Genomic DNA, 451,066 nt, shown 5'->3' on the forward strand with positions numbered 1-451,066 from the left:
AACTAAGCAGTTCATCTTCGAAACACACATTTAATCACATTTAATCAACAATAAGGTTTTCCTGAGCTTTGTATTGTTTTACCAGCATTTTTCAAATATTATTAAATGTAGATTATTGCCAATCTATACCTATATTTTAATTTAATTTAATCCATGCAACTGGGCATACATCATATAAATCATTAGTAATTTTGCTACGTTTATGAAACACTAAATCTCTCTCTCTCTCTCTCTCTCTCTCTCTCTCTCTCTCTCTCTCTCTCTCTCTCTCTCTCTCTCTCTCTCTCTCTCTTAAATATATAAATTAAAATAACTATTCTACAAGTGAAAAGGCTCATGATTTGCATGTAATATGACCATACCAGGGACTACAACTTTACCTTTTCTCAGTTAGGATGTGTGCGATTCAGAACATTCAGTTATACATTGAATTATTAAATGTGACTTACTCAGAAATTTTCAGATAAAAAATTGCTGAGAGATAAGCAAGAAAAAGCTGTAAAAGTTTTGGTTAGATCTCAAATACACATCACTCGCATTTCCTAGAATATAAACTTTCAATGAGGAAGCTTCTGACAACCTGCAATGATGGAAACTATGTTTTTCAAGACAATTTTTTTTACTATACTTGAAGTAGTATTTTAAATTTGTTTGTTGTTTGTCTGTCACACAGTTTTACTTTTTTGGCATCAGCTACAAAAATTACAGTGAAAAACTGCAAAGAAGCCTACACCTTAGGCCTATATGTATATGCAATTACTTTTTCCAGGTTCAGAGAGACTGGTTTTTCAATCGCTAGAATGTGCTAAAGTAGGTTAGGAAACAAAAGCCTTCAGTGGATAACCAATTATGAACCTATTGGTAAAATAAATCCATATACTCCTCAAAATATCTTCTGTAAAATAGCAAGCTTGGAACCTGCTTATGATTTTTGCAGGCCTGCAATAACTGTTAATGTTTATTTTAGGTTTTTGTCTTTCTAACATTATTTGAAAAGGCTTGTCCAGAGATTTTCTTTGACAATGTTCTTGACACTTGTCCTATCTACTGCATCTGTCTCTCCATCTTCCTATTTGCTGAATTTATATCTTATCTTTCCACTGGAGATTCATGGCATTATTAGGAGAGATTAAGTTACTTTTATTGCCACCCTGGAGTGGAGGGGGACTCAGAATTACAAACCTTGTGAGGTTGATGATTGACACGGACATGAATGTGGGTCTCGACAATACAAGTTCAAAGTTTTAACCCATTAACCAGTATGCCACACTGGTTCTTTATGGGTATTTTTTCCACGGTTCAATTGGTCTCTCCACCTATCCTGGAAAATTACATGGCATGAAACTGGTTGAGTTATTGCTGTTCCCAGTCACTGCCAATTCTAACTTCCCAACAAGGAAAAGCTGACACAATTTGAGAGTGAGGGTAATGTTGAACTTGGATGGTGCCATTATTTAGGAGAAAATACTACTTTAAGTACAGAATGGGCAAAAGGGCTCACATATTGTTTTAAGTCCAAACCATGAGATTATATTTGGCAAATGTCTCTGTATTCATTAAATTATAAGAAGGAGGAGGAAATACAGTACAGCATATCCAGAATTCGTATTATTGATTACGAGATTTTTTTTCCAAACTGCACAAAGTTTTTTATTCCTGAATTTAGAGTATGTTGTCCTGTGGAATCTTTATAGCAACTGATCAGGAAAAGCTGATGATGAAATTCAGTAGAATCTCCTGCCATGGTGGGCAGGAGGTTGGAATAGAATACCTCCAAGGTTCCTTCCGACCTTTTTATTCTATATTTTTTGTTCTAAAATCTGATGGATTGAACACAGCCTCTAAGAGAAACCCAGGATAAACCTACTGAAAATATAGGTAGAAGCAGCCAATTCTGATGGATTATGTGTGATATTTGTTACTATTTCTACATCATTTGTTTAGACACCAATAAGATTGCCATTAGCCAGTCATAATTTAATACACAGAATCTGATTATTTTAGTTTAGTTTAGTCACTCCTCAGCGGAGACACTCAAAGCTAATTTAGGCCCATTATGAAGTTTAAACAATTGCTTGATTCATGTGCACATTCGCTTCCTACTGGAATGGGGGAAAGGCAGTCTCTGCATGTAAAAAGCTATTGGCAAAAGATTCAGGCCTCAAAGGGCTGAAGATTGCTCTTAAAAAACAAACACAGTTCAATTTGGCACATAGAGTGAACTATTTACAGCTCTCTTGACTTACATAATGATGCTTCTGTGATTCAGAAAAATATCTAAGCAATTACAAAAGATTCAATTCGCTCCTTTTAAAATATTCAGCAGTTAGAAACTGCAATCTTTTTTCTTCTTGCATAGATTCCATGTACTACTAAATACAATCTATAATTTGGAACAATCTAGGTACCATATCGTATTATTAATGATATGTCATTAATGATACGATATGTCAATTATTTAAAATCCAGAAAAATATAAAAAACATACCGTATATGCCAGCGTATTAGGCGACCCGGCATATAAGACGACCCCCGTCTTTATAGCTGGGCCGCATTCCTAGAACGTATACGCCGGAAACTACCAGTATTTCCGGCGTATAAGACGACTCGGCGTATAAGACGACCCCCGTCTTTGGCGCCGATTTCAGCGCTTGCAGAAGTCGTCTTATACGCCGGCATTTACGGTAAATAAAAGATGGAGGTCAGTACATTCTTCATGAGGCTGACCCATCAATTCAATCACAACCACTAATAGAGTAAGCTGAGATTTTTACAAGGTAAACAAATGTCATGTGATTTTAAAGTCCCTATCCTTACATCATCATCAAATTTTCAGGAAACCTTTGGTTTGAACCCTGAACATTTGCAAAAACAGGAACGTTTGAGCATTTTACACATTCATTCAATAATACTTATTAATTTAATTTGTAATTACTGTTTCATTTAGGATTGTCAAAATATTTTGGTACTTCTAGAGAATATATTGTAATCCCTGGCATAGGGCACTGGATTTGGGTTTTTTTTAGTATATCACAGTTAAAAAGATAAAAACTAATATAAATTTTAAAATAAAAAAGTGGAGAAAAGAAAGAAAATAAAAAATAAAATAAAATAAAAGAAATACATAAAAATAGCTTTCCCCTTCATCACAAGTAAAGATAATTATAATAAAATACATCCTCTCTTAAAATAAATCTCTTCTTCCCATATTCCATCTCTTATTTATAAACAAATCCTCAAAGCCTTTTTTTCAGTCCTGATCAGCAAAAGTCAATTAAGGATTACCAGAGATAACAACATAACTATTTTAATATGATCAAATAAATCAACTTTATATTCCTTCCTTTTTCACTTTTAATGTGCTTTTTTTGTTAAAAAAAAAAAAAGGTGCCAGAACTCACACGTCATACAACCCGCCTTGCCTACCCAACAAGGTTCTATCCAAAAAAGGTGCCGGAACTCCGTTCTGGGCATTCTATGACAAAAAAAGCCTTGCTTTTAATAATCTTGAGTCCTTTCAAATAAGTTCTAGAACTAACAGTATTTTTTTTTCATTTTTTCCTTGTCCAGTCTCACAAAATTCTTCAAAGCTTTAACAGGCCTCATTTGTAAATTCAATATATAAAAATTCTCCAAGACATTGTCTTAGTTTGTTATTTGTATGCCCTTTTCATAGTTAAAACATCAGTCAGCTTCTTTTGTTATGTCTAATATAGCATCTTTTTTCCATATAATTCTTGTAGCCTGATAGTTTAAAAATACGCTTTCATATCAATTTGTTTTGTCAGATAGAAATTGTTCCTCTCTCATAACATCTTTGAAACAGTCTATTTATAGATTGCAGCCATTTTTAAAAAATAGCCTTCAATATGTCCAATGTTGAAATGTATTGCTTCATTCTGTGTTAGCGAGTCAAATTTAAGTGTTCTTCTCCTTTATTTATAATCTTTAGTTCCTTCTAGACCTCTCTAGTTTATAATCTTCCAAGTCTCAACTTATTTTTTTTAACAGAATCCAAAATAAAAACATTTTCTTGCTGGAATGATTCTTACGATTTCTTCCAAAATCTTATTTTAAATTCATCTGGATCATTAGTCTATTTGTAATTTTCCAAAATCAAAGTTCAAATCACCCTTTTGCTATTTATTCTAAATGAATTTTTTAAAGTCCTTAAACTTGTATTTAAAACTTTTTTTTCACTGAGAATTGAAGGAAACTCATTAGGTGCTGTAAATCCAAAGATTCCTAAAATAGTAGCTGAAAAACAGTTAAGAAGCAATATCCAAAAGTGATTAGAAAAGCAAGTATGCAATCCCAGTGATTTTTTTGAAAGTGCCAACCAACTGTGGATTCAGCAAGATGGTCATTCCCTGGTTTCCCAGAGCTTTAAACCCACCAAAGATTGCTCTCGTACAGTCTCCTAGAAAAGAGAAATTGTATAATCTCAAGTCCTCTCTTTGTTCTCTTCTTATCTGACATTGAATAGGTTTTAATAGGTTTTACAATACATATCTGTTACAAGCCAGTTGTACTAAAAATATAAAAGTGCAAACTTGACTGAAAGCAGACAAGCAAAAAAAAGTAGAATTTCAGTCAAAAGAGAGATAATTATAGAACTGTGTACAAAAGAACTCTATTCAATATATAAATTATGTAGAATATTGAACAAAATAACTTCTTACATTATTACATTTTAAACTCTTACATATTATTTATTTATATGTAGCAACTATAATGATTCTCAGTTCAGCGGACTTTGGATGCAACTGACAAATTTTTATTCAGACTTTTTTCCCATTTATAACAATTATTGAATGATGCAAATGACATAAGTTAACAAAAGTGACATAAATTTAGTTTTGATATAGTGGACTTAGCAGAATCTCTCCGCATATTAAATAAGAGTTTTCATTGTGCTTGAAAACATGCACAATCTTGTGAAAGGGTAAAATAAGATCCAGTGTATATTTTTATAACTTATCTTAATATGCATCACATAATACTCACATCAATGCAGAAGTTACAACTGGGTACAAATGACATTTTAAAATTCTCCACTAAACATGTCAGCAGAGAAGGCAGGTAGATGATTTTTCTGAACATCTCCAAGGGAAGGAGGCATTCTTCAACAATTTCTTGAATCTTAAGGTGACCAACCGTCCTCCTTTAGGGAGGACAGTCCTCCTTTTGTAAGTTCTGTCCTTCCTCAAAAAGTGTCCCCCTTCATGTCCTCCTTTTCGATATTTGAAGACTAATCTGCAAGGCTTTTTTTCCCCTCATAGAATGCCCAGAATGGCGTTCCAGCACCTTTTTTTGATGGTTTCTTTTTTCAACTTTTGCATGAACTGTGCTACTCCCACTATTGGCTTTCAAAAGCCAATAGGAATTGCTGCTGAGTGCGCCAAAACACCCGGCTGGCAAACTTTGCACATGCAAGTTATCTGTATTGTTTTTGCAATGAATAAAATGTTTCTTTTATTTACAATATTTTTTCTTCAATTTATTTGTGGCCTCCTTTTCATTGTAAAAAAGTTGGTCACCTTATTCTTGATGGACAGACTCGTTCTTATCAGTGACAATATCAATTAGCGGAACAGTCTAATGGCAGATGTTCTTTCATAATGTGTTGCTTTTAGGCTTAATTTAATTTTGGATAGACAGGGAGGCTATGGAGGGAGGATTGTGCAATGAAAGATAGGATATTTCTGACAAAATTTAAGGCAAATACACCACCTTCCAACCATAAGAATTTCTCTAAATTTCTCCTTGGAATTAATGTCTAAAACAAATTTTCTTTTGTCACATTGAATCAGAACTGGCAGAAAAAAAAAGAGCACAATAGGATAGGAACATCTGTAAATTGCATTTGGGCCTTGATAAACCACGGCTAGTTAATGTATAGCAGTCTTCCCAAGCTGATGCCTTCCAGCTTGGAGAAATGTAGCCAAACAAACAACTGCCTGATGCCAGCTGGCTGGGAAATTAGAGAATTGCAGTCCTAGTACATTGTATATAAGAAGATAATCAGGATGGAATCACCAGTTCCTTCTCTGCCAAGAGCTGAATCCTGACCAGCACGCACAGTAAGATAAAAGAAGAACCCCGCCTACTTCTATCATCTCTTTTTATTTTATGGATAGGTTTTTCCAATAGCTTCTGTAGGCCAGAATGGTTACTAGGACCACAACATTACAAAAATGTGGGCATGTTTACAGCTAGAGCTTTCACTCTTGAACTTCTGACTCCCATTGAGAATACATGCTTCTTGGCACAAAGAAATTTCTGTTTGTCCCCCTTCTTTAAGCTTGTGTGTTTTGTATTCAAATGGTTTCAGAATTCAACACCATTGCTGGAAGTGTTTCCCACCCCAGTAGAGCCTGGAATGCCAGCCCACTCAGTGAACCAGAAAAGCCGAAGACCTCATAAATATAACTGGATGCAAAATCAGCTCTATTCTAACAGCTACCTTTTATTATAGAAAATTGTAACGTCCTCTGTTATTTTGCTTTGCTTGCAGAGGCAAAAAATAGACAACAAAACTCCAGATAAATACATACAGCTCTGGGAAGTTGGAAAATAAATATTTAGAATAGAAAAATAATCTGCAAAAGTACACAGGGGGCTACAATTAAAGTAACTTTTTTATTATGTACAATAAGGCAATATATGAAATTGAATTAAACTAAGTTAGAGTGACACAGAAGTGGGCTAGTTTAAATCTCCCCCTTTCCCAAAGGCTGGAATTTGAAAATCACTTATTTTGACAAGGGAGATCTTTGGAATGAGCTCAGCCAAAAAGGAATTCAAGAACCTAGCACACCAAAGCCATACAGAAGGCACAATTTCCTCCCACTCCTCCCTACTTAGGTATATTTTAGTAGCTTAAAATGAGGTAAGTTTGTAAACATTTATAAAAAATAGGACTCTTTTAAATAGGAAAAAGCAGAGAAATAACAACACCCGTCCTTTTTAGAGCTTCTAAAATGTGTTAACATACATAGCAGCATGTGACATAAATTTGCAAATTTTCATTAGCAGCATATCATAGAGCCTGCATGAATAACAACAGAATACAATCATGCAGCATGTGATGGGTGTTGGTTTTATGCCATGGAATTCAGGGACTTGTTTGGTTGTTAAGTGTCATATTTATTCTACTGAGGCAACAGGAAAGCATCCTGTTTTTGGCTGGCAAAAGAATGACCCAACTTGGGCATCAACAGCAAATTCCCTGCTCACTGCCATGGGCCTCCCAATACTCCCATGCTTCCTTGAGACGGTTTAATGCTTCCACTGAGCACTTCATTGGGTAATGAAATGTCCGCAAGAAAACAACCTAATTCAGAGAACACCAAGGGCCTCTCATTTCAACTCTGAACTACAAATATTCTCCTCTTAAATATAAATGGCAGCTATTCAACCTTTTGTCATCAGTCATTTCTAATGCCATCCATCTTTTGCATCTGGTGGGAATAAAGGAGAGCAGGCAGGAGGTGCCCCTTTCTCAAATGGTGAGGAGGAGGGACAGGTGTAGAAAAGAGACACCAGAAATTTGAGGGTGATACAATTCTGCGGCACTTGAAAGTGCAGGGCTCTTGTTTATTTCTTCTGCATGGTGTCAGGTGTCAAGTTTCAATAAATGAGAAGTAAAATGGTGGGTTGCGTATGTAGTGTAGCCTTCATCCGAGGGCGCTTAATCGTCCTTAACCAGAAATTTTTAATACTTTGTCATTTTTGCTAAGGCATGTCAGAAATAAATGCAATAGGTTGTAGTTTGAAATCAAATGACACCTACTTTTCCTAAAGTCAGATTTCACTAAAACAACTCCCTTAATCACAGTCATCAATATGAATTTTTCTGTCTGTTCTTAATGACTGAATACAAAACATAAAAAGATGTGAGCTACAGATGAGCAATTTTGTGCCAAGAATGTTTTTTTTTCCCTTACATCACCTGGGAATTTCAATTTGTTTATTGAAAGGCTGGCATAAAGTTATTTGGATCCAGGTAATCTAAACCACCAGTCTGTATTTTGCACGTGTTGGGAACTGGGAGGCGATAGATAGTGTTTATCTCTGCCTGGCTTTCCGGATTGGACTCCTTTGGGGGTTCCTGAAAAGAAGGCAAGTCCTCCATTTTGGTCTCGGGTAATAATACCAGAATATGATTAGCTACAACAGTTGAAACCTTGGAGTATTCTTGTGCATCTGAAGGCAGAGGACCCTTTTCAGTTTTGTCAAGGCTTTCTTTCTGCTTGAGTAGCACAGCCAACACTCCATCACTGCTGACTTTGTGAATTTCTACATAATCCATTGGCTTTGTAGATGTAAAAGGCAACTGCTCTGGAGGCACTAACCAGAATGCCTCTTGATTATGCTGAGCATTTAGAGACAAATTGGCTCCATCTTCCAGTTGGCCTGTCTCAATGGGTTCCGGAGGTTGAGAACAGTGCTTTTCTTCACTTCTCCCCAAAATGGGTGACCTTTTTACATTTGTCGCTTTGAGTACCCTTTTGCAGATCTCTATGGCATCATGAGAGAAAAACTTCGGACTGTGAGAGTGCCCAGGCTGGTCTCCAGGCCACGTAGATGACTTTAGGCTCTTAGTAGTCAACTGTGGGAGACACTTTTCAGGGTCTAGTTTTAATGTTTCTGAGAGTTTTTTTCTATCACCGTTCCTTTGAACCTCATCAGAATCCGGTACCTCTGCTGCAGGGGGAAGTTTTCTGACTTCCTTATATTTCTCTTGCATTAGAGATGGACTCTCACTGCTTCCTTTTCCTGAATGGCAGTCTATTTCCTGGTGTGCTGGCTTTACATGTTTATTGGGGTGAGTTTTTCCATGATTTGGCACTAGCTGCTGATCTTTGCTGTCATCTATCTCTAAAAATTCTATGAGCAGATCATCAGAGTCTAAAGTTGGAGGAAAACCCTGACAATCAAGAGCACTCAGCAATTCTTCAGTTTTTCCTGCCTGGAGAAAGATGAAATGCACCCTGGATTACTATAAAAATGATATATTGCATAAAAATGAGCTGAACACATTTGGACCTACAGCAGAGGAGATACAGATCTTAAAGCGGGTTACATTTTATGAAGCAGAAAAGGGAACATGATTGTTGAGTTATGATAAGGACTGCAATTCACAAAGTTTCTGGAGATAGGTTAATGCTGTATTTAATTTTATGTAAAAAATTTTACATATAACAACTGCTATATGGGAAGTGCTCCAGCAGCTGCATCTGAAATTTTGGAGGGCCCTGAAGCTATACCTTTGCATCCCTTGTATATAAATAGGCAGTAAACTGGCATAGAATATCAAATAAACACCAACAAATCTGTTTTATGAGTGTTATGAGTTATGAGGATCAGAATGAGGAAATAATTTATTTGAAAGAGATGTTCAGGACATGTGAGCACATGTGAAGTATTAAGCTGTTAAAGCAGCTGCATCTTTTTCTAAATTTGTGGGATGCTTCAGAAATTGCTTCTAAGTGTTTCCACAAGCATTTCCCTGCATAGCTGCTTCGTTTCCCTGGGGAAAGTAACTAACTTTTCATTTTAAAAGATGCTTGGTACATATTTCTGCACGTTCCAAGGCACCTCTTTTCAAATATCTGTATAGTCCTATAAGACACATTATATGTTCGTCTCTTGAAAATGTACAGTGACTCAATATTGTAGTTACCAGGGAGACAAACTATTGCTTTGTGGCATACTCTTTATCAAATATTGTATCAAAAAATGAGATATGGTAGGCAGAATTTAGACTGCAAGCACAAGATAAAGCTCCCTATTCTCATTCCATGTTCCCAATCCAGAATAGAATTTCTGTACTGGTTCTTCTTCAAAGAAAATCCCACTCAAAGGAAACGTGTGTGTATATGAAAATATAGATCTTGTTTCTTTTTAGTTCTGGCAAATTAGCAATTTACTTATTTATTAAATTTATATATCACCCATCTTACTGTCAGGTGACTCTGGGTGGCTTACCGTATCATAAAAGCCGAACTACAAAGGTTTAAATATTAAATATTAGCAAAAATTAGATAAGAACCAGAATACAAATGGGATAGAAATGGGGTCTTTTCTTAATCCAATAACAGTCTCCAGAATGGAAAGCCCCTTTTGGGACCCCAGGCCAATTGGCAAAGCCAGGTTTTGAAAGCCTTTGTAAATGGGGGCTGATCTCACTTTAAGGGGCATGATGTTCCAGAGGGAGGGAGCCACAGCAGACAAGGGTCTTCTCCTGGACCCTGCTAGCTGGAATTCCTTGGCTGACGGGGCCCACAGCATGCCCCTTATGCCAGAGCGAGTGGGGCAGGCCAATCCCACTGGGGTGAGATGGTTCCTCAGTAACTTGGTCCCAGAGCATTAAAGTAATAAACCACACTTTGAATTGGACCCAGGAGCAGACAGGCAACCATTACAGCTTGCACAATACATGGGCTACTCTAGGGTCCCCAAGAACAGTCTGCACAGATGCATTCTGTGCCAGCTGAAACTTCCAAATATTTTTCAAGGGTAGACCTATGTAGCATGCATTGCAGTAGTCCAAATGCGATATGATCAAGATATGAGCGATGAGCATAAGAACTCACAACCCAGGAAATGATACAGCTGGGCAACATCATGAAGTTGTGCAAAGGTTCTCCTAGTGGAGAAGTTATCAAGAGCCATGTGGTGCAGTGGTTAGAATGCAGTACTGCAGGCTAACTCACTGCTCACTGCCAGGAGTTCGATCCTGACCAGCTCAAGGCTGACTCAGCCTTCCATCCTTCCGAGGTCGGTAAAATGAGGACCCAGATTGTTGGGAGCTAAATGCTGGCTCTAAATCACTTAGAGAGAGCTGTAAAGCACTGTTGAAGTAGTATATAAGTCTAAATGCTATTGCTATCATCATAATAGCAGAATAATAACAGCAGAAAAGTTACCCATTTGGAAGGCAAAATGTTTCTTGCTTGATGTTCTTTTTGGTCAAAGAACATGTGACCAAACTATAGCAAACATAGACAAGGCATGACCAAAGAAAGGATTTTCACATTCTGCTGGTGAAGATCCAAACTCTCCTTTAACAGCTCACCTGTAACAGTTTAGCATCCAAGCCTTTTATTTTTGGACCTGGAATTGGTGGTAGAAGGCGAGCTATCATCCTGAAATGCAAAAGGAAGACATAAAAAAAACAACACTATCTTTCACACATCTTAAAGTTACTGAAGTTGAGAAATCCTCTTCTAGACTTTCTGAAATAAGAAGTTTCAGAAGGGATAAATATCTTCGCTCAAGATATTGGGCTATTGGGCTCAAATAATAGTTTGATGAAAATACTAAATGATTAAAAACTCCAGATTATCATTCAATGGCAATATAGGTATAAGCTGCCCACAGAAGATCATCTTTATATAAAATGATCTCTGGCACCAAAATGATTAAAATTTCCTCTGCCTCCTGCTCTTCAAGTAACTGATTATTTCCTGTTAAATATGAACTATGGCAAAGAAGTCAGAACTGGAATTGGAGTGGACAGAGAGAAATTTCAAAGCTTTCTCTCCAGTTTACTGGTCTGTTAGTAATCACATCAATTTTGTGCCAAGTGGGAAGTCTATAGTAGGAAGTCCATTCCTACTGTTTAAATGTAAAAAAATGAGGTAGCATGAATGTATTTAAGGCATTCTTAAAGTCACATATCAGAGTTAATGTGCAAGATTTTGATGCAGAAATCTGACAGTGAGTTTGTGTTTTGAGACAAAGGAATTCTCTACAAAACATTAAGTCATATTTTGTTTAGCCATGAATTACTGAATAAACACAATTAATTGGATTTACACAACATGCTAAGTCAAAAACTCATGTTTACAAGTCATAATATGCCAGCTTCATATCAAATCAATCATATCTTTATCCACCCCATTCTCAAATGCTTATAGTTTGGAAAGTATTCTTTAAGTCAGTGGTTCTCAACCTTTTCTTCACTATGGGCCCCCTTTAAATATCTTTTGTGGCCATAGACCTCCAAGTCTTAGCTCAACATTTAAATCATAATATTTCTTCAAGACTTTCCAGACCCCCTGTGATGACATTGCCCCCCCCCCATGGGTCCATGGATACAGGTTGAGAATCACTGTTTTAAGTGAATGCAATGCTTTCAGATAGACAATAGTCTATAAGAGAGGAACAATAGCCTTTTTCCTTCACTGCTATTTAGATTTTATGGCAGGTTTGTTTTTGTGCATCTTACAACATCTACAATTGTAGCTTACTTGGTTTTTTTCAAAGCCAGTATCCAGATCAAGATCAAACAAGCGGCAATTGATGAAAAAACCACCACGATCCAAACAACTATATCCTTTAGGCTGATATCTGAGAGAGAAAACAAGCTGGTTTAAATTACATGCAATTGCATATATCTTCATATTTTTTTTTAGAGAAAGAATTTTATTTGCATAGTTTTATTAAATCTCCACAATAAGTTTGTGAAGCTAAATTATGGTGCTTGAATGAGTCAAGAATATCAAGTTGACTAAACCAAGCAAGCCAACAAATCTAGAGAACATCACAGTGGCCAACTACAGTGGCCTGTAAAGATCAATCTATCTTGAAATATAAATGAATGAATGAACAAATGAAGAGACTTAACAGTGTGTGCAAATTGACTTTCAGTCTTACGCAGTAGCATAGCAGCCAAGGGATTTTGGGGCTCTGTGCCCTTTGGCTGAATTTCTTCCTGTTAGGGGACCCTAAATGGGCCAGAAGCCACCCCGAAGAGGCGGCAAAGAAGGAAGGAAGTCCTGTGGACCACGGAGAGATGGCAGCTGACCCAATCGGTCCAGGAGAAGCGTTCCAGAAACCAACAGGAGAAAGGCTAGCCTAACTTCACAGTCTAGCCCAAGCTACAAGCAACTGAAGTCAAAAAGCACTACTTTAAGCTGATTATAAACAGTGCATTTGAATCTGGATAAGATCATCTATTTTCTCTATCCTACTTATTAACTTTCCTGGAAAAAAAAATTCCCAAGAAGCAAAAAACCTTCAAACGTGAAGGAAGGGGATTTTTGCCCCACCCTTTTACTAATGGAAGTGGCGAATTAAACCTTTTTTGGAGGACCAAAACATACAGAAATGAAATGAATATAAAACCTAAATTTGGATAAGTTTGGAATTGTTGAATGGTTAAGATTCTCATTTTAAAGGCAATTTTCTATTTTAATAATTTGAAAAATAAACTGGTATTGACATCTAGTGGTAGATAAAGACTATGACAGCTATGGCTTTTATACAGGACATGGCAAAATCTGGAAAAAAACTAATCTGTGGTTGTGACCTTCAAAGCTATAACAATAGAGAACAGCTGTGACAAAAAAAGAAAACAATTTGGGTTGCAGACAAAGAGAGGATTATAAACTTCAGGAAACCTTTTTGAATCTTTTTGTATTATAAATAATCTACTAAACTGTGACTCTAAAGCTATTTGCAGAGAAAAGAAAACCTCGATTCTTGACCACTATGGAAAATCAGAGACTTGAAGAAAGAACTTATCAAGAAAAAATAAATACTTTTCAAGAGGAGACATATGAGATGCTACAATTAATTCAAACAATAATGATTTCAAACCGCAAAGAAATCCAAAATAATTTTGAAAACATAAACCAATTCATCTCCAATTTAACTTTACAACAAAAAAATCCCAGGAAATAACAATAGAGAAGGAGCAGATGAAACAGATAACTGAACACAAATTCGAGGATAGTGACTCGAAGATGGAACTTAACACAACGAAGAAATAATATTTAACCCAAGTGGAAAAAATTTACAAGAAATATTGGTTTTGGAAAAGGCAACTTATACTTTACGACCACAAAACAAATTTGAGGATAAGAAAAAAGACTGGTCAAATGGATTGCAGAGACGTCAGGAACACCACTAGAACTGGAGAGAAAAAAAATGATAAGAGATACAGAGAGAAAAAGAAAGGAAAAGATTTTCAAGAGCAAATGCCTCTTACAAAGATATTGTACTTGACTTATTTTTTATATCTACAGTGACACCTACAAGAATATAGAAAGACTCTTTGACTCAGCAGAATATATTGATTAAAGATATTGGGCAAAAGAAGAAGGCCAAAGTGAAAATTAAGAAAATAGATGATGGGACTTATCAGAGAGAACATTTAAAAAAGAAACACCTGTTTGAATATGGTTAAAGTAATAGAAAGATTTTGGATATGAATTTTGCTTTAAGAGGGAGGAGTCCCTCAAATAACATAGTACTCTCTCTTTCTTCTCTTTTCTTCTCTTATTTCTTGATATGAGTCATATAAAAGAGTGGCTTATATATAAGGAGATATTTTAAATATTTAAATGTGATTAATTTTAAGAAAATTACAATGAATTGAAAAAAATGTTTTGAATAAGATTTAAAAGACCAGATGACTAAATTTATTAAATGGAATATTTAAAGATTAAATATATTCTTAATTATGGTAAAAAAGAATGGAAAAATTTTGAAATAAATATATATTAGCTTAGGGGAAACATGGACTTTCAGTAGTATACTATCTTTTTATCCCTCTTTACCCTTGTTCTTTTTATCTCTTTTTTTAGACTTATTTATTCCTTAAGTAAGGTAAAAATTATGGGATGGTTTACATGAGAAAAATAGAATCAAATATCTAAATGTAATTAACTTTGAGAAAATCTTAACCAGTAAGAATATCTTGAATATTGTGGGAAAAACAAATGTAAACAAGAACTGTAAACGGGATCTATGAATGATGCAACCAGAATGACTAGATAGAAAAGAAATATTATATTGATGTGATTATTATTTGCAGAAATATTAGAAAAAAAATTCATATTCAATTGTTATCTATCAAAAAAATAAGAATTGTATTAACTTAAGGTTGGTAAAAGAGAACATTATGGGAAGAAGAGGAAATCAAATAAAGCTATTATGTGGATTATAGATCATTGAAACCAATTGTTAGCGAATGTTTTTTAAATGTAAACCTAGACAACACACTGTTTACCGAATATTAAGGTGACCATGTTAAAAAATTAATAACACATATTATAAAAAACAGTGTGTGCAAATTGCTTTACAATAATCTTTACTTCACTTGCTAGCAAAAGATATGCAAATGTTCAAGATGACTTTAGAAAGGTTGAAGAATAGAAAATATAACTGCCAATATATGATAAAGCCAAATATCAAAAAGGAAGTCAGAATGTGCTTCATTAATTATACAAAGACCTTTGATTGTGTTGATCCTTCTGAAGCTATGGAAAGTTCTTGGAAAATGAGAATTTCAGAATATCTCATTGCCTCACTGACAAACTTATATACAGGTCAGGAAGTCACAATACAGATTGAACATGGTTAGACAGACTGGCTCCAGGTGGGCAAAAGCATGAGAAAAGGTTAATAATAATAGTAATAATAATAATAATAATAATAATAATAATAATAATAATAATAATAATAATAATAATAATAACCCCCCAGTGAGGCACTACCTTGACGTGGTTGTGGGGCTTGTGTACTCTGAGGAAGATGAGAGCTATGCCAGAGGTTCAACCATACTGGACAGGTCTCATCAGAGGAGTCAGACAAAGAGTGTCTCTCCCATAAAAAATATGGTGAGACGTAAATTTCAGAATGCCATACCGGCTCGGACGTCGCCCGGGTTAACAAGGTCCGCACTAGATATTGGAGTTCCTGGATATCTGGTGAAAAATGGGTTACAGGACTCAGGACTGTTGGCTGAGCAACCAGGGCCAGCAGCTGCAGAACTACTGGAAGAAAAGGTGTTTACCCGTCGCAGATACACAGTGATGGAAAACAAAGAAATAATGATCTGTTACTACAGATCAAGTCCAACAAGACGAGGATATCTAAAACGAATGCACGAATTCTGGAAAGAACAACATCCAGAATCAGAAATAACAGAACAGAGACTAGCAGATCAACGCCGATTTATAACACGAAATAAAGTATTTACAGAAACAGAATTGGACGAACTGCAAAGGTTTACCCAGGGCAAAGAAATCAAAGCCTTACAAGAAGTAATTCAGAATGTAGAGGCAAACCAGGGGGAGTTGGCAGTGAAAGAATCCAGTAGAGATATACAACTGTTCTCATTTGGAAACCAGGCACCTCTTCCTCAGAAAGAACAAAACCCTCTAACTAAAGAAATAAAAGAATTGAAACAAAGAATAACTGAGCATCTAGAACAGCACAAAAACAACAGAATAAGGCTGCCTGCATTGAAGCTTGTTCCAAAGAAACAGCTAGCACAAGCATTAAAAGATGCAAATACTGCAATAGCAAGTATAAGCACCAATTCACTGCAAGAAACAAACCAACTAATGTACAGCACAGCTGCAGTTATAACAGAATACCTGGGATGCAAAATCAACAAAAAGAAAAACAAACAAACAGTGCACCACAAAAATGGAAGGTTAGACTAGAAAATAAGATCAGCAAGTTAAGATCACATGCAAGCAAGCTAGAACAGATGAAAGAAAAGAAGCTGAAGAACAAGAAGACCAAAGAATACCTAATCAAGAAATACCACTTAGAAACAAGGAAGATCAAGGAAGCACTGGAAATAATAAAGCAACAAATAACAGCTATAGCCAGGAAAATCAGTAGATATGAAGCTCGAATTGCAAACTATAGGCAGAACCTCCAATTTCAATCCAATCAGAAACGTTTCTACCAATCCATCAATGGAGAAACTGCAAGGAATCAGTCAGTACCTGACAAGGAAGAAACAGTGCAGTTCTGGAAGCAGATATGGGATAACCCAAAGAAATACAACAAGGATGCGGCTTGGTTAAAAGAGGTGGATGCAAATAAAACAGAAGTTGAAATGAAAGAACTAGTAATAACAACAAAAATGGTAGAAAAAAGAGCAAAGAAAATCAAAAATTGGTCAGCACCAGGTGAAGATGAACTGCATGGGTTTTGGTTGAAACATCTAACTGTTATACACCCACTCATTGCCAAGCAGTTCAACAATATACTACAAGGAGGAGAAATTGAAAAGTGGCTAACAACTGGGAAAACCTACCTAATAATGAAAAATCCAGCAAAAGGGGCAACACCAGGTAACTACAGGCCAATTACCTGCTTGCCAACAACATTCAAATTACTAACTGGTGTGGTAGCTGATGCAGTACAACAGCATCTAGTTGAAAACAATCTCTTTCCACCTGAGCAGAAAGGAAACCGCCCCAATAGCAGAGGAACAAAAGATCAACTCCTAATAGACAAAATGATCTTGGAAAACTGCAAGAGAAGGAAGACCAACCTGAATGTGGCATGGATTGACTACAAAAAGGCATTTGACTCTCTGCCACATGATTGGATAATCAAGTGCCTAGAAATAACAGGAGTAAGTAGAAACATCAGAAAATTTGTGCAAAGATCGATGGCACAATGGAAGACACAGTTGCAGATCAATGGTGAAAAGCTGGGAGAGGTTAATATCAAGAGAGGAATATTTCAAGGAGATTCATTATCACCATTACTATTTGTTATTGCACTGTTTCCTCTGTCAACAATACTGAATAACTCAGGACATGGCTATCAAACATCAAAAACATCTGCTAGACTATCCCACCTCCTTTACATGGATGATCTGAAGCTGTATGGAAAAACATCATCTGAAATAGAATCGCTGCTCAACACTGTCCGTATATATAGCCAAGATATTGTAATGGAGTTTGGCTTGGACAAATGTGCCACACTTACTATCAAACAAGGAAAAATAGTGAAAACTGAAGGAATCAAGATGCCCCACGAAAATAACATTAAGAGTCTGGATGAGGAAGAATACTACAAATACTTGGGTATCCTTCAAGCTGACAACATCAAGCACACTGAAGTCAAGAAAAAGATTAGAGGTGAATACATCAAGAGAGTGAAGAAGATCTTAAAATCCAAACTCAATGGAGGAAATACCATAAAGGCAATCAACACCTGGGCAATCCCAGTCATTAGGTACACAGCTGGAATAGTGGACTGGACTCAAGCAGAACTAAAAGCAATGGATAGGCAGACCAGAAAAATAATGACAATGAATCATGCCCTTCATCCACGCAGTGACATTGATAGACTTTATCTACCAAGGCAAATAGGTGGGCGTGGAATGCTACAAGTACATCAGATGGTTGAAGAAGAAAAAATGGCTTTGGAAGAATATCTGAAGAACAATGATGAAGATGCACTGAAATTAGTATATCAGGAAGGCTTACTAACTACTGGAGAGACCAAACTGGCCTACAAGAAAGACCAAATGAAGAACAGAATAGAGGCATGGGAAGACAAAGCACTACATGGCCAATACATTAAAAAAATAGCTGGGAAAGCAGATAATAATAAAACCTGGCAATGGCTAAGAGCAGGAAAATTGAAGAAAGAGACCGAGGGACTAATTCTGGCTGCACAAGACCAAGCCTTAAGGACAAATGCATACAAAGTCAAAATTGAGAAGACAGCAACAGACAGTAAGTGCCGCCTATGCAAAGAAGCTGAAGAAACAGTGGACCACTTGGTAAGCTGTTGCAAGAAGATTGCACAGACTGATTACAAGCAGCGGCATGACAAAGTAGCAACAATGGTGCATTGGAAGATCTGCAAAAAATATCATTTGCCTGTAAGCAAAAACTGGTGGGATCATAAAATAGAGAAAGTCATAGAAAATGATAAAATTAAACTGCTCTGGGACTTCAGAATTCAAACAGACAAGCACCTGCAACATAACACCCCAGACTTAACAATTGTCGATAAGAAAGACAAAAAAGTCTGGATAGTGGACGTGGCAGTGCCTGGAGATAGCAGAATAGAAGAGAAAGAACTGGAGAAGATAACAAAATACAAAGACCTACAAATAGAAATAGAAAGACTGTGGCAAAAGCAAGCAAGGGTAGTACCAATAGTCATAGGCTCCTTGGGTGCAATCCCAAAACAACTGGAGCACCACTTGAACACCATTGGCATTGACAAATTCGCTATTAGTCAATTGCAAAAGGCGGCCTTATTAGGAACTGCTTCCATCCTGCGACGATATCTGTAATACCATCAAACATCCACATCTGCCTATCCCAGGTCCTGGGTAAGGACTCGATAGGTAGACAAAATGCCAAATCCAGTCTGAACATCTGGCTGACTGTGCGATGATCAATAATAATAATAATAATAATAATAATAATAATAATAATAATAATAATAATAATAAAGTTGGAAGGGACCTTGGAGGTCATCTAGTCCAACCCCCTGCTCGGCAGGAAACCCTACACCATTTCGGACAAATGGCTGTCCAGTCTCTTCTTAAAAACTTCCAGTGTTGGAGCATTTACTGCTTCTGGAGGCAAGCTGTTCCACTGATTAATTGTTCTCACTGTCAGGAAGTTTCTCCTTAGTTCTAGGTTGCTTCTCTCCTTGATTAGTTTCCACCCGTTGCTTCTTGTCCTGCCTTCAGGTGCTTTGGAAAATAGCTTAATTCCCTCTTCTTTATGGCAGCCCCTGAGATATTGGAATACTGCTATCATGTCCCCCCTTGTCCTTCTCTTCGTTAAACTAGACATACCCAATTCTAGCAACCGTTCCTTATATGTTTTAGCCTCCAGTCCCCTAATCATCTTTGTTGCTCTTCTCTGTACTCTTTCTAGAGTCTCAACATCTTTTTTACATCGTGGTGACCAAAACTGGATGCAGTATTCCAAGTGTGGCCTTACCAAGGCATTGAAGAGTGGTATTAATACTTCGCGTGATCTTGATTCTATCCCTCTGTTAATGCAGCCTAGTACTGTGTTGGCCTTTTTGGCAGCTGCCGCACACTGCTGGCTCATATTTAACTGATTGTCTACTAGGACTCCGAGGTCCCTCTCACAGTTACTACTATTGAGCATGGTGCCACCTATGCTGTACTTGTGCATTTGGTTTTTCTTGCCTAAATGTAGAACCTTGCTTTTTTCACCATTGAATTTCATTTTGTTAGTTAGTGCCCAGTGTTCAAGTCTGTCCAGATCCTTCTGTATCTGAAGCCTGTCTTCTGGAGTGTTGGCTATTCCTGCCAGCTTGGTGTCATCTGCAAATTTGATGAGTTCCCCATCTATCCCTTCATCCAAATCGTTGATGAAGATGTTGAAGAGTACTGGGCCCAGAACAGAGCCCTGGGGCACCCCACTACACACTTCCCTCCATATAGATGCAGTTCCATTGAGGACCACTCGCTGAGTACGGCCGGTCAGCCAGCTACGGATCCATCTGGTGGTGGTTCTGTCTACCCCACATTTTTCTATCTTGTCAAGTAGTAGGTTGTGATCTACTTTATCAAATGCCTTACTGAAGTCCAAGTAAATTATGTCCACAGCATTCCTCTGATCCACTAATTTTGTCACTTGGTCAAAGAATGCAATAAGATTTGTCTGGCATGATCTATTTTTGACAAACCCATGTTGGCTTTTAGTAATGACTTTGTTTGCCTCTAGGTGTTCGTTGATTCGTTGTTTGATTATCTTTTCCAGGATCTTCCCAGGTATTGAGGTCAGGCTGATAGGTCTGTAATTTCCTGGATCCATTTTTTTTCCTTTTTTGAGGATGGGAACTACATCAGCTCTTTTCCAGTCCTCTGGTAGTTCCCCTGTGTTCCAGGATCTTTGAAAAATATAGTTCAGTGGCTCCGATATCACATCTGCCAGTTCCTTGAGAACTCTGGGGTGTAATCCATCTGGTCCTGGCGATTTGAACTCATCTAGGCTGGACAGGTGCTCCCTAACCATTTTCTTGCCTATCTTAACTTGTGTTTCTGTTTTGTTTTTTATGGCACTATTTTTGATAGGTTGGTCTGTTTTTTCCCTTTGTGTAAAGACAGATGCAAAAAATGAGTTAAATAGTTCTGCTTTCTCCCTGTTGCTTGTCACCTTCTTGCCACTTCCACCCACTAATGGACCAATCATTTCCTTCACTTTTTTCTTGTTTTTTACATGTTGAAAGAAGCTTTTTTTGTTATTTTTGACTTTGGTCGCAAGCCTTAGTTCATTTTGAGCCTTGGCTTTCTTCACTTCATCTTTGCAGGCTCGGGCTATTTGCTGATATTCTGACTTAGTTATGTTCCCCTCTTTCCACTTTCTGTACTTGTCCTTTTTATCTTTCAATTTGTCAGAGAGTTCTTTATGCAGCCATGCTGGTTTCTTTTGAGAGCTGTTATTTTTCCTCTTTGTTGTATACTCTGCCCTTGTTTATTCAACCTATTTGCTGAAGGGAGGAAGAAAAGACACCCAAGGAACTCCACCCATTCCTGTCCTCAGTATGCCCTCTGAACAAGAAACAAGGATGCCACCATACCCATGGCATTATAGAGAACGACACTTTTTTATGGCAATATAGTTTTCTGCTAGGTCAAGAAGTGGACGATGGTATTTAATTTTGCTGTGGGGAAAAGCCTTACGCTAACTAAACTGAACTTGTTCTTGGCTTCATAAGCCTAATGCCAATACAAGGCCAGGCAAAGGTTTACCTCACCTTTTTGGAGTTTAATATAACTTTTAGGGCTCCAGTTGCTCCAGATACCATAATCTGACCTGCATCGAACCTGGGCAACATATCTTTCTCCTGGATTCACACTGAACATCTTATAAGACGTCCTTTGCCCAACAAATATTTTCTGGAAATATAAGAATATACACAAAAGAGCTTCTATATAAAACATAGAAAAAGTTTCTTTTGTTAAAAAAAATGCAACAACAAAGTACAAGTAGCCCTTGTTTAATGAGCACAATTGGGACTGGCAACTAGGCTGTTAAATGAAGTGATCACAAAGTGAAACCCCAACTGTGCTAAAGCTATTTACTTCAGCTTTCCTTCCCTTTACAGACCTGCAAATGCGAAGTCAAAAAGTTACTTTTTCATCAGCCGTGTAACTGGAAATGGTAGCTAAACAAGGCAGTTGCTAAGTATGGTCTGCTTGCATGTTAGTTATTTTGACAAGCAAAATTAATGGAGAAGCTAGCAGGAGGTCGCAAACAGTGACCCTGTGAACGTGCACGTAACAATGGCATGGAGTCTGCTTAATGATGGCAACTGGAAGTGTCAAAATGTCTGTCAGTAACCTGTGTGGTCATGTGATGTTGTGCTTTATCTCTTAGCTATAGAAATTCTGGCCCCAATTACTATTGTTTGTTTGCTGCCCATCTCACCACAATGATTAAGGACTATCTTTATTGTATGAATGGACTAGAGAAGTGCATAGTAAAAATACTCATACACATGTATCAAAGCGTACTATTTTAGGATATACTATGAACTGCAGCAATTATTTGCATTACATATACAAGCATATTGATAAATAAGGAAATATTTTAAATGCTTGCTCAATCCCAAAGTTCTGAAGACCCACAGTTTTTATGGTTTATTATTTATAGCGTGAAGTATGGCAATTATTAGTTGTTATATTGACCGTGGTTTTTTGTGACCTAAAAGCATGCAGAATGTTTGGCCACCAAAAATGAAAACACTTACTTCCCACTCTTGTCCTTCTTCAGGCTTTATGTGTAATTCATACTCCAGAGTTAACCAGCCAGATTTGACATCACCCAGAGAAGGCGGATTCCAAGTCACCAACGCATATTGTCCATATACTTTTTTCTCAAATTCTAGGGAAAGATTTTCTGGAGGATCTGGCTGAACTGAAAAAATGAAGGATCAGGGATTTACAATTCATGGATGAAAATGGAGGCATGCCTTGTACATTAAGACTTGAGCTTCCCTCTCTTCTATCCTATTGTGATAGAACATACAGGGAGCTTTTCTGGCTACTTGTATATTAACTTCTTAAAAAGAAAGAAAGAAATGCTTCTTGTTGTCTTATTGTCTCCTTTCACTCTTCCTGCTAGAGAAAGAAGCCTCCCACGGCTAATTACCTGCTTTCATTTAAAGAATCAGCAGATGCAAGATGACAGTGTCCATCAAGAGGCAGCAAAAGGAACTGCTTTCTGATCACTTCCTCTTTCCCCAAGCAAGGGACTTCACTTCTCTGTCACTTTTAGTTGCTGATGCAACTCAGCTCCAGTTTGTGACTAATGGGTTCCCCAAAAGGAAGAAGTGAGAAGATAAAGAAATGCCAGCAATGCATTGGTGAGCCAGGATGATGTGGTTGGTTGCAAGTCCAGGCTTTCTTTTACACAGAGAATCTACTGCCTGCACAATGTGACTCGCCAGTCTGAATGTTGTCTTAACATCACTTAAAGTCTATGCAGATTCTCACTCATCCGGGTCATGGTTGTCCCAAAGGTGCTTTTTCTTTTTTTTCCCTTTTTTTTAACCAATTTTATTTATAATACAATTAAAAGAAACATTGGATATAACGTGACATTCCAGTATATACATTCTTATCAAATTTTTTCACATTGTACAATCGGTTCTTCATCTCTGAATAGACATCTAAATTTTATATACAATACTTAATCTATTTCTCTATTTGCTAACCTAAAATTACATATATTTCTATCTTAACGCTAGCCTATAATCCCAAACTTCCTCCTCGAATCCCTCCAGCAGTAAAATTTATCCCAGGTTTCGAAATAAACTGATCTATGTTTGTCTTTCAATACCATTGTGAGCCTGTCCATTTCCGCACATGATAATATTTTATATAGTGTCTCTTCCTCTGTGAGAATTTCTTTGCTCTTCCATTTTTGCGTGAACACCAGCCTAGGTGCAGTCAAGATATGTAACAACAAGTAGATTGTTCCCTTATTGTATTTCTCTGTAGTTATTCTCACCAGGAAAAGTTCAGGTTTTAATTCTAAGTCCAACATTAATATATCATTCAGCCATCTTTGTATCCTGTTCCAATACTCACAAAGCCTTTGAGCATTCCCACCACATATGATAATATGATCCTATTCTCATCCAAGAAGCAAAATTTCTTTAAGGAAAAACAAAGAAAGTCCAGTTGCCTTTTAAAAAAGCACCGTTGGGACTTAACATCACTTATTTTAATCAGTTAGATGCTTAACAAAGCTACCATTGACTGACTGCCATTTATAGATGATGGTCGATATGGCAATGTGGGGGGATTCTCAGGCTCTTTTGAACATTCTGCCATCTTTCCCATTCAGAAGAATTTGTACTTCATACCTATATTTGCTACATCCACGTAATAAGGGTCTGCCACACTACTCCCCATCTCATTCATCGCCTTTAAAGTAAAATTATAGGTAGTCCACAGCGATGTGTGCTTTTTATTAAAGTAACAGGAGTTGGGCCCCGCTGTTGTGTAGTCCGGGCATTCGTAGTATTTTTTATCTCTGAAAAACACAAATAGAAAAAAAAGGGAATCACATCAATCAGACTGCTGAGCTTATTGGCATTGTTTACCAAATTAGTAAGTTGTCCTATGGGGAAAGCTAAGAGCCAACTTTTCTAGAGATGCAAAATTATGTAACAATCCATTTAGAGCAAGGGTGGAGAAGATGGCCCTTTTATGACTTGTGGATGTCAACTGCCAGAATTCCTGAGTCAGCCATAAAGTCAGTCATAAAGGGGCCACAGTTCCCTACCTCCAATTTAGAAGATGATTTATAATTTTTACCTTTCTCTCTTATAGAGCAGTGTATAATTTCTTGGGAGACTTCCTTCAGAGCTTGGCTTCCACCAACAAGTAAAGGTTTCTTTTTCGGGAGAGCGACATCCTGTAAAGATTGGCTTCCCTGGAGGCTGGCCTGTAAAAAAAGGGCCCATGTGCATCATATCGTTAGCCCTTGACTTACAACCATTCAATTAGCGGTCATTCAAAGGTACAACAGCACTGAAAAAAGTGACTTATGACCAATCCTCCCACTTATAACCATTGTAGCATTCCTACAGTAATGTGATCAAAATTTGGGCCCTTGGCAAGTGGTATGTACTTATGATAATTGCAGAACCCAGGATCATGTGATCACCATTTGTGAGCTTCCCAATCAGCTCCCGACAAACAAAGTCAATGGAAGAAGCCAGATTTGCTCAAATGCCATGTGATTCATTTAACAAGAGCAGTGATTCTCTTAACAACTGTGGCAAAAGGGTTGTAAAATTGAGTACAACTCACTTAACAACCATCTTGCTTGGCAATGGAAATTCTGATACCAATTGTAGTCATAAATTGAAGACTATCCTGCATTAACACCAGAGTAATGATGCCTTAGGAATATGCAAGTCTTCTAATCTATTCTACCTTCTTGTGAAGATCAATGAAGTTTAAGGATAAGGACACACCCTTGTATATGAAAAATTTAAGCTACTGGGCAGTTTAAAAAATTACAAGTAGTCCTCAACTTACAAGTTTGTTTAGTGACTGTTTGAAGTTACAATTGCACTAAAAAAAGTGACACAATCATTTTTCACACTTATGGCCGTTGTAGCATCCTCATGGTCACCTTTGGATATTTGACAACTGACTCACGTTTATGATGGTTGCAGTGTCCCAGAGCCATGTGATCTCCTTTTGAGACCTTCTGACAAGCAAAGTCAATGGGAAAACCAGATTCACTTAACAACCGTGTGACTAATTTAACAATTGCAGCGATTCTCTTAACAAATGTGGCAAGAAAAGTCATAAAATGGGACAAAACTCACTTAATAAAATTTTCATTTAACAACATAAATTTTGTTTTGTTCATTTAACAACATAAATTCAATTGAAGTGGTAAGTTGAGGATTACCTGTAGTTATTAGTGACTCTTTGATAATTTACCCAGAAAAGATTAATGTAAAGTATAAATTTTGCTCCTTTGCAGTTTTCAAAAACTACTTTAGTTACAATTTCTATCTTATTGCCAGGCACTCCAACTATCTTCCCCATTAGATTCTTGCTATTTGATGGGCTCTCAGTTTTATTTCTAACAATACATTTTTCATTTTTGTCTATTCCTGCTTTGTTATCAAGTTAGATTCATTTATCAGTTTGCTTTCTTCTATGTTTTCTTTCTTCATTTGAGCAAGATCTCATTATTTTTTAAAAAAGGATGTTAACTATGACAATTTAATGTTGAATTTGTTGGTTCTTTTTAAAAACTGTGGAATAATTTTTATTGGAATCTCTGTTGCAATCATTTTAAAATAAGCCTCACACCTCTTTTGATTCTCCTTTTTAATACAGTAAACACATGTCTTGAATCCCTAGAGATTTGGATATAACATAGCTGTGATGTTTGGAAAATATGTTACAGAAAAGCTGCCAGCAAATTCATTCCTCCTGCTTATATGAGAATTATTTGGTTTATACAAAGCTGCAGTGTAGCTTTTGTCTATGGAGATTCTCAGTCATCCAAATCATGGTTGTTCCAAAGGTGCTTTTTCAAAAGGCAACTGGACTTTCCTTTTTTTTTTTCCTTGAAGACATTTCACTTCTCATCCAAGAAGCTTCTTCAATTCTGAAGAAGAACTGAACTGAACAGAACTGAAGAAGCTTCAAGGAAAACCAAAGAAAGTCCAGTTGTCTTTTGAAAAAGTATCTTTGAGACAGCAGTGTAGCTTTTATTAAATAAACTTGCATGCAATATAGAAATCTATCCTTAAATATTCTGTAATTTTTCAGCTCTATGTTTCTGTTAAATGTTTGATTTTCCAAGACAAAAAATTTCAAGAGACTGACTCACCATTATGGAAGTGGATGTATCTTTCTGAGCTCCACAAGCTCCTTTCACCATGATCTGTTACACAGCGAACCTGAGCAGTATATTTCATTCCTGGATGCAAGTGAGATATTTTATATTGCAACTGCTGTCCCACAAAGTAATTCTGCAAAGGGGCAAAGGTAATGGAAACTGAAAAATGTGGCATTTCCAAGTTGCAACCCAAATCATATCAGTACATCAAATATATAGGTAATTTGAATCTGTGTTATCTAGTCTAGGTTGACTTTCAAATGGATTGGATTATAAATCTGATCATCTCCTTCTAGCATGGCCAATAACCTTATTATCTGGCAGTGTGTACAGTTTCATGGAAAAAACAACATTGGGAAGAGATCGTCTATAGCTTTAAATATTCTAATCTTTTAGATCAGAGTAAACAAATAAAAGTATAAAGTATTTCCAGATATTTCCAGATATAAAATATTTCCAGATACTGTCAGCCAAATAATACTATGGTTTATGCAGTTTGCTTCTAAGCCTCTTTGTTTTGGCCATTCCAGGCGTTTTCCTAAGAAAAAAGTCTCATAACAAGAATCATATAATCAGTTGCCGGTTTTGTTTGGTTTGATGCCACCAGTGACACAGACGCACTTTGAATCACTCCCGCCCTCTCATATCATAAATAAATACTCAAGATAAAATATTTCCAATACAGTCATAGTTAAAATATATATTTTTATGATTGTAACAGTCATGGGTGTGTGTGTGTGTGTGTGTGTGTGTGTGTGTGAGTAACACTCATAGTTAAATATATATTTTAATAACAACAAAACCAATTAAAATCAAGACGCTTATAATATTACTCAACAATGCAAGCTAGTACAATAATTTAACCCTGAAATGGAAACAATGGAAACAGACTTTAAAACTGGGTTCAAGAATAAAGAGGCAAGCAATGTAACTAGCAGAAGGCATGAGTGTGATATTTTAAAACTTGGTTACAGTGGGCCAACTTCTCTCTTGTAAAGATGATGTTGGGGAGGAAAATCTTGAGGTTGGTGTGACAAGAGTTGGTATATCCCAACAACTTTCTGCCTAACTGACTTGCTCTAACTCAGTGGTTCTCAACCTTTTTAATGTCGCAACCCCCAACCGGTTGTAAGTCGAGAACTACTCAACCGGTCGTAAGTCAAGGACTACTCAACTGATGCAGCACCGTTTGCAGAATGAGACTTTTGGCAGGCTCAGCAGGGCAGAGACAGCCTGGACAATTCCTATTGACTTTTGAAAGCCAATAGAATTAGACTCTATTCAAGAGAGTCTATTCTATTGGCTTTCAAAAGCCAATAGAATAAAAGGGAGTAGCACAGCTAAGGAAAAGGGGAAAAAAATGGTGGACTGTGTTGTTTGGCGACCCCCGTGAAATGGTCGTTCGACCCCAAATGGGGTCCCGACCCACAGGTTGAGAACCACTGCTCTAACTGATGAAGCTGGTTGGATGAGCAGCAAAAGGTCTCAAACTAACAAAAAAATTAGTCCAGGTGCCATGATCCATCCTTCAGATACTCTTGCAAAGACATTCCTGCGCTGTGTTAGGCAGGAGAAAATCCAATGCCGCCTCTTTTCTGAGGACCATCCAATATTATTTCTGGGATAAATCTTTGTATCCATCTCACAGCTCACACTGAATAATTGCTTTTTTTGGTGCTTGTTCAAGAAAAAAATTTAATGTGCCTTCTGGTATTTTAATTGGAGAAACGTCTATTTCAGTGGTGGCGAACCTATGGCATGCATGCCAGAGGTGGCACTCGGAGCCCTCTCTGTGGGCACGCGCACCGTTGCCCCGGCCCCGCCTTTCCCCGCAACCCCCTCCTCACAAGCAGCCTGCCTGGAGGAGAGGCTCCCCCAGGCGCGGCCCATGCAGAGCAGCGCAGCCAAACACATGGTAGACAGGCAGCAAGAGCAAGACTCCGCCCTCGCACCCCATCACGGGCAGATGAGGCTGCAGGGGTGCAGCAGCCATGGCGCTGCAAGGCTGCCTGGGCAATCTGTGGTGAGTGGCCCTGTGGGTGGACGGAGCAGGGGGCACAGTGGGGAGAGGCCGGGGGGGGGCAGGATGGTTTTTGGGCATTCGGTCTCTAAAAGGTTTGCCATCACTGGTCTATTTACTTGGAATTCTCAGAAACATTTTTCATTTGTTTATTCTTCATCTAAGGGACTTGCTTCTTTATTGCCAGCATGATAATACCACAAGAGTTGTTCACTCACTTAAAATGGCTGCTCTATGAAAACCTTTACGTAAAAGATAATGAAGATGCTGGCCTCACATTCTATAGCCTTTCCTGAAGTGAAATATATTCACTCATACAATATGTATTCTGTAGCCCTTTTTCATTTTGCTTAAGCATCAACCTACGCTTAGGAAATCTACTTATATGTAGGGTGCCCACTGAGCAGGTAGATTCTACCTATAGTAATCTTACATTGGTTACTATCTATTGGAGCTTTTTAAACAAGACAAGAATTGGAATTTTCTAAAAAAAAAAAAATGTGCTCCTTGGGCTCTGCTGCTATTTATAGCTATTTTTGACAAAGGGTGCAGGGGTGATAGTGAGTGACTGCAGGCCTAGGACTCCATATAGTCTTGAGTTAAACTTATATAGCCCTTAATCTAACTGCATTAGCCTTCAGAAACAGATCATTTCACAAGCCAAAGACCAACATACTCTTCTGAACCTTATAAACAAATATTGGAAGAGAATATCTGTAGCTCTGTGTTGAACTGTGGACTCCTTGGTGCTCTCTAAGCTTGGTTATTTGCTTGCAGACATTTCATTACCACATTGGGTAATATCCTCAGGGCTAGAAGAGAGTGGGATTTGTTTTCTCATCTGTATACAGTAGCTTGCCCTGTCAACGTTGGTGCTGACAATTTGCTTTCTCCTTGATAGTTCCTTGATTAGGCTTCAATACTGTGCTTTATTCCTTAGCCATGATCCCTCTCCAGCTGCATCATGCTCTGGAAATGAATGAAATCCATGTTTCACTGAGAAGAGTTAGGCTGCACTAAAGACGTATTAGTCCTCAGATGTCAGTGATGGAGGTCAGTTCCTGGAAGGCTGTCTGACAGCAAGCCAGATGATTTGTCTACCTAGCCAATATTGCTGGTCTATTGACTAGTGTTGGACCATAAGAAATGCTGAGCGCAAAAGAATTGAGGCCTTTGAACTATGGTGCTGAAGAAGACTCCTGCGAGTCCCCTGGACAGCAAGGCAATCAAACCGGTCAGTCCTAGAGGAGATCAACCCTGACTGCTCTTTAGAAGGCCAGATCCTGAAGTTGAAACTCAAGTACTTTGGCCACCTAATGGGAAGGAAGGACTCACTGAGAAGAGCCTAATGCTGGGAAAGATTGAGGGCAATAGAAGAAGGGGACGACAGAGAATGAGGTGGCTGGATGGAGTCACTGAAGCAGTAGGCATGAGCTGAAATGGACTCCAGAAGATAGTAGAGGACAGGAAGGCCTGGAGGAACGTTGTCCATGGGGTCGTGATGGATCAGACACGGCTTCGCAACTAACAACAGCAACATTGACTAGTGTGCTTTCTAAAGTTTCAGGTGATGCACTCTGTTCCCTGATTCCATTACCTTGAGAAACTGGACTCTGAGTTCAGGCCTTCCGCGAACCAATGATATATTCTGCCCTGTCCTGCAGCCCGGTCCTTCCTACCTACTTTATTTTTCTTGTATACAGTATTCGAATGTAAAGATATGTAAAGAATCAAGCTCTACTTTGTGGTTTAAGCACAATCTCTGAATTGGGGAAATTTATTTATTAAATTTATAAGGACAGCTGACCTTTCTTTTTCTTTTTTCTTTGCTAACTTCACTAGCAAAGATATGCAAGTTTCTTACCTCCCATTCTTTTCCTTCTGCAGACTTCAGTCGCAATTCATAATTACATAGTGCTGAATCACTGATCCATGGAGGTGCTGACCACTTTATCCACATATACATTATTCCATTTACCATTTTGACTTCCAAAGAGAGATTCATGGGAGGGGTTGGCCTAACTATGCAAAAGAAAATTCACATGTGAGTATTTTTACTGCTCTTGCTGAGAATTCCTCCTTTTACGTTTCTCCATGTCAGCTTTTCTCCATGTCTGGGAATTGAGTCCAATCTGGAAGACACCCGGCTCCAATAGTTTCAAAACAAAAGATGTAAGGTACATAATGAGTAGTAGTTTAGCTAAGCCAGTATTATCCATCTTTGCAGCATTTCATCTTGAGAATCTGGTTACCTGACAACTCTTTTAACTATGATATCAAGATTCAAATCGGGATCTTAAAACCCATGAAACTTATGCTTTCAACTGAGCCATCGATCTTGTGAATGAGATCATCTCACCCTGATATTATTTTTCTTCTTGACTTTCAACAGAACTGATGACTAATATTGCTGGCCTCCTCTATCTACACTGAGATTAGTTTTGAGAAAATCATAATGTTGAAATATTATGCCATCTTCTCTCTTTCTAATTACAGAGCAAAATAAAAGATTGAGTTTCATTTGGCTTCTGCTCTTACCCATTTCTTTTACGTCCACATAATGGGGATGAGATAAGTTACTTCCTGCATCATTGGTAGCTTTTACACTGATGTTGTATGTTTGCCACCGCCTGGTGATTCTTTGATTAAAGTAACAGGAATTGGGGCCAGCAGATAGGTAATCTGGACAGTCATGGATCTCTTCTTCACTGAAATATGAGCATGTAAAGCCATAGTTAACACAGAATTGTTTATATTTATCAAAAATAAATAAGCACATACTTAAATTACCTAAAAGATTAACATTAACATTAACTGTTGTAAGTATGCAACATGGAATCAAACTCAGTTGAAATCCTTAGGAATAAATTAAGGTTAGAGCTCTACTGGTCACTTAAACACCATTCAAAGGCAGTAAGTCAACCTGGTAGTTTCCAGATCTCTTAGGAGGCCAGCTGAAAATTTCAGGAACAGCAATCTTAACATATAGGGAGGGCCAGACTTGGAAAAACTACGGTAGTCCTTGACTTACAACAGTTCATTTAGTAACCATTCAAAATTATGAAAAATGTGGTTTATGTTCATGTTTCACATTCATGACTATCGCAGCACAGTCACGTGATCAAAATTCAAATGCTTGGCAACTGACTTATATTTATGACAGTTTCAGTGTCCTGGAGTCATACAATCCCTTTTTACGACCTTCTGACAAGTAAAGCCATTGGGAAAGCCATATTCACTGAACAACAGTGTTACTAACTTAGCAACTGCAGTGATTCATTTAACAATTGTGGCAAGAAAAGTCGTAAAATGGGGCAAAATTCACTTAACAACTGTCTCATTTAGCAACAGAAATTTGGGCTCAAATGCAGTCATAGGTTGAGGACTACCTATACAATAGTCATTTGTCCTTCACCCTCACCCTAATCTTAAAACTACCAGATCTGGGCGGTAACAATTCACATGGTCACTTAGTTTTTCAGTTGTCCTGTACATTTCTCAGTAGAAAACATTTTGATCATTATTATATATTTGGTCATTATTATATCTATAGGGCTTATTAGTGCTTTGTTGAGTTTTTACAAGCTTATGCTTCAGTTTTCAGGGTTGGATCTAGCCAACTCATCTTATGTTATCCTTTTTTTTCTAATTGCCTTCCATTTTTTCAAGTCACAGAGTGTTCTCTAACGACTGTTGCGTTTGCATTATGTTTCTAAAAGATTTAAACATTAGCTTCATGACTAGTGTTTTGAAAGAGAAGTCTAGCATTAATTCACCTATTATTGAATAATTTATTCTTCTAAAGCAGGGGTCTTCAAACTTGGCCCTTTATGACTTGTGGACTTCAACTCCCAGAATTCCTCAGCCAGGCACACTGACTGAGGAATTCTGGGAGTTGAAGTCCACAAGTCATAAAAGGCCCAAGTTTGAAGACCCTTGTTCTAAAGTATTCTTAACAATTTTCTCCAACATCACATCAAAGGCATCCATTTTTTTTCAACCTTTCAGATGATCCATTGTTTAGAGTTAATTGGGAAAGCTATACCCTTGACAATACATAACTTTGATGTGTAAATTATGCCTCTGTGGCTTGTTCAAGTAATTGAGAGCCCTGGTGGCACAGTGGTTAGAATGCAATATTGCAGGCTAATTCTGCTGACTGCTGACTGCCAGTAGTTCGGCAGTTCAAGTCTCACCAGCTCAAGGTTGACTCAGCTTTCCATCTTTCCGAAGTCAGTAAAATGGGACCAAATTGTTGGGGCCAATATGCTGACTCTGTAAAACTGCTTAGAGAGGGCTGTTAAGCACTGTGAAACAGTACATAAGTCTAAGTGCTATTGCTATAGTTTAAAAATTATGGCTTAGACTTGTATGTTTACAGGCATTAATTTACTTTATACATCTTGTTCTTAAGGGTAATCTACCTCTACTGAATCTATGTGAAAAACAAAATACATAAAAGTTATTGTCCTCCTCCACTTTCCCATATACTCTTACCCAATGGTGTTGTAGAACAAAGTATAATTTGTAGGAAGACCACCATCTGAATTAGGTTCCCATCGACAAGTAAATGTTTCATTTCCTTGGGACAGGCAACTTACTATTCTAGGTTTCCCAGGAGGAGATTGTCCTGGAGAATTGGAATAATGAAATCACTTATTGTTAGCACAGTGGTTGCAAGCCTAGGATATGGATTTGAATTTGCTTCTGTTGCCACAGTGTTCATAATAGTTTATTTCTACCTTGATTTTCTCTCCCCAAAAACTAATAACATCATACAGAAATCCGTATCACACTGCTAAAATACAAATATAAATGAGTACTAAAACTATAATAAAGCTACGGAGTTTCAAATTCAATACTTAAGAGAAAAAACACAATTAAAACCAAGATTTGGTAAAGATGAAATCAAGGAACAAAGATATCATCTACATTTTAGTCAATAATATGCATATCTGTTGCAAGCAACCAACAGCTACTACCATATAATACACTTTTGGAATAGGCATTTGCAAGGTTTCAGCCTCACTAGCCTCAAGTCTTACAGCTGTTAAAGAACTGGACTTAATCATGGCCAAGACCTCAGACCAGGGGTCTCCTCCTGGCTGAGGAATTCTGGGAGTTGAAGTCCACAAGTCTTAAAGTTGCCAAGTTTGGAGCCCCCTGCCTCAGACTCTGACTTTGAAGAAGCTGCTCCAGCTGTACCAGTGCAATGTTAGTGCCAGGACAGACCAAGCCAGAAATCACCTGAGGCTGATCAAACACAGGCACCATCTGAACAGCTGAAGCAATCAGATGATATGATACTTGGCAAGTAAAGCTGAGACCAGAGCAAAGATGCTCAATGAGGCTCCCTGCCAAGCAAGGGGGAAACCTGATTTAATGGCAGCCCTCATCCAAGTTTCTTTGTTGGAAACAATTGTTTGATTGCCTGATGATTTGCGTGTACTCTGCTTATGAAACTGGCTGACAAATCTGACTTGGCTGTCTGAACTTTGGACTGGATTTTGACTACTCTTCAGTGTATTCCTATTGAAGGTGAAATCACCCAGGCAAGCTTTCTTTCACAGAAAAATTGTTGATTTACATTTCTTCCTTTGACTGCTGTTATCTGCTCAGCTTTGATCTGATCCAGAGTAAGAGCCTTCTCAAGTTAGCCTTTGAGAATATTCATGTCTGAAGACAGAGCATCAGAAAAACAGAAGTATGTAGGAGAGCTTGGCTCTGTCAAGAAACAGCTGGTCTGATAAAGCTACTTGGCAGTATCCTGATGAGAGAAGCCAACTCTCAATTTTTGTAATATCACTGGAACAAAGCCAGTCTATGAATGATTCTGTGGCTTTTATCTTAGAACTCCTAGCTGCAAAGACCTTACATGGAACCGACTCATTTTGTCTTCTGACTTTCTTTCTCTTTTTTTACATTGCCTTTCTGTGAGTCAACTGGGATTATTAGAATTTTGAGATAAACCTACTAGAGTTACTATAACCTTAACCCAGATAAGCTTTCCAGTCTGTGAGGCTAAACCAATATCTTGTGAAACTTCAGATGAAATGGCTACCAGGACAAAAGCATGCCAATCATCAAATGTTTTAAAGCTACCCTGGCTAATTTGGCAGTCTATAAATGTGGCATATATGACACAAACCAAAGTTTCAGCAATGTATATTTTAAGCTCTGGCAAAGAAAGAGAAGATGGCAGCACAACTTTACTGTGACAAATTAGAATATTCAGTGTAAAAAAGCACAGCTGGTGCTTTCTCGGTAGGCTGTTATTTGTATAACAGATGAATCAGCAGACATTAGAAGAACAAATGCCAAATCTTTACTGCAGTTGCCAAGGCTATTTTTCCAACTGCCTGGCTTCTCTGGTTATACAACAACAAATAAAGACTATTTTGTTGTCTCATTTTAGTATTTTGCCAGATTTCTAAAGTTTAAGCTTCCCTTAATCAGACGATTTTCAGATGTGCTGGACAATAAACCACCATCTCTCAACAGCAGGGCTTCCCAGTCAAATAGGGCATTCATGCAAGAAGCCTTTAGTTTTGGAACATATGCTAAATTTAGCTAACATTCCTTTTACTCACAAAGTTTATCTGCTGTTTATTAACTGTTATGCCAATAGCTGAATTCCGTTATATACTCAAGATGGACAGTATTTAATATTTATTTGCTATGTATATGTAGGGGTGTGGGTCTATACATATGTTGTACATAGTATGTTTTAGGTGTGTGTCATGTATGTGTTTCACTTTGAGAGCGGGCAACTAAATTTCATTTTTGATGCGTGCCATTGTGCCCACAGTAAAAAAATGACAATAAAGGTTATCTTATCTTATCTTATCTTATCTTATCTTATCTTATCTTATCTTATCTTATCTTATCTTACATATGTATGCATGTACAAAGTAAGCTAAAGATATGAAGGAAATTTACATTTAAACATTTTAAAAACATTTAAAGGTAGGCCTGTTTTATTGTTATAGATCATTTTTGCTAATAGCTTATGATAATCCAGTGAGATTACTAGTAACAGTTTAAATTTTTCACTTTTTCTATGGTGCTTTGTTTAAATGAGATCTGTATCCAAACTCTTGGTGTCTATAATTATCATTTCAGTTCCATGATTTGGAAGAAAACACAATCAAGATGGCCCTGTTTCCCATCTTTTTATTGATGACTTTTTATTGATTTTTTTTTCTAGTCCCAATTCATGTAGCTACCCAAAGGAAGGGGGCTAATGTTTATTTAGTGTTTATTGTTGCTCCTTCTGTTCTTAGTGCTATGTCCAAAGCAAACAATGTGTGAAAAAAGGAAAACAGTAGAAGACCACTGCTTAAAACATGGACATTATTGGGCATCTAATCATGGCTAAGAATGGTATGACCAAAAGTCAGAAATGATGGATGCCACCTCCAGCCCCTGGAACCAACTTTGGGGAAATATGGTCTAGACACTTTTTTAATTAATGCAACTTGAGTATTTTGATGCTTCAAAGCTATATAACCATATTAGAAAAACATTGAAAGCACAGTATGAAATATAGTAACAAATAAAAATACAATATAAAAGCAATGAAAACATAACTGTATCGTAAATGAACATATTAACATGTCAAAAATACCAGAATTAAAATGTTTTGGCATTAGAAAAAAAAAATAATGTAAGGAATGCCTTATTGGGGTAGGATATTCCAGAAGTAAGGAGATGGCATCAAGAAGGGTGATCTAAAGTATACTTATTGCACTTCTGCATAAAACAGCATCCAGAGCATGGTCTCAATCTTGGCAACATTAAGATATGTGGACTTCAACTCCCAGAACTCCCCAGTAAGTATAGTTGGTTGAGAAATTCTGGGAGTTGAAGTCCAACCATCCTGAAACTACCAAGGTTGAGAAACAGGGCATGGGTAGGAGTTGATGACTCAGTTATAGTTTCTATGGAACAGATTGAGTTTTCTTCAGTGGGGTGGCAGATATGCAGGCTTTAATACAGCGGTTCTCAACCTGTGGGTCACGACCCCATTTGGGGTCGAACGACCATTTCACGGGGGTCGCCAAACAACGTAGTCCGCCATTTTTCCCCCTTTTCCTTAGCTGTGCTACTCCCTCTTATTCTATTGGCTTTTAAAAGCCAATAGAATAGACTCTATTCAAGAGACTCTATTCTACTGGCATTCGAAAGCCAATAGAATCTATTGGCTTTCGAAAGCCAATAGAATAGACTTACCTTACCTCCCTGCCGTGCGGTGGCCATGGTAAGGCCAGCGGGGCAGCGGCAGGGGCAGGGAGGGTTGCTGCAGCGCGTGGGGCCCAGCGGGTGCCTTACCTCCCTTGGGCTGGGCCAGCTGGTGGCCCAGCCGGTGGTCACCCTGCGCCCTCGCTGCCAGGTGCCATGGCCGCCCAGGAGCACCTGGGCCTGCCTGCTGCCACACCGAATGTGTGGTGGCCAAGGTAAGGCTAGTGTGGCAGCGGCAGGCGCAGGGAGGGTTGCTGGTGCGCATGGGGCCCAGCGGGTGGCTTACCTTCCTTGAGCTGGGCCAGCTGGTGGCCCCGCTGGTGGTTGGCCTGCACCGTCGCTGCCGCTTGCCAGCTACGCCTCGGCCGGTGCAGGGGGCGGCACCACGCATGTGCGGTGCTCCCGGGCCGAGGCAGTTGCTGGGCGACAGGCTGTGTGCACCCTTGGCCTGGCCAGCGTGCGCTCCAGCCGCAGGAGAGGAGGCGGAGTGTGCGCGCCTCCTCCTGCCCTGCCCGCAGGGAAATACAGGTAGTCCTCGACTTACGACCACATGGTTGGGTGTCATGGCATTAGGAAGGTTGAGAACCACTGCTTTAATATAATATAATATGCAGGCTTTAAGGTGGGAAGATACCAACTGAATGCTAGAAAAACATGTTAAACATTAAGAACTATTAACGGTAGAGCTAATTATCGTGTATAATGGCAAGAAAGACTGAGCACTCACCATCGACAAGCCATATATTGAGATATGGTAACAGAACAAATGCTTCTAGTATTGATTGCCACAGCTTCATGCCTCTGACCACTTTCACCTCCAGGAAGAAATTGGAATTCACTGGGAAATGAGATAAGACATAATTGTTTATGATGCATGTTCCATGGCACATCTTTTCAAAGTATTCTTTTCAGATAATTTAAAGGATTGATTAAGCATTTGACAAAATTTTCAATGGGATTTCAGTAGAAAAAATGGTATGATATGGGCTGGACTCTCTACCATTAGCTAGACACAGAGCTGATTGAACAATCATAGCCACTGAGTTTTTTTCACTAGTACCATATCCCACTTGAGGGCACTGTCAAGCAGTCAACCATGTACTGCTGAATTTATTCATAAATAATATGTGGAGTTAGAAGATATGTTTATCAAATCTGTGTATTGTGAGGAAACAAACATCTTAGCAGGCACTATCATGATACAGAAGGAGCTGGATAAGTTGGAGCAAGATGAATTCCAGCAGAGACAAATGCAAACTCCTTCATTTGAGTAGGGAAAAACACATTAAAGGTATGAATATAGGATTGTTGAAGATGCTAAAAGCATATCAGCAACTAATTAGAGTAGAAGTATGTGTGATGTAAAAAAAAATTTAGTGGGAGTCTGAAAACAACAAAAAAAAGATATATTTTACAGATCTACATTATGTCCATTGTAGGAATATGAAAGACAGTAGACACATACAGAACAACAGAAATCGAGTCTACTCCAAGCTCTGAATTTTGTGTTTACTCTTAGACTTCTCTAGATTAGCATCACTTCTTTTTCAAAACATTCTCGCCTTTCTTACACAGCAAATAGACTGGAGTTTCTCAAAGCAGCTGTAAAACTGGGCTGACCTCAATTTCTGCATCAAATTACGGTATTATAGCAAGGGACACACACACAGAGAGAGAGAGAGAGAGAGAGAGAGAGAGAGAGAGAGAGAGAGAGAGAGAGAGAGAGAGGGAGGGAGGGAGGGAGGGTGGGAGGGAGGGAGGGAGGGAGGGAAGGAGAAAAAGAGAGAGAGAGTATCTCCAAGCATGGGTCTTGCAAACTAGGCTGTTTGGTTCTGGTGTAAGAAAATATTTTTCCATTTAAATTGCTTTAATTAGAAGGAGGCTAATCTGACAATAGAAATACACAGGAGCAGAGAGGTCTGGTGATTATATTTATGTTCATATTAGGGTTCCAACACTGATTTTCACTCTGTAATTATTTTTTAAAAGCAGACTTTCCCAAACTGTTTTTCTTTTATCTGAGCACTTAGAGATTTGTGTTTTCAGTTGCTAATTACTTCTTTGCTTTCAAATTTGCTTACATCAGGGGTGTCAAACTGCTGGCCCGCGGGGCGGTTTCATCATACCGGAGCTGTGCCCACTCCATTGCCAGCAACGGCGAAAAAGCTCCGATACGTTGCGTGACATCATGTGACATCACGAGTTTGACATGTCTGGCTTACATGCTCCTGAACAATTTATTAGAAATTTTCCAACATTGTTTCTATTCCGCCTTTCAATATTTTACATAATAATTTTATTTTTTAATGTGCCTTAACTTTTTTAAGTCACTTTCCTGATTTAAAATAAATCCCATTTAAAAGGAATAAAGTCCTCCATTCTCCTACTTCCAGCTAATTCTCTTTTATTCCTTCTCAAAGATTGTCAGTTCTTTCCTGTCATTGTCCTGGATTAGACATTATATAAGCTTTAAAATACTTAAATATGACCTGTTGAATAAGCCAATATGAACTAGAGTCACACATTAGATTAAACCATTCAATAAAATTTTCATATTACAATAGATCCATACTGTACACTTAACTAAAAGCTGATGAATCACAATGTATAAATCTAGCAATTCTCTTGTTCCTTCCTTAAAGTTAGTATGTCTCATGACATATAAAAGACCAGGATGTCAACCACATGGTTGTAGCTACCATCTTGACTTTTCTAACTGTCCTTGAGGATGCCTCTGGATAGCGCAAGCTTTGCCTCATCTTGCTCAGTTATTAGAATATCACTGGTTCTTGGTAGCTCCCTTTGTTAAACTTTATTTGGATGTTAAAAATTCAGGCAAACAGAAAGTCTATTCAGTTAGACTCAATGACTGATTCCTTGCCATCAAGTCATTGTTAACTGCTAGAGACCACATAGACATATTTTCTCCATGACTATTTGTCCCCAATCTGGTCCTTCAGTTCCTCCAATGGTGTCCCCATTGTAACTGAGTCCGTCCATCTTGTCGCTGGTAATTTTCTTCTTCTCTTTCCTCCCACCTTTCCAGCATTAGAGCCTTTGCCAGAGGTCTGTCTATAATGTGCTATATGATAAGCCTGATCCTTTCTGCTTCAAGTGAGAACTGGGTTGACTTGCTTGATGATTCCTTTCTTTGTTTTCTTGGCTGTCTATGGTATTCTCAGGAATCTTCTCCAACACCAATTTTCAAGAGCATCAATCCTCTTCCTAACTTACTTCAAAATCCAACTTTCATTTCCATAAAGTCTCATATGAAATATTATTGATTGCATGATTCTGATCTTTGTAGATATGGACTCATCATGACATTTGAATAACTTTTCAAAGGTCTTCCTGGCTGCTCTATCAATGCTAGTCTGCAGAGTAATTCTTGAATGCTTGTTGATGGTTGATCCTAAAAGGAAGAAGCTAGCCACTATCAAGACATCTTCATTGTCAATGAATGTCTATTCAGGTAGAAGAGGTCACCACAATTCTTAATAATTTCAATCTTGTTTTATGGAACAATGCAACCAATTTGCAATCTAGTATTGGCAGAAAATGAAACTGGGGCCATTAGAAATTGGTAAAGCATGCTTGGATTGATTTTTGTTTCCTTAATAAACAATACATTTGAGAAAATACATCCCAACCACTCTGCTCACCAAAATAAATCTGATGCAACTTCTCCAGTCTTTGTTCATTGGCAGGAAGCAGTGACAACTGGTAGGAAACTGGGCACATTTATCAGAGAAAGGACACACAAAACATAAACATTTGCAAGGAGGCAACTGAAGAACCATGGCTTCTCATTTCTGAAAACAAAACAAATCAAAGTCAATTTTTTTGTAACCCGAGACATAAGACATAGTACCCACACTGATCAATGTAGTACCAGCACACTACAAATAATCTTAGCCCCAGAACCAAAACATTTTGCAATCACTTCTCTCTCTATAGGACATTCATAATAAAGTGATAACAAATCAATTGACTAATGATTTACTGTCTTTTTGCTTTACCTGTTCCAGTCTAGACTATAGCTCAGGGATTTCTTCCTGGATTTCCATAAATGTGCCATCAAGAACTTTGCTTAGATCTTTTTCAGACCAGCCAGGCCAGGTATATGCTGCAAAAATGTTCAAAATCATCTTCAGGCTGAACATTAATATAATTTTTATGTTAAAAAGGGGAGGAACAGGTAACCTGTGGGCCCTCATCTAATTTCAAAAATGTAAAGAAGTCATTTTAGCATTGAAAAATACACTTTTAATATGTAGGACAGAGGTAGATTGCTTGTCAGTCTTCAGATGCTGCCAGTTCTATTCAACTTGGGGATGAAAGAGAATGGAAGCTGCAGTCCAACATTTGGAAAAGTAAGTGGTGTCCAATTGTTTCAGAAATTCTCTTGTTGGAGTGCGCTTGAGTGCGCTCTGCTAGGGAGTAGAAAATTATGCAAATAATGGTAACATGAGATGTAATGAAAGCCAATGTCTTATAGTAGTTAAAGTGCTGGGAAGTGGGGGACACAGAAAATAATCCATCTTCAGGCACACAGAAATTCACCTGCGGCTTTGAGTTGGTTACTCTCTTAATTCAACCTTTCACACCAGTTGTGGTTGATAGGAAAAATAGGAGGGAGCCCTAGGTTTGCCACGGTGAGCTCCTGAATAAAAGCTCCAATATAAATCTAGTGAATCAAAACAAAGTTCACAAAGAACTAGAATAAAGATTCAGCCTACATCATTCTGACTGAAAATATTTGTAGGAAAAGAAGTCTGAGGTTTTCTTCTGAGGGCCAACACACTGGACCTGGTTGCAATTCTATGGCTTTCCTAAGGAATTGTGCAGCCATCCAAAATATTTATTTACTTGGAGTGTTTTCAAGTAAACTGGTTTCAGAAAGCATTATTTCTTAGACTTAGTCAAATAAAGAATGCTGCAGCAGACTCAAAAATCACATGGCCAATTATTTATTTTCTACAGTTTGTTTTCCTCTTCTGTCAAAATAAATCTAATTTCTCCTAAATGAGAATCAAATAAAAAAAACATGAAGCTTTTATGGAAATGATTCCAAAATTTCTCTTAAATGAGAATCAGATAAAATAGATGTGTTTTTATGGAAATGATTAAGCAGGACTATTTTCTTTCAGAAAACCAGAAATTGTGCTTAGGGGTAAACTTCTCCTTCGGCTGCATAAGCTTATTAGAATACCAAACGTTACCACCAGTTACCATCTTGCCAAATGAAAATATTCTCCAGTTTTGTTTGAAAAAATATCCTCCAATTTTTATCATCTTGTTTTTCAGCAAAAATTGTTTTTAAATTCATTTTTTGCTGTTCAGTATTCTAGTATCTTCAAATAGAATAAACATTTTATCCCGCAATTGAGAAATTATGGTTTAGTACTAACCGGGTTACCAGATTTGATCTATAGGAATCCAGATGACCACTTGATGGAAGCAAGAGACTTTCAGTATCTCTTTACTGCAATCAAGGACTGTCTAGATTTTTGGAACACAAAAGAGCTTCCAAATTTCACCTTGATAGGTGCTGTGCTATTGTGATATGGGTCTTTGAGGAAACCTAATCAGGTTGCATAAGCCAACGCAACCCTGAACTGCATCCACAGAGGGATAGTATCAAGATCAAGGAAAGTAATAGTACCGCTTTACACTGCATTGGTGAGATCACATTTGGAGACCACAAAAAAGATGCTGAGGCTCTAGAAAGAGTACAGAGAAGAGCAACAGATTATAAGGGGTCTGGAGACTGATCTTATTAACAGCTAATGGAACTAAATATGTTTAGCTTAACAAAAAGAAGACTGGAGGGGGGGAGACATGATAACAGTCTTTCTATATTTGAAAGACTGCTATCATGTCTCTCCCCCAGTCTTCTTTCTGTTAAGCTAAACATATTTAGTTCCATTAGCTGTTAATTTAAAAGACTGCCATAGGGAAGAAGGTGTCAATTTATTCTCCATAGCATCTGACAAGAAGTAATTGGTGGAAGCTCGTCAAAAGGAGATGCAACCTGGAAATAAGGGGGAATTTCCTGGCAGTGAGAACTACTAATCAGTGGAACAGCTTGTCTCCTAGAGTTCCGGGTGTTCCATCACTTGGAGGTTTCAAGAAAAGACTGGACAATTATTTGTCTGAGATGGCATCAGGAATCCTGCTTTGGAAGGGGTTGGACTAGAAGACTCCAAGGTCCCTTCCAACCCTGTTGTACACAAATGAGTAAATGTTGTAAAACTGTCCAGATAACTCTTGTTTAACATCCATCATAGTCAAAAGCACAGAGTAAAGGACAAATCCAGACTGGCTCAGGAATTCTGGGAATTGAAGTCCACAAGTCATAAAAGGGCCAAGGTTGCCTACCCCTGATCTAGAGTGTAGGATACAGAATGAATTATTCTATATTTCAAGGTAGGCCTTTAGTTTTAATTTTCAGAAAATAGCAGATGTCTGTGGTCTAGGTCTCTGGCAATTACTTAGCACACTGTGTAATCTGTAAACCATGGTCAGAAGCTCAAAAGTTAAAGTTAATTTTGGTTTATGCACATCTTCTACCATTCCTTAAGTGCTCCCACAAAAGCCTGGAGGGGTTTTTTTTGTCCTGGAGTGACCCCAATAGGTTGCTGATGGTGTGTGTGTGTGTATGTTGTGTGCATTTTGCATCAGAACAGACATGTCAAACTCGCAATGTCACGTGACTTCGCGCAACGTATTGGAGCTTTTTCGCCATTGCCGGCAATGGGGTGGGCGCAGCTCCGGTATGATGAAACCTGCCCATGGGCCAGCAGTTTGACACCTCTGCATCTGAACTCAGGCAAATAATAAATTCTTAGAACCTCATCCAATAACAATTCCCATAATTCTTTGTGAAGAACTATGAGATAAATAATAGTTTACAGGATACATTTGCCTTGGATCTCTCATTATTCTATCCATAGATAGAGAAGAAAGAAGAAACCCTAACCTTTAACATAATTACAGTACTTCAAAATACAATTGTAGTACTACATGCTTACTAGGAAATAAGTTCTACCAAATCCAGTGATCGTATTTCCGTGTAAATAATGGTAAAACGAAAACTAAGTTTTATTTTAACTTATTTATAAGCATGGATGCCTATAACTTTGCTTCAAGGAATTGGAGAGTAAGAGAAAGGCTTGGCAAGAAGATGATTAAGTATAAACAAGCAAGGAACATTATCCATTTTTCTTAAAATGGCAATAAATTAAGGTTAAAAATACTTCTTGCTTGAATGCTGTTATGTAATTAAATGTAAAATATACTTGCCAGGATGCTAGTTTAAAGCAGAAATGCTTCTTTCTAGTAGTATAACACTGAATAAAAATCATCAATATGGTGAATAAGAGGGTTATAAAGCAGTTTAAATTTAATTTACAAAAATTGCTCTGAAGACTAAAACATAAAACTGCAGCTTTTCATGATGCACTTGTTATTGCATTGTAATAATTGTAACAAACTACAATTGTCATTGTAATTTTGCAGTGATTAATTACAGCTACCAAATCTGGTAAAGGTCTACATATAGTTTGTAAACAGACATAGAAAACACAGCAATGGTCATAGAATTAGGAGAAATATAACCACAATTTATATTCCAGAATAAAAAAGGGGCAGCGTAAAAAGTGCTCAAATTAGCATAATAATAACAAATAATAATAATAATAATAATAATAAATCCCCATCTTACAAGCTAGCAAGATGTTGCAATCTAGATTTCAACAATAATAAAATAAGACTTGATAGATATACTGGATTCAGAAGACAGATGTGCATCCAGTGGAAAATGGAAAAGGCAAGGATGTTCCTAAGTATAGAATGGCTTTTGACTATGGTGACCATAACAAAATTTTATAAATATCCCTTAAAAAGAGTAGTGTACCCGGGCTACCTCATCTGCCAATTAAAGATTGTCTTATGACCAGGAAGTAACTGTTAGAAAGAAATATGACATAACTAAATGTTTAAAAAAATAGGAAAGGAATGCATCCAAGTTATATTTTGTCACCTCCTGTTGAAGGTGAAAGATAATAGTGGTGATGGCTGAATGGTAAAAAAAAAGAAAATACAGAACAACAGAATAACAGAATAACAGAGTTGGAAGGGATCTTGGATGTCTTCTAGTCCAACCACCTGCTCAACCAAAAAATCCTATACCATTTCAGACAAATGGTTGTCTAATCTCTTCTTAAAAACTTCCAATGTTGAAGTGCTCACAGTTTTGGAGGCAAGTTGTTCCACTGATTAATTGTTCTAACCACTCAGGAAATTGCTCCTTTTTTCTAGGTTGCTTCTCTCCTTGATTAGCTTCCATCCATTGCTTCTTGTCCTGCCTTCAGGTGCTTTGGAGAATAGGTTGACCCCCTCTTCTCTATGGAAGCCCCTTAGATATTGGAGCACTGCTATCATGTCTCCCCCCCATCCTTTTTATTAAACTAGACATACCCAATTTCTGAAACCGTTCTTCATACGTTTTAGCCTCCAATTCTTTAATCATTTTTACTACTATTCTCTGCACTCTTTCTAGAACAGTGGTTCTCAACCTGTGGGTCGGGACCCCATTTGGGGTCGAACGACCATTTCACGGGGGTCGCCAAACAACGCAGTCTGCCATTTTTTCCCCCTTTTCCTTAGCTGTGCTACTCCTTTTTATTCTATTGGCTTTTGAAAGTTGAAGTTTAAGTAGTTCAGATAAAGTAGAAATAGTCTTATTGTATATAATATTAATGTTTTAATTTTGAGAGAGAAACTGCTCGGGCATTTCCCCTGGACCGCATCAAGAGGGAGGAGAAGAAGGTGAGAAGTAAGTAGGAAGGTTGAGGTGAAGGAGGAGAGGGGGTGAGTGAAGAAAAAGAGGGAAAGAAGTAAGTTGGTTTGAGGTGGGATGTGGTTTGGGGGGAAATGGGCGGGCAAGACCGAATGTGGTGTGTATCAATTTGTTTTATTTTTTATCTGAAGTATTTGTAAGATTGTTATGTATTGTAAAGTTGAAAATAAAAATCTTTACAAAAAAAAAAGAAAAAGAAAAAGGAATGCAGTGGTGCAGACGTTTAATGACGGTGGAAGTGACGGCAAGAAATGGACTGAACTCTGGCAGTTTGAGCCTGGCTCCGTGAGATGGAGGGAGCTCCCATCACTTGGTCCCTGTCTCCTGCCCACCCAGCAGTTTGAAAGCACACACTATTTAAGAACAGATAAATGGGTACCACTTTGGTGGGGAAAAAACTAGCTGCATTCGTGTGTGCAGAGAGCGGAAGCTAGTGCTGTATCTGGCCAGATGCGAGATATTGTGACATGAGATGATGCGATTTGAGACTGGCTGAGGAGCCTGGAAGAGTCAGTACTGCTAATTAATTTACTAACTTACTAGCTAGTAAAGCTAGTTTGCCCCCTGTGGTGCACCAAGGATAGATGCACATGCGCTGAACAGAATGAACTGGCAATCTAGGCTGTTAAGACTGTATTATGTCTACTGCAGGGGTGTCAAACTCAATTTCACTGAGGGCCGCATCAGCATTGCGATTGTCCTTGGGGGGCTGGGTGGGTGTGTCTAGAGTGGGTGCAGCCTACTGAGTGGGCGTGGATGGAGTGGGAGTGGTCTACTGGGTGGGTGTGGCCAGTTCTACATCATTCACGTCAAGGGTGCCTGTGGGGGCCTGGGCAGGAGTGGAATAGATCTGAGGGTCTCTGGCAGAAGGGGGTGGGACTGGGGCAAGTATCAAGGCATGGCCCACCGGGGCAAGTGCCAAGATGGCCACCACAAAATTGTACATTGGTTCCCGGCTGGCCTGGGCCAGGGCCCAGGCAGTGGGGGCCGTTCCCTCACTGTTTCCAGGATGGCTTCATGGGCCATATGAAACCACTTTGCGGGCCGCATCCAGCCCCCGGGCCTTGTGTTTGACATGTCTGGTCTACTGTGTACAGATTTCCCTGACATTGTATGCCATATGCTAAACAAATAAATAAACTATTTATGAACATTAATATTTAAATTATTATTTATGATTATATTAAATTATTATTATGGTTGGTTGCACAGTCGTTCAACTTTAAACTGAATTTGGCATTTTTATACACTTATCGAGTCTTTGTCAAGGACCTGCGATAGACAGATGTTGTTTAATAATGTTAATAAAAAAAAGATTCTTTTCAACCGAAACAACAGATCTGCAGTGGGAAAAAACACTTTCCATGGCATTTCCATTATGCACTTACTGTAAGAGAGTTATTTACCACTAACAGTTTTTTGTAGTTGTTTTATTAATGCACATTTTCAATTCTGTTATCAAATTGGAATAATTTTGGTTTGTATCTTATGACAAGCATGAAACATAATGAAGATGATACCCCATGAATAATGTTTCTGATAATGTGTTTTGCAATCAAAGAGGGGGAGTGTATGCAGTAATGTTGGTGACACCAATTTAACCAAAACAACTTACACAACCAAACTATTTATTCAAGCATGTATTCTCTGTCTCTTTTGTTGTTTGGACGAAAAGTATTACATAATTAACTGTGCAATTTTGACTTAGAGTGAACATTTCCCTAGATGGCCTACTGCCAGATATTTGAAAAGACATTATACACAATGGCCTTTTACCTGTCCAGTCTCATAAATATTGAACTAGAAATATTTCAGAAGAGGATGGAAAGAATAAAGAGGCAAAATAATAATAATGATGATGATGAAACATTAGGTCTTGCATACGTCATAGAAAAGTGTGTTAGTTAGAGTAGCCAGGAACAAAGTTTTTTCTAAAACCAGTCTCTTCCTTAAACACGTGTTTCTATGAAAACCTGTCTCTTTCTCTCTATGGCAGTGTTTCCCAAACTTGACAATTTTAAGGCATGTGGACTTCAACTCCCAGAATTCCACAGCCAGCATTGCTGGCTGTGGAATCCTGGGAGTTGAAGTCCACATGCCTTAAAATTGTCAAGTTTGGGAAACACTGCTCTATGGTACCTGCCGAAGCATTTCTCCCGTCAACTAGATTGATGTGGCTTCCACTTATTTTTAACTTCATTTATTTTGATCAATGGCAAAGGGATTCTAGGAGTTTTACCCCAAATATCTGCAAGGCACAGGATTGCCTATTTTAAGAACATTTAAAAGGAAAATGGATAGAATGTAATAGAATTTAAGTTTGCTTTTATACGATATTTGACGGTTTACTTGGCCGTCTTTCCAAAAATTTTCCAAATAATAATTAATTGGTTTTGCTGTAGTACAAAATCGTCTTGATTCACTCCATTTACTGCCTAGAACTTATTTTTGGGACTTTGGCTCTTTGAACTTAACTCTCAACCACACAAATATACCTAATGAACTTTGGGTGAGAGAATGTTTATTGAAATCTTACAAACTTTGCCATAGCAACCACTGAGGCCAGAGTTGAAGGAATGTAGAAAAAAAAATTTAGTGGAAATTTCTTGAATTATGGGCTCAAGTCATATTCAAAAATTGAAGCAAAGGTCAGAATAAATTACCAAGTTTTTGTGGTCTTTTAATTGAGCACTCATATCACTAAATCTTTGGGACTGAGTTACCTTTCTCCAAAAGTAGCACATTGTTTGAGATGTTCATCTGATGCTCAGTTACATAGACTTTCCTAGATGTTTTTTTGTTTTACTATTTTACAAAACAGGATGTGAGAAAAAGTCAGGTGCAGAGAGACTTTTCAATCCTTTTGGGCTACACCAAATGAATGGTACCTGCATTTCTCCTCCTAGTTGAAACAGCTTTGAAAAATATTTCCTTTCTTTTCATCTGGAGGCAGTAGATTGATTAGAGCAGCTTTGCTCAGCCTGATCCTTTTCTGAGTTATTGAGAAGATAATTCCCAGAGATCTAAGACAGTAAAGTCAATAAATTCTGGCTATGGTAATCTAATGCACGGGTGTCAAACGCAATTGCATCATATGGTGTATCGTGATGCATCATGGCATTTTTTGCCTTTGTGCAGCTGGGGTGGGCATGGCCTGAGCATGATGCATCTGGCCCATGGGCCGCCAATTTGATATCCCTGATCTAACATGCCTGGTTTTGGGAAAGGGATTAGAGCTACTGAATAATTTAAACATGTGGACTGGGAAATGCTGGCAGTTGAGGTCCACACTGTCTTAAAGTTGTTGAGAATAGGAAACACTGATTTAAAGCAAAGGTATCCTATTTTTTTTAAAAAAATCTCACGGAATAGGGCCCTGGTTAAGACTCAGATCCAGTCATATGTTAGAATATGTGGCCATCAAAGACAATCCTGCTAAATGAGGACATTGAAGCCAGGCAGGAGATAGCCAGGCAACTAATTTGCAGATGTGGGTTTCAATTTTTATATAAGAACGATTTTTACACCGAATAAAAGGTAAATAATTTGTTCAAGCCTTGATTTTAAAAAGCCTGTTTTCAGTAACAGTTTTCCTTTGCTGCACTTTATACCCCTATTTATATAGATATAAATAACTATAAATAATTATTTTGACATCTGCCTGAACTGTTTGTTTTAAAGGGAGAGAAAATGCTTCTGTGAAATAACCGCAATGATGGCCTTGGAATGAAATGACTGTACAGTTTCTATTTATATATAAGATAAATATATATTAAACTATAGTATAGTTTCTTGTTATGTAAAAGAGCCATTCAGGTTTCCTGATTTTCCTTCCCTTTCCTTGTCATGTGAAATTGAAAAAAAAAAAAGAAGAAGAAGAAGAAGCAGTTTCCTTTATTTGTTTTAATAAATCATGATTTAGGTCTTAAACTGTGGCTAATCTTTTTTTTAAATGATACAAATTTATAGTTGTCTTCTATGCATAAAATACCCAAGACTGAGATGTGTTTCAATATCAGTAGCTTGGGTTGGTAGTTGGGCTGTTGGTTTGATCTCTGAGCTTGGCGATTTGGCTGCAAACGTTTCGTCTCCATTCAAAGGGACAATTGTGCACAATTCAAACCACATTGAAGATGTCCCCCTGAATGGAGATGAAATAAGTTTTCATTAGTTTTTCCAATTTCATATATGACAACTATTGTTGGTCAATCAAAAATAGATGGACTTCCAAACTCCTTGTGCCTGTGCTGGAGCAGAAGGGGGAGAAGCACACAAACCAAAGGTATCAACAATTCATAGTTTATTAGAACTGTATTAGAGACTATGAACTGTATTAATAATTCACTGTTTATTAGAAGTGGGAGAAAGAGAAAGAGGCATCATTTGCCCAATAAATTTTGAATTTCTTCCAATTAATACCTGAAGTAACTTTGGGTCAGATTTTTGGTACTGGATTAAGAAGGAAATAATTTGAAGAATACATAGACTGTAGTTGATATCTGATGAGAACTGTGAACAAGCATAGTTAAATCTTTCCTGCTATCATTTCTGAGCAATGTTTTCCAGTGGAATTTTTTTTTTCAGATGAAGAAGGATCCTCATGATGAAAACTCTAATGCAAAAGTCCCTAACCTTTTGGATCAGTTCTGTGGAGAGAGGTTTTTCCACGGACCGGAGGGGGCATGGTTTCATGTACTGCCTGCATCCCACGGATGGGGCTTTGCTTGTTTGTGCGGACCGGTTTCTGGCATGCCCCGGCTCAGTGCTGGTCCATGGCCCGGGGTGGGGAACCTCCTCTAATGTGCAAAAACTGGAACCTTCAAAGGTTTTTTGTGAATAATATGCTCTTCTTGTTGATTTTGCATATAAAATTGCTCAGCATCTGATATGCTATAATCTTCACACAATCTAATATGTACTACATGAAGGTAAAGTATAGTGTAGTTGTGTTCCTTTAATTTAGCCAACTATTTGGTTTTTTTTTTTAAAAAAAAACAGTGTAAGTACTGCAGAATATCTCAGTCCTACATATTATTCTCCAGTGACTGTCCTTTCTACCCTAGTGAATTTTCAAGCTGGCTACAACATCCATGAATATATTTTTTGAACCAATTGTCTTATTATTTATTTAGCAGTGTTACAATCAAATTTCAGATTCTATCTGCCATTGCCTTCAGTTATATGAAGACAATGTTTTTCTGAGGTAGCTATAGCTCGCAATAACGTAACTACCCATAAACTACTTGGTCCAAATTTTGATTAAATCATCTGGATTCTTTCTTAGGACAGAATACATGGAATCTGATTCTGTATCCAGTGGCTTTTTTTATTTTGAAACAACATAAATATTTGATTCAGCATAGAAATTTGAGGAATTTCCTGATCAAATTACTGGCATTTTTCAGTGCATGCAAGATTTAGTGAATCTTTATTGAATCTAGAGTGCCAGTTTAAATTTCTCTTTCCAAACATTTTGGTCTCCATAAAAATATCTTCCTTGTGATGGTTGTTATAACTTGTGATTGCTTACTACACAGTAAAACACTTGACTTTCAAATGTCAAATTGGGTCTTTAGTTTTTAAGAACTACAGAAATTAAGACTGAGCTAATACCTGTCCTGTAATATTAAACTATATACCAGGTGGACTAAAAATGTTTGAGGCTAAAGTACTAATTCACTTCTCTGACAGCTTCCATATATGTGCTAAAAAAAATGCAAAGCTACCAGAAGTTGTTCAGTCAGGTTTCTTAAGGGATTCATTTCTGAAGCACAGTATGTTCCATACTCAGACATTTAAGGCAAGGCTAGCATGCAGATAGCATGTACTTGCTATTGACTTAAATTAATTTTCAATCTAGGCAATTTGGCTATTTTGCCCTTTCTTCTTCCTCATCCCTGACAAGTAATAACTAAAAATGTCCCCCTCCTATAACCTGAAATTCATTAAAATAAAGTCATGGCTGCTTCATTCATAACAAAATTCTCCCTGCAGCCATTCTTCTTCTTCATGGATTACACATCTTGAGTGTATATTATTTAAAATGTCTTTGATGTTGAGCATTTATTTTTTAAGGAAACCACCAAAGTCTACTTGTTTGCTTATAAGAAATAAAAAAAATTATACCTGAATCAATTTCAATTTGAAGATAGCCCTCTTGAGTTGAAATTCTGAATAGCTTTGTTTGAGGCAGCTTTCCTGTAAAATGTATAACTGAGATCTCCAAATCTTTTAAATTTGTGATGTACATGTACAATTCTAATAGTGACATAGGTGCAAATCTGCCACATTATATAGGCTTAGAGGGGAAAAAACTATGTTAGGTTACATTTGGAAGATTTTAATATGCAATGAATATAAAACAAAGGCTGCCAGCCTGGCATTAGCTTCACAACTCACTGCCTTCATTCCTGAAAGGCCAATATCTTCATATTGCAGAAATTTCCAACCTTGGCTATTTCCAGGTGTGTGGACTTCAAATCCCAGCATGCTACCACCTGCACAGCCATTGATGAGAATTCTGGGAATTGGAAACTACACATCTGGAAGTGACCAAGATTGATTAATACTGCTATGAAGGCTTTTTTCCCCTCCTATTGAAGGTTGTTTCAATTGAACAATCTTCTGTCTCATCCTCCTTGTCTCAACTTGAAAAGACCAAGGAAAAAGATGGTGGGGCTTGATTATAAGCCAACCCTGTCATGAATTCCTGATGAAAAAAAAAAGTCTCTTCCCTCAGAATATTTTATATGTGAATTAAATTGATTTTAAAAGCTGTCCTCATTAAGAATGACAATGGTAGTCATATTGTACAAGGATAAAGATTCATGCGGGAAAAAGCTATTTTGAATATCTTTCTATGATTAATAAACATCTAGGTTCATTCAACATATTGGATGATGATGATCCTGAATCAATCTAATGCAGGATGAAGGCCTCTTCATTGTAGATTATGGACTGTAATCTACCACATTTTCCCATTGTGGCTTGATAGATAGATGTCTTTTTACTTTCTGGTCTAGGTGGTAGTAGTAGTAGTAGTAGTAGTAGTAGTAGTAGTAGTAGTAGTAGTAGTAGTAATAATAATAATAATAATAATAATAATAATAATAATAATAATAATAGTGGAAGGGAAGGGTTGAAAGAGAGGTGCATAGAATCAGAATCACATATTAATTTCTAGTTAAGCTCACGCCTGTACACAAGAATCTAGTCAATTAATGGTCAGTACTAAACTGTCATTCTCCTACACTACTGGTCCAAACTCACTCAATGGCCTTCCATGCCTAATGGAATTTTCTCACTTTTAGTTCAGCACCTTAACCACTATAGTACATTATGCAGACTCTCTCATAATAATTTATGAAGGTGATTTCTTAAATTAAACATTAGTTTTATATTAGTAGAATGGTATAGATTTCATTCGTCTTCACCCATTAGTATTTGAAATAAAGATGTTGTATTTTTATATACATAGAGAATGAGAGATATGTCCTTAATCATTTTCTCCTTCCCTTGCCTGGAATGAAAGAAAAGACAAGAAAAGTAGGTACATACAAAGCAAACAGTCACACTGGATTGGATTGCAGCCATAGGAGAAGTGAATTAATTAGGATAACAAATGCCCTTAAGACCAGTCACATAGAAGGGAAGCAGGGAGGGGAGGAAGCTATTATGCAACTTCAGAATTATGAAAAAAATACAGAACCAATCTTTCAAATACTGTGGGCATCATGAGGATAGAATTAAGAATCTTCTGTCCTATATAGACCTACCCCTTCTGATTTTCACAGCTTCTTTTTCATGCTTCTTTATTGATTGGATCAAAAACAAACTGGACTCTTGCACAACTGCTTTTGATATTTTTAAAAATCCAGAGAGCTTTTGAAAGAGACCCACTATATCAGGGGTGTCAAACTCACAACGTCACGTGATTATGTTGCGACGTATCGTGACTTTTTTTCCATTGCTGGCAATGGGGTGGGGGCGGTTTTGGCATGACGCATCTGGCCCATGGGCCGGCAGTTTGACACCCCAGCACTAGATCATCTAGGACTAGGTCTTCTTGGCCCTATATATTCCTGTTCATTATTTGATTCTGATTTCATGGATCAGCTCCTGGCTTCCAGCAATTTTTTTAAAAAATTTATTTATTCAATTCACATGGCTGTCCATCTCAAGCAAATGACTCTGCACAGCTAACCAAGAATAAAAAAATTCTCTGACAGCTGCTTTCAATTCACATCTGAGACTGTCTTCCTGTTGCTGTCTCTAGCTGTTTTAAAAAGTCACACCAATGTTATCAGATCTCACTGGGTTTTTTTTTAGGGAATATAAACAGTAGGAAAGTATTCAAGTTGTCCCATTTTACAGCTTTTCTTGCCACCATTGTTAAGTGAATCACTGCAGTGATTATTAAGTGAATCTGGTTTTCCCATTGACTTTGCTTGTCAGAAGATCCACAAAAGATCTTCACATGATTTGGGGACATTGCAAATATGAACCTGTTGCCAAGCATCCACATTTTGGTCACATAACCGTGACGATGCTGCAATGGTCATAAAAATGGTCATAAGTCACTTTTTTCAGTGATGTTATAACTTTGAATAGTCACTAAATAGTCACAAGGACTACCTATACTTCTCAGTGGAGGCTATTCAGACATTCTGCTGTCAATAATGTTGATGTTTTCACCATATTTTTACTGCCCTTTCAGCAAGATATTATTGCCTAACATATCATAATTAGCTATTTATTGTAAAAGATTGGATGATGACTGTCATAATTATTGTAATATAACTTTTAAAGTTATATTCATTTTCACTTTTGGTATTTTCAACTGCTACAGACAGTTGTCTTGGAGAACTCAAAGTTGAAAAAGGTCAAATGAACTTATTATACAGACATTAGGCATATAGGTATCTTCTTTTCAGCCTTCTTTTAGTCTGTGATTAACTAATTTGTTTCCTTATTCAAGTCCTAAAACCAAAAAAAGTCTTATTAAACTGGGAACAGATAGTCCCCTTAGATCTCGTCCTAATGCTCTACTAAGAAGTAGGAGGAGAAAGGCTATCCAGTTCAGAACATGGGAGGGTCCAATGTACTCAGTGACCTTCATTTACATAACTGGAAGGCAATATATTAACAGACCATCACTAAGCAAAGATTTTCCCCAAAATTAAACATGAAAATTCTTCCTAGTTATCATGGCAGCTGGAATGGAGCCTAGAGGTTATCTAATTCAACCTTACTAATGAGGTCCCCTGTACAACACAGTTTGTACAGAAGTTAATACTTGAACAGAAAACAATACTGAATTTGTTCTAACTTGAACTTTCCAATGGACTACAAGAAGAATACAAGCTGTTCACGCTAAAATATTTTCAGAAGATCAACATGCATTGGAAGAGGTTTATGCAAATAATTATTTCAAATTTCAATGATGTTTGCCTTTCATTCATTCCCATTTAAGTGAGCAATTTATTCTTGCTACCAACCCTATATGTTGGTGAGCTTATCTTGTGACTTAGTGAGTTACAAAAAGTTGTAAAATGGGTCAAAATTCACTTAACAACTGTCTTGCTTAGTGATAGAAATTTTGGGATCAATTGTGGTTGTAAGTTGAGGATTTCCTCTATATATCATTTGTGGATCAATGGTGGATTCTGCGGAATAGCTTATGGAACAACCATACTATAGTATTTCCTGTATGCCATTGCCAGAAATGCCCTCCCTACAGGGTAGGCACAGCTGCTCCTACTAGCTCAGTGGTTCTCAACCTGTGGGTCGGGACCCCATTTGGGGTCGAACGACCATTTCACAGGGGTCGCCAAACAACGCAGTCTGCCATTTTTTCTCCCTTTTCCTTAACTGTGCTACTCCCTTTTATTCTATTGGCTTTTGAAAGCCAATAGAATACACTCTCTTGAATAGAGTCTAATTGTCCAGGCTGTCTCTACCCTGCTGAGCCCGCCAAAAGTCCCATTCTGCAAACGGTGCTGCATCAGTTGAGTAGTCCTCGACTTACGACCGGTTGAGTAATCCTCAACTTACGACCGGTTGGGGGTCGCGGCATTAAAAAGGTTGAGAACCACTGTCCTAGCTGCTTCTTCCCTCAAAGTTAAGAAATTCTCCTTAATCACTCCCTGCTAGCCTCCCACTTCCAAAACAGTATTTCTTTGCCTTGTCAGTTTTCAGATGTTTCTGAGTTGGTGCTGACTACTGGCCACTGCCTGGGCCACTCCCTAAAATGTTCTTGGGCAGATTTCAGAAGTGGTTTGCCATTGCTTCCTTCTTCCTAGGGCTGAGGGAGAGAAACTGGCCCAAGATCACCAAGCTGGCTTTGTATCCAAGGCAGGACTAGAACTCCCGGTCTCCTTGTTTCTAGCGTAGTGCCTTAACCACTACTCCAAACTATCTTTTGATTAAAGAGAGGCATTATCTTAATTAAAATACCAGCTCTGAACTCAAGCTCTAGCTTGTATTATAGTAGCTGTATAACTAGATCTACCTGTTGTGAATTAATGTGGCTTTATCAACTCAGCTTGCCAACACAGTCATAAGTTAGAAACCATTGAATGTATACCTAGTTGTGCTACATTTGCAGAGCCACATTATGTATTTTTCTATCATCTCTAGCTATATGCCAATTAACAGTGCTTCTATTCAGTCAAGTACTGGATGCGGAAATCATAGCAAATGACTGAGTAGTTGGGCAGTTCAGTACCCAAAATGGCTACAATGACTGTAAAGATATAGAATGGGCAGATATATCCTATGCAAAAATGCAAGTAGAGATTACAGTATTTCTATTAAATCTTACCTAGTATTAGCAAACAATCATTTTAGTCATAAAATTCAGCAATAAAGATGCTAAAAAAATAGACCCTGTACTGATTAGAAATTTTTGAAATTCTGTTTCTGACAGTCAAAGTTTTGGGGAAGTAAGTATTATCACTTGCCATGCTTTAGCATATGCTAGATTAAAAATAAATAGAATTAATTATAGATCTTACAGAATTAAGTGATTTAATCAATTAATTAAACAATCTGAAAATAATGATGAGAAAGAAATCCCTCTCAAAAGAATTCTGAAAATAATCTGAATGTAAGTGGGCAATTCTAGAAACCTACTCGTCTAAAGTGAAAAATATTATTTATAGTATAGCAGTCAAGGTGATTAGCTGGACCAAGAAACATGCAAAGAACTAGGTAAATGCTAAAAAAAAATATCAAAGGAAACCTATTATATCTAGCAAAGACCAATCTAGGGACAAAAATGTGGCTGGTTTAGTTAAAAATAAAATTAGACAATATCAGGAATTATATGTCAACTAAAAAGTGGCAGAATTAAAACATGGAGAAAAATTTGATCCAAAAATCTATTTCAGTTCATGAAAGAAACAGCAAGAAAACACACAACACCTACAAACAAAATGATCTATGAAATAAAAGAAGACAAGTGAGAATAGTGGAAGAAATATTTCAAGGAATTTCAGTCCAGCTCCAGCAAGTCTGGATGCTAGTATTATTAACTACAATTCACAAATAGAAAAAAGTAATATACAATGTAGACAAAGGCTCAACAAGACTAGATAAAATCTAAAAAGTTAATAGATGCGTAAAGGCAAATGAGCAAAGGTCAGCAATATGTAGGACTCCTCTGGTATCTTTGGTTCCAAGTCCTTTAGTTTTTATGTAGGAAAATGTAGAAAATTGAAACTTCATCAAAAGGATGGAAAATGACAGTTCAATCATTCAATCACCTAAATAAAGACAACCCTTCTTGTAGCAATCATGGAGATATTTCTCTGCTCAATATGGGATATAAAAATTCTGGAAACAATATTTCTTAAGTAACTCCTGTCTGAAAAGGATAAAAGAATTAAAGAAAAGCAAGTTGGATTTAAAACTGGACATAAATGCACTAATCAAATCTTTGCAATGTTACCTATTGGAATTGTGTTTTGAGTTCCTTCAAGAAAACATACCATTTGTTGATTTCAAAGCAGTATTTGATAGTGTGGACAATGACAGCATTTGGGCAATGTTCCTGGTTCCTACCACATAAAATGCACCAAATCATCCAAGCTCTTTATCAGATTACAAGCTGTCTAAGTAGAGCATATAAAGACTCAATTCACGATTTCTCCATCTTATCTGATGTTTTTCAAGGTGGCATTGTCTTACCACTTTTAATCAATATAGGCCTGGTTTGTATTTTGAGAAAATCGTTGGATTGAGAGGTTACACAACGATTTGGTTTAGTAATTAGGGATTTAACATTTATTGATAGTGTGGCTATCCTAATCATCAGTCAGGAAAATCTACAAGAAATGATTAGTCGTATCACAATTAAAGCTGATAAAATTGGTCTCTGGATAATTCCCATTAAAACCAAGTATCATCTGGCTCCACCTGACTCACCCATAGATGCAATAAAATAGGAAACTAAATAACTGGACAAGTGATTATTTTATATACCTCAGAATTGAAGTGAGAAGAACTGGTGTAGCACAAAAAAAAAATGACATCTTGCTTGAAGTGAGCGTCCAATGTCCTTTTCTCCTTCTGGAAACAAAAAGATATGAATAGTACTGTAGTTTGAATATATCATGCAACAGAATCAACCAGCTTTTCTGTATGGCTGTAAGACCAGGCCAATGAGATTGAAGGATATAAAAAAGTATGTGTTTTTTCATCGTCATTGATATCAATTTTTTAATAATCTGAAAATGAAGATGTTTGTAGAAAATGTAAAATAGTGACCACTTCAGACTTAATAAATATCATGGGGAAGTTGAAAACCAAACAACAATTAGAGGAACAAGGAATAAAGATGGATTGGTTCATGAGAATGCAAATACAATCTAGATATGAAAAAGATGTTAAAATAGATGGTGTTAATTTGGGGACAACAGAGTTAGATGAAATACTCACAGGAACAGAAGAAAAATGGATTAAAAATGTACAGTTATCTATTACATATGGAGTTAGAGAAGGAACAAGTGAAAGAGACAATGATAAAATGGACAAGGAATTTTGGATACATAATTGAATTAGATAGATGGCAGCAACTATGGAAAAGAAACTATAAATTGACAATGGCGACTGCGTATAAAGAAAATATGTACAAAATGTTTTACAGATGGCACATGTCTCCAGAAAGATTAGCTAAGATGTTTAAGGACAGGTCTATGAAATGTTGGAAATGTCATCAGATACCAGGTTCCTTCTACCATATGTGGTGGACATGTGTAGAAGCTAAAACTTATTGGAATATAATTAGAACATGGATAGAAAAGATGATACAACAATGTATAGAACTAAGACCAGAAATATTCCTGTTGGGTATTCTACCAGAGAAATACAATAAAGAGAAAACATATTTAATTATTCACATAATCACGGTAGCCAGGATTGTGTTTGCACAAAATTGGAAAGCACTGAAAGCCCCCCCCCCCAGAGGGAGAGGTGATTGGGAAAATACTGGAATGTGCAGAAATGAATAAACTAACAATGACAATTAAAGATAAGACAGAGTCAGACTACTATGAAATCTGGGGAACTTTTTATGATTGGCTGGAAAGAGAATATGGTTAAAAGATAGTTAACATCAATTTAGATAGAAGAAGAAGGAGCAGATAAGGAGAGAGACCCAGGCGACACAGTATTGAATAACTGAAGGTTGTATAAATATTTATAGAAGTATATACCAAGATTTTTTCTCCATAGGAACCTGGAATGTAAGATCCATGAATCAAGGCAAGCTAGACGTAGTCAAAAAAGAGATGACAAGACTGAACATCGACATCTTAGGAATCAGCGAACTAAAATGGACAGGAATGGGTGAATTTAACTCAGATGACCATCAGGTATACTACTGTGGGCAAGAATCCCTCAGAAGAAATGGAGTAGCCTTCATAGTCAATAAAAGAATAGGAAAAGCAATACTGGGATACAATCCTCAAAATGACAGAATGATCTCTATTCGAATCCAAGGCAAACCATTCAATATCACAGTAGTCCAAATCTATGCCCCAACCACTGCTGCTGAAGAGGATGAAATTGACCGGTTCTATGAAGCCCTACAGCACCTTATAGAATTAACACCAAAAAATGATGTCCTTATCATCATGGGGATTGGAATGCTAAGGTAGGAAGCCAAAAGATAACCGGAATAACAGGCAAGTTTGGCCTTGGAGTACAAAATGAAGCAGGGCACAGGCTGATAGAATTTTGTCAAGAGAATACGATGGTCATAACAAACACTCTTTTCCAACAACCCAAGAGACGGCTCTACACATGGACATCACCAGACGGTCAACATAGAAATCAGATTGACTATGTGCTCTGCAGCCAAAGATGGAGAAGCTCTATACAGTCAGTAAAAACAAGACCAGGAGCTGACTGTGGCTCAGATCATGAGCTTCTCGTTGCAAAATTTAGGCTTAAATTGAAAAAAGTAGGGAAAAGCACTAGGCCACTCAGGTATGAACTAAATCATATTCCTGATGAATATACAGTAGAGGTGACAAATAGAATTAAGGAACTGGATCTGATAGACAGAATGCCTGAAGAACTATGGATGGAAGTTCGCAACATTGTACAAGAGGTAGCAACTAAAACCATCCCAAAGAAAAAGAAATGCAAGAAAGCAAAATGGCTGTCTGAGGAAGCTTTGCAAATAGCTGAGGAAAGAAGGGAAGCGAAAGGCAAAGGAGAAAGAGAAAGATACACCCAATTGAATGCAGAATTCCAGAGAGTAGCTAGAAGAGATAAGAATACCTTCTTAAATGAACAGTGCAAAGAAATAGAAGAAAACAACAGAATAGGGAGGACCAGAGATCTCTTCAAGAAAATTGGAGATATGAAGGGAACGTTTCATGCAAAGATGGGCATGATAAAGGACCAAAATGGCAGAGACCTAACAGAGGCAGAAGAGATTAAGAAGAGATGGCAAAACTACACAGAAGAACTATACAAGAATGAGCTTAACATCCCAGATAACCACAATGAGATGGTCACTGACCTCGAACCAGACATCCTAGAATGTGAAGTGAAATGGGCCTTAGAAAATCTGAGCAACAACAAAGCTAGTGGAGGTGACAGTATTCCAGCTGAGCTATTCAAAATCTTAAAAGACGATGCAGTAAAAGTGCTACACTCAATTTGCCAGCAAATTTGGAAAACTCAACAGTGGCCACAGGATTGGAAAAGGTCAGTTTACATTCCAATTCCAAAGAAAGGCAATGCCAAAGAATGTTCAAACTATCGCACCATTGCACTCATTTCACATGCTAGTAAAGTTATGCTTAAAATCCTACAAGCTAGACTCCAGCAGTATGTGGATCGAGAACTACCAGAAGTACAGGCAGGATTTTGAAGAGGCAGAGGAACTAGAGATCAAATTGCCAACATACGCTGGATCATGGAGAAAGCTAGGGAGTTCCAGAAAAACATCTACTTCTGCTTCATTGACTATGCAAAAGCCTTTGACTGTGTGGATCACAACAAATTGTGGCAAGTTCTTAAAGAGATGGGAGTACCAGACCATCTCATTTGTCTCTTGAGAAACCTATATGCGGGTCAAGAATCAACAGTGAGAACCGAACACGGAACCACTGATTGGTTCAAAATTGGAAAAGGAGTCCGGCAAGGCTGTATACTGTCGCCCTGCCTATTTAACTTATATGCAGAGCACATCAGGAGAAAGGCAGGGCTAGATGAATCAAAAGTTGGAATTAAGATTGCCAGGAGAAATATCAACAACCTAAGATATGCAGATGATACCACTCTAATGGCAGAAAGTGAAGAGGACCTAAAGAGCCTCTTGATGCGGGTGAAGAAGGAGAGTGCAAAAGTTGGCTTGAAACTCAACATTAAGAAAACCAAAATCTGGACAAAACTGGCAATTAAAATCACGGGAAGAATTAGTACAAGAAAATTTTACTTATTCTTGGTTCCAATATAGGCAACTACTAGATAGATGGAAGATGGATTGCAAGGTGGGTTTTCTTAGAGAAGATTAAAATCTTATTAAGCAACTGAAGGATCAAAGACAAACCCACATTAAGAGAATTTATGGGGTTTTAGTTGAATTGGACTCAGAAACGGAACTAATTAAAGATTGTATGATTAGATGGGCGCAGAACTTTGGTGAGCCAGTTTCATTGGTCACTTGGGAAACTATTTGGGTGAGAAATGTCAAATTTACTCAAGCACAGAATTTAAGGGAGAATTTTTATAAAATGTTTTATAGATGGCACCTTGATCCACAAAAAATGTCTTATATGTACCCTGACGTGCAACCTAAATGCTGGAGATGTGGTTACAAGGAGGCTTCTTATTATCATAGTTGGTGGTCATGCAGAGAGATAAAAGCATTTTGGATCAAAATATGGTGGAATATCCAGAGAATTTTTAGAAGGAGGGTAAAATTCACTCCGCAATTATTTTAGTTAGGTATTGTTACAGATTGTGATACAAAGGAGGTTGTATTGATGTTAAACTTGATCACAGCCGCGAGGCTGTTAATTGGACAATATTGGAAGAAGGAATCTTTGCCTACATTGCAGGAATGGTTTTTTAAAGTAGCTTATCTGGCAGAAATGGCAAAGATTTCGGCTTTCTTAAAGCAACAAACGCAAGAGAAGTTTTTTGCTATCTGGGACAAATGGATAAAATTTATACAATTTAGATTGGGTATACAAAAATATTATATAGCTTTTTCATAAGTTTTATTTTTATATATATTATAGATATCTTTTTTATATATATAAATATAGAGTTTTTAATTTAATTTTTATTTTTTTTTTTTTTTTTTATTATTTCTTAAGCCTATATTCTGCTCTGGGAAGCTCAGGGGGGGGGGAGGGAGGGTTTTTGGGAGGGGTGTGGGGTGGGGGTTTTTTTTTTTTTTTTTTATATATGTTTGTTTTACTTTTTGTTTTTTTGGATATGTTGTTTTTTGTTCTGTATTGTTCTTGTTTTTTTTTGTAAAAATTTATAAAACTTTTAATAAAAAAAAAAAAAAAAAAAAAAAAAAAAAGAAAACCAAAATCATGGCATCCGGCCCTCTCAATTCCTGGCAAATAAATGGGGAAGAAATGGAGGTAGTGACAGATTTTATTTTTCTGGGCTCCAAGATCACCTCAGATGGGGACTGCAGCCAAGAAATTAAAAGACGCTTGCTCCTGGGGAGGAAAGCTATGGCAAATCTAGACAGCATACTAAAAAGCAGAGACATCACCCTGCCAACAAAAGCGCGTATAGTCCAGGCCATGGTTTTCCCAGTTGCAATGTATGGCTGTGAAAGTGGACCATAAGAAAGGCTGAGCGCAAAAGAATTGAGGCCTTTGAACTATGGTGCTGGAGAAGACTCCTGCGAGTCCCTTGGACTGCAAGGCGTTCAAACCGGTCAGTCCTAGAAGAGATCAACCCCGACTGCTCTTTAGAAGGCCAGATCCTGAAGTTGAAACTCAAGTACTTTGGCCACCTAATGAGAAGGAAGGACTCACTGGAGAAGAGCCTAATGCTGGGAAAGATTGAGGGCAATAGAAGAAGGGGACGACAGAGAATGAGATGGCTGGATGGAGTCACTGAAGCAGTAGGTGTGAATTTAAATGGACTCCAGAAGATGGTAGAGGACAGGAAGACCTGGAGGAATGTTGTCCATGGGGTCGCGATGGGTCGGACACTTCGCAATTAACAACAACAATATACCAAGAAGGTTAGATAAATAGAAGTATTAATGTAAGAGAAAATTAATCTTATTGTATATAATACAGATAGGGAAATTTGGAGAGGGGAATTGCTTGGACATTACCCCTGAATTGTATCTGAAGAGGGATGAGAGGGAAGAAAGGAGAGGAGAGAAAAAAGAGTAAAGGAGGGGAGAAGGAAGTAGGAAGGTTGGAGGAGAAGAGAAGTGGGGAGGTAAAGGAAAGAGAAGAGGAGAGGAAGAAGAGGGAAGTAGGGAAGAGAAGAAAGGGAGAAAGAAGGTAGAGAAGAAGGAATGTGGATACAGTGAAAGGGGAAATGGGTGAGCAACACCAAAAGTCATGTGTATGTATTTATTTCATTTTATCAAAAGTATCTTATATATGAACGTAAAAAGAATGTATGTTAACATCTGATAAATATCACGGTATATGTATGGGGGAGAGTTTGGAAAAATAAAAAATTATTTAAAAAAAAGACTTAACAAATATCAGATGGTGGAAACAGATTGACCAAGTGTTAAGAATACTGACAACTGACTACCCAAGTTGCCATTCATCAGCTTCAATGAATCCAGATAGAAACAATCCTATGAATATAATGAAAATACTCGTTCTGTTATAGTCTGGAGCTCAGACTCAGACTTTAAAGAAGCTGCTCCAACTGAACCAATGGATACCAAGCCAGGAATTACCTGAGGCTGATCAAACACAGGCACCATCAGAACAAGTAGTGTAGTCAGATGATGACTGGTGTTTGTCAGGGTGGCACCCTAAAGCCTAGGACTCAGTGAGTACATAGATAGCAGAACAAAGATGCCAAGCAAGGGAGTAACTCTCTTAATTAAAAACAATTGTTGCAATCTTATTTAAAAGGCAGCTTTGATCCATATTTCTCTGTTGAAAGCAGCTGTCTGATTCCCTGCTCTGGTGCATTATATCTTGTGAAACACTGACCTTGGACTGGCTGATAAATCTGACTTGGCTCTCTGAAGTTTGGACTGGATTTTGACTATTTTCTGCATGTTCCTGTTGAAAGCAAAACCACCTAGGCAAACTTTCTTTCCAAGAGACTCTGTTAATGTACACTTCCTCCCTTGTCTATTATTATCTGCTCAGCCTTGAAAAATTGTAATTCTCACCTAGCAGCTGAGTGTGTAAGAGTTTGAAACCTGAAATAGGCACATTTAAAAGAAGCAGAAGATATTGTATTGAAGCCCCCAAACTTTTGTAGGAAAGAATAGAGTAGAAACCAGTATGTCCATCTAGCTACACACAAAGTAGAAACAAATTATAAAAGAAATTCATGAAATTCTTATACAATGAGATTCTATACACAAATGTTGGGTGTAGTGCCAATAAGCAAAATAAGATTACATGGGTATTATCTGATTTACAGAGTAATTTTTGCTGCAATAAATAAATGGAAATTGATTTTCTGGATCCTTCTATAGATCTATACATTCTATAGATGATACGAGTTCATCAGGTAGCAATATCCATATCAGTCCTTGGTCTCTTAGTAGAAGTAGTGCTTTGCAAGCATATTCAAAATATTTATCAGAAATCTTCTCCATGATCATAGCTAGTCCTCCAGAATATTATCAAAGAGAGCAAAATAGGGACAATTTTAAGCTATGAATCAAGAAATCTAATACCAGAAGTATCTTTAAAGAAATATAAATTATTCCAGCTAGCAGGGTTCAGGAGAAAGGTCTTTTCGATCATTGCACCTGCCCCCTGGAACATCTTGCCCTCCAATGTGAGATCGGCCCCAACCTTCCTGACCTTTCCTTAGGGCCTAAAGACCTGGTTTTGCCAATTAGCTTGGAGCCCAAATGGGGGAGCATCACAGCGGAGGTGGTTGATAGAGTAACTACAGGTCCCTCCTCCCCTCCACCCTGCTCCCTCCCTCCCCATCTGTAATTGGATCACAAGCATTTGCAGATATTAATTTATTTATGTTTTTAATATATATACAGTATGCATAAATCATAATTTTAGCCTTTACCTATCCATTGTAGGATGAAGGCCTCTTCCGTATGTTTCCAACCAATATGGGCCTGAGCTTTCTTTTGCCAATTGGGCCCACAATACTTGCTAATGTCGTCAATCCATCTTTTTTTAGGTCTTTTTTGTGGACACTTTTTATCAAGTGAGAGCCATTCTCTGACTTCCTTGGTCCATCTGCCATCAGTTTTTCTTGCTATGTGACCAGCCCATTTCCATTTCAATTCTTTTACTCTCTTGATGATATTGTATATTTTTGTTTGTTCTCTAATAATCCATGTGCAGGTCTTTCAATTGTGTCTTGTGATGCCGAGCATGTGTGACTCTGTGTGCATGTGTGTAAATGATTGTAAGCTGCCCAGAGTTACCTTGATTGTAAAATAGATAGATAGATAGATAGATAGATAGATAGATAGATAGAGATAGATAGATAGATAGATAGAAAGATAGATAGATAGATAGATAGATAGATAGATAGATAGATAGATAGATAGATAAGGAATGATAGCACTATTAAAGGGAGGATGTCCCCCAACGAGTACTCAAAGTTAATCAAATAATCAGTCTTTTCGGAAAACCTAAAAAATAAGAAAAATAATACTCTCCAAATGCATAGCCTCTTAAGTCTCTCTAAAAGAAGAGTTTTTGGGGCTCCAACATATTCAAAAATAGAATCAGCCATTAAAACAAAAATAGGTTTCATCCTTTTCTTAAGCTTCTCCTCCCCCCATTTAAAATGCTGCTTCAACAAAAAGGGGAATAATTCCAGAAAAAAAACTTTTCACAGGAAAAAAAAAGTAAATAGAGGTAAAAAAAAAATCTCACTGAATCTTCCACAGTGGGTCTGCTTGCTTAGATGATCTTATGGCGTATGGTTGGCGCAGCTAAATGATCGGCCATTTTACTGGCTGATCTTTACCCTGTCGGCCCAAAGGAGATACTCGGTGCACAGAGGATGCAGCCGCTCCTCTGCAACTATCTGAGAAGCCTCCTCAACAGTAGATTCTCTTCCAGAGCGTCTTTTCGACCCTCTAAGGGATCTACCGGCAGGGGAAACTCGATCGGCAAAGGGATGACGCCCTTTGCTCGACCGCACCGCCATGAAACCGGAACCGGAAGCCTGCTGTGACTGTTTCTTGATTTTAAGTTTCTCAAAAGCTGACTGTTATGGTTCTGGCTAATGAAACACTTCAAAGAAATTCCAGGCATATTTTCCTAAAAGTCATTTATTGTTACAAAATGTCAGCACAGGCATAACAGAGGTATGCCAAGATCTAAATTCTCTTCCCATGAGCAATTAAATTATCAGCATGTTCCCTCCCCCAAATTGGCTGTCATATATCAGTTATCCAATTAGTATGAAGGTCAAAGGTTTCCTTCCTCTCTCTTTCCCTTTAACCGCTTCTGCTCTGCATTAACTCTAAAAATACCAGACAGTTCTGCATATTGTCAAAGTAAGAATATACAGTATTTGCAGCGTTGACACTGACACTCCGTAAACTCAGGCAGCAACTGCTTGCTGCAGACTGACAGTCATCTTAAAGATGCAATTTTAATTCATTCAAATAGCTGCAATGTAATGATGCATCCTTTTTCCACTATGTATTCAAGATGGACAGTGATTAATATTTCTATGTTATTTATATGTAAATGTCTAGGTTTGTACATATGTTGTATATAGCATGCTTAAATGTGTGTTATATATGTGTACACTTTTGAGAGCAAGCAACAAAATTTCATTTTTAATGTGTGCCAATGTGCCCACAGTAAAAAATGACAATAAAAGTTATCTATCTCTGGAATATTATGAGAAATTCATCACGGACCCTCAAGATTTATAATCCTGATTACAATGGTGCTGACTGCTATTATCCATCAAATCCCCCTCCAAACAATACATTATCTCAAGTCTGTATGTTTGCTTATTAAAAATGCAGAGATGTTGAACAAAAGCTGCCATTTTCTGTAGCAGACTTATTCATTTTCTCTCTCCCACTATGCCAGTCTTCCTTAACTTTTATGTTTATGATATGTTGGACCATTTCTAATACTTTTCACACTTAATAGGCATCCCGACTAGGAATATACTGCATTTGAAGTTACATGCGTATTCTGAGGGTCGTTAGAATATGTAGGTGCTTGTGGTTTTCATTAAAGTTATTTTGCGGTATATACAGAAGTGGCAATGGAGAGTTTTTCTCTGACTGCAAACATTTCTCACCTATTCAGCACTTTACTTAAAATAACCTCTTCCCTTGAGAAAAACAAATGCTAATTCCATGAGTGTGGACTATTTTGGGTACCTACTAGACAATTCAGATTTATGACACCCTGGCATCCAAGAATGTGCCTCCATCTTTCAATTAGCATAGTTTTCACATTCTTCTTTTTTAAGAAGTTGCTTAGTTTTTTTAATAAGGCAATGCTATATTAAACAATGTCTTTTCAAAGGAATGGAGAGTAAAAACTAATGGAGAGGAAAGAATGGAGAGAAAAATCTCTTATCTTCCATATGGATGATGATGATGATGATGATGATGATGATGATGATGATGATGATGATGATGATGATAATAATAATAATAATAATAATAATAATAATAATAATAATACAAAAGAGTGTGGATAGTTGACGTGGCAGTGCCTGGAGACAGCAGAATAGACGAGAAAGAACTGGAGAAGATAACAAAATACAAAGACCTACAAATAGAAACAGAAAGACTGTGGCAAAGGAAAGCAAGGATAGTACCAATAGTAATAGGCGCATTGGATGCAATCTCAAAACAACTAGAGCACCACTTGAACACCATTGGCATTGACAAATTCGCCATTAGTCAATTGCAAAAGGCAGCCTTACTAGGAACTGCTCCCATCATGTGACGATATCTATAATACCATCAAACATCCACATCTGCCTATCCCAGGTCCTTGGTAAGGACTCAATAGGTAGACAAAAATGCCAAATCCAGTCTGAACATCTGGCTGACTGTGTAATGATCAATAATAATAATAATGATGATGATGATTATGATGATGATGGAAGGGACCTTGGAGGTCATCTAGCCCAATCCCCTGCTCAGGCAGGAAATGCTATAGCATTTCAGAAAATGGCTGTCCAGTCTCTTCGTAAAGACTTCCAGTGTTGGAGCATTCACAGCTTCTGGAGGCAGCTTGTTCCACTGATTAATTGTTCTAACTGTCAGAAAATTTCTCCTTAGTTCTAGGTTGCTTCTCTCTTTGGGCAGTTTCCATCCATTGCTTCTTGTCTTGCTCCCTCCTCCTCTTCACGCATGCGCAGCTCTCTGTGCATGTGTAGTCTGAGAATAGGCGAGAGGCTATAAAATGAACAACTTTCAGCGGAAGCAGCATTTGCTGCAGACAGCGAGCGAGTGAGCACGAGCTGACAGCTCAGTGGCCACGCCTACTCGGTGGCCACACCCACTCAGTGACCACGTCCACCGGGCACCCGGCAATGCATAAGTGGGTTTTGGATTGCACTTTGGGCACTCGGTCTCTAAAAGGTTCGCCACCACTGGTATAAGCATAGCAGTCTTACAGGTTCTTTTGAAAAAAAGATAACCCTTCCAGGAAGAAAAAATAATCTTTTAATTCCAAGAAATGCAGAAAATAGTTACCACCTTTCATGAGTAATTTGAATTGCCCCAACTGCTTCTTTAATACTGCAGAACCAAAGATTGGTGTAAAAAAGACTGGAATTTCTGGTCAGCAAAATTTACAAATATAATTAAATGGAACTATACATTGGAGGTTTTTAATATTATTTTACTACCTGATCTAGATTTCTAAGCATCTGTTTCTGCCTCTCACTCCCTATTAATCATCCTAAAGTTATAAGATCTAGCAAAATGAAAATTGTTGAGTTCAGTTATCAAGTTCGCTCTAGCCTAATCCTATTGTTGAAGCTATTGTTGAAAGGAAAAACATCCTTCAGATACTTGTGCCTGCCATCTTTATTCCCAGCATGTTGTAAGTCAAAGACTACCGGTAACTTTTATCAGTGCTGTTTTAATTTTGAACAGTTGCAAAATTAATGGTTATAAGTCAGGGTCAACCTGTAATAGCCACTTAATTAAAGTCACATAGAGACAGCCCTAAATATGCCTAGAGCTAATTTGCAGTTTGGCACTTTCATTTTCACATTCTAGAACTGCAGTTTAATATCAAATCAAAATACCAGTGGTTGTACGGTATTTAGCCTATTCTTTTTCTCAGATAACTTAATTTACTCCAATGAAGTTATCATCTAGTTCTTCTTGACTGAAATAATCTCACCACATCACCATTCTGTTCATTCTATGATCCCTATGATGCAGGAAGAATCTTACTTTATTTTCACCTGATTCATTCATCGCTATATAATGCAATTCAACCTTGAAGTTAAATATCACAAATAAATAAATAAATACATAAACAAAACATGTATACAGAAGGAAAACTTATTTGAAAATTAAAAGTGCAGGAGAGAGGCAAAACATTAAAAAAGAGAGGGGAGGTCTCACAAATGGACAACTACAATGCACTCTACATGGGACTGCCTTTGAAGAATATCTGAAAGCTTCAACTGCAGCAGTGAGGGCAGTTATGAATGCGAATGGCTCTGCTCCACAAATTGTATTATTTACCTCTGCTCCACAAATTGTATTATTTACCTCTGCTCCACAAATTGTATTATTTACGAGTTTGCTTCCAGTGCAGGTACTAACCTGTAAAGCCAAGTGAGAAATCGAATAGGTTCCTGACCAACATGGCTGACAACTTTGTTGTCCCAAAAGTAGAGGATGGAACTAGAGGGACAGCCATACTGGACTTAATTCTCACGAACCGAGAAGAAGTGATAGAGCAGTGGTTCTCAACCTTTCTAATGCCGCGACCCCATAATACAGTTCCCCATGTTGTGGTGACCCCCAACCACTTATACATCACCGGGTGCCAGGGGCGTGGCCAAAGAAAAGGGGGAAAAATGGCGACCCCCGTGAAATGGTCGTTCGACCCCAGATGGGGTCCCGACCCATAGGTTGAGAACCACTGTGATAGAGGGAGTTGAAACTGCACGAACCTTGGGTAAGAGTGACCATGTCATACTGGAGTTCAATATAATACAAACACAAGCAATAGAACATAATGATACCAGAGTCTTAGACTTTAGAAGAGTTGATTTTAACAAACTCAGAGACAGCTTGGGAAAGATTCCTTGGATGAAAATCCTAAAGGGGAAACAAGAAGCTTGGGAAACTCTGAAAAATATGATCATAAAAGCTCAGTCCACCATAATACCACTGAAAAAGAAAAACAAGAAATCCAAGAAGAAGTCAACATGGCTGCACAAAGATTTCTCTGATAAATTGAAAGACAAAAAGGACAATTGCAAAAAATGGAAAGAGGAACAAATAACTAAGGCAGAATATAGCAGATAGCCCTATCTAACAAAATGAAATTCAATATAGAGAAAAGTAAAGTCTTACACTTAGGCAAGAAAAACCAAAAGTACACATACAGATTGGCTGAAACTACATCCAGTTTTGGTCTCCACACTATAAAAATAATGTTGAGACTCTAGAAAGAGTACAGAGAACAGCAATAAAGATGATTAGGAGACTGGAGGCTAAAACATATGAAGAACGGTTACAAGAAGTGGGCATAGCTGTCTAGTGAAGAGAAGGACCAGGGGAGACATTATAGCAGTATTCCAATATTTGAGGGGCTGTCATAGAGAGGAGGGGAGTCAACCTATTTTCTAAAGCACCTGAAGGCCAGACAAGGAATAACAGATGGAAACTGATCAAACATCCACCTATCCCATCAGATCTGGTAGAAGGGGCATGTGGTCCCTTTGGGCAAGAAACTTTGTTTGGTGGATCCAGAAAAAGAGCTTTTTCAAAACTTGGACATGCTATTGAGTTGAGGATCCCAAGGAAGTACAGGTAATCCTCGACTTGCAACATTTCATTTAGTGACCATTCAAAGTTACAACAGCACTGAAAAATGCGACTTATGACCATTTTTCACACTTACAACCATTGCAACATCTGCATGATCATGTGATCAAAATTCAGACGCTGGTTCACATTTATGACAGTTCTGTGTCCCAGGGTCATGTGATCACCTTTTGCGGCCTTCTGACAAGCAAAGTCAATGAGGAAGACAGATTCACTTAGCAACTGGGTTACTAACTTATCAATTGCAGTGATTCACATAAGAACCGTGGCAAGTAAAGTCATAAAATGGGCAAAACTCACTTAACAAATGTCTCACTTAACAACAGAAATTTGGGGTTAAATTGTGGTTGTAGGTCGATAACTACCTATATGGAACACATTTAGATGTATAAGAATCATAGTATCATATCGCTAGAATGAACCTTGGAGGTTATCTAGTCCAAACATCTAACCAAGGTAGGAGTCTTTATACCATTCTAGAGAAATGATTCAATCTTTTCTTGAAAACCTCCAGTTATGTAGCACCCATGACTCCAAGAGGCAAGCTGTTCCATTGATTGATCACTGTCAGAAAATTCCTTCTCATTTCCAGTTGGATCGTCCTCTGAAGAGTTTCTACCTATTGCTTTGTCAAGCCTCCCGGGGCTTGCCATGCAGAGGTGGGAGGGGTGATGTGCAAAGAAGCCTACCGCTGCTGAGAAACGCCGCCACACCAACCACCGCCACACTGGCCGTTCCGGCCAGGCAGAGGCCCGCAGCCACCTGTTCCCAGCTCCCACGTGTCTCGACAGTCGGTTGGAGGCAGCATACTCCCGGCGGGGTGAAGACAGACCGTGGCGCGGTGCCAGTTCCTCCCGATGGGAGGGCGGACCACAAACCGTTTAGGGTGGGGACTGGTTGTATTTGTCCACAAAATATCTCCGGCTGAGAATACCTTGCAGAAAGCTGGGGCCGGAATATGTAGGCCCATTTCAGACAACCAGGGTAATCAATCCGGTGACCGTTCAGTTGCAGTTACCCTCATTCTTGGGGAGGGTACATCCTGTATTCCACAGCAGCCTCCTCAACCCAGCGCATGGGATCCCCTTTGTATTTAAGGCACCAGAACCGGTTGTGGGATCACAATATGAGGTACAAGAGGTTCTGGATTCCCGGGTTAGACGTGGACAAGTTCAGTATCTCCTTAAATGGAAGGGGTACCCCCTCACAGAAGCAACCTGGGTGGGGGAGGAAGACATCAACGCTCCTCGGTTAATCCGAGCATTCCATCGTAAGTGTCCAGGGAGGCCAGGGACAGATGGATGCAAGAATGTATGCTCATCCTTCCCATTTTCTTTTCCAGGAGGAGCCGTGGTAGAGGGGGCCGCATGTCAAGCCTCCCGGGGCTTACCATGCAGAGGTGGGGGGGTGATGTGCAAAGAAGCCTACTGCCGCCGAGAAACGCCGCCACGCCAACCACCGCCACACCGGCCGTTCCGGCCAGGCAGAGGCCTGCAGCTGCCTGTTCCCAGCTCCCACGTGTCTCGACAGTCGGTCGGAGGCAGCATACTCCCAGCGGGGTGAAGACAGACCGTGGCGCAGTGCCAGTCGGGCATCGCACATCGTCAGCAGAGGGGACGGATGCCTGTGCGCTTGCGCGGGCCTATAGCAGGGCACCGCTTGTATATACCATCACCGGGCCGGCGCTGAGAGGCGCGGAGGTCTGCCGGGGCTCTGTGTTGAGTCTAGAAGCCTGCCTGGGCAACGTAAGGGCCGGTGGTGGAGGAATCTTACCAGACCAAACTGACGGAAATCGGGCGGAGCCCGGCGGCGTCACAGAGGGTTTTGTCGGCCATAGTGGGGAGAAAGAAGGCGGATCCGCATCTGGGAGAGGGAGGGCACAGGGCAAGGAAAGGACCTTTATCCATTTCGGGCGGATGCTGGTTTGGGACTGGGGGCAGGGATACAGGATGTGGCAATCCTTTGTAAGGCACTGGGAGAAAGCCACTCCCAGTGCTGACTTTGTTTCATCGGAAGAATAAACTTGTTTGATGATTACACTGTATACCGGCGTTCCTGCCTGTTTTTCCGGACGACAACGGATACATTGTCATGCTTATTGTCTTGCCCTCAGGTACTATGGAAAATAAACCAACTCCTCTTTCTTGTGACAACCCTTCAAATATTGGAAGATAGTTATCATGTCTGTCTAAGCCTTTTCTTTGTTAGACTAAACTTACCTAATTATCATTTTTGTTCCTTTTCTCTGCATACTTCTTCTATAGCCTCAGCATCTTTTCTGTATCTTGGAAATCAGAACTGGACACAGTATTCCAAATTTGGCCTCACTAGTGCAATATAGAGTGGTACTATCACTTCCTGTGATCTTCATGTCCTCTGTTGATGCAAGCTAGGACCTGGTGTGCTTTTTTGACAGCTGCAGTACACTACTGACTCATGCTTAAGCAGTGGTTTACTAAGACACTTAACCCTAACCCTAACCCTCACAAGGGCACTATTGTTGTGCTGGATGCTGCCTATTCTGAATTTGTGCATGTGATTTTTTCTGTCTAAGTGTAAAAACTTACTTTTCTAACCACTGAAATGCATCTTGTTAGACAGACTGAGACACCTGTTAGCAGGCTGCTCATTTGAACTTCGATTTTTTTCTCAATATATTCTATATCAATATTCATTTTTCTCATTTTTATTTATTGAAGCCTTCAGTCTAATAAATCAGATTACGTAGGAAAAACAAAAATGCTAAAGTAAGGATGCAATTTAATGTTACTCATTTTCTTGAGTGAGAACAACAATCCATGTGAACAATACAAATACTAAACCATATGATGATATGTGTTGGGAAATTCCAAGGGTTAGAAATTGCTCTTGAGAAACCACTAACAAGATGTTCTATTACAAAGTCCTACACAAATTAATTAACTGAAATACCACAATATAGGGTGTAGTAGTAGTACATTTGAGGTAATGAGAAGATATTGTGAGGTGCAACCAACTTTGCAAAGAAACTTGGGAAGTCAAGGCTGCTTTCCTAATGTTGAAACTCTGTGTGAATCCTGGAAGTTTAAAAAATGCAATCCTAAATTGAATTTATTAGATAATAGTTATTTGAAAGTGAGAGAATTTTAAAAAGAATGTAGGTACAAAGATAATAAGAGAGAAGTCCCAGATATATTAACTTGAGAGGATAATTGTACTTAACATTCCTTGATCTCAACATCTATTTTGATAACAGTGTTTTGAAAGACAGAAATGTAATAATTAGAGAAATAACATTCTTATCACCTCATTATGATTACATGTCAAAGATAAACTTTAAATAAATAGCAAAGTGGGAAGACTTGGGGATGATTTCATCTTCTGATATATTGGAATCTATAATAAATGTTGTGTTTTGGAGGAGATACCTATTTCTCTCAGAGATTAATGAACCAATAAACTATACCATCCGTCTGGTAAATTCGCAAGATTTGTTTTTCTCGCCATGCACATGTGTACATAATCCGAACTAGACTATGTTGTTTCTGTGTCATATATGTGGGTATATGCATATGTATGTATGTATATATGTATGTCATATTTATGTAGTGTATATTGGAAGTGGTGAACCTTTGAGAGCTGTATGCAATGAAATTTTATTTTAATGTATGCCAATTAGTGTACATTCAAAGTGACAATAAAGCTATTCTATTCTATTCTACTCTACTCTACTCTACTCTACTCTACTCTACTCTACTCTACTCTACTCTACTCTACTCTACTCTACTCTATTTAAATAATCAAAGACTCCAGAAGGCGTAGATCGAAGGATGTTTAATGGAATATTTAAAAAATCAGCAGATGTAGAGCAACTGTTTGACTGAAATAGTTTTCACTGAGCTCTGACACACCATCTGCTTGAGTTTCGAATAATCCCCAAGTACTTCATGCCATCAGACGTTTCTTTTGTTTTAATCCTCCTCAAGGGCAATTCCCAAAAGTGCTCAGGGCTTCCCTTAAACATGAACTAGGAGATGGAGGAATGCAACAGATGGCCTCCCAAAGGTAGGTAGAGTTCTTTAGTAGGCCAACCACTGTTTTTCAGCCTTCATTTTCTAACTGTTAGCAGTATAACCTGCACCAGATGTGTGTTATAATACTTGTGTGGAAGTACACTTGAAGACTTTTTTTTTTTTAAATATAGAGCAATACTTTTCAGTATTGCTTCCATGGCCTCATATAAAACAATCCCTATATACCAGTGGTTCTCAACCTGTGGGTCGGGACCCCATTTGGGGTCGAATGACCATTTCATGGGGGTCGCCAAACCATGCTGTCCGCCATTTTTTCCCTTTTTCCTAGCTGTCCTACTCCCTCTTATTGGTAGCCACACCCACTTGGGGGTCACCACATGGGGAACTATATTATGGGGTCACGGCATTAGAAAGGTTGAGAACCACTGCTATATACTGAAAGTGACAACCAAAATGAACAAACAACTAGGGCAATTTCTCTATGAAGAAACTGGATTTTCCTTTGTCTTGATTTCATTTGCCTTTCCCTCACATAAAATATGAGAAAATGTTCCTGTCCCAGGTTACTTATGAAAGAGGTCCCTAGTCCAGGGGTAGGCAACCTCGGCTCTTTTATGACTCATGAACTTCAGCTATGCTGACTCAGGAATTCTGAGAGTTGAAATCCATGAGTCATAAAAGAGCCGAGGTTGCCTACCCCTGCCCTAGTCCCAGTCTCAATATAAACCAGTGGTTCTCAACCTTTCTAATGCCGTGACCCCATAAGACAGTTCCCCATGTTGTGGTGACCCCCAAGTGGGTGTGGCCACCAATAAGAGGGAGTAGGACAGCTAGGGAAAGGGGAAAAAATGGTGGACAGTGTGGTTTGGCGACCCCCATGAAATGGTCGTTCGACCCCAAATGTGGTCCCGACCCACAGGTTGAGAACCACTGATATAAACTCTTCAAAGACACAATGGCTTATTTCTCTGTTTTAGTAAACAGTTTTTCTCCTATACTTCTCCTTTTATTAATCTCAAAAGGATTTCTTTTCTTCTCCTAATTCTAAAGTACCTCTACACGGCAGCTTTGTACCGGTTTAGAATCAGTTTGTAATATCTGTCAGCTGACTGGATAGTGGTCCCCACATCCATACTTCGTTTATTTGAAATTATTTCAATAAATACATGTTTCAATTAAAAAACTGGATGTTTTAAAACTGAAACACTGTGGAGCTTGTAGATGGCCTGTTTTCTCATTCATGGAAAATTCTCCCTTATTCTGACTCCTGGCCTCAGGGCATCCAATATCCTTTCTCCATCACCTCTAATGCCCTTTTTCTGTGAGGGTGTTCAAAATGTATTTTCCTCCCACTCTGGCCACCATAGCAACATGCAATGAAATTTTATGCTAATGGAGAAAAAAACCTCATTAGAAAAATGTGGTATGCAATCATTGCAATAGCAGAGCTTGTATAAACCTTTTAAATACTATACAGCTAGGAGGCTCCGTCTTATGGTTGCCTTTTTTCCAAATTGCTAAGTATGCAATATTCTCTGAACACATAGATGGGCGGGTGCTTTTTCAAGAGGCAACTTTACATTTTGCTTCTCATCCAAGAAACTTTTTCAGCTGCCTCTTGACCTGGATGACTAAGAATCTCCATAGACATGGATGGGGTGGTAGGGATTAAGAAGTTAGCTTGCATTAGTGGAAACAGAGAGGTGAGTTGTTACTTCAGCACTAACATCTGCTGAGAGTGGATATGGATTGAAATATATTATTAAAGATATTAATTTAATGGTTAGCTGAAAAAAGCATTGACTGGTCAGGATATGTTCTGGATGATCTTAAGTGAGATCTCCAGAAGCAAAAAAATGGCAACAGATTAGCTTCAAACTGCTTCATTATAGACATTATAGACATTAGGCATTGGAAAGTGAATTAGGCAAAGTGAAAGTACTTAGACATTGCTTCAGTGTCTTTGATATTACGGACTTTATTGCCAAGTTTTTCAAAGTTCATGTTTATGTCTATAAATATATTAATTTTAGTTATGCACTTGTTAAAACACACAAGTCTATAGCTTCCTAGTTCCGTAGACAAGTAACCAAATAACTCCAAACATTTACAATTTTCTGACTAATTTTAATTATACTAAGTATTTTTGTTTTGTGAACTGCAACTTCACAACTCTGAATTTTTACTACAATTAATATCAGATTAATTTGTTAGCAATTTTCAAACTTGATAGAAGATATGATTTACCTATAAGCAAGTTGTACTATATTCAACTAGTTTGCATTTATGTTCATAACAAGATATTAATCTTCCTCTCCTAACATGACATGATTAGTGCTGGTCTGAGGGCTAAATCCCTAAAAATGCAACATACACACGTCTGTGTGCATGCACGAATGCACACACGCGCACACACATACACATAGGCTTTCAATATTCTTCACAATAAGTACAGTTATATTTTAAACCTTTGTGTCTAAATTTTCATCATGTATTTTATTTATATTTTATTTATTAAATTTATGTGCCACCCATCTCACTACTGAAACAACTTTGGACTTTATAATTATAATCTTTCTACTGTATAATCTAATCTATGTAGTCATCAGAACCATAAATCACAAGTTCGTTTTTTTCATTTTTACGCAAAAATACATACAGTAAGATGTTTCCAGTCACCAATATATGTAGAGAGCGTCTTTTCTCTGATCAAAGAAATTATTAGTTTGTCTATCTCAGCAAGATCTGTCAATTTCACCAATCATTCCTCCATAGTGGGTAATGTTGATTCCAGAGGTAGCTACAAATTGAATGGAGTCACGGACATGTTAACTTTTGCAAGACTTAATAGTTATTTAATAAGGGGCAGAATGGGAAATTTTGTACGGCCTTAATTGGCATTGCAGCAATGTAAACTGGAGCTGTTGATACCATCATGTGGTGCAAGAAAAAAAATTAGCATCTTACGTGAGAAAAATTCTATTAAAAGTTGTTTGCCCTGGATGTTTATGTGGTGGCCAGTACAGATAAGGTCTGTTCAAACTGGATACCCAAGTTTACTTAAACACACCCTTAATTTGTATTGTCTTTTGCCCTTGGTCCTACCAGCCTTCTCTTCCTGCAAAAAGACATTGTGTGTGGATGAATGCCTGGGCAAAGCTCATTTTATATTATGCAGCTTTCATCACTACTATGCTCAAGCTGAATAATATACATTACATGCAATGGTTCCACCAAATATTTTAATTTTAATAGCATGATTTGCAATGTGAAAAAGTTACTTTAGCCTTAGACAGCTGATGAGCAATGGGAAAAGAGACTAATAAATCTCTCTCATAAAAGTAACCAGAAGTGATTTAGAGCCATCAGCCAGTTTAGTTGGCTTTTAAAGATGAAACTGGAAAGGGCATTATCTTATCCACTTCAGACAGTAAGTTGTCCTGGATGGGATCTGAGGAATTAAACAAACAGTCTTCTCTCTTTTGTTCACCACAATGTAAAAAAGATGTTGAGAGTCTAGAAAGAGTACAGAGAAGAGCAACTAAGATAATTAGGGGACTGGAGGCTAAAACATATAAGGCTGCTGGAATTGGGTATGTCTAATTTAATGAAGAGAAGGACGAGGGGTGACATAATAATAATAATAATAATAATAATAATAATAATGATGAGGAGGAGGAGGAGGAGGAGGATAAAGTTGGAAGGGACCTTGGAGGTCATCTAGTCCAACACCCTACTCAGGCAGAAAACCCTATACCATTTCAGACAAATGGCTGTCCAGTTTCTTCTTTAAAACTTCCAGTGTTGGAGCATTTACTGCTTCTGGAGGCAGGTTGTTCCACTGGTTAATTGTTCTAACTGTCAGGAAGTTTCTCCTTAGTTCTAGGTTGCTTCTCTCTTTGGTTAGTTTCCACCCGTTGCTCCTTGCCCTGCCTTCAGGTGCTTTGGAAAATAGCTTGACTCCCTCTTCTTTGTGGCAGCCCCTGAGATATTGGAACACTGCTATAATGTCCCCCCTCGTCCTTCTCTTTGTTAAACTAAACATACCCAATTCCAGCAACCGTTCCTTATATGTTTTAGCCTCCAGTCCCCTAATCATCTTTGTTGCTCTTCTCTGTACTCTTTCTAGAGTCTCAACATCTTTTTTACATTGTGATGACCAAAACTGGATGCAGTGTTCCAAGTGTGGCCTTACAAGGCATTGTAAAGTGGTATTAATACTTCACGTGATCTTGATTCTATCCCTCTGTTAATGCAGCCCAGCACTGAGTTGGCTTTTTTGGCAGCTGCAGCATACTGCTGGCTCATATTTAAATGACTGTCCACTAGGATTAGGACATGATAGCAGTGTTCCAATATCTCAGGGGTTGCCAAAAAGAAGAAGGAGCCAAGCTATTCTCCAATACCTAGAGGCAGGACAAGAAGCAATGGATGGAAACTAATCAAAGAGAGAAGCAACCTAGAACTAAGGAGAAATTTTCTGACAGTTAGAACAATTAATCAGTGGAACAACCTGCCTCCAGAAGTTGTGAATACTCCAGCACTGGAGGTTTTTAAGAAGAGACTGGACAACCATTTGTCTGAAATGGTATAGGGTTTCCTGTCTGAACAGGGGGTTCGACTAGATGACCTCCAAGGTCCCTTCCAATTTTATTATTATTTTGGATCATCGCACAGTCAGCCAGATGTTCAGACTGGATTTTTTTTTTATTGAAAGTTTTTTAATTTTTTTTTAAATGTTCAGACTGGATTTGACATTTTGTCTACCTATCAAGTCCTTACCCAGGACCTGGGATAGGCAGATGTGGATGTTTGATGGTATTACAGATATCGTCGCAGGATGGAAGCAGTTCCTAGTAAGACCGCCTTTTGCAATTGACTAATAGCGAATTTGTCAATGCCAATGGTGTTCAAGTGGTGCTCCTGTTGTTTTGGGATTGCACCCAAGGAGCCTATTACTATTGGTACTACCCTTGCTTGCTTTTGCCACAGTCTTTCTATTTCTATTTGTAGGTCTTTGTATTTTGTTATCTTCTCCAGTTCTTTCTCGTCTATTCTTCTGTCTCCAGGCACTGCCACATCCACTATCCAGATTTTTTTGTCTTCCTTATCAACAATTGTTAAGTCTGGGATGTTATGCTGCAGGTGCTTGTCTGTTTGAATTCTGAAGTCCCAGAGTAGTTTAATTTTACCATTTTCTATGACTTTCTCTATTTTATGATCCCACTAGTTTTTGCTTACAGGCAAATGATATTTTTTGCAGATCTTCCAATGCATCATTGTTGCTACTTTGTCATGCCGCTGCTTGTAGTCAGTCTGTGCAATCTTCTTGCAACAGCTTATCAAGTGGTCTACTGTTTCTTCAGCTTCTTTGCATAGGCGGCACTTACTGTCTGTTGCTGTCTTCTCAATTTTGACTTTGTATGCATTATTATTATTATTATTATTATTATTGTTGTTGTTGTTATTGTTATTATATTGCAAGAGCTAGGATTTTAAAATAAAAAAATATGGAGATTAATATATACTGTAGCTATGTAACTTAAGAATGCATGCTTAAATAATTATTCTCTATAGCCTGATTCTTTGGGTATTTATTATGGAAAAATATATTTTATGGTAAGTATCATGGGACTTATTACCATAAGATCATTGCTTCAATTTTGTTAAATTAGGGTTTGACAAAATAGTCCCTATGGTCAACAAACAGTTCTCAAAAAACTTCCTTCCTTCCTTCCTACCTACCATCTATATAGCAAACATTTCACAAAATGTGAGTTATTACTTCTGACTTCATTTGTTACTTCAATTTATATCTTTCCATTCTATCTGTCAGGGACTCAACATGAGTAACTTTATGAGCCCAATAAAAATATCTAACAATATATTGATGATTTCTGGTAAGGACATGGTGAGTTAGATATCCCTAAAGGGGCAGCATTACAGTGGAGATCATTGTCTGAAGATGGATTGAGGGTGGGTTAAATGTATATTAGTATAATCATTATATTATTGATAGTGGTTTCTAAATACTTAAATACATTTTGATTATAATGTTTATTGGTTGGTTGGTTTCAAATGTAGATGTAAACACATGAAAAAGGGACATATTTTAATATTGTAAGCTGCTCAGAGTGAGATGGACAGCCAATAAATTTGACTCATAAATAAACAGACAGACATATAAATAAACTAGATGGTGATCTTGACTTTAGACCAGATAAAGTGGACATCTAATTCAAGTTTGAGTTTAACGCTGAGAAACATGGGAAAAGCTTAACTATAGAAGAGCAAGTACTATACTTCCATGGACAAAGGATTTGCCAGTGACATCACCATTGCCTGGAAGATACCTAATTGGGGGCACCTTTTGCATCCCCGTGAAGGTGTCCTCTGAAGTAGTACCCATTTATCTATTTGCAGTCATCTGCTTTTGAACTGCTGCATTGGCAGGAACTGGAGTGTGTGACGGGAGCTCAATGGCAACAATGGATCTTGAACGTGAGCCTGCCGATCATCAACTCAGCGTTCTAACCTTATGAGTCACAGTGCTCCTATAGAAGAGCCAGTGAAAACTGAAGGGTAATATAAGAGCTGCATTAATAAAAGTTAAAACCACAATTGTTTTGAAAGAGACACTAACCTTTTGTGATAATCTTTTACTTGGAAGGCTCATGGGGCTTCTCTTTCAGGTTTAATGTTTTTATTATGAATTACCATTGCTTTAAATGTTGGTTTAAGCACAGGTAGGGGTTTGTGTTTTTTGTTGTTTTTTTTTGCTATTATTTACCTCAAGTCCTTGCAAGCCAGGAGACCAGGAAAAGCAAAATTATGGAGCGGAGGCACACAGCAAGAACACTTTTCTACATGCTTTTATTTTCCGAAGAGAAAAAGACTCATAATGTAATGGCAGCACATGATTTGTCAGAATGAAAAGGATTCTCAATCTACACCAGTACAAGGTAGTTTTACTTACCATCAAAGCAAGGATATCACCTGAGGCTGTTGGATATAATACTATTGATGTCTTAATTAAAACAGTGAGTCTTTCAATTAGTACTGAGATGTACGGTAGATATTATTTTGCAACAAATTCCAATCCAAAAGCTGTTAGTGTATGTAACAAAGCTAGCATGTAAAACATTATTATTAAAAACTAATGACCCACATAAAGAGAAGCAATTAAATTAAATTAAAAGCACAATGGAATAGGCTGGTGTAACTGTTTTATGGAACACCAAGAGGGCACTGCACAATTTTTTTGAGGTCAACAAGTTCCAAAATCTGGAAGCCACTATAAAGAAATCCTGCCCCGTGGCCCAGAATCTGGGTATGCTTGGCCTACAGAAAAGAAAACTAAAAGGAGACTGCTATCTGAAGGACTGTCACATAAAAGAAAGAGTTGACTATTCCCAATTGAGGACAGATATCTTGTTACAAATCATTGTGGGTACCCATTCTTCTTGAATTGTTCACATAGTTGAATTGTTCTGTGACTGTATTTATATTTTAACTTCATTGATTGTGCTTCCAGAGATCAGTCTTGGTTTAGTACTGAATTATCTGCTCTTCTTGTGGTTCAAGGTACTGTCAACAATTTTCCCTTACACAACTGAAAGGCATCAATTTTATTCCATCCAACCTTTCTGCTAGTCCTGCTTTCAAAACCATATACTTTATTAAAATGGAAAAAAAAATCAGGTCTTTGCAATATATACTTTTATTGTCAGTTGATATCTCTGTATTTTAATGTTTTATCCAAGTCATAGACGTTCTTCAAAATAGCTGACATCCTTAAGAACGTTTGAGCCTCGGAAACTGCAATAAAATCTGTCCTTACTTCAACTGTTTCTCTTCCTATCTGCTTGGTTGGCACTGTCACAGTACCTTCACAATATCTAAAATAAGATATATTATCTTATTTTATATATACATTTATTGCAACATCGAGTAGCAGATTGGCTTTAATGTTCCCTTATTTTGCCTTTAGCATGAAACAGCTTAAGCTTTCCTAAATGCCAGTCATCAGAGTGGTATCATCAGTACTTCTGAGGTTTTAATACCAATTAAAATTTAATTCCAATGTGTTCATTCTAGACTAGCATTTCTCATGATATATTCTGCATATAACTTAAACAGTTAAGATGGACTGCAAAGGCTGATTGCAAAATCTCAAACTATTATTTTATTAGCATGTGAGATCAGTATCTCTGTTATACAGTTTGCACTGCCCAGTTTTGGCATTGGGATTAAATTGATATTTTCCAGTCCCTTGGCCACTAAACTGCTTTCCATACTTGCTTACAAACAGCACATAATACTAACTGCATCATCTTGTAAGATTTTAAACAGTTCTGCTGGTATTTCATCGACAAATTATTCTAGGCCCCATTTAACTTTGTTTTCCAAATTGTTAGTAACAATCTCTCACATTGTATTTCCCTGCAGCTGGTATTTGGGAACATACAATTCTCAACCTAGAGCCAACACTGAATCTTGAAGATGCTAGAACCAAACAAGGTATTTGCAAGATTACTCTCTTCAGGTTGGCCTGACTATTCCTGTTCGTGGTTTCATGGTTTGAATGGGAATGTGGAGAGTGTTCCTCACCTGAAATTGCAGGTGGAGTCTGGAATGTGTTATTTTTCTGGTTACAGTCTGTTCATTAACTTTCAGAAACCCTAATGGTAACAGTTTATTGAATGGAATGGCAATCAAGCTGAGCAATTCTTCAGGCTTTCAATTGTTGAGGAACGAAGAGAGTTGCTTAATGCATGCTGGCCTTTTCTTTTTGGGAGGGGCCTATTGTGAGGTAAATCACCAAGAATCATTAAGAACTTTAAGCAAACAATCAGCAAATACATAATATATTTTATTTGTTTATAAGATGTATAGGTCACCCTTCTTACCTCAAGATAACTCTGAATTAAGAAGGTTTCAGTTGTCCAAGGAAAGGATTTAACAATGCAGTTCATGTTAATGATGAACTATATCTCCTCAATGCTTGCTATTTTCTGCCATTGACCACATTCAGATTATGATGTAAATAAATGCTGATATATTGCTTTTCAAGTATTTCTGTTTTGAGCATAAAACATTAAGCTAATGGAAGACTTCTATCTAGGCCTCTAAAGAATTCTTAGTTCAGGGTGCATGATTTCCTTCTTTTTCTTCCTCACCTTCCTTTTACATCAGTGGTTCTCAACCTGTGGGTCGAGACTCCATTTGGGGTCGAACGACCACTTCACGGGGGTCACCAAACAAGGCTGTCCGCCATTTTTCCCCCTTTTCTTTGGCCACGCCCCTGGCACCCGGTGATGTATAAGTGGTTGGGGGTCACCACAACATGGGGAACTGTATTATGGGGTCGCGGCATTAGAAAGGTTGAGAACCACTGTTCTACATACTTCCTCACAATGGAAAGGAAAAATGTATACCAGATTTACACTTGATGTATTTTTTTGCCTTGTTCTGGAAATATGTCAGGGAAACAAGACAACTTTGGAGAGATCAAATTAAAGCCAGTCAAATGCCAAAATGCTTCCTTCCCACTGTTAGAACACTGGTGACAAGAAAAGACAATGGTTCTTTTAGTATATAGAGAGGCATTCACGGAGAGATTTGCATCTCTGGCTGGATACCTGGAACATCCTTCAAGGGATTACGCAGGAGTGCGCAAAACAGAAGAAAAGAAATTTACCTCCTTTGAATATGATTCAGGAAGCTTTAAGACCTTACAAAATAACTCCTGGCAATGTCTGCAGGAGCTTGCTACTTTCAAAATAATGATGAAATAACACACAAAAGGATTGTACGATGCCATGATGTTTTAGACCAGTTTCTCAAAGTGTGATTCAAGAATTCCTGGGGGACTCTCAAGGCCAAATTATTTGCCAGACTATGTTGAAAAATAACATAATATTAGCACCCCTTCCAACAATTGTGAGAGGCGGTAGGGGCAGCAAATGCACCAGTGTTAATTTTTAATACACTAGAGATATAATCCATAGAAACAAAAGCTCTTTTGAGGTCCTCCACAATTTTTAAAGCAGAAAGAGTCCTGAGAGGAAAAAGTTTAAGGGAACATTGCTTTAGGCATTCTGAGCCCCCTTGCCTCACCTATGGAGGTGACTGACATCTCTGCTACTAATTAAAGTAGAAGGCACTTTTATAAAGGATTTTGCACTGATTTTATGGAGTCATCTAATTAAAGCATTTCTTCAAACAGCAGCATTTTCTTTTTGTTCTGGCCCCCATGGAAACCTAAAAAAGTAATATAGCTCCCCTAACGAATAGCAAAAAGGTACTGTGTTTGCCTGAGACATACAGCACTTCTGAATAATATTTAGACCCTCCTATAAAGAAAGAGATAGGCTATGGAAATGTATTTGTCTGAGGGCAATGAACCATATTCATGTACGGAAATCTTCATAAGTTTATGATACAGACCCAATTTGCTACTTCAGTTTGTAATGTAGATCGAAGAAAGAGTTCATGGGTTAACCATTCTGAAAATGAAAAAAAAATGCTACTTACATTTGGTATGACCCTTAACGCAATATTTATGTTTAGGTAAACTAGAACTTTGAACACACTGGTTTTTGAATACCTGGGCACTCCCTGATTGCTGTCATATGTGTTTGCTATTTTGTCACATGTCACAGCCATATATTTTGTTATTTTATCTTCTTGCATAGGACAGAGTAACAAAGAGCTCTTAGCTATCAGATAACAAAGATTTCCATGTCTGTAAGGATTTTTTTTTATCTCCCTTTGGCTGGATGCGTATATATTTTCTTAACAATCATAGAAAAGGTAGTGTTCCAGGGCATAAAAACTGCATAAACCAAGAGTGGGGAGCATTTTTTGTTGCTGTATTCTGCTCAGCTCTGGGTTTTGGAAATGAAGTACTAAAGTGATTATTTTTCTGGCTCAGGGAAAGTTTAATTAGTTTCTGTTTTGGGTGAGGTGATGATGGGAAGTCTGTGAAAGTTAATGGGTGTGTTAACCTTTGTCAGAAATTTAATTAGACTATTCCCCCTCCCGTTGCTTAACATTGGTGGGGAATTGCACTGCTATAATTTAGTCACTGCATGGGTTTCTGACTGTTTCAAAAAAGATGCTTCAGAGATGTACATGGCACAGGGCCATAGACAGACCTCATCAGCACTGAGCTTTGGGGTTAAAGTATAATTTTGTATGGTTTGTAGAAAGATTATAACAAATGAAATTCAAGGTTTGCTGCTGCTGTTTCCAGAAATAGCAAGCAGCCATCGATATTCATAGGTAATGATAGCTTAGTATTCCATTCATTTCTGTCCCTCTTTCAAAGACATCTAACTTAATGGTAGTGACATTGAATGGCAGCAAATTCCATAATTATACTATTTTAAACTTCTGCTAGATTATTTATACTGTCACAATCATGTTTTGCTTGTGACATTCTTTAGTTGTTGACCTCTCCAATTCTACCAGCCTCAATTAGCAAGGCCAATGATTAAGGAATACCAAAGAAAAGGTAAAGTATATTTTTTATTTGCATATGATTCAGTAGCAAAAAAGAAATAGCATCCTTCAAGAAAACGTCAAAAAGTTAATCTAGTTTGCACCTTTATGCAACCTAACCCATTCATATTTCCCCAACATGTGTTGAATATGCCAATGCTTTTTAAACTTTTTGATGTAGTTCACAATGAAAATGTGCATTAAAAACACCCAATAGAGGTCAAGCACTGTGCATATAGTATATTTTTTAAAAAACAATGTATTAGGGAAAAAGAAATGTGCCACTATGAAATTTTTGAAACAGAAGTAGAATTCTGGAAGCAACAATGAAACAAACCTACAGCTAACGAAGCATCAGGTCAAGACAGTTGCTTATTTCAGAGATGCTGACCTCATCAGCATGCTCATGGGATCTTTCGGACAACTATGACCTGGATGACTGAGAATCTCCACAGACATCTTGGGAATCTGCCAACATGCTCATCTAACAATACTAACTGGGAGAAGAGAGTCTGTCATTAAGTGACAGTCGTACATCAAGAACCTGCATATAGCACCACTCAGCAATGGTTCTTACAGCATTCCTGTCAGTAGATGCCATCTAGACCAACTCTCTGCTCAGTGCAGGATCCTTTTGAGAATCTCCAACACAGGAGTGAGCAGTTACCACAACTTTACAACCTGTGAACTTCAACTCCCAAAATTCCTGAGCCAGCATGGAATTTTGGGAGTTGAAGTCCATAGGTTGGAAAGTTCCCCACTCCTGCTCTAACAAATTGCCATCAAAATCTTGGAAGATCTCCGGTGAAGGAGAACTTATCTTGTTATGTGGCTGTTGCTAAGGAACACACAGAGCATTAAGTGAAAATCTTCATGTGATTTGCAACTTTCTGCCACTTTCTCCACTGACTTTGCTTGTTGGAAGTTGACAGAGAAGATTGCAATTCATAATCACAAGAGCTTGGGATTACTGAGACGGCAGTAAATACTAAGACCATTCATAATAACCACTCATTCAGCACCATTGCAAGTTCAGTCACTGAGTGGTTGTTAAATGGGGTCCACCTGTAGCCTGCCATTTTCCACCATTGCTGCTTGTACAGGTAAGAATCTTCTTCTAATGCAATGACTGAGAGGTCCTCTTAAGAAACCACCTCACTACTAAAAATGCTTGTTTCAACTCTCGGTGCCAATATGCCAGATCTGTTGAAAATATAGATCCTTACCTGTACAGGCTACTTGTGACTTAATGGAGTCCTCTGGTTGTAACCATACTACGGTACACCAATTTTATGCCTTGCTGTTTAAATTAGAATGACTTATAAAACAATGAAAGCATGGCCGAGAAAAACAGTTACGCAGAATAATTTGCTAATACTGTAGTCTAAAATTAATAAAAAGGAGACTTAGTAGTCAAATATTAAAGAATATATAGCTCGTAAGGCAGCATTTTCTTATCTCATTCAATATCTAATTCAGTGTTTAAATAAATAAATAAATAAATGTCAAATTAAAAGTATTACCGTATCTTAATTTTCGACTAGTATATTTTATTCCTATTCCATTCATCGGATTAGTGTGGTAAGTTATGGTACCAGGCTAGAAACCAGGAGACAGGGAGTTCTAGTCCTGTCTTAGGTGCAAAGCCAACTGGGTGACTTTGGGCCAGTCACGTTCTCTCAGCTCTAGAAGAGAGGCAATGGCAAACCACTTCGGAAAAACCTTGTGATGAAAACTGCAGAATCTAGTCCAGGCAGTCACCAGAACTCATCATGCACTTGGAGGGGAAAAAAAAACCCAACTGTAAAATACATGTTGTAAAATATGACATGTCTTGTATTTAATGGCATTCAATTAATCTGCTATGGATTAATAATTTTGTTTTTGAATTTAGGAGAGATGCCTGCTCTTTTTTAATTTCTATTGGATCAAAAAGTAGAAGCAAACATAGCTTCATTATAAAATTAATTCCTAATATAGTTTGCTTAATTGCCAGTTTGGTCTAATAATTAAAGTAGAAGGCTAGAAACTGGAGTTCTAGCCCCACTTTAGGCATGAAAACTGGCTGGGCGACTTTGGGTCAATCACTCTCTGTCAGCCCAATCCACCTTGCAGGGCTGTTGTTGGGGGAAACATAAGAGAAGGAAGTAGTATTAGATATATTATTATTTATAAAAATAATAAAGGTGGAAAATAAATAAAAATAAATTTAGCATGGACAAAACCCATCTAATATGATTTAATAGCATATTAGGCCGGTGGTGGTGAACCTATGGCATGGGTGTCAAAGGTGGCACTCAGAGCCATCTCTGTGGGCATGTGTGCCGTCTCCCCAGCCCTAGACCTTCAGCTGGGTTTTATAAAACCTTTTCGCTTTAGGCCTCCGCCGCCGTGTGCAAAAAAAAGAGGTTCAATCAATCAGTCAATTTCAACTTCTCACAGGGAAAAAAAAGATCTTGCAAAGTTGGAATTGATTGATTGAACTTTTTAGTCCCACCCAGTCTGCCATTACCACCGCAGCCACGCCCACCCAATGGGCCACACCCAACCAATAGGCCACACCCAGCCAATGGGCCACATCCATCCGGCACCTGATGCTGCACGTGGGTTTTGGGTTGCAGTTTGGGCACTCGGTCTCTAAAAGGTTCGCCATCACTGTATTAGGCCATTATGGCTTATCAAACCAGTCAGTCCTAGAGGAGCTCAACCCCGATTGCTCTTTAGAAGGCCAGATCCTGAAGTTGAAACTCAAGTACTTTGGCCACCTAATGAGAAGGAAGGACTCACTGGAGAAGAGCCTAATGCTGGGAAAGATAGAGGGCAACAGAAGAACGGGACGACAGAGAATGAGGTGGCTGGAAGGAGTCACTGAAGCAGTAGGTGTGAGCTTAAATGGACTCCAGAAGATGATAGAGGACAGGAAGGCCTGGAGGAACGTTGTCTATGCGGTCGCGATGGGTCGGACACAACTTCGCCACTAACAACAACAAACCATGCTTTGAAAAACTGGATAAAAATTATGTGTGCATAAAACATTTTCCCCCTCATCCAATAGGTACAGTACAGAAAATAGAAATATATACCGCTTCACAGTGCTTTATAGCCCTCTCTAAGTGGTTTACAGAGTCAGCATATTGCCCCCAACAATCTGGGTCCTCATTTTACCGACCTCGGAAGGATGGAAGGCTGAGTCAACCTTGAGCCAGTGAGACTCAAAGTGCTGAACTGATGTCTTTCATGTAGATAATTTTTGTCAACAGCTGAAATCCAGAATGTTACTCAAAGATCAGAAATTTTAATACTTGAACTGAAAAAAAAATTCTATCCAAGTAGAACTCAATCTACAACCTCACTTGGGGTCAGAATTTCCATTGTCAAGCAAGGCAGTTGTTAAGTGAGTTTTTCTCCATTTTACAACCTTTTTTGCCACCGCTGTTAAATGAATCACTACAGTTGTTAAATTACTAACATGTTTGTTAAGTGTATCTGCCTTCCTCCATGACTTTGTTTGCCAGAAGTTCACAAAAGGCGGTCACATGACCCTGGGACACTGCAACTGTCATAAGTATGAGTCAATTGCCCAGTGTCTGAATTTTGATCACATGACCACAGGAATGCTGCAAAATGGTCATAAGTCACTTTTTTCAATGCTATAATTTTGAAAAGTCACTAAATAAACTGTTGTAAGTCAAGGACTACCTGTATTAATATGAACTAATGCAACTGGTAGTGCAAGCAAAAGCTTTTTAAAATACCGTAGATTCAGAATGTGAAGAGCGAAGGGCACGTAAATGTGAATGAATCATAGCAGCTTTAATCTAGAGCTTTACCTCACAACCATTGATTTTCAACATGGCCAATTGCAGTCAATTAAATATTATCAAGTAATTTTTGGCATATTCTAAGCCATTTGTGCCCACACATTCACTCTGTGCTCAGAGCCATTAAACTGTTAGGACTGTCTATTTGACTTGATTATAGCTGAAAACCTCCTCCATCTGGAAAATTATAACTTATCTTACCTTAGCTTATCTATCCGAACTCCGCTATATTAGAAATAAGGTGGAAGTGGAAACCTAATTCTGAAAGAAACATATGGCTTTGTCTTGGGGCAGTGGCAATGTCATCTGTAGTTGCAGGAAGACTATACAGGCAGTCTTCAACTTACGTCTGTAGTGGAGCCTGCCCATTATGGTCGTAGGCCCCAACAGTCATGAAGCGGGTCATCATGATTGCTGTGATTTTACAGTCATAAGTAAATCACTAGTTGTTAAGTAAATCGTTATTTGTTAAGCAAATCTGCAGCTAATAAACAAACCTATTGTTTGTTGCGAGGTGCATTTCTGTGCAGCATTTGTACTGTGTTTTTACCATATTTTCAACTTGTGTATTATTTCACTTCTGAAGCACACAACTAATACTTTCTCCCCTTACTAACAGAGTTACAGATGTTCCTGATACAAAGCAAAAAACCAGCTGTGAATTTTAAAAAATCAGAAAACATTCACACAATTAAACAAAGGTTCAAAATGTTTTTATAACAGCATAGCAGGGATAAATTGGTTTACTTATGTCAGTCTAATGGATCACAGAGTATTCTTGAAATTATACTTTATTTGACTGTGAATTGGGATTATCTACCTCTTCCTCATCTTTAACCATGTATATGCCTGGAAGGTCATCACCTGTCTGGCTATAAAACGCTTTGAAAAATGGGGAGGAGGATAGGTCTCCACATAAACTTCACAACCTGGGTGTTGAAGCCATATCACCAACCATTATCTGGTTGTTCATTATTGGACCCCTGGATTATGGGTCCTGCATTTCAGCCTTGAAATCAGTTACAGCTTCAGTTACTTAAGAGTTCTCCATGAAAAAATGAAATGAAATTGCATCTCAAAACTCTGCTCCAGCACAGAATAAAATTGTGTGGAACTGCTTTCTGGATCTAGACTTCTCCAACGAAATAAAAACAAAGTTTCCATAGAGTGAATTATCTATGAAAGTATATTGCAGTATATTTTAGGAAAACAATATCCGGTGTGTTTTACCAACACTGTATATCATGTGCGATATACTGTATGCCATGATGTTGGAAGGTCCTACTTCCACCCTCATGCCAATGTGAGTGATAGTGAAAAATTTTAAACTGCTAATTCAGGTTTAATAGCTGAACAGCTTCAGATGGTTTATGAAGATAATAAAAATATTGATAAAGAAAATAAAAATGGATAAAAATACATATTAAAACAGTAACATTAAAGCATTAACATTATGCAAGCATTGTTGCAAATAATTGAATGTAGTCTGGATCCATTTTCTACTTGCGTGATTGAAAGGCCTGGCAGAACTAAACCTTATATAGCTTGACATCTATATACTATGGAAGATTACCTTATTTTTTTTGAATCCTAGATTAGCAATCAGTAAAAAAACAGAACAAAAAAGAGCAATTCCTTAGCTGATCAATCATTTCAGTTAATATAGAATCTGATAGCGTGATAAATAATGATGAAGACAGGTGAAGCAGAAATAGAGCAATCTGGCTTATCCAATATGCTGGATTCCTTCCAGCAAAAACTTTCTCCAGTAATAGAATGTGCATGTTGGTCCATTTGGTCAATACATGTTGCTCTGATTAAAAAGAAGGGGTTAAAGGGCATGCCAAACAAATAGCTGGACATGAGAAACTGATGCACTTCATGTGCTATGAAGGCAAATAAAACACCTTGACAAACTAAAACCTCTGGTATAATTTTTATTGAATTTATAAGAATGCCTATGCTATTAAACAATTCATCAAGCTCAGGATGTATAGAAGCTAAAACCTCTAATTTACTTAGTTGCTGGGCATAAGCCAGAAAGTAGGAGCTAAGCTACCCATCATGCTACCATGGTAAACCAGAGGGAGAGACTGGGAAACAGTCCCATTGTAAAGAGCAAAGGACAGCAGAAAGAGACTGGAAAATAATAAAGTTTAGGAATATTCAGTACTTTCAAGCCAACCTTCTTCATAAATTGTCTTTTCTTTTCTTATAAAAAAAAACAAAATACAGTAAAGAAGAAAAATAAAATAAAAAATGGAATGGCTTCAAAAATGTTGTTCTGATCATTAACGTTTGGAGGTCTCTATCTTGAACATGGGTGTACAACATTGCCACGTTCTCATATTGAATGGGACAGAAAAAGAAAACGATTAAATTACAGAGGACAGTAATTAAATTTGATCTGAGTAGAACTGAATTTTAAGAAATTATCTCAACAATGCCTACTTTGGGAAGTATTGGCTGTGTTTACAAGGATCCACAAGGCTTCAGGATCATGGTCTAGACCAGCCTTTTTCAAACATGGCAACTTTAAGATGTGGGTTAGTTAGGGAATTCTGGCAGTTGAAGTCCACACAACATAAAATTGCCAAGTTTGAAAAATACTGGTCTAGAAGAGCAAAAGGCAGAATGGAAATGCTGAGCTCTTGTTCCACAATCAGTTATCCAAATTATCCAGACTGAGACTGTTTCCTTCGGAATCCTTGAGTACATAACTGTTCCTGTCTCAAACAAAATCTTTTATAAAAGATAGAGAGGTGCATAAAATTAGGTCCCTGGGTACCACTGGGAAGAAAAATACCTTGTAATGCTAAACACAAAGATGTAGTACAGCTAGCTTGCATTAATGCAATTTTGAATAATGCGATATTAAATTTAATGTTGCTTTCTATAACTTCTCTGAACCTGAACTGTAGTTAGAAAGCAGTATCGCTCTGCCCACAGCCTGAAGTTCAATCCTGATGGGGCTCAACTTTTCATCCTTCTGAGGTCAGTAAAATGAGGACTCAGATTGTTGAGGGCAATATGCTGACATTGTAAATTGCCCAGATAGTGCTGTAAAGCACTATGGGGCAGTATATTAGTCTAAGTCAGGGGTGTCAAACTGCCGGCCCCAGGCTGGACCCGTCATCTGGAAGCCGCACCCCATTGCCTGCAATGGCAAAACTGTCCCGATACATCTCGCGACGTCATGTGACATGGCAAGTTTGACATGTCTGGTCTAAGTGCTATTGCTATTCTCTGCCACTGCCTCTCCCCTATGGAATATCTTGCCCCTAGTGTTGAGTCTGGCCCTCATTCTTTCGGCTTCTGGAAGAGCATGAAGATCTGGCTCCATCAACTGATGTGGGGATAGAAAAGTGGCATGCAACCTTGGGAGTTGTGGCTGGCTTGAGGGTGTGGCCTCTGCTTTTTGACTTGCCTTTTTAACTCTATTTACTATAGAGTTACTATACATATACAAAATTTATGCTTATAATTTTTCATTGCATATTTCCATCCAGCTGGGAACAATTACCCTATTTTCTATAAAAAATATCACTTCAGGTATTATGAATTCAAATAATGTGACCATTTCATGGAATTCATTAACCACACTAATCAAAAACTCCCCCCTCCCTTCTATTCAATTATGTCTAATTCTTGGAGACTTCTTGGACAAAACGCTGCAGTGTTCAGGAGTAGTTTGCCATTGCCTCTTCCTAGGGCTGAGAGAGAATGACTGGTTCAAGGTCACCCAGCTGGCTCTGTGCCTAAGGCAAAGCTCATAGTTTCCCAGTTTCTAGCCTGATGCCTTAAACCAGGGGTAGGCAACCTTGGCTCTTTTATGACTCGTGGACTTCAACTCCCAGAATTCCTGAGCCACCCTGAGTCATAAAAGAGCCAAGGTTGCCTATCACTGCCTTAACCAATACATCAAACTGGCTCTCTACAATCAAAACCTAGCCTTATAGCAAAACTTCAAAAGGTGTTTTCGAACATTTTCAGGGTCGCAGAACTTGTTTATAAAAGTAACCCTGGAACCACTAAAAGTCTAACTGACAGAAAACTGGAAATAAAACAAAGCCTGGGCTTCCTGTGATTTATTTATGCAAATTTATATAACAGAGTTATTTGAATTATAATTTCGCAAAAATGGATGTTCCCATTACAGTCCTAGAAAATCCTCCCCTTATTCTAAGTATAAAAGAAATGGTTTAACATAACTGTCAAATTAACATTTCAATAAACAATTAACACTTGAATGTTACAATTACTTGCATGATTATTGGTAGAAATGAAAAAGACAGGATCATAAAGAGAACAATTAAAATCTGAAAAGAGCCCTTTCCCAACCAGGCAATTGTAAAGAAAAAAACCCAGTCTGAAATATGATTAGAAATGCATCAACTTGATGGAAACACTGGGCGCTATCTAACAAAATGAAATTCAATGGTGAAAAAAGTAAGGTTCTGTTGTTGTTGTTAATTGCGAAGTCACGTCCGACCCATCGCGACCCCATGGATAACGTTCTTCCAGGTCTTCCTGTCCTCTACCATCTTCTGGAGTCCATTTAAGTTCACACCTACTGCTTCAGTGACTCCATCCAGCCATCTCATTCTCTGTCGTCCCCTTCTTCTATTGCCCTCAATATTTCCCAGCATTAGGCCCTTCTCCAGTGAGTCCTTCCTTCTCATTAGGTGGCCAAAGTATTTGAGTTTCAACTTCAGGATCTGGCCTTCTAAAGAGCAGTCGGGTTGATCTCTTCTAGGACTGACCGGTTTGAACGCCTTGCAGTCCAAGGGACTCGCAGGAGTCTTCTCCAGCACCATAGTTCAAAGGCCTCAATTCTTTGGCGCTCAGCCTTTCTTATGGTCCAACTTTCACAGCCATACATTGCAACTGGGAAAACCATGGCCTGGATTATACGCACTTTTGTTGGCAGGGTGATGTCTCTGCTTTTTAGGATGCTGTCTAGATTTGCCATAGCTTTCCTCCCCAGGAGCAAGCGTCTTTTAATTTCTTGGCTGCAGTCCCCATCTGAGGTGATCTTGGAGCCCAGAAAAATAAAATCTGTCACTACCTCCATTTCTTCCCCATCTGTTTGCCAGGAATTGAGAGGGCCGGATGCCATGATTTTGGTTTTCTTAATGTTGAGTTTCAAGCCAACCTTTGCACTCTCCTTCTTCACCCGCATCAAGAGGCTCTTTAGTTCCTCTTCACTTTCTGCCATTAGAGTGGTATCATCGGCATATCTTAGGTTGTTGATATTTCTCCCGGCAATCTTAATTCCAACTTTTGATTCATCTAGCCCTGCCTTTCTCATGATATGCTCTGCATATAAGTTAAATAGGCAGGGCGACAGTATACAGCCTTGCCGGACTCCTTTTCCAATTTTGAACCAATCAGTGGTTCCGTGTTCGGTTCTCACTGTTGCTTCTTGACCCGCATTATAGGTTTCTCAAGAGACAAATGAGATGGTCTGGTACTCCCATCTCTTTAAGAACTTGCCACAATTTGTTGTGATTCACACAATCAAAGGCTTTTGCATAGTCAATGAAGCAGAAGTAGATGTTTTTCTGGAACTCCCTAGCTTTCTCCATGATCCAGCGTATGTTGGCAATTTGATCTCTAGTTCCTCTGCCTCTTCGAAATCCTGCCTGTACTTCTGGTAGTTCTCGATCCACATACTGCTGGAGTCTAACTTGTAGGATTTTAAGCATAACTTTACTAGCATGTGAAATGAGTGCAATGGTGCGATAGTTTGAACATTCTTTGGCATTGCCTTTCTTTGGAATTGGAATGTAAACTGACCTTTTCCAATCCTGTGGCCACTGTTGAGTTTTCCAAATTTGCTGGCAAATTGAGTGCAGCACTTTTACTGCATCGTCTTTTAAGATTTTGAATAGCTCAGCTGGAATACTGTCACCTCCACTAGCTTTGTTGTTGCTCAGATTTTCTAAGGCCCATTTCACTTCAAATTCTAGAATGTCTGCTTCGAGGAGTAAGGTTCTACATTTAGGCAAAAAAACCCAAATGTACAGGTATAGTATAGGGGGTACCTTGCTCAATAGTAGTAAATGGGAGAGGGATCTCGGAGTCCTAGTGGACAATCACTTAAATATGAGCCAGCAGTGTGCTGCAGCTGCCAAAAAAGCCAACTCAGTGCTGGGCTGCATTAACAGAGGGATAGAATCAAGATCACGTGAAGTATTAATAGTACTTTACAATTCCTTGGTAAGGCCACACTTGAAATACTGCATCCAGTTTTGGTCACCACGATGTAAAAAAAAATGTCGAGACTCTAGAAAAAGTACAGAGAAGAGCAACAAAGATGATTAGGGGACTGGAGGCTAAAGCATATAAGGAATGGTTGCTGGAATTGGGTATGTCTAGTTTAATGAAGAGAAGGACGAGGGGGGACATGATAGCAGTGTTACAATATCTCAGGGGCTGCCACAAAAAAGGAGTCAAGCTATTCTCCAAAGTGTCTGAAGGCAGGACAAGAAGCGACAGATGGAAACTAATGAAGGAGAGAAGCAACTTAGAACTAAGGAGAAACTTCCTGACAGTTAGAACAATTAACCAATGGAACAACCTGCCTCCAGATGTGGTGAATGCTCCAACTATGGAAGTTTTTAAAAAGAGACTGGACAGCCATTGTCCGAAATGGTGTAGGGTTTCCTGCCTGAGCAGGGGGTTGGACTCAATGACCTCCAAGGTCCCTTCCAACATTATTATTATTATTATTAAAAACCTCCTGTCTGACTCATTAGGATCACCAACTACTGGAAAAAGACTTGAAGATAAATCAAGTAGTAAATACAAAATCTATCTAAAATTCTGCTTTAGGGATGATCTATACCCCATCTTTGCTCAATGCTGAGAAGGGTTGGTTATGGAACTGAGCTGGGCTGAGGGTAGCAGGTCCTTCTGAAGAGGCTCAGTCTTGACACTGGGCTGCTGGATCAAAGCTGACCACAGCTGGATCAAGATGTTCTTGCAGGAATGAAGCTACAATCTTCCATTGACAAATGAAGAAAAGCTCCCTCTCCATTAAACGATTGGTGTGTCTTCCAGTTCCATTCTTCCCATTCAGTCATGAGACTTTGTGGCTTTGTCACCACTTGTGTTCTGGACCAGAATGCTCAGCCCAGCCCAGCAGCCCAATGTTGTACTACCTTAACATCTCAAAAACATCCCTTGGTAAGAAAATACTTCTCTCCTCCTTTCTTTTGTACATACCAAGAAACTAGGGAGAGTCTCTTCTGAGTCTCTTGTCCCACTCACTATTCAGCCACAGAGACAATGCTGTCTCTTACATCACCATGCTCTTGGTAGTGTTTCCCAAGACCATCCCCACATATCACTGTACCATGTGATCATAATGCCACTTCTTTTTAATGCACACTGCATGTGTGACACACATAAAAAGGGATGGTCAGGGTGATGGTCGCAGCTGCCATTTGACTTTTTTGACACCTCCTGAGGCCATCTCTGGACAACAGTCTTGCCAGCAAGAATGGGTATAAAGGAAGGAACAAGAGAAGTACGGAGGACAGAATGCTTGGCAACTGGGAAGAGGTGCAGTAGAGAAGATTCTGCTAAGGGTGTAAGGAAGAACCCTTCGAACCAATACTACAAAGTGTAATTATACCTTATTTCTTATGTCTCTCTTCTGTATATGCAATAATAAATTGATTTCCAGTGGAAGAATCACTGCCACTAATATTGCCTTTTGGTGGTCTTTCAAACAAAAGATGCTTTCATAGAGCCTATTTCTATCTTTACATCTGCTAGAATTGATGCCAGACAGGCTCTCGGGTGAGCATATATTAAAACGAAAAGTATCTGTTATCTTCTCAGCCCCCACATATGGAAAATCCACTATCAGTCATTAGTCTCTTCAACCTTCTGGCTCATCTTGTTTTTCAGCAACTCTGCGCCCTTAATTGCAGATTCTAGAACTGCTAATTCTCAGGTGAACTCATTTTCAGTGGGTGTATTCAACCACAAATGGGATGCCCATGGCACAATTAGATATCAGTTTGAGCAGACAGTGCCAACATTAAATATGCGGAGGGGATGACATTCATTACAAATTCAGATGTAAGATATTATTCACTGCTTAGGCTTGTTTGTGTGATAAGGGCTCTCTTAGAGCCAATCAGTGTCTTTCCATTAATCAGATTCAGTAAGCACATATCTCAAAACATAGCTATGAAATCTTACATTTTGCAATTAATATTTTTCATATAAACAGTAAATGAGATCCCAGAGATATAAATCCAATCCACTAAAAGGAAATATGTAATCACATGGACTATCTTAACTCAATGTTTAGGCAGCACATATCTAAAACAGGATAACCCTCAGCAAACATCTGTTCTGTACCATAAGTTGACAGGTGATCCTGAGGACCAAGTACTTGCCAATCTTAATGGTATTTTTTCTTATGAGAATAACAATATTGGACTCTTTTAGAAAGCACTGAGAATTACTAAAATAATGAATGTAAAATGCTAAGAAAAGCATAAATTCTAGTAATTGCTAATTATCACCATATTTGTCATTATCAATAGTTTTTTTGGGGATTGATTCATTATGAAAGATTAATTTATTTATCAAATTTATTTAAGTGCTTGTCTATACATGCAATATACAATCGCTGACAATTCTGAAAATTTTGGTCTCAGGACTTAATAGGTTCTGAGCTGTTTTCTCCAAATGTAACACCTTTTGGGAGTTGATATGGAAGCTCTAAGATTTCTTTTAGAAAAATAAAAAATTGTTTTACAGATGCCAATAATCTGTGTATTCTCAAAGTCCTGCTGAGGATTATCAGGTGTCTTCCGCAGCTGATCCACTGTCACAGGCTAGAGCCTGCGGGCAGCTTCATCCATTTCCCTGCCATGCTGACAGTCGGATGATAAGATTGAGCTTTTTGCCTCAGTTTCAGGCCCTGTGCACATCCATTGTCAACATTGTCAACAGCTTGTTCCTTTCCCTCAGCCCCTTGGACTGAGGAACCGCCCTGCTGATCAGTTGATTCATGATGATAGATCACTGGTGGAAAACTGATTCATTGAAGCATGCAATTAATAATACAAGTTACAACATGAGTATGCTCCCCTCCACTTTTTAAATAAAACAGCCAAACAGTAACTAATGGGGTTCTGAAAGTGAGGCTGCAGACTGCCCTACTCACATCCACAGTTTCTATGCTGTCTGAAATGATTCACTTAGACTCAAGTCTCAAAACAAGTGGACTCTGGTAATTCTGGTGCGATAGGATGGCATCAGATTCTCCATGTGTCATTCCATGCATTAGGCCCAGGACAGATAACAATAACCCACTAGGGACTTTAATACACATCAACAATAATCAAGTTACTGTATTTAATAAGTGTGAAAAAGATCTTGGAGTCCTAGTGGACAAATAAATATGAGCCAGCAGTGTGCAGCAGTTGTCAAAAAAGCCAACACAATCCTAGGCTGCCTTAACAGAGGGATAGAATCAAGATCCACATGAAGTGTTAATACCACTTTATAATGCCTTGGTATGACCACACTTGGAATATTGCATCCAGTTTTGGTCACCGCAGTATAAAAAAGATGTTGAGGCGCTAGAAAGAATGCAGGGAAGATGATAAGGAGACTGGAGGCTAAAATATATGAAGAACAGTTTCAGAAACTGGGTATATTTAGTTTAATGAAAAAAAGGACTAGGGAGGACATGATAGCAGTGTTCCAATATCTAAGGGGCTGCCAAAGAGAAGGGGGAGTCAACGCATTCTCCAAAGCAACTGAAGGCAGGACAAGAAGCTATGGATGGAAACTAATAAAGGAGACAACTAATAAAGGAGAAATTTCCTGAAAGTTAGAACGATTGATGTAAACGACTTGCCTCCAGAAGCTGCGGTTGCTCCAACACTAGAGGTTTTTAAGAAGAGATTGGACAACTATTTGTCTGAAATGTTATAGGGTTTCCTGTCTGAGCAGGAGGTTGGACTAGAAGACTCCAAGGTCCCTTCCAACTCTGTTGTTCTGTTTAAGAAATTGACAAAACTATAGCCCAAATACCTGGAAGAAACCACACTGCCTGTTAGCCCTGCAAAGTAGTTATGGTAAAAGAATATAATCTAAATATTAACTCTGTCTTTATTGTAAAGTTAAACTAACAGAATCTTGCAAGACTGAAAATATCTTTCCCCTCCTTTCCTTTCACACTCTGGAAAACTAGGGAGAGTCTCTCCTGAAATGCTTCCCATGCCTCTCTTCCTTCTGTGAGCTGACTTTTACATCTGATTGTCTAGCCTGCAGCTCTCCCAAAGTAATTCCCACATACGTACCATTACAATGCTCCTTTTCACTTCACTCAATGTGTAATGTAATGCAACTGCAATCACTTCTACTTCACCAATTAGGATGCACCTCAGTGTCACATATATTAAATACCTGTTTGCAAGGATCAAACTTCCTAAATTGTAAGGGGGAAAATAATGGAAAGGGAGAAGCAACAAGGAAAGAGAACTGAATTGAACACTTTTCCGATGGCCATGCATCCCCTCTCCTCAAATGTTTTTTCCCACAGGATGGCACACAGACCTCTGGGAATTGTTCCTGGGTAAGGCATAGTTAGTAGTACAATGATGAAGCGTTCCAAGGCATTTTTCCTTCAGACCATATATATCCAGTATAAAACAGTGCAAGAAAAATTAAAAGCACTACAGAAAAATTGTATCAATAATCTTCAAAATCTGTATCACTAACAAATAATTGCACGGCAATTGCAATAGTCAATGTATTATCAGACTACAAAAATTGATGTGATAGCTTGTTAACAAGCAGAAACCATTTTATAATATAAATAGGCTGTTTTTATTATTGGCCAGATGTAATGGTATGTGAGAAAGACCTTGGGAGACAGGGTGAGAAGATGTTGCCAAGGGAACGGAAAGATAAGAGACAGCATAGTCAGCAGCTGCATAGTGGGCGAGGCAAGAGGCTCAGAAGAGACTATCCCTAGTTCTTAGGCTGTAAAGGAGAGAGTGGGAGAATTGTACTTTCAGACTTGCAAGATTCTATCAGTGTAGCTTTAAAATAAAGTAGAATTAATTTATCTGGTTGTGTTTCCTATCTGGTCTACCAAATATGGCCAACATTAATCATGGAAATTTGAAAGTACAATTCTCCCCTCTTCTCTTTTACAGCCTGAGAAACTGGAGAGGGTCCCTTCTCAGCCTCTCGTCCTGCCCACTATCCCGTTGTGGGCTATACTATCTCTTATTTTATTGCTCCCTTGGTAACATCCCCTGGCCCAGTCTCCGAAAGTCTTTCTCACATACCAGTATAGGAGACATCATACTTTAAAGTAGTATGAAGTAAGCTACAAGCCCATCTAGTATTTAATTTATTTTACATCATTTCTACACGTTTCTCAGCCTCAGAGGTCCTTGTAACAGTTCAAACCATATTAAGAGTTCAATGAAATATGCAGATTTCTAACAGCTAAAAACTTCAAATAGAAAATAATTTTATCTAGAAAAATAGCAGGAAATAAGATGTGCCATGAATATTTAAATCGAAACACCTTTTAAAATCCTTAATATAATTCACATGTCTTGTAATTCATAAAATAAATTTTAGGAGCCATATTCTAATTTCAAGTGAATAGTACAGCCTTAACCTTTCATTGTAATAATAATAACAAGCTTTAGGAGATAATTTGAAGATGTGACAAGATGTTTCCAACTGACAATGAGGAAAGAGCAGAGTGAAAATTTAAAAGGGACACAACAGAATGAAACCTATTTTTTCTCCTATATACCTATACATATCAATGGAGGCAAAAACACATGGGAAGCCACCTTAAGGCAGAGAGAGATACGAGGAAGGTATATTCTGCTTCGGTTCAGCAACACGTAAGATAAGAAACTTGCAAATTTGGAAATGTAGACAAAAACCAGGCACATATTATCATCTTTGGTGGACATGCTCTAAAGTCAAAAGATTTTGGTCAAGAATATATATATGGTTAGAGAAAATGACTAAAAAACACATAGATTTTAAGCCAGAATTATTTTTGTTAGGTATAATTGTAGGAAATTATGAGAAGGAATGTGTATACTTAATGTTACATGTGTTAACTGCAGCAAGAATTGTATTTGCTCAACATTGGAAAGATGAAGAATTACCAGCGGAAGAAGAGATAATTAAGAAAATTTTAGATTATGCAGAAATGGACAGACTTGACACTGAAAAAGAAAGAGAAAGAAGATTCAAAATATTTTAGAACATGGGATACATTTTATCAATGGCTAGAAAAATGAGGTAGAGAGAAAGGAGTTTAATATGTATTAGTAGGCTAAATATTGAAATCCAGACAATATGTTGCTGATAAAATATTAAGCATTTATAAAAATTAATAAAATATTGGGGGGGGGGCAAGAAACTTGCAAATTATCAGAAATTTTGAGAGAATGAAATGAATCCTGAAAACATCTAATAGAGATTCCATATATTCTTAATTTGTGCCTTCCCAACAGAGACAGGCTTTTATTTTTGCATCCATATTATCATTAAAACCTATTTACAAGTATGATGAAGATTAAATATGAAAAGTGCAGATTGTAGTCTGCCCAAACAATAATTTCCATTAACCGGAATGCAACATATAATAGCATAGGGTAAATTAACCAAATTATTACAAAATAAAAATTGAGAAGCAGCCCCCCCCCCAATATAGGAAAAATAACCCCATATTTGGAAGTAGGTAATAATACATTCTTAAATGCTAAGGTATATATCTCAAACAGTACCGAGATTGATGTCACTACTATGAATAATAAAACTGTCTCTTAACTTTACCCACCTAATCTGTGATTGCCAATGTTTAATGATGACCACAAGGTTAGAGGAACCTTGCAGTATGTTTTACATTTTGCTTCCAAATGTGATAGTGAGCCTTATATCCAGAACTATGCTTTAACAAGTTCAAGGGATGAATGACGTGTGTCATAGCTATATAAAACACCATACATTTTAAACCATTTGAAAGATCTAACCAAATCCATGATAATGTTAAAAATATGCGCAACAGGTGATTGACTTAGGGTATTTTCTGCTCTTTAGCAGAAGGTTAAACCATTGGTAACTGTCCCATACCCCCTTGGTCTTCTGATTTGACACTGACTTGATGACCCTAAAGAGAACTCAGTTAGACACACAATCTCTTATCCCTTGTAAGAAAAACAGTACTTACTCTTGAGTGGTAAGAAAGTCTCTCGGCGTTCATGTCAGCTTCCTGGGTGAGAACAAAATAAAAACATGGTGTTGATTAGATTGTTTCAGATCACTTGAGTAAATCCAGAGAGAAAGTGTGACCCACACGAAGCCTCCAGGAAGAAACACGATCCCAGGCAGAAAGGAATATCCATATGCTTTGGAGCGGTTTTGGAGTTTAAAGCCTGAGACTGTCAGCAAGTCAGCTCTGTGGAAATCATGACGACTCTATGAACTTGTATGCTTTTTTCACTGAAGGAGGAGCCAAAATTGCAAAATCCATGTTCCTTGCTGCAGGCAAATAAAAAATAAAAAAATAAAAAGTCTTCAGTATGCAAAATGTCCAGAGCCTGACAGTTTTACAAGGTTACAAAGGTACAGATCATTAAGATGTAGCATGAAAAAAAATATTTTTTAGCTGTGGATTTACATTCTTAAGTGTATGTGTTTACATTCAAGCACAGAAGAGACATTGGGTGTGTTTTTAAAGTAAACTCGGTATTCTGTTCTTTCCATAAAAAGAGCTTACAGATCTTGCTATGAAGTGCAGAAATTCAAATCCTTTTCTTTTTTTTCTTTTTATGAGAGTGATTTTTGAGTGCCGATCATAACAATGAGAAAGCAAGAAGGAACAAGATGGTTTCTGATAGATTTCATAACATTTTGTTAGGGGGGAGAAAGGCCCAGTGTTGAAGTGGGTTGAAGCTGAATGTTTACATTTATTTACTATGACATTTCAGTTTCTACAGCTACCAGATCTGAGTTGCATATATTCAGATGGCTACTAATACTTTGCTGTCATGTGCTGGATGTTTATAGCTCAGATCTGATAGCTCTAGATAATAGATACTGCTCTATAAGGGTGTTTGGACTGAATGTTCAACTATTAGCTACTATCCAATAGTCTTCAACCTAGAACCATTCATTTAGCAACCATTCAAAGTTACAACAGCAGTGAAAAAACTTGACTTACAACCAGTCCTCACACTTATGATCCTTGCAACATCCCCATGATCACATAATCAGAATTCAAACTCTTGGCAACTAGCATGATTGATAATGGTTGTAGCATCCCAGGGTTATGTGATCACCATATGCAACCCCCCCCCCCCAAGCCGGCTTCTGGCAAGCAAAGTCAATGGGGAAAGCCAGGTTCAATTGATGACTACATGATTCATTTAACAGCTGCATTGATTCATTTAACATCCATGGCAAAAAGGTTGAAAAATTGGGCGTGACTGCTTTGCTTAGCAATGGAAATTCTGGTTCTAATTGTGGTGGTAAGTCAAGGACAACTTGTACAGTAATATTCTTGCTCTTATGTATGTATGCTTCCCATAGCCCATATTGCTAATTTTTTTTATCATACCTAAATTGTTTGGTAACAGTATTGCATCTGATAACAATGAAGAGGTTTCTCTTGCTAGCCATTCAAAACAGAGGATCTAAAACCTCATGCATTCTTCCATCAATTGTACCTTTGTCCCCATTACTGCAATGTCTTTTTGGCAGGGGGGAGGGTGGAAAGTGAAGAAGAATTATTAACACTTATTAGGACCAAGTTTGATACCACCACTGCTACCAGAACAATATGGTGGATGAAAACAAGCTATGGTAGGAACAGATCAGAGATAACAATTAGACACAGGGACAGTTTCTTCCCTTGTGCCATCACTCTGCTGAGCACCTAATTCTTACAGTGCTGTCTAATGTCTATGTGTGTGTGGTTATAGTATTATTATTTATCTTTCTTATTATTCTCTTTACTCTACCCTTTGTCTACCTATTCCGTGTTTCCCCAAAGACCTGGGATAGGCAGATCTGGATGTTTCATGGTGTTACAGATATTGTCGCAGGATGGAAGCTGTTCTGGGTAAAACTGCCTTTTATAATTGACTGATGGTGAACTTGTCAATGCCGATGGTGTTCAAGTGGTGCTTCAATTGTTTTGGGATTGCACCCAAGGCCCTTATTACTGTTGGTATCACCTTTGGTTGCTTTTGCCACAGTCATTCTATTTGCAGGTCTTTATAGTTTGTTATCCTCTCCAGTTTTTTCACTTCTATTCTGCTGTCTCCAGGTACTGCCACATCCACTCTCCAGACTTTTTTTTGTCTTTCTTACCAAAAAATGTTAAGTCTTGGGTGTTATGTGGCAGATGACTGTCTGTTTGACTTCTAAAGTCCTAGAGCAATTTAGCTTCTTCATTTTCTATAACTTTCTCTATTTTATGGTCCCACAAGTTCTTGCTTGCAGGCAAATGATATTTCTTGCAGATTGATGATGATGATGATGATAATGCTTTGCATGAACACTGAGTGCTCCTGTACTGGAGACAAATTCATTGTGTGTTGAATCACACCTGGCCAAATAAAGTTCAATTCAATTCAAAAATTTTGGACCTTCAGATTCAGAAGCTTCTCCATTTCCCAGACATATCTCACCCCACCCTGCCAATCAGGCTGTGGTATTTTATTTCTGTTTTGAAAGAAATGACAATCATTCAGGCATCAACACTTACAATGTAGCATGGAGGGCATCATTTCTCCCATGGAAGTGGGAGGAAAAATTCAGCCAAATCAGAGGGGTGGGTTGCCTTGCATGCTAGTTTTCTATTTGCTCCTTAAATGTAGAAATTTATGGATACAGGATGCCAGAGAATTCGAGAAGGGCATATAGTATGTTGTTTCTACTTTTTTAAAAAAGAGGACAGAGCTAATAACAATTGGATGTTGATACCTTGCATAATTCTGGAACAAATCATTAAGCAATCATTTGGTGAGCATTGAGAAAAGAATGTATTGTCTGGCAGGAACCAGCATGGTTTTCTCAAGGACATGTTATGCCAAACTAACCTGACCTCCTTTTTTGATACAGTGATCAGTTTCATTGGCCCAAGGAATGCGATGAACATAGTATACTTTGATTTCAGCAGAGCATTTGACAAAGTCTGCCATGAGAGCAGACACAACTGATAAATGTATGCCCATAGCTTCACATATTGGGTTCCATTCTAGCCCTCAGACTGTTGAACATATTTATAAATGAGTTGTTGAAGTGTTACAAAATATGGTTATGAAATTTGCAGATGACACAAAGGGCAGGTAATATACTCCTAGGTGGTTTATCAGGGTTCAGGAGGATCGTTACAATCTGAAACAATGCATAAAAAACAGTAAAATGCTTTCAGCAGGAATAGGAAAAATGTTTGAGTAGGAAAATGAAAGAAATGAGCACAGGCTGGAGAGATCATATTGGGCAAAAAGATCTAAATATTTTGGTAGATCACAACCTGAATGTAAGTCCACAATGTGATGCAGTTTCAAAACAATCACATACCATTGTAGGCTGCATCAACAAAAGTGTAATGTCAAGTGTATGGTTGTGCTCTATCCTGCATTCATCAGACTACTGCATCCAGTTTTGGTCACCATATTATAAAAAAGATGTTGAGATTCTGAAAAGTGAGTCACAACTGATTTTATGACCTTCTTTGTCATGGTTGTTAAGAAAATCACTGCAGTTGTTAAATGAATCATGAGGTCATTAAGTTAATCTGGTTTCCCCCATTGACTTTTCTCATTAGAAGTGGGCTGGGAAAGTCACAGTGATCACATGACACATGCTCAGATGGCTGTGATTGTTGGCAAGGGCCTTGAACTCCATCTGTATTGAGTCCCCCTTGATCTTTTTCCTTCTGGAGATTGTAGATTTCCACTTGTCTTGCTTCTTCTGTGCTCTGGCATTCTTTCCTAAGTGCACATTCCAGCCTTTCAAACTCATTCCTAAAATGACTTACCCACAGCTGAACAAAATAATAGAGTTGGAAGGGACCTTGGAGATCATCTAGTCCAGTGGTGGCGAACCTATGGCACGGGAGCCAGAGGAGGCACTCAGAGCCCTCTCTGTGGGCACGGCACCGTTACCCCAGTCCTAGGCCTTCAGCTGGGTTTTATAAAACCTTTTTGTTTTAGGCCTCCGCCGCCATGTACCAAAAAAAAAGGCTCAATCAATCAGTCAATTTCAACTTCTCGCAGGAAAAAAAAAGATCTTGCAAAGTTGGAATTGATTGATTGAACTTTTTAGTCCCACCCAATCTGCTGTTTCCACCGCAGCCACGCCCACCCGATGATGCATAAGTGGGTTTTGGGTCTCTAAAAGGTTCACCATCACTGATCTAGTCCAACCCCCTGCTCAAGTGGGAGATTGTGACTGTCCAGTCTCACACCCACAACTTCTGAAGGCAACCCATTCCACTAGTTAATTGTTCTCAGTGTTAGGAAATTTCTCTCTTAGTTTTCCCTGATTAGTTTCCATCCATTGTTTCTTGTCTTGTCTTCTGGTTCTTTGGAAAATAGGTTGACCCCTTCTTCTTCATGTACCAAAAAAAAAGGTTCAATCAATCAGTCAATTTCAACTTCTCGCAGGAAAAAAAAAGATCTTGCAAAGTTGGAATTGATTGATTGAACTTTTTAGTCCCACCCAATCTGCTGTTTCCACTGCAGCCACGCCCACCCGATGATGCATAAGTGGGTTTTGGGTCTCTAAAAGGTTCACCATCACTGATCTAGTCCAACCCCCTGCTCAAGTAGGAGATTGTGACTGTCCAGTCTCACACCCACAACTTCTTTTTTTTTATTATAGAGTTTTATAAATTTTACAGAAAATAAAAGACAATACAAAAACAAAAAACAACATATACAAATAAAAAACAAACATTACCCAACAAAACCCCCCTTCCCCCACCCCTACCCAAACCCCCCTTCCCCCCCCCAGGGCCTCCCAGAGCAGAATATAGGCTTAATTAAAAAAAAGTTAAAAAAAGGTAAAATATTTGGGGGTGATGCTATCTGTTTCTAATGCAAAATTATTTAAAAATAATTATGAAAGGTTGTGGGTTAGGGTACAGAGAGACTTGAAGAATTGGGAAAAGTTGCAATTATCCCTCATGGGAAGAATTGCAGTGATAAAAATGAATATTCTACCCAAGTTTCTCTTTTTGTTCCAAATGATACCGATTTTGAAGAATGAGATCAATTTAATTGAGTGGCAGAAAGGCCTTAATAAATTTATTTGGGCAGGGAAAAAGCCAAGGGTTAAGTTTAAAATTATGCAAGATTTCCGTGAGAGGGGAGGACTCAAGGTGCTGAATTTGAAATTATATTATGATGCGGTGGTTTTAACATTAGTTAGTGACTGGGTAAATTTGACAAATTCTGATATACTTCACTTAGAGGGATGGAATCTACTTTTTGGGTGGCATGCCTATTTAATATTTAATAAAAAAATGGATTGGGCTTTTAAATCTCATATCTTAAGAATTTCTTTACTTAGGGTTTGGAGAAAATATTATAAAAGTGATTTCAAAGTACCATTATGGGCTATACCTTGGCATGCAATAGAAGGAATAAAAAGAGGGGTTAAAATGGATATGGTGTCTTATAGACAGTTACTTAAATGGGATGGACAAAACTGGCAGTTAAAATCACGGGAAGAGTTAGCACAAGAAAATATTATTTATTCTTGGTTCCAATATAGGCAATTATTAGATAGATGGAAGATGGACTGTAAGGTGGGTTTTCTCAGAGAAGATGAAAATCTTATTAAGCAAGTGAAGGATCAAAGACAAACCCACATTAAGAGGATTTATGGGGTTTTAGTTGAATTGGATTCAGAAACGGAACTAATTAAAGATTGTATGATTAGATGGGCGCAGAATTTTGGTGAGCCAGTTCCATTGGACACCTGGGAAACTATTTGGGTGAGAAATGTCAAATTTACACAAGCACAGAACTTAAGGGAGAATTTTTATAAAATGTTTTATAGATGGCACCTTGATCCACAAAAAATGTCTTTTATGTACCCTGACTTACAACCTAAATGTTGGAGATGTGGTTGTATGGATGCTACTTATTATCATATTTGGTGGTCGTGCAGAGAGATAAAAGCATTCTGGATTAAGATATGGTGGAATATCCAGAGAATTTTTAAAAGGAGGGTAAAATTTACTCCACAATTATTTTTGTTAGGTATAGTTATTGATTGTGATACAAAGGAGGTTATATTGATGTTAAATTTGATTACAGCTGCGAGGCTGTTAGTAGGACAATATTGGAAGAAGGAATCTTTGCCTACATTGCAGGAATGGTTTCTTAAAGTGTCTCATTTGGCGGAAATGGCAAAGATTTCGGCTTTCTTAAAGGGTCAAACGCAAGAGAAATTTCTTGCTGTTTGGGATAAATGGATAAAATTCATACAATTTAAATTTGATATAAAAAAGTACTATATAGTTTTTTCATAATTTTTAACTTTATATATATATATATTTTCTATTTTATATTCTTTTTTTTATAAACACCCACAACTTCTGAAGGCAACCCATTCCACTAGTTAATTGTTCTCAGTGTTAGGAAATTTCTCTCTTAGTTTTCCCTGATTAGTTTCCATCCATTGTTTCTTGTCTTGTCTTCTGGTTCTTTGGAAAATAGGTTGACCCCTTCTTCTTCATGGCAGCCCCTCAAATATTGGAACACTGCTATCATGTCATTCCTTCTTTTTACTCGACTAGACATATCCAACTCCTGCAACCGTTCTTCATATCATATGTTTTAGACTCTAACCCACTTAACAACTCCTTTGCTTAGCAATGAAAATTCTGGTCCCAATTGTGGTCAAAGACCACCTACTGAATATACAGTATATCTTTTTTTTCTGATGATGTAGTAGGAAGTTTGTATGTGGAAGAGGAAGGTCCAGCATGTTCAGTGAGCTGATTTGGAGAGATTCAGAAGCAAGCTACCTCATAACACTTTGCACTTCATCAAGGACATCTCATGAGAATATATTTGCTGCGAAAATCTACCCCCTCCACATTTCCTGCTAAGCATAAAAGAGGAACGCTTGGGAGCAGAGGTGATGACAAACAATATTAATTGTAAAGAAATATTCCCTTGAATTAAGCTTGGAACACAACAAACCAATTTCCTTGGCAACACAATGAAAGCAGTTTATATTGTCTTCCCCTGGATTTTTTTCCCCAAACTATCCCAGCCTATAGCCCATTCATTTGGTATGTTGGGCTATAGTTTCTTTTTGTGTGCAGACTGATGCAAAGTATGAGTTGAGCAGCTCTGCTTTCTCCCTGTTGCCTGTTATTTCCTTGCCATCAAAGGAGAGATAAGGTTGTTTGCAGACAGCAGTTTATCTACTTGCAGACAGTGGCCACCTTGTGTATACACTATTCGTCTGAGGAGAAAATGTAACAATCCCATGTTCCTGACTAAATGCGGTACCCTAATCTTGCAACATATTCCCCTGCTTGTAAATTTCAATGTCCACGGTGCCCGGTCTACTTTCTGAGCATAAGCCAACATTCTGATTAGCTATTTCTTCTTAGAACTAATCCTAATTAAATCAAAAGAAAATATTAAAAAATGATGCCTGTTTGGTGCGTTTTGCTAATCCAAGTAAATGAAAACAAATCATATGCTTTTAGAGTGCAATAAGTCATACTGTTTGATTTCAAAGTACAACAGTGAGCTATGGAGTGATATTGCTCTTACTTTCTGCAATATTATGAAAAGCCAATTCATATGAGCATGTGTTGCAGGATTTTAAAATAGCCTTTGTAGTCTTTCCATTAGAGTAAAACAGCTTTTTAAACTAGAGATTACTTATGATATATCCAGAGTCCTTTATACTTAGAGCAAGTCTGAATTTTCAGTATCAAACTTGCCATTGCATCCATACCTTTAAGTTATACTTCTCAGCACTACCTTTTCTTTTTTTAAAATTTCATTTCATTTGCTTTTCATTTCATTTATTCTTCATCAATGAACAAACAACCCCAAGACATTGTTTTTATATGAGGGGAGAATCAGATAGCAGAATTGGATGCTTGTGAAGAAAAAGCTTGTAGTTGTGAAAATAAAATACATGTTTTATATTAAGATTCTGGCACTATCAGGATTTGTCTTTGTTTCTATACTCTTAGATTGTTGTGACTTTGGTACTAGTAAATAATATTACATTTCCTGTATCTTTCGTGTGGGATTCATAGCTCTTAGCCATGATAGATAACAAACTCCAGATGTGGCATTTCCTAGGGAAAATGATTAAGAAGTTTGTTTATTTAGTGTTATCATTTATAAAGTTGCCCATGACTCTAGATGGCTTACAGGATTCAAAACATAACCCCCAAATTAATTCCACTGCCATGATAAAATATAATCCAATGCAGAACAGTGAAGAAAATCTACAGTATTGCATGACTGGTATTATCCTGTGGGTGGAGGAGCTTTTGGGTGATGGTTTCAAGGCACCATCGTCTCCAAGTTAAGAGACATATATTCATTTTATTCAAATTATGCCCCCATTGCTTTGTATTCATATATTATTCATAACATCCTCCCATTTCTATATAATCTTGTTTCTAGAATGTTCAAGGCTCTGGGCACAGGATTTTGTAGTATTTTTATACAAAATAAACTTTGTTGTAGATCTCTGATTCTTTGGTTCTTTAAGGCTAGTAGCTAATTACTCCATGACACATACTAGTTTGCTCATGTTTCTATTCAATATACCTTCATTCAGCACCTATTCATTCTTGTCTTTTTTATCTTCTTGTTTCATCATAGGTATAAGTACTGTACCTCATTCTTACTGTATTGAAATTATTTTGTCTCTCCTGATGGAACTCCTCTCAAGTTCTATATTTCAAAGTTGACAAAAGTATGTTCAAAGTATAGCCATTTTTACTTCTTTCAACATTCATTCATTGCAGTATACTACATCATGCTCACCACCTTTCTACCAGTATTTTCATGTCTTAAAATTAATTAGTTCATTCCTTTCCCAATTTTAGTAATAGTATACATAGATATACACATTTATCTACTTGCTTTAGTTCTTGTATAGGCTGGTTCCATTTTCCACATCAGACTCATCTTGCTTCTGCTCTAATAGTTTTCAGATTAATATTTCTTGTGCATACAATCTAACATGCATTCCAAATTATTCAGATTCTTAGTCAACAATAAGGTATGTTCTATATACAATGCATGTACACTCCGATCACCAAGTAATACACTCTTAATATCACATAAATATTCATGATGGAAAAGTCAACCTAGCATATCTTAATGTTTCATTATTCCTGTTAACAGGCAAGTATGACCAAATTGGGCTTATCAGGGAGGCCCAAGGAATAATAACACTTCAAAAAGCAAATATTCCCACTCTTTTATTTACTTCCTCTGTCAGAAGTGAGGATGGTTCTTTAAGACTAATTCTTCAGAGCCACAACCAGAGAACTGTAGATTAATGACTAAATTGACTCTGAAACTAACAAGAAATTTCCAGTTTGTTCTTGAACTGAGAACAGGTTTAACCGTCGTAGTCAGAATCATACTATCTATCAGCTTTTTTTTAATACACATTTTATTTTATTTTTTTAATTTTAACATCAAAGTGCTCAGGAAAACACCGTGGTGAAAGGGTAATCAATCATAGCAAAGCAAGTCATATATATATCATAACTAAAATTAATACCTTAAAAATTCCCCCCTCTATTTCCTCACATAATATAACAAATTTAGTTTAATCTATTTCTTCTTAAAATTCAATCAATCCACAGAATCATCCCTACTATTACATCTACAAAAATCACTCCTGCTTTTAAGCTCCACTAATTTCAATTAAAATATTCCAATTGATCTTAAACAAACATATTAATAAAATTTTGGGTATCCCTTCTACAACACACATAAAATTCCAAGAATAACATTCTAATATTTTCACATATATTCCATCTCTTAATTTAATACATCATTAATTAATACCCTTTCTTCTCTTATCATAGATCTCTCTAATTCTTCTGCTATTACAAAATAGTTTTCTATATAAACAGAGTAAAAAAACAAAAAAAAGAATCATTTCGACCTGTTAAGTAAAATTTAAGTCTCAACCAAATTAACTATCGTATCTAAGACAAACATATTATTACACCAATTATTATCTGCTTTCATTTACTCAATTAGATTGTCAAATCAGTCCAAATTTCTAAAGCCTTCTTGACCCAATAATGAAGATTTTAAATCACATTTTTAAATCTAACTCTGGCTTTTTTTCTATACCAAGCTGGTTTCCGTAATGTCACATCTATGTCATCAAATCTCAGTATTTGAGTACTAATGTTTATCAACAAATCGATCTGATCAAAGTTCTCTTTCCATTCTTCCAGTATCATGTAAACAATATAGTCCATTTTATTCCATATTATAATTTCAGCCTGATTATCCAGGTTGTCATAACTTTCAATCGATCATGTCTGGCTGTCAATTCCTATTAATTTAAGCAATGGGAGCACTTATAGTCATTTTTTGATCTTCAAAGTTCTCCATTTGTACATAGACTTGTGAAATATCCTCCTCTGTAGTAGTTAGTTGATTTATAAAGTAGTTATTTAAGGTTTCAATCTGGGATTTTGGGTCCAGAATTTTTCTAAAGTTCAATTGATCAGTGGGTTCTTCCATCTCAAATTGTGTACACTGTTGCAGATAAGCTTCTTCTTGGCCTGTAGATTGGTCTTTTAAAATTTGGGGCTCAGCTTGTGAATCTAGAAGATGGTCTTTAGTTTTTCTCCATGACTTCATCTCCTCTGTCATTTCCAATATTTTTTCCAATATCAGCTCATACTCCAATCCAGAATTCAATTGATCAGTAACTTCTTCTTCCATCTCAGATTGTATATACTGTTGCATATGGGCTTCTTCTTGGCCTATAGGTTGATCTTTTAAAGTTTGAGGCTCAGCTTGTGGTTTTGCAAAATAACCTTTAGTTTTTCTCCATGACTTCATCTCCTCTGTCATTTCCAATATTTTGTCCAATATCAGCTCATAGTCGAGCTGTGGGTAAAAATCTTCTATTTCCATAGTAAAAGAGTCTTTTAATCTTTTTGTGGAAACTATATTTATTAACAGTCCATATACATCTCCCTCCACAATTTTTAAATCACATACACAACCCACAGCTGTTTCCAAGCCTTTATCTTTTCTTCTTGTTAATTCCTGAAGGTCAAAAACATATCCAAACACCAAAACAAAGAGATTAGAATTGCAATAAATATTTTTGCCACAAGATGTCCTCAGTAAGCTATAAAAAGTTTTTTCTTTGCACCTTAAAAGCCTTTATCAAGTTAAGAATGACAAAGAAAGAGACAGAAAAAAGTAAATATCTTCAGTATAGTAAGTAAACTAATGCTCTAAATTACAAATCTTTCCAGCAATGCCCAATATCCAAAAGGTTCAAAATATAATAAGTGCTGCTCTATAGTTTTGTTTGAAGTATTTTTTTCCCCCACCAAACAGACACCACTTTCTTAGAACAGGGAAGTCATCCAAAAAGCAAGCTCTTGCAGGAAAAATAGTTCAGGACGGAAAGAGGGAAGAAAGGTCTCACCTGGCTTCACCATGGTGGTTCTTTATGCTTAGATGATTTTATGACTTCAGCTGGCACAGTGAAGCGATCGGCCATTTTACTGACCGATCTTCTTCTCCATCGGCCCTACAGAGTTAGCTCGGACTGTAGGGGGAGCCGCCGCTCCACTGTAGTCGAGCAAAAGCCTCCTCGACGGTGGTCGCCTCTCCAGGGTGATTTAAGACTTACATAAGGGTCTACCGGTAGAGAGAAAAACAGCCAACGAAGAGCGACATCTCTTCGTATGGCTGAAGCTGCCGTGATCCAGAAACAGAAGCCACTATCTATCAACTTCTGATGTGATGGGTCTCATGCCTAGGGCAGAGGTTGGACTACAAGACCTCTAAGGTCCCTTCCAACCATGTGATTCTATAATGTGGTGTGATTCAGATTGATTCTGATATATGTGGTGATGCCCAGGGACACAAGTGTTCATTTATGATACAATCACCAATAACTACCAGAGCTTAGGGTATTCAAATTATTTTATTTTTGTTTCTGTTTTATTATAGATTTTATTCACATTAACATTATTTTTCCCTACACACACAAAAAAATCATGCTCATGTTTGGTGATACTCATCAATGAATACTGTTTGTCTTAGACTAGTCAAAATGGTTTCCTTATTGCCTTCAGGAGTACTGCCAGGTAGTTAAACCTACATGACATATTACAAATACTAAGAAATTATGTTTGTGTACATATTGGTATATAGACTGTCCTCTTTCAATTTATTCACCAATATAGTTATGAGCATATATTGGCTGGAATCTTTATTTTTCTTATTCTGTTGCTTGTCATGTTTCTGTAAATATTCTAACCCTACAGCCATAATTTGGTAATGATGGGCTGCTGATCTAATATCTTCTAGTACTAGAGGGCCTTGCAAATAGGACATATATTCTAATGTATCCTACATGTATCTCTTCTTTAGTACACTCCTTCCATCTTTGTTTTGTCTTCTATGTTTTTCTCTCCTTGTTTTTCTGTGTCTATTTCCATCTTCAGTGTCATTGTAAATGTTGTAATACTCCTCCTTGTTTCTGTGCTTGCTTTCTTTAGCTTGGAACTTGCACACAAGCAGTTAGTTGGCTCTTTGTATGAATAATACAATGAATTTGATTTCGTATGCTCCATCTGGTGATATCCATGTATTTACATATTATTTAGTTATTTATTTCTGTTTCATGGGAACATAATATAACTACATTCTTACTATATTAAGTTTAGATATTCCAGTCTCCATCTCAAAGCAGCAGCACATCTTGCTTCCTCAAAGAGACAGAAGATTGAACTTGACCATAATACTCATATTTATTTCTTTTTTCTGCATCCCTTCTACAAAGTCTAATTAATATTATTTAAACATTGACTCCATTGTAACCAAGTACTAGTTTTGTGATATCCTTCTTAGCTATGAAAGGAATAATATTTCATCTTTGTACTGATAAAGGAATATTTGTAGCTCGGGGTGGAAATGAAGGGTTCTTGACGCTTTCTGAGCTTGGTTGTTTTCTTGCAGACATTTCATTACCCAAACAGATCATCACCGATCAACAACATCACTGATTATGTTACCTAGTTTGGGTAATGAAATGTTTGCAAGAAAACAACCAAGCTCAGAGAGTGCCAAGAACCCTTCATTTCATCTTTGTTTTTCATATCTTGAATTGTAAATTTTGACTGTAAGTATATACGTTCAGTCCATTTGAAACTGGTGATGCGTAAGGTATCAATGTGTAGTCAATTCATTTCACCTTTCACTATATTAAGCCTTCCCACGTTCATGCTTCTTACATTAAATTTTTTCACTGTAATTCTGTCTTTGTAGCTTTGGAAGCTTTTATTCCTGTTTGGCAACATTTGCAACCATGGGAACCTAGAAAATATTTAATTTATTGCATCATAAGCACCAATAGTACTTTGAAAGATCAGCTTTTTCCTTTTTCTATCTAGCTGTTGCCCAGTATAAGCTGTTGCCTTATTTTAGCTGAGCAGTTGGGATGATCTTCAGGCTTTGGATGAGTAGGCTAGTGTTCTTTGCTCATCCCTCCTACAAACATAGTCCCACCATCATGATGAGGCAATAGAGAAAGACTTGCAAGGGACATGACTGAGGTGGGATGTTAAGAGGAATCCTTTTCTTACTGTTGTAATTAAAAAAATCCTGGTTTACAAGGACTAATTTTGGGTGGATTATCCTTCAGCTGATGATTAGCTCTTCAAAATTATAATTTTCTCTTTTCACACTGAAAATATTAAGAGTTTTCTTGTTTCATTCCTTTTTCTTTTTAAATTTATTTTAGGGTTGTTTTTTCCTTATTCACTCCCTTTTTTCTTATCAGTGGTAGGCTCAGGGCAGGTAGAACAATTCTGAGAATTGCTTCCAGGTGCTTAGCATATCCTGTATAGAAAAGCTGAAAACAGGAGGTATATGTTTATTTTATAATAGATGAACATTGAACCAAATGGGCCCCATTCAGTTTAATTTCCATTCTCTATAAAACAAATTTATAAGACTAACAAATTATATTTAATGAGATTCTGACTATTTGCAACCACTCATTCAAGGACAGGAGAGGCTTATCTTTCTCAGAAGCAGCCGAGATCTTTTTTGCAGTTGATTACTGGCACTAAAGCATTTGTTATTCTACTCCTGAAATAAAAGGTTCCAAAGTGGCTTGCAAATGATTAAAACCTAGTCCATGTCCATCAGTTTCCCTTCTATAAAGCACATAATGGAGAATGGAAAAAATGTAAGCTGGTGTTCTTAACATTAGATAATAGCTTGAGTAATATCCAGCTGGGAAAAGAATTGTAGTGCTATCTCTAATTCTCTAACTCTTATCTCAACCTCAGCAAAATGGCTTTTGCTTGACAGTAAAAGAAATTGATCATTTTGGGAAAACAAAATGGCAGCTACCAGGAATCACTTCTATGTATAACTATGAATAGCAAAACCTAAATTTAAAGAAATAAAATAATATTAATGAACGGGGTTCATGAATGAAGCTTTTCAGAATAAAAACAAATTATATTTACTGATAATTATACTTCATTCCTAAAAACGTTCCATGTTTACTTGTGTTAACATAGCTCTTTATTCTCAAAATAGACATATTTTTTGCCCATGAAAAAACCTGAGAAAAGTAACTTTTTTTTTTTTTAGAATTTACAGATAAGGAAAAAAGATGCCAAAATATTTTTAGCAGCATTTCAAAGATAATCTGCTCAAGCTGAATGGTCCAAATAAACATTCAAGTATTTCATCATACAAAATACAGACTATACAACTCTAGACCAATTTCTCTGCCTCCCACTGAAACCTCTGCTTTGACTTATTGTGATTATCATTGAAATAAATGCATATTTTCTCCATTGTTCCTCTGCTAGCTCTTTGTTCTCCTTTCCATTTCTGTTTTCCCACTGCCAATTTTTAAATTCTTGAGGCAGGGATTCCAACTCTTATCCTGTATAAGAATGGTGCAAATTATACCATTTTATTTTAGCAGCATGCTGCCAAGAAAAAATTTAGGGATGTGTCTGTAAAGTAATTTGGAATCAAGATCCATCTGAAAGGATTTAAATGATGCTACTAGTTGCAGTTGAATGACTGATTTTCAAGATTATGTTGATATTGTACTTTCTTTTTACCCAAGTCTAGAAGATTTCCTGATAGGTCAAAAGTGTGCAAAAACAATAAAAGTGAGTAAATAGAATAGAATAGAATAGAATAGAATAGAAGCTGGAAGGGATCTTGGAGGTCTTCTAGTCCAGCCCCAGCTCAAGCAGGAGAACTTATACCATCTCAGATAAGCGACTGTCTAGTCCAGTGGTTCTCAACCTGTGGGTCGGGACCCCATTTGGGGTCAAACGACCATTTCACGGGGGTCGCCAAACAACGCAGTTCGCCATTTTTTTCCCCTTTTCCTTAGCTGTGCTACTCCCTTTTATTCTATTGGCTTTTGACAGCCAATAGAATAGACCAGGGGTAGGCAACCCAAAACACTTAAAGAGCCACTTGGACCCGTTTCCCACCAAAAACAAAACACTGGGAGCCGCAAAACCCTTTTGATATCTAAAATGAAGAGAACACTGCATATATCCTTTTTTACCTTTATTATAGGTGTGTATGTGTGTGTGTGTATGTATGTGTGTGTGTGTGTATATGTATATGTATATATGTATGTGTATACACACACACACACACACACACACACACAGGTAAAAAAAGGATATATGCAGTGTTATCTTCATTTTAGATGTCAAAAGGGTCTCTCTCTCTCTCTGTCTCTCTGTCCCTCCCTCTCTATCTGCCCTTGGTCTGCCACTCCTCTTCCCCCGCTCTCTTTCTTTCTCTCTCTCTCTCTTTCCTCTCTCTCTACCTCCCTCTCTCTCTCTTTCTCTCTCTCTCTTTCTCCCCCCCCTCCTATCTGCTGCTCACCTGGCAAGCTTCAAGCTGTTGTCCAATAAGCAACCTCTCTCTTTTATGACTCATGGACTTCAACTCCCAGAATTCCTGAGTCAGCCTAGCTGGGCTAGCTAGCTCTCTCCTGCCCTTCCTGCTTCCTGCAGAGATGCAGCAAAGGGAGGAGCTCCGACCAGTAAGCTTTTCAGCTCCTCGGAGAATACTGTGAGTGCACTCTCTTTTACACATACACACAGACACACACACACACACACACACACACACACACACAGAGAGAGAGAGAGAGAGAGAGAAGCAGGGAAGCACAATTGCCTCTCTCTGTCTCTGTCTCTCTGCAAAGGCAGAGGAGGCTGGGAGCCACGGGGGAAGGCTCAAAGAGCCGCATGCGGCTCCGGAGCCGCAGGTTGCCGACCTGTGGAATAGACTCTCTTAAATAGAGTCTAATTCTATTGGCTTTCAAAAGCCAATAGGAATTGTCCAGGCTATCTCTGCCCCGCTGAGCCCGCCAAAAGTCCCATTCTGCAAACGGTGCTGCACCAGTTGAGTAGTCCTCGACTTACGACCGGTTGAGTAGTCCTCGACTTACGACCGGTTGGGGGTCGCGGCATTAAAAAGGTTGAGAACCACTGGTCTAGTCTCTTCTTAAAAATCTCCAGTGATGGAGCGCCCATGATTTCTGGAGGCAAGCTGTTCCACTGGTTAATTGTCCTCACTGTCAGGAATTTTCTCCTTAATTCCAGATTGCTTCTTCTCTTTTTGATCAGTTTCCAACCATTGTTTCTCATCCTTCCCTCTGGTGGATTGGTGAATAATGTGACCCCCCTCTTCTTTGTGGCAGCCCCTCAAATACTGGAATACTGCTATCATATCTCCCCTATTTCTTCTTTTCTTTAGACTAGCCCAGGGCTGTCAAACTCACAACATCACATGACATGTCGTGACGTATCGTGGCTTTTTTGCCATTGCCGGCAGTGGGGTGGGTGCAGTTTTAGCATGATGCATCCAGCCCATAGGCCAGCAGCTTGACACCCCTGGATAGCCAAACCCAGGTTTTGCAGCCGTTCTTCATATATTTTAGTCTCTAGGCCTTTGATCACCTTAACTGCTCTTTTCTGAATTTTTTCCAAACTCTCAACATCTTTTTTGTGATATGGTAATCAAAATTGGCTGCAGTATTCCAGGTGTGGTCTTACTAGGGTTTTATAAAACAGTACTAATACTTCTCATGATCTTGATTCTATGCCTCTGTTTATACAATCCAGGTTTGTATTAGCTTTTTTGTCGGCTGCTGTACACTACTGGCTCATAGTCAAGTCATTGTCCACTAGGACTCCAACATCCCTGTCACAATTACAGTTTTTGAGTCAGGTCTCGCCCAATCTGTACTTGAACCTTTATTTTTTCCTGCCTAAATGTAAAACTTTGCTTTTCTCCACACTGAAACTTATTTTGTTGGGTACGGCCCGTTGTTCAAGTTTGTCATGATCTTTCTGGATCCTGAGTTTGTCTTCTGGGTGTTGGCTTCTCCTGTCAGTTTGATGTCATCTGCAAATTTGATGAGTTCCCCTTCAATTCATTTAAATAATTTATGAAGATATTGAAGAGTACTGGGCCTAAGACATAACCTTGCGGTACCCCACTGCTTACTTCTCTCCATGTGAATGTGGTGCCATTGAGGACTACTCATTGAGTACGGTTTGCCAGCCAGCTACAGATCCATCTGGTGGTGATGTTGTCTATTCCATCTTTTTCTAGCTTACCAAGGAGTAGGTTGTAGTCTACTTTATCAAATGCCTTACTGAAATCTAAGTATACTGTATATACTACGTCCACAGCATTTTGCTGGTCTACTAGTTTAGTCATTTTATCGAAGAATGAAATAAGATTGGTTTGGCATGATCTGTTTTTGACAAACCTGTGCTGGCTATTTATAACTTTATTTGCTTCTAGTTATTCGCAGATCCGTTTTTGATTATCTTTTCTAAGATCTTCCCAGGTATTGATGTTAAACTGGTCTGTAGTTTCCTGGGTCTGTTTTTTTCCATTTCTTGCAGATGGGAACCACATCAGCTCTTTTCCAATCCTCAGGTACTTCCCTGGTATGCCAGGATTTTTGAAAGATGTGGTGCAGTGGTTCTGAGATAGCATCTGCCAGCTCCTTCAGAACTCTGGGATGTAATCTGTTGGGTGCCAGTGATTTATATTCATCAAAGTCGGATAGATGTTCTCTTACCATTTTCTTGCTTATTTTAATTTTTGTTTCTACTTTGTCTTTTGCAGTGGGTTTTTTAGTATGTTGGGCTATAGTTTCTTTTTGTGTGATGACTGATGCAAAATATGAGTTAAACAGTTCTGCTTTCTCCCTATTGTCTCTTATTTCCTTGCCATCTTCTCTCTTTAGTGGACCTACAGTTTCCTTGACTTTTTTCTTGTTGTTAATGTGTAGGAAGAAACTTTTTTTTTTATTATCCTTGATTTCTGTTGCATGTCTTTGTTCGTTCTGGGCCTTTGCTTTCCTGACTTTATCTTTGCGTGTTCTGGCTGTCTGCTGATAATCGGCCTTAGTTATGTGCCCCTCTTTCTATTTTTTGTATTTGTCCTTTTTGTTTTTCAGTTTGTCAGAGATATCTTTGTGCAGCCATGCTGGTTTCTTCTTGAATTTCTTATTTTTCTTTTTCAGTAGTATTGTGCTGGTCTGGGCTTTTATGATTGCATTTTTCAAAGTTTCCTACACTTCTTGGTTGTTTTCCCCTTTAGGATTTTCATCCATTGGATCTTTCCTAGGTTCTCTCTGAGTTTATTAAAGTCAGCTCTTTTGAAGTTTAAGGCGCTGGTTGGATTGTTTTCTATTGCTAATGTTTGCATTATATTAAATTCCAGTATGACGTGGTCACTTTCACCCAAGGTTCCGGCAATTTCAATTCCCTCTATTAGTTCTTCTCTATTAGTAAGGATTAAGTCCAGTATAGCTTTATGTCTAGTTCCCTCCTCCATCTTTTGAGTGACAACATTGTCGGCTAGGCTGGTTAGGAATCTGTTTGATCTCCCACTCACTGCAGAGTTTGTCTCCCAGTTGATATCTGGATAGTTGAAGTCTCCCATTACTACTGTGGTATGCTTCCTACATACATTTGTTAACTGGCTGACAAAGAGTCCATCTATTTCTTCTGATTGGTTGGGTGGCCGGTAATATACACTTAAGCAACATCACTCTTTTCTCTTTTATATTGACCCATATATATTCTGGAGAGATTTTGTCTTTGGTCATGTGCATTTCTCTAGATATGTAATGTTCTCTTACATATTGTGCAACTCCCCCTCCTCTTTTTGTAGACCTGTTTCTTTTGAACAATTTGTATCCATCAGTCCATTCCATTCATGGGTTTCATCCCACCAGATTTTTGTAATGCCAATTATGTCATACTCTCCCTTGTGTACTATTACTTCTAGTTCGCCCTGTTTGTTCCTCGAGCTTTGAGCATTTGTATGTAAGGTTATATAATATTCTGAAAGAAAAAGGATTCAAAAAGATTTAAATAGGCTTAAGCAATGGATTGAAATAAATAGGAAGGCTAAATGTATTTTGCATCTGAAAATAAAAATAAAAAGCAGACATAGAAAATTGAGCTTGGCAGTTGTGTATACAAGAAGGATCTGTGTATCATGTAGTTGACAAATTAAACAGGTTAACAGTGTGATGCAGTTGCTGAACAGGGCAAATGCTATCTTAAGGAACATTAATAGAAGTATAAAGTTTAGATCATGGGAAATAACTGTTTTCTTCTACTCTGTCCTGTCCTGTTCTGATCACCACCAACCCCAAAGAACAGTGACAAATTAGACAAAATTGAGAGGAAGACTATGAGAATAGTAAGGAGCCTGAAAATCAATACCTGTGAGAAGTAGTTAAAGATTCTGGGTATGTTTAGTCTATAAAAGAAACAACGGAGAAGAGATAAGACAGCAAATATCTGAAGAGTTGTCACAAAAATGAGGAAATGGACTTATTTTCTATTGTTCCAGAGGACCAGACCATAGCCTATGGATTCTACAAGGATGCCAGAACAAGTGAGTTCACTTTGACTGGAGATCTTTCAACAGAGGCTGAATCAGGAACAGCTGGTTCTAGACTAGTTCTATTGCACCATTCAATGTTATGATTCTAAGTACAATAAAGAGAATAGTCCAAACCAGGTTTGTGCTTTAAAGGTACCAAATACCCTGCCTTTCATTAAGGCATCTAAATATATAATATATCCTCCAATTCTATCTCTATAACGAAATTCCTTAAAAATATATGATAAATCCTTCTCCAAGTCTATCTCTACAACCAAATTCCTCTTATTTTCCATAGTTAAATGTACCTTCTCTTTAATCCCAGCCCCTACATTATATGCACACCAACAAAACAAAAGAATCAAACTGAATCAGACCAGTGGTCCAAATAATTTCCTCCATAGTCTGTTTCCAATGCTAAGTAGCCAGATAACTGAAGCAGAACAGAGTGCAGACCCAGATGTATGGCACAGTAACATGAAACATAAAGTGGTATCAGGCAGAAGACCAGAGAGTGGGTGAAATAATATTTCAGCTGAGGTTTCATTTAACATAGTGGATCTATGAATGGTACAGGGACTATTTTTTGTGCTCTGCTTCTGGCATCTAAATATCTTGTGCTAGGACTGATATGAGGCAATGGCATTCCTCTTTCTCCAACCCCTGATATTTTTGAGAAATAGTGTTGCAGCACACAAATGCTGAAAAAGAAACCTTTTTCTAAGACCAGGTAAAATTTCTACCCACACACTTTTACTCATTTCTGTTCATTTTATTTCATCTCCTACAGCAGTGGTTCTCAACCTGTGGGTAGGGACCCCATTTGGGGTCGAATGACCATTTCAGGGGGGGTCGCCAAACAACGTAGTCCGCCATTTTTTCCCCCTTTTCCTTAGCTGTGCTACTCCCTTTTATTCTATTGGCTTTTGAAAGCCAATAGAATAGACTCTCTTGAATAGAGTCTAATTCTATCGGCTTTCAAAAGCCAATAGGAATTGTCCAGGCTGTCTCTGCCCTGCTGAGCCCGCCAAAAGTCCTATTCTGCAAACGGTGCTGCACCAGTTGAGTAGTCCTCGACTTACGACCAGTTGAGTAGTCCTCGACTTACGACCGGTTGGGGGTCGCAGCATTAAAAAGGTTGAGAACCACTGTCCTATAGGCATAATTGCCTCAGGATTGATCAGAGAAATGCATTAGGCACCTAGCGCAGCATAACACAATATAACAATAGATGCAGCTGAGTAGGTAAACACCATCCTATTGTATGAAACTAGCCACAAAAGAAAGCAGCTGGGTTCAGGACAGTTAAATCTGAATTATTTCTACATAAATAAGTAAACCTATTGTTGAATCAGCACAAGTGTCCCTAAAAGTTGCATAAAAATTGCAGCAACACAACATCTTCAGCAATTTTTGAATGCCTTATTACATCTATATCCATCCAGGTTTTTCCCCTTCCCCTTTAAAATAGTCAGTTTATTCAGCTCTTAAACAATGGCTCAGTCAAGACGAATAAGCCTCTTCAGTTTTCAGTATAACTTTCTCAGGGTGGCTAATAGAATATATGTCTCAACAAGCCCATCTGTGATCATGATCACCATTAACAATAACTATGAAGTTACAAAACTAGTGATTGAGTCAGAACACTGTTGTATTAAGAAACCACACCTAAGAAGATCATCAACATAAACATGTAAGAAGATTTACAGTTCCTTTTTAACCATAGAGCTAATTCCATGCTATCAATAGCATGCCAGGATGTGGAATTCAGGCTAATGCATTCAAATATAACATCTTCAGTCCTTCCATGGTAATTATATAGAGAAGGCCATCTTATGCAATAAGTAAAGGCACAAATGCAGCCTTTATTTCCTTTAGTCACATTCATATCCATCAGCCAGATTGGCATAATTAAGTGATTGTTATTGGTGCAAGTGACCATATTTATATGTGTACAGTTCAAGCTAACTACTTTATTGTATTCTGCCTATAATACAGGAATCTCTTCTGATTACTTGCCTGTCCTTAGAAACACAGCTTTGATGTGTGTGTGTGTCTGTGTGTGAGTCCTGGATAATTTGCAGTTGTCAATGCTAATTCCCCACTTGATCCTTCCTCTCTATCTGGCTGTATGTTTCCCAAAACCACTGCTGCCCCTCTCCTTTGAAACTGTGTTCTAACCAAGTTCTATCAGCACTAGCCCCTTGTAGTGCTTAGGAAAACTAGCACTGATTACTTCAGAAAGCCTTCACCATGATGGTGAATCTGTCCTGTAACAGATGTCTGATTGGTACTGAAGATCTTATTATTTAGTATCAAAATTATGGGAGAATTATTATTGTTGTTTGTTTGGGATCATATTATTTTAATCTTTTGTTTATAGTTTTGGACATTGAAGCCATGTATACAAACAAACACATATGAATGGTATCCTAAGGGAAAAAAATCAAAGAAAGTATTCTTTACAGCCTTTAGCTAAAGCATTTAAAGGACAAAGGGAAACAAATGACACAAACACTGTGAAAAGAAGACACGGTTAGAAGAAAAAAATAAAGTTTGAAAATGGTGTTCATAATCAGGATGTAACATAAATGACTAGGATTTATTTTTGCTTTACTTTCTGGAAGCATTTGTCATTTGTAAATGTCAGTTCTTTTGAAACAAGAATATATATATATATATTCACTTTCTATTAAAAATCTTCAAGTTCCCTCTTGAACACTCTATGTATAATTTCCTTTTCAAGTGGCATAAATTGAAACATTTGACAACCCAGCTTAATTATGGACCCTCTACAAATATAGAAAAGAAATGATGAATCTTTCATTATGGTAGTGATCATACCTTATTTAGCTAGAATATGCAATTACATGTTCTGTTCTTACTTTGCATCAAGTTGTGCTAGGGATTTTGCCATGTAACATTTAAGATTTCCTGATCACTCTGAATTTCTTTTATAATATTGATGAATTCTTTCTTGGGAACAAAAAATATCATTTAGCCTCCCCCATTATAGTCAAATTAAATATCTATCCATTTATTTATTATTATTATTTTTTAACCCCACCTTTGTTACTTTATAATTAACTCAAGGCATTCTTAATACTCCTTCCTCCTCCTATTTTTTTCCTCAACAACAACTCTATGAGGTGGGTTGGGCTGAGAAAGAGGAAAGAAAAGAACCATTGAAATACCATGACCTTAATTCCTAGGCCCCCATCTTCCCAGAAATATAAACAATACTATTTCAGTGCTATAATCTACTTGTACTATACCAAATTATTTGATTTTTCAAATGGTCATGTACTTTATTTTAGCTTTTTGGTTATAGCAATTGAACCAACCACTTAGGATGCAAATCTTTATCTATTATGGTAAAAGTTTTTTTTATTTATCTTAATTCTTATTAAGACAGGTTTCAAGTAGGAAGCCTTAATTATTCCCATCTCAGTTGATATCTCTCTGATAATTCTAAGCATACTGCAATTACTGAGAGGAAAAAAAGTAAATGCTGTTAATCCGGTATATACAGAAACTGTGTTTATGAAGATAATTATTTTATTGCAATGCAAAATTTTTGTTGTTTGCAAGGTGATCTAAGAGGATTCATCCCACATTTCACTGCTTTTCTTGGTCTGCTGCCCATGTCAGAAAATTCACTCATGTATTGGTCAGCCCTACAACAACAACAACAACAACAATAATAAAGTCGGAAGGGACCTTGGAGGTCATCAAGTCCAACCCCCTGCTCAGGCAGGAAACCCTATACCATTTCAGACAAATGGCTGTCCAGTTTCTTCTTAAAAACTTCCAGTGTTGGAACATTCACTGTTTCTGGAGGCAGGTTGTTCCACTGGTTAATTGTTCTAACTGTCAGGAAGTTTCTCCTTAGTTCCAGGTTGTTTCTCTCCTTGATTAGTTTCCCTTCATTGCTTCTTGTCCTGCCTTCAGGCGCTTTGGAAAATATCTTGACTCCCTCTTCTTTGTGGCAGCCCCTGAGATATTGGAACACTGCTATCATGTCCCCCCTCATCCTTCTCTTCATTAAACTAGACATACCCAATTCCAGCAACCGTTCCTTATATGTTTTAGCCTCCAGGCCCCTAATCATCTTTGTTGCTTTTCTCTGTACTCTTTTTAGAGTCTCAACATCTTTTTTACATCATGGTGACCAAAACTGGATACAGTATTCCAAGTGTGGCTTAACCAAGGCATTGTAGAATGGTATTAATACTTCGCGTGATCTTGATTCTATCCCTCTGTTAATGCAGCCTAGCACTATGTTGGCTTTTTTGGCAGCTGCAGCACACTGCTGGCTCATATTTAAATTATTGTCCACTAGGACTCTGAGATCCCTCTCACAGTTACTACTATTGAGCAAGGTATCCCCTATACTATACCTGTACATTTGTTTTTTCTTGCCTAAATGTAGAACCTTACATTATTGGAAGAGGTTTGTCTGTAAAGGCAATATATACTTTTTAAATTAACATATTAATAAACAATGGTAACAGTGTTGCATGTTGTATGTGATTGCCTTAGGACAGACAAATTGGCAACCTTTTCAACTATCCTTAACATTTAGCTTTTTAAAGGAAAATTTAAAATAACAAAATCTTATAGCAAAACTTTATTTATAGCTATAAACAACCCAAGTTGATGTTAAAATTAAAACGGAGCTGGGCTCTGGCAGTTAGTTCTTAAATATATATATTTATCTAAAACCTTACAGCATTATACAAACAACAGCAAGGGAACAAAAGCAACCAGAAATAAGAATCTGCAATTATAGTTCACTGGACATTTCTACGTGTTTTATATATGTAAAAAAATTAGATCACACTCTTACAAAAATCAGACACATGTTTTTCTCTATTAATACACTGACTATTAGTGCTATAAATGCCTAGAAAGTTTTCATAAAACATACAGAAGCTATTTTTTATGTATTGTTAACAAAATAAAGCAGGCATCATTTCATTCAACTATTGATCAAGCCTGTCACTACAATTACTTAAAAATAGTTGGAACATCTAAAAACAAAGTGAAATAGAGAGGTGCGAACCCACACCTTCAGATGTAATAATAATCAATACTATTTCATTGGGCAAAATATTTTTAGTATATTGCCACTGAAGTTATATAATTTTTTGTTTGATCTGGTCCTTTTAATGCAAAAATCTTAAAATGTATTTTATGACTAAACAACATATGCAAAAGCCGTAACTAATCCTCAATACACAGCTTGTTGGAGATACACAGTACAGATTCTGAAACCATGTTTAAGTTCTATATAGTATCTTATTTGCCAGAGTCTTGGAAAAAACTAATATCATGGTTATTTGTTTGATCTGGAACTATTTTAAACTTCTTTTACAATTATTTTTAGTTTGCTAAATTACAAGCACAAAAGTATGCTTGCCTGCATATCCACATAGCCCTATGTTCCAAAAATTATTTTCCCATCCCATAGGTGGAGGGATTAAATGCAAGTATTAAGACGATCCATTGTTATGTTACATGAATTATGTGAAGTGAGAATGAAAATGAAAATATGTGCAGCAAGAATGAGTTATGTTTTACACACTGCCCCTGGAATGCTGTAAGTCTTAAGTAATTGTCAAAATTCATGGCTTTCGGGGGTGGGGGGTGGGGGGGTGTTGCTAAGCTGCATATACCAGACAGATAATTCTACGATGTCATATAATGAAACTTGTATACCAGAATAATTACTAAACTACAGAGGGAAGGTACCCTGTGTAAACTACTTTTTTTTTAATTGGAGCAACATAATTTGTGCTATGAACATTAATATAAGGACATGTTTAGTTGGAGTTAAAATTAACAGCCAATTACAAGGGATTTCCCAGTCCTTCTCATTTCAATGGACATTAGCTCTTTGAAATCTAGTGGATTTTGAATTGTTTAACTATGATGTTCTCATTGCAAACAGTAGCATTCTGTCATCCTCTACATAATTACAGTAGATTAAATTTGAAGGGGGAACATAGAATTAAAAGATTCTGTAGCCCATTAAATTCTGCTTGATATTATCTATGGATAAATGGTTGGCAACTGGAAATATAATATGAGAGTGGACAAGAAAGTCTGAATGACATTAGATGCTACTGTAATCAATGTCATCTATGGTATTAAGCTATGGTTTGCTTAATAAACTACCACTGGCTGGGTTTCATAAAATGCGAAGCCATAAATTATGGCTTCCAAATTAGAATGATCACCTAATAGCTAGAACAATGTATGAGCCTTATCTACAAAGCATTCCTGTGTCTCTCAACTAGTTTCAATGCACAATGTTCTCCCACTGCAGCGCAAAAGTACAAAGAAAGTCAAATGTGCAATTCTCTGACACATCACAATGAAATAAAAAAAGCATCTGTGCTGGAATTGAATACCAAAACATTATTGGATCACATTTATTTCAATAAAACATAGACCCCTTCACTTAATGCAATAAATTTGCACTTTAGTGCCCTTTCACCAAAAAGTTGAAATAAATTAATGGTAATATTGACTATAAGCTTATTTCAGCAATTATTTATTTTCTTAGAAGAAAAACATCTCTGTTGCAACTGAGTATATTGTTGGATATTACTACAGTTAGATTCAGTACTTTCAATACTTTTATGTAAGTTCTTCTGGATATCCTGGGAAAACTAGCTAGGGATGGGGGAATTGCAATTTAAACAGCTGGAGGATGCCAAGCTGGAGCAGGAATACAATAAAAACCACTTCTTTATGATCTCAGACAAATAAAGTTGGGGAAGGAAACGGTATCATATTGGATTAAATACTGCTTTTCAATGATTAATTTTACTTATAATTCACAAAACTCTTTGAAATGTGGTTTTTAAAGTCCAGATTCCCCATTAAGGAAACAAAAGTGCAAATACTTTGCAAAAAAAAAATTTTCCAGTTGCAATCAGTAACCCTTACTGAATGCAAATACATATATTGCCTCTAATTTCTTAATAGCCATGGATAGCTTTGTTTCACTTTCTTTTTAAAAAAGCATGCAACTTACGCTTTTTTCTCTGAGAAGTCGATTGTTCGAATAATCCACTTCTAGCCTTGCAGTTACACAACATAGAGATGCCAGCCTAGTCTGCACAGGGTGTTTTTTTTTTGAGAGAGAGGGATACCTGCAGAGTACAGCTTTCTGATAAGGTCACCAGGGTTTAGCAGAATATAACAATGCTTAATTCCCATTGGTTTTTGCCTGCTGAGCACCAGGCTGTTTCCTTGACAACACATTTGCAGTTGCTACGGCATTCTCAGCCACATGTGATGTCAAGGTTTGATGTCAACGTAAAATAAAATTCCCTCCTGTTTGCAAATCAGCATGTGATAGGTCCATAAAAATGTGTATGCAATTGTGATTTGCATCAATGAAAGCATAATTTCAAAATTTTCGGGAGCAATCATATCATCTCTTCTGCATTGGTCAATCCCTACTTTGAATATGGTGTCCTGTCTTCACAATTTAAGATTTTTTTAAAAAAATTGAAAACATTTGAAAAAGACCACAGACGGTCAGGAAGTAGAAAACTAAAACCTACAATGAAACATTGAATAAGCTGAGCTTGCTTCATTTTGAGAAAACCTGACTGCAAGGAGATGTGACTACACACCTCAAATACCAGAGGTTGTATGTTGCATAGAAGAGGTTAAAGATATATTCTCTCTTATTCCAGGGGACAAAACAAAGAATTATGATTTGAATTATAGGGAGGGAGATTCCAACTAAATGCTAGAAAAAAAACTTCCTAACAATAAGACCAATCCGACAATAAGACCAACTATCCATAGAAATGATGACCTCTTCTTCACTGGATTTGTCCGAGCAGTTGGTTAAACAGACTGGACTCAGCAGCTTAAATAGCCCCTTCTGTGGTTTTATTTCTATAGTTCTTGGCACTTTTAGACATCACCAGAGAAAAATGTTTCCTGAAACTCTGGAAAATACCTTTTACTGCAAGGGTTTTAACATCTTGTTATGTTTTCTTTGCATCAGTTTTGGAGAAGAATTTTGGTTCTGACTATGCAATCATACATGTATTTATTCATAAATAAATCCTAATAAGTTCACTAGGGATCCTCCTATACAGAATTTGTAGCCTAAAGACTTTAATAGAAAAGAAAGTCAGTCTTCTCCAGCTCAACTGTTGAATGTCAGCATTTGAAATAATTAAATCAAAGAGATGTTGCAAGGATTTTGCATCACATTATAGAAGCAGTTTAGCCCTAAACATGAAAAGATATAAAATCTCTCTTGATTACTAATGTTCTTACACATTACTAGAAACAATAACGTATTTTTTTAAAAATTATCCTAACATCAATCTCCTCCAACACCTCTTCCTGAGTTAGCCTGGGTTCTTGATAATTAATTTTATTATATCTCAAATACACTGTTTTAGTTGTAACATTACTGAAAATCAAATTAAAAGCAATGCTCACAGCCCTCGTTCTTTTCAAACACAAAAAAATTTGAAGACAACCTAGTTGTTCTGTCTTTTGTCCCAAGAAGCCTGCTAGACTTTTTTGATATTTCCCTGCATAAAGCGTACATTTGAAATATTTATACCCAAAGGATCAAGCATTTGTTTTTCGTACTTTACATTGACTTCCTTCTCTATCTAGATAAGAATAAAAAGGAAAGATCTACTTCTCTAGGAATATGAGCATATAGGTGAGATAGAATGCATAATCCCTATTATCCATTCATTAAATAGATTAAACTGAAAATATTCATGCATATACTGTATGTATACATGCATATACTGTATGTACAACATATGATGTACAACTACAAGGTTCGTCACATCTCATCTGGATTCTGCACTTCCTCAAGGGAGGAACAAATCAGTTTTGAAAATCATGCTTTAGGGGAATTATATATGATTTGTCCACTTCTTTTAATTTGAAAAGCAAGGAAAAATTAGATGAAACAAAATGCTGATACACAAAAAAGCAGTAGAAAATGAAACCAAATAGGGATCAGCTGACTTTTCAATCCTCCAGATGTTAGGGTGGAATCTCACCTCATGCCCAGTAAAAAATGCAACTTTTTTAATGAGCTCTTGGTATTCCCATGAAGGGCATTTGATTTCAGCAGGAGATCTCAGCTTTTTCGTTTTATCCTTTCCCCAAATGGATCAAATTTAGATACCAGAACATGCTTATTCTGTTTTCTTTTTTCTCTTTATTTCCTTGCTTTTATTGATATCGCTGACAGATGATATACACTGTCTTCTTCTCACTGTGTAACTTGTCATGAGATATCAATTTTATTTATTTATTTATTTAATGTAGCCTCCAAACTCACTGACAATGACTGTGGGAGGCTTACAGAAATAAAATCTCAATACATACCCAATAAGCTCCTCCCCCCAGTACCAACAATCAAACCAACCACTTGATGGGTTCCATATTATCCTGTGGTCTCCAGGCCTATTGGAAAAACCATATCTTCAGTGCCAAAACAGTGTCAAAGTGGGAGCCCATCTTATTTCCATAGGGATGATTTTCCACAGAGAGGAGGCCACTACAGAAAAGGCTCTTCTTTGGTCCCACCAGATGGATTTAAGAAATAGGACCCATAATGTACCTGCCTCCTTCCTCTGGTGGGGAAAAGACAGTCCTTCAAAACGTAGGCCATAAGAGTATTTGGAGAATTTAGTGATTTATTTAAAGCATTAACTCATAATTTATAACACTGGGTGGCACAGAATTATACTGTAAGTATTTTTGATGTTAGTGATAGGCAATCTATTCAGGTTATGTCATAAATGGACATGCTGTACAATGCTCAATGTTTTTGGTTCTTAAAAATTTTACCAACAAAATAGCTGAATGTATACTATATTTGTTAGATGCCCAAGAACACTGGCATTTCATGAACTCCTAAGGTTTGATAACTATTTGCTTGTACATAAATAAATACTTGAAATATCTCTATAGAATACAGACATTTGAGGAAATCAAACATAAAATAGTCCATCTGTCCAGTGATGGGGTATATGATGTGGTTTACATTTGAATAAAAAAGAAATCTTACTCTAATTTGCATTTTCTGAATACAAAATTGGAAAGCAAGTTTGCATTTTTCTGAATTCTGCAATTCTGTTTTGATATTTTTTAAAAATTGCAAACCATACTTTAGGGGAAGTATAATAGAAAAAATAACACAGGAAAAGGCATACTTTGGGGAAAGGATTTGTGAATTGTCTGTTTATATGAAAATAGATGCAAAATGCATCTTTTTGTGAAAACATTTTTAAAAATACAAACTGACGTAGAAGTGTTATGAAATAACTTGCATTTATAAAAATAAGAATATTATAGGAAGCAAACAGGATCTATTTCTAGTTTTCAAAGACTTTTCAAAAAAGCAGTCTTTAAAATACAGACTCAGGTGCCCATACACTGTCTTACAATTACCGTGTTATTTTGTTGTTAATGAAGTTGTTGTTTCTAGCTCTCATCTCAGGCAAGTGTATATTTATTCATCTAAACTTCCAGTTAATCACTCAGCAATGTTAAAAGATGACAATGACATTTAAAAGGGTAAAAAGAAACATTCAGTATTTCTGCCTAGATGGGAACAATTAAGACTATACACAATCCTCCCTTGTGTGTGTAATCAAAGGATCAACAAATGATCCAGTAAGATCCTCCTAAAGGTGCCTATAAACAAGCTAGATGTTAACAATATCAACTCAGAATGGAAGTCTGTGGTTTTTTTAGATCAGCATGAGTGCCTAATTGTTAGAAAGGTCCTTGCTCTACTAAAGCAGGATTTCTTGTTTCATATACTGTAAATACACAATGGAAAACAAATCAAAACCTTCCAATTCCCCTAATTTTTCCATATTTTTGTTTTGCTTTAAATAAATAATAAATAAACCCTTTATTATCAAAGTATAACATGTATACAGTGAAATTGGCTGAGCCTCCCTCCGTGCCCCCCCTCACCACAAAATCACGGTGACTACAACCCCCCAACTTATTTCACCCTGTAAACTAATCACACATCACGCCGGCCTCACGAGTCTGTCATGCATAAAGTTATGTCCCATTCAGAAGCCTGACAGCCCATGGATAAAAGCTGTTCTTCAGCCTATTGGTACGGCTGGCTATGTTGTATTGGGGTGTTTAAGGGTTAAATAACATTTATTTTGTCTTTATTTTTGCAAAAACAAGGTGAAAAACAATGCCATTAAAATCAGCATTTTTTGTTTATTCAGGTACACTGGGGGCGATCAAATTCAGTTTGATAGTTGCAACATGGCTTGTTTTTAGCTTAGCATGATGTGTATACACAGCAACTATACTGGTGTGTATGAATCAAATAAATATATCTTGTTTAACAATCTGTGTTTAAAACAAGCCATGACTTAGTGTGGATCCAGACAAATGACTCATAGCTTCTAAGATACTTTTAAAGATGTAAAAAAACTTAAACAAAACTCTTCAAAATGGTTTTATGCTGGTGTGCTCAGAGATGGATTAAGACCAATCTAAGCAGAGTCCAACAATGGTGCTCCTCAACATTAGCAAAACTGTCACAAAAACAAATGTGTTATCTGACACTATCAAACCCAAATTTTAAACTTTAGTCACTCACTATGCCAAAGAAAATGTTTTTAACAGTGCAGATTAAAGACAAATATAACACACAAGAACAATGACAAAAAATTGATGAAAGTTGCATGTGGCAATGTTAGGAGCATGACTGCTACGGGAAAAACCTATGTGGTGCCCCTTTTCTCTTGATCCTCTAAGCACAGGCTTGTTCTGCTCACTGATTAATCCAGGGCTGAGTGTTTTCAAATAAATTATGGTCCAAGCAAATGTAGACAGGCTCAAATCTATATTGTTGTTGTCACATTGCTTTAAATAGAGTGCATCATTTTTTTAAAAAATCATTATTTTTCTGGAACTGCTGACATTCTTTTTTGCTGAAGGGGATACAAACCCAGCATAAAATAATTCACAGTTTTCTCTGGATTCACACAAGTCCAAGGCACGTTTTACTAGGCAATTTGAGTTATGGTTTTAAGCAGTGTAAAATCCAGGTCTTATTTCAGTTGGTATGTGAACTAAGGCATCACACGATATAGTTGCTCAGGCACAGTAATTATATTTTCTTCACCTGGATATAGGGTTACCGAGATAAGATAAGATAACCTTTATTGTCATTTTTTTATTGTGGGCACAACGGCACACATCAAAAATGAAACCCTTTACCTTTACAACCAAATACAAAGAACATGCACAGGGTCATACCTTTCCAAACTGCTAGATCTAAAATTAAAGTTATTGTAAAGTTTCCACCTCATTATTTTGGTTGTTTCAAATTTAGAATAAGTGGCTGAGTGCTACATCTGGCCTTCTGAAATCTGGGTCAGCTAAAATACTGGACCCAAATAAGATTCTTTTTTTTTTTTAGTGCTTTGACTGGAAAAAGAAAAATCCATGCACTCAGGACTACAAACATCTGATTTAGAGGACAAGCTCTAGCCAGCTGGGGCACATACCCTTTTAGAACACTTTGTGCTGATGCAACAAAGAATGCCAAAAACAACTACAGACCATGATAAAAAAGGTGACATTAACTACCTCCTACAGGGACACTTATTTCTCTTGGGGACAGAGACAGGGTTCTGGTAAAATAGTTCTGGACAGAGATCTCTATATGGCACAAACATCATGCAGAAGCTTTGCTTGCTTGTTTTTTTAAATAGAAGGTTGAATTCTGCATTCTGAAATGTAATACAGGAAGTCCTCAATTTACAACCGGTTGTTTAGTCACTGTTCAGAGTTATGATGGACTCCCCAGAGGTAATTACGACCCGGATTCGACATCCACTCCCCTGGTCACATGGTCACATTTTGAGTGCTTGGCAACCAGCTCAAATTTACAGTCATTTGTGACATTCCGTGGTCATGTAACTGTGATTTACAAAGTTGCTTTCAGGAATGTGGTGTTTGTACCTGATAAAAAACACCAGGCAATGAATAATGGGTTTGTTTAACGACCTTGATATTTACTTAACAACTGTGGTGTTTTCTTTTCAACTAGGTTTTTTTTTCATGTCTTGGTGTTCATAGATGTGCTCTGCTAGCTTTCTGCCTGTCTATCCTACATAGTGGCTGTTACAATCCTTAAACTGTGCATTCTGGATGATTCCTGCGTCTTCCTGAGCTACTGGATTTTTTTCATTTACTTAAGATGTTTTGGACGACTTTAGCTGCTTTGTGTATAAACTGATTGTTTGAATCTAATTAGCATAGAAGAGACATTAATATTTACATTTCACATGAAAAAATGCTAAACATCTTTTCAACAATAGTTAAGACACCAGTGAATGACTTGAAATTTGGCTGTAGAAGAAGAGGAATTCTGTAAAAACCAGGATTTTACCCTTGTTAAAAGATTTTCTGTTTATTGCAGGCCAGTCTCCAACTAAGGACATTGACCTCAAGTATCCTAAGTTGGAAACTGCATTTTTCATGCTTGAACTCGGATTCTATTGCCCAGAGCCTTGGGCTGTCTTTCGCTGGGGAGCAGAAGTGAAGAGATAATCATGCTGGTAAAATATGTGGTAAATCTCCAAGTAAAGGGATGAAAATTCTCCTCTGCAAAATTTTGTGGCAAGGAAATTGGCAACTGTGAAAGCTGATCAAAGGTGGAAAATGAAACCAGGAAAAGAAGAGATAAATAATAAGGGATCATAACATACGGAAAGAAAATAGGAGTTATTGCAGATACTGCATATGAGTTAGACGGGATCTATTGGGTCATTTAGTCCACTCCTCTTAGTGCAGGAATCTACCAAACCATCCCCATCCAGCCAATATTTAAAAATCTTTAGAGAGGGGAGAGTTTATCACCTTTCTAGGCAAGCTGTTCCACTGCTTAACAACTCTTATTGTCACAAATGTCCTCCTAATATTAAGTCAGAAAGTTCTTTCTTTAATTTCAGCTTGTTGGCCTTTTCTTCCAATTTCAGTAGAGGACAGATCCATGTCTTCTAATATGGGACAGCACTGTACTGTAAATGTTCTTATTGAGATCATTTCTCTTCTTAATTTTCTCTTTTGCAAGCTAAATATATCCAGTTCCTTTAACTATCTGACGTAAATCTTGGCTTCCTGTCCCTTAGTAGGCAAGTCTGAATCTGTTCCTATTTGTCTACATTCCCATGAAAAGTGGGCACAACATTTCAAGAGTTGTCACAGCAGAGAATAGGTCTGTTTTTTCCTTTGATCTGATATTATGCTTCTGCTACAACAGCCCAATTCTGCATCGTCGTAGAGCTGCATCATACTGCTTCATCATGTGTAGTTGGTATTCTACTAATACTGAATCCTTCATATACATTTTGCCACTAAGCTAAAATTCTACACCACTGCATATTTTCCTATCCAAATACAGTGCTTCATATGCCTCTCAAAGCTGAACAACAACCTGCTGAATGTAACCCAATATTCTTTGAATTGTGATTTTTGTCTTTTAAGACAACAGTCAATTCTTTTAACATATGTCCTCTGCAAATCAAGCATCATTTGCATTCCATCCTCTAGGCCCTTTTTATAAATATACTGAATGGCATTTGATATGGATTATGTGCAGGGGACTATACTAGATACATCCCTGCAGGATATTATGAAACCATTTATAGGCACATTTTTGGTAAGATTGCTTAAACAGATTCAAATACATCCAACTGCAATACTATCTAGCCCAAGTGTGTTTTATTTGACAGTAAGGATATTATAGAAGACCATGTAAAATACTTGACTAAGATCAAAGAACACTACTTCCTTAGCATTCTCTTGGTCCATTAAATTAATCACTGAGTCATAAAAACAAATAAAGTTGGCCCAACAGACTTGTTCTTGACAAACCCGAGCTGGTTCATGATAATAAATATACTTTTGTAATTGCTTGCAAGCTGCTGGACAAATTGTTCTAGCACTCTGCCTATAGATTTAAGTAACCAATCTGTAGTTCCCAGTTTCCCTCTCTTCTCCTTTTTGAATCTTTAGGATTATGTTTTTCTCCAGTTCACCATATTTCTGAACTGATTGAACTGTGGCTGGAATATAGTTTCTTGAGTATTACACTAGCAAGGCTTGACAGTCAAGTTTTCCCAATCTAATTATCATTACTTCCTTATCAATGGTGATATAACTTATGATGATGATGATGATTCATCACATGGTCAGTCAAATATTTAAACTGAATTTGGCATTATTATCCATCTAGCAAGTCCATCCCAGGGAGATGTTGTCGATGCTGTTAAAAGTATCATCCCAGGATGTAAGCTATTCCAAGAAAAGCTGCCTTAAACAATTGAGTGGTGGTGATTTTGTCAATGCCAATGGTGTTCAAATGGTGCTCCACTTATTTTGGGACTGCATCCAAGGCACCTAATACTATTGGTACTTTTTGGATTTTTTGCTTGCTTCTTTATTTATTTAGCAATAGTCATTTTACTTCTATTTGCAAATCTCTGTATTTTGTGATCTTTGTCTAATTCTTTCTCTTTTTTCTGCTGTCTCCAGCTACTGCCATGTTCACTATCCAGACTTTTTTTGTCTTTCTTACTGACAGATCAGATAGATCTGATTCTTATCTGTTTGAATTCCTGTCCTCCTCCTCCTCCTCTTCCTCCTCCCCCACCACCAACAGCAGAAAATCACAGAGCTCTTGACCTTTGAGTAAGAGGCTGTACCTGCTGCATTTCAAAAGTGAGTGGGAAACATTTAGGAAAATAAAACAAGAATAATATAATTATTCTTCCTTCATTTTACTTTTAACATATCTAAAGAGGTTCTATTTTCATCAATTTCAGCTGACTTGGTACTTTCACTTTCCTGACTGGGGCACAGATAGTATCCGGCCCTCTGCCTGTGCTTTTCCTCTGGAATCCAATCCTCTCTTTATCTCCCGAAGATGGAACTCGCATCTCTTTTTCACATGTCCCCACCTCCTACCCCATCTATCCATCCTGATAGTCTCCAGTGGCATAATCATACTTTCTGTTGAGTCCGTGGCGGGAAAATAGACACGAGAAGCAGCTGGAGTTCTCAGTTTCTTTTATTCAGCGTTCAGCTTACAGGAAGATGGCTTCAGCTTCGCCCAAACGCCTCGCAGCCTCTTATATAGGCAACTCCCGGGTAAATGGGTTACTTTTCCCGCGCCAGCACCCGCGCATGCGCACGGCGCTGGCGACAGCCTGTCTGGTCCCGGGCAGCTTTGCACCTGCCCGGGACTGCCTGCAAACGCCCGAGCCGTTTGCAAGGCTCGGGACATAACACCCCTTTCCCCCGGGCTAAAACTACTACCAACATACAACATTTATTTTATACGACAATTTGCTCCCCAGTGCTCCCACTGTTTACTGGCTTTTGCCTTGCCAGCAATGTTATGTAATCTTCTAGGTACTTAGGAGATTTCTTTGCTCTCTGTGACCTTCTTAGCTCTGGGTTACTGGCATAAGTTCCCTGACTGGAGGGAGGCGTGAGCCTGTTCTCTCTATTGTGCCCTGGTGTCTTCCAAGGACTGTGCCCCGATGCCTGGCCTGCTTGCTTGCCCACCGGGCTCGTCAGGCCAGGGCTTCTGTTGCTTTGTGACCTGGTTGTCCTACCTAGCTGTAGACCCTCAGGCCCCTTGAAGTGATAGCCACTGCTGGGCGTCTCTGTAGAACCTCCTAGGTCAGTCCAAGACCTGTCAGGAGGCTGTCCATTCCCTGAACCCCATTCTGTGCTCGGGCTCGTGTGGGTTTCTGTACTTTCCCAAAACTCAGGTGTTCCCTGATTTGTGCTAGGGGTGTTGTAGTCGGGACTTGGTTCCTCGACTAGCTCTGTGTATGTTTGACCCCCTGTAGGATTTGGGGTAAGGTCAGGCCAACCTTGGGAATTGTGTGCCAGCTCTCTTGCAGGGAATGATTTGTTGGGATGCCCCCGGGTATCCTCCGTTGCTGGAGTGCTGTGTGATGTGTGTGGAAAGTGAGTATGCCCCCGGGGTGACTCCCTGGCTGGAGTAGGCGTGAGTGCCTGTTGTGTGGGTAAGCTCCATGACTTTCTTTTCGGAGCAATTGCGGAACCCTGGGATGGGCCGTTTGTGGCTCCCTCAGTGGAGATGGGCAGTAGCTCTTGCCCTTCCCTTTGCTCCAAAGGGTCCCCCTCCCCCCCTGGAAAAGACCCAGGAGTCTCAGCAGAAAAGTCTCGCCTAGAGCGAAGTTGGTCGATGTGCCGATGCAGGACACGACCGTTGTCCAGGGCAACCTCGTAGGAGAGAGGACCTGTGATCCTGGACACAGAAGCGGGGACCCATGTATGACCAGGCCCGTAATTGCGAGCCCAAACCGGGGCACCCACAAGTAGTTGTCTAGGTGCCCTAGGATGTGAGGTAGATGAAGGCAGTCTGTCCGGATGCAACCGGTCAAGTCTAGTAGTAAGTTGGCGCCCCCAACGAAGTTCAGCTGGACTTCTCCCTGTAGAAGTGGACGGTGTGGTGCGATAAGAAAGGAGAAAGTCAGCCAACCTGTGATGCCAGTCCCCGTAGGTGAGTCTCTTCAAGGCGTCCTTTGCGATGCGCACCATGCGTTCAGCCATACCGTTGGTGGACGGGTGAAAAGGCGCAGACGTGGCATGACGAATCAGGTTTGCCTGTAAGAAAGCTTGGAATTCGGAGGAGGTGAATTGAGGGCCGTTGTCGGACACAATGACATCTGGCAGCCCGTGTGCAGCAAAAATCCCCCTCAGTACCTGAATAGTCTTTGCAGTGGTGGTGGATGAGACAGGCACAACCTCAAGCCATTTTGAATGGCTGTCAACAAGGACCAAGAAGAACTGGCCCTGAAAGGGCCCAGCGTAGTCAATGTGCACCCTAGACCATGGGGACTGTGTTTCCTCCCATCTATGCACAGGAGCTTGGGGCATCTCTGGGCGAGATCGTTGGCACAGGTGGCATGCGTGTACCTTAGCCTCAATACCTTTATCTAAACCAGGCCACCACAAGTGGCTTCGTGCAAGAGCCTTCATACGAACAATGCCAGGATGACCCTCGTGGAGGGATTCTAAGACCCTAGTCCTCATTGAGGTGGGAATGACAACTCTGTTTCCCCAAAGCAGACAACCCTGAGAAAGGGACAGTTCGTTCCTTTTGGACCAGAAACTCTGAAACTCAGGACTAGGGCAGTGCTCAGGCCACCCGGACAGGACCCAGGAGCGGACACGTGAAAGTGTGTGATCTGTACCTGTTTCAGCGGTAACATCCCTGGCACTAAGAGGGAGCTCGGGCAAGGCTTGGATTGATAGAATGTTGACAGCTGGCGCGGGGTCAGCTTCTACTACTGGCAGAGGCAACCTACTGAGGCCATCAGCATGGCCCATTTCTTTCCCAGGCTTGTGGAGTAATGAAAAATCATATGCAGACAAAAAAATAGACCACCTAAGCATTCTAGGGGAAATGATGTGGGGAGTCTGCTTACGTGTGGTAAACAGTCCCAGCAGAGGCTTATGGTCAGTGAAGACCGTGAAATGCCTGCCATATAGAAAATCGTGGAATTTTTTAATTCCAGCAACAACAGCCAGAGCCTCCCTGTCTATCTGAGCGTAGTTGCGCTCGGCAGAAGACAGTGTTCTGGAGTAGTATGCAATAGGAACCTGAGTTCCATCAGACCTGAGGTGACTCAGGACAGCTCCAACCCCGTAGGGGGACGCATCACAAGCGATGCACACAGGAAGAGACTCGTTGAAATGTGCAAGAACACTGTTAGAAGTGAGCAAGGCCTTGACTTCTTTAAAGCAAGCCTCATGTGCTTGTGACCACAGCCACACAGCTTGTTTGTCTAGTAGCCTGTGAAGAGGCTCAGCTACACTAGCTTTATGTGGAAGAAAAGAATTGTAGAAATTCAGGAGGCCTAAGAAGGCCTGAAGTTCGGCCTTAGACTTTGGCCTGGGTGCTTCTAAAATAGCAGTTAGTTTGGATTCAGCAGGATGAATCCCAGCAGCATCGATTTTGAATCCCAGAAATTCAGTAGAAGGCACCCCAATCTTGCATTTGTCTTTTCTGAGCTTGAGGCCTGATTTCCTGAATCTTAACAGGACAGCCCTAAGCCTTTCAGCTAGAATGTGTGTGGAGTCTCCTGCAATCAAGACATCGTCAAAGTAGGGGCAGACCCCTGGTATACCTCGTAGTGTGTTTTCCATTACGCTTTGGAAAATCCCAGGAGCGACATTCACTCCAAACTGTAGCCTTTTTACCTTAAAGGCTCCCCTGTGGGTCACAATGGTCTGAGCTATAGCAGCATCATCATCAACAGGCAGCTGTTGATATGCTTGAGCTAGGTCAAGCTTTGCAAAAACACGCCCCCCCTTGAGAGAGGCCAGGATGTGACTGACCACAGGAACAGGATAGGCATGTTGCTGCAATGCCTTATTGAGTGTGCATTTGTAATCAGCACAAATGCGAATGTCCCCATTTGCCTTTAGAGGCGTGACAATGGGGGTCTCCCACGGGCTGGAATCAACAGGTTCTAGGATTCCCTGTTGGATTAGTTTGTCTAATTCAGTGTCAATCTTACTTTTTAAAGCAAAAGGGACCCTTCTTGCTTTAATCCTAATGGGAGTGACAGTGGGGTCTAGCTTTAAGGACACAGGAGGTCCTTTGAATGTGCCCAGCTGGGGGCTGAAAACATCTGCAAATTCTTTGCAGACTTCCTGTAGGTCGAGTGTTTGTAAGCTGTTGAATCCTGTGACGTGTATCCCCAGGGCCTCAAACCAATCGAGTCCTATGAAACTCGTTTGTTCACCCCCTACTACTAATAAGTCTAGTGGACCTTCAAAACTCTTGTATTGCACGTTAAGGGTGGCCTCCCCCTTAACACACACTCTTGAGTTCTGAAAATCTGTTAATACAATATCAGAAGGCCTTAACTTGGCCTTAGTCCCACTACTGGAACAAATCTTCCTAAATGTATGCAATGAAATGATGGAAAGGGCAGACCCTGTGTCTAGTTCCATAGATAATGGAACCCCTTGTAGCTTCACGTTGAGTGACAGCTTTTTCTTCATGGGCTTGTGTGTGCCTGTCCTACAGATGCTTCTTCGCGAAGCGCAAAAACCTACCCTATTCTGGCTGGGGAGTCTGGTACCCTTCAGGCGTTCTTCTTGGGGTTGTGCCTTTCGTCGGCCCAGACACACAGCTGCAATGTGCCCTAGTTTGCCGCATGCCCGGCAGGTAGCGGAGCGGAACTTGCAGTCGGTTCTCCTGTGGCGACCTCCACAGCCGATGCACTTGAGCGGAGCCGAAGAGCTTCCCTTCTGGTTTCCTTCCTTCGCGGGGTGTAGACGGTCGACTTCCTCGTCCGGATCCTCCTCGGAGTTTCGTTGGACGTCTTCCTGGTGCACGGACGCACCCTCTGCACTGCTTCTGATCGGCCGCATGTTCTTGACGGCGCCGCCTGCTGCTTCTTCTGCGGTGACTTCCCTTAAGGCGTCTTGGAAGGATAATTCTTCCTTAGCGAAAAGTCTCTGTTGTAGCTCTCGATGCCTTAACCCGCACACGAATCGGTCCCTCAGTCGTTCCTCGAGGTCCTTGAACTCGCAGGGCTTGGCGGCCTTCCGTAACGCGGCATGTATTCCTTGGCTGACTCACCGGACCGTTGATCCCTCTGTTCGAAGGTGTGGCGCCATGAGATAACGGACACCTTGGGGTGGAAGTGCTCTTTCAGCAGCTTCTTCAGGTCTGCGTAGCTTACAGACTCTACTGGGACAGGTGCTGCAAGGTTTTCTGCGATTTCGAAGGCGTCTTGGCCGCAAACGCAAAGCAGGGTGGCAGCCTTCAAGCTATCTTCCCTCACTTGGTTTGCCTTGAAGTAGTTCTCCATTCTGGATACGTAGGACTCCCACCGCTCTGGATGTGAGACGTCGAATTCCGAAAGCCTTCCGATTTTCGCCATCTTCGGATCTTCAGGAGACGGGTCTATCAGCCAGCCTACCCCCGAATGCGCACCGGATTGGCGGGCAGCTGCCGAGTCGACGCCGTTCCTCTTCCGCCGCTCAGGACTCCTTGGGTAAGCTTACACTTTTTCCTTTCCAGGTAGTGCAAGGCATCCCACCCTCGTCGCCAGTGTTGAGTCCGTGGCGGGAAAATAGACACGAGAAGCAGCTGGAGTTCTCAGTTTCTTTTATTCAGCGTTCAGCTTACAGGAAGATGGCTTCAGCCTCGCCCAAACGCCTCGCAGCCTCTTATATAGGCAACTCCCGGGTAAATGGGTTACTTTTCCCGCGCCAGCACCCGCGCATGCGCACGGCGCTGGTGACAGCCTGTCTGGTCCCGGGCAGCTTTGCACCTGCCCGGGACTGCCTGCAAACGCCCGAGCCGTTTGCAAGGCTCGGGACATAACACTTTCTTTGGAAAAATAAGCCATACCTCTTCTAAAGCTAGTTATAAATAGATTTAGAATGAATATGTTTACAGAGGCGTCCTGCCTGTATTGCTATTGCAAGAGACAACAATTATGGTGGAGTCCATTTTTCTGTGTTTTCTTGTATAAAATAGTATCTCCTCCATATTCCTATGCACAGCATGACCAAATAAGACCTTAGTTTTCTAAAAGCAAGTCGCTGCATTTTCCCCTCCCTTCCCAGTTACTTCTTAATAACTGTTTTCTTGTGCAGCCTAGCTCAAGACTTTTATTACTTTCTTTAACTCGTAAGGCCAGCCTCCCATGGATGAGCTGGTATTGTCTCACATCATCTTTTGATCATGTTAGATTCAGCATGCTTACTGTCCTGTTCTGTCCAAACACAAAATTGAAATATGTAATCCAGGCACACACAAACCAGAAAAAAATGAGGATTGATGGGTTTCTTGCTGGACTGAAATAGGAAATTTGCTTTTTCCTTTTTTAGGCTCAGCTATTAAAGAAAGGATTTTGTAAAGGTTTTTTAAAAAAAAATCAGAGAAGGCTACATTCTAGTTTTTCTCCATTTAAAAAGAGAAGACCAATCTTAACTGACTAATGAAGTCCAGCATAATACATCTCCTCCTCTCTTTTAAAATTAACATTTTGGAGAATTGTTGAATCAAATCAAAGTGGGGTATTTTCATTAACCTTCTCACCCAATTCTCATACTTCCTTCTCATCTCTTGCTAAACTGAAATTGTGGGGACAGTCTCCCTACTGCTTCTTTCCATCCCATTTCTTCTTCTTCCCTGCACCATCCTATTATTTATTTAGGAAATCTATTTGCCACCCATCTCGTAGCCAACGATTCTGGGCAGCTAAAGCCTCAGTCATAGAATCATAAGGCTGGAAGGGACCTCAGAGTCTTCTAGTCTAATCTCCTGCTCAAGGCAAGAGACCTTGCACCATCCTGATCAAATATGTCAAACGACAAAGAGATAGGTTGGAATCCATGCTCAAAAAAGAGCACCATCTTTCTCAGTTGGCAGCTGTCCTTTTTGCTTTTTCTTCCCATGGAACAGAAAGTTCCTGACTATCCTCTGGCTGCCCTGCTAATATCCCTTCGCCTTTTTTTTAACCTTTTCCAGATAGTAGTTGGAGGGGCGTCCTTCAAAAAGAAACAGTGGCTTATAGTTCTCTATATCTCTATATCCTAAAAAATTTCCATTTTGAGTGGCATTGTTGACAAGCAGTGCTTGTAATGTCCATGCCTGCCTTCCCTCCCAATTTAATCAAGGGAGATAAACATGGCATTTCCTAAATGTTAGGAGAACTGTTGATGGTACACTGACATTCATGGTTGCCAACTCCCATTCTAGAATGTAGTTTCTAAAAGATTCTGGGAAATGTAAATAGCTTTGCAGCATTAATATGGTGTATAACGCATTTGTCATTTCCTACACTACTCTTGCTTTGGTCACTATGCATGCTTTTTAGACAACATGTCAAAGCCGTGAACACTTAAGGATAGTTTCAAGTTATACACATAGACCACATAATGCCAACAATTCCTTCTTCAGCTTGCAAATATGTCTTTCTCCACGCAGCTGAATGTTCACTAGAATTGATGCACCTTTTCCTTATGTTCAATGTAGATGCCCCCATTTTCCTTCCTGTCGCTGCAAGCCTATGAATCTGGATACATTCCACTGAACTTAATATATCTCACATCTGAGTGCAAACATATTGCTTCATTCTGTTTAAGATAGACAAAGAGCTGGCAGAGAATAAATGAAGAATTATAGCTGTCAAAATATTGATGAAATTATTTACAGCTTGTGAAGGAACACTTTTTATTTCTAGAGGAACATATGAGTTTTCACGTTCCCAAGACTGCTTTTTATGCCAAAAGCTTGAAAAAGAAACTATAAACATAGCACGGTCCAGGTCATTGTGATTTTAAAAAGCATCAACCTAGAAGGAGAAATATATGAGAAGAGTATGTGGTATAATAATTATTAAAACAGAAAATATAAGGAGATTTGTACTGTTTCCTTAATGGCAAAACATCAAGGATCATAAAAGGAAATGAAGATTAATTGTTGTAGTGCTTTATTAAGAGACAAATGTATCTACTCTGTTAACAAAAATTGATGAGTTGTGGTATAAATTTCAGGTGATGAACCAACAAATCATGTCACTGAATCTTTAGATTCTGCAGCTCATCTGATTCCAACTGGAAGTGGTGCAACTTCCCCATAGTGAAGTATCTACTGTTCTACTTTTCTATGTTTTACTATATATATGTAAGCTACTCTGAGATTATTGGCAAGTTGTAAGGACCCACCTCAGCTAACCGCCCAAGAAAGCAGAACTTTGGAAACAGGCATTGTCTCAAAAGGAAATTTTATTAGGGGTTAGTGACAATAGGGAAGTCAAGGCGAGATCTGGGGGAAATCCCGCTTAAGCGATATAGGTAAACTAGCAATCTTCCTCTTCTCATCAAAGTCATAATGTCCATTTGAAATTGAGCCAATCCACAGGTGGCATGATGTTTGGATAACTGGCACAGTTGGCGCATCTCAAGGTCTTCTCCAGTTTCGTTTCTCAGTAACTGTCTCCCTGATAAGGGAAACACATTCTTTTCTCAAGTGGATAGAGGCAGGAGAGGAAAAGTAGAAAGCAAAAGTTATCCCAAGCGAAAGCAAATCCCTCCCCCTCCCAGCAGAATGTTAGGCCCCAAACAAGAGCACATATGCAGGGAAAACAGGGTTTGGGGATCTGACATACAGGCCCCCTAGAATAGGAAATGCACCCAGAAAACAGAAAAGGAAGGGGGAAAAGAAACAATACAGACATATCAATCAGGTTTATCAAGATATTTATAAATATCTTTTAGCATGGAAATATTTGAGAAGTCTAGGGGCCCTAACCTATTTCTTGTACACCCACTCATTCTGGGCAGAAGGGAGATTCTTCCAAGCTACTAGATACTGTGTTACCCTATGATATGCACAAGAGTCTAAAATGTCTTTAATTTCAGAGTGTTGTTCACCCTCAGCCCTGATAGGCGTGGGCACCTGAGGTGCAGGAGGCCTAAGGTTAGAAGTAACCTCCGGGTTGAGTAAGCTGCAGTGGAAAACAGGGTGGATTTACCATAGGTTCTTTGGCAAATTCAATTCAACCATCACAACTCCTACAGCCACATCGCTGGCATCAGCTTGGATATAAAAGGTTGTTCTGGTTCCGGATGTTTCAAAACCCGCTCAGAAAAAAATCTCTTTAATTTTTCAAAAGCTGCTTGATGCTCTCCTGTCCATTTTTACAGTTGACTGGGCTTTGGCTTATCCCTCCCCCCTCAGGTTTTTAACAAGTTTGTGATTGGGAGGGCAATCTGTGCAAAAGGCAGGATGGATTATCTGTAAAAGTTCGCAAATCCTAAGACATTTTGGTTTCCTGGTTTTTGGAGGAGCCCAGTCCAAGACTGCTCTCACTTTCTCTGGGTCCATCTCTACCCCCTTGTTGGATATACAATAGCCCAAGTAATCAATACGATCTTTGTGGAATTCACACTTTGACAGTCTGGCATACAGTTTGGCAGAGCGCAGCTTTTTTAGTACCAATCTGACTAGCTTAATGTGTTCATCTTTGGTTTCGGTGTAAATAAGGATATCATCAGGTAAACCAATCCCCTTTTATACAGGAGCTCATGTAGAACTTCATTGATCAATTGCATGAATATTGCAGGGGCCCCTTGTAGTCCAAAAGGGAGAACTTTAAATTGGAAGCAACCCAACGGGCAGTTGAAGGCAGTTTTCCGTTCATCCCCTTTCTTTATTTGTATGCGGTAATACACTTCCCTCAAGTTTAGCTTGGAAAATTTTTTCCCTTTAGACAAGTGCACTAACATGTCTTTCATTAAAGGTAGTTGATACATGTTTTCCATGCACACAGCATTCATACTCCTATAATCTACGCACAGACGAAGAGAGCCATCTTTCTTTTCTCTGAATAATAGAGGGGCTGCTACCCGGGGTCTAGCAGGATCTATAAAACCCCGCTCTAAATTCTTTTTGATAAACTTTCCCAGTTCATCTAACTCCCTGGGAGTCATAGAGTACATTTTTGATTTGGGCAGTTTTGCCCCTGGAATGATTTCAATAGCACAGTCTGTGGGCCGGTGAGGGGGGGGGGAGTTCGTCTGCTCTCTGTTCGCTGAACACCTCAGCCAAATCGCAGTGTTCCATTGGGAGGCTTTGTAGATCTGACTCACTAAAGGTGGAGGCAAAATTTTGGCATGATCCACATCTCCTGCCATTTTCTTCAGAGATGGGCGGGGCTTCCCCGTGGGAATTTTAACTGTCCTTACCTTCAGTTGATCATGGGGTTCTACTTCTTTAGCCAAGCCAGCCCAAAAACTAATGGCCACTCCATTCCTGGTGCCACAATAAACGCTAGTTTCTGCGTGGCCCCCCAGGTCAATATGTAAGGGTCTGGTGGCAAAACTGACAGGCACCCCCCCGCAACTCAGCCGTCCAATTGGCAAAAGGTAATTGGAATTTGTAGCCTCCTGAGGGGTATCCCCATTTTTTCCACTAGTTCTGGGCTAATCATGTATTGGGTGCACCCTGAGTCCAGCAAGGCTGCTAATTTTACTGTCCTTCCAGTGCCGGGTACGGAAAATTCTAGGGGCACTGTTATGAAGTCAGTTGGCTCACTCACCAATGGGTCATTTTTGTAGTCGTTCTCTGTCTTTTCTGGGTCATCGTACCATGGAGTCGGAGCTCGACCCTCTGGGGAAGCTCCACAACTTCTTCGGATCTCATTGCAGTCTCCCTGGGGTGCAGTGAGGCTCTTGGAAGTCTTCCAGCCAGTAGACGATCCCCTTCCTTGGCAGGTGTCTTGCTGCAGCAATCCATGGCTCGATGTCCCTCTTTACCACATTTGAAGCAGGCAGTGGTGCGAGATGGGGCAGGCAAACCTTGTGCGGTCTCCCCTCGCTTCTCTGATTGCGTTTTGAAGCTTCCAAAGCTAGGGTAACTATCCAGACCTTCTCGACATCGGTAGGCAGTGTTCTCCCATAAATTTGCATGTAGGTGAACACTTGTGCCAGGAAATACCCCAATCACTTCAGGTCTCCATCAAACTTCACTCTGATCGGAATCGGTTTCACCTTGGCTAGTTGAGGTGGTCTGTCTCTGGTTCATTGAGACAGACGGCCTCATCTGGTACTGCCTCTTGGGCTCCAGCCGCTACTCTTGGACCTCCGATTCCTCTTCCTCCAATTTGCTCTCTGCCTCTTCCTCCAATTCGGGCATTCTTTTAGCTGCATCTTAAAGTCATCGAGGGACTTTTTCATGTACTCCATCACCACTTTCATTGTCCCTGATTTCAATTCTTCCTTTTCTTCATCTTTATCAGGAGGGATAGGTTCTGGATTTTTTTTTTCTTTGCCTTTTTCTTCCCTCCACCTTGAGTAAGGATGACTTTCAGGGCTTTTTCTTCCCATCCTTCTTTTTTCCCAACCCCGAGTGACCATCTGGCTCAGTCTTCTTCACCAAAGGGTCCAGCTTCTTCCAGGCCCCTGGAGAGGCTTTCATCTGGTTTCAAGCAGAGGAGATCTTCAGCCCATTTCTCTTCCTGGAACTTCTCCATGTGGAATTCAGTTGCACCTCTCCCCAGCAGAGCAGCAGCTTCTCTGGGTTGAGTACTATGCAGATTTCGCCTTATGTAAGGATTCACCTCAGCTAACCACCCTAGAAAGCAGAACTTTTGAAACAGGCATTGTTTCAAAAGGAAATTTTATTAGGGGTTAATGACAGTAGGGAAGTCAAGGCGAGATCTGGGGGAAATCCCTCTTAAACGGTATAGTTAAATTAGCAATCTTCCTCCTCCCACCAAAGTCATAATATCCATTTGAAATCCAACCAATCCACAGTTGCCATGATATTTGGGTAACTGGTACAGTTGGCGTGCATCCTTCATAACTGTCTCCTTGATAAGGGAGATATATTCTTCTCTCAAGTGGATAGAGGCGGGAGAGGAAAAGTTGAAAGTGAAAGTTATCCCAAGCGAAAGCAAATTCCTCCCCCTCCCAGCAGAATGGCAGGCCCCAAACAAGAGCACATTTGCAGGGAAAAGAAAAAGAGTTTGGGGATCTGACACAAGTACAGTATCTTATGTTTTAAATACAGAAATGTATAAAATACACGTCCATATTTCACAAGCTCTTAGTAAGAAAACAGAGTTGTGCAATGATGCTAATTCAAAAGAGAAACAATGATTCAGAGAATGTGTGGGCACACATGTTGTAGATACTTGAACCACCTTAATCCAAATGTATCATTACCTTGAAGCCAGAAAACGATGCAGCTTTTTTAAAGGCGTTACAAACAGGTGCAACAGGCATGCCCATACATTTCCCCTACAGATCCAGATCCTTGCACAGCTGTAGAAACAGTATCTAATGCAGCCCGGAATTGAGAACACTACACAAGGTGTGTAATTACCTTACAAGATCTTTAATCCTAAGGGCTTCTATGTCATTGCAGCTGCAAGCAGTATATCAGCTGTTTAAGGTAATTCAGACAAGAAGCACCAGCCATGAGAATTAACACTACTTTTATTGTAAGATTACAAGTAGCAGAAACTTGCTAGTCTGAAAGCCCTTCTCCCTATTTTTACATTCCAGAAAACTAGGAAGGGTCCTTCTGAGATGCTTCTTCCCACAACCTTTTTCCTTCAGGGGACTGATGATGGTTGTCTAGGTTGCAGCTCTTCCTCCCATTTTTCGAAGGTCAGTCTGACACATGCCTGGCTGAGGAAGTCTGGGAGTTGAAGTCCTAAAAGGGCCAAGTTTGAAGACCCCTGGTCTGACATAAAAGGTAAGGCTAAAGGACTGCTTGCACATTTTACTCCACTAATTGTGGCCAACTATGGGGTATGTGTGTTCATCTCTGTTTCAGGGCCATTTCCACGATCAAGTGGCCAGCATAACATTATGGAGTGTTGTTACCTTCCCACTGAAGTGGTACCTTTTGTCGGCCGGAAAGCCAGCAGCCCAGGTTCAAGACCTGAGCCATGTGACGGAATGAGCTCCTGTCCTTGCCCCAGGTCCTGCCAACCTAGCAGTTTGAAAATATGCAAATGCCAGTGGTTAAATAAGTATCAGATTCTGACATACCATTGCACAATTGCCCCCTCCCTTTATTTCTTTACTTCTGCTTAGGTTCCTCCCTTCCTTATCTAATGGTACAAAAGAATACTGAGAGCTAGAGCAGGTTTGTTTTTTTCTTTATGAGTTCCAGTTGTGATGAGAGGTTAAGGACTCCTGGGAAATCACAAGTGCTACATCCCCAAGGATAAAAATACTGAATATTTTTGTTCACATAATTTTCTTCTGCAATCCTCTATAGCAGAGGTCCCCAAGCCCGGTCCGTGGACTGGCACTTGGACCACAGCATGCCAGAAACCGGTCCACACAAACAAGCAAAGCCCCATCCAACAGGATGCAGGCAGTACATGAAACCATGCCCCCTCCAGCCTGCAGAAAAACCTCTCTCCACGGAACCGGTCCTTGGTACTCAAAAGGTTGGGGACTTCTGCTCTATGGCTCTCTTCATCAGCTTAAACCCCTCATACTGCTGAACCACAATCAGCAGGCTGTTTTATTTATAGGGAATTAAGTAATTAGGAGCATCTCCAACTCAGAAAGCAGATTTTGATATGCCTCTCTTTTGTTCTTCTTCACACAAATATCTTCATTATTTAAATATGGGAAAAGACTGGTTTTGCCTCATCATAAAGATTTAATTAGTTCACTAAATCTTGCTGACAGTTTATGATGTAAAACTCAGTTAAAATAGTATTTTTTGCTATCCAAATATACATATAAGTACAAACTTCCTACTTTAGAGGTCAAAGAATGCTGAGTCAGCTAATCATTGAATCAATCCATTTTTGTCTTTGTTGTCTATTTTCAGATCGCTCTTAGCTGTATTTCACCATTACAAAATTGAAGAGCGTCTAGGTAGCACACAATCTGGTTTCAAAAACAATCTTGGTACACGAGATGCGCTATTCAGCATTCAATTTCTTGTACAGCATTGTAGAGATATCAATCACAGTGTTTACATGTGCTTCGTTGATTTTGAAAAAGCTTTTGATAACATAAGACACAGCAAACTATTAGAAATCCTGAAACAAGGGGGACTAGATGACAAAGACATCCAAATCATAAAGAATCTGTATTGGCATCAGGTAGCAAATGTGAGACCAGGCCAAAAATATTCAGCTGATGCAGAAATAAGAAGAGGGGTCAGACAGGGATGTATTCTGTCTCCACTGTTGTTCAATATCTACTTTGAGTCAATCTTCAACAAGGCACTGGAGAACATCGATGCTGGCATCAAAGTAAACTTAAGATATGCTGACGATACAATTCTGCTTGCCAGTAAGCATGAAGACCTTCAGCTTCTCATCAACAAAGTCACAGAAATATCTGAAAAATACGGCTTGAAGCTTAACACCTCAAAAACCAAGATCATGGTCATCAGCAAACAACCCGTTAATTTACCACTAATAAATTCAGAAGGAATACCACTAGAAAAAGTTGAAAGGATCACGCACCTCAGTTCTAATCTACATGAAAGCTGGGACATGACTACTGAAGTAAAGACAAGGATAGAGAAAGTTAGAACAGCATTCTTCAAAATGAAAAAGGTCTTCTGCAGTCATGACATAAGCCTAAGACTGAAAATCAGGCTTGTCAGATGCTATATTTTTTCTATCCTGCTCTATGGAGTAGAGAGTTGGTCTCTGACAGAAGGCCACCTGAAGAGACTAGAAGCATTTGAAATGTGGATTTACAGGCAGCTGTTACGTATAAGCTGCATTGACAAGATCTGAAATGAGGAGGTGATAAGCCGCCTAGGAAAGCCAAGGGAAATCATCAAAACAATTAAAAAACAAACATTAGAATATTTCGGACATGTGATGTGACATCCAGAAAAATACGGCATACTCCATTTAATCCTCCAGGGAAAGATTGAAGGCAATCAAGGTCCAGGCAGAAGAAGAACATCATGGCTTCAAAATCTAAGGGACTGGTTTGGACAAAACTCAGCAGCACTTTTTCGTGCGGCTGCTGATAAAAACAGGATAGCCAACATGATCGCCAATGTCTGATAACGGATATGGCACAAGAAGAAGAATATATGCCTGCCAGCCTATTTTGGTCCTGGAGAATATATTCAAGAAACTGAACGAGTTATCACTATCTTATTACTTTTCTTGTGCTTACGTTCACTTGAGGATTCAGATATAACTACTATTGTTCCCTAAATTTTATTTATTTTATAATTTTTTATAATTTATTAAAATATTTTTAATAATTTTTGAGTATTCTTAATATATATATGTTAAATAATACTCAAAAATTATAAAAATATTTCAATTATATATATATATATATATATAGAGAGAGAGAGAATTAATATATATATTAATATTAAAAATGATTAAAATATGTTTATAAATTATAACAAATTATAAAATAAATAAAATCTAGGGAGCAGCAGTACTTGCAGTATGTATGTGAAAGAGTTTCACTGAATGAAACAGACTTTATTTTAAAATAGGATTTCATAAGCTGATTAGTTTTCCTGTGTTTACAGTCAATTAGGGGTTCAGATGCAAGTACTGTTGCTCCCTAGATTTTTATTTTATACTTTTTATAATTTATAAAAAATATAGTTCTTATAAAAATATATTTTTTAATAATTTTTGAGTATTCTTACTTCTATACATATATTTGAGAATGAGTTTCCCTGAATGAAACAGACTTTATTTTAAAATAGGATTTCATATGCTGATGTTAGGACAGTTAAGCTTCACTGGTTTAACATCAGCCCACGTCAGGAATTGCTGAACACCATGATTCAGATTCAAAGATAGTCTATTGCTTTTGAATGTCCTTCCATTTGCAAGTATACTTTATGGGTCATTTTCTCAATCCATAAAGATTAAGCTCATGTGACATATGAAATTATGAGGTCAAGCTCCTGTTCTTTTGGAAGCAGCTACTGTCAGTTGATCAGAAGCTGCAGTTACTCTCTAGCTAAGCATCCATTCCCAATACCTTAAAATTCTGGTTCTTTTTTCACTTCCTTGTTATTTCAGGTGAGCTGTGATATAAATTAGGACATGGATGAGCAACTTTTTCTGCTATTTTCTTTTGCTTTAAATTAGGAAAGCAAATAAAACAGATTGGGAACATTAAGGAAGTAGTGGGTCCAGAGAATTCATCTTGCCTAAGAAGCCTGCAGAAGTTAGCACTTGGCCAAGGTGTTCTCTCTTTCTCTCACACAAACATACAGCCCTTTTGAAATCACTTTTGTGGAGAAAAACTTAAATGTAATTGACTCAAAAACAATCCTTATTGTATAAACATGTTTTTAAGCAATAGAGTTTTTTTTTTTTTTTTATTAAAAGTTTTATAAATTTTACAAAAAAACAAGAACAATACAGAACAAAAAACAACATATACAAAAGAAAAAAAAAATTAAACAATACATATAAAAAAAAACCCCCACCCCACGCCCCTCCCAAAAACCCACCCTTCCCCCCCCCTGAGCTTCCCAGAGCAGAATATAGGCTTAAGAAATAATAATAAAAAAAAAAAAAAAAAATAAAAATTAAATTAAAAACTTTATATTTATATATATAAAAAAGATATCTATAATATATATAAAAATAAAACTTATGAAAAAGCTATATAATATTTTTGTATACCCAATCTAAATTGTATAAATTTTATCCATTTGTCCCAGATAGCAAAAAACTTCTCTTGCGTTTGTTGCTTTAAGAAAGCCGAAATCTTTGCCATTTCCGCCAGATAAGCTACTTTAAAAAACCATTCCTGCAATGTAGGCAAAGATTCCTTCTTCCAATATTGTCCAACTAACAGCCTCGCGGCTGTGATCAAGTTTAACATCAATACAACCTCCTTTGTATCACAATCTGTAACAATACCTAACAAAAATAATTGCGGAGTGAATTTTACCCTCCTTCTAAAAATTCTCTGGATATTCCACCATATTTTGATCCAAAATGCTTTTATCTCTCTGCATGACCACCAAATATGATAATAGGAAGCCTCCTTGTAACCACATCTCCAGCATTTAGGTTGCACGTCAGGGTACATGTAAGACATTAAGGAAGTAGTGGGTCCAGAGAATTCATCTTGCCTAAGAAGCCTGCAGAAGTTAGCACTTGGCCAAGGTGTTCTCTCTTTCTCTCACACAAACATACAGCCCTTTTGAAATCACTTTTGTGGAGAAAAACTTAAATGTAATTGACTCAAAAACAATCCTTATTGTATAAACATGTTTTTAAGCAATAGAGTTTTGAGGATCAGATGACCAACTGAGATCAGGGAGATTGTGGTTCAGTTCTGTGTTTAACGAGACTATCTCTCACCTTAAACTACCTCATTGGATTCTTGTTTTTCAAATGATCAATAGCTAAAAACTCAAAAACTGTGGTATTATCCACTTATAAGATATTCACAAAAAGCATCAAATACGAAACTGTCATTCTTGTATCATAAATGTCTATATGAGTGTTTCCTAAACTTGTAAACTTGCAGTCATATGAACCTCAGTTCCAAGAATTCCATATCCAACATAGCAATTGCTGAGAGTTGAAGGTCAATAAGCTGAAAATAGTGGAAGACAGAAAGAAAAAGATGGCTGAGACAAGAAAATCTGCCCAAGTAATGAATAGTTCAAGGGGAATACAAAAAGAGAAAAGCATGTAATCAAAGAAATATGAAGACATAAAGGATTACAACCAAATGGGAAGGGCAAGAAATTTATTTACACAAATTACTGCAACATTTGGTGCAAAGACGGATTCAATAAAACAACAGAAATCAAAGATCTATTGGATAAAGAAGACACAAAAAGAAGTATGCAACTGTTTGGATAAACTACACAGAAAATATCTCCAAATCAATTATACATATTTTATTTATTTATCATATTTATATAGCTGCCCATCTCATGGAATTTAACTCTGAGTGGTATACAATAATGAACAAAAATATAAAAAGACAGTTAAGGTTTATATAAAGAACAGTGAAGATTTGATTATTTAAGTAAAGCCAGATATTCTAGAAAGTAAAATGGGCATTAGAAAATATTGTTAATAACAAAGTTGAAGGAGTGGATAAAATATCAACAGAATTGTTTAAAAATCTAAAAGATGATTCAATTAAAGGAGTACATCCAGAAATAGAAAGTGTAATATTGGCCAAGAGCAATTTATATGCATATATACACCCATCCATACACACACATACACAAAATCTTTATTGAGATTACTGATCCATATAACAATTTATAACCCATATCAAACAAAAAAATGACAAAGAATGTTCAAAGTATCAACAATTACACTTACCTCTACATGTTATTAGGATAGTGCTCAAGATTTTGCAATCAAACTTTAACAATACATGGAATGAGAAATGTCAGATATACAAGTTGGATTCCAAGATTTTGCAATCCAAACTTTAACAATACATGGAATGAGAAATGTCATATATACAAGCTGGATTCCAAAGAGGCAACCTAAGATCATATTGCTAACATCTGATGGATGATGGGAAAGGATGTGAAGTTCCATAATGACATCTATTTTTGCTTTATTGATTAGACTAATGCTTTTGGCTTAGTGTGCAACAAGAAAATACAAATAACCCTTAAAACATGGGTGAGCCCATAAAGTCCGCCAATTTAAAAATGTGTATATTGACCAGGAAGCAAAGTAACATGGAGTTCAAATGGAATAAGGAGCAACAAACTGGGAACTAATTGTGCCAAGTTTGCATATTTTCACTTTATTGATTTAACTGATAAGCAAAAGATATAATTCTGGACTAGAATAAATAGTAAAAATCAGCATCCTCAAACATTCTTGAAGATTGAAGTGAGGAAGACTTAAGGAATCTGTGGATGAAGGTGAAAGAAAAGATTACAAAAGCCATTGTACAGCTCAATGTTACTAAAACTAAGATTATGTCAACAGGACATAATAAGAGCCCAACATAGCCCAATACAAATTGGCAAGAAGCAGTAACAGTGCTTATTTTCCTAGGCTCAAAAATTTCACAGGAATTTTGACTATAGCCATAAAATAAAGAGACATCTGAAAAAGATTGTGGGGAAAACAATTCATGGCAGATTAAAATGAGAAGACATCATGTTAACAATAAAGGAACATACTGCTAAGTCACTGTTGATATGGCTTGAAAGGTTAATAATCTGAATTACTGAAACAAGAAAATGTCTTGCAGTGCTGAAGAATACTATGAGAAATAGCTTGGACAGCAAGAAAAACAAATAATTATAACTAAATGGTTCACTGCAAGTATTAGTGATGAAACTATAAATATTATGAAATATTTTGGACAAATACTTTAAAGAGTCTTGTGGGAAGACTCTGATGGTTTGGAGAACTGAAGACAATTGAAAAAGACATTGTTAGAAAGATAAGTATCTACTATCATGGTGAGTTTACCAGCAACTGAATGACAGAATGATAATAACACTATTACAGTAGGTCCTCATTTGTTCTGATGCATGTATTTCCAGAACATTCTGAAGATGAAAGAGATGCTTTAAAAAAAAATTCAATTGAAACTACATCTTTAGTCTGAATTCAGAGCACATTACAGATGAGTGCCCATAGCTGTTTTCTTTCCTTCAAAATATTAAAACGATCAGTTGGAAAGCCTGTTTTGGAAACACATTACTAACTTAAAATGTAGTTTAGCTTTTACATAGCACAATCTAGTCTTCAAGTAAAAGACAGTATTGTGTCAGGTCAGCCCTGATGCAGCTAGAACATACGTCAAACCGCAGGCTTATATTATTGTACTTGGATCAGTGTCAAACATTGTGCAAAATAATTGAGTTTATCAATCAACCTGGATTTCATTACAGCCTTTATCAATACTTATACAATACAACTTTGTACACCTTCTGTGAAGGGGAATTCAAAAGTAAAAAGAAATCCCATTGTATGTTTCTGCTGATGGTAGTTGATGATTCCTGTCAGAGTCCCCAGAATATCTCAAAATCTGTTTCTAAAATCACCAAGCTTTTAGTGTAGCTTCTAAGGATGCACAGAAGAGGGAGGAATATTCTCCATCACATGGATCTAAGTCCCTGGGTGCAAGATTGAATTTTACAACTGAATTTCAATACTGTGTACAAAGCAATAAATACAAAATTGATTTAACCGTTAAAAGGACTGGTCTTAGATTCAGTCCCACATAATAAGGCCTGAAGCAAACTACATATGAGTAAGATTTATATACTGAGTCATGCTTTTATAAAGTGCTCTTGTGTAAGAACAGTTTTTTATTATTATAAACAGATGGTTATAAATGTATCCCACCCTTTTATCAAACACAGTAGTTTACATATTTAATTTGAACTGTTTTCTTCTGGCAACAAACATGTGAACTATCAGAGATATATTTCCTCAAAAATAAAGAACTACAGTACTCCATAGTCTTTAACTGTTTGATTTTAAAATATGTATATCCTGCATCTGGCTGAAATAGAGGTAGTCCTTGACTTATAACCATTGGTTTAGCAACTGATCAACTTTACAATAGCATTGAAAAAAGTAATTTACAAAAGTCCTATCACTTACAACCCATGCATTATCACCATCATCACATGATCAAAATTTGGGTGCTTAGAACTGGCATGTATTTATGACAGTTGCAGCATCCCAGAATTATGTGATCACCATTTGCAACCTTCTCAACTAGCTTTCAACAAACAAAGTTAATGAGGGAAATCAGATTTACTTAACAATCACATGATTCTTTCACTGGAGTGATTTGCTTAATAACCATGGCAATAAAGGTTATATACTTATTTAACAACCACTTTGTTTAGTAACCAAAATTCTGATCCCAATTGTGGTCAAAAGTTGAGGACCACCTATATTCACCATGTGGTTTAAACATTAAACTGATGGCCATTTTGACTCATCTCTCAGTAATATGCAAAATGAGCAAGAGCTACTGAAATCTCATTGGTACCAATAAGGTATTGAGCAGACTTTAGGCATTTTAATTAAATAAATATGATGCTAATATCTTCCATCTTTTTTTTACATAATCAAGGCAAAATCAGAGTAAATCGACTCCTATTCAGAAAATATATTGCCAAGCAATACTTGTATCACCATCCTTCAGAAGCACAGGTTTTCCCCAGTCCAGCTCAACACATTAAGACTGAAGCTTAGATTACTGTTCATAAATGGATTATATATGCTTGATTCTAAGCACTTAAGCAGTCTAAACATTTTCACTTGATCCCAGTATATTCACAGGCTTGGTGACTATTACTGAGGAATATGAGATGACAATTCCTAAAGAGACCTGATTTTTATAGGGCCTCTCCAGTGTGTTGCTTCTGTTATGGAAGCAAAGAAGTCAGGGAAGATCTGATTCTCCCCATTAATCTCCCCATTCCATTAGGTCTGTTAGGTCAGACCCACTAATTTCATTCTGCAGAATGTTCTCTGAATGAATGGGACTGAAATACAGACATGGATAATGCACCATTATTTTCACAATTAAGATTTCCAAATCCTCTCCAGCTCACCCTCTTTCTAGATTGCTCTCGTTCAAAATAAAAAAAATTTCTATCCATAACAGGCAGCACAGGAGAAAATGCACAAAGAAGTTCATTGAAGTACATTAAAAAGTTGCAAGAGTCACTGGCTGGGTTTATACCTCATTGTAAGCCAAAACAAACAGTATTATTGCTTCTAGCAATCCAAACCAATTTCTTCACATTGGTCACACCTTCACTATCTCCAGGTGAAGAAGATCTATTAAGACAGGAGAGCAAAGGCAAACAGAACTCTTTCCAAAACTCACCCCATAGAGAGAAAATGTTCCTACAAATGGTTGCTTGCTTGCAGAGTTTGAGTTTCTCTGGCTTTGTAGGACTCTATCCAAGTTCTATCAGGGTTGCCAGTGAGATTCCCTGAAAAAACAAACAAACCCAAGTTTTACTTTCAAGTAAATCCAGATACTTTATGAAGAATCCAGGTAACAAAAACCACAATAACTCAGTTTTAAACTATTTTTTTTCCTATCTTATACACAATGTAATACAGTGTATAAAAATAAGATTTCATTAAAATTTAAAATTATGAGATGTAGAAAACCAAACAGAGATAAAATTCAGAAATGGGTTTAAAAATCCAGCACTAACAACTCTGGTTTCTAGATTGAAGATTCACTGTTTCAAATCTGATCATTTGGAACAGTGGTGGCGAACCTATGACACGGGTGCCAGAGGTGGCACTCAGAGCCCTCTCTGTGGGCACACACGCCATCGCCCCAGCCCCGCCACATCATGGCCCCCTCACTAGCAGCCCGCCTGGAGGAGAGTCGCCCTGGGCGCAGCCTGCGCAGAGCAGCGCAGCCAAGGACATGCAGCCTGGCAGCAGGGACAAGACTCCACCCTCGCACCCCATCGTGTACAGATGATGCTGCGGGGCGCAGAGGGCATGGCCACCATGACACTGCTGGGCTGCGCTCTCTCTCTCTCTCTCTCTCTCTCTCTCACACACACACACACACACACACACTCTCTCTCTCACTCTCTCTCACACACACACAAACACACACACACACCTATAATAAAGGTAAAAAAGGATATATGCAGCGTTATCTTCATTTTAGATATCAAAAGGATTTTGCGGCTCCCGGTGTTTTGTTTTTGGTGGGAAACGGCTCCAAGTGGCTCTTTGAGTGTTTTGGGTTGCCTACCCCTGAGTTAGAGTATAGAAAAACTCAAAGTACTGCAAGATTGTAAGATGTGGAGAGACCTGGGCCGTAGAATTACCAAGAGTCAGACACAACAGAATGGATTTCATCATCATCATAATCTGCAGGCAACCTTGAGCTCCCAGAGGATAGATGGTATATAAATTTAATAAATAAGTGCCGAATCAAAAACTCTGCATTGTCTCATTTGATTGGTATCTCCCCAAACAATAATAAAAATTCAGGAAAGGGTTTTGTCTATACAATGCCTATTTTATCAGGGGGTTATTGATATATATGTTTAAATAAATGAAATCTATTAGGATGGAACTGAAATTCTTACATAGGAAGCTGCTTCTTCGGACTAAAAGAAATATTCAGGTGTTTTTAAATAAAGTGTTGGATAAAGTGACGCCTCTGTTCCCATTGTTCAGAGTTTGAATTAGCGTTAACATGTGAGAGATGCTGTAAAAAAAAAATCAGCATCAGTAGCAGACACGAAGAGATTCAGCTTTTTGTATTATACCGGAGGATACAGCGGTTAAATTTTCACCTGCCCCGCAACTTTTCAAAGCAAAGGAAGTGAGGGAGGAAAGAAAGGGGACGTAGCAACTGCAGGATTAATCGAAAATTAAAAGGTGTTTCGTGCTCCGGGATTAAAATCCCCACCACCCTTCCCAAAGCGATTCGAAACAATCCCGAAGGTGGGATGGGGTGCTACAATTAAGTTTCTAAACTGCGCATGCTCTCACCCACAAACTGAGTTCCCCGGCTTCTCAGCAGGACCTTTGTTACCTTCTCCGGGCTCAGCAGAGCCAATTTGGTTCGTCTGCGCAAGCTCACATTATTCTCCCGGTGCTGCTTGGCCGGCCGCGTCTTTTAGCCCTGCTGGCGGGAAAGTGCTGGTTGTCGTGGTGACGGGACGCGGAGTGTGGCTCGAGCCGGTCTCGAGCCAAGCGGGGAAAGGGCGCGGAACTGCGGCCGCTCGCGGCCATGACTGGCATTCTGTGCGATTGGCTGAATCGGGAAGTGAAGCTCTCGCGGACAGTGGGTGAGTCCAAGGAAGCGGGGTGTCATTGCTTTGAGGCCTAGGCGAGGGGCATTGCCTCTACTCCACTGGTTCCCAGCAGGCTCCTCCAACAAGAGGGAACATTCTTTTTTTTTTTTTTTTCCAGCTTGTCTCAAAGCAGACCGTGTCTTTTCTCTGGAAACCGAGCCCCACTTCATTCAGGGTGGGAGAAAGCACCAAAGTGCATGATATTTTGGATATGTTCAGAGGCACTGCCCTCTCCATCATGCTATTTTTGGTGTTTTGCTTTGCCACAGCCTTGGAAAACGGGTGTCTAGGTTGACACTTCTGCCTGCCTTTATCTGCTGCAAGGGAAGATTAAAAAAAAAAAAAAAGATTAGAAAATAATATGAGGTACATTTGAGGAGAAAGCTGCGCACATTTGTGGTGTTGGAATTGAATAATGGATTATATGCCAACACCTAGCAACCATATAGATTTTAAGTTTGGCATTAAGCTCGTGGAAACTTTTGAAGTATTCACTTTTGATGACTGAGAGCAAAACATATTTAATGGCAGTACATTGGAGATACTTTAGAATTGAAAACAACTATTTTTAGCGGCAGTGCTTTATGACAGTAACAATATTGGACCGTGTTTCCACACAGTTACTTTGTACTGTATTTTCCAATTATTTAAAAGAAACTCATGGGTTAATTTTTTCTACAAACTTCACGTTGAGTATTTTGATAGGCTCTCTGAATTTGCAGAAAGGATTCTTTGCAGTATTTTTTTTTTTTTAAAGAGAATGGTGATTTAATGACTGCTGGATCTCTATATGCTCTACCAATTATCTGAGGCCTGTACCACCCAGAGGGCCAGTGTGCCTATATATTTCAACTTAAAAAATGGGGAGCTGACTTGTCACAAAGCAAAACACTATGCTCCAGAATAATCATTTATTTATATCCCATTTTTATTATTTTTATAAGTAATTCAAAGCAGCAAACATTCCAAATATCCCTCCTCCTATTTTTCCCACAACAGTCCTGTGAGGTAGGCTAAGCTGAGAGAGAGGGCGACTGGCCCAAAATCAGCCAGTCAGTTGTTAACTCACTGAGCCATTCCTGAACTTTCCTGGAACTTGAAAAAGAGAGCTATCTATAGCCAGTGTTTTGTTTAAAAGTGTGTCCATCTGTCTTGAAAAAAGCAGAAAAAGTATAAGCGTAGGGCTGTGCATTGCTATAGTGCACAGGGACCCACATGTCTGCAATTCTTTAAACCAAATATGGTCTTTTCTGGGGAAGAAAGGCAGCTGTGTAATCCCAGGAAAAAAAATGCAGCTGCCTTATTTGAATCCAAAATGCAATGGTAAAGTACAAGGGGTCAGGTAAGAATACACAATCAAGAAATGCTATTTGAAATAGATGCTTCGTAAACTATCTATGGCAAGTCTTCCCAGTCACTGTTTTGCAAAACATTCACAACAATAAATACCCGTCAGAATCCAAATCTGGGATTCCACATTTGTTGTTAATTGCGAAGTCGTGTCCGACCCATTGCGACCCCATGGACAATGTTCCTCCAGGTCTTCCTGTCCTCTACCATCTTCTGGAGTCCATTTAAGTTCACACCTACTGCTTCAGTAACTCCATCCAGCCACTTCATTCTCTGTCGTCCCCTTCTTCTATTGCCCTCAATCTTTCCCAGCAATAGGCCCTTCTCCAGTGAGTCCTTCCTTCTCATTAGGTGGCTAAATTATTTGAGTTTCAACTTCAAGATCTGGCCTTCTAAAGAGCAGTCGGGGTTGATCTCTTCTAGGACTGACCTGTTTGAACGCCTTGCAGGCCAAGGGACTTGCAGGACTCTTCTCCAGCACCATAGTTTAAAGGTCTCAATTCTTTGTCACTCAGCCTTTCTTATGGTCCAACTTTCACAGCCATACATTGCAACTAGGAAAACCATGGCCTTGACTATACGCACTTTTGTTGGCAGGGTGATGTCTCTGCTTTTTAGTATGCTGTCTAGATTTGCCATAGCTTTCCTCCCCAGGAGCAAGCGTCTTTTAATTTCTTGGCTGCAGTCCCCATCTGAGGTGATCTTGGAGCCCAGAAAAATAAAATCTGTCACTACCTCCATTTCTTCCCCATCTATTTGCCAGGAATTGAGAGGGCCGGATGCCATGATTTTGGTTTTCTTAATGTTGAGTTTCAAGCCAACTTTTGCACTCTCCTTCTTCATCCGCATCAAGAAGCTCTTTAGTTCCTCTTCACTTTCTGCCATTAGAGTGGTATCATCTGCATATCTTAGGTTGTTGATATTTCTCCCGGCAATCTTAATTCCAACTTTTGATTCATCTAGCCCTGCCTTTCTCATGATGTGCTCTGCATATAAGTTAAATAGGCAGGGCGACAGAATACAGCCTTGCCGGACTCCTTTTCCAATTTTTAACCAATCAGTGGTTCCGTGTCCAGTTCTCACTGTTGCATCTTGACCCGCATATAAGTTTTTCAAGAGACAAATAAGATGGTCTGGTACTCCCATCTTTTTAAGAACTTGCTCAATTTGTTGTGATCCACACAATCAAATTTAGATGTCATTTATCGCTGCTTATTTTGTTTCTAGTAGTAGTAAAGAAATTAGTGAGAAATTATCATTTTTATAATTATTCCTGAGGTGGAAAAAACAATTGTATAAAAGAAGGCTTCAAATTTATATTGAATATATCATTACAATTAAGCCAAAGATGCAATTCCAGTAAATAGGAATTTGCTCACAGAAATTCCCAGACTAACCCATGACATCTCCAGCAAGTACAGAAAAGCTGTTTTTCCACCTAAGGCCCGGAAGAGATAGTAATGAACTAAATAGACTGCAAGTAGTCCTCAACTTACAACCATAATTGAGCCCAAAATCTTGGTTGCTAAGTAAAGTGATCACAATCCTGACACTCCCAGTTGTGTTAAGTCAGGTCATTAAGCGGACAGAGTAACATGTAAGGAGTGTGTGATTCCTCAGGATAAGGATAGACTCTGGGAGGCTCCACTCAGGAAATGAAAATCTTCCCTGCTGAAATCCAAGCAATCCCTGAGTGTCTCTGAGTGAGAGACACTTGCATGTGGCCTGCCCTGGGCCTGTCAGGGATACCCAAAGCATCTTGAGCTGCTTACTTTATCATACTTTATCATTATCTCTTCTTTTATTTTAGCTCCCTCTCATCTTTAGTGACTTGCAGAAAGAGCTTCCTCCAAAGAATGTCATCTCTCCAATGTACACAGAAGGGAATTCCTTCTGTGGGGTGCAGAAACAAAGCAAATCATTAGGATCTGAGCTCTATTTTTGCACCCCACCGAAGGAATTCCCCTCTGCTCCTCTCAATAGGCAGCTCTTTTCAGTCAGCTCCCAGGAATGAAAGGGAGTTCTCTTGGCAGGCGACAATAGCTTGCAACCTTCCCTGCCAGCTTTCCCATTGACATTCTGGGGAAGCTGCAAGAGGAAATTGCAAATGACAATCGCATGATTGTTTGGCAACTGGTAGTACTTGCAGACAGGTTGTCAAGCAACCAAATCAGGATCACATGACCAGGGTTTTTGTGCAAAGGTTTACAACATTAGGAAGTGCTTTACAGGCTGCAAAGCACTCTTTCTGTGGTTGTTGTAACACTGAATGGACATTAAACCACCAGTTGTAAGTCAAGGACTACTTGTATTGTGTAGCTCAGGGGTCTTCAAAACTTGGCCCTTTTATGACTTGTGGACTTCAACTCCCAGAATTCCTCAGCCAGCGTGCCTGCTGAGGAATTCTGGGAGTTGAAGTCCACAAGTCATAAAAGGGCCAAGTTTGAAAACCCCTGGTATAGGTTTTGACTGGCTGTCTCCTAGCAATCTAACCTTTACACTTAACAACTTTCAGATCCCTGCCTTTGAAGATTTTGTGAGCAGTTTCCATAAATGGGGAAAAAAAGAAGGTTAAATGTTTCCAGTACTTCTTTGTGTATGATGTGATTAGATTGCTCCTTATAGGAGTTCAAAGCTTGAAAAACAGGTTGAAGCAATTTGCAACATCTATCCTCTCACACTGTAACTTATAATTAGTTGTCTGTTGTGGCTTGTAGGCATCTTAGTAAAGAACATGACCTTCAATTTAGTATAAAATTGAGATGGATTTTCTTCCAGCTCTATATTATATTATATTTGAGCCTCCTCCTCTATCCAGTGGAGTTATTAGCATATAAAAGCCCTGCTGTTGATATGTGACCAACTTTGGAAGAAGAAATTCCACTTTAATTAATAATCAATTATATTTATACACTGCCCAACTCTTAACAACTTTAGTTACTTTTAACAGCTTAGAAATTTTAAAAAAGGGAATCAGAATCTTGCTTATCACTTTCTTAGCACTTTTCAGATCAGGAACAGGCTTCTTTTGGTGCTGCATCTGAGCTGCATTGAGATAGCATAATGTTTGATGTTAATCAGCAGTAGCAGTTGCAAACTGATGTTCCAAGTTTCATAGGTGTCTATCTCTGAAATACTAACTCAAGCAAACATCACAATGTTTTCTGCATCAAATAGTTAAAAATATACTTAACTTCTGGTTTGTTAATAAGTAGCCACACATCTAATCCAGGTAGAGTTGTAATTGACTTATCACCCATTTATGAAGAGATTAATCAAGACTATATTTTAGAAATATTTTTGTACAGTCTTGCTTGCAAAACTGAATGGGCAACCTGTTCTTTCAATTATTTTGCACTGGAAAATTGTTCAGGTAGCACCTATTATGACACATCTAAGCACAATAAAAGAATAATACTTGTTTTTCCTTAGAGGTATTTTTATTCATGTACAAATGTATGCTGATTTGTAATTATTCATACAGTTGATTGACTAAACCTTTAAAAATTGTGTGGCATTCCCTCTTTTGGTAATCCTGAATTAATGATGTGGGTTGCATAGTTTGAATGATGCTTAAGATAGCCTTGAGTTACTTAACATTGAATTTCCAGAATGCCTGTTCAGATGCCTGTTGAGCGTGTTTGCTTTTGTAGCCACTAATTTAAGTCTCTGTTTCACTATTGAATCAGGAAAGTACATATTCCATTAATGTAGCTTCAGGGCTTTCTGTGGTATGTTGAAGGCTGTATATCAAAAGTGAGTGGGATGAGGACTCTTTCAGGAAAGGGTGAAAATGCTGCTAATGTCACCCATTTGGCCTAAATTCTACTTAGTAAATTCTACTTTGGTCCTGCCCACTTTGAGAGATGGGGAACAATCTGGATACCACAGAAGAATTGCTGAGAAGCCATGATTTTTACACTTCTGACTTAAGGAAACAAATCTCTACAAGAGTTTGGAGACAGAGCTTCTTATGTGAAAAGCCTTTGGATGGTGTTCCTTCTGAGCAATCCAGTTACATATTTGAAATTCCCATAAGAAAACAAGGAAAGGATTTTGGTTACCCAGGACGCTTTTACAGATTCAAGGGATGCACTGTGGTTAGGTTCTCTCAATTAATAAGGACTCCAGAGGACAATCAGTCCTTGTAGGTATTTGTTTATTCCACAGTTCCTAATGTTTTAGCTACAAATGCTTTCCCTCCAGAGCAGCACCCACACTGGAGATGAAATCCTCCTGAGGAGAAGCAGAAGAACCAATGTTCTATTCACTTTAGTTCACAGGGCAGTGATTTTATGTTTTCTTTTGGGAAAGGTCCTTTGTTTACTGGTGTTAGGCTATCTTCAGGCTTATACCACAATTTTACTTTTATTTCTTTGTTCAAACCTGCAAGAAGCTGTACCACTGATTTTTAGTATTTGTTATTACTTAAATCAGATTTTGCAAGCAGGCTGAAAAATTAGGATTAGAAATTAAGGGCCATAGATTACATCCATTGTTTGTAAACTGTCCATAGACAATCCATGACTTGTTAGATCACAGATATTTCCATACCAGATTCCTCAATGCCTTTAACAATGACAGAATTTCTAATGCACTGCCTTCACTCGAAGAGTTGGGATACATTCAGAGATGTATCTGCCTTGGAAATAGTCCATGTTAAAATATATAGCAGAGTCAAATAATTAGCCCAGGAAATGTTTTATTACATTTTGTATTACATCAAAAACGGTTCTATCGTAATTTTTATGTCATAAAATATTTCATGAAATTTGCCAAATGTCAATTTTGGATTCATTCTGTTTGCCCATTTGAGGTATTTTGGTTCAAAAATTGTTGCCCATCATTTTGAACAATTAAAGGCTATACACAAGCAAATAGGAGAGTTTTAGTACTATAGTATATAATATAGTAGAGCAGGAGTGTCAAATTCAATTTCATTGAGGGCCACATCAGCATTGCGGTTGCCCTCGGGGGGCCGGGTGGGTATGGCCAGGGTGGGTGCAGCCTACTGGGTGGGTGTGGATGGAGTGGGTGTGGCCTACTGGGTGGGCATGGCCAGCTCTATATTGTTCGCGTCAAGGGTGCCTATGGGAGCCTGGGCAGGAGTGGGACAGATCTGAGGGTCTCTGGCAGAAGGGGGTGGACTGGGGCAAAGCACCAAGGCATGGTCCATTTCTTCATTCCTCACAAAGGCTGACACCTCCCCAGCATGCACCTAGGGGGCGTGGCCGACACGGCAGGGGCTGGTTCCTCGCTATTTCTAGACGGCCTTGTGGAGGTAAGACTGAATGTGTTTCAGCACAGATGGCCACCACAAAATTGTACATTGGTTCCCAGCCGGCCTGGGCCAGAGCCAAGGCAGTGGGGGCTGTTCCCTCACTGTTTCCAGGATGGCTTCGCAGGCCACATGAAACCACTTCACGGGCCACATCTGGCCCCCGGGCCTTGTGTTTGACATGTCTGCAGTAGAGTATGTGAAACACAATCTCAGTGTCATAGCAACCTCAACTGAAGAAAAATAGTTTTTTAAAAAAAATTGCTGTTATACAAAATCAGAGTCCACGGATACTATACAAATTAAATTTAATGTTTGAATTGGTTATCATTTTCTTCTAAATACTTCCTTTCTTATTTGACACATGACCTTTGAAGATTCCTAAATAACATTTTCTTTCGAAAAAATATTAACTAATATTAGTTGTAACTACTTTATGGGGACTGACCTTTGATACATCATATATAACTCCTTCCAAATAAAAGTTAATAATAAAAATGGCAATGAGAAATAAATATAAGTTATTCAAATAAGGTTAAGATAATACAAATAACAAAAATTAATATAATATAAAATAAAAATATGTAGTCTTCACAATGTGGTGATGTCAGCCTTCCCTAGTAAACTAGACAGGAAACATGACCAAACGAGTTAATTCTACTTTATTGTAACTATAGTAACAGAATCTTTTAAGTCTGAAAACTACTTTGTAATTTGGCTACTCTGGTCACAATTTGATCAGCAAAAGTTGGTGAGGTAGATTATGCAATTTATCTCATATTAGAGAATTCATAATTAACTTCTTCACTTAGCTATTTCCATAAATCTATTGGAAGATTCAGAGAAAGCTGATTCTATGTTAACATGGTGACAAACGAACCATTGTTTATTGATGAGCTATATTTTATGTATTTATTTAATAAATGTATATAGATACTCATATGCCTGGGAATTCTAGACAGCAAACAGAAATAAAAACATCAATCAAGCCATAGAAATCCATTGAAAATGAATTGGGTTGATATACTGTACAATCATTATAATGAATGATTATGTATCAAATGCAAATAACTGCAACTTATAAACAAAATACTTTCCTTTTTCCTTTGGAAATTAAATTAGATGCAGAATCTTTCGCCCAAGAATTTTCCTCTGGCTATCTCATCGGAGAACTTCTAAACAAGTATGAACTTCAGGAAGATTTTGATCAGTTTTCACAAAGCAGGTGAGTAGTATCAGTACTGGTCTAACAATGTTCTGTATACTATATCATAACTAAATTACTGTAGGTTCAGTTAACACTTTCTTGTATTGGAGAACAGGATGGGAGTTTGCAATTCCCTTTCCCACTTTTTATATAGAAACTTTCCCTTATTCCCATGTTTGCCAATGCTCAGTCAGTTTCCCACTGAAACAGAAAAGGACTGTGTGATCTCCTTTTCTGAACTACAGTAATCTGCATCCATAGCCAGAATGACCAATGGTTGTTAAAAATTACAAAAAGAATACCTTGTTTATACTCATGTCCCCAAAATTATCACAGAGATGGCTGTGATCTGCAAGTAACCAGCAAGTCAGAAATGGGCAATTTTTTTTACTCCATATAACTGCTTCTGCTTTGAAAGAAAACACTTTCGTGAACTGTCTCTAGGCCTTTGCCTTTGCATTGCAGAGACTGACTTTACAAACTACTTTTGGTGAGAGTGATGCAGGGCTGATAAGCTGTACATTGGCAATTTTGGATAGCGTGACAGGGCTTGAAGCTGAGTAACATCTGGAAGGCAATAAATTTTCTACCCTTGCTGCAAGATATTTCTACCAGTGTATAAAGGGAGAATACCAAAAGAGTAAAGCTTGGTACTCTTTGTATTCTTGCCTTTGCTTGGTTGGAGACATCAAGTGAACAAGCAGCCCCAGTAAGAAGAACAGCAAGAGGATTAAGCAGTGGTTGGATTCAGTTATGAAATTCAGGAGGTACTTGACAGTGTTAAATTCTGATGTCAAGCCCAATAGCAAGATGATGATTTGCATTTCACAGTTTGCAGATTCAGAAGGTACTGGTTTTCATATGATACTGTGATAGATTAACAAAATGTTCACTTCTTGTCACCATATAACTAGTCACAGTAGCCAATTTCAGAAGCAGTATGACTGCTTATGTCACTTTAGATGCAGTGGCAAGATTCTATTCTGCTTTTAGATTCCTATATGAATTAGCTTGGAGATACGGACAGTAGCCTTGATGGACCTTGGATTTGTTGACCAAGTTCATGGTGTGCAAATAAATTATTATATTGTATAATTATAAGGTATCTTGAATCACACTAGATTCCTGATGACTACATGGAGAAAATCATGTAATTTTCATGGCAAGAGCACAGTATTGTTTGGTACTGATTTCTAGGATTTTTTTTTTCTTCTAGTTTACAACTGTAATATTTCTTGGTAGTCCAGTCCACTTCAAACAGTGACCGAGTCTAAGTCTACCTAGATTTTTAAGTTAGTTTGGCTAGGAGGTACCACTTAAACTTGTCAAACTCCAATGATGTGTATAGCAATTGATTGTAAAGCAATTAAGATTAGTAATAGTAAAGTTGGAAGGGACCTTGGAGGTCATCTAGTCCAACCCCCTGCTCGGGAAGGAAACCCTACACCATTTCGGACAAATGGCTGTCCAGTCTCTTCTTAAAAACTTCCAGTGTTGGAGCATTTACTGCTTCTGGAGGCAAGCTGTTCCACTGATTAATTGTTCTCACTGTCAGTGAGTTGGTATTAGTTGGTATTAGATTGAAGACTGTAGATTTTAGTGGAATTAAAGCTGAAAACCAAGCATGTTTATGAGTTCTGACTTTGTTTGGTTCCATTGCTGCCACACTACATGAGGCTTACTGCAGAGTGTTAGGCTTGCATATGAACTCACAGGAGAACATACATATTCTACATATTTAGACTTTTTTATATTGTCTCTACAGGCTTGCCAATGCAAAACTTAACAACTTTTCTCGCATGGAGCCAACCCTTCAACTTCTGGGTGTACAGTTTGACCAAAATGTAGCCCGAAACATCATGACAGAGCAGCATGGAGCTGCTATTAAACTTGTGTACCAATTGTATGTGGCCCTAGAGAAAAAGAAAAAAGCAGGGCTCACTGGAGTTGCCATGGATGCAATGCGACCTTCAGCTCATGCAAAGCTTAAAAGTGTAGGAACTGAAATATATCGTGAGGTGAGTTTGTTTATGTTAGGACATCTTTCTTAATGGTGAATTTCTGTCAGTAAAGTATTGCCTTCCTATTTACTTCTTTTAGGAATGAGAATACAGTACAAGGACACAAAATCCTGTTTAGGTCACCTCATCCAGATGTCGAGAGTGCACTGCTTTAATTGTTAATTAATAGTGCTTATATTGTATTCCACTCCTGAAAGTGTCTGACACATATTATTATAGTTCAACATGCAGTCCAGATGTTTGGATTGGATTTGGCATTTTTATCTACCTATCGAGCTTTCCCAAGGACCTGGCACAGGCAGATACTGCTGTTTGATAGTGTTAAAGTTATTGTTGCAGTATGTAATAATAATAATAATAGTAGTAGTAGTAGTAGTAGTAGTAGTAGTAGTAGTAGTGGTGGTAGTAGGGACCTTGGAGGTCATCGAGTCCAACCCCCTGCTCAGGCAGGAACCCTACACCATTTTGGACAAATGGCTGTCCAGTCTCTTCTTAAAAACTTCCAGTATTGGAGCATTCACTACTTCTGGGGGCAGGTTGTTCCATTGGTTAATTGTTCTAACTGTCAGGAAGTTTCTCCTTAGTTCTAAGTTGCTTCTCTCCTTGATCAGTTTCCATCTGTTGCTTCTCATCCTGCCTTCAGACGCCTTGGAGAATAGCTTGACTCCCTCTTCTTTGTGGCAGCCCCTGAGATATTGGAACACTGCTATCATGTCCCCCCTCATCCTTCTCTTAATTAAACTAGACATACCCAATTCCAGCAACTGTTCCTCACATGTTTTAGCCTCCAGTCCCCTAATCATCTTTGTTGCTCTTCTCTGTACTCTTTCTAGAGTCTCAGCATCTTTTTTACATCGTGATGACCAAAACTGGATGCAGTATTCCAAGTGTGGCCTTACCAAGGCATTGTAAAGTGGTATTAATACTTCATGTGATCTTGATTCTGTTCCTCCGTTAATGCAGCCTAGCACTGTGTTGGCTTTTTTTGGCAGCTGCAGCACACTGCTGGCTCATATTTAAGTGATTGTCTACTAGGACTCCGAGATCCTTCTCACAGTTACTACTATTGAGCAAGGTGCCCCCTTTATTATACCTGTACATTTGGTTTTTCTTGCCTAAATGTAGAACCTTACTTTTTTCACCATTGAATTTCATTTTGTTAGATAGCGCTCAGTGTTCAAGTCTGTCCAAGTCCTCCTGTATCTTAAGCCTGTCTTCTGGAGTGTTGGCTATTCTTGCCAGCTTGGTGTCATCCGCAAATTTGATGAGTTCCCCATCTATCCCCTCGTCCAAATCATTGATGAAGATGTCGAAGAGCACTTGGCCTAGAACAGAGCCCTGGGGCACCCCGTTACACACTTCCCTCCATGTAGATGCAGTTCCATTGAGGACCACACGCTGAGTACGGCCAGTCAGCCAGCTACGAATTCATCTGGTGGTGATGCTGTCTAACCCACATTTTTCTATCTTATTGAGTAGTAGGTTGTGATCTAATTTATCAAATGCCTTACTGAAGTCCAAGTAAATTATATCCACAGCATTCCTCTGATCCACTAATTTTGTCACTCAGTCAAAGAATGCAATAAGATTTGTCTGGCATGATCTGTTTTTGACAAACCCATGTTGGCTTTTAGTAATGACTTTGTTTGCCTCTAGGTGTTCCCTGATTTGTTGTTTGATTATCTTTTCCAGAATCTTCCCAGGTATTGAGGTCAGGCTGATAGGTCCGTAATTTCCTGGATCCATTTTTTTTCCTTTTTTGAAGATGGGAACTACATCAGCTCTTTTCCAGTCCTCTGGTAGTTCCCCAGTGCTCCAAGATCTTTGAAAAATATAGTTCAGTGGTTCTGAGATCGCATCTGCCAATTCCTTGAGAACCTTGGGGTATAATCCATCTAGTCCTGGTGATTTGAACTCGTCTAGGTTGGACAGGTGCTCACTTATCATTTTCTTGCCTATCTTAACTTGTGTTTCTATACTGTTTTTTATGGCACTATTTTTGATAGGTTGGTCTGTTTTTTCCCTTTGTGTAAAGACAGATGCAAAAAACGAGTTAAATAGTTCTGCTTTCTCCCTATTGCTAGTCACCTTCTTACCACTTTCACCCACTAATGGACCAATCGTTTCCTTCACTTTTTTCTTGTTTTTTACATGTTGAAAGAAGCTTTTTTTTGTTATTTTTGACTTTGGTCGCAAGCCTTAGTTCATTTTGAGCCTTGGCTTTCCTCACTTCATCTTTTCAGGCTCGGGCTATTTGTTGATATTCTGATTTAGTTATGTGCCCCTCTTTCTACTTTCTATACTTGTCCTTTTTATCTTTCAATTCGTCAGAGAGTTCTTTATGCAGCCATGCTGGTTTCTTTTGAGAGCTGTTATTTTTCCTCTTTGTTGGTATTGAGCTAGACTGGGCTTCTATTATCTTGCTTTTCAAAATTTCCCAAGCTTCTTGCATTGTTTTCCCCTGGAGGATTCTCATTCATGGAGTCCTTCCCAAGCCCTCTCTAAGTTTATTAAGCTGTTCCAAGTAAAATTGTCTTTTGCAATTGACTGATAGTATCTAATGTCAATGCCAATGGTGTTCAAGTGATGCTTCAATTGGAATTGTACCTAAAGCAAAGGTGGCGAACAGATCTAATATAGTATTCCTACCTCCTATTTTTATCACCACAACAACTATATTAAGTAGGTTAGGCTGAGAGGGAGTGACTGGCCCAAAATAAGTTGTTTTTGCGTTCTTAAAATCTATGCTGATACAAATTCAAAAAACCCAACTCCTTACAGAAATTTAAGTGATTACTTAAAAAAAAAATTGGATTAATTACTGCCAAACTGCAGAAGGTAGACACCTCTATTAAGTAATTTGCAACAATACTCTGGGTCCATTTTATTGCACATATGAAGGATGGGAGCACATACAAGGCTTTCCACTAGACTAAACAAGTTCCACAGTGTTGATTCATATGGGGATTCATGGTACCACTGGCTTAAGCCTCTGGGAAATTCTCAGAGTTGTTTCCCGTCATACTGGTTCACTGGAGAAAACTGGTACTTTAATTACAGTCTAATTCTTTGATTTATCTTCTCCCAATAGATATCTTCACAGCACATTATACTTTCAGTTTTAAAACAATGAGCTGTTGTATGAGGGCCTGTATTTCCTATCTTGTAAAGTTGAAACTAGGCCATAGGCCCAGAAAATTAAGTGAAGAGATCAGTACTATATATTTTTCAGAACGTATGTTTCCTCACTTCACCTACATATTATTCTCTCTAAGCAGGTTGTACTCTCACTATCAAGGCAAAAATCTGTTAAGTTTATAGCTAGTCCTCAATTTACAGCCACAATTGAGCCCAAAATTTCCATTGCTAAGCAAGACAGTTGTTGAGTTTTATCACCTTTATTGCCACAATTGTTAAGTGAATCACTACAATTATTAATTTAGTGACATGGTTGTTAAGTTAATCTGGTTTCACATTGACTTTGCTTATAAGAAGGCTGCAAAAGGTGATCACATGACCCCGGGACACTTTACAAATACATGCCACTTGCCAAGTGTCCGAATTTTGTTCATGTGACCATGGGGATGCTGCAACAGTTATAAGTGTGAAAAATTGTCATAAGTCATTCTTTTCTGTCCCATTGTAACTTTGAATGGTCACTAAATAAATGGATATAAGTAAAGGACTACCTGTACTGCATCTTTTGGGCCAAGTTTACAGTTGAAATCTTTTTCATACATAAGCCCATTTATTTTTATTTTTTATTTTGCTGTATTAGATACTTTGCTTGAGCTAACCTGGACTTTAAAACATGCAGTTACTAAAAAATATTATAATCCAATTGAAGGTTCCTGGAGTATTGATAAAAGTTTTCAGGTTCCTGTAATTAGAAAGAGAAAAAAATAAAACTAGAGTATTAAAATGCCAAATACCGTCCAACATCTCCAAATAGAGATAAAACAATTATAGTTTACAATAATCCTTGAGAATTATTGATGGTCAATGTAGACTTTTCCAATCTGATATCTCATCGACATATTCACTGCAACTCCAACTATCTTCATGATGTATTGGTTATAATTCCCGGAATTCACCATCTGCATGACTAATGAGACTGGTGAGAATAATGCAAACCATACTCCAAGACATCTAGAAGCTACCATGTGGAAGAAGGCTCATATAATTAATATGGTTGTAATGATCCTTCAGACAAGGTACTTTGCAGCACAAAAGAGCTGTTTGGAAGATCCCCTTAAATTATTAAATCATCCACCGTATTTTCAAGGTTTGACTGCTTAGGAAACAGCTCCTGGTAGTGCCTGTAGGGCCACTTTGCTTCAGTAAAAAGCAATATGAAGAGGTCCATCAAAAGCAATGAGGTCTTATTAAAAAAAATGAACTCCCTTATGCATGTCTCAACCCCTGGTCTTTTCCAGTAAAAGTTCTCTTAGGAAATGGAAGCACAGATGAGCTACTCTAAAATGGATTAAATCCACCAATGCAGGACAAACAAGATTCTTATGCTTCTTCCTGTGTCATATACAGCAGGGATCCTCAACCCTGGCAACTTTAAGACTTGTGGAATTCCACTCCCAGAATTCCTCAGCCAGCAAATTCTGGGAGTTGAATTCCACAAGTCTTAAAGTTGCAAGGTTGAGGATCCCTGATATACAGTATAGTTTTGCATGTATATATCTATCTCATTTCATTTCAGCGACTCAAAACACTAGTACCACGCCAGGCAGACCTCTCACTCCAGCAGATTTCAGACAGCTTTCAAAACAAAGCCAAGATCCTGGAAAGTAAGATAGTTGGCATGCAATTAGTGAAACAACAGCAAGCCAAACAGATCCAGGAGGAAAAAAAGGTTGAAGAGCTTGAAAGGGTGAGTGCTGATTTCTTTCTCTGGCCCAGCTCCACAATACCCTTATTTCCTGCTTTGTATTTAATCAAAGGCCAGGTGTATTACTAAATTGGTCCTTATAGCTTGGCTTCCATCACTATCATGCCCTCCAGACATGAAAAAATAACCTGTCCCAGAATTTTTCAAAAAATTGCTTGGCTGGTTGGGCCTTCTAGAACTTGAAGCTTTTATGCATCTGAAGGACTCAAGATGGGAAAGAATGGTGTATATAGAGGCTTCAGCAAAGTAGTTAAGTTTGTATTGTCTGTGGAGATTCTCAGTCATCCAGTCATACTTGTCCCAAGGATGCTTTTTCAAAAGGCAACTGGACTTTCTTTGTTTTTGCTTGAAGAGTTCTGAACTGAAAAAGCTTCTTAGATAAGAAGCAAAACATTTTCAAGCAAAAACAGAATCCAGTTGCCTTTTGAAAAAGCACCTTTGGGTTAAGATTGTATTCTATGCCATTAAAAGCAGAGTGAATTGTATTATCTACACTTGATTATTTTGAGCTAGCATGCACATAGATTTATGCATCAAGAGATACACCCAGATACACTTTAAATTATCATTGGTTATGGGAGGTACTGAATGTCTTCACATATAACAGCTATGCACATGAGTGACTGTGATCAGATCCTCCCAATCCAGGAAGGGGCACAATGGAAGCTGTGCAAAAGCATCCCAGACATGACTGTCACCTGCTCTTTGAGCAGGAGTTGGATGTCTAGGAAGACTCCCAAATTATGTATTGGGCCTATTTGGGGCAGAATAACCCTGTGCAGCACCAAAGATGGCATAGTCTCTAAAACCCAGAACCATTAAATCTTGCCAAGGTTTAGCTAAAACCTGTTGTTCTCCGGCTGGGTGCCATAGGCTCCAGGGACTGGGGTAGGATATCAGCAATACACCCCATGGCAATGGGCAATCTTGTCCAGCAGCTTCATGTTGATGTTGAATAGGAGGGGAAAGAGCACTGAACCAGGTGGAATCTTACAGAATTTTTAATGTGATAGAGGATAATATTTTAAATTATTAAGTATGTGAGAGAATCATATTGAATGAATGAATGAATGAATGACACTCATTCATAAGAATGAGTCTGGTGAGTGTTAACGCCACTTTCCTGGACAAAATTCAGAACATCCAGAAGTACATCAGTAAGATGACACCCAAAGATGAGCTGTTTAGAGAAATGTCTGAGGCAGCAGCAGATATGGAAGGAAGATCAAGCAGAAGAAGTGCCAAGGCAAAACAAGACTAAATAAGATGTACCATTGATAGATAGCCGAGGTAATAGACATTAGAAAATCCTACCAGTGATTACAAAGAGCCAGACTAAAAAACAGCACTGTGGTACTGATCACAGCAGCACAAGAACAGGCACGAAGCACCAGATCCATAGAAGCAGGAGTCCCCCTAGACAGGAAGTATGTAGAAAGGCCTCAAAAACAATCCATTACATGAAGAGAGGAGCAGCGTAAACTGAATGGCACAACCAAGTAGCTGGCATTGTGTACAGGAACATTGACATAGTATATGGGCAAGTCCAGATGGGAGATCCCACCAAAGGTCCTGGAGAACAGGAAGACTGAGATCCTGCTGGATTTCCAGATCCAGCAGACAGCAGGTACTGTCCAATTAATCAGACATTGTGCTGGTAGGCAAGGACCAGAAGACAATAGTGGTGATAGATGTAGCAGTGCCAAGTGACAGCAACATCAGGAAAAAGAAGTAGGAGAAGATAGAGAAATACCAGGACTAAAGGAAAAATTAGAAGGAATATGGAAAGTAAAGGCCAAAGTGGTTCCAGTGGCGATAGAAGTATTCACGACTGTGACTCCTAAGCTGGGAGAGTGGCTCCAACAGATCCCAGGAGCAATATCTCTGTCCAGAAGAGTACAGTGCTACGAATAATTAAGATTGCACAGAACTCTCAAATTCCAAGTCGTCTGGGAGAGGACCCAAAAGTGAAGAAGACACATATCGCCATAGGAGTGAGAAAGGATTTTTAAAAATACTTCTATGTGATTAAGATTTATTTAGTAACCAATTTAAAACAATTTACTATCTTTCCCTTTGAATATGTAGAAAATGGTAGAAAAACGCAGGCAGAATGAAATCATGGCCAAGATTCAAGCAGCAGTTATCCAAATTCCAAAACCGTTGCCACAGCATACTGACAAAGCGATTGAAGACCAAAAGCTGCAGAAGAAGAAGAAGGAAGCCGACGTAAGTTACGAGATTTTATAGTTATTTAAAGAATGCATAAGCAACAGCATGTACTACATATTTTGATTATCCTGAATCTTAATATAAATGCGTTCATTTTTAAACAAGTATTTCATTGTGCAGCATTATACTTTGTTAATAATAATGGTGTCTGATAAACTTGTGCATGAAATAGCATATGCAAAGGGAGTTAAAACAGGAAAGATGGCAATTCTGTATGTGCTGACATTGTACACATGTACAAAAGGGCGAGACTTCTATTGTGCTGCCACAAATGCTGTTTTTTCCTGTTCTGATGGCTTCCCGCCTTCAGATACCACCATATACATGGAAAAGAATCTTCAAAACAGTACTAGTAACAGTGAAATAAATAATCAGACACTTTTTCCTGAGAACCAAATTAAAATGCCTTCCACCAGTTCTTAAGCCAGTGGGAAAATATCCTGGTATAACATTTGCTCTGCTCACTGGACATCCCTATCATACCAAAGGCATGATGCTAGGAACAGGTGCTGTCATTATTTACGATATTCAGGGTATATTAAAGACAAGACTGAGTAGTTTCCCCAGTTTTGTTTCCTTCCCCTCCTCTAAATGTCATCTGCCAGCAGGAATTTATCCACCAATCTCTCTCCTTGATGTGAGAAGGAAATGGGACTAGGGAAGAGTCAAGATCATTGGTTCTAGGGTTAGGCTCAGAAACCTGGCAGTTACAGGGGATCAGCTAATCTGAAAGAATCTGATTTTCCCCCTGCCAGAGTAGATTGGCCTCAGATTACAGTGTTCAGAAGTTCAAGGGAAAAGAGAGTGTCCCTGCCTGCTAAAATAACAACAGGAGTTGAGTTAATCTCACTCTCTGCAAGTCACCTCATTGCAACCCCACAAAATGATCAATGACGTCTCTAAACTACACCCACATAACACTGCTAGAGTTCGTTGAGTATATAATGGGAAAATAATACTTTAACAGTGGAGCAGATAAGGACACTTTACAATGCATCATGTATAGGTGGGAATGAGATAAGGCATTATCATAAGGACTTTGTAAGGTAGTTAGGTGCAAATGAGGAAAAATGCTGTAGTAACTATATATAACTGAGATTCAGATCATTAAGACTCAGAGTTGGAAATTCACCCCTTTTTCTTCATAATAAATATGCAGGAAGGAACAGTCATAATCCACACATATCCCTTCAGTTAGACAGGAGTAAATATAAATCTAGAGAAAGGGGGGGGGGTTTCCCAGAATTTAGCTGAGGAATCCTTATTTAGAATCACTTTAAAGAAACACAGTGATTGCTAAAAGTAATAGTTCATATATTTTATGGCTAAGAAATCAGCAGACTGCATAGGCCCCTCACCACTCCATTTATGGTCCTTGGAATCATCAAGGCTGAATTTTGTCAGGCTTTTAGTGGGGGTTGGATGGATTTGGGGGCAAAATAAACCTTAAATCTTGCAGAGGCACTCATTTTGTTGCTTAATACCACTTAATCTCCAAACAGCAAACACATTCTTCCAAAAATGTATCCCTGTTCACTCCAGCAATGTCACATCCATAATCTTCCCTTTGGAGATGCCGGTTAGATCTAGAAGTTGCCCACAGACTGAAAAAGATTGTTAGAATTTACCGTACTGCCATGTTAAAATCCAATACAACTCTGCTGTCCTCCGTCTTCTTTCCCTTTCCCTTTCCTTCAGAAATGTTTTGAGGATAACATGCACTGTTCCTAAGACAGCAGAACAGACACAGCCCCCTGATTTTACAATGCCATATATATGCCAAGACTCGCATTATTTGGGTGACCATGCCACATTTTATTCTATTCACTTGTTTTAGTGGGATCTCGTTGAGATAATGTGTGGATGTTCTTACATGGAATTGTTGCAATCCTGCTTGCCCTGCTGGCACTGCATTTGTTAGGGAGAAAATCTGCTCTTGGAAGCAAAAATGCTTGCTGGAATGTAAAAGTGAGCTTATAAAAATGGGTGGGCCTTCAATCATGCAACTGCAGCTACCATCTTGCTTTTTGTAATCTCCCCAACTGAACACTCCTGTGGGGGGGGGAGTGGTAAAGAACTCAAGGTCTTGAATCTTTTCTGTTCACGAAGAAGAGGTGAGGAGATATTGTAAACTCTTAATAATTAAACATATTTCAGTTAACTATTGTTGTTAATTGTTCCATTTGTTTATATGGCTGTTGTTTTATTTGCTTATTTCACTTGTCTGCTTAAACATGAATAGTAATTAATTGGTACAATACAAATTAAACCAATGCATTTACAGAAATCTTTTCTTTGGTTCTCATCTAATCACTTAAAAGTTTGTAATAGCATCAGACTCATACGGCTCATGGATAACATAACTTAATGAAGCTCCGATGCGCTTTACCAAGCTTACTGGCACAACCCCACCTTGAACACAGAAACCCCATGGCACAGTGCATTTGTGCTTTGAACATCTTGTTAATTTGTAATGGGATGCCATAAAGAATTAAACAGAAGGAAATGAGTTAAAAATGCTTACTTTTTTTCTAGATCACATACACTGAAATTAGGAACTTCGAAAAACAAATGAGGAAAGAGGCTGTTATGCCTGCCAAACTCACAGAAAGGTAATGTTACTTCTAGTAAATTTTGCTCTGTTTTTCTGCTGGACTGTGTGGAAATAGAAACACCCTCCCATTGGCCAGACATCCTACTAATAAGCTTTTGTTTCAGTCATGTAGATGATTAAATATGCTGTATTTGTAGTCCTGTACTGACATAAATGCTGGATAGATAAGCTATCATGCATAATTTCATTTTTCACTGGAAATACTTTATATTTCTCCACACAGTTGAAATGTCAGCATATACTTCATTAATCAGCTAGTTTACTACCAATAACTTGGCCTCACCCAGCCATCTCTAATGCAATATAAACCCTGTCCTTATTAATTTGGCATAACAAAAGTTGGACAACTATAGAAGAAGCCATAAATTGCTACTGGAGAAATGCTGATTGTCTCATGGGGGTGAAGATAGGGTATAACCTTTCAGTTAATATTTTGGAGAGAACTGACTTCAATAGATTATGGAAAACCTTAAATCACTCTGGGGCACTTAATACTATGAAGTCCACAGGGAAGAAATGATGTTGGAGACATTGTTAGTAACTTCATTCTTCTCCCCATGATTCTACTTATACGTAATATGGCCTGACAGTTTTATTTTTACAAAGATGTTGATCCCAAAAGTAGAGTGAGATCTCTGCCAAAATATGCCGTCTTAATAGAAGAGCAGTCTTGTGATACTTAACTTGTTATCCTCAGTTTGGCACACAAAAGAGAAGACTGGTGAAAGGAAGGACAGTGCCCACAAAGATCTCAAAGCTTGGGACACACAAGTTGTCTCTCTTTTACTATTTTTCTTTTGTTTCCTATCCTCCATCAGAGAAGAAAATTAGGATAATGAGATTATGGGTTTAAAGGAATTAAATCCTCAAGTCTTAATCCAGATTGGGACTTATTGCTTGATAGTTGCCGTGGAAACTGGTTTTAGAGTTAAAGGCAAGGGTGGGGTTTTTTTTGTTTTTTTGGTGAGAGCTAGATGTGGGAAAGATATAAATCAGGACAGTGAAGAATGTATAGGTTTATCTTTTGTTCAAGAAGTAGCCAGGCTATCTGCAAAAAAGTGGAAAGGTTCCAAAGCCATCCTATTCTTGTGATATTTTGAAGTGTATTTAGGTAGTCCTTGACTTATGACCGATCACTTGGCGATTGGTCAAAGTTACAAAAGACCCCTGCCCCCCAACAAAATATGTACAGCCAGGTTCTGAAGTTCTGAGGCTGCCCTCCCTCCAAGATCATTTGACCGCATTTTGGGCACATGGCCAAAATGATGGCTGTTTGCGGCATTTGGCAGTCAAATGACCACAATTTACATTTTTGCCAGAAATTGGTCTTTACTTTTAGTTTCCCACAAAAATCATCCATAGTGAATAATGGGCTCTCTTAACAACTGCCACAAAAAAGTAAAAATGGGTCTGGTCATGTGGTTACCTGTTTTATGACTCACAATTTAGTGGCTGTAATTGCCAGACTCAGTTACGGATGTAAGTCAAGGACTATCTCTATGTGCATTGATGGTGTTGTAAATATTCTATTATAATATAAAATATAAAAGAAAAATATATAATAGTAATAATAATATAATACAATATAAAGCAACAGATAAGAAACAGTTTCTTTCATTTTTTGTGTAAAACTTGTAACACCAGATGACCCATATTATTTTCTTAGTATGATGAATGCGATAAAGCAGGCACAAGAACTAGCTACAGCAAAACCAGCCATTACTGACCTACTGAACACCTATTCAGATGATGAATATATTAGGAAAATTCAGAAACGTCTTGAGGAGGATACCTTTGCTCGAGAACAACGGGAGAAAAGAAGGCGAAAGATGTTAAGGGAGCAACTCATAGCTCATGAAGCACAAGAAGTGAGTTAGATACGCTGCCTTCTGATGTTTAGATGAAAAGACATGAAAAGTAAAAGCTATTATGAAACCTGCTTGGAAAATGAAGTAAATTGTAACTTTACTAGTGAAAATAATAAGCACATTTTTTGACTTCCTGATCAGACTTAAATGTTAAACGTAGTGGTAGATTTAAAAAAAACTAGCATAATATTAAAGCACAAAATCTGGAATTGTAAAAAACTAAAAATGAAATATAGGGCAAATTCTTCAAATTTAAAATTACAGCATCTTGCTAGGTGATACTCTGGTTTTATGAGTGCATCAGGACTATTGAGACTAAGAATTGCTGATGGCCAATCATCCATTTTTACTAGTACTTTTAGCAATACCTTTAATCTCTTTATCCACAAGCCCTTGAAATAAACCGAAGCTAATTAACCCCACAAGAGGTCAACTGATGATACTATGCAACTTTTTTTTCATATTTACCTGAAAGTAAACCCCTTTCAGTGACTACCCAAAGTCACCTAATAGGTTTTGTGCCTAAAGTGGGGCTACACTCATGGTCTCCCAGTTTCCAGCCAAAGCTGTACATTATGTCACTCTTATTGGTTTCTTTATTATTTTAGGAGGCCTATAGAGAAGAGCAGCTTATCAACCGACTTATGAGACAGTCCCAGCAAGAGCGGAGAATAGCTGTTCAACTTATGCATGTGAGGCATGAGAAAGAAGTCCTGTGGCAAAACAGAATTTACAGAGAAAAGCAGTTTGAGGAAAGACGCCTCAAGGAATTTCAAGAAGCTCTTGATAGGGAGGAGGTAGATATTCATTATTGTCTTCTTTGTTACTATATTTTTCTCTTTTGCATTTCCCTCCCTAAGTACTGGGTTTTAGCAAAACCACCAGAGAATGTGATTATGTGACCATGAGACATAGCAAATGGCCATAAATGCGACCGTGTTGCCAAGCGCCCAGAGTTCAGTCACATGACCATGGGTAGGCAACCATCAGAACTTCAAGTTCGGGTTCATAATAATGTCAAACAGTTGTAAGTTGAACTCTTCCTCTAAACCTTACAGTTTTATTTTTTTGTTTTTAAACATCTCTAGCATGCATTTATCTCTATATTTCTTTGTCTTGAAGAAATGTGGGGTCCAGTATTGGTCCAGTATTCCCCCCCCCATCATTTAGGGAGAAAAAAGCAAACTGATTGCTTTTTAAGTTCAGTCAAGCTTATTCCCAGGAGTTGAATCTCAACATCAGACTTTCAATATGCCTGTCTATATTAATACTACTGAACTTGCAAAAATGCCAACATTGATTTGATGGCAGCTAGAAGAGTTTTCTGCAATGCAGCAATAGTAGCCCTAGTGGCTAGCCCAAAGAATGAAATATACCTAGTACGAGAAGATTGCTGGACAATGTTTATGAAGCTTGTGCTATTCTTCCGTTCTTCTGGGAAAAGTTAACTTTTTCATCCTTCAAAGAGAATGAAAGATTTGATTGACAGTGTTCACCAAAGATTCACTTCCACATATAGGTAGTCCTCGAATTATGACTACAACTGAGCCCAACATTTCTGTTGTTAAGTAAGACATTTGTTAAGTGAATTTTGACCTTTCTTGCCACAGTTGTTAAGTGAATCACTGCAGTTGATAAGTTAAGTGAATCTGGCTTCCCCATGACTTTGTCAGAAGGTTGCAAAAGCTGATCACATGACCTCAGGACACTGCAACCGTCATAAATGTGAACCAAGTTAGTAACACGGTTCTTAAGTGAATCTGGCTTCCCCCTTGATTTCGCTTGTCAAAAGGTTGCAAAATGTGATTACGTGACTTTGGGACACAGCAATGGTCATATGTATGCCAAGCATCTGAATTGTGATCACATGATCATGGGGTTGGTACAAAGGTTATAAGTGTGGAAAAATGGACATAAGTCACTTTTTTCAGTGCTGTTGTAACTTTGAACGGTCACTAAATGAACTGTTGTAAGTTGAGATCTACCTGTATGTAGTTGTAATAAAGTGCAGCCCCTTATAAATGGTCCTTTTGAGGCCACCAGAACTTTATTTTGAAATGATAGGAACATCCACTAGAGGCCACAGTTCCCTTGTGTGCCAGAGAGACTATAGGAAGCTATAAAATCAGAAGGAAGTGTCCTCATTTAGTCCTTACATTTATGCATATTTGAAGAGGTCAAATCAAAACATTAACAGAATAGCAGTCGACTGATCATCATGCTCTTCTGTCACCTGATATAGTTAGCAGAATTCTAACTTTAGTAACAGCAGAATAAATGGGTTAACATACTGGTTGAACAATGTGTTTCGTGAAGGGAGATGATTAGTGGACGTAAATGGAGGAAAGTCCCGTCAAAAAACATTTTGAGGCTTGCCTTCTCCAGTCCTTTCAGAGGATGAAAATAGTTCATACCTGCCTTTGCGCAGGCACATTGGTTTGCAAGATACAAATTTGATAGTATGTCCCTCTTCTCTAAATTCTTTATGTTCATGCAAATCTGATAGACTGCACTGATTGCTTTCCTTGCTGTTACAAAATAGAACAAATAGTGCCTGACAGGATTCTTAAAGAGATCTACGGCTGAGGATCTGACTTGCATCATAGCTATTAAGTGAACAAAATAAATGCTTATAGTGGACTTCTGTGGCAGATGTGGGTTGAGCAGCAAATGAAAAAATGGGTATGCCGTTTCTTCTCGACGCCCTTTTTGTGTGCACTATGATGTTGCACACATATGTATAAGGAGCACAGCTTATGTTGCAACATTCGTGTTGATACTTTTCATATCATCAGATTCTGAAGATGCTCCAATACTTATTCAAATGTTGTAGGTGTTCAGTGGATATTAAATTAATACCAGTGTTGAATCTGGAGCTGATATAATCCATTTCTGAACTGGAATTTTTTGCTAAGGGTGTGCAGTATTTGGATTTAATTCCAAAAAGATGGTGAGGCACAAACATAGTATGTATCTGCATTCTCTAAAACATTGGTATTCTATCCCAGAATCCTTTTTCAACTCTCGCATGATCCCAAGAAAAGGTATTGCTGGTCTCTAAATCCTTGACTTCTCAAGGTGACATTCCTTCACGAGACCATTTATATAAGATTGTATGTATGTGTATTATTAATAATGACCGCAAGGTTTAGATAATTTAACTTCTTGTCTTATCAATTTGAGGAAATTGACCATTGTTCTCCCATCTCCTTTTAGGCCCTTGCAAAACAAGAAAAAATTGAACTTGCAGAACAGACCCTTAGAGAAAAACAACTGCATGAAAAACTTGCTGCTGAAAGAGCTGAAGCTCGCTATAAGAAGCATTATGAAATTTGCTGGGAAGTAGTTGAACAAATCATTGATTTAGCAACTAAAATAGGAGAATATAGAACACTGACAAATAAGTAAGTCCCTTATATATACAATTTTGTTTTTCATTTGTTTTGTTTTTGCATTGCCTTTTGGCTATGTTGGGAAAAGTGAGCAAAGTTACAGAAATATAGTTCGCTTCAATTTGATCCTCAGGCGTGTAGATGAGAAAACAGCAATAAAGCCTGAGTAAAATTTGGGCTTGAGAACTCAATATATAGGAACAATTGCTGGGATCTGTTGAAATGTCCTCTTCAACCTACCCAGTGTGAGCTCAACTTGTGGAGATTTAAGAAAAAACCAAATTCAGATGAATCCACTAATTATAAAGAGTCTTTTTGTCCTGGCATCAAGGTGAAATCCTCCTTAGTTTACTTTTATTTCATCACCTTGTAAAAATCTAGTGATTGATCCAAATTTGGGACTAGGGAAAGCAGTTGTGCCTCATAGTTTTCTTTAGGTTGTTTCTGTTGATATTCGTTATTATAATCTACTCTAACAGACTGCTATCAACTGAGTTATAAACATTTAATTAAATAAGCTATAGGAAAGTTAAAGAATTTAAAGAACGCCATCTCCCAGCATTTCCTGCCACTAAAATGTGTATTGTATGTACATAACCTGCAGCTCCATATAAGTTACATAACTTAAAACAATGCTTCTCAACCATGGCCACTTGAAGATGTGTGGAACTTTGGCTGTTTGAAAAAGCATGCTGGATGGGGAATTCTGGGATATCTTCAAATGGCCAAGACAGAGAAACACACTGCCTTAAAAATATCTACCATACAGATTTTTTCAAAATATTTTTGTGCTACCAATCAGTTTGAAAAGTTGGGAATGAATTATTTCTTAAGTTATGCAATTAATCCTCAATATAACATTAATCGTTAATACCAGACAAGAACAATATCAAAGAACATTTAGTTGTATAGTCGCTTTTGTGATAAGACTATTGTATATATACATATACACATCTACTGTTAGATGTTATGCTGAGATATGCTCAACAATCTAATGCATTATTTCAAATAATCACAAATTATATACTCTTAGTAAAATAAAAATAATTCCAGATAAGCCCATCTGTTTTTTTATCATTTTATTGATCAAATATTTCTGATCAAATTCCCCCCATACACATATTCAGAACAGTATCCAGAATAATTTTCTTAAGTGAAAAATATTAAAATAAAACTTTGTCAGATAGTACCCATGTCCATTCTAAAATGAAATCCCAGATCTGACTAATTGAGCTTAATTTGATCCAAATTTAGCAGTTGCTTCTTTTTGACATAATACCACTGGAAATATTCCTGGCCAGAGGGAAAAAAATGAGAGCATGGATGAACACATACAATCATTAGCTGTCTGTTGCCTCTTCATTTTGCTTAGTATATTTATCTGGAATATTGATGCCCTGAATTTCAGAGATCCCCCAGGTAGAGTAGACTGATACACCTTGTCCCTTTAGAGGTAGATATCTTGTGCAATATCCAGATTCTTGACTTATCAACTCCAATTGAAATCAAGTTTAGACATTTTTTTCTCCCAGCCAAATATATGCAAGTGTAGGTAGGTGTATTATGTCTATCAAGTCATGTTCCCAAACAGAGCTGAAGTGGCACAGTGATTAGAATGTATTGCAGGCTAACTCTGCCCACAGAGCCACCAGTTCGATCCTAACCAGCTCAAGATTGACTCAGCCTTCCATCCTTCCAAAATCTGTAAAATGAAGGCCCAGATTGTTGGGGGGCAATATACTGATGCTAAACTGCTTAGAAAGTGCTGTAAAGCACTATGAAGTGGTATATAAGTCTAGGTTCTATTGCTATTGCTAAACAGGAACAGAATAAAAAATAACAATTAATAATTGATTAACATTAATTGCCTATAAAAGAAGGAATCACACTTATAAATCGTATCTATGTTTACATTTAGCAACCATATCATATACATAATAGCAGACTTATATACTGCTCCTTAGTGTTTTACAGCACTCTCTGGGTGGTTTACAATGTCAGCATATTGCCCTCAACAATCTGGGTTCTCATTTCACCAACCTAGGAAGGATGGAAGGCTGAGTCAACCTCAAGCCCTGTCAGGATGAAACTCCAGGCTGTGGGCAGTTTGCCTGCAATACTAAATTCTAACCTCTATGCCACCAGGCTATTAACTAATCACTAGGGCTATTAACTATTACTAACGACAAGCAATTTACAGACCAATTTACAGAAACACAGATACATACTCCTTTTATTCTTTTCAGCAGTAGCAAGAAAGAATAAAAAGTGGGTATGAAAGAGAAACAAAACTGAATTGAGATTCAGGTGAGGAAGAGAGGAAGGAAAAGAGCAAACTTCTTGTTTATGCACTGTAAAAAGCTTTACAATTCATTAAGCAACTAGTCTTTCCCAAGCTACTATTCATATAACATACGTTTTAGCAATGATTATTTGCAATTACTTCAATTTCCTGCCCATTTGTTTGTTTTCAACAGTTTGAGTATAAAATAATATTTCAACAGCCAATTCCCAAGTTGATTGGGGTAAAAACTGATCTTCCTAATGTGTAATTGAGCCATTTTGTGTAAATGGATTTTTTTTTGACAAAATTCACTATTTCTTCCTCTTTTCAGAGTTATTTCTTATGTTCCATATTTCATTTAACCATTGATCACTTTCATTGATTAAAAGCATGTTTCTTTTATACTAAATACAATTTTGTTTTTCTTGATTTCCACAGTTTAATTCCTGCAAAGCTAATGCGTGACTGGAAGGAAATTTTCTTAAAAGGAAAGCCAATTTATGAGCAAGCTGACATCAGCGATTTGCCAGCTGAGCCAACTCCAGAACAATTAATAGAACTGGACAAAATTAATTTGCTAGATGAGAAAGATTATGATGACTATAAGGTACTCCCAACTGATATGGCCTAGTGGAAGAATATATAGCTCATAAAATCATTGTTCATGAACATCACATTTGTTTTGTGATTGATGCCTAGATTTCATATTAGTATAATAAGCATTTTGGCAGAATTAAATGTACTTTATATTCTGTTTTTATAGGATTTGGCAATGCACTGATTCATGCCACTCTGGATGATTATCTGCCACAGTCCTTTCAATTGCCTCTCATAAGCAATAACAATAACATGCAAGAGTTCTGAGGCTGTGATACTTTACTTAAATAGAAATTAAGCTGTAGTACGTTACAGTGTGCTAGAAAATGTTAATGCAAAGTAATACACAAAACCTAATGTGAAATAAACACTGTCTGTTACTGAATGAGTGGTCTTCTTTCATTGGTATTTTCTAGTACAATTCTTGTTATCTTAAGAGCAGTTCATTTCAGTATCTAGTTTTATAATAGACAGTTCTCAGAATTATCATTATCTCTTTTTAGGAATCTTTGAAGAGGTAAGTATATATTTAAATATAAATTCCATCTCTCCCATTCCATTGTCAAAGCAGATATGATTAAATAATTGAATTCTGAACATTTGCCTTTTTTGATTTCCATTCTTTATGCCTTATTTTCAGATTCCTCTATTTGCAGCTCAACTGCACTGAGAAAAAAAAAGATATATTATTTGGGTTGGGTTTGGATTTTTTCTATCAGCTTGTCTGCACTATCTTCATAAATAGCCTGTATGTTTATTTTTTATCTTGTTTGGGAAACCACATTTATATGTTCTTTTTGTACCCACATCCTGAACACAAATGGTACATTTTATTTTCATCAAGTTGTAAGTTTTAGAGTCTATGCGGTCTTTTTGAATTAACACAAAACAATTTAGCTTCTTTCTTATTTCTGAAAGTGAAGGTTATTTCTTTGTTCATACTACAAATTATATATATTTTAAAAAAGATGCCCTATTTTGTTCATCAGAGTTACAGTGATAAATTCCCAAGATGCTTCTGCATTAATCTATTAGGATTACATTTCTCCAGTGAAATGAATAGGTATATTATGCCTTTTATCTTCAGTGTGATCCATATATTATTTTAGAGTTGCTGTTTTCCTCCTGGTAAGATGTCAAAGACTGAAGTTATCACTAGCATACCGATCATCTAAGCAGGAACCACATTAGTGCTGCCTGTATTAGAAAGGTGCAGCAAAAAAATGAGTTCATGCTAACATGGGTACAGACAGCATGCAGGCATGCCATGTGAAAGTAGCAGCTGCATGAACTACAGGTAATCCTTGATTACGACCACAATTGAGCTCCACATTTATGTTGGTAAGTGAAACACTTGTTAACTGAGTTTTTCCGCATTTACTCTTGTTAAGTGAATCATGTTGTTGTTGTTAATTGTGAAGTCGTGTCCGACCCATCGCGACCCCATGGACAATGTTCCTCCAGGTCTTCCTGTCCTCTACCATCTTCTGGAGTCCATTTAAGTTCACACCTACTGCTTCAGTGAATCATAGCAATTGTTAAGTTAGTAATACGGGTTGTTAAGTAAATCTGGCTTCTCCATTGATTTTGCTTGTCAGAAGGTTGCAAAAGGGGATCACATGACCCCAGGACACTGCAACTATCATGATCTGAATTTTGATCATGTGATCATGGGGATGCTGCAACGGTCAGTCATAAGTCACTTTTTTCAGTATACTAAATGAACTATTGTATGTCGAGGACTACCTGTGGTAACATATACATCAAGTCTTTATATGTAACCTATTTACACAGAAAGAAAGAAAACCTATTTATACAGAAAGAAAAACTAAGGTCTGTAGACAGATAGCTTCTAAATTTCAAAACATCCTTTATTTCAAAATGTTTGAATTATTTTTCTCAATGTAGCTCTTTAGTTGAGCTACCTTATCTGGCTGTAACAACCCAGGTGGCCACTAGATGACTGCACAGAATTATTGAAAAACCTGACTTTGCTTCTAATGGTCCAGATAACTGCAGCCCAGATAGTTGGCTCTACTTATAATCCATTTTTATTGATAATGATATAAGTGCCTGATTAAATAATCATAGGCAGTAAGTATATTGGTTTCCAACAGAAAGCAGGCTTGTACGTATTCTGGACAGTCAATGTGGAACAGCTTCTTTCTATGTACTAAGCAATGTATTAATGTTCTGAATAGACAAAAAATACTTTGTGCTGAAATGATCATATCATGGTCAGCTGCCACCAGTCATTTCTTGTATCAACCATTTTAAAAAACATTCTCAGCCTACAAGTTTTCATTTTTGTTCAGGTTTGTAAGATTCTTCCTGTTTATTTAGCATTTTATGGAATCCATAAGATTCCATAAAAGAAAGGGGGGAGTTAATGTAATTGCAAATATAAGGGCATTGTGCTTGTTTATTTGTAAATTTATTGAAGTGCACTTGAGGGAGGAAGACATAAAAACAGCATACCACAAATTACAAACCATGTAAACTACAAATTTGGCAGTGTAACTGTTACTAATACCATGGTTGAGGAAAGGGCACAATTTGGAGAGAAAAGCATGTTTTTTTTGTGCAGGAAGATCCAAATTAAATTTCTGGTAACTTTCAATAGAGCTCAGAAAATGTCCTATCTCAAATCCCCATAGAATCATTATCAACATCATCTCTATGGAGACACATTATTCAGCTGGATGAACTAACGGTCTGCACTGATGTAAGACAACTTCATATTCACTATTTCTTTTCTCTGTAGAATTGTAGATAATTCATTTAAGCATAAAAATAGCACTAAAATAAAAATGTGGTTTTATGCAATTTGTAATCTTGATGCCACAGATTACTTGCTTGGAAATGTAATCTGGAAGAGTCAGAGCTTCTTTACTTCTAGTGCCAAAGTAATGGCAAAAACTGAAGAGAGATACGGCTGTGTAAAAGAGCAAACCAAGCAGTCTTTGCATTGATAATCAGTTATATCTTTCGCAAGGCTCATGTGGCTGCTTCGCAAGCTGTTCCTGATGTCTTCACATACTTTGCAAAACGACTGCCCAGGCTTTGCACGAGCCTTGCAGTTGCTTTAGTGGTTCAGAGTGAGATGCTTTGCTGGTGCTCTTGCACGTTCTCGAAGCACCTCTTTCAAACGCTTTTCTGAGCCCTAAAAAGTGGTTACAGATAGTCCTTAACTTACAACAGTTCATTTAGTTTGAAGTTACAACGGCCCTGAAAAAAGGGACTTATGACTGTTTCACGTGACCATTGCAGCATCCCTGTGGTCACGTGATCAAAATTCAAGCGCTTGGCAACTGACTCATATTTATGACGGTTGCAGTGGCCCAGGGTCATGTGATCACTTTTTTTCGACCTCCTGACAAACAAAATCAATGGGAAAGCCAGATTCACTTAATAGTCACGTTACTAATTTAACAATTGCAGTGATTCAGTTAAGAACTGTGGTCAGAAAGGTTGTAAAATGGGGCAAAACTCACTTAACAATTGTTTCACTTAGCAACAGAAATTTGGGGCTCAATTAGGGACATGCTCAAGGACTACCTGTACTACTAAATACATTCCAGTATTTGATACTGTATTTCAAAACAATATACAGTATAATTCTTTAATATTATTTCATTAATGAACATTAAGGAACTGTAATGCCTGGAGTCAATAGAAGAGAATATATTTAGAGTTCTTCATACCTTCTGAGCATGGCTGTTTGCTTGCAGATGTTTCATTACCCAATTATATAACATCATCAGTGCTAAAGAAGGTGCTCTCTATTTCAGTGTTTCTCAACCTTTACAATTTTAAGACATGTGGACTTCAACTCCCAGAATTCCACAGCCAGCATTGCTGGCTGTGGAATTCTGGGAGTTGAAGTCCACATGCCTTAAAATTGTCAAGGTTGAGAAACACTGCTCTATTTATATACAGTAGCATGAATTCCCTGGTTTTGGATTTAGCTTGGTAAATAAAACCAAGCAACCCAACTAAATCAACAAATCCAGGTTGATAAATTTGGTAAATCCAAGCTCCAAAAATCCTCGAGAATTCCTGGAAGCCTGGCATTCAGATAAATCAACCCAATTGATATTTTTGTATACAATTCAAAAGAGACAATGAAAAGCTAAGAAGGAAGCAAAACGTCCAGAACGCATTCTGTTCTGCAGCCAACACCCAGATAAGCAGGGATTAACACCAGACACACAATGAAGCGAAAAACACCCTAATCAAGGAACTACCAAGAAAAAGCCATAGCCTCTTCAACACTGCAGGCAAGCTACTGTATAAAACTCCACACTCACTAGCACTGATGATGTTACCTAATTGGATAACGAAATATATGCAAGCAGACAACCAGGGTCAGAGAGCACCAAGGACTCCACAATGACTGGAATATGATGATCTTCTGTTTTCAAAGTGGTTTTTACCTAGAGATGTTTTTGCAATTTTGGTTGCTGTTTTTAGTTTTTTAGGATATCTGAGGATATCTCTTTTCAAAGTACTGGCAGTTAACTTTTAAAAAGCAATTAGTTAATAAATAACTAGTTAATAATAAATAACAGGTTGGATTCCAGCTTAGGTGGCTTCTATTGACTTCCTTGGCAAAACTTCAGTCATTGATTTTCATGGCGATTAAGTGTATCTGATTTAACTTCCATTCAGTTTATGGATTCATCACCTGTAGAAATTATCCTGAAAGATCTCCTATAGTTTTTTTTCAGTAAATCCTACCGAAAACAACTTAGTAAATATAGTTCCAAACATTAATGGGCTACCGTTTCTTCATCTAGCAAACCTCTTGCTTATTTTCCTGCTTGCATGAAATTATTTGTAATAACATGCAATTTCTGGTTATCTCTAGTTACAAAACTACAATAATGTTTAGTATAAATTCATAGTAGCTAATCTGATGTCTTCCAGACATTTGGAGTACAATTCCAAAGTTCCTTGCTATTGGTATGCTGTTAAGGCTGGTAAGAGTTGAAAACATAGGTCTAATAGACATAGGCTGTTGACTCCCAAGGGTGATATATATTCATAAAATGTTGGGATAACCTTTGATGAAATTCACTCAGTACACGTAAAATATGCAAATTGTACATGACCCATCTTGTCTTTCTGCCCCTCAATGGCACATGTAAGTATAGGCTGTTCATACGATAGGTATTCATTTTAAAAAGCTGATTTTAACAGAATAACAGAGTTGGAAGGGACCTTGGAGGTCTTCTAGTCCAACCCCCCCCTCCCGTTCAGGCAGGAATCCCTATATCATTATAGTTGTCCAATCTCTTAAAAACTTCCAGTGTTGGAGCATCCACAACTTCTTGGGGGGGGGCAGGGGGAACTGTTGCCATATTATTGTATATATTTATAGCCCAAAATGCTGCTTGCTACATTTTCAGTTGTGTATTCAGTCTTGAACTAAGGACAGTATGGCTGCATCTTCTGTAATGCTTAATTTGATTCAGGAGACATTGTTCCAATTCTTTACCTGTCTGTTTTCCCAGCCCTAACCAAGAGGATGTTTAGTGAGTTTGCAAATGTATCACATGCTTACAGTTTGTTTTGAACAGCTTTACAACATTGATTAATGTTTTTAGATGTATGAAACCTTAAACATTGTTACTGAATAATCCTTCCCTTCTTCGTGTCTCTTCATGCCTTCTTCTCTTGGTTTGTTAATTGACATTAATTATCTCAATATTTCTCAGCCTTGACAACTTTAAGATGTGTGGACTTCAACTCCCAGAATTCACCAGCTGACTGGGAAATTCTTGGAGTTGAAGTCCATATATCTTAAAGTTGCCAAGGCTGAGAAACACTACCTTATCTAAATAAAGTAGAAAATTGTGGCTTAATAGAACCCAGAATATTTTCATCAAAGCTAATGTGAGATGGTTTGGAGCAGCAGATAAGGATATGCACTTATTTCTAATTTATGAAATTGAGGGTTGTTTGTTTGAGCTCAGCCATAGCTCATGTTTCTAATTATGCAAGCTAAGAGTTGTAAGAAATAACAAGTTGTGCCCCTTTGTCCATGATTTTTTTCCCACTCTGCACCTGGAGCCACTTCCTAACTTGGTTAGAGTACTGCATTATTTCTATTTACACTTGAACTAGCAAATATGGTTTGAATTTATTACTTTATGGTGAGAAAAAGTTACAACTGGTTTCTACTGTTACATTGGTGAGAAAATTAAAAATGTATCTGTCCATTTTGGATGTAACAACCAACTATGTTTTTCCTGAATCAGAGATTGACTTAGAGCTAAGCAGACTCACAAAACTTAAATCTATTTCGTCAATAATTATTTGGAAATGTACAACAAAAATCCAGACATATTTTTGTTTTTTAATTAACTAGTTCTGTTACTAAACAAAAAGTCAGATACTATATATGTATTTTGTAGTACTGTGGCATCAGTCAAAATAATTAATATTGCAACTCAATTTAATTTGTTCTGTGCAGTAAACAATTATGTGCTGCCTAGTATTCAATAGAATATTTGATGTAGGATAACAGCAGTGCAGAGTAATCTGTAGTTATTTCTTCCTGTGATTTTGGAAATTGTACTTTCGTTGACGCTGCCTGTAACTGTGTCTGCTTTTTTTGTAATTGCAACCATTTAGTTTGTAATTACTATACCAAATCTTTTTCACAAATACTAATACCAAGTCAAGTATCCTCAACCTTTAGCTGTGTATTTGATCTTTCATTTTCTATTGTTTGAAGAGAGAAAAAACATCAGGTACCACACCAGTATTTTACAAGTTTTGAAAGATTTTTCCAGACCACTAGTATCTGGTAGTGACCTTGGAGATTTAACTAATTCAAAGTAAAACATATTTCCTGAGCGTGATTTTATTAGACTCAAATTTTGGTCCTGTTCTTTGCAATTTCTTGTTGAACACATTTTTTCCCCTTGGAGAAGCCTAAATCAAACTAGGAGTTGAATAACTTTGTCTTTTTTATCTGTTAGCGTATTGTTATCTTCACTGAGGAGCTACTGTGAAACTTGTTTTATTTTAAATAAATGTAAAAGAACTTCTGTGGTGATTGTTCTTAGTATCCTTCAGCAAATTCAGTTCTTTAGATTGCCTGACACTATTTATCCACCAATCCTTCCCTCCATCTATTCATCCAAAGAAACGCTGGGTGGCCATAACATTGAATTACAAGTACAGGTAGTCCTTGACTTATATGCATTTGTTTAGTGACCATTCAAAATGGTATTGAAAAAAGTGACTTATGACATGTTGTCACATTTATGACTGTTGCAGAGTCCCCATGATCACATGATCAAAATTTGGGCACTTGGCAACTGGCATGTATTTATGACATCTGTAGGGTCCCAAGGTCATGTGATCGCCATTTGTAACCTTCCTAGCCAAGTCTGACAAGCAAAGTCAATGAATGAAGCCAGATTTGCTTAATGACCACATGATTCATTTAACTGCAATGATTTGTTCAACAGCTATGGCAAAAAGATCATAAAATGGGGCACAACTCATAACTACTGCCTTGCTTAACAGTAGAAATGTTGGGCTCAATTTTGGTCATAAGTCAAGGACTGCCTGTAGTCTTTGTTTAGCAACTGTTCAAGTGCAATGGTGATGAAAAAATAACTTGGCAACCATTCCTTGGATTTTTGACCTTTGCAGGTCTGCAAAACAAAGGAAAGCTATAGTAAAATTTAATGTTTCACTTAGCAACTGCTTTATTTTACAGCCAAGTAGCATGTCCCAATTGTGGTAGTTTAAAAAGAGCTACCAGTAATAAGTAATATGCCTATAATTACCTGTATGCGCTCTTTCTTAGAGACTTTTTTTTAATCCCCTATGTGTGTCCTTTGTTGTTTTCAGGTCTTCACTAAGGTGAGGCCAGTTTTCACTCTTTCTTTCTCTCCACATTTTAAGATAACTGCCTCTGACATGTCCAAACAATAGCAGAAGGAATTTCAACTATTCTGTATTAAGGTTAATAGATGTTAATAGGCTCTTCTCCCTCCTTTTAAAAAAATTCCAGAGGTGGTTTGTCAAAGTACAAACAACAAAGAGACTTGAGGTATCTCAAAGAGAAATTTATTAAAGTATAAGCCTTTATTGATTACTGCTCAACATCAGATTAATTATTCATCCTGCTTTGGCAAGGATGTGTGAATTCCACTTTTGACTCATTTATATCTGGTTACACCCTGTTTAGTGCTTGGATTTGTATTCATGCATTGGAGTTTTATAGAAAAGAAGGAAGATATATTTGATAGAGGTATTCAGGTGCTGTTGCCTAGGCAAAAGAGGCTTGCATATCTCCACCAAGGCTGTCTTTACAAGTCTTTCCATCTTCTGTTTCTTCACTTCCCACGTATCTTCAGAAATTAGGCCTGGCAAGTCCCCTGGCCAGAGATTTAAAAAAAGCACACGGGATCTTGGAACAAGAGAAAATCTATTTTGTCAAAAAGTTTCAATTGTGCTGGCAGAGTAAATACAGTCTGCAAATGATTGTTTTTCTCAACATCCATGCTCAGCGAAAATCTGACAATGCAGGCTGCAATATATCTTAGTTTTTTTTGTAATATCATTTCCCAAAACACAGTCTTTGGCTGAGAAAACTATTTACTTTTGCTAGTAAAATTGAAACATTAGTGGGTGTTTTATTTTGTTTAGACATGGGAAAAGATAATTCATTTGCATTGTATAATGCAGCTAAATTCAAATATTTCATGCTTTGAGATTTTGAATGAAAATGCCTGGGCATATATCCAGTACCCGAACCATTGAACAGAGTTCTGCTTATAGGATACTGCCATTCATAAAGCAAAAAAAGTAAATTTCATCAGTTTCCTTTTCTGCTGCAAAACAGGAGTGAGAATTCAGGGAAATTGGATCTTTCTTTGTTCTTCTTCCAATTTCAAGCCTATTCACAAAATTTTCATATTAACAATATAAGCCAATCCTAGTAAATTGAGATCCAAGTTAATAGCCAAGAATAAATTATGTCATCTTTGAAGTTCAAAAGCAAAATTAAGTTAAAATTTAAAACAAAAAAGATCAAGCTTTCTAGTCGTATTGAGAAGAAGGAAAAGATCTTCATGTCTCCAACTGATACTAACAACAAATCACATGGACCTTTATTATTAATAGTAGTAAGAACAATCTGCTTCAATGTGGTTTGTTTTCAAGTGGCTTATTTATGGCAGCCTTCCTTAACTTCATAACTTCCATATGTGGTGAACTGCAGCTTCTTTAATTCTCAGTAAGAATGGTCAACACAACTGGAGAACATGAGTTTGAGAAGTGTTGATTACATCATAATACACCTATAGTACCACTGAAATCAAAAGCAAGTTTGCTAGTAATAACAGGAGGAAGAAAGTCATTTATGTCATTAAGATAGAATTCCTAGTGAAACTTAAGTTATTGTGGTTTAAGTGAGCAGGTGAAATTTATTACATGAGCAAAGCCTATTTAACTTCTTTTGTTAGTGATGAAAAATATTAAGCCATGGTCATAAGTTTTGCATATAATATACATAATACAGTGGCTCATGATCTTCCAGAGAGTTTCTTATAACTGAAACCCAATAGATGTGTTTGGACATGATTTCTAAAATTACCAGTCTACAGAGCCCAGGGGTCCCCAACCCCCGGTCTGTGGACTAGTATTGGGCCACAGCATATCAGCAACCGGTCTGCACAAACAAGGAAAGCCCCATCTGCAAGATGCAGGCAGCATACAAATCCACACCTCCTCCAGTCCACGGAAAAACCTCTCTCCATGTAACCAGTCTCTCTGCCCAAAAGGTTGGGGACCTCTGATATAGCCTTTGGAATTATGGGAATAGGAGTCTGGGTAACTGGATATCTGGACAGTACCAGGTTGGGGAAGGTCCATTTTTATTAATGGCTGTAAGCCTTGTGAATCTTAAATGAAATAACTTGCTGTAGCCTTTTCCTTTGTTCAGAGAATATCTTATACAGCTCAATGGAATTTACTGCTAAGTAAACACCCATAGGATTGTGTTTCAATCCTTTTTCCAGCAGCCTGGATGGATGTAAAATGTTCCATTTTATTTTGTGGTTTCTCTTACTACAGGCTATGATTGAGGAGTGGTACCCTCCTGAAGAGATCAGAATAAATAAACCACCTCCTGATAATGTAATATTGGGTCATGTGATTCACAGATTGATGGAACTAGTACATCCCCCAGAACCTGAACCACCACCATCTATATTTTCTCCATTTCCTATGAAAGGTTGCATTTTGGGAAAGCCCTATAGTGGAAAAACCACCTGCTTAAACTTCTTAGAAAAAGGTAGGGTGGATTTCTATTTTCCCTATAATTTATTCTCCTCTTGATGTCTTTTGTACTGTCTGTGGGACAGAAGGTTCCCTCCCCCTGAGTAATGTGTTTCTTCAGTTTATGGAGGGCTGCATGCCTATTGTTGAGTAGATCAAAATTGAAGGGAGGAGGAATCCATTCTCACACTTTTTCAGACACAGTGGTTGTGATCAGTAAAATAATGGAGTAGGATTGAAAGTTAAGGTTCATAGTAACATGGTCAAGGAATATGTCTTGATTTTGGATGAGTTTAAGTTTCCATATTCTAGGGAACTGGTGGAGTGGCTGAACCTTTATATAGTTCCTTTAGGAAATCTTTGGGAAACTGACAAAGTGCCAGAAAGAGCAGAAAGTAGATACTTAGTAGAATTAGAGACCAATCAAACTTATCTAGATATCAAGGAAGAATCTAATGCAGATCATACCGATTTTTATGCACCAAGAAAAACAGTTGTATGTTTCTGTGATTTGTGTCACACTCAGTTCTGAAAAGGCTCAGAGTAGCACAACAAAAACAAAATAGAATTCAGACCCAAATATTCAATAACAATCAACACCCTAGTTATTAACTCACCAAGGAAAATAATCCTTGCAACAGTTATATACTGCAGGGAAAGGATATACTCTAGAGTCATCTTATTGGTGAGAGGAGTAGCATATAAATCCAGTGAATCAATCAATAAAAAAGCATCAATCCCCAAAGACTTTCTGGTATATGAGAGTCACAAGACTTAAGTGGGGACCTACCTAGCTCAAAAATTATATGTGAAGAGAGTTCATCAAGAGTTCCCCATCAAGCTGGAGGAAGTCTCAAATAGTTTACAAGGTTTAATTCTAGACAATACATTCTTCTGTCTAATAATTTAGATGAAGATGTGGAAGGAATCTTTATCAAAGAGCTTAATCTCCGAAAGAAAAAATGCAAACAATATTATTAGACAAATGGCTGAGAATAACAATAAAGTTTAAAAGAAAAAGGTGCAGTGTTAAGAAACCAGCTGTATCTTACCGACGTGCATATAAGAGAATGTGGGTAATGTATATGCATACTGTATACCTGTACACACAAACACACACAGAATTGTTAATATTTGTTAAAAATGTCTAGATTTAGAAGCTGATAAAGAATCAGCTTGTAATATTGCTATGAAAATGCCATTTTAGACTGCACCAGAAGAATTTATAAATGATGCAGGGGAGGGTTAAAATCAGCAATGCATATTGAAAAGGGACAGAACCTTCATTGCTCTGTATTAACTATCATTTTGGTGTTTTGACACCCATCTTGGATGTCATTGAATAGACAGGAAGTAATTGTTCTACTTTGTTTGAGCTTCTTAATCAACACCTGCTCTTTATAGTTCCAGCTTATAGGATACAGAGCACTAGATTTAAGCTAAAGAAGATGGATTCTGATTTAATGTTATTAAAAAAAGCAAGAACAGCTAAACAATGGAATCAGTACTGCAGACAACCAGAAGTTAATTATGTGCTAAGAATATTTAAATCCTACTCTGGGCAGGGGCTTGGATGACCTAAATGACCCCTTTCCCCTCAAGATTACAATCATATTAAATTATGCCAATAACTATTTGTGACTTCTTAGGTACTATCTTGTTTAGAAAACAGTACTGTCAATTAAGCCTAAAAGCTTGCAGAACAAACAATATCAGTATTTATTTATACATACGCATCAATGAAGTTCCATAATTACTTTGTTGTTGTTAATTGCGAAGTCGTGTCCGACCCATCGCGACCCCATGGACAACGTTCCTCCAGGTCTTCCTGTCCTCTACCATCTTCTGGAGTCCATTTAAGTCACACCTACTGCTTCAGTGACTCCATCCAGCCATCTCATTCTCTGTCGTCCCCTTCTTCTATTGCCCTCAATCTTTCCCAGCATTAGGCCCTTCTCCAGTGAGTCCTTCCTTCTCATTAGGTGGCCAAAGTATTTGAGTTTCAACTTCCATAATTACTTGGGAGTAATTAAAATGGAATTAGCAAACAATTGGATAAATCAATGAAATATTCTGAAAGGAGATACTATCTTGCCCAGCAACTAATTTTGAAATGCCTAAGGATGTGTCTTCAAATCCCTAAATCTTGGAAGGCAAAGTTCCTTATTAAGCTTCTTATATCATGTGCCATAAGTATTTTGATTCTAACTGACTGGAGTTTTCCCAAATCCACAAAAGGGCCTTTTTCTTATCTATTTCATGGCTCTTTGTAGCAAAGCCAGGAAGTATATGTTCCCTGGGCATGAATGATGTACTTCATCAATCCTCATGGTTTCCAAAATTTGGTTTTGGTTCTATAAAGAGCAGTACAGTAGTGAAAATTCTTTCTGTCATTTTCATAAAGATACATAGAAAAACATTCCTCTGGTTGCATTTCCCTCTACGATCTGTTTTTATGATGGCATAAAATGTAAGCCCATTACAACCTGGTTCTCTCTGTGTCAGTTTTTAATATCCAGGTCCTATCTCTGGATGCATTGATTGCAGAGGCAATTAAATCCTTCCATGAAAATGAAATGGCGATTGAAAGCCTATTTCCAGCCACAATAGAAGACTCTTCCTTGAATCAACTACATGTAAGTAAAACCTGGTATGGAATGGTAAACTGAAATTGTGCTTCCAAGGACTGTGTGCTCTGTTTGACCAAACCAAATAGACTTTAACAATTGATATTAAAATAAAACTTTCAAATTATGTCCTTCCTCTTCCAAATATATCCATAAACTGTTGATTGAGGGTAAAAGTCTCTGTTTATTTGTACGTGCTGCCATAATTTTCAGTAAGGTTTGCTCAGGAGAACTTCATAGAGTACATCTCAATTTTTCATTGTGCCTTGTAAGAATAACTCTGTTTGAATTCCACTGCCTGAAACAGCTTTTTTGTTTTAGTTGTTATTCATATATTGAAAATAATACTCTTTTCTAATGGTTCAGTGACAAGATGAATACCTGTGGTTATTTGAATTATCCAGTTTTAGGGATGTTACTCTTAAGTCCCACTTCAGGATTTGGGTGTAACTGGAAGTCTTCTTGGACTCACAGCTGTTGCTCAAGGAGGTAGATGGCAACTGTAGCCAGAAAGGAATTCACACAAATTCATCTAATGATCCAATACTTTGATTATTAGGCTAATCACTCGTGCTTTGGTCATCTTGTAGCTAGACTATTGCAAAATCCTACAAATGGGGCTGCCCCTTTACAATTCAAGGTGCTGGTAATCACCCAGTTTGGTCTTAGAGGTTAAGGCACCAAGCTAGAAAGCAGGAGAATTCAGCTCCTGTCGTAACCATAAAGCCAGCAGGATGACCTTGAGCCAGTCACTCTCTCTCAGCCTAACCTACCTCACAGGGTTGTTGTTGTAGGGAAAATAGGAAGAGGAGAGTTGTTGAATATGATCCCTGCCTTGAGTTATTGGTAAAAATAATAAAGATGTGATACAAATAAACAAACAAACAAATAAAATGAAGTCTTTATGACATTAATTATGTGCCATCAAGTCATTATCTAGTCTTAGAGCCTAATTGACTGAGAGATAGTTCACCCTAAACAAGGACATAGAGTATATTTTTGTCCTTTGTGGAAGGCCAAGATAGAGGCCCGGCTCATGGTGGGGGGCAATAGCAGAGAAAGCTTTTTTCCTGGACCCTGCTTGTTGGAATTCTTTAGCTAACATGATCCACAATATATCTTCCCTGCCTGATGGAGTGGGATGGGCTGATACAATGCGATGAAAACGGTTCTGTAGCATTAAATCCCCATACTATGTAGGGATTTAAAGGTCATAAACAACACCTTGAATTGGACCCGGAAGCAGAGCAGCACCCAATGCAGCTCACACAGCAGAGGTGTTATGTGCACCATTCTTTGGGCTCCCAAGTTTGCCCATGAGGCCGCATTTTGTACTGGTTGAAGGTTCTGGATACTTTTCAAGCGTAGTCTTGCATAGAGCATATTGCAATCGTCCAAACGGGAGATGACCAAAGCATGAGCGATCAAGTAGAGACGCTTCCTATCCAGAAAAGGGCTTAAATATTTTAAATAGTTTGCATACTATATGCCAGGGGTAGGCAACCTTGGCTCTTTTATGACTTGTGGACTTCAACTCCCAGAATTCCTGAGCCAGCCATGTTGAAGTCCACGAGTTGACGTCCACGAGTCATAAAAGAGCCAAGGTTGCCTACCTCTGCTATATGCCATCCAGAGTCATGAAGGAATCGAGTGGCCTTATAAATTTAATAAAAACGTGTAGCTCACAAGAATATACACACGTTATCCATTGCCATTTTGTTTGTGCTTATCTTTTACATCCCCCTCTAAACTTGTGAGTCTTTGTCCTTTTCTGAATCGAGAACTGAAGGTGTCTGATCAATTGGTTGCATACTGTTGGTTTTCATTGGGAGAAAAAGCAATGTCATGAATTCTCTTTGAAACTGGAAAACAATACAAATCTCATTATCCAGCAGGAGGGATGGCTTCATGTTAAGGCATTGTTTTTTTAAGCAACATGTTAAGGCATTGTTTTTTTAAGCAATAAACCCTGGCTTATCAGCCATAGCTGCTAGATTCATGGCAACCCCTGAATGTCTGAATCTAGTCATTAGGATATATAACTAACAATTGTTTATCAAATTGACAGACAGGAAGGGGATTAATCCAATACACTGATAAATAAATTGTACTTTCCCAACAAACTAGGGTTAACAGCTCTTGCTCAATCCAAACAGAAACCCACCCATTGTGTCAATACTACATCATATCAAAATGTATTAATAATGTTCTTTCACTGGATTCTTGTTGAGTTCTACGCTGTTCAGTGCTGATTTGTACAAAACTGTTTTCCAAAATTTACCAGTGTTTTGCAAATAGAAAAAAAAATGGCTAATGATTTCTTTGCCTGCTTATTTGAAAAGGTTCTGAAAGAGGCTTCTAAGGCTTCACTGATAGTATTGAAAACTTATGAGTCAGCAGAACAGAACACAGAAATTTCAGAGGAGCGCAAAGGTAAATCCTTAAATAAAAATCTGATGTTGGATTTTAATGTTCATCCACACCAGGCTTAAAATGAGATGGCCAAAACATAAAACTCTTACTTTGCCAAAACTGCCAAGTCAGGGTTGCAAAAATTCAGGTCACCCCGGAGGGTAGCATAGAGCTCCAAAATATTGTAATTTGTTGCCACCACATAGTGGTTGCAGATACAGCAAAGTATCCCAGGTTTGCAGCATTAATTCATTTTTTTCATTCTTTATGTCCATTTGGTCCTTCTCCTTACAACAGGATTTGTGAAAAATTTATATGGATTTGTAAGTTTTTGCAACAGTTCTGTTACTGTAAAGCTGCCACATATATCACTTTGTAAAACTTTAATTTTTAAAGTTTTAAAAGACATTAATACAAAGCCTGATCTCAAATAATTTCAACAAGTTTGGCAAAATGCTGGGGCAATGATTCTTACCATCAAAGTCCTTTACAAAACTACAACTTATAAGTCTTTCAGGAGCAGAATTTTGCACTGCTTGGCACATGATGTGTGTGGAGATGGTATCATTAAGCATGGCCAATGTTCATGGTATGAAGGTTTGGTTCTTCCAAACTGCTTATACTCATTCTCTCTGCATTGGAAGAAAAAGTTTTAAATTTAAAATTATTTATATGTTTTTCCATTTTGGCAAAGCTGTATTTTATTTTAGCTCTCCTGCTTTTTTCTGTTTCTATATTACTGATATAAACATGCACACTGGAATTAAAAACATTGTTGATATGGTTTTGGTTTATTCATTTAGTTCACATGCAGTGATAAGATGCTATTTTTTTCTCTCTCTAATGTTTTTCCTGCAAGGGCAGGATCCACTTTTTCAAATCAACAAAGTGTTCGTCTATGGCAGTGGTTCTCAACCTTTTTAATGCCTCGTAAGTCGAGGACTACTCAACCGGTCGTAAGTCGAGGACTACTCAACTGGTGCAGCACGGTTTACAGAATGGGACTTTTGGCGGGCTCAGCAGGGCAGAGATAGCCTGGACAATTCCTATTGGCTTTTAAAAGCCAATAGAATTAGACTCTATTCAAGAGAGTCTATTCTATTGGCTTTTAAAAGCCAATAGAATAAAAGGGAGTAGCACAGCTAAGGAAAAGGGGAAAAAAATGGCGGACTGCATTGTTTGACGACCCCCGTGAAATGGTCGTTCGACCCCAAATGGGGTCCCGACCCACAGGTTGAGAACCACTGGTCTATGGAAATGAATTAAGTAGGGCTGAATGAGAGTGACTGGCCCAAAGTCACCCAGCTGGCTTTCACGCCCAAGGCAAGGCTAGAACTCTCAGTCTCCTGGTGATTGGCTGAAAGTCAGCCAGCTTTCATGTCTAAGGCAGGACTAGACCTTACAGTTTTCTGGTTTCTAGCCTGATGGCTTAACCTCTATACCAAACTGGCCATCAGTTTGATCAGATGCTAAATAATGTGAACTTGATCATGATAATAATGGGATGGAATGAGAAGAGTTATAGCTAATCTGAAAGCTGTAACCATGATGAAATTTAGGAATCAAACTGAGAAATGTTGGTTATACCACAATTCTTGGAAGCTGGATACAAAGACAGTGAAAGGAACAGTGAACAGACAGAACTTAGAAATTCATCAGTAATCCATTTATTTCAGTTCATGTTATACATGTATAAACTTTTTTGTACATCTTAGTATTAAATTTTATTATGTTTCTTTAAAAATGCCATACTTGATGATAAATCAGTTTTCAAGATGTGTTTGGCACAGAGAGTGGTAGACCATGCACTAGGAATTAATGTTAATATCCAAATCCTAATTGTTTTGCTTTTTGGTATTTTACTGTTCCTAGAAATTATTGAGAAACCAAGCTCTGCTGTGATGGTTGACCAAATGGAGATAAGTGAGAATGAGGATGAATTAACCAAAGTATGAACTGGATTTTAACTTCTGTTATATTTAATTATTAAGGTTGTTTCTGACAAAAGTCTGAAAGTTATAAGGTATAAAATAGACATCAATCAATATACAATTTATTTTTCTTGTTCCAGAAAATGGAATAGAAACAATACTTTCCAACTTAGAAAGTTGTATCAACTAAAAATGGGAAAGAACGTTTTGATGCTATAAGCCACAGACAATTTTATACGTGTGTGGATATTATATACATATATGTAGGTGTGATTGGATTTGTTGACCAAACTGAAGAAAACATATTTTATACCTATGCAACTATTCCACCTTTTTTAATTATCACTGGGGTTTTTCAGAAGCTAAACTCAGCATAGCTAGGTTTTTGGAGTCCTTCTATATTTTGAAAAATGTATGTTTCATTTCTTCAGGTCAGTTTTCCCCATCCTGGTTTTCTCCCTGTGTGTTTGGAATTGAAAGTGCTAGCATGGGAGGCAATCAGGTGGGGAAAAGTTGTACAGTTCATTCATTGTTTAGTTTCATGAGGTTTTTTTAAAAAAACATTTCATTGCTTCAGCATCCAAAATAATTTGAAATGTCTTATATGCTTTCCTGAAACAGCAGCACCTAATATCAGTTAGCTAACTTTTAGAAAGTAGTTGTTCAGAGCTAAGGGAAGAACATTAATTGATTAGTGCAATTTCTTTGAATCTAAATAACTCTTTTGACTGCAGTTTATGCTTGAACATGGTCCATGTATGTTTTTGAAGAGAGTCTGAACTGAGCTATAAGTAATCCTTAAGGGAGAGCTAGAAGCCAAGCCAAGGGGGCAAAGTTGGAGAACAATTGTGAGTCAGTAAAGACTCTAATGGCCAAGGCAAAGGTAATGCCTAGACTGGATGCCTTTGTACCCTTCATTTGAAGAGGATTTGCTACTTTCTTCACTCCTATTTAACATCTACATGAATCCAATGGGAGAGATAACCTGTCACCATGGGGTGAGGCATCATCAATATGCTGGTGAAACTCAATTATATATCTCTACCCCTCATAAACGTCATAAAGGTTTTGATATCCAGTCTTGGAATCTGAAGTCTGGATGTCTGCATGGGGAACAACAGAACTCTGGCAAAACTAAATCCCTTTGAGTTTTAGGGTCTTCTGGATCTGGGAGCTTTATCATTTGCAGTGTTTTGTTCTGTATATGTTTTGGTTCAGTCATGGACCCTAGCATGCCAGCCCCCCCCCCATCCTCCACTGTTCCCTGAGTCTGCCCAAACTTATGCCCACTGCATCAGTGATACTATCTAACCATGTCATCCTCTGCCATCCCCTTGTCCTTTTGCTTTCAATCTTTCCCAACATTAGGGTCTTTTCCAATGAGTCTGGTCAGTACATAGAGTCATAGAACCATAGATGTGGATGAGAATAGAAGAGTCATTAGCCAACCCTCTAACACAGGGGTGTCAAACTGCTGGCCCGTGGGCCGGCAATGGAAAAAAAGTTGCGATATGTCATGCACATCACGTGATGTTGTGAGTTTGATACCCCTACTCTACATGCCAGAAACCAATTAAAACTATCCTTGAGAAGTGACTGTTCAGCATCTTCTTAAAAACCTTTAGAAAGGTAGAGATCACAGTCCCTGTAGTAGACTTTTCTAATGCTATATAATTCTTACTGACAAGAATTTTTTCTTTATACTTAAACCAGTGGTTCTCAATCTTTTTAATGCCGCGACCCCCCAACCGGTCGTAAGTCGAGGGCTGCTCAACCGGTCGTAAGTCGAGGACTACTCAACTGGTGCAGCACCGTTTGCAGAATGGGACTTTTGGCGGGCTCAGCAGGGCAGAGACAGCCTGGACAATTCCTATTGGCTTTTGAAAGCCAATAGAATCAGACTCTATTCAAGAGAGTCTATTCTATTGGCTTTCAAAAGCCAATAGAATAAAAGGGAGTAGCACAGCTAAGGAAAAGGGGGAAAAAATGGCGGACTCCGTTGTTTGGCGACCCCCGTGAAATGGTCGTTCGACCCCAAATGGGGTCCCGACGCACGGGTTGAGAACCACTGACTTAAACAGACACTGTGTGATTGCAGTTCATACTCTTTACTTCTGATTCTAATTTTTTTGGCCATGAAGAATAGTTTCCAATATCTTTCTATAGAGTATTGTAGAAGTTTCATTCCTACTGCAAATAGGAAGTGCTTACTGAATAAGGATCTGACTGACATTGAGACCGCGGCAAAAGGTTAAACCTTGCTTCTTCAACATCCTAGAATTTGAATCAGCCCTCACTTCCTATTTGGGCTATTAAAGAAAAACTGAAAACATGTTTTAAAATCAAGATATCATTTAATAATTGACCACTTAGTAATGATGAATTATCTAGGAAACAACTTATTTCCACAGAGGCCTACTGAGTGTTTATCTCAAACATAAGAGGCTGTACTGATTACAGCACAATTTTCTGATATTCAATATCAGGAAGATAATGTTTTTTTTGCTCTGATTAAACCTCTTTCAGAAATAAAGTAGCTCCTTGCTGAGGATTGGTTTCACCCAAAATTGGAAATTTCTTTATGCTGCTAGGTCTTTCCTTAGTTTGGCAGAATCCTCTAATTTCTGCTTAATTATTTTTAAACTGTTAGTTTTATTTTGTTTTACTTTTTAAAATCTTTTATTAATGTATTTATATAATTAAGTTTTGGTAGTTTTAAAAAAGATGACTATATAAGCGTGTAATAATGTTTAAAAAGTTGTAGCAACATTAAACTATTCAAAATAAGTCAATTATTTTCTCTCCATATTAAAATAAGAATTCCAGTTAGTGATGTCTTTCTGAATGATTTGTTCTTATGTTCTAATTAGAATTCTGCATCCCATAGTGCACATTTCATTTTTAAAAAATCATTTTTATTGTTTTAAGCAGAAGGGTGGGATTTAAGTTTAATAAAGAAATGCGCACATGTGGGAAAAGATTGTGTTTTTACTCAACTTGAATGTCTTTTTAAATGTCTCTCAAAAATTCCACAGCTTTCTATTCGTGCTCAGCTTGGTGCAGGAGCAGAGACATTGTTAAAGAAAGGAAAAAAGATTCCAGATGAATTACTAGTTGGCATCATGGTGGAAGCTATTAGGTATGACATAGGTGTCTGCTTAACTTTTAATGTAATGGTAGAGTCAGATTTTGTCAATGTAAAGATACCTAAATTAGTCTTGAAATAGTCTCCTGTTAAACAGAATAAGAGCTTGTTTACCCAGACAGGAAATACTAATCATAACATTAAGTTTATATTCATGGTCTAGCTTTCAGAGCTTTGTGGTTCTGAAATGGCATATAAGGAAAATATATCCACATTTCTGCAAGATGAAACAAACAAAACAGTGCTTGGTTCAAATAACAAATGGTGCACTTAGAACGTAATTGTGTCTGGAATTACAGTCATAAGTCGTGGTTGCTAAGCGGGTTACCATGCAACTGTGCCCAATTTTATGATTTTTATGGTGGTCGCTAAGTGAATGCTGCAGTCCTTAAAGCAAACCCATTTTCTTCAATGGGCGTTTTTTGCTGGGAAATAAAAATAAACAGCAGAAACTGACAATCTGTCAAAAATAACGTGACTGTAGGATGCTGCAAACAGCCATAAAACTGAAATGGTTGCCAAGCATCCAAACTACCGTCCCATGACTGGTGTTCCTGTGTATAGGTTCTGGAACCAGGTGATAAACAGCTCTGGGGAGGCCCACTGATTTCAAATGGGTGCTAAGTAACGAGTCATTAAGCGAAGACTACCTGTAATGTTATGTTTCCTACATTTTCATTTTAGATTTGTTTTATTTACCTTGAGCAAGTTTGTAAGCGGGGTCTAATATATTGTAGTCCTTACAATCATTAATTCAGTTTTAGTTTTTGTGCCTTTGAATCAGTCTTAACTTTTGGCTACTTCCTGGAGGAGTCCCTGCAGTTTTCTTGGCAATATTTTCAGAGGTAACTTGCCTGTGGCTGCCTCCTAAAGATGAGAGAGAGAACATAGAATCATTGGGCTGGAAGGGACCTCCAAGGTCTTCTAATCCAATTAGAGAGAGACTAGTCCTAAGTCACCCAGCTGGCTTCACACTATGGCAGGACTAGAATTCACAGTTTCCTGGTTTCTAGGCTGAAACCTAGAAACCTAGTTGTAGTTTTACGACTACTACATCAGACCAGCTCTCCTTTAATGTTTACACAATTTAAATGATTTTGATGAAATTATTAGACAATAATTATTTAGACAAGTTAAATTATTGTGATTATGTAGGCTGAAAGGATTATTTTATGAAGTGTTTCTAATCTTGATTTGCCTGGGTTTTGACTCTCAAAGTCAAATGTAGCTTTTCAGTCAAATATAGTTTCCCTAAATACTTGGCCCTGTTCTTCTTTATTTATTGAGGCAGAGATATGTCAGTCTCTACAAGTTCCAAAAATTTTAGTACACTGCAATAGTCTTGTTACTTGCAGAATGCAGTGTTATTTTGACACAATCAGCTCCTATAAGAATTTCATTGCAAAGCAACTCAATATATACTTCCAGCAGGAGGCGAATCACAATAGGATTCAATGTACAGTACTTCAGTATTGATATATTTGCCCCAGAGATACTCATCTGCTTTCTTGCTTTTTGCATTCTACCAAGTTTAGTCGTATTTGTGGCATGCAGGTATTTCATTCAACTGGACATTCACTTCCCACCCTTTCTCTCCCAGTTTCATTGTGCAGCACACCCATCCTGACAACACCAATTAGCTGTTGTCTCCCCCCCCCATTCTAGTACTGTGGAAAGCCCATTTTGAAAGAATTAAATTTGGGAAATAATAAAGTCCCTTGAAGCCAGTGCCCAGGTACTGGAGGGGAGAAGACTGGCCCACCTGCCTTCTACTGGTGACCTCATTATATCACTGATTAAAGTGAAGAGCACCAGGTTGTGACATAACAAAGTTTCTCAGGAAAAGGAAGAAAATATTAATATAATGCCAGTGTAAGCAAAGACAACACTGCCTCAGGTGTCATGTGGGAGTATTTTGAAGACACAAAAGAAAAATGTTTTGGGGGGCATGTTTTTGTCACAGGTTGATAAAAGTGGAGAAAAGCTCTTAATTTTAACTCATTTGAAGAGCACCAACTGTGGAAAGATTACCCAAGCGGGTTTACTCTCAGGATCTATGCTTTTGATGTATCAGAATTCCAAAATAGAAATTTTAAATGTAGCATTGGAAGAAGGGGCAAATTTCAAAGGATGTTGTTTTAGTTAGAGTTTAATAATTTCTTCCAAATTTATTTCATTTTTGGTCTTGATCTATTGATTGTTCCCTCCCTCCCTCCCTCCCTCCCTTTTTTGATTTAGTCGGCTACAGCCAGAAAAGGGTTGGATCATGGATGGATTCCCAATGACACTGAATCAGGCTAAACTGCTTGAAAAAGCATTGACCGGACGAGATCCAGACCAGACAGAAACTAATATAATAAACTTGAAAAAGCCCACACTGGTTATAGACCCTGCAGCTCCAAAAGAGCCCCCTGTGCATCCACCTGGTCTTGACTTTGCTATTTTGTTAGATGTTACAGACTCCATTGTGATGAATCGGGTAGCAAAGGAGAAGGGTAAGTTCATATTTAAAGCACGCAGCAAGGGGGAAAATTTATTGAGAGATTGACATCATAACCTATAGTCTTCAATTAGTGATGGGTAATTAGGACCTGAATTTCCATCACTAAGCAATGTGGTTTTAAAGCACAACATCATGTAACCAATCTGCTTAGTGATGGCAGCTCTGGGAATCTCTGGTTACCATTGTTAAGCAAGAACTCTGTGGGTTGCTAAGCAAGGACCTCATGTGACCGCAATGTCCAACTTCCTGCTGCTTCCTCATTTTTTGTGGGAAGTTGGCAGAAAAGATTGCAAATTCCAGTCATGTGACTGTAGGACTTTGCAAATGTGGGCTAGTTGCCAACCATCCCGATCATGATCAGGTGATCACAGAAGAGCTGAACAGTTGCTGTATGAGTGGTTATTAATGGAGAAGCACTTTTATTATACAATAGTCTGTTGATGCACAAGTATTTTGGTGAAGCTGGGAAGGAGATCAATTTGTCTCTTTTCTTTTTGCTTCCTTTTTACTTCTACAAACTTGCTGATCCTTTGCTCTTGATCCTCAATTACTGTTCCACCTCAGGTCCTGGTAGTTCCTTGCACTAGAGCATTTTAGGAAAGAATGATATATCTCTTGCTATCCATGCATGCTGTAGAGTGTCCATCAAGAAACTGAAACTAGGATGGGGCTTGTTAGAGAGGACTGTGGTTTTTTTATAGTCTGGAAGCCTACACACCTATTACTACAGTGTATTGTTATATTTGCTCCCCAAAATAATTTTGCCTCCTATAAGGCATTTGTAGTTACAAGTAACAGTGTTAATCTACCCAGAATGGGAAAAAGTCATATCCTAATTTGCATTTTTATGCATTTTTAAACAATTCTGCATACTATAGAAATACTTCCACATACAACCAAGTTGATTTTCACGTCATTTTCTAGTAGAGAAGACCACTACAGTTTGAGTTTCTGTATGTCTTCACCTAAACCCCCCAAACAGTCCAATGTTGGCATGCCCATCACTATGGGTATTATAAATATCAGACACTATTAAAAGTATGTGATTAATCTTTGTTTCTTTAAATCATATGGCCATAGAAACATGTTTCAAAAGGTTATTCTTTTTTTTTAATCCAACAGCTGACTCCTATGAAAGAGAACACAAAACTACTGCTCATATTTTAGGAACAGAAATCCAGCAAAGAGAGGAATTAAAATCAGTGTGGGGTCAGATGCAGCACAGGTTAGTTGCATTTTGGGTTGGGAGACGCAGCAAGAACTAAAAAATACAGAAAAGCTTACCTAGATGTAAGTCTCATAACAAAATGCGGGGTTTTCACTTTGTGCCCATAGAAGAAATAATATGGCTGAACATTGACTTTTTTTGAGCCAGCCAATAAATGTAAATAGATAATATCAAAAAACTACGTCAATATCTTAGAATAACAGAATAACAGAGTCAGAAGGGACTTTGGAAGTCTTGTAGTCCAATCCCCTGTTCAGGCAGGAAACCCTATACCATTTCAGACAAATCATTGTCCAATCTCTTCTTTAAAACCTCCAGTTTGGAGCATCCACAACTTCTGGAAGCAAGTTGTTCCACTGATTAATTGTTCCAACTGTCAGGAAATTTCTCCTTAGTACTAGGTTGCTTCTCTCCTTGATTAGCTTCCATCCATTGCTTCTTGTCCTGCCTTCAGGTCCTTTGGAGAATAGGTTGACCTCCCTCTTCTTTGTGGCAGCCCCTTAGATATTGGAATACTACTATCGTGTCATCCCCTAGTCCTTTTTATTAAACTAGACTTATTACAGCATACCCAATTCTCAACATAGCTGGTAGGCATCTTTAGATGTTGATTGTAGTCATTCCTTTTTATTTGGATTATGACCATCATTTCAGTATTTGTGAACTTGCTTTTGATATTTTATTATGTAGAATTACAGGTTTCCTGGATACTTGGCCTCCGTTGGAAACTTGGTATTCTGAACAGCAAAATATACTTACAAAAGTCACTGCAGATATTGAGGAAGGTCTTATGTGTCAAAGGATAAAAGAAATTATAACAGGAGAACTCATCAAGATCCAAGCTAAAGGTATGAAATATTACTTTACATTAGATAAATAAAAAGGTAAAAGAGTCCCTGTGGATTTTACTCCGCTAGTCATTGCCAACTACAAGGGGCTGTGCTCATCTCTGTTTCAAGGCCATTGAACCAGCACTGTCTGAAGACATTTCCGCAGTCATGTGGCCAGCATGTCATGGAGCGCTATTATCTTCCCAACGAAGTGATACCTATTTATCTACTCACATTTGCATGCTTTTGAACTGCTAGGTTGGCAGGAGTTGGGAAAAGTAACAGGAGCTCATCCCATCGCATGGCACTCAGATCTTGAACCTGGGCTGCTGGTTTTCCAGCCAAAAAGCCCAGCATCTGAACTGCTGAGTCACCATACCACCCCTTACATTAGATAAAGTAAGCATTAATTACTGCCAAATACAGTTTCTTTTCCCTTAATCTTTTCTTTATGCCCCCATAATGTTGCATATCAAAATAGAGATCTTGCTTGCTTGTTCTTTGTGGATTTGTGAAATGTCTTTATATTGTAAAATAAAAGATAAACAGGATGATGTTTTGACGTGGTCTAACATAAAGGATGGAGCTCAGTATTAATATCAATGTTATTTTTTTTCTTTATTTTAAGTTTTCATCTTAATCATTATTATATGCAAATTAAAAACACCACTCTTCATTTTTATTCTTGATTGTTTGTTTCACTATATTCTGTACAATTATGGAAGAATGAAAGAAACCTTCCTCTTGCTTGTACTGTCTATTAAAAAACAGAAGGAAATATTTTTAGAAACTCATCAAATGTTTCCATGTTTATGCAACAGAGATATGTAAGTTCAAACTGCCTCTTTAGCTGAAATGCTATGACTGTACATTACAGTCAAGATGATAAACTGGTTTGATGCTTAATCAATAGTATTGATTGAGACCATGTCAGACTGTATCTGATGTCAAAGACACTGAGCCAAGCACCACCTGACCATATCTTTGTGTGAACAAACTACACATTGTCTTGAGACAACAAATGGAGCCCTGTGAAACAAATCTTTGTTCAGACATGGAGAATGAATGATATGGAAAATGCATCCTGCCCTATTCAATGAGAATCAGTTCTCTACTCATTGGTAGCTAGGAACCTCAATGTTAACCAACATTTATATACAACAATAACAATCAATGAGATGATTCCAAATTGAATTATTCTGGCCTATTGAAATAATGTCATTTTTAATAAGTTATTTCAGCTGGACCAAATTTTGTAGCTACTCCAGAAGTAGGATGGTGAAGTTATTTGTCTTCAGGAATTAACTAAATTAAATAAATATAATAGATTTACTGTTGAATCTTCCTGGCCAATCTCTAAAAATAAACATTCTGTTTTTAGTTTAACAGTTATGAGGTTTTTATTTAAAATCTTTTCAGTGAGAACCACTGATAGCAAATTTTTTGGTTCAGTATTCTTTTGTTCAGTTATAGTAATGACAAAACTACACTATATATTTAGCCATACCAATATCATTCATCCAACCTATATTATACTTTTTGTTTCCAGCACAGTATCCTATCCCTGTGAACTGTGTGGGAATATCTTTTTTCCTTCAAAAACAGAAGATGCAAGAATTGTGGTCTTCAAAATTTCCTTAATCTTTTACTTATAAATTGTTCTGACTGCAATTTTTTTGCATAATGAATTCCTGTTACATTTTTTCTACATAAGAGTTAATAATGCACAGTGCTATCAGAAATTTAGAATTAGAATTAGAATACAGTATTCTTTATTGGCCAAGGGTAGTTGAACACACAAGGAATTTGTCTCTGGTGCATAGGCTCTCACTGTGCTTACAAACAACAAGGTGATAAATCATAAATCATAAGAAACAAACAACAAAGTGATAAATCTTAAGATACCAATAGGAGAAGGTAATAGAAAATGGCAGCAGACTGTTTCTTGACTCTGCATCTTCTCTTTTTCATTAGCTAGTGGAGTGATGTCTGTATCCAAAAACCAAAAAAGACACGTAGAGCAGTTTCCTTTATTGTTCCTCACCTATAGACAGAAATCTTGTCAAACTAAAGCAACTATAGGTAGTTCTTGATTTATAACAGTTCATTTAGTGACCCTTCAAAGTTACAACAGAAGTGAAAAAAGTGATCTATGACCAATTTTCACACTAACAACCATGGCCGTGTGATCAAATGCAGATACTTGGCAACTGACTCATATTTATGATGGTTGCAGTGTCCTGGGATCATGTGATCACCTTTTTGTGACCTTTTGACAAGCAAAGTCAATGAGGAAGCCAGATTCACTTAACAACTGTATAACTAACTTAATAACTGCAATTATTCACTTAACAACTACTAAGGCAAGAAATGTTTTAAAATGGGGCAAAACTCACTTAACTAATGTCTCACTTAACAACAGAAGTTTCAGGCTCAGTTGTAGTCGTAAGTTGAGAACTACCTGTACTTGCATCATTAAAGATATACTCATGAGAACTTCTAAGGAAGAGCTATCTTGATCCTCTTCCTCACAACCAAATAATCTAAACTTTACTCTCTCTTGGTCCTCTGGAATGCAGCCCCTCCCTCCTAGGAATCTAGATTACATTCCACCCAGGTGTGCAGTGTTCTCCCAAAATGTCTTTTGGAATTATTCTGTGTATCATGATGTAAGTTCCAAGGTAACCCGGGAGATTTTTAAATACTGGGGAAGCAACAATGTGAGATGGGGAGAGTTCTAATTTCTTATTGCCTACTTTTGAGACTTTTTCTTCACAAATACACATGCATCGTAAAATTGCAGAAATACAAATAGCATTGTTGTCTGTTGAGCTCTCTTACCAGCCTGAAGAACCTAGGCAGAATATACACATCCTTGTGCATATCGCAGACATTTCCAGTTTACCTTCCCTCAAGGGAGACATGGCTCTTGTTCAAGGAGACTCAGATTGCCCTACCTTCTCCCTCTGATAAGATAAAGGTATTTAAAAAGATGGTCTTTTAATAACTTTAGGCAGATTTCTAGAGAAGATGTGAAAAGAGACTGGATAAGGTATGGGGACTTTCATCTTCTCAACTATTTCTGAAAATAGTTTTGGACCTCCAAGAAAATGGAACAGTCTAAAATCAGTTATCACTACCTGAATACATTAATTTAGATACTCAACGCTGTCATCCAATATACACTTGCTTGGGAATAAGTGTGAGTGCTGTAGAACCTACTTCTGTGTAGACTTTATGATAAACCTGTTTAAATATGCAGAAGTAGGGAATCTGTCTCTGCCCAGAAGTTCTTGGAATGCCAATCCCAACATTGCATACTGTATGCCTTTAGCCAAGCTGGCTGGGTTTGCTGGTAGTTCTAGTTCCGGCAGCATCTGGAAGTTTTCAAATTCCCTTAACGGTTTTAACTTGCAGTTTGTTAATCTTTTATATATTATTAAGAAAGAGATTAAATAGAAGCATAACAGTTTTTATTTCTTTTATGTTCATTTTTATCTTTTTTCATTATTCATTTTTCTTTTTTCTTTATCCATTGTAACTATATGTGAATCCTGGGAAATAATATTCAAGACATTTACTGAAAAAGTAATAGGAAATATTGTATTGTAGTTATTACATTACATTATTGCTATATTGTTTGTATGTTTGTGTGTTTTGCTGCTATTCCTGTATTGAAGGAAAAGAAAAGGAAAAGTTAGAAGCTGAAAAACAAAAGGCAGCCATCCTCCTTTTGCCAGAAGAATCATTCATAGAAAAGATGGAGGAAGCAGCCTCATTGCCAGAATCACAGGAGCCGCCACATCCACCTCCATCCCCTGAAACTAAAGCAACTAAAGGTTGGTAGAACTTCATGCATGCTCTCCATTGAAAAACTGATGCTCCAGGATAAGCCATTTTTGGCACCCATTTCTTTATGGTCACTTTTGAATAGTGTATGCTGTCCTTCTTGCCCATGTACAGCTACAAGCAGGTTGCTGGCTTTACAGAGCTCTTTTCAATATAAGGAGATAAGAAGAAAGCACCTTTTAGGTTTAATTTCCTTGGTGAATTCCAAGGCCAGGCCTAGAAAATGTGCAAAAAGACCCCCTGAGAAATTTCATAGTGATGCAGTGGGACAGAACCATAAACAGGAGCAGCATGGAACAAATGTACCCGCTCTGTCCGTAGCATCATATTGTCATGATGCCAAATGAGAGGGACGGTGATGTGTGTATATGTGCATTCATCCAACCGTATAGAGCTTTAGCAATGGAGATATTTTGTAATTTGATTAGGAACCTGCAGTCTTCAGCTGATCGATGAAAAGTAGGATATAAATGTAATTAATAAATAACCAGTGGCAAAAGATAAAAGCAAACAGACAATTTTGTGACAATACTTTTCTATAATTAGATATATGTTGTTATGTAATGTATATAGACTGGGAGCCATGTGGTGTGGAAGTTAAGGTGCAAGACTAGGAGAGGGGATACTCAGGTTCTAGTCCTTCCTTAGGCATGGAAAATAATTGGGTGCTCTTGACTCATTCACTCAGCCCTAATCAGTATCAGGCTCTGTGATGAGCCAGCTGAGAAACAATCCAGAAACATTGTCTCTTCATACATTAATAGTTTTGCAGTAAGAAATAAACAAGTGCAGTGCAAAACCAAATCTTTTTGCTTTCCAAGTAAGGCTGTGTTAGTTAGTTGCCATAACCAGTGCTTTTTTTCTTAAAAAAAAAAAAAAAGGTGCCAGAACTCACACACGTCATACAACCCGCCTTGCCTACCCTACAAGGTTCCATCCCAAAAAGGTGCCGGAACTGCGTTCTGGGCGTTCTATGAGAACAAAAGCCCTGGCCATAACCTAGAATAAAGGTTAAGAAATTGGCAGTCTATAAATATGATCTAGGTACTAGCTTGGGAAGAATGGTCATCTCAATGGAAAGAGACTTTCTCACAAATTTTTCTCTCTGGGCTCATAGATTGTCCCATGCCATATACTTTTTAAAAAAATTAAATGTGAACTCTGTCAATGTGATTTGTACAACATGATTTATGAGTTTGGACTGGATAAGAAACTCCCTTGCAGCTGGGGAATGTGCTTAAACATGTTGACATCCCAGAGGGCAAAGCCTTTAATGTCACAACACTGGAGTGTTTTACTTTTTTTTATGGACCTTTTATATTTGGGCTGACCTCTAGATGGCATAGAGAAAGCTCTATCCCTTTGCTGCCATCTAATAGTTGTATGGAGTTTTGGAACTCAGTTATGGCAAGCCAAATACTGGGAGTCATTAATTTTGACCTTTGTATTAAACAATCCTGGAAAAATTGACAGAGTTAGGAATTGACTTAATGGATTTAATGGGTACATTTAACTCTGCAAGACTTAAAAAATCAATTCAATTGCTTATACATGTTTCATGTCCAGTTTGGGAAGTATTTAAATAACTGTGTAATTCCCCAAACACAGTAAAAGTGTTAAAATATTGGTTTAGTATATAGCATAATTTGAGAATGGTTTGTATAATAAATTGTAATTAGGCATAGCTTGGCATTACAGGAAAACCCAATCATTATTATATTGCCTTTCTCTATCTTACCTCATCTACCATATCAAATTGCTAGAAGCAATAGAGAAAAAATAATTGGTTACATTATTTCCATAATACACTTGAAGTATGGGCCAAAGATTTTCGTTATTATTCCTGATCAATAATTTCCACATCTGTTCAGCATTCATCTCAACTGTTTTCTCCTTTCCACTGTCTTATGATTTGATGAGCTAATGAAATTGGTAGAGAAAGCAGAAACTAACAATGATCATAATTACTAGTTACTGCTTAGGTTCAGGCAACTTGTTTGGTTATTGAATTAAACCATATTGGAATTCACAAAATACAGTGAAATCTGGGTTTGTTGTGAAAATTCAGTTGCTAGACCTTTAACTGATTTGGTAATATGTATTATTCAACCCAACTACTATGAGCCAAAATATTTCTTTATTTGGGAAGTTATTTCCAAGCTCCCTTTTATTTGAGTCAAATACTAGATAGGAGAAAAATCTTAACTTAACAAAAGCAAGGTAATATATCTCAAAATATTTCAAATCTATATTAAATGTCTACAGAGACTACTCCATCAGAGTTACCTGCTAAAGGTAAAAAGGGAAAGAAAGATGAAACAGTCAAAGGAAAAGAATCAGGAGCTAAATCAGGTGAGAATAATTTTGTTGTTAAGTTTGTTGATTACAATATATTCTTGACTGAATAATCAAAATAGAGTTGACAAAGAGAAGACAATACTTTTCATAAAAATGAAAATTTTTAATTTTAATTTTAATTTTAAAATTAATTTTAATCCTGAATGAGTATTATTGTACTTTGTGAGACTTCAATTTAGGATGTGAGTAAAAGTATTCTATGTTGGTTTGGAAAATAGTCTCTCAAATAGAGATCCCAGTTTATGTAGGATGAAATAAAACTGGGCTTTGGATGCACTTAGTTCACCTGCACAAAATGTGCAAAAATTGACCTGTACTGTATTTATGGTTAGCACGAAAACTTCATGTGGCATGAAAACAATTCAGGCTGATAATGGAATAAATTGTAGCTTTGGCAGACATATTTGTAAAGGACTGTATTCTATTTGCTGACTGAATTTCCTGGTAGGCATTTTAAATCTGGAAATGGGAATTAATACATTGTGATAGAGGCCTCTGATATTTAAAATATATATTTACACGGTCAACAAATCAGATGAAAAATCAATACTGAAAAAATTAAGTTGGCAGAATTTAGGTATATTTCCAGCTTGCTTGTGGTTCTCCCTTCTCATACTGTATTCCCCTTCTCATACTGTATTCATGATGATGTCCCAGAGGTATAAACAAAAAGTGTAGCACACTTATTTAAAAGTTGTTATCTGTCACGCTATGTCATCCAAATACAAACATTTGGATTTAGGAAGATACTAATTGAATGAATAAATGACAGGTTATTTTTTGATATGAATTAAACAGTTATTATATGTTGGCATTGACATTGAGGGACTAGGTCAAATAGCCCAATAACCAGATTCTTTTGCATCAGAATCTCAAGTGTAATTGAGCACAAGGGAGATGACCAGAAGTTCAGACCCAAAATTGAAAAAAAATGTTTTGGGGAACAGGTGACGTGATAATTTAGTAAGCAAGAGCAAAGAAGTTACAAGGAGTACAAAGAATCTCCAAAAAATCCCTTCCAGTGCAAGAACTAATGGAACAGTAGTAAAATTGGTTGCCAGCATGTGATGGGAAGCATGAGAAATCCAGATAGGATCATAAAAGGATCATAAATAACTAGTTCCCACTCTACTACATATTAATCATATATTGTGCTAAATGTCTAAAACTTCTACCTTTTCATTTGTTGCAACTGTTCAAAGACTTACTGTCTAGAAGAAGATGAATCCTGAAAAAAATGAAGTCTGGGTCTAAGACAAGGGTGTTAAACTCGATTGTATCATGTGATGTATCACAACTTTTTTGCCTTTGCAGAGCCGGGGTGGACTTGGCCCGTGCATGACACATCTGGCCCATGGGCTGCCAGTTTGGCACACCTGGTGTAAGATGTTTAATAGGGCAAGAAGCCCAAGGAGAAAGTTTAGTGCAAGCTTGTATATAGATAGTAAGTCTTCCTAGGGTGGCCAAATCTCATTTTCTTTCCTTCCCAAGAAACTTTACAAGATCTTTTCATATACAGACATAAACATAAGCATATATTTACATAAATAAATATACATATAAGACTATGATCAAAGTCAAAGTCCCCAAATATTGGTCCAGAAAACGCATTTATAATGATGATGGCAGCTTGCCATGAGAGTAAGACATCAATATTTCTATACCATAAGCCAGTCTAAAGATACCATTCTCTATGGTTCTTAGGTCATTTCTTCTCATCTTCTCCCTGATAAAAATGCATTTTTCTTTTCTTTGTATTTAAGGAACTCCACGAGGAAGAGGACAGGCATCTTCCCCTGAAGACATGTTGCCTGCTGATACCATTGAACCACCTCCAATCAAACCTGGGTCAAGCGAATGGATTTACCGTGATGATCCATTACCCCAAGTAAGCTGTCCAGAAATAGCAGTTCATGATGATCCTTTCCTTCCCTTCCCTTCCCTTCCCTTCCCTTCCCTTCTCTTCCCTTCCCTTCCTTACAAAGTTCACTGATCAGAAATATATTTTGTGATCCAGATCCACCTCCAGATTAGACATCGTGTCTAAGAATTCCAGCATGTCTAAGAATTCCATGTAGTTCCAACACTTCTAGAGCAGTGGTTCTCAACCTGTGGGTCAGGACCCCATTTGGGGTCGAACAACCATTTCACGGGGGTCGCCAAACAACGCAGTCCGCCATTTTTTTCCCCTTTTCCTTAGCTGTGCTACTCCCTTTTATTCTATTGGCTTTTGAAAGCCAATAGAATAGAGTCTCTTGAATAGAGTCTAATTCTATTGGCTTTCAAAAGCCAATAGGAATTATCCAGGCTGTCTCTGACCTGCTGAGCCCACCAAAAGTTCCATTCTGCAAACGGTGCTGCACCAGTTGAGTAGTCCTCGACTTACGACCGGTTGAGTAGTCCTCGACTTACAACTGGTTGGGGGGCGTGGCATTAAAAGGTTGAGAACCACTGTTCTAGAGGACAAGTGTATCAAGCTGAAAAAAATTGGTTTATTTTTTATTTTTTTAATTTTGAAAGAAATCTTTGCCATATTTTATACAGTACTAGATTGATTTGTATACATTCCGCAACTAGCTAAGAATGGCTCTTACCTTCTATCTTGCTAGCTCAGCATGACGTCATGATGGGTCAAATGTTATATAAAAATAAAACTTTTGAGAAAAGTAAGTTTTTAATATCTCTCAGTATTTGTCTCCTGCTGTTTCAAGGAAATCAAATCCGACTCTGTCAGCATTGTCTAACGACGGCGTTAAGACATAATTTATGCTGAGTAATAGTGACCAACTCAAATAGCTAGATTCATACATCATTGTAAACTTTAAATCTAGAAGGTACAACTGCTTTCTAACTTAGGCAGAGCTGCCACCATCTCCTCTTCTCTTATTTTGGTATGGAAATTCCAAGACTAGGGAATTTTGGGATGTTTAGAGTGAAACACAATCCATTCTTTTTTTACATACTTCCCATTTGGTATAGCTACCTATACAGTAAACTTGATCAAGCACTCTAGTGAAGAAATATAAAAAGAGAATAAAATCAATGCAGTATAATAAATAAACTTGATAGCAGGTCAGTTATTGCCTGGGTTTATTTAGCAGGTGAGAATAAATAAGAAATAACTTTCTTATCAGAAAGCCTTGCACACAGGCCAAGAGGACCTTGGCTGATACATGACCAGAGGGTACATAAGACATACTCCCTTTCCCTTGACATTTAAGATAGGCAATGTATAAATAAATACACGTTAATTCTGTATTTTTACAACTTAACAGGAAGTGGCAGAATTCTTAGCTCCTTACTGGGAAGCAATAGAGAAAACATATGTCAATAACATCAAAGCAACACTTCGATGCCTCAGAGATGAGCAACATGTTATTATTCATTACCTGTCAGACATAAGGTGAGTGTTGGGACTGTTTGACTCAAAGAAACTTCGTCGTGTCCCTTTTTGTCTTCCAACCCCCTGTATGGACTTTCATTTCACTGTTCACAGAAACCATTTCAAGGACTATTTGAAGCGTCCAGACCACAAGCAGGAATTTGTGACTCAGTGGCAAGTTGATTATAATTCAGTGACTGATGACTTATGGGATGATGATGAGACAAAAGAAGAACTGCATCAAAGAGTGACTGTAAGAATTAACTAAAAGTAGGAGATGATTTACTAATTCATAGCAAGTTGGTTTTGTTTCTTGCTAAGATGAATGAGGCATTGTAGGGAATTATATTTCAAGGTTTTATTTCTAAACAGCTTCCACTGAAGTGAACTAGTGTCAGAAACATTATTTTTACCAATTCTCATTCCATGAAAGACCATTAGTTTATCCATTTTTTTTTTCAAAGCGATTCTTGAAAAAGAAAAAACTTGGGGAAGAATTTGGAAGTAGAATATGGAGTTTATTTAAATTTCCAGGTGGTCCTCGACTTACAACCACAATTGAGCCCCAAATTTTTTTGTTCAGTGAGACATTTAAGTGAGTTTTACCCCATTTTATGACCTTTCTTGCCACAATTGTTAAGTGAATCACTGCAGTTATTAATATGGTTGTTAAGTGAACCTGGTTTCCCCATTGACCTTGCTTGTCAGAAGGTTCCAAAAGATGATCACATGACCTTGGAACACTGCAACTGTCATTGATATGGGTCAGTTGCCAAGCGTCTGAATTTTGATCATATGACTCGGGATGCTGCAACGATCGTAAGTGTGAAAAATGGTCATAAGTTACTTTTTCAATGCTGTTGTAACTTCAAACGGTCACTAAATGAATTGTTGTAAATTGAGGACTCCCTGTACTGTTTTTCCACTAGACATCAAGGATTAAGCATTATGTTTGAAAAGACAGCTTTCTGACTTTACCTAGTGACATCCCTCTCCCAAAGGAGATTGTATGTTCCATAGAATAAATATATTTTCATGATGAGATTAGTTAACCAATTAATGAATTCTATGGTTCATTGAGTATAGGACTATTTATTTGCCCCCAATGTGCTCTTAAATCTGCCAGTGAGCAGGTTTCCTTCATGTAGGGCAGAAAGCACTACCAGGTTCTTAGTTTATGGTATCTAGCAAGAATCTAAAGATGAAAAGACTAAAAACTGGCTTATCTCTGAAGACACACAGTAAATGTGGCTACTGACCACAACACCTGCTTAGGTTACTGGGAATGACAAGTTTGTTGTCTCACCTTTCCAAGCAGTTTGGTGAGTCAGATAAAAAGGAGAAAGGAACAGCAAGTTTGTCTTAAGCAAAGCAGTGCTTAAAACCTCATTGAGTTGAATGCAATAATTTCCCACACTGTGGTGGAAAGTGGCGCTTTTTTAAAAAAAAGAAAAAGTCTCTTTTTCAAACCATGATAAACTACTGCGATGTAGGCAATGAAGTCATATCATTTCCTATTTAATGGGGAAAACTCAACAGTAGAAATATGCACTCAAACTCTGCATGCAAACATGCAAATGGACTAGCAATATAATACTTTCAGTCTTCCCTATATTATTTCTTTTGCAAGTAAAGTATGTTTTCATATAATTCTGAAAACTTCTGTAGAAAGAAAGTATCCAAGTCACATTCACAATTCACCTTTGCATGTGATGCACATTCCAGAATCTGTAGAGGATACTAGATCCATACTGGCAGCTTTTATCTCCCACCAGCCCCCCCACCACCATCAAAAAGTCCCATCTAGTCCTTTATTTTTGCAGACAGCAACAATTCTGGCAAGGAGAGACTGCAGACTCCATTAAAAAAAAATGTGTTTTGAGATTTTGTAACAATATGTTTTTGTATCAGTTGCATTGAAATCATGAAAATCTACTGGTTTCTATATGGTTTTGTACATATAAGGCAGGGATACACCATATTTTTGACTTTGAGAACCACATTTGATCACTAAGTTCAGTGTAAACATAAACATTTAATTTGATTCATTGATTTAATATGGTTTGTGTCCATTGTCTATAAATTTGCACTCCTTAAGTCACCTTTAAAATTGCATTTTGATTATATTTAGAGTGATCCTTAGTCCCAGTTTGTGTAAAAGTGGGCAATGTAGCAGTTGATATCTGCAGTGGAATTGCATTTAGCTATTTTTTGGGATGGGCAGGGAGGATTGGGATAAAACATTTTTGATGTTTCAGAACATTATAAGTTAAAAAAATATTTTTTAGGATTTAAGGGATCGTTTGTGGGATATCTGTGAAAACAGGAGAGATGAAGCTGAGCAAGAACGTTGTGATATCATGAACGATGGCTGGTTGCCAGACCGAATTGGGCTTCTGATGAACCACATCTTCTCACTTATGCAGGTCTGAAATAGAACTTAAACGATAGAAGGAGCTTTGCATTTTCATGTGTTATGAACTTTTGGCTGAAGCTAGGAATAACTAGGTTATTAGAAAAACAGCTATTATAATTGATATTTTTCGCTATTCAAATGTATAGGTTTCTACATTTTGTGCTATTTGTTGCTTGGAGTGTTATTAAGTAACAGTTCTATAATCCACTTGCAGTGAAAACCTCTGGCTACATAGAAGATGAATGTTCAAAACTGCATTACAACATGGATGTCACATTCACATTGTATAGCACAATCTGTTGGATACCAAATCACATTTCTCATTGCAATCTTTATTGTGCCTTCCAAATACCACATGTATAAACTCTGGCATGTGTAAACTCTTAGATCGTTGATAGAGTTTTAGCTTTGTGTGACTAGATAGCTTTGCCTGTCCGAACAAGAATCCATAGTGCAAGTCTGGCCACAGGCAATAGCTTCAAATCAATAACCAATTTGGAGGTGAACTATGAAAGGACACCAACATACACACACAAACAATGACACCACCACCAGTCTATTCTTATTCTCTTGCCATCTTTCAAAATATATGAATCCTAAAGGTGAATGTCTTCTCCCTGTGCCACTGGGCAGATATAATGAAATGGAAAAACATAATATCATAATTGACTATTAAATTTAACCCGCTGCCTATCCCCAACAAAATCTGTCCAGCTTTTGTTTGAAGTCATCCAAAGAAGATGAACCCAATATTCATTAAGTGTATCTCAAAAAGAATCAGATTCAAGCATCCTGGTTCTTCATGTGCCTGACCTCAGGGTTGGCATCATTATCTGTAGGCCCATAATGGATCTTGAATGAGGCATATAGGAGGAATATTAGATATAAATGCAACAAATTTCCCAAAAAAGGTTTGATAGCATTAGGACAGATAATGTCATGTAACTTTATCTTTATTGTATTGTATCTTGTATTGTTTCTTGTTCAATCCCAAGACCCCTGGATTGGCAAGTGCTAGATACAGATTTAAGGGCTTTAAGCTGAAACTTTTGACCTGATAGTAGTCCTACTCAACTGGATTTTTATATTGTGGTTCCTCTTTCTTTCTGTCTCTGTTTCCCCCCTTTTGAGATTGTGGTTCTGTGACTTTTCCCATGAATACATGGCACTGTTTTTTTACTTTTCAGTTATATATTTAGCGGCTTTTAGTCTAATAATAAATCAAAAGCATGACAGGTGCATAAAGTTTGGTCTCAGATGTACAGATTCTGTGAACCTGGCAAATTATACTTGACATTATTTTTCTTGTTGGATTTAAGTATCATTGTAGAAAGAAACTAAAGTGTTAATTGAAGAATTATTGAGTGAAATTTGTCATTTAGGCCCAAACCAGATGGTTTTGGACAATTATTCATATTTTTGCTCTATTCTGTAGAATCTATAGACAAACAAGACCATTATTACTTGTTCCGTATATCGTGGTTTAGTGTTACATTCACTGTATTTTCACCAATGCTAATCACAAATAATAGCTGCTATTTACAATATATATAGTATAACTTGTTAAAACATTTGTTAAAACTTTCATGGTTGATGTTGAAATACATCATTTTTTAAGGTAGGGAAATCACACATACAGATAATTAATGATGCATACAATCTTATGACTACTTAATTATGATTTTTAAAATATGTTCAGCTTGTGTCAGGTCTATTGGCTTAGCTACAGTATCATAAATCTCCAAGATGAGTAACAGTATAATTTAGTGGATATTTAATTAACATACAGTTAAAACCCATGGTGTTACAATAACAATAATAGAGTTGGAAGGGACCTTTGAGGTGCTCTAGTCTAACCCCCTGCTCAGGCAGGAAACCCTATACCATTTCAGACAAGTGGTTGTCCAGTCTCTTCTTAAAAATTTCCATTGTTGGAGCATTCACAACTTCTGGAGGCAGGTTGTTCCACTGATTAATTGTTCTAACTGTCAGGAAAATTCTCCTTAGTTCTAGGTTGCTTCTTACTTTGATTAGTTTCCATCCATTACTTCTTGTCCTGCCTTCAGGTGCTTTGGAGAATAGCTTGACTCCCTCTTCTTTGTGGCAACCCCTGAGATATTGGAACACTGCTATCATGTTCCCCCTAGTCCTTCTCTTCATTAAACTAGACATACCCAATTCCAGCAACTGTTCTTTATATGTTTTAGCCTCCAGTCCCCTAATCATCTTTGTTGCTCTTCTCTGCACTCCTTCTAGAGTCTCAACTTCTTTTTTATATTGTGGTGACCAAAACTGGATTTAGTATTCCAAGTGTGGCCTTACCAAGGCATTATAAAGTGTTTTAACACTATTAACATGTAGCTCAAATATAAAAAAAACTGGGCACTAGCTCCCTTGTTCCAAAATGTTAGAACCCAAATTGTAAAGATGAGTAGGGCTTGTTTTAAGAATAGATTTCTAACATCAGTATAGATGTGTAGATGTTGTAAAATTGTCTTGCATTTTCAGAGGGATAAGAGGATTAATTGTTTTGTTTTCTTTGGACATCATAAAGAATGAAATGGACCGTTTCCAAGATACCAAAAAACTTCTGCATGACTATTATAGAGCAATGGAAGGCAAAATTCCAACAGACACAAGTTCCGACTTTACCAGAATACCATTGATAGATCTTACGGAAAGAAAACTATCTCTGGAAGAGAGCAAGATGAAAATGTATGTTAAAAATGGCAGAACTGCACTAATTAATAGATATGTTTGTATTGGAGAACATGTAAATAGGAGAAAGAATACTTGTATGAATGTACTTCCATTATATATGAAACATCTGCTTTACAACGGGGTGTATGTGTTTGATATAAAACACCTGTATGTGAGGCCCTGGAAAACCAGGGCCAGTCAAATAACACAATAATAGCTAAATGAAAATGGAGTGGTCAGAAACCCAAGGCAGTCTCCTTGAAGACTGGCCACAGGGAATACTCAACAATTGTTGGTAGGTTGTAATTTTCAGTGAGACAGGGGAAATGGTTAAATACATGATTGGAGATATATTAGTCATTATTAACTAATTAAAATAAAAGCAATACACCTAAATAGATACTAATTTGAATTAAAACAATATGAAAATGAATTTTCAAGAACTCTTCACCAAGCAAGATGATGCAAGAAACAAGAAAATCCAAAATTTAATTTGCCCGCTAAATATCCTATGGACGATGGGAGAACTTGCAACTTGTGACTCACTCTTGGGCAACGCTGCAAGTGTAGCCAACCCAAACGTCAGTCACAGTTTTGATGCTAGTGCCACAATGTCCATTAAAACCTTTATAGAAATATACTCAATATACTAAAAATACAGCATCTGAGGAAGCAAGACTCAACCTGTTACTTATCTCTTTCTTTTTTTTTCTTTCTCTAAGAATACCTATGATTGCTCACAGATCTCCTTCACCAGAAGTTAACAGAGAAAGGATCAAATTGATTCCAGTTAAACTCAAGGACGATCTGTTTACAGAAAGTGTAATATTTAATTTCGGCCCAGATGAGAAACTGCTCACAGAGACATGGCATCATATTGTAACAACTATATCTTCCATGGTAGGTAAAGCCTTTATTTAAAGAGATGAGTCACAGGTGCGTGAGGATAGAAGAGAGAAACAAAATGTGTGCATGATGTTGGAATTCTGGAACCAGGTCCTCGCTTCTTTTTAGGCGGTCTCTCGTAACTTTGTACAGTTGCTAAGTGAGTGGTGGTTAAGCAAGGGCTACCTATAGTCTTGCTCAAAAAACATCTTCACCACAGTTCTACTTTAATGCTCCTAATATTTCTATTAATAAATGTTGGTATATAAAATTTCAGGTGAGTTCTGAAATACAGTCAAAAGAAGCGGAAGAGGAGAAGGAACGGCTTCAGGAGGAAATGAAGGAAAAAGAGCGCCTCAAATCTTCGCAAACGGTTGCTGGCAAAGGTGGAAAGGAAGGGAAAGGGAAAGGAGGAAAAGGCGAAAAGGAAGCAAAAGGTGGGAAAGAAGCAAAAGATGGGAAAGACGTCAAAGAAAAGGACAGCAAAGATGCCAAAAAAGGAAAAAAGAAAGGTAAACAAAGTGTAGTGATATATCGTGATCCTATACAGAGCAGGACCAGCAAACAGATACTAGAGGAGCATGAAACGAGTCTTGTCTGTACAATCGTAAAGCTTCTCTGCATCTTCCAGATGTAATGGAAACGAAACTCCAGAATTCTTAGGTTGTACTTCCAGGGCACATTCAGAAGTGCCAGGTTAAGGAGGAATGGTCTAGCTGAGGCAATACCAACAGATACTTTTATGGAACGTGGGAGGGAGTTTCCTCCTTTTGCCCCAAACTCAGAAAGTGTTGGGATTAGTTTTTTGTCCTGAAACTTGCTAAGATCCAGTAGATCAGGGGTCTTCAACCTTGGCAACTTTTAAGACTTGTGGGCTTCAGCTTTCAGAATTCCTCAGCCAGCTATGCTGGCTGAGGAATTCTGGAAGCTGAAGCCCACAAATCTTAAAATTGTCAAGGTTGCAGACCCCTGCAGTAGATTATTAACTCTGGGGAGGAAGCATACACACACTGAAAACATCTGATTGCAAATACATGCTCAGAAACCTTTCAGGGAAGTGGGGTGCTTTATTTGAGTTTATTGCTGCAGATCTAACTCATATAATATAGACATCAGAGATGGAAGGAACCTTGGAGGTCTTCTAGACCAACCCCCTGTTCAATCAGGAGACCATTTCAGACAAATGGCTGTCCAGTCTATTCTTAAAATCCTCCAGTGATAGAGCACCTACAACTTTTGAAGGCAAGCTGTTCCACTGGTTGATTGTTCTCACTGTCAGGAAATTTCCCCCGCAGCAACACCAGGCAAACACCTCTTGATAAATGAATGAAGTTCAGACTTTTAAAACAGTTTGTGCATTATAAGTACTTGAACGAAACTCCTTTTTTAGAACTGTCAGAGGGTAACAAGCAAACTTGAGAAGGACTGCACTCACTCCTGCTCTACTCAGATGGGAATGACCTTCACAGAGCTGCTGATACTGAGCTGGGCTATGCACAAGTCTCAAAAGGTGGACTGGCCTTTTGAAACTTGTGCATAGCCTGGCTAAATGCTATCCAAGATGACCTGGCCAGTCATTTCCCCCTTCCAGTCTTGAGGCATCATTCACTTGCAGTGCTCCTAATATTTTGTGCTTGAGCACAAGCGCAGTGCTTGCACTATCTAGAGATGGTGCGTAGACTCAGTGCCAGGACCCAACATAATAAGTACCCCCAGAAAAAGCCACAAAAGGTTAAGTACACATAACTGGACGATAACTACAGAGTGCTCCCATTCTGCCTTGACAATCTGTCTTATCTATGCACTCTTGAGCATGGTCCAACCATTTTCAGGTAATCCTCGACTTGAAACAGTTCATTTAGTGACCGTTCCAAGTTATAACGGCACTGAAAAAAGTGACTTATGACCATTTTTCATATTTACAACATTGTTGTATCTCCATGGTAATATGATCAAAATTCAGACAATTGGCAACTGACTCATATTTATGATGGGTGCAGGGTCCTGTGGTCATATGATCCTCTTTTGCAACCATCTAACAAGCTAAGCCAATGGGGAAGCCAGATTCACTTAATAACCCTGTTACTAACTTAACAACTGCAGTGATTCACTTAACAACTGTGGTAAGAAAGGTTGTAAAATGGGGCAAAATTCACTTGACAACTCTCGCTTTGCAACATAAATTTTGGGCTCAATTGTAGTCGAGGACTACCTGCATTCATTGGGGGAACAAAGCATCACAAAATTTGAGAAATCCTAGATTACTTTATTAGCTGTGTGTTAATACAAAGATAATAACTATTCAAACATTTTTACCTTTAGATTCTTTACAATATTACTTTTTCTTCCAGGTGCACATAGTCCATCTACCACTGAAGTAATAGCAATTCCTTTATCTCCAGAAGAATTAAAGAAGCAAGAACTGAAGCTTAAAATGAAACAGGAATATTTTGCTGCACTGGAGCATGAAGGTATAATTTCTGCAAACAGAATAGCTAAATATCTACCTGTTTAGGGCTGAGAAAATTAAATAAAACCCCAACATGTGTTTTGGAATTCCCAAAAGCGTTGTTTGAAAAGCAACTGGACTTTCTTGTTTTTTTCCCCCTTGAAAACATTTCACTTCTCGTCTAAGAAGCTTCTTGAGTTTAGTTCTTGAGTCCAGTTGCCTTTTGAACCTTTGCACCTTTGCGACAACGATGACCTGGATGATTGAGAATCTCCATAGACATTTGTTTTGGATGTTAACTATATTTGCTTGAACTTTTTTAGGTTCAGGTGTTGATTAATGTGGTTTGGTTTATCCATAGTTTGTTGAATAACCACAATTACTCATGTATTGGGCTTACCATATTTGTGAATCTTGCTATTGTTCATTACTTTAATTCTTTAAGAACAGAAATAAAATGAGGCCAGGTTGTTTTGTGTTAGACTGAACTCTGCACCAAAAACACTGAGGAACATTGCACTGCAGCCAAAAGGCTGGAGTGGCAGAGAAAATTTATCTGTGATATAAACTATGATTAGCTCAAAACATAAAATTTATCTGCGATATACTCATAAACCATAATTAGTTCAAAATATAAGTTCATGAATGAAACTTAATTTAAATTTAAATGCATCACCAAGCCATATTTGAGTATTTGCATCATTGTTGTTAATTGTTAATTGCGAAGTCATATCCGACCCATCGCAACCCCATGGACAACGTTCCTCCAGGCCTTCCTGTCTTCAACCATTTTCTGAAGTCCATTTAAGCTCACATGACCCCAGGACACTGCAACCATCATAAATATGAAACAGTTGCCCAGTATCTGAGTTTTGATCACATGACCATGGGATGTTGAAATGGTTGTAAGTGTGAAAAACGGTCACATAAGTCATTTTTTTCAGTCCTGTTGTAACTTTGAAGGTCACTAAATCAACTGTTATAAGTTGTGGACTTCCTGTACACAGAATTAATTGCTCTGTTTCCTACATAATACTTAATCTAATGAATATTAGAATGTGGTTGGATTTATACTAACTACAAGCCATTTTAAAATAGCGGAGGCTGCAAAATCTCGTCTTGAGCTGTTAAAAGTTAAAGGATTAGCCTTCCTGGATGATCTACAATCAAAGGCAGAAGAAACATACAGAAATATGGAAAAATGGCTTGGAGAGAGATTTCTGGCTGAAATGGCTAGGTAATAAATTGTTTAATAAAGTAATAATATTATGTTACAATAGAGGAAATCAGGTAAAAATCATTAGGCTTAAGCAAAAGACTGAATAAATAAGATGAAGAAATTCTGCATTATCTATACTAAAGACAAACTACAGTTGTGTTTCTATTATTTGGATAAGAACAAATTGTGAATAATAGTTTATGCTTGGGTGTGTATATGTAGTTAAATACTGAGCTTCTGACTGCATGAATTATAGTTTTAAAGTAGCATTTATTGTGAGAAATGAAAGATAGGGGTTTTTTTTCTGAATAGCTGTGAATAGGTTTTTGAATGAGCCCCTGCAATTGTTTACCACTTTACTTTGATTCATTAAGACTTCCATAAATGGAAGGAAATGTCATTTTTTATTTATTCCTTCTGTGTGAAATCCCAAGCAAAACAAAATGAAGACAATCTTTTGGTCTCTCTGCTCCTCTTACATTTTGGCATATCTGAAACTAGTTTTGTTTGTGCTAATCCATAAACTGAAATGCAATCTGGAGAGAGTTATTAAGGTGGGCAATCCCAAACTTTTTCTATCCATATTGTACCTGGAAATGAGAAGTTATCGTGATTTTGTGTCATTCCCATTGGATTTTTCTCCATAAAATGAATACTTCGGTACAGACGTTTTTCAAACATAATAAAAAATTCACTCCAATTTCATAGGAAGTCGAATGACATTTATGAAAATTGGGAGATTCAATCCAGCAAGAGACTTGCTTTATTTTTCCAATACAGGCATTTCAGTAGCTGTTGGCTTCACATGTTCTAGAGAACATATTAGAGATTTTAATAGCATGCCTGGAGTTGAAGAATCCTACTGGTTCTTTTAGGGACAAAGCCAGTAGAAAAATATTAATTGTCAATAAAACTATTAATTTTAGGTTTTGCTACGTTTTTCATTTTCAAGCATTGTGTATCGTTACAGTGTGGATAAATTAATTGGGGTTGCCCGCAATCGTATTGAAGCTTCTTCCAGAATTCAGTTTGAGTTAGTCCTGGAAGGGGTAGATTTCTACGTTAATGGTGATATAAAAATATTTGAAGATCCTCCTCTTCCACATCGTCCCCCATCTGTGGAGACTGCTTCAAACAGTACACTCACTATTTCACAGCTTACTACTCTTCATAAGCAGTTTCTACAGGTGGCACCTAAAGGTAAGAAAATACTTTTCATATAGATTTGTAAAAACATATTAATGACTATTCAAGATTTAAAGTGATTGAAATAGTATATTTGTATCCATAGTATATAAAGTGTTTCTACAAAGGTTAAGAACAGGATAAAATGCTGATTAGTTGTTTAAAATAAAACTTTAGATCTTTTTATACATTAACAATGCAAGTCTACTTTTCTTCACTGCAGTTTCCTGATATTGTTCCTCAACACATTTTTAACATATAGGTCCTTCAATAAAATTTCTTTTGACTTAGCGGTTCTTTTTATATTCAAATTTCAGATGCACCCATCCTTTTTCATGTACACCCAAATGGTGTGTCTTTGCTTTTTTTTAACTAAAAATATGTAGACATTAGGTAACTCTATTCAATAATCTTTCATGTCTCTGTCTAGGCTGTCTTCCAATGTACTGTCTTCTATTTTCCTAATACTTCTATACTGTCTTAATATTTAGCCATATCACATTATATAATATCACATCGCTCTAACAATCCATACATTTTCTTCAAAATAAAGAACCTATTTAATTCAAGGTTCTAAAAAGATTTCAAAGAATTGCTTATAAATGTTATAATATATTTGCTAAATTTTTGTAAATAGGCATTTTTCTAAAAATAATACAAATGCACAAATATATATACTAAATAATAAAAAAGGAAAGATTTTCATGAACTCCACATGATCATAGTTAATTTCTAATATCCATTCATACAATAGGTGAAAAGTTGTATAGGTAGTCCTTGCTTATTGATTATCTCATTTAGCAACCATTTGATGTTACAACAAAAACACTATTGTGGCCAATCCTCACCTTTATGATTGTTGCCCTCACATTTATGACCATATCCCACAGTCATGTGATTGCTATTCAGGCACTTTACAACTAGGCCCATTTACAGCTATCACAGCATCCTGCAATCACATGATCACCACTTGTATGCTTCCCATCTGGCTTAGAGGTATGCAGAATTAATGGAGAACATAGAAATAAAATAGGAAGTTGTGGTCATATGATGTTTTGCTTAACAACCACAGTGATTTGCATAACAACTGAATAGAAGTGATAACATAAGCCCAAAACAAGGATGTGATTTTCCATTTAGTGACCACGGCACTTTGAGACAGAGTTGCCAGTCCCAATTATTGCTAAGCAAGGATTACCTGTAACCCTGATTATTCCTCCTTACAAAAGTATTTTTTCTAGGGATGGAAATGTAATTTATTAGTGTGGTATTTTTTTATATTGTTATTTTAGATAAGCATACCAGGTTGAAATTTCTAAACAGATATATGAACAGTAATATGATTTTCTGAACTTTTCTGAATAGTAGGAAATAGGTTACAATGCCTGCCCTGCAAACAAATACAAAAATGTATGATTAGGAAACAGTACATAGAAAATGGCTGCATTTTCACATGGACTTTTAAAGAATCAATATGAAAATAAGAAAGGACAAAATTACGGTTACAAAAATAACATAATGAGTTAAATCAAACCTGACACATTCATCTCTTGTGACGAAAAGTATTATACGTTGCTAGATATTGTTTGGATAACAAGTCTAGGGAGGGAGCAGAATGATGAAAGTAGCTTTCTACCTTATGATAGAATCCCCGCCCCATTTCAAAACAATGCTGCTTTTATCATTTGGATGAAAGGATGAAGTTTCTGCAGATAACCTGTGTTTAGATTCAACTGGCAGAACATAATTTCCTTCTGTGATAGCTTCATCAGAAACAGGTTGTTCCCCTATAATATCTGAATTAAAAACAAGGTTTCTATTAATAGCAATAGCACTTAGACTTATATACCGCTTCATAGTGCTTTACAGCCCTCTCTAAGCGGTTTATAGAGTCAGCATATTGACCACAACAATCTGGGTCCTCATTTTACCGACCTCGGAAGGATGGAAGGCTGAATCAACCTTGAGCCAGTGAGAATCGAACTGCTGAACTACTGGCAGCTGGCAGTCAGCAGAAGTAGCTTGCAGTACTACATTCTAACCACTACACCACCACGACTATTAACATTTCTTACTTAAAAAAGTATTCTATATATTTGCTGGCAATGTGTTTCAGAAATATATAGGTCTTTGCTGTATATATTTCTTCCCTGTTAGTAGAAGCATTAACAGGCTGTTCCTATAACTATTATGAACCTCATAACATTATATCTTATTCAATGTATTATATTTAAAAATCCTGGCACAGAATGTGTGGATTCAACTAAGCATTATTATGAGTTAACTCCTAACTGTAGGAAACATTCTTAAATGGAATGTTTATTTAATGGAAGCTTCAGACAACACAATGTGGTATGTTTGTTTGGATTTGTCCCCAACAGCCTCTTCTTAAAATAAAAGAAAGAAATAATTTTGAGCTCTTATGATTGTAAATAAGGAATAAAAGCATGTCAGCAATGCTGCTGAATATAGTTTCAGATTATATTAATTTCTAAAAAGATTAAAGATAAACATTTTATATTTTGCATCATTTTGTGGAAAGACAAGATTCAGTTTCACATATGTAATCTAGTTAATACAGAATTCAGCATATATCTTTGCATTAAATTTGTGTTATGAAAGAAAAAAATGAAATTTTCAGATGCTTCTCATTTACTGTCTTGTAACAAATACAGTAGTTGAACTTCTATAGTTTGGAATAATTAATCATTGTAGCTCAAAATAATAATTATATTGAAATTGTATTAAAACACTATAATGTTGTTGTAATAAACATTATGAAATATTTATAGCCATAGCAGCACTGAAGCAATTTAAAAGCAAGAATGTAACTCCAAGCAAACAAAACTATTCAAAGAAGAATCATCAGTTTCCAAACATCTGGATGTTGAAGTACACATGGTTAAAATATGACAGTAACAAGGGCATTATGTACTGTGCTCTGTGTCGGAAACATAATGTAGACTTAGGGGAAAAGACACACAATTTTTGCTCTGGGACTGATGACTTTATTCTTGAATTAGTTGATGACCACCATAACAGTGAAGCTCATGCATGGGCTTCCTGTATGGAAGCAGCTAGTAGTTCTACTCCAGACACAGATACCACTCAGCAGATGTTAAAGAACATGAGTAAAACAACTTTGGGAAAAATTGAAAATCTCTTTAGAACGTGCCATGCCATAGCCAAAACTGGGCGCCCCTTCACAGACCTGGACTGGATAAGTAAACTGGATGATATGAAGGGGGTGGACATTGGTTCAATATTTAGAAATGACAAAGCAGCAAGAATTTTTATTCATTTTATTGCTGAAGTGGAAAGAAGAGCCTTGAAAGAGAAATTAGAAAAATGCAAGTTCTTCTCTCTCATTAGTGATGGCATTACAGACAGTGGAACAACAGAAGCAGCCCTTGTATATATACAGTTTGCACATCAAGGGAAAATCCATTGCCAGATTGTTGGAATTCAGTCCGTAGTCATGTATGATGCTTTGACAGTGAAAAATGCCATTTTGAAAACCTTACAAACCAATCTGAAGGTCAATTTGCCAAACCATGACTGGGCAAGAAAACTGGTTGGCTTTGGCAGTGATGGTAGAGATGTTATGGTAGGAGAAAATGGAGTAGCTAAACTATTGAAGGATATACAACCATGTATTCAGAGCATTCATTGCCTTGTGCACCGTCTTGAAATGGCCTACAAGATAGTACTGAAGAATAATCCACTATTCAATATACTTGTGGATTTATTAAAAAACTTGTACTATTTTTATCATGACTCTCCAATGAATAAGAACAACCTTAAGCTAATTTATGAAGCTCGTAAAGTGACACCAGTGATTCCTTCTCAAATTGGTGGCTCTCAATGGTTTCTTCGCTTACAGACAGCTCTTCAGATCCTTCTGAAAGGTTACCCAGCAATTGTCCTACACCTGAATAAGGTAAATGCTTTTTGAAACTATAGGATTTGAGTAATAATTGAAAAACTAGAAGTTTTCTGTGTTTTAACACATTGTTTTTCATGTTGATTTCCAGATGGGAGAAGAATCAGGTTCCTCAAATCAACAGAAAGCCAAAGATCTCTTGAAGTTGCTTCTAAAAACAGACATAGTTAAATTTTCTCACTTTTTATTAGATGTCATTAATGTCCTCAACATTCTGTCTCGTGTTGCCCACAATCCAAACACTTCCATTGCAGATGTTTTTGCTACGATTCAGTCAACATTGGAGATACTCCAAATGTATCAAAAAAGGTTGGATATTAACAATTATTGCATATTTTTAAGTGTGTCTGAATTGAAATGAGAGAGTTTATTGCTTAAGTATCATGTTTCTCCCCTCAGATCAGGGCCGCGAGAACGTCTGGTAGAGACAATCACATATTTACATGGTTACCCACTTGTGGGAGATGGAAATATTTCAGCAACTCGATTAGAATTATTAAGTAGTCTCTTGAACCAGCTGCAAGATTGTTTTTGTGATGCTAGTGAAGATGTTTTGATCGCAAGCGCCATTGGAAGCTTTAAGCTGTGGCCAGACAAATTCAAACAAGGTACAGAAAGCACCCTGCAGTGGCTAATAAATGATTCCTTTCTGAAAGATGTGGACTGTTTCAATTAATATAAATGTTCTTATAGAATTTGGTGAGACGGAAGTATCTCTATTGATTCAGCATTATGAGCCAGTCCTAGAATGGGCCAAAGTGAAAGTGGATGAAATTGAAACTGAATGGAATATGCTAAAAGCAGAGCTATATAATAGGTAATAAGCATGCTGTCTTAAATCCAAGTTTGTTTTACTGCTACATTAGCAAAAGGAACATGTTAGTAATAAATGTGATCTTTTCTAGATATGAAAACATCCGGAGCTTAACATGGGATTTGGTAAACAAAGATTTTTTTCATAAATATCCGAATGTCTTGGCCCTTATCGATCTTCTCTTGACATTGCCAGCAAGTTCCAGCGAAGCAGCACGAGGCTTTGGTCAAATGAAGCTGACAATGATGAGGCTACGTTCAAAACTCATGTTTGAAAGCATGACGGATCTCATGGTCATTCAGCTGAATTCTCCCGAGATTAAAAAATTTGATCCCCAGGAAGCTGTTCGGTTGTGGAATGTTTCTTGGCAAAAGAACAGAAAACTACAAGCTAATCAGTGGGATTCCAGTGGGATCCCAGTTGGAGTATCTCCTCATGAGAACTCGGATTCTTCATCTGATCCCGAATGGGAAAGGGAAAGTTCATTTGGAAGCGACTAGACATGCAACATTATTTCTGTCTCAATTTCTCGCAGAAGCATTGTTTCAACAAATAACTATTTAGTAATTATCACCTTCCCCCTCCAAAAAAAAAATCTGCACTCCAATTAAAAGCAAAGTGTATACTTGTATAACTACAGAAGCTATAGTGGCACATGCTCCCTTCTGCCCTTTTGCTGGCCATTGTGTAGGGTTTAATGTATTTTTTTAATTTTTGCATCTCAGACACAAAACATGTTTGTTGAATGCTTTAGTACCAGCTTTGACTTTTCCACCTCATAAGGCACAACACTTTCTAAATCTGCTAATAGAACTATAAATATATCTCTGTAATACTTTTATTCTACTGACTACCAACACTTCTTGACCATTTAGTTTAAGATCTTCCAGCACTTGAGTATAATTTATTTTATGAAATTAAACAAGCATATAGAATTTCGAGAAATGAAATAAACATGACTTTGGAAGATTTTAACAAATGTCTTTAGAAAAGTTGAATAGTTTTCATATTGAAAAGCTAGAGATGGCCAAGATCTTTCTGTAGAGCAGGGCTAAAAAATATGTATTCCGCCAGCTGCTGTAAATTATCGAGCCAGATAAAAATGTTAGGAGCTAAAGTCCAATATCTTTAGAAATATTATTTTCAAATATGGCATTGCAAAATACAAAAATGCACTGTAGGAATTTCCAAACATTTTGTCTCTAACAAGATACTGAAGAATGGGAAGAAATTCTTTGAAATACCTGTTATTCTGCATTCCAACTATATATCCTTGTTCTGCTGAAATGGAGAAATAATTATTACTATTCTTCTGGAAATGAAATGTCTTGCAACATAAGTTCCAGCCAGAGCATATTAATGTCCTTTACCCTTTGCATCATACGTTGATAACTTGATCTCCCAAAATGAAAGAATTGTTTTTTTCTTAGGCAGTTGGTTCATTTCTTTGAATGTTCTACATGGATTTGAACTATTTGAATGGGTGTTGATGCTGATGGGAGCAGCTTTTTATAAAAGGAAGATGCAACATTTTAACCACAAATGGTACTTTTTAAAATCAATGTAAAATAATAAAGGGGAAAAAAGAAATTTATACAGCGGATAATTAAGAAAGCTCAAAAAGTCCAATGCAGAAGGAATTATGTTTGTAATAAAAACTTGAGGAAGCTATCTCTCTCTCTCTCTCCCATACAAACCTTGGATGTGTCCTGTGCTCCCTGGATAAAAGCTTAAATCCACCTGACTTCAGAAGGTACCACAGTATTTGCATAACTTCAACTTTCTTAATGCTTTCAAATTTTGCAGTTGCAACTGTAGAAATAGAAAACCTTGCAACCATCAAGTGCATGCATAGTTAACTAATTGGCTCATGGAAAAAGAGCTTGGTAGAAATTAGGCATGGCATGAAAGGTTGTTGTGCTTAAAATAGTATCTGCAGAAGGATTTCTCCTTTCTCTGGTTGGGATAAGAATCAGAGTCATTTGCAAGTGAAAAGGCAAATGTAAAGTATGCAAATGTAAAGTAAATGCAAAAGTAAAATGAGTATAAATTTGTGTCATAACTTTCATGGATCTCCTTGAATGTCTGCTTCCTATGCTCTTTCACCAAGGGATTCTCTTTAGAAAACAAATTTGATTCAGATAAATATTTTGCTTTAGTATCTATACATTCTCTAATCAAAGGTTTGTAACAAACCTTCTCAGTCTTTGTGAAGAGTCTGTGTACATTCTTGAAACAATACCATGCATACTTTTGATTGGGTCCCCTAAACTCTGTTTTCTGCACCACACTTTTCCTTCAAGAGCTCTTGACAGCATACATGGTTTCTCTCTTTCCTGGTATCTCATTTTATCCTCATAACAGACCTGAGAATTAGATTAGTTGCAAGAACGACTGGTAACATACGAAACCCACAGTTTCATTTCAATTTTGTATGCTTGTACCTATATATCACTATTTCTTTGCTGATGTCCTACATCCGTGGTGGCGAACCTATGGCACGCATGCCACAGGCGTCATGCGGAGCCATCTCTAGTGGCACCCGAGCCATTGCTGGGCCAAGCTGCTCCCTCCTCTCCACGCATGCGCAGTGCTCCACACATGCGTAGTCTGGGAATAGGCAAGAGGCTATAAAAATGAGCAACTTTCAACAGAAGCAGCATTTGCTGCAGACAGCAAGTGAGCGAGCACGAGCCAACAGCTCAGTGGCCATGCCCACTCGATGGTCACGCCCACTCGGTGGCCACGTCCACCTGGCACCCGACAATGCATAAGTGGGTTTTGGGTTGCACTTTGGGCACTCGGTCTCTAAAAGATTCGCCACCACTGCTCTATACTAACATCAATTCTGGCATTATTTTAGCTCCTTCTTGAGAGCATCCTGAGAACAAGTGGACTTTGGACTGAATGGATGCCACTCTTTCTTGATCCACCCTCTATCAACAGCAAAGTCCTAATGACAGAAAGCAGTGGCAGTTTTCACTAGATCTGAGCAGTGAATCCTTAGTTAACTCACCCAGGGAGAACAAGATTATTCCCCAAGTCTCCATTTATAAGTCAATTTGACTGGGAACAGAACAACAGGTGGTATGGAACAATGTAGGACAGTGATGGCGAACCTTTTAGAGACCGAGTGCCCAAACTGCAACCCAAAGTGCCCAAACTGAAACTTATGTATCATCGGTGCCAGGTGGGTGTGGCCCATTGGGTGGGCATGGCTGCGGTGATAACGGCAGACTGGGTGGGACTAAAAAGTTCAATCAATTCCAACTTTGCAAGATCATTTTTTTCCCGTGAGAAGTTGAAATTGATTGATTGATTGAGCCTTTTTTTTTTTGCACACGGTGGCAGAGGCCTAAAGTGAAAAGGTTTTATAAAACCTAGCTGAAGGCCTAGGACTGGGGCAACGGCGCGCGTGCCCACAGAGAGGGCTCTGAGTGCCGCCTCTGGCACACGTGCCATAGGTTCGCTACCATGGCTATAGTTAATGGTATCAAAAGAGTTCCATATAATCCATTTCATCCAGAGTCCTTTGTAGTTGCAACCTAGTCAACATCTTAATAATTTTCCCCAAAAAGGAAATTGTGGAAACTAAAAAAAATGGTCAGAATATGCAAGAGTGTTCTTTTTTCAACTCCAATTTGGAAACCAGTTATGTTCCAGTTGTAATCATGTTTATTAGGGGAACGGACTTCAAGAGCAGGATACTTGCTTTGTTTCCTCTTGGATCATAGCTGATTGACAGCAACCCACAGCTTGGTTTACATAGTTTAAAGAAATCGAAATGTACAACATTGTACAATTACATATAAAGTAAATTATACTCTCTGTATATACTGTATAATTAGGAAAGAAAGACAGGGAAATATGCAATGTGCCTACAGTATTAGGCAGTCAAATGCAATTGATTTTTAACTTTTTTATATTAATTCCACTTTGACCCAATTCCTCCTCTCTTTTCTTATTTGCCTAGGTTTAATACCAAGTAAAACATTCATAGATATTTTGTTTGATTTGATTACTTTGAATCTTGGGTCCAATATGCTTCCTGATGCCTGGCTGCATCTCTCCATGTATGATGTAAGTATCCATCAGGGCACTTCTGAGGGAAAAGTATAAAAAGTCAAGATAGAGACCATAATTATACAGTTATGACTGCCATCGTGACCATCCATATGGAGACCCTTAGTGTATGTGATGTTGCTTTAGTTTTTACTTGAATGTATTGCTATGTGGTTGAATTACCAAACTTAAGTGTTAATAGTTGTAGAAAGACAGGACATATTGCTTGAATGGAGATGATGCTAGGAATTATTTATAAAGGGAGCTTGTTTACCAATGTGTATAAAAGGTGCTAATCAGTTAAACCATTTTGAATATTCCTGGAAGTCAACTTCTTGGATTTTTTTTCATATTGTGGACAACCCATCTCTGCCTTCAAGACCAACTGAAATGAGGATTGCTTTCGTATTTCTGTGTGTTATTTATTGATTTGATAGATTTATATCCTGCTTTTTGTTCTTCTACTACTGTTCTTTACAGTTACCCATGAGGTAGATTGGACTGAAGAAAAGTGACCAGCCCAAAGTTATCCAGTGAGCTTCCATGATTGAGAGTGACCGTGGGGTTTCTAGGTCACATGAGTGCCAGCTAATCCCAAATCAGCACTCCACAGTTTGGCAACTTTAAAAGTATGGACTTGCTCTCTGGGGAATTCTGGGAGAGGTCCATACCTACAGGCTGGAGATCTCTGGGACTTGAAGTCCCTACATCTTAAAGTTGCCATGTTTAGAAACTCTGCCCTAACTATTACTCAATGAAGAGAAAAAGCCCACTGACCTTACCTTTAAAAAGAATGACGTAGACTGTTGCTTTGAGAGAAAGAAACATGATTTGTTTTTATTGGGTATTGTGGATGACAAGGAAAAATAATGGGAAGCTGCAGGCAAATCAGAGGAGTATGTATCTCAGAAAAGATACCTCAGTCCAGTTGTTGAGAGATGGGGGGAAACATACTGTATTTAAAAGAAAGTTCACTTTAATTATCTCAGTGTAACTTCTCAGTGAGGCTGGAAAACCGTTTACAGTTTTCAAGACTCTGTATATTAACTCAAAATAACATTAAAACACTTGGGGTGAAGTAGGGGTGTTCAATTTATTTATTTATTTATGAGACTTATATACCGCTTCAAGTGCAAGCACTCTCTAAGCGGTGTACACCAGTAAGCAATGTATATATATTTTACATTGCCCCCAACAATCTGGGTCCTCATTTTACCTACCTCGGAAGGATGGAAGGCTGAGTCAACCTTGAGCCGGTGAGATTTGAACCGCTGACCTGCTGAACACAGTCAGCTAAAGTGACCTGCAGTACTGCACTCTAACTGCTGCGCCACCTCGGCTCTTAATTCAGTCTTGACTGCTGATACTAATGGTTCTCAAGTATGAAATTTACTTACCTAACTGAAATCTGTTGTTTTTGCTTCCTCTGCTTGCCAGCTAGGAAAGCCTTGACAATAACGCTTGTAGTAAATGACAGTTTTCTGTTGGTGAATTATTATATTTACTTTGCTGTTTCTATCAGTGAAGTCTTCTTCATGTCTGTGCAATTATTTATCTATATCTCACATCTAATGGCTTCAGTGTATATAGTATATTGGGCTTTGACTTCCATGCTTCCCAGCCTCCATGGCTTGCTGGGAATTCAAAAAGTTGAAGTCCGGCAACAATATCTTGTCCTACATCATCCATTCCTAATCTTTTCATTGCATGGGATCATGCATTTATCTCTGTGCTTGCAATTATATGTTACAGTTGCAGAGCCTATCATTATTCCTACTTGTGAATTTGGACACAGTGGACTGGCGCAGATTCCTACATGCAGCTTCCCAACCTTGGCCTATTCCCACTGTAATGGAACTGCTCGAAACACTACAAAGATTTCAGGATGTGGATACTGAAGGATCTGGATTTGTCACCCAGGAAGAATATGATCAGGTTCCATTCCTTTATATTTGCCCTTTTAAGACTTTGTGACTGAATCTTACTGAGAGCAATGGGACAAGCAGGTAGCCAGTCTTATATTGTGAGACCATGTCACAATCAGTGCCCATCAGTGCAAGCAAAATTTTATTTTGGCCAACCCTAGTCTATGTACCCCTCTCTAAGCTTAACTGCTAACCTCACCTCCTTTGTCTAAACATTGTGGCTTTTCAACCCTTCCTTGCTATGCACATAGACTTAGGAGGTAAACCTCATTGCATGCAGTGAGACGTATTTCTTAGTAAATATGTATAGGATTGTACTTTTCATGTGGTTTGTGTCTCAGCATGGGCAACTGTGTCTGTGTGTCTGAGGGTATGTGCTTATATATGTGAAAAACGAAAACAACTGAATATAAGTCAGTTTCATTCAAGATAATTAATACATTACATAACTTCGTGTTATCTTTAACAGAAGTACTTTAGATTTCATTCTGATGTGTAAATATCTCCCCACCATGTGTTTAGAAAGACAAAAGAGTCGAAGTCAGATTCTCAAGAGTCTCTGTTGTTCCTAAGGCATAGTAATATATAACAAATTGATGCTTTGTACATGTTGGCATGGTAGCATACAATCAGAGGATCTATGCTGTGTCCTCTTAAGCGTGTAAGATAACACAATGGCATATTCCCCTTATCAAAATAATGCAGTCCCCAATAAACTGTGGGAAATAGCAGAATAGGAAAATCTAAAGTGATGGCAAGTACCCAAACATTATTATAAATGCTAAAAAGGTTCACAATATCTGTAACAATGCAATCCTTGGCACAATGTCTATGGAGATTCTCATTCGTCCAGGTAATGGTTATCCCAAAGATGCTTTTTCAAAAGGCAACTGGAGTTTGTTTTTCCTTGAAGACTTTCGCTTTTCATCCAAGAAGCTTCTTCAGTTCTGAAGAAGTCAGAACTGAAGAAGCTTCTTGGATGAGAAGCAAAATGTCTTCAAGGGAAAAGTCCAGTTTCCTTTTGAAAAAGCATCTTTGGGACAGTCCTTGGCACAGATTGCTGATTTGTTTCAAATTAAATAATGTTCTACAAATTATGTGCCTTCACAAATAATCACTGTCTGATATTTAAGGTTCTAAAGTAGGACCAGAGAATCCATCAACCATGGCTAAATTGGCAATTGGTAGTCAGTCCTAATCTTTCTATCAGTAAGCGTTACACAAATGCTGTTGCTGGGGGGAAAATAGAGGCTTCCAGGTGGATAAGGAGATGGACAAAGAAAATATTTTCATTTCAAACAGATGTTGCTGTAAGGATCAATAGAAGGTGACCATTTTTAATCATGAAAGGAAAAAAAATGGAATAAATCCATTTAATTTTTGCCTAATCACATTCAAGCTGTTAACAGGAAACATTGCTAATACAATAACATTTACAAATACCGAATTTCAAATTTATTGTACCCAATAGAGAAAAAAATGGAATTTAAAAAATTCTAGAGGTACAAAAGACAAATTTTTGATTGAAAAAAAAATTAAAGGTCTAAAAGGCATAAAACAAACAAACAAACAAAAAAGAAATCAATTAATCCAACTAATCAGTGGAACGACTTGCTTAATCAGTGGAACAACCTGCCTCCAGAAGCTGTGAATGCTTCGACACTGGAAGTTTTTAAGAAGAGACTGGATAGCCATTTGTCTGAAATGATATAGGATTTCCTGCCTGAGCAGGGGGTTGGACTAGATGACCTCCAAGGTTCTTCCAACTTTTTTGTTGTTGTTGTTGTTGTTGTTGTTGTTGTTGTTGTTGTTATTATTATTATTATTATTATTATTATTATCTACCCTATAGCTGCATTAAGAAATGTTTAGAAATGTTTGAAATTCTGATTTCAAATACAATAAAATTTGGAGAAGTCAAATCAAAATAAAAATGTTTTGAAGGTAACTCTTTGTCTCCACTCTTTAAAATATTCTGATTCTATTCATGATAATTTTAAATAAAAATCCAAATTATCCAAGAAAGGGATGAGTAAGTTTCCCAATTGCTTATATAGATTATAATATAACTATATCTAAAATCATCTAGAAAAATAAAGTAACTTGTATATACATTTAAAATCTTTAGTGATGACAACTGAATAGAATTTTGGTTGGATAAATGTGCGTGGGCAATTAAAAAGGATAAATTGAATATGGGATAGAAACAGGAGGTTAACGCTAGCCACCTCATATAAAGAAAATCTATACAAGGTGTTTTATAGATGGCACCTTCCCCCTACAAGGCTAGCAAAAATAGATAAAAAAAACCTCACCGACATGCTGTTCAAAAGCGCAAAATTTTTGGCATCAGATAAAAAATTGGTCAGAAGAAATACTAATACAAAAAATTGATTTAAAACCAGAAACCTTCTTTTTTTTTTTTTAATTGAATTTTTTTCAAAAATTTTACAAATAAACATCCACCCCCCCTCCCAAACCACCCCACCCTCCCCCCCCCGACTTCCCAGAACTGAGTATAGGATTATTTAACAAATTTTAAAAAATAACGTATACAATTTATAAGATAATTAATAATAATAATAAAAATCATAATAATAATATATATAATAATAATATACGTAAAAAAAAGGAAGAAGAAAAAAGGGAAAAAGAAAAGAGAGAGAGAAAGAAAAAAGAAAGAGGTAGGCGAAAAATAAAACATATATAGAAAAGTATATAAATAATAATACAGAAGAAGAAAGAAAGAAAGAAAAAAAAAACAATCATTACAAGTTATAAAAAGGCTAAATAATATTTTTCCATATCTAAATTATGTTGTATAAAATTTATCCATTTTTCCCATACCGCAAAAAATTTCTCTTGAGATTGCTCCTTTAAAAAAGCCGAAATCTTTGCCATTTCTGCCAAATACGAAACTTTATAAAACCACTCTTGTAAAATAGGCAAGGATTCCTTCTTCCAATATTGTCCTATTAACAGCCTAGCGGCTGTAATCAAATTTAGCATCAATATAACCTCCCTAGCATCACAATCAGTAACAATACCTAATAAAAATAATTGCGGAGTAAATTTTACCCTCCTTCTAAAAATTCTCTGAATATTCCACCATATCTTAATCCAAAAAGCTTTTATATGCTTACACGTCCACCAGATATGATAATAAGTAGCATCCAAGTGTCCACATCTCCAGCATTTCGGCTGTAAATTAGAGTACATAATGGACATTTTCTTTGGATCAAGGTGCCATCTATAAAACATCTTATAAAAATTCTCTCTTAAATTTTGCGCTTGTGTGAATTTAACATTTCTTGTCCAAATAAGTTCCCAAGTATCCATTGAAATCGATTCACCAATATTCTGTGCCCATTTAATCATACAATCTTTAACTAATTCAGATTCTGAATCCAATTCCACTAAAACCCCATAAACTCTCTTAATATGGGTTGGCCTTTGATCTCTTACTTGTTTTAGGAGAGTTTCATCTTCTCTAAGCCAGCCCATTTTACAATCCATCTTCCATCTGTCCACTATTTGTCTATATTGGAACCATGAATAAGTTAGATTTTCATGTGTTAGTTCTTCCAAAGATTTTAACTGCCAGTCTTGGCCATCCCATCTAAGTAACTGTGCATAAGAAACCATATCCATATTAACCCCTTTCCTTATACCTTCTATGGAAACCAGAAACCTTCTTATTAGGGATTATTAATGATAAACTCAGCAAAGCATCTTTCTACTTACTATTGCATATTTTAACCGCAGCAACATTGGCATATGCCCAAAAATGGAAAAGAAAGGAAACCCCCACAGAAGAAGAAATAATGAATAAAATCTTATCCTGCGCCGAAATGGACAGGTTAACTCTAGAGATTAAAAATAAAACTGAAACGGAGTATTATGAAATTTGGAAAAATTGGTACGATTGGTTAGAGATAAGGAGGATTGCTGAGATGATTATCGATTGATTAGTTGATATTGTAAGGACTTCTTATTAACACCTATATTAGGACGCAACTGAAAGATATGTAAATACAACGTTGACGACTGAAAGATGGTTTACCAAAAAATTTACAGATGTTATATGTACAGTTTGTTATACTCTGTCCTGTTATAGAATGTATTTTAAGTTTCTATTTTTCTTTCTATAACATAAGGTAATACTAATAGCAGTGTTGTAGCCAGGGAAGTTGAATCATGTCCACTTCTGTTTTTAAATGTATATTTAATAAAATTTGAATTTTTTTAAAAAGGATAAATTGAATATACAGGCAGAATTAAATTATGGAGTGGCATTAAAATCAAAGGGTTGACAATAGAAAAAAGGTGCAAATATTTGGATGTTTTAAAGCAAACAGATGCTTGCATGCCCAAACCATCTTTCAACATGAGTCAGAAAAGTTTTAGAATTTGTAATGATTGGCAATAATGCAATCAAAATATTTAATATTTGGGCTGAACCTGTAATACCACAAGCAAATATTACTTGTGACTGGTTACTATTTGACTTAAATGCCTTAGATAGATAGACAATATTATGCATTACGTAAAAAAGGTAACAAAAACTATTTTATTTAACAAGAAAAATGGGTAGTCATGGTTTGTTGCAGTTGAAGCAGACACTGGAGGATAAAGTCAGAGGCTTAAATGATTATACAGATGAAAGCAAAGTCGTAAAAGGGTCTACCATAAACATATTTTGAATGTGGCTGAATCAGAAATAGCCTATAATACAAAATTGTCTTGACAGGTTATAAGACAAAACATGACTGTAGGCAAAAACAGCATATTGGAATTTAAGAAAAAAAGTATGATGTCTTTAAATATTAATACAATCGCAAGACTGAAAAAAGTGCTCTGAAAGATCATGCATAAATTGTATGGCATTTTCACATTCACGCAGATTGAGATTTAGAACCCAATTCATCAGTTCAGGTAGTTCTCAATTTATGACCACAATTGAGCCCAAAATTTCTGTTGCTAAGTGAAATATTTGTTGTGAATTTTGCCCTACTTTACGACCTTTCTTGGCACAGTTGTTAATTAAATCACTCCAGTTGTTAACTTAATAACCTGGTTGTTAAGTGAATCCAGCTTCCTCACTTTGCTTGTCAGGGGATCACATGACCCCAGGACACTACAACAGTCATAAATGTGAGGCAGTTGCCTAACGTCTGAATTTTGATCATGTAAGTGTGAAAAATGGTCATAAATGCCGTTGTAACTTTGAACGGTCACTAAATGAACTGTTGTAAGTTGAAAACTACCTATAGTTGAAAAAAACCCAAGTTTTACTTATAGATGTGGCAGTTGCAAATAATAGCAAAGTAGCTCAAAGGTAGCTGGAAATGAATGTAAAATATCATGACTTAAAAAGTGAAATGGAGATCATGGAATAAACCAGCAATTTTTTTCCTAATAATTATTGGAATCTTCGGTGCTTTAATAATAAAATTGTCAAAACAGCTGAAAAAAATTGAATTATTCAAATTTACAGCATGTATCTTACAAAAAAGAGCTTTGCTTGGAAGCACATATAAATTACAACAGTTCCTGGACAATTCATTAAAAAAACTCCCTTTTTACGAGCTTGTAATTAATTCCCTGATGTCAACTCTACAACGAATCTGGATGAAGCCATGTTGCTTGTTCTAGGTTGCCACGAGAAAGGGAGGGGGTGCAAAGTATTTTTGCTAGTCTAAACAATTCTGTCTCCCATTGGAACCAAGGTCTTTCTATCGGTTAGCTTGGAGGGCTGGGCGTTTTGTTAGAAAGTCTGCCAAATCATTCTGTTGGGGAACTTAGCTGTTTGCATAGCTCTAGGGTGGGAAATTTGACTTTGTACTCTTTGGAGAGAATTTCAGACTTGGTTTCACTTTGACCGTGCCGATATTTTTTAACCAATAAACATGTTCTTTGAGAAAACCTCTAGCCCCAGAGTTCTGATTCTGTTGGTCTTAGCATCGGAACCATGACACCTTAATTCAGAACAATTCATAGACTTTTGAATAAAATTTAAATTGATCCCAAACTGCCATCATTTGCAGAGTGATCTTCAAAAGAGAATTAATCATCACTGTAATCATCAATGAAGTTGAAACATACATGGTGCCATTTTTATTATACCCAACATTGAAACTTCATTTGAAGGTTTTTAAAATAATCATAATCCTAATCCTACCCATTAACCTTTCTCCTCGAGAGACTTCAATTTTGTTTTGTTTGCGTTTGTTTGTTTGTTTGTTTTTTAAATTTCTTCTCAGCAGTTTTCTCTTTGGGACTCAAAGCAGCTTTACTTCTCCAGCTCTTGTTGCAAGCATACCCTATGACCCATGTTCGGCCATAAAGTTACAGAAGTCAAAACTTATTTTTACAGTAATGTACATTATTCTACTCCATAAAAGCAGGTAGAAAAAAACAGGATGTTGAAGAAGAATAGTGCTAGAATTACCACTTAGTAAATATGTTGTGTGAATTGAATGTGAGGAAATCGTTGCACGGTTGGGATTAAATATTTGGGTAAATTTGCCCATGCTCAATTAGTGAATCAGCTTTGCACTCCTTTTCCAAATCTGTTCAGTTAAAATAGGAAATACTTCTTTTGACACTTAAAATGTCATGAGAGAATTTTGGATTGCAGAGAAGGAGAGAGAATACTTGCTTTCTTCTCTCCCAATGATCCAGGTTTAACTGCTTAGCTCAAGTCTATGAAAAGACTGCATGCTGTTTTCTGCTTTGAATATAAGAATGCATAAGAATTTTGAGGAATCTGTACCAAAAAAGGGGAAAAATAAAGGTCTGGGGTATTTATGCAGAAAGGTCTTGGATTCAAAAAGTTCATTCTTCTGCATTGTGTTTAATGGGGATGCTCAACCAAATCCTATCCTATTGGGATTGGACAAGGTGAAAAGGGGCACAGGGAATTAATGGAGTTGGGGCGGAAGAAGAGGGATTTCTTAATATATAATAGGAGAGATAGTTTGGAGTCGTGCTTAAGCCATGAGGGTAGAAACCAGGAGGCCCTGTGTTCTAGTCCAGCCTTAGGTACAAAATGTAGCCTTAGACTCAAAGCTTAGACCTAGGAAGAAAGAAATGGCAATCCACTTTCCAAAATTTTGCCTGGAAAACTGCACAGACAAGTTCAGGCAGTTTCAACAGAATTTAACACTCATTGTGATATCTTACTTTTTTGGAAAGAATTCAATGAATAAGAAGGCCAATACCAGCTAAAGAACTGGTTTTTATATAATAATAATAGACATTGGTAGATAGGAAATTCCTAGGAATTAGGAATTCAAAAAAACTGGTCTCTCTGAGTTTTTTTCCTCCACTTCCTTGTAATCTATACATATTTATACAGAAGAGTCTTCTGGAGTGATTGTTTCTTGACATAGTCCATGGACTGCATCCTTTAGGTATAACTGATATATTAGGATACTTTGGTGTAAAAGCTTTTAGATCCCAACGATGGCATTAAAGATTATAGGCTATGGATCCCAAATAAAATCTGGAGGTATCTCAACCATTCCATACCTAACTCAAATGTATCTATTTTAGATTTTTTTAAAATTTAAAAATGGAAAATGTCCAACAAATCCCCAATCTAGCATCATCTTTATTTACAAAAATCCCTCAAGATTCCTTGTTGGTCCAAAGTATTTGGTACAAAACAAAAATAATGTGAAATGCTGCCTCCAAATATAAAATTAAATTGGAGGAGTATAAAAAACATTCTTGGAAGAGATGGTTAGAGATATGATAGGGAGAAATCTATTTAATACTTCTGTTAAATGAATAGCTGTAGACAGTGTGCAGGAATTCTATGAAAAGGAAATAAGCCCCCTTCATAGCTATTTTGTGAGAACTCCATAAACCTGCTCCCTCAAAATTCCAAATATAGGTAGTCCTTCATTTAGGACCATTCATTTAGCAATTATTCAAAGTTATAATGGTGCTGAAAAAAGTGACCTACAATAAGTCTTCATGCTTATGACAATTGTGGCATTCCTGTAGTCACATGATCAGAATTAGGGCACTTGGCAACCAGCATGTATTTACAATGGTAGCAGTATCTCAGCATCACATGATCGCCATTTGCAACCTTCCAAACTAGCTTCTGACAAGCAAAGTCAACGGTGGGAGTTGGATTCACTTAATGACTGCATGATTTATTTACAATCATGGCAAAAAAGATATAAAATTGGATGCGACTCACTTAACAGTTGTCTCACTTAGCAGTGGAAGTGCCGGTCACAACTGTAATTGTAAGTCGAGGACTCCCTGTATGAAAAGGTAGAGGATCCCTGACTTACACCGTATCACTAGCTCATATTTTATATCCACCAAGTGTTTTTATATATAAAGTTGGCTGTAGCATTTCAGAGAGCTGCCTTCCACAGATATTGGCATAAATAGTAAGACTTTCTCCAACAGTTTTGCAATGTCATGTTGTTTCAATAAAGGATGGAGTGGGTGTTGTTTCTTACCATGGATTTTAATATGCGGTAAAGTTTTATCAAGTGGTAAAGCTTCCCCACATTAATCATTCAGGTAAGCTTGTAGTCTGCATTCATTATCCTTCTTTATATATACTTTTGAAAAACATTGTAATGAAGCAAGAGCTGTCTTCAGGAAAAAGTGCAAGCTGCAACAGCCTCCCCTGCAAATCTTGGGGCAGGAAAAGATGTATTCCCTATTCAGGATGGTAAAGCCACAAGAAATGTAGATCTGTTTTATACTCACCTACGCAAAATTGCGGTATTTCGCTTCATATAGGTAAAGAGAATAAAAACAAACAAAAACTCCAGAAACAACACAGGAAGTTGGGTAGAGCAATTTTTGGGTTCAGCGTCTCATACCCATCCTCTGATGTTTGAAATGATAAATGGGGGTGGGAGAGAGAAAAATCCAAAAAAAAAAAGTGTTTTTGAAACAAATCAAGATACTAAATCCACCCATAATTTTTAAGAATCAATTTTCAAAATGAAATCTTTATAATGTTATTGAAAAGTAATATCTCAATGGAGCTTTCTAATTTGATGATGTCACCAGATTCTCCAATATTCCTTCCCAGAGCTCCTTGCGACTAGGTACATATTTTCCACACATTTTTGAAGTGTGGAAAAGCTCAAAACCTTAAATGTTGAATATTCACAGTTCAAAGTATAAGGTTTTCTTTTGTTTGCTTTAGGTTGGTCTGTGGTTTAAAGACAGTGAAGATTTAGCCATACCTGAAAGTCCTACAGAGCCTTTACCGTTTAACCATCAGAAGCATCTCATAGAAGTAAGTATAAATATACAGAGACATAATCCAAGGGAAAAGGGTAAGACTGCCATTTTTAATGAATTCCAAACACTGTCTGTTACATTCCAACAATTCTGAAGTAACCAGTGGATGCTACTTATAGTTTAGTTCTTTTAAAAAAAATGTATTTCCATTCTAAGGCACAGTTGATTATTTGCTTGACTTTCAAATCAGAATACAATTCATTGGCCATTTCTGATTATCTTTAACAGATAAATTCAGAAATTTCTATTTTTCAACGCTGATCCTATGGAGTTATTTCCAGGTCTTAAAAGAGAAAGTTAAAAAAATGATAGTTGGGATGAGAGAGGGAGTTAAATAATTTTTACGAATGGGGAAGGCAACCAGATTTTAGAATTAACAATTTTATGGGGATTTTCCCATGCATCTAGATTGATCATGCAATAATACATATACATTTTCATGCTGAGCCACAGCCTGTCTTACAATTTTTCAAACATTGTCAACTGAGAAAGAGATTTCTGTTTTTCTCCCTTATTCTCAGGCTATGTGGTTATTTCTTTGTAATTCCTTTCCATTGTATTTCAGAGCTGATACTATTTCCTATTATAAGTATATTCTGTGTTATGAGTCTCCCTGATTATCCACTCTTCCTAGTCTGAAAAAGTTCAAAGAAAGGAATTCTAAGATCATTAAAAATGTCCTACTGGTAAGGCCAAGGCCCATCTCAACATTTGTCCCTCAAAGTGACTAAGACAATGCCCGGAAGCAATGCTACCTCCAGCCTGTTGCTACTTCTTCATATGTACACTACATCTGACCCTTTTAAAAAACATCCAAATTAGTGACGATTGCTATGTTTTGTTATAATGAATTTCAGAAGTTGCTTATGTGTTGGATGAAGATTGGGGAAGGAGGCGGTTCCATTTTGTATCCCCTTCCAATCAATCCATTCTAATATTTAAGACAGGAAGAAAAACTTATAACAGAATAACAGAGATGGAAGGGAACTTGGAGGTCTTCTAGTCCAACCCTCTGCTCAGGCAGGAAACCACATACCATTTCAGACAAATGGTTGTCCAGTCTCTTCTTAAAAACCTTCAGTGTTGGAGCATTCACAACTTCTGGAGGCAAATCGTTCCACTGATTATTTGTTCTAACAGTCAGAAAAGTCCTCCTTAGTTCTAAGCTGGATCTCTCCTTGACTGGTTTCCATGTATTGCTTTTTGTTCTGCCTTCAGGTGCATTGAAGAATAGGTTGACCCCCTCTTCTTTGCAGAAGCCCCTTAGATATTGAAAACTGCTATCATGTTATCTCTATTCCTTCTTTACATTAAACTAGACATACTAAATTTGTGCAACCATTCTTCCTGCTCACTTTCTATATGGCACATATAGGTTTATGCACTCAGGTCCCCTTCAGTCACCTTTTTTTGTAAACTAAAGAACCACCAATATTCTAACCTTTTCTTGTATGGAAGTTGCTTGAGCCACAGGTAATTTTGGTTGCTGTCTTTTATACTTCTTACAACTGCATTGCATATTTTCTCAAAGGTTGCACAGTATTCCATCAGTCTACTCATAGATTTGTATGAGTCTGTTAAAACGTTGGCAATATTATTTTCAATCCCTTTTACCTTGTACTATCCTGAATAGTTCATCCACAAATTTGGCCAAGAGTGTACTATTTTCATCATTTTTTGCAGCAATAATTTCTATATGCATTTTTTTCTTCAATCCCACCTCTTTCACTTCATAATTCTATGAAGCATCACTTTTCATACTTCCCACACTTATTCTGAACCTTGCAGTATAATTCTTTCCCACTGCTTCAAGCATATTCAATATTTTTCCCATAGTTCTATTTCCTATTCATTCTGTTGAGAGGTTAATGTATTGTATAATAAGTTTTTCTACAGGACTCATACTTTTCTTCTTGCAGAGAAAGTGCAAATGTTCGCTCAAATTTCTTTCTTTACTTTTCTCCCGCTTTTTCTCAAGATCACTTTTACCATTACCAAAAAATAGTCTGTTCAACATTCAAGACCCTTCATCAGGCTTTTGTCCTTCACATTTTTTCTAACGAACAGTCAAATTAATCATACTTTTAGATTCCTTCCTTTACCATGTACACATGTGAACAGATGTGCTTAAACTGTACATTAAAAAAAAACAGACATTTCTCTAGGTAGATATTCACCTATCAATCACTATTCTCATTCATTCTTCAGTTTCTGAATGACCAGTAACTGTTTCTATATTGTCTCCTCTTGCTTCCATTTCTCTGTTCATTCACCAGAGTAACACTTTTCTTCCAATTATACTCATTCAGGATCTTATATAGTTTTTTCTTGGTTCTTTCATTATTTATCGATTTGAATTCAATGACCTCCAGTCTCTCAAAAGTAATTCTGAATGGCTTAACGATGAACAGAAGTTTAAAAAGGAACTAAAACAAAAACACAGCCATCACCATAAAATAAAAACAGAATAACAAAATAACTGATTAAATGAATAACTGAAGCCCACCTTTGTATAGTCCTTCAGAAACCGTTCATTTTTGTTGGAATAATCTTGAGATCTAGAGTGTTAATATGTAACTATCCTTTATCTGTGGATTCTTACTTTCATACATGTCCACATCAATGCAGAGGTCATAAGTTCGTTGTTTTAACATGCATTTTAGACCTTTCATTCATAATTAAATCTATACTTCACTTCCTTGCATATATACTTCACTTCCTTCCATTCCAAAATCAGACCACCTTCTTTCAGATCTTATTGCAGATCTCTTTTTCCTGCTTTTACAAACAGAGAACCTTCCTTCCTTCCTATCTCCCCCTCCCGCCCATTTATTTTAGTTCCCTTCCTTTGCCTTCCCTGATTAATTCATCTTTTTACCACTCTGTTTTTCATGCCAACTTGCAACCTTCCACTTGTTATGGTCATCATTAGATAGAGCCTATATATGATGTCCTCTGTGGTCAATCCAAGCTTTCATGTAATGATGTTTAGTATCACAGTAAAGGTCTAGATTAGATCCCCCACCTTAGCCATATTCATACTGAATTGTTGTGATTAAACAGAATATCCAATACATCAATTAATAGAATTATTTCTTTTTGCAGTTTTTGTTCACTTTATTTGCTGATCCTGAAAAAGACCCTCCTCAACTGAACTACACTACGATGCTGCTCTACTTTGCCTCTCACCCTGATGCTATAAATGGTGTCTATCGAGCTCTTAGTGTCGCAACAGGGACATATATTCAAAGGAAGAGGGAGAAACACTTTTCTCTTCCTCAAATGGTAAAAAAATAATTATTATTGATAATAAAAATTGTATCTTCATTTGGTTGGTGACAAAAATATATTTGTTCCATAAAGCCAGCCTCTTTTGATCTATCATTATATGTGCTGCCCAGAGCTTCTGGAAAAAAGGCAGGATGCGTGTGCAATATACAGAATAAATAGAATCAGAATAAATACCATTGGAACAGATAATAATAAGAATACAGTGCTTGGTAGTCAGGCTTTCTGTCCATTGCTTATGTTGACTATTTATGTTCACTTCTCTATTGCAGTTAACTTTCATGCCTAAGGTGGGGCTAAAATTCACAGTCTCCTGGTTTCTAGCCTGGTGAACAGACCATCTTCAAGAAACATTGCATAGCTTAATTCAGCAAAGCACACTAAATAGACATCTTGGCAATATTACAAAATTGCAGGCAAGAATACAATACCAGTTAAACTGATTGAAAAACAGTGAAATGTTTACAGTAGTGTAGCAAGGTTTCTGCAGCTTATTAGAGTTCGCAAAGGTTTCATGCATACAGAGAAACATTCAGTACTTTCACCCTACTAAAAATAATGATTGGAAGTTGTTCAGAATTCTAAGTGCAGAATTTGGGTTTCATCTCCTTGTAGATGACAGTGGAAGTTCACAGTTTGGAATCCCTTTTCATGTATTGAATATTAGAAACAGACACAAGAACCTGAGAAGGAATGATCTTTATTCAGAAAAAACTGCAACACTCTGGCTGGCTTTACTGTTCAAAGCTGGTGCTCTTTCTGAGAGTCACATACCTTGCATCTGGTCACTAGGAAACTATCTAGCCCCCCACCCAAAAAAACCTTATGGTATCTTTGGCTTGTTTTTCTCAGTTTATAACATCTGCTGAGCAGCTCATAACCACTGCTGCTCATGATGAACAGGCAGAGGAGGAGGCTGGTGAAGAAGGGGAGGAAGAAGAAGAGGAAGAGAAGGAAGAGAAGGAGAAAGAAGATGAAGCCCTGTCTATCGGCAAAGATGGATACATCTCTCTGGCTACACTTCTCCATGTATTCCAGTATGAAACAAACAAAGCTTTTGACAATCACAGATTTAGTAGTCATCTGACAGAAGAGGACAATTATGAGGTTGGTTAATTCACTCATAGCTCCATTAATTACATTCATATAGTTTTTTTATCTCATGTTTGTGGCAAGCAATGTCTCACTGGCATTTAAAGAAATGGACTAAGTTTCACTGACAGTTGTATTATTTCTGAAATAGGATTAGATTAGAGCTCTTAAACCTGCAGGCAAGAAAGATAAGTATATGCACACATGGAGAGACTATATGTTTCAGTATTAGAGCTATGCAGAGTGAAGTAGATGTAGTGGATGAGATTGTCAGTCTATTTATTCTCACCCAATTGGAACATTAGCAAAACCATTCTGTTGGGTCAGCAATGATCTAACCAAACTTTAAGCAAGGCGTGAAAAGAGTTTTGTTGAGAGTTTTACTTCTAAAGGGAAAAAAAATCAAAGCTGTAAGAAATAAATTATGTTTCACATTTTCATGCTCTGTCTCTCCAAGGATATCTTAGGAATTCTTGATCATGATATATTACATTTTCAATTATAAAGCCTTTACTTGATAATAGGTTTTATTGAATGATACCTGGCATGCTTTCTTGTATAATGCTTCTAGGAAAATGGATATCTGATTTATAGGACTAATATAAAGATTGCAATGTTTTGTGCTACAGTTAAGGGATTTGCAAATCTTGAAATGTTCTCTCCTATCAGATTTTCTAAGCAACAATTAGGACTTGTGGCAACATCAGTGCTGGTCAGAAAAGTCATTCTTTTTACTACTTCAGTATTAATTTTTAAGATATAAAACTGAAAAAGAGACATTATTATGACACTTCAACCCAGGACAACTCTGCCTTCTATAGCAGTGTTTCTATATATTGCTTTTGGTTTTTTCAGTTGGTTCATTTACTAATAAAGTAAGCTCTCTTCATTTTTCTAAAGCATTTCATTAAGGTGTACAAGGATCTTGGCTCTGAAGAGCTGCAGCCCATCAAAATTGAACTCCTTTTGAAGCACCCCTTCATTCAAGACTTAATTAGTAACTACCAGGGGTACAAACTTCCTGTAAGTATCCTCCTTCTTTTGAAGTAGACAGTATCTAGGCTACTAGTAGCAGCAGCTAGTAGCAGTAGTAGTTATTGATGGTAGCAGTAGTAGTGGTAAGAATAGTAGCAAGTAGTGGCCTACACTACATACCAGGGGTCTCGCTGTGTGTAGGAGAGGCACTGAAGGCATGACTAGCCTAGGTGATTGTGTTGTCTGAGCCCATGTACTCAGCCCATTTTCTTTGAAAAATAACAAAGAAGTTAGGAACCAAAAAACAGTGTTATGTTTGTTCTGTCATTGATATCCATTGTTATTTCAATCACCAAAGAGCTGTTTTAGTTGCCAATCAACTAAACAACTTTAATATTTTATTTCTGTACTTTGTGTAATGAAGAACTATCATATTAGTGATACTTTTCCTCTATGATAGAGTTGGGTTCAGTTTGGTCTTCAAATTCCTGCCTGAAGTGGAGCCAATGTTGTCTGCCTCCAGAATCATGTTCTTTAAAATCTGAATTGCCCTGGGACTAACTATATTATGAATAGGCACATCAGTCTTCACACAAAAAGAAACTATAGCCCAACCTATCCAAAAACCACTGCCAAAGACAAACTAGAAACAAAAATTAAAATAAGCAAGAAAATGGTAAGAGAATACCTATCCAACCTTGACAAGTATAAATCACTGGGACCTGACAGATTACATCCCAGAGTTCTGGAGGAGCTGGCAGATGTTATCTCAGAACTATTGCACCACATCTTTCAAAAATCCTGGAGCACTGGGGAAGTACCTGAGGATGGGGAAAGGGCTGATGAGGCTCCCATCTTCAAGAAAAGGGAAAAAACGGACCCAGGAAACTACAGACCAATCAGTTTTACATCAATACCTGGGAAGATCCTAGAAAATAACAACAACAACAACAACAATAATAGGGTCTCGCTGTAACCAAAATCTGGGCTATAAAGCGCTTTATAGGGAATAATGGGCACCTGAAAGCAAACTTGTGAACAAGGCCAACTTTGGCAATATAAGTATTATCCAGCTATAACAGCCTCCATCTATGACAGCTGCATTTTGCTGTAATGTTCAAGTTGTCTTCAAAGACAATTTGCTCCCTGTAGAGCAAATTGTAGTAGTGAGAGGATGAGGACATGGGTTACTGATGCTAAAGCATACACATTCATTGGAGGAGCTGAATGTACATCTCAGTGGGATAAACCTACATCCTTTTTTGTGGCTTCAAGAAAATAACATAAGACATACTTTTAGCGTATGAATTGTAGTAATGGAAATATTAGTGTCCAAATTTGGTGCACCTGTTATTGGAATTCAAAGCTAAGAATTTGCTTTCTGTTCCTGCATTTCTCATTTAGGATAAATACAATAAAAATTGTATTTCAATTGAAGAGGCCTGTTATCCACCCCCCCCCTTAAAAAAAATTCCTCCAAACCACATAAAATAAATGACATTGCAAATAAAAACCTTATCTTTTAAGAATAAAGCAAAAAAAAAAAAATCAATAGAGCAGTGTTGTTCAGAGATCTCTTATGAGATTAAGCTGAGCTGATTAAGGTGTGGTTTGAAAGGTGAAAGCTATGTCACTTGCAAAGCTGACAAAATCAGAGGAGAAGTGTAGCATGTTGTTCCAATGAAGGTGGATAGTGGCTTCTATTACAGCCTACGCTTCTTGCAATTCATTACGGGTCAAAACATACTACTAGCAATAAAAATTGTGGCTTGTTTTTCTGTGTACAAATGTAGCATGCATCATGCTTTTCACCTGCACCCATCAGCACTTTGAGCACTAAAAATCAAGAAGTCTGACTCATTCCTAGTAGAACACAATACAAATTAGATCATCAGTAGCAAAGCTTTTTGGCTTTCATATCCCTAGCCCAGGGGTAGGCAAACTTGGCTTTTTTATGATTCGTGGACTTCATCACCCAGAATTCCTGAGCCAGCATGGCTGGCTCAGGAATTCTGGGAGTTGAAGTCCATGAGTTATAAAAGAGCCAAGGTTGCCTTCCCCTGCCCTAGCCAAACAATGTAAAGAAGCAGATGATACTGTTTCATAAAATCATGTAATCCAAACACATAGTCTAAGGAACTATTCTGAGGAAGAGGATTAATAATTAATGTTTTATGCCACCCATTTCACTCTATACAGCAACTCTCGATAGCTTACAATATAGTAAAAAGTAAAAAAAAATACAAAGCAATTAAAATTAGGAGAATTAATTAGAAAAACTTAAAAATGAAGATTATAGATGGCCTGGAGTAGGGATCACTTCTGCCCCATTAGCCACTCCCAATGTAGCAGATCCCTATCAGGTCTCTAAGTCAAGTGGCAAGCCACGTTTTCAGGGTCTTCCAGAAGACCAGGCGAATGGAGGCAGACCTTAGCTCCCACTGGAGAATATTCCAGATTACGTACTACTGTGAAATCAGGCCTCTGTATTCATACAAGATCAATGGTGTTGGAGATTGAGTTAATTATTTCCAGCTCAATTTCTATATGGTTGAACCTCTACAAAGTTAGTTCTTCTATTGTATGGGTTCTCTCTTATCACCAAGCATTCCCCATCCAATCAGGACAATTAAGATTGCAATGTTTGCTTTCAACTGGTATTTGCTGCCATTACCTTCCCACCCATTCCCAATCAGTTACAGCAGAAAAACTGAAATAACAAAAATATCTTTCCCTTTCTACTACTTGAGAAATATCGGGATACCTTAAATTAACTTAAAATCTGCAGAACTATAGGCCTTCTGTGTAAGTTACCAACTTGTAACCCTCTATGAAATGGTTAGATTTCTACCTGTGTCCTAGAAATTTTCCAGCTAGGATTTTGGGTATGCTTTGATTCTTTCTTTACCTTCCATATAACAGCTGCTCTTTCTGAGGAAATTCAAAGGCTATCTCTTCTCCCAAGCTCCTTCTCCACTATTTAACTTCATGGGGAGACAGCATAATTCAGGATTTAGTGAACTGGTTCTCACTGGCTTACTTTATTAGTGATGAATGCAAATAGCTTACAAGACAGTTGTCCCTACATTATGATCTAACTGGGATCTCTAAAGCTTTGCACTGCTAGAGCCTGTTAAAATTTGAGATGCTGTGGTTCTTTTTCTTGGTGGAGGGGATTCTTGCTTGAGCTCTTTTCTTGACTTTTAAGCTTTAGGTCTTATAAGGAAATGTTAATTGGAACATTTTGCAGTTTCTCTTGCAAATAAGCAGGTGAAACAAGCAGGGTGCAACTGATGTGTGTGCGTATGTATTTTTTCTCTCCTTTTCTTTGGTGCATCTGTTGGGGAAAGGACCCAAAGCTGAGCAAAAGCGCTCCTAGTCGCAGCTGCTATCTGCTTCTCAGTTACCTGCCATATGTCTAGGAGGATCCCCCAAACTGCACACAAGGTCTGTGTAGAGCAGTGCGTCCATCCAGAACCAAAAATGGAAGATTCTGGAATTGGAATCTGTAATGGGATGTAGGAAAGACCTTGGGAGAAGGAATAAAGAAATGCTGCCAAGAGACAGCCTGGCCCCCAACTTGATAGTGGACAGGGCAAGAGTCTCAGAAGAGACCCTCCCTACTTTCTCAGGTTATAAAGAAGATGGCAGGATATTGTACTTTCAGACTTGAAAAAATTGATGTCAGCATTACCAGATAAAGCAGAGAGGAAACATGACCAGATAAGCTAATTCTACTTTATGGTAAAGCTACATTAACAGAGTCTTGCAAATCTGAAAGTAAGATTCTGCTGCTGATTCATTTAGAGCAGTGATTCTCAACCTTTCTAATGCTGTGACCCCATAATACAGTTCCCCATGTTGTGGTGACCCCCAAGTGGGTGTGGCCACCAATAAGAGGGAGTAGGACAGCTAGGGAAAAGGGAAAAAAATGGCGGACAGCATGGTTTGGTGACCCCCGTGAAATGGTCATTCGACCCCAAATGGGATCCCGACCCACAGGTTGAGAACCACTGATTTAGAGCCCAGGAAACTAGGGAGGGTCCCTTCTGAGCCTCTTGCTCTGCCCACTACCAGCTGTGGGCTATGATGCCTCTTATTTGACTGTTTCTTAGGTAGCATCTCTTCGCCCTGTCTCCCAAGGTCCTTCTCACATACCATTATAAGAGCCATGGTGGTGCAGTGGTTAAAATGCAGTATTGCAGACTGAATCTGCCCACTGCCAGGAGTTCAATTCTGACCGGTTCTAGACTGACTTAGCCTTCCATCCTTCTGAGGTCAGCAAAGTGAGGACCCAATTGTTGGGGGCAATATCCTGACTCTGTAAACTGCTTAGAGAGTGCTGTAAAGCACTACGAGCGGTATATAAGTTTACTGTAAGTGTTATTGCTGTTGCTATTGCTACAAGGTCCAAAAACCCAGAGCCATTGAAATCTTGATTGAGTTGAGCTTTCTTGTCCATCAAAATTTATATAAAATAGATTATAGTATTATGCATATATTTACAATATATAACTATTTCACACCTGACTGAAAAAAAGGTTTGTGTATGTTTGTTTGTGATTACAAATGCCATCTATTCATAGGAATAAATTTGTGCCAGGATCCCACTGTGGTAAGAATTTTTCTAAAATAACTTCCTTATAGCCGGTATAAACAATTCTCACACCAACCCATGAATCAATATTTAACTTTTTGGTTGTGGGAGGAAAAGCAGTTGAAAGCATGATGGGGATGATGTCATAACATCCTGTCAATATCTTGGGAGTGCCCCTCTGCTTTTAGGTATCTATTATTCCCCTTCCCTCGGCAGGTGTTAAATTAGATAGCTGGTGCCTCTGTTTTAACTTAATAGTGGCAAATAGGAATGCAGAGAAGAAGCATGCATTTAAAATACAAGGGTACAATTCGCAAAACTCTGTTAAATAAAATTTCTAAGTGCCATGGAAGAATTTGCGATACACAAGAGGGCCTTAATTGGCTAATCCTTTCTGCGCAGGTATTTCTTGTATGTACAAAAGGGAATAAACACTAGATGCTCACCAATCTTCTATGAGGCCAATACACTGTGGCATGCTTACGGTGGTGATGATAGGTATCAGGATGTCATTATTCAATAATTCAGTTATGCATTGGTACCAGCGTCTACTCCAATGATATAAGTCATATGTCTTGCATGGTGATGTCATGACACATGATTTGTACTCTGTCCCCAGCCCACATGGGATAGTAGAAGGTTCATTGAAACATAGCCCTCTTAGTTCTGAATAAGACCCTTTTTATTTTGCTTTTTAAAACATGTTAAAATTGTCAGAAGATTTTGCAGAGTGGGACTGAATTCTAATAAGATTATTCGTTTGCAATGTGAAATCATCTGGGTGATAAGATTGTTAGGACACAAGTGTATTGGAAACCTAATGAGAAAATAGATGATATTCCTTTGTATTGTTTCCAGCATATTTTGCTTACTCTATATTGTGTATGCCAGGACACATTCACACTCACACGCCCAACCATTTCGTATTGCTTCAAAATCCTTCTTTTCTATCCCTCTCTCTCAATCTTTTCTCTGCAGACACTTACTTTTTTCTTCCACAGAGAGTTTGATTTTGTACACGGAGTAACCCAAACTGAGAGAAAGGCTTTTTGTTTTTGTTTGTTTGTTTGTTTGTTTACCTGTTTGCTTTTTTTACAGACCATTTACTGGACAGATGGAACATTTCCCTGGGTCAGGGACAAAGGTCTGGCATGTTATGGGAGATGGAAAACAGTGATGCTAATGTTGAAAGGGTGCAAAAGATAGCATTTCCCCCCACAAATAACAACTTTTAAAATATGAACCAACAAAGGTAGTGTTATTGGTTGGTTGTTGCAGACTTAAGCTGGATTTGTTTGTTTTCAGTGCTGTGTTTGTTTAGAGGAAAGTTACCTTGAATGCAGCAATCTTCCGCATCCTGTTTCTACCTGCAGCTGCCATTATCCCAAACTAACCTTGCCGTTGTTGGTGTAGAGTATAGATAAAACCGAATCCAGACATATTTTAAAAATATTTTCCTGTTTTAATGTGATTTATAAATCGGTTAATTTTTAAACTGTCACATGATTTTATGCAATCATACAAGTTATTTTCATGAAATACTTTAGATCCTATTTTTTTGTAAAGCAACTTTATAATAAAATAAATCGCAAAGCAATTGAGCATAGCAAGTTTGATAATAAGAGAATAATTTGTGGTTATAAAATAAGAGAAAATGAAGCCATATCCTTATATTCACTAAGAGGACCTCCCTAACAATATGGATGGGGAAATGGTTTTATTTCCTCTTAAGTGTATTCAGAGGCATCTAGATCAGTATTTTTCAAACATCATGGTTATCCATACTGGCTGAAGAATTCTGGGAGTTGAAGTCCACATATTTTAAAGTTGCCAAGGTTGAAAAACACTAATGTAGTGGAAGCCATGATTTCAGAAGGATGAAATGTGTCATGACGCAATCTCCATTCTTTATCTATTTGGATGTTTTTTACCACAAGCAAAACTTGTGGTAATTTGCATCAGTTAGAGGTTCAGCCAGTTGTTTCTAAAGAAGTAATACATTTATGTGGGATGCTATTTTTTAATGCTACTGGGAAAATCTGTTTTGGTTTGTTGATCAGACTAATCAGTTACATCTTTCTGATTCATTTTTCTTTTATTTCTATAGGATTTTAAAATGATTCTGCAGAGAGCAATCCAAATTCAACCATTTAATGGAGATAACATCATATTATAAAGAAGTTATCATTAGAGGAGGGGCGGGGGAAGGAAATCTACAACTGTTTTTCAGCACAACAGAAGTATTTCCCAAATGTCCTAGATGTTGGGTTAATTCTTACTCATTTGTAGAGTTGTGTCTTTTAATTAGAATAAAAACGGCTTTGTGTGCATTCTCTTTTAAATAAACATGGATTTAATTGAAACCAGTGGGTGGTTCAGACAATTTTTTCAAACAATCGTAACTACAGAATGATCTGAAATGGTACAACTGTAGTCTTGTGAATTTAAGAGATTGTGTGCACATGCTGTGGATGCTCTGTTGCTGAGAAGAAGATAGCAGACACAATGTATGACCTCTTATCTTATTTTTGATTGGCTGGCAAAAAAAAGTTACTTTGTTTTGCTGTTCTACTGGTGTCCCCGATGGCTACACCAGGAAAACAGGATGTAAGGACTGACCAAGATAGCTTTGCAAAACGGCCCTTTCCTGTGCACTTGCCCAGAACGGTGAAGAGAAGAGTTCCAGTGCTAGACCTGTCATGCATATTTTCCCTGACAGTGTCCTTTCTCCAGCCTATTGGCATAGGTTCAAAACAGTACAATGTTATGGTTGCTCCATCATAGATTCTCCCTGCCTTTGATTCTTGGGATTGTCTAAAAGGATGAGGCCCATTTCATGCATTAAACAAACCTAGAATTTTCGGGAGGGGGGGTAAAAAAAACTGGGATTTTTCAATGAGGAACCACCTGTGTTTACATTAGGATTTAAATATTTTTGCAAGTAAATACTAATCGCATTTACAGTGTACACTTTTATGAGAGGACACTTAATGACAAATGATACAAACATTTAACACGAGCAATGCCATTATTTTTTTTAATATCAGGCTTGCTAAATTGAAAATAAATCCCCTGCAGCCTAAAAATATAGCCTATTTACAGACACCATATATGATTGATATGAATTGACCTAATGAAGCCATTTTTGTGCGGGATATGAGTTTGTTTATATACTGCTTTGTAAGTGGGGTGAAATGGAGCTTCAATATAAATAATTCTGCTTTTAAAATTATTTTATTTTTTGCACCTTTCTAATTCAGATTATTATTTCCTAACTTTTATTTTATTCCATATCTTCATTGTCAAATCCATTCCATGGGGCAAACTGATATTTCTATGCCAGAAGGAATTTCTTCCTATGCGGAGCTAATTTGATGTAGTAGTTAAATGCACTAGGATACAAACAAGGATATTGTGAGTTCCTCTGCTGCCTTAGACATGAAAGCTGGCTGGGTGACTTTGGACCAGCTGCTCTCTCAACCCAATTTACCTACAGGATTGTTGCTGTAGGGAAAATAGGAGGAAGAAAATGTGTTTGCTACCTTGATTAATTTATAAAAAGAATAAAGGTATGATTTAAAAATCTTAAAATAAATAATATATTGATCTTCCTGCAAAAGCAAATTGTAAGACATGAACTATATGGAATAATAAAAGAGAGTGAAAAAAGGGTACCCAACAATATCCTGGAAAGTTCATTGTGGATTTGTTTGTGGTTTGATGTAGGGGATTTCAGATTCCAAATGTTTTTGAATGAGTATGTCTAGAAGTCCCAGACCATATAAGCAGTAAGTGTGTGAGGCTCACAATTGCAGATCAACATCTGAAAAGTCACGAACTCCCTATAGGATCATATAACTTACAGATCGTACAAGTCTAGGGCAGTGTTTCTCAACTTTAGCAACCTTGGATTCAACTCTCAGAATTCCAAAACCAACATGCTGGCTGGGGAATGTTGGGAGTTGGAAGCCACATTCTTAAAGCTGCTAAGTCTACAGTAAGAAACACTCTTCTAGGTAATGATACTGAAAGTCACATGGATGAAGATTGCAAAGTGACATTTCCTTGTGTTTGCATATTGCTGGGTTATGTGTGGTATATTCAGTGGAATTTTATACAATCATTTTCAGTAAACGTATGTATGGTGTGGAGTCTCTGCTCATTTTACATATTTCAGACTAATCACTTCATCTAAAACTAAGAACTGCCTTCTAGATAGCCACAATTATTACGGCCCTTCATCAGTGTTGAAACCTCTAATCCTTCTTCATCTATCTCATCACCATCAAGATGTGAAAAGTACAAGCCAGCCTAGCAACTGCACCTTCCAACTCTTTTTCTCTTCTTATTAAAGGCAGAATCAATAAGAATTTTGTGTGGGACCACCCAGGTCTTTAAAATCAGATTACTTTTATCCTGAAGGGGCAGATATAGTGACAGTTATCACAGCTCGGAAGCACAGGAGGCAAAATATTTAAAAAGTACAAATAAAAGATACTAAAATTGAGAATGACAGAGTTTTATCCTCTTCTGGATTATATTCTGCTTCCCTGCACCTTCACTTTCCCGATGTCACAACCCATGTGGTTTTACAAACTTATGTTCTTGTTGCTGCAGCTCCAATAAAGGCATTTCCCAACCAAATAAGTTTATTTTGGAACACACGATGCCAGGTAAAATGGCATTCTTATAGGGACATTCTGTACAGAGTTAAAATTACCCAAGTGTGCCATGCCTTAACCTCCCCCCTGTGTAACTGCTCACCTTTCTAGCCCTTTTTAAAAATCTATTAGTAGAGTGCAATTATCTAAAGATTGCATTAAGTGAACAGTTCCATTACACAAAACCAGACAATTTGCAGCCAAAGACTTAACTACATGTATCAGTTTTGCAGCTGTTGAATTCCACCAAGATTATATCCCCAGAAAATGGTCTTTGGAGAGGGTGTTTTTTTTTCTAATAAAAACAATATTGGGCTTATAATATGTACATTAAATCCCTGAAAGGCTTAACACACCTACGTTTTGTGAAAAAAAGCAAAATTCCTGCTCATTCACAATGTCAGTGGGACTTAGGATATACCATAAAATCCTTAAGGGCTGACAAAAATTAAGAAATAAAGGGGAAAAATCCTGTTTATTTCAAGACCTTTGGTAAAAACAGTAAGCATTCAGTACAGAGACTAGAAGTTATCGGAGTTTTCAAGTGCCTCCACTTACTTCTGATGTCATATTCCTAACTGGCTCATAAGCAGGACAGATAACATCCTGTCAGCCTAATTAATTCTGCGGATCATCTAACCATTCTCAACATTTCATGACCTGATTTAGTTTTGCAAAAGTATCATTCTCTGTTCAAATATGTTTGTGCTGCAATTGTGCGCAGCCAAATGATTATTTCACTCAGATCACTTACTTAAAACTTTGTCCTCTGCCTGAATTTATTTCATTCCTTGGACTGAGTGATGAAGAACCATTTGGGTAGCCTGCAAGTCAAAGTACAGTTTGAAATCATCAGTCCCATGAACCAGGTCTGCATGTTCTACTTTAAAGGTTGATCATGAGTTAGGAACAGCAGCATGGACTTTGTGCTTCCCCATAAACTGTTAACATCTAAAAATTAAATCTGGAAGGTGTGCTGGCTATCAGACCACAAACTTTATCTCTGAAATGAATATCAAATTGGATTATATTAATATCTGGACAACAAAATAGTGTTTATAGCCAGGCCCAAAAGCAACGGAGTAATAAAAATGGCAGTTACAGCTGCTTTCTCTTTGCAGAACAAGCAGTTCCATTTTTTAAAAAAAATAATGAATGCATGCTAATGCTATTGCTTCTTGGATCTTTTGAGGAGCCTCCCATGGGATGAATCTCACTGTATGAGAAATTAAAACAAGGGTATGGTGAAATGAAGTATATCTACTTTGGCTTGCCCCAAGTAGCCTCATGAAAGGACATCCATGGCAGGAGCAGGAGGAGTGTGGGTGTTTTTTAAATAGTTGTTATGACCTCACAATTAAATCCCTGCATCTTTTTTATATGTGTGGCATGATACACACATTAAAAGGATTCAGAGCTTCGATTGCATCTGCTATTTCAATTTGTTGATCACCCCTCTTGAAGACACTCCTGGGGACCTGACTTCTCTGAATGAGTGATGGCAAAAGAGCAAGGATTGGGAACATATAGCTGAAGGGAAAAGAAGACAAAATGAAGCGTAAAGACAAAAATAAGCAAAATTCAGAGACAACGAAATCAAGCTTGCTGATTTAAAATAATCAGCTACAGTGATGGATTTGAACTGCTAGTTAAAGAAAACTTTCTGATTGGATCATGAAAAAAAAAAAAAAACCTACAGAAATCTGGTTTAGATGAAAAATGTGGGCCCCATACACTGATTTGCTTTAGTTAACATTTCCAGCCCTGTGGTTCTTCGGATTAAGTAAGTGTAAGCAATATTATAAACCACAGATAAATGTGTGTCACAAGCCCACATATGCTGCATAAGCAGTCTCAAATCTGTACCAAGAGAATTAGAGATTGGGTAAATAAGTCCTGCAATTTTTTTGGTCCTTTTCAAAATGTTACGTTACTGTTATTTATATGAGGACAAAGCTACATATTGCATGTAGTTTTTCTTTCTTTATTGTGAAGTTCCAAATGTTATTGTTAAGCTTTATGAAGCTTATGAAGCTCCTAAAATTATTGTCAAGCTTTTAAGCTAGAGCTCTGAAAGAGTATGAGAAGGATATCTTACTACCCTATCTATGACTGCTTTCCTCCTGGGAAAAACTACATACTCATTTCTGGCCAAACATCCATATATAAATAGACCTCAACTTACCACCTTCATTTAGCAAAGCCACTGAAAAAGATGACTTATGACTGGCCCTTACACTTATGACCATTGCAGCATTCCTATGATCACGTGATCCTAATTTAGGCACTTGACAACTGGCATGTATGTACTGTATGATGGTTGCAGGGTCTCCGAATTGTTATTATCATTTGGAATCTTCTAGCCAACTTCCAACAAGCAAAGTCAATGGGGAAAGCTGGATTTGCTTCAATGGCCATTGTGAGTCACTTAACAACTGTAAAGATTTTATTTATTTATTTATTTATTTATGAGACTTATATACCGCTTCTAAGCGGTGTACACCAGTAAGCAATGTATATATATATTTACATTGCCCCCAACAATCTGGGTCCTCATTTTACCTACCCCGGAAGGATGGAAGGCTGAGTCAACCTTGAGCAGGTGAGATTTGAACCACTGACCTGCTGAACACAGTCAGCTAAAGTGGCCTGCAGTACTGCACTCTAACTGCTGTGCCACCTCGGCTGAGTTGCTTAATAACCATGGCAAAAAAAAGTGTATAAAATTGACATGATTCACTTAACAACCACTTAACAGCATAAATTCTTGTCCCAATTATGGTCATAGGTCAAGGACTACCTGTAAAATATTGTCAAGAAGTGATCATTTATTTATTTATTAAATTTATATGTCTCCCGTTCCATTGTCAAGTGACTTTGGGTAGCTTATAGCATAGTAAAACAACAATATAAAACTGTGAAATTGTTAAAGTGTTAAAAACATTAAGCATTAAAACTATGACAAAATGTATATATTTAATATTACATGTATTAACAGCAGCGAGAATTAGTAAAATGAAGAAAAATGAAGAAACACCAATGGAAGAAGACATAATTGGGAAAATCTTGGACTGTGTGGAAATGGATAGACTTACATTGAAAATGAAAGGGAAAGAAGATACAGAATATTTTCAAGCATGGGATAATTTTTACAAATGGCTAAAAAAATGGAGTAGAGAGTAGGAATGGAAGTTGTATTATTATTAATGTCAAATATGTGGACCCAGACAACACATTGTTTATTAAGCACTAAAGATTTGTAACTATAAAAACTTAATAAAATATCTATAAAAAGCAATAAAATTTAAAACATTAAAAGTTAACGAAAAACTAGATAGAAAGGATTTTAAAAATTTCAGTGAGAAACTGTTTTTTCCAAACCCTGCCCATTGTTTGATTGCCCTGAAGACCTGATCTACATATGATAAGCCAAGCTGGTACCAATGTTTAGCATCTTTGTCTGTGGCACCATAAACTTTCTAGAACTCCCAAAAGTATTTTTCCAAAAGGCAATTGGATTTCTTGGTTTTTTCCTTGAAAACATTTCAAGGAAAAAACCAAGAAAGTCTACTTGCCTTTTGGAAAACCAGCTTTGGTGCAACCAAGACCTGGATGATTTAGAATCTCCATAGACACTTCCTAGAACTTTCCATGTGAATGTGTTGTCCAGGTATTTAGTTGAATGCACTAAAGTAGCCGTCCCCAATCTTTCCAGATTTGTGGGCTGGCGGGGGGCAGAGGCGATGGTTCTGCACGAGTGGCGGGCAAGCACAGTTCCATTTGTTCAAGATGGATGGAAAGAAACCGAGACTTAAAAACAAATAAACCAATAGAAAAAAGCAAAACATTCAAAATTTAAAGTGAGGGCTTTGTATGGATCTACTGGGTTCAAATACATGCTTACTTAACTAGACTTTGATTGAAATAGGTGTCTTTCCCCCCCCTCCCCAAATATTGCTGATATTTAATAACTAGGAGGGGGTCCATAACTAAACTTTGCCAGTTTCTTCATGGATGAGACAGAAAAATGTCAAAATTAAGTGAGAGGGGGAGGGAGAAAGAGAGAGAGGAGAGAGGGAGAGAGAGAGGACAAAGAAAAGAAATTAATCGATTTGCCCAGCTCATAATTGTAAATCTTAGTTCCATCTCAACAGACATTCAATATGGGAACTTCAATCAAGAGAAGTTGAATTAGGAGAACAAGCACTTTTCATAGTATTTAAGACTATATAGAACATAGTAATATCGTATGATCTTAGTTCACTCCTCCACAAGAGATTTCCTGTTTCACTCCATGCCTACTTGTCTGTATGTTTTTACTTCCCTTTGCTTGTTACTTTATTGATGAGTGCACTCTAGAAGGAGCTATATGCCAGCTGGTCTTTTTCAGATTTAGTTTCTCTTTTCCTCCTGCAGGGTAGAAAAAATGTGAACTTGAGAAGATGGCAAAGCCAAATCTGATTGTGTATACCTACTTTTTTATCTTCCTTCCTTCCATTTGTGCAGAGAGTGGCTCTGGGTCAGAAGCATCTGTAGGATATGGTAAGTCACTCCAATTTTTTCCTTCTAGCAAACATTCCAAACAATGAAAGTGAGACTTTCCAAACTTGTAATGCAAAGAATCTTGATATTTATGTTTGTTAGCATTATGTACTGTAGTTTGAAAGACAAATATCCTGTCCTCTTGGTGTACTAATTAACTGCAGACTTTTATTTTTTAGTTTAGTTTATAATGAATGTGTATAGATACAACAAACTGCTGCATGGTTATCAGATATGGGCACCAGTGTTCTAACTCTCAACTAACATTTATTAGAAATAAAGCACAGAGTTTTTCTTTCAGAGTATAAAGCTGGTACTGGATTTTGCCAACAAAAAGCAAGTTTAGATTTTATTGTTGTTCTTTCCTAAATGAGCATTATTAAAAAGGTTCAAACCACCGGTTGAAATGCTGCTAAATAAGATCTGCAGCAAGAAGCAGAATTTTTCAGTATTCAGTTGTGTGTCATATTCTTTCAGACCCATATAATCTTATTAAAATAGGGGCAATTGGTGGAGGAAGCAACAAGCACTTTCTCTTTAATTAGGGATGTGCATTTAATAGGGGTGTTCCAAAGTGTTTTTTTTTCCTGGGCTCAGATGAGAAACTTACTTTGGAATATAGAAAACCATGTGCCAACACTGGAAGTTTTTAAGAAGAAACTGGACAGCCATTTGTCCGAAATGGCATAGGGTTTTCTGCATGAGCAGGGGGTTGGATTAGATGACCTCCAAGGTCCCTTCCAACTTTATTATTATTATTATTATTATTATGGATCATCGCAGTCAGCCAGATGTTCAGATTGGATTTGGCATTTTGTCTACCTATCGAGTCCTTACCCAGGACCTGGGATAGGCAGATGTGGATGTTTGATGGTATTACAGATATCGTCGCAGGATGGAAGCAGTTCCTAATAAGGCCGCCTTTTGCAATTGACTAATAGCGAATTTGTCAATGCCAATGGTGTTCAAGTGGTGCTCCAGTTGTTTTGGGATTGCACCCAAGGAGCCTATGACTATTGGTACTACCCTTGCTTGCTTTTGCCACAGTCTTTCTATTTCTATTTGTAGGTCTTTGTATTTTGTTATCTTCTCCAGTTCTTTCTCGTCTATTCTGCTGTCTCCAGGCACTACCACGTCCACTATCCAGACTTTTTTGTCTTTCTTATCGACAATTGTTAAGTCTGGGGTGTTATGTTGCAGGTGCTTGTCTGTTTGAATTTTGAAGTTCCAGAGCAGTTTAATTTTATCATTTTCTATGACTTTCTCTATTTTATGATCCCACCAGTTTTTGCTTACAGGCAAATGATATTTTTTGCAGATCTTCCAATGCACCATTGTTGCTACTTTGTCATGCCGCTGCTTGTAATCAGTCTGTGCAATCTTCTTGCAACAGCTTACCAAGTGGTCCACTGTTTCTTCAGCTTCTTTGCATAGGCGGCACTTACTGTCTGTTGCTGTCTTCTCAATTTTGACTTTATATGCATTTGTCATCATCATCATCATCATCATCATCATCATTATTATTATTATTATTATTATGTATCTTTCTGGGGAGACTCACTGAACATTTACAACGTTTATTTATAACCTCATACATAACTAAATGAAATATGCAGACATGAAAAACCTTTCTGTGCAAAAGAATTCTTGACAAATTTCAAGCAAGGTACTGTAGAAAGGATTTTATGAAAAGACAAATTGCAATCTGGAGATTTATACTCTCCAGATTGCAGATTCTATACAGGATATATCATAGCATATTGATATATATCCTATATATTCAGCAAATGTTACACAGTAATTAGACTGCCCAGTTTTCAAAAGACAAAAGACAGTAATTAAACAGAATGCCCAGTTCTGAAGTTAAAAGCAATAAACTTAATTCATAAAACAGACAATGAAAAACTAAAAAAAAAACCTCTTTCTCTTATTCCTCTCCTGCTTCCTCCTCCTCCTCCTCCTCCTCCTCCTTGGCAGTTAACAGAGTAATAAGAAAAGAAATCAAGCTGAAGTTAGTTGTAAAATCGATCCTCAACTGTTTCTAGAAATCAGTAATAAGAAGCGCTATTTTATAGTGGCTCTCCTCATGTGGGACAGCTTCTAATGGAGATATGGGAGGTCACGTTCTAAGGCCTCTGTTGTGGGATGAACTCTCAGCTCAATTCTCTCTCCTCTCCTATTTAATAATCCACATCAATTGGGGGGGGGACTCATCGACTGCCATGAGTCAGGTTTCATCAATTATGCTAATGATATGCATTTGTACATTGATCCAGGCTGAATGAGTCTGCTAGGTTTTGGATAGGGAGGAATAAAGTTAGGCCCAATCACAGCAAGTACAAGTGATTTTGGTTTCATAGACCATCTGAGCCTAGAATATTCCATCTTTGGTTCTGGATGGTGTTATGTCCTTTCATTTGGAACTGGTAATTGGGGGTTTCTTTTGAATTCATGACTCCTGTTTAAATAGGATCTGGCAGTTGTGACCAAGAGGACCTTATAACTTCCTTGTGCATGGTGATTCATGTCTGGGTCACACCCCATACATGTTACTACGATGTATCTACTCCGATGCTACAGCTGCTCCATAATGCAGCAGCTTGAGTAGTTATGCACGCTCCGTTTTGCCCACATGACGCTAGGACAAAACTTGTTAAAATTGAACTGCTTGCCGATGGATCTCCAGGTGTGATTTAAGGTGCGAGTTGTCATCTTTAAAGCCTTGTGTAGCTTCAGAACTCCAAGATCTCAGGAGCCTGGGACCACTAGAGTATGATCCCTATTCTAAGAGAATGTTACCATCAGGTGCCCTACTAGTAGACCTTCTTCCTTCATCCCCATCCTGAAAGAATATCTTAAATATTCTTAAAATTACTTCAGCCCTAGCCCCTAGAGTTTAGAAAATTTAGAAGGGCCATTAGGACCTCAACCTTTGGTGATTATAAGCATTGCTATTATGGTTTGTTTTAACCCTTGTTATAATAGTTGGTTTTCTTAATGCACTGAATCTCAAACTTAACCAACACTTTTAAAATAGGCTTGTCATAGTGGTGGTGGTATAAATCATCTACCTGATTTATACACACAATTGTCTTGGGTAGAATGTGGATGCATTTCTCATGGAAAGTTTTGTGGCATAGGTTGCTCTGTGGGTTTATAAGAGCATAATATCCCAAAAGAAACCTAACATTATTGCTAATAAGATGCACTCTTGTTTAGATTCCCAATATCACTTGGAAAATAGAAAAATTCTATTTCTCCTATGAATGATAGCTTCTCAGTCCACTTGGTCCACTATGACAGGGGTCCCCAACTTTGGCAACTTTAAGACCTGTGGACTTCAATTCCCAGGTGGCTGGGGAATGCTGGGAGTTGAAGTCCATAGGTCTTAAAGTTGCCAAGGTTGGGAACCCCTGCTCTAAGAGCTTACCTTAGCATAAAGGTCAGCAATGCCTGCTCTTTGATACATGTCTGATGTATCTTTTTATCCCAATCATCTGTGGGATAAACAATACATCAGACATGTATCAAAGAGCAGGCATTGCTGATCTTTATGCTAAGATAAGCTCATAGTGAACTGAATGGGCTGAAAAGCTACCATTGATTTCACAGAGTTTTAAAATGAGAATCTGTTGGCATCACAAGTGCTCTTCAGAGAACGATTAAAGTCACCCTCTGCTCTCAAAGTATTTTCAATATGGATTGGGTCTTTATATTTTACTATAAGAAAAAATTGCCATATTTTATACTTTATTCCTTTTGGATTTCCAAAATCATTCTATTATATACAGCAAGTTATGAGAGAAAAATTAATTGAACAAGGTTTGATGAAAATTCCCTTTCAATGTTAAGAAGGGAAATTCCCATAAAATCTGCTTCATATAGAGCGTGCAAACTATTTCCTACAATATTCTTTACATTTTCACATTGCATGGTGACCTCTGCAATCTACAGCTTGAAAGGTTTTACAATAGTGCTGTGCAAAGCAGTCTAGGGAATATGCAGATGAAATGAGAAGAGCAATTACCATGAGTCATAAGAAAAGATGAGTTGCTCAAAAGTTTTCTTGGTAGTCTAAATTCTTTGATCTAGACAAGAATGTGTTAATTGATGCTCTCCTTTAAATACCTTATTAACCAGGAAGCAATTGCTTTGCTTTTTTTATAAAAACATTTGTACTTTTCTTTTTAGCAAGCGAAAAGAGAAGCTTACCTTTTGCCGATAAAAAAGTGATAAAAATTAAAAACATCTGGTGCACTGAGAAAAAAAACTTACTTGCTAGTGAATTAATTAATTAACATAAAGTCAATTCAACAGTCAAAACTTACAAGAGAAACAACAAAAAGAAGGAACAGGTGGTCTCTTGAAAGGGAATTTCAAATGCAATGTGCAACTGCAAAAAAAACCCCCTCTGTTTTCTGTATCCCTTCAAGAGAGACCTATCTTTGGATTATCTTTTTGGGCTTTCTTTTTACTTCCTCGTGTCAATATCAGAGGAGGCGTTCTTGGGGTATAGGTGGTAAGTCACATAATGCCCTAAAGAAGGTAAAGAGCATTTTGAATTGGGTTGGAAACTGAAACATCTGTTGTGATGGAGAATTACACTTCCTTTAAAACTGAATCCAGTCAAAACCTACAGACTGCTTTCAGTTTCTGGATCCTTCTTACAGACAGTTCTTACCACAATGTAATAATTAAATACTATAGAGCAGGGGTATTCGGACTTGGCCTTTTTATGACTTGTGGGCTTGAACTCCCAAAGCTGGCTGAGGAATTCTGGGAATTGAAGTCCATAAGTCATAAAAGGGCCAAGTTTAAAGACCCCTGCTGTAGAGGAAGAAATAGAGGGAAAGAACTCATTTTCATTTTAAGGAATGAAACTAAGTAATCTACTTTGTTTGATAAGACTCCTTATGAAGTGCTTTAAATCTGCCAGTCTGAAATTTGAGAAATTTATTTTGTGGTTTTCTCCTTAGGTACTTGTGTAGATGATGAGCACGACAACAACTTTAAGTGTTTCACTCAAATGCTAGCACTCCAAAGCAATTTCTTAATTTGTGATGCTTCTGAGACAGAGGTGAACCTGAATGAGGCAAATGCCAGTTTCTCTGTGTAAGAACTTTTCTAATGCATTCAAACATCATTATTTGGGTGCTAGAAGATTGATACAATGAAAAAAAAATGGCTTCAGAATTTTGGGGGGTGCGACCTTGGCGGGGTCCTGGAGCTTCAGAAATTGGTTGGAGTTACTTATTTGGCCTGTGGGTTAGTGCTTAACTAATATTAACTTAACCTGTCTTTAGAGTCTAGTGAAACCTATAGATTACTTCTCAGAAAAATGTATTTAAATGAATAAAAGAAAATACATAGATTAAAAAAAGACTTCACGGTGATCAAACAATGAATTCTAGAGCTCTAGAATTATAGGTTTAATGCCTTGAATGAATTTTTAAATGCGAAAGCACTTTTGAAATGCAAGCTATCTCAACCATGATCAATTATATGTGTTTGGGGGAAGCAATGCACAGAACCAAATGTATTCTGGTTTGGATTTTGCAATGTATAAATACTTTTCTTAAATGTTTTTGGAATCTAGAGTTCATAAATTAACCTGTTGCCTGCATTCATTACTGAATGAAAAGCTTAATTTCAGTTAGAGGTTAGTGAAAATAAAGTTGTAATCTTTTTTACATCCAACTTCATGGACCTCCTAAAATCTATCCACAGATTCCCAAGTGGCCTTAGCTTGCAGCTGAAGAAATCCTATCTTGGACCATAATACTCAGATTATACTATATCTATAACCTTCTTAGCCTCGTGATCTTGATCATTTTGAGAAACAAAAGGGGTAGACTTTGAGATACTTTAGCAAAGGATGTTAACATTACTGAGAAAATACAGGAAAGTTTTACGTAGCCAAATGGGGCTGATTATTAAGTTGGCCTTTACTTTTACCTTAATTATCTGATTAAGTGTACAATATTTCCTGGCTCTCCAGGAGTACAAAGTTTTGATATAGGAAGATGGACTTTGCCATAAAAATGGAGAAACATTAAAAATGAATCAGAAAAGGCTAGTAATGCTGATAAATCTAGTCCAAGAATATGCTTATTGTTCATTTGGGGAGTTGGCATATGTGAACAACATAATTCAAAGCATTTCTCTTTTAACTACAGATATATAACATAACTTCATTTGTAAAACACCTGACAATACTGAAATGTAGAAAGTGAAGATTGTTTCATCAGATATAATATTTGGTCACAAGACAATTGGAGCAATTAGAAGGCATCAGAAGAATCTTTTTCCATCAAGAGAATTTAATGTCCAGCTAGTTTGGAATATAGTGAATCAGGAAAAGTGTAGGATAGCTATTGTATACAGTTTCCTAACCATCACACTCTATAGCAGTTTTCAAACTACAGTGTAAATTCTAACAAATTCACTAGCTCTCTGATCAATTATTTTATGTTTTCAGTTTTCCAAAATGTCATTGCTACACCATATTTTGTCACAGGTATGGGACTCAACCCCGGTCCTGCTTCATGAAAAATCCCCTTGTCAGCAATTGTTCTATATACAGCATCGATCTTATCAGTTCTTTGAAAGTTTGCTTGACAATAACATCGATCAATCCTTGCAAAAATTGCCAGGAATTGAAAGCTGTTCATATCGGTAAGCAAATGTATAGTGTGGGGTCCATTTGGGTTCATTTTTGAATCTGTTCAAAATAGGAGTGTCAGGGAATGGGACAACTTGCCACAGACAACTTGCTGCGGCCAACTTTCCATGGCCAACTCATCACAGCCAACCAGCAATGGGACAGCTTGCCAAGGGCCCGGTGAGTTGTCCGTGGTGAATTGTCATAGACCTGGAGTTACATGGAGTTTAGTTATATCAAGACAGAGTCCAAAAACTCATGGCCAATTATGTTCTTCCATTTCCAAATTTGGAAGAAAAAGATGAGAATTCTCCTACCAGGAGAATGTTATGGTGTTGATCCAAATTATGGAAAGGGATCTGTTTGCACAAATGGAAGATTGTACATAGTTCAAAGCAACCACAATTGGGACCAGAATTTCCATTGCTAAGCAATGCAGTTGTTAAATTTCACCTAGAACTAAGGAGAAATTTCCTGACAGTGAGAACAATTAACCAGTGGAACCACCTGCCTCCAGATTCTCCAACACTGGAAATTTTTAAGAAGAGACTGGACAGCCATTTGTCTGAAATGGTATAGGATTTACTGCCTGAGCAGGGGGGGTTGGACTAGATGACCTCCAAGGTCCCTTCCTGCTCTATTCTATTCATTTAACAACTACATTGCTTAGCAATGGAAATTCTGGTCCCAATTGTGGTTGTAAATCGAGAACTACCTGTACATAAATGTGGATGATTTATTTGAGCAGGGGTAGTTAATATTTTGACCTCTCCTCCTTTACTCAAACGTTGTCACCTCTAGGCTCAGCATCCAACTCAAACAAACAATTATTAAAATAAATTATTTCTATGAGTCATGCTTGAATGAGTCATGCTTGAATTTGCAATCTCTTTTGCCACGGTTGTTAAGCGAATCACTGCAATCGTTAGGTGACTCGTGTGGTCTTTAAGTGAATCTGGCTTTCCGCATAGACTTTGCTAGTCAGAATCCCCCTGAAAAGGCAGCAAATGACAATCACCGGACCCTGAGACAGCGCAACCATTGCAAATACCTGCCAGTTGCCAAGCGCCTGAATTTTGATCACACGACTGTGAGGACACTGTGACAGTCATTAGTGTGTGGACCAGTCAGAAGTCATTTTTTTCAGTGTTATGACTTCAAATAGTTACTAAACGAACAGTTTTTAATCAGTATTGCATGGACTCATTTGAATTTGGGTTCACAATGTGTTTAAACAGCAGAAATTTAAGAATTGTGCAGGTGGCGTGTGATTTTGTGTGCGTTTGTCTGTGTGTTTTGTTTATCTTTCTCTTTACCTTGTCTTTTGCAGTTAAACCTGAAGCACCTTTTGGTCTAAATATCACCTACCAGGAAAAAGCAAATGAGTATCTTGTTCAATTCTCAACACCACATATAGCAAACACATTCCTTCAAGACAAATTAATACATCAGTTAGCCTACCGTCAAGAAAATACTAACTGGACTGTGAGTAAGAATGAGCAGTTTTGCATTTTCTACTTGCTTTCAGTTGTATGCCTGCAAACAAGGGATGTTTGGTGTATGATGTTGTGCATGTTATGGGAGACTGTGTTAATTTTTTTTTAACCTGTACCTAAATTTATAAAGTTTAGAGTGAATAAAGTTTAGAATGAATAAAAAGCCAATAGTTATTTTTAACTTTTAATGTGGAGTGTATGCTAGACTTTTATTTTCAAAAGCCAGTGGAAATCAATATTTAATAATAATAATAGTAGTAAAGTTGGAAGGGATCTTGGAGGTCATCTAGTCCAACCCCCTGCTCAGGCAGGAAACCCTACACCATTTTGGACAAATGGCTGTCCAGTCTCTTCTTAAAAACTTCCAGTGTTAGAGCATTCACTGCTTCTGGAGGCAGGCTGTTCCACTGATTAATTGTTCTCACTGTCAGGAAGTTTCTCCTTAGTTCTAGGTTGCTTCTCTCTTTGATTAGTTTCCACCCGTTGCTTCTTGTCCTGCCTTCAGGTGCTTTGGAGAATAGCTTGATTCCCTCTTCTTTATGGCAGCCCCATTTGAATGTTACCACTTGCTAATATCAATCTTCAAAGATATTATTCCTTGTTAACATTAGAAATTCCCCTTGCAGCCAAATCCAATTTCACCCCTAGTAGATCATGATGAAAATAATTAACTGGCTGGGTACATGCAGAGCTTAACAAGAAACATTCTGTTTTCTGATCAAATGTTTTCCCCTCAGAAATGTTTCTGTTAGTTTCTAATGCAAACCAAGCTTGATTTCAACAAAACAGATTTGTAATTCAGCTTACCAACATTGTTCAGGCAATGCGTTTGATTTGACCCAGACTTTCTGATTTAGCATCTGCTTAGCTTAAATTCTGCCTCTAGCAGGATATGGTGTTAGAGTAATACAGATCCAGACTATTTCCACTAATAGGTCCCCTTCTGCTTTTAATTCAAAAGTTTGCATATTATGATTATAAAGTGTGAATATCTTGTATAATCCAGTCCTAGATGTGTATTACAGATGTTTGTACAGGTAGACCTCTACTTATGACCACAATCGAACCCAAAATTTCTGTTGTTAAGTGAGACATTTGTTAAGTGAGTTTTGCCCCATTTTATGACTTTTATTGCCATGGTTGTTAAATGAATCACTGCAGTTGTTAAGTTAGTAATAAGGTTGTTACGTGAATTTGGCTTCCCTGCTGACTCTGTTTGTTAGAAGGTTGAAAAAGGTAATTGCATGACCCCGGGACACTGCAACTGTCATAAATATAGGTAAGGCCACATCTGGAATATTGCATCCAGTTTTGGTCACCACAACGTAAAAAAGATGTTGAGACTCTAGAAAGAGTGCAGAGAAGAGCCACAAAGATGATTAGGAGACTGGAGGCTAAAACATATAAGGAACGGTTGCTGGAATTGGGTATGTCCAGTTTAACGAAGAGAAGGACGAGGGGGGACATGATAGCAGTGTTCCAATATCTCAGGGGCTGCCACAAAGAAGAGGGAGTCAAACTATTTTCCAAAGCGCCTGAAGGCAGGACAAGAAGCAACAGATGGAAACTAAACAAAGCAAGAAGCAACCTAGAACTTTCCTGACAGTGAGAACAATTAATCAGTGGAATCACTTGTCTCCAGAAATTGTGAATGCTCCAACACTGGAAGTTTTTAAGAAGAAACTGGACAGCCAATTGTCTGAAATGGTACAGGGTTTCCTGCCTGAACAAGGGGTTGGACTAGAAGACCTCAAAGGGCCCTTCCAACTCTGTTATTCTATTCTATTCTATTCTATTCTATTCTATTCTATTCTATTCTATTCTATTCTATTCTATTCGAACCAGAACTGAATTTTGATCATGTGCCCACGGGGATGCTGCAACAATGGCAAGAGTGAAAACAGTCATAAGTCACTTTTTTCAGTGCCACTGTGACTTTGAATGGTCACCAAACAAACTGTTGTAAGTAGAGGACTATCTGTAATTCTCACATAATGCAATTCAGAGGAGGCATGGGATATACCTTTGGATATGTCTGTACAATTTATTAAACTTCCATTTCCTGTTTATAAGGCTACAGCAGAGGGAGCTACTTTTGTCACATCAGACTTATTCACAAACTCAATACAAATAGTCCTTGACTTATGACCAATCACTTAGCATCCATTTAAAGTTATGATGCACCATCCCAAAGGTACTTGTGACCTGATTTCAAGGTAGCAACATCTGTAACTTGTCCGCTGATCAAAATTTGGGTGCTGGGGAACCAGCTCACTTTTAAGTCATTTGCAGCAACCCGTGGTCAAGTGACTATGATTTCCATCATTTTTTGCTGGTTTCAAGCATTTATTTCTGCTTTCTAACAAAAACCACCCAGTGGATAAAATGGATTCATTTAATGACTGCTGCATTCACTTAACATCCACTGCAAAGTATTTTGTAAAACTGGGGGGGCTTAATGATTTTAATGACCATAATTGAGCCCCTAATTCTGGGCTCAATTTCAATTGTAACTCAAGGACTACATGTATTAGCTCTTCCACTATCTAGTCAGAGCTGAAGAAGATTCTTGCATGAGAAGCAAAACGTCTTCAAAAGAAACACAAGAAAGTCCAGTTGCCTCATGAAAAAAGCACCTTTAGGACAACCATACCTGGATGACTGAGAATCTCTATAGATATTAGCTCTCTGAGTCACTGAGAATGAGTGGGCGGCCATATAATTTTAAATAAACAAACAAACAAACAGACTTTATTGGCTCTTCAGAGCCTATTAGCTCTCTGAGGGATTAAGAATGAGTGAGCGGCCATATAAATTCATGTGTGTATGTATATATCTGATCAAGGAGAGAAGCAACCTAGAACTAAGAAGAAACTTCCTGACAGTTAAACAATTAACCAATGGAACAACCTGTTTCCAGAAGCAGTGAATGCGCCAACACTGGAATTTTTTAAGAAGAGACTGGACAGCCATTTGTCTGAAATGGTATAGGGTTTCCTGCCTGAGCAGGGGGTTGGAATTGATGACCTTCAAGTCCCTTCCAACTTTATTATTATTATTATTATTATGGATCATCGCAGTCAGCCAGATGTTCAGACTGGATTTGGCATTTTGTCTACCTATCGAGTCCTTACCCAGGACCTGGGATAGGCAGATGTGGATGTTTGATGGTATTACAGATATAGTCGTAGGATGGAAGCAGTTCCTAGTAAGGCCGCCTTTTGCAATTGACTAATGGCGAATTTGTCAATGCCAATGGTGTTCAAGTGGTGCTCTAGTTGTTTTTGGATTGCACCCAAGGAGCTTATTACTATTGGTACTACCCTTGCTTGCTTTTGCCACAGTCTTTCTATTTCTATTTGTAGGTCTTTGTATTTTGTTATCTTCTCCTGTTCTTTCTCTTCTATTCTGCGGTCTCCAGGCACTGCCACGTCCACTATCCAGACTTTTTTGTCTTTCTTATCGACAATTGTTAAGTCTGGGGTGTTATGTTGCAGGTGCTTGTCTGTTTGAATTCTGAAGTCCCAGAGCAGTTTAATTTTATTATTTTCTATGACTTTCTCTATTTTATGATCCCACCATTTTTTGCTTACAGGCAAATGATATTTTTTGCAGATCTTCCAATGTACCATTGTTGCTACTTTGTCATGCCGCTGCTTGTAGTCAGTCTGTGCAATCTTCTTGCAACAGCTTACCAAGTGGTCCACTGTTTCTTCAGCTTCTTTGCATAGGCAGCATTTACTGTTGTTGTTGTTGTTGTTGTTGTTGTTGTTATTATTATTATTATTATACACACACACATACATATACACATATACATACACACACACACACTTTTATTGGCTCTTCAGAATTTCAGTTAGATATTCTTCCCATCTCTGTCCAAATTAGCCAGAGATAGGAACATCTTTTAAATGGGGACATGGGTCTGTCAGGGCTGCAACATTTTGCTGGAGAATAGACTATGAACAATGGAATAAAGAAGTCATTTCCAAGCTTCTTCATCTGTGGCAAATGAATGCAGCCAAACATTCTGATGCACCAATCAGATCATTTTCCGTGAACAATTTGGCATATTTTCTTGATACAAAATAATCTGCTCTGTTTCGGATGCCAATGTAGGATGTTGTCATATTCACATCAGAGTTTGAAGAACACTTTGAGGTAAAAAAGATTTCACTATGTAGAAATAAATGAACGTATTGACGTGGATCTTCGAATATCTTTGTCTAACTTTAATTCTCAAATTTATTCCTGTTTTAGACCAAAGAATTTAATTTGCTTAAATTAAAACTTCTGGGGAAGGAATTTAAGTCAGAAGTAACGTATGAGATGAAGGTTCGGTCAAGGCCCAACGGACATTATTTCAAAGGCCACTGGAGTGAATGGAGCTCATCTCAATATTTCAAAACTTCAGCCAGAAGTTCCCAACATCTCAGTACCTCAGACAAACCATCAAGTGGAATAAGTGAGTCCAGATTTTTATTGTATTCTTATTGGAAATCAAGAATATTGGAAATGTTTAAAACCAGGTGCGGTGGTAAACCCGTTGAACCTTGACCAGGAAGCTCTGCCTCAGGTTCCTGTTTGTTCATGCAACTCACTGGGTGACTTTGGACCTTGTTTTCACAGGATTGCTCTTAAGAAGAACGAGGCTTGCTTGCTCCGGAGGCTTGTTTTGGCTAGGGTGGGGCTTGAGAAATGGATTTTTTCCTGCGAAAACTTAGCCAAAGAGCGAGGCACATGTGCTCACAGAGAGGGCTCTGAGTGCCCCCCTCTGGCATGCGTGCCATAGGTTCGCCACCACTGGCATAAGTGGTCCTCACCAGGAACTTGTCCAGGCATTCTCTGAGAATCAGATGCAATTGAATGGAAGAAAAACAATGCAGGTAGTCCTCGACTCACAACTGTTCACTTAGTGACTGTTCAAAATTACGACGGCACTGAAAAAAATGTGACCATTTTTCACACTTATGACCATTGCAATATCCCCATGGTCATGTGATTTACATTTGGATGCTTAAAAACTGACTCACATTTATGACGGTTGCAGAGTCTCAGGATCGTATGATCCCCTTTTGCAACCTTCTGACAAGCAAAGTCAATGGGGAAACCAGATTCACCTAACAACTGTGCTACTAATTTAAAAACTGCAGTGATTCGCTTAACAAACGTGGCAAGAAAAGTCATAAAACAGGGCAAAACGCACAAATTTCTGACTTAGCAATATAAATTTTGGTCGTAAGTTGAAGACTACCTGTACTTGGATTAGGGTCAAAAACTTTATACATCAACAAAGTTTTCTGAATGTAACATGCCATTGTTATAACTACTATCAATATCAGTTAATAATTGACAATAGTAGCTGCTATACCATGACCAAATTCCAGGCCCTATCAGATATGATGTTAAATTATTAATATTCCTTTCATCATGTACTTTTGAAAGATACAAATAGCTATGGGAAAGAATTTTTGGCAGGAAAACTGTCATGTCTTATTTCTAGAATGTGTACTGTAATAGAGTAATTGTACTATGTTGACAATTTAGGATATTTTTTTTAGTACCCATAGAGAAGCAGATGAGGCTGGTCACAAGCAGGACATTTAGTTCTAGGTCAAGGGTAGGCAACCTTGGCTCTTTTATGACTTGTGGACCAACTCCCAGAATTCCTGAGCCAGCATGGCTGGCTCAGGAATTCTGGGAGTTGAAGTCCATAAGTCATAAAAGAGCCAAGGTTGCCTACCCCTGTTCTAGATGAATTGGAAGAAAAGCAAACAAGAATCAGGAGGCAGAGGTCTCACCCACAGAACCATAAGAATTTCATGAGACCATGGGATCCAAGAATCCCTGATAATCAGAATGATTGGAGCTTGGACATCATCAGCTTCTGCTGCCGGAACTTTGGTGGAGGCAAAATCACCAACTTAATGCATTCCATTGCTGAATTACTCAGGCAAGAATTTTCAAAAAATGTTTAATTAAAATTTATTGTCTGGTTGCTTAGTCCGATTAAGCCTTGCCTTTTCTTCTATAATACTGAAGAACAAAACTTTGTTCCTCTTTTATACAATGTCTTTTAAGAATTTAGAAGACTGGAAGAATTATTTCTGCAGATTTTTTTTCTTTCTAAAGAATATAGTTCCAACCTTTTTTTTGTAGGTTTTGTTTGATTATGAGTGGGCAATGGTCAGATGGTGGACAAATATATGGCTTTGCATTGTTAAGAGGAGACCTGGAATCATAATTAGTGTGGTAAACATCTGGTGTGACCATATATCATAAGCTAGATGGTCAGAAGCTAGGCTAATGATACAGAATAGAAGATACCCAGAATCAGAGCTCTGTTGAGGCAGGAAACAATTTCTGGAAGTTAATTAATGGGTGTCTCATATAATGTAAATGTCATGCTTTGATTCCCAGTGAAGAATCTATTACTATATCTATTTTTAAAACTAAGATTTCTTTCTTCAGACAAAGTTGTCCTGATAACAGTGTCCATTGCAACTTTCTTTGTACTTTTGGTTGTAATTCTTCTGGTCCCAACAGTCTGGAAAAACAGGTAATTTTTTTAAAAAAAAATTACAATTCTAATTCATATAAGATTCATTCATGTTGAAAGATTGTTCCTAAAAAACACAACTTTTATCGTCTTCAGGATCAAAGCAATTGTTTGGCCCACCATCCCTAACCATCAAAAAACTCTGGATAAATTCTGCAACAAACTAAGAAAGGTTAGTACTTTTACTTCAGGAAAAAGTAGCCTTGCTACTCAACATAAAATGAAATACAGGCTACCTGTGCATTTTTTTTAATGAATTCATGTATTGTCTTTACAACTTTGGAAATGTATTGAACTAATTCCCTGATAAATATCTTCTTACCTATATAGAATTCAGACACCAGTTTCTTTAATCCTGAGAGTTTGGGATATGCTCACATCCATAAGGTGGACAGCATTCAGGCTAAATCAGAAGTTGCCCACCTTCACCCACCATCATGTAACCTGGAGGCAGAGATTGAGAATTTGGTGGAACAAAAAGGCAACTTGAACCATATTCATCATGAATGGTTGAAGCTGCCACTGGCATATGAAGGAATGTTGTCCACGGAGACGAAGAACAAGCTGTATAGTGGAAGTGAGAACACCTCTGCTGATGGTTCAGTCCGCAGCATCAATCTATATAATGAGGGTAGAATTGTTGACCAACATGGCTGGAACAACAATGATCTGTGTAAATATTCCAGTGTCTCAATGGATCACATTTTCCCTGAATTAAAGACACGGTCTTGTGACCACACTTATTCCAATGGGGAGATCAGGATATTAAATAAAGAAGAAACCTATGTCACAATGGCAAGTTTTTTTGAAAATAAGGGAAAATTACGAAATTAATATATACAAGCATACGGTTACCAAGAGGCATTTCTAGGTGTTACATAGGGCTGTAACATCTGTTACATTACTTTTCCTTCTTCCAATGCTGATTTTCAGCATCGATTTGCAGATTTAAAAAACAAATTGTATAAAGTTTTCCTTTAAAATGAAATTCTCTTGCAGTCAAAAAAAGCAGGAGTTTTCTTCCTACTTGGCTTTCCATTGCAGGTGTATTTATTCCCTCACTCAAAATTGCTTCAGAGCATTTAAGGACCAACCAGAAGTGTTTGGAAGTCATCAGTTTCTATTCAGGCACCTTTGGGAATTTTCTAAGTTTAATGCTGTTTAGGAGGCTTCCATGACACTGAGAAAATAAAAACTCTGGTTTAAAGCCAAAATATGTTCATTGAAACATACAGGTGGTTTTTGTTTATCGGCTGCCTAATTTAGTGACTATTTGCAGTTATGACAGTGACGAAACCGTAACTTTATAACCAATCCTCACACTTACGACTTTCACAGGGTCTGTAAAGAAAGGAAAGCAGAAGTAAGATCAAAAGCACAGTCACAGGTTTATTTAGCGACCTCTTCGCTTAATGACTGAGTTGCCAGTCCAAATGTGGTTGCTAAATGAGGACTACCTGCATATTATTATGCAAATTTTACATAAAATTTACATAAAATCCAGAGAAATACTAAATATCACGTATCACAATTTTAGCATTATTTTGTGAACCCTAAGGTTCTTTTTCAAAAGGCAACTGGACTTTGTTTTTGCTTGAAGATGTTTCATTTCTCATCTAAGAAGCTTCTTCAGAACAGAACTGAAGAAGCTTCTTGGATGAGAAGTGAAACATCTTCAAGCAAAAATAAGAAAGTCCAGTTCCCTTTTGAAAAAAACACCTTTGGGACAATCATGGCCTGGATGACTGAAAATCTCCACAGACATTATTTTGTGAAATCAGTTAAGATTCAGAATAAAATCCTCAGGAATTAATTTTCTATCTACTGCAATATTTATTTGGGTCCAAGAACCTAGGTCTGAATGACTGGACAGAATTATGATGGTGCAGATATTGGAAATTTCCACATCTTCCTTATTATGACTCAGTAGAAGCCTGCAATGCTGGAGCACTTGAACTTATGGTTCTGTCATGTGATTCCTGTTTAATGAAAAATAAATCCTGCTGAATTGAAGCAAAGTCCAGCAATTTAGCATCTTGTTTTCCAGGGTAACTAACAAGAAGCTCTTAACATTCAGAAAAAGGACAATAGTGTAGCCCATCCTCTTTGCTGCTCCCTAATATTTTCCAAGAAGTTCTGGATTGTTATTAAGATTGGTAGATTTCTCCTGTCTTAATCTGAGAACTTTCCTCCTAGGGCAACTTCATGTCTTGGTGGATATAAATAATATAAACTATATGTTATGTGAAACTATATGTTATGTTATCCACAGTGCCTTGTGGATATAAATAATATAAACTATATGTTATGTGAAGTAATACTTTATTTTACCTATAATAATAATTTCATAAAAATTAGTCCACCAGTATTGTCTACAGTATATTTCTAGGTATCAGTTCAATGGGTATTGCCATAATATCAGTTAAAACTTGAATTCCACTATAAATCACTGCTGCTTTTGATTTAGCTTTCTCCAAGAAATATTCAAGGGATGCTAAAACAATTTAAAAATTATTGTTAACCTTATGTGTTCTATATTCTGTCAATAGATGTGTAATCTTGCCATGCATTTATCACGTTATTTGCTGCTATGTTTCATTTTTATAAGGTTTCATATGGTTAATTTTTATTTTGATGGAATTATGGTTATGATGTCTGTATAAATAAAATAAATGTCTTTGAATTGGATGCTGGAATGGCAATTAAATAAAGTCATTAAGAAACAGTTAATATTAGTGAATAGATTTAATTTTAATCCATGAGCATTATTTATGAATATCATCTATCGCTTTCCTCCATCCGCCTTGCCTACACAAAAGGCAGTAAATCATTGTAGCCAAATATTTATTGCCAACAGTATTGTTGACTAGAGCAGTGGAGGTGAACCTATGGCACGGGTGCCAGAGGCGGCACTCAGAGCCCTCTCTGTGGGCACGCGCGCCATCGCCCCAGTCCTAGGCCTTCAGCTGGGTTTTATAAAACCTTTTCACTTTAGGCCTCCGCCGCCATGTGCAAAAAAAAGGTTCAATCAGTCAATTTCAACTTGTCATGGGGAAAAAAAAGATCTTACAAAATTGGAATTGATTGATCTAACTTTTTAGTCCCACCCAGTCTGCCGTTATCACCGTAGCCATGCCCAGCCAATGGGCCATATACACCCAATTGGCCACACCCAGCCAATGGGCTACACCTACCTGGCACCCGACGATGCATAAGTGGGTTTTGGGTTGCAGTTTGGGCACTCGGTCTCTAAAAGGTTCTCCATCACTGGACTAGGGTGTAAACAATAATTAAAATCTATCCATCTTGTCCTAACTAGTTACAAAACTTCGAATAAAGAAAAAAATGTTGTAGAGTGAGGATTCCCTTAGCCATCTTTTGTGCACAGGTAGTCCTCAGCTTGCAACCATTTGTTCAGTGACCATATGAAGTTACAATGATATTGAAAAAAATGACTTATGACCGGTCCTCACATTTATGACCATTGTAGCATCCCCATGGTCACCTGATCAAAATTTGGGTACTTGACAGCTAGCGTGTATTTACAGTGGTTGCAGCACCTGAGATCACGTCAGCACCATTTGTAATCTTACCAGCCGGCTTTCGACAAGCAAAGTCAATGGGGGAAGCCAAATTGAGTAGCAACTGCATGGCTCACTTAACAACTGCAGCAATTCACTTAATAACCATGGTGATTAGGTCCTAAAATTGGGCATGACTCACTTGATAGCTATCTTGCTTAGCCATGGAAATTCTGGTCCCAATTGTGATCCCAAGTCAAGGACCAGCTCTATAGCCAGATGTTATTCCATGGGGTCCAAACCCTCTACTAAGAATTGAACTTATGAACCATTACACGAGTGTCAAACTGCTGGCCCACCCCACTGCCGGCAGTGGAAAAAAAGTCACGATACGGTCCAACACTTCAGGTGACGTTGCAAGTTTGACACCCTGCTTAAGATCAGACATGTCAAACTCACAACGTCACATGACGTCACGCAACATATCAGAGCTTTTTCGCCATTGCCAGCAATGGGGTGGGCGCGGCTCCGGTATGATAAAACCGGCCCGTGGGCCGGCAGTTTTACACCTCTGCTTTAGATGATTGTATATAATGCATTAGCGTTGGAAGCTCTTCAAGGCCAGGGGTTTTGCAGAAAGAATATCTGGAATCTATCAAAATTGTACATGAAGTTCACTTTCACTTAAGCCGGGGTGTCAAACTGCCGGCCCTTAGGCCAGATGCGTCACATGGAAGCCACGCCCATCCCATTGCCGGCAATGACAAAACAGTCCTGATACGTTGCGCGACGTCACATGATGTCGCGAGATTGACATGTCTGACTCAATATAAAAGGGGGGGGAAATGACATTGCCATAGGCGTATACTACAGACCACCCAACCAAACAGAGGAAATAGATGAACTTTTTGCTAGTCAGCTAACTAAGGTATGTAGGAAGCACACCACAATAGTAATGGGGGACTTTAACTACCCTGACATCAACTGGGAGACAAACTCCGCAACAAGTGGAAGATCAAACAGGTTCCTGGCAAACCTAGCAGACAACTTTGTCTCCCAAAAAGTAGAGAAGGGAACTAGGGGATTAGCCATTTTGGATCTAATTCTCACTAACAGAGATGAAATGATAGACGGTGTTGAAGCCATAGGAACCCTGGGAGGAAGTGATCATGCAATATTAGAATTCAACATTATAGAAGCACAACCAATAGAACACAGTCAAACTAGAGTCTTGGACTTCAAGAGAGCTAATTTCAATAAACTTAGAGAGGGCTTGGGAAGGATTCCATGGATGAGAATCCTCAAGGGGAAAACAACTCAAGAAGCTTGGGAAATTTTGAAAAATGAGATAATAAAAGCACAGTCTAGCACAATACCAACAAAGAGGAAAAATAACAGCTCTCAAAAGAAACCAGCATGGCTGCATAAAGAACTCTCTGACAAATTGAAAGATAAAAAGGACAAGTACAGAAAGTGGAAAGAGGGGAACATAACTAAGTCAGAATATCAGCAAATAGCCCGAGCCTGCAAAGATGAAGTGAAGAAAGCCAAGGCTCAAAATGAACTAAGGCTTGCGACCAAAGTCAAAAATAACAAAAAAAGCTTCTTTCAACATGTAAAAAACAAGAAAAAAGTGAAGGAAATGATTGGTCCATTAGTGGGTGGAAGTGGCAAGAAGGTGACAAGCAACAGGGAGAAAGCAGAACTATTTAACTCATTTTTTGCATCTGTCTTTACACAAAGGGAAAAAACAGACCAACCTATCAAAAATAGTGCCATAAAAAACAAAACAGAAACACAAGTTAAGATAGGCAAGAAAATGGTTAGGGAGCACCTGTCCAGCCTAGATGAGTTCAAATCGCCAGGACCAGATGGATTACACCCCAGAGTTCTCAAGGAACTGGCAGATGTGATATCGGAGCCACTGAACTATATTTTTCAAAGATCCTGGAACACAGGGGAACTACCAGAGGACTGGAAAAGAGCTGATGTAGTTCCCATCCTCAAAAAAGGAAAAAAAATGGATCCAGGAAATTACAGACCTATCAGCCTGACCTCAATACCTGGGAAGATCCTGGAAAAGATAATCAAACAACGAATCAACGAACACCTAGAGGCAAACAAAGTCATTACTAAAAGCCAACATGGGTTTGTCAAAAATAGATCATGCCAGACAAATCTTATTGCATTCTTTGACCAAGTGACAAAATTAGTGGATCAGAGGAATGCTGTGGACATAATTTACTTGGACTTCAGTAAGGCATTTGATAAAGTAGATCACAACCTACTACTTGACAAGATAGAAAAATGTGGGGTAGACAGAACCACCACCAGATGGATCCGTAGCTGGCTGACCGGCCGTACTCAGCGAGTGGTCCTCAATGGAACTGCATCTATATGGAGGGAAGTGTGTAGTGGGGTGCCCCAGGGCTCTGTTCTGGGCCCAGTACTCTTCAACATCTTCATCAACGATTTGGATGAAGGGATAGATGGGGAACTCATCAAATTTGCAGATGACACCAAGCTGGCAGGAATAGCCAACACTCCAGAAGACAGGCTTCAGATACAGAAGGATCTGGACAGACTTGAACACTGGGCACTAACTAACAAAATGAAATTCAATGGTGAAAAAAGCAAGGTTCTACATTTAGGCAAGAAAAACCAAATGCACAAGTACAGCATAGGTGGCACCATGCTCAATAGTAGTAACTGTGAGAGGGACCTCGGAGTCCTAGTAGACAATCAGTTAAATATGAGCCAGCAGTGTGCGGCAGCTGCCAAAAAGGCCAACACAGTACTAGGCTGCATTAACAGAGGGATAGAATCAAGATCACGCGAAGTATTAATACCACTCTTCAATGCCTTGGTAAGGCCACACTTGGAATACTGCATCCAGTTTTGGTCACCACGATGTAAAAAAGATGTTGAGACTCTAGAAAGAGTACAGAGAAGAGCAACAAAGATGATTAGGGGACTGGAGGCTAAAACATATAAGGAACGGTTGCGAGAATTGGGTATGTCTAGTTTAACGAAGAGAAGGACAAGGGGGGACATGATAGCAGTATTCCAATATCTCAGGGGCTGCCATAAAGAAGAGGGAATTAAGCTATTTTCCAAAGCACCTGAAGGCAGGACAAGAAGCAACGGGTGGAAACTAATCAAGGAGAGAAGCAACCTAGAACTAAGGAGAAACTTCCTGACAGTGAGAACAATTAATCAGTGGAACAGCTTGCCTCCAGAAGCAGTAAATGCTCCAACACTGGAAGTTTTTAAGAAGAGACTGGACAGCCATTTGTCCGAAATGGTGTAGGGTTTCCTGCCCGAGCAGGGGGTTGGACTAGATGACCTCCAAGGTCCCTTCCAACTTTACTATTATTACTTAAGCTCTCACAGAGAGATGTATTTCCATTGCATTGTGTATTCACTTACTTATAACAACTTGCAAATGAATAGTGGATTGTATCCAATGATACTCATTTGTCTTTGCAAAAGGGGCAGCATTGAACTGATTTAACTACAGTATTCCCCTCGGGGCTATGTAGTGCATTACGCCATGCAAATAATTTTTTGAGATTTAAATGGATTGGAAGGACTAGCAAAAATTTGTTCAGCGATGTTCAAAAATATGGCACAGTAATGAGGCCACTATGTAGATACAATTCACAATTCCTGGTTCTGTGTTTCCTGAACTTCTTCCAACAAATAAACAAATCCTCCTTTCTTCCCACAACACCTCTTATATGTTGTTCCCTCAACCTCTACCAAATTCTTTTGGGGAGGAACAGAAAATAAGATAAACATGGTTGGAGCAGGTAGGCTAGTAGTCTTCTGATAGAGAAACAAAGATTCTAACTGAATGTTATAAATAACTTCCTAACATGGCAATTATCTAAGTATTTCATGAGATACATTCAGGTTCAGATTGGGAGGTCCTTTGGTGGAGATGTTTTGATGCCTGGAAGAACACTGTCCATGGGGTTGCGATGGGTCGGACACTACTTTGCAGCTAACAACAACAACCAGAAGAGCAAGATGGGTTAAGTAGCCTTTTCAATGCTAGGCTTGTAGCTGGAGAAAGGTTTAAAACAACTCTGATCCCACCACCACTTGTTCTTGGGAATGTTACTAAACTATATACCATGTTACAGTATTTGCACTAAGAAATCTTGCTTGCTGAAAAATCAATTCTTCCCTGACATTGGTAGAGCTAAAACAATGGACACAATGATCGCAGTAACAATAAAATATTTTAATTTCTTTTGGTAAAAGCTGCCAATGTCATTCCATATAGTATAACCACTGTCCTATATATTGGATGAAGTTGATATTTAGAACAAAAGCACAGGAATAACAGAGTCATTTTAGAATATCAGATTTTCCAAGCATTTTTCATCATCACAATGAAATAGACATCGGTATCTATTGAAGCACTGACACCAGCATAATAGTTCATGAATTCCTCTGTTGTGACCTACAAGAGAAAAGTTTGAAAAAGAAAAATAAAGTTTTTATTTAAATAAATGTGTAAAATATTATGTGCAAGAATTAAATTATACATTCTGTTCTACAGGGAGATTTTCATCCATATATATTTACTTTTCACCCCTGTGAATGATATGTGTCTTCCTCAATGTCAAGGCCTCTATCAGAGACCTGGAAGTTCTGCACAGTATCTTAGCTGCTCTTAGCACTGCACTTTTCTGGACAGAGAGATCCAAAGTTGTTCCTGGGGTCTGTTGGAGCTAATTTCCCAGTTTAGGAGTCACAACCCCAAATGCTCCTACCGCCATTGGGAGTACTTTGGCCTTTATTTTCCATATCCTCTCCAATTTCTCCTTCAGGCCCTGATACTTCTCCAGTTCCTCAAACTCCTTCCTGATGTTGCCATTGTTTGGCAATGCTACATCTATTACCACCATATTTTTCTGATCCTTTACTGCTACAATGTCTGGTTGATTGGCTAGTACCTGCCTACCTGTCTGGATCTGGAAATCTCATTGGACCTTGATCTTAAAACCTGCCTAGGTTTGCCAATATACAAATTGCACAAGAAGCATGAGGAACAATCCCATTGAAAGAAACAAGTGAAACATGGAATGCAAGATCCACAGAAATCTGCCACCTTAGATCTGACTGCATAATATACAAGCCCTCCCAACCCTCGCCCACACATTTTTCCTATTAAAACCACAGAGTTTGGATTTGATTTCACAATTCTAGAACAAAATTAAGCATTGTTAGAGATATAGAAACACGATTTGCATAATCTCAGTGAAATCTAAGATATATTCCATTTTCCTATAGGAGTAAGTTGCATTCTAGGACTTTGGGGAATGGGAAGAGACAGAACTATGTATCAATATAGAGTCCACAGTGCCTCCTTTCTATGTCCAGTGGCTGCCCAAGGGGGGACAAAGAGAGAAGATCTCTGTTGATAATTTCAGTAAGTCCCTCTAAACAAACAACAGCGCCTGTGGCATGTCTGACATAATTGACTTAGCTTTGGTTTGCTTTTAATCTCCTTCTCACTTACCTGTCCATCTTTATCATAGGGTGAATCAAAGTTGTCCAGGAAAGTCCTAAAAACTTGATCTTCACTCCATTCTCCATTTTGGTACTTGGGATGATGTTTTACATTGTAGACTCCTTGCAGATCTTCAATGGTGATGACTCCATCCCCTGTCTTATCTAGCTTTCGAAAAGCTTGCATGATGACTTCTTTCCTTGCATTGGACATAGGAGGCTAAGAAAAAGCACAAAGCAATTTAATTTTAAGGCCACTTTCTTCCCAGCCTTATCCTATTATAGTACTTTCTGTTTCATAATATCAAAAGTGGGTTTGGAGGATTGTGTTTCCTCTACTATTTTCAGAACATTAAACAAAAGATGTGAATATCGATTCAAGAAAGAAAGAAAGAAAGAAAGAAAGAAAAGCGCAGAAGAACAGTAGATGCAATTTAGAAAAATATGACTTAATTAAATTAAAGCAGAGGAAGCTATGTGCAGATCATTATTCATTTTTGAGCTAATTTCATACTTTCCAAAATGATGCTTTGGGGCAACTGGATAACTCCAGTTGTTTACTATGGTATGCACCATATTATTTGTAAGCCAAAGTGGAGGAAATACATCAGATGGAGCTATACACCGGTCACTGATCACCTGTGAACTAGTGTTGTATTGCATACTCTGATGCATTTGGCTATCAAACTTTCTCCAGACGTTTGCTATCATTTCATTTGTATTTGAAAAGAGCATCTAGCTTATATTCCACAGCTATCCGCTGGCTGCTCTTGGGATTTGGCTACTCATGATCACTTCCCTTCTGAGAATAGTGATTTTTGAGTTGGTGCTGGGGAGGAAGCACTGCTGGCCTCTGAATAATATTTGTGTGCCATTCACTTTAAGACTGAGGGCTGAAAGAAGATGGAAAGCCAAATGGATAGAGATGTGGGGAGATATAAGAAGAGCATGTGCAGATTTGCAGAGGAGCTATAACAGGACTTATTTCTTTTTTTTTAATTTAAACTAATTTATATGGCTGTCTAACTCACAGACACGACTTAGGCAGCAAACTGGGATTTCAAAAAAGATAATACAACTTATAAGCAATAATATATAATATTTCATCCAGTGCCTCAATCTAGTGTGGCTCATGGAATTGAAAGCCACACAGTGTACTGTTTGATGTTAAGGGATCTAAATGTCTTGTCTCTAACTTCATATAATCAGGTACCTGATAGAAGCCTGGTATCTAAGTTTCTCTACACTATTGCAACCCATATGAGAGGCATATCAACCAGTGAATTAAAATCTTATATAAGCACTATTTCCTATCCATACTTTTTTATTTCAAATAAATCGATTTCTTTTAAACTGCTGTATATACGTTAATTCCGCTGAGTGTATATTTGTCCTTCCTTTTCTTAGAACAAACTTTTTTTTAGCTGATAGGAAATGTGGGTGGAAACAGGTTCACAACAGTGCTGATCGCCAATCAATTAGCATTGCACAAGGTAAATGCCTGGATCAGATGTGCCCCAACTTCACTCTGCATGACCTTGACTCAAATATGGAGAGCTCATTTCCACTGCAATTAGCATTTCTTGGTAGACTTCAGCCTGTGTGACACATTAAGACTTCTATACCCAGAAAGAGTGTCAGCACTCAACACTGACGTTGAAATGCTCCAGATAGGGCATTGCCAGCAGCATCTATCAGGGATTTCCCCAAATTATTTCTCCATACCAATAAACAAGTTTGTCTAGTAAATGCATTCATTTTGTTAGCTTTATCAGATAGATGAGACAGGAAACGCAACCATGAGCTAATTGCAAATCTGAAAATATATATGTTTTTCTATTATCTCCTGTACAGGGAGAACGAGGGAGAGTCCCTTCTGAGTTTTTTGCCCTGCCCACTATCCAGCTGCAGGCTACGCTGCCTCTTATCTGACCATCTCCTGGGCAGAATCTCTTCACCTGATCTCCTAAGGCAGGGGTCCCCAGTCCCCGGTCCGTGGACCAGTATAGGGCCGCAGCATGCCAGCAACCGGTCCGCACAAACAAGCAAAGTCCATTTATGGGATGCAGGCAGCACACAAAACCACACGCTCTCCGGTCCGCAGAAAAACCTTTCTCCGCAGAACTGGGCACCTCTGTCCTAAGGTCTTTCCCCCATACCGTTATAGATTTGGACATAACATAGCATGTTAATGTAATAATTTTTGTTGTTCTTGCTTAAAACGTACTCTTAATGTTAGGAGAAATTCATCAAAGTCAATTGTTCCATTCCCATCTTTATCGAATATTTTGAAAATCTTTTCGGCTTCCTCTTTCTCAATCAACACAGCATAATCATGGAGCCCTTTCACGAACTCTTTGAAATCAAGGGTCCTGCTATTGTTGTCATCCATGATGCGGAAAACCCTGAAGAAAAGAAGGTTGACTGTAAAGAAAAGAGTTACAAAGATCAAAGAGGACGAGAAATGGGACAATGATACATAGATCTAGGAAAGACGCATTTAAAGAAAACAAGAGCCTTGCTTCTGAGATACAGTCTATCAAGATATTCAGCTGCATAGCAGCTCCTTATCTGATGTCCTTTCCAAATTTCACAATGGAAGTTCACAGCTTCAGAGGTTAACTATTGTACAGTTTGAATGTTTGTTATTTATTTCTATAGCAAATATGAGCAACTCTTACATAACCAAACCGCATCTTTACCTGATATAAGATTGGTGTTTATACTCTTAATTAAAAAGGACGTATGTGCAGATATAGTAAACCTGGGTCAACCTACACATCCTTGAATTGGGCTCAAAATAGCATTTGAACAGTTACATGCACATGTATGAACAACCTAAGAATTAATATATTGAAAAATCAGTTAAAATAAGACCAACATGGCATGGACTAATGATACATTTGGAGTATTCAGCCACATATGGATATAATGGCTTTTCCCTTGAAAGGTTAGATCAGCAATCCTGGCTGTGAGTGTTTATATTAATGCCACCCTTATTTTTAATTTCCACATGCCCTTGGTTTGAACTACTTTTCACTACTATTGCTGAGGAGCTAATTGCAGTCTTTCTGGACAGAGACTGCTTGAGCAAATTATCTTTGAAATGGTAACATCTGATTTAGTTCACCACTAGATGCGTCCATGAGAACATAAGCGGTGCCCTGCTAGATTAGACTTCTAGCCCATTTAGTCTAGCAGTCTGTTCTCACAGTGACTTTCAGGTCCAAGCCCATGGAAGATGCATTGAATTCCAATTGAGTACAATCCTTTATTTGCTTATACCTAATGGACAGAATCTTGCCAAACTAAAGCTATAATCCTCCACTCTAATGGATGTATCCTGAGAGATTCTAAGCTGCAGCAACCCTGAACCTCTCCTCTCCCCATCCCCCACGTGTAGCTTGGACTGCACAGTCTCTTAATTTGGGCTTTTCTCTGGAAATTACTACCTTATCCCTAGGAACTCTCTGTGCTACCAAGACTCTCCTCCACTGCTTCTCCAGGTACATCACATTCCATCACAATGGCCAACCAATGGCTCAAGGAAGTGCACAAGTGTTCCCGAAAACAGTCTTCAGAAGCAGTCACCTTGCCAGCAAGGAGTCCCATGACTTCCATGAATTGGTCCAATGTTTATTTGAAGTCAGCTAAACTGGTAGCCAGCACCTCATCTCAGAGTAAAATGCAGTTGATGCAAAATGCAACAATTGCTAACTGAGAAGGGTCATATGTGCCTTGGTGGCACAGTGGTTAGATTGCAGTGTTGCAGGCTAACTCTGTTCACATTGCCAGGAATTCGATGCCTTCCATCTTAACCGGCTCAAGGTTGACTTAACCTTTCATCCTTCCAAGGTTGGTAAAAAGAGGACCCAGATTATTGGGGGCAATATGCTGACTCTGTAAAAGGCTTAGAGAGGGCTGTAAAGCACTGTAAAGTGGTATATAAGTGCTATTGCTATTGCTATATGGAACAAGTTGTGCTTTTTACAAGAGGCACTTTGTTTTTCTTTGAAGAAGCTCCTTGGATGAGAAGCGAAACGACTTCAAGGAAAAACAAAGTCTAGTCACCACTTGAAAAAGCACCGTTGGGTTAAATAGAGTTCAATGCACAATCAGCACAAATTATTCTCAGAACTCACAATTCTGTCATTCGGAAACTTTTTCAGAGTTTCCCGATTAAAAACCATACCATGCAATAAACCTTCTTTGACCAAAGATTTTTTTTCCAAGTGATCTAGAGTAGGTGTCCCCAAGCCCGGTGCCACAGCCCACTATAGGGCCTTGGCCCACTACCAGGCTGCAGCCTGTTCGGAATGGGGCTGTGCAGACGGCAGGTGAGCATGTGCGTGCCTGCAAAGCTCCCCTCGCATGAGCAGTGGCTGCTTGTACTTGCACGTGCCTACTACTCACAAGGAACTATCCCCTCTCTCTCCCCCCAACAGGCCACCAAGCCATAAAAGTGGGGGACCACTGGTCTAAAGACATAACGTAGGGTGATATATCTGGATAATCCCTAGATGGCAGCAAGGCTGTCATCTTGTGGTCATCTGGAATTTTCTATTCAGATATAATGAGTAGTAGCACTAGAATCTATCCTTCCTTCCTTCCTTCCTTCCTTCCTTCCTTCCTTCCTTCCTTCCTTCCTTCCTTCCTTCCTCACCTCACCTCACCTCACCTCACTTCCTTTGGGTAAGTCAAATTCCTTCCTTCCTTCCTTCCTTCCTTCCTTCCTTCCTTCCTTCCTTCCCTTCCCTTCCCTTCCCTTCCCTTCCCTTCCCTTTCCTTCCCAGTCTTCTTATCTTTTTCTTAATTATGATATTTAAATATGTTAAAAAATGTGCAAGAAAGGATAAGTGCAAAGAGGACATAAGAGTATGAAAAAAAAAAGTCCAGCTAAAGATCAGATTCTCACTCACCCCCAGACAGAGTGGCTGGTTTACAGTCTTAAGCTCTCTGGGACATTTGAAACAAAGCTGAAAAGAGGCTGAACTACCTAGTTTAGCTTTAAAGGGATGCAGGCTCCACCACAATGTGTGTGTCTGGCCCTCTGGTTGCCACCGCTTGGCTTCACCATCCATTTACCTGCCCAGGCCTTTGATGCCTGCTGAGCCCCTTGCCAGGCACTGAAGGCGTAGCCTCTCGATTGGATCAGTGGTGTGGGTAAGGTTTTTCTTGGCTTGGATGGCCATTTCCCTGTCATGTCGTGCAGTGCCCGGCATCTAGAAAAAAAGGAAGTCAGAATAAAAGGCTTGGGAGGGACCTTGGAAATTTTCTCTAAAACCTCTTGCCTATGACAAATGGCTGTCCAGTCTCTTCTTGATAACCTTCATTGAGGGAGAAAAGGAGAGACATCTACTCTGGTATCTTTAAAATGGCCTTACATGCAGTTCCTGCCTTCTATGCATCTTTAGGAGCTGCAAGCATTCATGGTTTGCATGAATTCAGGTATTGTTAAAGGCACCTGAGCAAACTGGAACAAAAGTGCTGGTAATTCTGTCTGTACAAAAAGGCGACTGTACCACATAAATGAAAAACTAGCTTTTTCTAAAATATAAATATGTAGATGTGAGGAAGAAGAACTTTGCCAAAGGAATTTAAGATTACATTTTTCAATGTTTAAAACCTTTTTAACAAGTACGGTAATTAATACATATATATATATATATATATATATATATATATATATATATATATATATATATATGTGTGTGTGTGTTAAGCTAATTTGTGCAGCTTCATCATTCATGAGTCGGACAAGGGTCAAACAAAAATTTCAACCAAAGTTTGAAAATATTATGTATTTTTACGCTAAAGTTAAGGAAAAGCAAGCAAAGCAGCTGTCCATCTTTGCCAAACGAATAAATGGACAAGGTCTTTGCATTTGGTTATCACAGAGAAGGTAGCAGCTCTGCCTTAAGCATTCATTCCTCACCTACAAATCAATTGATTATGTGCTATCAATTTGGTATTGACTCTTAGTAACCATACAGACACAGACACACACACACACATACACACATACGTGCAAAGAAATATGATATTAGCAGTGGTGGGATTCAACCAGTTTGCACCACTTCGGAAGAACCGGTAGCTAATTTTTTTTTGTTGCCCAGGCCCAGAACAGACTTCTGGAAGCGGCATCCACACAGAGAACCAATTGTTTACATATTTGAATCCCACCACTGGATATTAGCAATCAGATCCTAAGAATATTTCCTTGGAAGCAATCTTTTTTCTTTCACTGCAACTTATTTCCTACAGCTCAGTCTGCAAAGATTCGAACTCCCAACAGTTTCAGATTTATTCACTTTGCACATCTTGTTCGTTCGTTCATTCATTCATTCATTCATTCATTCATTCATCCAATTTGTATAGCTGCCCATCACACATTCGTGATTCTGGATGGCTTATGATTAAACCATAAACAATGCCAAAAAAAAACCCACTCAAAAATAAAATGACATTATGAGGAATAGAATTAAAAAAAAAAAAAAGAGCATACAATGCAATTGCTAGCAGAGCAGAGTCAATCGAGAGCAACACAGTCATTTTAGGGGCCCCACATCAATCTCTGATCCCCAGGCTAGATGGCAAAGCCATCTTCGGGTTCTTCTGGAAGGTCAGCACAGTCGGGCCCAGCATGTTCTCAGGAGGAATGATGTTCCATAGGGCAGGTGAGGCAGCAGAAAAGACTCTCTTGGATCCCACAACAAACTTCTTCTGCTGGATCTGATGGGATGGGTAGATGTCATGGAGGATCCCTCAAATATACATATGTATGTATGCATGTTTTGGCATCAGTTCTGTATAATTTAACATTCTGAGTGCTGCTACTGTTCTTCTTCTTCTTCTTCTTCTTCTTCTTCTTCTTCTTCTTCTTCTTCTTCTTCTTCTTCTTCTTCTTCTTCTTCTTCTTCTTCTTCTTCTTCTTCTTCTTCATCATCATCATCATTTTAGCCATTGTCTGTACACTGCAAGATGAAGGCCTCTTCCGCATGTTTCCAATCAATATAGTCCTGAGCTTTCTTTTGCCAGTTGGGCCCACAATACTTGCTGATGTCATCAATCCATCTTATTTTAGATCTCTTTCGTGGATGCTTTTTATCAAGTGAGATCCATTCTATGACTTCCTTGGTCCACATTATTGTTGTTATTGTTATTATCCTTGGGATGGTGACATTGTTTTGAGAGTGGTGCATTGGATTTTCATTTTAATGTGTGCCATTGTATATACAGTAAAATGAGAATAAATGTTATTCAATTTAGTTCTTGTACGGCTTTATCACCAGCACCCTGAACCAAACTTGGAAGCAAACAAATGCAATTGCAGAGTTGTGAGTCCCCAGATTGCACACCTGGTCTGTCTGGGAAAGTGTAATTTCATGTAGAACCAAAGATGTCAAATTCTCAGATCCAGATGACCCCTGGGTTTGCTACTGTTTGGGGAGCATCTGGAGTGTAGCCTTCTCCCCCACCCCTTCTTAAGATCTCCTTCTACCAATTTATGCAAAATGAAACAAGTGCAAACTTAGACTTTGCTGAAGTAAAACAAGAAAAAGGACATTCCAGCAGGTATGCTTATTACAATTCATGGAATATGTGTGTGTGTAAAACTATAGCAACAATAAAATGCAGACCAGTAATTTCACAATGTATTCGCAAAGGCTCTGATAGCATCAGTCTGAAAGGTCACTATGCAAAGCACTTGATTTCCTCCTTAAAGCGCAAGAGAGCTCAAACAATCTGGCTAAGTCAGTGAAGCAAAGATTTTTACACAATATTTAATGCTATTCTATCTTTTTAAAAATATGATTTTTTTCTATTTTATACCACAAAGTTGAACTACTGTTTTTGGGTTTTTTTTTATATTAAAAATTTTTATTTTTTAAAACATACAATCATTTATAAAAATACAATAAAATTTTAAAATAGAGAACCCCCCCTTACCCTCTCTCCCACCCCCACCCCCCCTCCCTTCACTTCCCAGAGCAGAATACAGGGTTAAAAAAAAAAGAAAATTATAATAATTAAGAAAAAAGAAAAAAAAGAGAGAAAGAAAAAAAAATATCATAATTAACCTTTAACTCCATAACCTATAAAACAATTCTCTATAATATTTGATATTCATTCATAAAATAAATAAAACTTTTTAATTCCATACTTTTTCTGAATATAATCTATCCACCTTCCCCATACAGTAATATATCTTTCTTGTGTATGATCCTTTAAATAAGCAGAAATTTTTGCCATTTCTGCAAAACTAGATACTTTAAATATCCATTCTTCTAAAGTAGGCAAAGAATCTTTCTTCCAATATAAACCTACTAGTAACCTTGCTGCAGTTAATAAATTCAACATCAAAGTAGTTTCTTTTTCATTTAAGTCAACAAAAATACCAAGTAAAAATAGTTGAGGAGTAAACTTTATCTTTTTTCTAAAAATCTTTTGAATGTTCCACCAAATCATAATCCAAAAAGCCTTTACTTTTTTACAATTCCACCAAATATGAAAGTATGTCGCATCATTATTGCCACATCTCCAACATTTGGGCTGTATGTTGGAATACATACAAGATAATTTTTTAGGATCTAAATGCCATCTATAAAACATTTTATAAAAATTTTCTCTCAAATTTTGAGCTTGTGTAAATTTAACATTTCTTATCCAAATTATCTCCCATAAATCCAATGAGATCGGCTCCTGTATATTCTGAGCCCATTTAATCATACAATCTTTAACCAATTCTGTTTCCGAATCTAACTCTAATAAAACATTATATATTCTTTTTATATGAGCCGGACCTTGGTTTTTAATCTGAATAACCAATTGTCTATCTTCTAGTGTTATTCCCTCTTTCTTGTCTACAGTCCATCTATCCATTATTTGTAAATATTGAAACCATGACTGTAGAATATTTTGCTGCCTTAATACATCTAGGGATTTCAAATGCCAATTTGAACCAGAACAAATTAACAATTCTTTGTATGAAATTTTATCAAAATTTGTCCCCTTAGAGGTTCCCTCAATTGCATGTCTGGGAATCCCCCAGATAGGTATTTTATAATTTAATCTATAATAATACTTCTCCCAAACACGAAGTAAGGCATTCCTCAAAATATGTGATTTAAAAGTCCGATCAACTTTCTTATTAAAAATTAAATATGCATGCCAACCGTATATTAAATCCCAACCTTCCAAAAAAAGAATATCCATATTTGTTAAATTAAGCCAATCACTTAACCAAGTTAGGGCGGCTGCATCATAATATAATTTCAAATTAGGTGCCTTAAGTCCCCCTCTTTCTCGAGCATCCTGTAATATCTTAAATTTAACCCTTGGTTTCTTCCCGGCCCATATAAAATTATTGATACCCTTTTGCCATTCCTCCAAATTTGCCTCTTTTTTAAGAATAGGTATCATCTGAAACAAAAAAAGAAACTTTGGTAGAACATTCATTTTTAGAGCTGAAATTCTCCCCAACAATGACAATTGCAATTTTTTCCAATCTCTTAAATCCTTTTGGACTTTTGCCCATAGTGGTTCGTAATTGTTCTTATACAATTTTCCATTTGAAGCAGTTAGATATACTCCCAAGTATTTAACCTTTTTTACCATCTGAAAACCTGTGGCTTTAATCAAACTTTCCCTTTCTTTAACTGACATATTCTTAGATAATATCTTAGTCTTATAATTATTAACTTTGAAACCAGAAACATTCCCATACTGTGTTATAAGTTCTAATAAACCATCAATCGCCTGATTCGGCTGTTCCAAAATTAAAACCAAATCATCTGCAAATGCCCGCAATTTATACTCATTCTTCCTTATCTTTACACCCTTAATTAACTTTGATTCCCGAATCTGAGTCAATAAAATTTCCAATGTTAAAACAAATAACAATGGGGATAATGGACATCCTTGTCTTGTCCCTTTTTGAATATTAAAATTCTCAGTCAATCCCCCATTTACAACAATTTGTGCAGATTGCTGCTGATATATAGCTTTAAGTGCATGTAAAAAATTATCCCCAAAATTCATTTTCTCTACCAAAGAAAATAAAAATTGCCAGTCCAATTGATCAAAAGCTTTTTCAGCGTCCAAAAAGATAAAAGCCACAGGAATCTGATTATTCTTATCCAAGTACTCAATTAAGTTAATAATTTGTCTAACATTATGTTTCATATATCTCCCTGTTATAAATCCTGCTTGATCACTATGAATCAAGTCTTTCATAACCTGCATTAATCTATTTGCCAAAATTTTTGTAAAGATCTTATAATCAACATTCAATAATGAAATTGGCCTATAATTCTTAGGCTCTGTAAGATCCTGATCTTCCTTCGGAATCAGTGATATAAAGGCTCTTTTCCAAGAAGGAGGAACTTGCATACCCAACAAAATACTATTAAAGAGTTCCTTTAATGGCTCTATCATTTCTTCAGATAAGATCTTATAATACCTAGAAGTCAGTCCATCTGTTCCAGGAGACTTTCCAACCTTTAACTGCTTAATAGCTAAACCAATTTCCTCCACAGTAATTAAACTATTCATCCCATTTTGTTGTTCCTCTGAAAGTCTAGGAAAATGTACTGATTGTAAATATTTATCTATATCCAAACCCCTTATATTATCACTTGAATATAATTTTGTGTAAAAGTCCAAAAAGCTTTTTCTAATCAAATCTTGCTGAAAAACCTCAGTACCTTTATATTTTACTTTCTCTATAATTCTAGCTTTCTGTTTCTTTCGTAACTGATAAGCCAACCACCTCCCAGGCTTATTCGCATTGCAAAAAGTATTATGTCTCATGTACGACAGATTGGTAGCCACCTGATCTGCCATCAACATGTTAAACTGTTTTTGGTTTTTGTACATTATAAAATTTAATTGTCCTATATTTTAACTGGTTGTTCAACATTTTGGAAGGTTTCTGGCTGAAAAGCACTTTAGTTATAGTTTGACAACGATCACGTCATGCAAATCTGCTGTGTACGATGAAGACTCTCTCAGACCACCCAACTCCATGTTCTCCTGAATCTCAGAGTTACATATCAAGCGATTGCAATTATTCCGAGTTTGCTGCATATTTCTTTTTTGACTCTCCATAAACACACAGTTTATTATCCCGGATGTCATTTTTTTTAATTGCACAAATTTTCTAAGTAGGCAATGCCCTTAATAGCAAAGAGGGGGATAGGGATATAAATGACACAATAACTTCTGGAAGCCATTGGTGAAGGGGAATGAGAATAAAATATTTGGTTACCTTGAATCTGTCACCTGTTGCTTCCACCTGAAACTATGGACGCTTTCTTGTAGAGTTAGAGAAAATAGGCCTATCTCTTCCTTGTGTTTCCTCCCTTCTACTGGCCTACACCCTCTTCCCCTGATTGGGCTAGAGGGAAGGACGAAGGCAAAAACCAACAGGCAGCGAAGCCTGACTGGAAGACATCAGCTGTCCATCCATCTCAGGTTACTTGTTTACATATCACTCCTCTGCTTGAAGTTTACTACCTTGTTTCCAAGGTGATGTGGGTTGCCCAGAAGAGCCTCATATAACCTGGCTGGGTTTGAATCATTCTCTTCTGTAGCCAGAGATGCTCTTTCATGCTACGTTCCTCTGTTTTGCATCTGACTTTCAGATCCCAGTGCAGATTGCAGATCCCAGTGTCTCAGGAGATTATTTTTGCTGCAAGGGAAAGCTCCCTAACTTTTAATGTAGAGGAGGAAAAGGGAATTCACCTGAATCTGCCTTTCTATTTAAAAAAATGGAAAGAGAGAAAATGATGTGGAAGATTAGAATTCAAAAGGAAACGTTTGAACCTAGATACGCCCCGGAAATGTTAGTTTTCCGTCACCGTTATGGAAGGAAAGGTAAGTTCTAGGCAAAGAATTATTTCTTTGAAATATTTAACATAACCTGCTTCAAAACTATTTAGACCAATTGTATATGTGTACAAAATAGGGTTTTAGATATCTTTCAGTCAGAGACCATACCTTTAGGTTGGAGCTAGATGAAGATTTAATTTATTAGTGACAAGAGCACAAATGCTTTTATTTTAAAATTATAATGATTCCATGAATATGATTGATGCTTTGCTGTAATATAGCATATGCTCTTTCTTGTTTCCGAAATAACAAATGGAGAAAATAAAGTGATTTTTGTACGGTTTGCATTTTTTCCTGTAGTTTCCAGGTTTAGCTCCTTTGTGCAAAAAGAATACAAAAGTCGAAAAACTCTGCAGTACAAGGAAACTGCCACATCATCTGTATTTCCAACTTGCAATCCAGCGCTGTCTCCATGTTGTAGTTAAAAAAAAAGTCAACTTGAAATGTGACAGAAGGTACACTTGTCATATATGCATCACACACGTGATACACATAAAAAGCAAGCAGAGTTTCGATCACACCATCATAGTGGTTATCTTGATTTTTTTTTTAACATGCACTACGGATACCCCTGGTACAATCCTTCACAAAGCAGTTTGAAATCACCCCCAAACTAATTTATTTCTGTTTCAAAATGCAGAAAACACCATCTTATTTTGTGGACAACTAACCAGGAGGTGCAAGGAATACCATCAAATCAGTGTCCCATCCTCTGAGCTACACTTACAGAGATTCCCCCTGTCCAATTTTTGCTCCAGATGAAAATAGATGATTAGCAGCTACTCACCCCACGGATATTTTTCCGTACATGTATATAATAATAATAATAATAATAATAATAATAATAATAATAATAATAATAATAATAATAATAATATCAGCTACCACACCAGTTAGTAATTTGAAAGTTGTTGGTAAACAGGTAATTGGCCTGTAGTTGCCTGGTGTTGCCCCTTTTGCTGGATTTTTTATTATTAGGTAGGTTTTCCCAGTTGTTAGCCACTTTTCAATTTCTCCTCCTTGTAGTATATTGTTGAACTGCTTGGCAATGAGTGGGTGTATAACAGTTAGATGTTTCAACCAAAACCCATGCAGTTCATCTTCACCTGGTGCTGACCAATTTTTGATTTTCCTTGCTCTTTTTTCTACCATTTTTGTTGTTATTACTAGTTCTTTCATTTCAACTTCTGTTTTATTTGCATCCACCTCTTTTAACCAAGCCGCATCCTTGTTGTATTTCTTTGGGTTATCCCATATCTGCTTCCAGAACTGCACTGTTTCTTCCTTGTCAGGTACTGACTGATTCCTTGCAGTTTCTCCATTGATGGATTGGTAGAAACATTTCTGATTGGATTGAAATTGGAGGTTCTGCCTATAGTTTGCAATTCGAGCTTCATATCTATTGATTTTCCTGGCTATAGCTGTTATTTGTTGCTTTATTATTTCCAGTGCTTTCTTGATCTTCCTTGTTTCTAAGTGGTATTTCTTGATTAGGTATTCTTTGGTCGTTCTTGTTCTTCAGCTTCTTTTCTTTCATCTGTTCTAGCTTGCTTGCATGTGATCTTAACTTGCTGATCTTATTTTCTAGTCTAACCTTCCATTTTTCTGGTGCACTGTTTGTTTTTCTTCTTTGTTGATTTTGCATCCCAGATATTCTGTTATAACTGCAGCTGTGCTGTACATTAGTTGGTTTGTTTCTTGCTGACTGTGCGATGATCAATAATAATAATAATGATGTCTGGATAGTGGACGTGGCAGTGCCTGGAGACAGCAGAATAGAAGAGAAAGAACTGGAGAAGATAACAAAATACAAAGACCTACAAATAGAAATAGAAAGACTGTGGCAAAAGCAAGCAAGGGTAGTACCAATAGTCATAGGCGCCTGGGGTGCAATCCCCAAAAAACTGGAGCACCACTTGAACACCATTGGCATTGACAAATTCGCTATTAGTCAATTGCAAAAGGCGGCCTTACTAGGAACTGCTTCCATCCTGCGACGATATCTGTAATACCATCAAACATCCATATCTGCCTATCCCAGGTCCTGGGTAAGGACTCGATAGGTAGACAAAATGCCAAATCCAGTCTGAACATCTGGCTGACTGTGCGACGATCCAGAATAATAATAATAATAATAATAATAATAATAATAATAATAATAATAATAATAATAATAATAGTAATAAGCAAAAACTGGTGGGATCATAAAATAGAGAAAGTCATAGAAAATGATAAAATTAAACTGCTCTGGGACTTCAGAATTCAAACAGACAAGCACTTGCAACATAACACCCCAGACTTAACAATTGTCGATAAGAAAGACAAAAATGTCTGGATAGTGGACGTGGCAGTGCCTGGAGATAGCAGAATAGAAGAGAAAGAACTGGAGAAGATAACAAAATAAAAAGACCTACAAATAGAAATAGAAAGACTGTGGCAAAAGCAAGCAAGGGTAGTACCAATAGTCATAGGCTCCTTGGGTGCAATCCCAAAACAACTGGAGCACCACTTGAACACCATTGGCATTTACAAATTCGCTATTAGTCAATTGCAAAAGGCAGCCTTATTAGGAACTGCTTCCATCCTGCGACGATATCTGTAATACCATCAAACATCCACATCTGCCTATCCCAGGTCCTGGGTAAGGACTCGATAGGTAGACAAAATACCAAATCCAGTCTGAACATCTGGCTGACTGTGCGATGATCAATAATAATAATAATAATACCTTGGGACTTATTTTATTGATGGCTAGAGGAAAGACTAAAGGATTAGGAACTAAATATGTATTAGCGAATGTAAACTCAAATAGCACGTTTGTTGAATAAATGCTATTGAATGTACGGAAAAAATCAATAAAAATATTTTTTAAAAAAACTAGTAACATTTTCTTCCTTTAAGATCTAGCAACCAAACAAACTCTAGAATCACCACTGGCAATAAACTTAAATATTTATTTTGAAGTAACTATGTACATAATTGTTTCACTCTGGAAATTATAGTAAAACATACTCAAAGATTGGAGAAAGTTCATCTAGATCAGGGCTTTTCAACCTTTTCACCCATTGTACCACTTTTAGGATATGGCAATATCTGAGTACCACCAGTTGCCTAGCAAGGTGTCAAAAACTTGATGACAAAAAAAAGGAAAAAAGTGATAAGATACAGGTAGTCCTTGACTTACAACAGTTCGCTTAGTGACTGTTTGAAGTTACAATGGCACTGAAAAAAGTGTTCCCCAAGCCACAGCCGAGCAAGACACCTGCTTGCCCACCCGGCGGCGCTCTTCCTCCTGTCCGAGGTTTTCATTGTTGTGAGCATTTCTGTTGAGAATTGGCAGTGGGGATGGGGTGGGGGGGTGTTTGGTTTTTATTCCCCCCCCCGTCTGCTGGGTGGTTGCAACAGGTTTTGGTCACTTCACATAACCCTGGGACACTGTGACTGTTATAAATATGAATCAGTTGCCAAGCATCTGAATGTAAATCACAAGACCCTGGAAATGCTGCAACATTCCAGTTGATCGGCGCTTCTTCTGGGCTCAGCAGAAGCGCCAGGATCAGTGTTGCTTTCCAGATGATCGGTGCTTCTTCAGGGCTCAGCAAAAGCACCAGGATCAGCGCTGAGCTCCAGGTGGAGCCTGGCGCTGATCCTGGCGCTTCCACTGATCCCTGACAGTCCCGAAGAAGTGCTGATCAGCTGGAAGGCAGCACTGATCCTGGCGCTTCTGCTGAGCCCTGACAGCCCTGCAGCTCCAGTCATCTCTCACTTAGGCTTGTGCGGTGCTGCCACCGGTTCAGCTCAGTCCCCTTCCCCGCTACTTTTCTAGGATGGTCGCGTACCACCTGTCAGGTGCCAATGTACCACAGGTGGTACCCCTACCACTTGTTGAAAAGCCCTGTTCTAGATAAAACAATTGGACATGGGACAGGAGATAATGCCATCGTTATACTGAAGGCTTCATAATTGATTCTTTCATGTAGTATAGGTTGTACTGTTTTTTTTCTTTTTTAAAAAAAACCTAACTATGCACAGAGCCAGCCTATTCTGTGTAGGGGTATTTAATACAAAGGAATTGTACAATTATGTCAATATTCACATAATGCATACCCATTTTAATATTAATCTAAAATGTATTGCTATATAAAGAAAATATTGCAGAAAATCCATTCAGGCAAACTTTATTCTAATTAGATTTAAATATACATTAAAAAAGATCAATACATAAATAATTTATAGTTCTGCAATTCTGCATACCCAGATAAGATATACATATCTGCATTGAAGTGATGAAGACAAAGGGAATTTTCAGTCATGTTCTCAAAGCCCATGTGTATCATGCACTTGTAAGGCATTTTATGAAGTCACCCAAACTTCCCTTATTTTCCAGAGAAATAAATTACATAAACAGAAACAAATGAAGTAAAAACCAGAATGGGCACATCAGTTTGGAAATATGCAATTTAGAATTATTGAGACAAAAACACAGTGCTCAGGATTCAGTATTTTTGATTACATATTACGTTGCTCAAGGTAGACAAACTTGTTCCATTATTAGTGAAACAAAGTGCTAATTTGTTCCAATGGTAGTGTAAATCATCCTCTTGATTTCTCTTGGTTACTTTTGATCTATAGTCATGTCATCCATGAATACAAATGGAAATCTAGCATAGCTTCTATATTTACAAGGGGTACAATTCTGGCAGATTTCCTTCACATTGAACATTTGCAGTATGACCAATATCATTAGATACATTACAACAAAATAAGCACTTATTGGTAAAATAAGAAATTCATACACTCAAAATATACGTTAGAGAGAAGGAATCATGATGTAGTTGCAATGTTTTCTGATTTATGATGCATAGACAGAAATTGTAGAACGAAATAGCAGAGAAAGTAACGAAGGTGGGAAAAGGCCTTGAAAGTAAGTTTTGTTTGGGTAGACATATTCAGGTCTCTCAACATTTTTTTTTCTTTTCCTTTTTTGTACATTTTTAGAAATAATCACAGAAGAAAAATTAACACTGGAATAGCTAAATTCAGAACACAGATTTTCAGCATAATTCTTCATTTTATTCCGCAAAAGATGCTTATTTTAATATTAAATGAACTTTATATCTCCAAGTATTAATAATGAAAAACATGAAAATCGTGGCGTCTTGTGATATATGCAGTTGGTAATATATACCAAGATTGCAAAATAACATTCAGTTACGTGATCTTCACTAATAGGTCCTGTGGAAAATGGAAAAAAAAATGTTCCAACCATTCCTTGACAATACCATTAGCAGCATAATTTTGTGCAAAGAAAAATTGTGAAAATGTTGCTTCAAAATGATTTCTTCAGTAGCAGTGCACATTTTGTAATATTTTCTGTAACTAAAAAACAACTTATACAGATACTCCACACTCTATTTTTTTTAATTCTCTGCACTCAATTCAGCAACATCAGCATTTCAGTTACACACTAAACATTGACAATGAGGGAAACATAAAGTTCATTTTAATTCCATTCATATATAGCATTACACTTTACTTTATACTACAGTAATGCACACATCTCTAGTTAGATATAAATAACACTTACTTACTGGCAGCAAATATATATATCTCATTGATCATGACTCCAAACCCCAATATTATTTACAAAGCAATTATTTCAGTTCCAACCTATTAGGTATAAATAAAGAATTCAATGGCAAATACAAAATTTCGCATGAATGTACCTGCTCAAAAGCCATATTTTCCAATTTGTATTTAAAGAAGAAATCAAAGTTCTTCAGACAACACAATGACCATGACACTTTTACAAGTGAAAAAAATGAGTCAGCTTCACAAATATATAGAAATGTTTTAAATATTTTTGTTTTGGCATGAAATTCCATAGCAGGGTGCAAAAAACAAGACACTGAAGTCTTAATACTTAATGCATCAAGCAGTTTGAATTGCTGACTGGAATGTTTTATATGATTTTATGCAAGCTGCCTGACTTCAATTTAAAGATCTCCCAAAAAGAATTTCAAGAAGAAAAAAGTAATATTTTAAGCCAAATCTCCTTCACTTGATTTGTAGGTCACCTGAGAATGTCCCATAGCAATAACACAGTCCATTTCCAAACTTCTAAGGAAAATATGTGTGAAATTCCAGCTCAACTTCCAAAGCAAAAGAGAGCATCTAGTCTGCAACTGTGCATTTGAGCCACTAACTTTTGAATCAAATTTTAACAACCTTTCACTGTAAGTTCTCAACTTACTAGTAACAAAATTTCTATTTATCAAAATGAATAAGGTATTAAAAATATCGGACTTTTTTCTGGGAATCACAAAATGTGCGGAAGAAATTTGATAACTCAAAAGTAGCTTTTCTTAATAGACATGGGATGTTTAGATCAATTTACAGCACTGAGACAATTTCTAAATTCTAAACGTAATGTTAAACTGGTATTGATATAACAGTTTGCAAATTCCTTTGTTAGTACATTCCAGTTTCTGTTAATTATATATTTGGTATGTTGAGCACCGAGTGTAATTTCAGCGTTTGTGAAAATAGTATCCCAAGTCATACTTGACAGAAGATAAGCCATTCATTTTCCAGATGCACATTGCATAAAATTATGCTTCACTGAAGCTACTGCAAATCACAATAACCTTTCTCCCTCTAAAATGAATGTTGGGTTTATGTATTATAAAATACATAGATCAACCATTACTGTGTTTATCTTCTTCCATATCTTCCTTGTTACTTGCGTATGCTACACCTGAATTTGAACACTGTAAGGAAGTGCCCAATAAATTATCATACATTATTTATTTGGTTGTTACAAACAAGAATGCAAAAACATCTCTTTGTACTCATAAAAATTCTGCCAAGCATTGTGACTTTAAGGCTGCACTGTTCTGGGATGTTTAAATCTATCCAACACATATACAAAAAAATCTTCTCTGTTGTACAGCATTACTATTCACTAATCAAAATATTTACATCCTTTGCTTTTCCAAAATGACTAAAATCTCCTGGTGAGATGGATGGGTAACAGATAAAAATATGCAAATCCCCTTTCTGTATGAAACACAGGATAGTGACACGATAGATGTTTAAATTCTCATGATAATATCGAATTACCGGATTTGGCTTCAAGAAAACAATGGCAAATGCTTATTTTTTCTTAACCTGATATTGTCCAGTCCTGATAATACTGTATACATTTTTATATAGTGTTCATGAATACCTATGAAAATCGATTTGAAAAATTTCTTGGTCTCTATTTGAAAAAGTATGGATTTTTTTTTTCTCTAGTGAAAAAAACTGCTCTAGCAGTAAAAATACAGGCTTGATTAAAACAGATTTCCTTTGTAAGGCAATAGTTGGATGTCATCTTTTTTTTTATTTTCATACTAGAATAGTTCATTTTTTCAAAAGGCAGGATCCAAACTGCAAGAACTATTAAATTACTCTTAAAACGACGGACTTTTCCACAGAGAAAATTGGAACTTTGCAATTCAGTATGGCAAAAAAATTAATAATAATTCAGCTGAATAATTTTTACCAGCAGCTTTTATCAATGAATCTTATAAGACATTTTTGTGATGTTTTTCCCTTATAGCTATGTGCTAGTATATGTGGTTAAATAATTTGCTTTCAAACTGTTAAAATAGGATTAAGATTTCATTATCAGTTCTTATGCATGCAAATGTCATTTGCTATGTAGATAAAGAAAACATAAATTGTTTCCTATTCAGTGACTCTTAGGCAGGCATTGAAGAAAAACTATTTTATGCAGATTTGTAAAATCTCTCCCGATCTTCAAAAACTTGAATTGAGATCCCAAACCTATCTGAATGGCCTTTCCTGAATCATACCAAGGCTGTTATAGAAGGTAATCCATAAATATTTGCACCAAATAGGGCTAATAATGAACTGCACTTAGGAAGACCCAATTGTTTTATCCTTAGAATCTGAAGTCTTCCCCCTCACCACCCAAAAGCAAAACTTCCCACAGGTGCACATTTACAACTTTATTTTGGGCCCAACATTTGTTATTTTAAGACTTCATCCGCATTACCTTTACCTTGATTAAACTCTGAAAGTCAAAACCATATACCTTTATGTATGGACAGCTTCTAAAATCTAGGAGAGGTTTTTTGAAGTTGACAAGGCTTCTTCATTAAGAGATAAGAATAACCCCAAACAACAAGAACTGTCTCTGGGCCGCTGAGCACCCCTTTCTCCCTTGTGCCCCTTCTTTTCATATTCCAATCCTATTCAAAGTTTGAAGGAGTGAGGGAAAAGCTAGAAAGGGCACCGCTGCAGGGGTTGGAAACCAATGCTCTAAGCCCATCTTGAAGTGGGCAACTAATTCTACAAAGTGCATTTTGTTTTCACATTCCATTTTCTTTTCTGGCGAACTGAAGCTGATTCGGTTGCAGAATGAGATATGAGGCATTTTCCCAGAGTGATATTCAAGTGTTCTGGGGCTTTAGACATCATCAAATATTCTACTTTGAGACATTGACAAATATCTTCCACCAGGTTGGTACCTGTAGAATATAAAGAGATTTTAAATATGGAACTTATGTGGCACTGTTTTTGAGCTAAAGGTATTGAATGAGGAGAGCAACGTTAGCTATGGTAGTCCAAAATCAGAAGGAGCCTGATAGCAATATTTTCCGACTAGTAACTTTATTACACTGGGTTGTTGTTGGAGAGAAAATAGGAGGAGGAGGGAGTAATATGTATGTTCACCACCTAGGGCAGTGGTGATGAACATATGGCACGCGTGCCAGAGGCGGCACTGAACTCTCTCTGTGGGCACACACGCCATGTCCCAGAGATGGCAACCGTCCCTCTTCAACCAGCCGCCCGCTAACTCGCCGAGGTCCCATGTGGCTGGATGCATCCCAGCACGGCTGGTTTCCCTCCCCCCCGTCCTATTCCTCCTGGCCTTGCATGCTCTCCTTTTCCCACTGCATCGCCTCCTCAGCTGTCGGCAGGCCGTCCAGCTCAGAGCTGGCTTCTCTGAACTGCTGGTGGTGGGCTGTGGAGCCCCAGAGTGTGCCAGTTGAGTGGCTGGCAGGCTGTGGCTGCTGATGGACACTGTTGGCCCCCATGCGGTCGCTGACCTCTGTGTGTGGGGGCCGATGGTGTCAGGCAGCAGCCTCCCCGGCCTGTCTCACCTTGCCCTGCAACAATGGCATCCCTGCCCCACCCTGCCTCACCTCACCCCGCAGGACGAGCCTCCTGCTCACTGCCCCACCTGCCAGAGACCCCCTGGATGTCCCCCAGCCCTGCCCGGCCCCCACAGGCATCCCTTCCCATGAGCAACATCGAGGTGACCACACCCACCTTGGCCACACCCACCCAGTCTGCCATGACCATCACAGCCATGCCCACCCAGTGGGCCATGCCCACCTGGCACCCAGCAATAAATAAGTGGGTTTTGGGTTGCAGTTTGGGCACTCGGTCTCTAAAAGGTTCGCCATCACTGATCCGGGGTTACTTATAAAATAATAAAGACAAAATCTAATAAACAAAGAAACAAATAAAAGGCAGAAAACTTGTGAACTACACCTCATTTATCACATGCATGGAGATGCATGGAATAGCACTATGACGTGTAAATCTTAAAAAGACAAAATACCAGGTTGTAATGGCATCTCTGCAATTTTCAAATTTATATTCTAATTTTTCTATATAAAATATGGAAACATCTAAAGCTCTACTCAAATGTAAGAACTCAGTGACAAGAAATTAATATTGTATTGTTTACACAACTAATTCAGGTAATGATGTCCGGCATTAATAATGGAAACAACTGTCTTTCAGTGCTATGAATAATCAAGCATTTAACTTTTAGTGCACTTCTATGTGTATTATATTAAGCTTTCTTGGTAGTGTTTCAGTATAGGAAAGTCAGAAAACAATACATATTTTTTCTGGGATCAAGCTTCTATAATTATCTTTTTTCCTGGATGAGATGTTGGAAACCTGTGATGAGATCTCCTGCTTTGGTTTGTCTTTGTTTTTTTTAACAGAACATAGCTGATGAGAACTCTGAACAGGAACTTCCTGGCACCAGGAAGGTTATTTTGACTTAAAGAGTATTTACAGCAGTGGTTCTCAACCTGTGGGTTGGGACCCCATTTGGGGTCGAACGACCATTTCACGGGGGTCGCCAAACAACGCAGTCCGCCATTTTTCCCCCCTTTTCTTTAGCTGTGCTACTCCCTTTTATTCTATTGGCTTTTGAAAGCCAGTAGAATAGACTCTCTTGAATAGAGTCTAATTCTATTGGCTTTCAAAAGCCAATAGGTATTGTCCAGGCTGTCTCTGCCCTGCTGAGCCCGCCAAAAGTCCCAGTCTGCAAACGGTGCTGCACCAGTTGAGTAGTCCTCGACTTACAACCGATTGAGTAGTCCTCGACTTACGACCGGTTGGGAGTCGCGGCATTAAAAAGGTTGAGAACTACTGATTTACAGGGAACTTCGGTTTCTAGATACTCCTTACCTTCCTGATTCAGAGTCAAGAGGATCTTCATTGACTGCATCTGCATTAAAGTCCAGAGGTTCTGCATCCTGAAGAAGTTCTACTCTGTCCCTTTCATTCCTTCCATTTGACCTGGTGTACTTGGAAGTCACTGCAGGAAGACATTTCACAATTCAGTCAAGGGGCAGGTTGAACTCCAGCAAATGGCTGAAGAGGTCTTTGCTTTTTCAACAGAAAAAAAAAAAATCGATCTGGAATGCAGATAGTCCTTACAACAGTTCGTTTAGTGACTGTTCAGTGTTACAATGACACTGAATGACCGTTTTTCATACTTACAACCATTATTACAGTATCCTCATGGTCATGGGATGAAAAAAAATCAGATGCTTGGCAACTGACTCACATTTATGACGGTAGCCGTGTCCCAGGACAACTTTAAGGGACTTCCTGTTCCACTGTGCAGAAAAGGAAAGTATTTTTTGATTGAAAGATGGAGCTGTTCTGTATCTGATATTTCTTTTTGTTTTGCTTAAAGGTTTGTGGGATTTCTTGGCGTGTTTTATTTATATTGTTATTTGCTCAGAGCCTGTGGGAATGGATAGCATACTGACCATTCGTCCATGCATAACCAAGACAATTTGGTCTATGGTTAAGGTAGAAGGCTAGAAACCAGGAGATTGTGAGTTCTAGTCCCACCTTAGGATGAAAGCCAGCTGGGTGACTTTGTGCCAGTCACTCTCTCTCTCTCAACCCAAGCCACCTTATAGGATTGTTGCTGTGGGGAAAAAATATGAAAGCAACTTTTTCCAAATCAAAATCTGATAATTATTTCCCAATAACTCCAATTTACTTCTAGTTTGATATCACCAACATCACTGCAAGTTCTACCAACCCTCCTGGAACTGAATGAAACAGTGTAATCAATTATTATCCACGATCCAGAGAAATACACAAGGTCCCTCAGAGACCCCTCAATTACCTAAAGTTATTACTAAATTCACAAAAAAACCAATTAAAACTCTCAAGAAAACAAAATGCAAAATTAAATTGTTAATACAATTCTTACATCTGTTTGTATTGATCTCTGTGAAACTAGATTCTTTTTGGTCTGCTTGAAGATTTCTGTTTCTTGTTGAAGGTTCACGATTGTTTCCATACCGTTCTTTCCACTCCTGTCCAAAAATGCACAGAGTAAATACACACTTATAGGCACACACAAATTGTATAGTACAGTGATTTTAACGTCTGACATTCCAAAATATTTTCTCTGAAGAATGAGAAAGTGGAAGGATGAAGCAATCAAAGAAGGTTCAACGTCACAATGCTCATTAAGTTTACTGCATCCAAGAGAGGGACCATGCTCCACTTACCAATTAATAAAAAAATATGACTGAAATCTTGTAGGATCTCACATGCTAAGAATGCCTAAATTGCTTTGGTCTTCTCACAGGAGATAGCTGAAGTCTTGTGAGAATTCATGATGTTTCACTATTTGGGGCATTTATAAAAAAGGAAGGCACTCGTATTCAAAATACCAGCACTTGGTACCAAAAATGAGTAGTTACAAAATGCCAGGGAAATCTAGCCATTATAATCAAAATGGTTATAATGTAATACTGCTCAGAAAAAAAAATACCAATGTTTTACACAAAATGTAATATGCCACTTATTTTTGCCTATTTAGGATTGGATTGCATGCTACAGAAATAACCAAATTTTCCAAAGTTAATATTACTAAACTTTTACTGCTTAGAGAAAATATATTAAACTGTTGCACGTACCCTTCTCCTATTGTCCCCATCTTCCTGCCTTTGCCGTTTTCTCTTTTCTAGGGAGAAAAATGTTTTCATTTAAATGTCCAGTGGATTTTTTTTTTAAAAAAAAAACTTTATACTTTCAGTGAGATCAGTTTTTCCCACTAAGAATTACAAACTTTGGGATCAGAAGAAATGCATGATGGTTTAGTATGTCCCTTGTCTGTTATAACTGCATCATGGTTGGAGGAGCCACGTGGTAGCTGCTCTTTGGAAGAATATGTTCAAGTTCCCTGATCAGCAAAAAATGTGAGGCATTATTGAGTAGTGGGGCCAAGAAAGTATAAATTGGACATGCTTTGGAAGCGAACAGATTCAAAACACTGCTAATCTTTTCCCAACCCTGCCTAATCTAATCCAAAGAATTGTCTATCTTCTGTCTTTCTATCCCTTTACTTCTGTACATAGACAATGATGTTGAACATGGAACAAGGGGAATCAGGGCCAAATTACTTGATTTTTGCTCAGGGAAAATTTCTCTACATGGGAAACAAATGATTACAATGCCAAAACCAGGTCAAAAACTGGATAAAAAAATTACGCTGCAAGTAGAATGAAGGCTAAGGCTAAGCCACTATTTACCTCTATATTTCTACTGTAGATTTTGCACATGTATGTTAGAAGAGTTATTTATGTGTTAAGTTGAAGGTGCAGAAAACACAATTAGGAGCCTGCATTTCTTAACAATGTACGGATGGAGATATTAATTTTGTCTTAAAACTAGACAGAAACTAGGAAATGTACCAAACAAGATTGGATGCTTGTAATGTACGCTCATGTATCATTGGGGACGAATGTCAATATAGAGCCAGGTGGAAAATGAATCTATAAACAGCATTTTTAGAAGAGTTGGGCTCTCCCTATTAATTTGCAAAACACAACAGCCTGCTTCTTAGTTATGGAGTTAGCTATTGGCAATATTAAGTATCAAGGAAGCTGCATGTCATTAAAAATCATTAAGTGGTGCCAACAGAGCTAAAAGAGTCTGTTCATCATGTCCTGCTCTGCAAAAGCACTCAGTTTAACTTTTTTGGAGACAGAATACAGTCCAGATACATATTTACTCTCTGAACTTTGTTGTTTTCTTGCAGACATTTTATTACCCAAACTAGGTGGCATCATCAGTGCACTAGTTACCTAGTTTGGGTAATAAAACGTCTGCAAGAAAACAACAAAGTTCAGAGAGTAAATATGTATCTGGACTGTACTCTGTCTCCAAAAAAGGTCAACTGAGTGCTTTTGCAGAGCAGGACATGATGAACAGACTCTTTTAGCTCTGTTGGCACCACTTAATGTTTTTTAACGAGGGTACCAAAGACCCATCATTCAACCCTAAGCTACAAATATTCTCCTTTATCGGCATAGTTGATATCCTCCAGGAAGATAATTCTTTAAAAAATTGGAATAAAGGAGCAATGTTTAAAATTCCAGAGTTCTGGATTAGAATGGTCACAAACAGCCTCTCTTGTACCTCTTCTGATTAACTCTTTTCCTTCATCTATTAGGTCTGAAGTCATCTCATTGTCTCCCATGAATTGCTGGAATCCCAGAAGATTCAAACATCGAGTTCCTAAACTGGAAAAAAAAAACCATTGCCAAACAATAAAAACAAAAAGAAAAAATAAAGATATTTCTTGCAACAACTGGAAGGGACTTGTGATCCAATAAATGCTTACAATTATCACAGTGGAGGGGAATAACAGATTTTATGTAACTGAGGCTATCTGCTGATTGCCTCCAAGAATGCTTCTCAAAAATGAAATAGCTTGCTAGGTCTAGAATCACCTGAACTAGAGAGCAATTTATGCAGCATTTTATGGAATTATTGCCATGGGAGAGAAAGGGGGGAGGGGCGGCAAAGAAATCAGCTTTTTCCAGATCCACAGTCACTGGCCCAATCCAATGTCAACAAAATGAAAATGATTATTTCACAAACTATATGAATTGAAATTAAGCGTCAAGATAGATAAAACGTAAAATATGTATAAGATATCTTTTTAAAGCATGTGAATTAAGTAACATTCTAATGATGTGTCAAGCAGGAGAACTACCGTATATTCCCGTGTATAAGGCGACCTCCGTCTTCGGCGCCGAGTCGCATGCCTAGAAAGTCGTCTTATATGCCGGAAACTTCTGTTATTTCCGGCGTATAAGACGACCCCCGACTTCGGCGCCAATTTTAAAGCTTGCAAAAGTCGTCTTATACGCCAGAAAGTACGGTATGTATTTTTTGTGGTACAAATTCATTTTACTTATCACATGCCAAACAATTACTGGTTATTATGCTTGCAACTCTAAAATTTATATGTCAGGAAAAGGGAGGAAAAACTCAAGCTGATGTTAAAACTTAACTTTTTCAACATTTTCTGAACTTGCTGAGAAAGGCCAGTTCATTTGAGAAAGGAAGAACAATTTCAGAACATACAATATCCAAACAATACAAATTTTAAAAAAACGTTTCCTACCTGAAGTAAGTAGCAATGCAGAGAATGACAACCAGCATGGGATAATAAATATAAAAACCATCTGCTATGAAGGACAACACTTTCATTGATCCCATAATCTGGGAAGCAAAAAGTAAGAGATGTTAGCAAAGCCAGGTTTTGTTTTGCTGCTTCGCTCAAAACACTTTATATACTGAAACTTAAATAAAGTTATTATCCATAATTTTAGACATTATGCATTCTGTGGACAGTTCATTATACTATACAAAACTAGATTATAATTTGATGCTGCAGAGAATAAATAGTATATTTATTGCTTTTTAAAAATAAATCTATAAATATAATTAAGGAAGGAAGAATATTTTATGTCTGATATTCATCTTCAAATACTGTATGTTAAAGAAGTAAAAACAATTGCATGTGCTCAAACTTGCAGCTATAGGTTAACCCTTTGGTCACTGCTTTCTGCCAAAAGAAAATGGCACAATACAATGTAATCCTGACTGCTGTTATATTACCCAGATGGAATGATGATGTATAAATAAGAAGATAATGTATAAGAAAGAAGAGAATCTGTAACAGTGAAAACTGCAACTAAGTGTTCTCAAGCATTCATCTGAGAAAACCAGATTAACCTTCAATTTCTGCATGCAAATCCAGAACTCAATTAAGACATGTCAAGGCACAAGTATTCCTACACAATGCTGGAAAACTGACTGGATTCAACCATCTCTATTTTTTGTCACCTTTTGATACACGATAGATTGCAGGTACAACTTACAAACCAGAGCATTAGGAAGGAGTCTTAATTCCCAATTTTTCTTACTAAAATGTACCGGTACACTAAATTTTGTTTAATGAGACCATCCATATCAGGATAGAATCAGTATGCCCCATTATAAACTGCAGGAAGGGATTCTGACAAATCTAGACCTTTTTTTAAAAAAAATATAATTCATTTACAAGAAAAGAAATTTAAATTCATCAAGGAGATAATGAGATTGCCTCAAATTGAATCCTTGAAATGTTCTGGTTTTTTAAAAGAAGATTGTTAAAACATTAATGTCTCATCTAAGGCTGGCTCAAGCTCTTCATAGAAGCTGGACTAACGTGCCCATCATCATAAATGATCAAGGTCATAAACTTTACTTGCTAATATATATTTTGCATACATTTATCCTGTTCCTTAATAATTCAGGCCCCAGAAAAGGTAAGGAAAATGAATGTGCCTCTCTCATAGATAAGTCATGTTATCCTAGTCCAGCCTTGGTTTATGAAGCATTTGATGCTTTTCTGAGTACAACATCATTATGGGTCACGGAGTACATTGGTTGGGCATCAGATGCAATTTCCTATTTCCACACTATATGGATATTGAACCAAAATTAGATAGCTTTAAAGCTGACAATGGTTTGTTTTAGAAATCTGTTATTATTATACACATTTATTCTATTAGCTTTACTGAGTGCAACTTTGGTAGAAACATATTATAAGTTTACTATCTAATTAGATGCAATAAATACAGATAATACACTAAATCTCATCTGCCCAGTGATGGACTTAAGAAATATAGGCTTAGATTAATAACATTTATGAATTTTCCCCTTGTAGGGATTGCATGTAAGCTTCTGTCAGTAGAACCAAATTGTATATAGCAAACTGGAACTTATATGCAAACGAAACAATTTCTACTAAGCCAAAATAGCCAAAGAAAGAATCAAGTCAGGCCAAACAGATTTGAAATCCCGCTTTCAGCTGTTTGGGGGAAATCTCTTGGTATTAAATGTATAAATCAGGGGTCTTCAAACTTGGCCCTTTTATGACTTGTGGACTTTAACTCCCAGAATTCCTCAGCCAGGCACACTGGCTGAGGAATTCTGGGAGTTGAAGTCTGCAGGTCATAAAAGGGCCAAGTTTGAAGACCCCTGGTATAAATACACTACAGCAAAAATAAACAAATACTGTTAACTTACAGAGGTATAAGCAGTTGGCTGTTCTGTGGTTCTCTGAGAAATTGCTGCATCCATATGAGTCAAGCCCAAAAAATTTAGACACAGAGGAGGAGTCAAACGACAGAACAACCTGCGTGAAAAGTAGCAGCAGTTGAAAAGTAATTTCAAATTCTTCCTTTCTTATTACTAAGAGTGTTCATGTAAACTGTATTGTACTTTTCTTGATTCTTTTCATGCAGAAGAAGTTAGTTAACACTTAATACAAGTAGTCCTCGAATGATGACTGTAATTGAGACTGCAATTACAACTGTAAATCATGGTTGTTAAGTAGATCACCATGTGATTGTGCCCAACTTTCCAATCTTTTTTGTGGTGGCCATGGTAATTAAATGAACCCACTCGTTTGCTTTGCAGCATTTTTTTTTTTTTTTGCCAGAAAATGGAAGCAAATGTCAGGTTCCATTAAAAAAAATGCTGTACATTGTGGTCATGTGACAGTAGGATGCTAAATGTAGGCTGACTCCCGAGTGCCCAAAATGTGGTCATGGGACTATGTTATGGGGGGGGGGGGGACAGCCATTGAAACTTCAAATCCAGTTTGTAAGTAGCTTTTTCGGGGTTCTTTGTAACTGAACGGTTGCTAAGTAACCGATAATAAATTGATGACTGCTGGTATGCTGCTCCGCATAGAACTGTAAGCAGTATTTGGACTGAATATAGGTATGTGCTACTGAAAGGAGATGAATCAAAACAGATTTCCTCTTTCTGTTCCCAGCAATCTCCAGAAAACACTCTCCTGAGGGGTCCCTAATGTTCTCTGAGCTTGGTTGTTTTCTTGCAGACATTTCTTGACTCAACTAGGTAACATCAGCAGTGCTAATATTAGCACTGGATGTTTTCTTGCAGACTTCAATATCTGCAAGAGAACAACCAAGCTCAGAGGGCACCATTTCATCCCTGAGCTGCAAATATTCTCTTTTCTTGGTAAACACTCTTCTGAAAGTTGGGAGTTGATTTCTGAATGGAGTGGAATGGACAGGAAGGAAGATATTGTACCGATGATCCCTCTGCCCAGTTTGTCAGTACTTCTCTCCCTTATTCTGCTATGAATGAGACTCTTCTGCACAGCAGGGAACAGTTTCTGGAGTTCTCCTACTGCTAATTACATAATTATCATATATAATAATTGATTACATAATCTGATTAAAAATTAAACCAAGAGCTATTGTGGACTCCAGATTTTGGCCAAGATCTAATTATATTTCAGTGCATTCCTTCTTTATATTTAATTGGCCAAACACAAGTAGCAAAATAAATACTTACATGCCACTGAAAAGCAAGCTATATGCATCTGTCTGATGGTGTGAAGCTAAGTAATAATAGTTGAATACACGGATCCTGAAGACCGTAGAATAAACGCAGATACTCAGGAAAAAGATTGTAAAAAAGCAAGCCATCTGCAAAACAAGAAACGACAGTTTTTATTTGCGTTCAAATTAACAGCTGCAAACAGGTGACATGTGAATGACCAAACCAATTGCCTTCTGATCCCAAACTTGCATAGCTCTTAACAAATAAGCTTAAATCTAAGTTTCCTCAAAGTCAATGAATGCAGAACTTAACAATAGGCTCATACATATAAATATGACAGAAAATGCCAAACCATCACATTAACTGACCTCTATGTAAAAATAGTTGTAATTCTTTTCCGCTAGTCGTATGAATATGGCAAAGAGCGACAGAACTGGCTTTGGGCTGAAAAACGTGCATTCTGACCACACAACAATGATGGAAAAGATGGCCAGGATAATGGCAAGAATCCTGTGAAACCATGGTCGTAGAAGACATTCCCAATACCATTCTAAAGCAAAGTGAAACAAAAGAAATGACAAAGGGGAGAAAACATGAAAATCATTTCAAAACGGCTTTCAGTTAGTCCTTGATTTATGACTGTTCAGCAACTGTTTGAAGTTACAACCTCACTGAAAACAATGACTTACTCTTATGACCATTGCCAGTTCACATTTATGAGAGTTGCAGTGTCCCATTTGCAACCTTCCCAGCTGGCTTCCAACAAGCAAAATCAATGGGGGAAGCTGGCAGGGATGGTCACAAATTGCAATCACGTGGCATCTTGCTTAACAATGCAGTAAAAATCAGGTATAAAAAAAATCAGATGTAGTCACCTGATGCCTCACTTAATATACTACACCATTTAATGATAAATTTTCTGGTCCCAGTTGTGGTCATAAGCTGAAGGCAACCTGTATCTTTTCTAGTAGCAGCTCTTGAGCTGAAGCACCTATCTCAAGGTAGAGCAGACAATAAGAGGACACAGGATGAACCTCACATACAAAATTAAACCTAAAGAGAAAATGCTGATAAGGAACAAAGTTTGAATGATTTTTTAAAGATAATGTTATAGACTTAGGATGGATTGGGCTGAATCCTTTTCACTGTTTTAGAGGCTTTGTTTAAAACATGTATTCTATTACGGGTACAACAAAACATACCAAGAGTTGGTGTATAGAGATATTGGATAATTTTGTTTTCAGCTTCTTGAGACTGAAAAGTATGAACAAATTGATGAGTGGCACTGGATTCATTTTTTGCCACATCTTCCAGGTAAAAGGCTTGCTCTAAAAGAATTTGCCACTGGACTTGTGTACGACGATGCCTTTGAACTGAATAAATCACCTAAGAAAATAAAAACAATATTCTAGTTATTTATGGCAATAAGGACAAAATAAGATAGAGATGATTTCCTCAAAACTCCAACAAGTGCTTCCTTAATAAACAGAATACACATCCTCTCCATAGAATGAATGTACATGTATATTTGCATGCACATGCCAAAATAAAGACAGGAATAACTTTTATGAGGAATATGGCTTGGGTTACCAAGTATCTATCTTCCTGCATACACATTATTTAAAATACATAGGAACTTGTCTTCCACCAACACTTTGCTTATTTCTTGATTAGCACAGCTAATTATGGCTATATGTGGATATATTTTCATGGTCTAAGTACAATGACACCTGCTTACAATACAGTGCATGTTTAAAAACAAGATTGGAATTTGAGACAACTGTACCCAACTGTTCTAGCAAAATAAACAGAAAGAGTTCGAAAAGACAGCACAAATTAACTTCATTACTCGGTAATTCTTATACTCATATAATGAATACATGGGGTGGGGGAAGTATGTAGATTACATGCCAGATTTGCACACTGCAGCTCAGACATGTAATTCAAATCCATGAGGAAGACACGTTCTTTATCAGATGGCCAGCTCTCTTGGAAAGACTGTGCTTCTTTGGAAACTGGGAGTAGAATTCCTGTGAATCTGTGATCTGGAGCTGGAAAAGAATAGAGTTTTTCCCCACTCTGCAGTCTCCAAGTAAAATTTTAAAATGTGCATTGAGTTCAAGAAAACTGAAGCAGGGGAAGGCATTTTTAGTAGAAGAGGAAGCAACAGGACTCCAGAAGGGGTAAAAAGAGTCAGCCAAGATGAATCTCTTAATCTTGACAAGGGATCAGCTGGAGTCTCCCTAAAAACCAGGGAGATTCCATGCAAGAGATGCTGCTGAAACAGAGGAATCAGGTCTGAGTTACAGTAGAAGAGCAGATCTTCTGGAACCTGAGATTAACCTACCTACTCAGAGCATCTGCAGCCATTATATAATACAGAAGTAGATCCTCTGAAAGGCAGAAAATCTACTGGGATGTTGGGAGTAAGCTTTAGGAGCAAAACGATAGAGTTTAAAAGACAGCAAGATGATAACTAAAATCTGTCTAAGATTCAGAGCATCTTGTCCTGGTCTCCAATCCTGAAAGAAATCTGCATTTATATACACTACAGAGGGTTAGGAAAAGTCAGCATTTATCATATCATAGTCTGTTTATATTGTGCGCTTGCTTGATCTCTGAAATGCCCTTATAACTTTCCAAAGATTGGCCAAAGAGGTGCTGAGGATTTGAAATGACTTTATTGGGATGATGTGACCATCTTTTTAATCACAGTATTGCTTAGACTAGAAATGTATTCCAGGCACTAGAGAGGCTAGATTCACAATCAAGCCCCCCCAAATCCCAAACCGGCCTAAATGATATATTATTTGGAACACTGTGTGGGTCCTAGGACTCTATCACATTTGAATAATGTACAGATTTTCTATGTACATTGTCCAATGTACAGATTTTCCAGAACTGTACAGTCCCTAGAAAGACTGGGGTGCAAATTTTGGGCATAGCTGGTTATTAAAAGATATCTGCACCCTAGTATAGCCAAATTACCATATCCCGGTAATCCAAAATAGATCCAATGCAGTGATATAGTCTGAGGAGTATCAGGCTGCATTTTAACAGTCATCTGCTCTACATACGCCCAACATAAAAATAGTTTGTTTACTGGAGTCTTGACCTCTTGGACTATGACTTTAAGTTCAGATACATTCAAGGGAAAACAAAGACAGTGTTGGATGCAATTATCCATAGGTATCTTTGAGAAGATCTAAGAGAACTTTTGGATTTTTTGGATCCAGGAATGTAGGGATATTAGTCTCTCAAATGTTTATGTTACCCAGCCTGCACATTCTGCTTATACATCTGCTACAACTTCTGATGTATTGAACATATAGCAATAGCACTTAAACTTATATACCGCTTCACAGTGTTTTACAGCCCTCTCTAAGCAGTTTACAAAGTCAGCATATTGCCCACAACGATCTGGGTCCTCATTTTACCAACCTCAGAAGGATAGAAGGCTGAGTCAACCTTGACTGGTGAAATTCGAACGGCCAAACTGCTGGCAGATGGCAGTTAGCAGAATTAGCCTGCAATACTGCATTCTAACCACTGTGTCACCACGGTTCATACACCATTTACATTATCTAACTACCTGCTTATGAAGCTTCACTAGGCTTTTCTCTGTTGGATAAGTATTGGATCTTTCTTCAAAGTCTTCATAATCATCCATGTTTCGGCCCATCCTCTCCTGATATTCTGTAGGACACTGGAATTAAAAGAAAATATATTGCAGTTTATATCTATATCAAAGCCTATCAGTGAGTTCATTTGAAAAAACAACTGAAGCCTTAAAAACAGACCAAAAATGGTCTGCTCTTATTATACATGAGCTTTTGTTTTCCTTCTTTTTATCAAAAGTTTCTTTAGCAAAGAAGACAGCAGTGGGCTAGCTCGTTTCCTTGCTCCATTAAAACTGGGAATCTAAATAGTTCCTACTACAGAAATACAATCACATCAGTTCAGACAAAGTTCTGATTACAGGTAATCCTCAACTTATGACTCAACTGAGCTCAAAATTTCCATTGCTAAGTGAGACAGTTGTTGTGAGTGTTGCCCCATTTTGCATTCTTTCTTTCCACAGTTGTTAAGTAAATCAGTTTCTTTCCACAGCTGTTAAGTAGTAAGATAGTTATTAAGTGAATCTGATTTCCCCATTGACTTTGCTTATCAGGTCACAAAAGATGATCACAAGACCCTGGGACACTGCAACCATCATCAATAGGAGTCAGTTGCCACGTGTTTGAAGGTCGCAAAATGGGACCATGACCCCAGGACGCTAGCTGGCAAGCGTCCAAATTTTGATCAGGTGACCATGGGCCTGTTGCAACCATCATAAGTATGAAAAACGGACATAAGTCATTTTTTTCAGTGCTGTTGTAACTTCAAACGGTCGCTAAATGAATGCTGTTAGTTGAGAACTACCTGTATTCCTGCAGGAATATTTTTGTCTGAAAGTACTGAGCTTTTGCGTGGCTTGTCTTTTCTTCTGCCAAAGTGGCCAGTGGCAGTGAAATTAGTAAAGGTCTTTCTCCTACCATTTGCAGTAATTTTTCTCCTGATTGCTAAGTGGTTGAGTACAAGTACCAGTAACTGTGGGCATGACCTGGCACAATGAGGCACTGAGACTAAATCAAGACGTGCTACTGTCTCTACTGAAAAAAGTAAGGGGAAATATCGCTTCCCAGAATTCAATTAGCCTTCTCATGATAACTGATAATTTTGTACCCCCATGGCAACATTTAATACTGATTAAGCTACCTTTTTTAATACTGTATCCACACATTTCCTCAAAGGATGGTTGTATTTGATGCTTTCATTTACTTTGCGGACCTCCTGTTTACGTGAGGAGAAAAAAAAACCATTAGGAATATAATTTCTATGTAGAGAAACTTTGAATATGACATTCAGTTAAATTTAAAATGTTTTACAAAAGATTTTTACAAGCAGAGACAGACTCACTGAGCAATTTATTTTGAAACCTCTTTTAGTAAAAGGGTGGAAACGCAGGCAATATAATTTGTAATGGAGTCCTCTTTTTACTTTGCACCATTTATGCTTTTTGGCTCTGGGGGCTGGAGGCATTATTTTTAAAAATTAGAGTCGAAATTATTAAATAAGGGAGCAGGAAATTCCATTTGCACAGAAGTATTGAATAGCTGACATCATCCAAACTGCTTGTTACCTTTCTTGCTATCCTGGATATCAAGAAATTGTATGTACCTTTGGTATATTTTGTTTCTCAAAATCTTTTTATCTACTCCCTTTTGTATCCCTGCATTTGGCTGTGGAATTCACTTGCCTCCATGACATCCTCCAGGTTTTCTTCCGCATCTGCCTTTTCAGTCATCAGTTTAGCAGCCTTAAAGTAAGTCTTCATGAGAAGATAGCCCTTTTTAGCTCCATTCCAGTGAGAGCGTGGAATTTCTACCAAGCCATATCCTAACAGCAACACAAGCAGAAAGAGGCCCCAGGTATTGGCAGCAGCTATTCCTATTGTCTGAAGCTGACTCCTAAAACAGAAAACGTGGGCTGGGTTTTCATATGCAATAAGTACTAAAGATTTTATGCCACCATTATATAAAATCCTGGAGAATATCTACATATATGGCTGCTAAGAGTCAATACCATGTTGATGATCCATAATCAATTAAATTACATTTTTATCAGAAAAAAATAACAGATATTAAATTCTTTTTCTGTCTTAGTATTTGACTAATGATTCCTTTTCCAGAGTTTGGTGTAATACGTTGTTGATAAAGTACAATAATTTGCTATATCCAAGAGATTCATATGAATGTTGATATTACGTAAAACACTCTGAGTATTAAATGTGTTTTGACTTTACTGAAGTGTTCTAATGCTGTTACACCAAAACCAAAAAATGTTATGAACTGGAGTCAACTTTTAAAGTAGGAACAACCTTGGAAGACTCTTGGTAAGAGCAAATTGCTATTTCAAACTTAAAATGGAGGGTTTTTTGTTTTAAAAAATTTTTTAACATGACAGACACACCTGTTTTTGCCTGAGAAAGCATTCTCTACTGAGCCGGTGAAGCAACTGGTCTCATTGGCTTACATTCTCAGTACAAATCTATTGAGCTACTCAGCCAAGGTTGAAATTAAATGTTGAGCTTTTGCAGCTTCTAGTCATGATTAATAATCATCGATTTCCATAATTAAATAATTAATTAAGTGAATGGTAAAGTCGTTAAATAAAAAATTGATAATGCGAAAGGAGCAAGTTACTTCTACCAATAAAGAATACACTGATACATTAGTTTAGTCCCTGTTAGAAGTAGCCCCACTGAGGCTGAGGAATTCTGGGTGTTGAAGTCCACAGATCTTAAAGTTGCCAAGGTTGAGGACCCCTGCCTTAACTAGTATGAGGCAAGAACCATATTGGATCAGGGGAGTTCAATATCCTTTCATCCACAAGAAAAACCTACCATAAGTAAATATGTGCAACTAGATATGAAATTAAAAATCAAATCTTAAATTAAGTTCAACAACATAGCTATAAGTTCTATCTCCTCCAATCGCTAAATAACAGTCTAAATATACAACATTTCAAAATATTAAAGGCTTAGCAATATTACTTACCATTGCAAGCTGATGTTTGGATTTATAGCTACATATATCAAAAACGCCCCAAAAATCAAAAGGTATGTTCCATAATATATAGCATTTTCAATTAATGCTGTTTTAATCTTCCCAGTAATGGAAAAACCTCCTGATCTAGCATAGGACTGCATAAAGGGTAACAGAATCCTAGGAATGAAGAACAAAATGAATATATTTTTCTTTCTTGTTCAGTAAGTACTTGGCACTTATACACATACAAATAGAAAAAACTGGCAGCTATAATATTTCTGAAATGTCTTATTTTAAGGTCCAAAGAATAAATCAAAAGGAAGGAAACCGTTTCCTCACAGAACTGATTTGAGATCTACAGGACTGGCGTGTTAAGTAAATCTATCATTGGCAGCAGGTACCGAGTTCGTATTTTGTCACCATCTGTGACAAAAAAGTATATCCAACTGATTCAGTGAACAGAGCAGCTACTTTACAGAAAAGCCAAGTTCCTTCCTCAGTTTAGTTTCTCTGATGGCTTAAATAAGATTTTTTCACTTGGCTGGAATAGAGAGAAGAACTGTCTTAAAACCTACGTGACGTAATGTAAAGAAGTTTGATACGTCCTGGTAGGCAAACCTGTCTTTCAATTAAAATGTCCCAACACTTACATTAATGATGAACATTCAAGTGATAAGATATGCAAATGTATAGACTGTTGTTCTTTTGAATATTTTAGTTTAGGCTGTTTCAAGCATTCCAGAAATTTCCATAATGCTTACCATGTTAAAAACTGTGATGTCCAATATACAACACGCCAAAAAATGGGCATAATTCTATCAGGGATATAACTCCATGGTTTGAAACATTTGGGTTTACTATAAAGACAATGAGAGTTAGCATCAAACATATGCATAATATAGAAATATACAGCACTAATTTTTGATGGGGAAGCAATGTTCTAAGAAAGGCTATATTGCAATGTAAAGCAATAATGAGACTCTCACATAGCCCACAGGAGCCCCACAAATTGCAAGAAAAATAAAAAAGGTGCCAGAAACAGTACACACACACACACACACACAGTATATATATGTATGTATGTATATATAGTATATACACACACACACAGTATATACAGTACATATACACACACAGTATGAGTGTGTGTGTATATATAAAACCTCAGAAAACATATATATATATATATATACACACACACACACACACACATACATACACATATACACACACACATATATTTTATATAAATATATATACTCTCTCTCTCTCTCGGTGTATACATACTGTGTGTGTGTACACACACACACACACACACACAGAGTATATACATATATCGACATATACTTACACCATACACATGGGGGGACAGGAGATTGAGAGAACTGAACAGGAGTTAGTTTCTTAACTTGGAATAATTGAGGCTCAGGACTGGATTGGACCAAACTAGATATGGTGGATCCTTGGCTAACCTCTGGTGAGGTTCTGTTAACAATGGCAATGTGGAATGCTGGGATTACTATTGCTAAGTAATGAAGTCATATGATGTTGCACTTTATGACTGCATTGTTAGTGACTAAAACTGCAGTCCCAATTACTATTGTAACTCAAGGACTACATGAATTATAGAATAATAAAATAGAGCTCATTAAACTATTCAGCTTCGTAGAATCATACATGCAAATTAAATTGATTACTCAAAGTAAAAAAAAGCTCAGAATATGAACTCATTCAACGTTCAGACCCAAACTGAAATGTTTACCATTCGAGTTACTAATTACAGTATAAATTAGATTATTCAGCCAATAGTAATAACAACATGACTCATAAAAAGTGTCACCAATGATCTGATGCAATATAAACTGGTTTGAATTTTGTGCTCTTTGGCTTAGAACTATGACTGCTTCCCTTTATACTCCCATCTGTCTCATTCATTTTGAATGAGACTGCTGATCTATGCCAGAACTATAAAGTATCCTACTTTGGAGAACTGACAAAAAGAAACCCAGGAATTTATAAAAATGTAATAAAGTATACTTGCACTAAATACAAGTAATTAACCAAGTAAAAAGGAAATATTCATAGTGATGTCTTTTTGTTTTCACTTTGTTTTTAAATACCACACTTTCTATAAGTAGTCCTTGACTTAACAACTTTCTGTTGTTAAGTGAGACAGTTAAGTGAATTTTGCCCCATTTTACAATCTTTCTTGCCTCGGTTGTTAAATGAATTGCCGCAGTTGATAAATTAGTAACCTGGTTGTTAAGTGAATCTGGCTTCCCCATTGACTTTGCTGGTCAGGTCACAAAAGATGATCACATGACCCTGGGGACACAGCAACGGTCATAAATATGAACCAACTGCCAAGCATCTGAATTTTGATCACATGACCATGGGGATGCTGCAAGGGTCTTAACTATGAAAAATGGTGTCACATTTTTTCAGTGTCACAACTTTCAACACTCACTAAATGAACTGTTGTAAGTCAAGGATTACCTGTACTTATGTTATGTAATAATAAAAAACCACATCACAACATCTTTCTGCCAAATTACACCACCTTTAATTATTTTTATTGATATCTCATTGAGGACTTCACAATCTCATGACATTTTTCTCATTTAAGTTAAAAGAGAGACTCCTCCTCCTCCCCCTACCAATGTTACAAGATTATCAAGAGATTTTCAATCAAAAAAGAATTTAACTTTTATATGCCTTGGTACCTCTGAGTGGGATTAATGTCTTGATGTTGCGCTTCTGATCCACGGCTGGTGGGATAAATGTATGAGTCGTTTAGATCATGCTTACACCGATTGTATATAGTCTAGAAAACAAAAAGTCAGCAATTGGACAAAAGTAAAATAAGAGTTATAAAGACATGGAGGTATAAAGACATATTCATCAAACACATCAGCTTCCCAAAATGAAAACCCCCAATTTTGCTATGTTGATGTATGCCAATCATCCTTTGCTTTTCAGCAACTCATTGACAAATGTATGCAATGAATGTATCCTTACTGTATGTTTGTTGATTTCAAAAAAAGTGTAATAAAGTGAATAGGTTCAAATTATTGAATAAGCACATTTTACATTAGATATTAATCAGATATCTGATGTGAATTTTTTGAAACTAAATTATGTCCAAATAACAGTAAATCCTTATGTGTTAATCCTATGGAAAAATTATAATCAAATTTTATTAAAATGGAGAAAATAAATACGAAAATTCTTACCGTAGTGACATCTAAGGGCAGTATAAAGACTATGAGAAAACAAAGATACCAAGCTAATAGTGTTGCAACAATCACAAGTTTGTGCTGCTTTTTGAAGTCACCATATCGCTGTAGTATGATTAATGCCAAAAAGAAGACAACAACTATCTCAATGCCCAAAGCTGCACCACTCATTATTATCCACTGATTCCAACCAGCATATATTAGTCTGTAAGAGGATTACATCTGTAATAAACAGCAAAACAATGATTTAAATACAATAGAATACGGCTTGTAATAAACATATACTTTTCAGCTGAAAAGGTTAAAAAAATCCATTTAACTTGTCTACCACATTGGACCCTGATCCGTACCATCAGACGTCACTGTATTTTAATAACCACAGAACAAAAGCACTGATCTAAATGCTATTTCAGTTCCTGAGTAACCTCTGTCCTTCTTCTACAAATGGCTATTGGTCCTGCTGCCTGAGGTTGATGGGAGTACAGTAACAGTGTAGTAAATCTGGAGTTGGGGGAACTTGTGGCTGCTTTAGAGAGCAAGACCCCTTGCTTTTAACTGTTTTTCTTCAAAGGAGCTATTGTACTTACACAGCTCTGTCATAAGGAAAAAGCAACTTTAAAGAAGAGCGAAGAGAGCATTCAAGTGAGGAAAGGCCACATTTCATGTTTTGCTAATCTATAGGGAATAACATATTAAGAGTGTCTGGGATTATGCAATGCTTGAGATACTCTTGTTATGCATTTTTAAAATTGTTTTCTGTATAGAATATGTGACTGTCTGCATTTCTATCCTCATACAAGAGACAGCACTGGAGTTTTTAAAGATAATATAGACAATGCTACTTATAGAAAAGATGCAATATAAACTGATAAGAAATGACTCACAACCAAAATGTCTAAGGAAACAGTTCCTACTAGATGATCCTGCTTGCTTGGTCTCCAAGATGATCCTGAATGACCCTTCTGCATAATCCATCCGTTCAAAGGTTTTCTGACATGAATGCAGAATGTGACCTTTGTGGTTGCATTAAGGGTTGGTTATCCTGCCACAGACGTTCCTCCCTCCCTATGATGTCCCACTCAAGAATATATATTTTTTTCCTAGAAGATCACAGACCTTTCAGATGACTGAGTTTCTGTCCCTGTTTTGTCTCCCTGCTCCTTTGAGCCAGTTTAGATGGTTTTTCTTGCTTTTTTTAAAATTATTGTTTTACTGATTTGTGCTATGACTGTTTTAGATGACATTATGTCAGCCCTTTTGAATCCTATTGTAGCAGAAAGGTAGAATATATTTTAAAGAATAAGTAAGATCAGGAATACCAACTATTAATTTTATGCTTCATTATTTCGTTTGTCAGTTTTTATTAAGTCATTCGAAATGAACTTCAAACCATAATCGCATAAGTCAGTGGTGGCGAGCCTATGGCATGGGTGCCAGAGGCGGCACTCAGAGCCCTCTCTGTGGGCACACGTGCCATCGCCCCAGTCCTAGGCCTTCAGCTGGGTTTTTAAAAACTTTTTCGCTTTAGGCCTCTGCTGCCATGTGCAAAAAAAAGAGGTTCAATCAACCAGTCAATTTCAACTTCTTGTGGGGAAAAAAAAAGATCTTGCAAAGTTGGAATTGATTGAACTTTTTAGTCCCACCCAATCTGCCATTACCACCACAGCCACGCCCACCCAATTGGCCACACTCAACCAATGGCCACACCCACCCAGCACCCAATGATGCATAAGTGGGTTTTGGATTGCAGTTTGGGCACTCGGTCTCTAAAAGGTTCGCCATCACTGGCATAAGTAGTACATATTGCTTTTATAACATATTGCTATCGTAAGCAGAGATGAGAAGATTAAAATCTGATAGCGAACTTTTATCCTATACTGTAATTTTTACTACACAGGTACTGAGAAAAAGCTAACCATCAAAAACTTCCATCAGGATATCTTAATAATTTTAAAGTATTATTAAATTAGTTAAAGTAACTAAGGAAAAAAGCTTAAGCAACTGCTGGTCTAAAAAAAGCATAGTAACATTTCAAAAGTAGTAAGATAAAACCTTAAGCAAACACTATACACCATATCTGTAAACTTGTCTGTCCTACAAGATAACATGTAAAAAATGAAGCTGTAAATTCAAGTTGGCAGTTCAAAGAGAGCTAAGTGTGCATTTCACATTCATCTCCCTTTGCACTTGCAAGCTTGCCTTTCAGAAATTGATCTGGTTTCCCTGCTTTGTAATGAACTTTTTAAAAGCAGCACTGCTAATTTTATACAGGAACCAATTACCATTCTAATACAGGCACATTTATCCTTAGAGTGGTACCTTGGTACTCAACTGCTGTGAAATCATCAAATTTGATGTGAAAATTTTATCCCGGTACTTTGTTTGTTTGATACTCAATGCACAAGCTAGAAGTTGTGTCAGTTGCCTTATGACTTAATATATTATTCCTTAAGGGAAAAAAATTGTTTGGTACTCATCATTTTTAGTACTCATCGCACCTCCTGGAATCAATTAACAATGAATACCAAGGCACCACTATATTTTGTCCTTTAACCACAATACATTCTTCATGTGTGGATACATAAACACAAACACACACACACACACACACACACACACATTATATATATATGACTATCACACACACCCCACCTAAGATTCAAAGTGCTGAGTACTGAATTCTAGCATTTCTATTCATTTAACACTGGAGGACAGAAATAAGCAACAATTCGTGAGAAGAGTTTCTATCAACATGCATGGGTAAGGCTGGCAACAGGTAATGCCAGAATATATACATATCCATTGATAATTATTCACATCCATGCCCTACATTTATTTAGCACACTTCTCTATCCGGTCTAAGCAAGCAAAAAAATAAAATAAAAAATGGAGCAGAGAATCCCACAGAACCAGAGTGGGATGCCCGGTTTTCAAGACTTTAAAGCACCCATCCTATTAGTAATTATTAAAAAAAAATCCTTTAGAATTAGGAAGATTTCACTCCAATTCTACTACAGTCTCCTCCTGGATATGCTGGTTACTGTCCTTTCTTTTAAAGAAAATGCCCTTCCCCAACTTGGTGTCCCCTGGTTCTGCCCGAATCTCCAAATTCCCGGGTTGCGGGTGATGGGAACCGTAGTCCAATACATAATAGGGCGCCGAGTGGGGAAGGCCGTTCTGACAGGGCTGAAGAGAAGAAAGCTAACCAGTGCGGGAGGACGAGGCTGCGGGTGATGGGAACCGTAGTCCAATGCGGGCTGCGGGTGATAGGAACCGTAGTCCAATACACAATAGGGCGCCAAGTGGGGGAAGGCCGGCCTGAGAAAGCCGAAGAGAAGAAAGCTAACCAGTGCGGGAGGACGAGGCTCTCTGGACTTACTCGGCAGAGACGGAGCTGGGCACTCCCCGGTTGCATCCTCTCGGGGTTCCCACTCCTCGCTGGGTCACTGCTGGTCCCCGAACCTAGGACTACGGGCTTTCCGTTCAGTAGAAGTCCTTCCCGAGGCTGCTCCCAAGGACTCAGGCGGAGGAAGTCCGGCTCTCCGCAGGAAGGAACCGAGCCGGCTACTAGCTGAGCCGCAGACACCTCTGACATTTCCGGCTCCGCGCCGTCGCTCTCGGCCGCGGTTCGTCCCTCGCGCGCGAGGAAGCCTGGGAAAACATATCCACGTTGCCGAAACCTACCACAACTACATCACTGCCTTTAAAAGGGGGAAACTACAATATCCAGGAGACATCGCGTTTGGCTACGCGCTTGCGCAGGAGCAGGGTTGGCGGCCCGCCATGGTTACGAGTGGACTACAGTATCCAAGAGGCATTGCGAAAGCCAAGCTTCCTTTGTTTACCTAACCGATTCAAGGTAGTGAATAAGTTAGGCACGGGTCTCTGTGGAAGGAATCAAACGATGCTGTGGCAAAGGGTCGACACCGACTCGATGGTGCCTAGTCAATCAATCAGAGAACGTACATTGTGACTCCATTAACACTTTTGTAATTACTAATCTCTGATTTATGAAGGTTGCAATCTTATACCCATGTGGGATCGTTCTGGTTTACGATTCAGTGGACAAACGTAACATTGCAGTGTTAAGGTTTGATTTAAACCGGCGTTTTTCAAACTTGGCGACATCCTAAAGTTTAAATTGGTTTAAATACTTTACATGAAATGCTGTACTAATTGCTGAATTTTATTTGCAATTAATAGTAAATGTTTTAGAGATGCTACATTTTATAAAAGTTACAAATTTATTACCGATACATTTCTCCCAAATCGCACTTTCCCGGAATTGGAAAAGAGTAGAAGGAAACAATTATTCTTAATAATATATATGGACGTTTCTTCGGTAATCGAAGAAGGCGTTGCCGCGGAATACTGTACTGTGCATGAGAAATGTTTCCACTGCAAAGTACTACAACTCCCGAGAGCCACTGCGAGGTCTAGAAGAACGTTAGCCCGGGCGGATCGAGCGCGCGAGGTTCTTTTGCTGGATTTCCGGAGCTGCGGCAAATTTAACTAGATCAACAAAACTAAGCAAGGCAAGGCGCGGGAAAGTAAAAGCCGAGGGATCGGAGATCCCCATTCTTCATGCATCACACTTTTGAGCATCATGCACAGGTAAAGATAAATGGATGCAGCCGGGTAGGAGGATGCGAAGAAAAGATAAGGAGCGGCGGGATTGGCTTGCGGGTTGTTTGGTGTTTCAGATAAATGTTGCATTCAGCAATCGGACATGTACTTTTCAGATTATAACTGCATATCTATTTACTGCAGAGGATCCCCCAAGGAATATGCATAATAAATATTTGGATAATAAATGCAAAGAAGTTAGGAAAGTTAGGGTACTGGCACAGTCTCCTTATGAACAGCTGCACAGGTGGATACGTGTACTAGCACATGGATTTGAACAAACTGCAGGTGTGCATATGGATTAAATATAGGTCTTTCTTTGTCTTCGAATCCAATTGAAAATATATGTACTAATGGGAAATAATCTCATAGTATTATAACGGTATTGCTAAACAGCATTTGGAATGCTATATTGAATGCAAAAGTACTTTATACCAAAGGTTGTTGCATCTATGTACAATGACGCAACATGCCATTTAGATATTTTCAAGAGTTCCACCGAGAGCAACTTGGACATCAACCTGTCCATTGATTTTCTTGTCAACAGGATAGGAGGGTTTGTAGTTGCCATCCTCTGTATTGTCCTCTACATAGATAATCTTCAACCACAATTGAACACAAAATTTCTGTGGCTAAGCAAGACAAGTGAATTTTGCCCCATTTTGAGACTTTTCCTGTCACCGTTAAGTGAATCACTGCAATTGTTAAATTAGTAATATAATTATTAAGTGAATCTGGCTTCTCCATTCACTTTACTTATCAGAAGGTTGCAAAAGGTAATCACATGACCCTGGGACACTGCAACTGTCATAAATATGAGTGAGTTGCCAAGTGTCTGAATTTTGATCATGTGACCATGGAGATGCTGCAATGGTCGTGTGAAAAAAGGTCTTTTTTCAGCCCATTGTAACTTTGAATGGTCACTAAATGAATAAATGTAAGTCAAAGACTATCTCTAGTCTTCTCTTGAACCAGGTGTTTTATTTTTTCATGCCAGGCTTCCATCCATCCAAACAATTTCTGATGATAATTATAACGAGATGTCAGTCTTCCAATCCAATATATCATCCCTCCCTCCCTCCCTATCTAGATATCTATCAATAAAATTTATTGCCTGCCCAATTGATGATATATTTGTGTACTTTACTATTTTAATGGTATTGTTTTGGTTGCAGGAAATCTCCTTGGCCTAATTCATCCATCACACAACAAGCCCTAGTTTATTCAAAAGCCACAGTTATTTTGATTTACTCATAATGTTAAATAATGCATCTGTTTTCTAAGTTATATTGTTTGGCTCCATACAACATGCTGACTTAAAAATAAATTTGAAGTTATAGCACTCACCAAAAAAGGTACTTGCGACCGGATTAAAAGTTCTAACAGCTGCCCCACCCCACCAAGTGATCACATTTTGGGAGCTCAGCAACTGGCCTGCATTTACGGGCGTTTGCAACGGTCCACGCTTGTGACTGCAATTTACAACTTTTCTTTTTGTCAGAAACTGGCATTTACTTCCTCTTTCTGGCAAACAATCACCCTTTGCAAACAGTGACTTCACTTGATAATGTTTGCTTAATGATGCTGCTGTTTGCATTATGACCACCGTGTTTGCTTAATGACAGCTACAAAATAAAATGGGCATGATCATAAGCTGATCTTAATGACCAGAACAACATTTGAGTGTAATTTCAAGATTCAGTTATGGTTGTCAATCAAAAACTAGTAGTAATGTGCATAGTAGTGTATGAAGGCATCCCCGTCAAAAAAGAATAAAGTAAATGTATCTTGAATTTTTAGCTCTCTTCTTCCATAATAATAACGATTCTGAGTCTTAACTACTCCTGTTATTGACATCTGGCTACTTTCTTACTAGGGCAGTGTTTGTTGTACCAATTATGCACTTTTCTGGGAAAACAGCTATTTGCTTTGTAATTCCTAGTACTGGGTCTATTCAAGCAGAACACAGTATCAGCAGGCTAAGTTTCTAGGCTGCTGATCATTTGGGGCATGTCAAACTTGCATGACACACAAGAAATCATTCTTCCTATAGTGATATGCTTATCATTTATTGAAATCTTTGACCAGTTCTGTCAGAATAGAACAGGGGTAGGCAACCTTGGCTCTTTTATGGACTTCAACTCCCAGAATTCCTGAGCCAGCCAGGAGTTGAAGTCCACAAGTCATAAAAGAGCCAAGGTTGCCTACCCGTGGAATAAAGCAATCCCTGGCCTCAGTGGTTTTCTGGAGAAGCAACTATTTCTGCTTCTCACATCATTTTTCAAAGGTGTAATTTCAGGAAGTAAGTTTGTGACATTTTCTGTTCAGCTTAAGTCTCTGTTCTTGTGATGACTGAAGAGCTATTATGGATTGCAGGTAAATGGTAGATGTGGGACTTTGTATCCTTGCAGGAGATATCTTCAGGAAATTCCAGATTTGGGGAGCAACATCACTACAAGTATCCCATGGAGCTGGCATCCCAACAAAACTTCAGATCTCCTCTCAGACACTCTGGGAGTGTCTGCTCTTAAACTGGACAGTGAGAACACCCCCCAGGATCTATTGATGTGTGTGGGTCCACCCACCAAACGGCAGAAAGTGAGGGAAACCAAATTTGTGATTATCCACCAGCCTAGACTGCTTCATGAAACAGTAGCAGGTAAGACCTTCTCTTGCCCCCCCCTCCCTCCCTCCCCAAAAGCTATTCAAAATTCTACCTTAGGATAATGAGACAAACTCTGCACCAAGTGGAAGATCAAACAGATTCCTGACAAACTTAGCAGACAACTTTGTCTCCCCAAAAGTAGAGAAGGGAACTAGGGAATTAGCCATTTTGGATCTAATTCTCACTAATGATAGAAGATGTTAAAGATGAAATGATAGAAGGTGTTAAAGCCACAGGAGCCTTGGGAGATAGTGATCATGCAATATTGCAGTTCAACATTATGGAAGCACAAGCATTAGAACATAGTCAAACTAGAGTCTTGGACTTCAAGAGAGCTAATTTCAATAAACTTAGAGAGGGCTTGGGAAGGATTCCATGGATGAGAATCTTCTTGGGGAAAACAACTCAAGAGGCTTGGGAAATTTTGAAAAGTGAGATAATAAAGGCCCAGTCTAGCACAATACCAACAAAGAGGAAAAATAACAGCTCTCAAAAGAAACCAGCATGGCTGCATAAAGAACTCTCTGATCAATTGAAAGATAAAAAGGACAAGTATAGAAAGTGGAAAGAGGGGCACGTAACTAAATCAGAATATCAACAAATAGCCCAAGCCTGCAAAGATGAAGTGAGGAAAGCCAAGGTTCAAAATGAACTAAGGCTTGCGACCAAAGTCAAAAATAACAAAAAAAGCTTCTTTCAACATGTAAAAAACAAGAAAAAAGTGAAGGAAACGACTGGTCCATTAGTGGGTGAAAGTGGTAAGAAGGTGACAAGCAACAGGGAGAAAGCAGAACTATTTAACTCGTTTTTTGCATCTGTCTTTACACAAAGGGAAAAAACAGACCAACCTATCAAAAATAGTGCCATAAAAAACAGTATAGAAACCCAAGTTAAGAAAGGCAAGAAAATGATAAGTGAGCACCTGTCCAGCCTAGACGAATTCAAATCACCAGGACTAGATGGATTACACCTCAAGGTTCTCAAGGAACTGGCAGATGTGATCTCAGGAGCACTGAGAATTAGATTTTGTATTAGTCACTATTTACATACAAATATATAGGTTGGGAATATTTAAAAAAGCAAGTTAATTTAGTAATTTAATACCCTGGCTAACATTTGACTTTTCCATTGTCTGAAAATCATCTTTCACTCTTACACTAGTTTGCAATCTCACTGTATTTACTTTGAAGTGAGTTACATGGAACTGTGTAAAATTTATTTTTGAAAGCTGTTTTGGATTCTGTTGTATGAGGGTGTGGTTGTAGATTTTTGTTTCAAGTCATTTAGGATCCAAAATAAATAATTGGAAGTCAGTGCTTCAGTTTTTTTTATGAACAAAGATAGACACCCTAAAATAGATTTTTGAAAGCCTGACCATTAAGAGTACAACATTCATGGTGTTAAAACATATACTACTTAAGGATAAATTACTTAAGGATAAAACTACTTAAGAATCACAATACGCAAAAGAAAAACAAACAAGATTAATCAGCCCAAGAAAACTGAAAAAAGTTTTCCCAGTGCTAAAGTAAAATATTGTATGTTAGTCACCAGATAGTTCTCCCATCTGTGGTTGTGAATGGGCTGTTCTTTTTCATTCTCCTCCTATATCTCATCCTGTCAGGACACCACCAATTTAGTGGGCTTCTTATTATTGCTTTGTGGAATCTGTTATGATGGAAATGAGCATCATTAAAGAAGGTTCAAATTTCTTATCCATCTTTTTTTAATAATAGAATGACTTTAACTGACCCACACAATTTCAGACAATCAAGTGCCAGGTGTACTATGCTGAAAGGAAGAAATATAGTGTTCTTTATGAGTTGGAGAAATCTAGTTGGATTTCCAATCCAAAAGATGTTGGAAAAATTTGCTTATCAGCCAATGGACCAGTTAAAGCAATTCTCAATCTTGATATGTGTGGACTTCAACTCTCAGAATTCCGTTCCAGAATGTGGAAGTCCATACGTCTTAAAGCGTCAAGATTGAGAAACACTCACGTTAAAACTTCATAACAATTCTTTCCTCTCGTCCCCAAAAGGTGTTTCTTGGGATACTTTGCCAGATGAACTGCTGTTGGGAATCTTTTCCTATCTAAACTTGACTGATTTGCTGAAAGTTTCCCAGGTTTGTCAGAGATGGCATCGCCTTTCGTAAGTGGCTGTCAATTTCTAAATAAAAGTATATATATAAATATATAAAATAATTTTCTTTGTACTGTTTGCTGACTTGGTTTCCATTGAGCATTGATATGATTTGTTAATTTCAGTAGGAATTCAGTGAGCTTCATTTGTCACATGTGAGGCAACAAAAACAATAGCATGATATCGAGATGGAATTTTAACTGCGTGCTGTACAATTGTTGCAATATTTTCCATCTAGATCTGAACAGATCTATCACTTTGGCTCTTGCTCTGTTTTTAAATGAAGTTCTGTGCAGATTTTGCCCAACACACACAATATTTATTCACTTTTCATACTGTCAATAAATCTTGACACCATTGTTTCTCATATATGCATTAATATATGTATGTGCAATATGTACAGATAATCCTAAACTTAAGACCACAATTGGGATCAGAATTTCCATTGCTAAGCAAGGTGATTAAGTGAATCATGGCTAATTTTTATGACACTTTTGACACAGTTGTTAAGGGAATCACAGTCATTAAGTGAATCTGGTTTTCCCCCTTGACTTTGCTTGTTGGAAATTGGCTGGGAAGGCCACAAACGATGATCACATGGCTGGGATGGGATGCTGCAACCCTCGTAAATACATGCTGGTTGCCAAGCGTCCCAAGGTTGACTACGTGACAGTGGGATGCTGCTATGGTCATAATTGCAAGGACCAGTTGTAAGTCATTCTTTCAGTGCTGCTGTAACTTTGACTGGTCATTAAACAAATGGCTGCAAGTCAACAACTACCTTTATGTATATGTGTATGTCTCCATCCCCATGGTCACGTGATCAAAGTATAGACTCTTGGAAACTGATTCATATCCATAACAGTTGCAATATCCTGGGGTCAGTGTGATCACCTTTTGTAACCTTCTGATGAGCAAAGTTAGTGGGGAAGCTGGATTCACTTAACAACCGTGTTACTAACATCTGCAGTAATTCACTTAACAACTGTAGGAAGAAAGGTCGTAAAGGATAAAATGCCCAGACATATGTTCAAGTAATGTCTAAGAAACAGAAATTTTGGCTCAATTGTGGTCGTAAGTCGAGGATTACCTGTATATAAATACTACACATTGTAATATGCAAAAGCACCATCTAAATAAAATCTCCAAGGCTCTAAAAGGTCTGGATAACATGACAAGGCAGTCCTTCAAATAATAGAGTGTTTTCTCTAACATAGGAAAACTGGCCCTTCTTTTTAGCTTGCCAGATGTGTTTGGAACATAAAGCCTTCTGTTTAGGACCCCACAATTAATAAAAAATGTACCAGCATTATATAAAAAACCAAGACTTCAAAGGCCTATTTACAAAATACTTAACATTTAAAATTTAACACTTCCAAAAAACTGATGGAGTGTGCTAGTATTAAACAAAACATTGTAGATAGAGAAATGGAGTAGTTCTTACTCAGAAGTAAATGGATTTTTAAATTTAAAAAATGAAGAAATCTTGTGTATGCTAATATTTCATAAAGAATATATTGCAAAAGAGAATACAGTATATTGTAGGTGTAAGTATTATTTGTCAATCTCCTTTTCTACTTTCAAATTTACCTGCTAACTTTGAAGTTCTCTATTCTTGTAAAGAAATAAATTGGACTTCTTTCTTGAAGCCACTTGACCAGTACTAATTGTCCAAAGAAGGAGGAAACATTTCTGAGAAATGAGGGGCTGATCTTACAGTTTCTCAGTTATCCTTCGGTTATTTTCCAAAAGTTTGGCTAATGTTTGTAACAGTGCACAAAAAGGAAAACTCATTGCTTATAGAGAATTTTTTCCCACAACTCTGCTGTAGCTATAACCAACCTGGAAAACATAAGCATTCTTACTTACTTCTGATCACATGTGCATAATTTCTAATATTGTATAATAATATACAGTATTGTATAATATTGTATAATAATCTGCTAATGACAACCTGAGTTGTGCTAGTATTTTTGCTTCAATTGCTGATAAATTAATTTCTTTTTCTTTTATTTTCTTTTTTAAGGTTAGATGAATCGCTCTGGCAAACTCTTGATCTTGCAGGTAAAAATCTTTTGCCAGGAGTGATTGGCCAATTGTTGCCCTTGGGAGTGATTGCCTTCCGCTGTCCAAGGTCCTGTATTGGGACCCCTTTGTTTAAAACAAGCAGGTAAATGCTGCACTGAAATAAGATGATACCCTTTATTTTGACAGTTTCATCCCTGTCTATGGTCTGTTTTGCAAAAAGAAAAGCAAGATTTTCAAGTGGACTAGCTGGACTTTGGCACTGGATATCAGTGCAGTGCAATGTGTGAATAGACAATTTTTTTGGGCTGAGAACAAAAGTTTTTCATCCTAGTAGAGTTGTCTATTGAAAAGACAGCTGTCATGATGGACATGGTTTTGGGCGATTTTGCTTTCTTATATACAGGTAGTCTTTGATTTATGACCAGAATTGAGCCCAGAATTATGATGGTAAGTCATTGCAGTCATAAGTTGGGGTATCCATTGACCAGAAGTAATTTCCCAACTTTTTTCATGGTGGTCATTAAGAAAATGCCATGGTTGTTAAGCAAAGACTGTGGTCAGTAAGTGAAACCGTTCATTTGAATAGGGTTTTTTTTTTTTTTGCTGGAAACTGGAAAAAATGCCAGCAACTGGTTAAAAAAAAAAAACATTGCGAATCACAGTCATGTGATTGTGGAACATAAAGCTGGCTCCCCTGACATGTGATCACATGACTGGGAGATGGTGGAGCAACCATTTGTGACAGCTGGGAAGGTTCTTTACAGGCCATAAAGTACCCTTCCCTGACTGTTGTAACTTTGAATGGTCATAAAATGATTGGTCATTAAGTAAGGACTGCCTGTAATTAAATATTAAACAATATTTTTAAAAGTCAGGTTTGGGGTCACCTTGGTCTCTGAATAGGCTGTTGTCTTCTAGTTGGACGATATGTGTTTGGCTTCATTACAGAGCAGGGGTTTTCAAACTTGGCCCTTGTATGACTTGTGGACTTCAAGTCCCAGAATTCCTCAGCCAGGCAAGGGCCAAGTTTGAAGACCCCTGTTATAGAGTCTCATTTCAGATCACAAACTTTATAATTCATCAAGTTTGCTATGTAGCTTTAAAAAATGATTGGTTCCTTCCTTCCTTCCTTCCTTCCTTCCTTCCTTCCTTCCTTCCTTCCTTCCTTCCTTCCTTCCTTCCTTCCTTCCTTCCTTCCTTCCTTCCTTCCTTCCTTCCTTCCTTCTCCTCCCTCCCTCCCTCCCTCCCTCCCTTTCTTTTATGGGAAGTAAATATTATGTATGGATGCTATGTTTGATTTTGTGAATATTCAACACAATGCTTTTAAAGGTTCTAAATTAAGACAGAGAGCGTTTAGAAGAGAGTAATGCAAATGGTGCAGGGAGTTCAGGTTGTATCCTATGAGGAACTTGGGAGGTTTAGAATAAAGAAAGTGATAGGAGTCATGATATTCTTACTCAAGTATATAAAGCTACAGGGAAGACAGTGAGAGCTCTTTTCCATAACCAGAAGTCCAAAAATAACAAGTGTAAGTTGCACCTTCCTAGAGTTTGTTTCAATATAGGCAAAAGAAAAAAGTCTTGACAGAAATCTCTAAACTATCTTTGTATATGAACTGTAGATTCTCCCTCTGGAGGGTTTAAGACTCAGAGATGGTTTCATTGGTTTTCTTCTACATTTCAGGACACTGGACTAGTCCTGGAATTACTATTTATTTAATGACCAAAGTTAACAATGGTACTGAAAAAAACTTGTGATCTGTTCTCACACTCATTGCAGCATTCCCACAGCCACATGATCAAATGTTGGGTGCTTGACAACCAGCATGTATTTACAATGGTTGCAGTGTCCCACAATCCCAAGATTGTCATTTGCAATTCCGAAGGAGTTTCTGACAAGCAAAGTCAATATGGAAGCCAGAGTCACTTAACAAGCAAATGATTCGCTTAACAATTGTGGCAAAAAGGTTGTAAAATAGAGCACAACTCACTTAACAATTGCCTTGCTTAGCAATGGAAATTTTGGGCTCAATTGCGCTCGTACATTGAGGACTACCTATACATCATCTTGGTGGTCTCCTTAAACTATACAGTTCAACAATTCTATGATGTTGCTAGTGCTGTTTTTTTTTTTAAAAAAAAGAATTGCATTCCACTGTTTTCCTTATGCCCTTGTTTGTCTCTTTCTTAGGGCTCTGTGTGTGCAACATCTGGATTTATCAAATTGTACAATAAAGGTTATAGATCTTGAGAGTATCCTTGGTAGATGCCAGAATCTGCAGAATCTCAGCTTAGAAGGTCTCATACTTTCTTCTGATATAGTTAGGTGAGTGATTAAAAATGTGCTAATTTTTGATGCTGACTTCAGGAAGAGAAAGTTGTAACAAATCCTTGACAAAGTCCTTGCTCAATTCACAGATCTGAAGTTCATGTGTTAATGGAGCCTCATTGTTCTGATTGCTATGATTGTTTCTCTAGGGCAGTGTTTCTCAACCTTGACCATTTTAAGGCATGTGGACTTCAACTCCCAGAATTCCACAGCCAGCATTGCTGGCTGTGGAATTCTGGGAGTTGAAGTCCACATGCCTTAAAATGATCAAGGTTGAGAAACACTGCTCTAGGGGCTACTATCCTTTATAATGCTTTGTTATGTTTTTAATTGTTTTTAATTATATTTTGGATGTTGTAAGTTGCCCAGAGTTTTGGGAAGTGGGCTGGTTATTATGAATAATAATAACAATGTAAGGTGGAGGTATGCTAGAGCAGGCTCAAAGACATTGAAAATTCACACAACCATTGAAGATTCTGTGCCACTGAGCTGTAGATCATAGGAAGTATTGGGTTTACCTTCTCATTGGTTGATTTCCTTTCCCTTTGTATCACAGTGATTTAAAAAATGTAAGAAATAAAATAGTCCCCAGCTCATCTCAAGAATCAAAAACTAAGCAATTTTGCATACAGGTAATCCTTGCTTATTGACCACAATTGGGACTGCCAACTCTTACGACCAAGTGATCATTAGATCAGACATCCTGTGACTATGATTTGTGATTTTACTGCCAGTTTCTCCATTGACTCTGCTTGCTGGAAGCTGACTGTGCAGTGTGCAAATGATAATTGCACAACTGGGGGGTGTAAATATCCACCAGTTGCTCCCAAATCTTAATAACATGACTGCGGGAATGTTGACACTCGTATGTGCAAGGTCAGGTCATAAAGTTATTTTTTCAGCACCATTGTTACTTCAGTCACTAAACACAGAAGTCATTAAGTGAGGAGTATCTGTATTCATTTCCTGTGCTGTAGCCTATGCCAAAAAGGCTTTATGAAATCCTTTCTTCTACCTCATTTGTTTCCTTTTCCTTTTCTGTAGAATTGATCTGTCCATTAATCAACTTAACACACTTTTTAGTAGTAGATCAATAATAACTCATTCATCAAAAGCAGTATTTTAAAAATTGCTAATTATTTTGAAGGTAAGAATATAAAAAGGCAGTGAATAAAAGACAGTCTTATACCTGACTTTCTACTTTTTCATTCAGCAAGGGAATGCCTCTTTTAAGATAATGTCTGCCTGCATGAATTATATTACTTTTATTGATATGAAAATGTACGCAGGTTCAGTCAGCTGAGTAACTGAGCTTCTAATTAAATTGATCTTAGGAATCCTTCATAACTGCACCATGCTTAAAAATTCAGACTAAATCTGATTTGGTGTTCCCTTGTAATATACAACTTCTTTCTCCCTTGTTTCTTGCTTCACTCTGTTTTTGGATCCCTTTGCTTCGTAGCATTGGTATTGATTTTGAAGCTGTAGAATTTTTAGAATTATTTTTGTGATTTGTATTTTATTTCAGCTCTAGATCTTTCCTTCCCCACTTCTTCCATAAAGCAGAGGTCCCCAACCCCTGGGCTGCGGACTGGTACCAGTCTGTGGTCTGTTAGGAATCAGGCCACGCAAGGGGCGGGAAAGCATGCAAAGCTTTATTTGCACATGCGCAGGAACAAGGTTGCGTGTGTAAAACCATCCCCCCCCCCGCTGCTGCTGCCAATCTGTGGAGGTTGGAGATTGCTGATGTAAAGGAAATGGATAAAATCTCATTCTTCTTCCCAACAGCTGTTCTATTTTATTAATTCTGTTAACTGCTTGATTTTGTGAAGAGCAGCATAAACATTAAATAAATATTCAGCAAATTCATAACCAGTTTGGCATATTAGAAATAGTTTGGGTACCTTCAGACTCTCTTGCAGTTCTGCCTCCTTATGATCGAACAGATCAGTTTAGCAGTATTTGAACACTCCATTCTATTCTTTCTCTTTCAGAAGTATAGCTCAAAACCCCAACTTGGTCCGGCTAAACTTATCTGGATGTTCTGGATTCTCTGCAGATACCGTGGAAATGTTGTTGAAAAGCTGTCCAAGGTAATATGACTTACATGAGATATTACACTAAATTTAGCACTTGTATTAAACTTTCTAAATTTGGATTTGTCGGTAGAAACTTTAATAACAATCCAAGAGTTCAGATTAGAGGGACAGGTTACTGTGGGGTTGACTGGCCATCTAGGCATTTATACGTTGAGTTGTGCACAGGTGCAAGGAATTCATAAATATGATGCATAATGAAAAATACCTTGGAATAAAAAGGAAGGCACAAGTAGCTAGGTGTGGATGATTGTAAGGGAGACCATAGATTGAGTTTCATGTACTGAATGGGATGGTTATGGAATTTCCTCCAGGTTATTTGCCAATTTTCACTTTTTCTGCAGACTTGGTGCCTCTTTCCTTTCTGTTCAAAAGATTCCCCAAATCTCAGAATAGATTTCAGGGACAGCAGAAGAACTAAAAGATTTAAAAATCCACCACAGTCAAGTTCTGCTAGTAGAACTGTGTTAGGTAGAACAACAAATTTTATACATTAAGAACTGGGTTCACTAATAATAATAATAATAATAATAATAATAATAATAATAATAATAATAATAATAATAATAATAATAGTAAAGTTGGAAGGGACCTTGGAGGTCATCTAGTCCAACCCCCTGCTCGGGCAGGAAACCCTACACCATTTCGGACAAGTGGCTGTCCAGTCTCTTCTTAAAAACTTCCAGTGTTGGAGCATTTACTGCTTCTGGAGGCAGGCTGTTCCACTGATTAATTGTTTTCACTGTCAGGAAGTTTCTCCTTAGTTCTAGGTTGCTTCTCTCCTTGATTAGTTTCCACCCGTTGCTTCTTGTCCTGCCTTCAGGTGCTTTGGAAAATAGCTTGATTCCCTCTTCTTTATGGCAGCCCCTGAGATATTGGAACACGGCTATCATGTCCCCCCTCGTCCTTCTCTTCGTTAAACTAGACATACCCAATTCTAGCAACCGTTCCTTATATGTTTTAGCCTTCAGTCCCCTAATCATCTTTGTTGCTCTTCTCTGTACTCTTTCTAGAGTCTCAACATCTTTTTTACATCGCGGTGACCAAAACTGAATGCAGTATTCCAAGTGTGGCCTTACCAAGGCATTGTAAAGTGGTATTAATATTTCACGTGATCTTGATTCTATCCCTCTGTTAATGCAGCCTAGCACTGTGTTGGCCTTTTTGGCAGCTGCAGCACACTGCTGGCTCATATTTAAGTGATTGTCTACTAGGACTCCGAGGTCCATCTCACAGTTACTACTATTGAGCATGGTGCCACCTATGCTGTACTTGTGCATTTGGTTTTTCTTGCCTAAATGTAGAACCTTGCTTTTTTCACCATTGAATTTCATTTTGTTAGTTAGTGCCCAGTGTTCAAGTCTGTCCAGATCCTTCTGTATCTGGAGCCTGTCTTCTGGAGTGTTGGCTATTCCTGCCAGCTTGGTGTCATCTGCAAATTTGATGAGTTCCCCATCTATCCCTTCATCCAAGTCATTGATGAAGATGTTGAAGAGTACTGGGCCCAGAACAGAGCCCTGGGGCACCCCACTACACACTTCCCTCCATATAGATGCAGTTCCATTGAGAACCACTCACTGAGTACAGCCGGTCAGCCAGCTACGGATCCATCTGGTGGTGATTCTGTCTACCCCACATTTTTCTATCTTATCAAGTAGTAGGTTGTGATCTATTTTATCAAATACCTTACTGAAGTCCAAGTAAATTATGTCCACAGCATTCCTCTGATCCACTAATTTTGTCACTTGGTCAAAGAATGCAATAAGATTTGTCTGGCATGATCTATTTTTGACAAACCCATGTTGGCTTTTAGTAATGACTTTGTTTGCCTCTTGTTAATCTGTAATATTTGTTTGAATTTAGTTTAGCATGTTAATTTGAACCCAGTTATTGTAGGCTGCAGCCACAATTTAGTTCAGTTAATGAAGCCAGCATGGTGGTTTAACAGACCTACACTAAACTATGGCTTAGCATAGTGAGTGAACCAAGGCAAATGTGTTGTGTGAACTATTTTTTCTTTTCCAGTTCTGAATCTACTGGCCTTCAGTGCCATGGGGTGTTTTGTTGGTATAAAAAAATTAAAGTGGAACATTATATGTTTGAATTTCAAATTAGAACACTGAAAGTAGGGTGTGTTTTACATTTGTTATTTTTGTACAATTTCTAGATATTTTGATGCTTTCAAAACTCTCATTTAATACACATTTATTAATCAAATTTATATAGCCGTCCATCTCATGAGAAGTGATTTTGGGTAGCTTAGAATAATTGGTAATTATTTTGAGAATGTATTCCTTCTCAATTTATACGTAGGTTAGAAGAATTGAATTTAGGCTGGTGTGACTTCACAACTGAGCATTTGAAGATCATAGTCAGTCATGCTCCTCCAAAGCTATTGCAGCTGAACCTTAGTGGATACAGGCAGAATCTCCTGATGCCAGGTGAGTTTTGTTTTGAAACAGCAGATTCAAGTAACCAGTTCTTTTGGGATAATTGGGGGGGGGTATTTTTCATTGCAATTGAACAGAAGTTCAATTACACACCCGTTTTTCTCCTTAAAATCTTAAAACCACCTGTTCACTTGTTTTTTTATACTGTGGTTTCTTGACATGCCTCTCAAAGCTGGATATAGAACTTGAGCCAACAAAATTTGCAGAATTCAAACCTGTGCTGAGACTTGGATACTGCTTTAATCCAGCTTCTACCACATTCAGAATAAATAGTATGGTTTACTCTTGGATTCCCACGTATATTGTGCTGATACATTATAACATCCTATGTTTTTGGGAAGAACTTGATGCATATAAAGGCCAGCAACTGCTGATGGCAGCTGTGATTTCTAATTTTTGTGTATATAATAATTTCACTTGAACATAATCACATTGACAAAAACACCATCAGTCAATTGCAAAAGGCAGCTTTACTTGGAATATTTTACATTTCTGTTATTATACCTTTTAACAGCATTAAACAACATCTGCCTATTCTAGGTTCTTAGGAAGGACTCGATAAGAGGACAAAAATTCAAAATCCAGTCTAAATATCTGGCTGACCAACTCTAATTTATTCTGGCTAGCAGGAGCTGCCTGAATTCTGGTCAAAGTCTATTTTGGATCTTTCTAGAGAGGCCAAGAATACAGACGTCGCCTCACAACATTGCAACCATCGTAAATATGAGTCAGTTGCCAAGTGTTTGAATTTTGATCATGTGACCAGGGCGGTGCTGTAACAATCATAAGTGTGAAAAACAATCATAGGCCACTTTTCAGTGCCATTGTAACTTTGAACGGTCACTAAACGAACTGTTACAAGTTGAGAACTATCTGTAGATGTTGTGTTTTCTAGTATGAAAAATTTATTAAATTGTATTAAACTAAAATAGTTTAGTTTAAGTCCTAGTAGAAAATGTACTTTTGACCAAGTAATTTATGACACTGTTGTAAAGTCATATATGGACAATGCCACTGAATAGGTATCAATGGTTATATTTCACTTTTCATTTTCAGATGTTAAAACATTACTAGAGAGATGCCCTGGTCTAATACATTTAGATTTAAGGTAAGCACTGCAATTGAATACTAGTTTGCATCTTTGAAAGCTTTGTGCTTTCAATAAAAAAACAATATGCTAGATTGAATCAGAATGCATCATATGCCTTGTGTAAGCGATATTGGAGTACATTTAAGTGTCTAAATCTGTATTAAAAGTATACTCAATTACCCATTGCTCAACTGTAAATAAATCTTGTGAAACTGAAGCATCCTACTATCTACATCAAGCATATACTCTGAGAATCATTAGGGAGGGGCTGTCTTCACCCTCTTTCTCTCACCCCAAATATCTGAACTGACCTGCCTCTTATACCTCTGGAAGGCCCTCCCTCCCTCTGGGAATCCAGTCTACTACATTCCATCACAAGTACTTAGTTAAGTGCACATCCAGAATTAATATAAGATTTTAAATCGTAAATAAATGAAAAGTAATATTTCCTTAAATACTTTCGTTACAGTGACAGTGTTATGTTGAAGCCTGAATGCTTTGTGTACCTCCAGCAACTCACACGCCTTGAGCACTTAGGTTTTAGTCGATGCTATCAAATACCTCCTGCTGCTTTACTGTAAGTAATTTTTGATATCAAATTGCTTGTTTTTGAAAAGCAAAACAGTGCTTAAATTGAGAGGTAATCCCACAAAAGCTATTCTTCAGTTAGGCCATTGTAGCTGAAAGTTGTACTGTGTAGTGTTTCCTTGTGAATATAAACAATTGTGATAATTTATTGTAGTTTTAAAAAAATGCAGCATGATTATTATAAGCTCTTTCAGCTTTATCCAAGTGGCACTTTTTGTGTTTTGTGATGTGTGGTTATTTATAAGAAAGCATGTTAAAATAAAACCCTGTTCTTGGAATCAACAAATAAGTTTTTCAAGTTTAAGACTTTGAGAGCAGATTCCAGAGAGCTCTTTAAAAATATTCCACGCTGAATTTTCAACATGTGTCTCTATCTGCTTTCTTCCTTTGATCGCTTATTGCATTTTAAATCATTTGATTACTATTTATGACTAGGTCTATTAGTGATCCTTCTTTAAAGGGGGGGGATTTTAATTTCTTCTGCCATTGTGATTGACTCAGTTTCCACCAGAGATTTCCTGAATACCATAAAGTATAACTGAAGGGAGTTTTCCTTTTGTTAAGAAATGGCTTAACTGGAGAATGGTGAACAGTGGCTTATCTGTCCGGTGTACTTTTATAGTACTGTATATATTCAGGCAATCCTCAGCTACAACTATTCATTTAGTAACTGTTCAGAGTTACAATAGCATTGAAAAAGTGACTTACAACCAGTCCTCACATTTATGATTGTTACAGTATCCCCAGGTCATGTGATGAAAATTTGGTTGCTTAGCGTGTATTTATAATAGTTGCAGATTTCTGGGGTCATATGATAACCATTTGTGACCTTCCCAACCAGCTTCCAACAGGCAATCAATGGGGAAAGTTAGATTAGCTTAACGACCATGTGGTTCATTTAAGAACTGATTTGCTTAACAACCATGGCAAAAAAAAAGGTTGACACAACTCACTTAACAATCACTTTGTTTATCAACAGAAATTCTGGTCCCAATTGTGGCTGTAAGTCAAGGACACCTATATCTGTGTAATAAAAATATAATCTGCAATGCTGTTTATATGATGGGGACCCCAAATGGAAATGGAGCTAATCAAGTAGCTAATCTAATTTTTAACGGTTTTATTATATGATGGATCCTTTAAATTTTTAAATGTTATAAACCGTCCTGTAAACTTATGAGTGAGTTGGATGGCTACATAAATTTGTTTAGTAAATACCTTGCTTGTCCCACATCTAAATGGATGTTAGAATGAACACCCTTGCAAATAACTTAGTACTTATAGAATGTACAGAAGTATTAAATTATTACATGGTTTTCAATATGCCCTTGAATTTAGAGAAGAATAGTTAAGTCACTGTTATTCAGAGGTGTGCTGCTAATCATTCAGTACTAAACATATGAAAAATTGCACTGGCTAAATTAAAGGAATTATTTTGTTGTATTTTTCTTTTAGTGAACTTGGTGAAATTGCTACGCTCAAAACGCTGCAGGTTTTTGGAATAGTGACTGCCAATTCCCTACAGCTCTTAAAGGCGACGCTTCCTCATATAAAGTTCAATACCTCCTACTTTACACCTATTGCAAGACCCACCACTGGCTGCAAGAAGAACCAAGAGATCTGGGGGATTCAATGCAGACTGAACTTGAGAAATCCAGCTGGGGTTTGAAAGAACTTGAAAGACTCTGACTTCTACCAACAGCAACGTTGAGTTCCTCAAGTCTTCACTGTGGAATTCTTGCATTCCGTTGTAACCTCACAATTTGCAGTTATTGACCGAGTTTTATCAGTTTATGACCAAATGCTATCAAGTATTTTACGATTTGTATTTTTTTATGTTTTATGTTCCACTACTTTTACTGAGGCCAGTCCAAGAAATGTTAATCATGCACAAATAGTTGCCATATGCAATATGTACACTCTCCTTGTGGAATTTTTTTTTTTAAAAAAGTAGCTCTAGTTAATAAAACTTGTCCAAATGTTCATATTCTCTGTTTTATCCATGACAATTATTGTTGTAGGGTGTAGGGTGTATTTGGGCTGATATACTTAAGATTCTGACTTTTATCTCATAGCTCCTGGAAACAACATCATAGTTTAATTCTGTTTAGATCAAGCCCTGAAATATTTTGTTGTCACATATCTCAATACTAACTGAGTATAACCAACACAGCTGCATGTTGCTAACTGGTATACAGGTATTCCTTACAATGGCATTTGGGACTGGAATTCCCTTACTAAGTGATGTTATTGTAAACCACAATGTCACGCGACTGCATTGCTTAGCAACAGCAACTCCTGCACATCCTATTCCCCCCGTTAAGCGAGGATTGTGGTTTGTTAAGTGAGCACCTTGTGCAACTTCCTGCCAGCTTCCCACAACAAAGTCAGTGGGCTAGTTGGCAGGAAGTGGTAAGTGCCAGGGGGTTCACAAGCAGACTGACTGGCAGGGTAAGTGGCTGCTGCTGGGTGGGACATAGGGCACGGCACAAGCACAGTTAGCCAGCAAAGCATGGTTCAAGTGCAGAGGGGCTGGGGGAAAATCCACAGATGGGCATACTTGCTGGACTAACTTGCGAAAACCCCTGCTGGCTTCCCACAAGTAAATTCAATGGGGAAGCCAGCAGGGAAAGTGCAAATTGCAATCACGTTACTGCTGGACACAACAAGTTGGTTGCCAACTACCTAGATCACAATCACCTGACAGCAGGAGGACTAGGATGGCTGGTCATAACCACCATTTGTTCAACACCATTTTAAGTTTGGACGATGAAGAAGTCATTAATAGAGGACTACCTGTACTTCATACAGAAATGCAAATAAAAAATAAAGGCAGAATACAAATAAATACATCTTAATAAAGCTTTCCCTTTTTCCTGGTTGCACTGCAACATTCATATAATCTGAATAAATTTGTTTAGATATAGTATGAAATCCTGCTATTTTGACCATCTTGACAAAACATTAAAAATAACTATTATAAACAAAACTGTTAAAATGTGTTTTTCAAAGTCTCCATATTTCCCTGCACTCTTGATTTTTTTTGTTGAGAAGGTAGCAAGATAAAAGCATCTAGTTAAATATAACTAAAGTGCCCTTAAAAGGAAAAAAAAAAAAAAAAAAGGAAAATCCAAGGAGCAAAAAATAATTGCAACTTGATTTTTTTTTTCATAAAATAGGATATTAATTTTGCTACATGAAAGATTCAAAGGGGAAATATAATTGCATTAGTTCTAAATGCACTATAATATCTGAGAAATTACGACGTATCCTTTTTCCTACTTCTCTTGTGGCCCTAATAATACAATATTTAAGAAGAAAATTAAGTCCTATTATCTGACTCTGTAAACTGCTTACAGAGAGCTGTAAACAGTGCTTTTTTTCTTTTTTTTTAAAAAAAAGGTGCCGGAACTCACACATGTCAAACAACCCACCTTGCCTACCCTACAAGGTTCCATCCAAAAAAGGTGCCGGAACTCCATTCTGGGCGTTCTATGAGAAAAAAAGCCCTGGCTGTAAAGCACTGTGAAGTGGCATATAAGGCTAAATGCTATTGCTATAAGATTTTATAAAGATATGCACATATTATTTAACATTCTAAAATGTATTTTCTGTTATGACACATGTTAATGACATACAACACAGTTAAAAAAGCAAGAAAAATACATTTATTAATTTACTAATCACAGCATACATTATTTTAAATAAAACAATTTTGGGAAAAGGCATAGTTGTATTGAGTTTAATTTGTGGACATACAATATTTTGACATAGCAATATTTGCTTTTTTAGAAATTTTGGTTTAAAGGCATGTTCTTAAGATAGAATAATTGTTTTAAAGACTCTTGTTTTCAGCCTATTCTCATTTCTGTTATCATAACCAGAAAATCTATAGTTTGTCACTCAATTATTTCTTAGATGCTCATTTTAAAAAAAAGCACATTTGGTACATTTAATTGCATCATTAGGAAGGTCCAGAATGTCAGCAAGTTGAGGGTCAGGAGAAGATTTTCTATAGCGCACAAGCACCTTTCCTTGGCAAGGCATTATGTGCAAATACAGAAACATTTTTATCCTCTCAAAATGTGACTGAAAACAAAAGGTGACCTTTTCAAAATGTACTGAATCTGAATGCTGATTGCCTGCAGTCCACAAGCCATTCTCACTGCTGCCTGACTGGCCAGTAGGGGGGACAGCTAATATGAAGCCCTGGAGGCACATTTGTGGTATAGTCACTGATGGGATATCAGGCAGGTTTGACATTTAGTGTGGATTTTGTATTCCCCTTAAAAAGTCAATTCTTGACCCAGATGGCATGAGCCAGATGATAAGAACACTAAGGTTTTTTTAATGTGGCAGGACTCAAAAAGCCCTCTATGATATCCTCTGCTTTTTCTTTAAAAAGAAAATAGAAAATAGCAAGTACAATTCAAATTTTAGATCACATCATTTCAATCACTTCATTCTCCTTGCACCTTTTTATTGTCTTTTTATCTAACGGACAAAAGTGCTATTTTTAACCCTTCACTGGCATAATTTAAGAAAATGCGACATGAATTTTCAACATGATGATTCATTTGTGATGAGAACACAGTACCATTCAGATATTTAGTAAGTCCTACCAAGAGTTTGCCATCAGCATCTCCTTAGCACTTAATTCTGGCTTTTTTTTTTAAATAAAAGAGACAGCAAGAAAAGTTGCAAAGCAAAGAGTGTCATCTTTACATACTCTTAGCTGCACAGAGTCGTCACAAAAGCAATCTGGGAAATGTGCAATTGCAGCCAAGTGTTTCTTTAGAAATGTCTACACACCTCCACATGAATGCATCTTCATCAGTTTGCCTTCTTGTAAATGACAGACTAAGGTTGTCAAGGCAGGCATTTTGGGAACAGTCACAATCCAAGGCAGATGTTGGCATGGCCTCAACATTCCACATGCTTCCACTGATCTAGAAAAGTTGGGAAACCCACCAGAGAGAATCAAGACTTAGACACAGAGAGTTCAGCATGCTGGGGAAGAAGAAAAACATATTCATGTTAAAACTGCCCGTACTCACAAATTAACAATGTCAACTTTAGAATTTGAAGATCACAAAACAAACAGTGAGTACAATGAACCCATTTTACAACTTCCTTAACTTTAAACTAACAATTACAGAGCGTATCCATCCTGGTTTTATCTCACTCATGTTTTAAAAATATTTCCTTGAAACAAAGTCCATTCATTTCAGCTTCCCAATAGCTAACATCACAGACATGTAAACAGATCTCACACTTTCACTGAAAGGCTTAGAAGCTTTCCATGATAAAAGCCTGACATGTATATTTCAGTGTTCTTTTTTCCATTGTTCCTTTGTCTTCTAAAGGGCTTGTGATCAATTGCAAAACTGATTTTCCATTTTCTTGACTCTTCACATTAAGCCCTGAAGATACAATTTACAATACTTTGTAATTAGAAAAACAACTCATCATTTAGGATCTCAGACTGCAGGTTAATTATCATTTCAAATATAAGCAGCTAATGTAGGGGTCTTCAAACTTGGCCCTTTTATGACTTGTGGACTTCAACTTCCAGAATTCCTCAGCCAGCGTGCCTGAGAAATTCTGGGAGTTAAGTTCACAAATCATAAAAGGGCCAAATTTGAAGACCCCTGAGCTAATGCATTCTGTGATATTTTCGAAATGTCATTAAAACCAGCAAGAATGATTCTTTTTTGTGGCAGCTAATCTGCAAAATATCCTGCTTTAATTAATGTAAACTAAAATACTGCTGAATACTATCTTTGCAAAGACTTCTGCATATAGTAGCTACCTGAAATTAACGAAGGAGAGGAGGTTGGCAGTGGTCATACTTCTGTAATCTGTCAAGTAAAAAGTTAGGAGGGGAATTCAATTCTGTAAGATAAACAGTTTCTACAGATAGAACTAGGAAAGAGTCCAATAAATCTCTCCATTCTGCACCTCCCAGGCACAAAGTTCTTCAGAACTAGGGGAAACTTTTAGAAATGATTTGGGAGGAATGCAAAGGAGAAGATTCTATCCCTGAGTGGAAAAATACTGTTGGACTTGTTTGTATAATATTGGGTTTCATACACATACTGTCAACAAAATGCTCCCTTACCTTGAAACTATTCATGCATATGCTTTACAGACTGCGAAAAGAAGTCATTTTCAATATGCATGAATATTTCTGCACTGGATAGGTAAAGATTATTGTACTCCTAACACAAATGCACAGTTAAATTTTTAAAGGAATGATATTGTGTATTTTTGCGATCTTAGGAACCTACTTAATGGAGCACCTGTCCTTGGGAGTAGAACAAACAATTAAGCTGGCCAACACACAGAGGTATCTTTATTTCCGCTTGTGGTAGGCCTATCCAAAGCTCCACAAGGCCTTGGGGCAGGGTTTCTCAGGAACACAAGAGGAGCCACATGCTTTGAGTCTGTTCTAGAGCCCAATTAAACAAAGCTCTGGATTTTTCAGTATGAAGTTAATTCCAATTAAGTTTACATGCTTGGTGCTCATATGGGATGGGGGAATATTTGGAATTCAGTAGCCAGTTCAATATGATATGAGAAATGCAATGGTAAATAGAAACATGGTTTATAGCAGAAGTATGAACATTAGACTATAATAGGAGACAGTAATGAATTCTATTTCAAACATGCGGAATTTAAAAAATTAAAGTTCTTTCTGAATACAAAAGTATTATTAAAACTTCTTGGCTATCACACTGAAGTATGACCAAACATCTTTAGATTAACTTTGATATTATTTGCTTTAAAAACTGAGGGAGTTCCAAGGTATTTTGCTGAATCAGTAGTACACTATTTCCATTGAAGTTTACAGTTTGATATTAATACCAACTGTATTTGACTCCACCTTCATTTCTGTGGAATCAAGTTTTTAAGGGCTAATAACTTTGTTGGTCTGAGGAATAAACCAATTATATTTCATATTACAAGATGCAATAAATGGCAAAACACTGATTTTTCCAGGAGTTTCTCATTCAGAAGGGATAAAAAGTCATTTCAATCTTTGTTTCCCAAATAGCTGTAAAGAGCTATTTTCACATTTGAATTGATGTAGCTCATTTATTTGTGAAGACTTTGGAATACTCTCAATGATGTCTTCAGTCTTCTAGCAAAACAGTACGCAGTGCATCTTCTGTATTGATTAATATTGATGCTATTGCTCCATCATTAAATTCAAATGAAGTTCCTCCATCTACTACCATACAGGCATCCCAACAACGAGAGCGTATGCAAACTCTGAAAATACATTAAAGAAAAATATTTCTGACATCTGATCAAGTGAATAGTTTCAAATGCATATAATAGAGATTAGAAGCAACACATATTTGATAGAAGTTAAGATGGGATAATATGGTCATTTAATCTGGGGGATGGTATGATGTTGCTAAACTACAGATAGTCCTCGACTTACAAGAGTTAATTTAGTGACCATTTGAAGTTACAACATCACTGAAAAAAGTGACTTGTGGTCATTTTTCACACTTATAATGGTTGCAGCATCCCCATGGTCACATGATCAAAATTCAGAGGCTTGACATCTGACTCGTATTTATGATGGCTGCAGTGTCCCAGGGTCATGTGACCACTGTGTGCAAGCTTTTCACAAGCAAAGTCAATGGGGAAGCCAGATTCACTTAACTGTGTTACTAATTTAACAATTGCAATGATTCACTTAACAACTGTGGCAAAAAAGGTTGTAAAATGGAGGAAAAATTTACTTAAAAATGTCTCGCTTAGCAACAGAAATGTTAGGCTCAATTGCGGTCATAATGGAAAGTCTTCTAGCGAACATCTGGTTTTGTTACAGATAGGAATGCCTAAGAAAAGATTCAGGTTGTGAGGCATCCTTGAGGAGGGAGGATTTCAAAATTCTGTAGCATTACAAAAACAAGCAAGCCTCAAGAAAAATGAGGACCTTACTCAATTATAAAAGAAACTTTTTTCAGAGCGCCCTTTCATCTATTCTGCTGAAATAACACATTTAATTATGGGGTTTTTCCCCCAAACTATGGTAGGAGAAAGTATACATCATTTTCAGTAGATATCTTCATGAAACATTAATTAAAAATGGAATCTTATATTATTGCAGGGGCAGCTTTTGGAAAAAAAAGTATGAAACATACTTTTTCCTGTAAATTGAAAAGAAACACCTAATTAACCAAGATTATAATAATATTTTTACAAAATCTATCATCATTTTAGAGGACATACTTTTTCAAAAACTGTAATTGCTATTAGTTTTGCTTCCATTGGAAGAAATAACCTTTGATGCATTCTTCTTTTGTTTGCTCTCATTTAAGTCAATTATATTTAGCTTTTTGACAAAAAATGCCTGCAAATTTCCTACATACCTTATATTATACAAAGTGATAGAATTTGCTGAATGCACTTTGCATTCAGTTCCAAAAGGGGCATCAATGGGCACAAGAGCACCTGTCTGTAAGCTTTTTAAAGCAGCTAAGTCTTTTCTATGGTTTGTGTAGCTACCTCCTGCAGCTGCCACATGATCCAATAAAAGATGCATCTGCTTTATTTTTAAAAGTTGCAAACAGGTACTACATTTACACTCATGTAAACTCAAAAGTTCTTTTGGTATTGGTCAAAACTACTACCCAACTTTACTGTTTTAACTAATAGTTAATAAAGACAATCAGCTTTGGATTTCCTAATTAAAATTCATATTCTTACATTGTATTCTGTAACCTAGAGATCAACTGAAAACAATTACCTTCCAGATCTGAATCTAAAATAGTTGCTGCTCAAATTATGATTAGATAAACACTTACTATTAATACTTACTTTGAAGCAAAGCCTCGTTGCCGACTACTTGAAAAAACACGGTTTGAAATGGGTTCTCGTATACTAAAAAACAACCTGGGTTCCTCTGGACTATAGAGCAGTGATTCATTATATCCATTTGTTACTGAAAAAGCAGAAGTCAATTAGTTAGGTTCTTTAAGTAGCACACTAAAAGTTAGTGCCCAGATCATCTTTTTTTATATAGCTAAGCTTTTCTGATTTTATGTAACACAGAAAAGACGTGAAAAGCTTGTGGAAATTAACTTGCTTTAAATCTGTTATTTTGCAAGATACTAAATGTTATGTTAGCTTGTCCCCTCAGAGATTTTGGAAGTACGATATATTTGAAGAAGCACTTGGAACTACATTCAATTTATTTGATTTCTATTTACAGATGTAAAAAGGAATCCCTGCAGATTTTATTCCGCTAGTTGTAGCTGACTATAAGGGGCGGTGCTCCTCTCCATTTCAAGGCCATTGAGCCAGGGCTGTCCGAAGACATTTCCATGGTCATGTGGTCAGCATCAATCATGGGGCGCTGTTACCTTCCCACTGTAGTATAATTGCATTTGAACTGTTAGGCTGGCAGGAGCTGGGGAAAAAACGGAAGCTCAGCCCATTGCATCTTGAATCTGAGCTGCTGGCTGCCATCTTGAAGCCCAGCACCGCCCCCCATTTTTACTTACAGATGTGAAAACTTTAAATTAATGTATTATATTAATGCATGTAAGTTAAATGCATAAAATAATATTGATTGCTTCTATAACTCTGAAATAATGACCAAAATTGAAGAACAAAACGAATTGGTAAATCACAATGATTAAACATGCTAAAAGTAGATCTCACCTTTTTGTATTAGTTCCTTGTTCAATGGAAGCTTTAAACTCTCATAACTTTTAGCTATTAAATGAAAATAAAATTGTTCGTTATAGAAAATTATATTTTGCATTTGCTAGATATATTTTGCATTTGCTAGATAACATGTGGCAAAGAACAATACTCAGTTACTCTTACAAAAATAAGAAACAAAATTCTAAGATACTTCTATTTCTGACCAGTATCTGACCAAACAATAAGAGAAATACATACAGTATATACTGCCATTTTTACAGGATAATCTCATCTAAATCAAAAATAAATATATATGTCTGTTACATATAGGAAAATGGGGAAACAATAGGTTCCCCATCCCTAATCAATTTAAATGCAGTTTCCCAAAATTCATCCTTTGTTCTGATTCAAGATTATTTGTTAAGCAAAAAAAAAAAAAGGTCTGGTTTGTTTAACAAAAAATATAATAAAATACAGACTTTATTTTCTAAAGTCAAGTACAGTTCTTTAAAAGCTTTTCAAGTCTTATAAGTGTTCTTCTTCAACTTATTTTCCCTTTCACAGAAATTAGACTCCTATAAGCACAGTTTTAAAAGGGATGCAACTTTTATATCATTTTAGTAGCATTTCAAAGTGGTGTTATCGATGTATAAGTGATAAATATTTAGTCTCTGAAGAAAAACAATGTACTTTTAGACTATGTCTGAACATTTCTTTTCATTGTTTTCAATGATGAGCATGGTATTAGGAACTCACCAATCTTAAGAATTTCTTCCACCGCCTGATTTGCTATTTTGTTGATATTAAAAGACCTAAAAGAGAATTTAAAAAAAAAATAGTACCTAGATCAACTCTAGCTGGGAAGCCTTTCTCCCTATCGCCAGCATTTTTATTACTTTAATTAATATTCATTACTGTTATTTCGAGAAACCAATGTTTGACTTGGAAGCTGAAGAAAAAAGAATAATAAAAACCTTGGCTAATAAAATTTAACAGCAGTTTGAATAAAACAAAAATTCCCAGAACCCACTAGGCGGTTCAACCATACAACAAAGTTTTTGATTTAAAGGCTGGGAAATCCTGGAAACGAACATTCATTTGAATTCTAAAATCATAATGTTCCATAAGGATAGTAATGTATGTATTTTACAAGTACTGAAATATGTTCTTAGTACATAGAAATTTATAATCAAAAATCATTTTGTACTTAAAGGCTAAAATAACAATCCAAAGATTCTTGCACATAGCTATGCAATTAATTGTTGGAGTTCTTTTTATTCTCTGAATAAATATTCTATGATGTATCTGTACCATAAAAGCCTGTTGCAATGTATCTCAAACTTTTTTTTAAAATATTGAAAAAAAATTCCAAAGGATTCTCTAATTCAAAGTCAATCATCTTATACTATTGATAAATGTAAAGTCCTTTTCAATACCAAAGGCTAACCATTTAATTTTATTTACTCAGAGCCAGTAACATGAAGGATATACAATACATATACCATATTGATATTCAAAAATGTACAAGGGTTTTAATTTTTCCTGATTTATAAAAAATATTTTAGTTTTTTTACAAAAAAAATATGTTAAGATATCCAAGCTTTTAGCTTTCCAGAAACTGGTAAAAATGCTTGTGGGGGGGGGGGGTTCTCCAGAAAGCCTTTGGGGACAGGTGTAGAGCTGGCTATCTATCTTCTTATAATTTGATATAAATTATTTAAAAATATATAAAAAGAGGCAATTTGGTGTAGTGCTTAAGACATTGGACTAGGACAGGGATAGGCAGCCTTGGCTCTTTTATGACTCCTGGACTCCAACTCCCAGAATTCCTGAGCCAGCATGGTTGGCTCAGGAATTCTGGGAGTTGAAATCCACGAGTCATAAAAGAGCCAAGGTTCCCTACCCCTGGACTAGGAGATCATGAGTTCTAGTCCTGACTTAGGCACAAAGACAGCTGGATGACCTTGGGCCAGTCACTCTCCCTCAGCCCTAGGAAGGAGTTAAGAGAAAACCTCTTCTGAAAGCTTGCCAAGATAACTGCAGGTTCTTGTCCAGGCAGTTGCCAGGAGTCGATGCAGATTTGAAGGCATATAATTATAATTACTGAATTTCTAAAAAATGTCTTATTGCTATTTTAATCTGTAAACCACCTCATAAATAAGTAAATGAACTCTTGTGATTTAACAAGAGTTAAGTCTGAAATATTTACATTGTTTCAGATTTATATTTTAGTACATTTGTTGGAAAGTGTTTCTGAGTGTTTCTCAGAAAAGTCCCAAACATTATAAAATAAGTTCAACAGAGCTTTTTTTCCCCAAATATTTTTTCTCAAATACATACATGGTGGCATAAAATAGGTAAGGCTTGAAAGAACTCAATAAATATAAACCCTCTGTAACTTACTTCTTATAACAGCGATATCTTACATTGTATCAAAATAAATGTGCTATGTATTATTCCTTTGGGAAGATTTCCACAGATAAGTGATATGATAGAAGCACACTAAACTTACCAAGCTTTTGATCCAGTTCCAGTGCATATATTGAGACCTGAGCTCTTTTGTTTCTCCCATGGACCATCATCAACTGATATTTCATAATAAGAAGCCCTATGAAGGGAGAATTTAAAACTGGGTTTGCAGGACTTATAGTTCACCCTGAATAAGACAGAACACAGCCCGAAATCAGGCATGTACCAGTCTAAAAAGGCTAATTTCAAACATGGCTGAAAATTTTGCTATTTTGAATTTGTATGCAGCAGTTTTAAAAAGCAGATTTTAAAAAATAAAGATATATTTTTGATGGATAGGGGGTTTTAGATCAGTTTTCAAAACTACAGCATGTTGTTAGTACAAGAGCAAGCCATTTTGAAAGCCTTTTAGAATTTTCTAGTAATTTTGTTTGCAATTAGCAAGAAATCTACTAGTACTGAACCCAACAGAAAGACATAGTAGTTTCCCCTCTACATACTTATCCCTATTGTCATTAAAATTCAAAATGAAATTCTGAATTCAGGCAGCAAGTGAGAAAAATCCCCTTGTCCTTCCAATCTGTACAAAACATGTCCTCTTTCAGATCATATTGCTAGCAGAAAAATGCATCTACAAAACAAATTTAACTTGTCAAAACCATTTTTAATTCAGCTTTATCAACTACAACTATTTAGTTTATGATTTCGTGTTTCCTACTATTACATAATATGTTCCAATTCCCTGATCCATGATCTGACATATCTTTGGATCTTCTGATCTACTATTCTACCAAGCACTTCATTCATAGTTCCGTTCCACTTTTAGAATTAAATCATTTTCACAACATTGTTTCCTGCTCCATGTGTATACAATACACTTCTAGGAGGAGCCACATCAAATCCTATGTACTTTCAAAGCAGCCATGCAAGCTTTCCAAAACATGTGGTTGCTTTGGAACTTAATTGAGGTAAGTTTCACTAATACTGGTATAGTTTGAAAAGTGCAACTTTTGAATGTTTTGCATAGCACTAAAATACACTACAGTAAGATAAAAAAGGGTTTCTGTAAATCCTTAAAACAAGATTACTCTTATTTATTTTTATTTCAATATGAAGTTCTACTGGATAATGCCAGAAAAGGCATAGTAATATAGCCCAGCGGAATGGTGATAAAGAAAATAAAAAATCCAATACCAACACATAACATGCATGGTGCAAATTAAGACGCACTAAAGACCAACTAATAATTTTTCTTTCAACAACTCACAATAAAACAAACATGTTAAGACTTCTTGAAAAATATAGCACTGTAACTGCTTTCTCACAGGCTTCAGAAGCAATATCATTTGGATTCAGTAATCAAGTATGAATGCAATTCCATAGATTAATCAGTAAGAAAGCAAAATAATATAAAGATTGATTGTAGAGATTATGAATCAAAGTAGTTTGGAAATGTTTTAATATAAATAAAAGTATTATGTTTACAGGCTATGCCAAACAGTAATGCTTGCAAGTAGATGTTTAGCATACCTGGATGAGAGAGACTCTCCGATAAAGACTTCATTTAATGATCTTACAGGCAAGAGGTGTGGTTCAGAAATCTGAGATCCTGCAATCACGGGCAAATTACATGGGTGAAATATAGGCCAAGCAGATGTCTCTAAAAACACACTCAAACAAGAAAATGTCTCTGAACTAAAATTAAGATGATCCTTATTTTCAGACTTGATATGAAAGCATTCATTTTATACTAACCTGGCTGCATCTGTTCATAGGAGCTCTGCACTTAATAGAAGCATCTGATTTTTATTCTGAATATATTTTCCTACTCTGTTGAGATGGTAAATTAAGAACTGAAAATGATGGTTTAAGTTTGAGTACAATTAATCATTGTACAGTTAATTATCAGAGTTGAATACACTTTTGGAGAAAAACAGTACTCACTTTGATCCTGAAATCTTCCATTAACATGGGCCCTACTATGCTGTTCTTGACTCAGTTGCTGTTCATGTAAATCTACAGGGACTGGGTTAACACCGGTTCCTTCAAGGTACAACCGGATTCGTTGCCTCCATTGCCATCTTTAAAGATGAAGAACACAAAAATTAAAGCAACTGAAATAGATGACATTTTTTCCATGAATCATCACTACAACTGACCCATATAGTATTCAGAACATTATTAACTATTTCATATAAACATTACTTAATTCACAAAGAAATTTAGTTGATGGGAATGAAATTCATATTCTTATTCACAGTCTAAATTATTAATTTCTGAAAGTTCTAGGGCAATTTAACTTCAAGTATCCTAAAGGCAAGATGTTCTTTTTCTGGTTTTCTGATGTTGGAAGAGATGAATTTTCACAACAGTACAAGATGATTTAGTGTGAAATCAAACAATCTAAATATTACACCATCTATTTAAGTAAAAGAAAAATGCAATTATTGCTTTACTACTCCTCAAAATATAGTTAATGATTATATTCCTATTACAAAACTATGACTTGCTGAATTCATTATTTTTGCCAGATCTGTTGTCACATACATATACAATATTTAGAAGATAATCTGTAGGCATGTTACCAAAATATTTAATTATTTTTAAAACTACTGGTTAGCCTCTCTAACAAATATTAAGCAGAGTGATAGTATACCAGCTACCGAAGAATAGCTGGTAGATTTGATAATTATTACACACAATGATCAAGAATTTATTATTATCTTAACAACAGAATTAAATTTCTGGTTAAACTACAGTTTATGATCAGCCTGACCAATATATATATGTATCTTTTTTTAAAAAAAAGCTATTCTGATTATTCTATTTTCTTCTAACATTTATAGAGCCTTCTCTCACGATACTTTTAAAATTAAGGAACTCGGTGAAAAAAAAAAGTGTTTTCTATCCAATTCCCCTTTTTAGAACCTAAGAAATTTGCACTCCATATAGGAAAATATGATGGGTGCTGCCATGTGAAATAGGGAAGGGAAGGAAGTATTCACCATTATTTTCAAGTTTATTCATAATTAAAACCTGTCTTTAACATAACAACATGAATTGTTCCTAGTGAAGATTCCAACCAAACCCATTCCTCCCACCATTTTTCCTGTTCTTACAGGCTTTCAGCATGTTGTGTTCACTAAGCACATTTAGCTTCTTCTGACTGTTGTAAGAGGTATGTGTATTCCATTAGATCTTTGACCATTTTATTCGGTATTTCTGAAACTTGTCATGGCTTTGTTAGACAGATTAGCACCCTTTTATCTTTCAGAGAGTGGTACTGTTACCACTCTCTGTTTAAAAAATAGTGAGTTACATCATTAATTAAGCTTAATTACATTGTTGGCTTACACTGTTGTTCTTTTCTTTTGTGAGGTATAATACAGTGATTTCTCCCAAATTATATTAATTATCATAATTCCTGCCCATTTCTTGACAATATTTTGAATTCATTTAAAAATGACTTCAAAATATGTACATAAGTGCAAATTAAACATTGTTTTGCATTCAATGATTCCTATACTTCTACATGGGAAAAAATAATCATTAGGTTTTATCCCCAATACATATCAATGATACTTAGATAATATTTATCTAAAACCTAAAATTATTTTTAAAGACAAAGGGATTTACGTTAATATTACCTGAATTCACCACTATAAAGTTTCTGCAAAGCATCTGGAAATGAGTGCGTATATCGTACAGGTAAACACAAATGGCCCTCAGATCTGTATATAAAATAACAATGGAAAAATAAGACATTGTATTAGAGAACTCAGTACATTTTTCATGCAAAAATGTATTCCCTCTCACCCATTCTAAAAAAGAAATGTGTAATATAATAATGGATTATATTACTCTAACTAACTGAATTCTCATGCATTTTAATTGGCAAATATGAGGGGCCAACCAATTTATCAACTATTTCACACAGACATGTAGAATACACTAAAGCCCTTTATTTCATAACAATTCTTGTTCATGACTTAAATTTGAATATTTAAATTTAAGCTGTGGACAAAAGCAACAATTGTAAAAAAAAAAACATACCCATCTTGGGTAGAAACATTAAGAAATAAGAAACATTAGCAATGTTTCTTATTCCCAATAGAATGTGAATAAGAAACAGCAAGCAATAGAAATCAAAGGCATGAGATATTTCTAAAAAAAAAAAACAGCAAAATACAGCAATACCACTTAATTCATTATTTCTTTTCATAATGTTTCACCTCTCAGTACTAAAGATGCTACAGAATCCAGAATGAACAGATGCACACTGAATACAAAAGTGAGTGACAAGAAAGAAGTACACAGAATGCAAGGGGTGCAAAATAAAGCATGTTTGAATTCAGGCACCAACTGTATGTCACAAAGTGTTCTGGAGTCAGCATCTTATTTTCCTGCAATTGCATGGCTACTTCCCTCTCCTGTTCTACCCCACTTCTTAAGTATTCCATTCTGACTGCATTCAACTTTCTTTGACATTTCTCTAGACATACTCAACCCCCCTGTTCCATATAGCAAAGTGGATAGAAACATGCTCTTATACAGAAGCAGTTTTGCTTTATTTGACAAATATTCATTCCTTACAAAAAGCCACATTTTTGTAACATCAGCAATTTAGGAAAATACATGTACAACATCTTCAGTGGAATAAGGGAGATGAATACTGCTTGCTCTCTGAGTATATTTTTACTCAGAGCATCCCTTCCTAATTTTTGCTGCAAATATTTGCTTATATGCTATATGTTACGCCAGTGTTTCTCAACCTTGACAATTTTAAGGCATGTGGACTTCATCTCCCAGAATTCCACAGCCAGCCTTGCTGGCTGTGGAATTCTGGGAGTTGAAGTCCACATGCCTTAAAATTGTCAAGGTTGAGAAACACTGTGTTACGCCTTACAGAGGCTCACCATTGCACCAAGCACCCTTTTTTTCCCAATATTACCTATTAATACTTTTCCATACACTTCAGTGGCACCTTATGACATAATTCTTTTCATTTTATTTCATCGTCTTTCCTCACATCCACTTTTCAATCATTGTTTGGAGATTAATTTATCTTCTAATACTTATTCATACAGGATTTTCTCTTCCTGCAGTAGTTGTTCTTCCCCTATCATTTCTTTTACTTCTTTTCCTCTTCCTCCATGTCCACTTTTTCCCAAGGTTCACTCCTGACACTACCAAAGTGAATCAAAGCACCTCATCACCCAAGCATCCTTCACCAATCCTCTTAATTTTTCATCATAAATAACCAACAATTTTACATGTGAATTGATTTCTTTATCATGCTTACATATGAATGGACTTATGCTCAGACCACTTACATCATGTTTCTCTGCATGTATTTGTCAATTGCACAAAATCAGATCATCTTCACTCAGATCTATTACATCACTCCCCCCTTTTTTTTCTTTTGGTTTCATAAATATGTAAAATACGTTTAGGTTTGTTTTTATTCCAACCAAAGTCAACTAAACAAACTCTTTACAAGCAGAGTAAAAAGAAAAAAAAACACGTCTTTTGCTTCGCCTGCGTATGCCATGGTTATCACCATACCGGTACAAAGATATTGGTCTCCAATATCCATCATGGCTTTGATCTATCAAGGCTTTCATGTAATACTTTTAAAAATATAGAGAACCTGAGACTAAATCATCACCTTAATTATATCTATGTCATATGCAGCATTCCCTGCTCATAGTAACAATACTAGTAAATGTTGACACATTTTGGACAAAACATTATAAGGAACTAAAACCCACTTTTGCCTGCAATATTCCATGTTGTTTTATGCAAATTAACATAGAAGCTATTTTACAAACTACCTACTGATCTTCACCTCCCATCAACTCACGATACGTTTTTTTAAAATAGAATAATATTACTGTTTTCAGATTAAATGTTGCTGAATTAAGAGAGCCAGTTTGGTGTAGAGAGAGACCATGAGTCCTGCTTTACACACAAAGCCAGCTATGTGACTTTGGGCCAGACTCTCTCTCAGCCCTAGGAAGAAGGTCATGGCAATTCCATTTGTCAAGAAAAGAATTAAGACTGATTTGAAAGCAACCCTCCCAACTCCACAAATTATAGCTTTAGAGTTTAGAGACAAAGAGTAGTACAAGTATTTAAAAGCAAAGACTTTATAATCTAATGTAGCAACATACAAGAGACAGATTCATTTTGCTTAAAATGAAATGCCATTTTAATATATAATCAATGAGTGACAGTACATTGGATAGCATTAGGTGTACAGCCAGGTGGAAAGTACCACTACTTCAAGATAATCAAATGCTATTATCAAGTAACACTCATTTACTCTTAGAACAATAAGAGGTAAAAGTGAAATTCACCACCATACATCGACTCCAATTATCCCTGTGAACTCTGCAGTGAGGATTCAACTATTATAATGAAAAAAACTACAAAAGTTATAGCATTAAAAGAAGAAAATTTTAAAAAGGCAATAGGGATGATTTTAATCAGAAGACTGCCAAAAGATGACAATGCAATATTTACATTATTATGGACTCGGGATATATAATTCATGAGCTAAAAATGCTAATGAATGCATTTCTAATTAGAGCTATATTAGCAATCAGACTAAAATTTCTTTTGATGCCAACGAATACCAATGTAGTATTAGAATTAGCGTTGGATTTGGATCAGGAAAACAAATATTCTAGCTCATACTTCACCATGGAGTTTATTAGCTATTTGGGGGCCTGTTACTATCTCTCACCTCAATCTATCTTACATACTAATTGTGAAAAAAAAAATGAGAAAAGCAGGATGTAACTCTAATAGGTAAATAAAATACATTGATCCTGGAAATTGTAGAACTTATTTTAGAACATCTGACTTATTTAGGCATATAAATTCAGTTTGGTCTAGCAGTTAAGGCAATAGGATTAGGATTAGCGATAGTTAGGGTTAGTGGTCTAGTAGTTAAGGCACCAAACTAGAAAGCAGAAGACCATGAGTTCTAGTCCTGCCTTAGCCATTAAAGCCAGTTGGGTGACCTTGGGCCAATCATTCTCTTTCAGCCCAACTCACTTACAAAGTTATTGTTGTGGGGAAAATAGGACCAAGAAAGAGTATTGAGTTACTTGTAAAAATAATAAAGGTGCAATACAAATAAATAAATATTTGACATCAAAGATTTTAGAACAGTTACGTTTATGAACCTATAGTTAATACTTTGTACACCTGCAGAACAATTTTGTTTTTTGTTTTTTTCCAGATTAGCATAATACTGCTACTGAATTAAGCTTTGACCATTTGTGTTTCTGAGGACATTTTCATGCAGGTAAAAGGTAAAAAAATGTGGGGAAAAGGTTGAGTATAAGATAATGCACCATAAGTATCTATGGGGCTCAAATTGCTATAATGTGTCATTTATTTATTTGGCTACCCAACCTCATCACAAGATGCCAGCACATCTTAGGCTCACCTATCTGGATCTGTATTTATTCCAATAACAGGTTTTAATTGATCCAGGACCTTACTGGCCGCCAGAAGCATTGTTCCATCACCTAGGAAAAATATATAGTTTGGTATCAGAGCAGGTTTATATATAAAAAAATTAACATTCCAAAATGGAGTATTCGACAAACATCTTAAGGGAAAAAAAGAGACTGATATGTATTGATATGTGCGTCAATGTATTTGAGGGCTGTTAACACATCTTTGAGAGCAGTCACAAAGAGCAGTGATACAGGCTCTCTGGAGAGGATAATTCTTGATTCAGGATTCAGACTCAGTTAAATTGATAATTAATCTTCATTTGGTAAAATATTCTGATGGATGACTGTTAGATTCCCCTGGATAGGGAAGTATGTATCTCATGGTCCTATCAGAGCTCTCAGCAATGTTCCACAGCATAGTATCTTTCTGACTACCTACAAGGTTTGGAAGTCAGAGATATTATTTAGCAATGGCAATAGTAAGAACAATAATCCATTATGACTTCCTTAATATAGTAACTTTTTTTATCAATGGCTGGTTGGGGTAAAATAATAAATTCACCCATAAAATAATATAGTATTAAAATTATACAAAAAAAGTATAAATACAATATCTAGCAAATTCAAATATTCAATTGGAACATAACCTCTCTTTCTGTACTTAATGAAATAACTAGGTCTTTTCTGAAATCCAGAAGTTAAGGATTAAACCAAATGTTTGTTGGGAAGGATTTTTGGAATATTGGAGAAGTTACTGAAAATGCCTTCTTTCAAAAGCTCATCAGATGGCATATTTGTACAGCTGGGACCTAGAAGGAAGTTGACCCTATTTGACTTCTTCACATGGGCAGATAAATTCAGGATGCTCGGATAACCTGGTTCAAAATTACACAGTGACAACCAGCACCCTGGCAACTGGAACCAATTTCCGTTGCTAAGCAATGTGGTCTTAAAGTACAGCTGCATTGTTTAGCACAGTGGTTCTCAACCTGTGGGTTGGGACCCCATTTGGGGTCGAATGACCATTTCACGGGGGTCGCCAAACAACGCAGTCCGCCATTTTTTCCCCCTTTTCCTTAGATGTGCTACTCCCTTTTATTCTATTGGCTTTTGAAAGCCAATAGAATAGACTCTCTTGAATAGAGTCTAATTCTATTGGCTTTCAAAAGCCAATAGGAATTGTCCAGGCTGTCTCTGCCCTGCTGAGCCCGCCAAAAGTCCCATTCTGCAAACGGTGCTGCACCAGTTGAGTAGTCCTCGACTTACGACCGGTTGAGGGTCGCGGCATTAAAAAGGTTGAGAACCACTGGTTTAGCAACAGCAATCCCTGCAGTCCAGTTGCCATGATTAATTGAATCCCCCAGTCATTAAGCAAAGCAACTTCCTGCGGACTTCCCACAACCAAAGTAAGTGGAAAAGTCAACGCAAGTCCCAGGCTGGCAGGCAGGTAAGTAGCTGCTGCTAGATTGGAGAGTACACAAAGCTGTGATAGAGGCACAGTGCAGGCCAGGTGTGCAAAAGATGCAATAAGGATGAGGGAGAATACCCAGGGTTATGGCATAAGTCAGGAATATGTATGAGAGGCCTGACAAGGCAGGGAGAGTGCATGAGGATGTGGCATGAATTGAGAAGTGTGCACAAGGGTGGATGGGAGGCAGATGTTAAAGAGGGTGTGCAAATGACTGGTGCAAGCTGGGAGGGCTAAGAGACAGTATGAAGATGGGGAGACTTATCCCAGAGAGAAGAGCAAAATGTTCAGGGTAATCACACACTAGAACCTCTCAGGATATATCAGTAGGTAAGAAAGTTATAGCTTTAGTTTGGCAATATTCTGTCAATCAGGTATAACAGTGTTTCCCAAACTTGACAATTTTAAGGCATGTGGACTTCAACTCCCAGAATTCCACAGCCAGCAATGCTGGCTGTGGAATTCTGGGAGTTGAAGTCCACATGCTTTAAAATTGTCAAGTTTGGGAAACACTGAGGTATAAGAAAACAAAGGATTGGACTTGATTGGAACTTGCAGTTTCATCAGGGCCTGGCAATTCACCAATGTTTTAGCTTAGACTTACTTGCAGATTGGCAAATCTGGCTTTCTGCAAACGTATTTACTCAAATTTCCAATAACTCAAAATACATTTCCCCACTCACAAGTTAATACCTCCTGCTGCTATAACAGCATCTGCCCACCGGACAGTCTCTTCATCATAGTCTCTTCGTTTTACGAGCTGAACTTCAATCTTCTCATTTCTACAGAGAGATATTGAAAAGCAAGTGATTATTCTGGTTTTCATGGTTAAAAATGCAAAAAGTGAAAATAGTCAATGTCTCCTAGGAAAAAAGGAAGTGAAAAGTAAAGCCTAAATACTGACAAAATTCATATGAACTATTGACAATCTTGTGGAACAGATCAATAATTTACATCAATTATTAGTTCCTTGAAAATATCCAGTTATTACATTCAACTCTCTCACATGTTAAATCCATGTAATCTATGTGTCTGCAAGGATTAAACAAAAGTATTACAATTTTGTTGATGCTTTATTAAGATGAGCCCAATTGGAATCAGAAAAATGTAGGAAGCAGTTTGGTATAGTGGTTAAGGCACTAGGCTAGAAATCAGGATGCCATGAATTCTAGCCTTGCTTTAGCTCTCATCCCTAGCAAGTAACCCATTTCTGAAAAAAACTTGCCAAGAAAACACCAGGAGTCAACACTGACTCAAAAGGACCAAAGAATAACAATAACAACAGATATATCACTATACATAACATGAAACAAAGAGCAAAATTACCTATTAGGACTTCAGATTTTATCTGCAGAAGTGTTTCAAAGCATGCAGGGTCTCAGCAAAGACATTTCTGCTTTAAGATATTGCATTTGCTACATTTGTGTTCTCATCCATTCAGAAGTATCTTTTCATGCTGAATCCAATTTGCTTCTTAGCACTGATATACAGGTAGTCCTTGACTTACAAGTTGCTTAGCGACTGTTTGAAGTTATGACTGACATTCCCAGGGTTTCTTATAACCCAGATTTGAAGTTCTAATGGTCACACACATTCCCGCAGCCATGTGATCACATTTTGGGTGCTTAGTATTGTTTGTTTGCAGTATCCCACAATCATGTGAGCACAGTTGTAAGTCGAGGACAACTTGTGTTACTAGATCAGAGCCATTATGTAATATTTTTAAAATAGGGAATATAAGAATAATGTATAAGTGCTTAGAGCCTCTGCTCACTGACATTATTTCAATTAAAATCAAAATTCTTCATATATACCCTTACCTTAAACTATTTACAATATGTTCCACATTTTTTGTATGAATCCGATGCCGCTCTAATAGACCACTATAATTAGATCCTTTTAATGCAAGCTGTGAAAGAGAAAATTGGCAAAATAAATTGAAATAACACAGGTATTTTAAAAAGCTAGAATGCAAATAATTAGAAACTATTTACTTTTCCACTAATTGAAGCAAGTACACCCATAAAAATATTTTAAAATTAAAAAAACAGTGTAAGAGTTTGCAACACATTACCATTTTAAGCTATAAGCCTACAGACTTGATATATAAACATTAATCATATTAATCAAATTTTATCTTAATGAACTGAACACTATGCCATCTACAAATAGCTGCCTCACATATGACCCTCACTAAGTTTTCCATTTTGCTCAAACTAAGATATGATGGTTAACTTCAAAGCAAGATAGGAAATGAAGCAATGATTTCAAGTAGGCTTCATAGTCTGCTTTTTAGGAAGCTATCATCTACAGCAGTGGTTTTCAACCTGTGGGTCGCGACCCCATTTGGGGTCAAACGACCATTTCACGGGGGTCGCCAAACAAGGCTGTCCGCCATTTTTTCCCCTTTTCTTTGGCCATGCCCCTGGCACCCGGTGATGTATAAGTGGTTGGGGGTCATCACAACATGGGGAACTGTATTATGGGGTCATGGCATTAGAAAGGTTGAGAACCACTGATCTACAGTTTCCCAGTTCAAGATGATTTTTTTGTCTGAATTTTATTTATTTTCTGACTACTTCATTTCTCCTCAGTTTCAGTGAACCTGACACTGCTGTAAATAAACTTTGCATAGAAAAATACAACCTAGAATAATAATGTCAGTTACTTGGATCATCTCCATATTCCAAATGATCAGGCTTTTAATACTAGTATAAAACATTTTTCTTAGAACAGTCTATTAATCTCCTGGATGGATCATACTTAAACACTTCCCACCCTGTAGAGAGGAGTAGTGGATTAAGTCTAAACTTCAGGACATAGTTTTATCATTACAAGGGAATAGTTGCAGTAACTTTTGCATACAAACTTACTATTACCTAGTAACTAGTGCACAAAATCACGTGACCCAATTACATGAATATGGCTACCAACAAATTGGAATAGCTCCAAAAGCTTTCATGGCACTACACACATTTGAGTTATTTCAATCACAGTAACCAAATAGAAAATAGAATTTAAAATGAATTTAGTAAATCAATGAAAATATAGAACAAATGGGAAAGCAGAATCAGACATATTTTTAACAGCACCATTTTAAGCAACCACTTCATTACAATTCTCTACAGCCCTCAAAATTTTGGCTGCATTCTCTGTATTCATTGTCAGACTATTCAGCTGATTGGACATATTTTGAAAGATGCACAGAATTATGTGTATTTGACTGACTAAACTGAAAGAGTATTGTCTGAATATACTCAATGCTGCATGTGTAAAGATAAACTAAATTCTTAATATACAACTTGTATATATTATAAATTCACAGCAAAGTGAGTATATGTCCAGCAAAAAGTTAGAGGAACAATGCTACGTTTCATTTCATTTTAATTAGTCAAGTTAATACAATGATGCATCAAAAAAGGAATTAGAACATCAACTCTTTACAAAATTACTCAATATACCAGATTATAGTTGGTCAGAAATAACAAAAAAGATACATAGTATTTCTATATTAATCCCTGCTCAGAGCAATTCTCAATGAATGCAACTCACATATTACATTGGGAATACTATGTGTGTTATTTACCTCCAGGAATTTTGAAATACCATGTTATTTTTTTTAAAAAAAAAACCAGGACATTAGAAACCTTTAAAATATGTATAGCAGAAGTTTAAAGTAAAAAAACCTTCATGCCAAGTCATAATTAGAACGGCACAACTGCTGCTCTATCTTGGTTTCACAATAAACTCATATGTACATAAATCACATTGCAAATGAACTCCTTATCAGAGCTAACTGAAATGTTCAACTCTGCTCTATTTAAAGACAACACAATTTAATATGAAGTGTTAACCTGTTGTGATTCTAGAGCCTGATGTGTGACATCCTTCAAAAAAATAATTTATTGAAAAGTTGATGTATTTATGGATTTGCTTGTAAATAAGGAATGGTTATAGGAATAAAAGATATGTTTAATTTTATAGAGGTGAAGAGCTACCAAATTTATTTATACTTGTGATGAAGACTAGAAGTAACTTCTTTATATGTTTCTTTTAATTTTTTATTTCATTTTCTTTTTCCTTTTTTCCTTTTTACTCTTTCCTTTCTTTCCGAGTTTACTCGTATTAGTTTTTATCACTGCAATTAATATATATAAATTTCTGCCTGTGTTTATAATATTTTTCTAACTAATCTTCCTTTTGTTTCAAATTCAGGGTCATTTTCATTTAGGGTAAATACAATAAAAAGAAGCAAAAACCATAACAGTGTTGAAATAAGTTATTTAGCAACTATTTTATCACTACTGAATAGACAAAAGTGTTTCAAATGAGTACCAACATTTCTAAATCCTTGGGAAAAGACTGAAATGTTTTGCTGAAATGAATACAAGTGATCAGGAAGCGTTGCTTCCAGAATCAAAGCCTCCTGTGCACATAAGATCAGAATCAGCACAGTGACACCCCTTTAAGGAACTGCCACTGCTGCCATCTGAAAAACAGAGCAAGACTTGAATGATAAGTAAGAGCTTAACAGCCCTATGTTCCATGGACAAAATCTGGCTCTACTCTATTCCCCAACAACAAATCACTGATGATTGTGTGAAAGTACTGCTCTACAGTAAGCCACTTATTCTGGAGAAACTGTTTTGAAGGTTTTTTGGGGGGAGAGGGGAACAGTAGTCTTGCAACTATAAACAATACATCCACATGGCTCTAAAAAAAAACTGCTGCCAAGAAAAAGTCAGCTGAATTGAATGGGGACAGAACTGCAAAAAACAAAAAAAAAAACCAATGACTACCACTGAGCAAAACAAATGCTTTTGGTGGAATATATTTTCTGTCTGTATCCATCCAGTCCACTTCAAAGTATTACAGGATGCACAGGACAGATCTGGGAGATCCAAAAGAACTGAAACTGAATTGTTCTTGAGCTCTTATTTTATATCATTCATATTTTTTTTCTTATATTTTTTCCCACAAGTACAAGGTCTACTTTTTCTGGATGAAACAAATGATGATCCATTGGTTGCTCAGGAATTGACCAACAAGCTTGTCACCTGAGCCAGTCATTGTGGGCTAAGAGAGCAATTGGCCCAAGGTCACCCAGGCAGCTTTCATGCTTAAGGCAAAACAAGTCTCCTGGTTTCTACTCTGGTGCCTTAACCTCTAGAGCAGGGTAGGCAACCTCGGCTCTTTTATGACTCATGGACTTCAACTCCCAGAATTCCTGAATCAGCATAGCTCTAGAGCAAACTGGCTCTCATTTTATTTCATTCATATATTATTTATTTACTTGCTTTACAGTATGCATATAGTTAAAATTAATCAGAATGGCTAACTAAAATTACATTTCAAATAAGTATTTTTTAAAAAGATAATTACAGTAAGCTGAAGAATGAAAACTGAACTAAAGTAGATAACTAAAGTATCTAGCCAAGATTCTTCAGTCTGGTGTACTGGCTGGAAATGATAGAAATTGAAATCAAACACACTTAAAGCTTCTAGATTAGTGAAGACAGAACCAGCCCAAAACATGATTAAAGATTGAACATCTGAAGAATGTAATGTTCCTTGTTACCACTTAACTGGTTACCTTTAGCTCTTCCTTTGCATAATTCTAATACTATGAAATATAATTTCTTTGAAGATATTGGTGGCTAAATGGAATTCATCAACTTAATGCAGAACAAGTATGCCAACTGGTATCAGTCATAGGCGCTATCTCTAATATCAAAGGCTGTGGGTCTCTAAAGGCCAGTTGCTCTGGAACAAGTAAATGTTAGTAAGATAAGATTCTGCTTATAGGAACATAATGACCAACTAGACAGGACTTGAGTTTGATCCTGTGAAAATGTTATAAATGTTGCCAAAATGATTGCAGCATATTGTACAACTCTGAATAGAATTATAAGCCAAACTCATGTGTTTCAACAGTCTTCTCTAAATGACACCTTGTACTACAATCTCAGAATTATTGCATCGATCATCATAACTGAATTCTGAAACCTGGGATTCCAAAACATAAGACTGTACTGTAACATTTGTAGCAAACCAATGGATTGTTTGGAAGTGAGTAGGTGCTATTTCTAACTGATATTTTTGGACAATAAGTAAGAGTTTTCGACCATACCTTAGAATAATAAAGGAACTGGTGCTTCTAGGTCAATAGTTGCTGCTCTGTGTAACTGAGAATAGATAAATTATAGTTGCCTCTTCCCTGAATAATGACATTGTAAGGTCATCTTATTTAAGTACTGGCTACAGTATATTGATTAAAACATAACTTCTTTAACTGTAAATTGTTTAAAGAAAGTGAGTATGTGGGAAAAACACATGTAGTCCAACTTTCTTTCAACCAGTTGCTCAAGGTCTACTGCAGTGGTTCTCAACCTTTTTAATTCCGCGACCCTCAACCGGTCGTAAGTCGAGGACTAAACTGGTCGTAGGTCAATGACTAAACCGGTCGTAAGTCGAGGACTACCCAACCGGTCGTAAGTCGAGGAATTTCCCTGCCTGGGAGCGCCGCACATGCATGGTGCCGCCCCCTGCGCCGGCCGAGGCGTAGCTGGCAAGCAGCAGAGATGGAGCAGGCTGACCACCGGCTGGGCCAACCAGCTGGCCCAGCCCAAGGGAGATAAGGCACCCGCCGGAAAAGGGGGAAAAAATGGCGGACAGCCTTGCTTGGCGACCCCCGTGAAATGTCGATCGACCCAAATGGGGTCGCAACCCATAGGCTGAGAACCGCTGGTCTACTGGATCAGCCTCCATACTCAACCACAAGGCAGTATGATATGAAATAGATTTTTGTTTTATCCCTGTCCTTTCTAATCATATCTAAGTATATATTAAGGCCTATAGAAAAGCAAGATCCGGATGTACTACTGCAAAGAGAACAGATCTTATACCAATGTTGTGATTTACTTTGGTATAATTTTTATAAACTTCTTCAAATGCAACCAATGGACTTGACCAGGGACTGTTTATTTCACGATAATTGAACGTGACTCTAGAATGTTAAACAACAATCCTTGGTTTGCAACTCTTCCTCTCCAAGAACCCACTTTTCTTCCTCCTGGAACTCAAGGCAGCCTCGATAAAAATTTCCAAACTCAAATCAAGCCTTTATTAAAATAGGTGCACGGCGTGCACTCATTATAAAGCCCTTCTTTTTTCCTTCCCCAAGATCCCTGCCATAAAAAAGAGACAGACCAACCAGAGATAAAAGTTCTCTAAAGTTTTCAAGGACCAGGTCTGTAAAACCTTTAAATGCCCCTAAGGCAGCCTTCCTAGCCTGAGGCCGGCCAGGTATGCTGGAGGACGACTCCCTCGTCCTCCCCCCCCCCCACCGCCTGGGACACCTGGGGGGAGAAGCCACCAGAAAGACGCCGCCACACCTGCCTCCCTACCCCGCCTCTAGGCTCCACCATCTCCTTTCCCCGTGGGGAGGACCCACCAGACGCGCCGACGCTTACCAGCTGCTTGAGATCCTCTTCGGAGAGCCCAGCGTAGCGGTACCGCTGCTGCTCGAACTCGTAACGGGTCGTCTTGGCCACCACCACCACCCGGGATGGGCGGAAGCCGCTGCCGGCCTTGGAGGACCAGTTCGGGCGGCCGCCGGAGCCGAGGCACCGCCGCGAAGGAGGAGGAGAGGGAAGGGGAAAGGAGGGCGGCGACGGAGGAGACCCTTCTCCCGCCGGTGCCGGACAACGCAGGGGGAGCCCAGCTGTGGCGGCGGCAGCGAAAGAAGCCGCGGGCTCAGCCAAGCGGACGCGCGGGACTGTGAGCTGCCTCCTTGACGGCGGTTGCCGCCGTAAAGATTTGAGCAAGGCGCGGAGGGTGGCACCGGGATTGCCGCCACTCAGGTAGCTTGGGAGGCAGGTCATAGCCCGGACTCCGGACGGTCCTCCGGGAGCTACCGCCGCTGCCGAAGGCTGCCTACAGTGGCAAGCGAAAGAACGGAGCGGCGACCTTCCCTCACGTTTTTGCGCCTCAACGGCGCAGCTCCTGCTCCCGAGGCGGAGGCGGAGGCGGCGTCCCTACGCTCACACTCGTTCGTGCGTGCCACTTGACACTCGCGCGCACAGGTGGTTGCGTGCGCGCTCGACTAGGGCGCTCCGAATACGCGAGGGGGGAGAGGAACAGCAGGGCACGCTCCGCGCACGCGCGGCTCGAGGATCAGTCCCCACCAACTCTTCCTTTCCCCTCCCATCCGAACATCCCGTTTCTACTCGTCCGCAGCCTGTTGGGAACGTCATTTTGTCTTCTGCGCCTGTGCAGGCGTTGACCAATCGGGAAGGGAAAAGCTGTCTCCTAGATTCAGAAGGAGAGCGCTCTGAAGCGATGGCGCGTCCGCGGCTTTCCCAAAAGAGCCACGCCTTTGCCTCCTGCGCTTTGTGCGCAAGCGGGAGTGTCGCAGCGCTCTTTTAGCGCGTCGGTCGCTCAGCTTTCCGTTCGTTCAGCCCTTTACTGGTGCTGAATTGCACAGCAGTTAGGAAAGAAACTGCGTGAAGTGCAGTCTTAATTCCGGAGGACCCTATTTTTGAGCTCTTGGAGAAAAGCTGAATCTGTGTATGTTGCTCAGACTCATCTAGCTTTATTTGGAGTTTGTTTATGGACCAGTTAAATGCATAGCCTCAACATATTCCTCCTAAGGTAGTTGGTTGCAAAGTAACCAAAAAAACCAGACCACCCCAAGATGAAAACCTGTTTGATTTTTGCGTGAGTCAATTAAAATCCATTTCCACCCCTAATTTAATATTTGCACTCCTATATGGTGCTACCAAGCTCCATGTGGGATGTTCCATTCAAGCATAACAAATTGCTTTTTTAATCTCAGATGAACTCTTGAGTGGGAAGGATTTTTAAAATGATTCCCATTGAAGCTTTGAATTGGAACCTATCCTGGAAGATAACTGGGAGCATAGAGGAGTCCAAAAGTACTTGGTTCTTCAAGAACTCATCAAAAAAAACCTCAAGCACATTTTTAGATTTGCTATATTTTTATTAGTATAGTGTATGCATATAAATCAGGATCTTTTTAATTTCAAGTCACACAGGACATAGATAATACCAATTTTGAATTCTATCGGAATGGAGGAAACTAGTTTATATAGACAATCTGGTCTATGTAATCCAGCATTCTTAGCTTATTCTGATTGATCAGTGGCCCTTTAGGATTTTGGAGATTTTCTGCTGGTTTACTTGGAGTGAGAAATGCAGTTAGTTAGTATTTATATGTGCAATGCATTTGCTTTCCTACAGAATCACGACCCTAACTACTGCATCACTAAAATCACCTCTTTCTTCATTTCACAAATCTGTTTTCCTTTTCAGCCTAGCAAATTTTCTTAAAAGGCATTTGTGCATCAACAGATGATGAGACAGATTTCAAGTACCTGAAACGGGTTAAAACCCATTGTGTTTAGATCTTTTGAGATAACCTGAACCCCTTTGACATATGTGAATTCGGCAATCTATCGCATAGCCATGCTGCTTTTTTTTCCCCCAAAATGGTCCCTTTGGGATCTGCAATAGAATTTTCTTGAAGATTGAAATACATTGACATTCGTTGGTTAGAAAAGGTATTACTGTACCAAACCCTTTCTGATTTTTGGCTACTAGAGTATATTCTCCTCCAGGACCTTGGCAGAGGTATGCTAACTGGATAATCCAATAACCTGTATTACAATATAATACAAATAAGCCAAACTGTCTTACTTTGGAGCAATATTTTCTTTACATTTATATGCTTTCTACTTACTGCAGAAATATTGTTGATGATGCATGCTTATCCAGAAATTTGATAAATTCAAGAAAGCAAGTGCTATACACACTAAACATTAATTCAATAGTCCCATGAGGCTTGTTTAACAGATGGCTCTGATTGGCAACCCTTTGTACTCATTAAAGCAAATTTAAAGTGTCCATTACCAAACTTCAAAAAATTAAGATATAAAATTGATGGCAGATAAATATTGAGTTGCTCCTAATTAGTGCATAATAACAGTGAACCAGAGCCTCATGTGAAAACCTATTTAATTTAAATTTTATGATATAAAATATTTTCTAGTTTGTACACATGTCTACATCTTACAGATTTTGAGGTATTGAAATACTGTCATACATAAAGGTCAAATACAATAATGCAGCGGAAAGGAAACATAGGTTGATGTTAAATCATTGTAATTAATATAAAATGTGCATATGTTAAAATTAAAAGAGTAAAGTGTAAAGTCAAGATTCATTTTAGATTCATTTATGATCAAATAAATTTGGTAAATATGCAGTAAGGAAGAAAAGGTAGATGATCCACTAAGATTAAAAGCCAATAAATATAGGAAATTTTATTTCTTGCTTATTCAGTGTATAATAATATCTAAAGTCTTTATATGAAATACATATATATATAAGAAAGAATACACTTTAGGTGTTTTAAAATCTACATGATATTGCAGTAACAATATTAAATAGTATATTATATAAAACACAAGAATATAAAGGATAAATTCCATTGATCCTAGCAAAGTTATATGCTCTCTTCATCATACTGTTTTTCGCATTTAATAAAATAGGAATAATAAAATATTTGTATTTACAGGCAACAGAAATAGCTTATTGGTACATCCTTCAATAGCTAAAATTATTTTTAATAATTTCAACATATATCTGAAAATCTTTTAAAATCTGTTAGATCCAATGTAGATCACAATACACATTTTATGCTTAAAGATTTACATCATTATTATTATATATCCTGCTTTTTCTCAGAGAGCTCAAGGGGGCTTGCAAGGGATATCTCTTAATTTTATCTCCACAGTAACCCTGCAGGATGGGATGATGTCACATAGATTTATTAGCGCAATGTTACTGAGTAAATACCATAATTTAAATCTGGGTCTCCCAAGTCCAACCCTTTAATCACAACACTACTCATCTTAAAGTGCAAAATGTGGAACTTTTAAACTTTTCTGTCTTTGAATAGTAAGCCAATGTGCTACTTTTAAAAACAGAACACTTTCATTTTAAAAACAATGCAAGACCATCAGAACAACATTGTCCACAGTATTTTGGATCCTGCAGTCTGTAATTCAAAGATTACACAGGATACTGATTGTTACTATATTTCCTCCCATGGAAACAATGCTATTATGTGAATTTCAGAAAAAGAGGACATCATCATCACCTTATTAGGAATTATAGTTAGCAGCAATGAAACTTACACCTTTGACAGTGCATCGTTATAACTGAAGCAGCTGAAATTTGTAACTTCACTATGTTTTTAGAACATTTATTTTAAGACATTTCGCTGGACCTTGAATTGGACTAGATTATAGTGGAGCAATAGATCAAAGAAAAAGACAATCAGTAGGACTCATTCTCAGTATGATCAGTTGCTAAATAATTGACTGTTGCACTTTACAAACAGATAAGCAGTATTTAATAACTTACCCATTTGGTAATGTGTTCAAACTTTGATCTGGAACTTGCTTGCTTATTATGGGTACATTTGTAACTTATATGGATGACAAAAAAATATGAGAATTGAAGTCCAGTACATTTAGAGCATTGTTTTCAAACTTCTGGAAAAAATCTGGGAGTTAAAGGCCACACATCTGAAATGTGCCAAGTTTGAAAAAATGATTTAGAGGAGGGTAGGTTGAAAAAAGTTGATTTAAGCTTTAGTACACAGACCTTTTTGTATCCAGGGACTTTAAAAAACAAAACAAAAACTGTTCAGCTTCCAAGGATGGCAGGGTTATAACAAAGATTTCCCTGGAAGAAGCCCTTTTTAAACTTTCTTTTATGTTGGTGGGTTGGTAAAGGAGGTGCCTCCAACTTAATGCATCTATTTTATATTTAAAAAAAACAAGAAACTTGTTAGTGTCATCCTAGAAGCAGACTATCGCTGTTCTTTTAGTAGAAAGTGCATAGTTGTAAGATCTGACAAATTCCATCAATAGGTTCTCAATTTATTTTTACAGTCTGATGACGCTATTCTTTATTAGCTGGAGATTATAAATGGAGTTGAGTCCTTTCAGAAACTTAAGTTATTTCATTGTTGCCAAACATGATCATTGTCACAGAGTTGTCTATCAAATATTTCATTAGTTTAACTGTACAATATCTTTAAATGTAAATGGGAACAACAGTGTCCATGGGATCCAAGTGGGCAGACTGACCAAAGCATCATTATGAAGTTGTGATACAAGCTCTGCCCTTTTTCTGCCTGCACTGTGATGCCTGGCATGCAAAATTGCGGTATGATGCTATAATGCTGCCTTTAACATTCCAGTGAAAAGCAGCAAAATCCCAGAGAGACCACTGATTAACAGACCTTCGGTAGTTTTAGTGGAATTATATCTACTTTTGATGGAATTATATCTAGTTATGAGATCCCATTTTTAAAGCACTTATTTTTTGTAATCTGCTGTAACGTTGTAACCTTAACAAGGGGAACGTTCAGATACGATGAAGAAGCTATTTTGCAAACAAGTTATCCTAGGTATCCCGAAGTATCTCTTCTGAATGAATCCAAAATGCTGCTCTTGGCCATAAAAATTTATGAATTTTCTGAACTAATTTAGCTTCAGCAGATGGCAGCCCTTTCTGCCAGATCAGCCCTGGTCCATATTTGGACGGGGCACCAACAGAGGATTCTGGGGCTGTTGGCTAGACTGGGAAATTGGAAAACAAATAGCAAATTACTTCCATAATATTGCCAAGAAAGCTGCATGGATGCATTCACCAAGAGCCAAGTTCAACCCAAGAGCACTTTATGGACATTTAGGCAGATTTGTACAATTTTGTGCCAGCAATTTTTAGATCTGGAGAAAATTGGGCATCACAGATTATTAAAGGATTCACAATAGTCCTCATTTGCCTAATACAGGGGTAGACAACCTTGGCTCTTTTATGACTCGTGGACTTCAACTCCCAGAATTCCTGAGCCAGCCGTGCTGAGGGGAAAGGGAGAGGTTTCCAAGCTGAGCCATGCTGGCTCAGGAATTCTGGGAGTTGAAGTTCACAAGTTATAAAAGAGCTAAGGTTGCCTACCCCTGGTCTAGCACATACATCTCTTAGCAAGAAGAGAAGGGAGAGATAAGATATACGTATCTAGTATTCAGGCATTACATCTTGGACAAAAAACCCAAGCTGGAGGCTAAATAACATAAGCATGTTCCTTTCAAGAAAAGACACAATTTTAATAGGATTTTTCTCAAAAGGCAAAGCCTCAAGACAGGCTCAGCTCCTGTTGATTATAGGGGAAGATCTATACATTTTTCTAGTAAGTAATACAGAAGTAATGCCATTGCCTTGTTCTGGGACTACAGAGTGATAAATGGGATGGAGAAACATTCTATGAAAAAAGGTAAAGACAAAAGTCATGTAGGAGCGATCTGAACCTGTATATTAATAGGCTTAATCCTACATCTATTTGATAGTTGGCTAAGAACTGCTGAATATAGTAATATTTAGCTCCAAATAAATATTCAAAGGATTACATCGTATAGCCCACAGAAACCAATAATATTCAATCATACTTATTTATACGGGAAAGAACTGCATGTTTTTTTCCCTTTAAAATGATTTATTTTCCGTCCACAATTAATGTATTCATTGATATCACCTGTTAACTTTGGAAATACTTTTTGGACTGATAAGTGCACTGTTTTGAGAGATATACTCTTAGCAAATATACTAGCTTTTAGTAGTTAATAATAAAGCTATTATCTTTGGCAGTAAGATATGTCACAAAATTGTTAGTAAGATCTCAGAAACATTTCTGTCATATTTTAAGTCATACAAGAGAAATGAATCTTCAATATAAACTTAGTATCTTCTGGAGGCATAATCCTAAAATAATGGACAATGAAACTTGGCAAAATAAAAGAGGAAAAACTAACATTTGAGAATCATTATAGTACCATTATAATTAAGATGAAGAACTCCATTCTTTAAAAATATTATGAACAGGAAATCAGAAAAGGAGGCAGACACACTATTGGATAGCAAGGAAGTTAAAAGATGTACAAAAGGAAGGTGTGATTACAAAGAAAACGAATCAATTATTTTGCATAATCTTGAAAGACACAAAACAGATATCCATTCCAAAAATAAATAGGATTCTGAATCAGTGTAGCATCGGCAGTCATAAATTCTGTCTCACTATTTTGTGGGCTTTGTGATAAAGTGCCGTGATGTTTTAACCATGGTTTTAAAATAAATCAAGAAACTGACCCATGTATAATAATAAAGTATAACTTTCTAAGGCAGTGTTTCTCAACCTTGACAATTTTAAGGCATGTGGACTTCAACTCCCAGAATTCCACAGCCAGCAACGCTGGCTGTGGAATTCTGGGAGTTGAAGTCCACATGCCTTAAAATTGTCAAGGTTGAGAAATGCTGTTCTAAGGCATAGTGGACCAGTTCTACTTCTGCCTTAGGCACAAAGCCAGTTGGGTGATCTTGGACCAGTCACTTTCAGAAGGAGGCAAACCATTTCTAAATTCTTGCCAAGAAAACTACAGGGATTAATCCAGACAGTTGCCAGGTGTCAACAATGACTTGAACAAAACAAAACAAAACCCACCAATCCAGTCTTTGCCTACATCACTACTTCTTTGCAACCACTGGCTTTATTTCCCAAATCCTCTGAAACAGTCTCGTGCTTTTCCTTCCTGAGAGCTCTTCACCAACTATCAAGCATTCCCTCCAGCCAGCTAATCTAAAAATCAGCCACTGCCGATGAAAAACTATCTAACCATCACTCCAGAAGAAATGCTAACTTTGCAGCCAGACAATGTGGTGGCGGCTAAAAGAAATGTGCTAATCCCAGATCAGTGCAACCTGCTAGCGGGGACAGACAGCAGTGAACTGATGACCCTTGGTGTAATTTTCCTGGGATAATATAAAGCTCTGCTTTTCTTTGGAGTTGTTTGCATTTATGAATCAAACTTGCTGTCTGGGAAAGCTTCAATTACCTATCTGTCTGCAAAAATTTTGTTTTGTTCAAGACCACATTCGTTTGTAGAACTGGGGAGATGCAAATATCAGCTTAGAATGTTAAGCGTTGAAGATTAATGCAAATTTAATAACAGCCCTAAAAACAGATTAATATGTTATATATACACACATACATACACATGCACATGCTTTGTAAATAATTTCTGCTCTAAGTAGATAGAGCAATCATTCATAAAGGATGAATACCATCATGGATCAGAATTGCCCTTTTCTTTAAAACTGTCCTTAAAGCTATTTATCCTCAAACCTGAAAACTACTTCTTCTGAATAATTCGAAAGGAACTGAGGCCAATGTTGGATTATTGTTTCAGGTACTGATGTCTGGAACCTTTAAAGTGCTTCTTTCATGTATTCTCCGCTTTGCCCCTTAGTCATACACCACATCCTGTGTGGTGCGTTCATTCCAGTGACTTCATTCCAACATGGTGTGCTGTCCCTAATGTCCCTTTAATGGGATGTAGTGAGTTGTCAGGAACAGACCACAGATTGTCTGCGAATCCACGGAGAATGCTCTGGAAGAGAGTTTTTAAAGTGTTACTTAACTAAATTAAGCAAATCAACATTTATTTATTTGTATTCCACTTTCATTAGCTTTACAAGTAACTCAAGACAGCAAAGACACCTATTTTCCCCACAACAACGCTATGAAGTGTGTTAGGCTGAAAGAGAGTAAGTGAGTAAGTAAGGCACCCAGCTAGCTTTCAATGGCTAAGGCAGAACTTGAACTTGAGGTCATGACTTGTGAACCCCACAATTTACTTATGAAAATGCAGCCTTGGAAAACATCGTATTTTTTTATCCACAGGCTGAGCCTGTTCTCCTCTCACTTTGACACAGTAACTGGCAGGCTAGATATGTACAATTTAAATATTGACTGAGCATTCAGTCCTGATCTTTTACTTTCTTTTAGAATGGCTGTCCATTTTTTCGACTGCATGATTTTTACAAAAGTAAATCCCATTGTTTGTGAAAATATACACAAACTCTATTGCTACACATTTTTGGAAGTTTTAAGTCCAGGATAGATCATCTGCATCGGGTCTAATAAGTTACAGTTAGGGTGAGGGTTCGGGAAGCACAGATTATGGACTGGTGAACTCATGAACTGGTTTTCCTTGTGCTTGAATCTGGAGAGAAAACTGGATTTATGCAGAAGACCGGGAGTCTATTTCCAAAGTAACTGCACCGCTCTACTCCAGTTTTCTTAGAGAGTTTACTCACAATTCAGTTTTTTTTAATCTTAAGAACTTTTTAACCAAATATCAAAAACCTCTCTGTCCTGCTGGGCTTGACATAAACTGGGGCCATCTTTAGCAGTAGGAACAGATACAACTTTTTCCAAAGCTAAAGATTTTACTGTAAAGAGAGCATACCTTAGAAAATTATTTGACACTCATTATTTGACACTTTAGCATATTCTCTCCATATCCAATGAAATGTAACAGTTGGCGCTATAATAAATAGCTCACCTACTCTAAGTCCATTGGGTAGAAGCTGGAAGTCTACAAATTCCTTCTTCAGAAGCCTTCTAGAACTTTGCATTCTAGCCCTGCCTCTTGCTTTGGGAAAGCAACATGTGCTTCCTGCTGTACCATCCATCTTCCAGAGGTATCTTACATGCTGCCCTCCCACTTCAACCTGGCACATGAGAAATAAAACCCATGCTTCAATTCTGGTGATTAAAAAGTAAAAATGAAATAATTCCTGAGGAATCAAGAAGCATTGCAAAATGAGGTCAAATGTACCTCTAGGTTAGCTGTGAAAAGTTTGGGAGATTCCATTTCTGTTCTTTATTGATGGGAATCAAGTGCCAGACAAAGACACCAAGCCAAAACGTAGGATGTTTGTTCCTGTTTTAGCATATCATAGATCTATCTATCTATCTATCTATCTATCTATCTATCTATCTATCTATCTATCTATCTATCTATCTATCTATCGCTATCTGTCTAAAATCATTGCATTATCAACATCCAACCAAGAATGCCTTAATCAATTAACCATCTCCTGGTTAAAGGTACCAATCCAGGCAAATAATAGTTAATTGTAACTATGAAACAAAGCAACACCATGCTATATTTTTTGGAATAGCTTTCTACTAACAATAGGTAAGATCTCAATTTAAGCTTGAGACAACATACTAAAATGTGTTTAATCCAACAGGGAAACAGCTATCAGATTTTGAGTCATATGAGAGAGAGCCATGCCAGCCAAGGGTGAAACTATGCTTATTCTCATAATGCTATAAATAATAATTACAGAGAAACAGCCACAAACTTTTTTAAGTTCACAGCACAATTGAATATTTATCTTGAAGAAAATTTGACTTCTGAATACCACTAGCATTAAATGAAGTGAAGGATGATTGTTTATACATTTTTGGGAAGGGTGTTTTGTCACTAAATGCCTAACTGATTTTTCTGTGGGAACTTGTAGCAATGAAAGAAAAATATACTTAATTTTAACATGTAGTTATTATCTAGGAACTAAAACACATGACTGACTCTAGATTGAGAGAATTGTTTCACTATCCATGACAAATTAGTTAATCTCAAAAAATTAAACATGTGGCTAGTATTTGGATGGAACTAACTAGAGGACTCTAGCTCGACTGAGAAATTAAAAATAACTCAAAGGAAAGCAGCAGTGGTCCATTCCCATATTGCTGCCAAGATGGACATGTTGAGTCCTTGGCGCAAAGCAGACACGAGAAGCAGTTGGAGTTCTCAGTTTTCTTTATTCTGCGTTCAGCTTACAAGTAGATGGCTTCAGCAGCTCCCAAAACCTCCCAGCTTCTTATATAGACATTTCCCGGGTAAATGCGATACTTTTCCCGCGCCAGCACCCGCGCATGCGCACGGCGCTGGCGACAGCCTGTCTGGTCCCGGGCAGCTTTGCACCTGCCCGGGACTGCCTGCAAACGCCCGAGCCATTTGCAAGGCTCGGGACATAACACCCCTTTCCCCCGGGCTAAAACTACTACCAACATATAATCATTTATTTTATGCAGTGTTCTGCTTCTCAGTGCTCCTATCGTTACCTGGCTTTTGTTTAGCCAGCAATGTTATGTAATCCTCTAAGTATTTAGGAGACTTCTTTGCTCTCTGTGACCTTCTCAGCTCTGGGTTACTAGCAGGAGTTCCCTGACTGGAGGGAGATGTGAGCCTGTTCTCCTTATTTTGCCTTGGTGCCTTCCAAGGACTGTGCCCCGATGCCTGGCCTGCTTGCTCGCCCACCGGGCTCGTCAGGCCAGGGCTTCTGTCACTTTGTGACCTGGTTGACCTGCCTAGCTGTAGACCCTCGGGCCCCTTGAAGTGATAGCCACTGCTGGGCGTCTCTGTTGAACCTCCTAGGTCCATCCAAGACCTGTCAGGAGGCTGTCCATTCCCTGAACCCCGTTCTGTGTCCGGGCTTGTATGGGTTTCTGTACTTTCCCAAAACTCAGTTACTCCCTGATTTGGGCTAGAGGTGTTGTAGTCGGGACTTGGTTCCTCGACCACCTCCCTGTATGTTTGACCCCCTGTAGGATTTGGGGTAAGGTCAGGCCAACTTTGGGGATTGTGTGCCAGCTCTCTTGTGGGGAATGATTTGTTGGGATGCCCCCGGGTATCCTCCGTGACTGGAGTGCTGTGTGATGTGTGTGGAAAGTGAGTATGCCCCCGGGGTGACTCCCTGGCTGGAGTAGGCGTGGATGCCTGGTAGTTAGGTAGGCTCATAGAATTCTTGTTCGGAGCTCTCGCGGAACCCTGGGATGGGCCGTTTGTGGCTCCATCAGTGGAGATGGGCAGCAGCTCGTGCCCTTCCCTTTGCTCCAAAGGGTCCCCCTCCCCCCCTGGAAAAGACCCAGGAGTCTCATCTGAAAGGTCCCGCCTAGGGCGGAGTTGGTCGATGTGCCGACGCAGGACACGACCGTTGTCCAGGGCTACCTCGTAGGAGAGAGGACCTGTGACCCTGGAAATAGAAGCGGGGACCCATGTATGACCAGGCCCGTAATTGCGAGCCCAAACCGGGGCACCCACAAGTAGTTGTCTAGGTGCCCTAGGATGTGAGGTAGATGAAGGCAGTCTGTCCGGATGCAACCGGTCAAGTTTAGTAGTAAGTTGATGCCCCCAACGAAGTTCAGCTGGGCTTCTCCCTGTAGAAGTGGACGGTGTGGTGCGATAAGAAAGGAGAAAGTCAGCCAACCTGTGATGCCAGTCCCCGTAGGTGAGTCTTTTCAATGCGTCCTTCGTGATGCGCACCATACGTTCAGCCATACCGTTGGTGGACGGGTGGAAGGGTGCAGACGTGGCATGATGAATCATGTTAGCCTGTAAGAAAGCTTGGAATTCGGAGGAAGTGAATTGAGGGCCGTTGTCAGACACAATGACATCTGGAAGCCCGTGTGCAGCAAAAATCCCCCTCAGTACCTGAATAGTCTTTGCAGTGGTGGTGGATGAGACAGGTGCAACCTCAAGCCATTTTGAATGGCTGTCAACAAGGACCAAGAAGAACTGGCCCTGAAAGGGCCCAGCGTAGTCAATGTGCACCCTAGACCATGGGGACTGTGTTTCCTCCCATCTATGCACGGGAGCTTGGGGCATCTCTGGGCGAGATCGTTGGCACAGGTGGCATGCATGCACCTTAGCCTCAATATCTTTATCTAAACCAGGCCACCACAAGTGGCTGCGCGCAAGGGCCTTCATATGAACAATGCCAGGATGACCCTCGTGGAGGGATTCTAAGACCCTAGTCCTCATTGAGGTGGGAATGACAACTCTGTTTCCCCAAAGCAGACAACCCTGAGAAAGGGACAGTCATTCCTTTTGGACCAGAAACTCTGAAACTCAGGACTAGGGCAGTGCTCAGGCCAACCCGACAAAACCCAGGAACGGACACGTGAAAGTGTGTGATCTGTACCTGTTTCAGCGGCAACATCCCTGGCACTAAGAGGGAGCTCGGGCAAGGCTTGGATAGATAGAATGTTGACAGCTGGCGCAGGGTCAGCTTCTACTACTGGCAGAGGCAATCTACTGAGGCCATCAGCATGGCCCATTTCTTTCCCAGGCTTGTGGAGTAAAGAAAAATCATATGCAGACAAAAAAATAGACCACCTAAGCATTCTAGGGGAAATGATTTGGGGAGTCTGCTTACGTGTGGTAAACAGTCCCAGCAGAGGCTTATGGTCAGTGAAGACCGTGAAGTGCCTGCCATATAGAAAGTCATGGAATTTTTTAATTCCAGCAACAACAGCCAGAGCCTCCCTGTCTATCTGAGCGTAGTTGCGCTCAGCAGAAGACAATGTTCTGGAGTAATATGCAACAGGAACCTGAGTTCCATCAGACCTGAGGTGGCTCAGGACAGCTCCAACCCCGTAAGGGGACGCATCACAAGCGATGCACACAGGAAGGGACTCGTTGAAATGTGCAAGTACACTGTTAGAAGTGAGCAAAGCCTTGACTTTGTTAAAACAACCCTCATGCGTTTGTGACCACTGCCACACTGCTTGCTTGTCTAGTAGCCTGTGAAGAGGCTCAGCTACACTAGCTTTTTGTGGAAGAAAAGAATTGTAGAAATTCAGGAGGCCCAGGAAGGCCTGAAGTTCGGCCTTGGACTTTGGCCTAGGTGCTTCTAAAATAGCAGTTAGTTTGGATTCAGCAGGGTGAATCCCAGCAGCATCAATTTTGAACCCCAGAAATTCAGTAGAAGGCACCCCAATCTTGCATTTGTCTTTTTTGAGCTTGAGGCCTGATTTCCTGAATCTTAACAGAACAGCCCTTAGCCTTTCAGCTAGAATGTGTGTGGAGTCTCCTGCAATTAAGACATCATCAAAGTAGGGGCAAACCCCCGGTATGCCCCGCAGTGTGTTTTCCATTACGCTTTGGAAAATCCCAGGAGCGACATTCACTCCAAACTGCAGCCTTTTTACCTTAAAGGCTCCCCTGTGGGTCACAATAGTCTGAGCTATAGCAGCATCATCATCAACAGGCAGCTGTTGATACGCTTGAGCTAGGTCAAGCTTTGCAAAAACGCGCCCCCCCTTGAGGGAGGCCAGAATATGACTGACCACAGGAACAGGATAGGCATGTTGCTGCAATGCCTTATTCAGAGTGCATTTGTAGTCAGCACAAATGCGAATGTCCCCATTTGCCTTTAGAGGCGTGACAATGGGGGTCTCCCAAGGACTGGAATCAACAGGTTCTAGGATTCCCTGTTGAATCAGTTTGTCTAACTCAGTGTCAATTTTACTCTTTAAAGCAAAAGGGACCCTTCTTGCTTTAATTCTAATGGGAGTGACAGTGGGGTCTAGCTTTAAGGACACAGGGGGTCCTTTGAATGTGCCCAGCTGGGGGCTGAAAACATCTGCAAATTCTTTGCAGACTTCCTGTAGGTCGAGTGTTTGTAAACTGTTGAGTCCTGTGACGTGTATCCCCAGGGCCTCAAACCAATCGAGTCCTATGAGACTCGTTCGTTCACCCCCTACTACTAATACGTCTAGTGGACCTTCAAAACTCTTGTATTGCACGTTAAGGGTGGCCTCCCCCTTAACACACACTCTTGAATTTTGAAAATCTGTTAACACAATGTCAGAAGGCCTTAACTTGGCCTGAGTTCCACTACCGGAACAAATCTTCCTAAATGTATGCAAGGAGATAATTGAAAAGGCAGACCCTGTGTCTAATTCCATAGATAATGGAACCCCTTGTAGCTTCACCTTGAGTGACAGCTTTTTCTTAATGGGCTTGTGTGTGCCTGTCCTAAGGATGCTTCTTCGCGAAGCGCAAAACCCTACCCTATTCTGGCTGGGGAATCTGGTACCTTTCAGGCGCAGTTCTTCCTGAGGTTGTACCTTTCGTCGGCCCAGACACACAGCTGCAATGTGTCCTTGTTTGCCACATGCCCGGCAGGTAGCGGAGCGGAACTTGCAGTCGGTTCTCCTGTGGCGACCTCCACAGCCGATGCACTTGAGCGGAGCTGAAGAGCTTCCCTTCTGATTTTCTTCCTTCGTGGGGTGGAGACGGTCGACTTCCTCGTCCGGATCCTCCTCGGAGTTTCTTTGGACGTCTTCCTGGTGCACGGATGCAACCTCTGGACTGTTTCTGATCGGCCGCATGTTCTTGACAGCGCCGCCTGCTGCTTCTTCTGCGGTGACTTCCCTTAAGGCATCTTGGTAGGACAATTCTTCTTTAGCGAAAAGTCTCTGTTGTAGATCTCGATGCCTTAACCCGCACACGAATCGGTCCCTCAGTCGTTCTTCGAGGTCTTTGAACTCGCAGTGCTTGGCGGCCTTCCGTAATGCGGCGATGAATTCTTTGGCCGACTCACCGGGCCGTTGATCCCTCTGCTCGAAGGTGTGGCGCCATGCGATGACGGACATCTTGGGGTGGAAGTGCTCCTTCAATAGCTTCTTCAGATCTGCGTAGCTGACAGACTCTACTGGAACAGGTGCTGCAAGGTTTTCTGCGATGTCGAAGGCGTCTTGACCGCAAACACAAAGCAGGGTGGCAGCCTTCAAGCTCTCTTCCCTCACTTGGTTTGCCTTGAAGTAGTTCTCCACCCTGGCTACGTATGACTCCCACCGCTCTGGATGTGAGACGTTGAACTCCGAAAGCCTTCCGATTTTCGCCATCTTCAGGAGACGGGTCTATCAGCCAGCCTACCCCCGAATGCGCACTGGATTGGCGGGTAGCTGCCGAGTCGACGCCGTTCCGCCGCTCAGGACTCACTTGGGTAAGCTTACACTTCTTCCTTTCCAGGCGGTGTAAGGCAATCCCACCCTCGTCGCCAGTGTTGAGTCCTTGGCACAAAGCAGACACGAGAAGCAGTTGGAGTTTTCAGTTTTCTTTATTCTGCGTTCAGCTTACAAGTAGATGGCTTCAGCAGCTCCCAAAACCTCCCAGCTTCTTATAGACATTTCCCGGGTAAATGCGATACTTTTCCCGCGCCAGCACCCCGCATGCGCACGGCGCTGGCGACAGCCTGTCTGGTCCCGGGCAGCTTTGCACCTGCCCGGGACTGCCTGCAAACGCCCGAGCCGTTTGCAAGGCTCGGGACATAACAGACATCTCCATATACTCAAGAGCAGTGGACTTTATTTCAATGAAATCTTTACTTTTTAATTAAAATTACAGTAGTCTTAACGGTTTTTGATTGAAAATAGCTATATTAGCTTCAAAAAGATGTATAGCTCTTTCCTGAGATCCCACACTATGCAATGATACTATGTAAGTTAGGAGTATAGATTTAGCTTACTTGACCAGAATGAGGTTCCAGTCAAAAGGTTTAAAATGAGTCTGGTGGGAATGTGCTAATTGCCAGAAACTGTAATATTTTGCTAGCAGAAACAACAAGAATCAATCCATCTAATCTCTGGGTTCCATCTTTAGTTCCCATACTACCTGATCTACTAGGGTTGACATCACCAGCTGCTAGGCTTTTTATTCTCATAAATTATGAATTCTAGCCAGAAAGCCTAGCCTGGACCTATGTTCACAAATGGTGACCTCAGTCTTGGCATATGGATTATGTCATTCCCGATGAGTCAGAGGACACCAAGAGGCTTTTATAGCTGATGGCCACATTTAGACTTTGAGAGCACATTGTGAGTGCTTTTATAAAATGGCAGGCGTGGGGGCAAGGCCAGTCATAAAACTGCCATTTCATGAAGAAGGAATTTGAATGGGCTTATTCCATGCCAACCCTAGTAAACTACCTTTATTGTGGTCTGTTACCATTGCTTCCCTTTGCCATTTTGAGGGAAGAGAGGAATTGATAATATTTCAAATCAAAGCGTTCGATTTGAGCCATTTTGACTTCCATTTTCTAATAATGTTTGGTGAACCTTTTTTTTTAAAAAAAAAAAAAATCAAGTGAGCCTAATCAAAACTTGAGGCTGGATGGCAAGGATGACTGACCCTGAATGACACAGAGAAGCTAAAAGTTTGCCACCTTGCCTTTGTCTATGGCAATAGATGTGTGGCAATAAAGAATCTATGGTTGGCCTATTCATGCCACTTTGGGAGAGAGCCTATAGTCTATAGTCTCTTCTCTACTAGCTCAATCACACGAGCTATGTGAGGGGTCTTCAAACTTGGCAACTTTAAGACTTGTAGACTTCAACTCCCAGAATTCCTCAGCCAGCCCTGGCTGGCTGAGAAATTCTGGGAGTTGAAGTCCACAAGTCTTAAAATTGCCAAGTTTGAAGACCCCGAGCTATGCTGCACAACTATGCTGAAATCATATGTATATTTCATAAAAACAAATAACATGGTGATGCCTTCAAAAAGAATTTTAATGAAGAAAGTAGTTTCTTCTGGAACATAGGCATTTCTGAATTGATCCCTGGAGGTGGTTCAAAACTTGGAAGAAAATAATTCTTGGAGGCTTGGAGGATATTGTGAATGTGCTCTCCTGCTAGTTTTTCCAAAGATGTCCATTCATATATTAGCATTTAAAAATAACATATAATTATTTATTATAACAATAAATAAATTTTTAGGCAAAAAGTAATTGATGATCACATGAGAATGGCATACTACTCATCTGATAAAATTAGCTTCTAGTCTGATATAGATTATGCCACAATAAATCAGCTAGTCTGTAGGATGTTGTGACCCTTCCTTTTTGTTTTAACAATCCAATGCATCGATTACAATAGAAGCTGTTTCAACTGAAATCCTTTAAGTTCTAATCAACCAAATCAGCTGATGCACAGCCAGCAGCAATATCATGAGCTTGAATAAAATGTAGGGCTATTTTTCAAAGCCACTGCTAATGTATGATTAGCTAAACAATGGATCACTCCAGGCCTCTAAAAAAAAAAAAAGAATCACAGTGAGAAAGAAGGCTCAAACAATAACTAATACCCAAAATGAGTATGTAGTCAATTCAGTAAATAACCATATGTGTCCTAATTATTTATCTGTTAGATATATAACCTGGCTTTAATTTAGGAGCTCAAAATGGCATGGATAGACCTCCCTCCACCAATTTTTAGCCATAATAATTCAGTGCATTGTGGAATTTTCTGAAAAAAAGAGAGGAAAAACTACAACGGCTGCATGCCATTCAGAGAAAAGAAATTCAAGAAATGCAGAGAACCTGCATGATGAGAAGAGCACCTACTCGTTTCTATCTGTTACACCACTGCAAAAGTCACAGTATGTAAATTAGCAATTTAGAATGGCAGGAAAGAATTTTGCAAATGATGAGTTTGGGAGCAAGAACAGCAAGACTGAACTACAGATCTTTCAGGGGTCAACCCAGAATCAGCTTACATGGAAGATAACACTTCCAACACTGGAGGTTTTTAAGAAGAGATTGGACAACCATTTGTTTCTTCTCCAAAGCACCTGAAGGCAGGACAAGGAATAAATGGGTGGAAGATTAAAGAGAGATCCAGCCTAGAAATATAGAGAAATTTCTTTACAGTGAGAATAATTAATCAATGGAACAATCTGCCTCCAGAAGTAGTGGATGCTCCATCACTGGAGGTTTTCAAGAGGAGATTGGGCAACCATTTCTCCTGAATTACATAGAGTCTCCTACTTGAGAAGCGGTTGGACTAGAAGACCTCCAAGGTCCCTTCCATCCCTGCTATTCTATGTTGTATGAGATAAGTAGAACGAAGTGGATCAAGTCAAAATAAATAAAACGAAGCAGAAACTTTCAGCAGTTCTGCCAAGGTTCCTTCATAAGAGATGGGGCTAGCATGATGTCAGCAATATCCTGGAGATAAATGAAAGAAGAGTTTAGTTGACAGGCTTCAAAGAATCCACAGGTTTTCTACTATTCTATTTTTTTTTATCTTGAACACCAATTGCAAATGTCTGTGCTCATGGATGCATGAACACCCATGTGCACATACATATGAAATACATCAATTGAAAAGAAGTTGCACTACAGCATGGAAGATTCCCAAGGACTGTAACCTTAGTAATCATTGCCCAGTAACCCTTATCTCTTTTCTCCAAATCTGGGTCAAGGGCCTTTGCTTGTCAACGGATTGTTTAACTTGCAAATCAGCACACAGATTGGATATTGCATTCAACTCGATAAACAGATTTGAGTCTTTTATTATGTTTCTCTGCAAAGTCACAAAGAAGTTTCAGAGGAATGGTTCAATCTGAGCACAGATTGAAGTGGACATTGATTAAAGAAAAGAGTAAATTCCCCAATCTGATATCCTCCCAGAAGGTTGGATTATATTTTTCTACAAAGGTTTGGGAATAATGCAGGCTTTAGTCCAATCTATCCGAAGGACATCAGACTGGGAAAGATCAATCTGTCTCTACAGTTTGAAAATCTAAAGCCTAATTCTCTGTGTTTACTGACACAACAATGCCAGAACAATTATCTTCATGTTTATGTTGAAGTAAATTCTACCACGGTCAATATGATTTGCTCCTAAAAATAAGTCCATAAGTTATAAATATTTAGAAGTGTTCCATAATCTGCAAATTGCCTCTTGTTTTCTTTTGAAAATGACATAAATAGTAGGTGGAACTGCATATGGATCTCAGTGCTTTAAATTAGACTGTACACCAGGGGTCCCCAACTTTGGCCACTTTATGACTTGTGGACTTCAACTCCCAGAATTGAAGTCCACAAGTCATAAAATGGCCAAGGTTGGGGACCTCTGCTCTACACAGTTAAACAATAAAGAACAGAACCCCAGTTTCTGCCCCAAACAACCTCAGAATACCCTTCCTTTCCAAATGCTGCTAAGTGTAATACCAACTCCTAAAAGTAACCATCTTGTTCTTTTTGATTTCTTAAAACTTCTCAGATTTAAATTCAAGAATATTGATTCAGAACATCTCTACCACTCATACACTTTTTTGGGGGGGAGGGGAAGCAGAAATTTGCATTTAGATATATATGAGTAGGATACATTCAGCCAGCCAGCCAACCAACTCTTCACCAGCATGACTGGCTTTATGAATGAGTGGGTCTTCATTCTAGTCTATTAGGACTGAAGTCTAAGATCATTACAATTAATATGAGAGTTTAATTAATACATTCTCATTTATTTTGTACTTTAGTAAATAAAATACTGTTTAAAACAATTGGTTGCTTGCATAGATGTTCTCCTCACAGATATGAAAGGATTACTATTTCACACACTATTTAAGACAAAGGATGTTTATGGCTGAAAATTCATAAAAATGCTCTCTGTTCTATTACACAAACATTACATGATGTTTAGAGAAAAAAATATTTCTAGAATGCTGTTAGAAACCCCCCCCCAAAAGAGGACAAAGGTCTTTATTAAATGAAAACTTGTTATTCCTATTCTTGAGCAGCTCCCAGATGTTTCAATGGGGCTGATGCCAAAGAACATTCCAGAAGATTGTCTCCAATGTGATCAGACCAAAATGAATGAGATGTGCAATGCACAGGGAATGAAAAGGAAGTTAAACTTTAGCACTGGAACACAATTCCCTTTATCTAATTTGTGCAGCATTTCTCAAAGTAAAACAAACTGACACAAAGTTCAGTTGCATTACACTCAGCATAAATGTGGGGGGAATACAACATGCCAAGATAGCAAAGGTTGTAATGTAATGCACACTTAGATGGGGAGGACATTCCAGTAACTTCAGCTTTTATGTTGAGATATAACAGTTGTACAATGAAGGTGCAAATTAAACACAAATGAAGTCAGATTAACATTTATAGTAATTATTTGGATGAGAGGATGATGGGAATGGATATCAAACTTGCAGATGTTACAAAATTGGTGGGATAGCTAATACTCTAGAACAGAGGTCACCAAGCCTTCTGGGTTGGTGGCCCAATGGGAAAGGGAGGGGCAGACACCTTTATGCCTGCATGCACATATCCCCAAATGTAGCTGCATGCGCGTACATGTGAATGGGGCTGTGAGCATGCGCACTCCCTAAATGGGACCGCTAGCACTGGCACAAGGGTTGCGCCGAGGCCAGCACCGGTGCAAGGGTCATGCCGAGGCTAGTGCCGGTGTGAGGGTCACGCCAAAGCTAGCGCAGGCGTGAGGGTCACGTCAAGCTAGCGCAGATGCAAGGGTCATGCCGAGGCTAGCACCACCATGAAATTCACACCGAGGCTAGCACCGAGACTAGCACAGGTGCGAGGGGGTGAATGCGCATGCGTGCACATGCACTGGCCAGCCACTTACATGGCCTGGTGGCCAAGAGGGCGGAGCTCATAGGTTAGGGACCTCTGCTCTAGAAGACAGAAATAAAAATCAAAATTCTTGCAAAATGGGTTGTGAAGAATAGAAAGAATTTTGAAAGAAATCAAATGCACATGCAGAATGAGGGATATGTGGATTGGCAACAGTACTTGTTAAAAAAAATCTTGGAATTGTAGTTGATTATAAGGTAAATATTGTCAGCAACACTGTAACTGCAAACAAGGCAAATGAAGTTAGGTTATATCACTATAGTACAATAATTGATACATTTTATTCTGCTTTGGTCAAATCCTACCTCAAATACTGCGTCCAGTTCTGGTTGCCAACATATCTTAAGGATTCAAAAGTCTGGAACAGATTCAGAGAAGGACAAAGAGAGGGAAGGAAATTTGAGAAAACTGAAGAGAGTGACAATCAAATGATTAAATCTCTTGAGAGTCAGAGAATTAGGAAATGAAAGGTCATCTGATCATAGTTATATTGATTTTATTATTGTTTTTGTTGTTATTAGTCACATAGTCAGTCAGATGTTTAAACTGGATATGGCGTTCTTAACCACCTATCAAGTCCTTCCCAAGGACCTGGGATAGGCTGTTATTTGATGGTATTAAAGGTATCATCAGGGGATGTAAGCCGTTTCCAAATGAAGCTATTGACTGATAGCAATTTCATCAATGCCAATGTTATTATTAATACTATTATTCTATACATATCATGTTGTAGTTCCATATCCCTATCCAACAAAATGAGTTTCAATTTGGAGAAAAGCAAAGATTTTCATTTAGGCAAGAAAAATCAAAGGTACAAGTACAGATTGGCTAAGATCTGGCTTAAAAACAGTAACCATGAGAGGGACCTTGGAGTCCTAGTGGACGATCACCTGACTATGAACCAGCAGTGTGCAGCAGCAGCAGCCAAAAAAGCTAATACAATCCTGGGTTGTATAAACAGAGGCATAGAATCAAGATCATGCAAGGTATTAGTACCACTTTATAAAACCCTAGTAAGACCACACTTGGAATACTGCAGCCAATTTTGGTCACCATATTATAAAAAAGATTTGAGAGTTTGGAAAAAATTCAGAGAAAAGCACTAAGATGATCAAAGGCCTGGAGACTAAAACATACGAAGAATGGCTGCAGGACTTGGGTTTGGCTAGTCTAAAGAAAAGGAGAAATAGGGAAGACATGATAGCAGTATTCCAGTATTTAAGGGGCTGCCACAAAGAAGAGGGGATCACATTATTCACCAAAGCACCAGAGGGCAGGGCAAGAAACAATGGTTGGAAACTGATCAAAGAGAGAAGCAACCTGGAATTAAGGAGAAACTTCCTGACAGTGAGGACAATTAACCAGTGGAATAGCTTGCCTCCAGAAATCATGGGCACTCCATCACTGGAGATTTTTAAAAAGAGGCCAGACAGTCACTTGTCTGCGATGGTATAGATTCTCCTGCTTCAGCAGGGGGCTGGATTAGAAGGCCTCCAAGGTCCCTTCCAGGTGTATTCTATTCTATTCTATTTTGTCCTGTCCTGTCCTGTCCTATCTATCCTATCCTATCCTATCCTATCCTATCCTATCCTATCCTATCCTATCCTATCCTATCCTATCCTATCCTATCCCATCCCATCCCATCCCATCCCATCCCATCCCATCCCATCCAATCCCATCCTATCCTATTCTGATGTTCTTCAACACTGCTGTTTTGATGCTGATTGTTTAAGCTTTCTGTTGTGGTCCCACTAAATCCAGGATATCAGATCAGGAAAAACAGTACTAGTTCATCTTGTGACAAAGAAGAAGAAAGTTTAATTGCATTACTCTCTGGAAGTTCTCATTCTGTTAGAAAAAGTGGGGCCAATATTACAGGGAAATATTTTAACATTTGAGATTTTGTAAGTATTTCCTTCAAGCATCACAACCTAAGCATTTCCTCGATTTCCCTGATCTTCATGCACTTCTAAAATACATTACATAATCATGATTTAAGCCATGAAATTGCACAACAGATTTAGGGTGACAGCTTGATTGATGGTCACTTTGTCCATAAGACGCCTTCACTATAAGCAGTTGTAAGAAGGTATTACACCACAGAGGACAGGAATTCGGAGCAAAATTTAATTGGAACCACAGTATAAATTTCCCTTACAAGTGTTCTGAAAGTTAGGCTTCAGCTCATTTGGGAAAGATCACAAGAAATTGAAGAACTATAGATAGAAAGGATTTATTGAAGATAACAGAAAACTACACCCCAATTTCATCAACTACAATGATTCAATAATATATCCTACATAACGAAATAATATTCACACCTCTCATGTTTTGTTTTCCTTTCTACCTATGTGATGGATGACTTGGTACCGTCTTCTGGGCTTCCCTTTGTCCTTTGCAGCCATCCAATTTGCTATCATAATCTTTTCTCCTCCATCTTTGTTAAATAGTATCCAGTGAGCAGCCAATTGTTTATATGTCAGCAAGTTTGCTATCGATAAGAACTATTTATAGCATTGTTCAATGCGTAGAACAAATCAATATAGCCATAAGTGCATAATGGATTCTCATAGAAATGACCTTTAAAATAAAATCAGGGTAATTAAAAAGTTGTTATTAACCTGAACATTGCACTTTTTTAAAAAAAACAAACAAACTTTGGAGTATGGTGCATGAAAGCAAAAGGCAGATGCTGATGTTATGGAATCTCTTATAAAAGTCCTGACTTAATAGGGATCAACAATCTAAATAATACTGGTAATCTAATATAAGTTATTTTGCCAAGACTATTTAAAGAATAAATACTAGATAAAAAATAGTAAAGAATAAATACTAATAAATATCTATGGTAAGCTTGTTATACATAATCCAATTATTGAATGGTAAGAAATTCCAGGATTTAGCACACATCCAAGGCAGCTTTCTTTTACAAAGGAATGCTTGGAGATGTTATGCCATTTTGTAATATTTATATCTGTTTACAGGCACAGCAGCTGTGCATCGTGGGGGCCAACAGCCAGGTGTTAAAGCAAATGGCTATCATAGGTGCTCATGAATCAGATTTCTTGAGATAGTAGGGCATCTATGAGAGTTTAAGGCTTAATGAGACTTTTCCATTTGCATGGGTACATGCTCATGTCTTATCAATACTGAGGGGCTCGCCTAAGTTTTCAAAAGTGGAATTCTTCCTTGAGCTACTGCTCCAGAAAAATATTGTGAAAAGAGTTTAAAGTTCTTTTCTCTGCAACCATGGAAGGAAACTGCCCCTTCATCCTATCTTCTGGTTCTTTAGAATTCCTCCCCAATTCCTAAGGTCCCTTCCAACTCTACTATTCTATGTTCTCTGTTGGTATGTTCCCACTATCTCCCAATTGTCCTAGCATGGCTGGCTCAGGAATTCTGAGAGCTGAAGTCCACTGGTTGTAAAGTTGCCTTAGTTGCCCACTCCTGTTCTAGATAGTGTGCTTGCCATTCCCTTGCTCCCTTGCTCAACAACTCTTCTGGAGGAAAAGTACTTTTCCCTTTTTCTTCTTATGCAAAAGCTCCAAGATGGTTGCCCCAAAGGTGCTTTTTCAAGAGGCAACTGGACTTTCTTGTTTTTTAAAAAAGACATTTCACTTCTCATTCAAGAAGCTTCTTCAGCTCTGGATGGTGGGGAATGGAAGGATTTATATTCCTTGCAGACAGCTGGTCATTTGCATTCTTTTAGAGCAGGGGTGTCAAACTGCTGGCCCACGGGCCAGACACGTCATGCGGAAGCTGCGTCCACCCCATTGTTGGCAATGGCAAAACCGTTCCGATATGTTGTGCGACGTCACGTGACATCACGAGTTTGACACGTCTCTTTTAGAGAGTTGTTGAGGCAAATGACCAGCTGTCTGCAAGGAATATAAATCCTTCCATTTCCCTACCATCCAGTCAGAGCTGAAGAAGCTTCCTGGATGAGAAGTAAAATGTCTTCAAAGAAAAACAAGAAAGTCCAATTGCCTCTTGAAAAAGCACTTTGGGACAACCATGACCTGTATGACTGAGAATCTCCATAGACTCCTAGATGGATGCGACCATCTAGCTCAGGGGTCTTCAAACGTGGCTCTTTTATGACTTGTGGACTTCAACTCCCAGAATTGCCTGGCTGAGGAATTCTGGGAGTTGAAATCCACAAGTTATAAAAGGGTCAAGTCTGAAGATCCCTGATCTAGCTGGTTACCATTGTTTTGCTCCTCACCCTTCCTAAGGACTAGCTGGAGGGAACTGAGCACAATGTAGGGGGGAGCGGTGAGAATATTCACATAGTTCTGGAAGAGAGATGAAGCTGCTGACTCTGTGGAAGACCCTGGGGATTAGAAGGATAAACCCTTAACTGTTTCTGGAGGTGGTGGAAAAAGAGTCAAAACCATAGTGAGATTATCTGCAAATTACTGCACTGAATGGTTATATCAGAATAACACAAGTGTTTGCCTATTAGTTTGGAGGTACCAGGGCAAACCTGTCCAGCAGGTTTGCTCAATGTTAAGAAGTTCTTCTGTCCAATTGCTAAACCTGGAGTGTTATTTTGCTTCCCTTCCCACCTCACTGAGGTGTCTTTTTCTTGTGTTGCATTTGTAAACCTGTGTGTGTGTGTGTGTGTGTGTGTGTGTGTGTGTGCGCGTGCCCGCACCTGTATATATCTGTGTAAGTATATGCATATATTTAACAATAATGCAGACAATCTCATAGCTACTCCTTTCCCAACCTCACTTTGCCATCTTGTGAACCTCGTGTTTTAGATGTGTAAATTTTTAACCTTTAGAACATGCACGTTCCCCTCCTTAAACTTTATATTATCCAACCAGATTTGCAAACTAAGCAGCAGCAAAAAATATTTTCCCTAATTCTCCCTGCAGTGAACTTAGCCCGCTATATTCTGGGAAAGTAAATATTGAATTATAACTTGCAAGAACCAGGGTTTATGTCAACCTTATGAAAGCTTTTTTTTTTTTTACCTGATCTATTGTTGCTCCCCGGAGTTCTTTTTTCATTCTCTTCATCATCACTGTCACAGGATATTGGCTGAACATCCAGCTTGTATTCCAATTGATTTACACCACATTCCTGCTTTGTAAAGTTTCTCAGAGCAACAAGACGGTGATGGATGGCTGCATAGAGTGATTCAATGTCCTTTGTGCTGGCCTGTGTGAGACAGAATGTATGGATGAATCCATGAGATGTTGTGTTCCAGAGCATCAATGAAAAGGTGAAGAAGCAACAAGAAAATTTAAAAAATATGTATTAAGAACCATCTAGTAAAAGAGAAAGCAACTGACTCCTGAGTGATTCAGAGACTTTCACGCAGCAAACTTGTAATGCTTTACAAGATGAAGGGGAAGCGTATGTGTATGTTCAATACCATCGTTTTTACAGAGAAATATGCCGTAAAACTGATACATATGCATGTCCATCAGCTGTCCTTGGTACTCTCTCCCACTTTTTTGACAAGTCAAACAAAATATCATGTGCTATTTGCTCCATTTTACTATATTTTTTATTTTTAAAATACACCTGTGGTCCTCAAAATCCAGCCTTTTTTGGATGACTTATGACTGCTCTTTAGAAGGCCAGATCCTGAAGTTGAAACTCAAGTACTTTGGCCACCTAATGAGAAGGAAGGATTCACTGGAGAAGAGCCTAATGCTGGGAAAGATTGAGGGCAATAGAAGAAGGGGACAACAGAGAATGAGGTGGCTGGATGGAGTCACTGAAGCAGTAGGCGTGAGCTTAAATGGACTCTAGAAGATGGTAGAGGACAGGAAGGCCTGCAGGAACATTGTCCAGGGGGTCGCGATGGGTTGGATACGACTTCGCAACAAACAACAAAAAGAGCAGTATTTCTTAAACTTTTTTCTCTCTCTCAAGACTCCTTCCCCCTTTTAAAAATTATGGAGGACCCCAAAAGAGCTTTTGTTTTTATGGGTAACCCTATTAAAAATTAAAACTGATGCATTCGCTGCTACTGCTATTTCTCACAATTGTTTGATGGGATTCTAATATTGTATTACTTTTCAACAGAGGCTGGCAAATAAATTTGATTTTGCAGGCCCCTGAAAGGACCACACTTTATGAACCACTAACTTAGAGCAATACAGTAGACTATCCTTAGTTAGCCAGCTCTTACCCAACTTAGTATTTTAAAGAAAAGGATCTATTATTTATTTATATGTGTTGTATACTAAATACCACTACTCAGATTTTCCACAAAGCAGTTTTATGATATACAAATTGAGCAACGAGCAAAACATCTAAAAATTTCACTGGGATTTTACAAGTATTCTTATTGGTCTGTCTTATTGCTTCTTAAGCAAAGGCATTAGTATCTCCTTGCCAGTATTTCACTGGGGGGGGGGCAGGAATGCTGCAGAAATGAAGTATTGACAAAAATCCAGGAAATATTTTCTGGTTCAAGGAATAGTTAAAAAAAACCCCATGAACATCAAAGTGTGAATCAATTAAAATGGAAAACTTAAACATCTTATCCTTTTCTAAGATCACACAATGTAGCGTCATCATCATCACCACCACTGCCCATCCAATGAATATCTCAGTCTTTGAATTGGGTATTTCCCAACAACTCAGGTTTTATCCAAGAGACCAGGAACCACAGAATTCTTACTTGTATTAGGAAAACTTTGATGGAACCATCCTCCAGGTCTGTTGCCGTGACGCACACACTCTTACGGTTTGCTCTTTCTATCACCATTTGAGTCCACAGTTTGGTGTTAAGAATAAGCCTCATGCTTCCTTGATTTCGCATAACTGCAAGCATGAGAAACAGTATCAAAAAGGTAATCAAGGAAATTAAAACATGTCAGATCTGAAGCAGATTTTTCTTGCAATTTGGAGAATTTCCATTACTCATTCTTATGATGCTGAAGGGCTTCCATTTTTTCCAAAGGGAGAGAAAAAGATTTTTTTGTATGAATCTGGATTTAGCAGCCTCCAAAGTAGTTGCAGAATATATATTTTCCTTATGTACAGTATATACATATATATCTGCATTGACTAGTCACAGCAACATAGCAATAGCACTGAGACTTATTTATAACTCCATAGTGCTTTATAGTACTCTTTGAGTGGTTTACAGTTATTAGTCAAGTCGAAAGGAGGGCAAATGAGTCCTGTTTGGTTGATTCTTTTCTAGCATTGACTTGGCCAGTGATTCTCTATAAACTTAGCAAACCATTTAATTGTAGAGTAAACCTGCAAAACATAATAATCAGTGGTGGGATTCAGCCAGTTTGCACCACTTCAGCAGAACCAGTAGCTAATTTTTTGTTGCCCAGGCCCAGAATGGACTTCTGGAAGCAGCATCCACACACAGAACTGGTTGTTCACATATATGAATCCCACCACTGATAATAATCCAGATCCATGTCAAATAGGTTTAACTATATTGAGAAGGATTGAGAGATGAAAAACTAATAGTAACAGAATTACAGAACAGAATAACAGAGTTGGAAGTGACTTTGGAGGTCTTCTAATCCAATTTATTGCTCAAACAGGAAACCCTATATACCATTTTAAACAAATGGTTGTTCAATCTCTTGCTAAAAACCTCCCTGATACTCAGCTTATGACTTCCAAAAGACTGTTGTTGGATGTGGATGATCTTGGCTTTTTAGTCTTTGTACTCTTCTTCAAAACTATGGTTTCAATCCTTTATAAACAGTAATTAACACTCATTTGATTAATTGTCATGTGATGAAAACCCTACTAAACCTTTTGGTGATATATTTTTGCAGATGAATTGTAGTGCATATTTTTTTAAATAAATGAGTTTATGTGTATATGGGAGACCTCCAGAGAGTATCAAAGTAGGCTGGACTGAGAAGACAAAGCAAATCGTAAAGAAAAGCAGTGATAAACCAATTTGGTCTTGTTGCCAGAAAAAAACTATATAGTTGTGTCCATATGATTCCTAAGAATCAAGAAGACCTTACATTTATATATAGAACTGCAAAATTAATTTTTACCCAGTCTTGACTGAAGCAGTCCATGTTGATTACTGGAGGTATCGTTTAGTCTCAAACAACCACTGCCTCTTTCAGTCCAGCATAACAGGGCTTTATTAAATAAAAAAAGCCTGCAGTTGATCTAAGACAGAAGAAATCATCATCATTATCATTCTTTCTATAACAGCAAATGTTTAAGAACAATGGTCAACTGGCTTCTAGGCTATTTCTATAGTTACTATCAATTTAAAAAGAAAAAGAAAATAACAGCTGAATGATCTAAACTGAATGCTGTATGTTAACTACTTAAACGTTTAAAAAGAAGGGAAGAACAGAATTTCTTATCAGAAATTGAAACAAAATCATCTCCTCTTTTTAGGGGAAGATGGTTATTAGTGAACTTGCAAAATTCTCTTCTCCTACTTGTTCTTACGGCAATACTAGAAAAATCCTGCTGTAGAAGTAATAATAATAATAATAATAATAATAATAATAATAATAATAATAATAATAAAGTTGGAAGGGACCTTGGAGGTCTTCTAGTCCAACCCTCTGCTCAGGCAGGAAACCCTATACCATTTCAGACAAATGGCTGTCCAGTCTCTTCTTAAAAACTTCCAGTGATTTTCATTTAAAAAAAATACATTTCCTTTCTATGAGCATATTTACATAGCAAGCATGAATGATTATCCTAATCCAGTGTGTGAAAAGCAGATTTCACCATGCGGATCCCTTACTGAATGATAAATTATATCCAGATTGAAGTTCATATACAAATCCAGCTAAGGGTTTCTGCCTGTATCCAGCCTCAGCCTTGTAAAAATCAGTGATTCTGTCTTTCTACTGTCAAAAGGTTGAGAGGGCAGCTCCTTTCCTGCTGTCTCAGACAATTGGTCAATATAAAAGTTGCTCTTTGACAAAAGCTTCCAGCCTGGACAGTTCTAACTGCTGCACTTGTAGACAACTGGATTAGTTTTATGATTTAGACAACTACAAAAGGATTTACACGGATAATGAAAATATGTTTCCTAAACATTATCTTGCCTAACATTGAAGAAATTGCTTTTATTTCCCAACAACACACGTACAAGACAGAAACATGTGAAGATATAATTGGTCTTGTGTAATTTAGGACCCTACATGAGATGGAATGGTTTTGATGCTTTTTAGTGTATTTCTATTTTTTTCTGTGGCTAGTTCTGGAATTCAGATGACTAGTAAAATTGATTGTTACAATTAAATAACTTTTGAGGAAGCTATGTTCAAGAAAAACAACAGATGACAGCTACATTGCATACTAACTACTGGTAATCCTCGACTTACACCTATAACTGAGCCCCAAATTTTGGTCATAAGACACTGTGGTTTTTAACTCAAGTCACCATGTGACTGGACTCAATTTTACAACTGTTCTTAAAACAGTCATTAAGCAATTCACTATAGTCATTAAGCAAATCGCATGATCACAAATCTCTACCTAACTGAACCAATGGGCAGGTTTTTTTGCCAGTTTTTGCCAGAAAATAGCAAAAAGGTTGTACAACATGATCATTTGACTGAGGGATGCAGCAATCAATCATAAATTGCCAAATATCTGAAATACAATCATGTCACTATTACTCATTCAGTAACTGGCTCCAATAAAAAAAAATCAGCAGCATGCCTAACTCCCATTAACATATCGTTATAAGAACTGTAAAGCCACTGTGTTAAATCAGTACATCAACAACTGTTCAGAGGGAGATATACCTGCAAAACATTGTGTTCCTCTTCTTCTCCTGTTGTAATTTCTATTTTCTCCAATAAATATCCTTGTGCGGTTTTGCTAGATAGGTAAGCAGCAGCTGATTCTGCTAGCGTTGAACCCTTAGAAAAATGAGGTGCTATTTCATAAGAAAGTAAGGAAAAGAAAATGATGAAATTATGGGAGGAAGGTCTTACAACAGTAATGAATATTATAGATATTAAGTACATTCTCTTCAAATTGACTTTGATTCATAATTAGCTATTATTAAGATGGAATTAGATACAACTGTGGTGATGAAGCTGATGAGATTGAATGAATGAACTATGTTTGTGCACATAGTGTGTATAAAACACATGCACATACATATATACATATACAGTACATGCAAAATTATATATCATATCATGTATCATATCTATATAGTATTTACTGATATTTACTATAGTATATAGTAAATCCTTTCAAACTCATCAGCTCCATCATTACAGCTATCAAAACTTCGAAGTGTAATTTTTTTTCTGCCATTTTGTGGCAAAAAACAAAACAGAAATTTAACATGAGACTTAAAATTGACTTAACTAAAAAATAAAAATAAATATCCAGTTCTGTCCAGATAGTTGATCTCTCAGGAGCCTGCTCTAACTTGCATCATTGCACTATTCCAGATGATTGCTTTCATCCTCTAAAAACAGTTACTTGTCTTTATTTGACTTCCAAAAGGTTGCCTTGGAGAGCTGGAGGACACTAACGTAGGCTATCTAGTCTAACTCACTGTTTAACCCACCTCTGTTTATTTCAGGAAATTCCCAGAAGCTATCAAAGCTATGAGAAATAAGGTCCTCCATCATGTCTGTAAACTTTCTCAGTGCTAATTGCTCTTACCATCTCAAACTTTACCTTAACACTCAACTGCTACAAAGAACCCTCTTAGAGAAACTATTGGTTTCTAAGTCATTATATGGCCATCTCACCTATTCACCAATCATCAGGTGTTTAACCTGATTTCATATCTGACATTGCTTAAAACTTTGGTTTATGTTGGGGCATGGCTACGGATGACATAGGAACAGAGTATGAACTTAATCCTGGGTAAAGACTGGAAAGAAGGTTGTCTGCAGGGTCCAAATGTTAAAACACTGGGCACAACTATGTGACTGAGGTTCTGGCCACCACAATAAAAAAACAGATGCTGAGGGCCTAGGAAGAGTACAGAATAGAGCAACAAAGATGATAAGGAATCTGGAGGCTAAATCCTATGAAGTACAATTAAAGAAACTAGGTAGATTTAGATTAACGAAGAGAAGATTTAGGGGAGACATGATAACAGTTTTCCAATACTATAAGGCAGGGGTGTCAAACTGGCAACCCATGGGCTGGGTGCATCACGCACAGGCCATGCCCTCCCCAGCTTTGCAAAGGCAAAAAATGTCATGATACATCACAATACGTCACGTGATGCGATTGAGTTTTGACACCCATACTATAAGGGCTATCACAGAAAAGAGGATGTTGATTTATTTTCCATTGCATCTGAGGATAGGACAAAAAGGAAACTCATCAAAGGGAGATCCAACTTGGAAATAAGGAGGAATTTCCTATCAGTAAAAACTGTTAAGCAATGGAACAGCTGACCTCCCAGAGTTATGGTGCTCCATTGCTGGAGTTTCAAGAAAAAGTTGGACAACCATTGTCTGAGACCAGAGGTGTCCAACCTTGGCAACTTTAAGACTTGTGGACTGGCTGGGGAATTCTGGGAATTGAAGTCCACAAATCTTAAAGTTGCCAAGGTTGGACAACCCTGTGAGAGGGTATGAGCAAAGGGTTGAACTAGAAGACCCTCCAAGGTCCCTTTAATCTTTATGAGTCTATGAAGTTATATCTACTTTATTTGGTACAGGTTGTGCCTCCAGAACATGATCACACAGTTTCAGTTACTATTTTGATGTAGCCTGTGAACATCTCTGACTGGAAATAAATGACAAAACACACTTTGAGGAAGATGGGTGGTTCAGAAATGTGAAAAAATAGAGTCGAATACATCAGGCTGGGAAGACAAAGTAGTCTGATATGATGTATGACATGCTCCTTTCTGAGCCTGGCTCAGCCAACCCCATTCTGGACTCTTGTAGATATACAGTATGGCCTATAACTCCTATCACCATCTGGGAAAGAGGGAGAGGCATTTTTGCAGGGGATTATGGAACTGTCAACTAATTCTGGTTGGAGAAGGCTCTGTTTTCAGTGCTTAATAAAATAACCATATGCACAATATCACGAAAGAGCAACATCAGCTTTATGCCATTGTTTTCTAAGAAACAGCACCTACTTGCCCACAGGGGTATGGCATGGAAATCTGGGGGACAGAGGGGCTCCTTTTCACTGATATGCTGCCCATCCTTGGACTGCAATTCTGGGGATTTCTCAGGCTTCTAGGAAAATTGGAGAAAGATCTTATTTGAATAAATACAATTAGATCTGGAAAGATAACAAGATATTATGAGCGGGCATTTAAACATATAAAAGGCATTGTAATATACACATAGGCTTAGGCTAAGCTAAGCTAGGGTAAAATAGCATCAGGTACTTTGTGGTTTAGTATGTGGGAGAACTCAGAACTTAAATAATGTGCAGGAGGTCATCATTATTAGGCTATAATATAATTTATTTGTTTTTGGAACAGAATCTTATGTGAATACATGACTGAGGTTTGTTTAATCTGTTCTTAAGGTTCAGTCTGTTGCATGAACTTAGGCAATAAGTGGCAATCCCATGATCTCTCATAGTGAGAGATGGGTGTATTCATATCCTGTCGTTAATAAAACAACTTGATTTTTTTTACAAATATCTTGCTGTATTGTATACATTAAATGGAAATTTTCTTTCAAACATTAAGTTTGATCTAGATTTTATCCACAGTAAATAGATTTTGGTGGTCTTTGTCTCTAAATTTATTATTTATTTTGCTTATTAGAACAAAACATATCTAATAAAAATGTTTGTGCACAAAATAGATAATGCATACTGCTTTAATACAGAGTGAGGTCTAAAACTACTAAAATCTTGTTATCTTCTAAGCCAAGTATCTGGGATAAAAACAAAAGTTGTCATAATTGGCCCAGTTTTGATGGATGTTCTTGACTACATAAACCAAGATCCTAATTAATTTTCCTGATTTATTCAATATTACGGTCTAAAATGCACAGATCAGAAGCAACATGAATTTCTCACTTAATACAGCACAGGATCTTCGTGCCTAATTGGGTAAGGGGAAGGTACATGGTTCTAACACTTACAATATTCCTAGATTCATAAATCCACATTTAATTGGAAGAAACCATTAAGTAACACATTTATCAGCCCTCTGAAAACAACTGACTATTCTCAGTTATTCACATGCTTACATGGTATCTAGAAATGTGCATATCCCATAATGTATTTGTAGGATGTTGAGAAAAAAAACCATTTAAACCATGTTGTATTAGATGAACCTGAATTTGTAATGTGATTACTTTCCAGTTATAAAGTTATCCAATGGATGAAAGGTGTCCCATTTCCTGCAGATCTGCTTGTTGGAAAAGCTAATTGAATTGCTTTGACTTTTCAGTTCTAATGGGGCTACTGACCACAAGGGGGCAATAGGGTGTACTGTAAATAGAAAAAGTTATATGTTCCACCACCCCTTTGTTTTTCTTTAAATTGTAATCTGAAGGCACCTCATTCTGCCTTTTCCCCCACATTCAGTTGTGTAGAATATTTTTTGATTTTCTCGTAGTAGAATATAGTTGGCTAGATGCTAGATCAGTGATGGCGAACCTTTTAGAGACCAAGTGCCCAAACTGCAACCCAAAACCCACTTATTTATTGCAAAGTGCCAGGGCTGCTTCAGCATTGTGGTGGCCTCGGGGGGGGGGCATGGGGTGTGGCCCACTGGATGGGCGTGGCTGGTCACAGCAGACTGGGTGAGTGTGGCCGGGGCCCATCCCTTGCCATTTCTGGGGCATCCCCGGGGGGGCAACATCGCTTGCTTGCTCAGTTCCTGCCCTGTCACTTCCAAACGCCATGTGCTCGCTACTCTGGCAAACTCTGCTGGGGCAACAGCACGCGTGCCCACAGAGAGGGTTCGCCACCACTGTGCCAATTAAAATAAACATTACAAATAAACATTATTACTGTTATTAAAAAAACCCTGCTTCACTAAGAATTGAGGGGCCCTTGGTGCTCTCTGAGCTTTTGGTTATTTTTTCACACACTTTTCATTATCAAAACTGGGAAACATCATCACTGCATTGTGCACTGATATTGTTACCTAGTTTCGGTAAGGAGACGTCTGCGAGAAAACAATCAAGTTCAGAAAGCCTCAAAGACCCCTTGTTTCAATCCTGTGCTATAAATATTATCTTCTATCAGTATCACTAAGGATTACCCAGATGAGATTCTCACACTTAGGGATCCTGCAAGCAGCCATAGAACATGTTGAAGATATGATTTGTTTAATAGCAACAGATGTGCAGGAAATAGGTGAAATATTTAATGAGCTGAGTTGAGCTATTACCTGCTGATTGGTGCAGCTCAAATGATTATCAAAAGCCTGTACAGCAGGGGTCTCGATAACTTGATAAGGTTGGAGGTCCCTGCTGTACAGGACCTAATTCCTAAATCTAAATTGCATTATTGGGTCAAGTCTTGTTTAGATAGCATTTTAGGAAAAAATGACTTTGTATAGCCAGGGAAAGAGGCAAACTCATAACTGATTTTTTAAATTTGATAATATATTGTCACTATGACATAATGACATCTTATAAGACATTATGAGATATATGTCTGAAATGATTGAAGTGAGAAAAATCTCTTTAACTGTTGTTTCCTGATAATCTAGATTCAAATCTAACAATGGGAAATGCAAATAAATATTCCCTGCAAACTTAAATCCATTAATAAATTCATTGCTATTAAAGCCTTCATTAATACTTACCAAAACTCTTTCTATTATATTTTCTCCAAATACAAAGCTAGAATGCTCACTGTTTGAGAAAGTTCTGTCTTTGGGTAACCGGTCACTTGAATAAATAAAAATAAAAAATGTGTGAGAGACAGAGAGAGAGAGAGAGACAGACAGACTTCACCCACTTCTCTCCCAAGCTTGTTTTTTACCCCATTTCAATCTGCACATTCTATTTTGCAACCCTAGGCTGCCATACATATGTATAATGACAGTACTTTATTCTATTCTTTACACTGTAAATCTGTTACTACTATGACCTAATTTTGAAAAGAGCTTTGAAAAGAGCTTTAACTTACTGTGTTGTGCTAGAACTTGACATCTGTAGTGGGTGAGGAGGTTTTTTGGAAGTTCCAATCCATGCATAGGTATCTTTAGACATCTAAAAACAATTCATTAAATCAAATTTGTTTCACTTGCATTTTAAAACATCTGTTTATTCTATCCATCACAGCATTAGCTTCCAGAAGTAAGAGATCTGTAGCATAAGTACACAAATTTGCCTTCTTTATGGAAACTATTTTTCCCAAAAAGAGAAAAAAACAATTTTGTTGGATTTGCCTAACAAATTCAACAAACAAACAAACAAATGTCATCCCAATCTGCTTAAAAATTTGAACCAAGTATTTTCGTATGGCAAATTCCTATCATAATGGCAATATGGAATGTTTCAAAGCTTCGTCTATAGAGATTCTCAATCATCCAGGTCATGGTTGATCCCAAAGTGCTTTTCAAAAGGCAAGTGGACTTTCTTGGTTTTTTCCTTGAAAATATTTTGCTTTTCATGCAAGAAGCTTCTTCAGTTCTTGAATGAGAAGCAAAACATTTTCAAGGAAAAAAAACCAAGAAAGTTCAACTACCTTTTGAAAAGCAACTCGGGGATATTGCAAAGCTTTCCTGCGTGATTGGTTTCTTCATGGCTGCAACAATAAGAACACGTACTCTTGATGGTACATTATATTTTACCTGATTATCTGTTTCATGATTCTCCTCTAAAAGATTTTCAGCAGTTCTCTTTTTTTCTATTCTGTATGTAGTCACTTGTGGTGGCTGCAGTCTGGCAGGCCTTAAAACCTCTTTTTGTCTGTTGCTTGTTGGAAAATCTTGAAAAATAGAGTGGAATTTTAATTCATGCTTTTCTTTCCTGATTCACAATCTTCTTATACTTGGATTTCTTAAAAGTTGCTCTTCCAAGTGATAAATAGAATTTCATGATTGCTATAGTGCCTGGATATCTCTATTATTCTTCCTCAAGAACTATGACAATTAGATTTCCCCTCAAATTTAGCAAATATTTTACAAATCTCTTTTTTCATGAACCATTTTAAAAATCCTTCCTTTTTGAAGGTATGAATATATAGAATAGAAATGATATACCTGCTTAAATCAAGTCTTATGGCACACAACTACATGGATGTTTAAGCACTGAACTTCCATGTATCATACATCAGAATCACCTGCTTGCTACACAGTCTTTAAGGACAGATATCTGAAAAGCTATAATTGGAACAGAAAACCAACAGTTGAAAGCTCCAAGATTCAAATCATACTCAGAACAGTCCACAAGGTTGAAACCTTACATCTCTTTCTTCTGATTGTTTATGACAGATCAAGAGCTGGTTCTTCCTCTGTAGGAAGAGTGACTGACAGAAGCATTCACCATAGAAACAAAATGTTCCTTCTGATAAAAGCAACATCATTGCATCTCAAGCCTTTTGTACATGTGTTGTGCAGGTAGTCCTATGACTGTAGTTGAGTGCACAATGTTGGTCATAACTCGTGATAGTAGTAAACTGGGTCAGCATATGACCATATCTAATTCTATGACCTTTTTTGTGGAGGTTGTAATGGCACAATTGTTAAGAGAAATCCATTGTTGGCTATAAGGCAGATTGTGAGGCAGAGGTAAATCTCAGCTTCTGGCAAAAATGTTGTAAATTACAGTCATGTGACCATGGGGCTCTGCCAACAGCTATAAATGCAGGCCAATTGCCAAGCATCTAAAATGCATGACTGGTGGAGGAGTTTCAAATCTGGGTTGTAAATCCCTTTTTTGGACTACCCTATAACTTTGAACCGTTACTAAATGACTGTCGTAAGTCGAGGAGTAACCTATAAGGTCAAATTCATCCAAAAGAGGTAGACAACACTACTGTCATCATCTTGATGAAAAGAGACAGAGCTGTGTCAGTCACTGATTGATATCTGCCAATTTCCCCCAATCTTTTACCTTTTCTATTTCCTTCTCTACCAGCTTTGACTCACCAAATGGGGATAAGATTGTTATATTTAAATAATTCTCCATACCTTGTTCTGTTGCTTTCACATCAATACATTCTTCTAATAGCCCCGAAGTCATGAACACATTGTTCTTCTTTACTATAAAGCAAACATATATCAAAATGTTCAGTGAAATTTGGATTCTTTTTTTCCTAGTGTTACACTATAACGAGCTTCATCTTTTCAAGACTTTCAATGGTTTTATTTTTTGTTTGTTTTTGGCAAGGATGGTATCCAGTTCACTTAAACTCATCAAAACTCTCTCACAGAGATAATTGATTGAAACGGACCAGCCTGAATGTACAGACTAGCCCTCTTCAAAAAATGTTTTTGGAGCCAGCAAGTTGATGGGGATAACAGCTGACTAGGAAACTGCAGCCAGCCAGAGAGGATTTGTGATACAATAATTTAATTTATTTTAGCAGGAGTCTAGTACTGATATCCCATTTTCTGTCAGAACAATCAAGTGGCACAAGATTGAAACTAATTTGAATGAGCGTAATTTAAAAAATGCTGTCTCTCAGAAAGAGAGGGAGGGAGGGAGGGAGGGAGAGAGAGAGAGAGGGAAAGAAAAGAAAGGGAGGGAGGGAAAGAAAATCAGAGAGAGAAAGGGAAGAAAGAATGTATACATCTCCATATCAATTTTATGGATTCACTTTCTAAGTCAACTTTTAACTTACCTGGCTGAGAAGGTGGAAATGTTGGGATGATGATAAAGGATGATGTTCTTGCTTGTTTCTTGGAACATAGATTTTCTGGAAATGTAAATATTAAGTGATGTTTTTTTTTCCCTAGTAGCATTTTACATTTCATAATCTTAAGAAAGCGATTTATATTTGAATGCTGACATAGTTATAGTGATGCCTATCTTTGCTAACAAATGAGACAGATACTCAGCATTTTGTTATTCACATAATTTCCCCTTACTGTCGCTCTGCCATCATTTATTTCAAGCCACATTTTGAAATGGTTAAAAAAAATGGTTAAAAATAAAAGCCTGGCATTCAGCACTTAAGTCCACATGAGTTCAGGATGTAACATTTCAAACCAAATTTTGGAAAGCTATACTTGTCAATGTAAATTTAAGGTAAACAAATGGTTAAGACAGAAGCCATACCTCTATATGACTCTGACTCAGAGGACTGAAAAGAAAAATATGAAGCTCTTGCACGTTTTCTGGATCCACTGGGAACTAAAGGCAGAAAAACACCAGAGATGATATTCATATCATGAGACTGGACAACAATTTGTCTGAAATGGTATAGGGCCATGGTGGCAAGCCATGAGTGCCACAGGTGGCACGCAGAGCCCTCTCTGTGTGCACGCACACCGTCACCCCAGTCCTAGGCCTTCAGCTGGGTTTTATAAAACCTTTTTGTTTTAGGTCTCTGCCACCGTGTGCAAAAAAAAAAGGTTCAATCAATCAATCAATTTCAACTTCTCACGGAAAAAAAAAGATCTTGCAAAGTTGGAATTGATTGATTGAACTTTTTAGTCCCACCCAGTCTGCCGTTAACACCACAGCCATGCCCACCCAATGGGCCACGCCCATCCAATGGGCCATGCCCACCCGGCACTCAACGATACATAAGTGGGTTTTGGGTTGCAGTTTGGGCACTCAGTCTCTGAAAGGTTCGCCATCACTGGTATAGGGTTTCCTGCCTAAGCAGGGGGTTGGACTAGAAGACCTCAAAGATCCCTTCCAACTCTACTACTACTACTATTACTATTACTATATTATTATTATTATTATTATTATTATTATTATTATTATTATTATTATTATTATTATATCAAATGCCAGCTGATCCCAGTAATATACAGGTAGTCCTTAACTTATAACCATTCATTTAGACACTGTTTGAAATTACAACATTGATGAAAATGATTTACAACCAGTCCTTGTACTTACGACTATGGCAGCATCCCCATGGCCCTGTGATCAAAATTCAGGCACTTGGCAACTGGCATGTATTTACCATGGTTGCAGCACCCATGGATCATGTGATCACCATCTGTGACCTTCCCAAACAGCTACGACAAGGATTGGTAAGAAAGCTGGATTCCTTGAACGACTGCATGATTCACTTAACTGCAGCACTGATTTACTTCACCTCTATGGCAACAAAAAGCTCATAAAATCAAGCATGACTCACTGCCTTGCTTAGCAACAGAAATTTTGGTCCCAAGTGTAGTCGTGAAATATCACTGGGGATACTGTGGCAGTCCTAATTGTGAGGACTGGTTGTAAGTCATTTTTTTCAGTACTGTTGTAGCTTTGAACATCCCTAAATGAATAGTTGTAAGTTGAAGATTACCTGTATTTGGGTTCTGAAGCCCGACTCTGATGTTGTAACCTACCCCTTCTACAAGTTTGCCTAGAAAGATTTCTGAACAAAAATCGTGATTACCGTTTTCAGTCTTGTGCACTGGATCCTCTGCAGGCCTCTGAACAAAAAGAAGGATTGGTTAAACCTTAAATGAAAAGTTGTAGATGTTAAGTGCTTTAAAAAAAAAAAAAAGATAGGGTGGACATTCCGATGTCAGGCTCCTTTTGCCAAGCCTGTCACTAATCTCTTGGCTGAACACAACTAAAAGTTTCCTAGGCAAGAAACTATTTGTTTATGTAAGTCTAATTATTGCAAAAAAGAGTGAGGCCAAAGAAAGGAATTAGTTGGTGGCTGTCAGCATAGAGTTGCAAGTGCCGTTTTTAGTGGCTCAAATCCATAGCTTTCTCTTCCTGCATTTCCATGAATTAATAGTCTTTGCACAACTCTTGGTTGTATTGAAGCCAAGCCTTTGCACAGTGTGGTTGTGGAATGTTTATGTTCTATGTGACTGTCCATATCATTCAAAGTTTTTGAAAGCACACTGGAGATTATCCCAGATTTCCCTGTTCCTTAGATACATGGGCTTCAGGTCCCCTAATTCCTAGTTCGTAAGGTTAGGCTGGAAGTTAAATTCCTACACATCTGGACGGCACCTCCTGCAGAAGAGAATTCCACCATTTTTGGATGAAATCATATCTTCTCCTCCATCACACACACAAAACAAACTTTATTAATCTTATTGCTAATTTACATAATAGTAATTATGAATATATGTTTTCCATTCATACCAGAATTCAGTGAAAACTTCCTTCTGAAGAATGGGATACTGACTTAGTGTGACATGAAGTGGAAGGAACTCAATTCAGACATTACTCTGAATGCAATTAAAGAAGAAAGAGCAATCAAACCTCCTAGTGCCTTCATACTTATGCGGAATAACATCGGGGGGGAAAAAGTCTATGTACATATAAACATGTACCTAAATAGGAGATCACATTAATCCATTTTTCCCAATCACACAACCATAAATAGCTTGCATGTGTGCAGATGATTCTCTAGGATATCAAGTGGTTTACGTCATTTAGTATTTCTTTTTCTAGAGATACTGTTTCTATGCAGACATTCAATTAAACTGGCAATCCCACTTCATCCACCAGGTGGATCAACATATGCTGAGTAAATTATCTTAAACAAATGCCAGAAGGATGGGAGGAGTTTCACGTCTTACCTTGCAAGGTCGTTCCTTCTTGAAGACAAACATGGGCTGTGCAATCACTGAACTGTCTGGAAGTAGAACAGAAAGTCCCAACATGTAATCATTGGCAGACAGAATCCATCTTACTCTGTAGACCTGTTTGTTGACTGCAGGTTTCTAATTTTTTTTTCTTTTCTCTTGAAAAAAGCAATTATTTGATCTTCCAAATCATATTGTTTTCAAATCTACAAGTCACCTTTTCTATATAGCAATAGCAATAGCACTTAGACCAGCAGTTCTCAACCTATGGGTCACGACCCCATTTGGAGTCAATCGACCAATTCACAGGGGTCACCAAGCAAGGCTGTCCGCCATTTTTTCCTCCTTTTCTGACGGGTGCCTTACCTCCCTTGGGCTGGGCCAGCTGGTGGCCCAGCTGATGGTTGGCCTGCTCCGTCTCTGCTGCTTGCCAGCTACGCCTCGGCCGGCGCAGGGGGTGGCACCACACATGCGCGGCCCTTCCGGGCAGGGAACTCCTCGACTTACGACCAGTTGGGTAGTCCTCGACTTACGACTGGTTTGGTCCTCGACTTACGACCGGTTTAGTCCTCGACTTACGACTGGTTGGGGGTCACGACATTTAAAAGGTTGAGAACCACTGACTTAGACTTATATACTGTTTTACAGTGCTTTACAGCTCTCTCTAAGCAGTTTACAGAGTCAACATATTCAGTGGTGGGATTCAAATATGTGAACAACCGGTTCTCTGTGTGGATGCCGCTTCCGGAAGTCCATTCTGGGCCTGGGCAACAAAAAATTAGCTACCATTTCTGCCAAAGTGGTGTGAACCGGCTGAATCCCACCACTGAGCATATTACCTCCAATAATCTGGGGCCTCGTTTTAAGGCCTCGGAAGGATGGAAGGCTGAGTCAACCTCAAGCAGGTGAGGATTGAACCCCTGGCAGCCAGCAGAATTAGCCTGCAATATTGCACTCTAACCGTTGTGCCACCAGTGTAGAATTTTCCAAATAATTCAGATGATGTGTACAAAAATCCATATGTGATTCAGCTACAGGCTTCTAACTTGAGAAAATATGTAAACAGAATTCTGCTATGCTCTTGAGCCTGAGAATATAGTTATTGATACTTTTAAGTTTGCAGGGTTGAGGCATTAAGCGGAGACACACTGTGTAAACAAGCTTCCTTTATTACTCTCTTTTTACAACCAACAACAACCAAAACGGCACGCAGGCCTTTTATAATGTCCCAGACCCGGACAATGTCAATCAATGATTGCAGAGGCTGTTTCCTGTCTTGCACATGCGCACAAGGCTGGAGACAGCCAATCTGGTCCTGGGCAGCTTTGGGTCTGCCTGGTACCCTTTGCAACATTTCTGAGCCTGCTGAATGCTTCAGCAGGCTCAGGACATAACAGGTACTCCTGGCTTCAGGATGCTAGTATGTTCCAGAGACAGACTATGATTAGATACAATCAGTTTTTATTATTACATGTAGTTTCTATCTGTCAGGAAGAATTGCTATCACAGATTAGGCAAAATCTATCCAATTTGTCTAATATTAACAATACATTGTTTGTTTATTTAATTGAGATCCTCCCTTTCCTCCAGAGGTTCATTGTTTTCCCCACTACCATTTTGCCCCCAGACAACCTCACGGACTGAGAGAGGAGTATGCCCCCACTAAGGTTTCATGGATGAGGGTGGACTGATTCAGGTTCTCCTTGGTCTTAGTCCAACAGCCTCAACACTACACCAGTAAAGACCCCCTCTTAGAGTGGAGACTAAAATATTCAGTGAACCATTGACTGCTCATCTTGAAATCAAAGGATTCTTTGACATTTACTGGAACTAATGTTAGTGTGAAAATTCAGTAAAGATGTATATAGATTTTAAAAAGACCATTCTGTTTGCTTGTACAAGGGATTCAATTTATAAGAACATTATTGAATATCCCAAATTATTAATAATTGCATCCCTGAACTGCAGAAATATAAGTAGAATTCTATTCCCTCAGGGAGCTATTGAAAACTGAACTGTATATTTAAATAGATACAGATTAATATAGCTCACAAAGCTATAATTTGAGCTCAGTTTGGATTATCCCTCAAGACTTGAATAATGTGTCTAATATACCTCAAGGAAAACATATGAACATATTAACTGATTCATCACACTTATATTTAAGATATTTATAGAGAACTTGGGCTTAATTGGTATATTTATTAACGCTAGAATATTCTGAAACAGTTCCCAAGTGTAAGACTGGCACTTTACAGGATACCCTTTGTATGTAAGCATATATACAAATACATATCCTCCAAAACTTTAAAAATATCATAATTACATATCCTGTACCAGAGGTCCCCAACCTTTTGGGCACCAGGAACTGGTTCCCTGGAGAGAGGTTTTTCCGTGGATGGAGGGAATGTACTTTTGTGTGCTGCCTGAATCCCGCAGATGGGGCTTTCCTTGTTTGTGCGGCCTGGTTGCTGGCATTCTGTGGCCCGGTACCAGTTCATGGCCCGGGGGTTGGGGACCCCTGTCCTATACTACACAAATATTTCCAATTCTTATCCAAAGGTGACTAAAAATGTGTAGAAATGGCAGAACAATCCTAGGAAAAGAATTAGATAAGGGAGGAAATTGTTGGGCGTCCTTGTATCAGTCACAAGTATGACAATTTTCTTGATGATTATGGATGAAAGATAGCATTTTCTGGAACCCTTCCCCCAATGTTGCACCTCGAAGGACTTTTAGAATCAGAAACTGCATGTTTTACAATTCTGAACTCAGGACAGGATCTAATAGAGCACCTCTGAAAAATAAAAATCCAATTCTATTTCAAGACCTCTAGTGAAGTAGAACCAGTCCTGCCATATTGGAAGCCTGTTCCCTGGTTCGTATTATCAGAGAATTCTTCCTGAAGTGCAATTTGAACTTTCTTCCTTGTAATTTTAATCCACTGGTTCTAATCCTGCTCTCTAGGGCAACAGAGATTAAATACATTCCTCCTTTTTAGGAACAGCCTTTTAGATGTTTATATAACAGAATAACAGAATATTGGAGGTGGAAGGGACCTTGGAGGTCTCCTAGTCCAACCCCCTGCTCAATCAGAAGACCTCATGCCAGTCCAGACCAGTGGCTGTCCAGTCTCTTCTTAAAAGCCTCCAGTGTTGGAGCATTCACAACTTCTGAAGGCAAGCTGTTCCACTGGTTATTTTTTCTACTGTTAGTAAATTTCTTCTTAGTTCTAAGTTGCTTCTCTCCTTGATTAATTTCCATCCATTGTTTCTTGTCTTGCCTTCTGGTGCTTTGGCGAATAGGTTGAAGATTGGTTAGATATCTCTGTACAGTTACATTTTTGCACAGGACTTCCAGGACCCTTCCCCACCTTAATAAACCTCATCTTAATGTGCTACACGGTCCCTTTTGAACTAGTTTGTAAATGTAGTTACAAGGTTTAAAAATTAGCAGTAGGATTTAATATACTTATTCTATTAGTATAATTTTAATACCAGGTCATTATGTTTTGGCATAGTGTGGAAGATGACTAGAGTTGAGTAAGCCACGTGCTGGTTTTTGTACAGGTCTAAACAGCGATGGGATAATGTAGGGTAGTGATTATGATACTGGACTGGAATTAGAATAACGTAGATTCAAATCTTCACTCAGCCAGAACATCTACTTGGATGACCTGATGCTTATTATATCTCAGTTTAACCTCCCTTGCAGAACTGTTGTAGTAGGAATACAAGTGGAAAAGAAGAATGACCTTGAGCTTCTGAAAAAAAAAGCAGGCTAGGAGGAGGAAGGAGACAGGAGAAAAGATTTTGAAAAACAATACCACAGATATTGATGAATTATTGTGTACCAAACTTCAAGGCCACTGAAAGTTGGCAAGAGTGAAGCATTTTTCTGCACCAAAATTAGAAGCATTTTTTTTAACAGCTAACGCTCTGAGTTGGGAGGAACTGAGGATATATCTGTGATTGGCTGATTTCCAGAATGCAATGTACATGAGGGGACATCACTGTGTTATATTAAAGAACAACAGACTGATTCCTTTGCCAAGGTGGTTAGGAATACTGGGAGTTGTTCAATAAATCTGTACCAATCCATTGATTAAATGGGTTTATATTGGCAGTAGCTCACTAGTCTAATTGCCTAATCAAGTGATGCTCAAATTTTTCACTACTACAGCTCCCTAAAATAATAAATAAAACAAATTATTTTGTTGTCATTAAGGTTGGCCATGTAATAAACATGCCCCTTTTAATAAATAAATGCATGTTAATCTCCGTATCAGAGAAATCATTAAATTTTGCTCTATAGTTTGTGCATATAAAATCAGAATGTTAGAGGGGGCTCCCACATTTCCTATGCAAATCTGATTGGGTTTAAAAAAAATGTGACCTCCCAAAGTATTTGCAACTCCTCCAAATTGTTTGCAACTTCCCACAATTTGAGAACCTCTGGCCTGATACACCATTAAAGGTGTATGTCAATGCTGCTAACATCGGATGTTCTTGCTTTGACAACAGATAGAAATTCAGACATATTCCTCTTTTGCTTTTAGAGTTACTTGATGCTGGGAGGGGGAATGTGGATGAGAGTCCAGATAGTCATAACAATAATAACTCAGCCATGGGAACCCAAGGTCATTGGGCCCAGAGCTGATAGAGTTTTGGCGGGCTGGAGAGCTGGGAAGAAAGCCCGTGCTTCAAGCTAATTGGGGAATGTCATTTATGACAGTTTATTGGAGGAGGGAATTGTGCTTTGCTACTTTGTACCCAGGGGAGGGGAATTTAATTTTTGGTTTCAACTATGTAGTGCCGATACTTTGCTTCTCGAATAAAAGATTCTTTAAGGTAAACAATGCCTCAAAGTTCTTTTGAAAAGTTTCATCTATCGGAACCATGACAGTGTATCTATATTTCCATGTTACTTATGACTTTGACTCATTTAGACATGGATGGCCAGAATTCCATCCATCTTTTATTAAATGGGAAGGCCCGTGGAAAAAAAAAACCATAAGAAAATCAACTTCATCAGAGAAATGTGCTTAACATGTTCTTGATGGATCTCTCACTAAGCACTTGTCTTTCCTGCAAATATCCATTCCCTCAGTCATTTCCTCTCCCATCAGCCTTCTTTCTCATTTTTCAGCTTGGGTGAAGGTGGGGGGGTACTACTAGACCAGGAAGGATTTGGAGAGAGAATCAGCACTGGTGATGAAACTGTTTATTTCAGTTCCCATGGATTCTTGTCGTTCCAAATGTACATCTTGCTCCTCTGAATCTGTTTGACAAGCAACATTTTTAAAAATAATTTTACATATTTTTTGCATTTTTTTCCTTATCTGTACAACTTAGCTGCATATATGTCTTTTGGACAGCAGTTTCTTTAATGTAATTTTCCTACCTTATTCTCAGTTAGATATCAGTGTTTGTGCACCTTCTCAACAGGAGAGATTAATTTTGGACAAAATTGATTCAGAAGTACAAAACAGGGTTTGCCTTAATGTGTGAACAGCAAGCATTTATCCTCAGTCAACTCTTTCAGCCTCTTAACAGCATTAGTAGAAAAATATAGACTTGAGAATTTATCTTCTCTTCTCTGCTCTGCTTTTCTCCCCTTCACCCTCCCCTCCCCTCCCCTCCCCTACTCTACTCTACTCTACTCTACTCTACTCTTCAGAACCATATAGTTCCTACATTAGCTCCAAAAGTTTTTTTTTTATATATAAAAACCTTTTCAGTGAAGATAATTTCTGGCACTTGCACACCCATTCATTGGGAACAAATGGTTCTGTACATCTTAAATTCAAGGAACAACTATTCTGACCCATAGAACAGCTTACAATGGTTTTCTGTAAGCTTACTTTGTATTGTTGGCATGCAAAACTAAAGAGTTGGTGAAAACCTTGTTCATAAATGCAGTTTCAGAATTCATCATGTTCATTTCTAATTATTAGTATTACATTCCTCCAATTCTTCTCTAGCTCATATTTAAATAGCCCAGATCTTCCCATGCATTATTCCTACCTAATTGAATGACTACTACTGGCATGGGATGGTTGGATTGGATTTCTGTGGCTTTCTTTCTGCCTGTCTCTCATTTGCAACTAGCGCTTCAGTAAGAAGTTGGGGAAAAAAGAGTGCAGAATTTGAAGGATTATTGCTGAGCAGAAGAAACTCCAAAGGCTGGGCTTGGGAGCTATTGGCAATTGGCATAATAAAACCCCACAGCACTTCTTATTTTAGAGAGAAGCAGTTAAGCTTCTTCAGAGTTAATTGAACTCAAATTTGAGGGAGTTTATTCTTTACTGTAGAAAACATGACCCATGCTTTGAATTCTAGAGAAGCATTTTATTTCAGAAAAAAAAAATGCAAGGAGAGAAATGTAGACATCACTAAGGGCTTTTCCAGACAGGCTGCACTTCCAGCAGAGGATTGAGCTTCTTCATTCATTCGTTTGTTTATTTGTTTGTTCATTATTTTCATAAATAACTTAAGATGGCAAATAAACTGAATATTCATTTCTCCTATTTTCCCTACAACAACAACCCTGGGTTCTGGGTTAGGCTGAGAGGAAGTGACTAGCCTAAGGTCACCCAGGTGGTTTTCATGATTAAAATGGGATGAAAATTCACAGTCTCCTGGCTTCTAGCCTGTTGCCCTAACCACTAGACCAAACTGGCTATGCCCCCTGCTCAGAAGTTATTATTATTATCAGAATAGAGCTGGAAGGGACTTTGGAGGTCTTCTAGTCCAGCCCCCTGCTCAAGCAGGAGACCCTATATCATTTCAGACGTGGCTGTCCAGTCTCTTCTTAAAAATCTCGAATGGATCCTTATGAATATAAGATTTCTTGGATTCTCCCGTTCCAATCATAACCTCCCTTCTTACGAAGAAATCCTGTTTCAAGCAACAAGGGCTACTGCAGAAATGACAAGCAGTTCACAACAATGATAGAAAGCACATGTGGACAATAGTAAATATTAATCAGTTCTTGTGCTCAACTACTGCTCAAGTCAGACAGTTGCTGATTGGCCATTAGTTCTTTGTAAGCTCTGTGTGCTTGCAAACATTAAAAAAAATCTTGTGCACAGAATATTTTGAAATGCATGAACATGAAAATAGGCCAGATCAATTACAGTTCTGTCTTAAAACATATTCCAAAGAATTCAGCGTTAAAAAAACTGATCATCTTGAAGTAACCTTAATGCAAGAGATGTAAGAAGGAAAGCAATTTGATCGGGGATGGGTAGATGTACGTAGAAGTGAGTAATTCTAGGGATATGAGCTTGTTGATGATCTAGAGTAGACTATTATTGGCCTGATTAAAGGTAGCAGTTAGTGGTCTCTGCAAATGAGCACATTCTCACATGATGTCAGCCTTGCAAAGTATTCCAGACAAGAAATACACCCAGACGTCTTAACTTTAAATTTATTACAAGGTTATATTGTTTTAAGAGAATTTTGCAGACCTGAAAGTCCTTTTCTCCTTTGCCTTAACAGTCCAAGAAACTAGGGAGGCTCCCTTCTGAGTCATTTAACCTAGCTTCATTGCTTCTGTGGGCTCAGCTGCCTCTTATCTCACTGTTTTCTAATCTGGGACTCTTTTCCTCCCATCTTCCAAGGTCATTCCAACATACAAGTTATCCATGAGCTGTTCTTAAATATCCAGCCCAAAGTCATTGTGTAGCTATTGTGTCACAATGGGGGTGCAAAAATAGGAAAATTCCAAAGCAAAACCACATGGTTTGAAACTTTTCACAACTCTGTATTTGAGGCAGCAGCATCTGCAAGTTTCATCTAAAAGCCTCCCCTGGCATCATAATGGATGAAGAGAAAAGTAAGAAAAACGTTTAAGTAAGAAAAACCAAATGCACAAGTGTAAAATAGGTGGTACTTGACTCAACAGTAGTAACTGTGAGAGGGATCTCAGAGTCCTAGTGGACAATCATTTGAATGTGAGCCAGCAGTGTGCTGCAGCTGCCAAAAAAGCCAATGCAGTCCTAGGCTGCATTAACAGAGGGACAGAATCAAGATCACGTGAAGTGTTAATACCACTTTACAATGCCTTTGTAAGGCCACACTTGGAATGCTGCATCCAGTTTTGGTCGCCATGATATAAAAAAGATGTTGAGACTTTAGAAAGAGTGTAGAGAAGAACAACAATGATGATTAGGGGACTGAAAGCTAGAACATATGAAGAAAGGTTGCAGGAATTGGGTATGTCTAGTTTAATGAAAAGAAGGACTAGGGGTGACATAATACCAATATCTAAGGGGCTGCCACAAAGAAGAGGGAGGTCAACCTATTCTCCAAAGCGCCTGAAGGCAGGACAAGAAGCAACGGATGGAAACTAATCAAGGACAGAAGCAATCTAGAACTAAGGAGAAATTTTCCAGCAGTGAAAACAATTAACCAGTGCAACAGCTTGCCTCCAGAAGTTGTTGGTGCTCCAACACTGGAGGTTTTTAAGAAGAGATTGGATAACCATTTGTCTGAAATGGTATAGGGTTTCCTGCTTGGACAGGAAGTTGGAATAGAAGACCTTCAAGGTCCCCTCCAATTCTGTTATTCTGTTGGCATCCTGGAGGTTTTTTTTGGGGGGGGGGGATGCATGGAGAAGCATAGGCAGAGGAAGAGTGGAATAACCTAAGCCTCTCCTCTCTTCCCTGCCTATCCTCTTCAGAAACTATAGCAGGTTACATGCTCTGTCCAGCTAATGTGGCAGAAACTAGTTATAACTAAGTTGTGCTGGTCTGAGGCAGCTCAGTCCTTGTTGTGACTCAGAAATTGCTGGACAAGTCATTACTGAAGCCTGCCAAGTGTGCTCCTTCTGGCTGGCAGATCAGGAATAATCCAGTCCTTTCTGCCAAGAGAAGAATGGGCAATAATATGTCTGCCAGTTTCATAAATAATGACTACGGAGCCTCTCATTTTTCTCCTCGCTTTTTAAGTATGTACAGAACACTCTGGGACTAGAGCAGAAATCAATTTGTCCCTTTCTGTTATGCATAACTGAAGCTGGGCACAACTTACATCTTTTTCCTTCTCCCACATTTATTTCTCTGGTTGTAGTACTCTCTGCCCAAAAGAGGCCCATCAAGCAACTTTCTTTAGCTATTTTAACAAATTTAAACACTGGCATTTTTTAGCTTTGTAAGGATATGGCTAAGTATGTTTTCCTCCATGGAACAATTGCCCCATTGAGTCTGGGTAAAGACAAACAAGCTGCCATTTGGAGCTGGAATGAGAAAGGATCCATGTTTGCTTCATTGGGGGAAAATAACCCCTGGTCCATTGACACAAATGGAAGAAAAGTTATACATTAGAATAGCTTGGAAGCTAGTTATCCACTTCTGGGAAGAAGACAGAAACAAATTCTCAGTTTGGAGTCCTCATCGTAAACACACAAGGGTAAACCCAAAAATCTTACAATTCCTCCCAGAGATCTTAAGGCTATAGCCTTAGCATACTTTGGAAATAAATACTTTAAATAATTTAAGTTTGGAATGAAAATGAAATACAATTTAATTTCAATTATTTTGAAACATGTTTTTAAATATTCATTAAACATACAACTTTGGGTGCAATTTTTTTCTAAAAAAATAACAAATTAAATGGACTTACTAATAAGTAGGTGGGAATCTGATATAGGCTGGAAATAGACTGACTCATCCTTCAAGAGAAAAAATTGTAATCTGTATACAGTAGATAATATCCAGTTGGTTTGGTTCATATTTTACTGCGAATTTACTAGATTTATCCTTTCTGAATGTTGTGTACAGTATGGTAATATTTGCACTTTCTAAATTTTGCAGTGAGGTTGGTGTTCTTTTAAAAAAAGAAATGTACAAACAAAAATGTATTACATTAGTGAAAAAATTGTTACTGTGTATGCATGTGAATGTATCTGTCTATGATTGTACGTATCTCAAATAGATTAAACTTTCTTTGCAGTTTTAATATATAAGATAATTTTGAAAGAAAATGAAATAAACCATAACAGAAGGGAAAAAACAGAAATCAAATAAAACTGATTCAACCATTCCTATTCTAAATCTGAAAAGTTTTGATGTGTCAACCACAATTTCTTGATCATTTATACTGTTGGGACTATAGCCACCTGAACTCCATATCCAACGTAATGATTTACCAATATATAGAAGTCTTTTGTAAGTTCTCTAATCACTTTAACAGTTCTTATAATGGTTTTTCTATGCCACCAGTGCCCTACTTGTCAATAGTTTGTGAAATAGGAGATCCTTAGCTTGATCCCGACACCTATATTATTGCCAAGAAGCACTGAAGCCCCAGAGCTAAAAACAGGACTTGCCTAACTCTGACGGAACTTGAACAATGTGTTTCAAAGAAATATCACACACTAAATTTGGTATTATTTCTCACTGAAATGTGAATATGCTGTTGATTGCATCATCCATGTTCATTTTAAAGAATACTGTGCTAAACCAAAAATTGGGAGTCTCGCTACAGCCATGGAGTTGATATGGAATAAAGGAGAATGTTAATAGGTTCTAAAAAGAGAAGATGCTTTATGGCCACATTTTGGCAACCTAGTGCCCTCCCAGAATTGCCATTGTAGCAATTTGTCTATAATGGTACAGGGTCTCTTTCTCGAGAAGGGGGTTGGACTAGAAGACCTCCAAGGTCCCTTCCATCTCTGTTACTCTGTTATTCTGTATTTTGTTACAACACTACCGGTGCCAAGCTTCAGCAAACAATGAAGTACTAAAATCCTATAGTCATCCCAATGACACCAAGCAGAATTTCAAGAATGTATTAAAATATGGCATAGACTAAGACAAGCTTTATGCAGGAGAAAAGGGGAAGGCATCATAATGGAGGATTCAACAATTTGAACTGATTTCAGATTGTTGAGGTTATGCCAGTTATGAAAGGGAGATCATATTTTTTTTTCTTGAACAATTGGATTTGTTTTCCTTTTTAAATTTATTTTTTGGGGTTGTACTGCAATTTTTGTATGTTTTCTGACTCAACATACCAAGGATCATGCTACTAATTTTAGGCAACCATGCCTCTAAAATCCAGTAAAGCAATTTGAGGGATGTCCACTGTCTGTAACAACTAAATTTCATGGACTACATGAAGTTTGATAGTTTTGGGTTGCTCGCCTGTGATGTGGATAATCATCAAAATCACTCAGGTCTAAAACTCCATTTGGGCAATCTCAAGCTAACCTCTTCCTTAGATGTAATTATAAAAATATATGCATTGCCCCCACTCTTGGGAAGAAGGGCAATACATGTTTTAAATATATGAGTTAGTGTGATCACAAATATTCAAAACACCTACAACCTTTAACTGATTTCAATGACTGGTAATAAGAAGAAAATTGAACCATTAAGAGAATTCTACTTGGGGCAGGTTTAAGGCACTGAATACAGTGAGAAAACCTTGTAGAAAATCTAAGCATTCCTCCCTTACCTCTTCATATTAATACCCCAGATCATCAAATTGGACAGGATTTTGATACATCCAACCCTGAGCAATCTTGGGATATTTTACCACCCTTGCACAGGCAAGAGGTAGCGTATACGGTCAAGTTTTTAAAGCCTTCTGAAAAGTCAATATGGTTTGAGCTATTCTAATATCTGAAGGGAGAAGATTCTACAAAACAGGGGCTACAGCAGAGCAGGTCCATCTTCTAGTCCCCACCAGCTGACACTGTATGCCTAGTCTGATGGACTGAATTGCACAGGTAGATATTCTTGGAAAAAGACAGTCCCTTAGGGCAGAGGTCACCAACCTTTTCGGCACCAGATGCTGGTTCCATGGAGAGAGGTTTTTCCATGGACCCGACGGGGTGTGATTTCATGTACTGCCTACACCCCGCAGATGGGGCTTTGCTTGTTTGTGCAGACTGGTTTCTGGCATGCCGCGGCCCAGTGCCCCTGGCCTTCGGTAACTCATGTTTGCCATTATAAAAGTTAAAGAAAATTTGGGGATTCCCCCAAATTATTTAGGGATGTCACAGATGTCCCATGGTCTGCAAGTTCTGTATTGCTGACCTCTGGTATAAAATACATTTTCTACTGCCTAGATCAGTGTTTCTCAGCCTTGACAATTTTAAGGCATGTGGACTTCAACTCCCAGAATTACACAGCCAGCATTGCTGGCTGTGGAATTCTGGGAGTTGAAGTCCACATGCCTTAAAATTGTCAAGGTTGAGAAACACTGGCCTAGATCTTACGTTAGAAAGTACAGTGTCTTATGATATTACATTGTTGTTTGTATGTACACAGAGAGCTTATACACCAAAGACAAATTCTTTGTGTGTCCAGTCACACTTGGCCAATAAAGAATAGTCCATGTTCTATTTTTTCAAATGATTCCCCACTGCAAAATTCTGAATTTTATTTTTCTTTATCTCAAAATGTCCCAGATATTAGTCAAAGTGATAAAAAGCTCATATGCTCTGTTACTCCCAACTTTTCCAATATATTTGTCAGATTGGGAGAAAACAGTTTCTGAACAAAATATTTTTAACAATCAGTTAGAAGGACAGAATTTTTTTTAAGGATATTTAGGATATTATTCAGTATCAGTATAGTGTCTAAAAGATTCTAATTCCTCACTGTATGAAAAAGTTGGAATGATATGGCAAATGACTTAAAATGGCACTGTAGTTTTATTAGCAAATTTTCTTCCTACGGTCCCATTTTTTTAAAAAAAAATTTAAATCCTCTCTTTGGTTTAAAAAAACGTTGCCTGAAGCAACATCAATAAGTAAATATCTATAACAAGTTGTGGCTGATGAATCAGCTTATTAATGGTGAAAGCCCATGTTCTAAATCTCTGAAGTTTTTAAATCCTTCAAAAAGTTCAATGTGAGAATTATGTAATCTCTGAGTTTGAAATAAACGCTCCCCTGAAAATAGAACACCTCTTCCAAACTGAGTTTGAAGCATTGTGTGGACATCCCCAGAATTAAAACTGCACGTTGCAAAATATGGGACATGTTGACATTAGACATTTGCTTCAGTCTTTTATTATTGCTTCTGAGTTTCTGCTTTTGCTGAGAAAGCAGCTCTTCCTTCTTGAACATATGGACATGTGCAAATTACTTAAGAGGTTTATTAAAAAAATGATGTTAAACCTAATATCCTCCAACCCTGCATAAAATCATAAATAGATAACCTTAGTGAAACTTTCCTGCAACCAAGGACAGTCAGTTGATGGAACTTCTCAGATGTTCATGGCTAGGTTGACCTCAGATGTTCCAAGTCAGAGCCTATATTGATCCCAAAACAAGCCCAGTGGTCACCATTTACCAAACCTTTGGAGAAGCCATCAAGAACTAAGCTACTGTTCTCAAGGAATCTCACATAATACCTAATTTCTCATTGCAATAAATAGCAGTCTTTTCATTTCAGCTCTGCTTCACTCACAGAATCTATCCACATTGGCTTCTTTTAGCATCATGTTAAGTCAGGATTTTTCAAATATAGTTTGTTGAGTAAGCCATACTTGCCTCTTTCATATATATTACTTAGTCTATAAGGGGTGAATTTGTACATCATTCTTCGTAAATATAATTTAAAAATAAATAAATTGAACACACACCATGGGGTAACATAATCCATGTGAACTAGCAATAATTAGTTGCTCAACATTGGGAGAAGGGTGGGGATACTGTAATATATATTATTTATCACTATTCAGAAGTTTTAAAACTTTAGTTTTGTCAGGTGCTGCTTAAAGACATTTGGGAATAGAGCAGCATCTAAAACACAATAATAAATATACAAATCAATAAAATAAAATAACATACTGTATGTTCAACATTTCTTCTACTAAGATATGCTTTAGCACAAGTAGACACCTCCTATTTTTACATTCACGGTCGTACTGTTCCCCCCCCCTGCCACCCCCACCCTCCAATTAGATTACAGTGAATCCGACCTCAGGCTACATTATTGAAATACCACTTGAATTAAATCTTAGGAATTTCAGTGAGTCTACTCTGAGTAATGCTATGTCTGGAATTCACTTTATAAATATATACTCACAATATAAAATCTTAATATTTCTTCCCAAAAAGAAAACCATCTTAAAACATAAGCAATATTGTTGTCTTTCTTTAATTTTCAATACATGCCACTAGATGGCGAACCTCTGAGGTTAGATTTCTCAATATTTTATGAAGCATTATACACTGATCATTGTTATTTCCCGATGCCCTTTGGGTAATTCAAAATATGTTTTTGGAGGGTTTTAAGACTGTTGAATATAGTTCTATAGTCTTGGTGGACAATCCTTAGGAAATTGATTTATCAAAAAGCTTGGTGCCTTGTAGCTGCTCACGATTACAATTCCAGTATGGAGCGGAAGACTCTGAATGGATTATGCTATTATCCGTTTGGATGTCTGTAACTGACATTGCATTTCAGAACATCTGGAAAGTACAGGGGAGGGGCACCTGGAATATGCTGTTACTGCGATCCTATTATTATATTTAGTATGGATACAAAAGTACCTGGATGGGTGTCCAAGTAAACCAGACAGGAAACAGGACTAGAAGAATTAATTCTACTTTATTGTAAGGCTACATCAGCAGAATTTTTCAAGTCTGAAAGGACAAACTTCCCACCATCACTTTTAATGGATCCATTAGAGTGGAGCCTTCCTAAGTTTCTGTCTCTGACTGTTAAGCTATTGGGGACTCCTGCTTCTCTTGTCTGAATGTTTCCTACACAGCATCTCATCCACTTGTTCCCCAATATCATCCACACAGTCCATTACAGGGGAACAGATAATGTCAGTGCTTTTTTTCTTAAAAAAAACAAAAAAGTGCCAGAACTCACACATGTCATACAACCTGCCTTGCCTACCCTACAAGGTTCCATCCAAAAAAGGTGCCGGAACTCCGTTCTGGCCATTCTATGACAAAAAAAGCCTTACATAATGTACATTACAAACCATCGTCATGGTTTGTAATGTACTTATTTCTAGAAAGTTCATTATGAATATTCCTGTGTAATTACCTTTACTTACTATTTGATTTGCAGACAAAATTCTTGACCAGGGATGGGACAAAATTCTACTCCAGGTGAATTTTTCAGTGCAGAATTTATGACAGAATAGCCATGGTAACAGAGGTAGCCCTACCCTAGCATCTTCCAGATTGTTACAGTTCATCTTCAATTATCCATAGGTCTTATCCAAACACTAGCAAGCAATGCCCTATATCTTAGCAACTTGCATTTGCAGTGTTCTGTGTGTACATAAAATATGCTTATGACAAAAACATCCCACCAAACTTCAACTGTCCTGCAGCTTTTTGTCTTAGATTTCTCACAACCCCTGTAACCTCATCATAAAGTATTTTTCCAAGAAAAACTGATCAATGGAAATAGGACTGAGGACACATTTAGTTCTTTTTTTCTCTAAAATAAAGAAGGATTCTATGATTTTAAAAAAAATCCCAAGAACTCTATTGATTGTAATCTTGGGGATTTTTCTCTCTCTCAAAAGTGAAACGGGGATTGTTAAACCAAACCCAGGAAGAAGCTTTAGGGCCTTGGAAAAATTAAGATAGTTGTTTTTTTTTTTTTTTTAGGGACATTTAATCAGCCTGACATGGACTGGAAATTGGCTTAAAGTAGTAAAATAACTCTGCATTCACCCAGGATTTTTTTTTTTTTAAAAAAAAAGTTTGCTTTCATAACAGTCATATTAGCTTCAGGAAACAATAGATTTACCTTCATCTTTGTGTCTGTTGCAGCCAAAGCTGTGGAACACATAGATGTCAGTTCGGGGGCTTCTAGTTTGGTCCATGGTCCACGTGCTTCTTTTTATGAAATGAGGTGTGTCCTTCATTTGATGTTCAAAGCTAATAGACAAAGAAGAGGTACTTCTTGTGCAGAAAACTAGAACTGAAAGCACCTCATTTACTTCTCCAGCAGTGGTTTGCTGGATTCTCATAACCAAAGATCCATAGAGCTATCAAAACATACAACGGAATTCTGCAATATTAATACTTCTTTCTTTTCCTCTGTGCAGACTCTTCATGAGCAACAACAGCAGTTACAAAGACGTCCTGAGAGCAGGGCAAAGGTAACCTTACTCCTCTTCGTATTTAGTCTTGTCTCCAATTTTTTTTTTCAGAAGCCCAAAGCGGTTTCTCCTGAATTGAAACTGCGCAAAAATGCACGTTCTAAAACCAGAAAGAAAAACCTGCAGCAGCTTCTGTGAAAGGAAACCCTTTCCTGACAGTTCACATTGGAGAGGCACTTAAGAGAGGCAGGACTCTGGGCGGGGTTATGTAAATTAATCCAGATTAACATACAGAGGGAACACAGCCAATGAATCATGTTTCGGGGGTTTTTCCGTGGGATTTATTAACAGGAATCTGAGATAATAAGTTTCATGTTCCCCGCAGATGAATTGGAAGCAAGATTTTTGTACAGAAACAGCTATGCTTCTCTAATGTGAAACTTTTGACAAATTTATGATAGCATGTGTTTCTTTAGTGTCTTCCTTGGATTTACTAAAGCAAAATAATTTCTTAAATTGGAAAGGGATGATCTGATCAGTAATGTGCATTTATGTTGCCATAATTGTTAAGAGTGGAAGAAATAAGTTCTCGTTAACAAAATATATATATATAACTCTTTAACCCTTTTGCTGTGATGCTATCAATATTTTTTTCCCCTCAGGATGTAGGTAAGAACAGGACTAGGTTCAACCTTATTAAAATCACATGGCTGGGGGTTGGAAGGATTCCCAGGTTTGATTTATTTTCTGCAGTTCGTCCTGCATGGAGTAGAAACCACACACACACACACACACACACACACACACACACACACACACACACACACACACACACACACACACCATGGAGCTGGTATGCAGTCTGGGTTGCTCCTAGACTTTCGGCTCCTGCTCAAAGAGCAGGTGTTAGGCATGGCTAGGGGATCCTTTACACAACTGCATCTTTGGCCAACTGTGCACATTCCTGGATTGGGAGGCCCTGCTTGTGGTCACTCATGTCTCTTGCCTGGATTATGACATGCTGTACGATAGAGCTACCCCTGAAGACTACTCTGAAGCTGCAACTGCCTCCTAAACCAGATACACAGATATTGATGGACACACCTTGATAGCACCACTATTTTGGAAGCTACACTAGCTCCCAAAAGGCTTCCAGATGCAATTCAAGATGCTGGTTATTTATCTATGAAGTCCTTCATAGCACAGGGCCAGGTGATCGGTAGGTCACCTATATCCAATTATTTTCGCCTGCCCTATAAGTTCTGACAGAATAGGCATGCTCCAGCTCCTGTCTGTTAAATCAGAGTTCCCCAACCTTTCTGGGTTGGTGGCCCGGAAGGAAAGGGAGGAGTAGAGAAATGTGTGTGTGTCCATGCGCATGCACAAATGGGCACGCGCATGGTGACGGCACCAGGATCCATGCACATGCACAAGTGGACTGCACACCCACGGCGGTGCTGATGCTGGTGCCTGCGCGCCCATGCAAGCAGGCCACTAGCACCTGCAAACGGGCCACTAGTGACTGCGTGACACTGGTGGTGGTTCTAGCACTCCCGCGCATGCGCAAATGGGGCCACTAGTGTGAGTGGGGGCCAGCCATTCCCGATACCAGGCCGCGACCCACAGGTTGGAAACCCCTATGTTAAATAACATACTGTGGGGGGTCTGAGGAGGCCTGCTTTTTCTGCCATTGCAACAGACCTCTAGATAGCACTGAAGACTTGGTGTTTATCTCAGGGAGGATGTTGGGGGAGCCGGTATTCAGGTGGCTTATTTAGGTGTATGTGTACACACACGCATGCATGCACCTAAATAAGCCCTCTGTAAAGTGGCTATATGAGGTTCTAGTTCTGTCCTAGGCACAAAGCCAGCTGGGTGAGCTTGGGCTAGTTACTCTCTCTCAGCCCTAGGAAGCAGGCAGTGGCAAGCCACTTCCGAAAATCTTGCCAAGAAAGCTGCAGTGACTAGTCAAGGCAGTCTCCAGGAATCAACACTTAAAGGTATACATACACATTTGTCTAGATATAGGAATGGATGAAGTGTTTTTATATTTGTTCTTGTGACCTTTTGTTTTTAACTAGATGTTAGACACTCAGTGAGTGGGCAGCCATATAAATTTAATAAATAAATAAACCCCAGCTACCATCGTTTCACAGTAGTTTCAACTACACTGCAGACAGAAATAAATCAGCTCAGCTCTCCACTACTACTGACATCATGAGAAATACAATAAGTTGGTTTCAAATTGTCTCAGAATCTTTGAATAGGTGTAAACTTAAGTTAGACAGTTTTCAGCTAAGAGTGTTACTGGAAAGTCTGTATTAGCATAGCAATGCTTCACCTAACTTTTATTTTAGTTAACAAACTAGATTCCACCCTCCCCCCCCAAGCAACCTTGGATTAGCCAGTTGAAATGACATCCATTTATCTGAAGTCAGAAGAAAGCTATCCTAACCAAAAAAAAAATAAAAATGCTACCCTTGAATTACTGATGATTATTTACTGATTACTGATGATGATGACCTATATGGTGGTGTCCTTATTGCTTTGTGTGCAATAAATCAAGGGCCTTGCAGATTCCTCTAGATCTGTTTCCTTTTCATCCCACCAAACATTACATCATTACATGGCATATGGTATCAGAACATTGGTAGGGTAACCACCAATTGCTCTTCTTGAGGTAGGAGGTAGGCTAGGGGAGGAAATAAGTTTTGGTTAGACCCCTGGGTTGAGATACCTGTTAGAACACTGAGCCATAGTTAAAACTAGCCTAATTAGCAGCTAATGAGATTATGAAAGCAGACCTTGCAAGTGGTCCTGTATCTGTCAACTGTGGTTAAGTTCAAGTGGGAGGTTCCTTTTGAAGTTTCAAAAGTGTCCTATACTTGGAACAGCTTTGTTCATACATAGCCGAGTTCATTGAGGCAGTCTGCCATGTCTTGTATCAGATGCATGAAATACTATCCTCTGCTAGCATTATGGTATATCTTATGCCATACCCTTGGGCCCAAAGGGGTGAAAAATACTAACAGTCCTCAGAAACAAATTGCAACCTTAAAAATAATGATTAATATAATCATGGTAAAACTTAGGTGACGCTGAAGTCATAGCAATCTTATGGCAAGAAGCTAAATTAAAATTATTTTCAATATTGGTTTGAGATTAGAGATCCATAAGAAAGAGCTGGGCTACCTAAGCATAAAGATTTTAGAGATGCCAATTAAGTATCTGATTTTCAACACTATATTCATTACTCTTTAATCCGAGCCAGTGAGGTTCACTTATATACGATGAAGGGTACTCTTGTTACCACGTTTGCTCGGTGTAGCTGAGCAAGTTTGCAAAGTAAAAAAAAGGTTTCTTTCACGTTTCTTGTGAAAAGAAGTCCATTAGAAAGGAATGAATTAATAGTCAATCCATAATGTAGGCGCTATCTTTCTAGAACCCTGGCCAGGTATGAGAGAAGAGAAAGAAGAAATAGAAAAGGCATCCATAATTACATCTACACCTTAGGATGTCTTTTAATAAGAATTCCAAATTATAATGATCAATCTCCTGTGAAACTGAAGACTGTCCAAGCAAGCAAGCAGAAACTCAAAGAGTTTCCTAGAGAATTAACATATAATCTGGCTAGAGTGATCAAGGAAATGCTGGAGCAAAACAAAAATTAAAAAATATGTATACGGTGGTGTTATTACCAAATCAGCTACCTTCCTACTTGAATCCAACTTGTTGCACTATTAAAAGTAAACTAGAAGACTTTATTTCATTTTATCAATGTTTATCTTATTTTGTGAGGTATGAAAAAGGATTCCCATATAGGAAAAAGACAGGATTTGTAACCAAATTCCACACTGTTCTTTCTCAGGTTGTTTTGAAAGCATGTTGTATAATTTTAACAGAGTAATTTTCTTCTTACATTTTTTTCCCACCTACCATTTTCTTACAAGTGCAGTGTCCACTTTTTTTCTTTAAATCAACTCAGTGTTGATCTGTTGATTGTGGCAGGAATTGGCATCATGAGCTGAGGGAGACTGGCCCAAAGTCACCCATTTGGCTTTCATGCCTAAAGAAGCACTAGTTGTGCCTTAACCACTAGACCAGGGTGTCAAACTAGCAACGTCACATGATGTGTTGCCACTTTTTTTCCATTGTCGGCAATGGGGTGGGTGCGGTTTTGCCGTGATGCATCTGGCCCATGAGCCAGCAGTTTGACACCCCTGAACTAGACCAAAGTGGCTCTATTGAGTTTTCTTCTTACATCTTATAAATCCTTGAGATTTCCAGTGGCAGTTAAAATGGACTCTGGTGCAGGGTATAATAATAGGAAAGTCAAAATAAATGGGTTCAAGTGAATATTTTGTTCCAGTTTTTAAAAGGTAAAGATTTCCCCTGTCCAGTCGTGTCCAACACTAGGGGGCAGTGCTTATATCTTTTCTGAGCTAAGGGAATCAGCATTGGCTGAAGACACTTCCGTGATTATAAGCCAAGGGGCACAGAATGCTGTTACCGTCTTACCAAAATGGTACCTATTTATCTACTTACATTTGCATGCTTTTGAACTGCTAGGTAGGCACAGTGGTTAGAATGCGGTATTGCAGGCTAATTCTTCCAACTGCCAGCAGTTCTATTCTCACCAGCTCAAGATTGACTCAGCCTTCCATCCTTCTGAGATCGATAAAATGAGGACCCAGGTTGTTGGGGGCAACAGGCTGATCCTGTAAACCACTTAGAGAGGATTGTAAAGCACCATGAAGCGGTATACAAATCTAAGTGCTACTGCTATTGCTATCTTCAGTTAGGAATTATTGTTAATAGCATATTCAATAACCTATTACTTCTAATAGGTTCTAATCTGAGTTACCCTATAATTTTTCTATAGATTTTTGTCAATAAAATCAGAACAACAGAATAACAAACTTGGAAAGGACCTTGGAAATCTTCTATCCAACTTTCTGCTCAAGCCATTTCAGATAAATGGTTGTCCAACTTCCAGTGTTGGAGCATTCTGGAAGCAAGTTGTTCCACTGATTAATTGTTTTAACTATCATGAAATTTGTCCTTAGTTTTAGGTTGCTTCTCCTTGATTAGTTTCCATCCATTACTTCTTGTCCTACCTTCAGGTGTTTTGGTCCAACTTCCTGCTCAAGCAAGAAACCCTTTACCATTTGAGACAGATGGCTGTTCAATCTCTTCTTAAAAACTTCCACAGTTGGAGCACCCACAATTTCAATATCAATGAATATCAAAATCAATATCAAAATTACTTATTACCATATTTGGTGGTCGTGTAAAAATATAAAAGCCTTTTGGATTAAGATATGGTGGAATATTCAAAGAATTTTTAGAAAGAGGGTAAAATTTACCTCACAATTGTTTTTGCTAGGTATTGTTACCGATTGTGATACTAAGGAGGTTATATTGATGTTAAATTTAATTACAGCCGCAAGGTTGTTAGTAGGGCAATATTGGAAGAAGGAATCTTTGCCTACTTTGCAAGAGTGGTTTTTTAAAGTATCCTATCTGGCGGAAATGATTTCGGCTTTTTTAAAGGATCAATCGCAAGAGAAGTTTTTTGTGGTATGGGAAAAATGGATAGATTTTATACAACATAAGTTGGATATAAAAATATTACTTAGTTTATCAATAATTTATATACAAATTTTAATATTTTATAGATTGTATTATTTTTTCTTTTTCTTTATATGTTTTATTATTATTTTATTTTCTTATATTTCTTTTCTTCTTTCTTTCTCTTTATTCTTCTTTTTTTAGGTATTTTCTTTTTTTTCTTTAATATTTATCTCTTTTATATATATATTATTGTTAATTATTCTATTAGTAGTTTAAGTAATGTATTTAGACTTATCTATGGTTTATATATTTTTTTTTAAGAATTCAAGAAAATTTAATTACCGTAAGCCTATATTCAGCTCTGGGAAAGTT

At 37.8% G+C, this 451,066-nt stretch overlaps 8 protein-coding genes across 36 annotated transcripts; 3 read left to right on the plus strand and 5 right to left on the minus strand.

Moving 5' to 3' along the window:
- Positions 1 to 6,623: 6,623 nt before the first annotated feature.
- On the minus strand, positions 6,624 to 163,274 carry PRLR (prolactin receptor). 12 transcript variants are annotated; one of them, XM_039347882.1, is made up of 18 exons: positions 163,103 to 163,230; positions 161,454 to 161,562; positions 104,182 to 104,364; positions 104,054 to 104,095; positions 58,262 to 58,348; positions 40,578 to 40,727; positions 37,643 to 37,753; positions 33,172 to 33,304; positions 31,213 to 31,382; positions 30,539 to 30,696; positions 26,646 to 26,787; positions 24,599 to 24,728; positions 24,145 to 24,314; positions 22,525 to 22,691; positions 21,529 to 21,670; positions 12,261 to 12,360; positions 11,084 to 11,153; positions 6,624 to 8,974 (listed from the first exon to the last, which is right to left on the minus strand). In XM_039347882.1, exons 6-18 carry the CDS (start codon positions 40,654 to 40,656, stop codon positions 7,973 to 7,975), a joined length of 2,574 nt encoding a protein of 857 aa, XP_039203816.1. In that variant the 5' UTR covers positions 40,657 to 40,727; positions 58,262 to 58,348; positions 104,054 to 104,095; positions 104,182 to 104,364; positions 161,454 to 161,562; positions 163,103 to 163,230; the 3' UTR covers positions 6,624 to 7,972. The 12 variants fall into 12 exon arrangements, with proteins under 12 accessions (XP_039203816.1, XP_039203814.1, XP_039203812.1 ...); XM_039347880.1 differs by adding an exon at positions 40,935 to 41,041 and having other exon boundaries at positions 104,054 to 104,364; XM_039347878.1 differs by adding an exon at positions 162,694 to 162,815 and having other exon boundaries at positions 104,054 to 104,364; positions 163,146 to 163,229.
- Positions 163,270 to 268,927, plus strand: SPEF2 (sperm flagellar 2). 6 transcript variants are annotated; one of them, XM_039347874.1, is made up of 42 exons: positions 163,270 to 163,401; positions 171,158 to 171,260; positions 173,008 to 173,260; positions 177,978 to 178,148; positions 180,255 to 180,395; positions 182,934 to 183,010; positions 184,679 to 184,880; positions 185,489 to 185,677; positions 188,097 to 188,284; positions 190,995 to 191,163; positions 201,255 to 201,474; positions 203,964 to 204,094; positions 206,428 to 206,518; positions 208,370 to 208,446; positions 211,464 to 211,567; positions 213,812 to 214,068; positions 215,199 to 215,301; positions 215,995 to 216,152; positions 219,815 to 219,973; positions 222,249 to 222,335; positions 224,105 to 224,229; positions 225,617 to 225,744; positions 225,838 to 225,976; positions 228,012 to 228,149; positions 230,694 to 230,854; positions 231,562 to 231,739; positions 232,002 to 232,236; positions 234,076 to 234,195; positions 235,272 to 235,410; positions 236,363 to 236,592; positions 239,370 to 240,517; positions 240,612 to 240,829; positions 240,920 to 241,128; positions 241,214 to 241,337; positions 241,426 to 241,610; positions 245,308 to 245,414; positions 247,149 to 247,331; positions 256,512 to 256,604; positions 259,715 to 259,894; positions 260,750 to 261,004; positions 261,890 to 262,012; positions 268,669 to 268,927. In XM_039347874.1, exons 1-42 carry the CDS (start codon positions 163,344 to 163,346, stop codon positions 268,735 to 268,737), a joined length of 7,425 nt encoding a protein of 2,474 aa, XP_039203808.1. In that variant the 5' UTR covers positions 163,270 to 163,343; the 3' UTR covers positions 268,738 to 268,927. The 6 variants fall into 6 exon arrangements, with proteins under 6 accessions (XP_039203808.1, XP_039203805.1, XP_039203807.1 ...); XM_039347871.1 differs by lacking the exons at positions 239,370 to 240,517; positions 240,612 to 240,829; positions 240,920 to 241,128; positions 241,214 to 241,337; positions 241,426 to 241,610 and adding an exon at positions 267,660 to 267,813; XM_039347873.1 differs by lacking the exons at positions 239,370 to 240,517; positions 240,612 to 240,829; positions 240,920 to 241,128; positions 241,214 to 241,337; positions 241,426 to 241,610 and adding an exon at positions 267,660 to 267,705.
- Positions 268,928 to 274,080: 5,153 nt separating this feature from the next.
- On the plus strand, positions 274,081 to 293,213 carry IL7R (interleukin 7 receptor). 3 transcript variants are annotated; one of them, XM_039347889.1, is made up of 9 exons: positions 274,081 to 275,530; positions 275,639 to 275,764; positions 280,741 to 280,876; positions 282,282 to 282,439; positions 283,756 to 283,910; positions 288,185 to 288,389; positions 290,396 to 290,483; positions 290,580 to 290,655; positions 290,814 to 293,213. In XM_039347889.1, exons 2-9 carry the CDS (start codon positions 275,665 to 275,667, stop codon positions 291,315 to 291,317), a joined length of 1,422 nt encoding a protein of 473 aa, XP_039203823.1. In that variant the 5' UTR covers positions 274,081 to 275,530; positions 275,639 to 275,664; the 3' UTR covers positions 291,318 to 293,213. The 3 variants fall into 3 exon arrangements, with proteins under 3 accessions (XP_039203823.1, XP_039203822.1, XP_039203824.1); XM_039347888.1 differs by lacking the exon at positions 274,081 to 275,530 and having other exon boundaries at positions 275,548 to 275,764; XM_039347890.1 differs by lacking the exons at positions 274,081 to 275,530; positions 280,741 to 280,876 and having other exon boundaries at positions 275,642 to 275,764.
- A 5,019-nt stretch (positions 293,214 to 298,232) lies between these two features.
- Positions 298,233 to 310,944, minus strand: CAPSL (calcyphosine like). Of its 2 annotated transcripts, XM_039347891.1 has the most exons (5): positions 310,797 to 310,944; positions 304,613 to 304,749; positions 301,755 to 301,932; positions 299,538 to 299,747; positions 298,233 to 298,475 (listed from the first exon to the last, which is right to left on the minus strand). In XM_039347891.1, exons 2-5 carry the CDS (start codon positions 304,747 to 304,749, stop codon positions 298,374 to 298,376), a joined length of 627 nt encoding a protein of 208 aa, XP_039203825.1. In that variant the 5' UTR covers positions 310,797 to 310,944; the 3' UTR covers positions 298,233 to 298,373. The 2 variants fall into 2 exon arrangements, with proteins under 2 accessions (XP_039203825.1, XP_039203826.1); XM_039347892.1 differs by lacking the exon at positions 310,797 to 310,944 and having other exon boundaries at positions 301,755 to 301,951; positions 304,524 to 304,633.
- A 4,637-nt stretch (positions 310,945 to 315,581) lies between these two features.
- Positions 315,582 to 342,918, minus strand: LMBRD2 (LMBR1 domain containing 2). The gene is made up of 18 exons (XM_039347893.1): positions 342,628 to 342,918; positions 339,246 to 339,470; positions 338,736 to 338,836; positions 336,774 to 336,869; positions 336,022 to 336,189; positions 334,722 to 334,932; positions 334,181 to 334,255; positions 333,015 to 333,128; positions 330,625 to 330,808; positions 329,791 to 329,972; positions 329,435 to 329,568; positions 328,133 to 328,241; positions 326,181 to 326,278; positions 325,187 to 325,290; positions 323,683 to 323,729; positions 322,968 to 323,073; positions 321,923 to 322,052; positions 315,582 to 319,956 (listed from the first exon to the last, which is right to left on the minus strand). Exons 2-18 carry the CDS (start codon positions 339,417 to 339,419, stop codon positions 319,896 to 319,898), a joined length of 2,094 nt encoding a protein of 697 aa, XP_039203827.1. The 5' UTR covers positions 339,420 to 339,470; positions 342,628 to 342,918; the 3' UTR covers positions 315,582 to 319,895.
- Positions 342,919 to 343,038: 120 nt separating this feature from the next.
- Positions 343,039 to 363,200, plus strand: SKP2 (S-phase kinase associated protein 2). Of its 3 annotated transcripts, none has more exons than XM_039347897.1 (10): positions 343,045 to 343,862; positions 346,286 to 346,533; positions 348,581 to 348,692; positions 350,710 to 350,853; positions 352,902 to 353,036; positions 355,034 to 355,132; positions 357,449 to 357,576; positions 358,642 to 358,693; positions 359,145 to 359,252; positions 360,719 to 363,200. In XM_039347897.1, exons 1-10 carry the CDS (start codon positions 343,855 to 343,857, stop codon positions 360,930 to 360,932), a joined length of 1,248 nt encoding a protein of 415 aa, XP_039203831.1. In that variant the 5' UTR covers positions 343,045 to 343,854; the 3' UTR covers positions 360,933 to 363,200. The 3 variants fall into 3 exon arrangements, with proteins under 3 accessions (XP_039203832.1, XP_039203831.1, XP_039203834.1); XM_039347900.1 differs by lacking the exon at positions 343,045 to 343,862 and adding an exon at positions 346,059 to 346,176; XM_039347898.1 differs by lacking the exon at positions 352,902 to 353,036 and having other exon boundaries at positions 343,039 to 343,862.
- Positions 362,917 to 388,531, minus strand: NADK2 (NAD kinase 2, mitochondrial). Of its 4 annotated transcripts, XR_005557247.1 has the most exons (13): positions 387,814 to 388,531; positions 382,162 to 382,250; positions 381,035 to 381,123; positions 378,861 to 378,942; positions 375,049 to 375,132; positions 373,346 to 373,482; positions 372,932 to 373,010; positions 371,445 to 371,588; positions 369,689 to 369,744; positions 368,948 to 369,001; positions 368,102 to 368,225; positions 365,076 to 366,538; positions 362,917 to 364,273 (listed from the first exon to the last, which is right to left on the minus strand). XR_005557247.1 is itself a non-coding variant. In XM_039347894.1 (12 exons), exons 1-12 carry the CDS (start codon positions 388,222 to 388,224, stop codon positions 366,400 to 366,402), a joined length of 1,488 nt encoding a protein of 495 aa, XP_039203828.1. In that variant the 5' UTR covers positions 388,225 to 388,531; the 3' UTR covers positions 362,917 to 366,399. The 4 variants fall into 4 exon arrangements, 3 of the variants coding, with proteins under 3 accessions (XP_039203828.1, XP_039203829.1, XP_039203830.1); XM_039347894.1 differs by having other exon boundaries at positions 362,917 to 366,538; XM_039347895.1 differs by having other exon boundaries at positions 362,917 to 366,538; positions 371,445 to 371,540; positions 387,814 to 388,529.
- Positions 388,532 to 394,727: 6,196 nt separating this feature from the next.
- Positions 394,728 to 445,329, minus strand: RANBP3L (RAN binding protein 3 like). 5 transcript variants are annotated; one of them, XR_005557248.1, is made up of 16 exons: positions 444,826 to 445,329; positions 429,081 to 429,136; positions 427,934 to 427,970; positions 426,640 to 426,714; positions 426,203 to 426,277; positions 425,550 to 425,621; positions 424,209 to 424,345; positions 423,542 to 423,624; positions 423,216 to 423,300; positions 420,570 to 420,672; positions 418,246 to 418,379; positions 416,518 to 416,638; positions 415,158 to 415,300; positions 413,494 to 413,680; positions 410,833 to 411,091; positions 394,728 to 395,877 (listed from the first exon to the last, which is right to left on the minus strand). XR_005557248.1 is itself a non-coding variant. In XM_039347903.1 (16 exons), the coding sequence occupies exons 1-15, from the start codon at positions 445,046 to 445,048 to the stop codon at positions 408,862 to 408,864; spliced, it is 1,539 nt and encodes a 512-aa protein (XP_039203837.1). In that variant the 5' UTR covers positions 445,049 to 445,329; the 3' UTR covers positions 394,728 to 395,877; positions 408,817 to 408,861. The 5 variants fall into 5 exon arrangements, 4 of the variants coding, with proteins under 4 accessions (XP_039203837.1, XP_039203836.1, XP_039203839.1 ...); XM_039347903.1 differs by lacking the exon at positions 410,833 to 411,091 and adding an exon at positions 408,817 to 408,869; XM_039347905.1 differs by lacking the exons at positions 394,728 to 395,877; positions 410,833 to 411,091 and adding exons at positions 404,557 to 406,072; positions 408,817 to 408,869.
- Between the last annotated feature and the right edge of the window lie 5,737 nt (positions 445,330 to 451,066).

The sequence above is a fragment of the Crotalus tigris genome, unplaced genomic scaffold (genome assembly GCF_016545835.1).
Source record: "Crotalus tigris isolate CLP2741 ecotype Arizona unplaced genomic scaffold, ASM1654583v1 scf7180000018103.2265978, whole genome shotgun sequence".
In the NCBI taxonomy this organism is placed as follows: Eukaryota; Metazoa; Chordata; class Lepidosauria; order Squamata; family Viperidae; genus Crotalus; species Crotalus tigris.

Coding starts and splice junctions, on each gene's coding strand:
- PRLR (XM_039347884.1), bottom strand. CDS start 40,656: ATGTGCCCAGTTTCCTACCAGTTGTCACTGCTTCCTGCCAATGAACAA. Junction 31,383..33,171: donor TTGTTCTACAACACCATTGG/GTAAGAGTATAT, acceptor CTCATATTTCAG/TGAAGAAGAGATCCATGACT. Junction 26,788..30,538: donor CAGAAGGAAAAGAATGGGAG/GTAAGAAACTTG, acceptor GCCCCTTTGCAG/AATTACTTTGTGGGACAGCA.
- SPEF2 (XM_039347874.1), top strand. CDS start 163,344: ATGACTGGCATTCTGTGCGATTGGCTGAATCGGGAAGTGAAGCTCTCG. Junction 231,740..232,001: donor TAACAACTATATCTTCCATG/GTAGGTAAAGCC, acceptor ATAAAATTTCAG/GTGAGTTCTGAAATACAGTC. Junction 262,013..268,668: donor ACCAGGGGTACAAACTTCCT/GTAAGTATCCTC, acceptor TTATTTCTATAG/GATTTTAAAATGATTCTGCA.
- IL7R (XM_039347889.1), top strand. CDS start 275,665: ATGGCAAAGCCAAATCTGATTGTGTATACCTACTTTTTTATCTTCCTT. Junction 283,911..288,184: donor AAGAAAATACTAACTGGACT/GTGAGTAAGAAT, acceptor TTCCTGTTTTAG/ACCAAAGAATTTAATTTGCT. Junction 290,656..290,813: donor TCTGCAACAAACTAAGAAAG/GTTAGTACTTTT, acceptor TTACCTATATAG/AATTCAGACACCAGTTTCTT.
- CAPSL (XM_039347891.1), bottom strand. CDS start 304,749: ATGCCGGGCACTGCACGACATGACAGGGAAATGGCCATCCAAGCCAAG. Junction 301,933..304,612: donor GGCATCAAAGGCCTGGGCAG/GTAAATGGATGG, acceptor TCTTTTCTTCAG/GGTTTTCCGCATCATGGATG. Junction 298,476..299,537: donor CCTATGATAAAGATGGACAG/GTAAGTGAGAAG, acceptor TTTCTCTTGTAG/GTCACAACAGAGGAATTCAT.
- LMBRD2 (XM_039347893.1), bottom strand. CDS start 339,419: ATGAGTGGTGCAGCTTTGGGCATTGAGATAGTTGTTGTCTTCTTTTTG. Junction 336,870..338,735: donor GACATTAATCCCACTCAGAG/GTACCAAGGCAT, acceptor TTGTCTTTATAG/TAAACCCAAATGTTTCAAAC. Junction 334,933..336,021: donor CCAAACATCAGCTTGCAATG/GTAAGTAATATT, acceptor TTTCTGTTTTAG/GAGTCAGCTTCAGACAATAG.
- SKP2 (XM_039347897.1), top strand. Junction 353,037..355,033: donor CTTTCTTCTGATATAGTTAG/GTGAGTGATTAA, acceptor TTTCTCTTTCAG/AAGTATAGCTCAAAACCCCA. Junction 359,253..360,718: donor ATACCTCCTGCTGCTTTACT/GTAAGTAATTTT, acceptor TTTTTCTTTTAG/TGAACTTGGTGAAATTGCTA.
- NADK2 (XM_039347894.1), bottom strand. CDS start 388,224: ATGACCTGCCTCCCAAGCTACCTGAGTGGCGGCAATCCCGGTGCCACC. Junction 375,133..378,860: donor ATAAATACAGATCCAGATAG/GTGAGCCTAAGA, acceptor TTTTATATACAG/ATCTGAGGGCCATTTGTGTT. Junction 373,483..375,048: donor CTTTATAGTGGTGAATTCAG/GTAATATTAACG, acceptor TCATCTTTAAAG/ATGGCAATGGAGGCAACGAA.
- RANBP3L (XM_039347901.1), bottom strand. CDS start 445,048: ATGAGAATCCAGCAAACCACTGCTGGAGAAGTAAATGAGGTGCTTTCA. Junction 425,622..426,202: donor ATTTCCACCTTCTCAGCCAG/GTAAGTTAAAAG, acceptor TTTGCTTTATAG/TAAAGAAGAACAATGTGTTC. Junction 424,346..425,549: donor TGTGAAAGCAACAGAACAAG/GTATGGAGAATT, acceptor CTATTTTTCAAG/ATTTTCCAACAAGCAACAGA.